This window comes from Chelonus insularis, unplaced genomic scaffold (assembly GCF_013357705.1).
Source record: "Chelonus insularis isolate UGA/USDA-ARS -01 unplaced genomic scaffold, ASM1335770v1 contig_93_pilon, whole genome shotgun sequence".
Taxonomy (NCBI): domain Eukaryota; kingdom Metazoa; phylum Arthropoda; class Insecta; order Hymenoptera; family Braconidae; genus Chelonus; species Chelonus insularis.
The window spans coordinates 1,332,189-1,754,462 of NW_023276782.1; the positions used below are offsets into that span (position 1 = coordinate 1,332,189).

The 422,274-nt window shown below is 29.8% G+C and overlaps 57 protein-coding genes, 4 long non-coding RNA genes and 1 other non-coding gene across 111 annotated transcripts; 30 read left to right on the forward strand and 32 right to left on the reverse strand.

Annotated features, from left to right (window-relative positions):
• Positions 1-5,225: 5,225 nt before the first annotated feature.
• On the reverse strand, positions 5,226-8,435 carry GlcT (ceramide glucosyltransferase). The gene has a single exon (XM_035092139.1). The coding sequence runs from the start codon at positions 7,367-7,369 to the stop codon at positions 6,173-6,175; it is 1,197 nt and encodes a 398-aa protein (XP_034948030.1). The 5' UTR covers positions 7,370-8,435; the 3' UTR covers positions 5,226-6,172.
• A 3,784-nt stretch (positions 8,436-12,219) lies between these two features.
• Positions 12,220-41,397, reverse strand: LOC118072352 (protein kinase C iota type). 3 transcript variants are annotated; one of them, XM_035092138.1, is made up of 10 exons: positions 41,168-41,397; positions 38,110-38,194; positions 36,126-36,352; positions 17,792-17,842; positions 15,044-15,129; positions 14,640-14,928; positions 13,618-14,540; positions 13,018-13,133; positions 12,782-12,883; positions 12,220-12,359 (listed from the first exon to the last, which is right to left on the reverse strand). In XM_035092138.1, the coding sequence occupies exons 2-9, from the start codon at positions 38,163-38,165 to the stop codon at positions 12,796-12,798; spliced, it is 1,836 nt and encodes a 611-aa protein (XP_034948029.1). In that variant the 5' UTR covers positions 38,166-38,194; positions 41,168-41,397; the 3' UTR covers positions 12,220-12,359; positions 12,782-12,795. The 3 variants fall into 3 exon arrangements, with proteins under 3 accessions (XP_034948029.1, XP_034948028.1, XP_034948027.1); XM_035092137.1 differs by lacking the exon at positions 41,168-41,397 and adding an exon at positions 40,542-40,994; XM_035092136.1 differs by lacking the exons at positions 36,126-36,352; positions 38,110-38,194; positions 41,168-41,397 and adding exons at positions 32,175-33,146; positions 33,220-33,409.
• A 104-nt stretch (positions 41,398-41,501) lies between these two features.
• morula (anaphase promoting complex subunit morula) lies at positions 41,502-44,987 on the forward strand. Its single transcript, XM_035092440.1, has 8 exons — positions 41,502-41,528; positions 41,673-41,786; positions 41,978-42,416; positions 42,508-42,746; positions 42,827-43,007; positions 43,089-43,499; positions 43,586-44,131; positions 44,288-44,987. The coding sequence occupies exons 2-8, from the start codon at positions 41,712-41,714 to the stop codon at positions 44,725-44,727; spliced, it is 2,331 nt and encodes a 776-aa protein (XP_034948331.1). The 5' UTR covers positions 41,502-41,528; positions 41,673-41,711; the 3' UTR covers positions 44,728-44,987.
• On the reverse strand, positions 44,623-46,140 carry Arpc3A (Actin-related protein 2/3 complex, subunit 3A). The gene is made up of 5 exons (XM_035092443.1): positions 45,981-46,140; positions 45,672-45,848; positions 45,212-45,407; positions 44,980-45,130; positions 44,623-44,641 (listed from the first exon to the last, which is right to left on the reverse strand). Exons 1-5 carry the CDS (start codon positions 45,984-45,986, stop codon positions 44,638-44,640), a joined length of 534 nt encoding a protein of 177 aa, XP_034948334.1. The 5' UTR covers positions 45,987-46,140; the 3' UTR covers positions 44,623-44,637.
• A 96-nt stretch (positions 46,141-46,236) lies between these two features.
• Positions 46,237-47,868, forward strand: RpL15 (ribosomal protein L15). Its single transcript, XM_035092442.1, has 5 exons — positions 46,237-46,305; positions 46,554-46,734; positions 47,079-47,215; positions 47,409-47,519; positions 47,622-47,868. The coding sequence occupies exons 2-5, from the start codon at positions 46,563-46,565 to the stop codon at positions 47,814-47,816; spliced, it is 615 nt and encodes a 204-aa protein (XP_034948333.1). The 5' UTR covers positions 46,237-46,305; positions 46,554-46,562; the 3' UTR covers positions 47,817-47,868.
• Positions 47,869-48,132: 264 nt separating this feature from the next.
• On the reverse strand, positions 48,133-56,018 carry LOC118072517 (tubulointerstitial nephritis antigen-like). Its single transcript, XM_035092441.1, has 8 exons — positions 55,753-56,018; positions 50,871-51,163; positions 50,657-50,720; positions 50,244-50,442; positions 49,876-50,171; positions 49,495-49,694; positions 49,110-49,264; positions 48,133-48,920 (listed from the first exon to the last, which is right to left on the reverse strand). The coding sequence occupies exons 2-8, from the start codon at positions 51,160-51,162 to the stop codon at positions 48,801-48,803; spliced, it is 1,326 nt and encodes a 441-aa protein (XP_034948332.1). The 5' UTR covers position 51,163; positions 55,753-56,018; the 3' UTR covers positions 48,133-48,800.
• A 96-nt stretch (positions 56,019-56,114) lies between these two features.
• Positions 56,115-57,985, reverse strand: LOC118072520 (uncharacterized). Its single transcript, XR_004691013.1, has 2 exons — positions 57,420-57,985; positions 56,115-56,249 (listed from the first exon to the last, which is right to left on the reverse strand). It is a non-coding gene; the product is annotated as an uncharacterized lncRNA (long non-coding RNA).
• A 1,262-nt stretch (positions 57,986-59,247) lies between these two features.
• On the forward strand, positions 59,248-66,724 carry nan (transient receptor potential cation channel subfamily V member nanchung). Its single transcript, XM_035092207.1, has 15 exons — positions 59,248-59,663; positions 60,087-60,194; positions 60,270-60,391; positions 60,732-60,910; positions 61,064-61,151; positions 61,225-61,401; positions 61,587-61,776; positions 62,110-62,263; positions 62,523-63,349; positions 63,474-63,639; positions 64,097-64,358; positions 65,627-65,808; positions 65,882-65,998; positions 66,330-66,455; positions 66,543-66,724. Exons 3-15 carry the CDS (start codon positions 60,301-60,303, stop codon positions 66,660-66,662), a joined length of 2,679 nt encoding a protein of 892 aa, XP_034948098.1. The 5' UTR covers positions 59,248-59,663; positions 60,087-60,194; positions 60,270-60,300; the 3' UTR covers positions 66,663-66,724.
• A 672-nt stretch (positions 66,725-67,396) lies between these two features.
• On the forward strand, positions 67,397-68,336 carry LOC118072482 (coiled-coil domain-containing protein 103). The gene is made up of 4 exons (XM_035092390.1): positions 67,397-67,549; positions 67,625-67,896; positions 67,964-68,133; positions 68,317-68,336. Exons 1-4 carry the CDS (start codon positions 67,397-67,399, stop codon positions 68,334-68,336), a joined length of 615 nt encoding a protein of 204 aa, XP_034948281.1.
• Positions 68,337-68,493: 157 nt separating this feature from the next.
• On the forward strand, positions 68,494-73,420 carry LOC118072377 (probable phospholipid-transporting ATPase IIB). 2 transcript variants are annotated; one of them, XM_035092191.1, is made up of 3 exons: positions 68,494-69,011; positions 69,695-69,839; positions 69,923-73,420. In XM_035092191.1, exons 1-3 carry the CDS (start codon positions 68,839-68,841, stop codon positions 72,908-72,910), a joined length of 3,306 nt encoding a protein of 1,101 aa, XP_034948082.1. In that variant the 5' UTR covers positions 68,494-68,838; the 3' UTR covers positions 72,911-73,420. The 2 variants fall into 2 exon arrangements, with proteins under 2 accessions (XP_034948082.1, XP_034948084.1); XM_035092193.1 differs by lacking the exon at positions 68,494-69,011 and adding an exon at positions 69,138-69,423.
• A 671-nt stretch (positions 73,421-74,091) lies between these two features.
• PheRS-m (Phenylalanyl-tRNA synthetase, mitochondrial) lies at positions 74,092-75,777 on the reverse strand. Its single transcript, XM_035092401.1, has 3 exons — positions 74,858-75,777; positions 74,493-74,785; positions 74,092-74,418 (listed from the first exon to the last, which is right to left on the reverse strand). The coding sequence occupies exons 1-3, from the start codon at positions 75,567-75,569 to the stop codon at positions 74,116-74,118; spliced, it is 1,308 nt and encodes a 435-aa protein (XP_034948292.1). The 5' UTR covers positions 75,570-75,777; the 3' UTR covers positions 74,092-74,115.
• Positions 75,778-75,912: 135 nt separating this feature from the next.
• On the forward strand, positions 75,913-77,464 carry Prx4 (Peroxiredoxin 4). The gene is made up of 5 exons (XM_035092301.1): positions 75,913-76,230; positions 76,304-76,421; positions 76,712-76,951; positions 77,025-77,190; positions 77,331-77,464. Exons 1-5 carry the CDS (start codon positions 76,056-76,058, stop codon positions 77,382-77,384), a joined length of 753 nt encoding a protein of 250 aa, XP_034948192.1. The 5' UTR covers positions 75,913-76,055; the 3' UTR covers positions 77,385-77,464.
• On the reverse strand, positions 77,261-79,644 carry Caf1-105 (chromatin assembly factor 1, p105 subunit). 2 transcript variants are annotated; one of them, XM_035092300.1, is made up of 7 exons: positions 79,391-79,644; positions 79,165-79,297; positions 78,747-79,053; positions 78,417-78,680; positions 78,114-78,341; positions 77,501-78,035; positions 77,261-77,412 (listed from the first exon to the last, which is right to left on the reverse strand). In XM_035092300.1, exons 1-7 carry the CDS (start codon positions 79,529-79,531, stop codon positions 77,404-77,406), a joined length of 1,617 nt encoding a protein of 538 aa, XP_034948191.1. In that variant the 5' UTR covers positions 79,532-79,644; the 3' UTR covers positions 77,261-77,403. The 2 variants fall into 2 exon arrangements, with proteins under 2 accessions (XP_034948191.1, XP_034948190.1); XM_035092299.1 differs by having other exon boundaries at positions 77,261-78,035.
• Positions 79,645-80,004: 360 nt separating this feature from the next.
• LOC118072484 (uncharacterized) lies at positions 80,005-83,530 on the reverse strand. The gene is made up of 9 exons (XM_035092391.1): positions 83,423-83,530; positions 83,169-83,367; positions 82,929-83,065; positions 82,677-82,796; positions 82,322-82,432; positions 82,031-82,189; positions 81,630-81,959; positions 81,437-81,520; positions 80,005-80,587 (listed from the first exon to the last, which is right to left on the reverse strand). Exons 3-9 carry the CDS (start codon positions 83,044-83,046, stop codon positions 80,079-80,081), a joined length of 1,431 nt encoding a protein of 476 aa, XP_034948282.1. The 5' UTR covers positions 83,047-83,065; positions 83,169-83,367; positions 83,423-83,530; the 3' UTR covers positions 80,005-80,078.
• Positions 80,023-81,510, forward strand: LOC118072416 (angiomotin-like protein 2). Its single transcript, XM_035092286.1, has 2 exons — positions 80,023-80,068; positions 80,153-81,510. Exon 2 carries the CDS (start codon positions 80,705-80,707, stop codon positions 81,197-81,199), a length of 495 nt encoding a protein of 164 aa, XP_034948177.1. The 5' UTR covers positions 80,023-80,068; positions 80,153-80,704; the 3' UTR covers positions 81,200-81,510.
• Positions 83,531-84,003: 473 nt separating the features above from the next.
• On the forward strand, positions 84,004-85,644 carry JMJD4 (jumonji domain containing 4). The gene is made up of 4 exons (XM_035092245.1): positions 84,004-84,274; positions 84,348-84,645; positions 84,810-85,059; positions 85,133-85,644. The coding sequence occupies exons 1-4, from the start codon at positions 84,034-84,036 to the stop codon at positions 85,595-85,597; spliced, it is 1,254 nt and encodes a 417-aa protein (XP_034948136.1). The 5' UTR covers positions 84,004-84,033; the 3' UTR covers positions 85,598-85,644.
• Positions 85,645-86,661: 1,017 nt separating this feature from the next.
• Pcif1 (Phosphorylated CTD-interacting factor 1) lies at positions 86,662-89,986 on the reverse strand. Of its 2 annotated transcripts, none has more exons than XM_035092317.1 (4): positions 89,826-89,986; positions 89,171-89,469; positions 87,425-89,097; positions 86,662-87,341 (listed from the first exon to the last, which is right to left on the reverse strand). In XM_035092317.1, exons 2-4 carry the CDS (start codon positions 89,459-89,461, stop codon positions 86,954-86,956), a joined length of 2,352 nt encoding a protein of 783 aa, XP_034948208.1. In that variant the 5' UTR covers positions 89,462-89,469; positions 89,826-89,986; the 3' UTR covers positions 86,662-86,953. The 2 variants fall into 2 exon arrangements, with proteins under 2 accessions (XP_034948208.1, XP_034948209.1); XM_035092318.1 differs by having other exon boundaries at positions 89,875-89,929.
• A 691-nt stretch (positions 89,987-90,677) lies between these two features.
• On the reverse strand, positions 90,678-104,049 carry LOC118072504 (uncharacterized). Of its 4 annotated transcripts, XM_035092423.1 has the most exons (13): positions 103,791-104,048; positions 103,470-103,557; positions 101,816-103,182; positions 100,279-100,443; positions 99,465-99,704; positions 99,224-99,398; positions 96,842-99,133; positions 95,777-96,335; positions 94,746-94,998; positions 94,206-94,613; positions 93,631-93,885; positions 92,486-92,683; positions 90,678-92,248 (listed from the first exon to the last, which is right to left on the reverse strand). In XM_035092423.1, exons 3-13 carry the CDS (start codon positions 102,069-102,071, stop codon positions 91,065-91,067), a joined length of 5,985 nt encoding a protein of 1,994 aa, XP_034948314.1. In that variant the 5' UTR covers positions 102,072-103,182; positions 103,470-103,557; positions 103,791-104,048; the 3' UTR covers positions 90,678-91,064. The 4 variants fall into 4 exon arrangements, with proteins under 4 accessions (XP_034948314.1, XP_034948313.1, XP_034948315.1 ...); XM_035092422.1 differs by having other exon boundaries at positions 99,224-99,704; positions 103,791-104,049; XM_035092424.1 differs by lacking the exons at positions 101,816-103,182; positions 103,470-103,557; positions 103,791-104,048 and adding an exon at positions 101,515-101,614 and having other exon boundaries at positions 90,679-92,248; positions 99,224-99,704.
• A 443-nt stretch (positions 104,050-104,492) lies between these two features.
• Positions 104,493-111,063, forward strand: LOC118072506 (nose resistant to fluoxetine protein 6-like). Of its 4 annotated transcripts, XM_035092428.1 has the most exons (13): positions 105,524-105,588; positions 105,660-105,671; positions 106,051-106,274; positions 106,906-107,093; positions 107,182-107,405; positions 107,511-107,705; positions 107,918-108,306; positions 109,069-109,148; positions 109,257-109,352; positions 109,429-109,558; positions 110,145-110,319; positions 110,397-110,539; positions 110,800-111,063. In XM_035092428.1, the coding sequence occupies exons 1-13, from the start codon at positions 105,579-105,581 to the stop codon at positions 110,989-110,991; spliced, it is 2,058 nt and encodes a 685-aa protein (XP_034948319.1). In that variant the 5' UTR covers positions 105,524-105,578; the 3' UTR covers positions 110,992-111,063. The 4 variants fall into 4 exon arrangements, with proteins under 4 accessions (XP_034948320.1, XP_034948321.1, XP_034948319.1 ...); XM_035092429.1 differs by lacking the exons at positions 105,524-105,588; positions 105,660-105,671 and adding an exon at positions 104,493-104,730; XM_035092430.1 differs by lacking the exons at positions 105,524-105,588; positions 105,660-105,671 and adding an exon at positions 105,307-105,347.
• Positions 111,064-111,343: 280 nt separating this feature from the next.
• Positions 111,344-118,175, forward strand: LOC118072505 (O-acyltransferase like protein-like). Its single transcript, XM_035092426.1, has 9 exons — positions 111,344-111,459; positions 111,548-112,007; positions 115,203-115,510; positions 115,813-115,988; positions 116,079-116,239; positions 116,320-117,032; positions 117,192-117,497; positions 117,603-117,777; positions 117,850-118,175. Exons 2-9 carry the CDS (start codon positions 111,671-111,673, stop codon positions 118,119-118,121), a joined length of 2,448 nt encoding a protein of 815 aa, XP_034948317.1. The 5' UTR covers positions 111,344-111,459; positions 111,548-111,670; the 3' UTR covers positions 118,122-118,175.
• Positions 118,176-118,234: 59 nt separating this feature from the next.
• LOC118072472 (26S proteasome non-ATPase regulatory subunit 5) lies at positions 118,235-120,744 on the reverse strand. Its single transcript, XM_035092373.1, has 3 exons — positions 120,445-120,744; positions 119,770-120,359; positions 118,235-119,690 (listed from the first exon to the last, which is right to left on the reverse strand). Exons 2-3 carry the CDS (start codon positions 119,955-119,957, stop codon positions 118,361-118,363), a joined length of 1,518 nt encoding a protein of 505 aa, XP_034948264.1. The 5' UTR covers positions 119,958-120,359; positions 120,445-120,744; the 3' UTR covers positions 118,235-118,360.
• A 2,003-nt stretch (positions 120,745-122,747) lies between these two features.
• LOC118072424 (integral membrane protein 2B) lies at positions 122,748-125,985 on the reverse strand. Its single transcript, XM_035092295.1, has 5 exons — positions 125,730-125,985; positions 124,017-124,535; positions 123,796-123,910; positions 123,093-123,245; positions 122,748-122,967 (listed from the first exon to the last, which is right to left on the reverse strand). The coding sequence occupies exons 1-5, from the start codon at positions 125,790-125,792 to the stop codon at positions 122,840-122,842; spliced, it is 978 nt and encodes a 325-aa protein (XP_034948186.1). The 5' UTR covers positions 125,793-125,985; the 3' UTR covers positions 122,748-122,839.
• Positions 125,986-126,438: 453 nt separating this feature from the next.
• On the forward strand, positions 126,439-131,051 carry drongo (Arf GTPase activating protein drongo). Of its 3 annotated transcripts, none has more exons than XM_035092202.1 (7): positions 126,560-126,576; positions 127,388-127,628; positions 128,412-128,995; positions 129,748-129,942; positions 130,106-130,318; positions 130,697-130,824; positions 130,905-131,051. In XM_035092202.1, exons 2-7 carry the CDS (start codon positions 127,465-127,467, stop codon positions 130,956-130,958), a joined length of 1,338 nt encoding a protein of 445 aa, XP_034948093.1. In that variant the 5' UTR covers positions 126,560-126,576; positions 127,388-127,464; the 3' UTR covers positions 130,959-131,051. The 3 variants fall into 3 exon arrangements, with proteins under 3 accessions (XP_034948094.1, XP_034948093.1, XP_034948091.1); XM_035092200.1 differs by having other exon boundaries at positions 126,562-126,576; positions 127,309-127,628; XM_035092203.1 differs by lacking the exon at positions 127,388-127,628 and having other exon boundaries at positions 126,439-126,576.
• Positions 131,052-131,396: 345 nt separating this feature from the next.
• On the reverse strand, positions 131,397-136,279 carry dock (SH2/SH3 adaptor protein dock). Of its 2 annotated transcripts, XM_035092204.1 has the most exons (4): positions 135,617-136,273; positions 133,853-134,184; positions 132,608-133,545; positions 131,397-132,273 (listed from the first exon to the last, which is right to left on the reverse strand). In XM_035092204.1, exons 2-4 carry the CDS (start codon positions 133,869-133,871, stop codon positions 132,052-132,054), a joined length of 1,179 nt encoding a protein of 392 aa, XP_034948095.1. In that variant the 5' UTR covers positions 133,872-134,184; positions 135,617-136,273; the 3' UTR covers positions 131,397-132,051. The 2 variants fall into 2 exon arrangements, with proteins under 2 accessions (XP_034948095.1, XP_034948096.1); XM_035092205.1 differs by lacking the exon at positions 133,853-134,184 and having other exon boundaries at positions 135,617-136,279.
• A 762-nt stretch (positions 136,280-137,041) lies between these two features.
• On the forward strand, positions 137,042-140,537 carry TfIIA-L (transcription factor IIA L). Its single transcript, XM_035092206.1, has 7 exons — positions 137,042-137,239; positions 137,741-137,951; positions 138,311-138,616; positions 138,752-138,957; positions 139,152-139,301; positions 139,394-139,483; positions 139,570-140,537. Exons 1-7 carry the CDS (start codon positions 137,216-137,218, stop codon positions 139,675-139,677), a joined length of 1,095 nt encoding a protein of 364 aa, XP_034948097.1. The 5' UTR covers positions 137,042-137,215; the 3' UTR covers positions 139,678-140,537.
• A 1,763-nt stretch (positions 140,538-142,300) lies between these two features.
• On the forward strand, positions 142,301-147,013 carry Su(H) (recombining binding protein suppressor of hairless). 2 transcript variants are annotated; one of them, XM_035092198.1, is made up of 2 exons: positions 142,301-142,955; positions 144,367-147,013. In XM_035092198.1, the coding sequence occupies exon 2, from the start codon at positions 144,488-144,490 to the stop codon at positions 146,012-146,014; it is 1,527 nt and encodes a 508-aa protein (XP_034948089.1). In that variant the 5' UTR covers positions 142,301-142,955; positions 144,367-144,487; the 3' UTR covers positions 146,015-147,013. The 2 variants fall into 2 exon arrangements, with proteins under 2 accessions (XP_034948089.1, XP_034948090.1); XM_035092199.1 differs by lacking the exon at positions 142,301-142,955 and adding an exon at positions 144,101-144,202.
• Positions 147,004-159,509, reverse strand: ck (myosin-VIIa ck). 4 transcript variants are annotated; one of them, XM_035092196.1, is made up of 10 exons: positions 158,443-158,632; positions 158,311-158,378; positions 156,286-156,341; positions 155,425-155,538; positions 149,281-154,951; positions 149,069-149,197; positions 148,893-148,989; positions 148,609-148,706; positions 148,342-148,511; positions 147,004-148,022 (listed from the first exon to the last, which is right to left on the reverse strand). In XM_035092196.1, the coding sequence occupies exons 3-10, from the start codon at positions 156,301-156,303 to the stop codon at positions 147,810-147,812; spliced, it is 6,510 nt and encodes a 2,169-aa protein (XP_034948087.1). In that variant the 5' UTR covers positions 156,304-156,341; positions 158,311-158,378; positions 158,443-158,632; the 3' UTR covers positions 147,004-147,809. The 4 variants fall into 4 exon arrangements, with proteins under 4 accessions (XP_034948087.1, XP_034948085.1, XP_034948088.1 ...); XM_035092194.1 differs by lacking the exons at positions 158,311-158,378; positions 158,443-158,632 and adding an exon at positions 159,031-159,509; XM_035092197.1 differs by lacking the exon at positions 158,311-158,378.
• A 428-nt stretch (positions 159,510-159,937) lies between these two features.
• Positions 159,938-163,600, reverse strand: Wdfy2 (WD repeat and FYVE domain containing 2). Its single transcript, XM_035092360.1, has 6 exons — positions 163,247-163,600; positions 162,909-163,050; positions 162,149-162,381; positions 161,658-162,036; positions 160,950-161,149; positions 159,938-160,870 (listed from the first exon to the last, which is right to left on the reverse strand). Exons 1-6 carry the CDS (start codon positions 163,405-163,407, stop codon positions 160,732-160,734), a joined length of 1,254 nt encoding a protein of 417 aa, XP_034948251.1. The 5' UTR covers positions 163,408-163,600; the 3' UTR covers positions 159,938-160,731.
• A 184-nt stretch (positions 163,601-163,784) lies between these two features.
• LOC118072470 (protein crossbronx homolog) lies at positions 163,785-165,643 on the forward strand. The gene is made up of 7 exons (XM_035092370.1): positions 163,785-164,047; positions 164,133-164,314; positions 164,398-164,462; positions 164,542-164,642; positions 164,719-164,906; positions 165,071-165,242; positions 165,332-165,643. The coding sequence occupies exons 1-7, from the start codon at positions 164,015-164,017 to the stop codon at positions 165,422-165,424; spliced, it is 834 nt and encodes a 277-aa protein (XP_034948261.1). The 5' UTR covers positions 163,785-164,014; the 3' UTR covers positions 165,425-165,643.
• Positions 165,644-165,950: 307 nt separating this feature from the next.
• LOC118072469 (zinc finger protein 595) lies at positions 165,951-174,413 on the reverse strand. 3 transcript variants are annotated; one of them, XM_035092368.1, is made up of 8 exons: positions 174,313-174,413; positions 174,083-174,231; positions 173,379-173,994; positions 173,166-173,227; positions 171,276-173,089; positions 169,838-170,377; positions 168,330-168,839; positions 165,951-167,127 (listed from the first exon to the last, which is right to left on the reverse strand). In XM_035092368.1, the coding sequence occupies exons 5-8, from the start codon at positions 171,429-171,431 to the stop codon at positions 166,354-166,356; spliced, it is 1,980 nt and encodes a 659-aa protein (XP_034948259.1). In that variant the 5' UTR covers positions 171,432-173,089; positions 173,166-173,227; positions 173,379-173,994; positions 174,083-174,231; positions 174,313-174,413; the 3' UTR covers positions 165,951-166,353. The 3 variants fall into 3 exon arrangements, with proteins under 3 accessions (XP_034948259.1, XP_034948258.1, XP_034948260.1); XM_035092367.1 differs by having other exon boundaries at positions 173,379-174,218; positions 174,313-174,411; XM_035092369.1 differs by lacking the exons at positions 173,379-173,994; positions 174,083-174,231; positions 174,313-174,413 and having other exon boundaries at positions 173,166-173,301.
• A 689-nt stretch (positions 174,414-175,102) lies between these two features.
• On the reverse strand, positions 175,103-175,684 carry LOC118072464 (uncharacterized). The gene is made up of 3 exons (XR_004691012.1): positions 175,646-175,684; positions 175,439-175,558; positions 175,103-175,366 (listed from the first exon to the last, which is right to left on the reverse strand). It is a non-coding gene; the product is annotated as an uncharacterized lncRNA (long non-coding RNA).
• A 7,653-nt stretch (positions 175,685-183,337) lies between these two features.
• Positions 183,338-186,139, forward strand: Cog4 (conserved oligomeric Golgi complex subunit 4). Its single transcript, XM_035092126.1, has 5 exons — positions 183,338-183,374; positions 183,476-183,685; positions 183,744-183,941; positions 184,020-185,723; positions 185,799-186,139. Exons 2-5 carry the CDS (start codon positions 183,623-183,625, stop codon positions 186,054-186,056), a joined length of 2,223 nt encoding a protein of 740 aa, XP_034948017.1. The 5' UTR covers positions 183,338-183,374; positions 183,476-183,622; the 3' UTR covers positions 186,057-186,139.
• On the reverse strand, positions 185,769-189,985 carry CycY (cyclin Y). Of its 2 annotated transcripts, XM_035092128.1 has the most exons (6): positions 189,576-189,985; positions 189,336-189,507; positions 189,010-189,266; positions 188,701-188,921; positions 188,347-188,633; positions 185,769-188,276 (listed from the first exon to the last, which is right to left on the reverse strand). In XM_035092128.1, the coding sequence occupies exons 3-6, from the start codon at positions 189,239-189,241 to the stop codon at positions 187,988-187,990; spliced, it is 1,029 nt and encodes a 342-aa protein (XP_034948019.1). In that variant the 5' UTR covers positions 189,242-189,266; positions 189,336-189,507; positions 189,576-189,985; the 3' UTR covers positions 185,769-187,987. The 2 variants fall into 2 exon arrangements, with proteins under 2 accessions (XP_034948019.1, XP_034948018.1); XM_035092127.1 differs by having other exon boundaries at positions 189,010-189,507.
• Positions 189,986-190,610: 625 nt separating this feature from the next.
• Positions 190,611-195,530, forward strand: Rab5 (RAS oncogene family member Rab5). Of its 10 annotated transcripts, XR_004691007.1 has the most exons (7): positions 190,954-191,159; positions 192,504-192,672; positions 192,786-192,937; positions 193,024-193,240; positions 193,523-193,672; positions 193,787-195,093; positions 195,201-195,530. XR_004691007.1 is itself a non-coding variant. In XM_035092236.1 (6 exons), the coding sequence occupies exons 2-5, from the start codon at positions 192,510-192,512 to the stop codon at positions 193,633-193,635; spliced, it is 645 nt and encodes a 214-aa protein (XP_034948127.1). In that variant the 5' UTR covers positions 190,611-190,906; positions 192,504-192,509; the 3' UTR covers positions 193,636-193,672; positions 193,787-195,152. The 10 variants fall into 10 exon arrangements, 9 of the variants coding, with proteins under 9 accessions (XP_034948127.1, XP_034948135.1, XP_034948129.1 ...); XM_035092236.1 differs by lacking the exons at positions 190,954-191,159; positions 195,201-195,530 and adding an exon at positions 190,611-190,906 and having other exon boundaries at positions 193,787-195,152; XM_035092244.1 differs by lacking the exon at positions 195,201-195,530 and having other exon boundaries at positions 190,952-191,159; positions 193,523-193,647; positions 193,787-195,154.
• A 1,291-nt stretch (positions 195,531-196,821) lies between these two features.
• LOC118072457 (uncharacterized protein PFB0145c-like) lies at positions 196,822-201,951 on the reverse strand. Of its 4 annotated transcripts, none has more exons than XM_035092346.1 (14): positions 201,095-201,951; positions 200,824-201,020; positions 200,720-200,732; positions 200,298-200,377; positions 200,080-200,221; positions 199,793-200,011; positions 199,451-199,624; positions 199,021-199,077; positions 198,882-198,938; positions 198,173-198,796; positions 197,761-198,078; positions 197,597-197,680; positions 197,322-197,384; positions 196,822-197,234 (listed from the first exon to the last, which is right to left on the reverse strand). In XM_035092346.1, the coding sequence occupies exons 1-14, from the start codon at positions 201,446-201,448 to the stop codon at positions 197,064-197,066; spliced, it is 2,553 nt and encodes an 850-aa protein (XP_034948237.1). In that variant the 5' UTR covers positions 201,449-201,951; the 3' UTR covers positions 196,822-197,063. The 4 variants fall into 4 exon arrangements, with proteins under 4 accessions (XP_034948237.1, XP_034948235.1, XP_034948236.1 ...); XM_035092344.1 differs by having other exon boundaries at positions 196,825-197,234; positions 200,720-200,735; positions 201,095-201,949; XM_035092345.1 differs by having other exon boundaries at positions 196,826-197,234; positions 199,793-200,008; positions 200,720-200,735; positions 201,095-201,948.
• Positions 201,952-202,248: 297 nt separating this feature from the next.
• pigeon (protein) lies at positions 202,249-206,638 on the reverse strand. The gene is made up of 5 exons (XM_035092339.1): positions 206,481-206,638; positions 206,156-206,292; positions 205,504-205,640; positions 203,125-205,417; positions 202,249-202,760 (listed from the first exon to the last, which is right to left on the reverse strand). Exons 2-5 carry the CDS (start codon positions 206,211-206,213, stop codon positions 202,414-202,416), a joined length of 2,835 nt encoding a protein of 944 aa, XP_034948230.1. The 5' UTR covers positions 206,214-206,292; positions 206,481-206,638; the 3' UTR covers positions 202,249-202,413.
• A 1,024-nt stretch (positions 206,639-207,662) lies between these two features.
• Positions 207,663-215,578, forward strand: LOC118072361 (Heat shock factor). Of its 8 annotated transcripts, XR_004691001.1 has the most exons (13): positions 207,668-208,027; positions 208,720-208,828; positions 208,913-209,037; positions 209,135-209,467; positions 209,556-209,650; positions 209,727-209,912; positions 210,655-210,717; positions 211,060-211,584; positions 212,117-212,222; positions 212,725-212,821; positions 213,278-213,537; positions 214,326-214,418; positions 214,895-215,578. XR_004691001.1 is itself a non-coding variant. In XM_035092157.1 (12 exons), exons 1-11 carry the CDS (start codon positions 207,923-207,925, stop codon positions 213,517-213,519), a joined length of 1,971 nt encoding a protein of 656 aa, XP_034948048.1. In that variant the 5' UTR covers positions 207,663-207,922; the 3' UTR covers positions 213,520-213,537; positions 214,895-215,578. The 8 variants fall into 8 exon arrangements, 7 of the variants coding, with proteins under 7 accessions (XP_034948048.1, XP_034948045.1, XP_034948044.1 ...); XM_035092157.1 differs by lacking the exon at positions 214,326-214,418 and having other exon boundaries at positions 207,663-208,027; positions 209,135-209,464; positions 211,060-211,572; XM_035092154.1 differs by lacking the exon at positions 214,326-214,418 and having other exon boundaries at positions 207,667-208,027; positions 211,060-211,572.
• Positions 215,579-216,695: 1,117 nt separating this feature from the next.
• LOC118072441 (dynein regulatory complex subunit 6) lies at positions 216,696-220,910 on the reverse strand. The gene is made up of 6 exons (XM_035092321.1): positions 220,816-220,910; positions 219,412-219,723; positions 219,031-219,303; positions 217,518-218,957; positions 217,289-217,432; positions 216,696-217,092 (listed from the first exon to the last, which is right to left on the reverse strand). Exons 2-6 carry the CDS (start codon positions 219,484-219,486, stop codon positions 216,892-216,894), a joined length of 2,133 nt encoding a protein of 710 aa, XP_034948212.1. The 5' UTR covers positions 219,487-219,723; positions 220,816-220,910; the 3' UTR covers positions 216,696-216,891.
• On the forward strand, positions 219,675-222,797 carry LOC118072485 (potassium/sodium hyperpolarization-activated cyclic nucleotide-gated channel 4-like). The gene is made up of 8 exons (XM_035092392.1): positions 219,675-219,798; positions 219,862-219,940; positions 220,010-220,455; positions 220,741-220,915; positions 220,986-221,128; positions 221,206-221,393; positions 221,534-221,739; positions 222,218-222,797. Exons 1-8 carry the CDS (start codon positions 219,779-219,781, stop codon positions 222,716-222,718), a joined length of 1,758 nt encoding a protein of 585 aa, XP_034948283.1. The 5' UTR covers positions 219,675-219,778; the 3' UTR covers positions 222,719-222,797.
• Positions 222,507-224,126, reverse strand: LOC118072442 (uncharacterized). Its single transcript, XM_035092322.1, has 2 exons — positions 223,889-224,126; positions 222,507-223,634 (listed from the first exon to the last, which is right to left on the reverse strand). The coding sequence occupies exon 2, from the start codon at positions 223,632-223,634 to the stop codon at positions 222,978-222,980; it is 657 nt and encodes a 218-aa protein (XP_034948213.1). The 5' UTR covers positions 223,889-224,126; the 3' UTR covers positions 222,507-222,977.
• Positions 224,127-224,875: 749 nt separating this feature from the next.
• Positions 224,876-226,039, reverse strand: LOC118072458 (uncharacterized). The gene has a single exon (XM_035092349.1). The coding sequence runs from the start codon at positions 226,037-226,039 to the stop codon at positions 224,876-224,878; it is 1,164 nt and encodes a 387-aa protein (XP_034948240.1).
• A 931-nt stretch (positions 226,040-226,970) lies between these two features.
• LOC118072434 (ninjurin-2-like) lies at positions 226,971-227,551 on the forward strand. The gene has a single exon (XM_035092308.1). It carries the CDS (start codon positions 227,021-227,023, stop codon positions 227,489-227,491), a length of 471 nt encoding a protein of 156 aa, XP_034948199.1. The 5' UTR covers positions 226,971-227,020; the 3' UTR covers positions 227,492-227,551.
• A 407-nt stretch (positions 227,552-227,958) lies between these two features.
• Tfb5 (transcription factor B5) lies at positions 227,959-228,388 on the forward strand. The gene is made up of 2 exons (XM_035092421.1): positions 227,959-228,100; positions 228,182-228,388. Exons 1-2 carry the CDS (start codon positions 228,066-228,068, stop codon positions 228,366-228,368), a joined length of 222 nt encoding a protein of 73 aa, XP_034948312.1. The 5' UTR covers positions 227,959-228,065; the 3' UTR covers positions 228,369-228,388.
• A 15-nt stretch (positions 228,389-228,403) lies between these two features.
• On the forward strand, positions 228,404-229,471 carry LOC118072502 (zinc finger HIT domain-containing protein 1). The gene is made up of 2 exons (XM_035092419.1): positions 228,404-228,580; positions 228,667-229,471. Exons 1-2 carry the CDS (start codon positions 228,439-228,441, stop codon positions 228,990-228,992), a joined length of 468 nt encoding a protein of 155 aa, XP_034948310.1. The 5' UTR covers positions 228,404-228,438; the 3' UTR covers positions 228,993-229,471.
• On the reverse strand, positions 229,234-230,631 carry LOC118072501 (meiotic nuclear division protein 1 homolog). Of its 2 annotated transcripts, XM_035092418.1 has the most exons (5): positions 230,392-230,631; positions 229,874-230,154; positions 229,706-229,811; positions 229,491-229,637; positions 229,234-229,422 (listed from the first exon to the last, which is right to left on the reverse strand). In XM_035092418.1, exons 2-5 carry the CDS (start codon positions 230,092-230,094, stop codon positions 229,285-229,287), a joined length of 612 nt encoding a protein of 203 aa, XP_034948309.1. In that variant the 5' UTR covers positions 230,095-230,154; positions 230,392-230,631; the 3' UTR covers positions 229,234-229,284. The 2 variants fall into 2 exon arrangements, with proteins under 2 accessions (XP_034948309.1, XP_034948308.1); XM_035092417.1 differs by having other exon boundaries at positions 229,874-230,628.
• A 152-nt stretch (positions 230,632-230,783) lies between these two features.
• Positions 230,784-232,918, forward strand: Ipk2 (Inositol phosphate kinase 2). Of its 2 annotated transcripts, none has more exons than XM_035092416.1 (5): positions 230,784-231,158; positions 231,280-231,482; positions 231,554-231,730; positions 231,810-232,070; positions 232,151-232,918. In XM_035092416.1, exons 2-5 carry the CDS (start codon positions 231,383-231,385, stop codon positions 232,804-232,806), a joined length of 1,194 nt encoding a protein of 397 aa, XP_034948307.1. In that variant the 5' UTR covers positions 230,784-231,158; positions 231,280-231,382; the 3' UTR covers positions 232,807-232,918. The 2 variants fall into 2 exon arrangements, with proteins under 2 accessions (XP_034948307.1, XP_034948306.1); XM_035092415.1 differs by having other exon boundaries at positions 230,784-231,056.
• A 1,098-nt stretch (positions 232,919-234,016) lies between these two features.
• Positions 234,017-297,786, reverse strand: dally (division abnormally delayed protein). The gene is made up of 8 exons (XM_035092414.1): positions 297,225-297,786; positions 290,813-290,953; positions 277,350-277,914; positions 274,617-274,815; positions 255,939-256,243; positions 236,842-236,986; positions 236,580-236,772; positions 234,017-236,504 (listed from the first exon to the last, which is right to left on the reverse strand). Exons 1-8 carry the CDS (start codon positions 297,421-297,423, stop codon positions 236,380-236,382), a joined length of 1,872 nt encoding a protein of 623 aa, XP_034948305.1. The 5' UTR covers positions 297,424-297,786; the 3' UTR covers positions 234,017-236,379.
• Positions 297,787-298,036: 250 nt separating this feature from the next.
• On the reverse strand, positions 298,037-300,788 carry Mcm7 (minichromosome maintenance 7). Its single transcript, XM_035092117.1, has 4 exons — positions 300,638-300,788; positions 300,283-300,491; positions 300,028-300,191; positions 298,037-299,945 (listed from the first exon to the last, which is right to left on the reverse strand). The coding sequence occupies exons 1-4, from the start codon at positions 300,675-300,677 to the stop codon at positions 298,181-298,183; spliced, it is 2,178 nt and encodes a 725-aa protein (XP_034948008.1). The 5' UTR covers positions 300,678-300,788; the 3' UTR covers positions 298,037-298,180.
• Positions 300,789-300,907: 119 nt separating this feature from the next.
• bys (Bystin) lies at positions 300,908-302,934 on the forward strand. The gene is made up of 3 exons (XM_035092118.1): positions 300,908-301,139; positions 301,258-302,174; positions 302,627-302,934. Exons 1-3 carry the CDS (start codon positions 300,996-300,998, stop codon positions 302,844-302,846), a joined length of 1,281 nt encoding a protein of 426 aa, XP_034948009.1. The 5' UTR covers positions 300,908-300,995; the 3' UTR covers positions 302,847-302,934.
• Positions 302,396-304,994, reverse strand: LOC118072341 (ribonuclease H2 subunit B). Its single transcript, XM_035092119.1, is given in 5 exon segments — positions 302,396-303,470; positions 303,542-303,711; positions 303,714-303,764; positions 303,837-304,361; positions 304,423-304,994. Coding segments are annotated over 5 exon segments (915 nt in total). The 5' UTR covers positions 304,502-304,994; the 3' UTR covers positions 302,396-303,380.
• Positions 304,995-305,045: 51 nt separating this feature from the next.
• Positions 305,046-305,117, forward strand: TRNAE-CUC (transfer RNA glutamic acid (anticodon CUC)). The gene has a single exon. It is a non-coding gene; the product is annotated as a tRNA-Glu (tRNA).
• Positions 305,118-306,036: 919 nt separating this feature from the next.
• hzg (herzog) lies at positions 306,037-312,550 on the reverse strand. The gene is made up of 4 exons (XM_035092062.1): positions 311,326-312,550; positions 310,341-310,771; positions 310,074-310,259; positions 306,037-309,658 (listed from the first exon to the last, which is right to left on the reverse strand). Exons 1-4 carry the CDS (start codon positions 311,393-311,395, stop codon positions 309,497-309,499), a joined length of 849 nt encoding a protein of 282 aa, XP_034947953.1. The 5' UTR covers positions 311,396-312,550; the 3' UTR covers positions 306,037-309,496.
• Positions 312,551-312,893: 343 nt separating this feature from the next.
• On the reverse strand, positions 312,894-317,837 carry Glg1 (golgi glycoprotein 1). The gene is made up of 6 exons (XM_035092189.1): positions 317,158-317,837; positions 314,984-317,053; positions 314,598-314,927; positions 313,877-314,056; positions 313,558-313,786; positions 312,894-313,468 (listed from the first exon to the last, which is right to left on the reverse strand). Exons 1-6 carry the CDS (start codon positions 317,470-317,472, stop codon positions 313,194-313,196), a joined length of 3,399 nt encoding a protein of 1,132 aa, XP_034948080.1. The 5' UTR covers positions 317,473-317,837; the 3' UTR covers positions 312,894-313,193.
• A 434-nt stretch (positions 317,838-318,271) lies between these two features.
• Positions 318,272-320,630, forward strand: LOC118072374 (uncharacterized). Its single transcript, XR_004691004.1, has 5 exons — positions 318,272-319,105; positions 319,244-319,378; positions 319,803-319,917; positions 320,022-320,217; positions 320,457-320,630. It is a non-coding gene; the product is annotated as an uncharacterized lncRNA (long non-coding RNA).
• Positions 320,631-320,756: 126 nt separating this feature from the next.
• On the forward strand, positions 320,757-321,600 carry LOC118072375 (uncharacterized). The gene is made up of 3 exons (XR_004691005.1): positions 320,757-320,906; positions 321,108-321,290; positions 321,400-321,600. It is a non-coding gene; the product is annotated as an uncharacterized lncRNA (long non-coding RNA).
• Positions 321,601-321,780: 180 nt separating this feature from the next.
• On the forward strand, positions 321,781-363,727 carry ttk (zinc finger and BTB domain-containing protein ttk). Of its 8 annotated transcripts, XM_035092270.1 has the most exons (12): positions 321,781-322,656; positions 322,731-323,085; positions 323,163-323,270; positions 324,360-324,692; positions 325,753-326,211; positions 326,295-326,400; positions 329,138-329,491; positions 341,149-341,536; positions 342,507-343,224; positions 359,233-359,543; positions 359,914-360,189; positions 360,932-363,727. In XM_035092270.1, exons 8-12 carry the CDS (start codon positions 341,318-341,320, stop codon positions 361,082-361,084), a joined length of 1,677 nt encoding a protein of 558 aa, XP_034948161.1. In that variant the 5' UTR covers positions 321,781-322,656; positions 322,731-323,085; positions 323,163-323,270; positions 324,360-324,692; positions 325,753-326,211; positions 326,295-326,400; positions 329,138-329,491; positions 341,149-341,317; the 3' UTR covers positions 361,085-363,727. The 8 variants fall into 8 exon arrangements, with proteins under 8 accessions (XP_034948161.1, XP_034948157.1, XP_034948165.1 ...); XM_035092266.1 differs by lacking the exons at positions 321,781-322,656; positions 322,731-323,085; positions 323,163-323,270; ... (2 more) ...; positions 326,295-326,400; positions 329,138-329,491 and adding exons at positions 330,447-330,624; positions 330,707-331,041; XM_035092271.1 differs by lacking the exons at positions 321,781-322,656; positions 322,731-323,085; positions 323,163-323,270; ... (2 more) ...; positions 326,295-326,400; positions 329,138-329,491 and adding an exon at positions 331,059-331,231.
• A 373-nt stretch (positions 363,728-364,100) lies between these two features.
• On the forward strand, positions 364,101-366,507 carry LOC118072491 (proline-, glutamic acid- and leucine-rich protein 1). Its single transcript, XM_035092399.1, is given in 7 exon segments — positions 364,101-364,326; positions 364,416-364,814; positions 364,895-365,179; positions 365,181-365,242; positions 365,318-365,497; positions 365,573-366,023; positions 366,096-366,507. Coding segments are annotated over 7 exon segments (1,884 nt in total). The 5' UTR covers positions 364,101-364,212; the 3' UTR covers positions 366,489-366,507.
• Positions 366,508-366,742: 235 nt separating this feature from the next.
• On the reverse strand, positions 366,743-367,584 carry LOC118072492 (MICOS complex subunit Mic10-like). The gene is made up of 3 exons (XM_035092400.1): positions 367,366-367,584; positions 367,239-367,286; positions 366,743-367,045 (listed from the first exon to the last, which is right to left on the reverse strand). The coding sequence occupies exons 1-3, from the start codon at positions 367,439-367,441 to the stop codon at positions 366,921-366,923; spliced, it is 249 nt and encodes an 82-aa protein (XP_034948291.1). The 5' UTR covers positions 367,442-367,584; the 3' UTR covers positions 366,743-366,920.
• A 119-nt stretch (positions 367,585-367,703) lies between these two features.
• Positions 367,704-372,303, forward strand: l(3)80Fg (dnaJ homolog subfamily C member 16 l(3)80Fg). Its single transcript, XM_035092353.1, has 9 exons — positions 367,704-368,334; positions 368,423-368,728; positions 368,829-369,086; positions 369,169-369,449; positions 369,639-369,829; positions 369,950-370,959; positions 371,036-371,249; positions 371,334-371,441; positions 371,565-372,303. The coding sequence occupies exons 2-9, from the start codon at positions 368,448-368,450 to the stop codon at positions 371,688-371,690; spliced, it is 2,469 nt and encodes an 822-aa protein (XP_034948244.1). The 5' UTR covers positions 367,704-368,334; positions 368,423-368,447; the 3' UTR covers positions 371,691-372,303.
• Positions 372,304-373,150: 847 nt separating this feature from the next.
• LOC118072477 (proteasome subunit alpha type-7-1-like) lies at positions 373,151-374,530 on the reverse strand. Its single transcript, XM_035092382.1, has 4 exons — positions 374,227-374,530; positions 373,911-374,037; positions 373,592-373,839; positions 373,151-373,479 (listed from the first exon to the last, which is right to left on the reverse strand). Exons 1-4 carry the CDS (start codon positions 374,326-374,328, stop codon positions 373,207-373,209), a joined length of 750 nt encoding a protein of 249 aa, XP_034948273.1. The 5' UTR covers positions 374,329-374,530; the 3' UTR covers positions 373,151-373,206.
• A 654-nt stretch (positions 374,531-375,184) lies between these two features.
• On the reverse strand, positions 375,185-379,756 carry LOC118072486 (nose resistant to fluoxetine protein 6-like). Its single transcript, XM_035092393.1, has 13 exons — positions 379,675-379,756; positions 379,301-379,453; positions 378,954-379,198; positions 378,693-378,886; positions 378,064-378,188; positions 377,176-377,581; positions 376,950-377,112; positions 376,635-376,714; positions 376,428-376,523; positions 376,198-376,327; positions 375,953-376,127; positions 375,578-375,720; positions 375,185-375,487 (listed from the first exon to the last, which is right to left on the reverse strand). Exons 1-13 carry the CDS (start codon positions 379,754-379,756, stop codon positions 375,359-375,361), a joined length of 2,121 nt encoding a protein of 706 aa, XP_034948284.1. The 3' UTR covers positions 375,185-375,358.
• An 829-nt stretch (positions 379,757-380,585) lies between these two features.
• On the forward strand, positions 380,586-397,669 carry chm (chameau). Its single transcript, XM_035092343.1, has 12 exons — positions 380,586-380,755; positions 380,835-381,543; positions 381,639-381,890; positions 381,963-382,133; positions 382,758-383,031; positions 383,111-383,405; positions 383,724-383,968; positions 384,050-384,236; positions 392,163-392,256; positions 395,820-395,966; positions 396,059-396,165; positions 396,523-397,669. The coding sequence occupies exons 1-12, from the start codon at positions 380,738-380,740 to the stop codon at positions 396,643-396,645; spliced, it is 2,622 nt and encodes an 873-aa protein (XP_034948234.1). The 5' UTR covers positions 380,586-380,737; the 3' UTR covers positions 396,646-397,669.
• Positions 397,670-422,274: the final 24,605 nt, after the last annotated feature.

Here is a 422,274-nt window from a genome sequence, read left to right on the forward strand (position 1 = left end):
TGCTTAGACATACGATACTTCTTTGATCTCCATATTCTCATATACTCATATTATTTCATGTGGAATTTTAATAACGTCTTCTTTGTTATTATCATCATCATTATTTACACGTTTTTTTTTCATTTTTTACTTATCAAGATTATATTATAGCATTGCCAGTCATCAAGTACCAGCTAAATATTAGTATGTAACGAGTTACCATGAACACAAATTAAAACTTATTATCACAGACACGTATGCGAACGTTTGTATAAGATAGATATTGATGAGCTACTAAGTAATCATGTAAGAATTTCGAGCTTAATAAACAACTTGTTTTTGTAAAAAAACTTATTATAAATTCAGATATTAGATTCTTTTCCTCATATTGGTATGCAATCTCTAACTGATAATATTGCAAAATTGATTGACCAATCAAGATCGTTACCTTAGCAACAAAAACTATTTTTACATCAAGTATTTTATTCCACTTAGAGTTTGTCTTCCTCAACTAAATTATTATTTGATAGGTATAAATATTTTGTGACCAATATTATAGGTATTTGATTTACATTTTATATTGATAGTTGTGGTCGACCTTGCATAAGTTCCTAAAGCTAAAAAGCATCAACTCGAGTCCAAGTTCTCCAATTAGAATCAAGATACAACATTAATCTAAATATACTTAAATCTCAAGGTTTATAATGTATTGCACGTAACATTAATGCACAATATTACTTTGATTTTTAATAGAACAAATTACTTTATACATCAAACTTTTTTCATTTGACACAAAATGTATTAAAAAAAATGGTTAAAAATATCAAAAAGTTATTCAGCAAAATAAAAGTTTGAAAGTTTCAACCGATTAATATTTTGATTAAATTTGTTTTTTTGTTTTTCAAATTAACTTTTTTTCCATCAGAGATTGTAATTTAAATATAAAATGAAAATTAGTCCTCGTTTAATATCGAAACAGTAATTAAAAGTTTCAAACAAATAAAAGCAAAAAAAAAAAACGTAGAAAAATAAATATTTGTTCAGTTCATTTTTCAGATCATTTAACATAGAATCTAATTTACTCAGACGACCAAATCACATATATCACTACGACACTCTGTACCTTCCTACTCTACTTCCCTCAAACATAATATCGATCCACTAATACACATCCCACTATGGATAATTTTACTCTGGACAAGCAGCTTTTAAAACAGCCATCTGATTTACCCTCCTTCCTTTAATTTTTCTTGTATATTAATACATCTTTCAGAAAGAAGAAAAAATTCCTTTTTTCAAAACCTTTTAATTTTTTTTTTATATTTTACTTTATTTGGCCCCTCAAAGTATGTACTTGCGAGTAAGAAAGATGTCAAGATATCAAGGCTTAGGGATTTAGTCATCCCTTTTTCAGTCTTATTCAAACGAATATATTTTTTTTCTATAAATTCATTTATAACAATGAAAATAACTAGACAGTTTAATAAGAAATACGATACATCATATTATTTAACATGATAAATAATAATATAAAAGCGTGTTAGAACGGAAATATCCACGTCAACTTCTACCAACCCCTATATATCATTCAAGATATCTATGTTGATTTGACAGATAGTGAACGAATAACTAGAACTTTTCAACTTCCTTTGTGCAAAATAAATGATTAAATACTATCTTTTATAAGTAATAGTAATTTAATACGAATAATGAATCGATAACCCTCTAAAAAAAACTCTAATTTACAATACCACAATATTCAAAGTAGTAGGATATCCTTTCAATAGTGTGAGTCATTGTTAAACTCTGGACTCGTGTTGATAAACTATTAATATTTTAATGGAGATCATGAGATTGATATGCACGCGACGAACATCAGTTTATGTTGTTTGTATATACTTTTTAGTAACTCAAGTGTATGGAAACGTAAAGTTTAAATGATTGATTTTATTAAAACCAAACGATAAGAAATATATTTTCAATCATTTAAAAGTTTATATTACAGGGAAGATAGAGAATGATAATACTTTGCTAGAATTGAAGTTCCTAGCAAAAAAGTTTTTTTTTTTTTATCATGTGTGGAAAGAAAGACAAAAAAGTTATTTCAGAATGCCAAGTGCATGGACTCAATTCCCACGTTTATATTTCCTGTGTCCTACTTGGCTCCTCAAACTCCTATATTTACTCCCTTTCTACATGATATTCAATTAATATAGCAACTAGATTGCTTTATTGCATTACTACAATAGAGTTAAAAAAAATATTTTCCTCAAAAAAGTTTGCCAAAAATAAAAACAAAAATTTCATGCACCAGGTGTTTACTTTGTAAATATGTCATCAATAAATAAACACTATTTGCTAAGATCCGTTATACATCTGAACATTCAGAAAGTCGATTGAAAGTAAATATTTGTATGAATAATCATTTTAAAAAAATATTAGTTGTGCGATCAATAAAGAAAGCAATTTAATTGAGGCTGACCAACTCCTAAAGCTTCTACATGATAATCGTTGAATCACTGCCAGATTCATTTCACACCAAAATTTCACTCTCTTGCCAAAAATGTCACTTCACAGATATTAGTTTAGAATCCTATCTTATTACAAGTAAAACTCTAATAATTTTATCTTTTATTTTTGCTTCTCACACGTTGGTAAAGCTTATTTTGTTCTTACTTGAGATTAATCCTCCAATTATCGTGGTAGCCCATGTGGCGAAAAATATAATTATATAAGTAAGAAACATGTGTCATTAATTTTTGTCTTTACATTTTTACTTAATATTTTTTACTTTGTTGAAAGGAATTTAAAAAAATCCTTATAATAATTCTTAATTTCATTCATGTAAAATTGTTAGAGTTTTACTGTATGTGCATGTAAATACATAAATTATTTAATGGAATACTTTATAAAATAGTATTATTGAAATTCCAAGGTTTAAGAATTCAGTGTAAACATGACAATTATATTATTAAACACTGCGTGTTAAGTCAATCACGACATTTTAATCGTTGATCTTTATATTGAATTGTTGTTATCTAATATAATAAAAATATGGATATAGTTATAATTGATCAAGTACAAAAAGTTAACGCAAATGTGTGTCTATTAGAAAAATATTTATTCATGTAGAAACGAATTACACAATAGTCAAAATGGCCTTCATTATCGATTTAACTATCCAAACGTGTTTATAATTATATAAATGAGTCTATAAATACACATTAAATGAAAGAATTAATTTCCCAATTGGAAAAACATGGCAATTATTGATGAAAGCCATTAAGTAATACTTTTTGTTAATAAAAATGAAAAAAAAAAAAAAAATAATGCAATTTTTTTGTAAAAAAAAGAAAAAAAATAATAAAAAATGAATAAAGAGAATAGTTAAGAATACAGGGTATAATTTAGAAAAATGATACTTTTAAACAAAATAATGTGTATATACCTTGACATGCAACTGTCATAAAATAATCGTTTTCTTTTTTTTTATAAATTGATAAACGATAAATTAACTTTTAAATAAAAATGAATTGTTATTAATAAGTTAAAAAAAAAAAAAAATTAATATAAATAATGAATATTCAAATTGAGATTTACAGAATAATACAAATTTAAATACTCATTGGTTTCAGATTCAATTTTTTGATAGCTCGAAATGCTTACAAATTTATAAAATAGCTAATAAAATTTGAAAATTGTCGACTCATACATTGATTCCTATCCACATACATACGCGCACAGTTATAATAATAATCAATACCTCTCAATATCTTCGAGGCACTAGATTCTAAATTAAACAACATATATAATACATTTTTTCAAGTTATAGCGAAATTTTCATCAATACTTTTCCATTTTGTACAAGAAATTGATTCGCACGTAAATTAAATGTCAGATCTACATTAATATATATTTACAAGATGCTTTGCCCCTTTAAATCATTATTAAGTCTTGAATGTATAATGATTATGATGATGATGTCTACCTGAATTATTACTTTAAGTACTTCACATACATCCACGTTTTTTTTTTCTATCTTAAATAGAACTCATCTATTTCTTTTTTATCTCGACATAAAGAATAAAAAGAAAGTACTAAAAAGTCATTTTAAGATTCAGAGAAATTGTATATAAGCGTACAAAAAATGTTTTTATATGCAACGAGACTACTTTACGCTGAAATCAGCGAGATAATAGTTGTCCATGGCTTATTATCAAGTAAAGACAATATTATACAGAGTATATATAATAATTTTAATCTAAACTATTACGCTAAGCGCCTTATTGGCAAAACGATATTCATGACGCGTTGAATTAATTATTCTAATACGCAAGTACAATGTGACCGAACTAATTATCGTTAAAAGAGCGTCCACAAATTATTATCATTAACGTGTTCTTTTTATATCTGACGATTTAAGTATAATTAACATGTACCTTGAAATGAAGATTGTTAAGAAGACAATAATTTTTTCCACTACGAATGAAAATATTTCATTGGATTAATTATTCGTTTTTCGATAAAGTTTTTTATGTACATTTAAATCATTAGTGTTTGATGTTATTCTGATATTTTTTTATGAATCCAGTCGTAACTGATTTAATTAAACGTAGTTTTGAAATATAAAATCAAAACAAACATTAAATGAAATTCCTAAAAAATTGAAATATTCAGTCTTAAATACAGAACGTCATCGATTAAGTTAGGATTTGACCAATTTAAAATTTCTAAATACTTATAAGTGTTGGCAAAAAACTAGAGGCATTAAAATTGGAGGCAAACAAAGCTTTCAGCTGATAGTTGACAAGGTATAAAGGTGTATCCATGACCCTGTTCTCTTATTTTACTCAGCTACTTCGTGGACGCTCTGTCGCACGAGACTATTTTCACTCTCGTTGACGTACAGAGACAAGGACGTAGTTTCCCTCTCTTCATCGTCTCGTACGTGCTCTCGACAGTTAAATACTGCTACCATTCTTCTTCTCTCTTTTTCTATTTTTTCACTCATGTCTACGCTCTCTTTTTTACCCTTGCACACACATTTCCCCCTAAAGACCAATAGAGAACAAGAGTGGAAAGCACTAACTTGTCAGTACCACGTGCTCTTTTTGAAACTAACAAAACTAAATTATTTGCGCGTCAATTATTATACCAATATAATATCATTTTTCAGATCAATTTTTTCCAAAATCTACTACTATATTTACAAACAGACATATGTGAAGTGGAAATAGATTACATGCTAATAGGTGCATTTTTCAAATTTTATATTTTTCTAGCTAACTATCTTTTTTTCCTCACGATAAAATAACATATTTTGATATATATGTATTTTATAAGTTTTCAAACAAAACTTAACGAATTCTTCTATTTGTTCTTGATAGAATAATAATAATTTGTATTTACTTTCAGAAACGTCATTAAACCGTTGTAAAAATTTTGTTAAAGTTCATAAAGTATAATAATGAAAAAAATGTGTAAAAATAAAAATTACTTACTTCAAAATTTTTACATCAATTTATTACAATTTTTATATATTGTCTTGTCATAATGTTTTGTAAGATTTGTTTGACTTTTAAAATAGAGTGATTACAATTTGTTTATCAATAATTTCACAATAATTTTAACATTATTAAAAATTTCACAATTTTTAACAAATTTTTATCAAATATCTATCTAGTACAATCACTTTATTGCGATAATTAAAATACATTATTTTATCGTGAAGAGATAAATAATTAAAATAAATAAGTCAATTTTTAATCAGCATTTCTTAAATCGCCATGTAGTAATATCATATTTTTTTCAGAGAATCAATAAAATTTAAATTTTTTCTAATGTCGACGTTCATATAATGACTTATAATATGATAATAATTTCTAAATGTTTTATCATAAATTTAGTTTCTCAATAGGAAATAAATTTAAGAAAAAGTAATAATACGGTATAACCGCGAGCATGAAGACTTTATGCGACTCGTTTTTCTTTTAAATTTAAAATATACAATATCATCGATAATAATATATATAAATCAGTCATATTGAATATAATGCACGTAATACATCTATATAATATTGTAGTAATACGTGCACGATATTGAGAATCTTTGAAACGTCTATATCATGTAGATGGTCACATGTACATGTACGTGATAGCATTAAAAACCTACATAGTAATTAATTATTAAATCCTAATATTTGACTTTGGCCTTGACTTCTTCGGCCACTCCACCCCATTTGAGTTTATAGACACGTGAACGCCACTGTATAAGAGGATCCAGAACAGCTTGGAGAAACAAGTACGGTCTTGTAGTTTCGTTGAGTAGCCATCCACACACAAATTCCCACTTATTCAAAGGCAATGGACTATTTTGCACGACACAAAGCATCGTCCAATCCAACATAAACCATAAAAGTATATGAACCAAATAAAAAACTAATGAATCCCATTCAAAAAGCACTGCTGCTGCCCACGAAGCACACGCACCTAACACAAAACATTCAGTGAGTGGCTCTAATATGATTGTTGTAGGAAGCATAGCTACACGGAGCTTAGCCCAACGTCTTAATCTTGCTTGGAATGAATGCATTTCGCAATGGCCACTATTTTGTAGAGCAGGTTGAGAACACACGGTGATACGCCAGCCTCGATCAGTCAGAGACTTGGCATAAAAAAAATCCTCAGCGAGGTAGACGCCAAATTTTTTTAATCCACCAACCTCATCAAGCGGAGCTTTTCGCAATAATGCAGACATACCAGTATGACAATTAATCCTAAGTACATCTGCTGCCAGGTACATTCTTGATTGAACTGTTCCAAAGTATATTTTCTCGTAGGCCGCAGCAAAGCCTTCTCGATCACATGTGAATGGTAGTTGATGTACAAGAGCTACACCTTCTGTCATATACCTGACCATATCAAATAAAGTATCTTCCTTCATCCTAATTCCACTATCACTGATTAATATTAACTCGTGTTTAGCTGCCTCGTACGCTGGATGCATGTTATTTATCTTTGGATTAACTCCTACTCGACAGCCGCCGATGAAAAGACGAGCATCAACCTGAGGATATTTTTCAAGGAGCTTACGAACTAGCATTAAAGCAGGATCAGATTCATCCTCAACACAGAAAAGTATTTCATAAAGTGGATAATCCATTGTAAAGAATGTTTCTAAATTATTGAACAAGTTTGGATCAACACCCATGAGCGGTTTGATTATTGAAACACCAGGAAGCGGAACCTCATAACTTGGAACTTGTGCTGGCTTTCTGTGAAGTTTCCATCGACCCGTGATCAAAGCTAAAATGTGTACAATCCACATTCCTAACCAGAATATCATGAAGAATATTGCAAACCCATATAGGGTGTATACCATAGAGCTCATGTTTGGCCACTGTTATCACGAAATCTCCTCTCTCTTTCTTGCTTCAATCCACTATTTGATGATTTTATTTTTTACTTTTTCATCATAATTTCCAATTATCAACTGAATTGTTTAAACATATTAGTGATCTGGTGACTGGTGCGTTTATTATTGGCTTTTTTTTTTGTATATTATAAATGATTATTATCTTACTGTGAGACATTAATTATCGATTATCAATATTATTTGTGGGTTTATTCACACTTTCGATCTTTAAACCGCTTCGTTTCAAATCCTTTTAACCGACCCGTTGGTGTCTGTGGTCTCAACATGCCTCCAAAGTGCAGTTTACACGAAACAACGACCCAGAGACGTTGGTCCAGCGTCGTAATCACGAGTTGAAAATTCTCGTGATTAAACACTTTGTGCTTTGGATACATTCAAGCTTTATTTATTTGATTAATTTTGCTTTATGTTTAGGATCCTCAGTGGCGTGCTTATTGAAACAATTGCTCGTTAAAATCGGAAGCCGAATGTACTAATGAATGCACTATGTTGCACTTTTCCCACGAACCCGCCTTTTCCTGAAGCGTCGACGTCTCCTCGTGCTTAAAACAGCCGGAGAATGGCTACCTTCGACCAATCGATCAGAAGAAACTCCTGTGGATTCACTAGTTTTGCCGATGTAACGTTCCATCAGCTTTTACGATTTTATTTTCTCTATTTACGATTATTCTGCACAGCAACTGTTTCTTTGTTTTTATGTACACTTATACACTTTACGCTAAATACACAATTGTACACTTACTGTCTCGTTGCATGCTGATGCTGAACTCTCCGATGATTCTGCAACGAATTCCATCTCGTTTAATCACTCGTTATACATTTTTTTTATGCGTCTAAAATCTTCAACGTTTTAACTTGTCTATTTTCTTTCACAATTATGACAATTTAACGATTTTTTTACCTTACATTGATTACAAATACATTTTGTATCGTTATAAAACCGCCGGACACCGTACGGCGTCGACGAGAACTGGCATCTGACATATGACAACCGGCACTCTGGCACACCTGTCAAACAAGACGTTCGTGGTCGATTCTAGAATGATTCACCACTCACTTCGTGTTAGACCTGCGCGCGCCATCTTTCGCGCGTTATTCTTGTTTGATTTGAAATCTTGATAAACTCTAATTGAAATTAACTAATAACTAGCTTATTGAATTATTTTTAGGTAAAGATCTAATTATTGATAGAATGCAAAACTTTGTTAATTAATTTTCATTCATTTTGTTACAGTGAAATAACTCTCTATATATTCACAAAATCAATTAATTCTTGATTAAGTAATCCAACTTCTCTAGCTAGTAATGATTTGTTATAATAATTAAATAACTGCTAAATTCAGATGTTTATGTTAAATATTATAAAATATTATAATTTAAATAGAGTATTTTATAGATAGTAAAAAAACCAAATTAGTTAAATTAAATAACGATATAACCACAAATTATCAACCAACCACAAACATCCGTTAAAGGTAGATAATGAATTATAAAAAATCTGATTCATTAATAATTGCATTATATTCCATGACTCAGCTTTTATTCTTAAAAATCAATTGATTTTTGAAACTAGAATATGCAAATATTATAAATAAAGATAATTAATAGTGAATTGGAGTAAACAAAAATGAATAAAACGGAGCATTGTATGATGTGAATGTTTATAAATAAATGTTAAATACAATTTTATATTATTTTGCTCTAAATTATTTATTTGTGGAGAAGATAGACACTTTTCTTAATCAATATAATAATTATGTAAAACAGTAGACATAAACATTAGAAATTGATAAACAATATTTGTTGTTATAAATTATAGATATTAATAATTGTTTTAATAATAATGAAAAAATACAACATAATCTATAAAAAATGTCTTTTTTTTTCTTAATATTTAGTTATGAAAATTAATTAAATAAGTTTAAATGCGAGATGAAGATTCTTACACTACGAACAATTAAGAGAGCATTAATTTATATAATATTGATCATTAAAATACTTTTGAATAAATAATCACAGGACAAATATCCTTCACGTTTTAACAAGAATTTAGAATATATAATTAAAACAGGAAATCTCAAGGGCTGCAAGGCAAAAGTACAAAAGTTTCAGCTATTAAAGTTTCTTATCTCTTTTCTCTGATTTTTGTGCATTAAAACTATTATATGAATGTACCTAAAAACTCATCTAATCTTAATAGATATCATTAATTTAATTACAAGTGGATCACATTCCATTTGCATTTTTTTCATTCAATATATACTTTATAAATTTATCATCAATAGAATTTTAACTTTAAGACATTAAGGGCGGTAAATATTTATTTAAATTCCTTTATGAATAATCAGGCCATTGCGAAATAAATTTTCTGTAAACAATTAGCAGTAATTATTTTTTTAGAATATTACCAGTACAATATTTTTTTCATACTTTTGGCCTTAACATTACTTAATTGTTACTCATTTAATTCAATATTCTTTACGATCTCTATTTACAAATAATTTAAAATGTTAACACTTGAGCCTATTTATTTATTTATTACTCTTCTTACAGATAACTTCAGCACACTTTATCATATATATGTATACATATGCATATACATATATCATTTTCATTCATTTAACTTTTCTCATTTTTTTTAAAATATATATATATATATTTACTACAGTAAATAATTCACTTGATTCGCTGTTTCAGGCTATTATAAGTAGATTATAATAGCGTAATCGTTTTCATACTGTTATTTACATAATTTATGTAATATACTTTAGTCTTCAAAGGCAATAAGTATTCTATCGTGTACGTTAACGAATCGCCTGAAGGGATATATTTCACTTATTTCTAGTTTGACATTGTAACAGTTTAACGAAGAAACACAACTTTCATGAAGTATTTTTGTTACATAATTTCTACAGGAATTGTCACTTTTATTATAACATAAATTAATTTTTTTATAAAAATACTATTAACGGTCACTCAGATACCAACGTTTTAATACAATTCCAACTACATAATCAGAGCCGATAACGCCGAAGCCATCAATTAGTTATTATTAATATATTGATTTAAGTATTTATTTCAATAAGTCGATTATTTATAATCTACATGATAAGTATTTTTAAATTAATTTTATTCTATTTCTTGTCTTTTTAAAATCAGTATACTTTTTTCTGCTTTTTATTTTTTCTATCATTTGTATTAATTTTACAAAAACTTTCCATGTAAAAAAAAAGTTTTAAAATGTTTTTTTATCTTTACTTCGTTTAATGTCACAATTTAAATATTTTTGTATCTTATCTAAGTTGCACGGCAGAACCTTTGGTAGAATAACCAAACATTTGGCATATAAAGATGTTATTTATTTTATTACTAATTAATAGATGTAAAAAGGCTCAAAATCCAATGCTTTTTTTTAATTATAAGTAATAAATACCTGAATTATTTCCTGATCTAATTGGATTTTTCAATTCGAACTAACTGAAGTTATGTAAAATTTTTCTTAATTATCAATTTTTTTTTTATATTACAACACAACTACAGTTCTTTTATATTATCACTATGCATACATATAAATACACACATCTTAATCGATATTTAGTATTTCATATGTAATATATCTAATGTATCAATATTTTTTACGCACCTAACAAATTAATAACATGATTGTTCGTGATGTTATAACATAAAATAAGTTTTACTATCAAAAAATTCTATTAAAAAAATATTACAATAATTACTCATAGTTCTACAAATAATGAGCATCTGCTCAGGAAGATTTCACATACTTTTTTCACAGACTTTTAATTAACAAAAACTAACCGATTCAATATTCTATTTACAAGATAGAAAAAATCGGATAAATATGAGAGAAAACAGGGCCACACCCAATTTACAATGCGCCCTCCTCTTTAATTATTCTAATCACGATTGATTTTTACGACATATTTATGACAATGTGTGTTCAAACAAAATCCACTATTTCAATTTATTGTGTAGTTTAATATTAAGAATAATCAATAATTAAATTCAAAAAAATAAAACAATAGAGAGTAAAAATAATTGAAATAGCTGTCAGGTACCTAAGTCATTTTTTGACAACAATTTCACTTGCATTGACCGCAGCACCGTGTGAAAGGAATAATATTAATAATATTGTTATTATAATGTTGATTAATTGGAAAAATTATCTATTATTGAACAAGAAATATAAATAACTGTATTAAAAAATTTTTATCAAATCACTCGCATTCTATTTATCACTCATAATATTAAGTACTTTAATTTAGTTCAATTTTTTAAAATGTGTATCTAATAATTGTTTTTCTTCATTTAATTATTGCAAAAATTTATTTAAGTTTTTGTTGCAAAAATTTTCATTCAATTTAAATTATTGAGCATTTATTCTTTGAAGTGAATTTTAAAGTCAAAATTAATTATATCTAAATATCATAAATTCATTTCAATGTAATAAATCAAATTAAATTTAATATTGCAATTGTTTTTGCAACTTACTATTGTTCAAAAAAGTATTAATTAATTTAATGGTAAACAAAACATTTGTTTCAGTAATTTTTTCCGAGGATTGTCATCTTCTACGTTGTCATAATCATCTTCATTGGAATTATCAAGAGTTACGTTGTTATTTTCTGTAGTGTATGATACATCATAAGTACTAAAAGAATACGAGCAGTCCGTACTCTCATACCGAAATGGCAATGGCGGTGATAATCTGTATTCATGGTAGTTATTGTCATTCTCATTTTCCTCGGAGTACCTCATCATCAGAATATTATTGTGTCCATGATCATCAGAATTGTAATCCTGGAGAGGGTAGTCTAATTGAAGAGATGCTAATTTGTCTTGAAGTTGATAGATATAGCTTTGGTGAGGGTATGGATGATGCAGTTGTTGTTGATATTGATGTTGCCTTTGCTCGTAGTCATAACTGGAGCAATGTTAAAAAAATCAATGGTGAACAATCAACGGCTCATTCATGCTGCTATCGATAAACCAATAATTCTATGAAGCATTAATTTATCGATTATTAATTTAGGAAAATTCCTATTATTTTTCTATATTTTCAAACAATATAGGATATTGAAATTTAAAAATATAAAATTACTATGGAGTGAAAAGATTAAATTTAACATTACTGAATTATTACTCTTTTAGTTAATTTTTCTGTATGATCTCTATTAACAAATAAGTTAAAACTTGAGCCTATTTTTTATTGATTAATTAATTTTTCTTACAGATAATTTTGGCACACTTTATTATGTATATATGTGATTATGAATTTAAAAATATTAGCGTTTGTTTCAATTGAATAAAAAAAAAAATACTGTATAAATAATATTTGATAATTACTCGTATTGCTCTTGTCACACGCAATCTTCCAGAGACATCAGTAGTGGATTCACGTATTCAAATCCCTCAAACTCACTTTGATCGATTTCATCAATGATTCGGCTGTAAAATAAAAACAATAATTAGTTCAGTTTGTTTGATGAATCAATGGTAAAATTCAAATGAACAAAATATGAATGTATTGTTGTAAAATGATTGGACTAATTGTTGATTGGAAACATGATTAAACAACTTACGGATCGTCAGGCGTCAAACGAACGATCTCATCTATAAACTCAGGCGGGAAGTTTGCCAAATCACGATCAGATTCCAGACGTGGTTTGTACGGTGGTGTGACCTGCTTTTGTTCCAGCTACAACACCAATTAGTATGCAAGCATGAAAAATTCAACTCATTATTTCTCAAGAGATATAATACTGAGACTAACAAGAAAATTGAACAATGTATGATATATTCTGTGCAGTTTGCATCGAATGAGAGAGTTCTGAGAGAAGCGTAAGTCAATAAAAAATAACGACTGAAATGTAATAACTTTTTTTTAATCTACGATGAATAAATAACTAGTATGTTTGTTCCAAAAAATAAAACTAAAAAATAATCTTTCTGAACAAATTTTCGTTGAATATTCATAAAGTTTAATTATTTATTATTAGTTTAGAAATTTAATTAATCCTTATTTAAAAACGACTTTTAAAGAACTTTCATTTTTAATTTGCTTAAATCTACTTAGTTCAGAATTCTATAGATAAATTTTAAATACATTAAAAATAAATCATAAAAACATTTTGATCGCAATAAATTTTCTCAGACTTTAATGAATAGAATTCTTTACTTACCAATTCCCAATCGATTGCTTTGAAAAAGGGATGAGCAACGATGTCAAGAAAAGCAGAAGGACCACGTCCACAGCCAAGTCTTTCATTGGGATCCTTGCAAAGGAAGCCTTTGAGGACGGAAGCTGCTTTGACCGAAAGAGATCTCGGAATACGAATAGTCTTTTGTAGAATCACTTGGAACAAATAGTCCTCGGTATTTTGATCAGGATTTTCTGATGCACCAGCAATATCAAATGGACTACGTCCAGCCAACATTTCATACAGCAATACTCCTAAAGCCCACCAATCAACAGAGAAGCCATAGTCTTCACCACGTAATATTTCTGGTGCAATATAATTTGGTGTACCACAGAAAGTAGCTGTTGTATCACCTTCTCTAACTCCTTCTTTACACATTCCATAATCAGTCAGTTTTACATGACCCTCATGATCTAACAGAACATTGTCCAATTTAAGATCACGATATATGATTCCTTTTTTGTGTAAAAAGTTTAAGGCAAGGCTAATCTCAGCAGCATAAAATCGTGCGTGCTCTTCAGGAAGACGACGTTGTCTCTGCATGTGGAACATGAGGTCACCACCGCGTACGAATTCGATGACGAAAAACAAACGCGATGGCGTTTGGAAGCACGAATGCAGTCCAACAAGGAATGGGTGATTCGAAGCTGTCTCAAATACATGTTTTTCTGTTTGTACCCAATCAATATCTTCATCGTCTGTTACCAAGGCCTTTTTTATTACTTTCATAGCGTAGATTCGCTTTGTACGCTTAAGCTCTACCATAAGTACTTTAGCATAAGAACCACGCCCAATAACTCTAATTAGTTCAAAGTCATTGAGCGAATATTGCCTCTGCATTTCACCGGATCCGTCAGCTCCAGCTATCGCATCCAAAGCTAATTCTTCTCCATCATCACTAGTACCTGAATATTATGAACATATTAATTAAGTTACAAACTTTTCATGTCCATCATTTACTCTTTATATTTTTAATTATCTCATTTTGGTTAATGAAAACTTACGTGCTCGTGGAGCTTCTTCAGCTACCGACTGCTCTGCGGTTTCATCGTCTAAATTTGCACCAGGACTACACTGTGGTGAGTCCGGCTGAGGCTGATCACCATTTCTATCAGTTACTTGTTTTATCAACGATTGTGGATCTGTCTGTGATTGTTGCTGTTGAACAGTCAAGCAAGGTTTCCGCACTACCTTATGACACTTTTTGTGAACCAAAAGTTTGCATTGGATGCATTTAAAGCCTTGCCTACCCAATCCCCATATACGATCTTGACAAAATGCACAAAATGCTCTCTGAAAATAACAATTAAATTACTTTTAATATTTTCTCTTGACCTTTTATCGTTTTTTATTTCATTTTTTTTGATAGTCATGAAACAATTATTGAAAATTTCATTATTAAACTCACTCGATTAAAACGTTTTGCCTGGAATATATGGCCATTAACCCGATATAATTTTCTCCATCTTCTGGCTCCTCGTCTGTATATACTCCCTGTTGGAAAAATAAATACACCGTTAGAATATTGACAATTTTATTTTTACATCAACTTTTCAATTATTTTTATATATCAATAATGTAAGTTATCGTGAACTCATCTTGCTCTTAACAAGATATAAATTAAATACTAAAATATTTAACATTTAGAACTAAAATGAAAGAGTTAATAAATAAAATATTTATATAACTAAAAATAGATAAATCATCATTAGTGTTTTTATTCATTACTTGACACTAATCAATTTTGATACTGTGAGTATTATACACAATTGCACTAGTGATAAGAAAAGCAATTATTGGTTGTAGGAAAAAAAAACTTTAATTGACATTAACTGTATCTACTACCTATCATATACAACCAAAATGAAGATTTATTATTGTCATGTGGCCTAAATAAATTCAATTTAATTTATGTTTTCCAATATATTAAGTGTTTTTTAGTGAATAATAATTGATACATTTTGAACTGGAGTAAAATAATGAAATAAAATAGTACCAGAACAAATACAAAACTGCAAGAAAGTTGTTGTCTTATGACAGTAATCCATAGCAACTTGTGGATACCAAATAAATTTCATGACTAATTTTAAGTAAACTTTTACTACCAATAAATACGGAAAGTGTTAGACAATAAATGTAAGCAGAAAGGTATATATATATAAACACATTAGAAGAGAGTCGATAAATTTCAAAGAATTTAAAGCTTTAATCTCCATAATGACAGCAGACGAGGAATACAAGAGTGGCACTGGCCATGTAATATTCCCACTGTTCTACAATCAAATTTGGAATTGCGCCAGATCTAATACCAATTCACTCATAATTAATAGTTCTATCTAAAATAATGGAATTTGACCCCCTCGAAGCTTTTACTGTTTATTGGAGCTTGGATTCCAATATCTATTATCCATTTCAACAATTCTCTTTATCATATATCTCGGGAAATAACCTGAATTAATAATTTTTTGACTGTTGTAGAATAGAAAAAACTTCGAATAAAGGATTTCAAAACAAAAAAGGATGAGCTTTATGAAAGTTGATGATTCAATAAAGCTAAGGGGATAAAAATAGGCGCTTTAACATAAAGTATATTGAACTAGTTTTATTTTCTTATTAAAAAAAACTCAATATAGTATGCTAACGTGTAATCACTTCTGACGTTGCTTTAATATTCATTATGAAATGTATAAAATTTAATATTCCTTCAAAAATTATATCACAATTAATATTGCTATGATCATTGGCAATGTTGATAGAAAACTTGACATGTAAAATATTATTTATGACTATGAAAAAATTAAATTTATAAATTTTTTTTCTCTTTATCTCAAGCTGAAAATTCCAGTGTACAATAGATAAAATAGAAAAGAAGAACAAACGAATACAAAAAGTATTGAAAAACTCAGTCATTGGCAGAATTTCGTAGATGTGTATACCATTGTTTTTTTCAACTCACCTTTTTCATTTTCTTTTCTAGCAAAACCTATTTTTCGTTACATTTCAATAATTCTGAATTGAAAAATCTCATTTGTAATAGTTGCTTGATCGACATTAACTTATCTTTAGATATTTTTTTATTTATTAATTGTTATGATAAAATTAAACAGTGAAATTATCTATAATTTCACGTGGCTCCCTTTTTTTAAGTTAATTTTTTTTCTAAAAATAAATAATATTTTATTTTTGAAATTTACCGTTTAATTATAAATGTTACTTGGGTGAAGCTGACATTTAATATTGATTCTACTGATCTTTAATTCATCATTGAAATCTTATAATATTAGGTACATGTTTGTACAAGTTTCTAAAAGCATTACAGAATATCTATAAACTGATTGCATGAACAATTTATAGCATCTAATCGATAATTATCTATTTTATGTTAATGTTACAAGAGCGATATTAAATTAATCTCATAGCTCATGTATGTTCCAGAAATATTCCTCTTAATTTAGATGTTTAATTAAGAATTAATGAGCATTGGAATATTTGTAAATAAATTTTTTAACTAAATTAAATTATAACAAGTAAATTAAGAAGCTCAAGATGAGCAAAGAATTGAAACTGACATAAAGACCACGTCAATTTTATTTTTAAATAATTTCCATTTTTCATTTAGATATTTTAACATACAAATTAAAGTTTAATGAATTTTATAAAAATTTTATTAGTTAACTTTTAGCTTTTTAGAGCAATTAAATGAAAACGAGTTTAATAGCCACATTACTTTTAATGGTGTATTTATTTGTTGAAAGTTTATATTTCTTCCTTAATTATTTCTAATTAATTCATGGTTCAACTTCTTATTTGATTAATTTAAAAAAAATCTTCTTTTAAATATTAAACAAAAAATATATTATTAATTACTGCTTTTTATAAATATTTAAATTTTATTTAATAATTCAATATTTTCTATTCTTTTACCTTTGTTAATTACAAGATATCTTAAATAAACTTTAATAAAATTGAAATCATATTTTATTCATCGTAATAAAAAATTAGTCAGTCAACAATCCTCAATAATTTAAATCTTTTATCGGATTAAAAATTAAAGCTCAAAGTAATTAACAATTGTGATGATGTTAATAACTGTAACTAACTATTCAAATAGGATCAATTAAATAACAAAGCCAACAAGAAATCAAATGTTACTCACTGTCTTCTCCCTGACATGGCATTCCTGGTGCTGGTGGTACATTAGGAAACACTGCAACATAATGAAGAAGCAACTGATTAGATACACAAAGTTCTCAAGTAGTAGGTACTAATTATAATTAGAAAACGAGAGCAAGTAATATAATATGTAAGAGTACATGGCTGTGACGTATTGTGTATGTTAACAGTCAGAAACCAACAACAGATGGTGTGGCCTTGCAATGTGAATAAGCATCAATGATTCAGAAGCTCTGGAGAGCAAGTTCTTGCGCATTGGCTGTTGTTGGTGCATATATGCAGCAAGGTATGGCAAAAAGGGTGGAATATCATCTTGGCTGGTTCCATATCCTCCAGCCATGTGACCCAAAGTGCTTGGGTTTAAGATGTGTTGGCTTCTATGTCCTACTTTAAGCTTCCAACACAACATAGTGGCATTAGTTATATACGAAATCTCTAGGTCTCTTTCTCATTCAGAAGATAAAGCCTCTTTCCCCTGGCCCCTGTTCAATTGCAACTGGTGGTGAAGCACAAGGTGGAATCGGTTGCAATTCTATTGCCACTCGGTTCGATCGACCGTGCATGGCACATACATCATCTCCTGCTGTGTGACGTAAAGCCATGGAGGCTCGGTTTTACAATCATCCAAAGAACGTCTAAATTAAGACGAATGGATATGATGCTGACCTAAAAGCTCGTTTATTTAAATGGATGAATAGCTTTTTTCGATGTCGTTTAATTACTCAAGTACTTGATATTGTAATTAAAAGTTTAAATTGATGGTGTTACCCAAATTTCATACATTTTCGGCCATATTTAACAATACATCACTGAGGATTTATTGCTGTTATCTAGTTTCAATTGATCACTTTGAATAATGCACCTAAACAGATGTTTGCAAATTTATGAAAGTTACAAACCAACAGTAATGATCATTAGATTTAATGCTTGCTTTAAATGTTTGTGAGAATTTATTTTATTAATATCAAAGAAAAAGGTGTAATTTTTTTTAAATGAAAAGATGATGAGTTAATCGTTTGTTTTTTATATGAAAGTGTTCTTAATTACAAGGCGACCTCAGTATAGTGTAGTTAGTGAACAAAACTAGTCTCTTTGAATGTGTGTCATTTAATTGTCGTATAGCTTTTAACACCTCAAAATAAAAATAAAGGCTTGAATTTCAACGTCTACTCCAATTTATTCAACTCAAAGCTACCCTGAATGATATTATATACGTGTCGAGAATAGCCTTTTTAATTTTTGCAGGACAAAAGTAGAAAGCTAATTAATTTTTGGACAAAGCACTGATGTCACTTTTGTAAAATTAATTCAGTTTAAATATTAAAAATGAAAATTCTCCAAAAATATATATTTTTTCATTAAAGCCTTCTTTTATAAAAATTTCATCAAATAATTAATTTTCCAGAAAGCTTTCCCTTTCAATATAATATGACCTATTGAAACTTATAGATTTGAATTGAATTCCTGACTTAATGTCCATCGTGGTAGCCAGCCTGTAAAGTTAGCAGTTACAGTTTGATCTTCTTAAAAGTCCTTCTTATGAGAAAGCCAAAGAAGAAGAGACATATCCAAAGTTTCATTGCAATCTAGAGCACGTCTGTGTGCACATTTTTTTGTTATAATATCTTTTCTCTCTTTTTCTCCTTCTCTTGTTCAACCCAATCACGTTTTTTTTAAGCTCAAATTCTACTTTTTTCTATCTCACTTTAGTCAAAGACAACTTTTTATTGTCGAAGACTAGTATCCTAAAAAAAAGCAGAAAAACTGTGCACTGTGAACCTTTCAACAAAAATGTCCTAAAAATACTATTGATTATATTTTATACGTGAAACACGAAATTCCACTCAGGATAATTACAGTGACAATTGAAAAATTATATCAAGGTCTTCGGTCACTAGCAATATAAATAAACAATAAACTTATAACTTGGCTACTACATCACATTTATAAGAAATATTTTATTCATTCACTTTGTCTTTTTGTTGATCAGAAAATGCACTTTGAGTTAATTTCATTGTATCAGATGTATCTCTAAAACTTAGCTAACAAATTTATAAAATTGAATGAATTATAAGAAATTATATCAATTTGTTATGTAAAGTTTATAAATTTTATAATAAAGAAAAATATTCTATAAATATTTCATAAAAACATCTGTATTTTTTTATGATTTTCTGTGGCTTTACCCATTAAAAACAAATTATCTAAAACATTACATGGTACTTGGAAGCAATTTTCATGGTAAATAAAATTTCTTTTCATTCTAGAATGTTAAATTAGACTTGTAATCATTTTAATAAAACTCGAGATGGTTTTTTTTTTTTTTAATTTTAAAAGAGCATTCATTGTATACAGAGATCATATTACTTAACTGATCATATTAATTCCAAAAATATAAATATTAAAGTGATTAAAGCTTTCATAATATATATTATACTGAACAATAAAAATACATTTTAAAATCCATTTCATTCAGCAAAAATCACGTTTCCATTATTTTACATGAATAAATTAATAAATCTACAAAGGTTGATTTTTAATTGGAATGATCCAATTGCTCAGTTATTCTGGACTAGTGAGAGAGTTTTTTTTTTTTTATATCTCAGCTGAGATTAGACAGAAAGAAACCAACTCTGTTGGAAAATTTTAGCACAAAAAAAAATGTACACAAAAGATAAAAATAAAATAGAAAAGATTTTTTCTACACAGCCAGCCACGTTCATTACATAACGACATGGTGCCTGAAGCGTTACGATCCCCTTAAACTTTAATATCGACGAGTAATACCTGACTCCAGAGACCTTGACGGTTATTGAAGTTGGTCGAGAACACACTGTGGTATATCACTGGATAGCCGTACGTCAATGGAATTCTGAACATGATATCTCTTGTATTGAGACTCATCTTGTCATCAGAGTCAATATTCGTATTCACAGCTTGTCTCAACACTGTACACTTAGTGTATAATTAAACCAAATAATTGTCTTAATATTCAAACACATATAATAATAACTTGAAAACCTCAACTTTCATGAAGATTAAAGCATCACCCAATATCTATCTATCTATCTATTGATCAATTCCCTCCAATATCTTATATCACATCATCACTACATGAACAGATCAAATTTGCAATCAATTTGATAGAACTAGATTAGAAACTTGGAATGAAATATTTTATTTTTTTTTGATAGAATAAAATTTTTTTTTAAAATAACTTTTAGAAATGAGATTTAGAAAAAAAATTTCTACCATTTGTCTACGTCTATATCTGATTTTTCACACCTGGTTCCATCAAAAATATCTCAATAACCGTCCAAATACTGAAATAATTGTAAACCGTGAGTTTTTTTGAGAGAGATAAAATGGATTTAAAATAACTATCAATTAATTCGTTTTATCTTGTGTCATGGCACCGGTTAAGCAGATTGGATTTGAGGTGATTGTTATCTAGGTAATGTCTTTAACATTAAAAATTAACAGAAAAATTATCCTTTTCGGTATTTATGCTTTAATCTCTTTTTTAATATCAATAAAATGTTTATGAAATTCTGGTTTAAGTTATTAGCAACAGTTATTAACGGATAATTATTGTTTTTTTTTAAAAAAATTAATTTATATCAAGTTTATTTGTTTTTCAATTAAAATTTTCGTCTCTTTTAATTAGCATTATAAGACTTAAAACTTTAGTTTTATTAAAAGATTGATTGCAATTAAGAGTTTAAAGAAGGCAATTATTAAGAAAAGGTTAATAAAATTTAATTTTCCAGCTGATTTGTTACGTTGATTCTTATTTTTTTTTCTGCACTTGGACTACTGAATAATTATTTTAATAATGAAAATACGATGTTATTTAAAAGTAAAATTTGAAGGAAGATTCAATGGAGTGAAAAATAATTATTAATATTTTTTAAAAAATTGTAAATTTTTACTCCATCATATGTTGAAGATTCTATTAATAAAAACTAGTCTTTAATTAAATTGAAATAAAGTTCTAAGATTCGTAAAATTATGAGAGTCATGAAGGTGTTGAAAATTTGGTACACGAAAAGAATTTTCTGTGCTAATTTTAAGCAAAAGATTGACAAGTCAAAATTTAAAAATATAAAAGTAAAAATATTTATATCTAAAAATGAATTTGAAGTTCTCATTAGTAAACTGATTACTCACAAGGCTTTGAAGTGTAATAATTACTGACAAAAACTCCAAATTCATTATTGCACAGAAATATTTTTACTTTTATGTATCGAAATGTGATTTTGTTATTCCGTTGGTTATGATTAAATAAAAAAAAATTCCCTTCACGCAAAAACTAATAAGGTAGTAATTATTGGAAAAAAATTTCCAAGATTAGAATCTTCACACTTGTCGTGTTATAAAAATTATTTGAATATTCAAAATGCACGAAAGTTTGTATAAAAGTAAAATTTTCTAAAGATTAAAAACATAACTATCAATTATCGTTATCTTTTATCACATTGTTAGTAAAAATTGGGAATTCCGTTAAATATCTAGAGATATCGTTAAAAACATTTCTTATTCTAAAATTCCTGAATATTAATATAATAAATAATTTATTACAATTATTTTTTCTGTTTCCTGAGCATTAAAGAAAAAAAAAAAAATAACTACGTATAAAAAAGATTTTATTGATTACTTCATAATTTGACATAAATTTCCACGGAAAAACCTTGTCAATCACTCACAAGATTCTGTTTATTATTTATTACAACACAAGTTAAAACTATTTATTACAACACTAATAAAAAATCAAGATGATTGCAAAATAATAGAAGAAGTAAAAAAAAAAAGAAAAATAGTGAACATGTTTAAATCGTCAGTTTAGTTTAATTCGACAGCAATTAATGACGTAGACATGGCAATTATCGGGAAAATTAGAAAAATGAATGAAATTACAATTTTCTTCCTGATTTACCACCATCGACACTTGTCACTCGAGCTCTGACGACCTGTCGAATAGACCACGAAGCCCCGAAGCTACTACGAAAGTCAGTCACGAGTAGTCTAGTCTAGAAATCCAGGTCAGTTACAAATAAATGTGATTAAGTTTATTTTTATTATACATGTCATTGTTTAAATTATTTAAATCAGCGAGATATATTTCATTTGTTCGCTAAGTTGACACGTAATTTATCAGCACACTGAATACCCGATAGCAATCAGTTATGTGTTAAAGTGTTATCAATCAGCGGCTTATCTTTCAGACTGTAAAGAGTATTAGATACGTTGCACATTGTAATCGACACTTTGATGATGACATACAAAAGATGAAAAGTAATCGCAAAGCCCTGTTACAAATGACTGACTCACTTGAATGTAAAATGGAACTCTTGAAGTGTTACTTTAAACGCAAAATTACAGTCTCATCTAGACATTTCTTCCTCTTTTTCTTTCTTCATTATTAATTTCTCCAGAAATTAAAATGTACGCTACAGAAATTATTACTAAGTTTATACTCGCATGTTAAATTTTCATTTTTCTCTTCATTTTTTAATAATCCTCACACTCATTTATTCTATTTATGTTTGGTTCCTTTTGCATATCTATTTATTGTTTCTTTTTCTCAAACTTTCAAGTGTTATCGTTGTAAATAGAGATGAAAGAACTTTTCAAATATGCATTTATGTATAAATATTTCATGAAAATAGCACTCTCAGCTTATTATTTATAAAAACTTGTATTAATATTTAATGTGAAAGAATTTTTTAACTTCATCTTTACATTTTATTTCATTTTTTATTATAAAAAAATACTGTTAATTGGAAATTTGATCATATTAATTATCATTGTAGTGAACAGATTAAATATTTGTAATATTAAATTTAAATATATTTGCAAATCTGAATATTCAAAAATAAAATTCCTGCGCAAAGTTAATAATGAAGATGGATGATATAATATATCTCTAAAAGAGTACTCTACAATTATATTGATGCGTCATTGAAATGATGAAAGCTTAATTCATGTTAAACAATACAAAATTTGTTTATTGTTTTTTAAAATTAGAACTCTAATTATAATAAGCCCGCAATTTTTAATAAAACATTTCATAAACATTCATTCAAATACTTTTGAAAGTAATTCATTTTTTAATAATTCATACTCAAATGATTAATTTCTAGAAACTTTACTCTCTCCCTCTATACTTTAATTCTCAAAGTTATTTTCATTACAACAATTTGAAATTTTTCTTCTTTTTTCAATTTTATTTGTGGTATCGTGATCTAAAGTTTAAATAGTTATTTGAAGGTGTAATTGTGATACAGTCAATATTACTCGAGAAAGCTACAATTTCTGAACAAAAGGGGAAAAAAATACTTGAATAGTTTGAGAAAACCAATAGTTGTGGATATACTGAGGGAATGCTCAATTGAAAGAAGCAGAAAATGTTTTCAATTTTACAAAAGTAATTAAAACAGCCGATGGCTTCAAATTTTTCATTTCACCTTATTGTCATTGGTGTTGAGATTATTTTATCTATACAGCACACTGATACATAAAATATGTTGACTGACATATAAAGAAAAAAATGAATGTCATGACTGAAGTGTACGTCATTGCGTGTACCCAAGAACAATACCTTGATCTGCACTGAAGCTTGATTCCGTCACTGATGGGTGTAACGCTTTCCTGTCGAGTTTACTCCTACATTTATTCTTCCACTGACATTAGATAGAATTCATAAAAATTTATTTTTTTCCCTTTCATTGCAATGGAAATTAAAATCTTTCAAAAATAAAACCACATAGAAATAAAACTATTCAATGCCATATATTTGACCAAAGATTGTGTTTTTTTTCGGCGAAATTTTATGTGCTTAATTTTATCATTAATATTTGTTTATCTATTCAGAAATGTATAAAATTACCACGAAGAGCTTTTTCAGAAACATATCAAATATTTTAATTAATAAGATTTTATTTCTGTTTTTTTAAAAAATAGCATGATAAAAATCACTGCAAGAAGTGAGTATTCACCAATTCTCCAGTCATAAATAGAACAACTGATTCAATTAAAAATGGTGAATATTTACTTCTTGCAGTGATGTTTACTAGTTTACTTTCAGAAAGTAGCGATAGTCAAACATAAATTTGAATATTTGATACAATGTTGTTAACAGTCATATTGAAGCATCAAAAAAATTTGAGACTTTCTTGAAAGTTAATAATGTAAATAAAAAATTCAGTTCGAAAGTTCAACTTTTTTAAGGATAATAATTATAAAAGATAGTAACTGAAGAACAATATATGCAATTAATAATCTTTGCAATGATGTTCACTGATTAATTTTTAGAAAGTAAAATAGATTAACAATTAAATTATTTGCAAGGAACCACAAGATAAAATTTAAATCAAATTACAAGATTAAATGAAACGTTAAATCGTTTAAACGCTGTAGATGATTCTATATTTTTTATTCATTTTTAAACTACTTAGGACTTTTATTTTACCACTCGTATAATAATAATAATATTAATTAACAGTCATTCAACGACACTAGAGTAGCAGAATCTTCTAGAGGTCCAAGATGTTTTGTTAGGATCGTTAAAATGTTTCAACTTAAAAAAAAAAAGATGATAAACAGTAATTAGAATGCGAAAGAATATTCACTGAAAGAATTAAATTAACATCTTAGAATGAAATTAGTTATGGCTTCATAATTTTTGAGGCTGATGCAAATGTATGGAAATTGTATCATAAATAATATTCTATGATAATTTATTACAAAACATAAACATCGATCTATCTTTGAGGAGCTTGAAAGCTCTTAAATAATATTATATTCCTCCCAAATAAATAACAAAAGCTTTTCTCGTTGATTTATTATTAAAAAGTAAATAAAAAAATTCGCAGATGAATAAATTATTCAATTATGCAATTTCAGATAAGTTACTTGGAGTCTGATTCTTTAAATTATTATATTAAAAATGCTATAGTTAAAGTTAAAAAATAAATTGATTAATAATATGAATGATTTAGTTTATTTATTTATTCTATAAAAATATTAATTCATCCTAAGAAAACTTTATTGTTTCTCTTTGATCAAAACAGAAGGTTTTGTTATGACAAGAGAAAGATACCTTTGAATTAAAGGAAGTATTGTGTTGATACCTTCAATAACAAGACGTTTGTGTTTCTGAAGAATTATATCCTTCACTTGAGGCAATTTTTTTCTGGCAGAAAAAATCGTACCAAGTGCCAAAAGGGGAAATGTTGAAATAAATTAATAGGATTAAAAGAAAAAAAAAAGCTTGAATTCTACTGCATAAGATAGTTGATATCTCTTGAATATTGCACGCAAATTTACATTTAAAATTAATGCCTAGCCAGCATAATTGCTCTAGTATTGTGTTTTATTTCTTCTTATGGTAAAACTTTGTGAAGTTATGAAGACAAAGCACTCAATAAATCATCTGACAGGTCTTTCGAATTTCTTTCCAACTTGGAAAGAAATTTATTCGTCGATGAAAAGAAGCCAGCCAAATTTCCGCTAACTCTTCTTTATTGATCATGGTCATTTCATTTTATCAACGACTTTACTTCCAGATGTCAATGACAAGCTGGAATATTATATTCAAAAGAATGTATAAATTTTCTACCATCATCCTAGGCTAAAATTTAATACACTTGAGATGGCACACCTGGATTGTCACGTAGCATGAATTAACCCTACGTGTCATGTTAAGTGCGAGTGTAGACGAGAAGGGTGGCAACATTAATTGCTCCAGGGCTTAAGGCAGTGAGCCATTAGCGTTAATCAACCAATTCTCTACAGACATTTAATCTCAAATTCGTCATAAATACCATGAGGACACGCATGTAAATATAGTTTTTAATCCATAAGTATTTATAAATATATAACAAATATATTTTTATATAAATCAGAATTTTAAAAAGAGTTTAGATCCATTTTTATTCTCTTAAACTTTACTTAAAGTTCAAAGTTAATTTTAAAAATATTTATATAAAAAAATATCAAAAGTAATAGGAAGGTCCACAAAGGTTGCAGAAATAATAGTGTTACTGATTAGTCAGATGTTCAATTTTGTGTCTCAATGATTTTTATATTTGTTTAAAAATTTTTTAAAACTTTTAAATGTGGGTTGAAGAAGTTTTTAGATTTACTTTGCTGTCATGAAGTTCAGAACGAAGTCAAACCACACATTTGATAATTTATTTCACAAAATTAACTTAAATAATTAATTAGAGCTTCTGATTGTTTGCAAGTTCAGAATATGAATCGTTTCTATCTAACATTAATTTAATTTTACTTTAACTTACAAACGCAATTTAACTATCTTTATTGCATAATATTTTAGTTTTTTAAAACTTCATACTCTGTAGTTTACTTTTTACTTCAAGTTTGATTTAAAAAAATATCCGGAAAAAAATTGTACTTCAAATAAACACATTTAGGTAATGGAAATTTTAAAAAATAAAAATTAATTATCAAATTGCGGTATTCATGTCAATAGTGTAGTGATAGCTACTTGGATTCATAACCCAGCATGATATCCTAGGTTGACATGAATCAATTCCAGGTTTTAGTGTGACTAAAAAAATTTTTACCAGAATGACAAATGTTGAAGGACAGAAACAAAAATAATGTAAGTAAACAAAGCAGTCTGTCAAATAGATAGAACAAACATGGAAAATATCAAAAAATGGATGAGACAAAAAGTGGAATATTACTGTGAAGAACCTGATAATAGAGATAAAGAAATAGAACCAACGAAAAAATCGTTTCCCCAATCACAAAGATTTTCGATCACAATTAGTGTTCTCTACAACTGAAAGATGATGCTTTCGTCAATTTTACAATACACAAAGTAATCAGAATTAATTCATTTTTCAATTTTTAACTTCCATTTATAAACATCAAAACAAATAATAAGTAATAACAAATGAAATAATATTAAAAGCATTTTTATTTGTTTTAATAAATTCAATTGCACAATGAAGTTACATGAAAAAGAAGATTGATTTATAAACCACCAGTTTTGTATAATAAATTTTTAATATTCTACAAGAGAATAAAAATTTTTTTTTGCCATTTTTCTTGTCATTTACATTGAAACTAAAATTAAAAGAATGAAAAATCAACTTCATTTGTATTTGATTAAAAAAAATATTCTTAGCACGTCCAAATTCGAGTTTGGCATGAAAATTTTTCATTTATTCTCCAATTCTTGGGTTAATAAATTGCAAGATGTACTTCTCCTGTCATATAATAACTCCTATCAATAACTCGAACTGAATGATTAAAGTCGATGCATATTCTTATCAAACAATTTATCATTGAAACTAGAATTAATAAAGGGAAAAATTTCAATGAAAAACTATGAGAGATTATTTTATTATTTCCATCTATATGCAATGAGAAACGAAATAGTCTAGTAAGAAAACATGACATTTAGGAAGAAAAATAAATCTTCATGCATACGAGAAAGTGATTTTGTAATAAAAAAAAAACCTCTCAATAAATTTATTTCTGCATCCACTACAATTTTTTTTTATTTGCTCCAACAATAATTCTTATGGTCAGAATATAGTGGAGTTTCCAATAAATATTTCAGAATTTTTCAAAATTTATGAGTAATTTAATTGTAAATTTCGAGGCAGAGTCTCTATATGTATGTATATCAACATCATGAAAATAACTTCAGTACGAATGGATATGCATTGCGGAAGTGAATCTATAGAGTATGTATGTATACAAGGTGAATAAAGGGCGCAGGGGATACGAGCAGCTGTATTATTTAGGCCGGCGACACACCCCCAGTGGACCTTAATAATTTACAAATGACGTTACGGCTCGCGGGATCGGATTAAAAGGAAACTAATGGTTGTCCGATAATGAAGTGAATGTTCAACCCAACTATCTGTAGAACTATGTTTCATCTTGATACTTAATTTATTTCCTTTCTCACGTTAAGCGAAAAAAATGTTTATAAGAAGAGGGATAAATTCTTAAGGGAAAAAATGCTTTATAAGACCTTCTAAATAACATACTTTCTTAATTCTATAAATTCTTCCCCTTCAACACTACAACACAAGTAAATCTTTAGACATAAGAAAAATTGAATAAATATTGATATTACATATTTTTATGTTTTTAATCATAATTCATATATACAATTTATCTTAGATAAAATATTATTATTTATTAGAAGCCTTTATTTCAATATATTTTTAAGAAAAAAAAAAAATTCATTAGTTTTTTTGTTTGAAGAATGTTCGAGAACAATTGAATTATGTAAGAATAATTTATTGCATAAGATATCGAAGAATGATCTCAAGTGGTTATGCATGATTATTATTTGTTTGTCTAATTAATTTGATTGATAGATATTGGAAAATATATTATTAATTGTGATGAATAATTTTCAATGAAAGAAATGAATTTAAGATTGTTAATTTTTAATAATAACAAAAATAGTTAATAGAATTGTTATTGAACAAATAATAATTATTAAATCAATTTTGATTTTTCAACACGATATATAGTTCAAAAAAAAATTTTAATCAAATAAAAATAACATACAATGTGGTCTATATAAATACTGAAATGATGGAAAATAAATTTGAATAATAAAAGCTCTTCAATATTAAAAAATATTTATAAATATTCAGGATCGTTTATGCTCTGAAAAATTTATAATTTTTTTTTTTTCAACTTAAAATAATTCAATAAAGTTTTTTCAATAGAATTAATGATATCTTCTTAGTATAAAAAAAAAACTCTTAATATAATTTTATATTTCAATTGAAAAAAAGTCATTTAGAAATATTTACAACATTACTTTCCAGTTGGATGATAAAATAATGTTATCAGAAAATCATGACTAAATTATCAACAAATAATATAGAATGTTGATTAAATATTTGTCATTTTGTTATTTAAATTCAACAAATTAATTGAATTTTACTTAAACAATGGAATAAATAAATGAGCATTAATGAAATTACTTTTAAATTATTGTTAAGTATTTTTTCATATATATTTATGTACTACACTGGTCAAGGTAGTTTATTGTTGTCAATAGAGAATAATTGAATTACTTGTTTATAGAAACAGATATTTGTATAATATTAATGTAAAAATGGGTGAAATGCAAATATTGATAAACGTGCGTTATTGATTTTAGAAGAGAAACAAAAATTATTCATCAAACATCAACAATACGTCGTCGTCGTCGTCATTGCTCGTCGATGCAATAAAAAAATTTAAGTGACGATTAAACTAGCTGAAACTGGTAACGTAGAATGAAAATATAGTGACATTATTAAGGATAATATTGGCCATGAATGTGGTTGAAATCGATTGATACTATTCGAGAGTATTCTCTATTCTTCTTCATGATTCCTAGCTATCCTATACTTCCAGCTAACAACTCGTGAGTCTATTCAGTGACGATACGATAAACCAAGCTGTGAAAGACTAGTCATCCGAATGTACGGTGATAATCTTCTATTCCTTTTTTAAATTCTGATGGAATAAATGTACACTCTGTCAGGTTAACTCTATCGTAAAAGTGAAATAAAAATCAACCAAAAAGCTTGACTATTGGAGTAGAAAAAAAAAAATAAACTTCTAGTAGAAAGAAAAGTCAATGAGTTATAAAAATATTATTACAATAAATAATCTCAATTGATTAACAATTAATTAAGTGATTATCAAATAAAGACAATGCATCTGTATCTAGATCAGTTGATTAAAAAAAAAATTTTAAATATTTCTCTAAAAATAGAACATTAATTCTTCTTGAATAATTATTTGAAGAAAGATCCTAGTTTTTTTTTGGATAAAAAAAAAACTATTAATTAATGAAAAATGTATTCTTGATTATTTTCAAGTAGCTGATAAAAATAATGAGTATGAATTTATTTTTACAACACTATTGATTATCAGAACTCTACATTTTTTTTTGTTCTCTTTAATTCATTAACAAAAATAAAAGAATAATAATGACCTAGGTATTTTGACTGTTTATTTACGAAACATACTCCAAACATACACAAGTACATGAATGATTAAAAATGGAGTTCGAAATTGATACCATGAGGATGTATGATGTGATAAAATATAAATTTTTAACTGTTTGGTCGAAATAAGACTAGAAATGTCGTCGACACGAAATAAAAAAAAAGACTCTTCTAAAAGACACGAGACTCTGCAGGCTTATCCGCAATACGTGGCCTATTTTCTATGAGTATATTAAAATAAAAGTCATAGAAAGAAAAAGAATATTATAAAAGTATAAGAGCACGAGCATGAGCTTATGCTTGTAGAGTAAAATCTACACGTTACTCTTGTGATTAATCACTCGTAATCAGATTCTTGGTGATTAATTGTTCTGTGGTAAGCAGCACTTACTGAAACATAGAGGTTTACTCATCGCCTCGATTTTCTGTGACCACAGCGACAAGACGATCTATAAAATTTCAAGCACTTACAGAAGATATGTATGTTAAGACATAGATATCTAATACGATTAAACGACAACATAATTTGAATTAATTGAAAATCAACTGTGATTAAATGTATTCTTTCAAAAATACTTCTATTCTAGGAATATTTTAACTTAAGCTCTAGTTCTTTTGATGGTAATTTTTTTTGCTAATGAATGCAGTTACATTTATTTCTTTCTATTTTAACGTTAATTCGTTCAACTGACTTACTCTAAAAAAATTCATTTTCTCAAGATAAAAGTGATAGTATTATAGGTATTAACATATTAATTGAATTTTAATAATAATATTATTTATTAACTCACTATGTCAAATAAACTCGATATTATATATAGAGATAATTGTGTATATAATTTAGAAGATAATTCAATAACTTTTGGTATTTTGGATGATATTAATTAAATTTAATGATTATATTAGTTAATCATCCAACGATTTAGAAATTTCTAATGTCTAGATAATTTTTCATTTTTCATTAAAACAAAAAAAAAACTGTAATTTTTGCCAAGTCACTTCATTCTCTCCAACTCTGAATCTTGTAACGAAAAAATTTCCCTCATCGTTATGAAAATAAGAAGAGATAAAATGGAAGAAAAAAAAACTGTTAAATAATGGATTTTTCACAAAGTTGTTGCTTAGCTAACGATAATTTTTTCCTCTCGCACTATTTTTCAACAAAGTATTTACTGTGTATAGAAAGTAAGTAAACAAGTAACTCTAATAACATATTTTTTAGTAGTATCTGAACTAAAAATCAATGATTAAAAAAACATATGGTTGTAGAGTTCCAAGTACTTCTTCAACATGACATATATACAGGACTAACAAAGAGATTATTTGAGCTTATATTATTTAAAAAGCAACTCGACGTACCCCAGGTAATGTCGTTAAGCCAAACTTGAGTAGCAAAAGGTGGACGAGGAGCAATTGAATAATGTTCACAGTCGAGAGAAGACATAGAGGCTCCAGGGTCAGGTGGATTGCGAGTTCGATGCACAAGACAGCCACCAATTCCTGAGACACTAGCTCGACTACTAGATTCATAAATGACTTCTGGTACAATTATTTCTTCCTCAACTTCAACATCTGTAGCATTTTCATCACCATTATCAATTCGTAAATTTTTCCGCATACGTCGTTCTAACGAGGCTGTAGTTGAAGGCTTGGCAATATCCGTAGGAGAAGTATCAGCAGTTTCGTGCTGCTGAATATAAGCAGAATGAAAAGCTATAGTAGGTTGTTCATATTCTGCAGAATCACTTCCAGGGGATGGTGGGTAATTACTGGATCCAGGTGGATTTTGATCTTTCTGTAGTGATTGTAGTAACCCTGAAGATCCTTCAGCAGCAGAAGGTGTCCGTCGACCGGCTGCAACTGCTGCAGCAGCAGCTGCAACGGAATAAGAATAAAAAGATCCACTTGAGATCTGACTAGGATCATCAGATGCCAAGACACCAAGTTCCTTAGGCTGCTGAACAGTACAGGCATAGCTTTGACCTCCACCAATGTCACTGGGTGTTTGGTATTGCGACTGTGAAGCTGCTGGTTGTTGCTGATGCCAATTTTTGTCTTTCTCTCGTCTCGGCGAGCGACCGCGATCGTTTACAGAAGTCGCGCTCCAGTAGCCCCACGCCATACTCGACCTAGATCAATTTCCTGGCTGCTTTTCTTGGCTCCTCCTGCTTGCCCTCGCTCCTTCTTAGCTTCTAGCTACGTAGGTCTGTACACTAGCAACGATCGATCCTGACAGTATTTCCAAACTAAAGAGGTTCGTTTACGTTGAGGATCTGCGGTTAACAGGTGCACGTTTGATCCTATTTCTTGTTTCACCTTTACCTCCTACTCCTGTAACTTTTGCCAATGAAACCTCAACAACTCTATCAAAGTCTCACTCGGTGTATCTTGTCAAGTAGTTTACCTTCTCAGGAACCACTTCTTTATCTCGACTGAGTTAGCTCTTTTCCCCGGACTTGTTGTCAATTAGGCCGAGGAGAAGTGCAAGTACCAGAGACTCAACTCTGGCGTGTGTTTGCTGGACACTTTTCCGTCACAAGGTGTCCAGACTAAACGAATGCTGATCAAACTGTGCGAGGCTATCGACTGCGGCAAAAGCATTACTTCGTCGTCGCCCGGCGCGCACTACTGTCGTTTCCACAGAGCGCAAACGCGGACCAACAACCGCTCAACGACCACCACCACCCACCCAAACTTCATCCCCCGCCGCGAGATACCTGTGCTTTCTCGTGAATGTATGTGTGTGATGTTGATCACAAGTATATATGAAAGAGAAAAAGACATAGGGAGAGAAGAGCCAGGTAATTCGGCAGCTCCCACGCCTTTTAGAAGCCAAAGTATAACCCACCCTTACACTACTTGGTTAGTCCTCGTCTTTCATTCAAGTGAAGCTCTAGGTTCGTTTCTCCACCATCCAGAACTCACATATCCAGTTCTCTTCCAACACATCAACAGAATCTCTAGTATAGACTACACCACGTGTCCTTTTTCTTATATTTTTAACAGGCGAAAAATACCACTACTGATCTACTCTTTCTCTTCCCCGGGCCAATGATGTGAGCCAAGAGGGAGCGAGAAGAGATGACACGCCAAGGCTACATATATCGATGCCTCCCTCGACGCCGAGAGAGAGAGAGCTCCTAGGCGTGGCACATGCCGCCACCATAAACCATTCTCCACCTTCGATGAACCATCGTGGCTTTTACTCCACTGACAGCTAACACGAGAGAAGACCATTGTCATATCATTTCTCCTATTATCCTTTCGCTCATCCTATTCCTAAAATCTCAACGATTCTCAACTATTTCATCTCGCATAAGTATTGTCTTCAATTATTTTCCTGTTCAACAGTTCAATCTCTATCATAATAAACACTCATTTCCCCTTATTAATTAGAATATCAAAAGCCAGTTTCTGTGTTATAAAAATCAATTATCATACTCATATTATTATTCCAACTTTTTCTCATCGTTACTGCTAATAATATAGAATCAAATAAAAATGTCTCATCGAAAATATTTTATTCATTATTTAATCGATCTAATAATGAACTGTAATTAAACGAGATAATTATAATTATTCAATAGTTCATTTAATTGGATTAAAATTTAGTCAATGAATTTTTCCAATCATCATCATCATCACCATTTTTACTATTATTTATTTCGATTAGGTATATAGACTATATATTTAAATTAATTTACAGATAATCCATTGATTATAGGATCCGTAAAATTAATTGATTTATTTGCTGACGCATATTTGTTAAGCATATTTCAGTGTTTTTTTAATCAGAAAGTAGGCAATGGTTTGATATCTCTAGAGAAATTGAGAACAGCGACATGAGAGGATAAATTAAATTCTGTTGTTCAAAAATAGCGAGAATATTAAAGTAGAGTAAATTATAAATAAAGCTCAATAAGAGAAGATCTTGTTACTGGAAAATTTCTATTTCAAATCTTGCCCTTAAATTTTATCATCAAAAACCCCTCTGATCTTTGTAGTCATGTGATTTACTTATCATTTGACGTCATAAATATATAGATCTGTTCGTTATTTATATTCGTACTCATATTTTATCTTCCTTGCCCACAATTTGATCAATAGAACGATGAAAAAATTTATGTGTCATACATCTCGATGTAGAACAAGGTCTAAACTCTTTCCCTTTCTTTCCCTCCATTTTGTTCTATATATTCATTAGAAAATAATACAGACAAGAAGAATATAAGTGGAAGTAAAAACGAGAAAAAAAAAAAAAATAATCGCACATTAAAAATTTTTTTTTTTATCTTAAAAGCTCCTTGTCACTTTAAAACACCCGTAACTAAAGAACAAATGATTGAAGAAGACCTAAAAGGACACTTTGGAGAGTTACCGAAAGTATTATGATCATCATCTGAGATAAAATGACTTATTACTTCCTTAATTGTTAGCATAAATAATTAATCCAAGAACTATCATTGTATCTTCTCCTTTTCAACCCAATGAAAAAGAAACAAAAGATGATATAAATATATGAAATAAATTTTCTTTTCAAAGAAAATACTTTGAGTAATTTTGAACACTACTTACAAAGTTTCTACGATAATCTGTTTGAAAACTTATGTTCATTCAAAATGAGCTATAAATTTTAATTTTAATAATAAATAACTTGACAATAGCGTTAAATTGTATCTTATTTAATATATTCAACTTTAAAGATACAATTAATAAACTTCAATAGAATGAAATGATTTGATGTCAATTTTACAAAAAGATTTACGTGATTGATTTGTTCATCAAAGAGACTCTTCTATTGATGAGTAGTAGTATCAGATAAAAATAATAATTTAAATTGTATCAATCGATTTAAAAAATGTCATTTAAAAATTGCAATATATAGAAATCAATAAAAGAGCTATAGAATTATTATAACTGTCTACACAGTCAAAACCTATTGTTGTACTAAAGTACAATAGCTTAAAGAATTTTCTTCAACACTGTGCTTTTCTGTTTTCATCATCGATGAAATTTTTTTTTAATGAAAAAAAATTCAAGATTCTTTTTATTGTTGCATAAACTTGCAATTCTTTGCGTCAACTTGGCAGAAAAAATGTACTACAAAAGCCTTAATCGTGTGATGTAAGGCACGAACGGGATAATTGAGTGGATCTTGAAGAAGAGGCGTATACTAGCATCTCATCCCTCATCGCCCTAAATTTCAGTTGATTCAACAGAAAAAAGAGTAGACGAGGAACCGGTCGTTCAAACACCACCTCGTGATAAAGTGAATAGAACGAAAGAAAATATAAATATAAATATACTCACCGTGTATCGTTATTTCTGTATCCTTTTCAAGCTCATAGAGACGTAGAGCTTCGTCAAGTTCCTGCTGAGATGCTATTCGACACGGGTCACCTTCGTCGTCGACCCACTTCATAGTAAACTGATCTGAGCCAGCTGTACCTGCTGCACTGAACCCACATATTGTCCGCATCTCTTCCCGCAAAGCATCCACCGTCATTCCTGCCGTGATATATGTGATTTGCACTTCTCTGTGGAATAAAATGGACATTTAAATATTGTGATATTTATGGTGAAAGAAAAAGAAAAAAAAAACTATTATACAATCTACTGAAGAATGTGCACTTCAAGTGAAAATTTTTGTCTCCTTTTTAATCAAGTTTTTAATATTAATATTATTATAAAATTATTTATTATATTGATTCTAAAGTGCACTTTTTGCAATATTCTGCATCTTGTGATAAGCTTACGCTGCTTTAATGCACCGGTCTTGGAGTGAAGATCACTTATTTTATTCATGTTTTATTCTTTTCCAACATCATCGTGATAAAAGTTTTTTATTATCTAGAAATAGTATTTAACTTTTTTTACGATTATAAATGTTCTTCTTTTTATAATGATTATTGAAGTTTTTTTCACAAGAAATAGCAAGTAATATTAGTTTCGATAAAGTGAAATATTTTTTTCAATTCATTTTTAGTATAAAGTTACACGCTTTAACCAATATAGTATAAATAGACGAAAATTTTAAAGCAAAGTTTTTACAAATAATGACATTATTTTTTCTACTAAAAACGTATACATTATTTCTGTCTATCAATTTAAACAAAGTGTTTTTTTTTAAACTAAATAAAATAACATTTCATTACACTAAAAACTAGTACAATCAATGTAAAATAAATTGCAGTGATAAAAAATTGGCTTTTAAAACATTCGTTTCAGTTATCATTACAACATCCTAACTGAAAATTTATTATTTATAAATTTTAATACAAAATAAAAATTTTACGATCAAATTACAATAAACAGAAGAAAAATCAACAATAAATCGACTTAAATATTGTTTGTACCAAAGATTATAGCAAGTTCGTTAAAGAGCTTGTACTTTTTTTACAATTCTTATAAATGAGGTCGTTCTGAGAAGTTAATGTCCAACACAGATGTGCAGTAAAAATAAATAAAATCGATATCAATTGAAATAAATTAAGAAACATCAATCCAGATTAAAATGAATTTTCCAATACTTTTAACATAATTAATAGACAACATCCTTTCAAATAAAAAAATTTTCAATCACAAATATCAAAAATATAGTTTAAATAATGAAATAAAACAATATACATATATTGAATAATATTTAATTTGATCAATTATTTGAACCATTTAAATTGCAAAAATGAATCTAATAAACTTTGCATTTAATTTACTAATAAAATTTTCAACTATTCTTGCCTCAGATCAATGAGTCCAACATATGGAAACATTCAATAATTTTCACAAATATTTTAGAAAGTCATGAGTTCATCATAAATAGTTGAAAAAAAAAAAAATCCAACATGAAATCTCCTTTATTCTTCCTCTTGACAATCTGAGGAATGCAATAGTAATGTTTAATATCACACATCTATAAAGGAGCGAATAGTGTCTATCTATATGAGAATCAGAAAGCATGCCAAGCAAAAATTGGTATTAGAATATGCGTTTCCCAAAGCTCCATTATAACAGGAAAATCGATTTCAGTTCAAACATCATGTGCTTTAGCTTTTCTTAATTTATGAAAATGATTACATGAGTTTTATTATATATTTTTAGTGAACAGACAGACAATATAAAGCATGTATTCATGAGTTGTCTATTGTATTTATGTAAAAGTTGAGAGGCATTCATGACTATCACAATTCGCAACACGTGCCCGCTAGGACACACCCGATGGATACATTATATTCATGTTGATATTCATGTGTGAATGCTGACACATATTTACTATTATTGTATATGAATTATTTACCCGTTATACACGATTTTCACGCGGATGTCGTCGTTGTCCGCTGTTTGTGTTGGCATCCTTGTTCTGTAATTTTTTTTAGATTTCCCTGTAAAATAAAATAAAAATTTTTGTCAAAAAGTATTGTTTCCAGTTGATATAACTCAAACATATATAAATGTTGTATAAAAAGTCTTGTATAAAATGTGAATTCATCTCTTACAATCATTGATTTTTATACGTGACCAACTTTGATACTTGTTTTCTTTTTATGCAGTTGATCCACTGTGTGCCAAATTTCTCGGATATCACAAATATCCGCAGAATCTCAGCCTTTTCTTTTTTTTATTCTTTTGATTTTTACGTCTTATCGTGAGCGCAGTGTTTTAATTTTTTTTTTCCCCCCAAAATAAAAATGATCGTGTAAGAGCCACATAAAACTGTCTTAAAATTTTTTTCCAACTCAAAAAATACTGTTTCAGGAAATTAAAGATGATATAGTGAAGCTAAAATCCACGAAAGTTCTAGATATGACAGTTTTAGATAACATTTTATATTGAAGAGTATTTCTTTCTTTTAAATTCAGTTCAATGAGAAAGAAAAATTATTTTTTTTTTTCACCTTTTTCCTTTTTTTCACTTCACGCCTTTTATAAAATTGATGTTGTGAATAAAAGAATTTAAAAAATCAGAAAAGAGATTCAAGTACTAGAGAAATACTGTTTCATTCATTCCTGTATTATTAAATATTTGCAACTTCATTGAATCTAAAATTAGTTTTATAATTAATAATAAATAAATCAGAAATATTATGAGTAATTTAAATAGAACAATAATAAACAAATTTCATGAAGATATGAATATTATTTAATAGACTTTATTTATAATCTGTATTATATTTCAAAGCCAATTGCAGTTTGAAATGATTTCCAGAATGAAGTTATTACTTTGATAAAACAATACATGAAGTTGGAAAAATTCAAAACTTGATATAATAAAAATTTTTTAAACGAAAAAAAAAGAATAAACTGAGTAATGAGTATTTGAAAATAATTAAAAAATTAATTATAATTATATGTGGCTTTTACCTTCACAAACAGTTAGGAATAATAACGTCAAAAAAATGAAAATAACCCTTTTATATAAAATTCCACAGAGGATAATACATTATCTCAGCCACGAGGTAGGACATCTATTTTTTCTGTAATTAATACGTTATAACGATTATAAAAATAAATGAGGAAAATTGAAATTTATAAAGCTGTTGTAAAAAATCTATGAAATGAAAATTTATTTATGTTTATCTCCATTACTTAGAGAATTTTAGTTGAAATTTTTTTTATAAACTTTGACATAATACTTTAATCTAAATATTTTTTAATTAAAATTAAAATAAAAGCATTAAACCATGTCTAGTTTTTTTTTTCTGTTTGAAAGGTTGAAATTGAAATGTTTACTTACTTTAATGAAAAATGAAAAAATAGTTACTAAAGGAAACAAAATGTTATTATCCTAGATTTAATGTTTAATTAAAAAATAATCTAATCTCATTTGATTCAAGGTTTTTACTTCTATTGCTAAACCAATGTTATAATTTATTCATATATTCAAGAAAAAAATTTATATAAATATACTCAATTGAATAAAAAAAATTATTATTTATCATTGAAACTTCATATTTATATTCCAAGCATCGTTTATAATTTTTCTTTTACATAATTTGTTGTTCATGCAAAGAAAAAGTACTGTCAAGTATGTATGCACAAAGTTGTTTGATTAAATTTGTCATGAAATTTAACTTGGATTCAAAAGTATAAGGCAATTCATGTAGATGTTGAAAAAATAATTTAACTTAAAATTTCGAAAATGTATTTATGAAAGTTAGAAAGACTGAAAAGAAAAAAATGCAATAAAAAACAAAAATTAAATTTTAGAAATTTTTTATAGCAAATAATGAAATTACATTCTAAGACTCTGCAATAGAAGTAAAAAAAAAATAAATAATTCAAATATCTGCATCGCACTTAGAACTTTACCTATATATGAAGTGGATTAAACTCTAGCACATTAAAAATTCATATTAATCTACATTGCCTTATTCTTATGTTATGATTACATAGCAAGCATCTTATTTTGCTAAGCTTTACATAATAAAATATTTAATACTCAACTTTGTATTAATTAATTAAAAACATCTGAATATCAAACAATTTATTGTGTAATCAACACTGAAAATAGTTTATTATTCAACAGAAAATATCACTGAACATAACTTCATTGTTTTCTTTAATAACTTATAAAAACTAGAAACAAATTTGAATTCTACTGTGATTGTTACTGGATGTTTTGCAATTTACGTAGTGAAAATAAAATTAATAAATGTCAGCTCAGAGTAAGTTTCTCATATAAAACAAAATTAAAAGGTGAATGAAAATGAAATAATTTAAGAGAACTCACCCCAAAAGACTTTAGGAAGAGGTAATTCAAGATAGCAATAAGGATTGAATAGCATTTCATTTTTACGAACTTTACTTAATAAAACCACAAACTGAACGCCTGTTGTCATTTTCATCTTAAGAACTTGATAAATCAGGTAAAAAATATGAATTAAAATTAACGATTAAAAAGTAAATGAGTTTAAAAACAACACTAAATCATAACGAGTAACACAAAATAAAACAGAATTACAGAAGGCATAATTTTATTTGAATTTAAAATATAAAATATTATTGTAAGCTGGAAGAAACTTTGTTTAAATACTTGGATAAAATTTAATGGCTTTACGCTTGCGTATTTTATTATACTAGGTGAGTAAACTGCTTGAAACTGCAGTCAAAAGTAGTATTTGCAAGTTGGAGGAAGATCACTTGTATACTGTCGAGATGACTTGATTCAAGTGTCTTCCTTGAAAAACAATTAATGACGCAAAAAGAGCATGAGATCTAAATCAAACCGGACGATGTCAGATAAAGTTGGTAATAGTATATGTCTAAAATTCCAACAGCTCCAAGACTTCAATTGTCCTCTCTTTAATACCAATTAACCTCGCTTTACTTGTAGGAGACCTTAGCGGTCTGACTCACCGTTTGTATTGTCCAGAAAAAGTAGATAGTAACTTTTAAAGTTGATTTAAGTCTTATTAAACCTACAAAGGGGTCTTTTTCAATGTAGATCACTATATCAAATAAATTTGTATTCAAAAATTAACTAAAAAATTCAAAAATTATAACTTAAAAAAAAAACGAAACACTCAAATACTCAAAACGACAGTCGCGTTGTCACTTGTTGTCGTTGCCATCAAAGAGAGTCTTTGGTCGCCATCTCTCATGATGGGAAACTACATAAAAGTCGAGAGGTCGCTGTCCTTTCCGTCAGGTGCTGACCTCAACGATTGTTCCAAGAACTTATGAGAACTCCAAAATAGCAGTTAACTCAAAAGTACCGGTAACAGTGCTAATATTTTATTGGGTTGTAAATAATTGTCAACAAGTTAAATATTGTGTTTACTAACTTTATTTTCTTCGTTTATTTTTCATTTGTTCCTGAATTAATTGTTATGTAAATATTAACTACTCTTTATCCATACAGTGATAACTAACCTTAGTTATTGTACAAACATAATACAAGATGACCGATGGATCATTTATTTACGATGATGCTGCCTCAAAAATACAATATGCATTTCCTATTTTAAATGGAAAAGTAATTTTTATTTGTCATTTTTTTAATTTATGTACACTATACAATGTTTTCAATTGCTTTGAATTGAAACATAATTGTCATCAATTTTGTTGTTAAAAGAATTATTATTCTAACAATGATATTATTTATAGAATATTGTCTATTTTAAATAAAAACTCGATAATATCATTTCATCCTTTAATATTTTATAGGTACACTTGGAGTGCTCTGATGAGGAATTTCAATCAATTTTGGAAGACATCAAATATCATAATCTATCAAAGCCAATTAAATCTCTCATCATTGATGAAATAAAACGTTATATTAGGCAAAAAATTGTTCCCAACTTTTGGAGTAAATTTAATATATCTCCAGGTGAAGTATGGAACTTTGAGGTTTTTAAATTTGCTGTCGATGAACTGTATTCAAGTTCAATCGAGTTTGTGCCTTTACTGAAAAGACTAGAAGAATTAAAAGATCCAAATGATCCGTATTATCTTCTCTACGGTCAGACAAATCATCTTGCACAATTTAAATTAATCGTCCGGGCAAGTTTATTGAGTCAATTGCCTCTTTCACATCAAATGATAATCGAGCAATTTTATAAAGTTGCTTTCAATGTATTTTGTAATTCTGATGCTCAATTTTTGGGTAAATTTTCTATGATTTCATTTATTACCTACATTTACTATATTATATAGTAAAAACAATACACATACAAATTATTGAGTTTTCATTGCAGACAACAGTGATAGTGAAGTTACAGAATGTGGAGGCTGCAGCAAAGAAATAGACAACTGTGAATGTCAGTCGATAGTTTTCATGTTCCATGAAACGAATAGAAAATTGATAGAGCTTGAATTATTAGAAAGATTGGTTGGAAATGTTCTTACATCTTTAATCCATATACGTATAAAAGAGCATGTAAACCGGACGTGTGATAAATTATTCCATGTTACTCAACTTAAACGTCTGGAACATGTAAGTTAGTTATTCTATTTGCTTATGTTACTGAATCTAAAATGGAGCATAAAAGTTTATTTCTTGTTTTGTTTTTCTAGTGGTTGGAAACTGTTGTACTAAGCTGGTTAACAAGAATATATTCAGGGGGTTCTTCGAAAACCAATACTTTAACTGACAATATTCGTGATGCCATATTAAAATTCAAAAGAAAACTATCACATTACCTGTATGAAACGTACACGAAAATTCGAATCGATCAATTATTTGATATTATAATAGGTAATTATATATTCATATTGATGACTATGACTATATTTTATTACTTATATAAGATTAAAATAAATGTCTATATCTCATCAGAGTATCCTGAGTCACAGCCTGCAATTGATGACCTCAACATTTGCTTAAAGCGGACAGATCTTCAGAAAACATTAGTTACAAATTTACAAGAAGCATTAAAATCTCGTTTACTACATGCTGGTGTCAACACCCCTGACATTTTAACAGCGTATATTGCAGCAATCAAAGCTTTGCGACAATTAGATTCTACCGGAGTGTTGCTAGAAACAGTTTCCGAACCAATTAAGTCTTATTTACGTAGCAGAACTGATACGGTACGATGTGTAATAAGTGGATTGTTAGATGATTTTCCCAGTGATTTAGCCGATGAATTAGTCAAAGGTGAATCACTGCAATTGGATGATGGATCTGTTGACGAAGAAAATGAAGACTGGGAGAAATGGATGCCTGATCCTGTAGATGCAGACCCTGGTGAGTCATTTATTAATGATCAATCATTTTGACTAATTATTTTGTTTACGAGAGTAATGTTCTAATTAATTTCCAACCATTTTCAGCTAAATCAATTCAACGGCGAATGTCTGACATTATTTCAATGTTAGTTAATATCTATGGTAGTCAAGATTTATTCGTTAATGAGTATCGAACACAATTAGCTGACAGACTCTTGTCTCAGTTGAATTATCAAACAGAACGCGAGGTGCGTCATTTAGAATTATTGAAACGGAGGTTTGGAGAGAATCAATTACACTTCTGTGAAGTGATGCTTAAGGATATTTATGATTCTAAACGTATTGATGGATTAATACAATCGAACGGTACTTATAATGCTGAAGAAGCGCCATTTGCAACATCTGCTCTTATTTTATCCGCACAATTTTGGCCACCTTTCAAAGAAGAATGGAAATTAGAATTACCAAAATTTATTCAAGATCATTTAGACAAATATGTTAAAGTGTTCGAAACTCTCAAAGGGAATAGAACGCTTTGTTGGAAGCCTCATTTGGGAAATGTACATTTAGAAATTGAACTGAAAGATAGAAAACTAGATCTTAATGTCACTCCTATTCATGCAACTATTATAATACATTTTCAAGATAAAAGTAAGTATATATTGAAAATATGTTTGCATTTATATTTGAAATTTTTATCCAATTATTTCATAATAAATGACATGTATATCTTATTATTAATCTAAAGTAGAAAAGAAATTTTTTTTATAAAAAAACTATACTAGTAATTTTTATCTTTACTTTTAGATGAATGGACGTTAGAAGACCTTGCAGAAACAATGCACATTCCCGCGACAGTTCTTCGACGAAAAATAACATTCTGGGTGTCTCAAGGATTATTAAAAGAAGTATCCAACGACGTTTTCCATTTACAAGAAGAGAGCTTCTCCAAAAATAGGTCAATGACTGAAATAATAGAAGAAGAAGAGATAGAAAGTGCAATGGCATCAGCGAGTGACCAAAGAGAAGAGGAATTACAAGTATTCTGGTCTTACATTGTCGGAATGTTAACGAATTTGGATTCTATGCCACTAGAAAGAATACACCAAATGTTAAAAATGTTTGCATCACAAGGTCCTGGTGCTGTTGAGTGTGGATTACCTGAATTAAGACAATTTCTTGATAAAAAAGTACGTGAACACCAGTTGTTATACTCTGGTGGTCTTTATAGATTGCCAAAAATTTAGATCAATTTTTATAGTATTTCAAAAAAATATATATATAGATAAATTTTTTATTATTAACTATTATTGAATAAAAATATAATGAAAAATTTGTATTAAAGATAATTGTTTTAATTTTTTTTTTAATTGAAAAATGGAACCACAATTAAAAACAAACAGTTATATATTGATCAACAATTGGCAGTTAACTCAGTAGTTTATGTAAAAAATAAAGTATGTCATACATTAAAATGATAATAATTTTGAATTTCTTACTGTCCAGGCGCAGATAACGATTTATCCATAAATTTCTTTTTAGCAAAACATAGCCACCATTTACTTGGTTTACCATTATTACAATACACTTTATCAACAAGCCTTGCTGCGGTTTCTTGCCTTAACTGTTGTAAATACTGTCTCATTTGGTCTATAAATAAATTAAATTTTTTATGTAGTAGAAATGAAATTGTCCTGATAAAACAAATGTCAAAGTTTGATAAAATCTTACCAGCTTCCGCAGGACTGGAAGGTTTTGCATAGACTGAGTTCAAAGGAAATTTTGGATCACCAGGAATATCAAATTTAGAGATAGCAAGTGAATACATTTCAGTTATAGCTTGATTTTGGGTTGAACATTTTTGTAGACGTTTTAAACATTCCGTTATGTAAAGAGTTATGTATATTAATACTCGATCAGCATCACTCTAAAATTCAATTCATTAACAAATCATCAAAAATCTCTGAAGTAAATGAATAATTTAATAATATTATTAAAGTATTTATATTCTCTAATTGATAATAGAGAATAAATAATTCTTTCCTTTGGATTATCATTTCAAATCCAAGTAGATATAGTTAGATAATTTTTTTTGCATCAATAACATGAAGTACCTGTCAAGATAGCATTTGACAAAATAGAGTACTTCAACAACAAGCTATAATCAAAATATTAAGTACTCAAAATATACCTTTATCTCATACGTCCTAAAAAATACATTAGCTTTGAAGTAATAAAGTGCTTCATCAATAATATCATCTTTATCCGGTGGACTGCTTGGGGCTGGTCCTCTAAAACTTGTTTTTAAAGGCAATAAAGCCATATTTCCCAAGGATACATTGTTCTTTGCAAATGATGAATGATACGCCTGTAATATTAGTATTTGATTCAATTACACACCATTTTAGAGAATTTATTTGCAATAAGATGGACAATTAATTCTTCAATGAATCATAGCTGATAAGTAAGTCACTGTGTTATCAGGTATTTTGTAGCTTACCGGCATTTTTATTTATTTATAAATTTACTAGTAACTTAAATCGAACTTGAGAATACTTGACTAATATTTTACACCCGTTTTTCACAAAACTCACTAAAATCAGACATAATATTATAAAGATCAAGTTGGTCTACAATAAAAGACATGAATATTTCCTGCACTGAATAATTCTATTCTGTTTTACTAATCGAACTGACAAGTATTTCTTTCCTTAGTAATCATTTTTTATGTAGATGGCGTAATACGAAAGTTCTAACTCCTACTTTATCAACAACCTTGTTTCAAGCAAGATGGCCGTTCTTTCCTGGCTTACTGATCGTGGAGGGTGAGTGCCGGGATTTATTAATCTATAAATATTCAGTACATCCGATGATTTTTCATTTAACAATATAAATTAAATAATCATATAAAAGTTGCATCAATAATAGAACTAAATATTTCTGTTTTAAATATTACGATGATCACAAATTTAATTGATCAAATATCTAACCTTAAAGATAGTCATAACCAGATTGCTGCATCGTGTTTTTTGTTTACGTATATTGTAATAAATTTATTTAACAATTGTTACAGGTAGTCAAGATGGGTGCATATAAGTATATGCAAGAGTTATATCGTAAGAAGCAGAGTGATGTGCTTCGTTTTTTACTCCGAGTACGATGTTGGCAATATCGTCAACTCACTAAATTACATCGTGCTCCAAGACCCTCACGTCCAGATAAAGCACGCCGTCTTGGATACAAAGCTAAGCAAGGTAATTATTTGTTTTATTAATATGTTTTATTGATAAATATCAACTATCATACTGATGATGGATTTAAAATTCAGCTTGAAGAAAATAATAAAATTTTGATAAAGTTGTAGCACACGTGTCCATAAATTAAATTATTAGTTTTGATATTGTTGATTGAACATTAAAGATATAAATTAAAGCATTTTAAAGATAATTTAAAATTTTTCAAATGATGAGTTGTACATGCACCACTCTTACTGAGTAATGGGGATTATGTCTTTCTGATTAATTTTTAATAATAATATTATTCAAGAATAAATCTCTTGAATGATAATAAAGTAAAAAATTTTTAATTCTTTTTATAGGTTTCGTAATCTTCAGAATTCGCGTACGACGAGGAGGAAGAAAGCGACCTGTTCCCAAGGGAGCAACCTATGGTAAACCCAAAAGCCATGGAGTTAATCAATTGAAACCCACACGAAAACTTCAATCTGTGGCTGAAGTATGATTTTTTGAATAGTCTAACATATTTAGTTTATATTAATATTTTTTTAATATGATGATAACTATATTCACTTATGAATTACGATGATTGTTTTTACTTCCTTGGATGTCTGAAATTAAATTATATTTTCAAATTTAAGTATTTGAATCAAACAATATTATTAACTTTTATATTATTTTCGATATTTTAGGAACGTGTTGGCAGACGTTGTGGAGGTCTCCGAGTACTAAACAGCTATTGGGTAGCTCAGGATTCTTCTTACAAATACTATGAAGTGATCCTCGTAGACCCCGCACATAAGGTGAGATGACAATGATATTTATATAATAGTACAAAATATCTATCTAGAATTTAAATCATCACATGAAACAATTTTTCAAACAAAACTTTTGAATGATTTCAGGCAATTCGAAATGATCCAAAAATCAACTGGATCTGCGAACCAGTTCAGAAACACCGCGAACTCCGAGGCAAGACCTCTGCTGGAAGGAGTTCGCGTGGTCTTGGCAAAGGTCACCGATTCTCACAAACAATTGGTGGATCTCGACGGGCCGCTTGGCTTAGAAGGAATTCGCTTTCATTACGTAGAAAGCGATAAATTAAATGTTTCTTGTGAATATTTCGGAAAAATAAAAATTTTCTTAACACTATTCAAGTCAGTATCATATTTATATTTTTTTTATTTCAATATTGAAGAAAGAAAATTATTAAACGTACTGAGGAAATCCAACGCACAATTATTTTAGTTGATATAATACCTAATTTTTTATTTAGTATTATTATTATTAAAGGTACAACAAGGTGGTAAAATTAATATTTTATTTCACAATAATATATCTCTACAAAATATATTTTATTTAGATCTTTTAATCTTTCATACAGAAATTATGAGTCAAGAAGGTAATTTTTTATTTTAAAAAAAATCGGAGCCCGATAGACGGTATTAAATAATTTTTTGATGAATTTTTAAAGTGTTTAACAAATCATTAACAAAGAAGATTTTTCATATGAATTCTTCGAAATGAGGATGTAATATTTTAAAGGATACCAACTAGTCAATTTCATTATGATTAAAAATAAATAAATATAAAAATGGATAAATACTGTATTTCTTCTTTCTGTTAAATATTTTGATCTACTTTGTTCAAAAAATATTATCATTTCTTTGTTAATGAATGTTGATTGCGCGTAAATAATTCTAAAATAAATAATATACATTCAAAAAATGGTTAATATTCTACTCTTAGTTCAAAAAATTTTTTTCACTGAAAAATTATGTTTTCTTCCAGTATTTTAAACGAAATCGATCAAGAAATATTTGTTAGTCTTCTTGATAATTTCGTGAGGGTTACAAATAGTCATTTGACTTGTATTGTACATTATGTTATCTTAATTATTACTCTATACATATAAAATACTAGCGAACACTGGATCACACATCTCCAAACTCTTCTTATGATCATAGAGTTCAATCAACTCTGCAACTGATCAACTGAGCCAGCAGAGATTCAATAAATGCTTTCATTAACAATTATTCCAAAGCTTTAAATTTTAGTGTTAATTAAATTAAGTTTAACTTTGGTTACATTGTTTTTGCCCAAATTCCTAGGACAAAAGACTCAATTTCGCATTCATTCGTTCCTTTTAGGATCCTAAAAAGTCCATCCTCACCCCAGTGATTGCCCCATGAATTGGCTACAAGCTGAAAATTTAAAATACAATTTATGTTGATGTATTCGTATGATTAACTTTTCAGGGTATTATTTTTTATATTAAAAGAAATTAATAAACAATGAATTTTAATATACAATATATTCTATAAAGCGAGTACTATAATTATACTTCATGAATATGCTAGTTAAGAGATCAAAAAAGAGACCGATGAGCTTACCCAGTACTTAACAGGTTGGTAATTGCCTAGTATTTCTTCACCCCATCCCAATATTCTCACTGAATGATAGCCACTAGGATAACTTTCAGCGACCCTTGAATGTTTATAAATTCCACCTTGATACGTAAAGAAGTCTTGATAGACTCTCATAGTGGCTGTAATAACACATTTTCATAATAATTACACAGATTCACAAAACAAAAATCAAGTTCATTTAATCAGCATTAAATTAGTTCATTTAATAACGAATATCAATTTAAAGAATCAAAATTTATATTCGATTAATAACTATGTTTTTTTTTATTCGTAAAAAATGTATGAACTATTAATTTATTTAGTATTAGAAAATAACTAAAAATTAATTATGTTTATAAATTACATTTACCTTGTACTGGTCCAGAAGTAATAATTTCTTGCATGATGTCTGTTTCATTGCCAAGTCGATAAGCAGGACCCACTTTATATAAATCAGTTCTCAATGGATTGCTTGGAGTACTACATCCAGCATGTCTGAGAGTTGTCTTCTTTCTTACTCTACATCGATCATTTCTTCCAGTCCAAGGATAGCATTCTTCATCGACAAGTCTATAAAATAAATGAACTATTTATCACCTAACTTCATTAATTGATGAATGGATTCAACCTAAATTTCTCTACAACATAATTTGATTGGCATTTGGGAAAGATTTTTTATTATCAATAATGAGTTGCAGACTATTGTAATCCCATTATTCTTCATTTGTAAGAATACTTAAAAGATAATAACCCAAATTTTCTGACAAAGTGCCAAGCACGATCCAAGTATCCCCCTTTGCATCCTTGTTGGCCTCTGTTGTTACACGAAATGAGATGCTGAGCACTCAATTGGACTGCTTCGGCTCCTTTACTCATCAAAGCAAATCTGTCTGAAGCTACGTCAGCAGTAGAAATTGCCCAAGAAGCTCCGCACCACCCTTGGTCACTTATACCGGAAATATCTCGGGGCCAACGATTTCGAGAGTCGAATTCTTTTGGCAATGCTTCTGGGTTATAAATCCTCCTCACAGGATTCATATTATGAAGCTGTATATCATTATTAAACATCAGTAAAAGAAATTATCTTTTCTGATATTTATCAATACAATGTATTCATACCGATTTTAAAGGATTGAGTGTTCCTAATTTGAGTCGAATACCATCATCAAGTGTTCTCCCCCAAAACTCTGAATAATTTCCTGAAGACCATCCTAATCGTTCTGTCTCGATACTGAGTTCATTTAATAAATCTGCTTCGAGCAAACATCGATTATTCTCACAAAGAACATCCGCTCGACGTCCAATTGAAGAACATTTACTAAAAATTATAACACAATACATAGTTATTAATGGAATTTTTGGAATTATTATTAAATATTTACATGAATAAATTAAATTTGAAATGAAAAAATGTCTGATTATCTGAATAACCAACTTAATTGGAATGAATAAATATTAGTATTAATTAAATAATTTAAAATATCTTGAAAGTGTGCTTGAGATAGTGAAAATTTTATCTTTATTTAACTTACCAAGTGTTGCAATTCAACTTGAATGTCTGATCGTGGGTATAGTACTTTCCTTTGTAAAGACATTCTATAACATAACGAAATTAATTATTTTATTAAATATATTAACTTTTTTTATTATTAAAGTTATAAATTATTACTTCAAAGAATAAAAATATTCTTTGTAGTACTTTTTTTTTTTTGGTTAATATTATAATTATAATCATAAAATAATTACGTCTTAATTCTTCTATTTCTGGTGTTGGTAAAATAATTCCTCGACAGAAAGACCAATAATCTGGGCAGCAATCTTCTTCTCTGGTTCTGTTGCAAAATTCATCGCAGTAACAAGTCGTTGATAGAATTGGAGCACTACAGTCATCACGTCTTCCGGGACAACATCTATTATATCTTCCTCCACAATATGGACCAAGAGGAAGGCCTGAGTAGTCAGGTATTGCAGCAGCAAAAGATGCAAGCCCAAGGAATACAACGATCAGCATTGCAAAACAATCATATCTTGATGACATGCTAGAAATAATGAAGAAACAGAAGATACTCGGTTATTCATAAATTTACAATTAGACCGTAAATTGTAGGGTCTCACACTTATTATAATATTGATAGCATCTACCAGACTGGAACATTGATTGGATCTTTTTCTTCCAAGACCTCGTACGATTTTTTACGGAACATCAAACATCCGCTTTATATTTTTGGAATTAATTTTAGATCCAATACTTCATTCTGTCTATTTCGTACGTATTCAAGATTTACATCATCTCTAAACCACCCTTCAAAGAAGAAGATGTTGATGAATACCAACTTATATTAAATTTTTAAATGGTTGAAAAGAATGATAAGTTTGTTTTCAATAAAAACTGATTGTTTCTAATATTTAACATTCATCGAATGTTATAATGCTTTAATCATTTTCTATACAGGATAGAAGAAGAAAATAAACATTTTAAATCATCACCTCTGTGAAGTATTTAAAGAAGAATTTAAGGAATTTTTGAAAGATCGTAAATAAATGATGGAATGGCAAATAATCTAAACATCAGAAGTTACATTCATTCCATTAGTTTGATTGGCAATAAAATTGGTCAATCAAGAATAAACAAATTTAATAATTATTTTCTTAAAGAAAATTAATTGCTATCAAAGCAATAGAAATGGTGATGTGCAAACAAGCATCAAGTGTAATTATTTTTGGCATTCTGACCGAGCTCATGCATACTCTTGATCTCGTGATCTCGCAGTTCTTGGTAAGTAAGTTGACATAACGAATCTGGTGCATGTGTACAAGGAAAAATTAAACGAATGTCTGTTACAGAGCAGGTCGATTAGTTGGCATCATAACAAACTGTTCTTGACCCATTTAGTTTCATTAACGACAAGTGGGCGGTGGACGCATTGTGATGAGTATTCATTTATATCACGCCCACAGCCATCGAGGGTGATGCATCTAATCTACATGCATATTTTGCAAACAATTATACGGAACTAATTATTCATATCTAAGCTACACTTCCTATCAAATTTTTCAACATTGTCCATCTTACTGGCTGATGTCAGCATCATATGAGTTAAGTTAAGGAGTCATCTCTTTTATCCACATTATCCTTAATATTAAATATCTTTTGTAAAGCATCTAAGATTTACAACTCATCATTTTTAATAAAAGTATTATCGACAGTCTCGTCTTCTCCCTATTGTTTTATCAGTATTCGCAATGAAAGAAACTACTGTGTGCTTAACAATTTTATTATTCTATTGTTTTCTTTTGTTACAACCAATGCTATTGTCGCTATGTCAATAACTATAAATGCATGTATAGTTAGTATATTATTATTGTTATTATTAATGTTATTATTTTCCATACGGAAGAACAATGGAGATTTTATAAAAGTATTAAACTGTGCTTGAGAAGTAACTGTTTAATCATGGTTATCATTTATCATCAAGCAAATCTTGAATGGGCTGATATACTATCTTGCAAAAAAAAAAGATACATACATGCCTTTTCTATCTTGATTCATTAAAAATGATAATTATCGATTAACTGTTTACGTATCAGATGATGATGAGAAAAAATAGATTAACTTAAATACCTCGTTTATCTGAAACTCTTGAGTATTATGTGATTTTTTATGTTAATAAATTACTTCATTAAATGTTGTAATTGATTAATACACTTCCTAGTTGAGGAGAATAAAAAATATATGTATACAATTGAACAAAATAGCAGTAAGTGTATATTCTTTAGTAATTTTTATTTGTTATTTAAATTAATTAGCTAATAAAATATTTTTTTTCTTTTCAGGAATGCTATTTACTGTATGTATTTACATTATAATATCGACGACATGGATCTGATGCTGCTGACAGTTGATTAAAAAGCACATTCTATGACTTCTCTGTTGTGGGTGAAAAAAAAACCTTTACTTAGCCGATGAACTTACTCAAGAAGATGAAAATCTTTGAATAAACTCATGAATGCAACATATTAGTACACATGTATGTACTCGCATATATCATTCGAGACATTGCGCTCTGGTTTACTCTAGTTACAAAGCACTTGGTGTGATAAATTAAAATGTGAAAAGCACGTGGAAGGATTGAAACATTCAATTATTCAAAGTATGCATAAACTCATGCATGAATAAAATAAAAGGTAAATTTGTCATTAACTTGTTGATTGTTTGTATTTCTATGTCAAGATATTGACATTGAAATCAACAGATGCATCTGTTGGAATATATTAGCGTGGGTTATTGCCAAGTATTTCAGAATGTAACTATGTCATTTTGCTGAGACATTGAATAACTGATAGCAACCTGATTCTTCTTTCCGCAGTAAAAATGTAAACAATTTTTGGATTTCTTTTATTCATTAGTGAATTTAAAGATAAATTGATTAAAATGTCAGCCATAAAAAATGTTTATGATTAATAAATAAAGTAATTCCTTATAGAACTCATTTATGATCTTGATATGAAGAAGCCGTAAATGGGTAATAAAATTATTTTTATATCAAATGTTTTTACGCTTAAGCTTGTGAATGAATTTCTAGACAAATGTTTTGATAATTTGGTTTTAAAAATTTTACCATAAATTAGAAAGGTATTTTTACAAGTTCTCGCGAAGTCAATAAATATTAATAACCATAAATAGAAGAGCAATAAAAATCTTTTTAATAGACAATATTGTTGTTAGTCATTTGTATTTTTTTTATGATTGACTTCTAGAAAAATTGCTAGAATTTTCATTTAAATGATTTGTTATTTGAATAGAATTCGAATTTAAATAAATAAATGCATAGAATAAGATCTGATAACTTAATAATATAATTTTATTAATAAATTAGAAAGGTATTTTTTGATTGATTTATTATTATGAATAAATAGAGTAAATACTTTCATGAATTATTGTTTTAAACATTCTTTCATTGAAGTAATCAATATACATATTAATTAGTAATCATAAAAATTTATAACAAACTGTTCGAATAATTAAAGTGAAGTTAATTCAAACTATTAATCAATTCTGGTGATTAGAAAAATCAGTCAATTTTAAAAGGATCATTGAAGCTAAAGCCTATAAGAAATCAGAGTATTAACATTATCTAAACGTAAATTTCACGGGACATCCGGAGGCACTAGTCATCTGAAGAGAATTACCGTTGACTCGTTTCCCTATGCGAGATGATAACCATGATTAAGTCACCGTATAAAATTAAAAAGTGACGCCTTTCTGGTCATGCAATCTTAATTTATTGCATGCTCGATTACTTATTAATGTTTCTATGAAAAAAAAATCACAATTTCACCCACATTTCTGAATTCTGTACTTCAACTTGACTGTTATTTCTCAACTGACCTCGTATTTTATCGGTATTTGTAGATATTCTATTTCCACATACAATCCTCTCCGCATTCTCTAGTGATAACAATCCATATATTTATCATAAAAATCATTCAGTGGAATCTTCAAGAGTGCCAATAAAGCAAAAAATCATTCAAACATAATCATTTCCGTCATAGAAGTTAAACATGATATTTCTTTAACATTTAGAATTTCTTTTAAGATTTTTGCGATTTTTTTAAGGAATGAATTTAATTTAGTAACATCTCGTATTCGTGAATATAAAATTAGTATAGTAATGACGATGAAAGTGAGAGGAAAGAACAAAAAACTTGTCTTGCTTTGGAAACACGAGTTAGAAGCAAAAAAATCCTTGACTTAGCTGTTTTATTAACAGTCTGTCCTCGATGGAAAAAAAGCAGAATTGACATATTTTTACTATCATATTAAGTAACTCATTCAAAAATTGCACTCAAAATAATTAACAAACAATTATTTATAGCTTTTATTTGATCGATAAGCCACTTAAGGTGCTCCAAACAATTAGGTATGATAACTGAAATACGAGAATTATTTCTTCCTTGAATTCAATATCTAATTAAAAGTTGTCAATTGTTTAGTCCATTTTTTTTTTTGCCTTTTTTTTATTTCTTATTTCAAATTATTGACAGAAAATTATAATTAAAAATTAATTGGGTATTATAATTATTCATTAAATAATCTAAAGTAAATAATAAAATGTAATATAATATTATAATTAATCTTTATCATTATCCTGTAGTAGAATACTACACAGGAAGATTAATTGAGAAGATTGCTACAATGTTGATCGAGGATCATTGTGACTATGTAGGGTATCAGATAACTAAATTAAATATTTTCATTAGTGGAGTACTCTAATGTCAATTTTTGCCAAAAAAATTTATTCAACGAATTAAATATATAATAAAAAATATTTTTCAATTAATGTCTCCACTTTTTAAAATATGTTCAAAAACTGTGTGTATAATGCAATAAAATAATTTGTGGAATTAAGTTTTATAACATTTATGAATGATATTAATCAACAAAATTTTCTGTCAATAACAAAATCCACCATTCAACAGTTTTAAAAAAAAAATGAATGAATTCTAACACTGCTGACGCCAAAAATGATTAAATTTTTGAAAATAAATCTTTGGACAACTCTTTAAAGAGGGATCTAGTGATAAACTGGTAATAGAGTGTTTAAAAAATATTTACTTTTATACTTACATTGTGATAAAGAAAAATAAAATTGTTCCTGGTGTATGCAGAACTAGTTACAAAGGCAGACACGTGTGAATCTACTTCTGATAGTCAACAGATCTGTTGACACTTAAGTTATGATCTAGGACTAAGGTAACTATGTATAACAATTATAAAGTTGATTGCAACAGATTAGGAAGATGTTAGCGGCTCGAAAGCGCAAGCCGCACTGACCCACAGTAGTGGAGGTAAACTCAAGCTAAACTAAGTCTCTCCGTCAGCTATCACAATTCGATTTAAACTACTCGGCGCCTCGACGTTTTAAGTCATATCATTTTCATACGAGTCACCGCAAGATTGGGTTATAAATGATTATTTCATCGTGAGAATACACTGATATAGTTATATTTTTAAGTAATTAACATTTTTGTGTGATTATTCAGTTTGGCTAATTTATATTTAATCACTATTTTGAAATCTTCAGCGTTTATTCGAGTACACATGTTTCAATTCTGGTATTTTAGCTGAAACAGAAAACATAATACATATAGATTAGTTGTAAATTTTTTAAAATAACAAAGATTAATAATATTTCAATTTTATTAATTAATTATAAAAAAAGAAATTTGGAAGTGAAAGAATCTTATGTTTTATCTCGAACAAGACAACATTATTGTACACGAATCATCACTCACATGAAGAAGAATTATTTGTTTAGTTTAAACGGAGCTGTTGAAAAGTGAATTAGTCTTTAACAAAAATATTCGCATAAAAGCTTCCAACACAAAAATAAATTTTTGTTAGCGTATTTTATTATCATGAATCATTTTGGTGAATGATTAAGGATAATTAATTATGAGTAATTCACATTAATCAAACAATGTTTTTAATTATCACTTGATAAATAAGATGATACTTAAATAGAACATTCTTCATACTTTCCATCATGTTTATTGGAATTCATGCTCGCGTAAGAGGGTATGTCATTGGCATTCACACACGCATGACGTTATCAATTCTTTGATGATTCATAATTTGTTCAATGGAATTCTAATCATTCGGTTTTTTTTTACCAAATTTCACGTATCAATACGAAAGAATAAAATACAGAGATAAGATTTAAATCTTATGTACTGATGATAGATAACTTTACGTAATAATTATATCGATAAAATAATTGTAAGAAAAAATATTTTTGTGAAAGTTGCAATTCTGTGTAACAATAAATACAAGGCCAATTTAATGCATATCGAGAGATTTTAATAACAATACATGACTTATAGGGCACATTCTTGTCACTCGTATCGTTAAATAATAGTCATAGCCAATTTGAAATCACATTGACCTTCTTATATAGCGTAATATTTTTTATTGCTTTTTAATATGAAAATATCGTTAGAGGAGTCAGTAATAAATTAAAAAGGTTATAAATAATTCAAATACAAGTCAGTTAAATTCTATTATTTTTTAATAGAGTTTCTATTAACGTTAATTTTACTGTATGAAAAATATTTCAAGTTTTCATCAACAAATAGGCTATACTATTTTTGAAAAATTATATAAATAATTAAAAAACCTTTTGCATTGCACGTATAGATTATTTTTAAAATATTTTTCAGTTTATTATTAAATAAACCAATATAAAGTTCAGTACGTTCAATAAAATAGGATTGAAAATTGATTAAATAACTTACCGATTATATTGCAAAAATTCCTTAGCGATTGCACTTTATTGCAATTTCACTTCAAAGTGAATAGAAATTGTGATTAAATGTAAACTATTTGTTTATAACTGAATTTGATCTATTGATTAATGATTGTTTTATTTATATCTCAAACGTGTTATAATACTTCTAAGTTTCATTTCCTGCCCTTTCATTTTATAGCAATATTTTATAACTCTTGCTTATCCTCGCTTTCTCCCATTTTTCATTTACTCTGGTATTCCACTTTCCTACAGGAGCCCAAAATAGGATAGGTACATTCATTCTTGTATCGACATAAATTTCAGATGTTATTGTTGGTCGTTAGTAATTGTTGTTCTGTTCAAACTCATTAGATTTCTGTGTATTTGATTCATCAATTTTTTCTTTGATGGTGTCATCTGGCAAAGTCTTCATGGACTTAGCTCCTTTTTTTAAGCTGCAGATTTTAGCTTGAAACTTCTCAACAACTCTGGATATCTCAAACGAAATTCTCGTGACCAATCCCAGCTAGCTTTTTCTTCCTCATGATTAAAACGATGTGAAATATTATTCTATCCTGCTATTTAGTTAAAGAGCTGGACTACGAGTGGCATCACAAGTAAGAGTAAACATACGTGATTCTAAAAGAAATATATACTCCACTAATTTTTTCTCCATCTCAGCTGAAAATGTATTGTCATATCTTCCTAGACCTTTCTTTGCACCATTAACCTTTTTATTCTTATTTCTAGCACGTCTACGTAGAGCACTACTGGGAACACCGAAAGTCTTAGCAGCTTTTAACCAGCCCATTTTATTGTCTTGTACTGCTTGTATCATTGTTTCTTCAAGCCAGGTTTGTCTGTTTGTTTTACGAGTATATCGACCGACCATATTGTTCTACAAAATAAAAAAGGAATTACATGACATATATTTCTTACTTGTTTCATTTTAATAAAAAACAATATTTAGTATTTCGTGGATAAAGTGGCCTACTATCCCGTTTACATAAGAAAACAATATATCATTTTACCAACTTAGAGTACTACTCTTTCTTATTTGAACTGGAAAAAGAGGCAAATAAAATTGTTAATTATTTGAAAATATTTGTACAAAACTTTATAATTAGAAATTAAAGTGGGCAATGAAAAAGATTCTCAAACTCTTTACTGATTGTTGTCTTATCTCAAAAAAATAATATTGTTGTCGGTATCAGTATTGCCAACTTCGTACCATAGGATGTGCTCATTAGAATCCAGACAACATTCTATTGAATTTTTCTGTTAGACTCGCGTATACCATTATAGGCCAGATCCCCCTATGCAAATTCTTGAGTCGTATAAATTTCAAACGTTTCTGTAAGCAGTATTAATAACTCAAAGTGCGAATTACATGCATGATTCGCTTCGGAAATAAACATTAAACTATTTTCTACAATATATATACACACTATAAATCAAAATTATTGTAGAGTAGTAACATTTTTGCAACAGTATATTTATTTTTAAAAGTAATCATTAATTATTGAATTTTTTATTTTTTTTTTATTGTCATGATAAGTTTTTCTTTGCTTATGCATATAAAGCATTTCATACTTCTCAATAATATCTAAAAAATATTGGAACTCAAAAAATTTAAAAAATTTTATTCCTGAATCACTAAAATATTTTGATACAAGTATTTTTGTTATGAGGGTGTTGAGAAATAATGTATATCATTTTAAAATATGTAACCTTAACCTAGTTTTTAACCGATTAATCGTATTTTTTATCGGATGAATTTAAATTGAGAAAAGCTATAAAAAATTACTATAAATCTTAGCTTACAAACAGGCAAATGATCTCTTGGTTATGCAATCAACAACTAAAAATAATATACTTGTTCCGCGTTTACTCGTCAAACAATTAAATACCTTTAAACCAAAGTCATATAACAGCCCACATATAATAGCTAAGCTATCCATCCATAGGATATGAACATTTCTCTAGATATTTATCCAGCTGTCAGAGTCTAATTTTAGGCAATTTACAATCATCATCTTATAGCACTAATTGTTGACAAGATCTTTGACTTCTTAAGGACCACATGTCAATGAACTTGAAGTCATCAAATTCCTTTTTTTTTTTATTACTGTACATCTCTTCATGTATTAATTAGAATTCCGATTAATACATTGTAAAAAATTTCAATGGACTACATGTGTCATGTGTAAACACTTGATACACATCGTTATAAAAGATTACTTACATAGAGGTATGTATATAGGTGTGTCAAACATCTTTAATAGCTTCATCGTCGCCGTCGTTAACACGTTTGCCGTCAAAACAAAGTGTTATCATTTAGTTTGATTTTTTAAAATCTTTTTTTCTTGCTATTTTTTTATCTTTTAAAAAAATCAACTGACAAGGACGATTAAATTTATTATTAGTGGGGCAAGTGAGTGTGCAATTGCATTTTTTTTAACAACAAACTCACAGTAAAAGCTACGATCAAGCCAGAAAAGAGGTCGTAGTTTATTTTTGTGTGCTAAAAATGTTAATCCTCAAAATAAAGAATAATTATCATTCATATTTTTATACTTATATTTATTTTCATCCAGCATATCTTTAGTGCTGGCTATATTTTGATTTTACTGATAATTCATGTACTAATTAATTTTGTTTTAATTAATTTCAGGGACATGATTGTTTATTGTTTTGATTCTATATAACATACATAGCTAATTGTGGATGTGTAACAATGTGTATAATCGATGGAGATATATCATAGCAACCAGCAGCTTTGGTAGACCAGATACTTACCTAAGATTAAGACTAATTCTTTTTTATATTGTAAACATTTTTAAAAATTAAATTTTAGGCCATAGAAATTGGATTATAAATTTTAAAAAATGGGAAATACTGAGAGTAATGTAACAAGTGGAGTGAAAAAGCAGACAGATACATCCTCAATTCTTCTTTATAAATTAGTCGACTTGAAAGGTAAAACAATAAAATTTTGATCTTTCATTATTAAACATTTACTTTCTAGATCTAATGCATTGTATAAGAATGACGTAAATGCAATGTTATGGATTGAATAGAATATAAAATGACTCAACTGACCATTTTGGAAAGTCAAGTGCTATGATGTGTTGTTGAGTACGTCGAGCAATTTTAGCGATTTAAACAACTGTGAGCATGCTATGACGTAATGGCAAAACCACGTGCTAAAAGCGCACTATCGTTTTATTTTATCGAATTCCGTGCATATTTTTATTTACCTTGAGTCGGGGAATTTTTTACTCAAACATACAGATGAAGGGAACTAATTTATTTGTAGGTGGAGGCTTACTTGTTGACATGATGAAACGAGCCACGCAGACGAAACAATATGCAGAGTTGGATCATGCTATCAGAACTAAAGTTGAACCGTTTCTCTATAATAAAGGGAAGGGAAAGTGGATACCAATAGATAAATTAGTATTAATGAGAAATAAAGAACGCCCTCGTCATAAAATGGTAAAAATATTTCCTCATAAATTACTTTTTAAATTTATCTACAAAATAATTTATGAATGATGAAAGAAGAAAATAAATGAAAAGGATGAATTTAACAATGTTCCAAAAACTTGATTGAGAATAAACATTAATAAGGTTTTTTTCGTTGATAAGTTGCCGGTATTAAAAGCTATGGAAAATCCATCAGATTATGATGTTACAAAAGATATTAGTGATGAAGATGTTGACGAAAATAAAATAGGTAAGGAAAGGTTTATTAGATAAAATATGGAAATATGAATGAAATAATGTAATTTGGGAAATAAATAAAATAGATAAAAGTAAGTACCGAGAAGTCTGCTGGAATTTAAGTGATCGAGGAGCAGTTGGTGAAACGATTTTACATCTGTGCATGCTAAACGCCACAGCTATTCATGCTGATTTGGCTAAACGATTACTACGTTTTTATCCGAAGCTTATAAATGACATTTACCTCAGTGATGAGTATTACGGTAGGCTATTATTTAACTATGACATCATTTTTACATCAATAGACGTGATAATAATAATTGTAGATACCTCATCATACTCATCATCATTAGTATTAATTAATTTATCAATTTATCACTTCATTTCCGACTGATTATCATTATTTATCCATCAATTAATTGAGTCTACCTTATTATTATGAACTCAGGAGAAAATGTTCTACATATTGCAATAGTCAATGAAGATCCAGCAATGGTGAAATTTTTGTTAGACAGCGGAGCAAACGTTCATGAACGTTGTGTTGGTAATTTTATGTGTCCAGAAGATCAAAAGGCTTCACGTACAGACAGCCTAGAACATGAATGGCCCTGTGTTAGTGTAGAAACTAATTATGACGGGTAAAATATATCTCTAATCATAGCTATTTACACTGAAAATAACATTACTTTCATAATACAAAATTTTTATGAGAATTAATAGTTATTTATTCACACAGAAAAAAATCTTTGTTGTTCAAATTCTTATTTCATTTATACTATCATCAAAACGTGACAAAAATCTAAATACATTCTCAAGCTACTTTTTGCAAACATTATGTACACCTGTATTATGTAAATAATAAAGTCAAAATAATCACAAAATTCACTCTAAAATAACTTTTTAAATAGTATTAATGTTATTGCTGTTAATTGATAATGAGTTTTGGAATTAATGAATATTTATGTTTTTAGGTACGTGTATTGGGGTGAATATCCGCTTAGCTTTGCAGCATGCTTAGGTCAAGAAGAGTGCTACCGATTGATGTTAGCCAGAGGTGCTGATCCTGACAAGCAAGATTCAAACGGGAATACTGTGTTACATATGCTAGTTATTTATCAGAAGCTTGTACGTATCATTATCCCTATTTTTGTTTAATTAATCTAAGGTAGAACAAGGTTGTTTACTATAAAAAAAAATTAACAGCTGCTGTCCGTTCAGAGAATGATTTATGTGTCTTTGTTCTGAATTAAAATCTATCAAATTCAGTTAATCCATTATCTAAAGAGAAATATTGATTGAAAAAAGATGATCATAGTATTATTAAAATTAATTTTTAAGAGCCTTATTTATTACTAATAAATTTTAATTATTAAAATATTTTTAGGCAACATTTGACATGGCTTATGAAGTTGGCGCCTCTCTATCCATTAAAAATAATAAACAGTTAACACCACTAACACTCGCAGCAGAGCTTGCCAGAATAGAAATGTTTTTTCACATTATGAATATTGAGCGTGAAATATATTGGCAGATTGGTAGTATTACTTGTGCGGCCTATCCCTTACACCAAGTTGATACAATAGACACTAATACCGGAGCTATAAATAATATTTCAGCATTAAATCTCGTCGTTTTTGGAGATAAAGATGAACACTTGGAATTGATGGATGGTGTTCTTGTAGATCTTCTTAACGCAAAGTGGAATACATTCATAAAATCACGATTTTATCGGCAATTTTTTTTATTCGGATTTTATTTTATCTTTTCTCTGATAAGTTTCACCTTACGACCAGGTCCATCACCTGCATTTACAGGTAAAGCTTCTATGACAGCTGGAACTGAATCAATTTCTTCCACTTCAGTAACTGTAACTCCTTACACTGAAAATCCTGAATCTTCCAATATGTCAGTAATAATTGATCATTTGGCTTCTGCGGTCAGTTCAAAATTTGTATCAGACTTTAATAAATCTCTGTCGAACTTTGATTCCGAAACTTTAATTTCTTTATTAACAAGTAATTTAACTTCAGTTTTGAATAAGTTTATGAATTTTACTGTAAATGACAATCAAATCTCGACATCGAATTTATCTTCATTCAGTGAATCATTGATAAATATTCATGACAGTGGAAGTGTAAATAATAATCATACAACAGACTCTACTCTTATGGATTCACCAATTACACCTGGTCGAAGCTCTACAGAGACTTGGTAAATAAAAAAACTTTTAATTACTTCTCAAAAATGTAATTTAAAGTAAAAAATTTATTGCTTAAAAAATTAACTAAAAGGATCGTCCGTAAACTATAGAAAGAATAAAAATTTTTTCTGATAGGTGGGAGGATCTGACAGAAGAATGTAGACTCATGCAGTTGGAATCGCCCATTGCAAAAATCAGACTGACAGCAGAAGTTTTTATGGAATTGGGAGCTATTTTATATATTGCCGCAGCTCTTCGAGAGGCCAGATTTCTAGGTCTCAATATGTTTGTTGAGAATCTTGTGAGTAAAAAAATATAAGATTCTTTAGTAGAAGTGACGTTAATGACAGTAATAATCAAGTAGCAATGATAAATAACATATGAAAATGAACAAACATTTTTTGCTACTGATTTTTATTTTTTTTAATGATTTATTCAGGCATGAAAAAAAAGCGAACAATTAGATACAGTTTTTATTATTAGTTATTAACATCTCATAAGTTTTTTACAGTAGTTTAGCTTCATATTAACCATCTCAAATTGTCATTCATTTTGATGAATTACTTAGTCCTTCTCAGCAACATAAAAATTTTTTCAATCGTAAAAAGTGGCTATTTATAATTTTAAATTCCTTATTGCAATATTTTTTTACTATGTATAATAAATATTTAATTACTTTGCTTTATTGTCAGTTAATTACTTTTAGTGTTAATTCTTATTAATAGATCCTTAAGAATCTAAATAATTTTACTTTCCAGATGACTGCACCATCACGCGTAATGTTTCTTTTCTCTTGCTGCATTCTACTGTCATTTCCATTTCTACGTTTGGCTTGTGCAGACAAAATTGAAGACATTTTAGCAGTAGTTGTTATGTTAACAACAGCTCCATATTTCCTTTTTTTCTGTAGAGGTTTCAAAACTGTAGGACCTTTTGTTGTGATGATTTACAGAATGATTATGGGAGATCTTCTTAGATTTGTTACGATCTACTTGGTCTTTGTTATGGGGTTCTCTCAAGGTAAACATCATAATTAATTAAATAAGACATTTATATATTATTGAATTTATTCTTGCAACTATTTGAATACATAGTTTTAAATATTAAAAAAAATCGTACATTTATGACGCTCATTTGACTGACATCATTCATATCGTTGATGGGTTTATAAAATTATGAATAAGTCTGCAAAAAAGCTTAAAACTTGACCTTGCTATGAATATTTCAACTACTTGAATGCCTATAATGCGCACTATAGGAAATAGAAAGCCTTCGTATTTTTACTGAGATAAAAAAAAAATTACTTTCGCATGAACAAAATTTTTTTATTTTAATTTTATTGCAACATGTCAAGTACTAATGTAAAATAAATAATGCAAAAAAATTTTTGAAACATCTATTTAAATAAAAAAAAAATCATTTAAATTAATGCTTTTTATTAATCAGAAGTAGAATTTCTGTTTTTTGGTAAAAAATTAATTTAAATATTTTATTGAACTGCAGAATAAATTGTTATCAATTTATTATTAACATCATAACAGCCTTGCTTATACATATTGCCTATCTACAACTTCCTTCTCAGAAAAAACCATTTTTCTCTTTGCTACAATTAATATGATTCTTGAGGCCAGTTTTCTACGGCAAAAGATGTGGGTCAAGACAGCTAGTTTACATGCCTGAGGGTTGAAACAGACCGTTAATGCGTTGGTGGTGCTAAAGGCAATTTATGGATTACAAGAAGGCAAGCAAATAATCGCCACTATAAAGAGTATAAAATCGCTAATAATCAAGGCTTATGAGGTTTAATAGTTCAACAATGTCACAACAAATGTTTTCTCCATAAGTGTGATACAATGAAACTGATAGGAGCAGTGATCTCATGAGCTGCAACAGCTCCCGAGATCATAGTTATGATATAGGATTGTTGATTAACATTGACATATTTTCAATATGCGCATATTTATCAAGTGTGATCAAGTCTCAGTTCCATTATGCCAAGGTCAAGTTACGTAGCAGATCTTCATCTTTGAAGATCATTGCACAAGATTTAAGCTGCCAGAGCGATTCGCGAGTACCATATTTATAACAACACTCATAGTCGTGACACACTAATGTAGTTTATAACCACTCCCATTTAGTAGGAGCTACATACTGTCTATTAGCTTTAAAATATTCATTCTCTCTCATTTACTTTACATCGTTTGAAGATAAATGAAGATAAATATACTTACATTAACATTCTCATTAATAGATAACTACTTTTTTATTTTTATTTAATTATGTTACAGCTTACTACATCATTTACCTATCATTTGATGACCCTCAAACTCCTGAGGGTGTTGATGACACTGTCAGCAATCCAATGCCTTCACCTATGGAAAGTATCATGGCTATGTTTCTCATGAGTTTAACTACTTTTGGAGATTATTATGCTACCTTTGAAAAAACTGACCATGAAATTTTAGCAAAGGTATTTACACTGATAAGCTAATGATTATGAAAATCTTCTTTTTTAATATTTAAATATGCTAATCATTTTCCAGTGTCTTTTCGTGGTATACATGGCAATAGTTGCAATTCTCCTTGTTAATATGTTGATTGCCATGATGGGTAATACTTATCAAAAAATTGCCGAAACTCGAAACGAATGGCAAAGACAGGTAATTGACCACGGTCGATATGAATAGCGCGACCATCTGTGAAAGTAGCACTCGTTTACGTAATTTTTGCAATGTAATGTAGGACAAATTTTAAAAAACACATCACGCTGGCACACTCGGTATTCTTGAATCTGAATGAATGACTCAACGAATATTTTTGAGTGCATTGTCATTCTTTGTAATGATATTTTTAATAGTTAATGATTTTAAGAGTGAGATGATATAGATAAAAACATTTTAAGATTTAGAATTAATAACTAATTATAGGTATGAATATACATTTTGATTTAAAAAAAAAAAACGATTAACAATCATTCACTCAATTTTTTAGTGGGCTAGAATTGTCTTGGTGGTTGAAAGAGGTGTGAGTCCAGCAGAAAGATTAAAAAAGTTGATGGACTACTCTCAACCTATGTCCGATAATCGACCAGCGCTAGTCTTACGTTTACATCAATCAGTAATAGCAAAAATATTCTTCTTTAATTTGATTATAATAAATAATTAAAATGATGTCATAATAATTAATTCATTCCTGAAATATTAGGAAGAAGATAAAGAAGAAATGAAAGAAATCCTAGAGATGAAAAGGACTCATGATAGATTGTACAAGAAGCGAATGGAACGAGAGAAGAAGGAGAAATCTCTAGACTCATTACATACTTAAGATATGAATGTTAATAAAAATTAGTTGTAATTTATTTCAACTGTTTTTAATGATAATATTAAAAAATTAAATGATTATGGCTTTATTTTTTCAAACAGCCATTTACTTCACTGGTTATTAAGTTATTTTAATTTAAATCAGTGACAGAATTGAATTTATATGCAAACTACTTGAATGATTCTCTATAATTGAGATAATTTTTATTACAACAACCAGGAAAAAATTACCAATGTGTTTATTTTTTTTTACAAAGGTGTAATTGTTTAATACAGATTTCTAGATAATAATTTTCTGAGGTTGATATATTATCAACTTTTTTTAACATCACGTTTCTCATCTAGAAAAATATAAATATACACATACACACCATCAATGGCTGACTTCATCAGTAGTCATGGTAATTTCTGGACTATTAAGTTAATGGAAAATTTCAGAATTTAATGAGTTCATGATCCTATGTTTCAAAGAAATTGTGATTTTGTTTGCAATATCAAATGTTCTAAATGACCTAGATAAGGTTGATGATTTTAAATTGTCGTGAATCAATGATTTTTTCATATAACTTTTCATTCTATAAAGTCAATTTAAATCGCGTCAACTAGTCGTCTTATATCCATCATAAGTATAATAGATTTATCACCTTAGTAACGAGCTCTGTTTTCATGTAACTTAACCTTGAGCAAAGTAAGATAGAGTTTGTTAGAAAATATTGAATTGCCAATCTACAATTGAGAATGAGTATTTTAAAGCACTCAATTAATTATGAAGGTCTAGAAGAAGAGCTTCAGGAAGCTATTAAAATGGACACCTTACATAAGCTGCAAAATGATGCAAAGATAAGAGCTCTAGAACAACATGTACCAACTTATGAACATTTTAGACAAATGGTAAGATGTTATACGACGTAATAGACATTAATATTATTCTTATATGAATGATAAATCAGTCTAAATTATTTCCAGGTCAATGGAGCACATTTGAAACCATTGGAACGAAAAGATACCATAGAAAAAAAAGCCATCAATTGGAACCGCTTCAAAGAAGTAGCTGGAAAATGTGAAAATCATTATGATTTAAGTGATGATAAAAAAGATAAAAAATTTACAGCAAATGAATACAATCGAGATGGTATGATTAATAATAAAAAATACTTAACTATGATAGAAGATTTCAATCACCAATGGAATTCATTAAACACTAATGAAAATAAACTAAACTTTTTAATAAATATACGGTAAATATGTTTCTTTGATCATAAAATATTCATTTATTGTTTATTTACAAGAGTAATATTTTTTCAGTGATTCATTAACTAAAATATTCGCTGTAGAAATAACGACAGAAATTTTGTGTAAGATGTTAAATACATGTTTAAAGAGTCTACCAGAAATAGAAAATTCGAGGGCAATTCTTGATATTTTAACTACTATCACCAAGTGTAATCGATTTGATTTAGCGGTCACTTTTATGAGCCATGAAGATAAATTTTTTTATAAGGAATTATTTAAACAGCTTATCAAGAAAAATCGAAATAATAATCAAGACATTCGTACAATACTTGATTTGGCTACGAAATATCAAATGAATTGTAACTTTGATGAAGGTAAATAAATTTTTCATTCAATAGAAATAAACTATTTTATGTCATAATTAGATAGAGCTATTAATCAATAAATACTTTATACAATAATAGTTATCACAAAAAATATTTAGATACTTACTTATATCAGATAAAATATTTGTCGGCTCCAAAACACATTTTAAAAAATTTATCGGAGCATGTGCACTAGAAAAATTTGATCACGTGATCAGTTTTGTCCAAAATGGCGCCGCCCATAGTCGGAAATTTTTTGTGTCGTAAGACGAGTCACAATTTTTCTAACGCAGTTTTTATTTTATTTTTATAATGATTATATCATCATTATAAAGAAAAAGTGTATCAAAAATAATATTTGAGAAAGTTAAAAAATATTTTTAAACTATTAAAGCTTGTTCTATTTAACATTGAAATGAGTGATTATAATTTACAAGTTTATTATAAAAATTGATAGAACATTTTGTATTTAAGTTTATACAAAGATTTAATAATGTAGCAAGTACTGTTACAAGTTAAATAATTAGTTTAAATTATTAGATAGTTTTCAATGAACTTGGAAAGAGTGTTTACATCAACAGAATGAGGTTGGAAGAAATGCCATTACGAATGAGTTCATCTGATGACCGGAATTTTGAAATGGATGAGGAGACTGATTATTTAATACAACCTACTAATGATAATTTGAGGCCCTTAATCATTAGAAATCGTCGAATCAATGCATGTACAAGATTTTTCAAATATTTTTTATGTGGGTAAGTAAATTGAAATCAAAGTTTTTCTCTTAAATTTAAATTTCCCGCGCTTTGTCTTCGATGTATCGATTGTTGATAACAATAAAAATAAATTTGACATTTCGCCATCTTGTACAAAAACAAGTCTCATATTGACACTTGACAGCAATTCATGTATAATTTACAACAAAAAAATATGCGACGGAGTACATAATTATTTATTGCCGTGATAAATAATACATCGTTATTACTCATAATTTAACGGTAATATTTCTTGTGCGTTCCAAGGGATTGTTGAATTAACATCAAATTATCTAAATAACAATTCTGATGAAGAACCAAGAGAAATGGAAACTCACAGCAATGTTATAAGAATGTCGAAGGAAGACATCCCACTGATATCTAAACCGCGAAATGTCGCTTCTTGGGCAAGGTGACGTATTGTTTATAGTCTTCTCAATACTCGACTTGCCATAATTAATATAGAAAAATTATCTAGATTGTTCATGATAACAGCTCATTATAGTAGTAACCTTAAAAAAATAGATTGATGGGTATCCAAATGATTCATTATTGCCCGTTATCAATTGTTAATTGGTGGTCATCAATTTAGTTAATCATTCTTTTTTGTTAATATAAAATTAATTAAAAGTTTCAATTAGTTTTTAATTGGTTAACACTAAATATTATTTTGTTCATTACAGATGCTGTACGTGGATGTGGAGACGGTGTTGCAGGGAAAGAGAATACAAAGCAAGAACTATACACATTGGTAAGCCAATGTATGAGAAATTTCCTACCAACGTTATTCGAAATCAGAAATACAATATCATCACTTTTCTACCTCTGGTTCGTAATTTTTTATTACCAGAATTTACTCCTAATAGCAATTAGAAATATTAGCATAAAAAATAATCGATATTATTTTATAGGTTTTGTTTCAACAATTTAAGTTTTTCCTGAATCTCTACTTTCTTATAATGGCAAGTTCTCAATTTATAAAAGAACTTAAAATAGGATATTTGTATACATATTGGGGACCACTTTGCTTTGTATTAACTGTAACAATCTGTCGAGAGGCTGTTGACGATTTTAGAAGATACAAAAGAGACAAAGAAGTGAATGGACAAAAATATTACAGACTAGTTAGAGGTTCTGACACTCCTGAGCTGGTTCCGAGTTCAAAACTAAAGGTTGGTGACATGATTATTGTTGAAAAAGGTCAAAGAGTTCCTGCAGATTTGGTTTTATTACGAACAACTGAAAAGTCCGGATCTTGTTTTGTACGAACTGACCAATTGGATGGAGAAACTGATTGGAAATTGAGACTAGCTGTTCCAGCAACTCAAAAACTTGAAAGTGACGATCAATTATTTAAGATAAAAGCGAGTTTATATGTTGAAAAACCTCAAAAAGATATTCATGGTTTTATTGGAACATTTACCCGAGAAGATGAATATAATAGTGAAGAGAGTCTTGGTGTAGATAATACACTCTGGGCAAACACTGCGGTTGCTTCAGGTTCAGCTTTAGGAGTTGTAGTTTACACTGGTCAAGAAACACGGTCATTAATGAACCATTCAGCTCCAAGATCAAAGATTGGCTTACTTGATCAAGAGATTAATCAACTAACTAAAGTTCTATTTGGCGCCGTAATTGGTTTAGCTTTGGTGATGATGTGTTTGAAAGGGTTCAATGGACCTTGGTACTGTTATATGTTCCGGTTTGTCCTTCTCTTCTCTTACATCATTCCAATCAGTCTTAGAATCAATCTAGATATGGGTAAAACATTTTATGCTTGGTGTATTCAAAGAGATAAAGAGATAAGTGGCACTGTAGTAAGAACAACGACAATTCCCGAAGAATTAGGACGAATTTCCTATTTATTAAGTGATAAAACTGGAACATTAACACAAAATAAAATGGTTTTTAAGAAACTTCATTTAGGTACTGCATCTTATGGACAAGAAACTTTTGATGAAATCACGTCAGTTTTAAATAATTATTATCCACCAAATGGACTGGAAACATCTCCTGCAAAAACAGTCATTCAGATGTCTGGAGGAAAAGTACGAAGATCAGAAAATACACGGATTTTCGAAGCTGTTCATGCTTTAGCACTCTGTCACAACGTAACTCCAGTTTATGATGATGTCAATAACGATACAGTGAGTGTAGAAACAACAGAGACAACAGACACGGGTTCTATTCAAAGTCAAACAGAATCTGACCAACATTATTATCCAGATCAAACTCGAAATTATCAAGCATCAAGCCCAGATGAAGTGGCCTTAGTCAAATGGACTGAAGAAGTTGGCTTAGCGCTTTTCAGAAGGGATCTTAATTTTTTAGAACTAAAGGCGTCTAATGGACAAATATTACGATACACTATTTTACAAGTTTTTCCGTTTACCTCAGAAACCAAGCGCATGGGAATCATTGTAAGAGAAGAAATTAGTTCAGAAATAACATTTTATCTGAAAGGCGCGGATGTTGTTATGTCCGGTATTGTTCAATACAATGATTGGCTAGATGAAGAGTGTGGTAATATGGCAAGAGAAGGATTGAGAACATTAGTAGTAGCGAAAAAAAATTTGACAGAAGAACAGTACACTGATTTTGAAACAAGATATAATGCAGCACGATGTGCAGTCAATGACAGACCGTCAAAAGTAGCCGCTGTCATTGAAAGCCTTGAAAGAGAAATGGAATTACTTTGTGTTACCGGAGTAGAAGACAGGCTCCAAGATCGGGTACGCCCTACGTTAGAATTACTGAGAAACGCTGGAATAAAAATATGGATGTTAACTGGAGATAAATTAGAAACAGCTACGTGTATTGCCAAGTCTTCGAGACTTGTATCACGTACTCAGGGACTTCACATTTTTAAACCAGTTGTTACAAGAACTGATGCTCATCTAGAACTCAACACTTTTCGAAAGAAACAAGATTGTGCCTTGGTTATCAGTGGAGAATCCTTAGAAGTCTGTCTTCAATACTACGAACAAGAATTCATGGAACTGGCTTGTGGTTCTCCAGCAGTAGTTTGTTGCCGATGTTCACCAACGCAAAAAGCAGAAGTGGTGACGTTAATTCAGAGTCATACTGGAAAAAGAACAGCAGCAGTGGGAGATGGTGGAAATGATGTGTCAATGATCCAAGCAGCTGATGCTGGCATTGGTATTGAAGGATTAGAAGGACGTCAAGCATCTTTGGCTGCTGATTTTTCTATTCCTCAATTTAGTCATTTGTCAAATTTGCTACTTGTTCATGGTAGAAGGAGTTACAAGAGGTCTGCTGCTCTGAGTCAATTTGTAATTCACCGTGGACTGATTATTTCAACAATGCAAGCTGTATTCTCTGCTGTTTTTTACCTTTCATCTGTAGCTTTATACCAAGGATTTCTCATGGTTGGTTACGCTACTATATACACCATGTTTCCAGTATTCTCATTGGTTTTAGATAAAGATATTTCACGTGAAGTAGCGATACGTTTCCCAGAATTATATAAAGAACTCAGTAAAGGCCGTTCTTTATCTTACAAAACATTTTTCATGTGGGTTTTGATTAGTATTTACCAAGGAGGTATAATCATGTACGGTGCACTAATTATGTTCGAAGATGAATTCATTCACATTGTGGCTATCAGTTTTTCCGCTCTTGTATTGACCGAATTAATTATGGTTGCTTTAACTATAAGAACATGGCATCATATAATGGTTATTGCTGAATTTTTATCTTTAGCACTGTACCTGCTGTCATTATTTGTTTTAAAAGATTATTTTGATGCTGAATTTATTACAACTACAGGCTTTCTTTGGAAAGTTTTAGTAATAACACTCGTTTCGTGTTTGCCGCTTTATGTCCTGAAATTTTTACGAAAGAAATTTTCTCCACCCAGTTATACGAAATTATCGTGAACAATTTAATTTTTGTTTGTTGCTAAGTTGGCTAATAAATTTTTTATTTCTATCAATGGACATCAATAAAGATGGTATATAATTTCTTTATTACTTTAATAGAAAATTAAAATATAATTTTTTATAAATCTCTGAAAAATCGATTTCTTATTCTATAAAATTGATGCAGGAGAAAAAGAATTTATTAGTCAAATTAATATTACATGTTTTTAAAAACAAAATATGTAGCTTGTAAATTATACTGTAAATATTCACATAAAATTAAGTTCCTGAAAGATAACAAAACATATTACGAATATAAAAAGAATAACAATTATGTCCTGCCAACATAAAAATCTGCAATTTTTACATAAAATCTCATCGTGAAGATAAATTTTGCGAGCATTTAAAAAATTCAGATTTATGTAAAATATATATATTTCAGTGCACAGACATTATTATGGTTAATTGGCACTAAAAGGATAATGGGATTTATAGCAGAAAGAAATTAAAGATTTTTTTAAGCAGAAATTAATTGGTCATTTTCTCATAGAAATAGAAAATTAATTTTTTCCAATATTTAAATGAATTTTTTATTGTTCATTATGACTAAAGAATAAAAACTATTATGAGTAGATATTTGATTTAAGGCTGATTATTTGAATTATCTAATTTTACACATTTTTTATAGCTGATACACCAATAAATGTAATTCTGAATTTTACTTTGATTGCTCTATTTTAAAATTATTCATAAGAATAATTGTTTTTCGTTATTCGTATTTAAAATAATTGTTATTATACTCTATTAATTTTAACTCGTATATCATATAAAAATAATACTAAGGCATTTCTACTGTTGTACCAAATAACAATATTGGAGGAGCTACCTATATTTATTTCTCGATTAGTGAAGATTAAATAGAAAAACAATCGAATTGTTGGTAAATAATAAATTTAATAATCAATTGTAACTATTGACTTCCTACATGTATGCAAGAAATTGATATTGTTTGCTAATATTATGTTTTATTTCGGATTAAGTATTTTAAATAAAATAATATATTCACTAATATTTTCTTTTATTTTATACAACACTTTCTTTTTTTTCATTTATTGTTGTTATTAATCATAATTAATAAGAAAAAATATCAAGAGAATATAATTTACAGTTAAAATGTACAAAAAAAAATCAAAAAATTTAAATTTTAACATCTTATAAGAGTTTTATTGTTTTTTATTTCTAACTTCAACTTTTAATTCTTTTTCTAAAGTTTCAGCGATTTTTGCATGTATCACATTTACTTCTTTTTGCGTTAATGTTCGTTCCATGTGTCTGTATACAATTCGATAACATTGAGATTTTCTTTCCGTTTTAGGATGAACAAATTCATCAATTAGATCGATTTGTTCAACATAATCTCCTCCTACTTCTCTAACGATATCATAAAAATCATTCACACAAAAGTTATTATTTTCCGGATACCAAAAGCTTATGTCGTTGGCTAGTTGAGGATAAATACTAATAGGCTGAAAAAATCAGTTATTATTAATTATCATTAATTATTTAGAAAGTGTATGTAATGTTTTGATTTTTCATTTACCTGATAGACTACATTGGTGTCGGGGTCTTCAAATCGAAATTGCTTCAAAAATCCGGTATCGGTACTCCAAAATAAGCGAATGTCAGGGATTTCATAACAACACATTGCAAGTCTTTCAAGACCAAGTCCAAAAGCCCAGCCAATTTTATCATCAACTCCACAATTTGTCAATATATTTTGTCTAATTATACCACATCCTAGTATCTCCATCCAATCACCATCATACATTATTTCTAATTCCCAAGAAGGATGAGTGAAAGGAAAATATTGGTCTACCCAACGATGCTTTACATCTAGTGGAAATAAAAAAAAAATTATTTCAAAGTTCTTGATTAATCTTCGAACAAATTGTAAATACTACTTACTTTTTCCAAATAAAGTCTTGGCTAAACCAGCCAATTTGGTTTTCATATCATATTCCATCATTTTTACCGCTTCCATTGTATGAATTGCTTGTTTATCATCACTTTCATCTTCTCTATCTTCAAACAACCTAAATAATTCTGATTTATTTGTTTTTTTAAAAACCTCTTCGGCTGTACAAAGTCGTACAGCATCGACCTGATGAAAAACTGGATAATGAGTAGAATCAATTTCATCTCTTCTGTAAACATCTCCCACAATCAAAAAATTATCCAAGCCCATATTAATCAACTCTGCTTGATGAGCAGTTGTATGTGCTCTGAGAAGTTTATCATGATTAATGTAATAACAATCAGACTTATTACGACTTGAATGATGTTTAGGGACTAAGAGTGAGTCAAAATTTTGTTGAACTGTGACAATAGGACTGAGATTATCGCAAACACTAAATACTGGGTTGCCAGCTTTATTTTTGTAAGCTTTATAAAAATAATTCACTATTCTTTGACGCATGTGAGACAATGGATGATACGGAGTCAAGTGTAAATTTTTACCAACTTTAACAAGGATTTGCGGAGTAACATTGGTCCATTCATCCGTTATGAATTTTTGATTTAATATTTCTATTTCATCAGGAAACTTTTTTGTGTTAGTTATTGTTGAAAATCTTCGAATAAAAATATTTAATTTTATGTTACGAACTATCGGCATCATGATGAATATTCTTTTTGTGTTAGTCTCTTGATTAAAATCAGTTGATCAATGAAAATAAAACAATTGTCAATTAAATATCTTCTTAAAATTTAATTAACTCCAATATAATCACTTGACACAACATATTTTCATAGTTTAACTGTTTTTAATTCGAAAGAGACAACGGGGTTATGTTATTTTTCTGTAAAAGTATAAAATAAATTGAACGAGCCAACATGCATGCAGTCTGCTAAATTGAAGAACTGTATCATTTGATGATAAAACTTCATAGTAAGTTACCTTCAGAAACGTTGAATAAATTGTTTCCTCTGAAGTAAACGCTTGAAGAAGATCATGAAGTTAGCAGACATCAAGTAGCTATAGATACGTGTTATTTATTTTGGTTTGCATTTTAATTTACAATTTATAAGAAAACTTGAAACAAAAATATCTCAAAAGTAGTTTATTAAAGGAATAATAAATCAGAGTTGAATAAATTTAAATAAAATGGAGAATTTTTTGACAATTTTATTTACAATTTTTTATTTAATAAATTATACAAGTAACGTGTCTGCTTTTCATGATGGAAATAGTGAAGCCTGTTACTCATATGCCGGGGGTACTGTTTATCCTGCTGGCAGTCAACATGCTGACCATCAATTACATACAACTAAAGCAGTCAGTGAGTAATTCATTACGTAAATATATGGTAATTAGATTCCTTTCATAATTTATTTTTTAAATTTCAATCATAGTTGGAAAACCTGCTCCTTTTTGGGAAGGAACGGTGGTTGTTAATGGCAAGTTTGAAGAAAGAAAATTGACTGATTACAAAGGAAAATATCTTGTATTTTTCTTTTACCCTTTGGATTTGTAAGTTTATTTATAATAATGATAACTTGAATGAAATACTCATTATCAATACAAAAAATTACATTTTTATTGCACAATGATTAAAAGTTCAAATTCATTCTAATCATTAGTGATATTTTTTTATACTATCGTTTTATTGTGCAAACTAATAAATATTTATAAGTAAAATGTTCACTAAGCAGCAACTATTTAGATATTAATAGCAAAAATTGATTTGACTAATTAATTGATTAAATAATCATACTCAATCTTATTTAAAATTTAAATAATTGTTATATAATTTGTTTTAGTACATTCGTATGTCCAACGGAAATTTTAGCATTCTCTGATAGAGTGGAAGAGTTTAAGAAATTAAATACTGAAGTAATCGCTGCTTCAGTAGATTCGCAATTTACACACTTGGCATGGATAAACACTCCACGAAAAGACGGTGGCCTTGATAAGATAAAAATTCCACTTCTTTCTGATTTAAATCATAAAATATCAAAAGATTACGGAGTTTATCTTGATGATCTCGGCCACACATTACGGTATATATTTTCTACTAATACTGTAGAGTATTTAATATGAACATAATTCATATTTTTATTAATGTTCTTACAGAGCATTATTTATAATTGATGGAAAAGGTATTTTAAGGCAAATTACAATGAATGATCTACCAGTTGGTCGATCAGTTGATGAGACTTTAAGATTAGTTCAAGCTTTTAAGTATACCGATGAACATGGAGAAGTATGTCCAGCAGGGTGGAAACCTGGTCAAGATACAGTACGTCATCATTTTTTTATGGTCGTGTTTAATTTTTAAATGGAAAAAATTAATGTACAGAACACGATAATTAATCTTTAGTAATTAAGTTTATGTACAAAATATTCGTATAAAAATATTAATTATCCAATTTGTTGCAGATAATTCCAAATCCTGTGGATAAGAAGAAGTTTTTCGCTCAAAATTTTCACTAATGGTGCTATTGTGACATTTTTACAATCTCTATAAAAATAAAAATATTTGTCGTCTTTTATAATTAAATTTTATAAACACATGACTAATAATAGCGTTGTATTTATTTTTCACCAACTTTCTTACGACTCGGACTGGACAGAGTAATCAAAGGTACTCTTCGTGGAGTCCTTGGAGCTACAGGTGGCACAAATTTTGGAGGGATTGGCTCTTTTTTTTCTTCGGTCTTTTGCGACGTATTTTGAAGAGCACTTTCATCACTAGATTCAGTACTTATGTCATAAACAAGTTTAATATCTTCAGTATCTTCGACATCGAGAATTTCTGATTCCGGTTTTTTCTCAATTTTCACAAGTTCACTTTTATCTTTTTTCTCTTCTACCTTTTCAACGTCAGATTTCTCAATCATTTTACTCAATTCAAATCTGTTAACATCAACATCCATTGCTTCTTCGTTTTCATCGGGAAGGAAATCCTTTTTTGATGTTTGTTCTGAAGTTTTTGTTTTCTTTTTAGGTTTCACTTTGTTATCAGTGTAAGCCATTGTGGGTTTATCACCTTTGTATATTTCTCCTAATTCTCCTTCTTTAAAATGTATGATCGAACAGTATCCGTCACTTGATGAAACAACCAATATTCTAGCATCAGAGGACCTAAAAATAATAATGAAAATATTTTTTACTGACATAATGAATAAATTAAATGACAACAAAAAAAATTCTAAAACTTACCACGCAACATCAGTTAAATTAGTATAATGAATATTAGAAATGACTGCTATAGGTGAGATTTGTTGAGTATCATAAATAAGAACCGATTTACTAGTAGCTACAGCGAATACTAATCTGTAAGGTAACGAAATCATTGATTCAGGACCATTACTTCGCAATTCAAAGTAAACTGGACAGCATTTCACAGCAGTAGATATTTCGTTCAATGTTGGCAATATCATGATTGGCCTATTATAAAAAATTAAATTATTAGCTTAATTGTTTAATTATAAATTCATAAATAACAAAAAAAATTGAATTTACTCTTTACGATTATGCCTTGAAAATACTATAGTTGAATTGGATGGTGTTTCAGTCGAATCTTGTGGTTCAATTATTCCTGATGGTGCAATAATTAACGATCCATCAATCGTATATGTCAGTCTTCTAAAGAATGATTTAAATGTATCGTCATGGAATAATGTCAAAACTTTATTCTCTAATGGATGTCCTGGTGGAGTAGGAATCTTGGCTTTGTGAACTTTTTGAATAACTTTCATGGTATTGATGTCAAACAATCGGCAAATCCTATTTTAAACGTAAATACATTTTACAGGAATGCTGATTTAAGATTAAAACGATTGATTATCATACCTATCATTGCTGAGTGTTGCAATGTGTTGATTACATGGATCCCAAGTAACTCCTTGAACAATTCCTTTGAAATTTGACAAAATGCTGGTATTTTTACCCGTTTGTGCATCCCAAATAATAACAGTTTTGTCAGCAGATCCAGATGCAAGCATATTACTATCTGGAGACCAGCTAATATCGTAAACATCTTCATAATGTTTTCTTAACACCTTCCAGAGCTCCCATTTTTCTTGGTTTATTTTTTCGTCGCCTAAAAGTGGGAGTAGCGTTGAACCTTCCTTTGATTTCCATAAAATAATCACACCATCTGAAAATGAGAATTAAATAAAATATTCATGGCGTTTATCTTTTGACATTAATAATTGTTTGTATTGATTAGATCGATGACAATTCCTCATTTATTTTATTATTGTCTTACCATCATCACCCGAGGCTAAAATTGTTCCAGAAGGAGAAAATCGTACAATATTCACCGTTCTTTGATGTCGAGTCAGATCGGCTACACAATCGACTCTAGCTGTACCGGTTTCTTTTACTGACAAATGCCAAACCTGTTAAAAAATGTTAAAATAATAACGAACAAATTTAGGGAAGTGAAAATAATATGGATAATCTTGTAGAACAATTTCCCTTCATTATATTACCAAAACGTGTGTATCAGATCCACCGCTAGCTAAACGCCAAAAGGATTTGCCATCAGCATCTTTTTTTAAACCTCCTTCTATATCAATACTTAATACTGGATCACGATTATGCCATGCTATCTCCAAAGTAGTACACTTCATTTTAATATAAATAATCTAATTCTTTATTAGTACTCCTAAATGTTTATGATAAAATTTTGTCTTAACCTACAAAGACTTGAGGAATGTTTGCTTGATTTATTATGTACCCAATAGTTTTCCCGCAAATTTTAGAGTGACTTTAATTTTATCATTTTAACAATGAGATGGCGACAAGTGGCATTTCTGATATTGTACGTTCTGGAAATTTTTTGAAATTGCCATAATTACAAAGTAAATGATTTTTTGTAATTATTTTAGATGATCTAGAAAAGAAATCATTTAATACCAAAAGAAACGTGAACTTGAGTTTTAAAAATAAATAAAATCAATTGTTAGATTTAATTTGTCTTTATTTGATGAGTTACAATAAATTAATCATTGAATGAAATGTGAAGATAAATATTTCAATAAATAGGCATCAAATAAGATAATAAATTAAAGATTTCATCATAGTGATAGAATGGAATAAACTGATTATAGTAGAAATAAATAAATATTTTGAATAAAATGTGTTATGATGAAATCAGTTCGTTGAAGGTATCAACAATTACATTTTTTTAGTTGCGTTAATTTCTTGGTTGACAATTTTAGGCACAACAATTTTTTCATTGGTTGATTCAGATAGGGCAGCACGGCTCACACGAATGTTGGTGAATCCAATGATTCTCTTGATTTCACGTGAGATAAATCTAGCGACGATGAATTCATAACCAGCAGATGTTGGGAAGATCAAAGCACGGCAGATAACTGTTTCGCCAGCATCGATATGTGGGATTTCGAAGCAGTATGGTTTGCCCAAGTTGTCAGCCTCAATCCAGAATTTTCCATCAGTTAATGGAGTTGACAATGGGTTGACGAATTTGGCTGTGATCAAAACTTCAGAGTCTTCTTCAATTGTAGCTGAGAATTTGGATTTTGCTTCAAGAGACATCTCAACTTTCAATTCGGGTTTGGTTTCAGTTTCAATATTTTCACTGCATTTTTCAGCAACAGGAACTTTCTTGCTGGAATCTTGATGGATCTCAGTTGTTTTGGTGGTCAAAGATTGAGTTACTTCTGAAATTAAAAGATAGGATTAATATCATTGGATACTCTCTTTTATATTTTATTGATAATTATTCAACATTATTTAGTTCGAACAATTAAGTAGAAACAAAAAAGTAGCTCTACTCAATGGATATGAATAATAATATGAGTTTACAACAGCAATTAGAAGAAACTATTGACATTCGAGATGAATGTTTACAAATGATTGATGGTTTAAACAATAGAATAAATTATTTACTAGAAGAAAGAAGTGTGTTGAGTGGAAATATTAACAATTTAACTCGAGAAAATCAAAGATTAATAGCAGAACTTGAGTCAAATGTCACATTGTTAAGAGATGTAGAAAGATTGAGAAATGAGAATAAAATTTTGAAAAGAAATTTACAAATAATAACTCAGAAACATGAAGATTTAGAGAGAGTTCATGTAAATGACCTCGATGAGACACTTAGAATAATAAATGATATGCAAAAAGAACACGAAGAATTGTCGAAACAATTAAAAAATAAAACAGAAGAATTAGAGGAGAAAAAACTTTTAGAACAAGAGAATTCAAGATTACTGCAGCATGAAATTTCCCATTTAAAAAATATTATTGAGCAGCTAATGAACCAAAGTTGAATAAATTAATAAGACATAGATATTAAAAAATTGTCAATGAAAAGTAATGAAAAATTATAATGACTAGATATAAAAGAATATTAAATTAATGACATTATTAATTACGTTATCAGAAGCAATGATTCATTTTATTCATTACTTATCATACTATTTAATCATATCGGTATTTTTTATTAAATAAAAATTAATGAGTTATAGAAAAATGAAACTTTATGTCTGACACAAATATTAGCATACCTTTTTTGGTAATTTCGGATACTTCTTTAACTCCACACCATTCAGCAGCATCAATTTCTTTGATCGCAGCATCATCAGCATCTTCTAAAAACAAAAGTATCAGTATTTATATTTAGATTACAAATTTAATGTATGATTCTGATCAATAATACTTCGAAAGATTGAAAAATTTTTGAAATAATTTTTTACGTACCAGTTTTTTGAGATTTAGTAGAAACAGAGGATTTTTTGATATCTTCAACTGGGGTTACTACTGGTTCAGCACCGTAACACACGGCAACAACAGGTTCAGGGATGGATTGAGATTGTTCGGAAACATCAGCGGTCTTTACAACAGGTTCAACTTCTTTAACGATTTCAGAATCTTTCTCCATCTCACAAGCTTCATCAGTTTGATCAACAGATTGAGAAACTTTCTGTGTTTCTTGAGAAACAATGGAGGTTTTTTTGGTGATTTTAGTTTCTTCAACAATCTTGATCTCTTCAACTTCTTGAACAGATTCAGTGCAGATAACTCCAGCTGCTGATAAATAGAAAATAAAATGAAGTTTACTTCAAAGTAATTAATAATGAAAGTGAAATTGATATACATACCAGCTTCTTCAGGGGCAGCAACGGTGGATTGTTGGCTGTCTTCAGTTGGGTTGATGGATTGAACTACCTGGCTACCATAACATGCTTCAGTTGATTGTTGTACAGGGCTTTCCTCTTGTTGTCCACTATGTTGTTGATAGATCTCATCTCCTGACAACGCTAAAGTCCGTCGTGAATCACAAAATTAGATATTAAAAAAAAATATAATATACTTATTTAGAATATAAATTAGAAAAAAAGTATACCAATAATTGAAAACACAAATAAAAAAAGAAGTATTAATAAACAAACCATCTTCTTCTTGTACAGCAAGACATGCTTGTCCACTCTCTTGACTAACATAGCATGGCTCTCCCACCGTGGTGATTTCTTGTCCTGATTGTTGCTGACCGTACTCATTTTCTAATAGCAATAATTTCATTAATGTTGTCGTTATTGTTTTTTGACTATTAATCGGATTGTCTTATATTTCTTATCATTGATTAATGTATATTACTAATGGATACAGTTTACCTACTTATTAGAAAAATACTTTTACATTAAAAATACATTTTCAAACTAGGAAAAATGCATAAAAGTGAATAATGATTTATACTAGCATGATATCAAGAATATATTAATATTGATTTTGATTGTTATTACGAACCAACTTCCTCCTCAGAAGTGCCAATTGATTGTCCATCACTTTCGCCGTATGAAATGAGTTGGTTCATTTCTTTGATCTCATCTTTATGTTGGCTGTTGTAGATCTCCTTCTCAAGGAAATCTGAAATTATCCGTTAATATTATTTAACTTGTATGATGAAGTTCTCAAATTAAACATTAACTTATAAAAAATAAGTTTGTCTTAGCAGCAAAAAAAAAAGATTTTGCTTAATTACTATAATTATTTACTTACCGCGAGTGGATTTGCTCTCGTCCTTGATTGATTTTGAATTTTTGCTTTTGCCACTTGATCGGGTGTTGATGGTATTACCGAAGGTGCTGTTGATGGCTGATCTCAATGCTTTAGACATTTTGGATAGATTGGTTTATCTAAAGAACAATTACATGTTTATTTTACATTTTTTCTTTTAATTTATACTTATGGAAAAAAGTTTCAAATAATTTGTAAATAATTAATAGTAAACTATATTACCTTGGTATAATTCCAAAAAAGTTGATAGATTCCAAAAAGGTTTTGGAGATTGTTGATTAACACACAAGCTTTGCTAGTTAGAACAAAGAACTGCTGGTGAGTGCTGTTCAATTTCGAGGAACCAATTTTTATATGATCCGAAAAATAGGTTGTTTCCCCACTCTTTTAATGTTTATGCAGTATTTTATGGTATTTAATTCTAGGAAATTATAGATGCTGGTTAAGTGATAAAGAAAAAGATATTAAAAGTATACCTGATAAATTGCATTGTCGTTCTAATAAGATACTTTAATTACTATTTTATGACTTATTAATTGATCTAAAGAAATTACTATTGTAATATCCCTTGAAATAAATCAAAGATAACACCTTATTAGTAATTTTTTTGGATAAACATATCTGAAAATGTCATAAGAAGAACAAGTTTTTAGATAATAATGTCATAATTAGAACTGGTTTATTAATAATTATTATTAGTTGATCTAATCGATAACTATTTATATTTATAATAATATCAACAGTAATTATTTTTTACCTGTCAATTACGATAAATTAAATAATTGCAATTAATACTGCACAATCAACAATAATTTTGATGAAAAAATACAAAAAAACATTGTAAAAATATATTAGTGACATTACATTTCGAGTAAATATATTTAAATTGAAAAATAATCATCAGACATCATCAGACCTAAATGTCCAAGAAATATGTTTATTCAAGATATTTGAATGAGTAACTATTGAATTGTATTTCACATTCGATATAACTTCTATGTTATCTTTTGTCAATAATAGCAATGAGTTAAGATTTTTGCCAACTGAGCATTGCAGTAGTTTTTTTTGTGTGCGTTGTAAAAAAGTCATGGAGCTTTTAGAAATAAACAATAACATTACATATCCATTGGTGGAGTCTAATAATGGCCTAACAGTGAACTCAATCGTAAAAATAAATTGCTCCATGACCTATGATCATTTTTTTTCTCAACACCTTCTGAAAAATCAACCCTGTGTCATCGAGAAAGGAATTGTAAACAAGTGGCCATGTGCGCAGCAATGGAGTCTTGATGACGCGCCAAATTTTCAATATTTAAGACAATTTTATGGTAAAATAAAAATTTTGACATAAACTAGATTATTCATGACATATGTTTATACCATAAATTATTGAATTTACAGGTAATTATCAAGTTCCTGTTGCAAATTGCAATATAAAATACTACAATGCACAGCTAAAAGACGCTATGACATTAAATCAATTTTTAAACTACTGGGAAGAATTTAAGAGCAAAAATTATCCCAAAGAAATGCTTGTATTATATTTAAAAGATTGGCACTGTCTAAAAGCTAATCCAAATAGTATATTTTATACGGTTCCTAAATATTTTGCATCAGATTGGCTAAACGAATATTATTTAGCTCACCCTGATCTAAATGATGACTATATGTTTGTCTACATGGGGCCTAAAGGATCATGGTATTTTTTATTTATCAATTCTATTTTAAAATATGAAACGATTACATGTAGATTATGATCTTGACTTTAATATTATCGAATGACATGTTGAAATACTGCTATTTTTATACTAATAGATTATGAAATGATTTATTATATTCAATAACATTTTAATTGTTTTATAGGACACCTCTACATGTCGATGTCTTCAAGTCATATAGTTGGTCAGCAAATATTGTAGGGAAGAAACGTTGGTTATTATTTCCTCCAGGAGAAGAGAATAATCTTTGTGATGCTCGTGGTCATCTCGTCTATGATGTCGATAATTTGGAATACAATAAAGTTCTTAATAATAACAAATATTTAGAAATCATTCAAAATCCTGGTGAAATTGTTTTTGTCCCTTCTGGCTGGCATCATCAAGTTTGGAATCTAGTAAGTTTTAATCAAATTTTTCTAAAGATCCCTGTTTATTTTAATAATTGGGTTTATATTTTTGTTTGGCTAGGAAGATACTATTTCTATAAATCATAACTGGATAAACGGCTGTAATATTCTTAATGTCTGGATGGAATTGAAAAATGCTCTAAAATCTGTAATGAAAGAAATTGAAGACTGTTTGAGTATGGAGAATTGGCTTTCTCATTGCCAAATAATTTTAAAAGCATCTCACGGAATTGATTATCAACAATTCTATGATTTTTTATCTTTCATAATTGAAAAACGTTTGAATGCAATAAATAAACAAAAAGATTGCACTATTTTTGATACTTGGAAATTTGGTAGAAATCATCTGTTATTTGATCTTGATAGAGCCAAGGAAGTATTAAATAATTTAATTGTAGATAGTAAAGAAAAAAATATTTATGATATAGTCTTTTGTGAATCAAGGCCTGAAAATTTATTAGATCGTGTTGAATCAATACTAAAATATCAAAACATCTACTCTTTACCAAATTACAATGAAAATTAAGATGTGACATTTATAATTAATTAGGGCCTATAATAAACCATAATGAATAATTAATGAGAATAATTAATATTGCCAACTCATTTATTTCTACTTACAACATTTTTATTATACAATTTATGCCGTATTAAAATTTTAATCTCTATAATATTTAATATATTGATTCACTAGACTAAAAGGTTATTTTAGTATTGTATCTGTGACAATTCATTCGCAGTTGTGAATTTATTAAATTTGCACAAAATTATTAGCATAATTTCTTATTAATTATTCGTAAATAAATGTGCGTTTTTTTTTTTCGTTAAAATTGATGATAATAATGTATTCTAATGAAGATGAAAATCACTACAAAATTGTTTCAGGAATATGATGTGATTATTGTGCTTGATTTTGTTAGAAAATTTTTTATTTATATTTATTTACATTTAAACTCTTCAATTGATTGCAATTTTAATCAAATATATATATATATATATATATATATAAATTTATGTAATATATATATTTCGTTATTCATTCTATTATGTAGATGATATTATATAGAGGATAAATCGATGAAGAAATAAATCTATTTTTTATTCATAAAGTATTAAAAAGATGAAACAATAAAAAATACTAGTTCGAAAGGAAAAAAATCTTTTATTTTTAGAAATTGTATCACGTGCAGTAATATTTTAGGCATACTGTAGTTAATTAATTAATTTTTTTTTTTTTTTAGTTAACAATTCTTTTTTTATCATATCTTTTGTTATTGTTACTTTTTCAATTATTTTTTTTTTTTTATATTTATGTTTATATTAAGTCCCTTTGTTTTGCTTGCACGGCAAGTATATCTAATTGTTCAAATCTACATGTTTCAGGTGAGCCAGGCATATTTGTCATTAACAAACAACACTTGTAGTTCACCAATAGAGCTTATTAAAACACGTAGATCATACTTAAAAATTTAATTTTTCACACTTATATAGCTACATTTTTGTATTTTTCAAGTGAATTATTCTCTTGACAATAATTTGTTAATTTTTATAATTAATTTTAAATGATAAATCTTTTTTTGAATTTTTTTTATATAATATTATTTCTCTCTGTTAATCTATAAATCTTTTTATGTCTATAAATTTATACACTCATATATATTTTTTTATTACTTGATCATAAAAAGTAAATAATAAGCAAGTACGGTGAAAATATTAGCATATTTGTCAAAACATTTTTTAACAAGAACAAAATAAAGCATTAAAATAAGCAATGGTCGATTATTTACAGGATGTACGAGCGAATAGTAGATATCAATTAATAAAAAAGATGAAAACAATCGAAAATTACCATTTTTTATATACCAATGAGATCGTCATTAATCTAAATAGGATGAGCTGCAAGTGAAGATAACGGTAGTATCGTCGATGTCGGTGAATTTGTTGTAGTAGGCACGGCCGTTGTACTTGGAATTGCAGCAGGAATAGTAAGAGATTGAGAAGAACCAGTAGTAGTAATCGAAGGATTCGTTGGAGATGATGTAGGACAAGTAGATGGTAAAGGAATAGGAGTAGATGGGATTGACTGATGACTCGGTTGTCTTGGAGGTGATAAAAGTTCTTGACGATCACGTTCTCTTTCTCTGCCTGGTCTCCAAGCTTCCAAAAGAGCTTCAACACGTTCTTCAGTTGGACCCCAACGTGCAGCACCAGCTGCATTTTGTAACCATACAACTAAAGTTCCATGAGCTGCTCTGATATTCACTTCTCCTCTGAAAGTAAATAAATCAAACGATTAATATTTTTTAATAAATTAATAAGACAACTAGACTGGTTTGAAATTTTAAAAACTTACTTAGGTAATATATGCTGGAATCCATGTCTGTATTCATGTTCCATAGCTGGCACAACGACTTGTTTGCGTTTAAAATGACTACCTTCAAGTTTAATAAGAGCATTCGGTGCTGGATCTCGCCATTCAGGAAGAAAAACAATAAATGAAAGAGGTTCAGTAGAATCAGCTAAAAGTCTTTCGAAATGATTCACCATTGCTTCCATGAGCTCTTCACAGTACGGAGGATTTGCTTCAAAAGATCCACTAACCGGCCTAAAATCTAAGAAAGGACCTCTTGATCCAAAGTACGAATCAGTGTCAGCGAAAGCTGAACAATATTGTCGGAAGTAACAGTTAAATGGTGATGCGAAACACTCAAAAGTGACACCAAATGATCTCTGCAGGCACTCAAACACAGTAACTGGTAAAGCCATTTGTGTGGCATGTCCTTCGTTTATTCCTAGATAGGTTTGATAACGCTTGAGTGCGCACCAAACTCGCGGTAAAAACATTTCAAATTTTTTATCATCAAAGCAATTGTACCTATACAAGTGTTCGAGCTTAGTTAAATGAGAGTTGTTGATGTACAATGCGTCACCGTGAAAACGAAGGATCGTTTGTTCTCGTTCAGGGAGATAATCAACTTGAGGTAATCGAGGCGCAGGGAGAGAAAATTGCACTGGATAACACCAAACTTTTCGTTGAGTACTTGCAGGTCCACCTAGTGGTATTACATCTCCCAATCCATTGTCTTTTAATATCTGGTTATTTTTATCTTTAACTTTTTTCGCATACTCAGTTGACAAGTGATAAATTTTGAGACAAATTCCTTCAACGCTAGCTTTTACAGTTTCTGTAAGATGAGGCTGACATTGCCGTTTCAAATGTCCTAATCTATCTTGAAAATCATCAAATGTTGCACCTACTGTTCTTCTTAACCACTGAAATGTATCTTCAGCATTCCATTTCACAACTTTTCTGCTTTCTGGTGACGCTGACCTTGACTCAATCATTTTTTTTGCAGCTTCAGCATACCGTGACAGTTGCTTCCTTGCATCTCCCGTAAATTTTGGTCTGACAATTTTTATCGGAATATCGTTCATGATTTCTCGATACATCGACATAGAAATTTCTGGAAAACATTGACTCGGTAACAGTGGATCTGACCCGCAATCTATCACTTTTCTCTCCATTAGCCATCGATTAAATGAATCTTTAGGGGCATCTATCGATTCTCTAGTATGACAAAGTTCCTGATAACATTGACGTAATTTGTTTAACAAGCTACATCTTAATGCTTCAACTTCTGGATGGACATGTAGGAGATTTGATGGAGCACGTTCGTATATAATCACATTTGTTGGTACGTCTATATCCCATGGCCCAGCTAAAACGAATTTTTTTATGACGGCTGGATTACCATCCTCTGAAGCACGACGTTTTAAGGGTCCACCAGGAGTTCCAGGAGGTAAAGGACCATTTCCTGGTGGAACTGGACCACCACCACAAATTCCAAGAGGATCAGTAATAGGATCAAATTGTGGTTTTAACGGCGGCATAACCCATAGTGATTCTCCAGTTAATTTATTCCAAAAATATGGCCGATTTTCACGTTTGCTCCAAAATTTTTTCCATCCTTGTTGTTGAAGTTCTAAAGTCAATTCAGCTTCCGGATAACCACCTGGAGTCATCCCCTAATAAAATTCAATCATTTAAATGTAAAAATTCTGATAGATAAAACTTGAAAATAACAAATAAATAAATTACTTGATTCATTGGCATTGGTTGAGGTAAATGAGACAAAGGTGTACAATGCTCTACTATGTTAGGGGTCTGAGGCATAGATTGTGGTTGAAGCTTTACTGGAGTTGGAACAATAACTTGACTAACAGTAGAACTTGAATCTTGTTGTATCATTGACGGATGATGGTGATGGTGATGATGATGATGGTGCATTGCGCTTGCTACCGGAGATATTGACTGATTAGACATAACATCCCATGGAGAAATATTTGAATTATTTGGTAGCTCTTGTTTCCCACCACTCGCTTCATTCATATTTTCATCTTAAACGAAAGAAAAAAGTAATCAACAATAATACTTGTGCTGATATTTTGAACAATCTTTATGTCTTTGTCATTATCGTAGAAATCGACGACCAAGTCTGCTATATTTAGTCTTAAACTCACTTATTAAAGAGTTATCATTAACATGCACTTTAAATTGACAAAGATGAGTATTTACTACTAAGAATTTTTTGAAAAATAATATTACGCGGTATTGTTGATAAAAGTAACACGAGGATGATCGTGGTACGGTGTTTGTTTACATATCAATAACCCACTGTAAAAAAACTTGAGAAAAACAGTACCTTAGTCTGATTTATGGATAATCAATAGTTTAGTTAGATAAATATACTTACTACGTTCAATTTATATGTCAATTCAATTGAAAATCATAATTATTCTTACAATTCAGTCATCGTTTATGAAAACTTGACGCAACAGACTCCACCTGTAAGACGCCATTTGCTCGGAGACTGAATGTAAGAATGTATAAATGTGTGAAAGTATGAGAGATGAGCAACCGCGTAGTAAATGCGCAAGCGCACTACAAAATATAGAAAAAGCGCACTCTGTGATTAACATTTTTTTGTGTCGATAAAGTAAATTTTTGTCATTAGTTCAAATAAAATGGCTGTGAGTGCAGCACTTGTATCTTTTGCGCGGGAACTTGTTGATTTGAACAGTTGCATTCATTGTTGATATCATTTTAGTGACGTATTAGTTTTCGGTGTGACAAATGAATATTAAAAATATTATAAATTAATGATAACAATTAAAAAAATGTTTAAAAATATATGTGCAAGTAATAATAAGTATCTAATTTTACGTTATTTATTTTGAAGAACTATTTAAAGATTATTTATCAATTGGAAATCATGAGGAAGTTAAAAAGGTTAGTTTTCACCAAATTTTGGTTAATAAATAAATTCTAAAATTATTAAGACGTATTTATTAAACAATAATAAAATCGTAATCAACATGAAATTTATAATATTTGCATCAACATGATGTGCAACGTAATGTTGTTATAAAAACAATCCAACTATGAATAAAAAATCAAATCAGTTCTTAAAGCAAACAAACATTAATATTTATATAACAATTAAGTAACATATTTAAATTCAACCTGTGTATTATAGTATTAAATCACACAGATCGTAAATAATTTAATTATACTTTCATGAATTTTTTAAATAGTTTCTAAAGATCATAACAGATATAATGCGTGAAATAATTAACAAATTAGAATAGAGCACCATCGCTTACATCGAAATTTTTATTTTTCTTCATTTTTTAATTTTGGCACAGGCATTACTTTTAATAAGAGATTCAGCGATTAATATAATTGCTAAGAATATAATAATTATTTCTTTTATATAATATATTTATCCGATTCATGCGTATGTAGTAATTAATTTTATAATCTTTTTTGATCTCAAAAGGACAATAATATTAATGAGCATTTAAAGTTGATGATTTTGCTAGACTTTACTAAAATTTTTCATTGCCTTAGCAGTTTACTCAACAAACTTTAAAAAATTATCTCATTTGTGACAAATGAGGAGACGGGTATTTTAACTATTCATTAATCAACATTACTCCTGTTCAATGGCACTAATGTCAATAGTTTTCACCCGTGACGAGTCTGTTGGCAAAAGCTGTAACCTCTCGGGTTCTGCATCAAGCATAATTATGCACATAAAACTCTTCCCTGAGGCCTGATCTATAGGATAAATCGTAACAGGTGCAAACTTGTCTACCGATCCATCGACGTAGGAGCATAACTTTTTATAAACCTGAGGAAAATGTCTCCTAAGGGATACTCCACGCAATTTTAACTGCCGTTGAATATTTGCAAAGCCTATTTCCCTAGCTTTATTTGGTGTATTTTCTTTTTCACCAGCATCATTTGACTGTGGAAGAGATGTTAATACTAGAGTTTCTGGTGAATCCATTTCTCTTGTAATATTACAGAGAACTGGCTGAGATATTGATTTCGGTGGAGCTACATCTTGATGATGTTGCTGCGGTTGTGATTGCTGTTGATGATGCTGCGATGTATCTTGTCGAATTTTACCACAACGAGATATTAACTGTCGTTCCCATCTAACACCTCCGACCTCAGCGCATGGTACTTCTTTAACCACACATATTGCCACATAAAGGACCATTTTAGTATCAGGATTGTAAGATTTACAGAGACGCATCACCTCAGTATATAAATCAGCACCCATTTCACTTAGTAAAAGATCTGAAGAGCGAACGTAAGTCAATTCTCCAAGATCCTTGAACCCATTGGCAATAAATTTTTCCGCTGATTCTGGTGAAGAAAAAAAACATTTGACTGCTCCACGACCGTGAGCTACGTATCCTCGTCCTGCCAAAAGCGAAATATGTTTTAAAGTTGCTGAATCATCTTTTGCAGCCGAAAATACTTGTCTACAGAGTGCACCAACACGCGAATGTAGACAAGTCTTGCGATGACGTTGAAGCCAATGTGCTCTTCTGCATTCTTTAGAACAATACAAGTACATGCAATAGTGACAGCTTTCGTAGACCTTTCTTGCGTCAGCCAGAGTCGTTGAATTGGTACATTTGTTATTTTTACATTTTACGACGTATTTATCAGTAGGGGCAGTATTATCAAAGGAGACACGGCGATTTCGTGAAAAATGATGAGATGATGGCATTGTATCACTTCCTTCACTTTTACGACGATCTTTTCTTTCTGAATTCATTAATGTCTTTTCAATTATCTCTATTTCCCGTTTAACGGACTCTGAAAAAAAGGTTTAATAGCATTGTAATTGTCTTAAAATCGATATTAACTTTAACAAAACAAAAATAATCAATAATTTAATATTTTATAAATTATTTACCGACTTGCACAACTACATTTTGACCTATAGACATTATAATAGTACTGTGTGTACTATCATAATTGAAGAAATTATTCAGTGCTTTTTATTGATTGTTGAAAATCATATCAGAAACGAAACTTACATAGTCCTCCTACCTGGGAGGTCTTGTCGTAAGTCACTGCAACTTTTCCCCGCTTTTGATCCCGGACTTGGTGTTCGTGAGGCTGATGGTAAACCCAGAAGAGAATCCAAAACATCTTCAAGAGTCGTTGAACCAGGGCTTGGTTTATTGCGAAAGAATGCCGCTGTCATAGTAACGCCTTTTGGTTCCTTGACATCTTGACCAGGAACGTCTATGAATGACAATTATTTAATAACAATTATTCTTTGTATTAAAACACAAAACGAAAAAAAGACAATAATTAACCTACTTACCGTGAGAAGAAATTATAAATAATATTAAATATTAAATTGAATAATAAAAACAAAGTCGCAAATAATGAAAAGAAGAAATAAAAATAACTTAAATTAAAGGTATGAATGATAATTTATTCTATTAAGGATGTAAACTACATAAAATAACAATAATTACGAAATATATATAATTAAAATATAGAATTAACATAGAATTTGTTTTCTTGACTTTAAAGAACACTAATAAAATAGTGAACAGGCGAAAATAAAAACTTTTAATGATTCTTACATATTATTCAAAAAAATAAACGATTTTATGAATAATTTATAATTAATTATAATTATAATTACTGGACAATAAAGATAATTTATCAATACATTAATTCAGAATTTTTTCAATAATTTAAGGAAAAAATAATAAATTATAAATCAAAAGAATGGATACAAAACCTGTATAATCTACAACTAAAATAAACATCCAGTGCTACTTGACTATTTGATAATTGGACTAAACAAGTCATCGAGAATAGATAATAAACGAGAATAAAAAAGAACGAGATAAGAATAACAATAATAATAATAAGATTGTGAAAAAATTATTCTACTTGAATGTTATTAATTTAATTATTGAAAAATAATCGTTCATTTCAACTGCATATTATTGCATACATATTTTTTTTACTCTTAAAAAATTAATAAAAGTATGTACACGTAAAATATTCCACTGGCTCAATACGTGATGACATTTACAATAAAATATTTATTTTTTTCTCTTTTTTTAAAGCACCATATCAATGATTTCAGTACCTTTCCTAATACGTTTGTAAAAATAAAGAAAACAAAATAAAAACAACTGTGAATGTCCACTAGGCGAGCAGTAACTCACCACGATGATGATATCTTTGTGTTTCTCGATGATAACTTGCTGAGGACGGGGACGGACAGTTACTCACGTCACTCGCCACCAGATCCAGATAAAGACCTGAATTAGCAGAATTAACACAGCTACACGTTTTCATTCCCATTGCGCTACATCCGCTACACTCTTTATCCGTTGTCAAACTCATGGGCGTTTCCGGCGAATCAACCGGCCTCGAGCCAACAAATGAGCTCTCCATCCAGCACAGTTTCATCCCTTCTCCTTTACCAAAATCATCATTTATATTAATTAAATAATTAAATAACTAGTTAAAAACGAAAATAACAGAAAAAAAAGATGTGTAGTATAATAAGAGGGTTAATTTAGGAGTGGAAATGATTGTTAAGGTACAGTTGAGAATAGTAAAATATCAAGTGCAGAAAAAAGAAATAGATAAAAACGGAAAAAAAATATAAAACAATTACCTGTAGTGTGGAGTATAATAATGGTGATAGTTGGTTGATTGTGGAAGAATGATTTTTAAAAAAATAATAATTGTTTGCTTTGTTGTAGAAGAGATTGTAGCATTTAATAATGCTCACCTCTAAGACTGGTGTATGATAATTCTTCATTACTCCTATTTTCATCTTTATCACCATATAACCTTGGTGAACTGCGTCCACCGTTGGCAGACACTTCTTGACCACTTTGTACATAGTGTACAATAGCTGAGGTTACTTCTTTTATCGAATTCCTGACATCAAGTTGCTGACTACTTCGTTGTTGTTGCTGTTTTTGTTTGGCATCTAGCTGAGGGAGAATTCCCTGTGCCAAACGTTCTGCTGGCGTTCGTGGATTTGCTAATCGTTCTTGCGACCTCCAACCAAGGTATGGTTGTCGGTAATTGAATGATGACCCTGTTGAAGTTGCTGGAGAACTGCCCGTGCTATTTAAAAGGCTTGTACTCCATCTCGAAAATACTGGTTGAGGTGATGGACTCGATAGCAACCCTAAAATAAATATATATCATATTAATTGATATGAAAATTTGTTTATTTTGTTTTAAATTATTCTTTATTGATAAATATATTTTTTAACTAAAGTTTATTGATTTGTGCAACAGGTTATATTCACTGAAATACCTCTGTTAGGTTGCCGGAGGTTGGAAGACGATGAGAGGGAAGATAAAGAGGTTGTTTTTGATCCAAGTGAACGCCAACCGCTGTGTTGAGATGCATCTGAATGTCGTTTTAACCGGAAACCATCTCGCGCTGCTGGTGAATTTTTATACCAGTCTGGAACGTTTAATCGTTGTAATGACCTTTGAACTCTCAGCTCGTGTTCACTAGGTACTCTTTCAGCTGCCATTCCTTTTTGGAGTTCATTCTCTGGTGGCTGAAAGAAGTATTTATTTTCAATTTATTTTTTTGTTTGTACTATAGAGGGGAAAAAAAAAATGAAAAGCGAATCTTATACATAGTACGTATTTTTTTATAGTGACCTTGATTGTAACTTTCATTAAAAAATTTCATTAATAACTCATTTATATACAAGAAAGAAGTTTAATGAGTGAAATAAAGTACTTTGAATAAAGGAAAAAATTAATAAAGCAAGTCAATATGCTATTGATATGAATGAACAAGGTCAACGAAAACTAGGCCTTGCCCACATTATCGATCTTATGATGCATCAAACTCTGTTGGAGCACTCGATAGACAATGATGCGCAATGGACTTTAGTTTGACAAGAAAATATAATAATCTTATTTTATTTTAAGTACTTTTAAATAAGAAATCTTATGAATAACTAGACAGAAAAGAATAATCAACTAAATTATCGATGTTTAACTTTTTTTCACCTAAACTGATGTGTGCATGACATTCAATATCGGGTCACAGTATCGTAATGTGTTGGTAACTCTTATAAGATAGTAATGATAATACTGATGACGATTATAACTGTAGTGACGGAAATAATATATCCGGCGGAAATTATCAACGTGTTCTGCATCGCTATTAATATAGAATACTAATTCTTATTGGGTCATTAATTGAACCTTAGCACCTTGGAATGAATTGGCAAAAAATGTAACATATTTAGTTGGCCTTAAGACTATATAATTGGCACTAGGACTTTAATTTTATCTTGATAGGTCTAATCAAACTTCACTTACCTTGATAAAGTGTAAATTCTCCTTATCAAGGAGAAACTCCATAGATTTGTGAGGACGTTGGTTGATGGGTTCACCAGTAATCGTATAGTCAGGATGGTCACCACTATTTCCGTCGCAACTAAACCCTGCTGGCGACTGAGGTACGCGCAACAGTACGTTTTCACGGCCTTGACGGGACGTATGAGTAAGGTTGAGTAGGCTGCGGGTCTTCTTGTCAGACGTTGAAGTACCGTCGATGCTACTAGGTCCAATTAGATCTTCATTAATGTCTTGAATTTCAGCGTCAAGATCAGTCTCAAGCAACCCGCCAGGATGATCTTTCGGCTGGTTGGTTGCTTGATGATGATGATATTGATGTTGGTGATGATGATGTTGCTGCATCGCACGAGCCTTCGCCATTTTGATAATAGCCGGGTTGCCTAAGTCTGTTATCGCGCGCCGGCGCGAATTCACCGAGTCCGGAGTCGACGTCGTCCTCGGGCTCGACGCACAGGCGCGAATACTTTGAAGTGGTGGTAAAGGTGGTTTACTGGTACAAACTGGTGGCTTTCCATTTGTGCTAAAATAAAATGAATATTTTTTTATTTAGACAGTCATTAATCCCTGATAATTAATAATTGTTTGCTAAGTTTAAAGATAGTAATCTGATGCAAAATAGAATGACAGCAATGACATTTTTTGTATGACATTATATAATGCTTCTCAAATTTATATCAACAATCTACGTATTTCTATAGGCAAGAGTATGCAACCGGTTTGGTGATTACTATTCTATAAAAAAATTCAAAATCAAGAAGATAAAATGATTGTTATGTAGGCGGTGGAAATTACGTCAACTTTATAAATGTGATTCCTCTACTATAAGTACTTAACGTAGATCACCATTACGAAAGCGTCAATTACATGATCTTTCCCGTATATTTATGAGAAGAGAGAAAGGACAGACAAAGAGGCGGTTTATTAGAATAAGCATGAATCATATAAAAATATATTAAATACTTTCAAGTCAAGTAACTAGTTCATTTATAGCAAAAAGAAAAAGGCGATGAAATGTAAACAACTCACCTAATAAATGAAGCATTTAACTCAGTATCAGTTGAGACGCCAGCACTTTTTAAACTGTCATTCTGTCCCTTTTCTTCAGTATTGGCTTCGTCTTCTGGCGGATGTAGCGGGATGATAATATAATTAGGTTCTAATTTTTTTCCCACACTTGTCGGTTGTATTTCACTTGTCTTCGTATTAATTTTAATGTTGTTGCTTCTCTTAGACTCTAATCGCGGGCTTTTAGAACGCCCACTGAATCTAAATTTGGAGAATCTCTGCAGGAAACCACCGAGTCCTCGTTTATTCTTTTTTTCGTCATCACCAGAAGCGTCGCTTGGGGCTGTCACCATCGCGTCGTTCTCCAAGCTCTTCGTCAACATTACTAACGTCGGCTGGCTCTTCAGCTGGTTATCGCCCCCTTCATAAATAACTTCCTTCTTCTTCTCCTCTCTCTCCGTCCCACACTCACCGAGGTCGCACCCAACTATTGAATTACCAGATCGTGTGTTCAACTCTGAAGCATGATTACACACTCGTGTGGCATGAACAGTACTCTGTTCAGTAGGTTGAATGCATTGTTGGTGCTGCTGCTGCTGTTGGCTACTTTCTCCCTCTTTTTTTTCTCTACTTTCGTCTACCAATACCGATGCCAATTTCTCTTGTTCCTTACTAATCATTTCAGGTATTTGCTGAAGGTTTTGCCGATCATTGTCAGCGTCGCATGCTCCTTCTCCATTTACATTCTTGCTATTCTCTGCAACTAGCGCCATCTTATCACTATAAGAACACTCATCCAACTTATCTTCCTCATTTGTCATCGTCATTAATCCATCATCATTAAACTCGTTTTCATATATATTATTTTTTCGTTCGTTATTTGTATCTACTGTTGTCTCTAATTCTCGTTCTATTTTATTATGATTCCCGATGACTTTTGTCTCCAAATAGGAAAAATCTACTTCATCATCTATCAAAGGTCCCAAAGCATTACTGGAATTAGCCAATCCTCCACAAATTGAAAAACCAACAGAGTTTTTTTTTATCTGATTTAACAATCCATCTTGCTGATATTTGTCATTATTTGGATCTTCCAGATATTTTTTATTATTTCCGTATGATGATGTATTATTTTCTTCATTATATGAAGATTCATGAAGTTCATCACAAGCATTCATACGTTGAAAGGGTCTAGAGGTCAATTGAAGGCCTTTTATATAATCCGACTGCTGTGCCAATTCGTAACTAGCATTATTTAACACTCGTTTCCTAGTGGCAGGAGAATTGCAAACATTTGGAGATGATGGTAAAAATTTTAATGATTTTTCATCAATCTCCCACTGCTGGGCAAGTTCATAACTGGCGTTATTCTTTATCCTCCTCGAGCGGTCTTTAACGGAAGGGATTCTTGGAATGCTTTCCATAACTCGTTCTGTGTTATCTCCACTGTAATTTATTTCTTCCACTTGATTCCCAAGCTGTCTGATTGCTTCATCCACAACTGCATCAATATTATTCTCTATTGTCAGTACATCAAAACCACGATCTTGAATTTTTACTGTTTTCTTCTTTATTCCATTCTCCGAGTTATTATTTATTTTAGCTGTGTATGCTGAAGGAATATCTTGACTATTTTCTTCTTCATTTTCAACGTTTACATACTTCACAGCTGCTCTTTCTTCCTCCTCCTCTTCTTCTCTTTCGCTCTCAGCGTTATTGCAAAATGTGTTCAGCTGATAACTCGCCATTTTGTCACTTTTATCCGCCATTTCGTAATGTTCTGCATTCACAGAATCATACGTTGACACTTGACTTGTACTAGAACCAAATAGATTGAGATTCACAGGCACACTATTGACTCTTGTAAAGTTTTCTGTGAATTTTGAGAATAAATCTGTTGTACTTGACGTTTCGTAGATATCGTTGTAATATAAATTACGAGCAGCAGAACTTGACAACTCGTCGAAGTCACTAGGAAGACTGGGTACACTACGGGACTTGTTGGTGAATCTAAAATTAAAATCAGACGACTTCGAGTTGCTCCACCCTCGTTGTTCAGTAGGCATAATTCTTAGTGCTGTGTTGTTGCCATAGTCTATATTTAGCTTAGCATAAGGTGAATCGGACGTCGAGCCAATCTGAGACCGAGTTAAACTCAACAGCACAGCTTCTCGGCCATCCGATTCAAGACCAATCTCACGCAAATCTATCGTACTTGTCCAATCCAAGCTTGGATGATTATGATGATAATTATCATCTTCAAAACTCCCATGTGAATAGTCTTCGCGGTCATATGTCTCTTGCCAAACGTCCCTAGATCATCAATAATATATTTTAAAACAATTTCGTCATGATAATTAATTTTCATGATTTATTATACATACGAGTGATATAATTATTTACCTTTTGAATTGTCGTTTTTTGTAGTTCGATAAATTACCAAATTGATTATCTTCACAAGTATCTAGACTCTCGAAGCTTCTATAAGGCCGTATATTAGAGTATGATGAAATATTTTCATTATTTGAATTATATTCCTTTGGACTAAAAATTTCATTTTCTGAATCTTCTAAGCTATCTGGAGAAGTATTATCAAAGTAAGAATTGGAACAGTTTGAATACTCAAGAGAGTCATAACTATAACCTGATGGGGATACGACAGCGCACGCTCTTTCATTATTTTCAAACTGAATGAGTGAAGAAGAACATGAAGACGTTGATGATCTTGATAAAGAACGTGGCAATGTCGTCCATCTATTTTCTTTCAAGATTGATGTCGTTGACGATTTGCACCAGCAATAACAGTCTCCTGAGCTACTTTGACATCGACATTTTTCTGGAACTATGGAGTGACATTCACTTTCACTGCAGTGCAACTGCTCTCCTACAAAAATGATTATGAATCAATAAATAATGTATTTTTTTCTTCCATTGAATAATTTATTTTACTTTTAACTCGGCAACAACCTGCTGATATCAGACAAAGATTAATTTATTGATAAATTATTATTCATTATTATTTAAATTAATTTTGTATTTGAAATTTATTTATTTAAGAGGACATTGTTGAATTGCTCAATTAATTACTGAATTGTTTTCTTTAGTTTTTCCCACTTTTTACAATATAATTAATAAAATATATAAAAATTTTTTTAATTAATTTAATAGAGCATACCGTAAACATTTCCACGATTTTTTTATAATTACAAAGGTTCTTCCGGCAACAGAATAAATCGGACACGACGCTTTTATCATAATAAAAATTATTTATTTTTGCTATTACCGCCATCAAATAAATTAAAGCAAATTGAACGACAACTCGCAAATTAAAAAACTTCATTCATTACATCTCAATATTACACAGTGCATAATTGATTAATTAAAGAAAATTAGAGAGTATTTAATTGATAGTTATTGAATAGAGTTCTGTGATAATTGTATATCATAAAAAATAATACCTGAGGTGGTTTGATTACTCGTTATGTGAATAACACTTTCAGTCTCTGAATCAGATCCAAGCCAATGAGTAGTACCATCACTTCTATCAGAATCACTTTGGAGTTCTTCCGAAGTTTCTTCAAAAATAGTCTCCAAAAAATCAATGTGTTGAGTTAAATTTGTTTCTGAAATAATTATTTTCAATAAGAATAATGTAGTTTGTCTGACATTATAACATAAATCACATCACTTCATTTAATTTAGTTAAAATAATAATAAAGAATCTTAGATAATTTTCTACTATTTTCTTGGTACATTTCGAAAGCGACCTAGTTCCACGACATAATTATTTACTCACAATTTGCATGTAAAACTACTTCACAATTTACTTTTCTTCTATATATGAAACGTACAAATCTAATAGTATAATAGTAAATTAGAACGAAGAGATTTTTAGAGCGTGTGTCTAAGTTATTTGAAGGCATGCTAGAATATTATGTATTATAACTCAACTGCTTCAAGTAACACATCAATGTATAGTTTGTAAATAAAAGTAAACCATTGAACCCTTTCAACCCCATAATTCTATTAATGAAGCTAAATAAATGCCCAGATTATTTTTTTACATCAATGGTTTTTCAATAATTTACTTCTATTTCTCATAGTGAATATAGTAAATAACTTGGATATTTTTTTTTTCTCTTAATACTTTACTAAAATATTTGTGATAAAATTTATAATGTTTGTCACGCAGCAGTTCAATTATATACTTAATGATAGAATGCGATAGTAGCGTCATTTTAATTCTACGAAAGGTCTAATTACAATTAAAGGAATACAAAAGTAAGAATAGTTACTTTGTAATTATTTCAAGAGAGAAAGAGATAGGAAAACGTTTCAGTGTGTTAAAATTCATTAAGCTGAGCAAAGTGTATTTGTTATTGGAATTAGTCACTCGTTCAGAAAAATGATTATTATGAAAATTATACAAGCACTTTTTCAGGGTCAAAAGGACCCTGCTACAATAAAAAAAAAAGGGTGTGTCGTTGAAATATTTAAGTAAATTAGGATAAAGCTTTTACACAAAGAGTAATATGTCACAACTAATAACAATTAAATGAAAATTAAAACACTCTTAAATAGTGATAATGGAATACTTATATTCCATTGAATATAAAATGACGTTAAACAAGTTAATTAAAATTAAATAACACATTAAAAAATCAATTAATCAAATAAAATAAAAAATAATTTACGATTTTTCACAATATAAAGTCGCATTTTCAATAGATATTTTTTCTTTGTTGAACAAAGTTAAACTGAGGTATTTTTAATGCAACTTAATCGTTTTAATTGATTCAGCTTCATGAAGAGTCGGAGTAGGAATAAAAATACAAGAAAATTGTCGTTAATAATAGCAATCTATCATCCATACATTCTAATAAAAAATAATACATTCTTAATCTGAATAGTTTTATAGTTTAGATTTTTATAAAACGATAAAATTGGTGATAATGAGTTAGAAATATAAGATAATAAATAAATAAAAATAATAACCATTGGCTTGTAAATCTTCATGACTTGGACGGTTAAAAGAATGCTGTTGAATTTGATAGCCGTAGGCTGGTAGCCAGGTATTTGGAGTATTCACAAGGTCAACGTCATTCAACATTTCATTGTTAATAGTACAATGATTGTCAAGAAAAGAAGTCCTAGAAGAAAGCTCTTCATCGTCACTATCATCATCGTCATCATTATGATTTATTGGAGTTGTCATGATCATCGTACAAGTTGTAACATGATTGCTATTCATTTTTGATTTTGAGTTAACGTCTTATAGACAATTTCTTTCCTTTTAATTAATAATAACAACTAGATAATTTTCTATCTAATACTTTGATTTATTTAATAAATAATCAACATATTTTTTTTGATAATAAAATAAATTCAACTATCATGAGCCCAAGAAACAGTGAAAGGGCTTTGTTCTTTCAATGATCGGAAGTTCCTTATTATCTCGGGCATTCATATATATCCGTCATTGCAAGCGTCAGCAGCTTTGCCTCCAATATTTTCAATGATAACAGGTAATACGCATGTATCAAAAATATATAAAATAAATTGTGAGTGCGCAAGCGTAATACTAAACGCGGGTACATGCGCACAACAATTGATAAATTTGAAAATTCGCCGAAATTAATAATCACAGTCTTGATGTTGTAAAGCTTGAAAATAATTAAATAATTACTTTTATTCAGTCTTATAATTCAGCACCAATAAAGGTTAACCTTTCTACTTTACTCCATTGAAAGTCTAACCAATTAAAGGCCCAATTTTACATGGCTAATTTTAAATAAAATTGAATCTTAACATATTCAATTAATTCCTCTTTCTTTTCTTATTTTCTTCATTCTTTTTTCTCCACTTTTCATCACTTTACAGTAACTTATACAACATGGCGATCATGCTTATTCCCATGGAAATACAACGACATTGTTTAAATTTACAAAAACATTCATTATTTCCTTATTTTCACTCACGCACATGAGTTATAGTTAACAAACAAACTACAAAGTTTATTGTTATAATAAATATATTTTTCTACCAGCACATATAGATATCTTTTAGAAATATCAGGTACTTCGATACGGTGATTTTAGAGACTGAACTGAAGTCCAGTTAGTTCCCCACCATTTTCATGTCACGTGGCCTGATCATGTGGCATAGTCACGTGATTCATCCACGTGGTTCACTTTTGAATTTAAATTATGTGCGGTCATGTGTTGTAAGTTACATAAAATTATATAAAAATATTCTAAAATATGGCAAATGCCATAATAGAAGACCAAAAATGAGTAAACCACAAAGCAGAGTTTTATCAAGTCCTCTTGATGACGTAGCTTTATTTATTCTCAATGATTCATCTGAAATGTTTATAAACATTTATGTTCAATTATAAAGCTTATCAATAAATTTTCGGAGTAAAAATAAGTTGGATTATGTATGAGTTAACAAAATATAATAAAAAAGCTAGAGTGTACAGATAAAAATAGAAAAAAAAAGTGATGTAACCAATACGTAATGATTGACACTAATGTCTGATAGCAATAGTTTTTCTTGTGATTCAAAATCGTTAGGAAAAATATGAAGAAAAAAATTATTTTTTAGAGCATCAAAATTTGAATGATAATTAAAGCTGTATGGTGTTTACCGTAATCCATATAATCAGGTTCTTCAGTAGAGCTGGGCCCACAATCAAACGTGGCAGATCGAATAACGGAATTAGGGGATCCATGTTCCTGAAATTTATTCAAAACAACACATCGTTAGAAATATCAAAATAATCTAAATTAATTCCTTAGAATAAAATAGAAAGTATCAGTGAGAATGTAGGTATTAAAATAAATAAATCATTCTGAAACAACCCAACATAATGGAAAGCTGCAATTTTATGTAATCTTCATTTCCAGAAAACATAAAAACTGAAAACCACTGCAATGTTGATAGAAGAGTTTTTCTTGATCAGTAATACCTGCTCTATAGTTGATAGGTTGATATCATCAATAAAACCAGTTTCAAGACTTTCTTGTTCCTTTGAATCTTCAATAGGGAAAACATAGTCCTTATCATCTTGAAGTAAATTTAAATTGTCCCATATTGAATAATCATCATCAGACATCAAGGATCCATTAGAAGTAACCAAGATGGTTGATAAGAGTAACAAGAGAATCATGTTTACATAAGTATGACATGATCAAGACAATCAAGGTTTCTAGATGATGTTTGAGTGAAACAATCCAATATTATGATTTAATATTGACGTATTCTGCAATGTGAAATTAGTTATTAATGTAAGTGAGAAGAGGGGAAAAACAGAAGTTTACTGAGCGTAAATAATTTCTTGGTGATAATAACATACACTCACGCCTATCGGATAACAGTGCGGAAGTCGCTTTCGCCCGCGTTCTTTGAAGTGAAAAGGTACTGTCATCAACATAGCCAAGAGTGTTCTTGATCGGGTTACACCGCAATTCGTTCACTATATACTTAAAATTATCGTGTCTCTTAAATTCTTATTATATGTCAATTAATCTCAAATGGAAATAATACCTGCGAAGAAATTAATATTAAATCAATAAGAATCCGATTTAATTTCTATAATTTGTGAGTTTTTTCATAAGATAAGATGATTTTGATTGACATAATCCGTGGCTGCTGGTTTTTGCATGTCGTGTTTGCGTTTAAAGTTACTCAAGACAATAATCAGAGTTTTTTGATAGATCATAGACTAAGTGGTCCAGTTGTTTTTGATGATCATTTAAATCATATTTCTAATTTGTGGAATTTTAAATCAGTCATTTCGAGATGGCACTTGAGGACAGAGTTGGGTTTGAATGTTTCTGAAAATTGTGAAGAAGATATTGGTCTGTTTTTTAAAGGAATTAGTGATGAAGCATCATGGGCAGTACAAAGTAAACCATTTTAATGATAATTCAGAAATTACAATAATTAATAAAAATAAGTATTTTTGTTTTTAAGCTTTACAATTCTGAATTAATTTAGGAATTTAGAATTACTAACAAATACCCCAAGTACAAGTATCATTTTATTTTTTATGATAAAGATTTATTTAATTTATAAACAAGTAATAATATTATTTAAGCCAAAATGTAGAGTTTAATAATTTTATCAAATGTTAATTATAATTTTCTAACATTTTTTTTTTCTTATTATATTTTTCAGTATACAAAGAAGTTTTTGTTAATTATTTATTCATTGAAATATTTATTAATCATTTTTATTTATTGATTCAATAAAAATGATTTTAAGTAATCATTCTTATTCAAATAAAAATAACAAAATTTTTTTGTTAGTTATATTTAATTTTTTATAAAATAACTTTATCTTCGTGAGAAATTCTATATCTTCATGTTACAGAATTTCTCAGAAGATTATTCAATAGAAATAAGACAACCAATTCACTGTAATCAATTGAGCGAGTTTCTTTTATTAAATAATCCTTCTAAATATGTAGTTAATAACTATTATCAACTGACAAGCCTGAGAAGGAAATCTCTAAATTACCTAAGTAAAAATAAATCATTTAATAATTTTGTAATAATTTGATAATAAAATTATTAACCATTACTTGTTTTTAATAATATCATTACATTAAAGTGTCACCAGTTATCGTGACAATTATAAAATTATAATTATGACTGTGCAAATAACGTAATTAAATCAACCAACATAAAGTCAAAGAACGTCCGTTGGAGATACTTTTATTATAAAATGGCGTTGCGTGTGATTCTAAAACTGAATGCAAACAGGTGAAAATTAGATAGAGAAATGATATCATTAAACATAATTTTTTATCATGGATATGTCTATTATACAATAGAAATCCGGTTATGTATGTATAATATCGTTATAATATTTTTAATTGTAGAATATCGTTTGGTTATGTAAAGAAAGCCTTTACGCCTGCTGGATTATACCTCTTTTTTCTTTTTACTATACTAACCATTCCAAACGCACCTCTTTGCTCTATAAAATTCAAAAACTTAATTAGTTTTCAATCAATCACATGCTAAAATCCGTTACAATTTCAACCAATTACATCACGGATAAAAAGCCCTTAGAAAGCTAACCTCTCATATTTCATATCCTTTATTATAAAAGAGCAACATTTATAATGAACGAATAAAAAATTGTAAAGTGATGTAAACGAAAGAGTTAGCAATAATTAGATGAAAGTTGTATAACATTAATTATAATTGTTTTTATTGCAGTGCTAGATGCAAATGGTAAATACTCTGGAGGATTATTATCAGGAAATCGGTTCTGGCTTGGAGCCGTTAGCCAATGTAGAGAGCTTGACAATGAATTTATTCAGTATCGACTGTTCAATGCAAGTAATAGAGGGAAAGTTGATTTGGATGGTATTCCTCCTTTTCCTGTTGCCGTTAATTCGGTAAATGTTCAATTCCGATCACCTGAGATACGTCTGAACACTGTAAGTATTAAGAGTAATCAAGAACCATAAAATATCTTTTATGGTAACATTTCTCTAATTAATGAAAGTTATTCTTAATTGAGTTTTTTTTTATTGCTATAGGTAACTTTATAATATGGAGTTTTTATATATTACTCATCTAAAACATGAAGGAAGTTTTAAAGATTAAATTGTCAAAGAATTGCCAAAAAAATGTAGTTTTTTTTTTATTATAGAATTAAATGAGATTGAAAGTTTATTGTATAAGAATAGATGTTAGAATTAAAACTGTAACGTTTTTTTAGCAATACATTGTTGTGAATATAATAATTACTTCGCAATCCAATTTTTTGCGCTCGTAAAAATGAATTATTCATGAAGAAATTTTTATTGATGAAGAAAATGGTGAAATCTTGATTAAAATTTAATTTATTGATTTCTTATACAGTTCAGTAAATTTTTAATTCAATAGTGAAATTATAAGCCATCTTTTTTTTTTAATCACCAAATATTACAGAATACTAGTTTTACAAATTTAAATTAAAGAAACTTATTATTATAATGATAAAAATAGATTTTATATTCACATTGTCAAAGATTCAAGTTCAATTTATCTAATGTCTATTATTTATCCATTATATATTTATTTCAGATTCATATAACTATTGGACTGTGTCTTCCATCAAGCTGTCAAAGTATTGATGTAAAGAAGCTCTTGAATTTCGGCATAGATGAATCACTAAAGGCCACGAGCACGGAGAAAGAAATTAGGATAAATTACGTCAGAAACTTGTCAGAAGGATATTCTCTATGGCATGATTCTACTTTTCAGATAATTTTGTACAGTAGAAACATATTTCTAGAAAAAAAATAATTATCCACTTTCATACAGTAATTTAAGTGATATTCTATTTTTATGTCTGAATAGAACCACAAGTATATTCGTCATTTTCATGGTTATTATGGGGACAAGCTATGATATTGCATTGCGATATAAAGTTTTGAGTTCCTTGAAGTCGGAAAACTCAAACAATGTCAGCATTGTTAGACAACATAAAACCCTAAAATATGAAGAAAGTTTTATAAAGAAAGATAATAACGTATTTACGTTTTCTAAATTGTGGAGTATCAAAGAACATAATGCAACACTTGGTAAGTTGAAATCACAATTGAGTACCAGATTCAATTTTTTCTGCTTGGGAAAATTAAAAAAGAATTTAGTTTTATATAAACAGTTAAATAAAAATTGTTTAACAGATCTTTGGAATACAAAGAGTGTACCTAAACCCATGTCTGAGGCTCTTTTATCATTCAGCTTACTGTTGAATATCTCCAAACTTGCAAGCCTAGATGTTGGACATGATACATTGGCTCCTATTCATGGAATACGACTAATTTCAATGTTATGGATTATTATGGTACACATGTGTCTTATCGCCAATGAAGTTTCAGGTATGATATGATTGAAATAATCATTTTTATATAATAAATATAATAATAAACATTTATTCGTCTGATATAATATTTATTTGAGTTTTACATATTCAAAAAATACTTGATAAAGTTTTTTAGCCAAGTATAGAAATATGTAGAAAATAATTAAATATCCTCTGTATATATTTGTTTTACTCCAAAAATTGGACTACACGTTTGTATGTTTACAGATACTCATTTATTTCGTAAAGTAGCAGAAAGAGATTTTTTTTATCAAACAATTAGTAATGGAACTTACGCTGTAGATTCATTCTTTTTTGTAAGCGGATGTCTAGTGACATTTCTCTACTTTAGAACCATGTCGAAGCGAAGATTAAATGAAAAGAAAATCACTCAAGGTGCTATTGGAAAAATACTTCAGTTCATTGGATTAGTTTTTTATCGCTACTTTCGCTTAACACCACCTTACCTCTTGGCGATTGGCATCGTTCAGACTTTAATGAAGTGGTATCATGATCACTCTGCTATTGAACTACCGACATTGGATCATGAAACTTGTAAGAAATTTTGGTGGAGAAATGCCATCTATCTCAACACTTATTTTGCCATGGAAGAAAGGGTAATTAGAGAAATGTTTTTCATCATCTTTGTATGTATTTTATTCGTTAAGAAAAAACGATTTACTCTGAAAATAAAATATTTTAATGTCGTTTTTTTATGAGCAACACATGAAAATTGTCAGTTATTTTAAAATATATATGTTTAACTGGTAAAGAATTTATTAACTTTACAATGAATAAATTGTTTACCATGTACGACATGAAAAATATTTTATTTTAACATTTATGAGAATTCTCATAAAAGTTTAATGTTCTCATAATAATTACAACTTTATCAACTAACTTGCTTGAATTTTGCACCGATAGTAATTATAATTTTACGAGTTATAATGGGCAATTACAATTTCAGTTTTTATGGTTGATGAAAAATTTCAACAGTTTTCAATTGGTAGCTCAACTTTAGTGAATCACATAATTCAAATGACTTGGAAGATGTAATGATCTATCTGGAATTTTTTTATCAAAATCAATTAAAAGTATCCATAGGTAATTTTTTATTCGACCTTTTTCAAAATTATCTTACAGTAATTAGATGTCATGTTTCAATGTAAATCAATTGGACTTGAATCAATGATCAAATAGCAAATCAAGTGACAGCTCTGTCAATTGAAGTCTGTGGGTAGACAAGAGTAATTATTTTAATATTGATTGCCTTACAAGTATTGATTATTGAATGTTAGTTTACTAAAATATTCAAACAAATTGTTCAACAAGTTTTTTAATGAGTTATGATCAATAATTGATTCATCTTTTTGTTCCAGTGCATGGTTTGGAGTTGGTACTTAGCAAACGATACTCAATTTTACATATTTGGAATCATCATTCTTATTATTGGATCCAGGTAATTAAATCGATCAACTTTCTATGATCAACTTCTCTCTAGATTTAAGTCCATAGAAAGTATTTATTCAGAATTCATTGAAATGGAACATTTCTTGAATATTTACAGTTATCTCACGGCAGCTGCAATAATTGGAGTTTTCGTCCTTATTACATCATGGATTGTAACTACTGTGATCGCCTTCAATACCAATCATATTCCAACGTAAGCGGATTTAGAAAGATTTATGAATAATTACATGATTAATCATTATTATAATGTGTTATCCCACGTAACTTAGAATTCAAGATCCTTTCGCACATTACGAAAGCCTATATGATAAACCATGGACTAGAATTGGACCTTACTTAATTGGTATGGCTGTGGGATGGTTTTTGTACAGAATCGACTGCAAATTGAAAATTAATAAGGTAAATATATTAAGCATACCGTCATTTTTTTTAACATAATTCAATATTTTTATTAAAGAATAAATAACTATGAATAAATTAAAGCTTTTTTTGACGGAAGAAACCTTCAAATATAAACAACATAATAAATTAAGTTTAAATATTTTGAAAGGCTAATTTTTTTCACTATCAAAATAATTATTTCATAATAAATAGGAAGCATGAGGGAAAGTTGGCCTTAGTTTTTGAGATATTCAATAAATTCTGATACTTTTGAATCTTTTCTTAAATTTTTAAATTAAATCATTTTGATAACAACGATCAATAAAGTAATTGATGTAATCTTTAAAAAAATCGATTATTTAGTAATAATCAAGATTAAACCGTCTAATTTAGATAACGTTGTGTAAAAATTACAATAAAAATAACATTTAACATAAAATCATATGACAGACATAATTTTAATTATCTCAGTAATAAAAAATTTATGTTAACATTTTGGAATTTAAATTTGATGTTATTGCTCATGATTGAGCTTCGAAATTACCTGATTTATTCAGCTCAAAAAAAAAGTACCAATACCAATTATGATTGAAATTATCAATAGCCAATAAAAATAGCCGGCTGGACAGCATCAATCGTTACATTATTAAGCATTGTTTATGGACTATACGGAAATACTCTCGGACCAGTTTCTTCAACGATGTATACTGTATTTTCTCACTCTGGTTGGGCAGTTAGCGTAGCATGGGTACTCATTGTTTGCGTTACTCAAAACGGCGGTGAGTAAGAAGTAAAAACATCACGTGTAACTTTTTCTCTTAAATTGAAACATTAATATAAAATAATGAGCTTTCAGGGTTTGTCAACACCTTTCTATCCTGGAAATATCTATATCCGTTGTCGAGATTGACTTACTGTGTTTACCTGATTCATCCGACTCTGATGAGAGCAATGATTCTACATAGTGAAAGTTCTTTACATCTCTCTCGAGTGTTCATCGTAAGCATAAGATTGATAATCATCTCATTTACAATAATATCTACATTCTTTATCATTCAAAATTAAATTGCAATTAGATACTTTTTTTTTTACTAACAGCTAACTTACCTTAAAAATAATTAACTCTTCCTTTCTGTTCTTAATAATCTCCAAGTTTCATCAGCCAAATAATTTTACAAATTTCTCTTTGTTGCACTTTTCGATTTCCTTTTTCCTTAGAATTAATCATTTATTAATTGATTTTATTTATTACTCAACAGGCAATTTTATTTTTTGGAGCAACAATAGCTTCTTACACAGCAGCACTCATTCTTAGTTTACTTTTTGAAGCTCCAATGGTTTCTTTTTTGCGAATTTTTCATCCATTGCGTCATTGGAAGAATTACATCAAAAAGTCATCAGATTCAAGTCGTAACCAAAGCAAAATTGAAGGCCAAATTGTTTTAAATTAATTCATCATTACTAATTAATTTTATATTAAATTTGTACATATGTAATACACAAAAACAGATTATCTGACACAATCGGGCATTGTTCTTACAGGTAACCAATTAATTTAGATTTATATTTTATCTGATAAAATTTATCATAATAACTCTTTTAATTATGGTAATCAAACTCTTTTGTGAACAATTGTATGTATATTCACTAATGTCAGTGGTAAAAACGTCTCTTCTTCTCCCTACCACATAAAATAAAAAGTCTGAGCGAACTGCAGTGACGGTAAGAGTAGGACCACTAAAACCATTTCTCCACCTGCCTTATTCTACGTTGGACGTTTTGTCGTGTCAGTAACTGAAGAAAGAAATTCAAAGTTACTCTAAAGTGAGTGATTTGGAATTTTAAAAAAATTGCGAAAATGAAACACCTCAAGTTTCCACGTTACTCCTTAAATAATCTGACATAAACTATTTCTAATAGTAATAATAGTTCAATATTAATTAGTTCAAATAACATTTACTTAGCTGTGGAAAAATATAACGATTATAATTTATAATTTTTTAATAGTGATAAAATTAGTGAATTGTCAGTATAATTTAGATAACTTATTTAATAATGGCAACGTGAGTTTGAATATTTAAATAATTCATATTTTAAGTAGTCAAATAGGCAATTAGTAGTTTTAAAAAAATGAATAATTCAACGTGGTTCTTTTTGTTGATATTGTTTGTGGTGAAAATTCTCGCCGAGGATCCATTGAAAGCATCAGATACCATTGTTATACCTCAAATACATACATTTAAGATACCTAATACGAATTATCGGGTTCAGAGTTCGCCGGAAGAGGATCAAGACTTGACTCACCTTAATTGGAGTACACTTGTTGAAGACTTAGACTTGTTTAATACCAAAATCCTAGCAGAAAATTGGTCTGAAAATAAGGACCAAAATGTGGACATACAGTGCGCGAAGGATATTACGAGATATATTGAAGGACTTCAGAAGAAAGAAAAATGGGCTCTCAAGGGTAAATTTTTCATTTTTCTTGATTTTTGATTAAATTTATTTTTCCAGATAAATAGACTTAATTTAATCATAAATGTCATGATCATGAATCGAAGCTGACAATGGAGGATTACGTGCTGAAGAGCAGGCAAGCTTGTACTTTTCAGACGCTTTCACTGATGATAGCATCATTGAGGAGGAAGTGATAGGCATTCGTAAAATGTCGACCGTATTCAATGCTGATTTTTAGCATTACTCATGGACCACTTTTTGAAGAATGTCACTTTTATCATTTGTTTACTAGAAATTGTAATTTTTTCATTTATATCTAAATGAATTGTGCAAATTGTTTTTTATTGTTTTTATATTTAAGAATCTCTTGTTTGTCCACTTTGGAAACAATCGATAAAAAATTGGTATCAATCTATTATAGAAAGAAAAAAGGGGACACGTTGTCCACTGGGTCCGTCTTCGTTTACCTACTTTCATTTTGAGGTTTCACTTTTAGCAGGCGCGCTCATTCTTTGACGTCGTGCAGATATATACATATTTATTGTACGTATAACGGTTCATTTTGGGTTTAGATGAAATTTACATCAAATTCTTTTCAAAGGTAATAAAATTATAAAGTCATCATTGATACTTAATATTTAATAGGATATGTTTATTGTTGGTAACAATAATAAAAATTAATTTCAAAAAAATTATTCTATGTAAACAATAAAATACACGATTAAGACCAATTTTACATAGATTTACAAGAGTTATAAAATACTCAGAAGTTAATCTTTTAAGTTATTTAAATTTTTTAAAAAGCAGAATAAAATAAATAATTCATACTTATTGGATAAGCCAATAAATATGACTAGAGAAAGATTGAAGCAAAAGTAAAAGTACTTCGGAGACAAAAAATTGTTAATTTTATCGAAAGTGAAATTTTTTGATGTGAATTTTATTGAAAAAAAAATTTCTATTCTTAGAAGAATATAAATCTCCATGTCGAAATTGGATAGATTTATCTAAAAGACCTTGAGACTGACCAAGAAAAAGAAGCAAAAGTTTGATGGACATTTTTGTAGATTAAAAAATTGAGTTCTAAGAACAAGGATATGGATACAAGGGGATAGTATTGAGTAATAAGTAAGATAGAATTACAAGAGATGCTGTGTACGCCTCCAGAGAATTTCTCTTCTTAAATTTTCTCAGGCTTAAATCATCTTATTAAAGAAAATATTCTTTTATGTGGCTTTCAATATATTACGCGTTGTTATATAGAAAGTTTTTGTCGATACTACAGCCCTCTGAAATTGCAGCAATTATGAAAATTACATAATTTCCATGTAACCTAAGTTATATAGAGGGGATGGTACAAAACAAATAGGCTATATCACGAATTACGTGAGTCACTCGTCACGCGTCAAAAACTCATCAATTGTATAAACTTTCACGGAAGCATTCATTTTAGTCGCACTATTCTAATTAATTTACTTACTTATTACTGGGTAAATTTTCCTGATGTAAGAGTTATTAAATGGTCGTTTAGATGTCTGTTGATAGAGATTGAAGTCGGCATTGTGAGTACAGCGGGTGGAAAATTGATGTAAATATGACATAAGTTTTGAATTACCTAACAATAACTGTATTAATATTACTTTGCATAATAGTCCATTTTTATGCCAGGAATAGGTCAAATGAAAATCACCAAGAATCATGAAGTTTAATGTAAAGTTGTTCAACAATCATACGCTTGAGTCAGCTTCAATGCTATTGTTAATAGCAAGCATCGTTAATGATTGATGATTCAAAGGAAGAATATTTTTTTGATAAAACTCCAGCTTTTGAGAATACAATCTGAGAAGTTGAAAAAATGAGCATTGTACAGATAAAGATGCAATAAAAGCTTCAATGAGAAGAACATCAATTGTGTTATGTAACTAAACAAATGAAGCTGTTTGAATTGCAAACTTTCTTTATTACTAAATTGTTAAATAAATAATACATTAATTAGTCGAGAGTTTAGATAAAGATCTGGATGGTTTAAGAAAGGTTGTTTTTAAATAAATTAACCTCTACTACTTAAAATAACATGTATGATAATATCAGAAAAAATTTTAGCATAGAAGAATCATGATAAAAAATGTACAAATTGTTATTTAATTTTCCTCAGAACAATAGAAAGCAAAAAAAAGGCAGCTTTTAAATTTAACCACTGTAAATAATAATAAATGCAGATTTTCTTGGCTCTCAGAAGATAATAGATTATTATAATAACGAAGAAATGGAAATGCATAAGAAGCAATGAAAGCGTGTCTCTTCTAATCGTCACGATTTTTCTGTTAGGCATGAAGTAAAAGTTAATGCACCTTGCACTCATCATACTCACTGTTGACAATTCCCAACTAATAATAATATGCGAGAAAGTTGTTATTTTACGAACATCAAAGTTGCTTTTTTTTCTATTGACATATATAAGTTGTATAATCCAACAATAGAAAGCTGTAAAAAAATGAGTTCAAAACTTTGCTAATAATTCTTGGAAAACACAAGTTGTGCCATCAAAAATTTTATGGTCTGTAAATTAAAGTGGGCTTTTTACCGCCCTTTTTACTTGCATCTGCTATGATTACTTAATTGTCTCATAATTTCTTTGTATATTTCTCCACTACACTCTTGGAGATCTCATAACGCTGAGTAGAAAGTTTTATGTCTTGTGATGAAATTTATATTATTGCATGTTTTTTGTTGGTTCAAAAAATTTACTTAAATTAAAAATAGGTTCCATTTGTTATTTTATTTATTTATTTATATGCATGACAGAGCTTTTTTAGTAATGTTCCAATGAATAAATTCATCGTGAAATTTTTATTGACAAGATCTAATGAATTTAATGTTTCTTTAATGAAGCAGAAACTTCATATTTATCCAGGAAAAAGCAGTCCATGAACTTCACACGCTTGCTAAAGGAAAAACCTTGATAGTGAACGTAAATGTCAAACAGCTTGAGAAGTAATCTTAGTCAAGGGAACGAGTTGGCAATCCATTTCAACTTTTTATGTTATTACATTATAGATTTTATAAAACTCAATTGATTCGTTTAACCTTTTAAAATATTCGATATTTCCTAGTTTTAGCATTCTTTAAAAAAAGAATGATATATTGGACAGATTATTTCTGACTTTACCTGAAAGCAAAATTAATTAATTTTTTCTTTTTATAGCCGAAGATTCATCTGGCAGATTTACAAATAGCTTTTTCTGGGGTAATTCCTACTTTACTGGATCCGCAACTGAATGCACCTACATCGGTTATGATTACACAAAGAAAAATTACAAGTTTGCATCATCGAGCCAGTTATTATCACCAGACAGTGAAGTTGAAAATGCTAAAGTCGACTTGAAAAAGAAAATAAACATTGGGTTCTCTGGAAGTCAAGTATTATCTCCTGATATTCCTGATGATCCTCCTTATAAACTTGGCTTTTTCATGATGACTATTTTGTTAAATAATACCATATTAGCTCCTATTGTAAGTATTACGTAAACCACCAAACACGCCTCATCATCTATCATTTGCAATCAATAAAATATAGCTATCATTTACATTGAAATGTTTCCCACAAACATTTTATAAATTTAAAAAAAAATCTCTTGTTTAAATTCATTTTAATGAAGTTTTTACAATACTTGAACTTTGTCATTAAAATGAATAAATACTTATATGTTTGACAATGAAGACATTTTTTAGAATAATCATTCATTTAAAAATTAATTTAAAAAATATGTTAGTACAGAAACAAATAAATACCATTAAATTTCACTTTGTTTCAGCCTAAAACAATCCATTTAGGTGTTTGTCTTCCATTCTCTTGTACATCAAAGGACATTTACACGATTGGAAAATTAGCAGTGAATGATGTAGCGAAAAAACATTCTTTCATTGAGAAAGTACGAGATCAACATAATCCGTATGATTTTTATTCTGACAATGTCTTTTGGATCCTTGTGTCAGTAAAACATTTTTATCTTAATTAAATTGAGCTTTCCATTAGCCTAATGGCAATAAGTTTATTTATTTAGTAATATTTATTTCTTAGTGGGAGCAGTATCATCGTCCTTGTGTTAATGGCAGTTGGAACTGCTTTGGATTATTACCTTCTGTATACTGCAACGAAACGTCGAGAAGCTACTATTTATGACTTAGAGAAACATTCGAAAATACGTCAAACAATAATAGATAATCATAAATTATCAAATGGTATGTTAAAAATTATAAAATAATTTTTAATGGTTCATTAAACGAAAAAAACAGTATTTATTTTGTTCTTTGTTTATAAGGTGAAGCAATAAATGCCATCACAACATCAATGAACAACAATATCAGTGATAATAACAACAATGATGATGAGGATGATGATGAAAAAAATAAAATAAAAAGTAACGGCAAAATTACTGTTCGTCCAGGAACTTCTGTTAATGATGAAGAATTGAGTGTTTTCAAGGAATTATTGCTATCATTTTCAGTCAGAGAAAACATGAAAACAATTTGTGACCCATCTGTTGGTAGAGATACAATCAGTACGATTCACGGTCTCCGCGCAATTTCTATGGCTTGGGTTATTCTCGGTCACACATGTATCGTGATCTTCAAGTATTCCGACAACATGGAATACCGCAAAATTGTTGAAAAAAATTTCCTCTTTCAAACAATAACCAATGGAGTTTTTAGCGTAGATACTTTTTTCTTTATGGGCGGTTTATTAGTCGCTTTTTTATTTTTCCGTACAAATGCGATGGGAGATTTAAATAAATTAACTCAAGGTACTGATGGTTTTGTTGCTGGCCTTCTTAAATTCATAGGATTGCTGTTATATCGATTCTGCAGACTTACTACTCCATATATGTTTATTTTGGGTGTTGTTCAAGTTACGATGAAATGGTTCCATGCTAATTCTGTCTTTGAACCACCCACAGCTGACCATGAAAATTGTCCAAATTATTGGTGGAGAAATTTATTATACATCAACACGCTATTTCCAGTTGATCAGATGGTAATGTTTTATGTTTGAAAAACAACTTTTGATTTATGATATTTATCCTATACATAATAAACATTGAGAAATTCAGATGTTATAATTAATTTTTAACTAGCAAACACTGGCAATTGAAGTTATTTTTTTTTACTAATCCACTTGTTTTTAATATTTTAGTGCATGATATGGAGTTGGTATGTAGCAGATGATACCCAATTTTATGTTATTGGAGCAGTGATTCTCGTTATCGCAACAAATCATTTTAAAATCGCTGGACTTCTTGTCACAGCGTTGCTCATAAGTTCTTGGCTTACGACTGGATATATTGCATTAGTTAATAATCACATGCCTAGCTTGGATGATCCTCTAGCTCTTTTTGATAAAATTTATGATAAACCTTGGACTAGACTTGGTCCATATCTCATTGGAATGTCTGTTGGCTATCTTCTTTTCAAGACTGACTGTAAAATTAAGATGTCCAAGGTAAGATGAATAAAATGTTACCATATGTATATCGTTTATTTAAATTTTGTTAAAATAAGTCATATTTAAATAAGCTTGTTAACAAAAACACTTCACCTATTTTAGGCAACAGTGGTAGTTGGGTGGCTTCTTTCTTCAGCTTGTCTTTTAAGTTTAATTTATGGTCTTTATGAAGCTGAACTTTCTCCAGTAACAGCTGCTGCTTATTCTTCACTGAGTCACAGTGCATGGGCATTAGGACTTTCCTGGATTATTGTCGCATGTAGTACAGGATACGGAGGTAAAGTAAATTGTAAATAAAAGTAATAATTACCAGAAGAAAATTAATGTTAAACTGATTATTTAATTTTAGGATGGATAAATGAGATTTTATCAGCACCAATACTCTATCCATTCAGCAGAGTGACTTATTGTGTTTACCTAGTTCACCCTATTATTATTCGATTGACTGCAATGCATTTGGATTCTCCGTTTCACCTGGGAATAGACACTGTTGTTATAACTTTTATTGGACAGTTAGTACTTTCGTACCTTGTTTCTTTCGTAGTTTCATTATGCTTTGAAGCTCCGGTAGTTAGTATGCTCAAGATTCTTTCTCCAAAAAAAAAGAAACGAATCCAGTGATATTTTTTAAGATAAAATGAAATAAGTAAATAACTCTGTAACTTCTAAATTAATGATAATTAAAATAAATTAATTATATTTTCAAGGTATTTTTAAAAAAGTAAAATAAAAAATATTGAAGTAAAAATTTTATTCAATCCTCATTGAAATATTTAGTATTCATAATGTTCAATCTTAACTTATGAAAAAATTCGATTATAATTAATGTAAAATATAATATTCACTCTGTTACATTTTTTTCAAGTACTAGCACCTCCTTCTGTTGCTACTTCTACATCTGCATCTACATGGAATGGTCCCTCTTGTACATATTTATTCAATCGTAATAATATAGAACTATCAAAACTATCAGAGCTGGCCAAAGATTTTAAAATTTCATATTTCAGTTCTTTACATTCCTTGAATGCTTCTGCATCTCTGTTCAACAAAAATTCTATCAAACCAGGATAGATAGCGATATAATGTTGGCCCCAAGGTTGCATTGCTATTTCTAGCAAAATTTTCAAACTAGACTGTTTTATGTCGGGAAATGGTTGTTTACATAATTGGACAATCATATCCATCGGGTTATTTTCTAGAGAATCAAACCAAGATTTTGTTAATGTTAAAACTCGATTATTTTGTTTATCTCGATCAACATGAAGGATAAGAGCTAAATTTTCAAGTCCTCGAAGTCTTACTTCAGTGGGCATTTTACGAATGATTTCACTTATTTTACTTAATGCACGGCGCATTGGTTGTCCCAAGTTATCCAAAGCATATTTTCCATCAATTGACGATGCTACATATCCAAGAGTATCCAGAGCATTCATAAGAATTACCATATCTTCAGAGGTATCAATAACGTCAAATAAAGCAGCAACAACATCAGGATATTTTGCAAAGATTTCATTTGGTCGACTCTTTGCAACAATTCCAAAGAATTTCATCAATCCCGGAATTAAGAGTGTAGACAAAGGATTTTCATGAACACGAGATACTTTTTTGTTGAATTCACTTAGAATTTCTCTTTGTTCGAGATAATTCAAACCTTCATCACATGCTGCTAGATCTGTTATAGCTTCTAGAGCATTTAATTGTAGTAAAATATCTTCATTTTCTAAAATATTTATAAGACTATTAAGTAATCCAGAATCTACAGAAATGTCAAAGGACTCTTTTGATGATTTCGCAATGTCAACAATAGCTTCATAGATTCTGAAGCTTACTGCATCGTTTCTTGATAATATTTTAGCAATAGTTCTCAATAGTTTTCCACTATAAAGAACTTTAGCTCCATTCGCATACTTTCCTATTTTTTTAATAACATTAGCTGCAAGATTTGCTACTCCAAGATCTTCATTATTTACTTGTTCGATTATGGCATTCAATAAGTCAATATCATTCAATAATTCAGGTATCCCGAATTCAGCAACTTTATTGAACTCATTAAGAATCAATTTCTTTACTGATGAATCAGGATGATAAAGGTTTTTCATCAATTCTAAAGAGTGAGTTTGATAAATTTCCGAAGGTTCTAACGTCGAAAATAAAACGGAACATATATTACAAAGATGTTCAATATTATCCCTGAAAATAAAAAATGACGGCTATAATAATGTAATAACATAATATTTACAATAATAATGTATTTTTTTAACCTATGTACCTGTCATGGTTTGAGGTTAGTTGGCAGTAAAGCCGGGAGAAATCTAAATTTGATGCAACATTTCTCAACTCTACTGAAGTCAAGCTTTTTAATTTAATCTCAATGCTTTGAAGTTCTTCTTTCAACACTTCTTCATTATTTATTTCATTTAAATAAACAATTTTTCTGGTTATCCATTCTAAAGCCATTGCAAATTGTTTTTATTCTACTCAAAGTATTTCAAGGAAGCTTGTGTACATAAACTGCGCAATACAGCGACATAAAACACACAAGTTTTGAATTCGGATTATTCCATCATTTGAAGAAAGGTTTAATGTTTTTCGCAAAAACTTTATTATTACTTTATAGAAGTTATTATCTACATACTTTTTAAGACAAGAAACTATTCTCTCATGTAAGATTCAAAGGGATAAGAAATACGGAAAAACTTTTATAAAAATAACTTGAAAATTATTAACTTGGAGAAATCTGCTCGGGAAAAAGTTACTAACGGAAAGATTGAAACAATGAATAAGATGATTAGACCAGTAAATAGACATCACCCAAAATTTGTAAAAATTGTTAAAATGATAAAAAACCCAAGGATAAGCCTGCAAAAGTATTTAAGAAAAGAAAATTAATCCCTTTAATACAGATGGTGTTCAACAACCTGTAAAAGTACTGGATAATGCTTACTCTCCAGGTAGTGATGATTATCAAAAGAGTGAGTAATAGTAAGACTAAGTCTATATTAAATTTCCATTAGTCTTTCTCTAGTCCTGACTTGTAAGTTGTAAAATATAAATATAGGATTTTACAAGGTAGACCTTTTCCTGGTCCTCTGCATGCAAACGTCAAAGTTTGCCCACCTCTGATCTATAGAGTTCCATAGATACGGATGAAATGTATTCTAGAGTTTAGATGTCTTTGTAGGAAAACAAAGAAACGCTTCTTCAAACACTCCTCTTTCTAAAAACACATTAGATTTAGTATAATAGAGATTGATTCATGCCAATCTTTTCACCTCACTAATGTTTATTTAGAACCCTAAATTAGATCTATAGTTTTACACCTCAATATCCTTTCGAATGTTCATAAGACAGTTTAGCACCACATGGACCCAATCAATGAGGGGCTCTACCCCACCGCTTCTCAATTTCCATCTGACCTGGAAGCAACCACTGCAACCCAAACCATCGCCTTCAGCGTATTTACCTATACAATTATCACATTATACCTGCAGGGCATTTCAAAAAGACATTACTCACGTTCTCCGGAAGTGTCTCCTTTATATAATTGAACGAAAGGAACTTGTTATATCGCTAAAGAAAATTGTCATCTCATTCTCCAAGAACGTTGTAAACGTCCAAGTTTCCACTCTATAGATACAAAGTGTCACTTTGTACACTTGGATCATCCAACAATTGTATGAAGCCATTGCCGTGAAGCTATTGTAAAAGAATAATAATATTATATGTTCTACTATTCATTAGCATAGTCTTGTTTAATGAGAATTGTTTCAATACTATATTTTGCAACAATTTTGTACAAAAAATATTAACAAATGGTTAATAAACTTATTAAATTAAATAATGATTGAAGAAAAAGTTGATGAACGTATATTAACGTTAATATCTTATTTATTTTTCACTTTACAGTGTTCAAATTTGACATAGATAAATTTATCATCAGATACTTTAAATATTAAAAATGGTAAAATTCAATAAATCTAAATCATAATTCACCACATAATAATTTTCTCATACTAATCAATAATAGGTCATATTTTTCTTACTTAGAAATGCTCTTAAATTTACGGAATGCAAGTGCGTTCGGTTGTTAACTATTTTTTCGCGTCAATTTGGCAAGCTGGACGGAAATTACTGTCCAAAAAGTCAGACGCGATAATAAACAGAATGATTTGGTTACATGACATTTTCTGTGAATCATATAAATGAAATATTCATCACAAAACTTAAATAATTTAGAAATACATTATAACTATAGATAAAATTTTAACATTAATTGCTATCGTTAAAAAATCATGCATTACTTTTATAGGGGATTATTTTCATTTAATTTATCCATGTTAGTACGTATAGAAAAAAAAGCTGCGAATAACAAAATTCACGACTACTCTTTGGTAGATTCAGCCTTGATTATTTTGTTTTTTCATTGATATATATTTGAATCATCACATAATCGATAATAGATAATCGTATAAATCTTAAATTTTGTTACTATGCCTGTAAAATCTAGTGAATATTAGATTATTCTAGAAATATATATCATATACTAATTATTACATAAATAAACTAACGTTATAATCCAATCAATACGGTCCTAGAAAAAAGGCTCACCCATTTCAAATAGTAACTAATTCAAAAGTTTCATTTCGAATGTTCAATTGTATATGAAAGTCAACCATTGACCTTGAAGGCTTTCAATTATTTGAATAATTTTCATTCCTAGCTAAATCGTTTTTCATGATTATCTGAAATCTATTCATTGAAAATCGTAACATACCACGACTAATTTTTATATATGCGTCTAGCAGATAAAATAAGTATCTATAAAAATCTTCGTTACGAATAATTCAAAAAAAATTGATTTTTGAAGGTGAGCACAATGCCATTTAAAATAGATCGGTTTTTTTAACCATATTGACTGGATTACTATGTAAACTGCCTCATAATTTAAACTAAAATACGAAATGAGTAAATACATGTAATACATTAATAGAGAGACCCTAGTCCAGACAACACACTTCTGAAAATTGCTTGATAGATAAATAAAAACAGTCCTAAAAAAATTGCATGCAATCCTTTTTTAAAAACAATTTTAGGTTTTTGCTGCAACTTTTTGAGCTTATCAAATATTTATTCTCAATATTTAAAAAAAATTTTCAATTACTTACAATGCACTGTGTTAGCAAATTTTAGAAATATACTGACTGGACTACTTCATCGTGAGCACTATACATTCTTACGATCCACCAATGTCTATAAACTGTAAGACTTATTTAATACCAAGAGGAGGGGAACAATTTTACATGTTTCTACTGTGATATTACGTAATTATTTTTCAAATTTTAATCCTCTTCCTTTCTGGCTTTTTCTAATGCTTGTATTTCAGCCATATTTGAAATATCATACTCGATAATATTTTTACCAGCAAAGTGTCCAAAAATGACACCATCCGCGCTGCGTTTTACAACACCTAAAACCATTAAATTAATATTATTTTATATTTTAGAGATACTTTAAACAAAATTTATTATTTTTAAAAATATATAAATTATTCAATAACAATTATGGAATGAATATATTGCAAAAAAAATTTACCTGAATTGGTATTATTTACTTTCTCAAGAATATAAATAGGCATTTGTTTACATTCACGAGCAATGTATGTGCCCACACAGGATCGATCATGGATTGCCGAAGGTACAGCTCGCATTGTCTCTCGAACAACTTTTGTATTGACTTCATAATAACCTAAAATTCATTATGAAATAATGAATACATAATTATGATTACATATAATTAACATTAAAACAATAATACTACAAAGAATGTTTGCATGAATATCAATTACAAATTTCAATTATTTCATTAAATCTATTCACTGAATTAATACAATTCAATAAAATTCAAATTAAGACATTTTTAAATACTTTTTTGTAAATAAATGTACATTTCTGACTATTTTATTATTTAAAAAATTAGTATGACTACTTATAATGGAATTGTCAAAATAATTGATTATTCCATACAAACTATTGAATTATGGTTGATAAATCTTTAGGAAAGTCGTTCGAAATGTATTTTAAATTCTATTGAATTAAAATAAATAATTATGTGATAATGTATTGATCATAATATCAGTATTGGATTATTCAATCAGACAAATTATACTAATTTTGATCATTGATAATTCACAGATACTTTGAACATTGGAATAATAAAATTAATTGAAAGTTGTATTTAAAATTCATTTCTTATAGAGATGAATAATTTATCATGATTATAATATAAAAATAGTTACCATTGTACATTTTGTTCAACAAATCATACATATTTTTTGGTGGTAGAACTCGTTCTCTATCAAGTGGCATTACAAAACATGAGTGTCCATCAAGGTCTATAATTCCTGTGAGATTCTAAAGAATAAAAAAACAAATTGATACAATGGGTTATCCAAATATTCGCTATACTTGCTCATTGATGTGAAATAAATTACAATAATAACATTAGAAAGATACATACAATATTAAAATCATGAATAAAACGACCTTGACGTCCATCTCGAAAATCAGGTACATCAATGCCTTCATAGTGTTCATTTTCAAGATCTATTTCAAAGCATTCTTGAAAAAAATCTTTAGGCTCTTGGAAAAAGTTGCGAATTGTATCTTGTGCTGTTCTCTCAAGTATCATAGCTTCTTGTTTTGACTCTCGAGCAAGAGACTTGAAAAGATCACTGTCAGCTGGTACTCCAGCTGATAATTCATCGCTGACAAATGGCAATTTGTTATCTAAACGCTCATATGGAATACTATACCATCCAGTACGGAATCTATGCATCTGTTCACGAGCATAACGCCTGTAAATGCATATTCCACCTAGTACGCCGATGCTCATGCCCAGCAGTGCCGTAAGTAGTAAGCAATAGAGTGTTATTGAGTTTGAACGCAAGCTGGCTCTCCGTAAAATAAAATAATGTGAATGTCCAGTAACTTCTCTTTGTGATTGTTGGGATTCTACATCAGCCTTTGCATTCCCCTGCTAAAAAATTCATACACAATATTAAACAATGAGTAAAATAATAATATATTCGATTGAAAACAAATGTATTGCTAAATATTAATAAATGTTTTAAAATAAATCTTTTGTAAATATGTTTTAAAATAAAATATATAAATTGGATAAAATAATTAATTAGTTCATAAACATAAGTGTTATGAAATATTTTAATTTAAATAAAACTCAAAGTTAAGTTAAATAAAAATTCAGAGAAATAAAAGATGGATTAAATAACATATTTATTTTATTCTCAAATTTTATTATTCTATATCCAAATGAGATGAATCAATCGACGATTTCCGTACTTTTTATCATCATGAATACTTTATCTTCTTCATGACGAAACGATTCTGTTTTAAAATGAACAAGTGGAAAAATACTCATGCCTTAGATAAATTACAGAGTTGAACATTCTCGTTGTAAAATTATAAGTATTCAATTTTTTAATAACTAGTTATAAACATTGAGTTGACGTGAATGTCGCTTAGTTTATACGCTACATACATCACAGAAAAATTATTATTTCTAGTAAATATTTTCAATTTTAATTTTTAAATTTCATTCAAAAATATCCCAAGAATTTTTATTAATAAAAATTCACTGATTGATGATACATCATTCAGTAACCTAAAAATAATTTAAGAAAGTTACCGGTAAGACATAAATATTAGGATAATACATAACTTTTGTTCGTTTTATGATAATGAATGATTTTTATTGTTAATGATAATTTCTTATATATGAAAAATATCTTCAAAGACATGAAAAAATGAGCGATTATTTATACATGAAAAATGAGAACACAAACACTATGTTTCATTTCTAAGAACTATTATCCATAAAAAATTATTATTATAAATCTGCATCAAAAATTTTTATTTAATACATTGATAACGATTTATTCAAATAGAGGGGTATCTTTATGCACTTAGATATATATGTGTGTATCTATATGTATGAAATGTATGTGTATATAAATATAAGATAGGGTCTTCATCCGTAGATCAAAATATTTGTACAGAAAACTAGAATAGCCTTGATCACAAAATTACCAGTATCACCTAATGAAATACTCCAACTCGTATCTTTAAAGTCATCTAATTATGAAAATTTATTTAAACTAATTCGCAAAAATAAACTGATGACTTCTTCATGTCGTAGAATATAGATACAAACCAATGGCTGCTCCATTTTATCCGCAGGCTTCTTTTCTCCAATAGCTTTTGTAATGATCGTCATCTTGGCGTCGAGCTTGTGTGAATATTTAACAATTTACATTCACCAATTCACGGGGAAAAATCCCACGTTTTTAAATATTCAATTGAACTAATAATTAATTAGTAAAACACTGAGACAAGTTATTGTTATACGCAAGAGACAAACACGACCATCTGAATTCGATTGATCGAGTGACAATCGCGCCTGTCCGAATCACCTTTAACTATACAACACATACGAAATCTCTTTCTCACTTTAGCAATATTTTCTGCCTAGTAGATGTCTCTTTCTCTTCAATGGCGCTGCATTTCATTGCTATTCAACAAACTCAAGGCGCTTGCGCAAAGAAATCCGTAATAATTTATTTTATTATTTATTAAATTGATTAATAATGTTGAAATTCAAGGACTGTATAAGTTGTAATTGTTCTCCAGATATGATTATTATTCCATTATATTATGTTTTATGTCATTCGAAGTCAATTTTTTAACTATTTTTAAGACGAATTTTCATGTAAAATTGAGAATTTTTTATAATTAATTTTACAATTATACACCACTCGAATTTTCATTCAAAGTGTCTACCTCTTACTTACAAACAAGAAATTCTTTGATAATAAATTATCTAATATATTTTGAATATAAAATTTTATATTTACTATTAAATAATGTAAACACATTTTGATACAGTTTAATGAAATATCAATTATTTCTATGATTATATTTTTTATTTAATGATTCGTGATATTAGTGATTTAATTGTGAGTTCAAACAAAACTTTGGTAATTAAAAAAAATTTTATGAATGTAAGCAATCATTTTTTATTTAAATATCATTTTAAATTATTTAATTCTAAATTTTACATATTTTTATTTTTATGAATATGTCAGTTGATTACAATCATTTTTATATTTTCAATATTGAGGTTAACTGGTCAGTTAGTAACCACAGTGTAATTTAACATTTTGCGATTGTTTTCATATATAAATTTACAAATAACAAATGCATTATTATTCAATACATTTTTTTTTTATTTATAAATTTTTATATTTTATTATTATATTTATTATAAATTAAAAATACTAAAATTATAAATTTAAAACAGCTGTTGTTATTTTTTCTCAAATTGAATATGTATACTTAATTAAACTGTTGATTTATTTTTTTGATGATAATAATATCCCTTATCAGTATAATATAAAGGTTATCTATTTTGGTAAAATTATTACAATAAAACAAATGTTTATATTTCATGAGCTAATTATAATAAAATTTTTTTTTTTATAAAAAAAATCAACAATGAAAAAAATAATCATTATTTACAAATTTTTTGATAATTATTTTGTCATAAAGTTACTCAATGTATTTACATAAATTCAACAAACATAAACTGAAGAGAATGCATTTTTATAATATCTGTATATACTTATGAACAAAGTAGATGAGTTTATGAACACGAATGATAGGGATCCGACTACTATACACTGTATAGTACTGACTCAGACGGTATATATTAGTGTTCTTTTCGTCTCCCTTAGTCTCACACCAACGTCCAACTGCTATCCAATTGTCGTTGAGTCAGTGCTTAGCAGTGCTTAGTGCTTTACTCTCTTATAGTGAAGTCAGTTGCGCGAGAACAGTTAGAGAGGTAACGTTATCACATCGTTCGTTGTAAATAAGAAAGGAATAAAATAATGGCGTCCACGAAGAGAAAGCAGGATGAGAAACATCTCAAAATACTACGCGAGCTGGTCTCGCAACCTGGAAATAAAGAGTGCTTTGATTGTCGACAAAGAGGACCAACTTATGTCAACATGACGATTGGCTCCTTCGTCTGTACTACATGCTCTGGCATGTTGTAAGTAATCTACTTCCTGAAAATCAACGATTCACTCTATTACTCGTTCATTGTATGAACACTTTCAATCTATGTCACTTATAATACTCCAAAAAGTTCAACTATTTTTTAATCTAATTGTCTAACTGCTCATTAACCTTTGTCTTATTTTTTATTTGGTTTCTATAAATTAAACCGGGTCTCTAACTATTTTAAGCGGAAAATCTGTAAGTCTTGTGAGTCAATTGACAGTTTATTTCATTGTTCATTGAAGATTTTGCAATAGTCAAGAAGAAGGTCATCTTCATCACTTTATTTGTAAAATAAAAAATTTCCTGTTCTTTGTTGAAGAAAAAAAAATTTTTTATCAATCTAATACTTGAAATAATGTTCATTTAAATTTATTCAAATGAAGATCAATTTTAAAGATATATTGTAGTTGACAAAAATAGGAATCCACTGCGCAAAATTATAGTCATATAAGTACCTGAGTCACTTTTAGTGTTTAGTAAAAGTATACTTTCCAATAGCGTCATTCTAAATAATGATTTGACTTGTTAAATACACATATTGCAAATGAATAATTGAACGTTGAATAAATTATATTTTAAATCAACTTTTGTTGTTCCTAAAAGAAGTATCTATTCACTTTGACACGTTAATTTCATCCAATATTTTATCATAAAATCTTTTTACTCTTAGATAAAAATTTACTAACAAAGTTTCATAATGAAAAGTGAAAAAAATTTATTAATAAAAAAAAAATAGTTTTATATTAAATATTAATTAATATTCTATTTTCAGGAGAGGGTTAACACCACCACATCGTGTTAAATCTATTTCTATGGCTACATTTACACCAGAAGAGATTGAATTTTTAAAACAACGTGGAAATGAATACTGTAAAAAAATTTGGCTTGGACTGATGAATTCAAATACTCCGTTAAATATTGATACTAAAGATGAACAAAAGATGAAAGACTTAATGTCAGCTAAATATGAACATAAAAGATATTATTTAGATCCATCAATGGCTAATGATAGCAACGCTAATAATCAAAAGACTCAATCATTGTCATCAAAGTCAACGTCTCCATCTTCAACGTCATTAACATCATCACCCAATAACTCTATTCGATCAAATCACACCAATATACCAAGAGTTCAACAAGTGGGAACTCTTCCTGCACTAAATACTCCTACGTTAAATCAAAAGAAGAAAAATATTACTGAGACTCCAGTAACTTTTCCAACAGATTTTGTAGCTGATTTTAGTCAAGTTCCAGATCCATTTGTTGCAGCAACTCCAACGTCACGTTTTCCAGGAACAATCGATCCTCAGCCTTCCTTTGCTAATTTCGACAATAACCCTGCATTTCATTCTAACAGTAAGTTTCTAATAATCTAATAAATTATTTTAAAATAAAAAAAAAAAGAGCCAAGTCATTCTAATTCAATCAAAGTAAGCTTATTTATTCATTGTTATTATTTTTAATTAACATCATGTAATTGATAAAATAATTCTGAAAATTTCATACTTTTGGTATGACTTAATGATAAACTTTTAAAAAGTTATCTGTTTTTTGAAGAATTTAAAAACTTTTTTTTTACATATAATATCGTAATTATTTATAGAATGTTATTGACGTCAATTTTATGCGTGAGTGTTAAAGTAGTAATATCAGATATTGCTGTTTATTTTGTTCAGATTTTTATTGGACTTAACTCTCGTGGCATTTTAAATGAAAGAGTTATGTTGACATAACTCTTCTTTCCTGTTTGATATTTAAATTAAGTCTCATTATCTCTATCAAAATAGTTAGAAATGAAATTTATACAGAAATATAAAAAATGTAAAGCGATAAAACATGTTTGATTAAATGAAACAATTGGAGGTATGTCAATATAACTCAATTATCTATATCACTAAATCAAATTTAAAATTGAGTCTTAATATAATTCTTTATAAGTGAACTTTGATTTGAATATGTATCCGATGAATTTTTTTAAAAATAATATTCAATTGAATACACTAATTTTTAATTCTTTAAACAAATATTTGTTAATTACTTCCAATTATTTTAGATTTATAATTAAGTAACCACTATTACAGCTTATAAATAATGGATTTTTTTTGTAGGTTCCGATTTATCGAATTCATTCAATCAAATAGAGAAACCGTCCGTATCGTCTAATTTGAATGGTATTAATGCTCCACCACCAGAAGACCGATATGCTGCGTTAAAAGATTTAGATTCATTGATGAAAAAGACACAATTGAAAGAAGACCCACCTACAAATGTGTCATCAACGTGGACTGCTAATAACTCCAACTGTAAGTACATATATAAACAATAATGATAGTACTGTAGAAAAATAAAATTTTTCTATTAATTTTTTTTTATTGTCAATTAATCATTTATGATAATTAAGTTCTTTTATTATTTTTTTTATTCTTTTCTTTGTAATAAATATTATTTTCTATTATTATTTTATAGCTTCTAATTCCGTTTGGATGAGTAACGATCAACTAAGCCATGTTATTTCGAATCCATTTTGTGGGAATGATTTATGGAGACCATCTTTACATGTGATCAATAACAATAATAGTAATAGTACTAGTAATAATAATTATAATAATATTCAACCTCTCGATAACTCTTTTTATAATTCTGCAAATCCATTTCGACAACAAATTTCAGTCAATAATGGTGAGTTTTTACTTATTAAATTATCGGTTTAAATAGAAATAAACAATTATATAATAAAAAATACCATTGTTTTGAAACGTAATGATTTTATTAAGAACTAAATTCAAATGTAAAAATATCAGTGATTATTGAAATGTAATAATCTGATTAATACGATTACTATCTAAAAATCATGATGTTTTATAAAATTAACTTAATACTTTTGAGTATTAAGAAAAATATGTATAATGGTTTAAAATGAGCATGTTGAAGTTTAAAAAGATAAAATCGTTATGTTTAAAAACTTCTATTAGTTGTAATTGAGATGAAAAAGTACTTTATTGTTAAAAAAGCTCTTGTAAATAATTATATTGATAAATATTTTATTAAAATAATTAGAATCTCAGTGGAAAACTTTTGGTACTCCAAGCAGTGCGGATGTAATTGCATCTAGTCAACTGATGACTCCACTCTCCGGAAAAGTCTGGCATCCGACTGTACCACCTTATCAGGCGAACCCTTTTATGGTAAGCATCGAATGAATATTATGCTGATAAAAAGCTGCACTATCGCATGTACACGTGTCATTTTTTTTCTTTCGTTACAGGTTGGTACTGGTGTAGGAAATCCGGCGAGAAGCTCTAACAATCCCTTTTTATGATTAGACATTTTTCATATGTTAAATGAGCTTACGAACAAAAAATATTATAATAAATACGTATATGTAGCTTAATAGAGAAATTCCTTTACATGACTCTAATAATGACATCATTTCAATGACAATAATAGCAATAAGATTATTAATAATGACTGCAAGGGATTATTAATATTTTATCATTATTGTTGTTGTTGTTATTGCTGTTATTTATTATTATATTATTGGCATTTAGAGCCGTTAACTATCTTTTTAAAGCACTCCTTTCCCTTGAATTATTCTTTTACCCGCAAAACTAAATACTACTTATTTATGAATACTATTATATACGTTAAATAAAGATTAATATTTGTTACTAATTGTAAATTTATTTTTTTTGCACCTTTCGTATCATATTTATATGAATTTTATAATGATAATGACAAAAAAAAAAATGCTTATTAGTTGATGATAAATGACTCACACTTAAATACGATTTATTTACTTAAAAACTTTCTAATAAATACAAAATCACAAATGAACACTTAGTCTTTGTTGTTTTTCTCTTCAGTTACCGATCAAAAATTGCTAGATCCATATAATTAAATACAGTATCTTGCGTGGATAATTATTAAATTGTTACACTTGAAGGCTAGATTAATTATAATTAATATATTAATGATGATAAACATGATTCAGTCGTGTCACTGTAGTATAATTACATTAAATTGATATAAAAATGAGAGATTAAAGAAGCTGTCGTGCTAACTATCAATAGATATCACGTAGCTGCCGTAAATTCTTTTATAAACTTCATTCAAAATTTTCTTCCATTCCATTTCATTTAATATTACTATTATTTTACTTCTTCATTTCCTAAGAGTTGGAAGCTCCAACGGATCATTGCAATAATATTTATTAATGATATAAATTAATCAGCATTGAAATTGAAAAATTATTAAAACACTAATACATGAGTTTCACCAATCATGTTAATTGTTATGTATAAACATACGAGATAATGATATTACTAGGCATGGCGGGTAACCGTCATTTGCAATCCTTAAGGATGCTAATGCGACTTTTTATTTATTTAATTGTCTTCTCCCATCTTCATTTCTTAGCAGCCATTACTATTGGAGTTACCTTTAGGCAAGGGACGTACTAAGTATAGCTTTTCACCCTGCTTATTAGTATAAATTGGTGCTCGTTGGTAATGATCAACTAGTTGATCAAGTGTATGGAACTTTCTTTGACCGATACAATAAAGCGCACCTTCAACATGTACCCTAAAGTGTTTGTTTCGACCAGGTGCTTTTAACGAGACTGAGTAATCACCCATCTGAAATTGATCATAGTATTAAACAATTAGTTTCCAAATTTTAACATTATTGAAATATTTACATAAACAATTCAATTTTTTAAAAAAGTTTTTATCATAGAATTTAATTTTTATCCATATTGTAATAAAATAGTAAATATTATTTTTTTTTTATTTTCATTAATAAAAATTCCTAGATTATTACGAAATCATCAATTATTAAAGCAAATAAAGAACTAATGACAAAAATAACAACCCTAATTAAAATAAAATCCTTGAAGAAATAAAACTAGCGTTTAAACTTGAATTGTTTCAGTGTAAAAGTTTCACCTAGATGATTTCTAAAATTACTTACATTAGTTTCACTATCTCTAATGAGAAAATCTCCATCATGCCCATGTTGATTAAGGAGAGTGTCACATTGGGAGCGTGTTATGCTGCCGTAATACCAAGGTTTTCCAACAAGATGTGGTCGATCTCCAGGGTCAGGCCTTCGTTCTAAAGAATCTCCGGTGCTGATTTCACTAGTTGTCATGCCGCGATCGCGATAAGGTTGTGTTAAATATTCGCTGAGTTCTTGAAGATAATTACGTGGAACAAGACCGATTTGTCCTTGGCCATTTCTTGCTTTATACCATTCTGGATCAGCAGGAGGACGATCAAGAATTTCTAACCGATCTCCTTTTTCGAAAGAAAGCTCTTGGTCGTTGTTAGACGAAAATGAGTACAAAGCGACGACGATGTCAAGCACATTCTCGGCCATGGCGTATGTGTGTAAGGTGTCATCAGCGTCACCCTCTTCTTGAGTGTAGTTGGAGGGAAACCAGCCCGCCTGAGTGCCACTCTGGCCTCTCCACCAACCATCGTTGCTCTTCTCAAGTATAAGGATTCGTGTGCCCTTGACCAGCGACAACTCATCAGCTTGTTGGGCTTGATAGTTGTACTTAACAACAGCTGTACCTATTGCTTCACTTGGATCTGCTGGCAGTCTTCGTGTCATAATTGGTGATTCTACGGCACGTGAAGGTGAGTTTCCGGACGGTAGGGTCTTAGAACCTGAACCCTTCTTCACTTTTTTCTTAATGCTGTCAAACAGGGACGGTTTTTCCTTCTTTACATAATTACTCGGTACATATCCAGCTTGTCCACGTGCACTTTGCACTCTCCACCAATGTTTTGAATCGTCTAATAAAAGGTAACGTTCATTTTTACGTAAATCCAACTCCTGTGCTCCTTGTGCTCCATAATCATACTTGGCGACAACGTAGCACACGTCGTCCTGATTTGTCTTGCCTAAAAGCAACTTGAATTAGCACCTCGAGTTATAAATAAATTATAAATAGTCAAATGAAATATTGTTACATATTAATATCTAATTAATGAATTCTGTTACACTTAAACCCTGTTACACTTCTAAGTTTTTTACAGTAACCAAAACAAATTAACTACTGTTTCATTCAATATTTTTTCTATTTACAAAAAAAATTAGTTTGCAACAATCACATTTTGGAATCGTTAAAGAAATTTGGAAAGCTTATCTTGATAAATAAAACGAAATACTATACATTTAAAGCAAAGCATATACAAAAGTAAAACGTACCATGCTTCATGGCTGCCATGTGCAAATATAAAGATATTTACGTCCGAGACTGGCGAAAACGGCTGCTACTCACGTACTACTCGAATGAATCGCAAATCTGCTTGTTTCGTTGGCATGAGTACAGTAGGCATTCATTCTTTAGTTTTTTTAATGTATTACTTTTTATTATTTTATTTATTGGGTTTTGATGTTTGACTTGAGTTTTATGTTTTTCGTTCTTTTCTATTATTATTACAATAACATTTATTTGTTCTTTTATTCATAGGCGGCCTTTTGGTGTCTTGGCTCAGGATCCATTTGCAAGGGCAGGGTAAGCAAGTGCATTACTGACACTTTGAAAAGAAAACAAAAACATAAATATTTATTACTATTCCTTTAATTTAGTTTTCTGCTATCTTTTAACACTTTTACCTACAACAATGTTCAACTTTCAAATTTACACAATTTTTACAAATATTTTTAATTACAAAATTTACCAAATCTTTTATGATTTTTGTACAAAAAAATAATTTGAAAATTAATTAATTAATTAATTATTAATAATTAATATGAATAAATAATTATATAATAGCTAATAATGGGTTTAATGAATATGACAGTTAACTATGAATTAGTATGAATATCAATATGAAATTTTTTTAGTTGATTTATGAATTATTTTATATAAAAATTGCAACAAACTACTAAAGCAAACTTGATCAAATTGACATAAAAAAATATAAACATGCAGGCGTTATGATTTACAATTCACAATCAAAAAAAAATCTTTATGATTCATAATTAAATTAATTAGACGATAACATGATAACTAGTGAATCATTAAATATAAATGAGTATCAAATTACTGTATGCACTATGGTTTATCATTATGTATACATATATATGTAGATAATATAGTGTGTTTTAATATGTTATCACGTACATAATCATTTGAATATTTTCCAAAGAATTTCTAACACTTTTATCATGATACATTCATTAAAATTTTTGCAGTAATTAAAACATTATTAAAAACTTGGCCAATAATAAAATATACATAAAAACTTATTATAATTAAGTAAATAATTATTTTATTTTGAGATGCAAATAAGTTTAACATAGAAATTATAAAAAAACATTTTGAAAAGGATTTCAGATTGATTGATACCATAAATGAAATCAATCAGTTGAAATAATCATTTAATTCAATCATTTTGTTATAATAATAATATTTAATTCATTGTTAAGAATAATTTACTTGAAAAATATTTTCTCCATACAAATTATGACAATTGTTTTATTAATCGAATTAATTCTAGCTTTTACATTACCAAAATTTGACTTAAGATACTAATAATAGTGATCTTAAAATATTTATAGTGACTATTACATTCAGATTTAAGTATGATGAAAAGAATAAGATAAATAGTCATCACTACTCAGCAAGCATATTTTATGTCGAAGACTATAAGTTCATAAAAGATTACAGAAAGTGATGAGGATGATAAAATGAACTTTCAAATGATAAATAACAAAGCGATATCAAACAAAAAAAAAGATAACTGCAGTTTGAATGAATAATCAAATGATAGATAGAGAGATGACTAATAAATAATTAATCAAAGTGACAGAAAGAAAGCTTTACTCCAAAAATATATTGCAAGATGTCAATTGGTTATGGGCGCACAAGCACAATCAGTTGCAATACTTTAACAAATTATAATACTGATGATAGCTTAATTTACACGTTGATTTCTTAATTTATCGATAATTATAATATCTTACCAATTTTTAAGCTCGACATATTCCTTCATATAAGCTTCGGTAAAGTGAATATTAGGTGGACAAGGCTTGTTTTCCCCCACCCGGTAAAACGACAGCAGCAGCCATCAAGCGAGACTCTAGAATATGGGGGGATTGACTCTCGTTATGGGGAACTAACAAGAGGGGAAAAGGGGACTCGAGGACTTAGGGAAGAACTTGGAAAATGTCAAAAATATCATTCAACTGTCGGTTTTTTTTTTCTCACTTTTTTTTAACGATCGACTTTTAGGTGAACAACTTTTTTATCTGCTTATTTCTCCTCGTGGTCACTTATCTCGCAGTTGTACAGAATTTTTGACTTTCACTTGATATATATGTATATATCTATATGTATCTATATATAAGAATACGACAGTTTTTTCGTTTTTTGCTTCACTAAAAAAGTTTTTTGACTATCATCTTTAAATTTTCACTATTATCGTAACAAATAACTATTATTATAAATAATCATTGCCACGCAATGTCCCAAAATGTTGGTTATTACTGAATCTATTCAACGACCCCTCCCACAACGTTGTTAAAACCCACCCTTGTTAAAACCAAGATCGGCAATCCCTGAGTGAGAGCTAGTATAATCTTACGCTAGCATTTGGGTGCCGCTAGTGCTGTTGCTAGCAGTTCACGATCAAACCGATGCGCGTGTCTCAACAACGTGCGCATGCAACTGCGCACCAGCTGTCAGGGTATTGTTGAATAATATTTATAGGACACATATGAATTTAAGAATTAATTCAATTGTTCAGAGTTGCTTTAATAATGTCGTTTGTTTCGTTATCCAAAAATGATCATACGCAGATACAGTAAGTTTTAATGAATAATACCTTCTTTACTTTTATAGATCCTTCCAAAAAGATTTCTTCAAAATTGTCGCGATTTCATTTTTTGAAAATGACCTTTAAACTTTATTTTTATTAACTCTTATCATTTCCAGTAGATGGCAATATTGCTATATTTTACGCAGTATTTTTAAATTTATTTTTAATAAAGTAATTTTAAATTAATTACTAATTTACCGCCATAATGATGAATTTCGTACAACTGTCAATTAATATTAAAAATTTTCTATATAAAAAGATTAATTATTCAATTCTTATTAAAATGTTCCTCTTGTTTTGGAAAAAAAACGGTCAACTGTTGACACATGACGTAATATGTCAAAATTTTAATATATCGGTAAGTTACCATATGTTATAGGATTTTTTTTTTATTTATAATTAATTTGTTGAACTAGTTAATTTTATTATTATTTTAATAATAAAATTCTTTTGAAAGTAATATTTTATTTACAAAATAAAAAATATATATACCATAAAATAATTTAAGTGAAAACTTATCATCAATATTGATTAACGTAGTAGTTATTTTTGGCATGAAAGACTCGAGGAGTTGTGTCGACCAGCATAGTGTTTCTACTTGTAGTGTGGAATGGGAGCTGCACAGAAAGTATAAAAGAGCACGAGCGATACGGCAGCAGCTTGGCTTACGAAGGGCATTTTTTAATTGTTAGGGATTATTGGTATTGTTTTTCTTATTACGATTGACAATACTAATTATCCGACAATGGCCCTTAGCCAATCAAGTGTGGTGAGTAAGGAAAAATATCGATGAATAAAGACAGGAACATTCGTTTAACATGCCTTGCAACGTAAATCTATTTCACTATCATGGTTACCTTACAGAATTTCTAAATCTTATCTTAAATACTCATTTTATGTTCATTGAATGATTTTATAATTTTTTATTAACTTCTTATTAAATATACGTATGTTTTTCATTAACAGTTATTACTCTATTGCAAATGAAGTAATACAAAAATTGAATACTTTATCAAATTTTTTAAAAATATTCTGTAAGCTAATTAATTTGCCATGAATCGCGTGACTAAAGCCGTAAATTACTGGAAATAAATTTACCTGGTTTGTATAAACAATAAAACTTAAATTCAGAAATTACCAAATAATTGATTCATTTTAGTCTTAACATAATGTTAACCATCATGTATTTACCATAATTCATGCATAATTCATCAATCTTAAAAATATTAAAAACTTTCGAAATGTAAATAAATAATTTAATTTCTTTTAGTCGAAACTCTACAACACAGTAATTGACGATGTGATAACGGGTGTAAGAGACACCTTTCTTGATGAAGGTGTTGATGAGCAAGTCCTTTTGGAACTTAAACAAATATGGGAGTCAAAATTAAAAGCTAGCAAAGCAGTAGAACCTAATCCAGAACCTCCAGAACCACAACCACCTCAATTAACGTCTCACAAAAATGTTACAGCAAGTAAAGGTATTATATACTATATTCAATATTATCTTCTGCTACGTCATAAATATTGTTGATAAAAAAAATTATTGTCATGACTTGGAGAAAAAAACTAAGTTATTTGTAAATATCAAATTCGTTAGAACAATTTAATTTTGGAAAAACTTGGTATTTTTAACGACTATTAAATACATGTAATCAATCTACTAATTATACAGCTGGACTATCTATTGATAAAGTTGTAATAACAATAAAACAGTAATCTAAATGATAGAAACCTACTCTTTCATGTTATAATCAGTATTTCAATCATTTTAAAACTCAATACTGATTATATGTTATGATAAAAATGTAATTATGAATAAATTGTGTTAATTTTGTAGCAGCAAATATGGGAAACCATTTTGCACATCAACAAATGGCAGCTGCGACAACGACACAAGCTCAAGGCCAAGCTCAGCAGAATGTTCAAACTGTTCAACAGTCTCCGGTTGTTCTAATGACAAAACATCAATCTACGACTACACCTATTCTACAACAACAATCAATGCCTGTCCAACAAGTTGTTGCAGCACCAGCATTGTATGAGCGTCAAGTTCCTATTCAAATTACTCTACCTGGCAATCCAAGTACTGGAGATGGAAAGCCCAAATATTTAACAATTCAAGTACCAGCATCCGTTATCTCAGGTACAAAATGAATATTAAATGGTTAGTTTACGGATTTATTTTATGTATAAAATTATTATCAAGTTTAACAGTTGAATGTTTGATACCATAAATCTTTAAATCTTATTATAACTAGATTTATTATTGTATTTTTAGGAAATCAGTTAGGTAATATTCTTACGGGATCAGTAATCACTGCTGCAATGGGTTTCCCTGAAAATATTGCTTCAAAAATTCTTCAACAACATGTAGATAAAACTCTCCAAGGACAAGTAACTTTAGCTCCTATTGAAATAAACCAACCAATTCAAACAATTCAGACGGCAAATAATGTTCAACAACAAATGCCAGTTCAAAATCAGGTAAGTAATTAATTTAATTGAAAACTTTATTTAAAAAATTTATATCTTGAACTTACAACAGAGAAAAACACTTTAAAATTGTCAATAAATGTTTTTTAGTTTCAATTTAATTTCGTATGATTGTTCTATGATCATTATTTGATAAAAAAAAATTTAATCAAAGAACGATTGTTTAATAATCATTTTTATTGTAGACTCAAGGGAATATAGCTCAGTTAGATGGTCAGCATGGTGATACTTCAGATGACGATGATGATGAAGAAGAGGAAGATAACGAAGATGATGATGAAGATATTGATGATAAAGACGAAGAGGAAAATGATGATTTAGGAGCTCGAGAAGAGGTTAGTGATTAATGTTAATAATTGATACATCGATTGTTAGATATTATAAATTGATAATTAACTTATTGATTATGTAATTTTCTTTTTCCCAGGAACCACTTAATTCTGAGGACGATGTTACGGACGATGATCCCTCAGATCTATTTGATACGGACAATGTTGTTGTGTGTCAATATGATAAGGTTTGTATTAATTAATTATTGAAAACGTCGTTAAGGACTATTATTTTAATATTTTATGTTAAAAAAATATATCTTGTTGATTACAGATAACGAGAAGTAGAAATAGATGGAAATTTTACTTAAAAGATGGAATAATGAATTTAAATGGTAAAGATTATGTGTTTCAAAAAGCTAACGGCGATGCTGAATGGTGAGCCCATTAAAGGCCTTATGAAAAATATCCTGGAAACTTTGTTAATTTTTTAATTTTAATGTTCTCATAATAAGAATCTAAAGTTTTCATATCGATAAAAGAGACCATCAGTTCATGGAGAATGTGCAAAATAAACACTAATTAGTAAATAATGGAACAAGATAAAAAGGATTTTCCTTTAGCTGATAATAGAAAATGAAAATCCAAATAGTCACGTGCACAGGTGGTGGATATTAGTTGGTGTAAATTTCTTTATTCGTTAAATAAGAAATCAATTAATTTGTTTTATTATTAATCTATTAATTGACTATTATCAACGTTTAATATATATTTTTTTTGTTGTTTTTTTCTTTTATTTCTTTTTAAATTTAGTAAATAATTATTGATTGAGTACAATTATACATTAATATAAAGAGTAATGAAAAATAGTACAGAATATTATTCAAGTAATTGACAAGTTGATAGTAAAAATCCGATTTTGGAATCAAAAGAAAATTTTTTGAATTTAATTTTTAAAATTTTCTTTTTCTTATGAAAACATAAATAAGCGCATTCTAAGAAATAAAGGCGTTTCAACAATGAAAGAAAATATGGAAAAAATTTTAAATAAATTTTTCATTGAAAAATAAGATTAATATTAATATCTTCCGATAGTTTGCCAAAAAATACAAATGCTAAAGATGATTAACTGGCTAAATATTTATATAACTTCACAGGACTTACGTTGTGCCTCAAGTGCATTGGGATAAGTTTGTAAATAATATTAGTAACAAAAAAAAATTAATAAAATTATGCTGCATAGTAAAGCAATTTATACGTTATATAATACGAGCTTTAAGAATAAATGTGTCTTACAATCTTTTTGTCATATTAATTAATGACTACCATTTTTTAAATAAGTAAATAAATATTACCATTATATTAATATTGATTCAAATTTATCGCTTTATAATTTTTTACTTTTTCATTAGAACATTTTCATTAAATTTTTGCTAGATTGATTGGTAGATCAAATTTAAACAACTTTATCTATAAAAACAATTTACAGATTTATAAAATACTTATCTATATTATCAACTCAATTATTTTTTGATTAATTTGAGTTTCCAAGAATTATTTTTGTTAGTGATCAAAAATAATTTTTCAAGAACAATAATTGTATAATTTGAATTATTTGTATTTTTCAAAATTATTGTTAAATCTATTGTACTTGATTCGAACATTTTGAAAATATAGGTTTTACATTTTAATAAACTTTTCATACTATTAAAAAGAAAGAAATGTACGTAGAATTTAATAAGTAAAAGTGAAAAAAAGGGTGTAAATGTAATTTAATATTAAGTAGAAAATAAACACGATGAATTTGTTTGGTTTGTAAAAATAGATACTCTCTAACTAAATAAGAAATTATTTCAAGTATTAATATACCTCAAACAATCGAAACGTATCATCTTTTAAATATTTAATTTTTAAAATATTTTTTGCTATTCTTAATTAATTAAAATAATAAATAATTTGTCATTATTAATATAACAAATAGTTAAACGTTAAAAAAAATTGTAATCTTGTCAAGTAATGTTGAAAGATGAAAAAAAAAAAATGGTAAATGTAATGAATTGACTTCTCAAAATTTTTTCGAGAAAAATATGACATATTTTTGAGATTACGGTAAGCTTTTAACTTTAGATGAATTGAGACCGACACATTTTCTATTCTGATGTACGTCTTTGTAGTATACAAATTCGATTTGTTGCGGTCGTGAAGTTTTATTTCCCATCAGTGGATGTCTTATTAGACAACATAGTATGATGATGGTTACTCACTAAAGTAGCGATAATCTACTCATGCTAAATAAAATATCTTACAATACATCTCTTTTGCATTTCAGCAGTGTCAGCATGAAAAATGACGAGACAATGATTAAATTGTTGAGAAAAAAAATCATTGCATGAACATGCAATCATGTATTTCTTTTCATCGTCGTCTTTCTTTCACCAGGTCTTGTCCTCTTTTTTGTTCCTCTGAACACTTAAAATATAATTATAATATCAATGTTTTCAACCTAGAAGAGCTGAAGCATTTCCAAAATCTCAGAAGGTTTTTTGAATTCCCACGGTTATCGCTCTAATAATTATCTTTAAAAAAAAGTTATTTAGTATGAGTATTTTCTTCATGAACAGTTACCATGTCGATAAATAATTGAAATAAAAAAAAAGATTAATAAAGAAAATAAGCAATTTTGTATAAATTTTATTTACCTATCAAATATTTTTTTAATATGCATATTTTTATCTGAGTAAGCCATACACATACAAATATATCATGATGATCGTTCCGAAGTGGAGTGAGGTAGAGGCCACCCACTCTTTCCCACAGCAGGTTTTTCCCACGCCCTCCAGAGTAACCCCAACATCCTTTTGCGGCAGCAATTCCACGCCGGGCGGGGAAGAAAAGAGAGCGGAGGTTCGGTGAGAATGTGTGAACGACTCATTTATATGTATTGGTACCTGTAAGTATATTCAAAGCTTAGTGAAAAAGAAAAAGTGGGGTTTAGTAGTCACATAGTGGGGAACACGCGTCGACAAAGAGAAGGGTAGAGGCGCTAGGGTCGCCACTAGGTCCGTCATTGTGTACAACGGTAAAACAATAGAAATTACAGCCACTTGACGGTAATAAGTCTACGGTGTCGCGGACAAGTTTAGTTTCACGACGAATCTCAAGCTCAGAAGTTGATTGTCTTCAAATCACTAACTTGAGAATAAAAAACTTGTTTATTTGAGCTGAATAACTTGACACTAAGCTGTAAACACTCTCAACGCAAATCAACAAGAATTTGAAAGTTATTCAAATAATTTCAATGATGTTTTGACATCATCAACGTGCCGGCAATGCAAACAATTGAAATGAACACGTGGGATCGAGAGTTAATGAATTAAAAATCAAAGAATTTTTATTAAATTAATTTTTTTTTAAATAAGCCCGCCTGAACAATTACATTTTCGTGTTGGCAAGACTGTCCGGAAAATTTGGAAAGTGAACAGGTGTTTTTTGAATGATTTGTACGGAGGAGAGAGTATATACACAATTGGGATTCTAAGATCACCTACCAGCGAGACTGAGTGTGTGAAAAAAATATTGTCTCTGACAACAATTGAAAAATTATTTTATTACTGTAACAAACTTTTTCAAAAGTGTACTTTTTAACTGGAGATCCGTACGATGAGTGAAATCATGCTCTGGATTATTATTTGAGTCATTAAAGACAATCAAAATATTGGAGTAAGTATAAAAAAATTTTACTTATTTTTAAATATAAAATAATTATTTATTACTTTTTTTTTATTTATAGTTTTCATCAAATACAATAAACCTCTTTCATAAGTCTATTTTAGTCTGAAACTTGTATACTTCACTCCAAACAGTTTTATGTGTATAAATACTCCATTTTTTTTATTTTAAACAAATTTTTGATATAAAAAATTTTCCTCCTTATTCATTCTCGTCAATTAATTTACCTTACGCTTTAAAATAATTGCAATATTATTTTTAACAATTATTTACTGGCTACTGGTTACTATGTTTATAACCTATAAAAATAACCTTCATTTATTGACTTTTTTGGAGTTAACATCACTATTTTCATTAAATATCTCTAAATGAATGAATTATATTAAAATTTATAAATTCTCATAAGTACATATTTTTACTGAAACGTTAAATAATGAAAAAAATATATTTAAAATTTTGATTAGTTATTTTATCAGCTTGTTTAATATTCAAATTTAGCTGTACAAATGTCACCAATATTTATACAAAGAAATACTCTATATCTCATAATAATTTGGCCTGATATTTGTGTAATTTTTTCAATTATATTCAGTTGAGTTAAATTTATTGTTGTTTTTATTTAGCAAGTTTGTTAATTGTATTTTTCACTTATGTACCAATGTAATGTATATGAATCGCAGTTATAAAGTACATTATATAACTGAGGGAACTGTATTGCAACTATAGGCTAAATTGTGTCAGAGAATAATGCGACGAGCGCCTATCATCTAGACTGGACAATTAATTTATGTACATCAATATGCATGCGACTGGCTTTCGGAAGTGCAACTCGGGTTAGCTTGAATTGCACTTGCACTGAGGTCATAAGGTTTTAATTGGCTTTCAAGGGGATGATTCCTGTCTTTTTCATAATCATAGTCAACAGCTATCAATTTTATTGTAATTCTTATATGACATTATTAATGTCTTATAACTAATGTTTTATATCATCTAAACTCTCATCTTATTCTTTCATTAAATCCTGTGCTAGATAACAAAAGGGGAATATACATTTGTGTGATTAAACTAAGGAAAAATAACCTCCAAGATGTTCCCACGACGAGTTGAACGCATTTCCTCTTTCCTGTGCTGGAAGTCAGTAATTCCCAGTAGTTCTTTCGACGCGAGATTTCTTGAATTAATTATGACTTAGCAGCAGAACAAAAACGCATCTTCCCACGCGAACGAGATTTTAAAATGTATTTATACGCATATTTACAACTATGCAATAACAGATTGTTTTTAAATACCCATCAACTTCATAGATTATGATAAATAGACCAAGATAATTTCATTCATCAATTATGAACTATAGTTACCTTTTAATTAATCACAAATATTAATCAAGGATTTTTTATTGCAGATAAATAAAGGCTCTGAACGAGTAAATAGTCCAGGTTATGAAGACGAGGAGAAAGAAGAGATAATACAGCCTTTGGCAATTTATTTTTAAAGTAAAAACGAAATTAATTATAAAAATAAATATGCCACATCAGTTTGGTTTACCAGCCATGGCCCATGGTATGCAATCACCACCCTCGCCGACTGCAGTAATGTCGGCATATCCTCGTTACAGTTCATCTGTCTATCGAGCTGATCATCAAGATCAAAGATTAACACGAGAAGCTATGGAACGTTATTTACGTGATCGAAGTGACATGGTTATCGTGATTCTTCATGCCAAAGTAGCTCAAAAATCGTACGGTAACGAAAAACGATTCTTTTGCCCACCGCCTTGTATATATCTCTTTGGAGATGGTTGGAGAATGAGACAAGAACAAATGTTGAGAGATGGTGAGAGTGAACAATCAGCTCAACTTTGTGCTTTTATTGGAATAGGAAATTCTGATCAAGACATGCAACAATTGGATCTTAATAACGGGAAACAATATTGTGCTGCAAAAACTCTTTACATCTCGGACTCTGACAAGAGAAAGCATTTTATGTTGTCAGTGAAAATGTTTTATGGAAGTGGCCACGATATTGGTGTCTTTCATAGTAAAAGAATAAAAGTCATCTCGAAACCTTCAAAGAAAAAACAATCATTGAAAAATGCTGATTTATGTATTGCAAGTGGAACAAAGGTTGCACTTTTTAATCGACTACGGTCACAAACAGTTAGTACGCGTTATCTTCACGTTGAAAATGGCAACTTTCATGCTAGTTCAACTCAATGGGGAGCATTTACGATTCATTTATTGGATGATAACGAGAGTGAATCTGAAGAATTTCAAGTAAGAGATGGTTATGTTCATTATGGCAGTACAGTAAAACTTGTTTGCTCGGTAACAGGTATGGCATTGCCGAGACTTGTTATCAGAAAAGTTGATAAGCAAATGGCAAGTTTAGAAGCTGATGATCCAGTATCACAGTTACACAAGTGTGCGTTTTATATGAAAGATACAGATCACATGTATTTGTGTTTATCACAAGAACGGATAATACAATTTCAAGCTACCCCATGTCCTAAGGAAGCTAATAAAGAGATGATAAATGATGGTGCCTGTTGGACGATTATTAGTACTGATAAAGCAGAGTATCAATTCTTTGAAGGTATGGGCCCTGTACGTTCTCCAGTAACTCCAGTTCCTCTAGTTCACAGTCTTCATCTTAATGGTGGTGGAGATGTTGCTATGTTAGAATTAAAAGGTGACAATTTCACGCCAAATCTGCAAGTCTGGTTTGGAGATGTTGAAGCTGAAACCATGTATAGGTGTCAAGAAATCATGTTGTGTGTTGTGCCTGACATTTCACTCTTCAGAGGTGAATGGCTGTGGGTACGTCAGCCAACTCAGGTGCCTGTTTCACTGGTTCGTAATGATGGTATCATTTACGCTACTGGTTTAACCTTTACGTATACTCCGGAACCTGGACCCCGACCACACTGTCAACCAGCCGACGAAATTATGAGAGCGCCAAGAGCTATGCATCACAATCAAGCCAGCATGCCCCCTGCTATAGCTGATGTCCCATGGAATTCTCATCATCCCCCTACTCAACCGGGTCTCTGATATCCTCTTGAACATAAATTTATCAATACTATCTTCAAATTTTTCGATAATAATAATGAAGACAGATCTGAGAAAATTTTAACTGCTTTAAATTTCCATACAAGAGAATTTATTAGTAATTCTTGCCTTGAACAACAACGAGTTAATTCTGAAATAAATCGGTCTAACTACGATGAAAGATTACGTTAAATACTATTTCAGATGAATTATTATGACAAAATTCTAATGCTATGCATTATGAATTAATAAATATAATTTGAGAAGTGTGTGAAGTAATTTATAATTGAGAATATAAATAAAGAGATATATATTGATAGTGAATGTAAAGTAATCAGTGTAGTTTATATTTAATTTTAAAATAATGTGTGAAAATAATTATTTGAAAATTCATTTACATTATATATTTTTACCACCAGATATCAGTTTCACTTTTGCAAGTAGATATTTATATTTTATATCTAATAAATAACGGTGAGAGTATGACAAGTATTGAAAGTTTTAAGTCTTTATCAGTAAACAAATAAATACCGTAATGTAAATAATATTTTAAGTGATGAAGATAACAATCGAGGATATTATTGTGTAATCCAATCAATTGTTATTTAATTAAGATATGATTTATCCATTCTTTTAGTCTCTAAATAATTAATTGGATAGTCGAATTGATAATCATGCAATTAATATGAAAATTTGAGGGATAATAAGCACGTAAAAGATATAAATTATATAAAATATTGTAAATACATTGGCATAATATAATTTTGTTATAACTATGCGATGTCTATATGTATAATAAATTTATACATATATATTCGTGTTTCATAAGAGAATAAGAATAATTACATGCATATTAATATTATTATTACAATAGCATGAATTATTAAGTGAAATATTAATAAAAAAACAATTTGCACAGAGAATGAATAGGAGAATATTTGTAATGTAATGAACTAATGATACTGAAAATGAAAAAATAAAACAACTATAAATTTCTTTTTATAAAAATTGTTGGTTTTCTTTATTGATCATATAAATTCATGATCTTATTTAAGACATTATTACGAAAATATTTAAAAAATCACCATCTTGACAACAATATATTGGAAGGCATCATGATTGTCTTCCGTCATTTCCACGTATGGAAAATCAAGAAAAGAAAATATACATGCATTAATGTATAGCACATGAGGAAACGAGATAATATCAACTTTGTGTTCGAATTACTTGGCACATCCCTTCCCAAAGTTGTTATTGTTATATTACTACGACAGAATATTGTAGAACTGTGGGAATTTACCCACAATTAAAGAATTCTCATTGTCGAGAAAAATAGTGCCCATAGTTATAGACTATAATAATTCACAGCGACTCTTTGCTGTTAATGATTATAACGTTTTCATTTTATTTTAATATACGGACGGAATAATTTTTAAAAATAAAACAATTAACATTTTCTCTCAATCTGATTCTATAATATGTTTATAAATATGTTATTCTGCATTTTAATTATTATCTGTATTATCGTTTTAATTATAATAATTAATTCCACGGCTTATATACAATACACATTCACACCTCTCATTTAAGTTTGATTGACAAAATATCTTTGATATTACTCTAAGTATGCACCTTATTTTACAAATTCCAATTGAACCGCGTATGAAAATATACTTTTTACATCATCGTACATATTTAAAAAGAGAAAAAATAAATGCACAATTCTGTACATATTTCATTTTCTAAGCTAAAACGATACCTTCAAGTAATTTCTTCTTTAAAAAATTGATTTTTTATTCTATGATTTTGGTATTCGTATCGTTCGTTGTTTATTCATATTCGTTAGCATCAAAGAGATGTAAGATGTTAATAAGTCATCCATTTTGTAGCCTAAAGACGTTTCGCAAAGTAGTTTTGAGCCTCTTACTAAATTTCCGATGGTCATGTGGAAGTAAGTATTACCAGAGGACCAGTTGGAGATTCTTGTAAATGGATGAGTCACGAGTATATCCTGTAATTATGATTAATTTACAATTAACGTATGCTATTAAATTTACATAATATTTTAATTTTCAATATTGTATTGTACCACAAAAAATATGATCAAAAGTCAGTAGGCTAAATTTAAAAGAAAAACTTGTTATTGTTTGCTATCTTGAATTAACTACAAATTGTTTGAACATTCAATTCTTTTTTCCTGTTTATTTTTGGAATTACCTTTGAAAAAATCATGATAAAATAAACACGGAAAAAATTGTTTAAATGATGTAAATTTATTCAATTTTTTTGCTTGAGTGCAAAAGTAAATTGGCTGTAATTAATTTATGTACCTTCGTTTGAGGATGAATAAGACTAACTCCGTGCTTGTTGATGGCAATGAGAAGTAGTTCTGGATAATTTGGTTCCGTTCCTTGTTTAACTTCGAAAAAAGCAGAACCAAAAGTAGGCCAACGATAAACAATCTTCAAAAATGTTATTTTTGCATCTTCCGGACTCATTCCTGATAGAAAACCAATTAAATCAAATAATTAATAATTTATTACATAATTTTTTTTATCAAAAATATCATTTATATTAGCTTATTTAATAATATTTACCTGCATCTTGATTGTAAGCTGCAATAATTGAACGTTTCCAATCATTGGCACTTTGAATCTTTACTAAATCACCAGGAATCAACTCTCTAAGCATTTGCCTGAAATAATTAATTATAAAAAATTAATTGAAAACTTGATACTAACTATTCCTTTGAGTGAAAATTTTTTTTTTCTAATTTCTCTTACTATTTTATTAAAGAAACGCAATTATTAATTAGAAATCTCTAATCACTTAAAATCCCATTGTATGTATTTGTTACTTATAAAATGAATTAATCACTTACGGAATAGCTTGAAGTTCTTGTTTGCTTTCTCCGAATCGAACCCTATAAACGAGTGCAGCTAATCTTGATGCTTCCTCTTTAGTGCACTTGTGATATCCTAAAAATAGATATGACAATAAAATATCAAATAAACATTTATTTGATTGTGATTGAACTTTTATTTTAAATAACGTTACCTCTTAATAATTTTGGTAGTTCTTGATGAAAATGAAATATTAAATCAGCATTTCTATCTTTTCCTGGCACTGTGTTGGTCCATAATTTTTTCATAAAGAATACTTGATATGTAAATTGGGGTGTAACACCTGAAAGCCATGAATTATTTTTAAGATAATTAATTGGATATTAAAATTTTTGTAAATATAATTTTTTCTGTGAATTAACTTACCATCTCTAGGTGGTCTAGTTTTTCGAATCCAATCTGTTAGATGTCTAACAAAGTCAAAGAAGAAATCCCCTTCAGGAACTGAGATAACTTTATCAGCAATCTTAACGAATAAACTGAAACCCTCAGCAGATCTTAAGTTAAGTCTTTGAGCAATGTTCTGGCAAAAATCTTTAGCTTTGGTGGATGAATCAACTTCAAATGCTTCATCAGTATCATCTGGGAAATAAACTTTATGGAAAATTTGTGTGGTTTTATGTTGTATTGCTTCAACTTCAACTTGATGGGGTGGATATTTTCGTTGTCCATTTCTTAAAGTCTTTTGCAATCTTTGAAGTGAATCTTGAGATATTGGATGTCGTCGTGTCCTCAAAAATAAAGTCAATTCCTTCAACAAACTTTGACTGCACACAAAGAGACCAGTCGCTAACCACATAAGTTCCCAACCTCTCTCTTCACTGAGCCTATTCCTATTGTCAGTTAATTGCTTCATAATTTGACAATAAATCTCGTCACGAAGAATCTCATTCTTCAAAGGCCCATCAAAGATTAAATCAGTGTATTCATTACCAATTCTAGGTCTCTTAGTTGGGAGGTCTCCCATGTACTTGAGAATAGCATTGAAAGCAAAACAAGCTTCTTCAGCGAGTTCTTCTTTACTTACAAGTTTCTTCAGTAAGGGAGCTTTGATAGGATCTCGAGAGTGTCGCCAAAGTTCATCGATATGACCTCTACGAGCAGCTGTTAAAGTCAGAGCCTTGGACATAGTTCTTTTAGGTGGAGTTCTGAAATGATCAATTGCATATTCTAGCAAGGTATGAGGTTTATCTCTAGGCTCAATACCATTCATTTGCTGAGGATAAAGCCTGCGATTACTCTCAGGTGCTTCAATACTAAATAATGCTAATATATCATTTGGAGGTTTAGATAATGAAGGAAGAACATAGACAGTTTCTGCAGGAAAGTCTCCTTTTTCTCCAGTTCTTTCACACATTCCTACACACCATCCAGAGTTTAGCACAGTTTCACCAGTGCTTTCGTCTTCTAAAATAATTAAATCACCTTTTTGGAAAGTCAAAAATGATGAACAACCTCCTTCACCTGGTGGTTTATAATCTTGTAGTGCTATAACATATTTACTTCGCTTTTTTAAACCTTCTAAAAAGTAAACAACAAGGTCACGTATATCCTCAGCATTAGGACTTTGGAATGTAAATTCTTCACCGCGGACTGTAGATAAACTAAAGGTTTGAGTAAACATTTTGTTTGTTTTTTGACTAGAGACAGTTGTGATCTCTGGGAAAGAAAGCTCCAATAATACCTGCTCTTGATCATCAACTACATAAACTCCTGTCCAATTAACAGCGATAATTACGTCATTTTTAGGTAAATTAGGCCCAGAATTTCGATAAGCTTCATAAAATCTTGAAAATAATAAAGGCCATTTAAATTTAGCGTAACCTACAATATCCTCTTTTACTCTCAGTGCTGGAACCTTTTCTTTTAAGTAATAACTTTTTTTATAAGCTTGAAGAACTAAATGCCCCCATCTATCGATAGCTTTGTCGATTCCAGTAAGACAATAATCAGGAATGTAATTTGGTAGCAAAGCAAACAATCGATCTACATTCATATCAGTATGATATTCAATATAATATTGTTGAGCAGCAATCATTGCCAAATCTTCTTCTTTATCACATCTGTATTCTCCAAACTTAACTCCTCTAACAACTTGTTGATAAATAAGGTTTGTCGCAACTTGATCTTCGGTTGGTTCATGCCAAGGTGCAAATATTTCTTTTCTAAAGAATAATCTCCATGGAGCATTTCTTTCTTGAGCTCCCTGTTCTTTTGCATACTGTTCACATTGAGAAATCGCATCCATCACATGATCACCTCCACTTCCCAAAGATGAAACTTTATCAAATAGTGCAATATAAAGAGAAAATCCGAACTGATCTCTCAGAGAGATTTTATCTGACAATTGATTACACAATTCTTTCGCAGTTGTTGCTGAATCTGCTAACAATGTCTTTGTATTACCATCCATGAAAGTTATAGGAAGCATGATAGGCTTTTTAGATTTTGTTGCTTGAAGTTCTAACCAACTTGGAGGTTGATTTCTTGTTCCATTATTGAATGTTCTTTTGAGTCGATCTTCACAATATGGAGCATAGCCGGGAGGACCTTCACGTATGAAAGCTCTTAAATAATTTACAAATTTCTCAGATGGAGCAAAACAGCCAACGCAAAGAGATAATAAAATCCATCCTCTTGCATGAGATGATTTTGAAGGATTATTAGTTAATTGTTTACAAATTTGACAGTAAATTTCATCTCTAAGCTCTGCTCTTAGAATTCCATGACCTATGATAAAATGTAATTTCTCTAAATTCGATGTGGGTCTTGATTCTAACCATGATTGGTAACTGTCAGCTGTATATTCATCTTCTTGTAATCTTCTCCTAACATCTTCACCCAGTTTATTTTTTCTCTTCAAGGTTAATGATACCAATTTATGACGAATTGATCGTGGCTTTTGTTTAAAAGTTTCTGGATCCATACCCATCATTTGAGCTTCTTGAAATTCTTTGCTTCGAATGAAATTCCTACCAAGAGTTGCTGTTACTTTAGACATCACGGAAGTTGTATCTCGGTTCATTGTGTGATATCTTGGCTCTGGTAAATCACCAGTAAACCTAAGGATCGTGATCCAAAGAGCTTGAGCTGCTAATTGATCACCCTGAGTATGCAGAGGTAATAAAGGATGTTTTAACGGCTTTCTTGAGTACTGATGAGTAATATTTCCTTGAAAATAAGTTGCAGCAAATTTTTGAAATTTAAATTCCGACAAATCTTCTTCATCTTCAGATGCTGTTTGAACTGGACTAATTATTTCTTGTTGATCTGCTTTAGGTGCTGGTAAATCGTTGAAAACTGAGGTTTCACGTGCTGGCGTTGGAGCTTCACTACTAGAGTCAGGTAAGAAATCAAACATCGCTTCGACAAGTTTACTATCATCCACAGGTTCGTCTTGTTTTTTTGCTGCATCATTTATCAAATTCTTCTTTATCTCCATTCTTCTTCTATCCTCAATTTCCATCTCTATTTCTTTTCTTTCTAACTCCTGAATCCGTTCTCGATAATTCTGCTCAGCAATTTCTTTAGCTCTTTTATTGCCTTGATCTTTCAACTCTCGCTCTTCCTTCTTTTTCAATCTTAAAGCTTCAATATGCAATCGATATTCGTATTTTAATTTTTTGTACCTTCTTTGAGCAATCATTCTCCTAACATGAGCTTGAATTTTTACAATGGCCCACATTTTCTTACGATACATTCGACGAACTAAATAGCCTCTTGCTCGAGCTTGAAGTGCTACTATGTGACCTCGAAGATGTCTAAATCGGTGAGATAATACTCGAGATCGAATCAAAGCTTGTAATCTCATATAACCACTTCGCATTCTTTTATATCTCTGTCGTTGTTCATAACCTCTCCACATTTTTTGAATAACAATTGTTGCTGCTCGCATTCGGAGGAATCTTCTTCTATAAACCCAGCCTCTAATATTTCTCTGAAGAATCAAAATCTTTTTTGTAAGAACTCGATCTCTTTCTTGCTCTAAAAACAAATCATGTGCATCCTTGAGAAATACTTTAGTGTGCCCAAGCTGATAATCTGACCTTCCAAGAACATGATGACAAATCTTTGCTGTTGCAGCACGACAATCAGTCTTGTGTGAGGGTGGAATTCCAGATATCAGAAAACGATATCTTTCAACAAACTCTGGAAACGCATGACGAATTGGATAACCTGCACGACGGATCCTAATGGTTTCCATCATACCAGAATATCGTAACTGACGACAACACAAGCCTCTATCGAACATCATTGGTTTTTTAAACTCATTAGGTTTGATACAACGGATAAAGAAAGGTTGACAGCTACACAGAGTTCTCATTAATGAATCCAATGATTTCTTAAATTGTGTTGAAAGTGTTGGAGCTCTTTTTCTTGTTTCAGAACCCATTCCTATATCTTCAGCAAAGCAAGTTTGAAGAAATTTATTCCCCGAAATATGAATTAATTGCAACAAGTCCGCACTAAAAGTATCACGATTTTTCTCCAAAAAGCTTCTAGTATCGTAAAAAACAACTCCAGCAAAGTGATTTAATCCAAATGAAGTATTGATGTCTGATTTGGGTTTTAAATAGTTTCTATGAGTGCCATGAGTCTTGTGAATCTTGGCTAACATCGTTTGATCAGTTCCTTTAGGAAACTTGGATTCTTCATCAATCAACGCCATTATATTAAGTTGCTTAATAGCTATAAGATCTAAAGCATCTTGGTTATCAACAAATTCAATATGCTGCCAGTTAATTCCTTCATGGTTGTATTCTTCCTGTTCAAGTTTGAAGATATGCTGAACAAAAAACTGTTGGAGATTTTCATTAGCATAATTTATGCAAAACTGCTCGAAGCTGTTGTGGTCGAAATTTTCAAAGCCAAAAATATCTAACACACCTATCGCACTTCTAGAGGTATTTTTCGGACGATAAATAGCCTCATTAATTCGTTTCACTATATGAATAAACAAACGTCCGTAAATGCCTTTAACAAAAGCATCACGAATATCAACCGATTGGTCACGGGATAATGTTGAGACTACTGTTTCTCCATGAGCAAAAATAGTTCTTCTTGTTAAAGCATCTACAAGAGACTGTTTCGGTACACCCAGCAGTTGTGCAACTCTTTGAACACTCGTATGTTCTGATATTTCTGTAGCATCTAAATTATCAACAACAGTCGCTCTATATTTAATATTTCCCATATGCAAAATTGCTGCAAGCAGTTTTAAAATTTCCCAAATTTCATTATCTGAAAAGAGTAGTACTTTCATTGCTGATCGAATATCAGCAAACTCTGCTGCGTCATCACGACCTTCACAAGTAATACTTCCTCCTCCTGTAAGATATCGATACTGTGATGCATCTTCAAGCTCTAATTTCTTCTTCTCTTCATACGATAATCCAGCTAGCATACAATAAAAAACGTGATAATTTCTTTCGTCAAGATTCTGCGAAACTATTCTTGATTTTTCTAAAAGATATTGTTCGATCTTTGCACCTTCAATTACACCTTGATTGTTGAAATGAATATCAATATATTTTCCGAACCTCGATGAATTGTCATTCCTAACAGTCTTAGCATTACCAAAGGCTTCAAGAATGGGATTAGCTTCAAGAATTTGCTGTTCAATCCAGGAATGTTTACCACTGATTGCCGCCAGATACTGAAGAATTAATTTGGTACTTTCAGTCTTCCCTGCTCCACTTTCTCCACTTATGACAATGCATTGATCTTGACCATAACGATTCATGTGTGCATAACTGTTATCTCCAATTGCAAATATATGAGGAGGTAATTCTCCAATCTTTCTGTCTTTGTATAACTTTATTTGTTCTGCTGTGTAAATTGGTAGGATTTGGTAAGGATTGACAGCGACTAGAATGGAGCCAGTGTAAGTATAAATGAGATTCTCATTATATCTTATCAAGAGATTCCTTAGGATGCCAGCCTCGTGGAGGTCTCCAAGGCTTATCATATCTTCGACTCCTTGGACTGAAGTGGCATGCATTGCCTTTATTCTTCGCTCTGGCGTTAGCCATTGTTCCTAATGATCAAAAAAATCTTTATTAAAAAAAATTACTAAATGAATCTTTCTTGACAAATAAATAATGAAAAAGTATAAAGCAATCTAACTTGTTTAATTATTTCATCAAGACTTAGTCTTGGAATAGTAACACATTCCAAAACTGTTTTAATTTGAATCCAAATTTTACTTTGCTATGGTAATCAAGTTCTTTCAACATATCTTGACTATTTCATCATAAGAGAAGAGCATTGTTAATGATCTCTTTTACACAATAATTTACATGTCATTCCTAATTATTTTCATCTAGATGACTTAACTTGAGTTTACAATTACTTGGAAAAATTTATGATTACCAAATACTTTTCATTAAGTACTTAATGTAATATTAAAATAAAATAAAAATATTTTCAATCATCATTGCGGTAGATTTTTTTCATTTACTTATTTTTCTAAATCGAAATAAAATTGATATCCTTTAATTTTTTTTGTACCTTATTATCGTCGTCTTTAACTTGAATTCTTCTTCCTTCAGCGGATATTACCCTTGCTCCGATTGCTACGTCGAATTCTCTTCCTGATATGGGCTCAATCCATATGTAATCACCCTAAAAAATAATAACATTATTAATAATATCACCACATCTTAATAATGAATCAAAAGCAATACTTAATTAAAAGAATGTGTGTAAAATGATGATAATAAGTATTCGAGCAAATAATTTCCATTGCACACTTGTTTGTCTCACCATACCAACAATATTTAACGTCCGTCCCAATTGTTCGGTCTCATGGAACATCGGGAGAGCGAGGAGTCAGCAACTCTTCCGCTCTTTCGTGTGGGCACGCACTCACATGTATACATACTAACTGAGGGCTATGACTTCCCCTTTGAATTCTAATAGATTTTTGCTTATTTCTCACTCATATACTTCCCTACTATTCTCTATCAACAATATTCTACTAACGTTTCTCTTTGCGCTAATCTTGTTTACTTAGCTAAATCAATTTACCGTAAAAAATCAAATGATTTTATAAACTGCGATCAAAAATCGATTTGTCCACTTTCTTCTCTTCATGTCCAAGCAACAGATGTATTTTTTAACCCATTAGTTTGTCACAGATTCCTACTAACCGCATTTAGCGAAAGCGTGTTTACGAATTCTTATTATCATCATAATTCATTTAAACACTACTGTCCCAATAACATAAACAATCAATCTACATCATTTTATTTGTTGATTTAAAATTGATTTAATTTTTTCTCATATTTTCACTGAACTTCTGTATTCTTGTCTGTTAAATTTGTAGTGTTAAGTGTATATGTACACACATTTCTTCTATATTCTATTTACCCTGGTAACGATGACCATTTCTCGAAACGCGTAAGCCGCTCGTGCCGGCCCGCCACCTAAAAAAAAAAACTCATCAGTAATAATGAAAAAAAAAGATAAACAAAAAATAAAATACTAAAGATATGTGTTTTGATAATGATTATTAATAAGATATTCTTACACAACTGAGACGAGACATAATTAATAAAAGGAAACCATGTTGAGCTAGACAGAGCAACAAAAAGTCTATAGAGATCATCTTGGAATTTGTAAAAAATTTATGCGTGCACTTTACAAGAAAGACAAAAAATGATAGGGTAAAGATGGCAATGAATGGAACAAGAAATTTACTGTAATATGGGATATGGGAAGTTAGATTTATCTGGCTCGATGACCGTTACACCATAGAACTGTATAGCTTTCGTACACATAAACCTGTTCACTAAGTAGGTTATGCGACATTGGTCTATGCTGCGTATATAGAGGAAGATCATCTCGTTGTTAAGGAGACAAAACATGAGTGAGACCAATGTAGAAGGAATCAAAGAAATCTAGTGTACAAATCAATCTTGGATAGGTACCGTTTTTCAATCTACTGATCACAATATTCTTTGGCATAATCTACAACTTGTTGTTTTATTAAAAAAAATGTCAACATAAGTTTTGAAAAAATAGCATCCGAAATTTTAACCTTGAATTAAAACGTTGATTCAATTTAATTGTCAATTTTAATTGTTTTGTTTTAGCAAGAAGAAAAAGGTATTCATTTTTTATTTACTGATCTATGTAATGTATAAATATTTATTGAAAATTTTAAATCGTTTGTAGTGAAATAATGAAGAATATTGTCAAAGTAAAATAAAATTACCTAATTAATTCTTGAATTGCATTTTAAGAAGCTATTATTTTAATACCATATATTTTATAAAATGTTTAGACTATTATATTTAAAAAACCACATTGTATCAGACATTATAGCATTTTCATAATTATATGTCATCATTGTTTCGTCTGTCATTATTACCATTATCGTAAGAATAATTCATGGATCAATTATCTTTTTTTTTTACTGATAAGAAAAAGATAAAATAATGCTAAATTTGGTCATGGACTTCAATAACGAAGTATTTTTTTTTTCTACGGAATAAAAAATTCTTTTTGTGACATTTAATTCATAGATTTTTTTTCACTTCAATCCTTAGAGAAAAAAATGTCCTAGTGTAGCATTAAAAATGTCAGAACATGGAAGGTTAATGATCTTTTAATTTGAAGTAAAGAAATATAAGAAGGCGTGTGAATGTCACGGTAAAATCCTGTCGTCTAGGGTCAGTGTCAGCCCTCGCCTTTTCCTGCCTATTCTATTCAAGTCATGCATCAACTCCTACTACTACTGTGACTTTAATGCTTGATTAAACAATGTAATTTGTTTAAATTAATTAGTGACAGTATCAATAAAAAATAAAAAATCGGCTGTATAAAATTTTGAAGTTCCAATACCAACAAAGATTATTATTATTATTAAAAACAAAAAATCACCAACAGATATACTTTTTAGGTTATCCAATTGACAAATATAAGAGAAAGCAAATAACATAAAATGAAAAGATGGACTTTTTACCAATAGAAATCGAAGTATCTAATTTGACAAGACGACTTTTTAATGAGTATCATGACTTAGCAAGGTTTCATTAAATTTCAAACATGTTTCTATATTGCTGTTTAACTAGTAATTGCAAGTGTTGAGAGATTTTCTAGGCAAAAGAGTACTTTGATCTTGTGGCAATAGAAAAAAAAATAATTGATTATTGGACGTACATATAAAAATGAATATTCAATCTGGTTGGCATTGACATAAATAATATAATATGTACATACATACAGCAAAAAAAGATATTTCACAATAAACAGATAGCCAAGATACTCCAACAGGTGGTTTTAAATGAACAAAATGCAGTTGAACACTGTTACTGATTCCTTTAAAAATTTATTCTTCAAGTCATGACAGAAAAATGTCGTCTGAGCAGGTAAAAAACCAACAAAACTTACTAGTAAATTATGACAAATGCCTCGAAGGGTATTTTAATTACGACAGGTGTTGCAATAACTGAAAATAACTGAAAATACTAGGTTAGAATGAAAAGAATGCAAGAAAAGCAGGTGTCAACAACTTATACATACGCGGGATGAAGAGTCGTCAAGTCAGCGGATTTATACAAATACAAGTAGCTTTTGAGGTTTACGATAATCCTCGGTCGAGTTCAATCGACCTCGCGTGCTCTTAATGACGTTGTTATCAATAAATAAGTCTACAAAGCATCGGCCAAGACTAAGCAGTTGGCAATAAGAATAAAAGAATAATCAAAGAAATGAAGAAAAGCGTAATGAGTCGTAATTGGATTACTGGAAAAATATGTTGGAAGAGAGAAGCGTGTCGAGGAAAAAGAGGAAATGGGTGGAGAAAAGAGAGGGACATAGAGAGGAAGTGAGACGTTGAATACGTTGAGGTGGCTTCTAGCGAAGCCTGCGGCTTGCTTGTCCCTTTATTACATGGTATTTATTACATAGGACGTTAAAGGGATGTCGAATAAGTCAAAAAAAAAGGCTGAGATTCAATAGTTATCGTACAAATGAAACCGTAAATAATTCAAGTCGATTTCCAATTATTCAATAACTCACCGATAACTTGATTAAGGCTTCAGATATTACCGATACTAAAGGCTTGTATAGTGATGTTCATGAATTTATTCATGGTTCAGTGTTACATACCTTGAGGACTTGATGTAGAACGACTTGAATAAGAAAATCGGCTTGTAGTATATAACAACTACACTGATGTGCATTCACAGAAATAAATCCATTGAGGAGTAATTAACACATCGAGTAGTCGAAAAACAGGTTCACTCAAGCACTACAAACACTCGCGTCAACGTAACTTCGGTTAATATCATTCCATGTTCTTCTCTGGACTCTGACGACGTGGAGGATGAGAATTGAAAAGGAGAAGGAGAAGAGAAATGTTAAGATCACGGCGGGAGAAGCTGCGTTGATACTCTTAGCACTGGTATAAAGTAAAACAAAAGTCACTGGAACACAAGGGTGAAAATAGTTGATCAGTCGTCATAGAAAAGTCAAACACTTCAGGTAAATGCAAGCTAATGTACACCAAGCAATAGTTAGAAACAGCGGCAGACCACGGTGACCGGCACATTAACACGTCCGCTCGGTGAGTTTCGACGAGACTCGGGGGCCCCGCTAGCTTACATACATACTAGGTAGAAGAGGTGGAGGAGACTCCTCCCCGACCCCGTACCGCTCTTCTTAGTCTACCTGAGTTGTTGGCTGATTGTGAGTCTACCGGTTAGAATATGTTTGACGAGAAAGAGAAAAAACCAAGACTCCATGACTGGCCGCCGCCCTAGCGATCATTCGCTTCTTTCGTGTCTTAATTTCTCATCACTGTTATAATGCTGGATACTGTTTTTGATTGTTATACTTTGCCTGCCATTTCACTCAAATGTGTATTTATGTCATTAAATGGACGATTCTTGAAAGACAAAACAGAGAAAACGTTTCAAGTTGTGTATCTTTGTGATAACATTTTATATATTTTTTTGATTAATTATTATTTATACATTATTTCTCTTAGTTTTAGGTAACAAGTAATGATTTGATATTTGGTTAACTCAAAAGAAAATAATTATATTTATATATATATATATATATATATTTTTTACATTTATAATTTATCATTATTACTTAAAAGACTATTTTTCGTGATTACACAGAAGTTTATTCGATTGATACACCGGAGCTATTTCTCATTACATCTTACTGCTTAACATCACCTAATCTTTATTTTCATTCCTAAATATCTTTTTATTATTATATCGTTATCTTTATGGAAGCGCAATATTGCTGAATATTGAGTCACCGTGTATCTTTTTTTTTTGTTTAAACAAGACAATCACAACAAACAATAAAATTAATTGCTATGATTATATAAAGTAATATTATCAGTGACTGTGACGATTTAATTCAAATTTAACAATTAGTGAAGAAATAACGTTTATGATAATAAAAAAAACAAGTAAAATTTAAACAATGTGATATTTCAACAAAAAACAATCAACAGTTGATTATTTTATTGCTTTTTAGGCGATGAAAATTGCATAAAAGTAGAAATTTCCCGGCGAAAATGGAATATTATATACAGTTAAACATTAATTACTGATTAAACTTAATTTTTTATGATTATAAAAAAGAAAAAAAAAAATTGAAGAATCCAATCATCATAAAAATATTTTATAAGATATTTGTGAATTTCTTTTTAAATTTTTCGTTGATGCATAAACACTGTTTAAATTGAGTTTTACAAGAAGCAGTGTCAGATAGTAAAAAGCTGATAATGTTTGTCTTTATCAATTACAAATATTTCACATGTTTTTTCATCAAAAAAACGTTGATTTGCTATTGAAGAAGAGCAGTGATATCCCAGATTTTCATTATACGATCCTGACCAACTGTTAGTAATTTGCGCCGTGATACATCAAGATCCATTGAGGTAATGTTATGTTTAGCATCATGAAATGATGCCATTGCTGTTTGGCTGTTCAAAAAATACAAAATGTTATTATAACATGAATAAATTATTCCTTCATTTTATCCAATAGTCTAAATATAATTACTTTGAAGCTTTTAGTTGAATATGACACGGATCACAAACTCTAACTTCGAATTCAAAACCCATGGCAGGAATTGGAATACGTTGCGTTGTACATTGAGCACATAATGCTCGTCCACAATGTCGACAGTGATGTTGCCTCAGTCCTAGTTGTCGTTGATCCATGATTCCTCTGATATTCCAAAAGAACGGTCTTCCACAAGACTAAAATAATAGAGAAATTTTTACTCGTTGCGTCAATGAATTATTTATTCATTCGTTAAAATACATATTGATTCAGCATTTGAAGTCTAACAGTTATACTAAGAGAAATTTATCAACACTTATATATTCATAGTGAAACGTTTGTACGTGACAATGAGATTATCTTAATTTCATTTTAGACTTCTACTCCATTGAATAGAAGTAAGAATAAAATAATAATAATCATTTTAATATATTTATAACGAACAAAAAATTTCTAACATCATCAATGAATATTTATTTAAATTTTTTGATTGTTATTTAAAAATACAAGCGAAAATTATTAACATGAAAATATAAATAAATATAAATATTATTGTGGTTTCATAATTTCTAATGATTTTCTTAAATTTTTTTTAAAAAAAGAAATGACGTAATGACGTTTGAAAAATCAATCAAGCATTCAGTAAATAGCTTGATAGGTTTAAAGTACGGATAGTAAGAGTCTCTTAACGAGATTATTTTATACCTGGCACGTGTCTGACTCTTTCCATACAGCAGCTTCTTTTCTAGGTTCAGCCATATTCCAACACACAATAACTCCATCTTCACCTCCAGAAAAAAGTACTTGTTCATTACGTGCATAGCACAAAGCAGTAACTTTGTTACGATGCCCATGAAGTTCATAAGCAGTTCCTTCACGACCACCAATGTCCCAGACTCGAATAGTTTGATCAAAGCTGCCAGAGAATAATAGCTGCTTCTCAGCATCCCAAGCAAGTGACCTGATACTTCCACTATCTGCTCCAAAAACTGCTACTAATGTTATTGATGTACTATCAATCTTTAGCATGGTAATTTCACCCGCATAATCACCGACAAAAGCATATTTTGATTGCTCGTCAAATCTTTGATAATTAAAAAGTTAAAGAATATTATCTTGAATTTATTGATTTTTATTATCATTTCCTATCTGATTTAGGTTTAAAGAAAAAATTAATTCAATTTCAAAAAGGATACTGTAATGTTGTGTACCAACTACTATTGATACTTGAATCTCTGTACTTGGCTTTTCCGTAGGAACCTAAATTTCTTCCGCTCTCTGAACAGTGCAGTTGGAATAATTTGTCTCTTCCCACACTCATGACCCAGCCATGAATGGACGAGAAAATAACTCCCGTAACTCGACCATGATGAGCTGAATATTCTCTCATTGCTGTCATTCGATTATAGTCCTGTTCTAACAAGAATTCCTAAAAAAAAAAATTTTAATTATATAATTTATTATTAGTCATTAGACAAATAAAAATTATTATACGACACTATATTATTGAATAATAGATTTAAGTATATATTTAAATCAAAATTAGAATAATTTGAATTAAATATTGCTAATAAAATCCTGTATAAAAAATTATAAATGTCTCATAAATAATGTCCTTTAATTCATAAATGTCATTGAATATTATTTAGTGAAACTATTATAATCTTCGGATGCTTTTTAATCACAAGCAATCATAATTAATATCAATATCAAGATAAGGTAAGCCTTAAGTGTAACAAGTTAAATGAAAATTTGATGAATTATTATAGTCATTACTGATAGCTCGATAGAAGTTTCTATTAAAACAGTAATTTTTATTTTTTCATGATTCATTGGAATGATTTTTGAACAATCATTGAGGTCAATTTAAGTAACGATTAAAAGTATTAATTAATTGCAATTGTATTATATTTAAAAACCTAAAATTAATTTAATCAGTATTTCTATTTTACGTACATCAACAAATCCATTCTCCAGTCCTACAAATAATCTCCTAGTTTCTACATGATAATGCATCGATGTTGCTCCTGAGGCCATGTATTGACAAACACTTGGCCAATATTGACCTGAATCTCGTTTCAACCAAACTCTGACAGTTCTGGAAATCACAAATAATATTTTGATAAAAGTATCTATTATAAATTACTCAATTTTTGGACAATCTTATCATAATGCTAGTTATCATAAATGGCCCAAGTCCAGTTTTTAAAACATTCATTAATGATTCATCAACATGGTAAATATTAGATTGTAATCAATTAACTTCCTTTGTATTTAAAAAAAAATCTTCATACCTGTCATCACTAACACTAATAACACCTTCTTCTCGAGGAATAATAATTGCAGCATTGACATCGTCATTGCAGCCTTCTAATTTAGAGAGTAATATTGGTTTACGACTTGAACTGAATTTGTCATTACTGACGCCGGGCGCAGGTTTTATCTCCGCTGCCATTTCACGTCGTTGTTGGCTTTTTTTTTATATTTAAATAATTTAATACTACATACATATAAACACTTTTGTTTACTTATTATGGTACAGTCGTCATTTAATTACTGTAAAAAACACTATAAGATTAAACTACTAGTGTTTAACTGAACGTGAAAACTATTAGAATACGTACACAATCTACATACGTCAAATTCTTTTTGCTAATCCTTGAAAATGATGTAAACAATAGTATAATTACATGCTATAGGACATGCTGACTCTGTCGATAAGACAAATAACTTTGTTACCGATTGTGAGTATGAGGTAAAATCTATATTATTGATTGTAAACCACAACAATTATTACCATTACCATTGTTAAAAATTCAATATGGCCTCACCGTGACCTCCAAAAATGTGTTCGTGAAAAAAAACAATAACAAAAGTATATTCAAATTTTAGAATTCTTAAATGTTCGTTGGTATAGAAATGACCAAAAATGGTTTGCTGTATGAAAGAAGTTCATGTAATTATAGAGACTGAGATTATCAATTACACACGAATTTAAAGATAAAACATATTGATAAGTATTTTATGGTATGGTGTGTTGATAGTGGAGCATATAAAATACAATGTCTTATAGTGAACCAGGACCAAGCTCTCGAGTAATTTTTCTAAATTTGATAAAATTAAATTAAGAAAGTAATTAATAATATAAGTAATTCTATAGTCAAGTGATATTATTTATAGGTTGACGATGACAAAGATGACAATTTCAAACGAACAGGTTCTTTTCGAAAAATTTTATCAGGCACAGCAAGTGGTAGTTCTCAGCTCAATACATCAATTAAAATGATTGACCGTCCAACTGTTACTCCAAATAATTCAGAGTTCGCTATTTATTTACGAGAATATAGTATATTATCAGAATAGTAATATCATTTATTCAATTGCATCCATTAGCACAAAAAACGATCACTTTGTTGGCTATATAAAAGTTTTAATCTTATTTTAGCAAATTGATGCAGAAACAAAATATAGGAGGAGTTTATGTTATACCATCTGCTCAAAATCCTTATAGTAAGTAACTTTTTCTTCTAATCTTTTTTGTATTACAGTACAGTGCAGCATGAAACTTTAAATCTTCTTGGTATTCTAGATTGGTTTGGAGTTTTATTTGTTCGACAAGGAATGTATAAAGCTGCTGTCTTTAGATTTACCATAATTTTACCTGACACTTTTCCTGACAGCGGATGTCCGGTAAGTTTATTTGATTTATTATTTATTCTCAATGCTCGATTACTTATGTGTCAATAATCATCTGAATGATGGATAGAAAGTTGTCTTTCAAACAAAAGTCTTCCATCCATTAATACACAATGAGACTGGAGAATTAAACGTAGCAGCAGGGTTTCCTGAATGGAAAAAAAGTAACAGAGTTTTGGAATTAGTGCAATTTATTACCAAAGTATTCAATGAAGTGGATCCAAATATGCCGGCGTTCAATGACGAAGCAGCAAATTTGTAAGAATTTTATCTATGATAATTTTTTATTCAAAAGTTATTTGATTTAGCTGAATATGTCTCTTTAATATTATTTTCAAATTTATTTGACCTTTTATCAATTTATCATAATTATTTAAGATGTATACAAAGAACGAAAAATATTTTTTATGCATTAATATTAGATTCCAAAATGATAAAGAAGAGTATTTTAAAAGATCTCAAAAGTGTGTACGAGAAGCTTTAGATCATGTTTATGATCCTCCAGACACGGAAGACGCTCATTATATAAGATTTAGTAAGTGGGATCCTGAAATTCACGAGCCAATAAAACAGCAAATATATGAGGAGACTAAAGTAATATCAATTACATTACTATTCAATAGAAAAGTTGTTTAGAAATATTCAAATTCAATTTATTATCATTCAATTTACATTCATTACAGACTCCAAAAAAACTTGACGATGCGCCCACGGGCTCTTCGTGGGTTGAGCCAGGAACATTCAAGCCTTTATCAAAAGATCCATTTGCTAGTTAGCAGTATATTATTATTGATAGTTGAATGGTTATTAAATTATATAAAAAAATACAAACATACTTAGACTTGTTATGACACTTGCCTTTTAGATGACTTAAAAAAGTAAATTTTAATTATTTTTATAAAAAAATATTTACAAAGCGACAAAGATCTTAATAAATTAATTTATTTATGACAATGACTCTATGATGTTATAACGAAAACCAGAAAATAAAAAAAAAATATACATATGAATGTAATAATTTGTAATTATTTTTAGAATATTCCAATTCATTTGAATTTATCTCTATGTAATAACAGCAATTATTATCAACTTCACTATGTCTACTCACAGTTTTAAAAATTGGACCCCGGCAGTTCCTATTAAGAAACCAGACAATATTGTTTCTTCTGAATTTTCATCATTAAAAGTATTTAAACCATCATATGAAAAGTAATTATTGTAAATGTTTTATTTTTTATCTAAATATGTTATCATAAATCTAAATAATTTACTTAACCTATACTAAGATTTTTAGGAGTAATTTACACATTTAACAATGACATTAAACAAATGTTTTATTAAACAATAAATGAATTTATTTATTAATCAGAGATACTCACATACCAATGGAGCAGCTAATAGCTCATGAATATCAAAGAATTTGGCTAATGGAAAGAGACGAATGGCTGCGAAAAACTTTCCCACAAAAAACGAAGTTATACAGAAGAAAAACGGTTCAAAAAATTCCTGAAGAATTAAGTAAAAAACAAGAAAGAACAAGTACCGTAAAAAAATCTCCGCTAAAGGGGAAAATTAATAAATCACTAAGTACAAAACAAAAACCCATGAACTAAAGTTTTATAACTTAATATTATTCATTAATTTATAATAAATATTTATTTTTTGCTATAAATTTCAAATTTTACTATAAATTTTCAATTTACTATCAACTAACATCCCGAATGTTAGTTTGAACTTCCAGATCCGAGTGAGGAGGTGTTAGAGCTACAGAACACTTTATAACTGATTTTTCAGACTTCTTTTTTTCTTCAATATTCACCCTAGAATTTTTTTCACATTTTAAATGATCATTATTCTGAATATTAATACATTTTTTATAATGAGTTCTCATGTTACTGCTCTGTGAAAAAGTTAAAGAACAGTTTGGGCAAGAATATGGTTTGGTTCCAGTATGATAATTCAAATGTGTCTTCAAATGATGCTTTTTAGTAAAAGATTTCGAACAAATATCACATTGATAAGGTTTTAAACCAGAATGTAATCTAGTGTGAAGAGTCATGTTGGATCTGTCGGCGAAGGCTTTGTTACAAATATGACACTGATAAGGTCGTTCTCCAGAATGAGTGCGTAAGTGTTGTTTTAACAACATTTTGCGGGAGAATGCTTTACCACATTGTTCACAACGATGAGGTTTTAAACCTGTATGAATCCTCATATGCATATTATAAGCAACTCTTTGATTGAAACTTTTACCGCATTCGTTGCAAACATACTCCTTTCTATTTCTATGAATCTTCATATGGGAGCCCAAGTAGCCGCGGTCATTAAAGTACTTTCCGCACTCTGGACACGTGGTCGCAAATTCTCCTGTCCCTTCATGCATACTACGATGATATTTGTAATTTCGCAGCTGAGAAAATTCCTTACCACAATCTGAACATTTAAATGGCTTTTCTTGTGAATGATTACTTTCGGTAGACTGTAAAATAAAAATAAAAAATTAATTCTTGTAATTAAAAAAAAAACATTATATTTAATTATATAATATTCTATTCGATTAACTTCAATAAATCGAGCCTTATTATTGCTTTTATTGATTGGAAGAATTTAATTATAATCTCGAACTTGAAATAGATTATTAAATTCATGTAAAAAATATCAATATCAATATTGAAGTAAAAAATATTACGTTGAAAAATATAAGAAGTAATTGAGTAATATCAAATTCTAGACTACGTTTGATATTGAAGTATAAATTCCTTTTACGTGTATCCTCTTGACTGAGAATAATATCAAAGATATCTTTACTGATGTGTTTATTGAGAGTAATTTTACATCGTAAAGTACTTTTCTTTTTCATAATAGTATGCTAGTATCTATAATAAATAAATAAACTTCTCGAAAATAATGATTTTCACGTATTTTATATTGCTTAATGTGAATTGTAACGACCAAACTCTCATTATAGCTCATTGATTAAATTATATACTTGATTCGTGACCTTAACTTCACACGAGCTGTATTGATATATCAACGATTGACTTCACAAGAGAGAAATCTCATTGTAGCGTTATAAGCATGAAAAGATATATCTTTATAAAATAAAAATCTATTCAGCAATAAAATAACTTTACTGTTGTTTTAATTGGTTTATTATACGAGAATAATTTCTTTGATCAATTGTTTGACATTTCACGGCATGTAATTTTTATTCACCAACATTTCCCATTCCTATACTTTGACTTCAGTAAATTTTAGCATTAAACGAAAACAATTACTCAGATGTTGATGTATTTTATATCTAGAAAATAGAAGTCATAATTAAATTATTCTGGTTTCAACATCTTCGAAGCAGTTGAATAATTATTAAATCAATGATTATTTTTATAATAATAAATATTATGATTAATGAATAGCTTTTGTTTTATAAAAGAATTTAGCGAGACAGTAGTCTAGAAACAATGAACTGGTAAACTTTTAATAAAACATCAATCGATTTTTGAAAAAAATTAATTTAATCGTGACAAGTAGAATACTATTGCAAGAATAAATAAACTTTGTAAGAAAAATTTTTTGGCTTCTCCTATTAATCTTATTCTTTTCTTCCATTTCCTACCTTAGAATAAAGTTCTTTGAATGCTAGAGTCATTTATTTTTATTATATTTGAACCGTGTAATTACCTTCAATGAAGATGAACAAAAAGTTTCTAGAGAATTTTTATGATCAAGATCTCGCAAAGTAGTTGTAGAAACCACTTCGATATCTGACTTCACTGAATTGTTGTTATAATTATTTTCATCTTCATTATTGTTATTATCATTGCATCTAACGGTGTTGACGTTGATTGTATCGTCCTCAAAACTTCTTTGATTTAAATGATCCAAAGACTCTTCTGATGATTTATTAGCTTTGTGATACAAATGGATATCATCAAAAATGTCTGTATTAGTTTTGGTATGATTGTGTTGACATTTACTCATGTCTCTATCGCTTTGAACTATATCAGGTGGATACGATCTAAGTATGTTACTAGAAGAATTTTGAGGATAGTCATCGGTCACCTGTTGTACATCATGTATGAGAGACTTGGACAATCTTTCAACGCCTACAGTAGTCATGTTCAAAGCATTAGGATATATATCTTGAAACGTGTCTTGTCGTGAAGATGAAAAAGAATCAGTTGAAACATCCTGAAACAATTTCAAATATATGTATTTCAGCTATTCCATTTTATTTTCTATCTTTCTATGTATTCAACTTTGCTCAATTCATCTCGCCCACTAGAATAACGTCACGATTCACTCTATTCAAGTCCAAAGATTCGCGTCAATTTTCTGTAGTTATTATCCTAACGGGATTTAGGGCTTTTCTCTGTAGTAATTATTATAGTAAATCGTGTTGGCAATAATTTAACTTTGATACTTTTAAAAAGAAAAAAACCGCAAATGAATATTCTTTTAATTTAAAATAAATTTCTCTAACTTACTTTGATAAACAAAAATGGGAGAATTTATGTAAAGCCATTTGAGGTAGTTCAAATGATTAGTTAAGCTCCAAAACAATTGAATAATCCGTAAGGAATTTTTAGACATATATTTTTGGTATTAAATTAATAATTGTATTAATATTTAAATGTAGAATTTTTAATGAATGTATTATAGAACCAACTGCACTGACTAAATTAAAATAAAGATCAAATGTTACTCCAATTGAAGCTTTGCATTTTTTCAGAAATCTCATCTAAATGATTTTATGAATCGAAAGAAAATGATAAGTTTGTTAATAATTAATAAAATAAAATATTTAATGTATGTCATAAACTCACTTAAATTATAGTGTTTCAATCATAGGCTAATTAGTCTGAAATCTAGTATTATCTCCAGCCATTCAAAGTCATTATTATACATTTTAATGGTTTACAAAGCACGGTTTTGGTTTCATTAAAAATATAAATGCAATACGAATACGAATGCACAGTTAGAGTTATACTATGTAGTTTAACAGAAGAAAATTTTCTCTTGACCTTTCATCATGAACAAGCTAATTAAATATATAAACATGACAGTAAAAAAGAAAAAAATAATAATTAACGTCTTGATTAATTTTACAACCCTTGGAGTTACATTAAGAAGTCCATATGTTTTTAACATTTAATATAAAGAGTCAACATAATTATTTGATTACTTACGTAAATATTCTTACAACATGACTCACTGTTTTGCAAAATCACTCGACTCTTTGGCGAATGATAAGGTCGCACAAGTTGACACCAGGGAGAAGCAAACACTCGGTTAGCTACATGAGATTTAAATTTTACAATTTCTCTTGGTAACATTTTATTTTTGTTAATATTATCAGACATTAAGAGTCGACGAAGACAAATTGTTTTATCCATTTTTAAATTTAATCCATTTTCATCTTCCTTTTGAACCATTGTTTCTCTCACTTCGAGTTCTTGTGTTGAACTTAAATAATCATAGACTTTTGAATGATCCTTTATATTCTCCGATATCCTTTGATTTTTTAAAACACGTGGAAGTGGTGGAATGCGTATCCTGAGAGCATCAGCAGTACTTGAAAAGGCTTCTAATCTTGCTGATGGAACTGCAGTACTTCCAGTGTAGAGGAATCCTAAGATTGCAGCGAGATCGTTACCTTCTACTTCAGCAAGTATCACAGTGATGGGTTCACATTGTCCAGCTATTTTTCCATGAGCCACAAGGACTTCCTAAAAAATAATTTTTTCAATTAAAATGTTAAATTATAGATTTAAATGTTAATAGAATAAATTTGCATTGATATTGAAGAAACATTTTATCCTAATGACAAATAATTGAGTGACAAATTTAACAAGTGTTTCTCTTTATGTAAATTTATCATTTACAGTTATACAAATTGATATGAGATATTGGGGTGAATAAAATAATAATGAGAATTTAATAAATCATTGATTATTAATTTTTTTTAAATGATTAATAAAAAAAATTCAAGAATGTGCGAAAATGATTTGTAAAATAATTGGAAAAATCAACTTGGCTACTTTTTGAAAGATACTGTGAAATGATAGATTTAAGAAATTATTATTAATTTGTAAGTAAAGTTTAACAGATAAATCCTAATCAATTTATAACACACGTGTGAAATAATGTTCTACAAAATGAAGTGAAAGGAGAACACAATTTGATTTTTTTTAAATGATTTGTTGATAAAAAAAATCAATCACAAGTGCTGCATTTATATGTATAAAACCCATTAAGATTATGATTAACCGACTATTTTTTATGAAAAAGAGTTAAAGAGGAGCATTAAATTATAAGCATGAGTCAACGAGTTTGATGTAATAAAGTTTATCTCAATGCGAAGCTTACACACATAGTACATTTATATGATTAGATGCAGTGAAATAATGAATCCCTACAGCATTAGATGGATTTTATTTCTCTTTTGTAATTAGATACGGAAACTGAAACTAATTGCAGACAAAGCCTTCTAACAATTACTCTAATCAATTGTTAATTCGTTTTTTTTTTCATCTCCAATTAATAAATAATTTTATTCATATCTTGATCCTTTGTTGTAAATTTTTTATAAAAAAAAAAAATTAATTATTGGAAATAATTACTTACATGAAGATAAGAACTAGCTGCCGATAAAACTAATCGATGAGCACGAAATCTTTGACCACCAGAACAACATAAAAAAACATCAGCAAAAGTTTGTGATAAAGCATCCTCCAAAAAGTTAGGTCTTTCTCCAGATACTTTGATGATTTCTCCCATCATCTTAATCACTTAATTAACAAATGATTTTACTCATTTAAAATAATCTTTTTCTTCTTTTTTTAATCATCCCGTCACTTTGTTTATTTCTCACATTATAGTATTACTACATTGATGAATGTTTCATTAAAGAACTTGATGATAGATGAAGAAGAGCCAAGGAAAGTCTAAGCACTGATCTGTCAAGGTGACGACTGCCCACCTGTGAAACTTCTCTCTTACAGACTCTCCCTCTACCATTCCCTTTTCTTTCGACCTTTATCTGTAGGCTCCAGATCTTTAAACATTTCTTGCTTTGTGCTATTATTTAAAAAAATATTTTTATGAAAAGATATAAATTTTTCAATAAACTGCTACACTTTATAAGTTCATGGAGTTATTCAAGTGAAAAATGATGTTTGAGAATTACTCCATAATTTTTATTATTATGTTTTCTAGGATTCTTTTCATGAAAACATTCAATTTACTCGCTAAATTGTTCACAAGTTTTTTTGAGATAAATACAAGAAACAAAGACTGATAACTTCTTCATCCAAGTAATTGCTGTGCTTAACTCATGTTGATCCATCATTTAAGATTCTATATATTATTGGTAGAATCAAATTTCGACATGATTTTAATCAAATCATCATCATAAATATTGTCTTGTAATTAAAGTTTCCAACTTTTAAATGCATTTACATTCGGTCTGAAAATTGATATGTAAAATTTCAACATATCTTGATGTTTCAAGGTATTGAGAGTTGTTGGTGATCTTTCCAAATGACCTAGGGTCACACTTATTCCACGGTTTGTTATAAATATATAGTCGATATTAAATTACTCAGGCTTGAAAAATTGATAATATAAGGTTAAATCTAGGCCAATCTTGATGTTTGTTATGTGTACAAGAAGTATAAGTATCCAGTGGTAATTGCTCTATCGGTTATTACCATGATTCAGTATGCAAGATGCAATTGATGCTTAGAGATAGATTATGCGTAAAGAAGAAAGCATACAGATTGCCTTGTTGAATCCCTGCTCTCTGTTGGCAAATATTCATGAGTGTTTACATGACATAAATCGTTGATCCTCGCATAATCACCATGCAAAATTGTCACGTTTGAGCGTGGATTTTCTTTTGACTTGAAACGAGATACATGCACGTGCAGGTATTGTACATTCTCAATAATTTTTGTTGAATGTCAATTTACAGTTAACATATACAGTGAGTCCATTAGCGTATTCAAACGACTTGACTTATCAAGCAAATATTATTCAGTTCTGACATTCTGTTTTCAAAATAAACATTAGCCCTTTCTCTAAAAAAATCTCTTGTCAGGTGTATCTTCAATTTACTGTTTACTTTACAGTAGTAGCTGAATTATTTTTGATGATCAGACAAATATAAAACACTTTTTATAAGCTTTTTGTTTTTCATCAGAGAAAAGATAATTGTAGAAGTAAATATGCCCAAATTTTGAACATTAACAAAGTTGAGAACAATTTTTTCTTTTATATGAAAAATTGATTATTTAAAAACACATGAAGAAAAATTGATATTTTGTTTATGATTCACGATATGTGCATACGTGTACTCATTGGGTCTTTATGTGCATCGTAATATTTCATTCATAAGGTCTCACGAACAAAAAAGGTATTGACTGCGTTCAAAAACCATTCTGTAAGCAGATAAAAATAAAGATGAATGGTCAAAGAAAATAAAAAAAGATATATGATAGTTTCATTTTCAATTACCAATAAATTAATCATAAGAATTATCCAACATACGTATTTGATTTTAATCATATTTTTGTAACCTATAAAATGACAAGTTGGTTTAGATTTGATTGAAAATCTTCCAACATAATTCAGTAAGGATAACAGTTTCAAGATTCTTTCTTGAAACGTAAACTTTAAAAATGAATTGAAAAAATCGATGAAAATTACAGTGAAAGAGTGAATACTTACTAATTCACTTTCAAAGAGTACAAAGATTATCCTGTCATGCAAAGTAGTCGTGATACACTGCACTAGAATAATCCAATTTTTACTGATGCATTTTTATCCTTCTACTTCCTTACAATTTCTTTCTTTTGCAAGATAAATTGGATTTTAAATATTGAGTTATAATTATCCAGATAAAAATTAGACATTACCATGGGCCCAACATTATTCCGTATAAGATAATTGTTATCCTCTTGTTCAGATTGAATTCTATTCAATCTTTTTTTCAATGTAGACATTTAGCTTTACATTTTTTTCTGATTTAATTTTTACAATTAATACGAAGGCGTTGCATCTTGGTTACAGATTGCCCATATAATCTTCTAACTTCTGGATTCATAAAATTGATGGTAGTTGGTAAAACAAATCTTCGTAAGATCAATAGTGTTGATGGCTGAGCTAGTATCACTCATAATCTATCATTTCCATTGCGATACCAACTCTTGTGTTGATAAAATTAAGATGGTATAAGATCTTGATCTGAACATTACATGTGAAAGATCAGATAGAAGCTGAGAATGAACGTACACTATGACTTTCACTACTAATTACACAGTCACAGAGGTTAAATGCCAACTCCCTGGAGTCATTTCAATTTATCTTTTGTAAGATCTTTTCTAATTATTAAGGTGATTGCTATTTTCGTTAAAAAAAGTAAGTATCGTTACCTTTTACATAAATGTGTATCCATATTATATCTGTGTAAATCAGAATACTGATAAAAATATAACTGTGGGAAATTTTTCTGTCCTTATTATTATTTTCACCATTCTCAAAATGATTAATGACAATTATTAATTACATCTGAAAAAAAAACCTTTTTAATTTGCGTAAATTATTTTGCAAAGAATTTTAATTAACAATCGCTCTATAAGGCACTTGTTAACGATGTCTATACTTCATGATTATTTATCGTTATGAAGACATTCTGGTAATCTTGTGAAAACTTAGGAAGGAAATATTAAGAGTCAAGGATAAGGTTTATTGGTTAAATTTCTGTGCTTTACTCACTATTTCCCGTCGTAGCAAGTTATGAGAACGAATAAATCACTTATACGATGATTACTGAGAACCTATTAATGCGCACAGTTAAGATTTATCATTGATACTTAATTATTTTAAATACAGCAGTTATTCAATTGCACTTTAAATTATTTTTTGTATAAAACTTTTTTTTATTACCAAATCATTATTATTGCGTAGTAAAATTACAATAATAAAATTATATGAGTTTTATAATTGGATTTAAACATCACTTGATGGAAACAAGTCATTATCAAGTCCTAAACACTGCAAATCTTAGTGTATGACTTCAATGTACTGAAAACGTATGAATATGTCATTATTGGTTTAATTAACCTTAGAAATTATTTTTTACAGGTTCTTCTGTGCGTTAAAAGTGTTTTTAATGTCACTCAAATTGGTAACATCATATTCACACGTTTCTAATGCGTTAAAGTCATATACTTCAAAAAATAAAGATTTGCAAAAGAATGTAGGGCACCTTTTGAGGTTAGTATTTGGACCAAATTTTTTATTTAATATATTTCCAGATAAAAACTGATATTATAGCGATTCCAATTAAAAAATGATTTCTTCACCATACTAACATTTTATTACAATCAATGCCTTCCACCATTATCAAAAAAATCATTCGTCAATTGAGAATTCAAAATGAATAATACTGGTTTGATCTAATATTTATTTATTTTAATATATTTCGTATACATTCATGCACTAAAAACAACCAATCTTTATAAATAATCGAATAAATTTTTAAGTTTTGGTGCCGTGGAACAAGAAGCGCAAAAGATCGCATTGTGATACAAACATTCTGATAAAATCAGTTTCTTGACTTCCGGGTTAATTGGGCATTTTTGTATGTTACCTTGGTGTATATTTGTTATTTTACTTGAGATGAAGAACTCTGTCGGATACCCCTTGTAAAGAATCTTAAAGTTAAAATGATTTTAAATTTCGTTATTTTTTTTTTTGGCTGACAAGACAGACAGATGAATTCTTACATGCCGCTGAGATTAAACAAAAGTCCCACGATGAGGGACGCGATATGGTATTTTTATTTCGTATCTTCATAACATCACAGCAGTTCACAGTTTCATGATATATTTCTTGCCATAGGCACACTAAAAGAAGGAAAGCAGTTGCAAATTTTAATATTTAATACATATAATTTTCAAATGATTATTATTGATAAAGAAATTTGCAATTACAACGAATGACGACGATAGCTTATAATAACTAGAACTCCAATAGAACTAACTATTTGATTCCATAATTATTTGTTTTCTAATAAAAACACAAGATGTCATGAATAATGAGATAATTTCACCTTATAAAAATCTAATACATGCAGAAAGAGAAGGCTAAAGGAGCAATTATTTTTAATGATATAAAAAAATCGTTCTTATGAACATTGTATTGTATTAACTACTGGAGCATTAGTGTTTTGTTAATTATTTCCAAAGTTTATAAGCATTAATTAAAAAAATTAATTACCTAGCTTATCAACAATTGAATAAACTTATCATTTCAATAACTACTAATAATACTCGATCATCGACCAAGCCTTTAACATTTTACAAATGAAAAACAATCAATATGTGATTTACTATTAACATATTTGATAAAATTGATAATTTATTTCTACGATAGATGGAAAAAATGAAACTTATTTTTAAGTTAGATAAAAATGGATTGTTCTTGGAGAACCTACGTCTGAACAATTTGTCGGCCCTGAAAAGGGCCATTGGTTTGAATTATTCTTCATGAGCTGAAACTTTTTCCGATTTGCAACTAGTTACTATTGCTAGTAATTGTTTCTTCGGAAATTGTTGTCCAGGAGCTACTTGCCACAAAGGTTGTCTGTTCAACTTCAGAATTATAGTCGATAACAACTTCACAAACCGCTTCAGGAACTTCATCAACAACCAGTAGATGTTGATTCTCGTCGACAATCTCCGGTTTTTTTTCCTCGTCGTCTTTCGAGAATAACTGTCTGCGTACGGGCACGTCACTTTTTGGTGTTGATATACAATCCCGCTTTGGTGTCGATGTCATCAGCGGTTTGTGTGTCCAATGGAACTCTTCGATCTCCATCTTAAGTTCGCTCGTTGAAAAATCTCCAATGCTTCTAAAGTTCGCCATCTTGTTCAAGAAATTCACGATCGAGTCAAGTGTCGTCACGTATCACTGGCAAGTGTCAAAGGACGTATGACCCCTGCAGAATCCTTGGTCCGGTGTATACCTCCCGCAACCCTCGTTCTATTCCCACTACCTGTTCAAAAGAAATTAGCACCCAATCAGAAAATTTTTCTAGGTGAATTTTTCAAATGAGTGCCGTGGAAAGAGAAATATAGATTTTTTTAAGATTTTATAGAAATTTCTGTTCGGAATTTTCTAAAAAACCCCTTTTATATTTTCAATATCACACACGAAGAGAAAAATTAATATCGATGCATTGCAAATAGTAGTAAATTATTATTAAATGCACATCAAAAAGCATCAAAAAACATTTCATTGAGATGTAAGAATAATTTCACTTTGTTAATAAAAAATTTTTACAATAAATTATTAATTTTATCAAATATGTTAATAGTAAATCACATATTGATTGTTTTTTATTTGTAAAATGTTGAAGGCTTGGTCGATGATCGAGTATTATTAGTAGTTATTGAAATGATAAGTTTATTCAATTGTTGATAAGCTAGGTAATTAATTTTTTTAATTAATAGTTTTAAACTTTGGAAATAATCAACAAAACACTAATGCTCCAGTAGTTAATACAATACAATGTTCATAAGAATGATCCTTTTATATCACTGAAAATAATTCATTTTTTAGCCTTCTCGTCCTGCATATATTCGATTTTTATTAGGTAAAATGCCTATTATTTAAGACATCTTGTGTTTTTATTAGAAAACAAATAATTATGAAATCAAATGCATTAATACAGTTCTGAACGAATACCAATAGATACATACATACATTCCTATTTTATTCTCGGTAAAATATACATTGTATTTATCTAATTATTTTACATTAATAAAATGAAAGATTGATTTTTTCATGAATCTATTATACATTATGCTAATATTTTTTTTTCTATATATTGTTAAATTTTCTTTATTTAATATCATGACTTAGAAGCTATAAAAATTGATATACTACATTTTTATAATTAATATTATGCTTCGTTTTCTGCCTATTTATGGGAGCTAGAAGACGTCTCGAGTCAAAACATAATACCTATTTTCATTCTATTTTTCTCCTGAAGCAATCCTTTTTTAAGGTTTAATTTAAGATAAACAAATCCTTATTGAAGTCGGAATTACACAACAAATCAGTGTTTCCGGAAGACAAATATTTTTCAATTTTATTCTAAACTTATCCTCATTTTTTTTTCCTTTCTTGCCTTAGCTTCATCCTACTTTTATTTCATACTTTTCCTGGTTTCAATCTAATTTTATTTGAGATTCGAGAAAGTTTACTTCAACAAAAACATTATTATTTATAATTATTAATTTTATTTCAATTCCAATTGTGCTGTCCATCAGCACTAACATCATATGTGTCATTGAAAAAAGTATGATTGTAATGAGAGTTATTATAATATTGACCATGTTCATATTTAAGAGGGCAATTTCATTTAATACATTATCAGGTGGTTACAAATCATTAAAAACAATTTAATTTTTACATAACATTTTTTGTATGCTATTCTGTCTATATCCTAATTATTACCTACTTCAGAAGAATAAAAAAGTAAATTTTTATTCCATCAAAAAATGAAGCAGAATAATATTATTATAAAAAAGTTGAATCTAAGATAGAAAGGATAGGAATCGTATGAGAAAAATAAATTTAAGTGTTATATTTTGACTCGGAATTCAGTATAAAAAGACTAACTTTATTCTATTTTTCCAGATCAAATTGTATTTAACTTTTTAGAAATTTATTATTTGTAATCAATGTTATTATAATCTACGATATGTTACACAAATAGAATGAAGAACAAAAAATTAACACATTTCATTCATTGCAAAATGAAATGTCATCCTGAAAAATCATAAAAAGTTCATGCCAAGTTTTCTTAGTTCTATACTACGAGCATTAAGTTGAGATGTAATGGGTGAATTTCAAAGAATCAAAAAAAATTTCATTGCGATTCGAGAATAATTTTACCATACAAATTGAAAATATTTATCATAAGTTGTTGATTTTATATATTATTTTGATAGTGAATCACCTATTTATTATATTTCATTTGTTAAATGTTCAAGACGTGGTCGATGATCGAGTATTTTTAGTAGTTATTGAAATAATAAGCTTATTCAATTGTTGATAAGCTAGGTAATTAATTTTTTTAATTAACGTTTAAAAGTAATGCTTTATTAGTTAATACAATACAATGTTTATAAGAATGATTCTTTTATATCATTGGAATTAATTGCTTTTTTAGCCTTTTCTTGTTATCCTGGTTTTAATCAAATTTTAACTAAAACATGATTATTTATAATTATTAATTTTATTTTAATTCTAATTGGGCGGTTCATCAGCACTAAAATCATATGTGTCATTAAAAAAAGTATGACTGTAATGGGAGTTATTGCAATATTGACCATGTTCATATTTGAGAATGCAGTTTCATTTAATTCATTATCAGGTTGTAACAAATCATTTAAAAAAATTCAATTTTTAATATATATAATATTTGGAAAATGAATCCATTATACGGAACCTTATCCCAACTATTTCCATAAATCCTTCTAGATATAAGTAAATCAGTTTATAAAGTTAATATCAGGCTATTCTGTCTATATCCTAATTTTTACCCACTTTAGAAGGATGAGAAAGTATAAAGATTAGAGATTAAAGAATAAATTAGGCTTTATCATCCCAATTTTTACTTACTCAAAAAATGAAGTACAATAATGTTAGGATAAAAAGGTTTAGTCTAAGATAGAAAGGATAGGAATCGTATGAGAAAAATAAATTTAGGTGTTATATTTTGACTCAGGTTAACAAACTATCGCATTAATGTCAACGGAAACATCAGTACATATACGATCAGTAAACGTCATTATCTCGATACGAATAGAAAATGAGATTTTCTTGTATTGAATTACGAAAATTTAGAAAAATAAATTATAAGGAAATATTATCAATGATGATTATTTTTAACGCAGAAAAATGTCTGATACCAAAGTACTGTATGTCGGTGTCATTTAAAATATTAATTTATGTCCCTAATTATGGATACTATACTAATTGTAATGGATCATATGAAAGATATTACTTTTCTATGATTTTACATGTCTTTTATCGAGAGAAAAACAATAATTAAAAAAGTTAAAGCTACATTTATTTTTACTTACTTATAAATATTAGCAGTAATTGTGTTTGTTAGAATTTTAAAATGTTAAGGGATCATACTTTTTGTTTACTTCTACCTTACGTTACTTGAAAAAATTTCCAGTCGTAACAAACTATTAATATTTTACTTGAAGCAAAAATGTTTTATCTATACGACTTGAACAGTATATTTTCTATTTTTCCCAATAGTAATATTATTTATGGGTATCTCAGAACAGGCCTAAGTTGCCCGAACCTAAAAATTACCCCGCCTGGTTACCCGGAAGACCTGCATGAAACTCTCATTGAATAGGTATTTCGAGTGGAAAAGTAATTAGGACTTCTAAAATGTCACCTGTTAGATAGAAAGACTTTTATTATGTTTTCGTGATCTTACTTTAGCCGTAGATATTTCGAAGGGATAAACCCAAGCACTAGTGCAATAATTGTAACTACGTTACTTATGTACCTGAGTTTATCGACTAAATTATCTGTTTAAAATAGAACGACGCTTGGATTTATTATTTGTAGTAAAATCACCTGCAGGTCTTACACCATTTACATCTCAACTGAATGCTGGTAGTATAAAACTAAGGAAATTTTGCCTAGAATTTTCATGATTTTTCTGGATGATATTCTATTTTGCAATAAATAAAATGCGTTAATTTTTTGTTATTCATTCTATCTGTGTAACATATCGTAGATTATAATAACATTGATTACAAATGATAAATTTCTAAAAAGTTAAATACAATTTCATCTGAAAAAATTAAATAAAGTTAGTCCTTTTATACTGAATTCCGAGTCAAAATATAACACTTAAATTTATTCTTCTCATACGTTTCCTACCCTTTCTATCTTAGATTCAACTGTTTTATCCTACTATTATTCTGTTTTATTTTTTAATTGGATAAAAATTTACTTTTCCATCCTTCTAAAGTAGGTAAAAATTTCATTAAAACCAGAAAAAGTATTAAATAAAAGTAGGATGAAGCTGAGGCAAAAAAAAAATTGAATGAGGATGAGTTTAGAATAAAATCAAGAAATGTTTATCCTGCGGAAACACTAATTTGTAGCGTAATACCAACTTTCATTAGCTTTGTTGATCTTAAATTATAATAAATAATAAATATAAATATAAATAATAAATAATAAATTATATATTAAACCTTCAGAACTGATTGCTTCAAGATAAAAATATGATAAAAACAGATGTTATATTATGACTTAGAAATAATATCACATCTCATAGCTCTTAATAATAGATAGAAAACAAAGTATAATATTAATTATAAAAATGTAGTATATCAATTTTTATAGCTTCTAAGTCATGATATTAAATAAAGAAAATTTAACAATATATAGAAAAAATAATATTAGCATAATGTATAATAGATTCATGAAAAAATCAATCTTTCATTTTATTACTGTAAAATAATTAGATAAATACAATGTATATTTTACCGAGAATAAAATAGGAATGTATGTATGTATCTATTGGTATTCGTTCAGAACTGTATTAATAAATTTGATTCCATAATTATTTGTTTTCTAATAAAAACACAAGATGTCATAAATAATAGGCATTTTACCTAATAAAAATCGAATATATGCAGGACGAGAAGGCTAAAAAATGAATTATTTTCAGTGATATAAAAGGATCATTCTTATGAACATTGTATTGTATTAACTACTGGAGCATTAGTGTTTTGTTGATTATTTCCAAAGTTTAAAACTATTAATTAAAAAAATTAATTACCTAGCTTATCAACAATTAAATAAACTTATCATTTCAATAACTACTAATAATACTCGATCATCGACCAAGCCTTTAACATTTTACAAATAAAAAACAATCAATATGTGATTTACTATTAACATATTTGATAAAATTAATAATTTATTGTAAAAATTTTTTATTAACAAAGTGAAATTATTCTTACATCTCAATGAAATGTTTTTTGATGCTTTTTGATGTGCATTTAATAATAATTTACTACTATTTGCAATGCATCGATATTAATTTTTCTCTTCGTGTGTGATATTGAAAATATAAAAGGGGTTTTTTAGAAAATTCCGAACAGAAATTTCTATAAAATCTTAAAGAAATCTATATTTCTCTTTCCACAGCACTCATTTGAAAAATTCACCTAGAAAAATTTTCTGATTGGGTGCTAATTTCTTTTGAACAGGTAGTGGGAATAGAACGAGGGTTGCGGGAGGTATACACCGGACCAAGGATTCTGCAGGGGTCATACGTCCTTTGACACTTGCCAGTGATACGTGACGACACTTGACTCGATCGTGAATTTCTTGAACAAGATGGCGAACTTTAGAAGCATTGGAGATTTTTCAACGAGCGAACTCGAGATGGAGATCGAAGAGTTCCATTGGACACACAAACCGCTGATGACATCGACACCAAAGCGGGATTGTATATCAACTCCAAAAAGTGAAGTGCCCGTACGCAGACAGTTATTCTCGAAAGACGACGAGGAAAAAAAACCCGAGATTGTCAACGAGAATCAACATCTACTGGTTGTTGATGAAGTTCCTGAAGCGGTTTGTGAAGTTGTTGTCGAATATAATTCTGAAGTTGAACAGACAACCTTTGTGTCAAGTAGCTCCTGGACAACAATTTCCGAAGAAACAATTACTAGCAATAGTAACTAGTTGCAAATCAGAAAAACCAATGGCCCTTTTCAGGGCCGACAAATTATTCTGACGTAGGTTCTCCAAGAACAATACATTTTTATGTAACTTTATTTTGTTTTTAGATGCGACGTTTTAAACGAACCATCTTCACACTATATTATTAATCATAACTCAATAAAAATTATATGATTCTTAGAAGAATTATCATCTTTGATTCATGAAACGTATACAGCTGCGAGATAAAAACATGATAGTACTACAGTGCTTCTACTCTTTAAGAAAAAAGATAATACCAGCAAATATGAACATGTTACAGAATTAATTTCATCAGTTTAATTTTAATTTGTGAAAAATTTAGATTTAAATTTAGATTTCAATATCGGTACCCATAAAAAACAAATTAAAAAATTCCTTCACCCTTAAAATCGCAAAAATACTTTGCAAACTGCCAAAAAAAGTGTGACTTTTGTCTTTTTTTGCAATTTCAAGGGTTAAGGTATTTTTTTTCTCGTTCTTTATGGAGTTGTATGTGTAGCTTAGATTCTGAGGTATCTTAAACGTCCCTGAAAAGCATTTTTGGAACCACCAATACAGAAAATCCATTCCGAAACTCTCACAATACGGTATAACCTTACATTCGGACAATTTTTTCACGAGTCATAGAGGTCGAATGTCAGCGGGTAGATTATTTTTTGTTGACTCTTTCCCTGATTATATTCAGAACTAAACTGGCTTTGAATTATTATAATGAAAGTAATAGAGACCACAAATCTTATCTCTTTTCTTTTTCAAATTACGAGGCGCGGCTAAAATAAATTGGTGCAGCGCCATCGCTCGATGGGTTCACAAAAACTTCAGTTGTGACCTGAGAATACCGACATGTTGACCGAAACTCCGTTCGGATTTTTAACACGGCATTAGACTTCTATACTGGTCTCTCTTCTGTGATATTATGTTATAGTTAATATACAATTGTTGGAAATGCATTAAAAATGTCTCTAATGTAATGTAATTTATTATCTGTTTGTCTGTAGGCATAAATAATATGTGCTCTTTTTGATTGAAGCTGTTATACATTGTTCTATGCACTTTTGACATTTCAAAAAATTCGTCCTGCAAATAAATTCAAAGATTTGATTATATATTTTTATGTTAAAAATATTAAACTTAGTTCAATAGAGATGGATATCCAAGTGACGGAAGAAAATTTAGTGGAAATTTATAAACAACTGGACGAATCTGAGGTAAGAAAATTGAACCATAGAAAATGTAATACATGTCTCTATTATTGATGTTTTTTAGCTGAATGTTAATAAAAAATTGGAACAAATGCTTCAACGATACTGTTACATTGAAGCTAAACTCCAGAGCATCAAAAAAATTTTGCCTAATGTTGTTATAATTCGTTCTGAGGGCGAAACCTTTCGAGATACCATTGAAAAAACAAATAGGTTAGCTGAAACCGTCAGTGCCAAAGTCCGGAAATTAGATCTAGCAAGGGTAATAAATGCATTAAAACATTATGATTTTCAAAATAAATAATCACAATTTATATTTTATTTCTTTAAATAATTTCAGAGTCGAGTTTGTGAGTGTCAGAGTAGAGTACATGACATTCTCGATCTCCAATTATGTTCTGAAGGTGTAGCAACAGCATTAAAAAATGAAGATTACGAGCAAGGTGCTGCTCATGTTCGACGATATCTATCGATGGACCAAGAATTATTAGAACGAACGGCAGATGATGTCTCAGAAGATCGTGTCACTATTGCTGGTTCATTAGCAACTTTAAAACAAGCTGCTTTTCAACTACGTACAGTAGTAGCTAAAAAATTTGATGAAGCTGTAAAGCAAGAAGATTTGGCGTCAGTAGAAAGATTTTTCAAAATTTTTCCTCTGTTAGGAATGCACGACGAAGGACTGAGTAAATTCTGTTTATATTTGTGTACTAAACTTCAAGAAACTGCTCATAAAAATCTGCGATCAGCTGTTGAAATTAAAAGTAATGATGAAAGAGCAGCAGTTGTATATGCTGATACTTTAACACTGTTATTTGAAGGCATTGCAAGAATAATTGAAGTTCATCAACCAATTATTGAAACGTACTATGGTCCAGGCAAGCTATTAAAAAGTATAAGTATCTTACAGGAAGAATGCGATCGTCAAATCAAAAGAATTCTTTCAGAGTTTATGAAAAATAGAAACATAGGCAAAAAAGTCCAAGCAATTAATGAATACAGCCGTAAACAAAATATAGATAAGATGGATCCTAAATCTTTAGATTTTTTGATAGAAGAATTAACTCTAATGCATTTACGTGCCGAACTATATATTAGATTTTTGAGGCGAAGAGTTGTGAATGATGTAAATGTAGCTACAGCAGAAGAAAATCAACGTTCACAACAAATCAAAGAATTCGAATCTATGATTAAAAATTCTGAATTATCACATGCAATGCAAGAAATTTTAGGAGCTTATTTAGCATTTGAAAGATACTTTTTGGAAGAGAGTGTGAATAAAGCTTTGGGAATGGACACTTTGGAACAGCATCAGCAAACTTCTAGCATGGTAGATGATGTATTTTATATTGTGAAAAAATGTATTAGAAGAGCAATATCTAGTTGGAGTGTTGATGGAGTTTGTGCTGTGGTGAATATGGCTTGTGGAATTCTTGAGGGAGATTTTTCAAATCGACTAAAATCTCGACTTCGTCAAGGATATCCAGCAGGATATTTAGATCTTGCACAAGCATATAATGCTTTACAAACTAGTATTCAACAGGGCCGTCTTCAAACTTCAGATACAGAATATGCTAGATTAATGTTTCTAGCTTATTTAAATAATACCGATGTTAGTATTGAGTATGTTGAGACTCTCAGCAAAAGTTTAGTAGCAGAAATTGATAATGCATTCCCTCAAATGCAACAGAAGGATAGAGATAAGATTGATAGTTGTTTAGCGGGAATGAAAGGTGTTACAAGCACACTAAGATCAGTAATTGATTATGGAATGGAACAGTTGAGGTCAAGTGCAGTAAAACCGAGGATCACTCCTTGGGTAGATGCATTCCTTTCGATTAATCATCAACTGAACGAAGATGAATTACTAAGGTACGAAACAGATGAACCATTTGTACAAACTTTAGTCATGAATCTGGAAGGTTTATTGCAAGCTTTTAAAGATAGTTTAACAGCATCCAATTACGATGCATTAATTGGAATACTTACATCAGAAATGACAACACGCTTAGAAAAAGTTATGCTAAAATCAACATTTAATAGGGTATGATAATTGATAAATATAAATAACAAGAAATATGACTCTGTATGATGATAATAAAATGTATATATTTTACAGGCTGGTGGACTCATTTTAGACAAAGAAATCAGGTCGTTAGCAGGTTATTTAGCTGCTGCAACTTCTTGGTCAGTACGAGACAAGTTTGCGAGACTTATGCAAATTGCAACAATTTTAAGTGTAGAAAAAGTTGAAGAGTTAGCTGATTATTGTGGTAGTGATGCTATCGCGTGGCGTTTAACTCCAGCAGAAGTGCGTAAAATTGCAGCATTAAGGACGGATTTACGTCCTGATGATATAAAAAGACTTAAATTGTAAAATACATTCTATAGATATAAGTACAAATATTTTTATTGACCATTCAGTGGTCTTTAACTAAAATAAAAACCCTTATATCAACATTGGCGTAATTTTATCAATTATCCACAATTAATTATGCATACATTAGTTACCAGCTAATAAACTGTTGCGTTTAATAATAATAATAATGATAATAATATTTTTTACAGTAGAACCTCGAACTGTTGATCTATTTCGGGACTGTTGTAAGAGATTGAGAATAATATAAAAGTATATGGTTTAATAGAACTTTGTATTCAAAAAAGATATGTGTTACAAAATAAGTAGATAATCGTATGATAATTTCGAATTACGTCAAAACAGTGCTGAGCAAAGCAAGAGTGAATGAGTGAAATACAAAACCTACATTTATTTTTTTTATAATTCTCACTTTCTCTTTGTTTTAATGAAATCAAAGTCTGCGCGACTTTGAATCAAGGGCATTTAAGATTAAAAATACTATAAAAATTAACAGAATGTGTAAAAAATCGAGAGTGAAACAATTCGAGGTTTTATTGTATAAAGAAATTGAGGCAAATGCAAGATGCATAATGCTTTGGGACTTTTTGCTTTTCCCTCTTTTTCTTTTTTTTCTAATCTCAATGATACTAATGGACGTCTAGTAAATTGTCACATACACACGCGAATATTCAATGACTCAAGGTAAAAGAAGGCATTCTCTTAATCGCTTATGTTAAGAAATTGTCTTATAAAAATATATAGAGAGTAGGGCTTTATTAGTCCCGTTCGTCCGAGGATGGAGCAATGCATTAGATATTTAATAGCAAAATTACTTTCAATATTTTCTTTTCAAAAATTGTAAGATATATAATCGCATTAAGCTGTTAGCGTATACAAGGAGTAAGTTAGCGAGATCAAACTGACGTTAATTTAAAAATAAATAATCTATTCATTCATTGTTTACTTTAAAATTAAAAATTAATACCATTTACCCACATATTTTGGTTGTGTCGTCATAAGTATTTTTAAAAACAATTGAAAACCACCCTCATTTACTAATTATTTTTTAAATTGTAATTCATTATTAATTAATTGACTAAAAAATATAAAATTTCATTATTAATCATGATGATTTCATGGGCAATACCATCATCAATAATATTATCCTGAAAAGATAACATCACGCTGACTTATTATCAAAATTGTCAGCTAATTTGTTACACATTCACACAACAAATTTAGACCTACAGACGAATGGGTCTATCACGATCTATCACGTACATTGTGTTTGGCTATTTTCCTATTGTATCCATCTGGTTATTACCAACATTAAAGGAAGCACCTCAAATTTAAATGACCTCAAAATACATATGTTTGAATCTAAACTAATATGGAATTCTTTCCATTTAGGAACTCTTCATTTCGAAGTACGAAAATATTTTGTACATTATTTGGCGAAGTTTCTATTTAAGCGACAGTGTACATAAGAAAAGATTAATAAATAATCTTAATATCTGATAAAATTTCAAGGTCATTCATGCCGAGGATACTTCTAATAATATAATTATCATCTTCGGACTGCGTAACGTCAATTAAATGTTTGATAAAATTATTAAAAAAGAACAAAAAGACCCTGCACTCTCATCGTACAATCAATTGACGCTTTTCCCATCATTCAAACAATGATTATCATTAAACAATATCGCAGTTTAAAAAATCACACCGGTATGCCTGTCAAACTTATTTTCTGGTAACAAAACACTTTGTCACTCATATCATAATAGAGTCTTTTTCTCTCTACATTTAATAAAACTCTTTTTTCTACGATGGAATGTCAACGTTTTACTACGTTTTGCTTCCTAGTCATCATTTTTCCACGAAGTCCCATCGTCAGAAAATGTGATTCATTCTAAATATCTATATTTATTCACACTTTAGTGTTTGGCATCTTATGAAAGAATGGCGATACTACGTCGTGGACCACCCATACAAACATTGTCCAAACTAGACCATTTTTTTATTCCATTCCTGAGTACTTCAGTTGTAACTTTATCTTCATATACCCTTGACATAGCTTCAAGTTTTTGCGCCTTCTCTTTACTAAGTGGTTCACCTGGGAATGTTAATTCATTAGCTTCAGCTAGAGTACGAAGATCAAAGTAATACTTCGCATATACACTCGATGGAACGTTGATATTAAATTGTAACATTTCTAAAAATTGTCTTTCGAGTTCATTCCTGAAAATCGTCATTAAAATATTCATTAATTATTCTAAACAGAATAAATTAGATAAACTAGTTAACTTACATGTCCTCGACAGTAATATCTTTAAGTATTTGACAATAATCAACATTCCAAACAGCCTGATCATCCCACACTTTGGAGGCTAGAAGAATAGCACCCAAAACAATACGTTTCCAATTGGCAGGTGTAATGTCAATTTCAGCATACGTTAGTAGTCGTTCGAGGTAAACAAGTGTAATGATTGCACATTCCGCAGTCAATTGAGCAGCATTGAATAAAGTCCTCACAAATTTATATATTTGCTTATGTTCAGGATTATGTTTATCATAATCATCAGCTATTCCGTCCCGCTATTTATTCAAATTACCAATAAAATTAATATATTTATTTCTCAACTTGAAAAACAATTTTACTTACTGTAAGTGGATGAAGTTTTTCATCAAAAATGTCTATTTGTCGTTGAGATGTTCGATTTTTTATGTGATAATAAATCGCCAAAGCGACACATTTGACTGTATTTTTTAAATTCGGTTGAGATACAGTGCTGTCATCCAAATATATCGTACTACAACTACTGCTCTTTTTTAGAGGCCTTGTATCTGCGATTTGATGCTGACTTTTTTTTCGTACCATACCGTCTGAAAAAAATATTTTAATTGATTAATTAATAAAATATTAAATTGTTAAATGTTTTAGATTTAAAAATCGAGAAAAAAATTTTCTCACTCTCTATTGCTTGTTTGGAACGTTCCATAAATATTGTTCCAGCACACGGATGCAATGAAGGATCTGAATCCCAATCTTCTGGTTCTCGTTCACTGATGTGTTGTAAATTAGTAACACTAAATTCTCCTTCAGGAAGATGTTCTTCTAATCCCCTGGTCCCACTGTCTCCAGACAAATCTTTTCTGCCCCCTTGAGGACTAGAATAACCACAGCAGCTATTTTTATTACCCATTTTTTTACTCTAATTCGTTTCACACCTTCAAGAAAACAACCAGAGATCTTATTGCTTTTGTAAGTAGATCCAATGTGTGTGAGTTTACTCGTACAATTTATAATGACAGCGTGTAATTGCTGCCGATCGAAGTCGAGTACCGTATCCTTAGATAATGCTCACATGTCGATGATCCATACTTGATACACTCAATCAGCTGATCGAGATGTCTTTATGTTGATTAACGAAGAGGGCTACCATACTCCAATGTCGCGTCTTCATACCGTCTACACGTAATAAGTAGCTCATTAATATTCATCTAGGAAAAGATTATTTTTTATTCCAAAAAAATTACCTTAAGAAAATAATTGCATTATAAGTTCATTTCAATTCAAAAATACGCTGATAATATTTCAACTTTAATTTTTCTTATAAGACCACAAAATTTCAACAAATTCTCCTTCACCGGTTAATGATGTTTTTCATATCACTATTGACATAGATGTCAATTAACTATCAACTGAGAACCTCTGATTGGCATTTGCCGCACCACGAGATACCCTAAACGTTTTTACATCCGCCATTATTTGATTCTTATTACACGTCTTCACTGCGGATGTTCAACTTTAATTCATGTGTATACTCTTGGAAGCAACGTTTAGTGTATGTGGGAATGAATAAAAAATATTATCTAAATACAATAGGGAAGAAGAAAGAGAGAGAGGGTTATTGATACTGTATAAGTTCCAATGCACAAATTGTTTGTTTGTGTGTGTATATTTTATACATATATACACTTCCAGGATTGGTATCCTTTTTCCTTGAAAAAATGAACAGCTAAAAGTTTCCAAAAATCCCTTACAGATGTCTCTGTCACAGGCCGGAAATAATTTTCCGCGGACTTATTCGAATAAATTTATATTCTTTTAATTATTAAATAATTTATTTATAGATATTTATAATTAAACTAATTTCTTTATAAACAAAGTATTTTATATAAAAAAAGATATTTTTACATTTACGGATTTAATCAAACTAATAGCAATTATAAGTTATTATTTGTACGTAACCTAAAATATTAATATTATTGAACAAATAATTACTTGATAATAAGTTTAATAAATATTATTTTGAACTTTGGACACATACGTACGTAATAAAAAATGATTTATTGAATTAAATTGAAGCAAAAAAAAACTTAATTCGATCATTATCTAACTAGCGCAGTAAGGTTAAAATTGTTGCTGAAACATGGTTGAACTAAATAAATTGACATTGACTCACGAATTTTTATTGAAACATGGTTGCAACTGCCAGTGTCTGTTTCTAAGAATTTTGTATCAAATGAAAATTAACCGCCACGGGAAGTAGTGTAGACGTATTTCCGTTATACTCGAATGAAGTTGCGTTGTGGCATTGGTTACGAATCGTGACGATTCTTTTCACTGTCCATGGGACGTACTGGTACCACTTGAACCTTATAAAAAAAATAAGTAGAAAATATCAACAGTCCAAAAAGATAAAAGTGATAATTAAGTGAACCTGTTTAAAACTAAGCAGTGATAGTCAGATACATCGATCATTAAACAGGATACAAGTGAAATCAAAGAAGAAAAACATCAATCCTGGAACGGTGGAGTGAGTGAGAAAGAAGAAGCGTAATCTGTCAGTGGGAGTGAGACTACGGTGAGTTTTTGGAGTCTACAGAGGGGAACAGGGAATGGTACAGAATGTTGTCGGCCATGTTAGCAGGGATGGGAAGGCAGCAGTGTGGAGGGTGCGCTGATTGAAACAACCAGGAGTAGTATAGTGAATAGAGTACTGATACCATAGATACCATCAGAAGAGCAGGCAATTGTGTGTGTTTGCATTTAAAAATCTTGCGCGAGACAATTATCTCGCGAAGCCATTCCATCGCATCCTTCATCAAAACTTCTCGGTAAATTTTCGCTGGACTAAGAAAAAGGATAGAGGATGAAGAAAGACAGACAACAGAACGAGAAGCGCGTTCTATAGCTCTTCCGCGTTTTCATTACGGGGATAAGAAAGAAGTAGGAGAAATATTCTCATCCTCTTCCTTTTTTCTTTTCTTTATTCTAGTTCTCTTTTGTGCTGGTTGTGCATACGTGGTGTCCTGTGATTTTTTTCACCCCGGCAAGCATAAAGTGGCGCAGTTGTGTATAACCAATTTAAAGTGTCGTCATTGTTGAAGAGTAAAGACAGAGAAGAAAAATATACGCATTACTAGCGTACATACAAGTGTCAGTCACGCTAACTCGTGAGTCACACGTCTGTCGATCTTCTTTTTCTTTATGTTTCATTTTTTCTCTCACTCGTTTTTGTCTATCACTCTGCTCAATGTTGCAGTTTTAAATATTCCTCAATTTTTCCTTGTTCAAAGTACCATAAGTTGATGAAATTCACTTTTTAAGTTGAGTCGATTTCTATACCGGGAACTAAGTCGTTCATGCCATCTGTCTAAATCAGTCTCGCTGCGATAAGACGACGTTTCTCCAATGTGCTAATGTTTTCAGCGTGAATACATGCGGTTGTGATTTTATTTCTCGAATACATTGCGAATGTGAGTATTTGTAGATACATGTAGTGTTGCACTAGATCGGGTCATCATTGTGGGGGAGCTAGCGTTTCACAGGACGCCCTGAAGAAGGGGCGGCGGCGCGACGATCGGGTAACGACGGCGACGTCGGCGTCGTCAACGGGTGGTTTAAGTGGAGGAAGTGGAGCAAGAGGGGCTACTTGAGTAAATGAAATGTCATAAAACGTATACATACACTTTTCCTCTGTACTCTTTTTACTTTTTTGTGCTTCAATATTCTCAAAAGTTATAACATTTCTTCAAAATCATTTTTATCATCATACATTTCATTTATTTTTAAGTAAGTTCTCACAATCCTGACAGTAAAAAGTTCATTTACTTTATTCAGCAGTCTTTGTTCTTACATTTCTTATGGCTCCATGTCATACATGGACGTCTAACGATCGTGTTTAGCTATGTGAGAGAAGCAGAACCCCGTGACTTGAGAATTTAAAACAATTAAGCGATTATTTTAAACATCGACATAACTCTGTTTATCAGGATTATTGAAATTTGAGATTGTGATGACTGTGTCATTGAAATAGTTGAGATTAGTGCTAATAAAAACATTAATTATATAAATTGATCAATTTTCCTTCATAGTATGTTAATGAGCAAAAGTGTTACACTTGGTAATTGTTGCGATTATTAATTTTTTTTTTACTAAAGTTTCATTTTTCATTTAAGGTTATCATGGCTAACCGGGGCACGGTGGCCCAGAGACCAAACGGTACTCAAGGCAAAATCTGCCAATTCAAATTGGTCTTGCTGGGAGAATCTGCGGTCGGGAAGTCCAGTTTGGTGCTAAGGTTTGTTAAAGGACAATTCCACGAATATCAAGAAAGTACGATAGGAGGTAAATTTACTTCAATTTATTAATGATAGTCATTATCTTATTTTTTGTTTCTTAGTAACATACTTTTATTATTTCATTTATCACTAATTGCATTCTTTTTCATTGTTATTCAGCTGCATTTTTAACACAGACAGTATGTCTGGATGACACGACTGTGAAATTTGAGATTTGGGATACCGCGGGCCAGGAACGTTATCACAGTCTTGCTCCAATGTATTATCGTGGTGCTCAGGCTGCTATTGTTGTATATGACATACAAAATCAAGTATGTATTATCACCTAGATTGTTATCAGTTACAATTGAAAAAAAAAACAATCCCGACAAAAATAAAACTTTATCGAATGTTCTAGGACACATTTACACGAGCGACAAACTGGGTAAAAGAACTTCAACGACAAGCAAGCCCAAGCATAGTAATAGCCCTAGCAGGCAATAAAGCTGATTTGGCAAATAAACGTGTAGTAGATTATGAAGAAGCTCAATCCTATGCAGATGCAAATGGTTTACTGTTCATGGAAACGTCTGCAAAAACTGCCATGAACGTGAATGACATTTTCCTAGCGATCGGTGAGTATTTTTTTAATTATTTTACAAATACACATTAAAAAATCACATCTGGATAGATAATGTTGGCTGGTATCTCATTACATGTGATAGGTGGATAAGTGACACTGCTTGTGCGCGTGTCGTTAAATCCTTGTTTCGTAACGGTGGCAAATGAAGTTCTACGAATTCACGTTATTTTATCGTATTTGTGGCTAAAATTAAACATAATTAGATATATTATTAGATTAATTAATTAATAATTATTTGCAAATTAATGATAAGTACTATAACAAAAATTTTCAGCTAAAAAACTCCCAAAGAATGAGCAATCGGGAAATGCAGGTACAAGTGGTCAAGGTCGTCGATTAGTTGAATCTGAAGGACAGAAAGCTGCGACAAGCAACTGCTGCAAGTGATTGGCCAAATTCGTAGGTGTCGCGCGTCTTCATATCGGTAAAACGTCATATTTTGCAGTGATAAGACATGTCTACGCATGTTGAAAGTTGAATTAACATTGATAGTTATTAAATGAGGACATTTTTTAAATAGCTATCTTTGATATTCCAGATATTTATCTATTGTGTATTTGTCAAGGTGACAAATACTTTGTGTCAACTGGTCCCCATTGAATTCATAAGAGAAGTGAGCATCTGAGAAACATTGAACCACATGGGGTGTGTTGTATTACCGGGCATACGGTGGCAAATTTAACGTAAAAAAATCATAATGGCTGCTGCGATTAACAATAACGTGGATAAGAAATAATCAAGACGACGCCGACAGTTACCGCGACAATTATGACCGATCCATTAGTTAAACGAGACTTTTTAAGTGCAAAATAAAATAACAGAATAAAGAAAAAAATAAGTGTGTGAGTATGCGGCTAAACTCGGGGGTATTTGTGAAAGTAATAATCAGTATGTCACAATGCATCCGACAGCGATAACACCTATTTTGAGTATCGGGTCTGTTGGAAGAGAAAAAAAAGAGGCGATGAGTCCCGTTTGTTATTTTAGTAGTAATGGGCGGTGTTCGTTATAAATATATAAATATTATATAAATACATTATATATTATAAATCATATATATGATATGATTTATGTAAGGATTAATAATTGATGATAATGAAGAGGATGATGGAAATATTACAATTTTATGTGTACGGTAAATAGTTATGAATTGAGAAAAACTTAAAAAAATGAACTTTTTTGGCACGCAACATAAAAACTTGTAAGATAGTAGGGGCCATTCCTGCTGCTATAATTATCATATATATTTTCTTCGTCAGATTGTATCGTGTAATAACAATTATAACTTTAAAGCATATTGTATATTAATTTTATTGATAAATCATGGTAAATTATAAATAATTATACAAAAAAAGCGACAAATCAAGCTTTAAATTTGCTCGATTTGACCGTTTTTAACTCAAAACTTTTTTTAACCAAAATTTAAATTTGTTCAGTTCTTTATTATTATTATTATTTTTTAAGTATCTACTTATGAATTCATATGAAGAGAAAGTATGTTATGTTGAAAATTTTAAACGTTAATTGTTTTTCAAATAGAAGCTGATGATAAACCAACGATTATATTTTAAAGAAAACATTATCTCTATCAAATATTTATTACTCTGTAAATTACCAAGATTTTTGTAGACTTAAAAAAATTCAAGATAATTCAATATTTCAAACCCTAAATGATTCATTATAGCACCTAAATTGTGTATTGAACTATTTCTTACTCATCAAGACATCGTTAAAATTAAAAATCCAATATACATTCAAGCTAAATGATGTTAAACATCTTATTGGTATAATGACTCTTATCACTTCAACACCAAAATCATCGTGTCATTCTGATAAACTTTCCGGGTAAATATTTCTTACAGAAACCAATCACGTTTAAATTTATAAAGTAATCATTGTCATTTATGGTATTTAGTGTTTATCAATTTTTTAAATTAATTTTTCTTTTTAAGGAATTATGAATTAACAACAGATGGTTTTTCTCAAATTATGGGTTTTACTTGCTATTATTTCCTGTTCTATTCCTATTATACTACAAAAGGAACCGTTGATTTATTCTATCAATTATAACTGAATAACATTCACACGACGTAAGTTCATCATTTATATTAATAATTAAAACATTCTATTATCATTTTTTACGCTTGTTGATACCTCAAGTAATTATTTACAAGTTAAAATATTCCGCAGTGAAAGCTTTATCTCTATCAAGTTATTTTTTTTTCTTCATTACCGGAATTTTTTTTTACACAGATTATTTTTTTCTTCACTACTACCAATTCCAAAAACTTTTCTTGTTTAACATTAACATTTAACGAATTATATTTTATTCTTTAATTGATCTTAATTAACATGACAACTGAAAAATTCCACTTCATTATCTCACATCTGACTAATTTTTCTCAGTATAATTTCATTAATATTCATAGCTTTTTTATGGTAAAAAATTGATTTGTTAAATTTTTTATTTATTTTGTTAATATTAACGGTGAAAACATTTCACTTTTGTTCATTCCAGTTAAAAATAATAAGAATTATTGTAGAAAGTTTATTAGAAATTAAATATTAAAAACTTACTTTCTAAAAAATTTCTTTTTTTGTACTAAGTTTCTGAATCTTGCTAATTATTGTCTAGATGAAATTGATTTTTTTCAATAATTTAAACTAAAGAAAATGAGTCATTTTTTATTTTTAATAGCAGAACAGTTTAAAATGAAAGATAACTAAAGATTGACCTACAATAAAATTTCATACTTGTTTTATCTGTAATATTTTAATAATTTAACATACAAGTAATGAAAGAATTTATTATTTAACGAGTTTTATATTATTTTACAAATATGTTTATATTAAATTATCGTTTAAAAAATTATTATATTCTATCAATTAACAATCTTACTCTGCTCAATGGACATTTATAATAGAGTGACATTTGTCAGTTCTAGACAGCATAAAGATTTTATTATCAGTTTGGAGATTTTGGTTTATTTGCTTCTAAAATCCTTACCTTAATCAAAAGATCAAGAGTTTATTTATCATCATTATTTCTGTTCTTCATTAGAGCTCAAACTTTTTATCCTCAATATCAATAAGAGAATTATTATTCTAAAAAGGAAAATTAAAAAATGTTAATTGTTACTAATTATTACTAAGAACTGTAATTATTATTGTATTCTAATTAACTGGTAATCAGCTTTTAATTTGGTTATTTTAACTGACTGTTCTATTAATAACTTCTTTAACAAGTTGATTTCATTATAAAAATTTATGATTATTATCTTCGCATTTTCTAATATAATTGAGCAATCTTGAACTAATTTTTTGTGTTCTATAATTTTTTTCTTTAATAATTTAATCGTTTCTGCCTGTTGAAGTCGCACAGATTGTTCGTATCCAACCGCAAATAAAAAAGCTCTACAAGTGGAGTGTTCACATTCCAACTTCTGCTGTTCTTTAATTCTATGGTTTTCCTCCTGTGAAACGATTAAAATGATGTAATTAAATATTTAATCATTTATTAAATAAGGAAATTTTCTTGAAAAGAAAATGTCGACGATTTTATCTTCTTTTTTTCTATGAGAAAATTATAAAACAATGAAAATTTTTCTCTCATATATGTAATCATGGCAATCATAAATAACACACAACAAAGAGCTGATTATTCTTAATGTCATATTTATCTAACATTTATTTAATTACAATGAAGAATTAGAATCAACAGGAGTACTTCCTAATAATAGAACAGGTACTGAATTATTGTACTCTTAAGATTATAATTAATGTACTTATATCAGTTAATGGGATTTAGTTTAGCTTCAAACGTCATGCACATCATCATTATTGAACACAGTTGGTGTAATTGGACTCCACACGTCACTAACAGCTAGATCGATTCCTGATTTGTGTGGTTGTTGGCGATTTACACTCTTTTTTGCTTGGACGATGGCATTTTGTAAGTGTCGAATTGTTTCCTTTTGCAACGAGTTCTAAAAATTTATGTTGCAATATTTGAAAATTATTATTCTCTCAAAGTATTCAGCTTTTTAGTTTAAAAAATATTTTCAACAACTAACCTGCTCTAATAAATTATTTCGTTCATCGACATATTGATCTATAATAATTGCTTGAGCACCAATCTGTAAAGTTAAAAAACATTACCTTTACTTACCTTTTAGATAACAGTCATGCTAGCTTCATATAATCATATTTCAATTATTTTCAAAATATTTTCATGCGCAATACAATATCACAAAAAATATAATAGTTTTTTTTTCGTAATTAGAAAAAAGAAAAAATGAAGAAAAAGTAATTCAATCGGAAGATTTTATATAGAAGTTATAATTTATACCTTTGCTTGCAAATCCTTCACTTCTCCTTGCGTCATACTAATCGTCTCTTTCTGAATACGAATTATTTCGTCCTTGTGCTCGAGCTATTAGTATTATGAATTAATGATGTTATAATAATTGAACTATCAAGTATAAATTATTCATATATTAATTTTTTACTAACCATTTTGTCCTTCGCATTTATTGTCGATTTTAATTGATCTACTAGAGAATTTCTTCGTGATTCATCTTCATCATACCTAGAATTAATTGCTAATTTTACTTGCTCTAGTCCAGCAAATCTAGATGAATCTTCTTCACGTCTGTATGATGCCTGATGAGTGTTAGTAAAATGTTCAGATTCTTTTTTCTTATTTAAGTACACTATATTTTCAAGAGCGTCTTGCATTTTAGTATGAGCATAGTCCAATTCTTTTTCTAACTTATTGAGCTTTTCCGATTTTTCTGCTGATACCATCTGAGTACAGTGATTTTTTTGAAGCTATAAATAATTTCTATGAGTCAGCTTATTTTCAAATACATAATACTTTAATTTTTTTGATGATAATTATAAAAAAAATAAAAAGAATACGTACAACAATATTTGTATAGTTCTGTAATTCCTTGAGATTTCGTTCAATATTATTAAGTTGATCATAAACTTCATCAAAGATGGTAAGAGTACAATTTTCCTTCGAAATATGAATACCCAAGTTACAAATAACATAATCTACTTCATCAATCAGTCTATTAAGTAATCTATCACAAACTTCTATTTCTGTAGCGGATGTACTACCGCTAGAAATTTCATCACGATCAGTCATTGAACTCATTTTGGCAAGTGTTTCATTAATTTCATTTTTAATATCCTTTAATTTTACTTCTCTTGATATAATTGTATTGTTACTGACAACGTTTTCTTCAATTTGGATTTTCAAATTTTTTATTGCGTTTGACAAATCATCTTTAGTTTTAACAACAACATCATACATTCTTTTAAATGATGTGTGCAAATCAATTAATGATTCCTGTTGGCTGTACAAACCACTCACATAACTGTTAAGTTCTTCTCGTAAGTCTTCAGTCGCTGCTTGTGCTTCAACTGTACAAATTCGGAACTCTTCCATAGAATTAAATTGTTCTTTACTTATTTCTATTAACTTGTTCATTTTTTCATCAATTACTGAATTAGTATGACCGTCATAATGATCATAGGTTTCCTAAATAATAAAATTAGCTACATTAATAATATGAATCATATTGTCTACTACACTTACTGCATGTAGTGAAGAATAAATTCATTACCTCTGTTTTTACTTTCTCAGAGTCCCCATCTGAAACTTCATCACTCCAACTGACCTTCTAAAATAATAATTGGTATAAAATTAAAAAAAAATAGCAACATTATTAATAAAAAAGTTTAGAAATTCTGTGAATAATATACCTGTGATAATGCATTAGAATTAACATAAGCCTTTGATGATCCGTCAGAAGAAGAATTCTGAAACAAATTATTAAATAATAATTTCAAAAATAAAGAACATTGATTAATTTATCACAACTAAATTCATTAATAATAATCAATAATTATCATTATAATTGCAATAAATGAGAAAAGTTATCGACATAAATTTTTTAAATTGTGTTAAGTTACATCTTTAACAAAAATATTACTAGATTCATCATTTTCAGTCTCATGCTTATTATTATCAAGTTTCTCTACAGTTTCTTTAATTATCATATCAGCTTTCTTATTTCTACTTCTGGTCTCTTCTTCTTTATGGAATTCGTTTTTTTTTGATGATCTAGATAACTGGAAGGAAGGAAACAGGTTGATGTAAATGTAGGAAAAAATTAACTAAATCAAATCTTACCAAAGATATCATATTCTTGCGCATTTCTTTGATGATATCAACTTTAAATTGAAGCTGAATTTTCGATTGACGCAGCTGTTCTTCCAAGCTAATTATTTTGTCTTTGAGGGATAGAATTGTGTCATGTTTCTCAGCTACTTCTTGGGTCAAAACTTCTCTAGACTCTTGAGATTCCTACCAATTATAATTACACTTTCATAGAAATTGATTCGATAAAAATTTTCATTGATTAAATAGATAGAGAAATTTGATAAGTGATAGATAAATATTTTTCCGAATATATTAGTGATAAAATGAACGAATTAATAGTCATAATCTTTGTACCATTATTAAATTGTTTACCTTTTCCAAAGCATTTATTTTATTGTTAAGTCGATTTATTTCCAGTTTCTTTTCTTCAAGTTCATTTTTAAATATTAGAATTTTATCGTTTTTCTCTGACAGGAGAGCGATATCATCCGTGCTGGCTGTTTCTTTCTTTTCAAAGTTTTCTTCATTTTTTTCTGTTATTAATTCACTTCTCATAGAATCCAATATTTGAGCAATCTGTACAATCTTCTGCTTTTTAGCCACAATTAAATTAATGATAACTGAAAAATTTATTAATAATGGCTAAGTATTATACTTACATCATTCAAATCATTTGAAGATTGATTTTTTAATTGATGCTTAAGATAATCAAACTTTGAAATAAGTTTTTGTGTTATATCTTCTTTAACCTGCAGTTTTTTATTTAAATAATTCACTTTCTGTTGCAATTGAGATTGATATCTAAAGAATAATGAACGTGAGATTTTTTTCTTTTTTTTCATATAAATGACGTATGTAAATATTTATGGCAACCTACTCTAATGATTTTGATTCACTGTTGTCAAGCGATTGTAATTGTCCCATTGAGAAATCAATTTTTTCACCGTCATCCGCAGTCTATCATTATTAGGATAAAATAAAGACAAATTAATTAACTGATTTATGAATTATTAAAGTTAAATTGGTAAGATTTTAGCCAAAAATTACTGTAAAATTTAATATATTGTGTAAAATGATATAAAATAATTTAAAAAGTAATGTAAAAAATGTAAATTAATATAAAAAAAATTATATCATCGGTAAACAAATATTTTCGAGAGGATAATTTTCAAAATTATAATTGCTTTCACAATCACAAAAGACAATTTGCTCAGGCTTTTTTTCAATTAGAGAATCATCAAATTCTAGTATAAACCGTAATTTCTTGTCAGTATTTTCAGTATTTTGTACTCCATTTACCTGTCTTGATAAGCTGCTAAAAAATAAAAGCAATTTTCGTGATTTATTCTCCAATATATATATTTATATAAAACTTGTTTTTCAACGAGATTATATCAACTTACGTCATTGGAATTGGAATATCCGAAGGTTGTATTTCAAAAAATTGAATTCCATCAAGTCTCCAACGTTTTTCTGCCTCTGCTCTTCTAATTAACTCCAACAAGCCTCTTATATCACTTTGAAGATACGCAATTTTCCGTTGCAAATATTTTTCATCATTTTCTAGTTGAGTTATACGATTAGATAATTCGTTTAAGTTCTGAAACAATAAAAATAATATATTAATTTTAAATAATAAATCTGAAAAGAAATAATTATACAATATCAATTTACATCATGTGATGGCTGGGTATAACGTGTCATATTTTCGGATAAAACATATGATGTTTGCTTCAATTTTTCTTCTAACATTTTCACTCTACAGCAAGCAGCTTGTTCTAATTCTTCAATGGTTCGTACAAGCATTGTATTTTGAGCGTCTAAATCTTCTATCCATTTCATCATAATTTGCATTTTGATTTCGGTTTTATTAGCATCATTAGGATCGATATTTTGTATTTTTTCTTTATATAAATTCTTTAATTCATTAAGAATTTGTAAACTTGATGTTTCATTATCACAGCCATGATCCTCAGTGACATTCACTTCTTCAGGATCATTTGAATTTTTATGTTCAATGTTAGACATGATTTTAAATTATTTATAATTTCTACTTAAGATAAAGTTGAATAAGTAACTATAAAGAGTATTAATTAATTCATGTTTTAGAATGTTTAACTCATTTTATCATGTTTCATTATTTACATCAAAACAAATTTATTTTTGGAGTAAAGGTTAGAAATCAAATTCAAATTTTTGATCAACGTAATTGGTTAGTAAAAGTAAATAAATTAAACCGGAAGTTACGAGTAATGTAAGTTGATAATGTTACTATAATTATCAATTTTTTAATAAATAATAATATCAATAAAAACACACACACAACACTGTAGAGAATGGCAAGTTTTATTTCTGTAATTAATCACACGGCGACGCTTGTGTCGATTTTACTTTTTTCCCTTTTTTTTTATTACTGATAAAATAAATGGTTTTATTTGAACATATTCAATACTGTTGTTAAACAATACGATAATATTAATTAACAGCATTATCAGTATTACAATGAGTTTCCACAGTTTTTACCGTAATCATAGGTATGACGAATGTTAGATACTAAGTAACTTTTCATCAGTATGAATTATAACTATAAACTTTGTAAATTAATATCTAATAATATCATTTATGAGTGAAAATTATTTTTTAAATAGACGTTTAGTATGTTGATAAATTTTACTTTATTATAAAAACATTCATTCTTAAAAACCACAAGTAATTTATTTAAAAAGAAAACAAATAAATATAAACATACATGATTTATAACGATCAATCATTAATTAATTATTTGAACATTATTTTATATCACATCAGTGATATTATAATTACCACTATTTATATTACAATTTCTTGATAAAAATTATAAATTTACATGAAATTAATTATAGAATAGAGCACCAAGATCTACATATTGGTCTCTATTAATAATATTTTATTAAAGAATTGTACTATTACATCTATTAATTGAGCAATAAGATAGAAAAAAAATAAAAATTTATTTAAAGGAAGTCTTCAGTAGATGTTACCGTTGCTTCTATAAGTAAACCATAATCTAATTCTGCAAGGCTTGCTTTTGCAGTTAACAAATCCAAAAAAGTATCTAAAGGTGATAGTCGATCAGCAGAAGGAAAAGCTGCTAATCCATTATGACGATGACAATGTTGTAGTGTTCTTCCTCTATTTTGACATGCCTCACCTGACAAAATATTCACTGCATGCTCACGGGCTCTCAGCATAAAACTAACTGGGTGCAGCCATTGATTAAGAAGCCTTTTTGCTCGAGATCTTGGTAGTAGTGATAATAAATGCAATTTTTTTATCGCATTTTCTTTAGTATCACTTATATCTGTAAAGAAAATTTACAATGTAAATAAAAAATGTATTAATATTTATCAAGTTATGTAATTAATCATTATATAACATGTGTAAATTTACTCATTCTGATAACAATAATGTACCAAAAGCAATCAATTTTGTACCGTAGTGTTACCTAATTATTAACAATACCACTTTAATTACTGCAATTAAATGTATTATTTTTTACATACACAAGTAATTTTAAGTATAAAAAAAGAGTTTTCAATAATAATTATAAAAACATACTCGTAAATCAATTTAAATATGTAAATCAATTTTTGAACCAGATATTACTATTGTTTATAATTTAAAAAACATGACAAATATTATCAGAAAAAGAATTATTTATTTACCTGCTATGATTATTTTTGTAACATCTACTTGCAACTCAAAAACAGATCGTTCAACGTATTGCAGAAAAATTGAATACTTAAGACTTCGATATCCAAGATAGGTAAAGAAAGATGAAAATCCTTGAGGTACAGGAAATGCTAGCATTTCAATAGAAAAGCGATATCTCTCTAACAAAGAAAATAAAAGATTTCTCCTAGTTTCATCTAATTGCTCAATTAAAACAAAGCCACGTTCTTGCTCCAACCGTGGATCAACATTGGCAGCACGACATAACATTTGGCAAAGTGATCGTGAGCTTTCCAATTGGGCAGCAACATGTCTAGTTGCCATTGCATGTACTTGAAGTGGAGTACATGATATGTAAGATGTTGCTGGAGTATTAGTTGCATGTTTCAAAAGATACATGGAGAGTTCTCGTAAATTAACTGATACAATATGCTCTTGTCTTGAAGCTGTACAATTTTCCATTTCTACGAAAGGTAAAGCAGAGTCTAGGATTTTATTACTCCGATTACTCATCAGATCTCCAAAAGATCCAGTGGATAAAACCAAACCTCCACTGGGAGACATTGGTGTACTAGATCTAGACAATACTTCTGGTTGATAACAAGCTAAAGATACTAAAAGTTTTTCAGTTATTTGACTAAATTTAAATCTTGGCTTGCTTTCACTTTTCTTTCCAAGATTATCCCACAGTCTGGTCCATAAGTCACTTCTATAAGGTACTAATCGTTGTTGAGGAGATAACAACATCACAGAAGTATTCCAAAGTTTTTCATGACTCAAAGTAATGGTAAGATCATTTACTTTAGCATCGTAGCTTGTATATTCTTCTATTGTAGTGATTGGTAATAAAGAAAGTAGTGGCACTGCATCAGGAAGGAGATTCTTTTGAACTAAAGCGTATGAATTACCAATCAAAATTTCCTGCATGAATTGAACGACGTCGAGATCTCGTGGTTTTTCAGCTATTATTGATACCAGTCCAACAACTGTCTCTAAATCATGCCTATGACACATGAAATAATGAATGATACCGAGTCTCACTTGTACTGAAGATTCTTTTCTAAAAACATCGATTAAAAAGTTCGTGGAAATTGTTAAAGAAACTAAATCCAATGTAGGTAAATCTATCGTTAAGATATTCGAGACTTCTTGGGTGTCTGATGATCCTTGCTTTTTGATTGGTTTGTTACTATTAATATCGAGTAATGGAACTAGATATGAAGCTTGAGCAGGAATAGTCGGTAACGAACTACAAAGTATGTGACAACAAGGATCATGGCTCACTCCAATTTCAAGTAAGTGTGTAAAGAATCCTTGGACAAACACAACCATGTAATCACCAACTATTGCAAACGTGGGTCTCATAAGTTTAGCTTGAGTCCAGGGTATTCCTGGTATTACACAATGTATTACACAACTATGATGAAGTAGAGTAACTGAGTAAGCAAAATGAACAGTGTTGGTGTCGTTGAGGCTTTCATCAAGCATGTGCTGAGGTGGTTGAACTGGTCGGTAGAGATAATGATGGCATACACAAACTATTCCTTTAGAGTCTGAGATAACAATTAAATCCAAAGAACAGTCATGAACCCGTAGTGGAATTACATCGTCTTCGTATGTTCCACAATTTCGTGTGCTGGGTGGTCTCGGTAAATTTAAAGGAATGTTAAGAACTGTTTCATGTGGAAGTTCATCATGAAATTGTAATCCACTTAGAGTTGGACATGATGCTGTAGTTTTCGATCGACTTTCATCATCTTCTGTCACTAAACTTGTAGGAGCTCGACGATTATGAATGTGATATAATACTTGGTTGGTTGAATCCCATTGAGCCCACATAAATGTCCTAACTATTGGTTCTGATTTGAGCTCTTCGATTACATTTTGATCAGATTCATCAAGGAAGACAGTATACATCATAATACACTCATGATGAATTAATACTAAAAATTTATCAAAGTTTGTTTGAGGTTTCTGTTTATATAAAAATTGTATACGAACTTGTTTGCATCTTTCATTATCTATCATATGAATTTTTTTATCATTTGAGTTCAATTCTATGACGTAAGCTTGATAAACTTCCAACCCATTAGGATTAGGTTCCAACTTTAAACAATCATTTGCTTCTTTGACATTTTTTTCTTCCTCTTCTTCCTCATGTTTAGCATTTACTCTATTTTCCTCAGAATTGTCTCTAGTTCGTTTGACTATATAACCAAGTAATGTGTGGTTCTGGTTTATTGTTGCTTGAACAATATTCAAGACTGTTGGACAGTGATACAGTATCTAAATAGTATTAATTTATTAAATTTATTAAAGTGAATTATTAAGTATGTTTAAAAATATATTATGACAATCGCTTATAACATTACCTTTAAGGTATCTTTGTATCGATCATAATGACCAATCACAGAATGTGACAATGATTCTGGACATTCAGGATCTTCTTCTATCCATCCGATTAAGAGTGACGAATCTTTTTCTTGTCCTAACAATTTCCATTGTTCAGCTAAATGTAAAAAGAACTTTTATTATTATCAATAAATAGTTTATAAACAAAATAAAGATGAATCAATTTAAAGACAATCATATGTAATTAGAGCATTGACCAGCTGACGAAGTTACATTGATCAGAGTTATACTTGATAATAATTCTCTGCTTATCTCTAGCCTTGTACTGAATAATCAGAATGTAATTCAATGCTTATTTAAAGAAATAAAAATTGAAAAGTCGTTTTACTAACAATTTACAACAATATTGTTTTCTATATTATTTTTTCATGATTTTTTTATCGATTGAACTATTTTGTTTTTCATTATTTCAATTATTCGCATGAATCATTAATTTGTTTACAGTTCCTATTATTTCAGCTGATCAATGTGTCAAAGAACTGTCAAAACAATCGATAATGTGGCAGGTTTTAAGTGGATATCATGAATTTTGTGTACCTAAATAGAATATTGATTACTAAATGAGTATTAATAATGTAGCATGCATGGAATAAAATATTTGATAACTTTTACCTTTAGTGGTTTCATTCTGTAGTAATGCACATAATTTAGCAGCAAGATTCTCAGCCATAATGCTGTTTCTATTACGATCAAAAAGTTAAATGATTGAGACAGGCGCCATTGCATACACGCGCGCATGCAATCTGTTGCTGCGCAGATAACATATGATAGTGTTAACATGTCCCAAGTAACGCATATAAAAAAAAGATATTTTTTACATAGATAAAAGGCGCTATTTTGGAGGGATTCAATACTAAATCATCTTGATGTAGTTGAAATATCACTTTTTTATCTATATTATTTGGATAGAGGACTCATATTAATTTGAAATTAGTACCTGCACGTTTGATATATGCGAAGCAACGAACATCAAAATAAAACAGATGTCATAAGGTGATGTAAAAAAGCCTACCATATAAAAACATCCAAAAATATGAATTTCAAAACTGTAATGCACCAAAAACAAAATTCCCCAAAACCTCAAAATTATTGCATTCGAAACTTACCGACAGTTGTTATCTGAAGTTATTTGTCGGTCGGTAAAGCACATTTCTTACGATAACCTAAAAAACACACAAATAAACATGGTTATAAATTTGAACAACTCATACAGTTACTAAATAAATCATGACAATAAAAAATATAATTTATGCATTGAAGTGCAATAGTTTCTTTACTGCCTTCAATGACAGTCTTTCTAATCACTTAAAAATTTTGCAATGCTTGAGCACTATGTAAACTAATTAAAAAATTTTTGTCGTGATTGTTTTAACTCAATTGTTAAAATTACAATAAATTTCTATCACATCTTTAGGCATTTAACGCTCTAATACCCCTGAACTTCATAAAATTTCGTTTTGTATTTCTAAAATATCTGTAAACAGTAAAATGATGTCATTATTTGAATATGAAGTTTCAATTAACTTTATTCTATAAAACGTTAACGTTTTATAACGAATTTTTAACGTTGAAAAACGAATTTTTGTTCTATCCTGAATTCTTAATTGGTTCAAATTTAACATTCGATAAAAATATAATTAAAAAGTATTACTATTTAATTAACAATTTTTTCAACAAAGATAAAATGTTTTATATGCAATAAATATTGGGAAAATTATTTTATAAAGTTATATAATTTAGATATTACATATAAATCACTGATGTTTCATCACGTCATATCAATTTCATTTATTTTTATTCATTGCAATAGACAATGACATATTTTGTATGCATGTCAATGAACTTGGTACGGTAAATTACACTAGAATATGTGCCTTTTCTTCATAGTAATAATAATTATAATAAAATAGAAAGGTAAGTAATGTAAAAGTGTATTCTGACAATTTAAAAACACACGTGTTGTTATTCGTTAGCGCCACCTAAGTAGATATGGCGTTATAAAAAATGTTTTTATCTCGTGTGATATTTTTTAAAATGTTTCACTTAATGAAATGTGCATCAATTATGGATAAAAGTAAATTGTAATTACGAGAAAGAGCTCGAATTTCAATAATAAAAATGACATAAATAGATTTATAACAAAAACACAAACAGAATTGACAATTTGTTACTTTTTTAACCCATCATTTATACGATTCCACAATTCAATTCCCGCTCGTCCCGCACGGCGGTAGTATCGTTGCAGAACAACATCGTCAGCGTACGGCCATTACTGTTAAATGTGGTGAGATGTAAAGATACATTCGTTGAAACAACGACAAAAAATAAAACAATAAAATATTTATATGTTGTAACGAAGATTAAACTAAAGTTATTAAAATGCATACTGTAATGGAGGTTGAAACAAGCGTCCCAGCTTTTCTTGGGAAGCTTTGGAAACTCGTTGAAGATCCTGAGACCGACGACCTTATTTGTTGGGCACCCGTGAGTACTCATACATAGCCTGTATTTATTATATCCCACTGTTACCAAGCAAAATAAGTTATGTTTGTCTAGACATGTTAACTCGACAAAACTCATTCAGCATCAAAGATTGTATGATTTTCAGCCTAAATCATTCTTTTCTTTCTATATTTTCATCATTTTTTCAATACCGTACGTTACCAAACGTTGTACGACGTTTATTATATTATTCAATCTACGACATACGTGGAAAATTCCTCTGCCCCCTCACACAATTTATGATCAAGTGGGTATTGCAGATCAAACTATTCAATTATTTGGCGACAATAATTTTATTGGAAATTATTTAACAGTTTGCCGCTCGGACAATGACATCTCTTTTGAGTATATTGTAGTTGTATATGCGACATAATTTCATACGTACTAACAAATACTTAATAAAGTTTAGCTAATATTGAATGACAGACTAATAAGATTCTTAGATAATCGAAAACTCGTTTTTCACTCTAGGGGAAATTGTTACCTATTCGTTTACTTATGTAATAGAAAATTAAATCGATAATGAATTATTAGTATGGGAATTTAGCTAAGAATAAAAACATTTAAATAGTAAATTTTAATCCAATGCATTTATTAGTATTTATATTCACTTGGAATTATATTTGCAATTATCAGATAATAATATACTATTTTCCTAACGTATTATTTTGCAGAATGGAAGGAGTTTTTTTATTAGAAATTCGGCACAATTCGCTAGAGAATTATTGCCACATTATTACAAACACAACAACATGGCTAGTTTTGTTCGACAACTTAATATGTGTAAGTATAGAAAATAAAATTGGGCAAATATTTTATTGTCTCAATCTAGAATTAGATATTTTAATATTATTTTGTCTCTTTCAGACGGCTTCCACAAGAAAGTATCAGTGGAACTTGGAGGTCTTAAATGTGATAGAGATGAAATGGAATTTGCTCATCAATACTTTATTAAAGATCACCCTTATCTATTGGAACATATTAAAAGAAAGGTAAGAAAGCTTTAGGAGACATCAGTTTATTAAAATTATACATGAATAGTGGGAGTGATTGGTGTTCAATTTTTAACTGGACTTAATCTAATTTTAGATTGCATCAAGCAAATCGCAAGATGCTCACCCACCGATTAAAACAGAGATGATGAATAAAGTGTTAAACGAAGTGAGAAGTATGCGAGGTCGTCAGGAACACATGGACTCAAGACTTGGTACAATGAAGAGAGAAAATGAAGCTCTGTGGCGAGAACTTGCGATGCTCAGGCGGAAACATCTTAAACAACAGGAAATTGTTAATAAACTAATACACTTTTTAGTTACACTTGTTCAACCATCAAGAAGTGGTGGATTATCAGTTAAAAGGCGTTATCCACTTATGATCGATGATCATCAACGCAACAAAAAAATAAAAGTGGGAAAAAACGTAGTGAGCTTAATGCTACTTATATTGTTTTCGTTTATAAAATTTTTTATTGCAATGTAAAGGGATTTTATATCGTTTTTTTCTTCATCAGCCTGAAGCATCACCTACGGGGCCTGTGATACATGAACTAGATGCCTCTGAACATGATCATCATGAAGATCTTGACTCTGAATATATCGTAGCAGAGTAAATAAAACTTTTTATTATTTATTTAAGATAATTTTTATGTATAAAATTTTCTTACAATCTTACCATTTTTCAGGATGTTGGAAAATCATCAACATCCAGCTATTCAGAGTCCTGAGTCCATGGAAGCCGTTTTAGATGATGAAAATATTGAAACGGTGCAGTATATAGAGGGTATGATACCTGTAAAAGGTGAAACTCAACCATTACAACAAGAATGTTCTTCAAAGAAAAAAGCTGTTTTTAAACCAACGAAAAAGAAGTAAGTCATCTTTGAAATTTTAAGTTTTGTTTTTGTTATCATGTATTTAAAGGTGTTCAAGCTATTCACTACATAAATTTGAGTGACTCAAACAAACTCAATCACGTTCGAAGAATAAATCACTTCATAACAAAATCATTCTTTAATCGTGCATGTAGTGATCAATTTATAGAGTGTTAAAAGCTTGACACCAATTTAAACTTTTGGCTTCTCAAACACTGAGGAATATTGATATCGCAGAAGTTTGATTATTTAATTAAAGGTAAGCTGTATTGTAGACGATTACGATTCATAATTGGTGGAAAGGTCGAATTATTTTTGTTTTAAGTATTTTTTGATGGGTAAATTAGGTAAAAGTATTCTGATCTAATTTTGCGACTATTCAATTGATTATTCGACAATTGATTCCTTAAAATCAATAAATTTGTTCGTCTTTTGTATTATTTACTAATCTTTGATTGCTTTGTAATTAATTCACTGATAAATTGATTCGATTCAATTAAAATCCATTGATATTTAGTTTTATTATTCTTTCATCAATCAAAATAGTTGAAAATTTTCGAAAAATAGATAATTTAAATTGATTTTCAAAAATTTCTTCTCCGTTTTGGTTATGCTTTCTTTTTTTCCTATTTTAACTATTATAGATTCGCCTCTATTAAGATAAAATGATTTGGAAGATATCGTTGATATAATTAAAATTATAATGATAATAGTTATGTAAATATTTGATACTTACTAGGAGGAAAAACAAGCTGCCAGTCAAAATATTGATCCCATCATCGGAAATCGGAGAAGAACCCAGGTTATCATTTTTTCTCATTCACACACTTAGTACTTGATGTTTCATTTTATCACTGCTTTTCAACCATTTCGTTATTGGTTATTATTTTTTTATTCATTATTCATATTTACCCTATTTTTGATCATGTAAAAGCTGAAACAGTAAAGAAGTTCCAATTTTGTTTTGTTATAACAATTTAAAACTTTATAATTTATTGCATGATAATTATTCTTATTTATTTCAATCTGTTTGTATTATAAGCTTTTAGAGACAGTTATATAATAATATAAGTAAAAAGATTGTCGAAAAAATTTGAACAAAATCAGACAAAAAGTGCAAAGCGATCGCTGTCTCGATTTTTAGGGAAGAAAGATTAATGCTTGAAGTGAGCCCGGATGAAACTCCAGTGCCAATCGAGTTATTGGGGTCCAATACACCGCAGCAGTTGAAGCCAGTGCCTGTGAAGACAGTGAGGAGTTCAAAGCTGGCAGCAATGGCAGCAAACATCAAGATGAATAGTGCTGAAGCTGATGAAGACCCTGATTCAGACGAGGTGGAGGAAGACCCCAAGGAGGCTACTGAAATTGTAGATGTTAACTTAGATGACATTTTAATCATCCCTGATGTACTATTGCCTGAAGAAACTAAAAAATTAGTCAATGGAGAATTGAATAATAAATCTCCAGATGAAACTAAAAAATCAGATACAACTGTAGATAGTACAAAAGAAAAACCTGCTCAAGATAAGAATTCTACTCAGGTGACAGATCTTGAAAATAAGAGTCCAGATGAAGGCGATGCCGCTTCTAGCAGTTCAACTAAGAGTTTGTCCTTGAGTTGCGTAAATCCTTCAGGAATGACTAATGCTGCTTACAGGTTAGGATCGATGTAAGTTTAACATGGACCATGGGTTAGGAGCAAGAGAAAAAGATTTTTCAAGAGTCTCAGCTCTCAAAACTACTAGGAATTATGACTCTCCTATTAAATTTAATTAGACTTTAATTTATTTTTTTTTTTATCAATTATATTTTGTTATTTCAGTAACATCTATTAATTTTCAATATTTTTTTGAGTTTTAGTTCTTACACAATGCTTCGTTTATCTGTTTTCCAATTTTTCTGAATGAGACAAAAATATTTTGATGATGATGGTTGAACTTTTTCTTTATAGTATTTTTAAATATCTTCGAGATTTTTTTATAATAGAGTTTATTGATGACAAAAACAAATAACATAAAAGAATTGAATTTTTTAATTATTAGATCATAGAACATTTTTAAAGATGTCAAACTTTATCAGTAATTGAAGAAATGTCTTAAGTGATACATTGAAATGAATTATTTTATTTTTTACTAATATATTTTATATTTGTATTTGATTAATAATGATATAATAATATTATTTTTTATTATTTTATCTAGAGAAGAGATGGATAATCATTTGGAGTCAATGCAAACGGAACTTGAAAATTTGCGTGAAATTTTACGCAATGAAGGTTACAGTATCGATGCCAATACATTACTTGGAGTACGTATAAAGTATATTATCTGATAATTATTTATTATTCAGTATGGAAACAAAAATATTCATTATTATTTCATCAACATGATGAAAAAATATCTTTTAAAACGTTTAATAAGTATAAAGGTATGACAACGTTACATTTGGTCAAAATTAATAAAATTTTCAGCATATGTGACGTTGCAATTTACGTTTATGTGCTCTGATCTACAAATCGATCATTTGAGTTTTGTTTAAGAATTCCCTGAGACTTTATAAACAATTTGGAACAATGCAGTCTTCGTTCAAGGAACTTTGGCTTCAATATACAATCAAGATTCAACGGGTTTTACTTGAATATATATTTTTATATTGTATATTTATATTACGTATTATTATACAACGTAATACATCAAATTTATTGATAACATTTATTTATATTGTTAAATACTTGAAAAATAATTTATTTATCATGAAGATTATTTTCATTTTGTTTGGAAAAATATTATATTGTTCAATTTTTTTGTAGCTGTTTGGTAACGATGATCCAATGTCATTTGGAATACCTGTCAATCCCGAACTAGATCCAACTCGTACTGAACGAGAAGAGGAAGAGCGTCTAGAGGGTGAGTTAATATCAATTTGTTATAATTTACAAATTTTTTTTTCTCTTAAATATCTTTTAAATCTGGATTTATAAATCTGTTTTTATTTTCAATCATTCATATCTTATCTTATTATCTGTTATGTTATGATTTATAATCCTGTTGGATATTTTATTGTTTTATTTAAAAAATCTTGTTTTTAAATTATAGCCAAAAATTCGTTAAAAAATAAATATAGATTTTTATAATAAATTATTATTAAATCGATATTGAATCAAATATTAAATATAATTTGAGAATATATTATTTCCTTAAGCATAACATGATGTCACAGTTAATTTTTGTTTTTAAAGTTTATAACTTCGATAGTTTTATCAAGAATATCCGTTTTTTATCTTATATTTTCTTAATTTTTACATTCTGTTTTCTTTTAAATTTCATAGATATGTTATTAACTGTTGAGATTTCAATCCATAGAAACATCAAATGGACCAACCGGACAAGAACTTATGACGTACAATCCATCATCGAATTTACTGGATTTCGATGATGATATATTTCTTGGTGCTAATAACTTGGGTTCATCCAGTAATATGGAGAATCAAAATGAAACAAATGGATACTACACTCAGGAACCTCTAGATTTGGAGGATAGTAAAGCATTGTTACTCGATTCCTTGGTTTCTGGAAATGGAAACTCATCGTCTATGCGATCATAAATTATCAATTAATTGTTGGTGAGTGAGATTATCATTGATAACTAACGGGCTGATATTTATCATTTGATTTCAACCAGTGGTCGGAGCCAACGAGTGATTTACTTGGCAAATGAAAGTGGCAAACTTTGAAAAGACTTAAAAAAATGTTGACTTTTTTAATCATTTTTAGTTCACTAATTTATTTATATTTTTTATAATTTTGCTCGCGTTTTGTAAAATTGTTCTTAAGCATGTGTTATAAACGTCATATTGACGTTATTATCAATAACATGAAAATATTAATTTATCTATATTTAAATTTATTTCATTAAATTCATAAATAATTTAATATCATTGTTACATGAAAATCTTTCTTTGTTTTTGTTGTTCATGCGTCATAGCAATCGTACTGATGAAAAAGTTAGATAATCTTGAAAAAAAATTTGTAATAATTAATAGCGTATACATACAAAAACTTGACTGATTTTTTATTGAAATTAAATATTAAAATATGATAAAAATATTTGAAAACGGTAACATATTGTGAAATTAATATTTTAAAAAATAAAATGTCAATTAATTTTTGTCCATTAATTATAATTAAAAATATTAAATAAACAATTATTAACAAGTGCCGAAAATGAGACGTTGGTTTGTTGAATTAATATCATTGTTAATTTATAGAATGATGTTTATTACAGATAAAATTCATACATTTGTGATTTTGAATACTTGAATGATAAAAACCGACATTTGTATAAATTGTTAAATTAAACAGAAAAATTAATAAAAAAATATCAGATACAATAACTATCTATTTTTAACAGATAACAGAGTTGCGTCTCTTTTGACATGGTCAATCGGTCACTTGGTTTCACCTTCCAGTTGCGTTCTAAGTTTCGCGACATGCCTGATAATGAGTACGATTTATATATTTTCTAAAGATTTTTATCGTTGCAAACTTTATTAAAGTTAAAGACACTTTCACTATTATTTTTAAACTTTTATAGATAAAAAAAAGGATGATCTCAAATAATTTATCTTTTTCAAAATCAATGAACTGATTAATAAATTAATAATAAAAGATTTGTAATTTTAACGGGTGAATGTGTCTTTCAAATGAGAGCATTAATTACTTTTCTTTGGATTAATTTATTTAATTTTTCATTAATTTTATTGATTGCTCTCTATATTTTCCATTCAAGTCCTAATCATTCGAAAAATGTTTTCAAATTTATTTTTATGTAAATAAAATTCACAAATGTAATAAAATAATGTTCGCTACTTGATTATTATTTATTTAAAAAAATATTCAACAAAAAATACTTATTTTTTATCTATATTTTATTAACACTAATTATAATCCAGGTATTAAGAATATTTTGTTTCGTTTTAGCCTCGGAGGAAATACTGGATTATCTTATAGGGCAGTCAGTAATTCTACATAACAATTTAAGCAGAGCAAAAATAATAATTAGATATAAAAAGTCCGTACATATATCACTAATTTAATAATTAGTCTATCAAGCACATTATAATGTTAATAGGTTTATGATAATATTATGAAAGCTGAAAAGAAATTATTATTACAATGAACAAAAAATATTTAAAGTATTTATCGAATAATAAATACTATTTGTATGTTTACACAAATTTCTCTGTGAGAGATTAAGTATCAGCTTTGTGCTTTTAGCTGAAAAAAAGAAAAACATATTGTCGTATTTGTGAAACGTGAAATATTACGGAAATAATAAATATAAAATGAAGGTCATAAAATACAATAAATTCTGTAATCGGTAAAAAAAATTATCAAATTTTTTAATTTGTCGTTCTATAAAAATGCAAAATTAGCCAAAGTAGACAATGTTAATTGATGTACTAAATAAGATAATTCGTCATGATCTTCATTAAATACGTAATGTATACAAAATGTATTGACTGATGACGATAAAACGTTTCTATAACATTGTTATTTAATAACATAAATATTTATGTCAACAATATATTATATTGTTATATATTATAATAATTATAACAATATATTAAAATTGATTGTTTTAGTACTTTCTAAAATGTAAAACAATCAGACAAAACTTGAAATCAAAAAAATCACATTAAAAATTATTTTTCCTTAAATTTATTTTCTTTTCAAATTAAAACATTCGACAAATATATATTTTTTAAATTATTTTGATTCGGCTTTTTCTGGTTTTTCTTAAAATTCCATGTCACAAAAAAAAAATAAAAAATAACATTCTAATAGTAAAAATAATTCATAGTTTATTTAACAAATTGGATAGCAATGACTACAAATGTAATTATTGTAAAAAAAAAAGATAAATTATTTTAAAAGGTGTTATTGGACAAGGGTAAACATTAGCTTTGTTTTTAATAATTATTTTCTTTATTTTAGTCAATAATTTAATACTATTAAAGTTATCAATAAATATGATCAATAATACGTAATTATATACAAGTTATCACTACATATATTCACTTTTTTTAATTATTAATCCAACACATAAGAGTGGAAATATAGTAATCGTAAAAAATTAAAAATCAACCGATAATTATCTCATTGTTTCGGATTTACTAGAGGGATTAGAATAATTTTTTATCAACTCTTTAGTATTTTTGTATGAAATATCAATAATGTTAAAAATAAATAAATAAATAATTTAATAAAATAATAAATAAAGTCTCTATTTCCACGCTTCTAACGAACGAAAAATGACGAATAATTCTAATTGTAACAAATTTTCTTATGAAAATATTGATAATAAAAACATGTAAATAAGTGTAATTAGCAGAGGAGCACATGAAGATTATTATTTTGTAAGCAAAATGTGTATTACTTATGTAGTAATTAATTTTTGAATGCGAGTTTAGGCAATAATGAAATAATTTAAGTTGTCTTCTAAATTATAATTGTGAGTGAGATATTAATATTTTCTAGAACAAATACACTCTAGAAGTATTGATTATATGATTATTTGAATTAATCATCTCATTTAAACCTGTAAACCTCGAATTATTTGTTTTAATATGTAGAAATTGGAGTAATAAATAATCTTGGAAATATTTATATGATTTGAAAGTTCTCCTTGTGATAAAACAAGGTATTTTAATAAATATTTATTACATAAAATTTCATTATTTACATAATATTTTTAATTTACATGAAATAAATAGTCATTTTTAATAATATCACTTGTTAATAAATTACTTATATCTCTTTAATTTTTTATAAAAATTATAAATACACGATAATACTATTCCAATAGTAATAGTAATTGTTAAAAAATTTTTTCTTTCATTTTTTAATATTGCACATCTCTAGAGGACGGAAACAATTCACTCCGAATCCATTATTTCCATTAAAAAATAAATCCATTATCTTTGTAATAAAGGTGGAATAGGAATATCTCGCGTATCTAAAACACCTGATTGATCTGAATATTTAACATGTAAATTGCCGAGATTTTCAACACTGGTATGTGAAATTCCTGGACATGAAGTGGCATCTAAATACTGAAGATTTTTACAATAAAGCTTGATTGCTTCTAAACTAAAATCAGTTAGTTGAGAACAGCTCTGAAATAAATTCAAACAATTATTAATATGTAATTACGGAGAACATACAAGAAAAAATAAGTGTTGTAAACCTTGCATTTAATTAAAATTTACTTCGTACGAAGCATTAATCATCAATTCAACAAATTACTTAGTAATTATAGAGGAACTAAAACTCTTTTTTGATAAAAAAATAAATTAAGGTAAAGTATTTTACCCGTATATGAAGACGTTTTAATCTTTCTAATCGTTGAACTACATAGACAATACCAATGTCAGTAACATTATGACACTGAGAAAGATTTAGATCTTCAATTGCTCGATTGTTTTTAGTGAGATAATCAAGACCGACATGAGTAATCTAAAAAAAGTAACAATAATTAGCTGAATCATTACAGTTAATATTGACTTTAAGATTATGAAATAAATAAAATAAATTACATTACCTGCTGACATAGACTTAAGTCAAGAATCCTAAGTTCTAAGAACATAAAAGCATGTTTTAAGCTCACATCAGTTACCCTATTACAACCCGCTAAATCAAGCTCTGTTAAGCCTCTCAAACGAGTCAAAGAAAATCCGGAGGCAATATCAACATCCAATGGAGATGTATCTTCACACATTTCTAATACTTCTCGTTTTCTATTTGCATCTCGAACTATTTCTTCTTCTGCTCTAGAGCCCAGTCTTATTCTTAACTTAATGCCAGAAACTTCAGGGATTTTATGTTCTACTTTAGCTTCGACGATATTTTCTCTATTCCCGGAACCCATTCCAGTTAAACCAGCATCACTTACTTTGTCACAACGACTTACCCTCAATGTTTTTAGTAGTGTTAATTCTTTAAAAATTTTTTGAATGGTTTTATCAGTCACTGCACTGAAACAATAACCAACATCTAAAAATGTTAACTTTGGAAATGATGTAGCAATGCATTCTATAGCCTTCTCATCTAGATTTAAAGCATTTGCTGATAATACTTCTAGACAATTATTGACATATTTTTGTGATAAATTCCCATCTATTAATTCAGATGTACAATTTGGATTAACATTTTCAAAATCAAGAAATAAATTTTGATCATCATTATTTTCTGCTTTCACATCTTCTGTTATTGTTGGCTGACACAGTCCTTGAGTAATACATGCTCCAGTTAATTGATCACATTCAGAAATATCTAATTCCTTTAATTTTTTCAGTAAATGAATTTGTTTAATACCAAGATCTGTTACAGCTCTACACCTTCTTATATTAAGAATTTCAATATTGTGTAAATTTTTACAGATACAAATAATACTAGCATCTGTGACTCGTGTGCAAAAACTAATATCTAATACTTTGATATTTGTTTGATAAATGAGACTACGAAGTCCTGTATTCGTTAACTGATCACATGATTTAAGTTTAAGTGATTCCAATTTTAATTCTTCTATACTTGCAAGACTACTTAAAGCTGTACTGTCGATTAAAGTAGAACCAAAGCTCAAATGTTTTAGTCTTTTTGCTTGTTTTTTTATGTATGCTAAAACATTGAAAAACGTTAAAAGTGATTCAGATGCTTGATCTGAAGATTTATAATCACGATAAAATCGTTTGTAGACTCCAGAATGAAAAGAAATTTGACAGTCGGTGAGACTTAAAGATTGAAGATTAGGACAAATTGATACAAATCTGTTGAAAAGAGCATCACTTAAGTATCGATTGGATGCTAAACTCAGTTCAATAAGTGACTGAAAATTTTGTGATAATTCATCAACATCTTTTTTGTCATCTAATAGCCTTCCAGACATTAAACATTCTCGACAAGCATTGATGTGTAATATACGTAAATTTTTTAGACACTTTAAAATACTCACAAGTGTCCTTTCACTTAAATCACAACAAACCTATAGATTAATTTTATTCAATTTTCTTAATTATTCAATTAAGTTTATGAAAAAGATGTGTAAAATTTATTACCAATATTAAACTTCTCATAGATGATCCAAATTTATCCCAAATAGGAAGATTTCTTTTCACCTCCACTTCTTTGAATATAAAGTGATAAAAAGGTCTTTGTGACTTCAACAAAGTATTCATAACAAGTTGTAGATTGTCTTCCTCTCGACTCACAATAACTGCTTGTTTGTTGACAAACCTTAAAGTAAGAGAAGCTTCATGCCATTCTCTACAAACTAATCCAGCTGACATTCGATCAGAAACGGATAAATATGACATAATGTGAATGATAACCTGTTAAATTAAAAAAAAATTTATTTATTTATTGTAATAACAGAAAAAAACAGCTGTCATTAAAAGATTTATGTCAGTCATTTTGGAGCTAATTAATTAATTACTTACTTCAATAGGTAATTGGAGGTTATCTCCTGTATTTATATCATCAGTATGATCATGCTCAACATCTTCTAACGCCATCGTGTCTCACAAACACGATCACAGTTGACGGAAGACTGAGAATAACACCAAACAACACTTCAAGACTACACTTCTTCGTTTACTTTACGATTTACATTGCATGCACAGCAATCAGCTGACTTCTCCCAATAATAATCATGTGTCAGCTGAACTTACCAACAGCTGTGCGTCATGTAGACGTTCTAGGTCCGTGAATAGACTTTAAAGAGCCCTCAACCTTGACTTTACAATTTTTTTCTGTGAACATACACATACATACACTATTTAGACACATAGAAATATCACTTACTTCATGACTACAAAAAACACTAGGTAGTAATAATTTATTTATATTGTTTGATTATCAATTTAACTGTCTCAATGTTTGTTTTGGAGGTTAATTAATGGATTAGATAAGATAAATGATATGGAACTTATGCAATTAGTACTTTTAGAGTCCACTCCTAATAATTCGGTATTTTATTTTGTTTATAAAGATATATTTATTAATTTTCTTTGTTCAAGAACGATGAAATTTTTTTAGCCTGAAGTTCAACATAAATGTGAAATTATTGAAGATGATATTGTGGAAACATTACTTCCTGGTGATAAATTAATCAATCGGATTAAAAGATTGATTGCTCGACGATGCATTCTCTCTTGCAAACATCCTATTACTAAATCCTGTATAAAAAGTAATGCTGCCGTTAAAAAGGAAATAATTAAGCATATTCAACTTCATCCTTATATGATACATCCATTTAGTGAATTCAGAAAGCTATGGGAAATATTTATGATCATTTTTACATTATCTTCTCTTTTAATAATCCCTTGTTTCATTGCTTTCCAATTCAATGATCCTCATAAATGGATTTATATTGTTATAGCAATTAAATCAATATTCCTTTTTGATATTATTTTATTTTTTTTTACTGGTTATTTTGATCCAGAGACCAGAAATATTATTTTTCATAGAAAAGTTGTATGCCAGTAAGTAAAAAAAAATACTTCTTTCATAAATAATATTTTTAAACAATCAATAATTTTTATTTTTGTTGATTTAAAACATGTTAATTTAATTTTCAACTTTTCTTGTATATTTTTATCTCTTTAAGTACAGTTTATTTACCTCATATGATTATTCACACCTGATGCTACATGATTTTACGATTTCAGTCTTTTAAATTGATAATAAATTATTTTTAACCAAATTAAATGTTCAATAATTGATCATTCAAAAAAATATTTATAAATCTTAATATTCTTTAATTTTAGAAAATATATTAAACATTTTATGCTGGATTTATTATCTGCATTTCCTTTTGAATTAATTTTTGTCACTATACCTACCTTGAATGACAATGATTCAATGGTTTATGTGTCAGCACTGAATTTATTGATGATACTCCGAATAAGAAATCTTGTTTCTTATTTACAAATTTTTCGAAAAGTAAAAATTTATATGCTTTAAAATCATAAACAAAAACTTTATGAACATTTAATTTATCTTGATGTTGCAGTTCTATCAGATATCATTCCAAATGTATAAAATTATTGAAATGTCAGTGATCATACTAATTATTATTCATTGGGCGAGTTGTTTGGAATTATTGTTTCCACTGATTGGAGAAAAATACAGTTGGGCAAGACGTCCTAATCAAATGTAAGAAGCAAATTTAATTGAAAATGATGAAATGTTTAAAATTTATATTTATAGTGATTACAATGTGTAATAAGTAGATCTTGGATCAATTCAGAGGCATTAAAAAGAAAAAACACTGCAGCAAAAATGTATGCAAGTTGTGCTAAAAGAGCTGTGATAGCTTTAACTGGTAGCTCTCATCATCTAGATGTTAAAACAAGAGAGGATATATTATTAAATTCATTTCTGTCCGTACTTGGGAGAGTGGGTATCATCTACATGCTAGGTGAATGTCCTCTTAATATAAATAATCATGGATTTACTGTTCATATTTGATTATTAATCATTTCCTTATCAGTTTTATCGTAGCAAAACTATCGTTGATTTCCTTTGTTTCATTGATCGTTTACAATATTCATTCTTCAGCACAATTTTCGCAATTGATGACGATGTTTTATTCAACAAAGAAAAAAAACATTAAATCATTACATCAACTGTTGGAGTATATGCGTTATAAAAAACTTCCTCGACATGTACAGCAAAGAATATTGATTTATTTCCATTATTGGTCAAACAAGAGCTCAAAAAGAGATAAGATGATTATTTCTAGTGTTTCTTCTAATTTAAAAGAAGTATTAAAATACTTGAATTAAAAATAGCTTTTTATATGAAATCAAAGTAAGAGCAGAAAGCAAAAAGCAAGAATAATTGAAGAACCATTCTATTTGTTATTTTAATCAAAACATTATCTATTCATCCTTCAATAAGAAATAATATTTAGAATAAAGAAGTTAAAACTCTCATTTCAAAATAACTAGAATTTTACCATCGTTGAACATTTAATTTATTAATGAACTTTTTTGTATGTAAATTTATTTTTTTATAAATGGTTAAAAATGAACATAAAATATCCTTGAAAAGACTTTGGATAGTCACCAAAACTTGAAAAAATGGCAAAAAGCTATTATAAGATGATTCTATGACATTTAAGATCCATAACTTTTTAAAAAGGCTCTATTCAGTCTTATTTCTGACCTTGCTTTGATATACTATTAACAAGTTTTACATGAATAAATAATGCAAAGATTTTATAAATATATTTATCTCTAGGAACTATTGATGCACAAATATTCAAAGTTAATAAAAAACGTGGAGTTCTTCAAGCATCTACCTGATCATGCTATTTCTCAAGTAATAATGTATCTTAAGGCAGAAATATATTTAACTGATGACGTTTTAGTTGAAGCTGATAGCATTTGTGATACTATGTTTTATATTATTTGCGGGACTGTTGCGGTTTATACTAAATCAAAGAGAAGAGTATGCTATTTAGAAGAAGATTCATACTTTGGTGAAATTGGTTTGGTTTTACAAAATGAGAAAAGACCAACAACAATAATTGCAATGGAGACTTGTGAAGTTTATTTACTTCATCGTGATGATTTTTTAAAAATTATTGAGTCTTATCCTTATTTGATCAATCGATTACAAAAGTTGATTATAGGAAAGTTGGAAAAATTTTCGTCGAGTCAAACTTTCCATAAATTTGATGAGCCTCAATTAACAAACATTGATGTCTATGATGAATCTAGTGAAGTTAGAAATATTTGATGATAAAGTTTATCGTTATTTTATGCAGCAATAAGATGTTATATATACATATGAATGTTCAAAAGTTTTATAAATAAAAAACCACAAATAATCTGTGTTTTTAAGTCTTAATATATAAGAGACACTCTCTCTATTACAATTCGACTTTTCAGTTAAAAAGTTAAATTATGTAATTAAGTTTTAGATCGATTAAAGTTTCTTAACAATTCAAAATATTGTTAATTGTTAACTTTACAGTGAGAAGTTATTACATATTTATTTATTTTGATTCTATATCTTCCCGTTTAATCGTAATACTTTCTTCTTCGAATAAATCAGATTCAGTTTCAATTTGTTCAGATTTCACTGTATTTTCATCATTATATTTACTATTCAAAGAATATATACTCAATGAACTATTTAATGAATTGCTTTCAGTTAAAGTATTATTGAATAATCCAAAATCATTCATGTCACTGTGATTTTTATCTTGGTTTGGAGCAGAAGAAATGGCTTCTGATCTACTTATTTTGATGTCTTGATTTCTTGATAGAAATCCATTAATAAAATCGTAGCCTGCCTTTTGTTTTTCTTCATTAAATTTATGTCTTATACCAAAATGTTGTGCAAATTTATATGCAATTATTCTTAAGTCATTTTTTGTAAACGTAAATCCCATACTTTGCATTCTTATTATATGATTAGCAAGTCGTCTTTCATTATCATAACCAAATGTACATCCAGGACCTAAGCCTCCTTTTAAGAATTTATTTTGTTTAAAACGTCTCTCCAATGTTTTTCTAGGTACACCGTATAACGAAGCAGCACGATAAATGGACATGTTATCATTTTTTATTGCTTCCAGAGCTTTTGTCAATTGCTCTTGAGTCCAATTACCACGTTTGTGTTCAGCTATGCGAATATATTTATTAGGCATCTGAAAAAATTTTTTTTTTGTAAATAAAATAGTTATATTATTTATACAGATAGAATATCATAAGATAACTGATCATTTTACTCTATTGTACGGATAAGATGGCCACCAAAACAACATGAATCAATGTATTAATAAAAAATGAGACATTTGGAACTTAGTTTATTATATTGAATATTCTGATAAAATAATTATATAAAATAATAACTACTCAGTTGACATTACTTAATAAATGCAATTTATCATTAAGTACTTACATTTTTATACGATGTTTACAAATAATGATTTACACACATTCTCTCTCCTTGGAGTATGACAGCTGCAACAATTGTTGTAGGGACTAAATACTCACACATATAATAATAATAAAAATATCACATGTGTATCTACATATATAATATTTAATTATTTATTAATAATTAATTAGATAAATACAAAATTCTAATTGGTAAATTAATTAAACTTAGACTAAAGGCCAATCTCTATTGATCTCTGGCCGATACCTTATCGGCTGTATGGCATTAAGAGTGTAGAGTGTTACGTCTAGGTTTCGCAAATAACAGCAGCGATACCTCCTGGATTTGGAGGGAATCCGTTGGTCGACGTTTTGAGGGAAATAAATAATAAATACAAGCTAACAATGGTGCGGAGCATTTTTTATTCCTTATAAATATTTCTATTGTAAAGTGAAATCATAGAAATAGAGTATTCATGTAGTTGTAAGAAAAAATTTATTTATACAAGTTTAACTATTTAGACAATAATTATATCTACAAAATTGAAAAGATTGATTCAGTACACCAATATTTCTATTATGTCATTTAAAGTAACACAATATTTAGCTGCTATTAATAAATAACACTGGATACTTTGGAATCATTCTGATATGAGCAAAGTACTGTTTTGGAGTAATATTATATTGTTTTCAGAAAGTTAGCTAAATGTATATGTATGTGTGATAAAAAGAATCGATAAAATATTAGTCTTAGCAGAAAGTTACAGCAAATTTGAATCTTGGTCCCACTTATAAATATTTATCGACTATTTAAAATTTCATAGTAAATTTTCAATTTCAAAGTAATTATTTTTAATTACATGAATAGTAAAATTGATGCAAATTTATAAGTTTTATAATAGGTTTATTACTTTCTATAAGAATTCATTTAATTACAAAATACTTTACAGCTTTAATTATTTATCCAAGTAATAGTTAACTAATTAATGTATTAAATCACAGTCTACAATTATTTTCTAGGATTTTTGTATGATTGTTGATAAACGGAAGTAAGCCTCCAATGTTCAGGATAATCAGCATCTCGACAGCCTTGAACTATACTAAAAGGTGGAGTAAGCGTATCAATGCAGAATTCTCTTCTAGCATAAGGAGTCCTAGGTCTTGGAATGGTGAATTTAGTTGACAAACCATTTCTTTTGACATTTTTCGTGCCTTGATACACGACAGGAGCCGAATGCAATGATCGTGATCGAGGTCTTCTATTTCTTTCTCCCTTGCATTGACAAGGAGAACAGTTTCTTAAATGAATTGGCTGTCTTCTATGAGGATTATTTTTACCAGGTTTATATATTTTATGTGCATACTCAGAAATATGAACAGCATCTAAATTGTTACAAAGATCATTTGCATCGTTACAGTTATTATTATTTTCCCTAACTTCGTTTTGTTTTTCGGAGCAAATACAGGTAGCTTGATTGTTCTCTTGATTACAATTATAATCTCCCATGGTATTACATTTACATCGACTTTTGACATTACAAAACTTAGCTTCAAATCTTTTCACAGGTGATTTATAAGTTAACTCATCACCATTTTCATGCTGAACCAAAGTAAAAATAGCTGGAGCTGGACCACCATCAGAACCATCAATGTGAGTAGGCCAAGGGGGCTCATAACAAGGATCTACTGGTGCTTCCCAACATATAGCAAGGTCCATATTAGTAGTAGGAGTTTTACAACCAAGTGCAGGAGCATATTGGAGACCTGCTTTGACTTTATGGCGAGATTTAAATGCAGATGGACCAGTGCGAGTTTCATTGAGTTTTTTATCACTTACACAATTTTCATCAAGTTTTCTTTGTTCATATCTAACATTTTTAAAAACTGAATCGTCAACCTTATCTGGCAGTGGTTGATGTTGAAGATTTTCTGCATGGAATTTTTTAGCAATTGCAAATCTGTCATAAACAGAACATGGACGGTGTGGTATTGGTTTTTCTGGACTTCTTCGAAGTCTTTCAGCTCGTTCTTCTTCACCCGGAACGTACTTTTTCAGTGAAGTTAATTTTAGATTACCTTTAATATAAGTGGGAAGATTACAATCGTGTTCTTGTCGTTCTTGAGAAGCAACCCAAGTGCCTGGACAATGAAGACAACACTTTCTTCCCTGCATTTTCAATTTTTTAAGTTGTCTGATCCATGTACGTAACTACTGATTGTTTTGATGTGAAGAGATATGTAAATAATTCAGAAAATACTGATTGAGAGTCTCGATCCATTTCTCGAGAGACTGAAGGAATTCACGTAAATATCTGGGGCTTCGTACAACCAGTTGTTTACTTGACAACGGATAGTTCAATACTTGACATGATTATGCAAAAATCTATACAAAGCAAAGGAATTTCATGATTTTATGTGAGTATCAACTAATCTTTACTTCTAAGCACACTTTCGAATTGCTTAAGGAAGAGAGGCATCAAAGAGTCAATTTCGAAAGGAAGGCCAAACAATACAAAAAGAAATGAATAAATAATAATACTTGTATCATAAGTTATTGTTTATTTCTTTATTTACATAATGTTATAAAATTATATAATTTGTGCATCATTTTAAATGGTAGTGGCTCTTTCATGCTATTCCTTTCCTACTGATAATATCATCCAGTTGTCAAGATCAATAATAACTTGGCATCATTTAAAAATAACTATGATTCTTTAAAAAGAAATAACTTCAACTGAAATTATGTCATGTGCGTGCTTCCAAAGTATTATACTTAAAAAAAAATTTTATTAACTGATTAACTGAGAAATTAATATTGACATTTTTATCTGATAAATTATAGCTTGGATCTTATTTTTAATTTTAGCGTGACAATTATTACTAGACGATGATTTAAATGTAGACAATAGATTTTGAAGAAAAAATTCTTTATTCTTCTGGCATAGAATATTATTAAATTTTTTTATTATTATTAAATAAATTGTTTCTAAAGTGTTATACTAGTAAATTTTTTTTTCGAATTTTTCAAAATGTTTTCATACTATGAAGTTATCAAATAGAAATAAATGTAAATAGAAAACTTCATTTACATTGCAAAGGTTAATATATCACAATGAAAAGAATTGAGTGTTAAAAGAAAAAAAATAATAAAGTTATGTCCAGCTCAAGAAGTCCAAGAGGATCCAATAGAGTAAGAACTGGACGAGGATTCTCATCAATAATATCATCTATTCGCGGACCCTATACTTTTGATGCTAATGTATATCAACAAAAAAAAACATTAGCAGAAGGAATGATGGATCTAGCCTTGATGTCTGCTAATGCAAATCAATTACGATATGTGCTTACTGCAAAAGAAGACATTTATCGATATATTTCGTTAATTTTAATTTCTTTAAGTTTTGTACTTCAAGTTATTATTGGCATCGGTTTAATTTGGAATATCAAGTATGATATAAGTCAAGAAGAACACACTGAAAAAGCTAATAAAACTAATAACTGGACAATAATTGGTATTTTTATGATAACTGTATTAAATGTTGTTATATCTTCTTTTGGTATCTCTCCAGCAGATTGTCTGCAACTGTCTAATAATCCTGAATTATCCATCAACCGATATGATTAAAACGTTATTGGATCTAAAATATATTGAAAAAATAGCAATATAACATTATTAGAATTTATTAAATTATTTAAGTGGAAAAAAAAAATTAAAATCATGTGATCACTGTATAAGTTTGTAATTATTAATTTATTTAATATTCTAAACTTGCTTTTGTTAATAAATTGTAAATTTTTAACCAAAAAAACTACATTGAATATATTAGAAGAATGATAAATTCATAATTGTCGCTTGGAGTAATTTCTGTTGCAATTTTTTGCTGATAAAGAATTTATGCAGCAAACTCCCTCTTCTGTAACATTAGTGTATTAACGTCTGATAAACCAAACATAAGGTCGTTGTTCGTAAAAACACAAGTTTGATTAAAATAATTCTAGATATACGTGTGAATTGTTATTTTCTTTTTAAGAAAATTATTTATAAAACGTTAAACATATACGTTTTAAATATTTGGAGCTATAAAAATTCATACTTTATATTAAGAGTGTAACACTGTTTAGTAACTAGTATGTTCTAGATGAATCTGTGCATAACCTATTAGTGATTTCATTGATGAGTAAAACAAAATTAAGGAATCATGGTAAACATTATAAAAGGTATTCTTGTTGAATGGTAAGATCATTACCTAATGAATAATTGTATACATTTTTATCTATTCAATTCTATTTTGACATATTGGAAATGATTTTCCAGTGATGCGGCTATGAAACAGTTTTTGCTTCATCTGGATGAAACAACTGCCTTAGGACGAAAATTCATTATTCAAGATCTAGATGAAAAACATTTGTTTATTTCAAGTGATATTTTGGAGACTTTGCGAGCTAGAGTTGATGATTTAATGGATCAAATTTCATTCCCGGTGGCTGAGAAAGGATCGTAAACAATCAATCATTTTTAACTAGATTTACTAAATAGTTAAACTACCGAAACAATATTTATATAAAATCAACATGGCTGGAAGAGAATCGGGAAGAATTAAAGATTCATACCAAAAGCGAATTCTTGATGAAGCTGCAAGAAAAAGAAGACAGAAAAAAGCTTTAGAAGCTTTGGAGCAAGATAATTTTCATGATGATCCTCACGCAGATCTTGGTGAGAAATTTTAAAATCAGTTACCTGTTAGCAAATAGAAAAATTTTGGTCTTAAAAATTAAATTAAATGTTATTTCTTTCGTTAGTTATGAGCAAAAAAGCTCCAAAATTTCAAGAATCTCTAGATGGTCGGGGAAGTTCAAGGAAGAAAAAAACGCGTTCAGCAGAATATTATAAGCAACGATTCCGTAAAACATTTGCACAATTGGTTGAAGAAGATATGAATAATAATCCAAATGCTCCAAATTATACTTCGGCTCAATCACCACCTTCACAGTTTCCTGAAAGACATTTTTGTGCTGTTTGTGGGTTCCCTAGCAATTACACGTGTATACCTTGTGGTGCTAGATATTGCAGTGTCAAGTGTTTAGGTACTCATTTAGATACAAGATGTCTTAAATGGACAGCATAATCATTCACTTTTTATCAATCGTTATTTATTAAAGTCGATAAATAACTCATGTCGAAATTAAAATAAGTTAAATATTGACAAAATGAACTATTTAAGTTAGTTGATGGCAACAATATTTTAAAGGTAAACAACAATTCACTTTAGGTTCAAGTTTCCATTAATGTCAACATTAGAATAATTAATATTTTGTAGATCATATTTTATTTTTTTATGATTGATTGGTATAAAAAATATAAATGTATAAAAAAATAACTATTTCGTATATTATAAATTACATACTAAACAAGTATAATTAATTGATATAATCTAAATCATCTGGAATTCGAAACTGTTTGTTGAGTGTTGATTCATTGATGTCGAATTTCCTCTTGCACCAGCTTTGTATAGCGAAAATATTGTCAGTCCATATATTGGCTGCCTCTTTGTAATTCTATTGTAATTTAGGCGTTTTAGTAATAAATTTTACATTTTTTAATTAAGATAATTATTCCAGTTTACCTCTGCTTTTTTAGCCATATTTTCTATTACTTCCGGATCAGCATCACTAAGCTTAGCTATTTGCTGTTTCAATTCAACTTCTTTTTGTTTAAATTGTTCTATTTCTTCAAGTAACTTACTTAACTCTACCGTGTCATTTTTTTCACTCTAAATATTTAAACCACTTGTTAGATTTGTATATTTTAAAACTCATCATGACACTTTTTTTTATTTACCTGTAGTTTTTTAATTTCTTCATTCAACTTTTGCAATTTAAATTCCGTTGCGACAATTTTTTTATTTGCATCAGCAATTCTATTCTCTACAGTTGTTATATTTTCTCTGAAAAGTGAATGATTTATGAAAATCTATCTTCCTCATCAAAATATTGCGAGATTTCTTACCCAGGAAAAGCCCAAAAATAAATTGTTGATCCTATTTTATCACTTCTTACCAAGCCATCATCTACTAAAGCTTGAAGAACATCTTTTACAGTTTGAAGTACAATGCCTTTCTCTTTTGATGCAATTGTTTCTATCTCTTTAAGAGTGAAAAATTCCTTGTTCTCATAAAATATTTGTAACATACGTGATCTTTTCTCTTCTAAACTAACTCGTTTAGACATGTTGAGTTAGCTGTTATGAAGCAGTCATAAAACAATTTGTATTTTTCTAAAATGATGATACTAAAAATAACAAAAGAGATTTATTAACAGCTTGAAAACAGATTTTTATTCTGAAATCAATTGATAATTTCAAATTTAATCCAAATCAACAGAATTATTTAATGTTTTGTGATCAGTTAGATGTTGATTATTTTTGTGCTAAAATTTATTAATGAAATGTAATATTTTTGTTTAAATTATTGTAAACTAATGAGTCATTAATTAGAGTATTAAGCATCTTTTAAATTAGAAATATACATTTATCTATGAAACAGAATTTTTACAAACAGCTTTTACGTTGTCTTAGCAATTTTTAGGTTAATTCATACTGACAGAGTAAACGCGCATGGTCTGAAAAAATCTAATTGGTATTTGATTGGTTCTTCCATCTTTTATCTGATGCGTAAATACATGAAAAAATATAAAAAGAAAATAGATATTTTTATTTCTTTGTTAAATTTTAAAGAAAAATGTCATGAATAATTATTAGCTCATGATTTCTATACTGTTATTTTTATAAAATAAGAAAATGGCTTGACGTATATACGTATATAAATTTATGTACACATCCATATTTATAACTGATAAGAGAGAGATAGATAAGTCTATTTATCTCTCTTCTCTGTCCTTTGCCTTACGTTCCATACTTCGGAGTTTTGTCGTTTGTAAACTTTCACTATACACAGACGTGGGTTTCCATGCACACACCTAAAATTGTCATTAAGGTCATGAATCAGTCATTGAATCAACACAAATTTGGATAGAATACAATGATTTCGACAGTTTGTTTCAAACCGTCAACCTGTACTCATCGCTTGCAGGTGTGGAGAGTAATAATTAATAGATAAGAAAAGTTAACCTATAAAAATCTTAAAGTTGGAATTTTAAATTGTTTAAACAATGGATTTTATATTATTGTTAAAGTAAGTGTATTTCTATTTACTGGATGTTTTTAATCAATATTATCTCAAATCTACAAACCTGATTGCACAATCAAGCATGACATTATCGGATAAATAAAGAATGTACGTTAAAGATAAAACAAAAACATTTTGTCGAGGTTTAACATAGTAACTTTAAAATTCCCGGCATCAAGTAATTTTTTTCATTGGTTGTTACAACGATCATATTTCTTTGAATTTGTAGAATATTTTATACATAAAGATGATTTAAGTAAATACCATAATTCCATTGTAATAAAATACGACGAAGTTGAGACAAAGTTATCAAGGACAATTAGAAAAACATCATGGAGGCTGTTAACGAAGAAATAAAATTACCACCGGGTACATGTATTTTGGAGTCACAAGTTTCTGGACACTCATATGATCCAAAAAAAAATTGTCCAGGTATTTAAAAAAATATATTAGCAACACTTGTAAGAGTACTTTGAATATAAATTTACATACTCATGTTTTAGGTATCCTTCGAGCACCTAACGGCTGTATACTAAAACCTGGAGAAAAAGAAGTTTTACGTAAGAGAGAAATAGACTTTTATGAACGAATAAAAAGTGGTGAGGATCCTATGTTTAAGGAGTTATCGAAATTAACTGCAAAATATTATGGTACAACAGAACTTAAAGTGTCCGATAAATGTAAGTCTGTGATTATTTATGTATGAAAAAAATATTTCAACTCCATAAATAACAAACACACACACGTCGTAAATTATAGCACTTGAGTTTCTTGTTCTACAAGACATTACCGAAGGCTTGGCTGAACCTTGCGTGATGGATATCAAAATGGGAAAACGAACATGGGATCCTTTAGCTGGGCCTGAAAAGCGTGCAAAAGAAGATCAAAAGTATTCCGAACTAAAGCAAACTTACAGTTTTTGTATTCCTGGCTTTCAAGTATACGATATAACAACCGGCAATTTAAAAAAATTCTCAAAAGAGTATGGAAAGAATTTAAATGCAACGACAGTCATCGATGGTAATATTTCATAAAAATATTTATCGCTAAATTTTTCTATTACTTCGAAAAATAATTTCATAATAAATAAATATTTACAGCTTTAAAAATATTTCTGAATATATCACCGGATCATCCGCCTTGTAGAGAGTTAATAGTAAAGTTATTATCATCGTTGTGGAAGATTCTAGCATTCTTTCGATCTCAAACAAAACTACAATTTTTCTCAAGTTCTCTCCTGATAGTTTACGACGCAAAACGTCTTCGAAAATTTATTCAGACAGGTTTGACAGAGGAATGTAATTCAAAGTCCGAAATATATACAAGAGGAGTCGCAGTACCTATTTCATCGTCTAGCAGTGATTATTCAAGTGGATTTAATACGCCAAAGAGTTTGTCTCCTCTATCATCAAGTCCTTCATTTTCTCAATTTATCAGAAGCGGAAAAGATAATCTCGAAAAAACAAATACTGATGCTTTTTTTAATGGAAGTCTTGGCAGGCATCTCAATAACAGCCACATTAAACTCTGTCGTACGCATTCGTTTGATCACGACTATGATCGGGATATGATTGAAATGAAAGAAGACTATGCATCTCTTTTAGAAGAATTAACTGGAAAAAAAAGACAAGATTGGGTTCGTGTAGCTATGATAGACTTTACACATGTCTTTCCGGCAGACAAAGAAACTATCGATATTAATTATCTTGAAGGAATAGAAAATCTTATAAAAATACTTGAGTCATTTCTCGTGTAGATCAGTTGTGATAAAAATGATAATAAAAACAATTATCAAAGACTGTTAAACCTTATTACTGTCATTAACAACTACGCGTAAATAAAATAAATAAATTTATCATTGAAAAGATCTATATGCAGTTATCAATTTTGTTATCGTAATGTTTTTATTCACTCGTTAAATACTTTTACGTCATATTCTTCCAATTTAATATTCTATATTTTACATCATTCGTATATTATCAACTGACAATATTTTTTAATTTTATTAATTCTTTTTTGTTATAACATTTATAAGTAATATAACATATAATTCATCATTCATGATCGTCTATACATTTTTTCACTTGGTTTTTGTCTAATAATTGCATTAGTTTTGCTTCTAGCTTAAAATTCACTTCACTTTGTGCTAAATTTTTGTATTATTTTACAATGAATATCGTCGCGACAAGCCATAAAAAGGCTTTGGCGCCTGGCGTTGAAATCGAGCGGTAATTTTCATGACGCCCTTTGCCATAATTTGCGTAGCGAAACAAAGAGAAAAAGGATACGTATATAAAATATGTGCTATAAATGGAGAATACGAGTGAGGGAGTGAAGTTTTACAAGTTAAGGGTGAAAAAGAGTCCAATAGAATAGCTCGATTCGTGATTCAATCAATTGACTTTTTTCGTGCCAAAAGCGATTGCCCACGATCGTTTCTTTTAATGCTTGAGTAAATTGGATCAGACTCACACGATTCTCATAGCTAACAATTGAGTTAAATTATCAATTGAAAATAGTTTTGTTTTTTTTTCTCTCTCTTGTTCCAATCAAATTTACCGCACGATTGTACACCAGTTATTTGAAATAGCCATCACAAAACAACATTACTAAACACATTTTTTTAAATGAATTGTATATATTTTTTTCATTACTTTTTTTTGTTCTTCATTTAACTTGTTTTCATTACTTTTCGTTAATAATCACAGACGTCCGCCAAACGTAGTAGGCTTTAAAAAAAATTAATTCTACACAAACGTTACGTAGCTTAAATTCTACAGGAGTAAAATAAATTCTTAAAAAAAACGAAAATAAAGTTACATGGCAATTAATCCAACTACATGATTAAAAATAACTATTTATCAAGTTAATTAATTGATATTGGGCAAAGTAGATGTTTTTTAAAACATTACTAACTATATCTATAGAATGTCAAGCACATTTTGTTAGTTTTCATTCTTATAATGTTCTTATATTTTAAAGAAAAAAAAATTTCTTTGATTTGCAAAAAATCACTGAAAATTTTTGGGCTTCATAGTCTGACTCGAGAAAATGAATTTAATGAATTTATTGCCCGACTAGCAATAAATGGCTGATTAACAAAGCTATATATATATATGTAAGTCATGTGCTCCATTTAAATAACCAACTGTCTTTTTTATCTTTAATTCGTGTATTTAAAGTAATTGCCAAGAATGTAGTTTTAAAAAGTAAAAAAAGAGAGTCAGTTAATGACAAATGGTTTTATAGGCAAACAAAAAAGACAGTTGTTGATTGACTTATCACTGAGAGAACTCAACGAGGCCGCGCGTGGACGAGGTCACACCCTAGTCATACAAGAATTAAATTCATCACCCTTCTTTCACTCAAATACGGACATTTTGTCAACATTAGTCAAACGGATCACTTTTTTCGACTATTAACAGTTCATAACATTGTTACAATAATATTACAATAGTTAATTAATAATATTAATATTAATAATTTTAATAATTATTATAATCATAATAATATAATTGTTTAATATATATTATATATAAATACAACTCGCATTCTTTCTATTTACAAGCTCTTTCGCTACTTTTTCTCACTTATACTTACACTTGTTCATTCAATTGAGATTTCTTCTCATTACAATTCGTGCCAAGACTCTCGTGAGAACGAAAATTAAAGAGGACGAAAAGAGAGTGAAAAGGTCGAAGACCTGAAATTTCGGCATCCCACTAAAGCTTTATGTCCTCCCACGTTGTTCTTCTCTTTTCTTCTGTTCCTCTATCATCATCATCATCATCATCATCATCATCATCATCATGCTCGTATCGCGTCCAGCATCCGTCGTGTGATCACGCAAGATACCCAAATACACTTTCAACCTACATTCCCTCTCTTTCATCATCTTTCTTGTTATTTTTCAACACCCAACAAAGGACCAATTTCACTGTGGATCCAATGATCAACCTTCAACAATTATAATCCAACGGCTACTATTAATTGATTAATTTACATAGATTTTAATGTTATTATTATTACTTCATTGATATATAATTGTCGTTGCTATTATTGTTATATCTAAGATAACATTGTATAATTTCAAAGAATTAATGAATTTTTACATTGACTTATTCTTTTCTTCTTCTCACACGACCACTTGAATTTTGCGTCACGCGGACCTGCGCGGATCTTAAATAATGACTGAGACATGTCGACAAACCGTTCGTACAAATTAAATATAACAGGGTAGGAGAAGAAGCTTAACGTCTGGAGAGTACAAAGTCATTGACGCATTTGTGTAATCTACTACGCATACATTCAATAACAGACATACATTTTTTTTTAGCAAAGATTGCTCTGTACAATTGTATTATATTTGTATAATTTTTAATTCTAAAAAAGCTATAATGACGCGCGGCACACCGGTTTACATTTTATAAAAGGCACGGTTTTTATCAAAATGATTATTAATTTACAAAATATATTATAATAAAATATCGTTGTTAATACAGTTGAATAAAATACAATAGAAAAAGGCTAATATGCGTAGGCCGACGCGCCGGCACGCCGCACTCAAATAACTATCAGGCATCTTTCCAAAAATTTATTTCAACTTTCACAACATCCAACAAAAACAATAATGAAAATTGCCGTTAATTATCATGTCATAAAATATTTAAAATTACCTACAGCAAATTCAGTTTTTGAAATATTTAACATTCAATTCTTATTTTTCCTTGTCTTTACCTTATTATTATCAGTTTTCATGTTATTTTGATGATGAGAAAAATAAGAATTTAATGTAACGACGCCGGCCTTTTTCGTCTTGCAGCTGTTAATGCTTTCGCGCGTCCCGCAGTGAGATTAAAGAACAAGAAGGTCAAACGACAAGAAGTGAAATTTATAAATTGATGAATAAAAAAAAAAAAACTAATAATAAATAAAAAGGGAAAAAGCTACTTGGACACGCGATTGACATTTTGGCAGTTAACTTTGAAATATGGCATATGTTATATCACCCGACGAATGCTGGGTATATGTTATAGTAATAGTCAAAAAGATACTGAATGATGGGCATCGTGAAGTGGGAAAACGAGAGACTTGCACGTAAGCATCTAAAAGAATATTATATTATCTACACACGATGGGGCAGTAAGCGATTACTTTCATCGTTTATCTTTTAGCTGTCTCTCTTGCTATTTATTCTTTCATAAAAATTCCCAAGTCCTTCATCAGTTGGATCCATCGTTGTCTCTTGCTCGTCTCATTTCTGTCACCCGTTCATTGAAAGCATCCTCGTTTCCCTGCGCTACTGTATACACAATTGTCGTCCATCACTTTAAGCACCACAGACCAACCAAAGAAGACCTACAAGTAGCAAAGAATTCATTCTAGTCATCGGTATGCTTCCTGATGCTTGTTTTGGAGCAACTCCGTCAACGTTGTTAGTGTCAATGTCAGGATCTGAAATACCATTAAAGTGGTTATTCATCGTTCGAATAGTGTAATTAATTAGCTGAGAAATCTTGAAATGTTTACCTATTGCTGAAGGACCCGATCCCGAACCAGAGCCTTCAACATCATCACGTCCATCTTCATCTTCATCATCATTCTCAACCATTCCAGGCTTTCTATTCCGACCTGGTCGTGCGCCACTTCCAGAACCATCGAGTGCTTCGTCAGCCAACCAAATTCCACTATCAGACGTTGATGCCAACTGTGACTGGATCACCTGTTAAAATGACATATGTTACATTTATGCTTGTCAATAATCTCCATAAATTGATATATCTAAGCTCACTTGATTTATATGTCTCAATTGATCGATGAGAACACTGGTATTTGAATTCCCATAAGGAGGCGTTCCTGTCTGTCCACTGGGTAATGTAAACTCGGGATTATATCGCTGAGCTGTTAAACTTGAATCCACGACTGTTTTGGTGTATCTGAAAGCAGGCGGAATAAATTAATTAATATTGATAATTAAAATAAATAATCATTTAAAGTTGTATGTAAGGATATTTATAGAGAGAAATTTTATCAAAAATGGTCATGGTTTCAGGAGATTTAATATCAAGAAATGACTAAAGTGATAATCTAGTCAAAATAAGAATATTAATAAATTTTATTTAAATAAATATTTGTATATGATATTAGATCAAGTTTTTATTATAATTGTTTGTTTAATTTAATTTTAATAAATAAAGTCTGATGAATTGGAAAAAACATTCAATATTTCAATGAGATGACATCTCAAATAACGGTATTTTAATAATTTGTGTTATATGGAGAAATTTATTTAGAATCTTTCGAAGTTAAGTAAACTCACAAGTTAGTTTGTAGTATAATTTTCAAGCAAATATTGAACGTAGAACTTGTAGTATATTTTTGTTTAAAACTATTGAACATAGGAAGTTTGTTTTTGTTCTAAAATTTCGCATGAATTATTTTACCATTACATATTCTAAACAAATTTGCAAATTTCCATTCTCTTAAACTAAAATTAACTGACAATAGAAAATAATTTTTAAAATATTTCCACCGCATTAATTTTAATACCTTCATTATTTCATTTTTTCAATAATTTACCAACGAAATATTTTAATAATTAAACAGAGTATGTGAAAAATTTAAATTGATAAATCCCAGTAATTTTCTACATCACTAATTACTTTCAAAAGAGGTCATATAGAAAGTAATACAACCATCCAAATATAAGTGGCACTTTATTCAGTTTTTAGTTCAATAATGTATGATTTTGAATCAAACTTCTTGACTGTGGTATGAAGAATATCTCATAAAATTAGTGAACAAGTCAAAAATAAATACCATGTCGACATATAAATCAGTTAGGAAAGTTGGATCTTACTCATTAGAAATAACAGATAAAGTAGGTAAAGCTTGATTCCACGAAGAATGATAATTAATCAATAGCTACATAGAGGTTGTTCACCCTAACATATAAGCAACATACGCATTGGCATGAATAATTGGCTTTGGAATCGCAGCAGTGCTCAAAGTTGACGAGTGATACTCTGATTGCAATGAGAGAAACGTTAGTTCCCTCTTGTTCCATCTTGTCTCTTTATTATCCACAACTTCCTCTTCTCTCTCTCTCTTTTTTTCTCTTTTCACTCCTGGCTAAACCTCAAAGACAACCATTCACAAGACACGTATAACAGCCTTCCGTCGCTCGTTAACGAGTAATTTGCCGGGTGAAGTCGTGATACAACAGACGGACAGGGAGAGTGACTAGAATAAAAACTGGTAGGAGGACAAACGTGACATGATCGACTACCTTTCCATCTCTTTTTAATCCTCTCAAAGATGCTTAACTTCCAATGTCCATATCCAATCGTTGTGCATCCAAAGGCGAGAAACCGGTACGCTTATTCCCCTTTTTTACACTCAATCTTCTTGCTAGCTTCTTGATAAGCTTGTTCATTCAATTTTTCCAACGTTATGAACGTCCCAACAGATGTTGTCGGAATCTTCTCATCTTTCTGCCATCCACAGCCTCTTAAATCTGACGAGAATCTTTTAATTGTCCTCATTGCTTGATTAATCTTTATTAGAACTAATGGAGTAATCTCCAAGGAGATTGTGATCACTTCTTTCTTTGCATTACAAATTCATCTGCTGTTCAGAATTAAAAAGAAAATAAAACTACTTGGTAAAGTGATGTTTTTCTTCGTTACACACTGACATTGATGCCTTTAGTAATACTTCAGTAATTACTAATTGATTAATTTATTAATAATTGACTTTAAAATTAATCATTCAATATATCATTTTTATCAGAAAAATGAAATGGTATTGATTATTCATTTTCGTCATTTTGAGAACAGATTATTTTTTGATTATTTGACATTGATTAATTTTTAAAGTGGAATAAATAAATCAATGAATAGATATTAAGATTAGTGATATTGACAATTGATGAAAATTTTCATTTATCTGCTTTAAATATTTCTGGAAAAAACTAGCTTTTATCATTTTAAATCCAATTTTTAAATCTGTCTATCTTCTGGAAAATTGGCTTTTTCATTGATCTATTTATACTATTGAAAATAAGTGAATTTAAAAATGCCTCTTTTCTTTCTATAAGATATTAATAGTTTCAATTCCTGACCTTTTATTCTCTTAGCTACAATTATTCTTACATACTTACAAGCGTCCATCAGATCAATAATTGGGTCATTTTGTGATAAATTAATAACTGACATCTGTCTTTTTTAAGAATAAAATATTAATATTTTTATAACAGTTTTGTTTAAATGTAAATTTTAATCAACTTTATGGCTATAATGATTAAATTATTTCGAAATAACTTCAATTTCTCGACTATAAAAAGCAACTTATGGAGATTGGCTTTTTTTTATCACCATTTGAGGAGTCTGTCCCTGTGATTGACACGTGTCTTATTATCATCTACTTATAGCCTTTAAAGTTCTCAGGAGCTTTAATGAAACGTTACCACAGTGCATTAATTTTGGACTTTATTGGTTAATGATGAAAGTGTATGTCAATATTTTTTTTAAATCATTCATTAAAAAAAATTTATGCTGAAGTAAATGCCTGTAAAAACATTACTTGTAATTTACAGAATAATTTTTCGATTAAAGTTTTAATGTCAGTTTTCATTTGGTTCTCATTTGAAGCGAAGAAAAAATGATATGAAAGTACCAAGTTAATAAAAAAAAAGTCGTTAATAACAAATTATTTATAATACTTGATGAATAAAATATAATTAAATGTTCTTTTATAAATTTTTCATTAAGAATTAGTATGTTAATTATAGCATTTAAAATCACATATTTATTTATTTTTCTGTAATGAAAAAAAAAATATATTTATCGACTCTCAATGCTAACTCAATCAGTGGCTAACTTGTTATTGGAAATCAATAAATATTTTATTATTAAAGATATAAGAGAATTCAATGATTAAAATAGTTAATCCTACTGTACTAGCAAAATCACATTCTTGAATTAAGAGTAATTTCATTCTTAAATAAAATAATGATGCTTGTACAACATACCACTAATGGATCCAGAATGATGACAGAAATGCTATGATCCTGTCATCATTCTGCCTCCATCCTCCAATCTTCATTGGTGTTATGTTGTACGAGTTTTATTTGAGAATAATGTGATCGAGACAGAAATTATTCTTGATCCAAGAATATGGTTCAAGAATATGGAGTACGTTTAATAAAACCATGTCATATAACTTGATATATTGATAATTTTTATGGCAATAAATTCAAATAACGTCCAAATTGTCGTAACTTTAAGAGTAATAATTATTCTAAAAATGTCTAAATAATGGTAAACTAAGGTTAAAATTTTATGTTAATTGATCCCTTTTAAAAATTCCACTTGATGCATAATTAATAAGCGAAAAAAAAAAAAATTATATATTCTTGAAGATAAAATTTTTCTTCAGCTTAATAAGTTTTTGCATAAAACGGTCGAATTACAAATGAGATTAGCTTCAAGAAACAAAGATAAAGCGACATTTAATTCCTCATAAAAGAAAGTAGTTAATTGATATCAGCATAAAACTAATTGAGAGCTAAAAATTCCAATTTTGTCAATTACGTACTAGTTAACTTGAAAGTTATAATTATCGATTTTCACAATGAAACTCCAAGACAACTTAAATTGCAAAAAAAAAAAAAAAAACTAGAAACAACTTTTTTCATTTAAAACACAATCAGTGTCATGTCCAATAAAAGTTAAAAAAGACTACAAGTTCTTCAATATAATGTATTATATATAGACATTATTCCTTAAAATGTCATATTCATTATAGTAATTGATTTTCATGATTGGATTTAAAGATAATACAATAATGAAACAGATTTTCTATTTTTTTTTGACAAACTTTTCTCCTATTTCCGTTGCTAAATTGAATAAAAAGTTTATTCTACAACCTTTAAACTTTACTTTGTCGTTTCTTTTTTTTTATCATTGACTTCTACTTCTAGAACTTGGTCTATTCATATCAAGCATCTTCAAGATTATTAATCCAAGAAAAAACCGCACAGTATTTTTTTAGCAGTAATTTTTCCTTTTCTTTTTCTTCTTTTTTTCGCCTAATCATATCCCATGGGTGGCAAAGATGTTCTCTATATATTTCTCATCTTGCATTCCTGCACTTTCTTTCACCTTCTTTCTCACACACCTTCGTGTGTCGTTACCTATGGAAAGAATGAAAAGAGATTAAAAGAAAAATAAATGTATAAAAAAAAAAAAAAAAACAAGTGTAACGTCTCCCTTGGAAGTTTTACAGACGCTTTATTGCCCAAGAAGTAATTCGTTTCGCCTCGCGTCTCGATTACCAAGAACTTTGTCGACTTATCTGAAGACTTATCTCATTCTTTTCATCTTCTTTTTTTTTTTTTATTCTTATATGCACTCCCACCCAACACTTAAGAATTTTTCTGTCGCAGATGAGATCTTTGCAACACTTTGTCGGTAAATATCCACTGATAACATTAGCTCTTGTCTTAGACTTATCTACCATGTGAGAACACCCTGGCTTTGATGGCCAAGTTGAATATAAAACTGTCAGTAATCGGGCTTGAAAATTTATTGTAATCATCGACAGCATGTGATTGGATCCATTGAATTTTATTTCCAGTCGAAGGAATAAAATAAAATTGTTCTGTAGTTTTATTGGATTGAGAATCTTGAAAATAAAGTGAAGTAACTGACTAGGAATCATCAAGAATAATAACGACCCTAGTTCATTCATTATTACTAACTGTTCATTAGACTGTCAAGAGTTGCTTGGATATTTATTTAAAAGAATTTTTAGCTAAAATCCTTTGAATCTCTTCAACTTCAGAATTTCAAGTTAAAAAGAAATATTCTTTTGATACTTCATAGCTTTGAACAGACTAGAATGCTTCAAAAAAAGTCTAGAAAATTGGCACTTTGCATACTTACTCAAGATACTTTTGACTTGAAAAAAAATCTTTCAATGACTTAAGTTTCTTTTGAAGTTAGTTAAGAACTAAATGAAGTTAAAGATGAAGTTGAATATTATTTCGGCATCTTGCAATTCAAGTTGTTTTTATGAAAGTTCATTTAGTTTAAGAGGTTCATTGGAGTCAATATTAATTATTAAATAAGTTTATATTATTTAAACCATTATATATCGTTGAATTATTGCCAAATTTGTGATTAATTATCATCTATTAATCAATACTGTTATACTTTGATATTCGAAAGCACATGTCAATCTAAACTAATGAAACTTCTCTTTAATTTAATAGAAATTTTTATAAAGTTACTACCAATATATAATTATTGTGGCATAAAAATCAATAGATATCCAATATTGAAATCAAAACTTTTCCTCGTTATTTTTAATATTATTTTTCATGCTATACCATCTGTGAAACAATTGATGCAGTAGAAAGTCCAATATAATATATTATTACACAATTCCTGTGACACTAAAATACTATGAATTACTTTACTAGAATTACAGCAAAGATAATTATTATCATCAACATTGATTGTTATTATTTCAATAACAGTTATCATTATTATACAAGATTATCTTTATTTATGTAACTCAATATAAATGGAAAAAGATATTTTATATGATACAATAGCATGTACATATATCAAAGTATCAATCAGATAGAATTCTTCATAATAATGAGCAAAATTGAATATTATTATATATTTGAATAATATAAAAACAAATAATTTTCTTTTATAATCCATTTTGAGAAATCAAATATCGAAAGTGTTGGTGAATATTCAGTAGTAAATACACTTGCTCTTTATATGATGATTAAATGAAGTAACTTTCATTGTATTTTAAACAAAAGGTTCACGTTGACATGTTCCCTTTATTTCATGCTTTCTATTAAATTGAGTTATCCTGATGAAAATCATTAGAAATGACATTTAGTTTGAAATACAAATGATTTGAATGAACTTTTAGAACTTTATTGTATATGATAATCAAAATTGTTGTAACGAGAAAACTTTGTTGGTATAATTGCACAGTGTTGGTCATGGAATTGAGGTGATAAGAACAAATTTAAATTAATATTTAACATGACATTTTTGTATATGTTGTGATTATGAGTTTATCATTATTTTCTGTCACTGATAATAAATTTGATCAATACAATTTCTGTTTGATTTTAGTTCATAGCTCAATTATTCTAATAATAATTGAACTATTAATTGATTAAAGACCGATTTTATTCACTCCAATTAACTAAATCGAAGATTAAATTTATTGGGGATTGGAATTTAAGCTGAAAATTTGTTATAGTTAGACTTGTGGGATGATAGTGGTAGTTAAGATAAATGAAAATAAATTGTTTTTTTTTTTTTTTTAATTTTATATAAACTAGTTTGTATTTTAAAATTGAAATTTTAAAAAAATTTTTGTTAATTAGTCCATTGGAAAGAAAATGTAATATGAATAAGAAAAAATTTAAAAAATGTCAACAGATTGTAGCAGTCATGTACTTCTCTTGAACATTTTTTACAGTTTACAGCTATTTAGAGTTGATTTTATCATTTCATTTTTAGTAAAAATATCTCCTGAATTTTTCTCTGAAAATATTCAACTTGGTTGAGGTTTTAAAATATCATGTTGTTGAAGTTTGCAATAATTGACAAATAAAATTATTATTTTTATGGTGAAAATATTGGAATTTATAAAACATTATTTTTCAGTAATGTCAAACGATATTTCCAATCAATATTCTATTAATATTTTTATATCCTAAATATTATTTATTTTTGTTAAAAAAATTCCTAAAATCCGTACAAGTAATTAAAAATAGAATTTCTATTTTTACAATTAAAATAAATAATTAAAAAGATAAGTATTATATTTTTGTTTATCAGAATAACTCAATCATATTGTTGAAATGTAAATCAATTATCACATCACTGGAACTAATTTTTATTCACCATTAATAAAATAATAGTTAACTCTTTTTCCATCTCCAAGTTGAAGTGTTTAATTTAATTAGAATTAAATACCCACAGGTCATGAAACCATAGTATTAATTCAAAGTCACCTAAAATTTTCCAATGTTATCAAAATCCACTTGAAAGTTCTTCCAACCCATTTAATTACTGATTCCATTTAATCTTCAACAACACTAATCACTGCCAGTATCAGTCAACTTGTACACAAAAATGTTTCTGACCTTTCCAAAAAGAAACTTGATTTCTATATTTCTTTAATTGACATTAATTAGCTTCTAGTCAAGTAGTTGAAATAATCACATTGTTCTTTATCAAGATATTTATCAGTAACCAATTAAAATTGGATTCTTCTACCTTGACTAAACCAGGAGTGCTAGCGTGCAAAGTTCCAAATAGATTTGAGCTATGTAGGAAGCTAAATTTACTTTATACAAGTTTGTTATCTGACATAAACAACATTGCGTGAGTTTTTTATCTTGTGGAGAACATCTAAATGAGATTTGATTCTCTGTATTTAAGTCTACCGTTTTCCTTTCTCTTTCGTTGAAGGCTCGTGCCAGACGAGACGTCGCATACTCTCTTGAGAACTCGTTCACTCTGGTGAGTTGTCAAGTGAACTCTGGAGATAGGGGCCACAGTCCTCTACCAGGTAATTCGATTCGTTGCTAACCAAGAGGATCCTTCTTTACTCCTTCATTGCCTATTGCCCTTCAAAACTCTTGCATCACCACTTATAAGATTATTCTCTGATATTTAAATGTTAGCATTAGTTATTTTTATTTTTTTTATTATTATCATTAAAGTTATTTTCTCATTTTTAGATTTATTTATACAGTAATTTTTTTATAATTAATTATTTCTTAATTGGTTAATAAATCTCAAACTGTAGTAGAGAAGTGGAGTTTGAAGTTGGAAAAAATTACGCTAATGATCATGTCTGAAAGTTGAATAAACTTTTCTCTAAATAATTTTTCACTGGGTGAATTACACTGAGATTAATGAGGAATGAATGCAAAGTTTCTAATAAGCAACAAATTGTAGAATTTTTAATTAACTTTATGAGAAGTTTTTTTTTATTCATCTGAATGTACATTTGAAAATTATTAAAATTTTTAACCGGAAAGAACAACTTTGAATTGCGAATTTAACTGAAATAGGACAAAATTAAGTTTTAAAATCCTTGTGTTGATGCATATTCTACATTTTATTAGTCATATTTTTAATAAAATTCTTTTTAAAATAAAAATAATATTTTTGATATTTTATTTTTAATATTCATTTATCTCTAAATAGATAGAAGAATCAATTTAAAAAATAAATTTTAAAATATTTAAATGGATTCAATTATGATATCTGAAAGCTTATGTTTTATTATATTTTTTTCCTGCATTTTTCTGCAATTTTTTTTTTAATTGGATTAACACACTAAGCCAACTGAGTTATTTTTCTTAAATATTCTAGACGTCAAAAGTTAAGTTGAGAAAACTCAAAGGAGCACCTGTTTTGCTTGGCAAAATAACAATAATTCAAACTATCATAGATAATTTATTTCATTAAAAAATTGCTGTTTACATAATTTTTCAGCTCTGAGTTCAGAAAAAGGATGGTAAAAATAATTTGGCATAAATTCAAGCAGAGAAATTTTTATCAAACGATTTAGAACTATTTTTTGAAAAAATGACTGCTAAATTATAATAAAAAAATTGATTTTTAAAGGTATAAAAAAATGGAATAATCTCAATTAAAATTATTTTTATATAAATTTTTCAATGAGGTGTGAAGAGTATAAAAATATTAGATCTCAGCGATGGTAGATCAACTGATCTGCGATCAAGTCGGCGCCGCTAGTAATTATTAGCGTCCGAAGAACGATTTAATCGCCCAAGGAATTCAACGCCGGCACGATCTCTGACCCTGAGCAATAATTCTTCCAATGCGCAAACTAACTTGAAGAGTATCCCGGTACAGGAACGAAGGGAAGATGAAGGAAAACTAAAAGAATAAGAAATGATGTTGATGAGGGTGCAAAAATTTATTTCTTTCTTTCTATTCATGCTCTAATAACTTGGTGTACATAAATGCTTGGATATTTTTTTCAAAAATTCCCCTCTATCATCTTGAAAGCATCCTGCATATATTAAGGATGCTGTCAGAAAAACAAAAACATTTGTCTTTAACAATAATCTTGATCTACATTAAATAAGCAATTAATTTAAATATCAAAGATGACTTGAAATTATTTCATTCAATATATAACAGAAATTTATTGTTTTTCTTCCTTGAATGAAAAATAAACAAATTTTAATTTTAATAATTCTTTAACAACAATAGAATTAATTATATTGAAAAATAAACAAAAAGATTATTTTTTTGGAGACTTGAATAAATTTTTCAACCATCAAAATTGGTCGAGTCAATTTCAATGCATTTAATAAAATAGTTAAGATTCATTGATAATATTTATATTTTAAATGGATTGACAGTTTTATTTAATCTTTTAGAGGTGATCTAGACCAATTGACCATCAAGTTTAATTAGTCATACTTTTAAATTTATTTTATTAAATATCCTCTTCAAATTGTAGATTTATTTTATCATGTTTGACAACGATTAATAAAATTCATTTAAGAGTAATATCAATCCAAATGGAATAAAGAGGAATAAAAAAAGCTCATTCAAAGAATTGTAAAACAATTTGTAATATTATTTTATAAATGAAAAGGAAGAGATGATAAATGAATTACTATGTCTGAATGTAATTTGAGAATAGACTTTATCTAGCAAACTGCTTTCATTTGATCCAACAACATATTTTCTTAAATAATTAAATAAAAGTTTCATTACATGAAAAGCTTCAAGATGGTTCTTTGCTTCTGGCGAATGAAGTAATTCTATCTTTTCTTTTTTTTTTTATTTCAATAGAATAAAAAGCGATAAAACATTAAACTTGATGAATTTTATGAAAGCCAAGTATTCTTTTTTTATTTGCAAAAGGACCTGAAGCCTTTTTAAGCCATATATAAAAGGCCTTTTAGCTATTTCTCATTCAAATCAGCATCATATACATACAGTAGGTAATGCAAATACTCCAATAAAATAGAAGTCAGTGGAATTTAGAAAAAAAAAAATATATTTGAATTTGTTGTTGGAATAAAAATGAAAAATTTGTTAATAAATATTGAAAATGATGAAATGATAGAAAATCCGTATGATATAAATAATACTCTTATCGAAAGCAATATGAAAAGATTCTAAAAAATTTATGATTGAAAATCTCGAAATATGTTGGGCTTTTTGTTCGTTAATAACTAAGCTAATACCCAAACATCGATATTTTATGGCAGAAGACAGGTAAACTGCAATTTCGGATTAATTAAACCGCAGTAAACTTCGATAAGCTAATGACTTGTTATTTAATAATTGAAACAGTTGTTTACTGACATTTGTTGTATTTAATCTGTGTGACTATGAATTTCATAATACTTTTGTACAGATTAAATTAAGAACAAAAGCTACTGAGCATAATTATTCATGTAAATACTATTGTATCAAAGTATACAAAACAATTGGTTATTTAATAAATTGATTTATTTGTTTAATGGACAAATTCTTCAGTAAAATAACAAAATAATATATAAATAATTAAAGTCATTGTCACAATTGTTGCTTGTTAACTTAGTAAATTGACTTTTTTGTCTAATTATTATTTAATTTACTTCTCTACATAAATTACATAAAACTTTACAAATAATCGATTTAGATATAATTGATAATTTATTAATTGAGTAAAATATTACTAATTATTTATATTTGATATCATGGTTTCGAGTTTCATTCGCTAATTATTGTAGCAATTTTTAATTGTATAAAAAAAGAAATAAAATACAGTCATATAGTTAATATAATATGACTGTATATAATATACTTAATTAATATATAAAAGTTTTACTGATGAATATATTGCCTGGTAGAAATAATATTCAGACTCGAAATATGCTATTTGTAATTATAATATATATTACACTACAATTTCTAAATGAATAATTCAGAATAATTAAATTATTATTCATACTATTATTTTGATTTTATTTTCTGAAGTTTGTTTTTGAAATTGTTGCTGTATTTATTAGCTTACTAGATGTAAATATTTAAACATAATTATTGTAAATTAAAGTGTGCATAAATATGAAGTCATTTATTTGATTAATATTTTAGTCACTTTTTAGACATTAATAATCTATAAAAAAAGTCACTGGATTGTTAATTAAATGGGTGAGCCCATATTTAGACACTTTAATGTATTAAAATAAGACACTTCCAAAGATAGAAATTTGAAGTGACGTTCGACCCACCAGTATTAATAATATTTTTTATAATTGATTCTTTTGAATAATATACTGTAAAATGAACGATTAAATATCGTAACAAAACTGAAATAATAACTCGAGAATTATTATAAAAAATTTAAAAAATTGTTCATTAATTATAACAGCACAATTGAGATGTCTAATTAGATCTAATCTTAATCACTGTAAATCCAATTGCATTCTTGTTGCACGTGACGTCATATTTAACACGTTTAAATGTGTAACAAGAATGCACTTTGATTTTTAAAGCTTGATCCATATTAATCTGTTATTGTAATAAGTATTGATTCACAGTAATATCATAATTTGTTTCTTGACATTAATTAGTCAAACGAATAATATCATTTCACATCCCATTTTAGAAAGGGAATTATTTGATATTTTTCCGATAATGTTATTAAAATTTATTCATTAAAATCTATTTTTACAAAATTAGATTTGTAGTTATTGAACTAAAATTTATTCATGGAATAAATAAGAAAAGTTGAAACATTTCTAATTGTAATCAATTTCACTGCAAACAATTAAGAATAAAACGTGAATAAGATAATCTTAATAATAATATTAAAATAACATAATAATTTGTATTGATTTTATTTTTATTATTTTTCCTTCTTCAATAAAACGATCAAAGTTGTATCACTTAATAGTACAAATGTAATATGTTGCTTTGATGTTTTAAATAGTTCAAATTAACGCTTCAATTCTCAACGTCAACTACAAATGACATTAACTGAATATTTTTGTAACATTTAAAAAGTTTAACATCAGGATTATCTTTCACCGTAAATGTTACATGTTCAGTAGAATAAGCATTATCTCTGCTAAAAAATTATGAAATGGCATTTAAAAACAAAGCTATCCATTTATTTATTTAATTTGATTATATTTTCCCTTTATATATTCCCCTATTTACATACTAATTTTATAATTACTTTCAGTAAAAAAAATAAATATTATCTAAAAAAGCTCTTCCTTTATTCGTTAAAAAAAAAAAAGAAGATATAATCTTTTATAAGAAAATGAATTGATTATGACCAACAAATTGCCAAACAATCAACGTTAATTGATGAAGGTTTAAAATAAAATTACCAATTGAAACTTTTATAAATATTGAATGTTTTAAAACTCTCTTTTTGCTTTAAATTATTCTGTGCTAAAGTGTGAAAAAAACATTGATAAATGCACTGATAAATAATCAATGCATCAAGCTATCATGAATCCATTTGGTTTTCAATCCTCTAAATATTTCGTACAAATAGATTTATTGATTAACTTCCAAAAGATACCAACGAATCCTAAACTTTATATGAAACAAGAGTAATCAATAATCAAATTTGGTATATGAGATCAAACTGAGAATGAATAATTTGTGGTTTATAGTATCTACACAGATTTGAGTATGATAATTAAATAAAGCCATAAATCAATGCTTCCTATTTGAACAGTGCTAATCAATTTTTGCATGATATTATATCCGATATGTTGAGCTTTATTTTGGCAAAAAGTTATTAATTCTATTTTCAGGAGCTTCATCAGGCGGAAATGTCGCAGGCGTTGGTCAACGACTTCCGAAGTAAATCCGATACGACGTCGATACTATTTCGGGACTTCCCGAGTACATATAGAACTCATCAGTGTGGTAGAGACAGTTGAACACAACGGAATATCTCGTTGGGTTTCAGTAACGTTTGTCAATGGTCAACCACCACCACATGATACACTCGCGTTCCATGCCATACCAATCGATACAAAATCTCATCCCAATTCTATCTTTTTATCCACGTGGGCGTGCGTTCTATCCTGATTAATCTCTATTTACAGTCGAGTCCTCTAATTCGTATTTTAATTAATTATTCAAACTCACTCATTGTTGTGACGAGGTATGTCTTTATAAATGCATTCTTCTGAATAAATATTTATTGAGTGCATAAAAGTTTCATTATTTTCATGGAAAGTAGTTTATTGGAGGGCGTTCATTAAAACTAATAATGTATGGAATGAATGAATAAAGAGATGAGATTTTAGTTTTATTTTAGAACATTTCTTGATTACTTTTTAATGAGTTGAATAATTTTTTAGTAAAAAAAAAACTTTGTTTTAATGATCATCATAATAATAGTAAGTCCAATTATTTGTTTTTTATTTACTGGTCAGTTGTGAATTTCAATATTGTTTCATTATTTCGTTTTTTATCCATTTTTCTACCATCTGTCAGTATTTTTTATTTATCTCTTTTTATTAGTGATATTATATTTGAATCAAATAAATATTATATTAATGTAGATATTTTTTTAAGGTAATTTAATTATTTATAATTAACGATAATATTAATAATAATTAAATAAACTCAATTTAGAATAATTTAATGAATAAAATAAAATTAAAATGAGAATTTGAATTGTATTAATATTCAACATCAAGTAATTTTGGATTAAACTAAAGACTATGCAAGTGGATGTACCATGTATGTCACAACATGCATTATACAGTAGGTATATTTTGGATATGTTAAATAATAATGACAGTTATTCGTTGCTTTTATTTGATAAATATTCAAATTTTTATGATTTTTAAATTTTTTATCAATTTAATTATCATAAAAACATTGTAGATCTTTTAAAGGCTTCTATTATTAGTAAATATTATTCCATGTATAAAATAAAATTATATTAAGTGCAGAAGATTGAATAATTTAACCAAAAAAAAGTAATGTATTGATTTGATATCTGTTAACATAAATTTACTCAATCCTGTTTGTAAAATTTTTCTGCATAAAACAGTCATCCAAATTCAATGTGTTTGTTAATAAAACTTTATGTTCGTATTAAAAAAAAATAATATTATTCCACCAATAAAATTTTTATCAGTGCTAATTTTTTTTTTGAATAAAAAATTACTACATCCTTTTAAATCCTATCATTTGCAATTTAAAATCCAGATTTTATTTTGAATATTAAAAATTTACCAGAGTATTTAACTTTTTATTTATTATTTCCAAATAAAAAATTCCATACTTAATTAATATTTTTTCCCTATCAATTTTTGCACCAATATCAATTAAATTCTCATCATTATCTGCTGTTTTTTTATCAATAAATGCGCCTTCTTGTATGAATACATCAGCATTAACCAATATCTATCAACATAACCAGTGTTAAAAAAATGAGTCGATAATATGAACAAAATAAAACATTAAATTTATAATGAACATATATTAATTAATATTATCAGTCGAAATTTGATCAAAATATTTTTATAAAATACCTAGATAAATGAATCTGATATTAATTAAAATTTACCAAAAAAAAATCTCTAGAGAGTTGATTAAATCATATTAAAAAAAAAAAAGAGAGAAAAAATGTAAAGAAGGGATTGAATATTTTTAATGAAGTAAGTAGATTACCCGAGTGTGTAAAAAGGAAATGAGTAATTATCAGAATTATCTAATTTAATTAACGAAGGATTAAATCTAATTACATAGCATGAAAAAAAAATGCAAGTGTATATCCAAGTAAAGTAGATGAAAAAATAGCGACTGCAGAGGTAATGAATATATTTATAAATACTGGAATTAGGATGTTGCGTTGAGACACACACCTCGTAATCTGCTCACGCGCCATCTCCAAACCCAAGCTACTAATACAAGTGAGACACGCCGACAGATAGGAAGGTATAGGGAGGTAAAAGAGTAGAGGGAGGAATGGCTGGCGCAGTCGGTGGGACGCCAAGCCGCCAATGAGTCTGGCAACGAGAGCAAACCGGCGCCAGAGAGTCGGCTCAACTACACTACTATCATCTCTATACTCTCCTTTTTACTCTCCAACATCCAAGTAACCTTCTCGCAATCATTCTCGAGATCATTCCATCTTTGTCTTACTCTTGGTGCTTTTCAATCCTTTTCCATGACATATTTGCAAATTTTTCGTCTTTGTTCCTTTCACACAAATCAGACAATTGATTCACCAGCCAACTAGTTGGCCAACTATTTTGCTACGACACCCACGCAAAAGAGTCCATGTCTTTTTTTGGCATACCAAGTCATCTTTTATCTTGTTTTTGTCTTGCTCAATGTGATCAATACCTTGTTGTATATTGATTTGATGTCTGTAGTAATAAAAAGAAGAAGCATGAAATTTATCCTCTTCTGTGAATTTATTTGCCAAATGTATTCCACTTGTTTTCCTCGTATTTCCTTTATAACATCATCGTCTCACAGCCGATAAAAACCTAGAAAAAATTTATATATAGGTAGTGGAGAACTTGAAAAGATGAGTCTGCAAATTTCTTTTCTTCGCTTTTTTCTCTTACTCTTTCAGTTTGTGTGTGAGGTTTTTTTTTTAATTTTTTTATCGCAAGAAATCTTGAGGTGAGGAGGATGCAGCAGGAGAATTGGTGCGGGAGGCCTGGGAACTCACCAGAGACTCCTGAATTCTTTACTTCATTTTTTCCCATTTTTTTCAACATCTTCTCCTGTAGATACCAACCAATGGGTTTTATCTCGATAATTTCCTTCATGATATTACCCTAATGTAATTCTATTAAACATTATCGATTGTATGTGAAGGTTTTTTGCTAATAAAATTAAGGTAAATGCCATGGTTATTTTGGAAATTTTGCTTGTAATATGTTCCATTTAAAATCAATCACTATTATAGGTTGTTTTATTATTCAAGTATTTGCTTTATATATCAAGCATATTTTTCAATTACAGATAATTTATTACTGATGATGAATATTTAATTTCTATGCTTTGATGTTTGCAAATATTAATTATTTTTTTTTTTTAATTTTTAGTTATTTTGTAATGAAGACTTCGAGAACAGCTTTTTGAATATAGCTTTGAAAGTGAAAAGCTTTTCAGAATATTTGCTTTTTTATAAATAGTGGAAAAGTATTTTTTAAAAAAATGGTTTATTTAATAAAAAAAAAAATACCTCAAAGCATTAATATTTATTTTCATGTTTTTGTCAAATAAAATTTTCCAATTGAAATTTGTAATATAAAAAATATTCTTAAGTTAGAAAATCTATCAACAAATTCTGATCTTGAAAGGATGCCAGGTCAAGCATGTTTAAATATTTCTCAAAAATAATTTGCTTGTTATACATTGCATCAGAGAAATAACATATTTCATGTTAAATTGTCGTTCATAATTTATTTTAAAAAAATTGAATATCAAATATTCTTCAGCAAATAATAATATTGTCATTATTGTCATTAAAATAACAGCTCTACAGTTATTGAAAAATATTTCTATAATTTTTAGAAGATAATTTAATATCTAAAAAGCCTTGAATATGACGACATTAATAATTTTTCAAAACTCCTTGAAACTTTTTTCCGGTAGTTTTTGCAAATAAATTGTACTTTATAATGACACTTAGAAGCCCCACCAGGATGACACACTAGAATAAACCCTCGAGAGGCTTTTAATAAGTTGTCTAAGAAGAAAATATTTTTCAAAGTACCTGACATGTTTATTGAACATCATCTTCAATTACAATTTATTTTTTAAAAAATCCTTAAAATATTACCCAATAATAAGTAACACAACATCTGAATATCATCAACAAGGATTAAAAGCTTATAAATTCGAGTAAACGAAAAAATATAATTATTATTTATCAACCATTAGAGGAGTACTCTCAGAAGAGCAAAGCATCTTTAAATATACCTTTAATCAGTACAATTATATATAAAGCCTATCTAATCACTGGAGAATCTCTGGTAGAGATTTTTATTTGAAATAGTCAAGGATTTATAGTAAAAGCTTTTTTTATGTATGGGCATTTCGTTGAAAGAGGAAACTGAGAGGTGAATGCAATGAAGAATTACACCCTTGAGAGTCGTTGTGTAGGAAGAAGTTAATTAGTAAGTCAGTGCATAGCAGTTTGTCTTGCTGCTGAGAACAGTCGGGCGTGGACGTTGAGAATTGCTCGGCCTGCTAAACCAGAAAGTTGACTCTGGACGCAAATTGACTGTGACTAAAGACGAGTCAAGGAGCAAACGATATCACAAGGCTAACAAGCCACCAGAAAAGCAGAAAAAGAATGCTAATGATGATGACAACAGTTTTACCCAAATGCACCTGCCACTTCTGAAGATAAACGTTTTACTTATCTAAACGATAATTATCAATCAATCAGCCATCAATTTCAATTGGAATACTAACTCAATTAGGTGAGTAATTAATTGAACAAGATGTTCAATATTTCATTCAGAATCTTATGTTTTTAGATTATTTTATGAATAACTTAGGTTCATCTAGATGCATTCCTGTAATATTATCCAGGTCTAGCTATCTCAAGACATATTGATTAGTTGTTGCATGGTTAGAATCGATTAGAAAATGGTCTCGAAAATAAACTTCAAGTTAATTCCTTTTGGATGTGATTCTGGACAAATTTAATCATCACTTGAACTGAATTTTATATATAGCAATCAAATAAATTAATGTATTTGATTTTCACAACTAAGTGAATTAATTACTTTCATTTGATTTATTTTCTAATAGGTAGCTGATTGCATAAATTTTTTAACTATTTAAATAAAATAAAATTAATATTTCAACTTCTAAAATAGAGCAATATTTACTTATGTAAAAATAAATTTTCAATTTACTTAAAATCATTACTAAAAATTTCCAAGTTTGAAAATTTTCCTGATTATTTGATAACAATGATGGTTTTATTGGAGATATGAAACTCTGATTTATAAATATAAAACTAAATTATTATTTAATTGGAATGCAATTGATATAATCCCTTGAATGTTTATAATATACTCTTTTATATTAAAACATCTGAGAGCATTTATCTGATAGCCTAGAAACAATAATCTTGATCACTCATATAGAAGCTTATGCTAGTTTTCGACATAGTTTAATAGAGATTTATGAATTCAATAATATCAATCAGATACTCCTCTTCATTCTCATTCTTCAATCAAAAATAATCCTTCTTTGAAGATTACCATTAATTGATATTGTTCTATTAAAATATTATTTATGAACAATTTATGTGATTTATTAAAATGATAAACTTACATGATTGCTACAAGATACTTTTCATTGATCCAAAACTAAACATCCAGGAGAAAATAAGACATGGCATTTGATATGCCAAGTGAATATGGTTTAATTCAATTATGAAAATACTTTGAATGGAGTTGGCAATAGACAAGTCAACCTCAATCCAAGAGTCTTAATCTTTGCTGATCTCAACAATAATAATAAGCAAATTTCAAGATAGAATATACTGTCGATTGGTACTTTGTTATCTTGATTGAATAAACTAGTAATATATATTAATAAACAAAGTTATTGAATGCCAATAGATAATAGCTTGAATACTCACGAATAAAATATTCAAAGTTTCTATTCCATATGTTTTGATATTATCCAAGGAATAGGATCACAAATATTAGATAAAATAAAGTTAAAAAAAATATTAAAAATTTTTCTGCAAGTATTCTTGATTCGTCATTGAAATGATGAAGTTTATCTCAACCAATCAAATAAAATTAGAGAAGAAATAAAAAAAGGTACTCACTCTCCAACTCTTTCACCATTCCAGCAATGACGATCAGGATATTCCTCACATATAGCATCAGCAAGGGTTCCATAAAAGGTCCGCGACCTTACAACACTCGCCAAAAAGTTGCCAAACTGCGTGTGCAACTGCGTGGGCACTGACCGGTGCGCCTGCGCTCCGGGATGTGCTGCAGCAGCAGCAAGTCTTGCTTCAAGACTTGGAGAAGAAGATGATGATGATGCCGATCGACCACTAAACGAGATCCCTGATTCACCTGATGTCTTACCCAATTGCAACTCCGATCGACCACACACACTCCTTACCTGAGGAAATAAATAATTTCAGTTAATTACTTTTATATTTACAATTATTCTCAATCATCATTTTTATTATTATTGGCACGAATACTACTTAATGATATAATTATTCGTAATGTAAGGGTTAAGACTTCGCAGAAGCTTACAAGATAGAATTACGTTGAGTAGCAATGACGAGAGCGTTGACATAATCGAATGCATACAACGTTATCATAAGGAAAGATGTTTACACGCATCCACATTCACTTTATCGTTTATACTTTGATACTTTTTCTTCTTTGCATTCTATTCGTATATAAGAACATCACCAACTCTTTTTTTCTTTTATTCATTACATCGTTGTGGATTCTTATGCTCTTGCAATCAGAATGCAACGATGACCATGCACATTATTGATAAGAATTCTCTGAGATACTTCAGACTATTTTACACTTTATCTGATACCATTTTTCCTGTCATGAATGTAATTAGATAAAAACTAATGAATTATTTATCACCACTTTCACTATATATAAATTTTATTATTGCTGCTGTTTTATTCATCATCAAAATCATCATTATTATTGTCACACAGAAAAATTGTCTGCTTCTAAACATTATCATAAGAATTTTATTTGTTTTATTATAGTTTTAATGACTTTTTAACTTTAAATAAATTTGATATCTGATAAATGTAAAATATCTTTCTGGATGATTTCAAACTGGTTAATTTTGTAATTAATCCAATTTTATCCCCAACAAAGTAGATATGAAAATAACTTTAGATAATTATTCACATGGTAAGTACCAATGGATATATCATCATTTGAATTTTCAAATCAATAAGGAATCAGAATATTCAATATATTTCTATTCTTGACTAATATCACACGTTCATGTGAATTCAATTGATAAGATTAGATCAAGATTTTCATAAATTTCATTTTATAGAATTATTGATCAACTTTACTAGATTTAACATTATTTTTACTTTAAGTTGATAAAAATTGCCATGAATTTGTTCTTCATTTCTCTGAAAAGTATTTTAAAATTATGAAGTAGGGCAAACATTCCAATAAATGGACCAACAAGAAAATAAGATAGAAAAATGGACAAAAAATCAAAATTTTAAATGTATTGAAAAAAGTTTAATATTTTTTAGCTAGCGAGGCTTTAGCTTCAATATTTAGAAATTTTTTTTTGCTTGTTAATATTTATTTTTCTGTAGAGTTAAAATTTTAGCCATCTTCTAGATAATGTCTATGAATATATTTGCTTCTTCTCCAATGTTATCAGAAATATTTTGTATAATTAAATCAATTATCTAAATGGTAAAAAAATGAAGTGGACAGTCATTCTTATTTATGGTTTGAGGAAAACCTTTTTAATTTTTTTTCGTCTCATTTAGGATAAAAATGTATTGAAGACTGAATTCATTTATACAAAGTATCATTTTTAGAATGATAATTTAAGTGTATTTTTACTCGACATTAATTTTATTGCAATTTTCACTGTCCATTAAGTTTCCTCCATATTCATGAGTATCCAAAATTGTACATTTAATATGAATAAATACATTCATTCTTATAACCAACGTCATCATCGTTTCAATATTTCTACTCTCCAGCAACTGGCTTCTGAATCCATTTTTTATTGCTCTGTAGAACGAAACAAATCGCAGTCCCACGCGTTTATAATTTATGACTAAGAAATAAAAAGAAAAAGAAAAAAATACATTTATTCAAGTTGAAAAATTGTTGGCAAATATTTGCTCCAGGGGACGTTTTGCCACTTTTTGAAGGCCAGTTTCTTTGGTGTAAAATAAAAAAACAACTGCTGAAGATTTAGGTTTTAGACAGGTATATTTAAATTCACCGGACTGATTAAGATGACTCTCATGTGGGCGGTATAAACGTCGAGTTGTTACTTTTCTTTCTTTTTCTCCGTCGTATTTTCTTATTTCAACTTTTTTATACATTTCATTTGGCATTTCCAGACCTTCTGGTATAATACCGGTAAACAATTTTTATCAGACTATCTCGTGTTTTAGGATTTAAGTGTTGATATTATGAACAAGATGTAAAGTTAACTCTTGGGGGTCAGACCTAGAAATTCCAGTCATGAATATTCTTCACACTTTTTTCATAAATTTCAAACAAAACTATCATCCTAACCACAAGTATTTTATTTTAACACACAATGCCAATCAAAAAATATTTCATCTCCAGTTTTTCATGGGAAATATTTTATTTTTTAAAAAAATATTCAATAATCTTTTATCAAAACTCGTATTGTTCAACACAGTTATTTGAAACTTTTTTTCAAAATCAAATAACCAATTTTCATTATTAAATCTAGATAATTGATAATTTAATAAATTCTTTAAAAAATTCTAACAAACAAACTACAGTGTTTTTTGTTAAACTACATGGATTTAGTGAGTTATTTGAGATCATAATAGAATTAATTTCCAATAAATCTATAGAATTTTGAGTTTTTTTTTTAATGAAAATTTGCACAATATTCAAAACAATTCAACGTAAATCTCTTTCATCACCGATGAATTATTTGATGACTTTTTATTCTAGATATTTCATCCAATTCGATGGTGATCTCTTCAAACTGATGTTTTAATTCAAACTACAATTTTTCCATGCATTACAATGCCTGTAAAGTTTTCATCTGAATGGTAAATAATTCTGATCATGGATATTGTCTCTATTCCAATTCACTCTAATGGAAAAATCCAATCCCATGTACATACAAGTATATACTATTTTTTTGTTAAAATTTACATATTAACAAGATTTGAAATTCTTCTTACATTAGTTTTTATTTTTTATCATTTTTTTTCGAAGTAACAATGTACATCTAAATCCAACTTTTCATCTAGTATTTTTGAACGATAAAAGAACTTCCATAAATCTTTGTATTTTGAGGTTCTCTACATTCATTCCAGATTTCAGAGATGAATGTCTCCCTACTATGTGTGTATGTTCAGTACGTTATGTAACAAAAATTGTATCCAATGCCATCGCAGACATGGCTGTAGTCCACTTTTTAAATCTTTTTATCAATAAATATCTTTAGATGCAAAACTTGTTAATGAATTATTATTTCTTAAATAAATTAACATAAAGATCTTATCATGTTGAATTTTAAAAATACATCTTTATTATTATTAAGTTCAATTTTTCAACTACACAGAGATAGCAGGCTATTTATCATGAAAAATACTGAAGTAAAAGTGGTTATAAATTCAATAAACTGAATAAAAATGTTCTCTGGATCATTTAAAGTGAATGTGAAATCTCAAGTTTTTTAAAAGTTTGGCCATTAAGGAGAGAAAGAGTGTAGTAATATTATTCAACTTTTTCAAACAGTTATATTTGCATTATTTTAAAGATTTTTCTTTTGTTAATAAAAACAAAAGAAGTATCCTAATTTTGGTTTCTATATTTATTAATGTATTTCAGATTAATCAATGATTAGAGTTCACTTGCTCTAAATTATTTCTTTTTATCCAAAAAATATCATTCATTAAAATTTTAAAATAAAAGTCAATAATTTAATTTGCAAAAAAATTCCATTATTTAATTAATAAAAATTGTTATTAATTAAATATAAAATAAATATGCTTCTGTAAACTTTATTAATTGGAGTCAATGAAAAAAAAATAAAAATAAATAAAGCTTTACATTTAATTTAATTTTATTATATCAAATGATAAGAAATATAAATATCGTTTAAATATTTGCAAAAGTAAAAACATAGACTATTTAGCAGTTAAACCGTTGGTACCTTATCGTTTTCACATGTAATCTGACACTTTTGTCTGTTGTTTTATGGTCATAAACTAGCATATTCATCTTTTTCTATCTCTTCAGCTCGACCCACTCGTTATTCTTTTCTCTTCTTTCTATTCTTTTACCATCCACAGGTGACTCACCACCGGATATTGAAGACTGATTCATCCTTTTAGCTTTGTAAAATTCTTAAGGATTCTTTCATATTTTTTTCACCTTTAATTTTCATCATTTCTACGAAAACACACCATTTTTTAGCCTTCAAAGTATAAAAGGAGGAATGCTTTTAATTCATTGAGAAATTTTAAACTGTGTCTTCTTGATGCTCATTGAAGACAAATAGAATCAGACATGATGATTGTTGGTGTCTAAACCCAGACGGCTATTCAATGAACACACATTGTCAATGAATTTAATCCATTAAATCTGAATTGTAAAAGCAAATTATCAATTGATGAAGACGACGATGAAAAAGAAAGTCTTTAGTTCTAATCTATTTTATTCATTCAAAAAGGTAACGAGTTCTTAACACGTTCAAAAAATATCTTTACAAAATTCTTTCTCAAAGTTTATGACAAATAAATGTTACTTTGTCAAGTAGTTGGTTTCAATTTTTCATGTCTCTCTAGTTTATTATCATATATGTTAAATAGCAAGCTAACATACTTTTTAAATCCAACTTTCAAAATAATTTTTTACATTAAAAAAGTAGCAATTAAATTTTTAAACTGAATATAAATGTAAATTCATTAAAGAAAAATAAAATAAAAACTTCAAAGAAATTTAAACGTAAATTTTTGATGGCGTTGGATGTTGACAACCCTTAACTCAATTTGTTGTGTTTTATACTGATGATGGCGTACACAAATAAAAGCATGACAAGAGCGGAGCCGTGATAAAAAATTATCAGATTAAGTAACTCTTTTGTAGTTTTGAATAATTTTAATAGCAGCTCTTGATGTAATAAAGAACGGAAGTAAAAGTTTAATGCAAAACGACGATGAGATAAATCGATAGGGAAGCTCGTTCAGTTGTCAAGTGCGGTCTGAGTCAAAGTATAAATAACAAGCATCAGAGCACCAATGATGGCAAAAGGATGCGAAGAATGTGATGGGTGCGCCTCATCATTCCTTCTCTCTTACACTCTACTCTCTCTCGATATCTCTTTCTCCCTTTCTTCTTATTTCTTTCATTTTCCTTTTTTATCGTGTGTTTTACTCTTCCTCCAGTTTCTTTTTTAACTACACAAAAATTCCAACATTAAATTTAAAGCTTCAGCTAAATAAAAAATTCATGCTTTAAAAAGAGGTCAACAACCTGGCGCTAACTTTTGCCAGTCAGAATTAATGTAGAGATGGAAGGAGTAATAATTTTAATGGATTTCATCGTGTCATGGAAAGTATCCAGAAGTCTTTGGAAAAGCTATAAGAAGACATGGGGAGGAGGTATGGTAGAAGAAGAAGAAGAAGACCTGAGGCAATATAAAAGTCGCTGAATCCTTCATCGTCCAAACTCGATTATTCCTTCGAATGAGAATGAGAGAAAGAGATCCTGGAGGAACGCCGGCGGCAACGTCGCGGTATCCTTTATCCCACAGTTTGGAATTCGTCCGGTGGAATCTCTATAACGGACTCGTCGTCCTTTACTTCTCTCTTCCGCTCTACCATCAACCGGAATCTTCTTTCCTTCTTCCATACTCCACCTCATCTTCTCCTTTCCTTTAAGCTTCTTCTTCGTCTTTTAGATCTTTGCACGCTCTTTTAGCTCAATCTCTCCATAGTAGAAGCAAGACGGCTTGAATTCCTAGTCGATTTATTCACCATACACCCTCGCATGAAAGCTAGAAGAAAAGTTATATATCTGTCTTTTCTTGGCGGATAGAAACTTGAAGCTATTTATACAAGAGCATTATGTTTCTTTTACCAACTTCGACCTATTTCCACTATTGATTTCGCATTTCCTCATGTTTATCCACTTTGTGTACGTCCTTAAGGACATAAGAAACATGCCAGAACTTGGTTGACATGCCGACAAACAACTTGAACAACCTCTTAAACAGCTAAAGATTAGTTTGGACAATTTGTGCGTCACGAGGTAAAAATTTAGAGCAGGAGGTGGAGGGCAGAGACAACTAGAAAAAAGATACCTGATGGTTGAAAGCTGTGTTGCAGCCACATAACACGAGCGGCAACAAGAGTCACATGGCAACAGTAATCTCTTATGTGCGCCTTTTATCCTCATTTTTTCCTGCTTCCATATCCCTCCTTGCTCTGTTGTATCTCTCATTCAGCTATTCTATATTCCAACTCGTGTCTCTCTCACACGCGATTATCTTGCCTCAGGTACGTTCGCAACGCATGTACGGCCTGTCACGAGCTGCTCGACCTGCCGAACAGAGAAGAGAACCAGGGAACAAAGACCGAGAACTGCAAAGAGCAGGTTCCAACCCGATGCGTGCGAGTTCGTTCAGGTATAACAGGTTCGCCTCTGGCCTCCCTTTTACGAAAGATCCTCCTCCTTTTCTTGATGGTCTTGTTGCTCATCTACTCCTTGCATCCATCCACTTCTCCTACTCCCACTTGCCGCCCTCGCATACCGGCCACGATCATTAGGATCTACATCACAACTCATCGCGACTTGCGTCCGTGAATTATAAACTAACGTCTCCCTAGAAATATTATTAAATTACATCTCCTTGTATAATAATATTCGAACCCCTTCATCTCGATCTCCAACGACATCAACCTTCATGTGTTGGTTCCTCATCGAGATGTTGCTTCAGGGATATGATCGATTTATGGTGACCCAGACTATATGAAGAAATATCAGTAAATAGCTAGAAAAAGATGATAAATTAGCAGGATTATTGATCAACTAAAGTTTCCTGTTAATCATGATTTAAAAAAGAATACAAATATTCAATCGTTTCGTTGCAGATTTGAATCATTAAAATTTTTTAATAAAAATTTATTATAAAATCAAATTGCAATCAAAAAATTTTCAAAAAGAATAAATGTTAAATAAATAAAACTGGAATATTGAAATATTCTATTACTTCTTTTTACTTTTGAAAATGGAGTATTTTGCCTTGGGGATTGTTTTGCCCCAGTTTCTTCTACCACAGAAAAGAGTCTTATGATTTTTAGTAGCATAAAAATATTGTGACATACTTTGAAACATAGTTTTAACCAAATTTTTATCTATAATGAAATTCATTCATGTTGAAAACTTGAAACTTGATCAATTAATCATTTTTTATCATCATTATCAATGAATTAACTTATCTTAATTGATGAAATTTTTCTGATAAATGATTTGATTATTTCCGTACAAATAATACTTATCATTATGAATCATTTTAATCATTTATTAAGATCAATTAAAGTAAAAATAAATGAATGGTTTAAGAATAAAGTTTAAAGATATTATTCAGTTGATCTACATCCATTCATTTTCCAACAAAGATATAGCAGTGTAAAAATAATCTTAAATTAGATGACTTTAATGGTCACTGCATCCTATCTTGCCTCAGGTTCTCTATTCAAACCCAACTTCTTCCCTAGTACCAACCACTTACTGATATATGGAATCATAGTAATTTTTGCAGCAATAACTCTTTTACTTGCTTTTCATCCATCTGCTTAATGACATGAGATTCTGGTCCACAATGAGCAATAATTTCTCATCAGTAGCTTCAGGGATTTTCTCAATAGTCACATCCTAGAGTCTCGATTCTATAATTGGAATTATTGCTCTACCAAGAAGAAGCATCAGCAAAGTAAAACCAAGTGAGAAAGAGTATATAGAGAATAGACCACCTTGGATTCCAAAGCGTCTCAACGAGTCTTTTAGCCATTTGGCGACGATGACTCTTTCAAGTATATGAGACACGTCCGGTAGATCTAAAAGCAATCGTCGCCTTGTGAACTAAGATATTCCTCGTGCTCAATCCGCGTGAGCGAGATTCAAGCCACAGAAATACCTTAAGAGTCGGGTCATTGATTCTTAGAGGCAGTTTGCCAATCTTCAACCTGACTACATATACTTCCTTCTCCTCTCACATCCAGCCTCTCCAACACCTTCTCTCTCCCAAACCCTCCTCTCTCATTCATTCAATCGTCATATTCACGTTCAAGTTTCAACTCGCTTGGAATTCTCATGCCAAGCAACATTAGAATACTTTACGCCGATTTCATCACTCCAATTCTCACTGACTATTATTACCGGAAATTGAGCAAAGCATCACGAGTCTGCTTAAATTTCCAATTCATGACACTTTTGCCTACAATTCAATTATCAGATTAAAAGAGTATATAGGTCATCACTAAGTCCATTTATATCAATTGAAATATTTTTCATCAAGTATGAAATATGGTTATCATTTAATACTAGCAATTGCTCCAAAAAGTATCGACCATAGATTTCATTTATTATTCCGGATGAATCAGTGTTCTCTATGTTAATACGATTAAAATAATAAAGTCAGAAATATCATTATCAACATCAACAACTCTTGATGTTATTTTTTTATTAGCATTAATACTAATTGTTGAGATAAATCAACAAGAATTAACTAACACTTGTTTTTTTTTTAATGTTATGAGATATTCAATTATAGTTAATTTAGCTGCTCTTTAAAATTTATAAAATGGTATAAAAGGTAAGTTTTAATGAAATTATTTATAATTATTTCATACCAACCAATTATGAATTATTGTTTCATAACAACCATTTTTAAAGTTTTAATAAACCTTAAAATTATTTATCTTGATTAATTCAAATATTGACGTTTATTATAATATAAGTTTTTTTATTTTAACTATTTTAGCAATGATATAACTAACGTTCTTGTCTATTTATTCTAGAATGAGTAAAAATGATTTTATCAAACGTGTATTGTTTGCATGTTTGCTCTTCTATTGCTCCAAAATGTCTGTTGTACAATTCAAGTGTCAATCCATTTATTATGATTGGCAATAAAGACTAAAATATTTGTCATAAGTAAAGTTAATTATAAATGTTTACGAAATAACATCTTACATAAGTCCATTAAAATTATTAAAAGAAAAAAAAAAAAGATAATTAAAAGAGATTTGTAAGTGTTGTAAAGTGTTAAAATTGAAGGGTAATACTTTCATAAGATTTATTTCACACTTAAGTTTTCAAGGATAAATATTTCAATACGTGTGAATTTTATGTCTTTTATGTGAAGAAACATTTGTATATAAGACTAATGAAATTTTTCTGGTTTTTATAAAGCAAATGAAGTGTTTACTGCAGTTTTAATATTCCTTCCAAGACCAATTAATCAAGCAAATTAAAAAAGAAAAATTCAATAAATTTATTTTAAATCAAATAAAAGACTTTATTGATTTTTTGTAAAGTAATAAAACTATTTTGAAGGAATTTGATAAAAAAAGTTTAATCCTTAAAAAACTATTTTTTGTTCAATCTTGTTGAAATGGAGTAAATCGATGTGGTTTGGAATCTAATAAGTTCGAAGTTACTTCAGGATGTATCAGGGAAAGGTTTTGAATCAATATCGATTGAAGTAGGGTCTAGAAGACACTATCGATAAAAATTTCATTTACGTGTACAGTTATTTTTAAAATATTATTTCAAAACAAACTTTAAACTTTATTTTATCACAATCATGTTTATAATAACAATTAAAAATAAAAAAAGTATTTTTAGCTAAAACATAATTACTCAAGTAAAATTATATGTTTAAATATCGATTTCTTTTTTTTTTTAAATTTCACCCTCTTGTTGATTCTTTCCTTGAATACACCTTCATATCACCTTAACTTGAACTTGATTCATCGACATAGATTAGTAATTTTTATTGCTTTCACTTCCTGGTCTATTTATAGTCGAATTGATGGCAATGGAGTGTCTCAATAACGCAATGCAGTTGTTTCAAATGTAGTTTTTACCTGGTCTCTAGAACAATTTCACGCAGCGGTGAATCACGAGAGTAACATACACTAACGACGTAAGTTGCAATGCCGTGAGCAGTTCGCCGGATGATTATATCGACTATGTGGGTGGAGTGGCTGGAGTTAAGCCAGAATAGAGCATTTCTAGAGCCAGAGATGCCGAGAAAGAGGTTAAGACTGCGAAGAAAATCGTTTATACAACGTAAGAGAGAAAAATAGACGAAGGAAGTAAAATAAGGCGACGAAGCAAAAGCTTTTCTGCTAAATTGCTATTCAATGTTTACCTTTGCATTACTGGCTATGTAGCTGATGATAAAGTTTCATCAACCCTTTCAAGCCTTCGGGCTCTTTTGTAGATAAAGTGAAATTATTAATAATCTATACATTGTATTCTACCATTGGCAATTACTTGGAATAGTTATATATTATTCTCAAGATTACTATCAACGTTTATCAAGTCAACTGATAGAAGTAGAAATGCTTTTGCATTCTTTACTATTTTTTACTACTTTGGTAAAGATAAAGTTGACAGTAGGAAGCAGGATGTTACTGTTGTTATTAGAATAAATATTATATTTTTATGATTGATATATGTTTAAAATAGATCAAATCAATGAGGGAAATATTTATGGATTTTTCTAATTTGATAAATGAAATTTGTATCATTTATTTTACTTTGATTTTACCACTGACATTTCTTGGAGATGCAAACTTTTGAATTTTTTTTTTTTTTATTAATAACTTTAAATTTATTGTCTTTTTATTACAGAAATTTTCTACCAATATACTTGGTTAATTACTTAGTACTTTGTTTATCGTTGGTATTAAATTAATTTTTTTTTAATGCTTATAAAAATTTCATCTCCTTGAAAAAAATTGGAATTTTTTTGCTGTCCAACTGACATTGAATGTTTTTATGAATTTTCAAATCAAATTTTCTTTCAACTAAATTGAATTTGACACCAATACAGCTTGCAATGTCATGTATTTAATGGTAACTTCCAGTTTATTTTGTGAGTCAATTAAAAACAAAAAACTGTTTGACGTATCTAGTTCAAATGAAAAAGGTTTTATAGTATAAAAAATTCAAAGGGGTTAAAATTTTTAGGCTCTACAAGTGACAGTGGATTATATGCCATAATTGTACTGTTCTTAAGTGGTTTTTCCGATTACTATTGATTTTAGGCAGTACATGAAAAAAGAAAAAAATGACTGTGCTACACACTAATTACTCAATTTAAAAACTATTTCCGTAAAAATGAATCTAAACATAAATGAGTCTTATTAACACAGTACTGATTGATGTACAGTGTTAATTATACTTTTTTTATACAAGTATATCATGATTACACTACACAGCAGGATCATTTTTACTTAATCTTTGCCATGTATATACATTAAAATTCATGTAAATATGAAATAATTTTTTTTTTCTAAATATAACGATTTTATATCCGTCAGTAGCCACTAAAACAGTCTCTATTTATAGTAATGTAAACTCTTTGTGCATTTTTAACTTACTCACAAAACAAACTCGAAGCTACCATTAAACACGCGACATTGCGAGTTGCATAGGTGTCAAAGTCAATTCAGTTCAAAGAAAATTTCATTTGAAAATATGTTTTACAAAAGCAATTATGTTTTTGTTGTTACAGACATCAAAAGTAATAATGTTATAAAAATGTAATTGATGTAAATTTATAGGTACTATAGATTCTTATAAAGATCGTTTTATGTCTGGAATCTATAGTGCTGATTACCGTGTTAAGTCTCTAAGAGCAGAACCAATTTTCAACTCATCGAAAAATGTGAAATGATCTGTACCAGAGTCTGTATATTTTCAGCTGTTAAAAATCGAAAAATCAATTTTAGTACGATTTATGAAAAATAAAATAGTGCTATCATTTTATATAAAATTAAAGAAAAAGAGCGATATAAAATAAAATTAACAGAAGATGTTTTAAAATAAATCTAAAAAGAAAATATATTTATTAGATATTATGTTATAATAATTGTGTTGTACCCTGAAATGTACTTGAATCTAGTGTATGTATCTTTTATAAACATGCATGGAGAAGGTACTGTAAAACGCTAAAAAACACTCGACATACAATTAAAATAAATGATTTACTACTACTACTACTATCCAACTACCAATGAAATAATATTCTTAAAATGTTTATATAATATTTCTGATTACTCCTAAATATTTTTTAGTTTACACTCTTATTGAAGAAGCTTTAACAGATGCTTAAATGAAAATAAATATTTTCTTGCCCAAGTTGATAGTCTTAACAAGGTGATGAAGAAATAATAAAACCTATTTTGATTCCATTATAGCGCGCTATCTTACAGTGAATTTATCTGGCAGTTGAGTGAGGAATTGGATAAAAATAATTGGAAGCTAAATGATGGTAGGAGCTAAATAAACAGAGAATGCAAGCAGTAAATTTATCGAAGTACGTCGTGAAAGGTGAAAGGCTTGCATTTCTCTTGGGTTTCATGCCTTGTCTACGACTTTGGTACATCTAGAACTACTCAGTACGTAAAATTTTAAACTTGTCGTCGTCAGGTCTGTCGTCGTGGCGTGAATGTAGAACACACCAGTCAAGACACATAGTCGTATTCTGCAGTCTTCAAGTCTCATGAGCTTTCGAAATGCATGTTTAACTTTAATACTTTTATATCTTTTTCTTTATTTCTCACATACGATGTGTGTCTTTAAATCTTCACTCTACACTTGCCAATCTTTTATTTTTATTAGTCGTATATCTGAGTTTTATTCACTCCCAAGCCGAGTATTCTTAGCCTATACTGATGTATCATCGCGTGAAAATGGAACTTCTAAATTCAATTTGACATGTCAGTTTTTTAAAATGGAAAAAGAAATTTCAAAAAAAAAAATAATGATGTATGTATAAAGAAGAGTTAAAACGAGTCATTAAGACAATTGTGTATGTAAGTGTGTGTGTGCCAAAGGCAATATATTATATGTGCAGAGAAGAAGGAAGATGTGTAAGAGAGAAATAACTTGGAGAATAATAAAAAAAATATGAAGTATCAAATAGAGTAGAGGGCATTGTGCAGGCGAGAATTGTCGACTAAAGAATAAATGTAAGAAAGAAACGAGAGCGAGGCAAATAGAGCGACTACGGTGAAGAGATTACAATTCTTGTGAGGGTAGAAGCATACCAGATAATGCCATTTACTTTTCTCTCAATTTTTATTTCTACATTCAAGACGTCATTTAATCGCTTCCATTGACTTTTAAAATATTTTTCAATTTATTGCCGATATTTGCTGACTTTAACATTGTTGATAAAAGTAAACTTTTATTTAGTTTGTTTGTAGAGATCTAATCAGTCAATTTGACATTTGTTTTGTTTGAAACTTGTTTTTTTTTCTGTTATGTATGCGTTTATTATTATGTTTATCTGACCATTAAAATGACCCTGACCTTCTCTAGACACCTTGAATATAACTTCAAGAGTAATTGTAGACAGCGAAGAAGAAGAAGAGGTGAAGAAAAAAATTCTAATTGAGATAAATGAAGACTGAAGGGAGTAAATTTCCGGCTTCTGGCACTTACCCATCGTGAGGAAAAGAGGAAGAAGATCTGAGAAATCATATCTTTAATTTTAAGATGTCTATAATAATTACAGTGATTTTTTTTATAAAATTATTTCTTATGTAGTGTTATTGAATTTTTTTCTACCATTTATGGATGAATTACTTCACAGAATTGATTTAATGTGTAATAAAGTGATTATTTATCAGCTCATTACTTGAGAATATTTTTGTTTTGTTGTGCAAAGGAATTCTTAGAAATAAATCGAACGTTTCAATTGAATAAAGTAGTAACTTTGTTAATAATCCAATATAAAATAGATGAAGAAAAAAGAAAAGCTGCTTTTTTATTGGAATAAAATAATTTTTTTTTTTTTAAATAATAGAAATGAAGATGAGAAAAAAATTGATAGTTATTTAAGAAGTATTTTAATTTATAGAAAAATTATATTAAATAATAATCAACTTTTTGAAAAGTCTAAATCATATTTTCGACAAAGTTATGATAGAATATTCTTGTCATCAAGAGACCAATTCTATTTGAATAAAATTTATTGAATTCATTAAGTTTCTTGATTAAGGAAGAAATTGTATTAAATAGGTCATGGTGCTGAAGGAAATTCACGAGATAATGATGCCGAAATTAATTACTTTGATAAAATTTCACAAAATGTATACTTCATTATTATTAATATTAATTATTAGAAATATCATTTATTCATTAATAAAAAAGATAAATAAAAAATTTTTATCTATTGAAATTTGTAAGGCAATATTGAAATAATTAAAAAAAAAAAATCAACATAATCATTAAAATTCTTTGTGCCAAAAATAAATCGTCGTTTTCTGTAGTTTTAAAGAGAAAACAAATTCCACTGCTAATAAAAAGGAAATTATTCCACTAACCATAACAAAAAATCAGAATTAAAATCTCAACAACTTTGAATTTTCTCAATGTAGATAATATGAATTTTTTCGGACACAATTACTGACAAAGAATAGAAAATAATAGCGGCTGGGAAAGGAAATAAAGCAGCAACGTGTGTTTCTCATGAAGATGGAGCGAAAAAAGACAATCAGGAATCGATAAAAGAATTCCAGAGGACCCTGTCAAGCGGAATTTCATGCAAACTCTGTTGGACCTAACGAGGGTCCAAGGGGAAATCGATTCTCCCACAGTGTAGAGCCAGTAGGTACAGGTTAGAGGAAAAAAGGAAGAGTGAAAGAATTCGGAGTAAAAGAAGTAACAGAAGCAAAAGCCGAGGGAAAGGAAGGGAACAAGAGTGAGGTAGAGAAGGAGGAGAGGGAGGAGGGGAACAGAAGGAGCCACGAAAAGGCGCCGCGTGCTCGCGCGAGCAAGAGCTATATACCTTGGACAACTCTGGAGAATAATAATGAGTGAGACTGGACGAGGGAGAAATACCAGGCAAGAGTAAGACGAAAACAAGTACCAGCGGAAAGAACGCCGCGTGCGACCAAGAGGTACGAGGTTGGTATAAACTCGCCGCGACGAATAATAATGAAGCCAGGTCAGAAGAGAAAGAAGAAGAAAGGAAAGAGAAAGAGTCAAAAGAAGATACAGATGAGGAAAGAAATAGGCGTCTGGACGTTGCCCGATTCACTGGGGCACACCTCTATACAATCTTCCTAACGACTCTCTCCACTCTTGAGAGATCCTTTTGGGCGGCAGCCTGCAGGCGAAGGCCAAAGGCCACGCGGAATGCAGACACGTAACGCACGCAAAATGTGCGAGATTTTTTTTCTTCCTCCCCCTCCCTTTATTTCTCTTGTGTTACTGATCATCATAGACGCCAGTGGAAAGTGGCGTTATGCTTCTCTTGGTGGTCAATGCCATCATTTATCATCAACACTCAATAATGAGAAAATTTTCTATTATGTGGAAGGAAAATTTATATAGATGGACTTTGAATTAGTTGGTGAAGAAAAGACTATTCAATTAACCATTGAATTGATTGATTGTTGATGTTGTCAATACTTTGAAAAAAATTTTGTTCAATTAGTGATAATAATTTGCAGATATTATGAAGAATCAACAAGTTAATTATAGAAATTTCCAATAATCAAACTATTGAATAACTTATTGGAATATTCATTTTATCTTTACAATTTAATTTTTCGTTATTTCATTATTATTGCTTTGAATTATTTTTCATGTTTTAAAATTAAAAAGAAAAAAAAAAATAAGAAAAGTTTTTTGCTCTTCATAAAGTCATTTCAAGCATTTAATTATTATTAATTGTTCTTTTAATTAATAGTAATTTTTCTTCAATTTCACAGCAAATAAAAAAAAATATTTTTCACATTCATTTTAGACTGCTCTTTCTCTGTCTCTTGTAAATCCCTCCGCAACATCTAAACCCTAAAGACGAATTATTAGTAGAATCGGCACGAAAGATCGTGGGACCACAAGGTGCGACCCCCCATTGCCGTCATTCCATCAGGTAATACCTCACAAAAAGATGGAAGAGCCAAGCTCTCAAAATATTTCTGTAATAGTTGAGGAATTTCTTAAAAATATTTATACAGACATTATTATTATTATTATGTATCCTTTAATTTATTCGTTGTACAGGATAAATTTACTTGGTAAAAAACTGGTTGTTAATGTGCTGATGCAAACGCATGTATAAAAGAGCTGTAGCTAAAAGACCAAATAAGCTTCTTTCACAAGACTTGTTTCCACTCTGCTGATATATATCCCACGCATTTCGGCTATAGTGGAATAAACGAGTTTTACTTTGATTATGAGGTAATTTCACCAAGATGAGAATCGAAATCGATCAATCTTTAGTCAGTATATATACGTCTACAACTCTAAAGTATTGGCAGAAGTTGAGCTCCACATCGTTTCGTGTCGTCGTTCGCACTCTCTGGGAACCGTGCGAAACTTTTAATTAAGAGCCGCTCCAGCGCCTTTACTTCTGCGAACGAGTTCGACCAAGCTTAGTATCATCATGAAGAGAGAGGAAATAAAATAAAAAATTCAAGAAATGCCTGATGCTGATCAGCTCATTTTTTCCTTTGCTTTTTTAACTTACCGCCATTTTTCGAGTAATGGCATGGCTTTGAAAATCAAAGAAATCTGCATAATTTTGGGGCTTCGATTCCACTTCTTCTTTTGATACTTTTCAGAACACGAATCTAACATATGGATTAGTTTAACCGGCACGAGAAAAAAAATATTTAAAGTTTAATGGCAAAAAATAGTCTATAACAGGTGCAGGAAATTTTTTTTCTACATTCATCATTAAATGTTTGTAAAATTATTACATATTGTTAAATATTTAAATGTGGTTGTTTGAATTGTTTATTCTTTTTAGTTCAATTATTATGTATCATTGATTCAACGTTTTATTAAAATATTTTGAATTAAAAATAAATGTTATCAGCTTTAATTAATAGAAAATATTATTTGCATTTAATCAATCATCAGAAATCCAATATTTATTTTATTTAAATATTTATTAATATAATAAATGAAGCTATTTTTGAAGATCTTTAATGTTAAATTTACAATTTGATAATTAAATAAGAAGATTGTTTAATAATTGACTATATTCTAATTCGATAAGCAAAGCTTTAACAATTATTAGCAACGTTTTGGAGTGTATGCAATTCTTTTTCGAACATTGTTATTAAGCAAAACTAATTCTGGATTAAGAACAGATAACGGTAAACATTTTAAAACAAAATAAATTATAAAATTTAAAGTATTGTAAAATGTATAAAAAATGGCTTCAAAATACTATAGTTTGTGGATGGAATTTCAATATTAGATGCACTTTATATGTTCTATTTCAATGCACATAAATTTTCCATGGATTCGTGGAGTATCGGTAAACATATTGACATGATTATTTCTTAAATTTGAATATCAAAGGAACCAGTAAAGTTTCTTTTGCTGTTAGAGATTTGTTGTTATAAGGAATAATTCTTTCCTTAGAAACATAATTTACAAAAAAAATTTACTGCTAAATTTCTTTATAGTAATTTTATTACTATAAAAATTCGTGGAAAATTTATTTAAAAAGATCCAATTTCACCCTCAATTTTCTCTACAACATCTTGAAAACCGTAAACGAAATCTATTGAACTGGAGTCAAATGTTTTCAGAGAAATAAAAAGCAAAGAAAATGAACCCAGAACCATCTCTTCACGCTTATTTGTTTACAAGACATAGATTTTAAATAAAAACCGTGCAAGAAGCTAATGCTTATAAACAAACAAAGAAGTCAACGCTTACTACAAAAAAATTAATATCCTATAAATCATCAACCACAAAAGATGAGATCTACTGCTCATTTTCTTTGTCAAAAAATTCTCTAAAAATCGTATCACGAAACCTCCTATTTCCGGTTCACAGGTTCCAGACATTTTAATAAAAATCCCACACGAAATGATCTCTTCAAAAAAAAAAAAAGAAAACCACACCTCAACCTTTCCAATCAAAAAAATGTCTTCTTCATTCACTAAAACTTGAGATAAATTTTTCCAATTGATTATAATATTTATCAAATTGAAAAATCAGCTGAATCATTGATTAATAAATAAAAAAATTTTAAACAATACAAAAGGTGAAATGAGTTCTAAGTCTGACCCTCTGAAGAGGTCAAAGGACTGGAACATGTTTCATTGGACTCCCAAGCTTCTTTCATTGAGAGACTCTCATCGTTGTTATTGTCTATTTTTTTCTTTATTCGTCAGCTTGGTTTAAAGTCTTTTTATTTGCTAATCATTACCCTACACTCACGTATGGTATGTTTGAAGCCTATTCAACACGTGACTGGTAGAATTTTTTGTAATTAGTCAACAACAAGAACAACTTGCCAAGTGTTTCATCGCGTGCATGAATTAATTCCTTCAGTTTCTCCTTCACAGTTTGCTCATGCCGACCCTCGTCGGCCAATGAGGGAGCGGCATCCGGTCGCATTGAAGATATTTAAAATAAGAATACAAAGAAGAAAAAGCATCAACTCATCTTTACCGCCTACATATAGCTGTTGTATTAAACCTCTTAAATCCCACACTCAAAAACTTTCCAACAAACTTGAAGATTTTCGCACTTACCTTCTCGTCAAGTGCTGGACCATTTTCCATTGCATGCATAATAGCATCAGATATACGAGTGTCTAACTGTCGTATTGCTCTTTCAGCATCTAAACCAGATTCATCACGACCATCAACAGCAACCACCAGACGATCTACGGTGTCGACATATCCAGACCAAGCTAGATCCAATTCAGATGCTGGCTCTGTCAAGCATCCTCTGAAAAGTAAATCATATTTCATTTATTCAAATACTCATACTTTTCTAGATAATATTTTACGAGCTATTATTATATTTGCTACTTGTTTCTAGCAATCAAAATTCTAGATGTATATTGTTGTGAAACTAGATCGTCAGAGAAGAAAACTTTCCAACAAAATCAATAAAGCTACTAGTTTCTTGATTAAAAGAAATATTTTAACTTTGGACATTTAGCTTTCATAAATCTCTTTCTCATGACAACTTTTGGGTTTCTTTATTAATAACTGGTGATTGATTTCCTTATTTAATCACTCTTGTATCATTTTTATAATTATTACATAAGTAATCTCATGTTTATTGTTAAAATAAAAAACTAAAAGAGATAAAGAGGATTACAGGCCATTTAATCATAAAGCAAAATATTTATGTTTATTTGTAAACATTGTAATAACTTGGTAATTAGTTCATGACTTAGAAACTTACTGTAAATAAGCACTAGTTTCTATCAATCCTAGTTTGAAGGAAAAACATTATTTATTCAAGCTTCAATAAATAGAGTCAACATTTAAAGTAACTTCTTATAATTTTTTAACAATTTTTAGTGTTCAGCAACATGTTGGATTATTTCAATTTATAATTGACTTTTATTATTATTCATCACTTAATTACTTTTTTACTTGAAGGAATATATTGATAGTAAATTTTGAACACTACAGTAATGATATGGTTTCTAATTACCATAAATCTGTTTGCTTATTATTTAATTTATGATTGTGATTGTGGTTTTTAAATACAATTTAAGAAAAAAGAGTCTTCATTAATCAAAATTAACAAACATAATTGACATACAGGATGTTATTCATGTATAATGAAAAAACTTATTTATAAAATAATAATCACAACATTCACTTTTTACCAATCGTTATTTTTTATCTTTAAGTCAAATAAGCAAAAAATTTAGTACAACATCTTTTTATACTTTCCTATGAGATGTTTTGAATAATGGCTAGACAATTCACATTAAAGTCAAAGTTATATTTTTTTCAACAAGCTATTTATTACATCATATTTATGCAATTTTCACTTAAATAAAAAAAAGGACTCATCAATCAGCTATAAATTTCAATGTTTTACCTTTACTTCACTACATTTATTTTAAAATCAGATTATATATCATTGTTTATTTCCAATATTTTCAATGGATTTAACTTCAATTGTATGTCAAACAATAAAGTATTGTATATATTAGCACATTTCTCATATTCTCTCAATGCTTCTGTTTGCATAAAATTTATCAATTATTTAAATGGAAAATATTACACAACTAAAGTTCAATTGTAAATATAAAATAAATTGAATCGACATGATATTTACTCTTTACCATTAGATACAGATTTAATAGGTAAAGAAAAAATGAAATAACATTTTTCAAATTTAACACTTCAAACAAAATCGTCTTAAAAGATTTATGTAATGTGGTATAAGAATTCAATATCTCAAAAAATGATTTAGAGTTTTGTCGACTTATCCCTTTTTCCGCTCCAACAAAAATTTTCCGCTGAGAGGACAAGAATTACTTGAGCTGAGAAAATATTGTATCAAAATTGTTCAATAAATCAAATCGTTTGTAAATGTATTTTTCGCGTGATAAATTTTTTTATCTCTATTCACCTTAACTTGGAAAATTGTATTCAACATTAAATGAATCGTCAATGAATTATTTATTTTATTTATATAAAAGACTTTTTGAATGAAATTCCAAACTTGTTAATATTTACTGATTGTTATGTAATAAGCAAGAGAATGATTGTAGAGGATTTTATATTTCATCATTATTGTTGAAAACAAAACATTTACTTTTGAATTATTATTGTGGTAATTCTCTCTTCAATATCAATGTAACAAAATGAGTTATTGAGTTCTGATAACCGTTATTAACAACAAATGTTTCCTTTTGATTAACTTCTTTTTTTTATTACTATCAAATCAATAATAAAAAACTTTATCTTGTACAGTCTATAAATAAACTCTCAGTACATTTTATGATATAATTAGACAATATCATTTTTTAATGTAAATTTAACTAATTGATTATCATTAAATTTTAGAAAATAATTTATTTATATTAATAAACTATCTTGAATAATTAAAATAAAGTTTTTTAATTCACATTATTATAAAGACTCTGACTAGAGTGTGTATCTCGATATTCTCTAGTTGAACTAATCTAAATTACATTTTAAAAATCGTTCATTTGAAAGCTACTTTTCCCTTAGTGAATTCTTTTATCTAAGAATTTTCTTTCAAAAGAAATAATAGTACCCCTGGGATGCATTTAAGAATTCTAAATTATTGTTCAAGAAAATATTCTTAAAAAGATTAAAATGATTTATACATAACATATATTCAAACTTGATAGTTATTTATATCAAAATCAATTGTCCATAGTTGTGCTATTTATCAAGAATATTACTTTTATCTAGGATACTCTATCAATAAGAGAGTTGTTTGAAGTTTGGTATGTATTCGAGTATATAGTAGGTACATTTTACCTCATAACATTGGTACAGAGACCCCCGCAGGGTTGGATTGAAGAGCCATGTCCAGAGCACTTGGGACAATACGTCATTCTGAGTAGTGCCTCATAGCAAGCAGTTTGATGGGGACTGGTTCCAGAAAAAAGTACACTGTCTGTCTGGTCCATGACAGTTTTGCCAAGAGTAAGAGCTTGAACAAGCACACGAGCAGCCTCAAGACTTTTGCTCACCGATTGTGATATTTGCTTAGGTATGTCTCCAAAAGGTTGAATCTCATCCATTGCCTCATACAAACATTTCTTGAATTTTTCAGTGAAGTCTTGTTCATGTGGATTTACTGCGTGATGATAAGCAATAGGAAAAAGCTTTGTGAAAAATTCAATGAAACGTTCTTGAAGCATTTCACGACTCAATAGTTGCTGAAGAGTGTCTGGAGTATTGCTGGGTGACACATAGTCTACCATTGCTTGATACAAAGCATTGATGGACGGTCTGCTTTGCAATGACATTGATCTGTAGACTTGCTCAAACAGGATCAGTGTCTTATTTTCAGACTGACGTGCCAGAGAAGTTACTGCCTCTGCAATGAAAAAAAAAAAAAACAATTTATAAATTATTTATGCTTTGTGACAAGTTGATGTTAATAATGGGAAAAGTTTCAATGTTGTATTTAAATTTTTTTTCTCCATATAATTTGCACTATAAAATATGATTTAAATTAGTTTTATTTTAGGGTCAACCGAGAAGGTTAATAATGAGTGAGAGGTAAAATTTAAATGAGCTAATGTTAGCTGCCAATTTTCATTAATCGCATCAAAAGTTAATAGTTACTTTAATTAATTTTTTTAATGTATTCAAATTGAGCCAATCAATTGTATTAATTTGTTCAATTAATCAACTTTGTTTTTTTTTTTTTATTACAATCATTATTAAAACATATCTGTTTAATTAAAAGTAAACAATGAATTATTTTATCAATAAAAATAAACAAAAAAACAGTTGATAAGTTCTACAAATTTAACGGTTTTAATAAATGTTTTTTTTTCCAATTTTATTTCTAGAAACAATAACACTGAATTGAATTTTCATCATCGTATATTCCAAGTTACTTTTAAATTCCTAAATTTAGCATTTTTTGTGGATTCAAATTTTATTTAAAACTCTGACGGTAAATAGGGTAAAAAATGTCTGCATCAAAGTCAAATATTCTTATGATAATTTTGTAAAATAATGTATGAAGGTAAGCACAAAAAATATCATGATGGGATCGAAATAAAAATGGTGTAATTACGAATCAATTACAATTGTATCGTTCAGGGGTTAAATTTAGTTAAAACAAGGTGGGAAGTTTAAGAATAAAAAAAACTAAATAAAAAAGCACGTGGGAAAGAGCATCAGGAATCTCCTGGGTCTCATGAACTAATTTTCCCCTTCTACTTAGCAACATGGCAACGAACTACACGTCCAGCCGATTATAACTTTCTCAGCCATTACGCGAACAAATAATTACACAAGTTTTAGGCCGATGCCATGAGTTAGGCGTCAATTAAACTCACAATGGTACTTATGCAATAAAACGAGTTGAACATTTAATGGTCATTGCTCTTAATATTTCTATCTCACTTTATCTCCCTCCGTCGATATCGATTACATTCGATTAGCCACAAGTGGTACCACTTGTCCAGAAGTGGTTCGCTTACAACTCTCAGCGATTGAGTGTAAATAAAAAAAAATCCCTGAAACTTAAGATGCAAATGATGGTGGTATTTTTTCATCTCATTTCTCTTATTGGAGTCGATATTCCAAGAATGCCATTATTTCACATTCAAATCGTACCATTTAATTGAAAATTTTAGCTCGAATAAAAATCAGGTGTCATATAATCAAATCAATTAAGATATTTGACTATCAAATGCATATCTTAATTTTATGCAATCTCTCGAAATAAAAATTATTCAACATTTAATGTTTATTTTTATAGATTCCACTCGGATTCTAAGTGGTACATTTCTCGTTCTGTTCAATTAGTATCCAGCAATTATGGTCAGGAATAATATTCTGATTAATCAATGAGATTTGTATTGATTGCATTAATCAATTAATATGGTATCAATTTATATTTCACACAATCTTAGGAAAAATTTTAAATTTTTTCTAATGGATTGTAATTTATGTGGAGATAACTTTTATCATTCAATGCATTATTATCTGTAAAAAAATCTAAACGTATAGATAATAAAAAAATAGCCATAAATTATGCAAAATTTCTAATTTAACAGTCGTGTCATTAAAAAACGATTAAAAATTTTAATTTAATTATTTAAAATGAACTTTAAATTTTTGGAAATTATTGGAAATGTTTTTTTAACATTACTTTTACAACTTTGAAAAAATAAATTAATACAAAAATATTACAATTATTATTATATAAAAAATAACTCCTACGTCTCTTTAAAATAAAGACATTCATAAAGCAAACGCTTGGTAATTTGCATCTTCTGTGCACTTAATTGGAGTGTGAAAACTATGTGAACTCGTGAAGTGTTGAAGAGTATCTTCAGACATCATTATTAAATTAAGAAAATTTTAAGAATAATTTAATAATTGTCATTATTATAATAATAATTATTATTATAAAGTAATAATGATAATAATAATAATAATTTTTATATTTAAACTCTTGTTCATTCAATCGAAAAATTATCAGATTAATATTCTGATTGTAACATATCCGTTCTGAATGATGTAATCAGTAAATTATTTAACAAAGAGTATTTTATATATATTTTCTATTAAAAGATCAATCAAATGTTTCTGCAAAACAATATACACTGAAGAGAACAATGAAGTTATACTCGAGAAGAGTCAACTTGGAGTTTTATATTTTTTCAATTAAATTAAATATAAATTTCTAGTAGCATAGATTTCTCATTCATTTTTTTTTGTTTCAATTTATATAAAAGCCACTCTATCAATCAATTTATCTAAACCCATAAAATATAAAACAAATTGTGCATGTGTATCTTTTGATTGAATATTAATAGAAAATTTCATTACATATATTTTTAAAATAATAGTTATCTTATTGCTATTAAATTTACAACGAAATCGAAATGTGAATTTAAAGCCATTACTTATCGATATCTCTGATCTATGAATATCTATATCACTTTAGGTCGGATAATATTATTGATAATTTATGTTTCTATAATTCTACTTGGTTTAAATAGCCTCCATAAAATACTGAAATAATATACAACTCTCTTGTTTTAATTTCATAAAAATAAACTAATCTCGAGTTATTAATGCATCCAATAGAGTCATTTTACTAAAAAAAACCTCATTTGAATATTTACATATGGGTATAAATATTCATAATGTGATAGGGAAATTATATTTTTGGGATGCTAAAACTGCATTATTTCACTTTTTACTTAACCTTTAGCTGAACTCTTTATCAATTACTAACCAAATAAAATTTTTTTGCAAACCTCTTCCTAACAAACAACATTTAAATGAGTATCTATTTATAAATGGCAATGTCAATATTTTAATTCAATGTTAATATTTATCTGTTAGGATAATTTAATTATAAAAATAAACACATTAAATAAATTAATTGGTATGTGTAAATAATTTGGAAATGTTTTAAGCCACTAAATTTACAGTATATTAATAATTAAATGATTAAACACTTTTGGAGTAGTTAATTATTTATCTCTGAATACTTTAGATGATTGTTGTAAAATAATACTAAAAAATACGACCTTGTAAGGGTGAAATTGAATTTGCAAAAAGTCGATATTAAATAATACACTATCTCTCATAAATATTCATTGATTTTACGATTTACATTTTTGTATACAATTATTTTCTACCAACGATTCGTCTTCCTGAATGTCGGACTGTTATTGGTTAACCCTTATGTTGTTTTATATGAAAATTTTTTTGTTATCGTCTGCAAATTTTATTAAACTTCAGTCTGTGCAGAAACGACATGGATTAAATTTATTTTATTTATTTATATTTGAAGGAAATAATAAACTTTAAGTCTCAATAAGGAGATTTAAAATATTTTTAATTATTAATAATTTTAATATTCGTAAATAACATTAATATAATTCTTATTTGATCATAACATATTTATTTGGAGTAATAGAAAATTGAAAAAAGGAATTTCAGCAGTTAATTTTGAAAATATTGTTACATTTTTGAACTCGAGTGTTTTTATTTGATTTTTACTGTGTAAATAATATACATAGTATGAGTATTGATGGATTTATAAAATTTATATTCACTTTTGAACATTAAAAAACATTTGCCAATAAAATTCCCCAATGCTTTGCTTTATTTACTCTGCGTTTGTATTGATAAAAAAAATTATCAGGATGTTTGAACACGCTAGGAAAGTTTTTCAGATATTAACAAACTAACTTGAATTGTTAGTGAAAACATTGATCTAATAAGAGTATAAAGTTTCATTCAATTAAACAAATGTTATTTTTATTCTTCTATTGATTTAAACTGATTTCTCAACCAATTATCAACCACTAAAATCAAATTACTAAATCGCAGTATAATTAGTTTGCCTACACAAATATTTATCTCGAACAAATGAATAAAATTACAACACCAAGTTCATTTTTCTATACTTCTCATACCATCTTCAATATAATTCCAACGTTAAATACCTTATTCAAATATTCTTTCAAGTAAAATGACGAATAAAATACCAAGAAAGCATTTAACTACACTTTTTCAAATACTTTTGCTAAAATACTTAACGAGTTCAGCAAATGAACGCGTATGTGTACAAAGAAACAAAAAAAAGAAAGGGTCTTTACATAATAAATCAGTGAATTGTAATTTATACCTGAATATGTAAAAAAATTTTGTGAAAACAGAGGAAATAAGGGTCTATGTGTGGGGTTATAAAAATAGAATGATGCGTAAAGTAACGGCTGAAGTACCACAAGAATAAGAGAGAATGGTTGAAAGGGAGAGAAGTCTGCAGGTTGCCGCGGCAACGACACGAGCGAAACTAGACTTTGCTTCACTCTCCCTCTCTCTCTCTCTCTCTCTCTCTCTCTCTCTCTCTCTCTAATAAAGCTAACAAATGTGTAAATACATGAAACAATTCAAATTCCTCCGGTTTGTTTATAACTTCAATCTACACTTTTGCACTATGTTTAACACACTCAGTCGATAATCGAATGATTAATCGGCCATTGATTATTGACTAATTTATTCGCTTGGATATGTCACAAGACAATCGGCGAGTTGTTGATTTTAACTGACATGTTTATTTTAACTACGACCGCTAAAATGTCACGTCATAGTTATGTCTAAGCTTGTATAAACGATAAATTCATGTTCCAATATAGAGATATGAAATTTCTGGTTCGTTGGGTTTATTTTTTTCTTCTTCTTCTCCAACAAGAAAGTGTTGATATTCATTAGTTAGTTGTTTGAATGAAGATGGGCAGAAAATAGATCTTTAACCTCAATCTTTTTTGAGAAAACTTTATTTCTTATTCTTATATATTTTTCTTTTGATGACAAAGGCCTATTGGATCTGGAAGCAAACTCTGCAAAAGTTATTGTGGTAAGTATTCCTCAAGCACCTGAATGTAACGAAAATAGCACGTCCCACTTTCTTATTTCTTTACATCGTCCCTCTCATCTCTCTCTCTCTCTCTCTCTTCCACTCTGTCGTCATTTAAACTCCACGAGCTAAACTTTAAACGAGCCGACAAGGCACACCCATTCATGCACGTTATGTATTTCCATTGAAATTAAATCTTGTTTCGTAATCAACACTCTCTTCAAGCCTTTGTGCAAATTTTAAATTTGTGGAAATTTACTATGCCGATAAATAAATGCTATTTTCTTATCAATTAATGCTGTGTTGTGTTTTTTATTCATCTTTGCTCACTGCTACTTGTTTTATTCTGTTGTATATTTTTTATTGTGAAATTAAATTTAGCAGAAAAAGAAACACTTTTTAGAGCAACATAAATACAACAGTATAATAAAATGTTAAACTTACTCCAAAAAGCGTTGATCTATAAAAAGAACTATTAAAGAATGTTTCAAACTTCGTTTATATTATCTGATCAAATTTAGCAAAATATTTGCTTTCTATTTTAATGAAAAAAGCAATTTATCCTCTTATCAAAATATAATCATTTATTGATTCATTTATTTTACTACAAAATAAAATTAGCAAATTGAGTAAACTAATTTATTAGTCTTAAAAAAATATAATATGTATTTTGCACATATTTTTATTTCATGTCATGCACAGTTAAAGTGCTTAGAATATTAATATAATATATTTACAATATATATGGACGAAAATAAGTAAAACTTTTCACAGTCAATATGGAGAAATGAATGAAGAAAAAAAAATCTATAAGAATGCATTATGGATTATGATTTCTAATGGAATGAAATGCGGTGAAAATTGGAATTTTGCATCGTATTTTCCATCAGTCATAACAGCTGCAAATAATCAACTGAAAGCTGTCAATTCGCTAAAAGTTTTTAATTTTTTGCTTATAAGTCAATAATCTTTATTTCATTTTTTTCTATTAAAAAATTATGAGATAAAGATTTTTCTATATTTTTTGTTTTAAATGTCATCAATAATTACTCGTGAGTGTAATACTCATTTTATTTTTTTCATTTTTGCATACATTCCATAATACAACTTTACATTTTTTAGCTATGAAAAAAAATGAATCACGATAGATTTGTGGCAAAAAGTAATCGTAAAGTTAGCCTTTTATGGTAGAATTATGAATACTATTTCTATAGATTGAACCATACAAAGTCTAAAGGTAAATGATTTTATTAGATTTCAGTAAACTTTTAACGTAATTAATTCTAATTATTTTAAAGACTCTTCAAAGGACGTTAATCTCAAGTACTCTTTCCCTGAAAGATCATTTAATCTGCGGTTATTCGTTCAATGGGATATTACCTGTAAGGATTAATTTTCAACGTATTTTTTATCAGTATCATTTATTTAAGGATCAGTGTTCTAGAAATCCATTTAAGAACCTAAAGAACTATCAAGTTTTAATTAAAGACAGACATTTTTTTCTGATTCTTTTTTGTACAGCTTTTTTTTTTCACGAGATAAACTGAGTCGATAAGGAGACTTATTTACATTGAGTTAAAATTTTTTAATTATTTTAAAAGTTATTAAACATTCATTAGAAAATTAACTTATTCAGTTAAAGAAAAAAATTTGAATCAACAAATTAATAAATATATTAACAAATATTAATAATTTTCAATGCATTAATAAATTAAAAAATTAATAAATAAAAGACGCAATGAGTATTTTTAAGCTCATTTTGATAAATTAGTAAATTTTCTCGAGCTTTCCACTTTACTCTTCCTTCTCCTAATATTTTTTATTAATAATTAATTTTTTTTTCTTCAGAAAACTTGAAATTATTGATCAAATAAAGTAAACGGAAAGTTTGATAAAAAATGCTCATTTGTTAGAATGAACATTTTTTGAAGTAAAATAAAAATAATGAGAATTGGTCAGTTTAATCAATGAGGCCATAAAATGGTAATTGAATGGTGAAATCAACTGTGTCTACCAAAGCATAACGTAACTTAATAGACCATTTATTTACTTAAAGAAATTTACTTTAATTTAATAAATCTCCATTAGAAAAAAAAAATTCTTAATCCATGTAATATTTTTTTCTATCATTAATTTTATTTAAATAATAATCCAACAGATGTTTCTAATTATAAAATTACTTATAATTAATACAAATTCGACCTCAAAATGCGTTCAACAATTTTTTGTAGTATTCATTCACGACACAATGAGAAATAGAAAGAAATGATTGTGTTAGTTCTAGAGACAAAAAAAGGAGTACGATGTAAATTACCATAAAAATGATGATGAAAAAATACTGAAGCAATTCATCAGGGGACTTTTTCTCGTGACATATATGAATTCTCGAAGGCTGAAGAAAAGGGTTAATGAACTGAATAAAATGACACCTGTATTGAAGCTGACTGGTGCGACAGATCAAACGGTGAATCGACTTGGACATTCTATTTCATGCAGTTGGCGAATGTTTTCAAAGCATCGCACGTATTCATCGTCGATAGCCGGAGGGTACCAGGAGAAAATGGACGAGGGGGTAGATGGTGGTGTCGGTCAAACGAATGTACAACAACGACTGCGTAGCAGTTGCATGTTTGAATGCATGGTGTTGAATCAAGTCTCTGTTACTAAAGAATTTCTCTGTATGTTCTTGTCTCTTCTATTACTATCCACGTATAGATCAACTAAATCATTCATTCTATCTTTGTCTCAATCACTATTCTAAGCAAATCATACCTATCCGTCACTGCCGCAATATTATTGGATTAAGAAGACTCCTTATTTAACTCTTTACAAAAAGATTATTTTATCGAAAGACATTAATTAATGACTTTTGATTTTAGATAGTAATATTTATTGCTTGGAAATTGAATTCTGAATAATGATTAAGCACATTAATATTTTACTTTTCTGTAGATTAAGTGATAAATAATTTTTTTTCTATCAACTTACTATGTTGCTGTGCCAATTATTCTCACACGAGTGTTGTTATATATTGTAAAATACACTTTTTGTTTCATTAATAAGCTTCAAAATTCATGACTATCATGTTCTTATAAAGATTGTCATGCAGATAATAAAATAATAAATATTTTTATCTTAAGAAAATATGTTGGTTTTAGTTCTTTTTTTGCTAGAGATAAATTATTTTCAATTTGTTTCGGATTTAGGCTTCTTTAACAGAATATATCTGCTGCATGTGTTTCATTTTTACGAACATCAACACATAAGCTAATATATTTCGCAGTTTATTCATTAAGTATTTTATTTTTTTTTTTTTTGTGAATCAACTAATTGGTTACATTCAATGGAATTTCATTTTATTTTTTATAATTACATTGGAAATCGATGCCATGGAATGACACATTTAAAACTGATTATAATGAGAAGGATAAGAAATATTTAATCTCGTAATTACAAGCAAAATTTTTTTTTTTCTGTATTGAAGAATAAATTTGACTGTAAATCACAATAAATAAAATTGATTATTCTCATTAATGATATTTACTTCTGAAGTCTGCATTTCTTTATTCCTTATTATTCACCAAAAATTCTTGAAAATTTTTTAAATTTAATGTAAGTATTTTATATAACATCAATAGGGGCTTTAAATCAAATGCCAAACTACATTTTTTCATCAATTAATAATTCAAAATAAAGTTTAAAATTTATTACACCAGTAAATAAATCTTCTAAATGAAGATAACAAAAAATTCTCTCAAAATCTTCTTTAAAAGAGTGCATAAAAGATAATCCATTAAAAAAAATCAAGTCCAATAAATCTTTAGAATAAAAAAGAAAAAAGAAATTCTAATCACATCACACTCTTATATGTCTGACCACTTTCCATTTCCACTTAACACTTCTCTCAACAATCTCTCAAAGCTTGAAGTACATAATTTTCCAACATTATTCACCGCAAGGAATCCAGTTGAGTACAAAAAGGAATACTATAAAATTTAGTAACTAATTCAGAGAAATGAAGTTAGAGGAATTTAATCCCACGATATTGTAGGATATTTAGATAGGTCATAAGAGCTATAAATTCCAAGATCTACCATATCTACATGTGCACATTCTCAACGATTTGGATTTTATGAATGGAAGTATGGAAATTAAAATGGAAAGCACGATTTGGTCGAGGTTTGTCCTCCAATTTTCAGCAGGTTTTCATCTGCTGGTAGTCTTAAAACCGGGGCTGAGATTGCACGTAGATCCAAGCCAGAAGGAAGAACAAGTTTGAGTGTGTAGGATTGGTGAAATCTATATATCTATACGTATGTGAAGAGTTGGAGAATTTTATCCTCTACTTAAGCAGAGATAGCTCGATCGAGATTCCACGCACGATAGTCTCGTGTAGGCGTTTCGTTCCGGATTCCACCCCTACCCTGTCGTTTCTTCCCTTTTATTCCTGTCCGTCTTCTCGTTTAACTCCTTTCTCATCTTATTTTTAACTCGACAGCTTTTCATATCTTGAAAACCACATTGAAGAATACCTCAAGAGATTACATTTTTCCATTAACTTCGACTGATACGCTATTATTTTTTTTTTTTTTATTTCTTTGTTTTTGAAAATTATTTCTTTTGTTTTTATTATTTGATTAGTATTGACTATTAATATCGATGATATCAAGTGTAAACGATGATTGCGATAGTTAATCAGTTCTACAGATCACGTTTTTGTAATCTGTTTATGCAAGTATGCATCGAGAGCACGTTTAGTGCCTGCTAAATTTATTTTACGTCGAATCGACTATGACTCAGCTCTAAAATTGCAATAACCTCGAAAAAAATGCATTTTCAAAGTGTTTATTAATCATTATAGTTATTAATAAGGATAATTCAATAACCTAGACGATATATAGAATATTTATTTCACACTTATTATTAAAGTTTAAAAAATAAATTAAAATTATTCTAATCTGATTCATTTATACTGATGTCTAAATTATTATTGTTAACTTATAAAATTTAGTTATCGTAAATATTTTTTATTTGTGAGCTTATGAAGAAAAAAAATGTACAAATAATAGTGCTCATTTTTTCTGTAAAATTTTGTAATAATTTTCTTCGTTGTTTTCAAGAACGTTTTTTTCCGAGTAACATATTATGTTTTATTCAAGCTTCTGAATAAAATATTCTTACCACTTCTGAGTACTTTTCGGTTCTTGCTTTCTATAAATTTTTAATAAACCAAGTATGGATAGACTATAAGTTTTTGGTTGTCTACTTAAGTAGGCACAACACTTAAATTTAAATCATGTTTGAAAATCATCATCACCATCATCATTATTATAATATTATTATTTTGTCAAATTTAATATCATTCATTTATGATAATACATTTTTTTTTGTACTTACACATTTTTGATTAATAAAAACATTAAATTACTTATGAGACAATTTAATTGAATAATTTATTCAACACTTTAATGATCAAATTATTGCCTGATACTGGGTTTGAGACAAAAATTTAACGACATCTCATTAATAATTGAAAATTATCAGAAATTTCACAAGAAACTTATCATTAGCATCGAATTTATCAATAAATTATTTGAAGATATCGATTACATGAATTTTTTTAAAATTATCACATGGATCTGTACTTGGATACTTATATTTAATACTTCAACTATTAAATAAATAAATAAATAAAATGTGCAATGAAAATAAATTATTGTATTAATAATTTTTTAAATCAATATTAAATCTACTACTGTGATTTTATTGTAAGAAAAGAATTGACCCTACACTGGATTCCTTAGCTTTTTTTTTTATTATCGAAAGAATGAATTCCAGAAATTCATTCGAAAATTACAATTGAGGGGCATTAATTACAAATGCATTATGTCAAAGTAATGCCAATGAAATTCATTAACGACATAAAGGTATTTGTTGTAAAAATGTTAATTCTTTCTTTAACATAACAACAACAATAATAATAATAATAATAATTATGATTATTTAAAGTTTTAATTAAAAATTTTTTATTAATAAAAAAGCACGAATCTTCTCAACATCAAATAATGTTTAAAATCATTTATTTATTTTTGTTATCTTCATTATTTATCAATTGATGATTTCTTGATTATCACAGTCATTTTTATTAAAAAAAAGATCTTTACAATGTTTTTCCTTTCTTAAATTTAAAAATATCTATAATAAATTAATTATTGAAAATGAAAAAAAAAAAAAGGAAAGTACAGACATATCGAATCATGCAATCGACTTAATTGCAATACTCGATCGCAATTCACAAGGCAGCCAAGTGGCTCAGAAGCTGCGGAGGACGAGGTTGTAAAAGAGTACATATAGAAGGAGTCTCTCGCCCGGGCGTGCGAGGATTGTACGACATGGCCTTATACGGCGAGTGACTGAGTTTGTTTGAGCGCGAGAAAGCCAACCTAAACCGTCTTTCTCTGCTTCTTCTTCGTTTATTCTTCACTTTGCAAACTCTTCAAGTCTCCAACAGAACGTATAACGAAAGCTGCACATGAACCAAACTGGTCTCCCTTTTCTCTCAATTCTACCCTACTACTTGCTCTTTCTATATATTATGTACTCGCGTTCCGATGCCTGTTGAACCGCATTTTTCTCCTTTCTCTCTTTCATCCTGCCTTTCGTCTCTCGGCCTTTGATGCAACCCCGAAATTCCCTTGAAAATGTGGGAAATTCGCTATTCCGTTAGTTTTTATTCGATTTTGTAGACTGTTTATTTTTTTGTTTGTTGTATACTAAGACCAGAAAAAAATAAATAGTCTAGTAGATTGGTTTTTTTTAAATTGTATTCTTTATTGGCATCATAGTAGATTAACTCCACCAACATGATGAGTTCTTTTTCATCAAGTACAATACAATTGCAAAAAAAAACCATTTAAAATATATATGTAAGTATAATATCCTAAAATGCTCATAAATATTTAAACATTATTCTTTACAATTTTATATTTAAAATATATTATTCTTTTAAACGTTATAATTAAAGAAATTCACAATAATTTCAAAACATTTAAATGATAATAATAATAATGATAAAATATAAAAATAATTATTATAAAATAAATAATAATCAGTTTGAGATGAAGTATTCAAGACAATTTTAATCTTACATAATGTCTGTAAAATTATTTAAAAATAAAAATACTTGAAAAATGTAATTATACTTCTTTATATATTATTTAGTGAGCACTAAATTATTATATAATTATTTAAATGATAGAATATGAAAAGATAAAAACTTCTTTCTCAGAGAAAATAGTGTGTCGAGGGAAAAGAACTCCAATACGAAAAAGTTCCCTTGAAAAAAAACGAGATTGAAGTTATCAGGAAAAAGATTTTGCCTTTTTTTTTTTTTTAAAAAAACGTTTCTACTTATCTCACTTTTATAAAAAATTAAAAGTAATAACAATAATAATAAATAGATTAAAATTTTTTTATGCATAATATTATTTTTTTTTATTTACAATATTATCATTTAAATACCTAAAAATAATAAAAGTTTATTTAAAAGTAAATGTAATATTTATTAATACAACTTGTAATTTTTTTGCACATTTTATTCCATGCTCTAATAATTCATAAAATAATATAAGTGGTAATTAAAGCACGTGAGAAATAAAAATATCTCATCACATTTGATAATTATCATGTTTTTAAAAATATATATAAACACTACTAAAAGAAATATACAACCTAATTTTATGAAAAGTATTTCTATATAAATTGTCTTTTAACAATGCGTTGTTAATTATATCTCACCAGTAACACCGTAAATCTTACGCACGTTTTCTTTACAAGATTAATTTTAAGATAAGTTTATCAATTTAGAACTTACCCCTCAAAGCATCTGCTGTCGTGGCAAGTAAACCTTGCAAAGTTCTGCTGTGGTGGTGTATCAGACTATGAAAGTCTGCTCTTGCTTGTTGTCGCAGTTGATCTTCAGTCTGTTGGCTGCAACAGTGGCCCTTGCATGTCGCTAAGAAAACAAAAAGAAACCAATTATATTTTATCATTATGTTTATCTTTCAAAATGAGTCGTTTAACATGATATAAATATAATGAATGTTTATTGAAAAAATGAAAATTCAAATGTACCTCAAGTGTATTCAACATTATATTATACATAAATAGAAATAAAAGATAATATAAAAAAAAACATTCACTTGTAAAGTGAGAGCAGTTTTTGCACATCAAACTTGATAGAAAATTGCATGTAAATCTACTTTTTATTTTCTTTTTTATTGTATTATTTCTACTTTACATTTTTTCACTACTTCTGTTCAGATTTGTTTATAAAATTTGAACTTTGTATTTTTTTGTTCTGTTTTCCCTCAAATTCAAAAGATTTTATCACAATATTTTAGTGTTAGTTTTTTTTTTGGTAAATAAAAAGTATGTTACGGAAAAAAGTAATAAAAGAATTTGCAATCAGAACTATAGAAAAATACGTACTATGTTTGGTAATAATAAAAAAAAAAATGTTTTATCAAAGAAAAAAAGTACTTGTCATGGAAGATAAAAAATAATATTTGTTCTTGGTAAAAAAAATTATAATTATTTTTACTTTAATAGAATCTTTTTTGTCTTTTTGTCAAAATAAATGTTTGCTTTTAATTAAACTAATTTAAAAACAAAAACAGAGCATTCTCATTCAATTTACATGCATTGTTTTATTGAAAATTATTTTATAAAGCGTCCTTTGTAAAAAAAAATTAAATATAGAAAAGAACTATATAATTTTAATTAAGAAATATTGGCAAAGAAAAAAAAAAGATTAAAAACCCTATGGAATATTTTCTATTAATTTTTTTATAAAGTATTATTATAAATTTTTAATAAATAATTAGTTCCAAATGATATATAATCATCTAAATTATTGACAAGTTAAACCACATTCCAACAATTTATTGTATCTCGAATTTTTTACAAATTTAACATCATAGTTAAATAAAACTTATCTTATTAATACAACATCTAACATTACAAGTAAAAAAAAAAAATAGGCCACTTATAAATATTTATTTAAAAAATACGGAGTTCATTAGCTGTAAAATTAATGGCTTTATCTATGAAATAGTTACAAACATCCTGATATTTTTTTTTGCAAACAAGAATCCTTTCTGTTCTTAGGTATAATTAATCAAAAAAAAAACTTCTAGTAAACAATGAAAAAATCCAAGAAGTAAAATAAACAGCACAAGAAATATTCCCTACATGATAGCTGTAATTTATAGTAGCATTAAGGAAGTATTTTTTGTTGGCAGAGGGGTGAATTTTGATATAAAATAAGATGTTTCTTTACTAAGAGAGAATTGCATTGAGGTCAGGGCTGGGTGACGGAAAGTGTGTTAAAAGGTTTTTGGGTCTCCCTTGGAGTCTTGTAGAGAGCTTCCTCATTTTTATTATACATTCTACAATGCATCATCACTCATCACACACAGGGCTAAATAAGAAAGAAAAATGTAAATAAACAAAAAATCTGATGAATTTATTGGCCTAAATCATCCTATAAATTCCACCCTTGGTAAAAATAATAAACATAGATAAAAACAATAGATAAAGGTTAAAATAATGTATTTGTGCAGGTGCTCTCTTAGAAGAGATATCCCGTGGGATGAAATAGTTTCTCATATACCCACGTTGAGGATTGAACCTTTCACAGTCTTCTCGTCTCGCGTGACCTCGTCCGGCATTCGACACCTTCGACCCTTGGATGTGATCGTTGGGAAGCACAAATCGACGCTATGGTCGCGCGATTGTATTATATACGAGGTAGAGAGGTATAATGATACACGTTACAGTCTTGGATCCGGCCTCGAGTCGAGCTTCGTCGTTGCATGCTCATATATCTATCCCAGACTCGACATACCCGGAAGCCAACAGTCTCTACATGAACGTGTACTCTATATCTTTGTCTCTAAAACTCAACTTTTAATTTATTTTTTGTTTTGTAGGTTGTTTAAGGATATATACATAGTGAAACAAGACAGCCAGCGAGAAATTGAATTTGCAACTACTCCAACAGTCCTTTGACATTTTGTACATATGTAGAAAATATCGTGCAATGATGGAGAAAAATGTTACAAGCTTGAGTAAATACTAATTTATGACTAAAGAGTTTTTAAATGAGCTTCAAGATAAATTTGAAATATTTTTTCGTTTAATATCTATGTTGAAAGCCATTTTATTACTCTTGTTTTTTAACTAGACTTTTTAAACTTTCATTTTGTAAAAGAGTGTAATCATAATAAAAAACAATGAGTCAAATATTTTATTAAGTAATAATGGAGTTTTAGTTTATGTTGTGAACTTGTGTAGTGTAATTATTGTGAAATGAAAAAATTTGAAGAAAGGTCATTTGAATTGAAGTATTTTTTTTGGTATTTTGAAGAAATAAAATCTGCATATGTATTTTATAATTTGAAATTTAGGTCTGAACAATATTTTAGAGATTAAAATGTTTTAATACCTTAAATAGCAGTTAAATATAATTATTAATACGAAAATTTTACTTTAAATAATTTATTTTAATATTTGATGTAAAATTATTAGAATAATTCACGATAGAAATAAAGTTAGAAATAAAAGTATTTACGTAACTCGAAGAAAATTAATTAATTTTGTGGTTTGTGATTTTAATATTAAAAAATTAATCAACCTCAAATATTTTTATTTAATTTATAAATCAAGATAAGAATATGTGCAAGAATCATTCCCTTATTTTTTTTTATCTCATATAATAAACTATTTTTCACACGATAAAAAGTGCAAATCATGATATTAATTAATAATTATAGTTCTCGGCTTGCATAAGAAACTGTTGTGAATAAAAATGGACATAATTGTACTTTTTTTTACATCATTTATGTCATAAAGTAAAATCTGAAAAACCCAGATGATAAGGAAAAAAATTTTTATCTTTTTGTATGATGCTCAATGAACAATAGATATATTTTTATATTATTATTTTATTTCTTTCTTTCATATACGAGATAAACAAGAAAATAGTACAGATGAAAATTTACTAGTAAGCAAGAATTTTATGTGTTTCCAGTATCTATTACATCTTGAAGGGATGGACGAAACACAGAAGAGAAACAATTTTTCCAATAATTGTGAAAAATAAAACTATCCTGTGTACAATGTATTTTTTCGGAATTGAACAGATTCCTAAAATTACTTTTTTCTAATCAGATTGAGTGTACAGAAAGATGGCTCGTAAAAATAAAATTAACCAATATTCTACAGAACCTTTTAATATCAGATCAGTCAAAAAAATCTTTGAACAAAACATAAAAGGAAAATTTACGATAGAAATTTACGATTTTTTGGAATTTTTGCTGTAGAAACAGATTGTAAAAATCTTGCTGAAGGTACTTGCTGGAATAAAGATGATTCTACAGATATTTTTCAATTTTATAGACAACGAAAAGGTAATTAAATAGAATCGATAATATTTTATAGAAGTTTTCGATGAAAGAAAGATTTACAAGACAAGTTTAACATAAATAATATTCATCACAAAATACATCGTTTCTTTGAAATTATATATTTTGAATTGAATTTGTAAAATAAAAAAAATAAAAAATTACAAAACTCTTTGATAGATTTAGAATTCTTATCTGATATACTATGATAACTAACGAGCGTTAAATAGAGCGAAAAATATTATTACAGCACATTACTCCAATAGAACTCAACGTTATTTCGTTCGAATTAAATTTCTTACTTACTGATACTATTGATTTTTAAATAAAAATTGGTTTTTATCAATATCAATCATTACCATGATTTTAAAAAATATGTTCAATGAATTTAACAGAAATTAAATCCTCTCAGAAAGTAAAATAATTATTATATAAAAGAAAATAACAGTCAGAATGGTATATAGTAGATAATCCAATAAATAGATAACTGAAATTGAACTCCAATATTTGGGAATTTCAGATAAAATCAAGGGATACATCTAAAGCCGAAGAAAATATAAAGATAAAATGGCAGTTCAATAATCAAATATAGTGAAATAAGTTGAATACCGTTCGAACAATCGAATTCTATGTAATCAAAATGTAAACATAGCAAGGTTTGTTTCGAGGAATTTCTCGAGTATTTCTATCGTCAACCTTCAGTTGATATAAAACGAATAGCGAAGGAAACAAAATATAAGAAGCATTATTAGCTTATCCGGCTACCTTCTGCTTTATCACCAATAACCAACGCCTGTAGCATAATACACGCTGTCAATCATGCAAATTGTCGTTACGAGGCTCTCGAAATGATGCCATGGACTTCAACTACTACCTTAATAGCATAGAATCATACACAGTATGTTTAGAATAGCGCGGGAAATGATGGAAAGGGGAAGTGATTAAGAGAAAGAGTCGGGAATATAGGAGGCAAGAAGCGTGAGGATGCTTTAATTAACCTAAATGAGCAAATCAGCCACAGTCGGCCGCAAAACTGGTTGGCTCGATTAGTCGACTTGGTGCCTGTCACGAGAGTTAATGTCCCGATCGACTGGTTGATCGCTTAAGCCTCCGACTTCGATATTTATCTAACTTTACCTGCCGCTAAACTCGAGGTGGATGTTTAAGTCGTCATTTACATCATCATTTACTTCTATATACCTTCATCAACGCCTCATTCTTCCTCATCATAAATTTATTTTTGGTTGACCAATAAAGAAAAATTTGTGAGAAAAATACTAAATGGTCACAAAATATGATATAAAGGTGGAAAAAGACGTCACATGATTTTTTGTTTTGAAAATGCTTTTATTCCTTTATAACAAGAATGTTTTACGATTCTTCATCATCTAATATATATATATATATATTTTTCTTTTCATCATCAAAATAACGATTTCGAAATACATGCGTTGGCGTAGTTGTATATATATTTTATAGCAGATTTATAGCAAAGACCCTCTTCTTCTCTTCCTTTTTCTTCGTCTGCTGATCATGCTACTCTATCGTTTTTATTTTTTTCTCACCGCAAATGACTTGAGTAAAAAAACCTACAACCCTCGTATATAAAAGCTTTTTAGTGGGAATCTTTTTGTCTACTTTATGTATATCCTTTTATATTATATATACATACTGAGTAGTTTGTCAAAAGTGTAAAGGGGCAGGTTAAGTCTAGATTGCAACACCAACAAAATGTGATAATAATCGTGCTTCTCTTAGCATTGGTACTTATGTATACCACCAGTGTGACATTGGATGGTATTTTAAATAGGAAGAATAAGTACGAGAGGATTAAGAAATAATCACGATTAGATCTGGTTACAAGATCTCTCAACACGTCTATCAAGATCCGTTAGATTATTATTCGGCACGCGCCGGAAGCGTGCCGGGAGGTAAAGAGGAATGAAAAGGTTAAAAAAATGTCGAGAGGTTAATCCTGTGAATATCTTAAGCTCATATATAATATAAGAAAATCTTCAGATTTATTAAAAGACTTTTTTCCATATCTCAATTTACTTGCTCTGAAGAGTCTCTGTAATTTAAATTCATCATGTACTATTAGAGTAAATACATAAAATGGAATTTAAATTACATTTTTTATTAAAAAAAATTTTTTTTTAACAAATGATGCCATTTGCTTTTATAAGATATAGTAAAAAATTTAAAAAAGCAATCAAATTATTGAAGATTATTTTTTTACTCCAAAATCGAAATTGAATTTTTAATTTATGTAATAAAATTATTGTCAGTTGATATTTAACTTTTCATACAATAATATTTATTTTATGCCTCCTAATTTGGAGTTAAAATGAAAAAAAAAAAAAAGAATAAACTTGTATTCATCTACGCAATAAATATTTCGTCAGTATTCAAACATTAAATTAAAATTGGAGCTTCTATATCATTTTAATGTAGGTTTTGTATAAGACTGCATATTTTCTTGATACTGATAACTCCAAGACATGATATTTTTACTGAATTAAATCACAAAGAATTGACTGTTAATAATTCTGAGTCTGTCTATTCAAGTCTTATTACATTGTATCTATATTTCATCATATGACTGATAAAATGTGCCATTCAAACAATCGAAAATAAATTACTTCAATTGTCAATAAATGGATGATATATTGACATTCCACCAGCTCTACACTAAATTTCATATGATAGTTTAAAGTATCGAAAGCATACATGTGGGTTTAACTTGCCAATAATTGATCAATTTAGGTAACTGATATGTAAACAAAAATTTACCGCAAATGGTCAATTAAATTTACTTACTCAACGAAATGTCGCTGGGGAGAAACGTTGTTGTGAAATCAACTGTGATATTTTTACGCTCAAAAAAGGGTCTAACTGATTCGCAGTTTCCTGGAGTGTCGCCACCTCCACCTCCGTGTCGTCTTGTAGATCTAGTGGAACGCGAAACGACACCGCCAATCAGGTATAAAAACACAATTGTTAAGCAGATCACTTTCATTTTTTATATTTTGTTGACACTTGTTCAAAATCAACTATTACTCCACCTTCACTGTAATGATGTTTACTTTATTTTATAAATAAAATAACTTTGTCAAAAGATATTTCGACAGTAATTTACTAAAATTACACATTTAATCGACATAACCGGCGTATTTGAATCGACAAATTCGCAGCGACACTTATTTGCCGGGAATATCTTAATACGTTATACACAAACATTTAACATATATGCATTTAGACAATAAAAAGATAAAACGCGAATAATTCACCAACCGAAACAAAGACACGAAACGACGAACGAATGTATCGTGTCTCCCGTCTTCTCGACACACTTGCAATTATTGCAAGTACCGGTAGACTGTCCGCGCGCAACTGATCAGTTTCTGCACTAAGGGATGAACTAGTGCGCGCGTTCATTGCGACGCTGAAGAGCGGGGATTTCACGCATGCGTGGTATTACAATTTTTACTTTCCCGCCTAAATCTGATGGTAATAAAGTTTTGTTTAGAAAGTTTTTATTATTAACTGAGCTAATTGTACAACTTGAAAGTTTTTATCAAAATTACATTTTAATATTTCATTATCATTAAAAACATTAAAAATTTATTTAATACAGTTTTATTCATAAAAATACAGTTTTCAAAGTAGCGCTTATTGAAGAGATAGTCTAAAAAGTCGAATTCGACTAATTTTACTTAAATAATTCATTCATCAAATTGATATTTGGATAAAAAAAATGATTAGTTTAATTTATTTTAAAAAAAGGTAAGTTGAGTTCTGGCTTGATTCACTTGCCAAACATTAAGTTCTTCGTATTCTTCAATACAATCATCAACTTGATGTTGATTGAATCCTTTATTGGTACATCTTTCTAAGATTTCAGAAACTTTAACTGTCTTAGAATCTCCAGCAATTTCTCTGATCAACTGGAATATTTTATTTGCTGTACTCACACCTCTATTTATTGTTTGAGTCTCAGAATGATTAATTGAATACTTGGACATTTCCACTAAACGATTAGCCTCAGCAACATCTTCCTTCTGTACTTCATTAGATAATCTAAGGCGTGCGAGAGCCGTTGATAGACGTAGAACAGCTAAGAGATTTCTTGCTGAAGTAAAAGTTTTATCATGACTATTTCTTGCTTCTCTTCGCATCTCTACGTATGATTCAACAATGTAATCAGTTATTTCTGGGCTAACCATAGGTTCAAGTGTTCTACAAAGTGCAATGTATCTTCTCATCAAATTCATGTCCAGAGCTTCAGTTTCTGTAGCAGGCTGAACTCCAGTACGATGAACATGAGTAATGTGTTGAGCAAGCCGGAGGTCGTTATCCCGGTCTGCGCGGTCCTGAATGAGCCAAAGGAGATCAAAACGTGATAATAAAGCCGCAGGAAGCTGAATGTTCTGTTCTATAGTCCTCTTAGGGTTATATCTTCCATATGCAGGATTAGCAGCAGCTAAAATGGATACTCGAGCATTTAATCTGGTCATAATACCAGCTTTAGCTATAGAAATGGTCTGTTGCTCCATTACTTCGTGAATTGCAGTTCTATCTGCATCAGCCATTTTATCAAACTCGTCAATACAGCATACACCTTGATCAGCGAGAACCAAAGCACCTCCTTCTAACATCATTTGCCCAGTAAGAGGATCTTTCAGAACTGCAGCTGTTAAACCAACTCCTGATGATCCACGTCCTGTTGTATATTGAGACCGAGGTGCCAAACGAGTAATGAATCCTAACAATTGAGACTTTGCTACTCCTGGATCTCCCATGAGACAGATGTTGATGTTACCACGAATTTTAATATCTCCTTTTTTCTTATCAGTTCCTCCAACGAGTAAAAGTAAAAGAGCTTTCTTTACATCAATCAGTCCATAAATTTCTGGAGCAATTGAAGTAGCTAATTTAGTATAAAAATCGTCTCCCATGAAGCTGTCGAGTTCTTCTTGAGTCAACTGTTTACTGCTGTCATCTGCAGTTTGTAGATTTGTTAATGTAACGACTTGGTGAGCATCTAAAAATGTCTCGTTCAACAAAGCACCTCCGGGATTTGCATTATAGCCAGTTTTATTAATTGGTAAAAATATTCCAGTAAATACAACGTGATCTCCTGGTAAACATTGCCTTGTTGTTTCTCCTCTACAATAAATAGTTAATGATCTTGGAATATGTCCAACAGGTACTTGATCACTGTGTTCCTGTATTTTGACCTCTTGAAATTTGATAAATTTTGATCCTTTTGTTTGTATGTACAGTCTACCACCAGATTTGTTTACTTTACAGTCGTCACTCTCACACATGTTCAAAGGTTTAAAACTGAGAGATTGGATAGTTTGATAAGTCTCAGCACCACACTGATCGCATGTATATGTAGCACAGACCATCATAGGCTTTACTTCTGTACATCTTGTAACTATTCCACGAACAGTTACTAATTTTCCAATGCTGCCAGCTTTTAAATCTCGCACTGACAGCTGTTTAGCAGCATCAAAGTTTTTGAAGTTTACTTCACTGTAGATATTTAGAAGAAATGTATTTTTAATGTGTTAATATTAATTTAGAAAATCTAAAGAAAAAAATTGCATTAACTTACAATCGACGCATTAATTCCGGAGCGTATCTATTTCTAGGATCACGTTGGTCACCAGGATGTCTATTTCTTGCTTCCATCAGCAATCGATGTTCAATATAAATATCCAAAGCATCTTTAGGTGGTACTGGACGTTCTTTGAAATCCGGCAACATTTCTTGAATAAGCTTAAAAATAATAAAACATAAAATTTTATTTTCTGCAAGTCGATGTTGAAAGAAAAATTTCTATGAAAGTTTGAAATAATAATTAAATTACCTCTAAAAGTAGATTTACATATCGTCGAGCATTGTTAGCAATAGCCTCTGCTAATTCATTATCAAATTCATGAATATCATCGAGATCTATTGTAAGTGCAATTTGCTCCCTATGAGCTATCCGAGTTAATTGTTCCCTATATATAAAGAATTTTTGACCAGATTTATCATCCATTTTTACAAATTCTTCTAAAAATACCTTTAATTGCTCTGAAATTAAAAAAAAAGATATTAAATGGAAAATTATTTTAAAGTTTGAGTTAGTGTGATTGAGTTAGTCTAACATACCGAGTATATTGTGAGTTAAAATATACACATTTGGAGCAGAAATGAATTAAAAATATATTTTTACTAACCTCTATCTTTTGCGTAATCTCGAGATCTTTTCGAAGCCATTTTAATTATTAATGGTTGTTAAAATAATTAAATTCACAGTAAGTCTGCACGACACTTGCTGCTGGAAACAATATGTTATAACCTTACACTTGGCTTGTTGTTGGAGGTCATTTCCCGCGTAAATAAAAGTAGTTCTGATTTCGTATCCTAGGGAGCAGCTGAAGCTAATTGAATTCTACATTATCGATTGTTCTGAATGGATCTGTTTTATCCATGAAGTAAATGTTGAAAAGAAACATGTGTTGATTGGCGTTTATAAGTGCAAATGTACACACGTGTATTTGATTGATATTTTGGTGTAATTAAAAATCAACAAAAATGGGTAAAGCAAAAAAAATTAAAGTATCCAAAAAGGAACCAGAAACTACGAAAATTTCTCTAGCTGATCAAATTGAAGGAGATAAAATAGTAAAAGGAAAAGATAGACATAAAGTTCGTCTACGCAATGATAAAGATGAAGAGGTTAGAAAATTTGTTTTATTATTATTTATAATATTTGTAAAAGTTTTTTCATAAACTATCTCCTTTATATTTAGTATGTTTAATTGGTGATGATTAATTAATTTTTTTTATTCTGTAGTTTGTTGACGCCAATTTGTCCAAGAAAATTTTGTCACAAGCCAGGAAACAGCTTATGGAGCTGGAGGCAGAAAATGAGGACTCTTCAAGCAAACAAAAACCACTGACAAAATTAGGACCTGATTTTAGTGATGATGAAAATGCAGAGAGTGAAGAGGAAGTCACAGGAAATGAATATTATGAAAATATTGAAATTAATGATGAAGATGAACGAGCTTTACAAATGTTTATGGATCATAACAGACCTTCTGTTCGAACTTTAGCTGATATAATAATGGAAAAATTAACAGAGAAAAAAACAGAAATTGAAACACAGTTTACTGATGCGGGTTCTCTACAGGTACAAGAAATAGATCCTCGAGTACGAGCAATGTACGAAGGAGTTCGAGATGTTTTAGCTAAATATCGAAGTGGAAAAATACCAAAAGCATTTAAAGTCGTTCCAAGTCTCAGAAATTGGGAACAAATTTTATATATTACAGACCCACCAAAGTGGTCAGCAGCTGCAATGTACCAAGCAACAAGAATTTTTGCGTCTAATCTTAAAGAAAAAATGGCTCAAAGATTTTATAATTTAGTTTTACTTCCAAGAATAAGAGATGATTTAGCTGAATACAAAAGGCTAAACTTCCATTTATATCAAGCTTTAAGAAAAGCTCTTTTCAAGCCAGGAGGATTTATGAAAGGCATTATATTACCTTTGCTAGAATCTGGAACTTGCACTTTGAGAGAAGCCGTTATTATTGGGTCAGTAATTGCGAAAAATTCAATTCCAATCCTTCATTCATCTGCTGCAATATTGAAAATTGCTGAAATGGATTACACAGGTGCTAATAGTATTTTTCTGAGAATATTTCTAGATAAAAAATATGCTTTACCGTATCGGGTAATTGATGGAGTTGTATTTCATTTCCTGAGGTAAGTAAAATATCAAAATTAATTATTCAATTACTCAAGTACTTTTTATCAAATAACTTAAACCTTTTACAACAATATAATTGACATTCATAATATCTTGAGCACTTAATTTGGTTTAAAATAGAAAAACTTAAAGCTAAAAAATGCATATTGAATATATCTTTTATAAAACTTATTAATCTAGTCTGGTCAGGCTTAAAAAAAAACAATGGATAAATGAATTTTGTTTCCTAGACATTTTGCAAAACTTGCTGTTATACTTCACTTTTATTTCAAGTATGTTTCTATAAATGTTTCCTACAAAACGATTTCAGTTAATTATTTTTAACCCAATGTTTAATCTTTGATGTTTTTTATCAAGAATTTGAATAGTACACTAAAAATACACTATAAATTTTGATGTGAAACTCATATAAGTAGCAGATGATTAAACATAATTCATATAATTACAGATTTGAAAGAGAGACCAGAGAGCTTCCAGTTTTATGGCATCAGGCTTTCTTAACGTTTGTGCAACGTTACAAAAGTGATATAAGTTCAGAGCAAAAAGAAGCATTACTAGACTTATTACGGAAACAATCTCATCCTTCAATTACTCCAGAAATCCGCAGGGAGTTACAACATGCCAAATGTCGTGATGCGGAAACATCAGAAAAAATGATAACAGAATAGCTATAAAAATTGTCGGAAATTTTTCTATATTACTGTTTTAATATAATTATGTAATTAATAAAGATTGAACAATATTAATAGTATAATATTCCAAGTCTTAATTTGTTTATCATTAGACAAATAATGGACAATCCTAAGTACCATTCTAAGTACATTATTTGAAGCATCTTAATTGAGATTATTGCGAAATACTCAGACTTCCTTAATTAGTTATTTTATAGAACGTTAATATTAATATAATATGGAAATTGAATGCTTAATTTGGCAGGACACTGACAGTAATATGATAAAAAAAAATTCTGTACAAAATATTGAAGTTGTTTTTGAATAAAGTAACGAACAATATTTACACAAAAACCAGTTGGCAAACTTTCACTTATGATTAGAATACGGTTTAAGAGTAGAACATCACAATATTTAAGTTGCGTATGATCGTTGCTGCCTTCAGTTCAAAGTAATTTACTAATAAATATCAATAAAATCGGTTTATCGATTGTCACGAATAAAAACATTCAAACAGTCTTATTATCTAACTTATTTTTTTTTCAAATAACTGGCAATACTTTTTGATCCAGCTGCAGCTTTCTGTCTAGTAAGTTCTTTCTTAGTTGGTTGTTTTTGTGGCTAAAAATAAATGAAATGATTAATTTTCCAAAATAAAGCAGACTATATATTAATTAATTTTAAATATAAACCTTTTCAGATTTAGTTAGATCTAATGCTCGCATTTTTGGAGGACTTTCAGATTCCATATGTTCACTTTTAACTCGTTTGGTATCAGATGTATCTTTTGGACTAGTAAGTTTTCGCTTTGGATTATTTTCTATTTCTTCGGGTAAATTAAGAAACTGAGCCAATTTTTTGACAAATCTTCACTCAAATATTCTGAGACGATTCCATGAGCGTATCGTAAATATTCTATCAAGAAACAAAAATTAAAGCTTCAAATGTTCCTAAGATTGAAACTAATAATGAAAAAAAGAGACTTACCACTGTCAGTTCCGCCTTCGTTTTTACTACTCTTGACATAAGTAGCACTGACAGCTCCTTGAGAGACGTAAATTCCTTTTTGTCTAAGTACTTCAGAAACTCGTTCAACCTTTTTCTGCAGCCAAGACATCGTCTTTTCTTCATTAAACTTATAAGCTTGAAGCGATTCATCTCCACGACGATCAGCAACTAGTGAAAGTTTTAAATTCTGACAACGAGCTAATCTTTCAATCTCTGGGTAATCTTCATCTCTGAGTAACTGATCCATAGGTATAGCATATTGTGACTTTCTTAGATAAGGTAAAACAAGAAATATAGGATCAATGGGCGTTGACAAATGCATTTTTCCATCGGATTTGACATTATCATCAATGAACCAAGATCTTTTATTTTCATCAACAGTTAAAACTTCTTGAACTGTTACATCTCCAGGACTAAAAAGAAACATCGCTGGTTGATTAGATGCTGGGTGTCTAAGTTTTACAATATCTGGTATACTGCCATCTGGACCTTCTATTCCATCTCCTAAAATAAAAAAAGTTATTGAAGAACGATTGATCGGTGGTTTTGTTTTTTTTTTATTTACCTTTCATCAGAAAAACCCATGAATTAGTTGGTGTGTTGGATTTGACACATTTTTTTGGTGATCCTTTAACCCTCGGCATAATGAGCAGAATTTTTATGATCTAATGTTCTATTAAATAAAATACTATTCAAAATCTTTATACGTAATTGACACCTCTAAGTTATGAGAAAAATTCAGAGGTCAGCCATTTTTGATAAGAGGTCCAACTGACCAGTAATTGCAAATATGAAATATTATTATTCTCAGGTGAAAAATTACTCGATTTGCGGCAATTATACCAGAACCACATTTTCAGCCACTCAACAGCAGTAACTTTTTATTTTCTCAGACACTTGAATATTTAATAATCACGTAAAATATTGATAAAATATTTTTAATGTTTTTTGATGAAAAATGAAATTGGAATAGAGTGAATATAAAAAAAATTCACCGACCGAATTACGACCGAACTCTGAGGGAGAATAAATAAACCTTTGTATGCTTCTCTGCCGGTACCAGGGAGCTCATATGAGATAAAAAACGCGGGAAAATTCAGACTGTTAAACATGTGCGTGCGCATATATGTAGTTATACAAAAAAGTATGATGTTATATTTAAGTGTTTACAATACCATTTTACGTTGCTCCGGTATGGTCTAGTGGCTAGGATACCTGGCTCTCACCCAGGAGGCTCGGGTTCGATTCCCGGTACCGGAAATTTTTTTTTTTTGATTTTCTATGCGAAAATTATTGCAATGAGCCTTATTTTTTATTTTTCAGACGCACATCGACGAAATAAGACTGAAACTTGACCTTTTAGCCAATTATTCTTGTCTGAACTTGAGTGGAATTACAAAAAACGACTCCAACATGAACGCCCATATTAAGCAGATCCTTTTCAGTATGGAAGATGTGAAGTAACAACTGGCCGTATCAACATCTGGTTCCCTACAGTTTTCCAGTGTTCATGATGAATACGACACAGCTGAGCAATTATAAATTAGTTGCAACTACTGTAAAGAGGATTTTAAACCATCATGATCTGGAATTCTCTCTGATTTAAACCAACAGATGTTTCGTATTGGATATTCCGATATATATCTTGACTTTAATCTTTACATGACATTCGAATTTCCCTCGTGATTAATCACAATTCCTGCATTCACCATTGTCAATAACGGCTGGTAAAACATAATCAGCACTAGCTGTAAATTAATATTTAGAACTAAAATAAAACTATTGTAACATGCAAATGATAAAAAATGGGAAAAAATTAAAAATTATAACCGATTTTCATTCATTATGAAATATATCTTAACATAATTTTCAATGAATAAACATGTTGAAAGTTTTTCTGGTAAAGGTCAACGTTAGGTCCTGACTTTTACAATATTAATGTCAAGATATCGGTAATCTGTAAACCAATGTATTTAGGTCATGCCTCATTACTTTTAGACATGATGGTTGAACACATCGACCTAAATAACATTCCGGCACAAAGCCAGGAAGAACGGTAATAAACAAGAATTATCAAAACAAAATTTTCTAATTTTTATCTATGAGATATGAAAATGTGATGGTACTTTATGATTAATGAATAATTTTTAGGTAAAAAAGAGTATATACAACGTCAAAATTATCAAAGATACATGTATATATTTTTTGTTTATTAAACACAGAATCACAGAGCAAACTGGACATGATCTGAGGGGATGGGAAATACATACTCTCTTTTAACTATTGTCTTATCACTGATTACAACACAAAGTAGTATTTTTTTTTAAATATAAAATGACTTTAATCGCTTATAACATTTATTGCCTAAAAGATATATAAATAAAATAAGAAATAAAATAACCTAAACAATTATAATATAAATTTTTTCATATAAAAACAAATAAACAACATTTGACAACTTTGTGATGTGATAGTGACGTAGTATTTGTAGTACAGGGTTATTAGTTGGAAGTTTCAAGTTTATTTACAAATCAAGGCAATATTGTTAATTATGACTACATGCATACTGATATATTCAACACTCTAATATCCCGCTTAAAAATTTGCCTCTCTTATATTTTTTTTTTCCATCTTATTAGCTATGTTTTTAAAATGAATTTTTTCGATTTTTTTTTTACATATTTTGTGACAAATTTTGTACAATATATATATTTCTTTTGAGTGCTCACATTATATTTATTCCATGATTACCATGACTTTCGCATCTGTGGCTTCTTTTATATTTAATTTAAGAATTAATAAAAATCGTTTTAATATGAAATTGATTTCATATAAAAAATTTTTTATTTCTCGACTCTATGCGCAAGTGTCGTTTAAGGTTTCTCATTTAAAAACGGCTATGTTATTTTATCTTAATAATAATTACTATATCTCATATCCTTAAAATTTAATTAGTTTTTTTCTTCATCTTTAATTCATAAATCAATTAATCACACATATACACACATTTTCTTTTACATTCATTCACTGTAACTGTTTTCTTCTCTTCCTCGCGTTCTAAATTCTATAATTCTTTTTATGCTTTCTTTTTTTTTTCATTTTAATATTTTATTTCTTGCGCGTGTTATTGACTTGTAAAAGTCATAACTTCTCTCTAAAAGTAACAACTTTGTACTTGCAAATAATCATTGCGGCATTTTTTAAATCTTCGTCATAAGATCCTAGTTCATTCAACGCACCTATAAGTACGTTTCATTTATGTATATATATATATATTTATTTATATGTGATAATGCATATAACGATAGCCAATATGGTAAAATGCAATTCAAATAAGCAAACTTTCAATTGGCTGAGCTATATTAGTTTCTGTTTAAATCTTTTCAAAATTTACATTAATAGTTTTTTTTTGTTTTCATTCATTTTCACTCATCCTCACTCACTCTTTGTTGCACGATTTAAAATATACACTATTTAAATTGTATCATTTAAAAAAAAAATTTAATAAAGGAATCATTCATTTTTGTCGCAAATTGATTATCATCGTATGCACTTACATGATTTTTTTTTTCAATTGTACATATAATCATTACAAAAATTCGTCGACGAAACTAGTACGAAGAGAGCCGAGACATCTGTCGTTGAATTGTAAATGTATTAAATAGTTTTTATTAATTTTAATTAATTTTTTTAATTACGGAAGCACCAATTAATTAATTATTTTCGTCATTTGCATAAAAAATACCAATATTTACGCGGCATACTTGAATTGAGCCTCAGTCAATTAATACCAATAAAATATTTACGACTGATTATTTATTAATTTCTACTTTCTCATTTAATTTTTTAGTATTCCTTTCGAGTTTGCTTTACATTCCACATTTAGTCCCAGCAAATGCCACGTTTATGATAAATCTTGCGTGATTTTTTTTTCTATTTATATAAATCATTACACAAATTTTTCTTTGTATTTGTCACAAACATCTGGTCCTTAATTAAATCCTCATGTTCTTTTTTCTAATTGTTCACGAACACGACTAACGTACGTGCGCACGAGTGTAAAAAATTACGAAATGACGATTATAGCAATCGTATATGTAAACAATTCTACATAAAAATCTGGCGATTAACCTAATAGCTCTTATTAGGAGCATTACAAAACAAACAAGCAAACAAACATATAATTTGAGGAAGAGGACGTAAAACATCTCTGGATCCTTAACAGGGGGGAATACTCAGCGACTGTAGTAGTTGTAATAGTAGGACGGATCGATGGTGTCGAAATAATGTTATTTGTTGATCACCGAGAGTTATTACACTGAAGTACATAGTATATTAATATTCATTTATATTTATATATATATATATAAATTATGTGTATCTTGTTACTTTGTTTTTTTTGGCGTCACATCGATCAGTTCCTTCACAAAGAGTTACTGGAAATAACGAGCGTCGACTAAGTACAAGTGCTCTTTCCAATTAAAATTCAATTTCGATGATAAAAACACTATCATTCATCGATTGTGGAATTCATTTTCGTGAAATAACTCACGAATAATCACAAGATTAATTTGAAAAACTATTTGAAAGGGCAGTCCGTTTTCTCTCGTCCTTTTTATCGTAATTGAGACTGAGAAAGAGAATTATAAAAAAAAAATATACCAACGACAAGTTGCTCAAAGTGAGCGATTATTCAAGTAGTGATTTATGTCGTAATCCTTGACAATTAATATAACCGCCCATGAAGCGTTTTAAATGAAGGTGGCAATGGTGCAAGGGTAATAACAATTATACGATCCGTTTGTTTTACTCAATAGAATATTCATAAAATTCAATTGGCTCTTTTTCTTCATTTATGTTATATCACGAAGCATGGTTATCATCTTCTATGTGGCAAGCTCTATATGATGATTTATTGTTGCTCCTCTAGATGAAAGTAATCTTCAGGAAGCGTGAGACAGTTATATTTGTTTTTGACTTCTATCAATGCTCGAAAGGGATTAATTAAAATTTAATTCATTAATGATATCATTTAGTTATATAAAGCTTCATCATTCTGTGTCCTTGCCATTGTCTGGAGAGAGAAAGAATGTGATATGCATCGCTTCTTTTTATTCCTTTATCCATATATATTTTTCACTGATCGACAATAAACGTAGTAATCTTTTTTTATCCCTTCAACTTTGCCGATCGACCTCGACTTCATCACTTAAGATCACGCGCACTACTGACCTATGTAGACTGCGTGCTCGGTCAACTTCTATCTAACTCATCTAGTGTAAATATTTTTCAAAAAAAAGAAAAAGAAAACCATTACGTCCATGATATTCTACCTTGAAATTATTTTTAAATTCATCACAATATTGTTTGCTTTTTGGAAGCCATCAGCAGTTCATTTAAGTTCTTCCTAATATAATCATTTCGATTGTCCTCTTACTATAAAAATATTGCAGGACATAATCATAAATGACCTGATAAAATTCAAAATGTCGACAAATCTTTAACGTCTCTCCAGACGAAGAGTACAATTGTTTTTATCGAACCAATTTCGTGGTCTTTTAAACAGAAGTTTCTACTTCGACGGCGTTATTGGACGTTCGTCGGTACTATGTGAATGACCGACGATTTGATGAAGGCCATCACGAACCTTCCTGGGGGTTCATCGTAAGGTGATTATATGGATGATTACTGTTACATAACACTGTATAAATGTTGTCGACGTTGCTTAATTTTTCAAAAAAAGGAATGAGGTCTAGCAACTCTGAATCCGTCATATCATCAAACCACGAAGCAACTGGCACCTGGAAAAGAAAAAAATTAATTTACTAAATAAAGAAAAATATCGAAACCTCTACAAAGTCTAGCCATAAAATTTGAAAAACGATAATTAACGTTGATCTATAATTAACGTTTTTACTCAATCACAAAATTAACTAGGATATTTTTAGCACAACTCAGAATGACTTGTAACTTTTTTTTTGAATTATGCTTGGCTGCTGTTAATAGTTTACACGTAGTTTTGAGTTTATTTCGCATCAGCAGCTTGTTCTGTGAATATTGATTTACTCTGACCATGAAAATATACCATAATGTCAGAGGAAAGAGAGTGCACACGGTCATTAGATGTATGATGATGATGATGATGATGATGATGATGATGATAATAATAATATAACCAAGAAAGAGAAAAGAAAATAGTTTAGATTGATTTCTTACCGCATTGTCAGGGTGAAACATGTAACTTGCTGGGCTATTGTCAACAATGATAATCTGCTGAAGGTCTCTACCAAGTTTATTTAAATCCTTGACATAATTTCCACGATGAAAAACACACGAATCTCGGAATAATCTTGCTCTAAAAACTCCCCATCTATCAAGCAAATCAGCCACGGGATCCGCATACTAAAATATTAATAATTAAATAGATATCATTACTTAAATTACATGAATAGTTTTTTGTCTTTATTAATGAATAAAACTCACTTTTGCAAGGCTCGCGGTAAATAAAATACACTCATAAAGTTCACCCATTCTCTGCAAAAATTCATCAACATAAGGCCTCTTCAAAACATACACCTGATGCACCGTTCCATCAATTTCAACAGGAACAACAAAGTCAGCATTGTTGATTGGTTTAAACGAGCTATGCACCAATGTTTCGTCTAGATCAATCACCATACATTTTTTGTGCATATCCTGATGTCGAACTGGTGGAAGGTAGAAAAATGATCGTGTTCCTGGAGATGGGCTACCTCTGCCCTCACCCTGGAGAGAACTTGTTTTTGAACTTTTCGAGCTGCTACCTCGGCCTCTGCCAAGACAACAGAGGAGAGAGCGTAGTAATCCTCTTCCTCGTGGCTTTTTTCCATCTGGAGGCCTATTGCTAGATGCTTCATTTTCCCTCGGTAATTGTGCTATGACAAAAAGAGAAAATTTTAATCAACCTTCCCGATATGCTTCATTGAAATTGTTGTTCGCATTCCGACTGTCCAAGAAAAAAATTAATGACAATGTTTTGCATGAGTTAACGTTTACATTTTTCCTATTTGCTGCGTTTGTTTCCAATCACATACATAAACAATTGGTAGAAATGTAATTATTTCAATTGTTTGAAAGTAACGGGAAAAAGTGAGGAATTGTAAATAATGAAAAGAGATATATAGGTAGCTGAGTTCGAAAGTAAGTAATAGGCACTGTGAAGGCAAAGAAAATTGGTAGAGTTTAAATAGCCAGAAGTCACTTAGTTTCTCAAGAAAAGTGAGTTAGTAAGTAGTTGGAGTAGAAGATATGCGGGGGGAAAAAGTGGATAGAGCAAGGTGAAGCTAGGCGAGGCAAAGCAACTTCCCCTTCCCCTGTAACAGGTGCAGACTCTACACAGCATCTGGTGAACACCTCCCGCGAACATAAAATAGAAAACTACGGAGATGTAGCTGGTCCCCATGTGTCGTCACACCCATTGTCAACATACCTTTCCCTTTATTGAAGTGGCCTCGTTCGTCATCCCGTGACACTTGAGTGATAATGGACGATGCGTCCATTTAAAACATTTGTTGGTCGTCCCTTCTTAAGCTCAATCGTGAGTTCCGTGATGCGCAGAGTTACTGCCACTACTTGTGTGTGTATGTAACCACTGTTAAAACCAATACTCACAAAAGCTATAGTTGAGCACCACAAGATTCACTTACACACCAATGTAACCACGAGCACACGTTGAATTGTAACTCTCCACTCCTTCCCCCCGCTATTGCTGTCGCGCGAAACGCCGCGAATACACTGACGGACAGCGGCGTCGCCTTAGCAAGCTCAATTGACGACGTCCAATGAGCAATCGGACGTCACAAACACCAACGTTTACAAGCGTGTCTTAGGCGCGAAGAGGCACCAATGTGCCGACCGGCGTCAGAGAAGGGGCCACGAGAGGCCACAGTTAGAAAGAGCTTGTGAGTTCCGCTTCCAACAGCCCAAAATGGCAGCGTTGTTGCGTTTTTGCTCCCTTTCGGCGCACCCACGGGGGTCTGGAGAGGGGAGACTCAGACGGAATACTCTCTACCCTTTCGCACACACGAGACACTTATGTTGGTGGTCTTTTACGTTCTTCCTCCTCTTCCTCCTCCTCTTGCCAGCTGTTATGAGATCGTCCGGGAGAAGATGATGAGGCTGGAGGGACAAGCCCGATTATGTTTATACATCCACGAGGCTGCAGCATCGGTTTCAATATTTTCCCTTTCTTTTTGTTCACTTCTTTTAGTTCATTTATCTTCCTCTAAAAAACATATACATATATACTTTGACAAAAAAAATTTAACCACACCTATGTTATTATCACAACGGCCATTGTCCGACCTGATTTATTCATCAGACACAACTACACACACTCGTAAGTTCGACATAAATCTTTTTTTACAGTCGTTCTATTTTTTTTCTTTTGTCCGCTGCGACATCTTTGCTTTTATCACCAGCTTTATCATTTCCTATCTAATTATATCTCACGCTGATGTTTATTATTAACAACTGAATTTATTTTACAACTGCTATTGACAGTACAAAAAACGTATCACCATCACTAAATCTCAAATCACCAGTTTGCTAAGGCCATGCGAGTCCGGGTGAAGGTAGCAAACTCTTCAAGATAACCCAACTGCCAACAGACTTCTCTCCTGCACCTCTTTCATTCTCCCTCTCTCAACGCACTAAAGAACTACGTGCGCGCTGTTACGCGGTGCATTTAGAAACTACTGGCTGCAACTGCTGCTACGAGAACGAAATCTAAAACATCATGAAAACATGCACGTAATGTGTAATCGCTTGGACAGCTTTTGTGTTTACACTCGCGTGAATTTTTCATTCATCTTTTATAATTAATTATAAAACACCATATAAAAGCCATTCACTTTCTAGATTGTTTTTATTTTTTTTTCTAAGATAAATATAATTCTATTTACATTTCTTTAATTGAATCAAATGCACTTATTTTATAACATTTACAATTGGTCAACCGTGCAAAAAAATGAAATTATTCAGAGATTTTAATTAATTATAATAATTAAAAACGGTCTTATAACTAATATACAACGGTACTTAAAACAATATTTTTTGAAACATTGGAAGACGTATAAAATTATTTAAAAGTCTCTTCCAAGTTTCCTTTTTTTTATTTTATGTATTTGTATAAAAACAGAATGATTGTATAAAATTCAAAATGTAAAGAATACCATCTTTACAAATTTAGCTAAAAATTAGTCTAAAAATTCTATCAGTTCAACAATTGTGCTGTGTTGTACTGAATTAATTTTAAAATTTAAATTACTTATAGTTTAAATTATCATCTTTTCTTCCTTATTTATTTTTCATCATCATCGTTCTTCGAGTAACTCTACCACAAAATAGACCAACAATAAAGATCACACCAATCATCGTCAATGATACGACCATGAAATATTTCCTGGCTGGTGATTGATTTACAGTTGAATACAATTCTCCAAAAGTGTTTGGGAAATGCAATTTAACGGCATTTTTGAACATTTCAATTCTTGCTGATAACATTTTGTAGCAGTCTAGTTGAAGAGGTTTTCTTTTCATGTCCTCCATGACAGTTTGAAGACATATTATATCTGAAAAAATTAATATAAATAAATATATAATAAAAATAATTTTAAATTATTATCAAGACTCAGTAACAGTAAGACAACAAAAAACCTACGCCTTCCATTTCCTGGTGCAACATCACTACAATACTTGGCAATATCTACACTACAAGCTTTCTGAAGTAATGGATCCACATTGATATCAGCCTTAGCTTCTTCAATGAGATTAGCAATCTCTACTCGACATTCTTCTCTCATGTCTGGATTGTTATTATTAAATTCTACTTTCAAACATTCTTCAACTTTTCCAGGATCATCATCATCAGCATGACAAATTGTCTCAATCTGTAATAATAAAAAATAATGTCATCAAACTAATCACATATCATTTGTTAGAAAGTGATAATAAAACATGTTGTCGTGTAGTTATTATACCTCGTGAGCGCATAACGTAGCAAGTAAAGGATTCAAATGATAATTGAGAGCTGCTTGACGAAGAATTACAGTCATTTGTTTCATGCACTTGTTAGTTAATTTGGCCTCTCTAAATTTAATCCTCAAACAACTAATGACTTTTCCTTCAAGCTCTTGATCTATTGGTTCACGTTTCAAAACCTATAATAAAAGATAATAATTAAGAAAAGAATAATTGTACATTATTAACCAAGGGAGCAAAGTATGATATTCTGACCTGGGTGTAAAATTGCATCCCAAGCCGAAGGCAAGAGTGGCAAACACCCAGGTAAGGATATCTACTTTGCTCCCATGGCCAACATACTATTTTTTATCATGTCATCGTCTAAAATAAAAGTTTGTTATCTGTTTTGAGGTTGGAAAAGTGACGTTCCTCTCTCACAGAGAAAGACAACACCTGTCTGGGCTTGCGCATCAATAATTTTTTGTCTTTTTATGCGGGATAGAATACGTCACTTTGGAACCTGAGAACAGTAAGCAAACTTTGAAGTAAGTTTGAACCGAGGTATAAGAAAAAAAATACTCTTTGTAAAACTTTTGCAAAAATAGTTTCTTAATCGATTTTAAGAAGGAATTGACGTGATAAAATAATAATTTTTTATAGCTATCAACGTCATAAGTTTAAAAATACATCAGTATCGGTAATAAAAAAAAAATCTTATCATCAAGTATTTTAACTTACTTCCTTGCAATGGCTATTGATATCTCGAGAGCAAGCTGCTTGCAAGGCTACATTAAATCTATAATCCGTATTTTGTTCAATCATCCGTTTCAATACGACATTCTTACACTTATCATCGAATGCTGGTTCATCCTTCCATTTTTTCAAACACTCTAGTGCTTTAGATTTATCAATATCATCATGGCAGAATTGTCCAATCATTGAGCGGCAAGTATTTAGCAACAAGAAATCACTAGAACTATCTTGAAAGTCTTGTTGTCTCACTTTGAATAACTGCTTATGACATGTATCTGATAATTTGGATTTTTTCGCAACTAAACATTCTAAAACCTATAAAAAAAAAAAGTATGAAATGATAGTAGTAAATAAAAAAAATTAATAAGTACCTGAGCATTTCCAGGATCAACTCCATTACAGAATTTTTGAATATCTAAAGTACAAGCCTCTTGAAGAGCAACATCAAAATGTATATTTTCTCGTTGTTGATAAAGTTGTGCTCTCAATTGTGCTCGGCAGTCTTTTAGCACTCTGTGCTGATTGTCATTCATAATATCTTCTTGAACAATAGAACTAAGACATTTAATAACTTCGGCTGTGGTAGTGGCTGTATGACACCAATGATCAACATGAGGTTTACATGCTTTCATAAATTTGTAAGTGAAATGATAATTTTGAAGTGAGATAAGTTGAAAATGTTCAATAGCTGCTTTGCATTTGTAATCAAAACGATCTAATTCACTTTTATGTTCAATCAAACACTCCATCATATCACCTTCGTCTTTACCGAATTTCAATACATCTTCACAATGTTTTTCCATTACTCTTTGACAAGCTGACATGATAACAGGATTTAACTCTACTCTTTCTGCTTGGTCTTCTGTTAGATTACTAACAGCTGATTTACATTTTTCTTTCAACTTGTCCAAATTATCTTGAAGACAAAGTATTTCTTCTCCCTTAGCTGTTTTATCGTAGCAATATGTTGCTAGATCATTTAAACATACTTCTTCAATCTCGGGTTGAAGATCTACACTTATAGCCCTTTGTCTCATTATCCTTCGAATTTCTTCCAAACATTCAGATCTTAAAGAAATATTTTTCTGTGGATGATCAGCGTATCTATAAAGACATGGTAATACCAAAGGACCTCTTTCAGGATCCATTTGACTTCCATCGTCAGCCCAAGCACTCTTAGCATGACAAAATTGAACTGCATCAGCTTTACAAGCTTTATATAATTGCGGATCAAGTTTATAATCTCTTGCAACAAAATATTGTATTTGAATTAGTGCATTTTCACATGCTTCAAGCATTCTATCAGTCCCAATTTTTTCCATAAGACAATAAATAACTCTGGCATTTCCTCCGCGAATACCACGACAAGACGAATCAACAACTGGTTGACAAGCTTCACGAAGGATTGGATCAACTCTCCAATCTTCACCTGCATCCGTTTTTTTAACTAAAGATTCTAAAGCTCTTTGGCACTCTGTAGAAATTCTTGCTTTTCGTTTTCTCGGTTTTGCGTGTTCCATTAAACAATGAATCGTATGTCCATCAGCTTCAAGTCCATTGCATAACTTAGAAATATCTTTTGAACAATCATCTACAACTTCTGGAGACAGTCTATAATCTTCCATTAGCATTTTTCGATGATCAAACATTTCTCTTTGACAATCGGGATCAATTTTGCTGCCATTCTTCATCACAGACTCAAGACAAAGTAATATCTGGGCTAGTCTAATTTCTTTATCATCAGAAACAAGTCTTCGACAGTGGTAGTTTTTAATGTCATCTTTGCATGATCTAACCAAACCTCGACTTACTCTATAATCAGAAGCAATAAGTTTCTCTCGTCTCGTTAATTGATCTTGACATTGTCTTGACATTTCACGATCTGTCCGATGCTGTATAAGACATTTATATACATTTCCACGTCCTGGACGAATGCTTGAACAAAATCTTAGATGATCTTGAATACAAGCCATATATAATTGATGATCTAACTTGATATTATCAGCTTGATTTTCAGATATCTTAAAAATAATTCTTCTACACTTGGAATTTAGCTCTTCAATATGACCTTGAAGACATGCTAACATATGCCCTTGAGATATATCTTGGTTTTGTTGTATTCTACCACATTGATACTTATCAATATCCATCCGACAATCATTCACCATTGGAGTAATGATTTTAAAATCACTAAAAGCAATCCACTCTAATCTCTGTATATATTCTGAACATTGTTGATCCTTCACATTTTCTCGTTTTTCAATTAAACAAGCTAAATAACTACCAGGTTCTTTTTCTGCTGCAGAACATTGAAGATCATCAATACCGTCACCACAAGCTTTTTTAATGAACCTTTCAATGTTTTCATTCTTGGTTAAATTAGTGATTTGTGTCCAGATCGAATGCTGACAACGATCTTCTAATGCAGAAACTTCATTGGGCTAAAAAAAATAACCATTAATATCAGTAATTATCATTAAAGAAATTGTATAAATATGAAGAAAAAAAATTTTCATATGGAATCTTATTTTTTATTATTATTTACCTTGAATGTTTGCACACACTCTAACATAAATAAATCGTCATCATTATTGTCCATAGCGCCACATAATCGACGAAGATCATCACGACATTTAGGATCAACAAAAAAAGTATGTGGCTCCATGCCTGTATCAATTGACTTTCGCTTCGTTCTTCTCAAGATAAAATTATCCAACTCCTGCTCATTATTTAAAGAATTCACATACTCCTTATGTGTTACTTCATAACCAAACACACCGGTATTGTGTGGTTCCAAATGAACCAAAAAATGGATTAAAAACCATAAGGTAGTTCCTAATAATACTTTTGATCTCTCCATTTCATTGAATTTCTTCTTTTCAATCTCCTAAGCTTAGTTTCTTCTACATAACCAATTCATTACACTATCTTCTCTAACTACGTTTCGTCAACGTCACTAATATCCGAACTTTGCGCCGAAAAAGCGAATACACAATATATAATTGCTCAAGATAACTTCCAACAAATTAATCACGACCATAAACTATAAACTCTTCCGGTAAGATTGTGATTTGCTGTATAATCCAACTTGTTTTTCCTCCGATTTGCTCAGTCGAGGTAGGATTGCTAAATTTTTATCAACAGATAATCTTTAGTATTTATGATTGTTATTATTATTATTTTAAAATGAATAAAAATTAATCACAACATGCAACTGTATTTAAAAATTGTGTAAAACTTTAATGATCTCTAATATAAAACAAAAATATGATTTGTAACAAAAAATCTAAACCAATAATAACCTAAAAATGAATAAGAAAGTCAGGAATATTTTGTTTACGATTATTTACACGTTTCCAAAAATTTCAGTTACTACAGTTAGTTATCAATATGGAGAATAGATGTCGGGACTCGTTAAAAATAGTAGCCAGAAGTTCACTTCACAACTACAAGATGGCGGATAACAAAGCGTCAACAACTGCGTTTATATTCGAAAATTTTTATCTGAAGCATATTTTTTATTAGTGAACTTTAATGGCATCTAAGCATTTTTGAATGATAATATTAATGACATGTGAGTTTATCGAAGATAATGATTTAATAATATTCGGTACAATAAACATAATGGAGAAAGAAAAGTTTCAGATTATTATCTTTGGTAAGAAACCATCGTTACTTCAACGAGCGTTCATTAATGATAGACTTTAATGGGGTCGAGAAAGAGCCACAGGGATTCGCTGAGGAATTTTTAACTGAAAGACCTCTTTCAGGGATTCTACTCAAAGCAAGGGTCGTAAAAACTTACAAATAAGGAGCGGAAAAAGCCTGTATAGCTTTGGCTTGTTTGAACCTTAAATATAAAAAGTTTGGCTGCACTGATGCATTATAAAGTATACATGAAACGATGACAGATTTAGAAGATGCCGAACAGTAATTAAAACAAAAAAAGCAGTAAATAATGTAAGTCTCGAATGTAACAGTAATTTTTTGTTTAATTTTGTTTTAGCTTATCATTCATTGAAGTTCATATAATGGTATTTATGTGATATAGAGATAGAGGATAGTCAAATAGTTTCAGGCTATTTTTATCAAATAGTCACTAATGAAGAAGCATATTAAGAATATAAAAAGTTTTTTTTTCCCAACAAACTTAAGGGCAAGAGAGAAACGAGTCGAGCAATGAGGATAATACCGTTACCCTGAAGTCTTGACTTGGACTTTCACCGCTCATGGAAAGGAGTACGTTGGTTCGTGTCGACATTGGCCCGGGGTGCATTCAAGTCCCACTACAATTAAGCATGACAACTTCCCCAAGAAAACAGAATATTCCATGCACGAAAAGTGTGGATAAATGAGTGAGTGGGTATATGTAGCAAGCTGCTTTGGTGAATCCTCGGATGTGCTCGCGAGAGAGCCAGCGCGTCATATCCACGATTTGTCCGAGGGCACGGGGTGTGACGGGGACAAGAAGAGGATGGTAAAGGCAATGCACTGTAAGGAGCTCACGACTCTACTCCCTCCCAAGGCCTCTCCCTATCTCTCCCTCCTTTATCCATGGCGACTTTTCCCCTCTTCTCACAAGCGTCCGTTCGACCTCTGTCTCTCATTACTGCTTTCTTTCTCTTTTCTAGCCAAGTGAACATCGCTTGTGGCGGGTCACTCGAATAGGGCGCGTCTCAGTCAATGAGCATCACATTTTTTACCCGACGACTGATGGCGAATTGAGAACGACTGAAGAGTCCTCATGCTTTAAATATATATTAATGGTAATTTATATCCTCTTCAATAAGGTGAGGGTAGAAAGAATTTTCCTCAGGGCTAGAATAAAATTTAAACAGCCAAGGGGAAAGAATTAGTCTTTAAAGAAGGGCGAAGTTAGCGGAAGTCACGATTTCCGGAAGATATTCAACTTCATTTCCTGTCTTACAAGGGATCTTCTAGTGTTGTTTAACGTATTTTTATACTTGGGGTGAAATTGATTGCAGTCCATATTTAATATGACGGTTACTTAAATAAAACAAATCGATGTCGAAAACTGCGTGGTATAGATAAGAGGCAAGAACTCAACAACTGATTCTTTATTCATATCAAAAGTAATATGATACTATCAGAAATCGATGAAAAATGTTATTATGGGAGCTGAAAGTATATACCTTGAAGTATTTTTTATGATAATTTTTTTGTTTGTAGGCAGAACAATTTAAATACAGGTGCATTAATAAATACAAATAGCATTGGACACAGGTGTTGTTTAGAGGACATCCAACATTTATACATATGGGATGAAACAGAGTGAATGTAGATTGTAAGTATGTAATAATTTAAAAGATATATACAATAGTAGTATAAAAAAGCTGGAAGAGATGAATATAATAAAAATTAACCCAAGTCCTCATTTCTGGGTTTCAGACATTTCTTTTCTGTCTTCTTTAGTCTCGACTTTATGTCTCAGTCTTACGTCTTTTATCTTGCTTACTTGACTCTCCATCACGTGCTTACATGCGTGCGTATACGCGTGGGGTCGTTGAACGAGCAGGGGTATGTGTCGGAGCACACAGCTAAGAGAAGACGAGTCTCCCGAGTCAACCCACTTTACGCCACTGCGGTGAGTTCCCCTTCTGATGATCATAGTACCTAAAAGGGTGTCGAACTATCTACAGGAAATACATCCTTCATGTATTGCGTTTAGAATATTAAAGTCAAGACATTCACACTCTCTATGCACTCTATAGTTTACTAGCATCCTTTCTCTTATTCATACCATTTCTAGGACTATGATTTATTTGCTTATGTTATAGGTTTCAGTATGATACCAGCCAGACTAATGACTTTTGTTTATTTTAGATCCTTCACTGATTGAAAGAGAAAAGATGACAAATGATGCTAAGGATGATTAGATGGTATACAATTATAATGATCTTGGGTATAACCATTGTTTGGGTATCATTTGAAACAACAGATTTTGGGATTATTGTTAAATAGAATTGGACAGTTGTAAATGTTTCCTGATGCGCTACTCCTCAAGTTGGTGAAGATGTTTAAGGATGAAAGTAGGTAGGTAGGTAGGTAGGTGGGTATAGGCGGAAGTCAGCTTAACGGTAACGACAAGCCTTAACTCCTTGAAGGTGCCCCAGCAAAATTCTTCTGGAGACTTATTTCGTGATTCAACAATTCGATTGATGCATCGACGCCCTCACTATTATTATTCCTCTTCTTCTTCATCTTACAAATTCCCTCCAGCTTTAACTTCTCATCAACAACGCTTTGATTCTCTTTGACTGTGATGATGATAAGGTACTACTTGTTAGAAATTCTGACGAGAAATAATAATAAAATGTTCAGGATGAGATTTAAAATACTGATAAAACGTCAATTCTACATTTAAGCTTAAAGGTTAAAAATTTCAAAAGAGGATCGTAAAAATAATTTGACCTATTTTTCAAGCACTAATACATGGAATAAAAATAACCGTTTTATTTTTTTTTATTACTGTAGGATGAACAGGAATTTATATTCCATCCAAGTTTACGAAATCCTAACGCCTACGGAGTGGCATACGCAACTCTAAGAGTGAAATACCATAATATATTACTGTATCAAGTATGTTTGGAAAGCCACCCTCGCTCTTCTCCACCTACACTAAAGGAGAATATACTTCTGCTAGTTTAACATATAAAGGTATAATGCATAAGTAATGTACAAGTATTACACAAGAAATGATAAAAACCATATAAAAATCAATCCCTACGATGATCATGTAAAATCATTCAACTTGTTTAATTTTCAGGTTGCACAGTTAAGTATAATAGTAAAAAATGTACAATCATGGAATGAATGAAGCTTGACGAAGTGGAACGGAAGCCAATTAACTGAAATCCGTGGAGAAATTCAAATAGAAACCCCATTGTCAGTGAGAATGTTACTCCCGTTGAGTACTGACGGACTGGGGTTGATGAAGAACAATAGTCGTGACGACGTGGGGGCCGTTGACCCTAAGAGTTGCGCCGCTCCCACACCACATTACGTCAGACTATACATCCACGACCGCAACGACGACGGCGAGGTTTTCGTCGAGACTATTTTATATTTATATATATATATGTAGATGTATATATGTACAATCTCTAGTACTTAGTAGGCTTACCGCTGGGAAAAAGAGAGAAATTTTCTTGTCTTTTTGTTTATCTTAGGGTGGAGCCTTGAGCTATGTAAGGAATTCCTGGGGTAGACCTCATTGCGCTTTACATAAAACAATCTTTCTTTTTTCTGCTACAAGGAGAGATTCTTGATGTTGGACAAAATTGGCCTGACGAGAATAAGCTAAGAGGTTGTTGTGCACAAGGAGTGTATAGACTAGAAAAAGAGAAAGACTATGTAGCAAACGATGATAGTTATATAAGCATTGATCGGACCCCCATGTATGTACGGTTCATTGTGCAAAGATGAGGGTGATTATTTAATGGGGGATGTGATAAAGTAACAAAGCTAACTAAAAGTCCGCTATCCGCCCTTATTTAATTATTATCAGCAACTATAGTGGTACATTGATGGTGTAGTTATTAGCGTTGAAAATGAGAATTAAATAAGAAGAAAAAAGAAGTATTATAGTTGTATAGTAAGAAGGGAGCTGTAAAGGAAAATTGGAGATTGCCAGCGGGTTTGTTGCATCTTTGATCACGTTTTGTTGTCTGTAACTGCATCTTTACGATAGTAGTCACGAGCGAAGGGAGCAAAGGAATGATGAAGAAAAAAGGGGAAGGATCAGCGGGCAGTGAAGGGCAATCGTCCCCTGGCCTTGGGGCGACTACGAACAGTAATTTGGGGGACCGTCGATGCGTGGCTGGCGTCGAAGCAATGAAGCAACCTGTTGCAACCCTCCCGTCTCGCTATATATGTTGAGCCACAGCGGGAGGTGTTTTTGAGGAAAGGAGGGAGTGAATCTGAAGAGAAGCCACACGCAATGTTAACGATGTAAAAAATGTTGCAACTAACCCTCTATGAACCAGACTTATATAGATCCTCGAGGGAAGAAATAACGTCTCAGGTACCTGTTCAACCGTCTCAGGAGCCCCTTGACAATCGAATCAAAATCGAAATGGCCTTCTTTACCTGTTACAGAGTTATATACCTGCACGCCTACTGTGTTTAGGTGCTTTCAGTGCACAAGGGAGACTGAGTGAGAAAGATTAAGGGCCACTACAGTAGAATGGAGTGAGTAAAAACCAGTCTGGAATCACGAACAAAGGGCGTATTCACGCGTCAGAAGTCACCACGCCGTGACGATGGTGTTTCTTATATAGGGTAAATCTAAAAAGTGTATATGTACCTGTTATTTCTCTTTGTCGGTGTTTAACAAACCCTACTGGGAAAAATTTTGTGGTCATAAAAAAATGATTACGGTAAAGAAATTGACGTAACAGTAGCAAGGATTTTACTTTTTTTTGCTCAATGTAATCGAACAAACTAGTATAATGTAAGTATAATAAAAAAAAAAAAGAAAGATATTAACAAAAAATAAATAACGTTACTTTTTTTAAAATTTTATTTTAGGTCAGTAGGAAAATAGCTTGGTATTCTTTACGGAGTCAATTTTTCTCACGATAATTGAAGAAGACAGTGTGCAAGGCGAACGACGAAGTAACAGAATGAATTTATTTAGTAGGTCAACGTTATTCCTTCCCTTCAAATGATTGCGTCATTCTGTATTTAACATGCGTGTAGACGATTACACTTATGTGTGTAGTCCCCTCGCGGGTGCGTTATTTACTCACTGCATGCTAGACCTAGACGCGGTTGGCTTGCGATATGCGCGCATTTTACGAGCGCTACTTTAGTTTCCACCGTGTTACATAGGCTTGTATGTACAAATGTATTGATGTTGGAATATATATTTATGTGTGTGGTGGTTTCGCGCAATGTGCATTATAAGGCCAGACTTACCATGTACATGCTCATAGTAGACTACCCACCCGTGGAAAAGCGCCTGTTTCATATTATTTACAAACAGGTTGCTGTCTAAGACTTTTTGACATTTATTAGCCAAGAAGGAAAAGTTAAAAAAATATTATACGTCTCTATATAAATATATAATATGTTTTAACAGCTAGATACTCATTATTTTATGTTCCTAATGTATTCAAAAAATCTTACGGTATTAGAGATGTTTCTGTAAGGAAAAGAGGATATTTAGGACGATTTAACGGTTTAACGACCTACCTTTTGTAATGGGAAAAGTGATGCTATGTTAAAAGGTACTAATAAACAGGTGTATCACAAAAGATGAATTGAAAGGTATTTTAACGTCTATAGTAGTACGATTAGAAGGGACACAAAACCTGTAAAGAAATTTTCCCAAGATCTTGTCCCCCTCTCATTCATTGAACGACTATTGTATAAATTCATGAAGCGTACAATTCTGGTGGTTAAATCAGTAAAGAATAAGGCAAATATGTTAAGTTGAAGAAAAATAAAAAAGAGTAGTGTAGGGGAAAGCGAAGGGAGAGAAAGCGCCAGACGACGAGGGCATGTGGGTCGGGGTCGTGTCTTGCATATCGATAGCAGCTTTTACATGAATATTTCATAGTTTTTTAAAATGATTTTTAAGATTCTGATAATCATTATATTCATAAATTATAACCCTTTTTTTTTATTATTATTATCATGAACAAAAGTTTTCGCACTTTATAACTTTTAATATACTCTAAAAGAGAAAAGACAATATTCATTGTAGCTTGATATTTTTTTCAGGCTCTTCAACGTCGAGATAAAAGATAGAGCTTGGAAGTCTGGAGAAAAAGGAGTCAGCGAGGCGGTGAGATAGTTCCGAGCAGCTCAGGATCATTAAAAAAAAAAAATAAATAAAAAGTAAGGAACGGTGAGAGGTGCGAGAAAAGGGAAAGACAGAGGTGTCGGTGGAAAAGAGACGGCAATTGGTAATGGTGGAATCCGGGAACCCAGAACCGTTCGAACGGTTGGCTGTGCCGCAGACGCAAGGTCGTTGTCCTTGGGGGATCAACGACCCCTCGAGGAGAGGGATGTGTCGACGGTGGTGCGCTGTGTCAGTAATGGAAAATGTCGTATGTACGCATACAAAAAACACTACGTCTATAACCTCCCGGTCTATATATACACACAAGTGATTACACTTATGTAGAATATACGTAGACTATAGAGGGAAAAAGGAGTCTATGTCTCTACGTTGACAGCACTTTCTAGGGGTTGTGGGGATGAGTTAGAGCGTCTGCATGAGGGTAGACCACGACGTGCCAGCTTAGGTTAGAAACGGCTGGAGTTAGCCTTTCTGGGGGTGCGAATGACTCGACGAAGAGATGGCTGAAAAAAGATGAGATAGAAAGGGAAGACTCTCCCCTGGTGTGTGCTTCTAGAAGGCTAAAAAAAGACGACAAAAAAAAAACTGAAGAACGTCGAGGGAGAAAGACGAGATTAGAAAGGAATTTATCATGGAGGGAAAAAATTGTCGTAGAGGGAGACTAAAGTTTTGTACAAAGAAAAGATGTATATAAAAAAAATTAAGGGATGGATTTATTCTTTTGTCGTATTTTAAGTAGATGATAAAATGACACCTGTTGGGATATGTTTTTTTATATTCAATGATACAAGTGTAGGAGTATTGTTAGCTTGTTTTTATCATTCAAATTTCAAAGTTATTTTTCTGTATAAAGAAAAAGACTATTATATCTTAGGAGATCATTTTTTTTTTTCCATATTTATTTATTATCAAGTAGACTAGACTATTTTTATCCAGGGAGAAAATTGCATGATGGGAAATATGTTTTCCGGAGTACGTGGCACGTTGACGAGTGAGAGTCAGGGAGCAATGTCCCTCAAGAGTCAACCCCCTTCCTAACGTTTAAGTATGGTATGCACGCCGTTATACGCGGCTGGTCATATACGACCATGGACTCTTTTTATCCTGCCACCAAATCTCTTCTTTTTGTCCAACTCTTTTTTTATTTTAATTTTTTTGTTTCACTTATTCTCTTCTCTTTTGTATTAAAAGAAAAAAAAAATACCTTCGTCTACTCCATTACCATTCTTTCTCGTTAAAAGTGTAAACATTTAGAGAGAATCTCTTCAACTGTCGCTCAAGAATTTAATTTTATTTTTTGTACTTTTGCAGATGAGAGACAACGAACACACGTGGAGGATTTATTAAAAGCCAAAAATTACCAGTAGATTTATGTTTAATGGGCATTTTTATCTACGCCATAGACTTAACAATTTCCAGGAAGTCTGTATTCTTGCCATGATGGTTGAACATCATAAAATGAAGATCTTGAACATCAGAGACTGAGATGATAGTTACAAAGTAAAGAGCAATTTGAAGTATAGAGGAGTGAAGTTTTCTCACCAAAGGGGAAATATCTGTCCTCTTCTCACGATTATCTCTTGCTCTGTGGTTCTATAAATGTTTGCTAAGGTCTACATAGTAGAGGACCCTTTTTTAGCAGGATCAGAAGGGAAAAGTGACAAGGTCAACTGTAGAAGCAAATAGTCACGAAATAGGATCGTTGACATTACCATTAAATAAGTGACAAAGTATAAAATAACTGATAAGATATCTTATTTCTTTTTTTAGGTAAGTTTGTATAGATTAAACAAATACCTTTGTAGTATTGATAATTTATTGTATCACAATTTCTAAAATAAAAATCTATGTAGGCACGTGGTCCATTTGTCTCAGTGATACCTGACCGGACAAGATTCGAGGGACGACGGGCATGCAAATGGATATGCAAATTGCACGCGTGGCAGTCGCACGAGTCAAGTAATCTTCCAATTGTCCTCTTTAGCGTACAGAGAAGTTCTTTAAAAAGATGGCAATAGTAATAATAACTATATAAGTTTTATATCAGAAGAAAGAAATAATTATGAAGAAGATAAATAATGATTGTATTAGGATAATAATTTATATCCCTCAAGAAAGTAAACAAGGACATCATTATTATATGAAGATAACTGGAATATCAGGCTAGTGTTATCGTGTGGCATCAGTAGATGATGTTGCAATGCGTGAAGTCTTCAAGTGGGCGTTTATATTTACTCTCCCTTTTTTTCTATCTTTCTTTCTCTTTCTATCTTTTTTTTTCTAATCTTCATAATGTCAGAGTACGTATACACGCATAGAAAGTTTCTGTACTGTACTTGTAAGACTTTGAAAACTTACGGTAGAAAGAGAAACGTCAGTTGCATTGAGCTCAAAAGATTAGATTATACCTGACATCATAAGTTAAAAGAAGGAAGACACACCATAAGAAGAGATCGACGACTTCTGTGTTGATCTTATCTTGCAATCGCTGTCCGTGTCCGGTAATCAGCTTCTTTCCGCCTTCCGCGCTTGCAACCTGCTCCTTGATGCTCATCCCCCAACAACTACTGTAACAATATAAGCAATTGATACGTCTCGCAAGTGAGAATTCTACGTCTCAATGAAATAATTTAACCTAGCTAAAGCAATCGTGCGCAACGCTCCAAGAAAGGAAGAAATCTAGTAAGTAAAAAAATGATAAAAAAAGAAACTATTACTATAGTTGATCTTTTCCTATTTTCTCTAGGTACTCTTATTGCTTGACTGGCTGACCGTTAGTCAGCAGAAACTTACTTGCCACCTACGAAAAAGTCAACACAACAGGAATGAACTGCAAAGACGACGAGTTACTGCAGTAAATGATCAAGAGTTGAGCCACGTGTGTACACAATGAATGCGAGCAGCGCATCGTTGAGTTTGCGAGTGTATATATCGGCATACTCGCAAGTGGGTTTTGAGACGAATGAAAGGATCGTTGTGCTGTGCACATAACGGGTAGTCAGACCTGCATGAGTATAAACACATCAGAAAACCAAAAGAAGTCGTGGTAAGAATATAAAGAAAAAAAAAAAAAAAGAATAAAAGTCTAAGAGATGACGACAATGATGATGGCGATGACGAAAATGATGAGAAAGAAGATGATAAAAAAGTAGTCAAGGAGGAAAGAAGGGCTCTAGCTTTATTGTCTGTATCCTCATTGGCCGGCTCTTTCTCAACCCTTTCATGTGGATTACGTCACGTCGAAAAAGCTATTTGGGATCAACACCCCGCTGAAATGCGACACGTGTAGTACTTCTCAACAGTCCCTTGCCCTGTTCTTACCAGACTCTCTCCTCCCCCCATCAGTACTCTTCTCTCTTATACGGTGCTTCTTTGATTTTCTAGCGCAACGACACCCTGGCCACACGCGCGAAGCCATTACTTCAATTCCACTACTCTTATTCCTTTTATTCTATCACTTCCTTGAACTATGTTATATTTCCATGAACTTCTGTAATGCAACCCTTTTTTCGTGATATTACAAAAAACATAGCCATCAGTACAGGGGTCACACAAGAAACTGTAATGCACACCCTGAATTTGAATATTCAAAGAGCTATTGTTTCGTGCATAAGCTCTTTACTTTGATGTCTGACTCGAGTCTTTTTCCACTAAAATGTACTCGAATACCTATTGTATATACATTAGTTGGTGAATTTCAGTAGTTACAGCAGATTTAAAACGTTCTATAGGACTACACTCAGACACGGGGCAACAGTTGCCAGAGACTCCAGCATCTTTACTACTTGAATGCTAATACTACTGCAAGCTGTTAGCTGGTTTTAAGATGAGTGAACTGACGACTTAATTTTCATCAGGGTTATGTAGTATTGGTTGGTGCAAAGATGAAGAAGAACATGAGAGAGGAAGTGTCTGTGATGCAGTACTGGAGATCCGTGGGCGCGTGCACGCGAGAGTCCAAGTTGTGTGTTCCGTGGTTAGAACTAGCGCTCTCGAGTCTTGCTAGAGCGAAACCAAGGACACTAGAGCAGGCAGAACAGAGCGGCGCAGCCAGAGGAGTCAAATCATCGGCTCTCTCAGCTCTCCCCTTTACCCCGACCCACATCACGCGCCCCTCCCGTACTGCTCTGGCACGTCCGTCCGCTCTACCTCCGCGCACTTCTTCCCCTGAACTCGCCACCAGATTCCCCCTTATCTCCCCTCAGGGGCCACAACGCTCGCGGCTTCCCCGTATACCGTCGTCGTCCTCGCCCTGCTCTATTCCTTTCTCACTTGTTCGTTTAATCTTTCTCTCTTTACTTCCCCTTCCAAACGCTTTTTTTTTGTCTCCAGCTCGTCCGTTCGTCGTAGCCAGCCTCCAGGCTTTTTATCAGTCGACCGAAAAGTTTCGTTGGATCCTTTTTCTTAACTTTTGCACCCTCCATTTTCTTTACAGTCAACTTTGTGTTGTCAAGCCATACTCAAGCTGGTTTATTTGAACTTGTTCTGCTTCGCGGGCTTTTTGAAATTTGCACGCGCGCCAATTCAGTTGCTGAACAAATTTATATGTTTAAACATGGATATGTCTGCATAGAGTTATTTAATGTTTGTATTTATATTAACACTATTATTACTTATTATTATTTTCTCATGTAATTATTTGTTTTTTTTATGATTATGATTATTTTTTTTTTTTGTTATTTCTTTGTCACATCAGATTTTATGATATTCAACATAAAAGGCTACACACTGGTAAATAATAATGGACTGTCATGGTACACCAAAGCGTTGAACGCACAACTATGCGCATGCCGGGGTAAACGTGTCAAGGTGGAAACAGTCTAGTCGTGTTTGCAGCGCGCGAATAAAGCGGACAAGGATTAGAGAATCAGGGAGTGGAGGCAACAACGTTAACTGATACAGACAGAGGGAGGAAGAAAATCTGATGAGAATACTGATGGAAAAATGTTGAAGAATAAATAAATAAAAATAGAAGTATACAAGGTGTAATAGCAGTAGATTGTCCTTGCTCTGACACATATCAACAGTAGGATCAAGGATTACTGCACTGGTAAGTCGTTTTGATTTAATACATACATGATTTTTTATAAATAAATAAGTAAAAAAACATGCACAGTTGGATTCAGAGATGTGTATGTATATAAAATTGAAACCACGCGATCGTTCTCACTGCCCTTGATGGTTACATTCTCTCTTTTCCTCATCCCTTTTGGTTCTATTCCTTTAAACAACCTGATGGAAAGAATGTTGAGGGATGAGATCATTCTAGTTTTCCTTACGTCTCATACCTCTCTCCACTCAACATCGCCTACTCATTCTTTCAAAGTGAACTTTGCGCGTTGGCCCTCTCGCCCCTTCTCACTACTTCTTCCAAGTGATCAACATAATCATGTCCTCACTTTTGAAACCGGGATTTCCCTTGAATGATTTTATTTTTAATAACACTTCTGACGCAATAGATTTTCCTTTTTTTCTCAAAATCAATCAAGTTTTTTTTATTGGAGTTTTTTTTTGTTTTTCATAACACATCGTAACTATCTTATATAGAGAACATGAATATTATTATATGTAAAACAAAAGAAAGGTATATTTGTATTGACTTAGCAACCCTTGTAAAGTTAAGATTATAATCCAGATCGATGCAGAGCGATCGGTTTGGTGAGATCGAGGGCAAAAGACGCTTACAATACAAAGGGAGTTGGCGACGGCGCTTGAGGAATAGGAGGGAAGTCGTGGTTGCGAGGGGGAACTATACATGTGAAGAAGTAAAGTATGATGGCGTGAGGGAGTGAGGAGAAGGGTAAGCTCGACGCCGGAGGGAGAAAACGAAGCCGAGAAAGGATTCAAGAAGAAGAGGGAGGAGAAAATAGAGAATTGTTAGAATCCCGCGAAGAACAAAGAAGCGAAAATAAATGGTTGGTTAGTCTCGAGGGCGATCGAGGGTGAGGTTTCACGTGCAAGAACGTCTGCAGGAGAATGAAAAAAAAATAAATAAATAAAAAGAAAGAACCCTGTTGTGAGATTCACGCAGAAACCTGAAGAGAAAGATCGTCCCTAGAGCATATCGAAGGGGCAAGTAGAGTCAGGAGTTGAAGAAGAAAGAGAGAAAAAGAGAGAGAGAGAGAGTGAGACCAAGTAACAGGGGTGCTCCTCATTCGACTTTTGTCTTCTTCTATCTTGTTGGTGAGGAAAACAAGAGGGAGTAAGAGAAATTCAGGGGGCGGTGGTGTTGTCTTCGTCATTGATATCTATTTGTCTTTGTCAGAATCACGTGCCCTGACGGACGGTGGTTCGGTTGAACGAGGGCGCGCGAACGAATGGTTGCTGGCTCACCGTAGAAGCGGTGAACGTAGAGCTGAACGAAATAACAACTGTGTAAAGGAACGGGCGTAGACGAGATTCCGTCGGTGCCGTGTGGTGGCGCATCATGAATTCTAAACAGCCGAGGTAGCCCGAGTCTGCCCCGAAGTCTGTCTCGACTTGCTGACATGGCGTCCTAGCGCTCCGTACTGGCAAAGTCGTACGTCCCCGTCGAGAGTCAGGCTCTGTCCACCAACCCTACCGTGGGTTCAACAACGTAACACTGGATAAGATGCCAAGGTAAGTGTCAACAGTGAGATTTTGTGGTGATTTTCGCGTGCCAATTAATTTTAATATAATTCGCGACTCGGGAAAATCAGCGAAAACGTGAACGTGAGAAGGATATGGGGTGGAGCAGCACCACGGCGCGACGTTCAACAAGGAGGAGGAGAAGAAGGTGGTGTTAGTGGTGGTGGCAGTGTATATTTGTGTGAGTGAATATGTACGACATGTACATTTATCCATGTAAATGTTGATGACGAACAGTATATAACGTTAATTCAGGGCTGATCATTTGTTATTGGTTAATTATTTGTTGATGAAATTAAATACCCTCGGGAAATTTTCCTGGTAATTAATGAATTTATTGTTATATTTATCAATGACTTCGTGATTGGTTTTATCATGAAACGGATACTGACTAGTAGAAATTCTCGTGCGCTCTCTGGACATCGGTGTCACGGTGCGGGCCGTGTAGGGTCGTTGCCATCGGGCGCGCTACCCCGCGCTCCATACCACGGAATCGATATTACCCGAAGTGCTAGAGGAAAAAAGAGAGCGCGAAGCAAAGAGTAAGTAAAGAAGAGAAATGAAAAGCCGGGTATATGTATAGGGATGGCGCGAGGAACGAGGGCGTGAAGGAATGAGAAAGTGATATCCTAAGCAAGTATGCGTGAGCAAAAGAGAAAGATAGCAAGGAGCGTCTGTGGGTGTGTAATGGATGCATGTGTTTGTGCAGTGGTGAGGAGCGTTCGGTTGAAAATAATCGCGGGTGCCTCTTCTCTCTTTCGCTCTCTCTCACTCTCTCTCTCTTGACTCATATGTGTTTCCGTATTTTGTTCCCCTTTATACTATTTCCCCATATGTAATTTTATACATTTATTGGAGTATTAAAATATCATTCAGATATAATTTTTCACGTGGTTTTGTTGACTTCAATGCTTACACGTGTGCGCTCATCGTAGTAATCTCTTGATCCCAAAGGGTTATATTAATCTCAAGTATTACATCTATATAAAATGAACATAATATACATGTTTTACAGGGGAAATAAAAAATGTATATTCATCAACGAAGAATTGGATTAGTATAATGTGGCTTATCGGCGTGTGTTGTACGTGGATTTTTAGCTGAGAGGGTTGCATAAATATCTTGAGTTTCTCCCTCCACGTCGGCCCCTTCTCTTTATCTGTAGCCATAGGCGCCGATACTACGCCCCAAGACCCGGGGTGTGCTGAGTTAAGCGCTTGGCTCGACAACTCAGTCCGTTCGCCGTCCATCCTCCCTCCAGACGTCTCTCCCTCCCTCTTGCTCCCTCACTGCGCATCCCTCCTCCCCGTATCCATTCACCGACAACTCCTTGCTCCCCTTCAGTTCGACTTTTTTCCCCGTGTCGTGCGGGTGCGTGTTTGCTGTGCTCCACGCGGCTTGTTCAATTCACGACACGATTTGTGTTTGTGTGTTAACTTATTAACTTGTGTGAGTGTGTGTCCCTCATACGTTCAGGTACGCAAACCAAGTGACTGCGCGTCAACTTCGTAACAGGTGAGTTGACTCTCGGCAATCTCAAAATCATCATTCCCTTTCTATACTCTACAGTATGTAATATAATATGTATATTTAACTTGGATGTATAATGTCGTTGATAGTCATTTCTTACTGCAAACACTCTATTCTCCCGGAATATATAATAACATAACCCGACTGCCACGTGCTCATTTTGAACTTCGTACAGGGCTCAATAATAATTATTACTACTGTACTTATTTTACCACCAGTAGTAATTTTCCATCCGTTATCGGGAAACTAGGTTTTTATTATCAATGAGTGAAAACTCGTGACTGTGAACGACTCAGAAAAGAAGTAAATCAACCTACTTTCAGACAGGAATTCTAACGGTTTCGACAAATATTTTCCATTTGTTTTATCCACGTGTTTAAAGTACATCAACTTTATATATATATATATATATATATATATATACACATATGGAGATATGTACGCCAATGAGACAAAAGTGATACGACAAAACCTACTCACGTATTAAGACATTTTTTCTTATCCTTACGACACCACAAGTAATTTGTTAGATTTTTTTGTTTCATTCCTATTCCCCCCTGACCTCTTACCAAGTCCACCACGTGGTTTGTATGCTTGTCGACATTTCCCCTTCTCATTTTGTCCCTTTGCTCCTCTCTTAGATTGTCGATCGCGCCACTCGAGCGTGTCCTAACCTCACTTTACCCACGCACCCACTCCCACGAATTACGAAATATAAATTCGCTTCCACGCCCCTCAAAGAGACTGAATATAACGGGGTAGAGGAGAGGAAGGGAGGAAAAGGGGACAGAAAAACAGAGGCGACAAGTGCGTATGGAGGCATCCAAGCGAATCCACGTCCCCACATTTTCGTTTGTTTTCTCTCTTGCTCTCGCAATCGCTTTACTCTCTGAGCTTTGAATTTACATGCGGCTTCCTGCGGGCTGATTAAAATAGCGTGACGATTTTATCGTGGTACCCTCGAGGGGTTGATTGTACACCGGAGTGTGTGTGATCATGTATGTGTGGGAAAGGGAGAGATTGAAAGAGAAGGGTGGGAACTTACACAGGATAAGGGGTGGGGATGACTTTAGCATTTTCCCGACCGTATGAGCCTGGATACGAAAATACTCACGTTGTACAATCAGTTGTGTGTTGGGGGCGGTGGCCGCAACTTAACCTCAAAACTCGTGCGTCTCTTACACACTCAATTTGTCACTACCTCATTTTTTATTTTTCTTTCACATTGTTTTTTCTATTTTAATTGACATATTACATTTCACATTGATTCATTATTAATTAATTACGTGTGTGCAGTGATTTATTATGTCATTTATCGTGCACTTATTTGTGTTTAATTCGTTATATTATCTTTAGTGTGAGAATCAAAAGTGTTCTTTGAACCAAAAATTTCTGTGAATACACCTGTAACGTGGAAGGTGAATGTTTTTAATATAGTTTTTATTTTTTTTTCATATTTATTTAAAACAGGATATACTATTAGTTTTCTTTTAAACTTGTTTGATTTGTTTTTATATTTTTTTTACTCCATATTCTTAAGAGTGAAGTTGTAGAGATGTTGAATTTTCTCGCTTGAAATTGTTTCCGTGAATACACCTGCTTATTTTCCTTACCTTTTTCTTTTGATTAAAGTGGCGCTTCGCTTCCCCTTTTTTTTTTTCTTCGTCACCTGGTTCATTCGCCTTCACGCCTAGTGAACGAAAAAATTAAAATTACAAAAAAAAATATTTTGAAATTTATAATTATTGTTTTTTTTTTTTTTAAAAAACTGAGAAATAATATAATTAATAGAACATGATGTTCATAAAAATTTGTTCCTTAAAATTGATGGATATAAAATATGTAGTAGAGTCAACGTAAGAAGGTATCGAGTAACGGTCTTGAACGAAACGAGTCAAGTCTCTTCTTTCCTTCTCCTTCTCTTCATCTCCGTCAAACACTTGGTTCTTTTTATTCGTCACAGAGATTATACTGTGTTCGTTTTTGTATTCAAGTGTGGCTTTTATTATCACAATACGTATCAGAAAATATATATGAAATCATAAAACACAATGAAAATATTTAAACAGATTATTTTTCAATTACCCTAGAAAAATGTTCATGAAACTCATTTTATCAAATGTCATTGTAACGATCAGACGTGAGTTTTAAATTTGATAAGAAATATATAAGCTACCCACGTTTAATTGCTTGTCTGGTATACGATTATTCGTTTATAATGTTGAATGAAAAATAAAAGAAAAAAAAAACCAGAGTTAATGTATTTAAAAAATAATTAACTTTACATGGTAAATAAATTTTGAAAAACAAAACTATGAAAGAAAATATATCCTTCTATTTAACTGTGTCGATAATCGATTAATTATGATAATTACGTTAGAAATACGAATGCTTATAACCTTGGCACGTTGATTTCATATTGTAAACATAACTCAATTATTTTTTATTCCTTTTTTATCGTGAATTTTGTCAAGTTTTCAGTATAAATTACTCATGAAAGTGAATATTGTTTTAAAATTAAACTGATTCATCAAAATCCTTAGCGAAATATGAGCCATAAGTTTCACACAGGTCAATATTTTTTCCTCGTCTTTTCCCTTTCCTTTTCATTCTTCGACTTGTCCATCCTATTTTATTTTACTAAGAAAAGGAATGGACGAAAGGGTCGAGTTCGTTGAATTGGACAACGTGACTATAAAATGCGCAGTAATGTCCTCGAGAAACGGAAAAGGGGTTGGAGGGGAAAGAGTTAAGAATTTCACAACAGTGGATGCTATCACAGCCTAACCCCCTGGTTAAGTTATGAATCACTCTCAGTGGCGTCGTGTCACTTAGCCGCCTGTTGCGCGTATTTTCGAATAGAAACCGCACACGGAAGAGAGTCCAACTCTTATTTACGTTTCAGCCACTTCCTCCTCCTCCTCCTCCTTCGTCATTTGTAAGTGGAGAAAATAGAAAGAAAAATGACGTTTTAACATCATCTCTCGTACTTTAATGTTGTGAGAAACGATTGGAGTTTTTTTATTATTCTTTTCTATTTTTGAGACTACTTTTAAAACACTAATGGGGTTAATGGGGTTGAGGTTACAGTAAAAAAACTCTGACTGAAGATAAAAAAATCCGTTGGTGACTCCTTATAAAGAAATGAAGGAATGCTTGTAATGGATAATCCGTTCTTGTATAATAGTGCCAGGCTTCGCGCCCTAGTTACACTTACGACGAGAATTCCTCTCGAGGAAACCGCATAAACGTCACGTTTAAATATGAACAGGAAACTAGAAAGGGAGTCGTGATAATCTTCTAATTATTTTCCTTGTTTCTTATGTATGTATATATAGATATTTTTTTTTTCTTTACAATATATTACAACTTATTCTAATTTACGTTGATTACTTTTGTAATTTAGTGGTATTTTTGTTAATACTCGTTGAGTCATTGTAATTATATTTACGTTTTCGTCGTTTGTGAGTTGTAAAGTAATGAAAATAAAGTACTCATTAAGGAGTCGAATGCTTATTACATGTATTTGTAAAGGAATCAGTAGGGGGGAAAAAGTGAAATGTGACGCCACTGGGATGAGGTCGAGGTCGAGGGCAAAAATCGAGGGACAGACTTAGTAGTTGCGGGGACAGAGGGTAAATTGAATTTTGCATAAGGATCGTATTCGTTTCTCTGAAATATTATAGAATAAAAAAAAAGAAATAAAATAATGATGAAATAATACCAAATAAATGTAAAATAGAAATGAAGAAAAAAGCAGTTAAAATTCAAAACATTTTAATCGTGAATATTTGATTCAAAAATAACTTATAAGTCAAGAAGTCGAAGTTATAATTAATGAAGAAGGGAAAAATGTGTGTGATAAAATGTAAAAAAATTCGAGTGGACGCCAATGCGCGTGGTTAAGAGTTGGGCCCATGACGACGACGGTGGCGACGTTGTGTACGAGGGGAGGTAAAAATGGCGCAAGGAGGAAGGAAGGGTGGTCGGTGAGTTGGCTTGGTTGTGAGGATCGTCGAGGGGACGGCGAGGATGAGGGGAGTTTTGATGCGACGGAGAGAGGGTTGAGAAGCGGAGGGGTAGCCGGCCAATGGGCTTGCGCGAGTCGTGCGTGAGTGCTTGTTCGCGTGTTGCTCCTCATCTCCCTCCTCGTGGTGTGTTGTTCCTTGAGTTTAAAAGGTAGCGAAGCCGCGAAAGATGATGACGACGAGGGGGTGACGAATGAGGCATTTAAGATAACGTTGTCTTGGCTGCAATATCTACGTATTTCAAGAATCCGTGTGAAAAATTGAAACGACTGAGTCGACGACAATACGAGAGGATTTGCTGACACTTGCCTTTAAAAGGTGATGGAAATAATTGTGGTTTATGTTGTCGGGAATGCACGCGTTCTAAACGAAGGTTCTAAAATGTAGGACACACGCAGTGTGCGCACACTCTATTCAGCAACAGCAGCAGCAGCAGCTATTCTACTCCTCCCTCTTCATTCCTCAATAACGTTCGTCACGTCTCCCACCCAGCTAAATCCTCCGTTAACTCACCAGCAGTACCTGGTATGTGCTCTTCTCCATCGACATTACTAACGGCACGAGTACCGATGTGTATTGCTGCATTACTCAAGAATGTGTGCAAGTTACAAGCCAGACTAAAACGTGATGCCTAGGAAAACCAAAGAGTTGCAAGAGACACACGTTTTATCTCTGAGAAGCACAAGCTGCAACACGTACATATAGGAAAGAGAACCGACTCTCTGACGCGACACGTTGATCGTTCCAAGCACATCCTGGCACTCCCCCAGTTTGTGAGGGGAGTGCTGTAAAGAGGGAGAGTAGATATCCGACTCTCTGCCACTCGGGTGCCAGGAGTTGTTGCTTCTATCACTTTTCTCCCCTCTCTCTTTTTAAACATGTATAAGTATTTATATATATACACATATAGGTCTCAAGTCAAAGATCCCTTTTACCCAGCCCTTTGCTTCAAAACCTTTCACTAAATCACTTTGTAACGCTACCCACGTCTTGCCTGGGAAATAGACTTTGGAGATGAGACCAAGCTGATCACTGACATAGAAATTTAGTCATCTGATGAAGTAACCCTCATTTATGACCTTTGGGTCTTGATGATAATGCCTTTTCCAAGTATTCTAAAATTACACCCTTACTTCTCTCTAACGTATCAACCGCCTTAGAATATCATTTAATTATCACATTAACGATTTTTATATCTTTTCAAATAATTAGTTTATCACATGTAAACTTAATGAATCATATCGTATTTACAATTATAGATGAGAAAGAAAAATAAAAAAAAATCTCAAGTAAATATAAAATAAAATAAAATAAAAAAATTAAAGTCAAGATAGACCACATCCAGGCAATAAAATGTCCAAATGTCCATTTGTAATCTTACAGGCCATCTTACAAGTTTAGTTTCCATCCTAGCTCTTTCACAATGTCCTGAACTGGTCTGTTGCGTAATATTTATTTGCCCGCACAGCAAACGGGTATCATCATGGCGTAGTACATGTACAAAACAAGCCAAAGTCGCATCGCAGGATTCAACAAGACACATTGTTTGCCCTCGTGTTAGTGGCGCGGAAACGGCAGTCGAAGGTGAAGTAGCTTCTAAGAGTGAGATAAAGTGATATTAGATTTATTGTAGAAGCAAATGAACGTTGTTGGGGGTGGAGGGAGTAAGGAGGGAGTATTTCAATCTCTGTCTTTCTCATTTCCCTAGTTAAAACGCAACAGTATCCACTGCGCTTTGTCGTTCATTTTGTATCCCGGCGTGACTTCGTCGTGGCAATGCCGATTACGCAATGCGTGGCCGTGAGAGTGCCCGAGTCTCGTGTCGCCACTTTACACTGTTGCTTCTCTCTCACAAATACACAATGATAGAACCTCGACTTTATGATGCGTAAATTCAATGTGTTAGTGTCTGCTTTGCACATTGCGCATAACTCAGTCAAACATCTTAAACATTATTCATGTCTCTTGAGTGTGTTCTATAGTCGTCAGGGAGCGCCTTTAAACAACAGAGGGTGTGCGTCATAAGTTCCTAGGCAATACATAATATCTAAAGTTGTACAAAAACTCCTAAAGATTTCTAGGGAGGAGAATGAGCGATGACGTTATCTTACAATTAGTAGTGAAGTCATGAGAAAAAAAAAAACATTCTTTAAAAAAAAATTATATAAAATCCTTTCAGCAAACTCTTTGATCTTTTATTTTTTGACTTGAATATTTTTTCGCAGGAGTTGGAGGCATCGTTAATGGTATCTAGTCATGCGATTGAAAGTTTACGAAACAATACACAGGGGTCGCGTGATAGATCGGTATAGTTTTTTCGTCAGGACCTGATGAAATGACTCATTAAAGAAATTATTTTCGTAAGAGTCATTGAGTAATTAGTGATTAAAACATTTATATAAAGAGGGAGAAAAGTTAATGGACAATTAATATTTTTTTTTATTTCATTGATTTTATAAAAGAGATTGTGGTTCAATGTTTTTTATTTAATGTTTAAAGTTTATTCTTATTAGTTAGCAGAAATTTATTTTTGTGATGAAATATATGTATTGTAAATTTTTACAATGATGTCATTTAGTAACTCAATAAATTAGTATTTCGAATGCCCAACTAAATAATTCCGAGCAAAATTAATTATTTATTTATATTATATAATGTGATTATATTAATGACTACTTTAAAGACAATTTATTATTAATAATGCAATTTATTTGAAATTTTCATTTTAGATACTTGAAAAAGGACTATGACTGATAGTATTTCCAATAATATAAATTTATCTTTTGTTATTTTTAAACGATGTTTTCTACTTTTAATATAATCAATAGAGTTCATTAATTATCAACAAATTAATCTTATAACAACAGTGTATTTGTCTGTCAACTAGAATAAATAAAAAAAATCAGTTTTAAGTAGATATTTTCAAGCTAACACTTATCGATAATCAGTAATTAAGTTATTTGATTAGATAATTGAGTAATTGATTTAAATAATTTTTACCTGCTTTACACAATTTTTCTGTCAAATCATTATATTTATTAAAACTCAATTCAATAGTTTTAATGTCAAGAAGGGCAAAAGTGCATTTTATTCATAAATATTTATCTTTATTCAATCGTGAACAAAAAAAAAGAATAATATTATTTAAAATGGCTCATGTTTATTACGAATGATCTTAACACGACACATTAATTCTTATAAGATTTTTATTCATCAAGTGTACCCAATAAATAACAAATGAAATAAATTTGGTAGAGCTTTATATCGTATATATTCCAATCGAAAGATGACTTTTTTGAAAAACCGTTATTCAATACCGGTTGTTGCCACCACTAATCCCTTGCTTCAAAGTAGAATAAAAAAAACAGTTCGACTGAACGATGGTAGTTATCAGTTTATGGCGTGACGAAACTGGCATAAATTCCCCTTCAAACAAACCAACATACACCAAATATAATTTTTTTTTTAAATTTCCCTCTCCTTCACAGTCTTGAAGACGCAGTTGTGTACACGATTGACGTCAAATTGTCCTATATTATTTCCATCATTCGTTGAGCTGAATATTCACCTTTTTCGGATCAAACTCAAGTTATGTTTAAATGTCCAACAAGTGAGGAACTTTGGAATGTTGGAGTTATATAGAGGCTTGCGTAACGCCGGCAAGGATTCGTGGAAGGGATCGGTATAGTAAGCAACAAGGAAAGAAGTATAAGAGAGAAAGAAATAGGAAGAAGATAATATTAAAAGACACGAATGAACGGGTACGATAGAGTGAGACAGAGAAGGCCTTGAATAACCGTGAAACCGATCGTGCTTCCTCCCGTAGGTTAACGAGGTCGTTCAAGGTCGAGGCTTGGCGCTCCTTAAGTCCAGCCGCATGGCACATATGAGAGATATAACTATCAAGTGTATTTATGAAAGAAAAATGGAATTTATAATGGCGAGTTCTCGGAAAAACGATTGACAGTCCTGGAGTGTATTGATATGAATGCGTGTGAAGCGCGTAATGATTTAGTGGTTGGGATTTAAAGAATCAGTCGGTAAGACAGAGAAGTATATTTTTATCTTTCTGTTGATGAGCTGAAGACCGAGAGAGGATTGTGAGGGACGTGAAGATTAGAGATTTGTATAGAGGGTTCGATGGGTGTGTGAAGTGATCAGAGTCTGGCACGCACGTAGGAGCCATTTGCGTGTGCGAGAGGGCGAGAAACGTAAAAGGAAAAGAATGGAGTCGTCTATTCAGCCTACACTTCAGCATCAGGGTCGTGCATAGCTATGTTGTACGAGTTTACCTCCTCCTCCTTCTTTTTCTCTCCTCTTTCTTCTTCTTATTTCTCTTCTCTCGTGTCTCAACCGTTGCTAGAGGCAACTGCGCTATTATTTGTGCTGGATATATATCTCTATAGCCTGAAGGCGCCCACGATTTTTTCTTTGAAGCGTAGAAAATGATTTTTCTTTTTAAAACGTTCATTATACCGAGTGATATATGTTTTTATTTTGAATTGTAAACACTAATTGTTTTCTTGAATTTTTATTTTAGGTCACAAGTGAAAAAGACGTGATACATGATTGGCCGATGAAGATTACAGAAAGTAGACTTTTTTGGTGTAATAGAAGCAGCAGCAGTAGCAGCAATAAGAAAATAGCATTGCCGTGGTTAGCGCGGAAGAGCGACAGCAACGGCAAATTAGAACAACATTCGAGGTCTGATGTTAGCGGACATTAACGGTAACTTGGCGGATCTGAGAAGCGAAGCGATGACGTCGCAGAGGTTTTGTCTGCGCTGGAATAACCATCAGAGCAATTTACTTTCGGTCTTTGATCAATTGCTGCATGACGAAGCCTTCGTAGATGTAACGCTGGCCGTTGAGGGCCAGTTGCTCAAGGCACACAAAATGGTGCTGTCAGCGTGTAGTCCATACTTTCAGGTAATCATCGCATCATCGTTTAATTATTTTGATATATAGGGTTGATGCAACGTTTGTAGCCACTGAATCTTTTACCATTGTTATCTACTTTACTCATTCATTCTCTCATTTTCAATATAATTTAATGATTTTTTCATTTCTTTATCACTATAATGATCCTTCAGAATTAGTATCAGATTTACAGGCTGATTTTTTCTATCAGTTTAAATGATATACTGTTGTTAAATGATCAATAAACAATTGAAATACATTGAATCAATGAAAATTTTACTTAGGAATTATAATTATCTGTTTATTGATAAGCTACATTTAAAAAAATTGATATCTACTGTTGTAAATAGCCCATAACTTTCCAATTTAGTGGTTATCTTTGAATAATTTCAAAAAAATAACTACATACAAGCGACTTTAATAACATAATTACATAAATTATTTCTTTAAGAGTTACCTTAAAATTTCTTCTAACAGGTTATTTTTGGGTTGAAAAGGATATGAGATAAGAGTTAAATAAAGATGTCATCGGGCCATCAAAGTAAATTTCAGGAAGTTTATAAAGCAAATAGAATAATTACGAAAAAATGATAAGAAATAAGATAATTAAATATTTTCCAATGAAAATTAACGGTTGATAAATGAAGGAAATGTGTTCTTAGGTCAATTAGCTTAGGACTAAAATTCCTTATTCAAGTATTGTACTTGGATCTGTTACAAAATATATACATGGAAATTAAAACAACTAATTAACAGAAATATTTAATGATAAAAAACAACTAAGTGGAGAAAATTTTTCAATTAACTTCCTAGAAGGAATCAACGATAATTTAGTAATTGTTAAAACGATTTCATTATCTATTTTTTCTATTAATGATGATGACAATAATATATATTTGATAGAGTGACTATAAATTGAAATCAAAACTATTTATTTCATTTGGTAACTGATTGAATTAATAAGCTATGATTTTTTTAGGCCCTTTTCGTTGGACATCCTGACAAGCATCCAATAGTCATACTCAAAGATGTTCCCTACGTGGATATGCGTAGTCTGTTGGACTTCATGTACCGCGGTGAGGTGAGCGTAGATCAGGATCGATTGACGGCCTTCCTCAGGGTTGCCGAGTCACTTAGGATAAAGGGCCTGACCGAAGTAAATGAGGATAAATGCGATTTACCGAGCATCACATCCTCGTTACTTGGCAATCAGAACACAGTACCTCCACCACCACCAAATCTACATAGAATAAACCAAATTGGGCCTCATCATCATGTGTCACAGAAGAGGTTCCACCACATGTCAAGTCATCCGTTGCTCGGTTCGGCTCTTACCGCTCCAAAGAGAAAACGTGGTAGGCCACGAAAACTGAGTGGATCATCTGATACTCCAATAGGTGAAGGATCACTCGCTCAAGATCTTCAGTCATGTTCATCAGACCTTGTACAAGGTTCACCTGAAATGATGGAAATGAAAATGGGTATTGACTTTCAAAGTGAAACAAGTACAGGCGCAAACACCAGTGGTAATGGAAATGCAAATAACAGTGGTAGCAATCATTCGGCCTCATCAACACCAGGACCGATTACGGGGAGAAAAGACGAGCCTACGGAGAATGGTGAACGGGATACACCTGAACCAGTCACACCTAGAATCAAGCGAGAACCCGAACCTACACCAAGTACCTCTGCGCAGGGTGAGTTTTTGCTGAACCTATCCATATGTTAACCCTTCATCACTTTTCTCTCATTCTTTTCTTTGGCTCGAGGGAGAGTGGCACGTGTCTTAGCATTCATTACACTCGACTACCAATTCAATATCTACTTTCTTTCACTTTATATCGTTATTTACATACGTCAATATCAATATCAATAATTACACTGGAGAGGAAGGTTAAGAGAATTCCGTAATTACCTTCATTTATAAGAGAGAGTTTTAATGGATCTCAATCGATCCTTTTTAGCTTCTGACAAGACGTTCGCGCAGCCGCTCAATAGACAAGGGAGCGAGCAAGCTTACAGACAAGGTAAGAGTGCGAACATGAATTAGTAACGTCGAGTATGAAGCTTTTTCAAACCATTCACACATGTTGTTTAGTAACAAAACTTTCCTCTATTAGCAATTGATTTCTTGTTTTTTTTTTTTTTAGTTTAGAAATATTTCTTTTCCAGTTTATCATATCCCTGTAATTCTGATATGCCCGCGGACTCTATAAAATTCTCATTTTCTTCTTTTCCTTCTCTCTTTATCATTGATTACATCGCTAAGATTTGCTTACAGGGAAAGAATACATAGTATCTATTTATATATTATTTTAATTATCTTTTTTATTTTCATCGCAGATGCGACGTTACAGATTTTTCGTTTCGTCTATCCCTCAGTCATCGAAGTGATGAGCTTCAACAGTTATTTTTTAAATTATTTAACTGCATGATTCAATTCTTCATCAAGAGTTGAAGTAATAAATACATTTATCATATAGCGCGATGACACGGATTATTATAACAATGTTAATTATATATTAATTAACGGTTTGAACAATATATCTGTAGAAAATTATACCTCGGCGTTAATATTTTTCCTGCATGACGTGCAAAATGAAATTAAAAAAAAAAAAACACCCTTGATAAAACAACATGTAATATAATCTATAAATGATTTTAAAATAATTATCGAGAGCTTATTGAGTCGTTTGCTCTTCAATTAAATCTCGCCCCCGATCAAAGTAATTAATTGTATTATTTATTAGTCAATTTAATTCATGACAAAAATTCAATTATCAATAATAAATTCATTGATAAATTAATTACAATTAATTGAATTTATTACTATTATTAAAAAAAAAAAAAAAAAAATAAAAGAATATTTTTACGAGATAAAACCCAATCCCAAATGAAAATTAATCCTTATGATACATGAATAAATAAAATAAAAGTCACGTGTCATCACGCTCGGCCAATGTGCAGCGTAGTTAGATAATTAAAGTATGAAATAACAAAATTAGAGTATTATTTATTAATATTAATATCAATAACAATAGTAATAAAAAATAAAATATTTCCTACAATTAATCAAAATTTACTTCAATTTTTCGTGTTTTTATCTAACGTTTGAGAATTTGTTTTTTTCTTCTGAACTCATCAATTAATATACATTTATAATTTATAAAGAAAAAAGATATATTCTTCATTATTAATGTAAATTGTTTGATGACTTTTTAATTTATTCTCCCTGCATAAACAAATAACGCTTCGCTGCCATTGGCCATTGGTGAAAGGAGGGGGTGGAGCCAGCTAGCGGTGCTTACTTTTTTAAACGCTGGTTAAAGTATCCGTTCGTTAATATAATTATGATCGAAATCATAAACTAAATATTTCAAAACACGAAAAAATAAAATAAAATAAAATATAAATATATTTATATGTATACAACACAATATTATCAAATGGAAAGTTCAAAATGATGATTAAATAAAAAGATAATAATTATTAAAAAGAACTTTGCAAGACTGCAGACGGGTTTTTTCTAAAATTGAAATGATCGGGGACTGTGTGAAGGCATGGAACGTACAACAGTGGACGCGTCTTTGCCTCTGTTCATCGTTTCGTCGCTTCCGCCTTCTCTCTCTCTCTTGCGTTATCGTGTGACCATTAAGCACAGGATTAGACGGAGAGTTGAAAAAGAGAAATAAACATATCAAATAATAATTGAGTTAAGAAATATATTTATGTGAGAATGAGAACGTGTAAAGAGCGAGATGCGAGAGAGAGATAACACGAACGAGAGGGCGAGAGAGAGACTCAATAGCCACTATTTAAATAAAAAAATGTTTTTTTTTTTTATAATTCAAGAAACATATACATATTTAATAAATCGAGTGATAAAAATGATTTTTTTGTCTTTAAAAAAAGAAAAGAAATGATATCAATTTTATTTGTTAGTTAATAATGATTTTTAAAAAAAAAATGGATAAAATTTTGTTAAAGTGCTCGAAGATTGAAGAATTCGTTGAGAAATAGTGACACGTGATTATTTTTGTCTTTTGCACAGGTGAGTTGAGTATTGAGTCACCTTTGAAATCTATCGTTATTTTTTTACCATTGCGCGGGGAAGCGATGAGGGATCTAGGGAAGGCCAGCCGTTTAAAAAACAATTATATTCTCTTAAATGCCAGAATAAATTATTTATTTATTAGAACAAAGAAACAATGATCATGATGATGATGATGATCTAAAATGATGAATGAGCTTAAAATAAAAAAAATAAAAAAATATATATATACAAATAAATTAAAGAAGACAAATCAGATTAAAAAGAAAAAAAAAATAAGATCGATAATCGGAGAGAAGGAGAAGGAACCGATGAGAACGACGTTCTTGTCTATCGGTATGTCCTCGATCTTGATGGATCGTCCACACAATAATTAAGATATAAAACAGAGTGACTTGACGGACTTTTTAAACTACTTGACTCTCGACGCGTTGTTATAAGGCGGATAAGGTGTGTGTATTTGAAAATGATAAATACACATTAAGTACACAAATAATAAGTGACAATGAAGGAAACCAATAGTTAAGAAATAAAACAAGTGTGCGCGCATGGTGAGTCTCACATAACATATTTTTTTCTTTTATAATTCCCGTATTCCTTATAATTTCCTCATGCATGCACATCGAGGCAGAAAATGATGAAATGTAAGAGAGAAAAGATATAAGGAATGGTGGAAGAAAGAAAGAAATAAAGAGAGGAAGGAAGAATAATAGTTTTAAAATCGTTTGTTAAAGCGACTTAGTGAGTGAGTGAGAGATATATATATAAAATGCAAGTTAGAGAGTAAAAGATAACACATAACAGATGGGAATAAATGTGGGTGGGTTTTTGAAACGAGAGACACACGAGGGCGCGCACACTCGTGCGATTACGAAAATGATTACTATTTATATATATATATATGAGAGAGAGAAAATCAAAGTACACACGCCGCACACGCCTACAGGAACGTTTAAATGATGAAAATCAATATAAAATAAATGAAAAAAAAAATAATATTAAATTCACGGAGACTTTATCTTTTATATATATAATTTTAATTAGTAATTTGCTGGCTCTACCCTTCCTCTTGCTTCCCCCTACAATACTACGAGTTAATAAATTAATTAAAATAAAGTAATATTAAAAAGTAAAATAAACAAGGATGTATACTCGTGATACGAGAGTGTTTATCGTTTTCAGACGCGGAGGAGTCGTCGAACGGAAGTGGTGCCCAATCGCCGGCTCACATTCGCATCAACTTTGAGAGATGTTTTCGCAAGGAGTATAGTACATCGAGTCTGCAGGGGAAAGGTGGTAGTACTGCATGTGAGGATCCGCCAAATTCAGATACTGAGTCTGAACAAAAGGTGTCAAAAGAGCACCTAAGCAGTGCCATATTCAATTTGGTCGCCGGTGAGTCGGAGATCAGTCAAAGTGACTTCGAGGGATCATTCAAGGTTGAAAGCGAAAGAACTGAAGGATCGGTTCGTGATTTTTGTGTTAAGGAAGGCGATGTGTACAGGTGTACTGTTTGTCATCGCACTTATACACACATCAGTAATTTCTGTCGTCACTATGTAACATCGCACAAGCCCAACGTTAAGTACTACCCATGTCCAGTATGCTTCAAAGAATTTACACGCAAAGACAATATGGTGGCTCACGTCAAGATTATACATAGTTTGAAGCCACATATGAGCTTAGGTAGCTCCAGTATGGGCCAACAGCGGTAGGCTATCGCTCGAGTGCGTTCATGTAGATACTGATGAGGATGACAGTCGTTAGGTCAAACCCTGGAGGTTCCTCTTCACTTTGCTCTTATGTCTATTAAGAAGCACTCTGAGAGATTCCAGGCTTGTCCAAACGGCTTTGTCCTGTTTCAACAGTCTCACGAACCAGAAGGAAAATTACGTCTGAACGTAGATAGGTAGTTAGGTAGGAACCCTAGGTAGATAGATGCCTGGTTTATCATATACTAAGAGGGAGATCTGGGAGATTAACTTTGTCTGTTTATTTTTAAATTTTAGAGATTTAAGTATCAGTTATTGCGTTTTTTTAAAAAAATGAAAAAAAATACACCAATAAATCTCTGTTATGTTTTATGTCAATTAACGTATACAGATTTTTATTCGTTTTTTTTTCTTCAATCAAATATTGTTTTAAACTATAAAAACACTCATTTACTAAATTCATTATATTTATAATACGTTTATTGATTTGCTCTGCTCTGATAACTAAACTTCAATCGTTATCTTGTTTAGTAGAGTTATTTATCGAGAGCTATATTAAGTTTGTACAAATTTTATAAAGCTATAACAAGGCTGTTAAAAATCATCAAGCAGCTAAAGAAAAAAAACAACTTTTATTTTATTAAATGATTTTTAAAAAACTCAAAAATCAATATTATTAAACAATTGGTTAGAATAACGTCAGCGTGTCGATCTCCCTAGATTACATGAAAGAAAAAAGAGTTGTGATTGTTCTTTTGATGATAATAATACAAGCCAAGGGGCATTAATTTACAAAATGAACGAGCTTTACCGTTTACCTTCTTAATTATTAAGAAGTTGCGGAACTTATACAAAAAAAAAAAATACGTTATTACTTGAGAAGAATTTATATAAAAGATTCAATCGATTTTTTTAGTCGAACCGTTTAAACGTAGTTTATGGTATCGATAGTCGGTTGTAAAAAATGTTAAAAAAATAATATTGAATACAGGTTAATTAAAAGAAAAATTCAAATAGCGTGGGATTTAAATGAAAATACAAAAAAAAAATATAAAGATATGATGATGAAATTGAATATTATGTTTTAATAACTGATTTATTTACAATACTGCGAATGCATTGTAAGTTGGGGAAAAAAAATCAAATGTTGCATAGGCGTACATTAATTGCACATAATTCGTGCTATCACTTAAACACTGTATACATACATTAACACATATCCAGAAGCGCAATACACGTTAATAATCATTATTATAATACATAATATAACATTTACACGAGAAAAAAAAAGTACACGTTAAAGAATAATAAAAAATAAGGGAACCACGTAGACTGAGAAAATGCAATATATGTACGATGACCGTTCGCCATATTGTTGAGCCGTTTTGTTGAGTTGTCAAGCCTGATTATATCGCAGATATCATTGTTATATCATGTAGATTATTTTAGTCGAGTAAACAGATTCAGTAAAAAAAAAAATTTCTGCGCAATCAAAAGTTAAAATAAAAAAAATTTGAATAAGTTTGATACATTTTGTGAGTAATTGAATATTTAGAGAATGAAATATAAAATAATAATAAAGAAAAAAAAGAAATACAAGAAACTGTAATAAGAAACGGGATATGCAATTTTTGAAAGACTGCAGTGGGACGGTTTTTAACGACACCAAATACAAGATAGTACTGACATTGGATAGACTGAAGGCACTTTTTAGTAGTAACTTAATGCCGTGTGCCGAGCCGGAGTCCGAAAGCCGAAAGCCCAAGTACAATAATTACAGAATAATAATTATTAAAATGTTGAGAGAAAAAAAGAATTATTATTGTAATAATAATAACGATAATTATCGATAAAAGACCGATCTCGTTCGCGGTTTAGTTGCCATGATTATTAAAAATGTTAGATAAACAAATACTAATGACATAAATTTTACAATTTGTAAATAAAACAAAGCAAAAAAAAAAATAGATTATGTAGAGTAAAATCCTGTTTGTCCGGAGAATAATAATAAGGACAAGTTGCCAAAGTAGATGATAATATTCAAAAAAAAAGTAAAAAAATAGTAATATTAAAATATTGATATAATAATTAAGAAAAAACTGCCTTAGAATGTGCAATTTTTTCTCTGTTTTGTTATTTAATAAAATTGACTTTAGACTTGTTAGATGACATATTGACAAAGTTAACTTTTAGATTTACAAATTTTTGTCCTCTTTATAATACAATAACAATAAATAATTAAAGGGAAAAAATAAAAAACAAAGTTCAATTAAATAATTATCTAAATAATCGTATAGTATAGAAAATGTTGCAAACGAGATATGTATTAAATGAGTATAATAATTATTCTATAAAAATAAACAAATGAAAAAAAAAAAGAAACAAAAATAAAGCAATCAAAGTTTATAAAATTGTTAAGACCGATTTTATTGACGGTCGTGGCTGAGGCTATCGGCGAAGGTGTATAGGCTTATAGTTGCAAAAACAAAACAGCACTATACAATTGTAGATTACTATATTTTGCACCTTACACTCTGTCTCTCGCCTCTCTCGTGATCGTTATCAAAAAGGCAGTTATGAGAAGTGCATCAAAAAAAAAACGATATCGATGAGAGGTGGTGAACGATTTATATACAAATTTTTTCACTAGTTGGGCATAGACATTAAACGACTAGAGGCTATATTATTATTATATTATTAATTATGATTATCATCAATTTATTATTAATAACTACTACTATAAAACATTGTTAATTCGATTAATATGAGTGGGGAGGGTCACGGCTCCGTCAAACCGACCAAACGCTGAGTTTAATTAATTAAGGAATAATATATTTGAAATATAAATACACAATTGATTGTCCTGCAATTGTAACGTTTAACTCTAATCAGTTATTCAATGATAGATTTTTTAGTTAATGATTAAAACAGGTGCCAGTTTTTCTCTTTATTTATTGCTGTAGAGATCGAGAGCGTTTTTGGCTACATTCAAATTCAATCAATGATAATAATGATGATAATAATAAATAAAGTTATAAATCATAAAAATATATACAATAATTTGATAAAATTGTTATGTAGAAATTTTCGGAAAAATATGGACCAAAAGAATAGATTTGTAATTTTTTAAGAAAAAATAAATCAATCTAAAATCAAAGAAATTTTTCGAATAGACAGTAAAAATGATTATCAATTTTGGAGTTATTGTAATCGAGATACAAACTGTGTTCATGCGCTCGATGAGGGTAATAAGCTGGCGTTTTTTTTTTAATTATTAACAAAAATAATTGGGAAATAATTCATTTATTTTTTTGCGGGATTAAATTAGTTAGTTTTTAGAAAACAAAAAAATATACGGTCCGTTCTCCCAAGAGGCAACTGTTATTTTTATTTTATTATTATTTTTTTTGTCAAATTCATTTTATCATTTTGTTTGTTTCAAACTGTGTCCAAGACACATTATTGGTAGATTATTGTTGTTGCGATAGTAGCATTAAACTAAACATCATTATTATTATAATTACAATTATCATTATAGTAGTAATATTAATATAATATATATATATATATTGTATATCTAAAGAAGAATATTGATAGAAGTATCATGTGGCAGCGGCTAGACAGCTTATTGTCTTCAATAATAAAATACAGACTACATAATTGTGAGTAAGTAAAATAACTAACGTAATAGAAACAAAACAAAAAAAATAATACAAAGAATATAAAAGAAAAACATTTGATATGATAATCACTGAGAGGTTAAGACTAACTCAATTTTTAGAAAGGGAGTAAAGACAAAAAGCAAATGTTAAGTGGGTGGATTGTTTGATAAATTGAAAATAATATCATGAAAATCGCATTTGAAGAAAATTAAATCTAAAAATATATATACATATATATTTAGAACGGACCGTTGATGAATATTTCAATGGTTTTTTTTTGTTTATTTAGAATTTTAAATAAACAAAAAAATACAATTTAATATCTGGATAAAGTAAAAAAAGAGGTGACAGAATAGGATTATATCAATTTGAAAGTAGAAAATAAGGAAAAAAATTAATAAATTTATAAAGTCTATATAAATATATATTATATATAAAAATATATATATATTTAAAGAAAAATATATATATATTTATGCGTGACCCTTACAAAGTGTCGTGCCAAGTAATTTTTTTGTCATTGAATAAGAAGTAAAGGATGAAAAAAAACACGTTTTCTTTTATGAGAAAACACAGTCAATAATCGATTTTATTAATAAATGCTAATCGGCATGTGACCATCAATGCTAAGCAATGTTAATCGTGTGCACGAAAGGAACATGTTAAAAAAATCATTTGAGGAAAAATGAAAGAAAAAAATAAAACGAGAATAAATAATTAAAATACGAGGCTTAAAAAGCAGACTGTACTATCAAATAGATTTTAATATATATATACATATATATATATATAAAAACATTATATAATACGCATTATATAAAAAAAAGAAAAATAAAATAGTTTATTATCTCATCCAAAATACTGATATATAGAAAAACAGAGACACAATACAAATCACTCACACGGGTTACACATAACGCGCTGATACTAAAGTACATTCATATATATTATATATTCATTATTGCGATTATAATTAATTATTAGTTATTATTATTATTATCATTATTAATTAATTATTATTATTATTATATCATTACAATTATATTTCTTATTATTGCATTATTATTATTATTATTATTATTAATATTGATTATTGATGATGATTATTATTATATATTATATATAAACAGAAGTTATATCGACTATATTTTAGCATTAGTTGGTGAGTAATACCTATTAACGTCGTTGCAGTTTGAAATGATCTTATGCGTCAGAAAAACAAATTTTTGATGAAGTTGAATTTTAATTTTATACACGTTATAATATTGCGGTTTATTATTGATTAATTAATATTATAATTATGATAAAAAGATAAATGGAAAGAAAAAAAAAAAATTATAAAAAAAAAACTATTATATTTCAGTGGGATCCAAAATAGCGTAGCTTATTAAAAATCCCCGGTTCGGTGCCTTTTTAAATGAAAGAAAAAAAAAGATAGAAAAATAAAAAATTTTAATGAATTGTTATTTAAACATTTTCGCACTTGCGAAAATGGGTGCCCTTAATATAAAGTGGCCCCGATAGTGCCAAATAAGTGAGACCTTGAGACGTAAAAATGGAAAATTACAAAATGCAAAAAAAAAAAACAAACAAACAATTAAGTGAAAATACACTGAAAAATTTTATATAGAAAACAAAAAGTTTTTTAGATGAAAATAAATCTTTTCTGACGCTGGATAGAATTAGTTTTATATGCACTGATTGTTTAATTATGACTATCGATAATAAAATGAACGGTGTTCAATAGATTTTAATTGAGTAATTAATGAATGGACAAATGTAATACAAAAAAAGCTAATGTTTTTATTCATATATAACAACACTCTGACCGATTCGCACGGACCACCGAAAAAAAATTTATCTGAATTTATTAATTCATATGTCTATTATAGCACGATACCAATTCCTTTTGCATTCTGCTGATACATTTATTTATTCATTTGACTATCAAAAGTATATGTAAAAATAATCATTCTGTGCCAATTCATAAATGCATCAGCAGTTATTAATATTTAAAGCACGTGAATAAATAATATTGTTAACTACAAAGGCGATTGTACTTTTTTTTTAATCTACTGTCAATCAATTTATAGATAAACGAAAAATGTGAATAAATCACGTGCTGCAATAAGTGTGAAAGAGAATCTGAATGATAATAAAACATTTAAAAAACTGTCATTGTATTAATTGCTAAAAAAATTTTACATGTTACTACCTTAATTGTGTTTATAATATAATTAATTTATTCATTAGAGATTAATTACCTAAATCAAAATACCTTTCAACAAAAAAAACTAAAATAGTTATTAAGACTAATTGTCAAAAACATTTTACTCATTCAAGATGACGACTAATCCCACTGAAATTAGGGACAAAGGTAATTATCAATCACCAAAAGTAACATGTCAACACTTCGTGTTTGGTAGTAGAATGTTTGTAAATTTATTATAATTTTATAATTATTTTTGTTTTTTTTCTTGTAATGTGCATTAGACAAGATTCAGCTCAATGAATTAAATTGAAAACAGTCTTTAATATTATTATCATCAAATAATATTTTATTAAATTGAAGTAGTCTTGTCTTAAGCACAGTGTCATTTATTTCTGTTTTATTTTTTTCTTATGTAAGAACGCAGTGATTTTATTGTTTCCACGTTCACTTCTTTTCACTCCGACTGAATCCTCAGCCTGCAATTTTTTTTCTCTTTTGTTGTTAATTAATAATAAGAAAAGAAATTGTCAAGGTCTTCGTTACAAAGCGCACCGTTGCTCTTAGCCAAAAATTACATTTATTTAGTTTATGATTTAATTTTACTAATAAAAATCTCGTTGATTAAACTTTAAAGTACTTTTTTTCATCAATGACATTTGCTCGAAACTAATATTAATATTGTAGAAAAGAATATATTTTTAAAGAATCAACGAGATATAACATTTTGTAGATGTTAAGAAGTCCTTTATATATGTTAGAATTAAAAATTTTGCTGATGGCATTAAAAATTCATATAATTCTGACTCAATTACAGGACAATTATAATTTTAAAAGAATTTTGTTTTGCATGTTGCGTACTGGCATTGTTGATTTATAATTTTGTTTAAGTGAAAATTTTTTTTTTATAATAATATTTACGAATACTTGAGGATTGACTAAATTTGAGTCGACAGAAAAAGTTAATAATGTTCTCGAGATAATATTCTAAGTCACCCTTTGTCTTTGGAGTCTCGAGAATAAATTGAGTCCGTCATAAAAGGGGAAAAAGAAAAATATTAAATGATTATATTTATCTAATTATAATTATAAATAAGTAAATATAATATTAATTAATGGAACCTGTGGCCATGAAATAATACAGTACAAATATAAAGACGTTAAATATTTACTAAATTAAAAAATAAAAAAGGGGCCAGTACAAATTGAATTTATAAGAAATTAATTGTCGGCTCAACAATAAAAGTCCTTGAGAATTCTTTAGAATTTTATTCTTGTTTTTTCTTCAGTTATTTTATAAGAAAGCAATCGAATGCTTTGATAATAAAATTATTCTTATTATAAACTCGTACTTTTATGACTTTGTAATGATTTTATACGAGTAAAAAAAATATAAATATAAATATAATTTTATTAGATTAATTTTTTTTTTGGTTGCACAACTTTTTTGATTTATTCGCTACGTAAACATTATTAGTAGTTTAAACAACGAAAGATTTATCGATTATTTAATACTCGATTTTATCTTTCAAAGTATGTTACTTGTATGTACATTTATTCATCATTATTACTATTATTGTTTGTCAATAATAATTATAATTATTATTAATTTTGTTTGTAGTTAAGTTATTCTGCTAATTTATTATTAAGCGCACACCTGAACGTGTAAATTTTACACTTTTAAAAAATAATATTCATCAATATATGAATATTAATATCCAACACACATACACGTTGCGCAGTTATTAAAAATTGGTATAATTTTATCAAATCTTGGTTATTTTTATTTATTATGCATCCTCACGAATTATCCCTACAAAATATTCATTTTATTTCTATATTAGTTATTTAGCATCTGCATGGTATCTATCTTATTTATTTATTTAAAAAAGGCAAAGTTCAAAGTCTAATGTAACAAAATATTTTACAGAGTACGGATCAAAATCGGAATCAGCTGAAAAAACTAAAGGACGTGATTCATTGAACAACAGCGGAAGAACAAGTTCTCCATTAACGCCATCAGCATCTCAATTGGAATCTCTAAGATTAACACCAACGACATCAACTCCATCAGCAACATCAGCTACGACTGTATCCAGTACAGCATCTTCTTCCAGTGGAACTACAACGACGACAACAACTACATCAGCACGTAGTGCTTCAGCATCACCAGCGACCAGTCGTGGGAGTGCTCAAACTCCAGTAACAAATCCCTCTAATCAAAGTCCGGCTGAAGGTGCAATGTCTGCACCATCTGGTCGTCAAGTACCAAAACGTCGTATGAGACGAAGAGCTACGTCTCAATCACAAGATCCAGCTGAACAACTTACTGAAATGTCAGTACGTGGTCTCAACCTCTTTCGCTATGCATCAATATCCGAAGGAGTCTATCAGTGCACCGAATGTGCAAAGCTTGACATTCAAAAAACGTTCAAAAATAAATATAGCTTCCAGAGACACGCATTTTTATATCATGAAGGCCATCAAAGGAAAGTTTTCCCATGTCCGGTGTGTGGTAAAGAATTCTCTCGTCCAGACAAAATGAAAAATCATATGAAAACAGTTCATGACTGTTTTATGCCCAAGGATTGCGTTATGCCGTTTGGTTTCTTTCTTCCTCAATAGAAGGACGAAATTGATTAAATAGTGAAACAAGGTGGAGAAGTATTGATAAAAAAAACATGCTCATCTGAGCTTGTGTTAATAATTCAAAAGCAATATTGGCAAGTGAACTAGGATATAGGTGATTAATTTATAGGGTTTTTTTGTTCCAAAGCGAACATAAATTGCACATACGATATGCATAGGGATGAAGGTCACAATTCATCATTATTATGAGTATTTTTCTTGCAACATCTTTATGAGTTTTTATAAATATTCTAACTTGACGATAACCTCTAAGTTGAGGAATGTTGATCCCATTACCAACCACAAAATAAGTTGAAGAAGAAGAAGAAGAAGAATATTAATAACATTACAAATTTCTTATAGTATACTTGTTTTTTCCTCCAAGTCTTTGTCCCCTTGAATACAAATTCCAATGGTGCGAAACGTTGAAAATTGACGTTAGCTAATTATATTAGATGCAACATGAAATACATTTAAATACCACAGATATAGTTTTTATATGATCATTCGAAGCTAGATTTATATAGTTATCTCATTTTTTGCTTAAGCAAAAAGAGCTAAATATTATGAAAAAGAGAGAAAGTTTATATTATGAATGTTCATTAAGGCGTTTCGTACTGCCCAGCAGTATTCGGTATTTGTACAGATTTCTTTCAGTAGTTTGTATTATAGGAGAAAGTGCTAAAATGCACAAAACATATTGATTAATAATTGTGTTAGTTTATCAGTAATGTAAATATTGCATTACTGAACAGCAACAATTATTAGTTACTAATATTTTTTATTGTTACTGTTTCTATATTGGCTACATTCATTATTATTATTATTATTAATTATTATTATCATCTTCATTCAACAATATTATCATCATCATTGTCATTATTATTATTATTATTATTATTATTTTATTATGAGGAATTAATATTATTAGATTATTAGAATCGTTTGATAAATATTGATTAATAATAAAAGAAAAGTTACAAATTATCATTTAATTGATACTTAAAATAAAATAGGAGACGCACGCACGCATGCCAAATCATGCAAATTGTTCTTCAACTTGTTTGCATATTTACAATTTATATAGAAACAAATTTATATTACAATAAAGTGGGCTGTTATATCTTTGATTAAAAATTTTATACCAGTTAAAAAATTTATTATTACTGATTAATAAAATTTCACAAAGTTATAAACATGATAAGTTAGGAAGGTAAAATGATTAAAAATATATTCTTGATAAAATTTTATATAAAAAAAATTACAAATTCGATTTATATGTAGACATATGGTCTTCCAAAAGATGTGTTATCCAATTGAGTACCTTCGAAAAACCAACGAATTATACGTCTTCCTTATTGGTTCAACATCATGATACTAGACTTGTAGTTATATTGCCCAATAAAAGAATGTAAAAATATTCAAAGAGTGTGTAGTTAATAATTATAAAAAATTATATATATATTCATATATATATTAATATACAAATTTTATATAAAAAATATATATTATAAATATTTATGTTGTCTCGTGCATGCGCGCGTCTTTTTGCACAAAAAAGTGCCTTTTTCTAATGTTCCTAAATGTCAATTATTACTAATAGATTGAGGAAAAAACATAGTTGTTTAATAACGAAAAAACAAAATGAAAAAAAAATTGATATAGAATGTGATTGTAAAGATAGATTAATGAATCTTTCCATAAGGAAAACAAGTTAAATTTCCATTATTTTATTCAGTAGTTTTCACGCACATTGGATGCACAATTTTTTTGTTCTTTATTTTCAATTTTTATAAATTTATTCGTTTATTCATACGTTTAACTTTTAAGTTTATAACGCATATAAAAATTATTATTATTACTACTATTATTATTATTACATTTACTATCTGCGATTAATATTAATGATATAAGATTTATTATTTTACTTATAAACAAATGATTATAACATCGGGTTCTAGTACGCGGTAGTTAAGCATTTAGGCTTTATTATTATTAAATAGATGAATAATACAAACGCACATATTATATATTTAGAAAATAAAAACATTAATTATGGCACATGATTATGAAATATCAAATATTATAATATACATGATGCAAATATTTTATTTAACGTTGATTTAAACAAAAAAATGTATAGTGATTCAAAAAGTGCAAGTTATACTTTTTTCTATAAACATTGCACTCCTCTAAGACTTTACATAATTAAATATCTTCCTTTACAATTATAGATTGAAAAAAAAAAAAAAAAATGTATTTATCGTCGAACGATTACTTTATTGTTCACTGATAGTGATTTGGTTTAACAAAAAAAATTTATCATCTTTTTTTTTTTTTCTTTATATATTTTCATTAAAAAACATTAATAAGTCGTTACAGTTTCAACGAATTTCATTCGTTGATTAGTCACGATAATTGTATTAACGTACTCAAAGTAATAAATATTTAGAGATTAGAGTGATATAATTGGATGCGAGAATAAAAAAAAAGAACATTATTGATGAAGTTTCAATAACTATTTGTTATTATTATTAATAAAATTATTATTGTAACTATTAATATTAATAGAAATAATTTTTGTGCGCACGTATTGTTCACTAATTCACCATCGCAACGACCGGGAAGATACAATAATTTAAACAAATTTAAATTATGAAAAATAGTATATTGCACTATTATAATCACTTAATTAAAAAAAAAAAAAGCAATGTTTATTTTAATTGACACGTAAAGCACTGAAATAAATTCTAATAATGTAAAAATAATAAAAAAATTAATGAATTGATATCCATCGTTAAAGGATGAGTATCGAAGACAAAAAAATCCATCGAGGTAGATGTTATATGGACGATTATCAGTTACAAGTAAAAAATTATATTAATTATATATAAATATATTTTATATATATTATATTATGTTATTTTATGTTGTACATCTACCATTGATGTAGTGGATGGACTTAAAAAGTTTAACAGCGGTTTATAAATAATAAAGAAACATAAATAATGAAATAAAAAAAAAAGAATACAATTATTATCGGTCGAAGCGTGATTTATGAAAGTAAATATGTATGTACTCGCGTACCTATGACTTTGGTGTCTAGTGGCGATTTGAAAAGATGAAAATTTATAATTATTATGTTTCCTTATTTGTTTTTATTTAATAGTAGATTCTTTGTAACTCTTTGTGATATACATTGCAATAGTCTACCCGACCGAGCGTTTTCTTGTATCTACGAGCACATCCTTCGTTTTAAAAAAAAAAATGAAACAATAATATACTTTAATGAATAATGAATTAAAAATTGGGTTATTGTCTATTATAAATCCCTTCATCATTTCCTCTTCTACTTCCTATCAATTTAAGCTTGTAATTAATCATTATTAATAACTATAACTTTTACTAACAAATCTTTTGCCTTTTCTCATCCATTATTCCAGATTTACTTCCAAACCTGCCATCAGACATAACTTTTGAAATTTGCACGTTGCCAACATGTCGAGAGGACACTTCTACAGATACTTCAAACGGTCCTGGAGTAATTAGCGACGGTGGTGGAGATGAAGGTGGTGATGATGGTGGTGGAGAAAATGGTGCTGGAGTTGAACCAAGTACCAACGGTTCTTTCATCAAAGCTGAGCGGATGGTTAGCGGTATTCACTTCCTTACAGATCAAGAAGATGACCGCAGTCCAGATCTATTGGTACCTAAGTCTGAAGCCAGTGATACCGAGCCGGAAGTGAGAAAACAGGTTGGTTGTATCACTACTACCAGCCGCAAACGTTGCGTTAGAATAAAATATTGGCGAATTTAACATAAATAATCATAACAAATATCACAGATAGAAATTTATCCAAAATTTTAATTTGGCTAAAATTTATTTATCATTTGTTCAATAAAAAATGATTCAAACAAACAGAAAAAAAAAGACGAACAAAATTTTTCTAAAACAGTCAAAACTTTTTTACAAAATTATTTTTTCTTTATTGGCTTCGTTCAACTTTTTATTTAAAAAAATGGAAGAAGGATTGAAGAGACATGAACACACTACCTACACGTGGACAAAGAGAAGTGTTGAATCCTAGAGAAAAAGAAAAAAATCAATAACGTTGTTTTACAAGCTGCTGGAATACCTCATTCAAAACGACGGTTCCGTCGTCTGCAAGTGGTGCGGTGAGGTGCTACCTTCACGAACGCGGTGGTATCGTCACAAGTACAAACTACATGTGTCTACCCAAGTGGCACAGCCAGCTCCACTTTTTAAATGTCACAGTTGCAACGCCTACTTCAAGTCTCGAAAGGGCTACATTGGTCACCTAAGCTCCAGGCATTCTGACAACGAGAATGACGAAAACAGAGAGGAGCTGACTAATAAGAAAACTAGAAGAACGTCTGACGTTTGTATTTTTTCTTATCAGTTTTAATTTATGAACCAGTTGTCTGAGAATTTTTTTCATTCTTTTCTAATCATACTTGACAACTGTTCATTTCATACATATTACATTAATGATTTGAGTATTTTATAAATTTTTCATTTAATTCGTGTTTCAAAATAAAACTTAATCTTTAATTCATTATTAATAATCTAGAATTCCTTATTTCTTAAGTAAATTACCTTGTACTTTCTTTTACAAATGAAATTAACACTAAATAATACATTGTAAGTTTTATCAATATCACTTAAAATTTTTCTAATCTTAAGTAAACATTTATCTATCACAGAATTTTTTTCTTCAAACCTGTCGCAATAAAATAAGAAAAAATACTTTCATTTACAATCTCGTTGCTACATTATGAAATAAATATCTGAAGTCCATTAAGTCTGAAATATTTACAAATATAATATGATTTTGTAGTTGATGATACTTTCTATTAATAATTAATCATCAAAACAAAACTTTCAATATTTAATATGAATTAGCTGTTTGTTATATACAAATTTTATTAATCTTCTTTTAAACATCGATAAAACATAATTCAATTTCTACTTAGCAAAATAGAATGTTCATTCATTATTTTTATTCATATTTTAAATTAGTTTCATTCTCTAAGTTATTAATTATATTCATTCTGATAACTGGATCTTATAAATAATATCGGTAATTTATGGAATCATTGGCTAATCATGATAATTTTCAGATGGGGAAAGGACCTGATTGGGAACAACAAAGAGAAAAAGAGGAAAAACTAGTAGCTGATATAATCGATAGAGTGAAAAGAGAATGCGAAGCTCAAGGGGAAACAGTATCACGGCGCGGTTATTCACGAAGATCCACTGTGATGAATAGCTAAGATTAGATTAAAACAATGAAGAATGTGCCAAAATTCATGTCTTCTATTTACTGAATGAAATAGTAAAGAAAAATTTTTAAAGAAATCTGGTATAGGTTTTAAAAGAGCTAAAATATTTAATTAAATGAAAAAATGTTTTTATGAAATGGTTGAGCTTGAATTTTGTATTGGATTGTAAATAAAAGTTTGAATTGATTAAATAATAATTCAAGTCTTAAAGAAAAGCGAATGAAACGCGCAAATTGCAAATTTCGAGATTGACTCGTTAATTCAGTGCCAAATGTAAATCTTTGAAAGACGTACATGAAAAATGATAATTTACAAAAGTAGATATTATATTATAGGTACCTTTATTGCATTGAAAAAAGTTATACGGATCGTTTAAATTACGAGACGAGCGATTATTTGCTCAAGTGCATAGTGATAAATAAAATGAATAATGAAAAAAATTGATCTGTACGCACGACTATAAACAAAAAAGAAATGTTTTTAAATAGTATTTAGTTTTCTTTGAAACAAGAAGTAATATTTTAGAATCAGGCACATTTGTGTCAATAGAAAAAAATGATAGATCACCTGAAAAATATTAACATTTTATTTATTATGGAATTAAAACAGCAAGAATAAGTGATGATTAACAATTGATTCTTGCTGATTATTCTGATCAAGTCTGTCCATTAATTCGAACGTTTTCGAAAGTATTTTGATCGCTGGGTTAAAGTATAATATAAAAAAAAACACCACGACTTCTGCAGATATCAAGGTTTTACAATGGTATATCTTATCTTACATACTCCTTGAAAGTGTCGCGGTGATGATACCCAGTTAATCACACTCATTGTAAATAAAATGTAATGTTAATATTAGTTAGTCAAGATCTTTGCTCATCGTGTAATGTCTTGTAATTTTACTTGTCTTTCATAATAACGGGGAAGAAAGATTATGAATTTTCATTAAGAAATACAATGAGCATTTCAATCGTCATGAAATATCAATTGCCAAAGGATGATCTTCCAAGTTATTAAATTAAGAAATTCAAAATTGATGAGCCAGTTTCATCATTCTGTGATTTATTTTATAATACTTCTATATATCTGCTCAACCAATGTTCAATCCAGTTGTGATTTTTAAAATTATAAATGTAGAATTGTAAACCAATAGGTTATTTTAAGTAATTATTTTTATTATTTATATTTTTGAAAGACTTTTTGCTGATAAAAGTATTAGTTATCGATTTTGAATTGATTAGCGGAAAAGTTTTAAAAAACCTTTACAATGTAAATAAAGTTACAAATCGAATTGATTTGACACAGATTTTAAATATAACAAGCTCTAAAGGTTACAGTTATCTTTATTTTTATTTTTTATGAGGGTATTTTCTTCTCGTAAAACTTGAATAAATAGGGACATGCTGAGAAATTGACTACTTTCATTTAAAAATTGGAATAGGGTGATTTATTTATTCTCTTGAGTGTAATAAATGTTCGACTTTTGGATGTTTCGGCCTATCTGTTTTTACGATCAAATCATTCTAGGCCAACTTATATTGTCAAGTCCTAATAGAAGTTGAAGTTCACTAGTTGTTACTACTATACAATGTCAATGGAAGGATGGGCCCAAACAGTATTGAGAACAAGTTTTTTTTTCTAATTTATAGGCCTAAACTTGAAGCTTAGAAACTCAAAAATATTTTAAGGAATCAATTTTTCGGTTCAAACTAATACTTTTTTTATCAGCAAAATCATAAAAAAGATAAAGTATAAAATTTTTTAACTCAAATATTGATAATTCATTTTTTATTCAAAATATAGTTTTTAAAGATAAATTAATTTTTTAAATATTGAATATTTATCGTATTTTGAGTAAAAGTAACTCTTAATACAAAAAAAAAAACTCCAAAACAGTTAAAACGCTCAAAAAATAAAAGAGGAAAGAGGAAAAAAAATTACAGTTAACTGGCTCTCAATTGTATTGAAACTTCCTATGTAAATCTTTTTTAATTCTTATTATAATAATAAATGGAGTAAAGTGAACGAGAATGGAAAAATGAAAATTGTATGGCTGACCTTTCCTCCATAATCGAATGTATAGTTCATAATGAAGAGTTGTTTTGAGAGAGAATGAAAAATAAAAAAGAAATGAAAATAAAATATTGATATATTAATATATTATATAAAAATATATATATATACACGGGAAAAATGAAATAGATATATGAAAATTCTATTTATTTGTCTACGATAATAACTCAGAAAACACGAGATAGATCAAAACATTCATGAGATATTATAACAACATACAAATTAACAATAATTGTTTACTGTACAGTAATATGTTTAAATTCTATTTATTAAGAAAAACAAAAAGAGGATGAATACTCAACAATAGTTGAAACAAAATGAAGGGAAAAATCACTTAAAAATATATAAATTTTAACAAAAATGACAAAGATACAAAATTGTAGAATGTACCTCTATAAAATGCTAATTGTCCAGGAGCATTTTCGAAGTGCGTCCAAGTCTTAATTAATTTTGTTAATCAAAACTTTGATGTGAAAATTTCGAAATTGTATGTGGTTAAGCAAATTTTAAAACTCAAAATCGAAAAATATTGTGCATTATAATATCGGAAATAAAATCAAAATTCAACGATCGATAATCTGTTTTTATTCAATATCCCATCCTCAATATATTTTTTATTTTTCAACATAACCAATTTGTTTGGCAAACTATGATTTAAAGTGTTATTAAAATCAAAATAAACAATTAATTAAGTTAAATTTAAATGTTTATGTAAAATAGAAAAGTTAATTGCATGCTTTATTTTTTTATTTTAATAATGAAATGAATAATTACATTAGATTCATTAATTTTTTTAATTTAATTAGGTTAATTATTGTTTTTATTATTTCATGGTTATCGAAAATAAATAATATCAATTATTGAGTTTAAATTTGATCGTTGTTTTACGAAAAAAGAAACTGCTACTTTTTAACGAAATTCCGATGTTGGATCTTTCGACAAACAAACTATAGCTTATTGTGCATCTATAGTGCATACAGACATATGTATAATTTGAATTATTTACGATCAGAGCACGTGGTTATAATTTTGAAACATTGATGAAAAATGGCCCAAGAATCAAATAATGTGGAATTTATGGAAGAAAGTTCATTTCAATATGATGAATTTATTTTGAATTTATTAATAAATGAACCGGATTCTCCATTATTAATAGCAGAGGTGAGTACAAAACATTCGATGTATATTTATCTCTAAATATTTTTATATGTATTAGACAATTCTTTAAAAAACATTGTTTCCTTCAACAGAAAGCTACATTGGAGAATGAAATTATTTCTAAAATTAATACTTACTTAAATAAAGCTGAAACGAGAATTGAAGGATTCAATATTATTTCCAATATTATATCTACATTTTCTAAAGATATCCTAACAAAATACAGCTTATTGTGGATTACAAAAATTACTCAAGTATTGGAAAGTGCCCACACTAATGATGATGAGTTGATGTTAACATGCCAAGTCTTAGGAAATTTATTGAAGCTCTGCAAAAAAATTCCTGAAGTTCAAAAAGAAATATCTCTTCATCATGTAAAACAATTAGTTTCAGTTATCACTCAAATAGATCCTACTGAAAAAGGATCTTTTATTTTTTACCCATTGGTTATTTTACTTTATTATTATAAAGAACCAACTGAAAAATTCCAGGTAATTCATTGATCATTGTTAATCAATTATTAAAGTAACTATTAAATTTTATTTTAAAATACTTTCATCTCCTTTTACAGACTTTAATAAATGATTTTATATTTCGTTGCATTGATTCTGAAGACGAAAATTTAGTTCAAGCAAGTGCCAATTGTTTTTCTGTGCTCAATAGAGCTATTAAAAAATCATTCAAAATTCCTTCCAGTTATTCATCTTATAATTGTTGGACTTACCATGAAAAGTTACTTTGTAATAGTCTACATTGTATAATTAATAATTTATTTTCTAATGTGTTGGATTTTGATGATGAAGATACAGATAATTCTTTAAAACTACCTGACTTACCTGAAGACAATATTTTTGAATTTCTATTTTTCATTGGAACAGCGATTTAAAAATTTGAGTATTTATTTATCAACAATGTTACGGTAATAATTTGTTTTTTTTTTCTATTGCGAGTATTTTTTTTTAATTCTTTAATAAACAATCAGTATTTTTTACAGAGGTTGTGGAGGCGAAAATTCTGTTGACTCTGATGATATCCTTAGATTATTATGTCGAGGATTAGCAATTACACCAGTTGTCTTACGTCAAAATGATTTGTTAAAAAATCAGTTCTTAGTTATTATTATACCAAAATTACATATCCAATTATTCCATATACTAGAAAGATTAATAGAAGGGTAAGTTTTAAAAAAAAACTTTTTCATTTACACATAATATTGAGAATTAATTTTTAAAAAATGTATTGGCAAAAGTTTTTCTTGCCATCTAATTCCAGCAGCCAAAGAGATTCTTAATCTTCACGTTCAAAGTTTAAAATGGATAAATGATTATGGTGAAAAACATACAACAATACATGGAATTAAACCTTTTCTAAATCTCAAAATCTGTGTCTATAAAAGTCTTTCACTATGGTTAAATACTCTTGGAAGAAAATCCGGAATTGAAATGATTTCTCATCATATATTTCCAATCATTTTTAAAGATATTACACCAGAAAAATGCCAAGTTTCATTAACAGTTAAGAATAATGAATCATCAAAAAAGAATTCAAAAAAATCACATAGCACTTATTTTGAAAAAAATCCTACGACTTCCAGTGATGAAAAATCCATAACCAATACAGATTTATGTATAAATGCATTATGTGTATTAAAAGACATGTTCTACAACACAGGACTTTTATTATCACCATCATTTTATGAAGTAAGTAATAAGTTGCTTATTTTTAACATAAAAGAGATGGAAATAATTATTAATTTAAATTTATGTTTACAGAAATCTCATAAAATGATTGTAAGTCTACTATATGATGTATATTTAGAAAATGAAGAAGGTAATCCTTATAAAACAAATGCAAAATGTCGACTAAATCTTATACAAGCTCTCAAAGGTATTCTAATGAATCCACATCCACATGTACCAACTCCCAGGACATATGCTGTTCAACTTTTCAATTTTGCTATAAAAGACGAAGAAATTTGTATACAAGAAGAAGCAAGAATTGGTTTAGCAGAGTTAGAAAAAATCATTCATCCAAGTGCACCAACTTTAGATTTGGTTTCTAAAAATCTTGCTTCATTATCTTTTAATAATGATAATTCTTTAGGTACAGAATTTAATTTAGAATCTTCAGAAAGTATGGCAATTACAGATAATAATTATGAGTAGTAAAAAAAATGACTGTAATTATCACGTGAATTATAAATATTTTTAATGCATTTTTATAAAGTATTTTTCTTTACCCAATAATTTGATATAATAATCTATTTATAACAAAAACAACCAGCTAATTATTGGAGTAGAAAAAATAAGTAATTTACTTTTGATCATCATTGAAAAGCAGTTTAGCTATTATTCTTTATAAAAATCATAACTCGAAAGAAAAACAAATCATGATCTTACTCTTATAGCTTTTTCATCAATAAATTAATTAAATACACTTTATTATTAACAGAAACAAATACTCATACTGCTCCAAAATGTTACAACGTGAATAATGTGTATTATTCAACACACTATTTTAACGGAGAATAATATTTAATAGATATTTATTTCTAAGATCGCTGACATAATTATTTTACTTATCATTTAAATAAAATCTCATGTACAGTGGTCACATTTGTGATTTTTAGGTTTATAATGTAACATAGAATTTAAATCTTGCTCACAATTTGAATATGCCATACCCAATCCAAAACCAGCACCAGTTATGATGGGCCATTTTCCTGTAAAAATTTGTTATTAATAACTGAATTTTCATTCAAAATCATGTTTAACAAAATGTATAACATGGACCTATTTTTCTACGATTTAAAAAGAAAGAAATCATAAATAATTGAAGTGGATTCAGGTATTAGTATTCATTTATTGCAATTGATTATGCAATAAATTTAATTAGATAAAATCTATAATACTTACTCCTAAAAAATAATAGTGAAAAAACGGATCCAATAACTATACCACCACCTGAAAAACGTGATAATGAAAATAACTATCATTGAAAATTTTGCGAAATCTTTGTAAAAATAAATGACTCCAAAAATACCAAGTTTAATGACAGCATCAGCAAAACATCGATCCCATTTTTTACCAATTTCATCTTCACCAAAATTACCAGCCATTTTTATTTTTATTAAAATATTTATGTCAGGGTTCGTTTCAATTGACTTGAACGAATGCAGCAAAGAAAGACATAATTCAACTTTGGATATAAATGAAATCCGCGATGATGTTTTTTGGTTAATCGAACTATGGTAAATACGCTTACAAATAGTGGGAAGAAAAGATACTAATTTATTTGGCACGTGTTTTACTATACATTATTTTTACAAACGCATGCGCCGTCAGAAAAAAATATATGTTATGTACCACCACCATTTTTTTCAGTACATTACAGCATTGACATTTACACGAATATTTTTATAAAAAATGATTAATATTCTTTCCAAAAATCTATAAATACGATTTTAAATTGAAAAAAAATTACAGTTTAACAGTTGAAAGAAAGAAAAGTAGTGTTGAAATAACTGAATCATAAAACGGAGAAAAATTAGCTAAGTTTATTCGTCATTATTTATTGTTTTTTTTTATTGAGGGGATGACAGCGCCTAGATTGTACTCCTATTTTTTTGCTATTAATTTCATATTTTAAATTTTTATAGAAAAATACTTTTTTATAAATCAATTGATAAACAATTGAAATAATTTTTTTTATATAATTAAGAAAAAAAGTCAAAAACTTAGCTTGAACAAAATTGGAACCGAATAGTGTCAATAATAATTATTCTATTTTTATACATACTTAGTTGATTGGTGTAAAACAATAGTTACTGAAAAGTGAAACGAAAAATAATTATGATACAATTGAAACAACACTCTCCAGTAGTGCGTTGGTCGGATATTTAAAAATTTTTCATCAGTGCTTATATACTATCTAAAAAAAAGAGATGTTTGATTGTATCAATGGAAAAAAAAATAAACGTAGACTACAACAAATATTATATGGTTTTTATTGGTACGAATGATGAAATAGTTTATCGATGGAATTGTGTCCAAAGTAATATCAATTAATTACTCTAAATTCATTAACCCAAAAAACACAGATAATTCGATAGTTTTATTGAGTTCATGAGAACTGAAAAAATGTATGGAACATTCATAGTCAATTACTTTGACAGACGTGAAATTCCATTTCAAATTAATTATCATCAAATTACCATGAGTAAAACGAAATTGACTTATTTGCTGAAATTATTTATTTACTTGGGACTATCATTAGTAATTATTAGTCTTTTACCATCAAGTAGGGCTTCAGAACCTTTACGAAATCCTTACCAAATATTAGGAGTAAATAGACGTGCTACTATTCAAGAAATAAGAAAAGCTTATAAAAATCTAGTTAAAGAATGGTACGTTTACAATCTTTCATTTTTTAGATTGATCTCTATTTTTATTAATGACAATGATTGATCATTTTATTGTGTTTATACTCATGATTATTTATTCCAGGCATCCAGACAAAACGGATCATCCAGCAGCAGAAAATAAATTTGTTGAAATAACAAAAGCTTATGAATTGCTATCTGATCCTGAAAGAAGGAGAAATTATGATAATCATGGCATAACTGAAGAAAATTCCGGAAGACAAAGACGTTCCACTAATTTCCAAATGCCTGATCCTCTAGAGGAATTATTCAGTGGAAATTTGAAATTTCATCATCAAAGTCGTGATGTTTCATTCTTTCACCGAATGAGTGTAACTTTTAGGTATGTTAATTAATAAAGTAATGTTTATGTATTTTCTTTTTATTTATTTTTGCTAAATACTGTTTATAATTATAATTTCTAGGGCATATGAGAATACAATAATTCCAAGGAGTTATCGCACCCCGCATTTAATATTATTTTATTATGAATGGTGCTTCACTTGTCTTCAAGTTGAACCGACTTGGCGACGGTTGATTGACGAATTAGAACCAATTGGAGTAAAATTAGTTACTGCTCATGCAGAACGAGAAGCAGCTTTCGCACGGAAAGTTGGTATTCACTCATTACCTTGTCTTGCGTTAACAATTGATGGTCGTACAAGTATTTATAAAGAATCACTATTCAATGTTCAAAAAATAGTCGGTAAGTACTATCTTTCAAACACAGTAATAATCTTAAAGCTGAAAATTTATTGAGTCTAACTTTTCTTAATATTTCTTTTGTAAAAAATCTCAAAACCTTTAAGCTTCTGATTATTATTCAATCATATTGAAAATAAATTATGCAACTATGTTAAGTTAGACTTGTTGTTAATTATAATTTTATTTATAGATTTTGTTCGTAATAAATTTCCATATAAATTAATTCAAACCATTAATGATGATAATATTGAGAAATTTTTGTCTGGTTGGGTGGATAATAAAATTCGTGCTTTAATATTTGAGAAAAGAGATTCACCGAGATTGAGATATTTACTTATTGCTTTCCATCATCGTGAACGAGTAGCATTTGGATTTGTTCAAGTAAGCTTCGATTTACATTAATTTAATTAATATCAATATTTTACATTAAATTCGTTATTCAATTTATTTATACAATAATCCAACTTACTCATAATTAAATTAAATTAATGTAAATTACAGATAGGAAAACCTGAAACTGAAACAATTTTGTTGAAGTACAAAATTCCGAAGGATTTAAATACTTTATTGTTATTCAATGAAAACTTTGAAAAGCCAATGGCATCAGTTAGCATGAAAGACATATCAAGTGAGACAATGCATAATGTGATTACAAATAACAATTTTCTAACTCTACCACGGCTATCGAATCAAGCAATGTTAGATTCTGTATGCCCACCTGAATGGTTACGTCCGCAGAAACGTCTATGTGCTATTTTAATTTCACAGAATAGTGCAATGCATGATTTAGCACGACACAAATTTCGTCAAGCAGCTATAGAATCACCTTACAGCCCTGAGCGTGTAAGATATACATACATTTTCAAAGAATCTCAGCCAGAATTTGTGGCAGCCTTAAGTGCAGGTGAAGGAAGTCCAATGGAGCCTTTGTTACACATCGTTATTATTTGGCGACGTGATGTTAATCACCTAAAATATGAATGGTTAACTAATGGGTGGCTCGAAGCGACTCAAGATGAAAGGAAATGGAACGAATCACGCAGAAATTTAGAAAAAACTCTTCAACGTTTATTACGACATACTGAAGCCTTGCCATATGCAGCGAAAATTGAAGAATTAGCTGATGAACATGCTCAAGGAACAGTCGATCGTCTTATTGGAAGAGCTCTTTTAGCAGTTGACTATATTTCTGATAATATTTCCAAAGAACAAATTCTTCCCTTTATTTCTGTAATAGCTACATTAATGTTAATTGGAGTTGCTGGTTACGGAATGTCTTACTTAAGTAAATTAGAAGAAATAAGTGTACAATCAAAACATGGACACGTTAAAGAAGGCCGAAAATCAACACAAAATCAACCACAATTAAAGTTACATGAGCTAAGAGCGGAAAAATATAATGGACTCGTTAGATTGTTGAAGCCAGGATGTCGAACGATAATATTATTAGTTGACTATCAAAGTAGACTGAAACTAATTCCAGCATTTCACCGAGCTGTTTGGCCTTATAGGTAACTTAATTGATGATTTCGTTATACATATTTTTGAAATTAATTTTATAATAATTTAATTAATATTATTATTTAGAAAAAATAAAACGTTGATGTTTGGCCACATGTTAGTTGAACGTGGGTTAGATTGGTATAAAGAATTATTATCATTAAGCTTGATAGAACCAAAGGACTTGAATATTAATCCTAAAAATTGTGTTGGGACTGTACTGGCTTTGAACGGACATCGAAAATATTTTTGTATGTATCATGCCAAACATCCTGAATCTAACAAAGATAAAGGTTCAAAGGTAAGGGTTGCAAGAACACTATAATAATTAAAGGAATTAAATGAATATAACATTATTTTACTCTAAAATAAATATTTGATCTAGCGTATGGAGCGTATTACGAAACATTTTAGTCGTCAATCAAATGATCCAGAAGCCGGAGCATTTATAGGATTTGATAGTTCAAGTGATTCTGAAGTGTCTCAAGATGAGGTAACTTAACGATCATGTAATTTAAAAACTAAATCGATATATGCTTATATAGCTAATTTATTTTCATATAAATTTAATATAAAAATTACAATTAAATTCACATGTACCTATTAATAATTACAGATGCCAAATGGTGTTCTATATCAAGACAGGCTTTTGGATGGACTACCAAATTGGTTAGATAGACTTTTTGAAGGTTCAACTCAACGTTATCATATAAACTATTGGCCCGATTTCACTGCTAAATAATGTATAACTTAATAGGTATTAATAATTAGTCACATATTCTACGGTATTACAATATGTAAGTATAAACTTGATTGTCCAAAAAAAATCAGGTATCTCATTTAATCTAGTCATTAAATTAAAGTGCTATTAGTAATATTTAATTACTACAACTGTTATTAATTGAATACAATCCAATTAAAGAATGCAATAAACACAAATTAACATAATAAACATACATATTCGTTTATTAAAAAATTATCGATAAATTGGTTGAGAATAAATAATAATCACCGTTTTGCATGTGTATAAAGTATGTCTTGAAATAGTATTCTAAATTGCTAATAATATCAGTTATAAAAATAGCCTGCTATAATAATAAATCATTATTGAGTAATTTACGCGTCAGATGATTTCTTTGTTATCATATAATTACATTGTACATATTACTGGTGACATTGCAAAATTTTGTGAATATTATTAACGATGTATACCGAAATTGATCGATTAATCTTGTACGACTAAATACATGAATACTAGTCATTTAATCGTCAATATATACACAAACATAAAAGTTAGCTGCCAAGTAATAATTATTACTTATGAATAATAATAATAAACATAATATTGATAATAATATATTGATTTTTTATATCAACTATGTTGATTTTTACTACTATTTGCTTCAGCTTGAAATTAGTTTATAACATACCTAATATGTATTGAAAATAGAGTACTAAATTTTAGTAATTAATAGGCAAATTGAAAAAAAGAAAAAGATTTTTTTAAAGCTTGAAAGTTTTCACATTTTCTTACAAATAATTAAAGATAAAAAATGGTGAATTAGAAAGATATTATATAAAATATGGCATTTTTAACTGTAAAAAAACTTTTTTAATAATTTTTCGATGGTTGAAAAGGAACTGTTTATATAACAATAAATAATAACTGTATACCGAACTCTCAAAATATCATACATTACATTTTAAGAAATTTGTATCATCTCAAAGTATCTCTATGTATTGAAACTTTTTTAAGCTTATCAAGTTGCACAAATAAATCTTTGAGAGTCTATAATAATATCAAGTAATGTATTAAATAAAAAATTAAGAGCTTTTACGTATAAATTCAAGTTGAAGTTTTAGATAGTTTATCATATAGATTAATATTCCTATCAACTGTTCTATACATAAAAATAATCAAAACTTTGTGAAACCGTTTTCTCATAGATTTTTAAGTGTATTATTTATTATAAACAATGTTTTTAATTATTTGATTTTAGCATGATTTACCACATAAGACAAATAAATTAAACGTTTGAATAAAAATCTACCACTGTAGACAAAAAAATTTGAAAATTATAAAGAATTTTTTAATTATTTATACTCCTCTTCTTTTATGCTTATTCTTCATCAGAAAATACTGTTAATTATTAATAAAAGTATGAAAAGGTATTTGGCTATAGAAGAAAAACATCAATGGAATAAATGTAGGCAATTATTATATTTTAAAAAATAAAGTAATTATTATCGTGATACAGTTACTTTTTTTGTTTCTTTTTTTCGGCTTCGGCTTCTTTCTCTTTTTCAATTTCTGTTACATATTCACCAATAGTATCAACATCTAACATTTCCATTGGTTTTCCACGACGCATAATTGCTATTTCTAAATTCTTTTGTCCAGATGTAACGACTTCGAGTAACGCTCGAATAGCAAGTTTTATTGAACCTCGTTCAGTTGCTACTTCTTCTGGAGTGTAATATTTTTCTAGAAATTCTTTGACTGTTTTAGCGGCACGTCCTGTTGCATTAGCCTAAAACAATGTATACAATACATTAATTAATAACATTTAGGAATTAATAAATAATAGTAGTTGTGGAGGAAACGTTCCACAATGATTTATAAATTAACTGCCTGCAACTTACTTTCCATTCGTGATAAATGCCGGATGGTTCTGTTTGGTATAAATGTGGTGTTCCATCATAATCAAACCCTGCTAGAAGACAAGATATACCAAAAGGTCTTCTACCATTACTTTGAGTGTATTTTTGTTTCAAGCTTGCAATGTAACGAGTAATATACTCGAGTGTAACAGGATCTTCAACGGTTAATTTATGACTCTGACATTCAATTTGAGCTCGATTAATGAGTACCCTAGCATCAGCAGTAAGACCTTTAATAATCAAATATTAACATTAAAATGAGATTGATTATTTATCGATTTTTGAAGTAAACAAAACTAACCAGCAAATGCCATAACTACATGATCATCGAGAAGACAAATTTTTCGTACTGTACGTTCTTCTTGTAATTTAGCGACTGACTTTTTCTCCACGCCAAGTACTACAACGTCATTGCCGCGAACACTAACCTGTAATAAAAATGAAAACTGTAAATAACGATTGTATTTTGTGATGAACTAAAATTATCACGATATTTAAATGGATGTAGAAGCAAAACATTGATAAAAATGATAAAATTTCTATGTCAAATAACATTTTTTTATTCAAAGTCGAATTTATTATCATAGCATTGAATGGAGTATGAATTGGAGATTTACCGCTGTGGATCCTTTTCGTACAGCTTCTTGAGCATATTCAACTTGGAGTAAATGACCATCAGGTGAAAATACTGTAATTGCACGATCATACCTTGCTGACATTTTTATTTATTTAAAAAAGTTCTTTTGTTGTATCTAATTCGGTTGTTGAACTGTGTATTTATGACTTGACTGTTTTCAATCGGCACTCTAGTGCAGTCCAATTTCGCGTGTCAACTTGAATATAGATGTAAGCGCGAGAACAGCGACTATATTCAATGAATAATGATAGAGCTAAAATTTCTCGTATGACTATTGCAAATGTCTGGTTATATATATATGTACCAAACTAATAAACCAAAAATTGATATTTAAAATTCGAAAAATTAATTGTTTCTGTTTTGTTTATTCTACAAAAAAACTACTTTATTTTCAAAACAAGCGAAATATTTTACATTTTATTACTTTCAGATTGCTGTTGATGTACAGTATATTTTGATACATAAGTATCGATAATGCTGAAATCTTGATCACTATCTAATGAGAATTTATCAACTATTACAGAATGTTTGTATTGATCATTATCACCAAAACTTACATTACTACATGTGAGTAAAATGCCGCGCCATAATGTAATCATGCAAAGTATTGTGATGCATAATTTTTTATATTTTCTTTTATGTAAAACCAAAAGTTATTGTTGGAATTGAGGATGATTATGAACTACAGCTACAAAAAAATGGTTACAGATAATACTTCAAAACACCATATTTCTAAAAGTAATGACTACTTTGTCCAAAAGAAGGCATTCAAAAATATCGTTACATGAGATGGGGGAAAAAGAGGAAAACAACAAATCAGGTAAAAATAACAGAAGTTCTTTGAAACAAAAAAAAAGAACTCTTTTAGTTTCTTTCCTTTAGTTGTGACTTTTATTTATTATTCTTATTTTGATTAAATATTTTTTTTTGATCAACATTTTCATATTTAAATATATGTTAAAAAATTAAAGCAATGTCTGTAACTTAGGCATGTGGAGTAAGGAAAAAGGAGGCTAGGTGCGAGGAGGGTATTATATTTTAAATCTCGGTCAAAATGTTTAAAAATAATAATATTAGTATTTATAAATAGTAATATTAATTAACGTTTTAAATCAAACATCTTTTACGATCCAAGGTTTGTTGATGATTCTGTGAACTGACACGTAAGGCATTTCTACAGTTACAGTTAACAAGTAAGCAAAGAAATACGTCATTACTGCGAATCCAATCGTAGAAATCATCTAAAAAAATGCATGTGTCATAATGAGACTATTTTCAGAATTATTATAAAATTAAAAGTATTGGTAATTATTACTCAAGTTTATACTTACAAGGGAAGGAATATCTATATGATTTGGAGTTTCACTTATCAGATGCACTACGTTTATGATAACAGGGTTGAGTAGATATGCACAATAAGTCATATTTCCAAGTGGTTTTAGAATTTTAGAAGAAAGTATTTCATTAGTTAATCCTGCAAACAAATTTACTTCAATTTATTATTAACACAATCAATCAATTTAAAAGTAAATAAGTTTCTTTTATACAATAATGAAACAATCATTTCAGAATGGGTTCAAAAAACATCCAAGCTTACACACTTTTACAACTTTGATAGAAGATGATAGATAAGATCCTAAATATAATTTTATTTGGTCATACCAACAGTTATCTTCATAATTGTAGAAATAGAAGTTTATACTTACTCGCATTGTTAGTTTGACATGCAATCAGGAGCCAACCGATACCAATTGCCCATATTGTTTTACTCAAAGCAAGATAAATTGCTGTTAATGTGATAGATTTAATTCCACTAGAGCTACTCACAAGAACTGTTGATAAACATATACAACTGATAATCCAAAGTAACCATGATGTCCTCTGAAATAAAAACAAAATGTTAATGCCATTTTAGATATTGCAATTAAAATTTTGAATATAAAAGCAATACTTTAGAGATATTTAGTTTGTCTTTCGTTCGTTGATAAAAATATCCAGCAATGATTCCAATAATATAGGGTGCAATTCGTGTCCAAGGTGGAAAATAATGAATGTCAGCTTTGAACCAGAAATCATCTAATCTACGAATGCAGAATAAAGTCATGTTTTATGAAATGCAAAATAATAAATTTAGGAAATATTTCAATGCTGGATAAATAATTGAAATATTCCTACACTTACGTATAACTCAAATTATTAATATATGAAATATATCCAGATAATAGAATTGATGCTCCCAAAAGAGAGAATAATATGAAACAAGATGATTTGAAGTACCTGAAATCATATTTTTATTGCTAATTAATTCTAAATTATATTTACATTATATGAAGGATAATTAGTATTCATTTCAAAAATTATTGAATCAAAAATATACACATGACTTACGTATCAGATAAAAGTAGAAGAATCTGAGCTACAATATAAAATTGCATGTCATTAGATAAATACCAGCTCCAACTCATGCACTAAAAAATAAATTAAAATAGTTTTCACTCAGCCATAAACTTATTTTTAAATTTCTAGGAAATATGATTCTTTTCTTAGCGATTTTGTTTGACTTTGATAATATAAAGTCTTGTTGCAAAGACTTATCGTTGGATGTAATATAAAACATAGATTCAAAGAAATGAAATATTGAAAGAAATATTTTGCCACAAGAATTGTTTGACATGATAAAAATAGTTAAATATTTTTTATTACCATTGATTTTAATCCAAAAAAATTGTGAATATATAATAAATTTCTCCACCAGTACTTGGAACAATTATCTGGTGAATCATATGAAATGAATATCGAATTAGCTGTAGCCCACGTAAAACTCAATTGAGTGATACATATCATTACCAAATAGACAGGTGTCAGTCTATAAAAAGAAAAAAATTGCGAAGAATTTATTTTTATTTAAAATCAAATGAAAATTTTCTACCTTATGATTCTTTTAATAAATCGATCGAAAAAAGTTGACATGGCTGATTTTATTTCAGTGCTTTGTTGTTTCTCTTTTTGACGAGTTTTAAAATGCAACCATGCTGATAAAAATCCACTCAAGAAAAAAAATGTATCCACTACAAAAAATGCTAGGACTCGCGATGATCCGATCATAAGATTTTCAAGTAATCTCCACAACCACATTTCATTGTCAGCAAAACTAAGACCATAATATCCTACGTGTAAGTAAATCAAAACTATCATTCCAATGAATCTTAACCCATTCATAGCTTCGATAGAATCGGAATCAGTTTTAATATTGAAAAGTTTTTTTGAATTTGTGTAGGCAGAAAGACACAAAAGAATTTCTTGAGATTTCGTTAATGAATTTGTTTTGATCATTTCTGAAAATATAATTATTAACTCATTAATATTAGCATAAAAAATTAATATAAAAGTTTTATTGTCTACAAAAGACATTTTTATATGAAAAATTATTCAAATGTAAAATTTTATTTTTTTTTAGCACCATAAAAATTTTTTTTAGAAAATGTTCATTTTAATTTGTTAAAACACCCTCGAGGTTTAAAACTTATTACTGCAGTGGTTTGCGTTGATATTAAGACATCCAAAAAAAATTCATTTTAACGAGTCAAACTTTCTTAATAATTACAAGAAAATATTTTTTAAATTGAGTGGAATTCTAAAAATGAATGAATATTTTACATCAAAATTATTTTTCAAAGCAATTTAATTTGCAAATATTTTTTCAAAATAGATTACATAAAAATATTGATTACTCTTGTTTTAGAGCTGATGCAAATATTGATTTAAATTGATAATTCCATTGAAGAGGAGAAATGTAATTAATAGATGATAAAATTACCTATTTCAGATGTAGGCACAAAATCCCTTGACTTTACTTTTAGACGATTTAATTGTTTTTGATGAATAAATACATCATATCCAGTAGCAATAAATGACATTACGAATACTGCCACCAAAACGAATCTGAAATTAATCTATATTTAAAATAATTACCATTTTACTTGCATTTTCAAAATGAATTTTGAGTTATTGAAGTAACGTAGAATACTGTCTCTGTACTCAGAATATTGAGTAAAAAAATTACTAGCAAGTCTTTAGCAACAAAAGCAATAACTACTTCTCCTTTTTGAAGAAAACTCCACATATAATGATATAAAAAATTCAAATTTAAATTTATTCATAACAAATACTTTTATCTTTGCTTTGTTTTTATCATAAACAGCAAAATTTATTAGCTTTAAGTAAACCACGTGCTCAATGTAAGACATAACTTAGCTTAGCTGTCTAAATTGCTGTTTATTTAGAGTAAGGTGATGATTAGAACTCTACAAGGCATTGTATACTTGTTTCTAGGACAAATTGAACTTTACGTAAGTAAATTTATGACTTACACTTTGATGTTTAAATTTCCTTATCATAACTAAAAATGTACAAGCTTCAAAATTATTATTTGGTTGGTTTACTTACATTACAGCTATTATATGCCAATCTAATGCCCATTCGTAATTGTCCTTTAGATCCAGCACATTGAGTAATTTAAATCCACTAGGGTAGATTTTATTTACCGTAAACTGTCTCTCATGAATCATTTTCTCCATGATTGTACCCAATTCTTGTTTGGTACATGATGCAGGCAAACAAAGTCCTAAAAATAAAATGTCCTGACCAATTTATTAAAAATAAATCTTTTATTTATTTAAAGGAATATTAAAATCAAATTTTATTTACTTCATGATTCATTCGAAAATGATATTGGATCGTACTATTATGTTGAAAACGTGCTACAAAATAATTCACTTCGAATGGAGGAAATTCATCATCAGGATTTCGATAGATGCTGTTATTTTGTTGCCAATGTGGTGCTATTTCTAATGAATTATGATTATTTAAATCAATACATTGTCTTTGGTAACCGAGCCAATAATTGTTGCCATAAATGAAACCAGCACTTGGTTCACCACTGGAATCTAAAACTAATTTTAAAAAATTTCAATTTTTATTCATGAATAGTCAAGTTATGATTTTAACGAAAAATAAGTGAATTCATTAATAATAAATTTATTTCAATAGAATACTCTTTAAACTCCATAATTTTTCATCCTTCAATCCCTGTTGGAGGAAATTTATTTCATTTCTACATCCACTCGATTCTTCCAAAATATTTGAAAAAAATATAATTGAGTAAATTGGTAAAAATTTATTTTCATTCGGAGGAAGATTAATTGTCACTGTTCGATTAATAAATATTAAAAAACTTCCTAATATCATATAAAAAATCTTTTCAATTTTCATATTTATATATTGTGAAAATAATTTTAATAATTTCTTATTTATTTATTTTTCACATGAATTAATGACGTAAGATATTTTTCAATACTTTTGTTAATTAACTTTTTAGAAAAAGATTGATAACGAAAGAAATTAACAGTTGTCTATTTAGCAATCTTACTAAAGGTTGCTTCAACACGAAGTTTAAAGTCAAACTCAAAACAAGTTAGCAGGTAAAGTTGAAAAAGTACGATGAAGGCCATAAAAACTTCAAAAGATTAACAAAACATGATAAGAGGGTATAGTTTACAGCGAATAAAACGTAACAATGTATAATAATGTGTGTTTTATGCTAATTCTATTTTATGTTTTATAAGTGTTAATTTGTCTTCTCTTCATGTGAAGTTAATGAAAAAAATTTATTAGGCTAACAGCAATTATTTTTATTGCATATGAAAATTTTTAATTCTGATTATATAGACTGCTAACCTTTGTAATGTTTTTCAATGACAATAATTATTTTTATTAAATAATCTTTGGGAAGAAAAAAATTGTATGGTGTCAAGTTCTAGAGTAGAAAATTCAATAATGAGTTTTTATATTTCTATCAGATTGAAGAGAAAATTTTCTTGCAGTTCTTTATAATAATTTATATTTATTTTGAATTAGATCAATGATTAGTTTTTCACTTTGAAAATTAACTATTGTTTTTTTTTAAGATTGCAATTTTTTTGACTCGAATACTACACAAATAGAATAATTTTATTTCTGATCTCCTGTTATTTTTCACTCGATTTTTATTCTTTATATAAATCTCAACTGTAGTATATTTACTTCAATAAAGTAATTTATATCGAACGACTACAAATCGAGTAAAAGATCAAGTTAGACATTTTTAAATCGACTTTTTCGGAAATTTATTTCAAAATAATTGATGATAACAATACATCCTAGTTATCTTCTTTTGAATTCTGACAATTGACTGTCGTTAACATTTATAGGTAATATTATCTTATGTCGGTAACTCAATTTATAAGACAAAAGATGGCTTTAGTGTCTATAACCCCAAAACATCAAACATGGAGTAAACACTTCGTTTTATGTAAACTAAGAAGTGTCACAAGTTAAAATAATTCAATATTATTTATTTTTTGTGCTATTTTTCCAACAATGTAAAATAAAATAACTAGTACTTGTTCATTTTCTATATCCAAATGATATTAATCAATCATTAAGCAATAAATATGACGCCAAAACGAAAGGTAACAAATTTTTTTTATTATATCTTATGTGTATTTGCATCTCTTTAATACAATTTTTAATTTATTGTTATATTTATAGACGACTAGTTCTGAGTCAACATCGTCAAGTAGCTCAGGTTCTAGTTCCAGTAGTTCATCTAGTTCTGGAAGTGAATCAAGTTCTTCTGATTCTGAAAATTCTAGTAGTTCTGCACGTAGTCCAAAAGTATCAGATTCTGAAAAAAATAAAAAGAAGCAATCAATTCCTGTAAATAGACATGTTAAAACAAAAGCAGAAACGAATATTGCTACAGCTTCTGATAATAAAAACAAAGAGAAAACTCCACAGAAGTCAAGATCGACTATTTATTCATCAGAATCTGAAGAAACACCAACAAAATCTAAACCTACAGCTAAAAGAAAACCTCCAGCGAAACCAAAAGCCACTGCCACTGTAGCACCAGTAGTTAAAGCTCAGAGACCTGTTGGTAAAGCGACTCCAGCTCCAGTTCAAAACAAAAATGCGGCATTAGTATCAAAATTAATTCATAATAAACAAAATAAAGCTGCTGTGAACGTTGGAGTTGGTAACAAAGTACCAGAAAAAGCATCAGTAAAACTTCCAGTTGAATCTACACAGAAAAAGATTAAGAAAAAAAGTATTTTTAGTCCTGAAAATAGTAGTGAGAGTGATAGTCCACCTTCTAAGACAAGTGGAAAAACGGCCAGTAATGTTACAAGATCTAAACCTCCACCTAAGCCAAAGCCGGTGAATGAACCTAAACCAAGACCACCTATTAATAGGCCGAGTATGTATTAAAATCAAAATTCTGTTATTCATTATAAGAATTTTTTCACAATTTTCTAAAGTATTGATAGTAATTTAGATTATTTTAAATTTTAGGTTTAATTACTAGACAACAAACAAAATCTGAAAGTTCAGCAAGTTCTAAGAGTTGTTCAGGAGGTTCTGGTGGATCTGAATCATCTGGATCTTCAGATAGTAGTTCAGATTCTGATTCATCAGAAAGTGCCCCGAGTCCACCACCAGTAAAAAAGAAAGAAACTCATTTATCTTCTGCAACAAACTCAACGCCCAAACGACCATCAGTTGCTGTGGCAGCAGTAAAACCGCAAAAAAATTTAAAAAGGCCAGGTAAGCTTAATAGATTGCTGAAAAATTTAAAAATTAAATAAGTGTTGAAATATGTTGTGTTTTTTTTTGTAGTGATTAAAAGTGAAGAAGATGCTTCAGACAGTGAAAAAGATGATGAGGAACCTGTTGGTCGTACTTCACTCAGTACTTCTCCGAAGGGAAAGAAAAAAATACAACCACGGAAAGGTAGTAAATTACTTCAGTCACAGATAAAAGTTAAAAGTGATTCTGAATCAGATACAGGTAAAAATTATTTTCGTAACACTGGGCAACAAAAAATCATTTTTTTCGCACTGGTTCGTAGCTCTTTGATCTTAAAGTGATCTAATATTCTACTAGTTTTTTAATAAACAATGATTAAGTCAGGTTTTTAAAAAACGTACTGAATAATGAATATAAATTTTTTAATCTATGAATTGCATCAATTATATTCACCCTTGAAATGTGTATAGTCATTGTGAATGAATTTGTTTCCATGACTAGAATATTATTCATTCAAACTTACAACTCAAGATATAAATAATTTTTACAAAAGATTTTAATTCTTGATAGTGCAATGCATTCATAACGAATCAAAGAAATTAAAGATGCTATAAGCATCAAGTGAAAAAAAAAGCACAATCACTAATAATGATCATCTTTATTCTGTGATGAAATCAATTTTATTTAAAATGTTGATGGAATTAATAAACTTATCGAGTACTTTATAAATGGAATCAATAATACGTAACATAAAAATTTGACTATTTTTTTATATAAAGCTTTTTTTTTGAAGTACCAAGCCAAAGTAAATATCTTTGTTGTCCAGTAAAATTGTTAATTTTAATTGATTTAAATGAAATACATAAGGGTTATTTTTTCCAACAGCTGAAGTAAAACGGAGCTCTAGTAAATCTCCGGTTAAACGAGTTGTAGCTCGACAGCCCTCAGCAGTATCAAGAGTTAATCATGGAGGAACTGGCGGTGGAACAGGTGGAAGAAGTAGCCAAAATTCTTTATCAAAATCTCGCAGTGTCAAGGAACGAGAATGTCCTCTAGCAGTTTCTTGTGATTCTCAAGGTCATCTTTCTGGAAAATTTGATACTCACTTCACACTTGATGCCTGTCCTTTGTACCATAATACAACTTCACAAGCTTGTGTGTAAGTTTTTTATAAATTCTTTCTCTTATTGCACTTCATGAATGCTTATCTCGTGAATAAAAGTACAAATTTCACGCAGGGAATTTTATAAAGAACGAAAGAAGCGTGAAGAGGATAGAAAAAAAGCCATGACGAATATGGGGAAAAAATCACCAAAAGGAATGCACCAGACAAATGAGCAGAGAAATTATCAACTGAAAGTTAAAGAATTACGAAATAAATGGAAGCGTCCTAATGGCGATGGCAATGACAGTGATAGTGGAGGTGAAGCACCTGGAATTGAAAAGGATCGACAACCGCGTTTGACAGGGCTTACTTCTGATTATGATTTAAAACTTTTCATGGAAGCTCAAGCCATTGCCAGCGAAAAAATAGTGAATATATTTGTCTTATCTACACTAAAATAGTGCCAGTATTCAAATGACTGCTATAAGAATTAATTTGAGTGGAAAAGAATGATAATAGACATGTAGCAATTCCATTTTTACATTTTAATTACATAATGATTCATAAGTTATATACACGAAAATGCGATAATGAACATTCTTCCTCATTACCTCTTTTTTAAATTACACTCCATTAAATTTTTTCTAATAGCAGTACACCTTTAGTAAATTCCATTGCATTCTAAAAATATTTAAATGACTTAATTTATAAATTTTTACATGGAATGGTTTTTGTTTCATTTAAAGGAGAAAGAATTGAAAGATCTACATTACGATGGAGAAGGAAGAAACGCTGGTGGAACTAAGTGTGTAGAAATGGGCAAATGGGAAATGGAAGTTTGGTATCAAAGTCCATACCCTGAGGAATTTAGCCGAGCACCAAAACTTTATCTCTGTGAATATTGTTTAAGGTATGCAAAAAGTAGACAAGTATTGAGAAGGCATCGAGAAAAGTGTGTTTGGAGACATCCTCCTGGTCATGAAGTTTATAGGTCAGTTTTTGTTTTTGTTTGAGTCAATGTCTATTTTGATTTAACTTACTTAACTAATTAATGGAATGTGTCAACTAACAGGAAGGATAAAATAGGAGTGTGGGAAGTTGATGGAAAACGTTACAAGCAATATTGTCAGAATCTTTGCCTTCTTGCAAAATTTTTTCTCGATCATAAGACTTTGTACTACGACGTGGAACCTTTCCTCTTTTACGTGATGACGATCAATGACTCTGAGGGCTGTCACACTGTTGGATACTTCAGTAAGGTAAGCAGACCATCAATATTTAGCTTGTATAAGCTGCCAACGTTAACATGAACTTCCACTATCGATCTTGGTTTTGTAAGCCGTTTACTGGTGGATTATCGGTTACATCGGAGCCCTCACCATTACTATAGTGGCAAATATAAAATGTAGGGAGAGGTTATTGGCGGATAGGGGCTTGCAGGGAGTGGCTCTGTGGTCTGCAATGTCACTGCGAATGGATGCTGTGCTTCTATAGTCCCAGGTGCATGCGCCTTTATCACTAGATCAAAATCACCAACGAAAATTAATGTATTGTCAAACTGGGAATCATAATTTATATCTTTTGCATTCCGATGCCGTGCTTTAGTCACCAAAAATGATGAATAACAAGACAGAGGTTAAGGTTGTAATTGAAGACTAAAATAACTGAAAGAGTTGAATGTATTAATTATTAATAAGTAGGTCTGGCTTTGAATTTAGTAAAAGGATAAAACATGACCTAGCCCTTCAGACATCTATAAAGTTTTCAAAGCAAAGAGAATGCGGTAATATTGTAAGCTACCACAAAAAAGGATGTCTTTTCTTTAGCGATTGTATTTTTTATTTTACTGTGGAAACTCTTGGCAGCCGTTGTTTTTCAAAGAAAATAAAGGACGAAAGAACAATCCGAATGAGTTGAAGAGGGAGTTGTCCATCGTTCCTCTTGATAGTCGCTGCAGTGGTCGTTTCCTGCAGCATTGTCGAGTCAAAATCTTTATCGACGTTCAACGACCCCGACCCTGGCTAGACGGTTGAGCCAACGTTGAGGGTGGCCGGGCGCAGGATACGCAGAGAGTGTGTACGATTCGTAGTGAAGTGAGAGAGATAGCAAACATTGCGTTGCCGTATGGACTCGCGCGACGGCGCGGCTTCCATGAGGAGAGGGTGAGGAACGAGATAGAGGGATGAAGAAGGAGGGTATCCCTTGCCGGAGGACGAAGAGAGGGCGTCGCCTCGCGTCGGGTCGTCAACCTCTCTGCAGCACTGCGACGTCGGGGTCGTTATTATTTCCTCCTCTCGCCTCCTCACTTGCTTTCGTTCCCTCTCGCTTCTTCCCTCTTTTCCTCACTCTTCCTCATTCTACCTCAGCATCACCATCACAGTAAGAGGGTAGCTTAAATCGCACCGTCGGCGCCACCTTTTTCCCTGGAAACCTTCTCTACCATCCACCCTTTTCTCTCGCATTCTTTACCACCAAGTGAGAAAATTCTATCCTGCAAAAAATCGTTTGTTAAATTCCACCAGTTTCAGTCACTATGTGGTCAACCACTGCAGCTAGAAAATTCTTCAAGTTATTCCATTCCATGTGAAATATTTCAACAGTAACCAGACTCACCGAAAAAAATCAATTAGCACTGTAGAAAGAAGAAGAATAATTAAAATGACTAAACAATTTCGTTTTTTGTCTTAACGTACAACATGAGATGGAATTTTTTTCCAACCAAAATCTTCTCTTTTTGTAAACATTTTTGTTCCTTCGAAGCTTCTTGTTTCAAAAAAAGTAAATTATCTTTTTATCTTGTATCGTTATGTGTACATAAGCTGAGACTATTTTCTTTACTAACAAACTCTCAAAAGTTTCATTTAATATTTTTATAGTTTACCCAACTATTTAAATACTTAATAATAAAGTTTAATTAATACATGACCTTGAAATCATAATAGTTATACTTTTTTATATTTTAAGAAGAATTTTGATAAAAAAAGGAAAATGAATTGAAAAGTTAAACGAAAGAAGGGATTTGAATGTAAAAATAATCAAGATAATGTGATCTTGATGAATCAAGTAGCATAAGTGAAGGAGAAGAAAATGAATTAAATTGGTTATTTTTTATCATGATAAAGCTTATTTAAAAACAAAGAAAAATCCATGGACATTTTGGAGTTTAGGGTCCAGATAATCTAACGACTGTACTCATACCCCGTTGAAAGGATAAACGAGACAGAGAAATAATAAATAGAAGGGGATTACGTTGCCCCTTAGAAGTAACTCCCTGTTCAGAAGGACAAGAAGGACGGCTTTATGCCAGACAGAGTCTGAGACCCGGGCAAGGAAAAGGGAAAAGGCTAGACGTTGGTAGCAAGGGTTGGGCAATTTCCTTTAAAAATACCCGCAGACGCACAGAGGGTGAGTAGCGAGACGGTGAAAGAGAGGATTCAGGCAACAGAACCGCGAGAAGGCAAAGGAAGGACTGAAAGAGGGATGGAGCCAGTTTGGAAAGAGTCAGGGTAAGTGAGAGGGTGAAATAGCGAGGTCGTCGATACGATACGGCTGTGCTCTCTACTCGACGAGAGGTTGGGGTAGGCTCGCCAGTTCTCAACCCCTGCGTACGCTCCGACTGGGCACGATCGATGCCAGACAGACCTGTTCACACTATCAAATCCTGCAGAATACAACGCCCATTGCTACTTTCTCTTCAGCTTTGGCGTAATAGTCGTGAAATAAGTGAATCCCTTGGTTTGCTTCTCATCTAGACGGTTCCCTTGAGGCAGACAAACCTTTCATCTTCCTCAAAAATGAGTAAAGGCTTCAGTCAAGGTCACATTTACGATGCCACGGGTTTTCATCAAAAGCACGAGGGAAAAAGAACGAGTCAGTGACCCGAAGTATAGAAGCAAGGGAGGAGATTGGTGTCAGTCAGCTTCAATGAGTGAGGCCATTTCTGAGGCTGAGATTAAGCCAGACATCAATGTAGTCATCTTTAAATATGAATTACAATCAATTACTCTGTATATTTATCTTCCTAATCATATTCACTTTAACTTTTTCTTCCTACCAGTTGTATAATAAATTCAATGGAGACGTGAATTACACCAGAGGAGAATTCTCAGCATGCATTTATGCTTATCATATAGTTCTCCATTCGTTGAGTCCAATTATAAGTTTGTAAAGTTGGTTGGGTGTCGCGGGAACAGCTAAAGACTCATCTTACATTGAAATGTTCTATCAAGAGAGTCTTAAGACACACGATTTCGAGTTTCGACTTTCTTGCCCTCAGGAGATACTACTGGATATTGAAATATACGTTCCCCTCACTTGTGAATCTTAGCTTTTTCCCTTGAGATTTGAACTGCCTCCACGCGCGGTACCTTTCCCTGATAAAAGAGCCAAACCTAAGCCAAACCAACTGTTCTTGATGGAAAAGTAAAAGGTCATCTCGTCAATATCAAGAACGAAAAGCATAATAAAGACAAGAAAAAGAAGAAGAAGAAGAAGAAGAAGTAGTAGTGAGGGATAAAAAAAAAGCTTTGAACATTATTTGGATGGATGACCACATCAACTTGATCGAAAGTGATGGTAGACAATACCAAATTTAATACCCACTCACATATATGAGTTTGTATGAAGTACAGTTGTGATCAAAATTATTAAAATGATTGTAAAAGCTTACTTTTTGTTTTGTCATCCCTGATAGGAAGTTATTACTTTTATGAATTTCATTATATGATTAAATTCTCTAGACGTTTGTTGCTTTGATTTTAATCTGTGAAAAGAGATAAAGTATTCATTTAATAAAGATAATATTCTTATGCTAAAGATGTTTCTATTATAAGATTTGTAGAAATTTTTTTTATAGAATAAACACTTTAATGAAAGTTTCTACAAAGGTCTGTGAACTAGTTATGAGTATTCAAAGTAAGTTTAAATTTGGTTACTTTGATGATAAAGTTTTCAGTAGTAAGAACTATTGTACACAGATAAATGATAAAAAAAAATAGGATTAACTTTTGTTTACATATATTTAAGTTAATTATTTAAATATACTGATAGAGAATTTTTAAATGAACGATAAAATGATAAAAATGTAATGTTTTTACTATCAAATGTAAATGATTTTAAAATGGAATCTAATCAAATGATTATTTATGAATATATCAATAATCAGAAAGAGGTTATTTACCCACACTTATATTGAATGTAAAAAGAAACTTCAGAGGCGATAATTAGTGTACAGAAAAAACAGGAAACTTATCTTTTTTATTTGAACTCACTTGTTCATTCTCTTTTCGCTTTACCAAGTCTTGAATTCCTGGGCTCAGGTAAGCAATTCTTGGGTATTATCTGTCGGATGTGCACAAAGAATAATGGAATGACAGAGAGAAATGACTTTGAGAAAATATTCCAATGCGATTGCTTGTGATTTTTAAGTTTAAGCTTTTAACTCCTCAAGAGAAATTCTCTCAGCTATTCCCCAAAAAGAAAAAAGATATTCAGTGGTTAAGGAATTCACAAGTTTTACATTTGATAAAGAATTCTCACAACAAGATAAGGAAGTCTTTATTGATAGAGAGAAAGTCAGAAGAAGACGCGTGGGCATGTGATGCACATCTAAAAATAGCAGTGACCGTTGGTAGATGAACTACAGAAGCATTAGACGTTGATGCAGTTGTAGCATGTGGCTGAATGGTGATATCCTCGACTGATGCAGTGTATACATTTTCCAAAGGAAATTCTCATTTACAGAAAGGACTTAGGAAAAGAGCTGACTGCAAAGAGGCAAATGTAAGAATTTGCGCAGCTTTCTCATGGCTATCTCGATGAAGTTTTAAAGCCAATCGAGTCTGGAATGCGGTCGTTGAACCGTCGTAGGAGCATTTGCTTCATTGAGGTTGCCTATAATGTCATGTCTGTCTTTTATTTAATGCCTCTTTGAGTCTATAAGTTCTCGGACAATTTGTTGAGCTTTTATTTTATCCTCAAGGCAAAATGGAAAAGGAAAAGGCAGTACCTTCCTATTGGTTGCGTTAATTTCACGTAGGCAGTCCATCAATTTTCAATGGATTGTTCGCAAAAGAAAGAGAACCTGCTTGTATATGGATCCGCATGCCTTATTCCGCCTCAACACTCCTTGTTGGAGCTCTTTTGCCACCAGTCTAGGTATATCAACTGTTCTCTCTCTTTCCTCTTGCGCATGTGCAGCCCCAGGAGCTGCAATGACTTCTGCTGCATTCCAATAGCTGCAACACACCACGCATGCACTCACTGCGGTCGACGTCGCAGCGTCTTTACATCCATTTAATATCTTTTCTGACCTGCACTTTGACGTCAGCTGAATCTGTCTCTTGGTGTACCAAAAAGGAACTCTACACCCATTGGCTCTTTGCTTTGCCAATTTTTTTCTTACTACGGAAGTGCACTCCAAATCAATAGCATCATGTTGGCTCAAACTACCTTCATCATATCAACCTTTATAGTCAATATTTCAACTAATTCCTCTGCTTTATGTACCATAACATTATTTATTACCAATATCCTTATTTTTATCTAAAAACTAACGCTTGATAATTCCTTTTATTATAAAAAAAAAATTATTTATATTTTAAATCGTTCAAGTATATCGTTATTTTTTGTTCTACTTTTTGTTTTTATCATTTATGTAGTACACGTTTTTTTATCAAATTGTTGACTATCAAAGCAAAAGCCTCTTCTTACTTTGAATTTACTCGTGATTGCATATGAACACATCATCGTTATAAACTTTATTTTTTAAATATATACTTGTATCCTATTTTATCAAGTTAAATCAATTTGTATCAAAGTTGTTTAGTCATTACAGTTTTATTTTTAAATTACTATTACGTTGAAAAATTTCATCGTGAAATAGCAATCTCAGTTAATTGGAGAAAATGTACTCAACAGTTTCAACATCTTTCTGATAATTTTAGAAGGACCTAACACAAGATAAGCTATTAAAAAAGTCGTAAAAATGTTGTTTGCTTCAGTAGCTGATAACCAAAAATTAAAATGCTTTTTTCTTTTTAAATTTTTATGTAAATAAATAACCAGATGACAATGATGATCATCATTAAATGATGATTATCATGATAAAACTCATAAAAATAACTCTGGACAACTATTGCAGTTTATTCTTGTAGATAGAAAATGTCATTTCTATTTGTCAAAGTGAAGAGAATCAGCACCACGAGTCTGTAACACAAAGAGATGGAAAAATAATTGGAAAAAAACGACAAAAATACATGGAGTTAAAACAAAAAGAGTTCTCGAGACTTATCTTTGCATAAATTATATCATTCTTCCATATTCATCGCACATATATTCCACTAATATCTGCATAGCAGACACATGTGTTGAGCATCATTATTTAATGTTTTCTGTTCAACGACAGCTCTAAAAGACTCCTCCATCACCTAATAAGATAAACCTGCATAGTTGCCTACATATACATATTATAGTGACTAGACTAGAGTTGTAGATAATAAAAATTCTCAACTCGTTCAGTGTTTAATGTTCGCAAATCCTTATGATGATTATATGGAGAGGGAACAACGGACCCACGTAGCGAAGATAAAGGTATATAAACTAGGAGAGACGTCCCTGGAACCTTGGTGGGTTTACCATGTCCCAAGGACGTCGCGGGGCCCAGATTCTCCAGCCGTTCCATTTCAAGTCCTCGTCCTCGCGATCCCCTCCTACATATCTCGAGTTTATTCTTCTCGTCTTCTTTTTCTTCCTCTGTCTAGATAGTCTATACGTCTATAACCAAGCTCTTACTCACGAGCATTCGCCCATTTTCGGGCGTCCTTATCCCCTTATTTAGCCTTTGGCTTTTAGCAGTTGGCCTAGCTCAAGTATGCCGACGATCGTCGGGCCACTGAACACTTTGCTTTGTCCTTCGGACCACTGATTCGCCTCTTGTGGGGACAGACAGACGCGGGGGCAGTTAGCAACAGTCTGGCAATGCCAACAACTAATGAATACTTGCTAATTTTATGCCATTCACTCTTTATTCAAGTTTTAAGTATTGCTCAAAATAACTTGATGCTTTTTATTCTTCATACTTACATACACCAGTTTTTTCCAAATACTGATCGACTTTATCTGCAAGGATACATTTTTGCTTCAACTTATGGTTATGTGATAGCAGTAGGCAATGTCCTTTTATCAACTTTATTCTCAATATATATTGGAGAAAAAAAATTTACTCTCCTTGAATGTTTTTAATATATAAATGCAGAACAAATTGTCCCAAAAGTTACAACTGTTCTTTTCTCCAATATTATATTTCTTCCAACAAATTCTTTATCGATTCACTTTGTATTATTTTATTTTTACAATTCATTATTTATCTGCAGTTTATATTCAACGAGTAATCATTTAATTTAATAATAAAGCAAAAATATTTCAAGATGTTGAGTTGGTTATAATTGTTACACAGTGAATAAATTAAATGCCAGTTTTTTTTATACTGAACCACTTGATCATTTTCTTTTAATTGATTCAGCTGGAATATAATAAAAGATTATTGTGATAAAAAATAATAAGTGTAAATTTGAAAAATAAAAAAAAAACTTGAATACTATTTCCAAGATCATATTGACCTTTTGCAGATTGTACAATTATGGTATCGCGCCACTAATTATGTACTCTAAGTTATTTAATTTTAGCGACAATTATAAATATTCAGCTGCATATTCAGGATATTACTGAATACCTTTTGTCATTAATTTCCTCCAACTTGTAACTTTTTTTTAAAAATTTAATTAAAATAAACGGATAGAAGGAGATGTGCTGTATTGTATATTATGCGGGTAGCAGTTAATAATGAAGTTTTAAAATTAAAATGGAATTTAATGTAATCATGAATTTTTTTTACTGATCATCTGATGAGAGTTTGTAGTGCTTGTTGTGTTTCTTTAATACTTTGGTATAAATATTTTTTTCTGCGAATTATCGTATTACACCAACTCAGACGTCAATGGTGAGTCACTGTCTGCGTTCTGGCTAGCGGGCACTTTGTCTGTATGCAAGTTTGGAACATCAAAAAATGTTTTTTCATGTCAATAACTACATTAGCTGTGGTAAAAATAAATTATTACAGTATATCCATCAATCTTTAGCAGTATTTACCAATAATTTAAAGCATTTTTTTCGTCTTTATGTTGCAGGAAAAGAATTCATTTTTAAATTACAATGTTTCGTGTATCCTGACCTTACCACCATATCAACGACAAGGCTATGGACGACTTTTGATAGACTTTAGTAAGTAGATCTGAATTTATTTTTATTTTTTTTTTTTCGTTGTAATGGAGGTAAATATTGTTCCCAAGTTGTACTGGTTTTGTTGTAATTCTGTTATTTTCCTGTCTTTGATGTAACATCGTAGGTGTGAGAGTTATTTGTGATCAAAGCAACAATTTTTGAACGCTTTGAATGCCAATAGCTTGTGAATAAATCAACGTAGAAACTTTTGTGAGGACAATTTAAAATCGTTGAAAGTACAGTTACCATGATAGAATTATTATTCAATTTTTCTTTGGTGTTCTTCAATATCCTCTGTATGTTTAAATGAAAATGTTAAACTAATAATAAATATTGTAATATAATTATTTCAAAATTATTTGTTAAAAATGATAATATTTTATTCAAAACAAACTTCATATACTTTTGAAGCAATATTAATCAATTACCCTAAAAGTTTCTACTGTTAATTTAGTATTTGTTAATTCATTAGCTCGGTTTTATGTATGAACATTATTTCAAACGAATCTTTTAGTTATGAAAGTAGATATTTAAAAAAAAAGTGTGGTGAAGTTTGAAATTTCAATTGAAATATTTACACATAAAAGATGGAGATTAAAAAATAAATTGGGTCTTGATGTCAAAATAATTAACCTTGAACCTGATAAAATATTTTTATAATTAAATGGTGCTATTTTATTGAATTATATTTTCAATTATCTCTTGAATATAAAAAGTGGATAATGAAAACAATTCGGCAATGATAAAATCTTTACGATATTTTCTGTCAATAAATTGAGATCAATATATTAGTAGAGTGAATTATTTTTAGATTTCATTTGGATGTTCTTGGTTGGAAATATTCTGTAATTGAATTATTTTTAGTTCGACACATTTTAGATTTGTACTATTTAAAACTGTTATGACGTAATTGAAAAATATTTTTTCCGCAAGTAATTGAAAAGAACAATTGAATGAAAAAAGCATATGATGATAATTACAACGAGTTGTGGAATTATGGATAATATGAAACGTAAATAGATGAGGAGGAAGCTTAAATAGAGAGTAAAATAGTGCAGCAAGATAGGAAGAGAGTGAGAGAGTCAATGACGATCAAAATGGAACGTTTTTACTGTGACGTCATTTTCATTGATGCTGACGTCGAGTGCTCGACTTGATTCCGCCGCCGACAGGCGTACTACGTAGGGAGTTGTATCCCAGAGGGATGAGTGAGGGAGGAAGAAAATTACTTGGTGGTTGTGGAAACGAAGTGTGGTGGTAGACGTCTGGTGTGGTCGTGGTGAGGGTAGAAACGGCTTCGTATCAATGTCTGTGGAGTGGTTGGTACAGAGGACGAGAATATGAGGGAGAAAGAAAGAGAGGTAGAGAGAAAAGTGCGATAGGCAATGTCTCGCCGTATCGATCGGTGCCACCATCCTGGGCGTTTATATGCGCCCGTGCATCAGCATGTCCCTGGCTACTGTCGATCCTGGATACCGAGTGTCTACTGGAGGAAAAGAAGGAGATGAATTTGAAGAAAAAAACGAGCAAGAGTGGAAAAATATGAGGCAGGTGCGCATGCACTCAAAATTGCTGGTTCTAAGCAACGAGTCTGAAGAGTTCATTGACTTGTTCAACTTTATCATAGAATTTTTGCAATGAAAAAATGCAGTTTGCATAGATGTTCCTCATGAATCTCTTGTACAACGGTATTACAACTGCGTGACCTCACGTGACCCCACTCTTTCCATATCAACTAAAGGGCAAAGGGGGTTGCATCACCACCAACAGAATGACTCCGCGCCCTTGATATACAACCCGACCATGAGCACCAGCCTGTCACTGGTTCCAAAGTCCACAAACTGACCGGGAAAGCGTAATGAATGTGGTGTGGAGCAATCGAGGGAGACAACTGTCTCTCATACTCTCTCTGATGCCTTCTCTCGGGGAGATTCTCATCCTCGCTTTTGTCCTGCATCCTCCCTCGGGAGTTTGGCGAGTCGAGAGACATACAGGGGTTGCGGCAGACGAGGGAACGAGTAGTACAGAGAGACGGTCGTTGAACCTGGTGTAGCTGTTGGCCCAGCCCCGCAAGTGGTGGTGGGAGTCTAGATTTTCAGGGTTTATCAGAGAGCTCTGTTAATTCGGGGATTTGTCGGAGCCAAAGGATGTTCTTGTTGAATTGGATGGTGAATTACACTCCCCTGAGGTCTGCGAGAAATTAGTGATTGATTCAAAGTCCGTACAACGAGAGGATAATTATTTTTCTCCGCCAGTTGATGGTGATATCACTCACTCCAGTGATTCATTTGACATAAATTTGTGGCTACTACTAGTACATATAATCACACAGTCATCATCAGCACTGTATTCGCATCACGGCTCAAAGCAAGCCAATAGCTAGGCTTCGTGGATTCGCGTCATTACAATTCCTCAGTGTAACGAGGTGGAACGATCGTTCAACCAAGCATCAGGGCCAGACGTCTCATCCTCTGCCGGTCACTGATCTCTTCTCACCACTTACTCCCCATATACATGTTACTTTTTTCACTCGAGAGCCAAATCTATCTACTCTTTCCCTACTATTCTCTTGTGTGCTCGCTCGCTCGAATCAAATTGAACCAATCGCTAGATTCTCTCGTAAATCACTACAAATTCATCAGACCAACCCGTTGTGTTTAGCCAACAATAGTTACCATGTCAATACACTGTTTTTAGTTAGAATCCACTGGCTTTGTTCATCATTTTCGGTTACCCACAAAATACTCAAATCTATATCCGATCATTTATTGAACTGTATCATTGATGCTGCAAATATCATCTTCAAGAATTATTCCAACAGATGAAAAATTCCATTTCAATTCAATTAATTCATTTCCATTTGTTTGGGTTTGTCATTTTTACCACCAGTTTGTTTTCCAGTGATCTTAAATGATTGCTGTTATTTCATTTCATTAGCTAATTGTATGGTTTGGGAAACCGCTCATATTATTTCTAAATATCAAGTCAATTAATTTCAATAACATTTTTTAACCAATTTATATAACATTTTTCGACCGACCTATTAAATGAATTGCAGCAAAATTTGTCTAAAAAACACTTGGGAACAGCCCAAAGTATCAAGATTTTAAATATGAATTGGTAATTATAACAATAATTTAATTCAATGACTAGCTAGTTTTTTAATACTAATAAATATAAAACAAAGATTATGATAAAAATTTGAATAATAAAATGTGTAAAATTAGCATAAATTATAATGACTTTGATATGATGTTAAAGATGGTATTTTTAGTGATTTCAATCTGTCCTTTTGCATGTCTCAGCAATAATTCATTCTCCAATTATAGACATTCAAGAATATTTGGATAATTCTGGCTATGACAGCTTACTCTAAATACCATTTCATGTCTATTGAGTGGGAAATGATTTTCTGATGAAAATTTATTCTCGTATAGCGAAATAAAATTTACATTAGCCTGATTACTATCTATTTGATGATGATGATGATGGTTTCAAATTACAAATAATTTAGGATTATTATCGATAACATAATCTTGAAAGGTTGCTTTTTTCGATTGCAGGCTACCTCTTGACAAGGGTAGAGAAGAAAATAGGTTCTCCAGAGAAACCGCTGTCCGATCTAGGTCTCATCTCGTACCGAAGTTATTGGAAAGACGTGCTACTGCAATATCTATGTCATTTTGGTGGCAAGGAGCTCTCAGTAAAAGGTAACTTGGAATCTTGTTTATTATTGATCGTACAGCATTGCCAAAAGAAACCATGTTATATAATTTATCAACATTTACAACTGGTATTTTAGATATAAGCAAAGAAATGGCTATTGATTCATACGACATAGTCAGCACTCTTCAAGCTCTAGGAATGATGAAGTATTGGAAAGGTAAACACATCATACTGAAAAAACAGGTGAGATCATCAATACTACATGTGTTTCCTGTACGATTTATCTTGTATTTATACTATCAGTAGCATGCTTCAATAATTCATTATGTCGTGTGTGTATTTGATAAGTCACGTTTCATCCGCGAACTTATGATACTATGTACAATATGATTTGGATCCAAGCTGATTCATATATCTCTAGAAACACAATAAGTTGCAATATGTGCATTGTATACGTGCTATTGGAAAACTGCGATCAATGTGACGACTTGTGTGTGATGCGCAGACTCAAAGGAGAACCCTGCAAGTTTAATTCTGCAAATTATCAAGTCTGGTATCTAAATTTATTTATACAGAACTTTGGATAAATTTATGTTCTAGGATGTCATCGACGATTACAAGGAGAGGGTAAAACGTCGTGGTCCCCTCTACAAAGAAATCGATCCCGAGTGTCTGAAATGGAATCCCTTCCAGCCACCAAAAACACCCTCCGCTTCAAACTGAACATAATATCTTGTAGGCAACACCAACACTGATACCACATAACTACTTACCCATACTTTTAAACTGTTGACGTTGGCCCTTCTTGCCAACACCATTTGAACCCCTCTTTCTACCAGGCCAATAGAAGGCAAGTTCACCCTGGTCATGTATGAGCAACGGATCCAGTTGCTTATTCGTGTAGGTATCATCAGTTAGGTGGAAGAAAAAACCATCTTTTATAAAACAACTGACGTAGAAAAATGAAAAACTTCAGTGATGTAATTTAAAAAATCAAGTAACAAGAATAATGTATAAAAAAAACTGACATCTTGATGTTAGATCTGTTTTATAAAAAGTTTAATTTCATACGTACTTGATAATATAAATGTGCTCAATACAAATTATAATTATAAAGGATGAACTTTTATCCTGGATTAAGTGATTTTGGTTTAAGTTTCTTTGTGCCTTAACAAATTTCTTCATTAGAAGAATATGAGTTAAGAGTAGGATTTAAGTTGTATAGAAGGAATGAGTCAGAAAGAATGACAGAGAGACGTAAATAATATTAACTTAGTTAATAAAAAATCATTGATTTTATTAATTATTGTTGACTGTATTATTCAACACTGAGTACAAATGTTTATTAGTGTTGAATTAATTTAATTAAGTTTATTCTTAGTATTGTATACTATTTAACCTAGAGAATTGGAAATTCTTTTATTTTCATCAATAATTCTTTATTAAAATGCAATTTTAATCTATAACATTATCTGTCGTATTGTCGCTGATATTTTATAATCATGAACATGATCGATAAATTAAATAGTTTTATTTTTGCACATGCTCAATTTAATCGTAAATCATGTCTTCTTCCTTCCATTTCTTCATTCCATTGGTCTCCAGAGTCCAATTCAGTATCACGTTGACTTGATGATACGTTTTTTGATTCTTTTTATACACACTAAAAAGTCGTTAAAAAAATATACTAAGTGTTGTCTATTAAAGCTATTTTGTATTATTACATTCAATTAACACTAGTAATTACATCATTTAAAAATAAACTACAAGATTTATGATGTTTCAATTAAATTCTTTCTTTTATGTACCGATTCTCGAGTATATTGGAATTTTTTCATCAATTTCTATCAAAGACGTTTGATGTAATGAATTTAATGAAAAATAAAAAGTATCTGATGGATGACAATATTAAAAATGTAGCATTTAGATCATTTAATATTTTCTGGAAGATTGAAAGCTTTCAAAAAACGATTTCTTATCCTTTAACATTATGTTCTTCTTTAGAAAAAATTTGAAATTTATCTTTTATATATTTTATAATAAATCCATCTTGAAGTAATTGGAGTTTGTAATTGATACTGCTAACCCAAATGTAAAAAAACTTCGTATCCTAAAGGTTCCCCGACGTTCCCGGGTGAGACTATGGGGAGCAAATTTTTTTTTTTTTTGAAAATTTTTTTTTTCTACTCCAAACGTACTTTAACCATTTTTAAATGGCAACAACAATATACATAATGAAATTCATGGAATAGTGATATATTTGCGAAAAACTAAGAAATATAAAAATAGGCATAACTTCTATGCTAATAATGCTACAAGAGTGATTGAGGGCTCAAATGAAAGATCTCGATGAAAGGGAAAAGATCAACATAGTTAAAATCATAATTGTTGCAAAATTCATGCAAAAATTGAAGCAAGTTCCCGTTTTACCCCATTTTAGGAGTGAAATAATTAATTTTTTATATATTTGACCCGATTCCGCATTTCTACACATCAAGACGAAGAGAATGAGTGGTCGATCATCAAAATCGGACAACTTTGATTTTTCGACCCAAAAAAATGGCAAGTGGTACCCCTTTCCATTTTTTTTGGCGAAAAAATAAAAGTACTCCGATTTTCAAGTTTGACCACTCATTCTCTTCGTCTTGATGTGTAGAAATGCGGAATCCGGGCACCGCCCGGAAAAACTCACTTTAACACACTCAAACAGGGGTAAAACTGGATACACATTAAAACTCATCATCCCCTTCACTTTAAACCCTTATAACTCATGAACGAACGGTCCAATAACTGTTTTTAGGGACGTTTTAGAAAGATTAAAATCTAAGCTATCTAACGATATCCATATATTTATTGAAAAAAAATCCCTTCACCCTTAAAATCGCTAAAATATATAAAAAAATCACATTTTTTTGGGACTTTGCCAACTATTTTGGCAAATTTAAGGTTGTAATAAATTTTTTATACACTTTTTATGGATATGTATCTTTAGCCAAGATTCTAAAGTTTTTGAATGTATCTTAAAAATCATGGTCTAATAATTATTCTACGAGTTATAGAGGTCCAAAGTCAAAGTAAGGGCCATAAAATCATCTATTTTCGACTTTGGACCTTTATAACTTCTGAACAAATCGCTTAATGACAATTTTTAAGCGGTATTTGGGAACTTCAGAATCTTGGCTAAAGATACATATCCATAAAAATCGTTTAAAAAATTTATTTCACCCTTAAAATCGCTAAAATACTTGGCAAACTCCCAAAAAAATGTGATTTTTTTATATTTTAGCGATTTTAAGGGTGAAGGGATTTTTTTTCAATAAATATATGGATATCGTTAGATAGCTTAGATTTTAATTTTTCTAAAACGTCCCTAAAAACAGTTATTGGACCGTCCGTTCATGAGTTATAAGGGTTTAAAGTGAAGGGGATGATTGTTAGTAATTTGTACCCAGTTTTACCCCTTTTTGAGGGTCTTAAAGTGAATTTTTCTGGGTGGTGCCTCGATTCCGCATTTCTACGTATCAAGACGAAGAGAATGAGTGGTCAAACTTGAAAATCGGAGTACTTATATTTTTTGGCCAAAAAAAATGGAAAGGGGTACCACTTGCCATTTTTTTGGGTCGAAAAATCAAAGTTGTCCGATTTTGATGATCGACCACTCATTCTCTTCGTCTTGATGTGTAGAAATGCGGAATCGGGTCAAATATATAAAAAATTAATTATTTCACTCCTAAAATGGGGTAAAACGGGAACTTGCTTCAATTTTTGCATGAATTTTGCAACAATTATGATTTTAACTATGTTGATCTTTTCCCTTTCATCGAGATCTTTCATTTGAGCCCTCAATCACTCTTGTAGCATTATTAGCATAGAAGTTATGCTTATTTTTATATCTCTTAGTTTTTCGCAAATATATCACTATTCCATGAATTTCATTATGTATATTGTTGTTGCCATTTAAAAATGGTTAAAGTACGTTTGGAGTAGAAAAAAAAAATTTTCAAAAAAAAAAAAAATTTGCTCCCCATAGTCTCACCCGGGAACGTCGGGGAACCTTTAGGATACGAAATTTTTTCCATACGAAAAATTAATTAATGTAATCAAATTCCTATGTAAAGCTTCGTTGACTCATGATGTTGAACTTTTGCACCTAGATGTTTAATTGAAATTTCTATACAGAATTTTCAAGATAAATAAAAACAAAAGAAATGTCTTTAAAGAGTCTCAATTTTATTTCTAAAATGTACAAAGATTATTTATATTCTCTTAATTTGTTCTCCATTAAATATGTACAACAAGTTTTCATAACACTTTTATTTAGTTTAAATGTTCTGAAAATGAATGCAAATAAGAGCATGCAAATGAAAGAAAAAAAATTCTATCAACGATGTGTCTTAAAAAATGTTTAAATATTCAAATATTTAGAAGATAATTTTTTTCATGAGGAATGTTACAGATGAATGAAAAAAATGTAAATTTACGTAAATTACAGTAAATATATAGATATATATGTACAAAACATGTTAAAGCCTGGCATAAAAAATGAATATCGTTAGGGAAAAGGGTCATTATGCTAGGCCCAGACACTATTTTATTCGGAGCGTGCAAAGAGCCCTGTAATTGCATTAGAGGAAGTAGCGATCCTCCCCACTTGGAATATAGTTGCTGACCATGTGTGAGACCCTCATATAACGTTATTATTCCATTAACTGACTCCGCTGTACAATATTCTGACCCTTTCATTGGCAAAATAGCCACCGTTTGAGATAGAAACCTGTTCAATATATCATTGAATTTGGCGCGCACACAAACATGCGCATATTAAACCAAAACTACTTCCAGAAAATGTTAACGATTAATCGTGGCCATGAAATCTAGGTCAACACTGAAGCAAACTGGAATCCGCCAATGAAATCAGAGCGACCATACTCGCACGTCCTTCTCTTTTATTCTGTCCTCAGTCGCTGAACTGAAGGGAAAGTTCATAAATATACACGGGATGTCATGACTGATGTATAAGAAATTACTTGCTCGCCAATTTTGCAATAATCATCATATAACACATGTCAAGCATGAAAAATATTACGTCTATGCTTCTATCAGGCTTATTCTAACTCTATGAATAAACAACTTCATTTTACAACTCACATGTTGTTAATTCTATACATAACACAATTCTCAAACAATTTGTGACACAATCATTTTTTCCTTTCGTTCTTTCAATGTTATTGAAGTTCAAAATTGTTTTACACGTGCTTGATATTCTTTTTTGTATGTTAATAAATCTGTTCAAGAGCTAATATAGTTCTCAAATTAACATTGTACACTCTAAATAATTGTATAAATATCATTACAACTAAATCAAATTATCGTTGAATATAATTTAATCTTATATGACAAAATTGTGTAAACCTTGATATTTCGGAACTCTAAAGTTGTTAGAAAGTTTGCTTGTAAGCTAATCCAATTTCACTAATAAACTCATGAAAATTAAAGGATAAATTGCTACATATTTCCAACTATTTATATGATATTGTCATTGTCAATTTGGATGTTGAATTAGATTTATAAAATACAGATTGTAAAAAAAGATTCTTTTTGGATGAGTGATAGCTACTGTCATCAATAAATCATCATCATTTTAATTATTTATGATTCATTCATAGAATTACGTCAGCTAAATTCGAATAATACCATGTTCAATATCATTCTAAATTTATTGGATGTTTTGACTTATATTATTTATCAAATGGAAAATGAAAATCATAGTGTAGATTTATAAATAGACTTCAATTCTCATTTTAAAATTGTATTTATTAATTCGTTGATACAGTTGTCAAAATAGATATATTTATATTATATTAATCATGAATTGAACAACTAAAAATATACAGAAATACTTATTTTTTACATAACATTTATTTGAATGAAAAAAAAATTTATTTTATCTAACTAATCAAGCATATGTCTAAAAGTTAGCTTATTACATTAACGTTAATTTTTTTCGATTCGATTATGAAAAGCCAATTTGTAGTAATATTTTGTCATTTAAAATTAAATCAGTGATAAATGCAGATAAGTAGAAAATGTGTTATGAATCATAATAAGAAAGCAAACGTTTATATCAGGCATATTCTTATTAAGTAATTTAATTTGAAAAGAAATATCAAAAAAATTTGAATAAATTGTAATTCTTCCAATGCTTATATAAAAATAGAAACCTTGAGTAATTATTATAATATATATGTTGGTGTGATTATTGAAGACCACAATACAAGAAACATTTATTTCTTTTCAAAAGAATTTAAGAATAACAACCTAAAAATAAGCTATTGGTTACAACAAGATAAACTAGCGTATAACATTGTGCTCACATTTTTTTTAGCATCATGTAAATTGGCTTTTGCCTTATTAGTCGTATCTTTTATTTAATATAACTATTTCAATCGACTGATTAAATCTAATTGAATAAAAAAAAAAGTAAATAAAATTCCTGTCTTTTATTTTACAATTTAAAACATAGAAGCTTTTAATAGAAGTAATTTTACAAGTGTAAAATATTAAATAAAAATAATATCACCTGATACAATTCCATCTGGAATAATTAATGATGGTTTTCTACTTGAATAGCAATGAAGTTTCAGTGATGGGTGTTAAATGAACCCAAATGTAGCGTTAAAGATGAGTGAACAACTAGACAACGGAATAAGTAATGCAGCAAGGCATAGTCATATGAATTGCGCTCCAACAGGTGCCGGGTATTAGATCCACCAGAGCACCTGATGAAGTACAATCAACATGCAGCCTCCATGGCCTCGATTTCCATCCTTTTTTTTTTATATATCACTCATTTATTCAGTTTCCAGTTTATTTCTGAACTTTTTACACTCACTTCCTTTTTTACCACTTCCTCAAGGTCTGAATGTGTCCACTGCGATGATAGTAAGACAAAGAAGTCAAGAGCCAGCTTGCGGCGCGCGCTACTTCAGGTACCTGACTGGTTATTTAATACACAGCCGGAAGTACTCGAGTAACGCGCGTTACAAGTAGCAAAATTTCCAATTCTTCTACCAAAATGGTTGTTCTCAAATGTTTCTTCAAGGATCATTCCAATAGTCTTGATGATGTTTTGATAAAAAACACTCCTATAAAAATAAGATAAAATTTAAAATTCAAAATAGCACAGTAAAGATTAAGTCGAAATGAATCAATATAGTAAAAAAGTTTAAGTTTAAATGGAGATGTTACACCTACGATAGTCAGTATCAAACTGACACCGAGAGGACAGCACAAGAGACTCCAAAAACTACCTCACATTTTTAAACCTGTCCAATAAGAATGAAGAGGGAGAAATGAAATTTCCTCGCACGCAGATTCCCGAGAGTTTTGGAAAATATATACTCTGCCAGTTACAAGAGACTTTCCCAGAGATACTAGACTTTATTAAAAGCCTCTCCTGGCCCTCTAGATACTCCCAAGGGATAACCTGCGTGATTATTCGAGACGTGCGACAATCCCCAAATGTCCCAGTCAAAAGGTTAGTCTCCTAACGATGTTGACCGTGAACTTTCGACAAGGAAAGTTGAGTTTATTGGTTTATTCATTCCCTAAGGCTTTCCAAGTCGCACCGATATCTTTTTCAATTGATGGCATTATCTAATTTTACTTTTATTTGTTCACAAACTCTCTATTGAATATTTACTAATCAGTATTCTCCAACAATATCATTTACATCAAGTATCACTTTTTTATCCTTGGTTTAATGACACTAAAGTTAAACTGACTCATTTAAAATGTAGATTATGTCTGTTAATTGAAGATGATTAATTAATTCAAATGTTTGAATAAATATTTCAAAATTTTCCTTTACTTATAGCATTTAGAGTGATAAGTGTATTATGTTAAAATAAACTTTGTAATGAATTATTAACAGAAAAAGAAAGAAATTCATTTAGTCAGAATGAAGATAGTCAACGATTAAAATGAAGAAAAACAATTTACCTATTTTTAGTTGCTATTTCATGATGACTAAACGACAGGCAAACGACCGAGTCAACCATTAAGACACTTAATATCACTTCTCATCGTTGATTACGATAGTTACTGATGATAGCATTACTAACACATTAATCGATTCATTAGAATTTTTGATAGGTACTGACACTCTATGATAAAAGTATCACACATAACTGATATTTTCATGCTCAATAATTTTATTACAAGTAATGTCTTGATTTTATATATTCAATTAAAGTTTTATTTGTATTAAATAAATAACTCGAATGATTCTTGTATTTCGCACTGTCATCATGACTAATGTTAGAAGCAGAATGGAGTAAACTGGTAAAGTTTTTGCGAAGCTTAAACGTTTCACCAGTCACACGCGTCAACGTTGGTATAATCCGTGAGTCACAGCTTTCGCCATACCAAATGGGTGTTGTACATATTGTGTCGATATAAAATGAGAGGCGAATATGTGATATATGTAAGCAAAAGAAAAAGAACTGAGGGGACAAGAGGGGAATGAAAGATAAGTGTTGGACGAGCGTTCCGGGCGGATATCAAATTATAAATGCTTCCAACAACGCCTCAGTCTACTCGCCGATTAATTAAACTCAATAAAAACCGTTAAAAAAATTATATTAATACTTTCGTTCAATTTTCAATGCTCAATCACATCTGTCTCTTTTAAACATACTAATCCTCAACATCGTCGTATGGAAACGGATTAAAAATGAAAAATTGTGGTGAAAATAAAAATTCTTTTGTTCTTTATAATCAGTTTATTCACAGATTACGATGATAATTTATTTTCTTTAGACTTGAGATGATTTCTAGGAAGTACGCCTTGAAGAGTTAACTACTCTTACAATCAGTATTATTTTAATTTTTTATACTTTCTTGCTTGAAGATGAGTTTGTTTTTTACTTGTATGGAATTTAGAGCAAGAAAATGATTTTTTTTTTGTCATTTAAAAGAGGAGATTAGAAGATTATCATCAATTGATATTAAAAAAAAAATCATGACTATTTATAAACTGAAAATAAAACTATATGTATGTCATCAATCATTTTAGTTATTTTAGAGTCAGAGAATATTTAAAAAAATTATTTCGTTATTCATTTTTTTTTTTTTAAAAGTTTGAGTTCAGTTAGCTAAAAATAATTTACCTAATTTTTGTTGCGAGTATATATTGTGTAAAAAAAAAAATTTATCGATTTTTCTATTTAATAAAAAAAGAAAAGAAGAGATGTAATTTTTTAAAAGACTATTTTTGCTAAGTGAATACTTCAACTTTGATTTATTACACATTGATAAAATAAATTACTTAGAAACTAAGTTCTTCTAGAGATTATAAATAAAAAATAAAAGTTGAATTTACTTTGTCGTAGGATATTTTTTTGCTGATCTGTAAAAAGGATAGGATGGGAATTTTAAGAACGAATGACGCAAACGTCGGAGAAATTCAGTTTGCGATAAACACGTGGATTCTACGACCTTGAGACACTGGATTGCGATGTTCTTTTTCTCGAGGGAGTGTCGTCTCTTTGCGAATTTATTTTGCGTGCAATAAAGTAGCTATTTAAAAGAATCTTAAATGAATAAAGAGAAATTAAAAATCAACAAACAAAAAAAACAAAGAAAAATTTATATATCATGTTAAAGATAAGTTTTGGAGTAATTTAAATTTTATTGACGTCTTTAAGTGATAGTGGGCGTTGAGGTTCGCCTTGAGGCATAAAAGAAAGAGAAAGAAAGAGAGAAAAAGAGACTAATATATAAACTGTCACGTCGCAATTCACCTGGTGGCATCGTCCTGACATTGAGAGCAAACGACCGACCGAGGTTAAACACCGTCTCGGTACTGATTTTCTCTTCTTTATTTTCATTTTAATAAAATAATACGTTACTCATGCCAATAAAAAATGCACTCAAGTAAAAAATGAGTTTCTGAAAAGTGAAATATATTTCATATAAATTATTGTGATAATAAATTTATTCACATTTATTTAACATCTATTTTTTAATACTTTTATATCAATAAATTTTTCTTTACCAATTGTCTTTAAATAGACTCAATGTTACTTTAAAATAAAAATTATTTTTTGACTATTAAATCATTGTTTACTATAATTTTTATTGTCTGCTTTATTGTAGTAAAATATATTTGATGGAAAAAAATGAAAAAATTGAAGACTTTTTTCTCTCAAAAAAGGCATTTTTCTTTAAAAGATTCATAATTTTATCTCTGAATCATTTCTAGCAAGACGTATTGTTAAAAATTGTAAAACGTCGTTTCAATGCTTCAGATTAATCTAAAAGCGGTATGAATCTAGAGAATTAAGTTGAGGGAGATGATCGAGAAGAAAGTTCGGTTATTTTTCCCCACAAAGGCATTTTAACCGTCGATGCATTGAAGTCTTAGGCGGTTGAATAAGGGCGAAGCCGGTGTGGGGATTGTATCATGAAAGAATCGAGGCTAACATGATATTCAAGAGGGGAGGAGGGGAGATGTAAGGGAGTGAAAAAGAGATTTGGTGTGAAAAAAATAGAAGGGAGCAAAGTACAAGTGGGAGGAAGTTATTTTTATAATAAAAAGAAATAGTTCTTGATATAAGTAACGACTTTTGAGCAAATTTTTTCAACACTTTTGGAGCATAAAGCAGCGTTTGAACTCATGACCTCGATCGTGAGGTTATTCATAAGGTCAAGGGTGTAAAGAGAGAAAGAAAAATTTCCTTTCTCTGCACTCTTTTCCTTACCCTCTTGATCTATATTTAGGACCCCAGAACTGCAGTTTGCGGGATGCAGCTGACGTTGGGTTACAGAGAAATAAAGAAAAACACGTGAGGAGTTTGAGGAATATTTCGCAAAAATCGTAAAGGCTAATATAAAGACTCATCATATATATATAAAGGAAAAAAAAAAACTTCCAAGCTTACAACTGTAACAATGAACACACTTCTCACTTACATGCATATTATCACCATTTTAACAACAAAGAAACCCTCCATGCTCGTTTTCATTATGACTTGCGAAATTACTTTACATTGAGCTGAAAATATATGTTTGCAGAAAAAAAAACTGCAGTCAACCAACTGCACAAAAAGTAAAAAAAATATTAATGTTGAAATTATTTATAATTATGTTAGTTTATAAAGCAACAAAAAATCATTTATCCTTTTTTATTTTTTAATTATCATTGATGCAGTAAATTTCATTTTTATTCAAAAATATTGTAATGACGTTTTTCAAAAGATTACATGGAATTTTATCGTTAATGACATTGATAATATTTTCATGATCTCAAAGATTGATAACAATATTTATTCAAACACATTAATTTCAACATAACTGTTGTTCATAAAATATTAAAATTTTTTATTAATACCAAAAGAAAAATAGATCGATATTTTAGATATTAATTAAATGAATTTTTTTTTTCTAAATCTTGAAATAATTTTTGTTTGATTTTAATATTATCTTAAATGTAAATCAAATAAAAACGTATTTATTACAAAGTACACAGCAAGAACAGTCCTCAACATCTATACATGTAATATAAGAGAATAAAAAATTATTTTCAACAGATCTAAAAGTAGTCAGGATGTCTGGCACCAGACATATGTTTCCTTCCAACAAAGGTCAGGTCAGTCAAGGTTAAAACGTCCTTGAGAAAAAGACAAAACGTAATGAAATAAAAAAATCAAAATGCAAAACTCAATGATTGTATGCGAGTATCTTTTTTTTTATTTGTTAGCGAGTAATGAAGAGGTTCATGAAAGATCCGTTATGAAGTCAACACTAAAGAGTGTGTGAGGACGAGACAAAGGTCATGATTGTGCATAAAACGGTGCCTGAAGATGCATAAAACCCTTTGATTGTTCTTTCCCTCACGAATTTCAAGGACGTCACGGTACGAAAACCGGCTTGAGAATGTATTTTTCTCTCTTCTAATGGTATCAAAGTCGATTTTTTTTTATTTCTCTCTTTCTTAGTTATTTTGCCATTTTGATTCTTTCTTTTCTACTTGCCACGAGAATTCACGCAGCCTGACGTCATCGAAAGTCGCATACCATTTCCGTTGAGTATATACGATCGATGCAGGTCTCAATGCATCTTTTGGCTTCCCAGAAACCCCCTTAGTACATTAACATAACTTGAGGCAAACACCTTCGACGCCAGACTACTAAAGGGATCCTCAGATTTGTCAGAAAAAAATATTGCTTCATTAACTTTCTTTCTTTCTGCAGTCTGCACAAGTGAATTATATTGGATACGAATTTATAATTTCCGAAGCTTTTAAATCATTCCTAATGAGCTGTGTTTATTCATTTACGTTTTAATTTTTTATTTAATCTAAAAATACTATTCATTTATTTTAATTGAATGTTTTAATTTTTATTTTAAAATTCTTTTATCTAGTAAACGTTGTCTTTACTTCAAATATATGATGATAATGATATCATCGTCAAATTTGAAAATTCATTTATTGCTTTTAAATGGATTTTATTTATGACACGTGCATTATTTAAAAATTAATTTAGGTTATATGTAAGTTAAGATTAAATTGAAGCTGATTAAAGAATTTTAAATGTTATTTAATTATGTTTTAATTATGAACAAATATCTGTTAATTTTTTTTTATTATTTATCTAGTATAAAAACTGTAATTAAATATAATGCACTTGAACTACATAGTCGTTTTCTCGTAAATTTAATTCTTTAGACACAATTTTATCATTCCAATTTAAACTATATAATTTCTCTAAGATTATAGTCGTTAACTTAACTTAATATATTGAATTAAAACAGAAAAAAAAAAAAAAACTCAATAAAATTTATTACTTAAATTAATTCGCGAATACTCAAGTTATAATTCAATACTCGAGAAAACTTTGTAAAGTTCATCCACCTTTTATCAAAAACTTCAAAAATAGAATCATTGTCAGAGTTATAAACACTTTACTCAAGAATTTATTTCAATTAAAAACGCGAATAATACTTTTTTAAATTTATTTCGGTCTATTACCAGTTCTTATCATCAATTTGCAATTGTCTCTAGAACAAAATGGTATGCAACTGTCCGTGGAAAATTTATTCGGATCTATAAAATGAAAGTTTTGGAGCGAACATAATGAAATGAATAGGAATACAATTCAGTGCATTTTACCGCAGTCGGGTCGATGCAATGTAGGAAGGAAAGGGTGCGAATGAGCAAGAAGGATAGACTGAAGAAACTCCGTGCTACCAAATTCAAACTACTCGTGGAATCCCAACGTGAAAGACAAGTTTATTCCTCCACTTACATCCGCTTTTCATTCGTGATGTAGAACATTGCCTTGTCTTTCGCTCTCTCTCTCTCTCTCTCTGGTCCTCTCTCCCTTCCTTCGTCCGTCTTTCACTGTATTTCTCTTTATCAAGCTCTTGAAGTCTTTGAGTGAACTGGGTCAACGGATTATTCGAGTACTCGTCAACCCTACCCAACGAGACATTGGACTATTGTATAGTTGATGATTATTTAAGATTTTGGAAGTAACTTTGGTGAATATAAGAGAAAGTCTCCTCTAGATACTTGGTACAGTAATTAGTAATGAGTCCCATGTGACATTTCGCTTATTATTTTGTTTAATTTTAAATCTGACAACTTTAGAATCAAGTCTCTCGGGTACTCCCCTCGAGAGAAATTTTAATAACGTCTAGACTTGTAACTAAACGAAGATTTCTCAACGATGAATAAACAATAAATGATACTTGATTTACTTGAACAGCTGTTAATTATTCATTTATAAAACATTTAAATATTTTTCAAATTTTTTTCTATTGTTATGAAATGATAATTATCATAGCAGGTGTTATTAAATTATCAAGTGTATTTTAGAAATTGAAATTTCTTTCTAATACATGATTAAATCATATTTGTTTGTAAGCAAAACAATTTTTGATTACTTTATCACTTTGTATTTTTAAATTCATTCTCATGTCTATAAAAATAAATCTTTGATCTTTTTTGTTTCAGTTACCTGTTGTTGACATTTAATTTATCAATTCCGTTATTTTTAATTACTCTCTCCAGGGGAGATGTTCTCGAAAAATAAGTTCCTGTGGCGAATTTTTTTTTTTCTTTTTTTGCAAAACAGGAATCAACTACAGAAGAAAACTGATGATAATGAGATTTTAAAAATACATAAAAGCAATAAACAAAAGTTAAAAAAATGAATAATAGTCTAGAGTAAAAATTCGAAATGATCCCTATCACAGTCGCAGCAAATCTTAAAATAATTCCCGGGACACGAGGGACGTCTCAAGGCCTTGTCGAGGGAGGGGGCAGTAAAATTCGCAATAGTGCGGTCTGTTAGCGGATGAAACGGCAAAGATCAGGAGAGCGGGTGTCGGAGGGGAAAGAGGAGATCGTTACGAAGGGGGAGAAGGGGGTCAGACAGGGGCGGGGCACATGGCGGAGGGCCCGCAGGAGGGGGCGCCTAGCAACAGTCCCGCTGGCGGCCGTCGGCCAGGAGGCAAGCGTGATTAAATAAAACTGGCGTCGAGCGCGCGGCGACGACCCACCAGGCGTTGACATCAGCCACGCATACACGTTATAGTCTTCAGTGTACCGGGGAGAGAGAGTTGGACAGAGAAAATGAAAAAGAGGATCACAAATGGAGGTGGATAAACGAGGACCTGCTGCTGCTGCTGCTGTTGGTCTCCTGAAACAATCCACATGACTCCAAGACTGACCGGTGAACCCGTCTGTTCGTCCAACCGTCCCACCTACTAACTAAACCCTACACTCAACTTTTCCATCAAAGAAAATTCTTTCCAGATGATTAATTGATTCATCCAAGGGTCAAACACTTTTTTCTTGTCTTCAAAAGGACGTCAACATTTTTGTCATTTTTCTTTTGTGATAAAATCATAAATTATTTTCATTTTCCGGATATTCATCTTTACACCTTGACAAAGTGTTTCCCCATTTTCTTGCTGACGTTGGCTATTTACAATAATGATATAACAAGTCTTTTAAAAGTCACTGTAAAGTCAGTCTACTGCAGCCAAGTAATTTAGAAATTCCAATAAATTCTCTTCCGCTACGAATCTGATAAAAAAAATTAATTACAAAACCTTGGTACCGACATTTCTTCCATGGGAAATTTACTCTGATAATTAATTAATATATCCAGGGGTTGGTAAGACTATTTTTATTATGCTAAGTGACCTGATGGAGATTTTGTAGTCAGTTAGTCGTCTTGAAAATCAGGATTCATGCGCAACCAAGCGTATCACTCAGACGATATAGTGCCAGAGCTGCTTTTACTGCTATGCTTCTAGCCAACTCGACCTGTCTCGAGGTCGAATCACTGGAGGAGCGGCCTGGTAACAAGCAGACATCAGCTTCTACATCATCACCTTTTTGTTGCATTCGGAATTTGTCTGACAATGCGATAAAACACATCAACATTTTGTCGGAAACATTATCATCATTCGCTCACACCAAGATTTTAATTACATTTTTTTAATGTTTTATTTTTTCAAAAGTAATTATCCTCTTCATTGTTCGTAGAGTACATGAAATTGGATTAATACTCCAAAAACATTTGTTAATTAATCAAATCAATTTTTTTTTTACTCTAAATCTTTTGTTTAAAAAAATAATTATTTCAATGTTTAATAATTTTATCAATAGATATTTATTTTTTTTGTTAAATAATAAAATTGATATAATTAATCGTTCATTTATAGAATACGTTTTATTCTCATTAGAAAATTATCAATCATAAATAAAGTCAATAATTAACTTTTAATCTGTGTAAAGAGATATTTATAACTCAGTTACGACATTTTATTGAATTGAAAGCTCATACGCTTTGTTATTGATTATTTAAGCGTAGAATAACAAGTTATTTAATTTAAACTAATCTTGGTGGAGAGAAAGACTGTTAAAGGAATTTAATCAAAGTAGAAAAAATTTTTATTGGAAATGGAATTGAATCTAATTATTATTAGTATATGTGTAGGTCAAGTATATATCAATTGTAAATGGCACTTAACCGGAAGTAATGTGTCTTGAAGCTGACTACATGGAAAACCTTAAAATTCTAGAGGTCTCAAGTTTCGATGGAAACTGCGACATGTGAATTGTCACTGCAAACTAATCGATCACTGCACTATGCTGCAGAAAGCTCGAGAATTGAATCCCGAACGAGAAATGGCTGAGTGCCAACATTGGAAATTTATTGCTAGTCCGTTGGAAAACTACATAATCTTCAAATCCTGGATTATAAAATTTTTATTATAACAAAAATTCCTAGCTATCATGTAGCCATGAGAAAAGAGTCATTTTTACTATATAAAAAGGAAGCATATATTATAGAATAAATTTTTGCTGTCAAGTTAAATAATAATGCAGTGATTTTAATACAACGCAATAAAAGACAAAACTCAATAGAATTCCTGAGAGGTAACTTGACGACTGAATATAAAATCTTAAACATACCATCATTATAAATATGATCTACATTCAACTGAAACGTCATTGACGTTTGATAAGAAAAATTCTGCTTACTAATACGCAAGAAGGAAAAAAAGAATTTTCAACAAAAAAAACTGCTTCCGTTTAACGAACCCCTTTTTCAAATTAACATTGATAGGGGGAGTTTGGGTAATTTGATGTAAGGGGGCACGAAATATACACACCAGTCGTTTCTCCAAATCTATATATAGGACAGCCTAAAATTCAAAGTAGAACCGAAAAGTGGAGTCTTAAAAAGTCAAATAAAAATTCCAATGTATTGCGAAAAGCGACTCCAGGCGTTTTTATTATATATCTTGAAGTGTCAAAAAATATATATCATCTTTTTCTGTCACCTTCAAAATCTATTATGCAATAAGCAAAAATGGTATACTGAGCGTGAAAAAATTTTTTCGGCTCGTTAATGCTGTCATAAAAGCAATACAAAAGAATTAAATTGAGTATAGTGAGAATACTTGTGATTAAATTGGAACACCTTATACAGTATGACGAAAATGAAGGTGCCATTTGACTATAGTAAATGAAAGCACAATAAATGGAGTAAATGGTGCATTTCAAAGTGTTGCCAGAGTTGAGTAAACTTGGTTATTTTCCGAGAAATTGTATGGTGGTCTTACTTAATGATCTGTCCAAATTACCCAACTGTGTTCCCTATAAGTAAAACTAACATTCGAACAAAAGACAATCTTGTCTATTTTAAGTACATCAAATGAAACTTATTTCTTACTAGACTTAATTGCACCAAGTCTTAAGAAAGAACGGAACTAATAATTCAATTTTTATTTAAATAAAACAGTTATCTTGTTAATATTATTCTGTACTCCGAAAATAGCAAACTCAAAAAGCATCAATAATGTTAGAAACTAAATATACTTTTCTCACGATAGATGATTTAAAACAGTTTTAGTTGAATTGTATAATCAATATTAATATACACAGCTCAAAAAAGTCTTCAGATAAAAAATTTAATAACATCAGCACGAAAAAAAAAATTCTGTAGGAGACAAAGCTTTATATTAGAGTAAATTACTTGTTATTGTTTTGTTTCTGATAATTTAAGTTATTAAAGCAATCAAATTAATGCCATTAACATAATGTCTATAAATACTTTGAAAATAATGAAAACAGGTATTGACTAAAATGAATTATCGATAAATATAATGTAAGTATCTAGAGGAGTTACGATAAGGCGGAAGTTCAAGTTCTGTTCAAAGTCAGTATTCAATACGGAACTTAATGATTTTTATTGAAAATTTCCATGAAGCCGATAGATGACGTGGAGTAAATCAATCTCATATACCCACGCATCACATAAACGAATGGGCGTCTGGTTAATTTGGAAATATGTCCATGAGTTGTACCTCTTTGAGTTGGTGCGCAAGTCTCCAAATTAAGTATAGTATCTCTATACTAATTTCCAACGATTCATTTCTCTCTTTTTTTTTCCTTTTCTTTTACTCCTTTTAATTCCTTTCCTTTCTGACAATATAACAGCTCAGCAATAAATTCGATGATATGCTACAAAAGTAACATAACAAGCACAGTTTACATGCACGAATGTAAAGTCTAATTACTCACAACTCACAATTTTGTGCAGTAACGTAATGAGTTTCCGTTTTGTAAAATATAACGGTTTCGTCCAAAACTTGTGTTAAATTGTACTTTGCAGCTACGTTCTGGCAGCATTTTTACGTGCAATTGAACACATAAATTACTCCATTAATTAAGAAGTGAAATGAAAAAAAAAACATATATATGTATTTTCATTCAAAAGCCTTATTTAAATAGCGACATAAAATAATCCTTTTATCAATGAGCATTTCATTCCTTTCATAATTAAAATAACTTGGGTTTTTCAAATGACCAAATAGAAAGATAAAGAAAGATTGGAAAAAAAATCTATTTTCTTTGAAAAATAATAGAATAATCTTGGAATGATTCATAGAATGATTATAATATACATCAAGAAATAGTTATATGTACATTCAACATTCATGGAAATAATATTTATAGAATGAAAGAAATAAAATGGATTGGAGTATTTCATAGAAATTATTTCACCTATGACGATTAGAAATTAATCGTATTAAGAGATAGTAGATATTACAGAAAATGATATGGTTGTTAAAACTATTTGTATAGTAGCTACGTTACCTTTCAAACACGTGTTCCGTCAAAGAAGAGTTGACCGAAGGTTATAGTCGCGACGAGCCGGCGTCGAAACGACCCGCACACGTTTTTCCTCTTTGTCATTCTCAATGTCCTTTCGGTGGATCGATGTGTTGAGAAAATGGCTTTTAGACTATTCCAGATTCTACATGAATCTGTTTCACAATCTCTAAAGCCATTATTCAATGCACCGGAACTTGGTTATCACTATTATTTAGACAATCCAAAAGCAATTTTTCTAACCTCTAACCTCTTTCTCCTTGATCCACACAATTGGGCTCACAATTAAATTACAAAGATAATCTATATTTTTTGTCTGCCCATCCATTTTGACTTCTATCACTAATTATTAGTCTATTAATACGTCAGTTTAAGCAAGAAAAATTGTTTACTTTATCTTTTATCATTATTTGATTCAATTCAATGATAAACGTGAAGAATTTTAATACGCGTCTCATTCGTATTTATTTCTAAACCTTTCTAGGAATAAAATAACCTTACCAATAAATAGCTTCGATCCAAGAAGTTGCTTCAGAAATTGGAAATTCTGTAAGTTAACAGCCAAAATCAATTGTTATTTTCTTTCTTGATCTTTTTTTCAGTCTAGAAATTATACAATTATTCAAGTTATAATAATTAATATTTGACGATTCATGAGATAACGCGTTCATTTGTTACGTATTAAAACGGAGAAATCATTGGCCTTGCCGAAAAATTGCGAACGAGGCCACAACGACGTCCTTGCGGTACCGAAGGCGAAAGGAAGACGAATAAGAATGGCGTATTAACACGTCACCAATCACTCGTACGTTTTTTCTTTTTTTTCTCTGCTTGTAACGACTTGCTTCATTACGTTAACGATTTTGCGAAACAAGTCAAACAAAAATGAATTATCTTCACAAATAAAAGATGTATTTTTACTTCAATTAAATTGACGTACAAATCAAGAATATAAACTCAAAAGTGTATTAAATATTTTGAAATCTTAGTTGATCTGATACTTTTAAAGGGCCAATAGTACTTGTATAAGCTCAATGTAGACTCAATACCGAAAGAAAGTAGAGAGATATTCAGAGAGCACTTCTCTCACTAAATGCCGGCGACGAACTGGCCGATCGGCCGTTGCTCGATGTGACGAGAACCATCCCTCGTCATGAGTCGAAAACTACTACCATTATACCGCACATAGACTCAACGGGCTTTAACGATCATACACGAGCTTTTACGATCTTGTTTAGACCGGAAACATCGTTGACCGGGCATTTCAAAAGAAGTCAGATAACAATTACTCCTTTTAAATCAATTATTATTATATTTTTTTTTATCTTCATAACAGTTTTTCATTATAAATTGCGTGTTATAATTTTCTTTAAGAGGAATTTAATTTTTTCATTTATTGTAAAGGAAAATATTGTGTTTTCATGGACTTTTATTTTTTCTTCATTTTGCCATGAGGGGTCACTCTGTCAATTTTGTGGTTAACCAAATTTTAATTTTCCATCAGCAAACAAATCTTTTAACACTTTAAATATGAAATAGCCATATCAATGATTTATGATTTAGTAATTTAATTTTATATTACTTTTAAAAGTTTATTATTTTGTTAATTGAAAAAATATAAATATGTGCTTCTTTTTTAACATACAATAAGTATGTAAATGTATTCTATACTAGTCAAGTGTATATTGTTGTCATAAATGCCAGTTTAAAATATAAAATTCTCGCTTCAAAAGAAGTGTATTTTCATCCATTTTCAAAAGATAAGGCACGATATAGAAAGTTATTAAACTGTTCTGTAGAGAATTAAATATTTTAAAAGAATATCCTCACAACTTTCTCTACAAAATCTATATGACTTTGATGATAAATTTATACAAACACTTTTTGCCAATAACCATTTTCCCTTTATTACCCTGAAATTTGATTATTAATCATTTTCTCTTTATTATTCAATATCGAGATAAAACTAAATATCATTTTATTACACAAAGTGTAAAATAAATCACTCGATATTTTCCAAAATATTCACGAGATTTTCATTCAGTTTGTGATCTTTTATTAAGTGGAAATTCATTTAACAAATTCACATAAATAGAGATAAAAATATTACACAAAAGGTAATTGGAATGTTTTTTAATAGACTGTTGATTACATAATAAAAGGCTGAAGGTTTTAATACCATCAAATAATTATTAGGCAAATAAACTTTTATTTAATCTTGCATTAATTAAAAAGCTCTTTTACATCAAAATACCACTCACTACGTAATTTAAAATAAAATTATTTATTAAACTAGAAAAAATATCTCAATATTAAGTATGTATTTGTGCTCCAATTTGATGTGATTTTTATTTACATACGTAATAGTTTATATGCATGTATATAACATACTCTTCAGGGCTTGCTTATCTCTATGGCCCTCCCACGTGAAAAGGCAATCGATATTTTCTCTCAACAATAGTGAGAGGAGATTAAACACTGTTTTTGTTAGCTTTTTCTTTAGAGAGATTTCAATAAAGATGCCTGTCGAAAATTGTTGGAGATACTACAAGAATATAGGTCTTTTTTATTATTATTATTATTAACTGTAATCAACTATACATATGTATAACTCATGAACATTCAACTTATTGACGTCAGTGACATTCATCAGAATAAAACATATGATATCCAGAATCGTTAAATAATGGAGTTTAATTTGAAATAAAATAATCAAATGGGTTAATCTATCTTCCTTTGATTAATTTAGTTGAACTTTCGAAATAATTATCTATAAAAATAGTAAAAATAATATTTGATATAGATTCGATATTTGTTGAGGTACTAATTAGATAATTAATTATACATTTATCAAATGATTATTCATTTCTAGGTTTTATTGATAAAGAATAAAAATCAAATATATTATTTCTAAATGTTTGAATTGATAATTATGATGAATTGAAACTAATCTTATTAATCTCTTGATATATATTTATCAGTGATTTCTAACTCTTGTGTCAATTGTATAGAAAGAGAGAGAGAGAGAGAGGAATGTTTAGCAAATAATAACACTCACTTTAGCAAAACAGCACAACAGAGGAGATTGTTCAATTTTATTTGTTTGTTTTCATTTGATTCTCGAGTTCTATTTGAAATAAAACAAACACCTAATTTATTATATAAACCATTGATAGGAATAATTTAAAGACGATCACACGTATTTTAGTGGAAATTAGAGAACTCGAGTAAGAATCAAAGATTTCACACCTTAAATTTTGGATTGAAGACAAGCAAAAAAAAAGCAAGTAAAAACTGAGTAATCTATTATTTGGTTTGAGTAAAAAGACGTCGTGTAAAAAGAATAGCAAAGGTCGTGAGAGGGATAGGAGATAGGTGACGTGGGGCGATGAGAAGAAGGCGACGAAGACGAGGAGTAGATGAGGAGAAGGAGGTGAGACGGGGTAAAATGTATTATATGGGAGAAGAGGCAGCCAGACATAGTGGGGTCGGGAGGGATAGCAAGTCTGAGACACGACGAGTAGAGTCTGCGGCATGGGTCTATGGGGATTGAAGACAGGAGGGAGCAGAAGAGAGAGTAAGCCGAGTCGAGGAAGACGGATCCTTCACCCAGACAAATGTGTACAAGGGCGAGACGTGAATTTTCTCAGTGTTGAAGAACACCCTGCGACCGAATAACCCTCATCCCCATTTGCACCCTCACAAGACTAATTAGTTATTACTTAATTGCCGATTCAAAACATTCAGCTCTTCGGGATGAGGGCGTTTAAAAAGACTGCCTGAGGAGAGAGGAAAAAGCAGGAAAGAGCGCTTTTTCTCGACAAGGATCCTTCAGGTACTTGTGAGGGGTGTCGAGGGTTTACCCGGTAGTGAGGAAAACGTTTTACTTTGGAAGCTCTCAACCCTTTGGCCCTTGATCCTAATTCTGGAGGTACGGTGGCATAAAACAGGCACGTTCGGATATATCCGTTGCGAATCTCTCACATTGACTATATCAACCGGTGCCAATAACGTACCCCAAGGGCCAAAGAACAGAAGGAACAAGTGAGGAACTTGCAGAAGGGCGGGGTGTGTTTTAATGTCTGCAGGGACGAGACTATTCATTCTGGGTACCCGACTTATATACACATATACCTTTTTCTTTATCCTTACACTTTCTATTACATTGTCTTTATTTTTCAATTGTAATCCAGAAAGCCACGTTGTATACCTCATTATAGAAATAATATTCACGTTCACGTTGTTTCCACGTCTCAACCCACAATCGCATGCGCGATTATACATAATGTCGCGACATCGTTATGAATGGGACGTTAAATACGTGAAATAAACCCATACTGAAAACATACTTTTGCTTGACAGTCATGGAAGACCTTTTTTTCAACGTCACGCAACCCAACCCGTGAATTGAATTTAAATACTTCTTCATTACATGAATTTTGAAGGATAACAAGTCTATTTTTAGTTAAATTACTATGTACCGATAAAAATAAGAAAATAAACAATTTTAAAAAATAACGCTAATTTTCTCTTGATTATGATATGTAAATCGTTCATTATTATTACGCTTAATTGAATATTTAATTGGGCATTAGCTTTACCTTTATCTCCTCTTTCTGTTAGATTTCGCATCATATTCGCACTAATGTGATAATCAATCATCTGCAGTTTTAAATGAATTAATTACAATTTACCTTAGAGTTGATTGTGACAGTCATTTCTTTCCCCATCAAATGACGACTTCAAGTATAACTCCACCTGAATGGATCATTAAAATAATTATACTGTATAAAAGTTTCATTTACCAACATACATAATTAGACATTAAGAATGATTATGATTGTGTTAAAAATGAATTTCATTTATATATTCCATTATATCAATTTATAGGTTAATATAGATTTCCTGTTAGTAAACTTTCCAGGTGACTGTTATTCTAGAATAATATATCATGCATCATAATCTTCATTAACTCAATTAATTATTATCAAACAAAACCAATATTATCCACTGTTATTCATCAGCATGATTAAATTGATGATTACTTAGTGGTAAACATTCGATTCTTGGATCCTTAAATTGAAAATAAACTATTGTCATACATTTGATAACGGAATCATAACTTGAATCAGAAGCTTTGGAACATTCCGTTTTTTTCTTCAATAATAAAGACATAATTATTACCTATTCATTCAAACAAATGCCATTGTTGAATTACTAACGAATTTCGATGGTGTAGAATTTAATTTGTAGGACCAAGCAAAATTCTTGAGATTTGTACAAAGTCTGAAGGAGCTGTGAGAGGGTCCTCAGCCCACACAATGATTGCTTCGTTTGGACAATCTGACCGCACTCGTCGTCAGGATGTGGACGACCTTGAACAGGCACCAAGATGACCGTTTGAGTCATTGTCGCAGTGGTTCTCCCCAATTGCCAAAAATTAGCAAATTCGTTAAGCTTCCATCATCCTTAATTGAAATCCTTTGTTATCATCCATAATCCTCAACCAACTCCAGTTAATCTTGAAGAAACATTTCAGCTGAAATCCTTTTTGTAAATTAAATTTAAATACTGAATACATAAAACCGTCGTTACCTTTACTTTTATATCCACTCTTTGAGCTCTCCAGACTCAAATTGATTCGATCGTTCAAGCAGGCTTTGCTTCGTAAAGCAAAAATACGTCTATGTAGTTCAAGGACGAGTTTCTTTGACAACGATTATGTGTGCTGTTCACTCAAGAGAGCCAGCTGCGTGGCAAATTTTTTGGACGCAAATTTTTTTATCTTTCAGGAAAAAAAAATGAGAGCTTCTAAAAAAATGAGTGATGTATTTCTGTTTACTTTAGATAAAATTAAAAGTTCACAAAGACTAAATATTTTCTTTCTATCAATCAAAATTGAAATATATATTTGCCAAAAAGAAATCTGTAAGAGCTTTCAGGATTAAATAAACTTTTGCTTTTTTTTATCTTAAAGAAAAGAGCATGATGAATGTTCAGACTCAGTATTTAGGTCTCGAGAACTAATATTTTAAATTGTTCCTTTTGTATTTCTCCAATCTCTATACAAAGCGAAGTAGTAGACAAGTCTGAACAAGTCGAATTCAGTATTCCGAACGAATCTTTAGCCTCAGTGGTGGTCGATAATGCGGAAAAATTAAAAAAAATAACAGACGTAACTGTGCAATGCGGCACTGCGTAACGATTTAATGCTGGGAATGGTAACTGACCTCGTCTTGACGTCTTTCAACCAACAACAGCAGCAGACTACTGCTTTCATTTTCGTGAGAAGCTTTTAACTGCTTTAACACTTATCTTTGTCATTCAACATAATTCTCTTCATATCTACTATCTATTAGCTTCGTAAATCATCAAGGACCTTAGGAGCACATGGATGATGTCATCCTCTGGGATTTTCCGTATCGATCATCACTAGGGTCATCAGTTGTAGCAGGCCATCAAGTAGTGGGGCCTCTCAAAAAAAAAAAGGCATCTTTGGCAGTAAGATGATAGAAATGGCTGTGTAGATAAATTAAAAGTGATGTTATAAGCAAAGGATGAGGGAGGATCCGTGAAAGGCAAAGATAATGGTACAGGCATGACTTCCCCCTTCTGAGCGTATCGTCTGGACGAAGTAAAGATACTTGAATCTTTGAATATTTAATATATCCTGGTATTCCAAGACATTTTCTTAGAGTGCCAAGACGCATTGACTGTGCCCTTAGAGTCTAGCACTCCATCCCCCACCTTGGAGCTGGACGAATTGGCAGACAGCAGTCTGGCTGTCTGGTTGCTCGGCAACGCGCTATTGGCTACCGTTGAGAGGGTGCAGAAAAGGCTTGGAGTGAATTTCGATCTGTAAAAAAATAGTTACGTCCAATACACCTTGGGATTATTTGATTGTAATCATGGATCAATAAGTTTCTAATGAGAGCCTTGGTATAAATGATTTCCGGTTGGGATAGTCTTCTGACTATCTGCTGGTTATTTTTATGCATGTTGACTCTATTCTTGCTATCCCTCTGCGTGTCCCTTTAACTTCAAAGCATGCACTCATGGTTAAACTCCACGACCGCCCGCCCATCAAATACCCATCATATTATGTTGCTTCATCAGTGGGTTGTCATACATTGTAGCTGTCATTATTCAATCATATTTCAAATAAGTATTTTCAAATTCACGCTATGGGTACCATAGCCACCATCACTCCTCCCTGTCCCTGACTATGAAAAATAGATAAATAATGTAAATTTAAAAATTTTAATGGTAACTCTCATTTATGCATAAATTAACTCGGATATACCTTTCGAACTTAGGTACAATGAAATTCCTTTGTTAAATTCTATTCCTTTCTCTCCTTTCTTTTGATCGTTGCAGCCAAGACTACTTGGTGGGTTTAGACGACAAGAATGACTCATTGCAATGATGACTCAAGGTAAAAGATCGCCAACGATTTCCTGGGATAACTTCTTTTCGAAATCTAAGACTGAAATTAATTGGCTTGAGTTTCTCGAATGTCTGCCAATCACCTATACTTGTAACTTAATATTTCACTTCATTACTCCACAACTCCTATTGCTTCTAATGAGTACTAAATTGCACAAACGTACGGTTTCATTTTTGGTATAGAACTATTATTATTATTGAGCTAT

Excerpts from the sequence above, each read along its gene's own strand:
- GlcT (XM_035092139.1), bottom strand. The coding sequence starts at position 7,369 with ATGAGCTCTATGGTATACACCCTATATGGGTTTGCAATATTCTTCATG.
- LOC118072352 (XM_035092136.1), bottom strand. The coding sequence starts at position 32,937 with ATGGCGTGGGGCTACTGGAGCGCGACTTCTGTAAACGATCGCGGTCGC. Across the intron at positions 17,843-32,174 it reads GCTTAACGACATTACCTGGG|TGTTTCCTAATGTACCACCA; the intron begins GTACGTCGAGTT and ends ATTATGTTGCAG. Across the intron at positions 15,130-17,791 it reads GCCATGTCAGGGAGAAGACA|GGAGTATATACAGACGAGGA; the intron begins GTGAGTAACATT and ends TTTTTCCAACAG.
- morula (XM_035092440.1), top strand. The coding sequence starts at position 41,712 with ATGACCGATGGATCATTTATTTACGATGATGCTGCCTCAAAAATACAA. Across the intron at positions 41,787-41,977 it reads TTCCTATTTTAAATGGAAAA|GTACACTTGGAGTGCTCTGA; the intron begins GTAATTTTTATT and ends AATATTTTATAG. Across the intron at positions 43,008-43,088 it reads ATTATTTGATATTATAATAG|AGTATCCTGAGTCACAGCCT; the intron begins GTAATTATATAT and ends ATATCTCATCAG.
- Arpc3A (XM_035092443.1), bottom strand. Across the intron at positions 45,408-45,671 it reads TTAGGACGTATGAGATAAAG|AGTGATGCTGATCGAGTATT; the intron begins GTATATTTTGAG and ends ATTGAATTTTAG. Across the intron at positions 45,131-45,211 it reads TTCCAGTCCTGCGGAAGCTG|ACCAAATGAGACAGTATTTA; the intron begins GTAAGATTTTAT and ends ATTTATTTATAG.
- RpL15 (XM_035092442.1), top strand. The coding sequence starts at position 46,563 with ATGGGTGCATATAAGTATATGCAAGAGTTATATCGTAAGAAGCAGAGT. Across the intron at positions 46,735-47,078 it reads TGGATACAAAGCTAAGCAAG|GTTTCGTAATCTTCAGAATT; the intron begins GTAATTATTTGT and ends TTCTTTTTATAG. Across the intron at positions 47,216-47,408 it reads AACTTCAATCTGTGGCTGAA|GAACGTGTTGGCAGACGTTG; the intron begins GTATGATTTTTT and ends TCGATATTTTAG.
- LOC118072517 (XM_035092441.1), bottom strand. The coding sequence starts at position 51,162 with ATGTCATCAAGATATGATTGTTTTGCAATGCTGATCGTTGTATTCCTT. Across the intron at positions 50,721-50,870 it reads AGAAATAGAAGAATTAAGAC|AATGTCTTTACAAAGGAAAG; the intron begins GTAATTATTTTA and ends GTTATGTTATAG. Across the intron at positions 48,921-49,109 it reads ACCAACCTGTTAAGTACTGG|CTTGTAGCCAATTCATGGGG; the intron begins GTAAGCTCATCG and ends TTAAATTTTCAG.
- nan (XM_035092207.1), top strand. The coding sequence starts at position 60,301 with ATGGGAAATACTGAGAGTAATGTAACAAGTGGAGTGAAAAAGCAGACA. Across the intron at positions 60,392-60,731 it reads TAAATTAGTCGACTTGAAAG|GTGGAGGCTTACTTGTTGAC; the intron begins GTAAAACAATAA and ends ATTTATTTGTAG. Across the intron at positions 63,350-63,473 it reads CGAAGCTCTACAGAGACTTG|GTGGGAGGATCTGACAGAAG; the intron begins GTAAATAAAAAA and ends TTTTTCTGATAG.
- LOC118072482 (XM_035092390.1), top strand. The coding sequence starts at position 67,397 with ATGAGTATTTTAAAGCACTCAATTAATTATGAAGGTCTAGAAGAAGAG. Across the intron at positions 67,550-67,624 it reads ATGAACATTTTAGACAAATG|GTCAATGGAGCACATTTGAA; the intron begins GTAAGATGTTAT and ends AATTATTTCCAG. Across the intron at positions 68,134-68,316 it reads TTTAGCGGTCACTTTTATGA|ATAGAGCTATTAATCAATAA; the intron begins GCCATGAAGATA and ends TGTCATAATTAG.
- LOC118072377 (XM_035092191.1), top strand. The coding sequence starts at position 68,839 with ATGAGGTTGGAAGAAATGCCATTACGAATGAGTTCATCTGATGACCGG. Across the intron at positions 69,012-69,694 it reads TTCAAATATTTTTTATGTGG|ATGCTGTACGTGGATGTGGA; the intron begins GTAAGTAAATTG and ends TGTTCATTACAG. Across the intron at positions 69,840-69,922 it reads TCATCACTTTTCTACCTCTG|GTTTTGTTTCAACAATTTAA; the intron begins GTTCGTAATTTT and ends ATTATTTTATAG.
- PheRS-m (XM_035092401.1), bottom strand. The coding sequence starts at position 75,569 with ATGATGCCGATAGTTCGTAACATAAAATTAAATATTTTTATTCGAAGA. Across the intron at positions 74,786-74,857 it reads CAAGACTTTATTTGGAAAAA|ATGTAAAGCATCGTTGGGTA; the intron begins GTAAGTAGTATT and ends TATTTCCACTAG. Across the intron at positions 74,419-74,492 it reads ACACCAATGTAGTCTATCAG|CCTATTAGTATTTATCCTCA; the intron begins GTAAATGAAAAA and ends TGATTTTTTCAG.
- Prx4 (XM_035092301.1), top strand. The coding sequence starts at position 76,056 with ATGGAGAATTTTTTGACAATTTTATTTACAATTTTTTATTTAATAAAT. Across the intron at positions 76,231-76,303 it reads ACATACAACTAAAGCAGTCA|TTGGAAAACCTGCTCCTTTT; the intron begins GTGAGTAATTCA and ends TTTCAATCATAG. Across the intron at positions 77,191-77,330 it reads GGAAACCTGGTCAAGATACA|ATAATTCCAAATCCTGTGGA; the intron begins GTACGTCATCAT and ends AATTTGTTGCAG.
- Caf1-105 (XM_035092299.1), bottom strand. The coding sequence starts at position 79,531 with ATGAAGTGTACTACTTTGGAGATAGCATGGCATAATCGTGATCCAGTA. Across the intron at positions 79,298-79,390 it reads GATCTGATACACACGTTTTG|GTTTGGCATTTGTCAGTAAA; the intron begins GTAATATAATGA and ends ATTTTTTAACAG. Across the intron at positions 78,342-78,416 it reads TCAAGGCATAATCGTAAAGA|GCCAATCATGATATTGCCAA; the intron begins GTAAATTCAATT and ends TTTTTATAATAG.
- LOC118072416 (XM_035092286.1), top strand. The coding sequence starts at position 80,705 with ATGGATATGAATAATAATATGAGTTTACAACAGCAATTAGAAGAAACT.
- LOC118072484 (XM_035092391.1), bottom strand. The coding sequence starts at position 83,046 with ATGTCTAAAGCATTGAGATCAGCCATCAACAGCACCTTCGGTAATACC. Across the intron at positions 82,797-82,928 it reads CGAGAGCAAATCCACTCGCG|ATTTCCTTGAGAAGGAGATC; the intron begins GTAAGTAAATAA and ends GGATAATTTCAG. Across the intron at positions 82,433-82,676 it reads CACTTCTGAGGAGGAAGTTG|AAAATGAGTACGGTCAGCAA; the intron begins GTTCGTAATAAC and ends TATTGCTATTAG.
- JMJD4 (XM_035092245.1), top strand. The coding sequence starts at position 84,034 with ATGGAGCTTTTAGAAATAAACAATAACATTACATATCCATTGGTGGAG. Across the intron at positions 84,275-84,347 it reads ATATTTAAGACAATTTTATG|GTAATTATCAAGTTCCTGTT; the intron begins GTAAAATAAAAA and ends TTGAATTTACAG. Across the intron at positions 84,646-84,809 it reads ATGGGGCCTAAAGGATCATG|GACACCTCTACATGTCGATG; the intron begins GTATTTTTTATT and ends ATTGTTTTATAG.
- Pcif1 (XM_035092317.1), bottom strand. The coding sequence starts at position 89,461 with ATGAATGAAGCGAGTGGTGGGAAACAAGAGCTACCAAATAATTCAAAT. Across the intron at positions 89,098-89,170 it reads AACCAATGCCAATGAATCAA|GGGATGACTCCAGGTGGTTA; the intron begins GTAATTTATTTA and ends GAATTTTATTAG. Across the intron at positions 87,342-87,424 it reads TTCCAGCATATATTACCTAA|AGGAGAAGTGAATATCAGAG; the intron begins GTAAGTTTTTAA and ends ATTTACTTTCAG.
- LOC118072504 (XM_035092422.1), bottom strand. The coding sequence starts at position 102,071 with ATGAATAGCAATCATGTTACAACTTGTACGATGATCATGACAACTCCA. Across the intron at positions 99,134-99,223 it reads AAAAAACGACAATTCAAAAG|GGACGTTTGGCAAGAGACAT; the intron begins GTAAATAATTAT and ends TTGATGATCTAG. Across the intron at positions 92,684-93,630 it reads ACAAAGATATCATCATCGTG|ACGTTCCTGGTCAAGATGTC; the intron begins GTGAGTTACTGC and ends TGTCATTCATAG.
- LOC118072506 (XM_035092427.1), top strand. The coding sequence starts at position 105,608 with ATGATATCATTAAACATAATTTTTTATCATGGATATGTCTATTATACA. Across the intron at positions 105,672-106,050 it reads TACAATAGAAATCCGGTTAT|TGCTAGATGCAAATGGTAAA; the intron begins GTATGTATAATA and ends TTTTTATTGCAG. Across the intron at positions 109,149-109,256 it reads ATTCTTATTATTGGATCCAG|TTATCTCACGGCAGCTGCAA; the intron begins GTAATTAAATCG and ends GAATATTTACAG.
- LOC118072505 (XM_035092426.1), top strand. The coding sequence starts at position 111,671 with ATGAATAATTCAACGTGGTTCTTTTTGTTGATATTGTTTGTGGTGAAA. Across the intron at positions 115,511-115,812 it reads ATACCATATTAGCTCCTATT|CCTAAAACAATCCATTTAGG; the intron begins GTAAGTATTACG and ends ACTTTGTTTCAG. Across the intron at positions 116,240-116,319 it reads TAATCATAAATTATCAAATG|GTGAAGCAATAAATGCCATC; the intron begins GTATGTTAAAAA and ends TTTGTTTATAAG.
- LOC118072472 (XM_035092373.1), bottom strand. The coding sequence starts at position 119,957 with ATGGCTTTAGAATGGATAACCAGAAAAATTGTTTATTTAAATGAAATA. Across the intron at positions 119,691-119,769 it reads CTAACCTCAAACCATGACAG|GGATAATATTGAACATCTTT; the intron begins GTACATAGGTTA and ends TTTTATTTTCAG.
- LOC118072424 (XM_035092295.1), bottom strand. The coding sequence starts at position 125,792 with ATGACGATCATTACAAAAGCTATTGGAGAAAAGAAGCCTGCGGATAAA. Across the intron at positions 124,536-125,729 it reads ATAAAATGGAGCAGCCATTG|CAGGGGAATGCAAAGGCTGA; the intron begins GTTTGTATCTAT and ends TGAATTTTTTAG. Across the intron at positions 122,968-123,092 it reads AGTAAATAATACCAATTCAG|GTGTTGTAAAACGCAGCGCG; the intron begins GTAAATTTTTTT and ends TAATGGTTTTAG.
- drongo (XM_035092202.1), top strand. The coding sequence starts at position 127,465 with ATGGCGTCCACGAAGAGAAAGCAGGATGAGAAACATCTCAAAATACTA. Across the intron at positions 128,996-129,747 it reads CCCTGCATTTCATTCTAACA|GTTCCGATTTATCGAATTCA; the intron begins GTAAGTTTCTAA and ends TTTTTTTTGTAG. Across the intron at positions 129,943-130,105 it reads GACTGCTAATAACTCCAACT|CTTCTAATTCCGTTTGGATG; the intron begins GTAAGTACATAT and ends ATTATTTTATAG.
- dock (XM_035092205.1), bottom strand. Across the intron at positions 132,274-132,607 it reads TTAGAGATAGTGAAACTAAT|ATGGGTGATTACTCAGTCTC; the intron begins GTAAGTAATTTT and ends GATCAATTTCAG.
- TfIIA-L (XM_035092206.1), top strand. The coding sequence starts at position 137,216 with ATGGCCCTTAGCCAATCAAGTGTG. Across the intron at positions 137,240-137,740 it reads CCCTTAGCCAATCAAGTGTG|TCGAAACTCTACAACACAGT; the intron begins GTGAGTAAGGAA and ends AATTTCTTTTAG. Across the intron at positions 138,958-139,151 it reads AAATGCCAGTTCAAAATCAG|ACTCAAGGGAATATAGCTCA; the intron begins GTAAGTAATTAA and ends TTTTTATTGTAG.
- ck (XM_035092194.1), bottom strand. Across the intron at positions 149,198-149,280 it reads AACTAGACCACCTAGAGATG|GTGTTACACCCCAATTTACA; the intron begins GTAAGTTAATTC and ends CATGGCTTTCAG. Across the intron at positions 148,707-148,892 it reads CAAGAACTTCAAGCTATTCC|GCAAATGCTTAGAGAGTTGA; the intron begins GTAAGTGATTAA and ends TAATTATTTCAG.
- Wdfy2 (XM_035092360.1), bottom strand. The coding sequence starts at position 163,407 with ATGGCAGCGGAGATAAAACCTGCGCCCGGCGTCAGTAATGACAAATTC. Across the intron at positions 161,150-161,657 it reads AAGAGTCAGACACGTGCCAG|TCTTGTGGAAGACCGTTCTT; the intron begins GTATAAAATAAT and ends CTATTATTTTAG. Across the intron at positions 160,871-160,949 it reads ATTCAACTAAAAGCTTCAAA|CCAAACAGCAATGGCATCAT; the intron begins GTAATTATATTT and ends TTTTTTGAACAG.
- LOC118072470 (XM_035092370.1), top strand. The coding sequence starts at position 164,015 with ATGTCTTATAGTGAACCAGGACCAAGCTCTCGA. Across the intron at positions 164,048-164,132 it reads AACCAGGACCAAGCTCTCGA|GTTGACGATGACAAAGATGA; the intron begins GTAATTTTTCTA and ends TATTATTTATAG. Across the intron at positions 165,243-165,331 it reads AAATATATGAGGAGACTAAA|ACTCCAAAAAAACTTGACGA; the intron begins GTAATATCAATT and ends CATTCATTACAG.
- LOC118072469 (XM_035092368.1), bottom strand. The coding sequence starts at position 171,431 with ATGATGGGAGAAATCATCAAAGTATCTGGAGAAAGACCTAACTTTTTG. Across the intron at positions 170,378-171,275 it reads CAGCTAGTTCTTATCTTCAT|GAAGTCCTTGTGGCTCATGG; the intron begins GTAAGTAATTAT and ends ATTATTTTTTAG. Across the intron at positions 167,128-168,329 it reads TTTGTTCATCTTCATTGAAG|TCTACCGAAAGTAATCATTC; the intron begins GTAATTACACGG and ends TTTATTTTACAG.
- Cog4 (XM_035092126.1), top strand. The coding sequence starts at position 183,623 with ATGGATATCCAAGTGACGGAAGAAAATTTAGTGGAAATTTATAAACAA. Across the intron at positions 183,942-184,019 it reads GGAAATTAGATCTAGCAAGG|AGTCGAGTTTGTGAGTGTCA; the intron begins GTAATAAATGCA and ends AAATAATTTCAG. Across the intron at positions 185,724-185,798 it reads TAAAATCAACATTTAATAGG|GCTGGTGGACTCATTTTAGA; the intron begins GTATGATAATTG and ends TATATTTTACAG.
- CycY (XM_035092128.1), bottom strand. The coding sequence starts at position 189,241 with ATGGGTAATAAAAATAGCTGCTGTGGTTATTCTAGTCCTCAAGGGGGC. Across the intron at positions 188,922-189,009 it reads TTCCAAACAAGCAATAGAGA|ACGGTATGGTACGAAAAAAA; the intron begins GTGAGAAAATTT and ends TATTTTTTTCAG. Across the intron at positions 188,634-188,700 it reads AAAAACTTCATCCACTTACA|CGGGACGGAATAGCTGATGA; the intron begins GTAAGTAAAATT and ends TTGAATAAATAG.
- Rab5 (XM_035092236.1), top strand. The coding sequence starts at position 192,510 with ATGGCTAACCGGGGCACGGTGGCCCAGAGACCAAACGGTACTCAAGGC. Across the intron at positions 192,938-193,023 it reads TATATGACATACAAAATCAA|GACACATTTACACGAGCGAC; the intron begins GTATGTATTATC and ends CGAATGTTCTAG. Across the intron at positions 193,241-193,522 it reads TGACATTTTCCTAGCGATCG|CTAAAAAACTCCCAAAGAAT; the intron begins GTGAGTATTTTT and ends AAAAATTTTCAG.
- LOC118072457 (XM_035092344.1), bottom strand. The coding sequence starts at position 201,448 with ATGTCTAACATTGAACATAAAAATTCAAATGATCCTGAAGAAGTGAAT. Across the intron at positions 200,222-200,297 it reads AGTGAATCAAAATCATTAGA|ATATCAATCTCAATTGCAAC; the intron begins GTAGGTTGCCAT and ends ATTATTCTTTAG. Across the intron at positions 199,625-199,792 it reads AAATAAATGCTTTGGAAAAG|GAATCTCAAGAGTCTAGAGA; the intron begins GTAAACAATTTA and ends TATAATTGGTAG.
- pigeon (XM_035092339.1), bottom strand. The coding sequence starts at position 206,213 with ATGGCTGAGAATCTTGCTGCTAAATTATGTGCATTACTACAGAATGAA. Across the intron at positions 205,641-206,155 it reads ACAGAATGAAACCACTAAAG|CTGAACAATGGAAATTGTTA; the intron begins GTAAAAGTTATC and ends TTTTACATTTAG. Across the intron at positions 202,761-203,124 it reads TACAAAAATAATCATAGCAG|ATATAAGTGATACTAAAGAA; the intron begins GTAAATAAATAA and ends TTTTCTTTACAG.
- LOC118072361 (XM_035092152.1), top strand. The coding sequence starts at position 207,923 with ATGCATACTGTAATGGAGGTTGAAACAAGCGTCCCAGCTTTTCTTGGG. Across the intron at positions 208,829-208,912 it reads TGTTCGACAACTTAATATGT|ACGGCTTCCACAAGAAAGTA; the intron begins GTAAGTATAGAA and ends TGTCTCTTTCAG. Across the intron at positions 209,913-210,654 it reads TTTAAACCAACGAAAAAGAA|GAGGAAAAACAAGCTGCCAG; the intron begins GTAAGTCATCTT and ends GATACTTACTAG.
- LOC118072441 (XM_035092321.1), bottom strand. The coding sequence starts at position 219,486 with ATGGCGTTAGAAGATGTTGAGCATGATCATACTGATGATATAAATACA. Across the intron at positions 218,958-219,030 it reads CTATGAGAAGTTTAATATTG|GTTTGTTGTGATTTAAGTGA; the intron begins GTAATAAATTTT and ends ATTAATCTATAG. Across the intron at positions 217,093-217,288 it reads TAAAACGTCTTCATATACGG|AGCTGTTCTCAACTAACTGA; the intron begins GTAAAATACTTT and ends AATTTATTTCAG.
- LOC118072485 (XM_035092392.1), top strand. The coding sequence starts at position 219,779 with ATGACTACAAAAAACACTAG. Across the intron at positions 219,799-219,861 it reads ATGACTACAAAAAACACTAG|GTTAATTAATGGATTAGATA; the intron begins GTAGTAATAATT and ends TTTGTTTTGGAG. Across the intron at positions 220,456-220,740 it reads CATAGAAAAGTTGTATGCCA|AAAATATATTAAACATTTTA; the intron begins GTAAGTAAAAAA and ends CTTTAATTTTAG.
- LOC118072442 (XM_035092322.1), bottom strand. The coding sequence starts at position 223,634 with ATGCCTAATAAATATATTCGCATAGCTGAACACAAACGTGGTAATTGG.
- LOC118072458 (XM_035092349.1), bottom strand. The coding sequence starts at position 226,039 with ATGCAGGGAAGAAAGTGTTGTCTTCATTGTCCAGGCACTTGGGTTGCT.
- LOC118072434 (XM_035092308.1), top strand. The coding sequence starts at position 227,021 with ATGTCCAGCTCAAGAAGTCCAAGAGGATCCAATAGAGTAAGAACTGGA.
- Tfb5 (XM_035092421.1), top strand. The coding sequence starts at position 228,066 with ATGGTAAACATTATAAAAGGTATTCTTGTTGAATG. Across the intron at positions 228,101-228,181 it reads AAAGGTATTCTTGTTGAATG|TGATGCGGCTATGAAACAGT; the intron begins GTAAGATCATTA and ends ATGATTTTCCAG.
- LOC118072502 (XM_035092419.1), top strand. The coding sequence starts at position 228,439 with ATGGCTGGAAGAGAATCGGGAAGAATTAAAGATTCATACCAAAAGCGA. Across the intron at positions 228,581-228,666 it reads TGATCCTCACGCAGATCTTG|TTATGAGCAAAAAAGCTCCA; the intron begins GTGAGAAATTTT and ends TTCTTTCGTTAG.
- LOC118072501 (XM_035092418.1), bottom strand. The coding sequence starts at position 230,094 with ATGTCTAAACGAGTTAGTTTAGAAGAGAAAAGATCACGTATGTTACAA. Across the intron at positions 229,638-229,705 it reads AAGAAATTAAAAAACTACAG|AGTGAAAAAAATGACACGGT; the intron begins GTAAATAAAAAA and ends TTAAATATTTAG. Across the intron at positions 229,423-229,490 it reads ATATGGCTAAAAAAGCAGAG|AATTACAAAGAGGCAGCCAA; the intron begins GTAAACTGGAAT and ends AAATTACAATAG.
- Ipk2 (XM_035092416.1), top strand. The coding sequence starts at position 231,383 with ATGGAGGCTGTTAACGAAGAAATAAAATTACCACCGGGTACATGTATT. Across the intron at positions 231,731-231,809 it reads ACTTAAAGTGTCCGATAAAT|CACTTGAGTTTCTTGTTCTA; the intron begins GTAAGTCTGTGA and ends CGTAAATTATAG. Across the intron at positions 232,071-232,150 it reads TGCAACGACAGTCATCGATG|CTTTAAAAATATTTCTGAAT; the intron begins GTAATATTTCAT and ends AAATATTTACAG.
- dally (XM_035092414.1), bottom strand. The coding sequence starts at position 297,423 with ATGAAAGTGATCTGCTTAACAATTGTGTTTTTATACCTGATTGGCGGT. Across the intron at positions 290,954-297,224 it reads CCCCAGCGACATTTCGTTGA|CGACATGCAAGGGCCACTGT; the intron begins GTAAGTAAATTT and ends TTGTTTTCTTAG. Across the intron at positions 236,773-236,841 it reads AATTGAGACATATAAATCAA|GTGATCCAGTCACAGTTGGC; the intron begins GTGAGCTTAGAT and ends TCATTTTAACAG.
- Mcm7 (XM_035092117.1), bottom strand. The coding sequence starts at position 300,677 with ATGGCTTCGAAAAGATCTCGAGATTACGCAAAAGATAGAG. Across the intron at positions 300,192-300,282 it reads ATGTAAATCTACTTTTAGAG|CTTATTCAAGAAATGTTGCC; the intron begins GTAATTTAATTA and ends ATTATTTTTAAG. Across the intron at positions 299,946-300,027 it reads CCGGAATTAATGCGTCGATT|TGAAGTAAACTTCAAAAACT; the intron begins GTAAGTTAATGC and ends AAATATCTACAG.
- bys (XM_035092118.1), top strand. The coding sequence starts at position 300,996 with ATGGGTAAAGCAAAAAAAATTAAAGTATCCAAAAAGGAACCAGAAACT. Across the intron at positions 301,140-301,257 it reads GCAATGATAAAGATGAAGAG|TTTGTTGACGCCAATTTGTC; the intron begins GTTAGAAAATTT and ends TTTATTCTGTAG. Across the intron at positions 302,175-302,626 it reads GTTGTATTTCATTTCCTGAG|ATTTGAAAGAGAGACCAGAG; the intron begins GTAAGTAAAATA and ends ATATAATTACAG.
- hzg (XM_035092062.1), bottom strand. The coding sequence starts at position 311,395 with ATGGACGCATCGTCCATTATCACTCAAGTGTCACGGGATGACGAACGA. Across the intron at positions 310,772-311,325 it reads CCACTTCAATAAAGGGAAAG|CACAATTACCGAGGGAAAAT; the intron begins GTATGTTGACAA and ends TTTTTGTCATAG. Across the intron at positions 309,659-310,073 it reads TGTTTCACCCTGACAATGCG|GTGCCAGTTGCTTCGTGGTT; the intron begins GTAAGAAATCAA and ends TTTCTTTTCCAG.
- Glg1 (XM_035092189.1), bottom strand. The coding sequence starts at position 317,472 with ATGGAGAGATCAAAAGTATTATTAGGAACTACCTTATGGTTTTTAATC. Across the intron at positions 317,054-317,157 it reads AGTGTGTGCAAACATTCAAG|CCCAATGAAGTTTCTGCATT; the intron begins GTAAATAATAAT and ends TATTTTTTTTAG. Across the intron at positions 313,787-313,876 it reads CTACGTTATGCGCTCACGAG|ATTGAGACAATTTGTCATGC; the intron begins GTATAATAACTA and ends TTATTATTACAG.
- ttk (XM_035092270.1), top strand. The coding sequence starts at position 341,318 with ATGTTAGCGGACATTAACGGTAACTTGGCGGATCTGAGAAGCGAAGCG. Across the intron at positions 343,225-359,232 it reads ACCAAGTACCTCTGCGCAGG|ATTTACTTCCAAACCTGCCA; the intron begins GTGAGTTTTTGC and ends CCATTATTCCAG. Across the intron at positions 359,544-359,913 it reads AGCCGGAAGTGAGAAAACAG|CTGCTGGAATACCTCATTCA; the intron begins GTTGGTTGTATC and ends TTGTTTTACAAG.
- LOC118072492 (XM_035092400.1), bottom strand. The coding sequence starts at position 367,441 with ATGGCTGGTAATTTTGGTGAAGATGAAATTGGTAAAAAATGGGATCGA. Across the intron at positions 367,287-367,365 it reads TGATGCTGTCATTAAACTTG|GTGGTGGTATAGTTATTGGA; the intron begins GTATTTTTGGAG and ends CACGTTTTTCAG. Across the intron at positions 367,046-367,238 it reads TTCACTATTATTTTTTAGGA|GAAAATGGCCCATCATAACT; the intron begins GTAAGTATTATA and ends AAATTTTTACAG.
- LOC118072477 (XM_035092382.1), bottom strand. The coding sequence starts at position 374,328 with ATGTCAGCAAGGTATGATCGTGCAATTACAGTATTTTCACCTGATGGT. Across the intron at positions 374,038-374,226 it reads TACGAAAAGGATCCACAGCG|GTTAGTGTTCGCGGCAATGA; the intron begins GTAAATCTCCAA and ends TTTTTATTACAG. Across the intron at positions 373,480-373,591 it reads GCATTTATCACGAATGGAAA|GCTAATGCAACAGGACGTGC; the intron begins GTAAGTTGCAGG and ends ACATTGTTTTAG.
- LOC118072486 (XM_035092393.1), bottom strand. The coding sequence starts at position 379,756 with ATGGCCTTCATCGTACTTTTTCAACTTTACCTGCTAACTTGTTTTGAG. Across the intron at positions 378,887-378,953 it reads ATTTTCGAATGAATCATGAA|GACATTTTATTTTTAGGACT; the intron begins GTAAATAAAATT and ends TAAATTGGTCAG. Across the intron at positions 376,715-376,949 it reads TTTTTGGATTAAAATCAATG|TGCATGAGTTGGAGCTGGTA; the intron begins GTAATAAAAAAT and ends TTTATTTTTTAG.
- chm (XM_035092343.1), top strand. Across the intron at positions 381,544-381,638 it reads ACCACCTATTAATAGGCCGA|GTTTAATTACTAGACAACAA; the intron begins GTATGTATTAAA and ends TTTAAATTTTAG. Across the intron at positions 383,032-383,110 it reads ACAACTTCACAAGCTTGTGT|GGAATTTTATAAAGAACGAA; the intron begins GTAAGTTTTTTA and ends AATTTCACGCAG.